At 41.7% G+C, this 441494-nt stretch overlaps 12 protein-coding genes across 25 annotated transcripts in view; 6 read left to right on the plus strand and 6 right to left on the minus strand.

Annotated features, from left to right (window-relative positions):
- Nucleotides 1-58323: 58323 nt before the first annotated feature.
- On the minus strand, nucleotides 58324-126475 carry elavl4 (ELAV like neuron-specific RNA binding protein 4). Of its 2 annotated transcripts, XM_029499556.1 has the most exons (9): nucleotides 126428-126475; nucleotides 125622-125762; nucleotides 99391-99477; nucleotides 95577-95823; nucleotides 83388-83491; nucleotides 79556-79709; nucleotides 66943-67168; nucleotides 61779-61817; nucleotides 58324-58717 (listed from the first exon to the last, which is right to left on the minus strand). In XM_029499556.1, the coding sequence occupies exons 1-9, from the start codon at nucleotides 126473-126475 to the stop codon at nucleotides 58390-58392; spliced, it is 1374 nt and encodes a 457-aa protein (XP_029355416.1). In that variant the 3' UTR covers nucleotides 58324-58389. The 2 variants fall into 2 exon arrangements, with proteins under 2 accessions (XP_029355416.1, XP_029355417.1); XM_029499557.1 differs by lacking the exons at nucleotides 99391-99477; nucleotides 125622-125762; nucleotides 126428-126475 and adding an exon at nucleotides 99980-99988.
- A 4654-nt stretch (nucleotides 126476-131129) lies between these two features.
- Nucleotides 131130-371322, plus strand: agbl4 (AGBL carboxypeptidase 4). Its single transcript, XM_029499931.1, has 13 exons — nucleotides 131130-131175; nucleotides 132523-132645; nucleotides 151897-152021; nucleotides 226731-226825; nucleotides 257916-258132; nucleotides 289417-289456; nucleotides 344242-344331; nucleotides 345375-345489; nucleotides 346767-346878; nucleotides 359566-359718; nucleotides 362547-362709; nucleotides 370750-370843; nucleotides 370975-371322. The coding sequence occupies exons 1-13, from the start codon at nucleotides 131130-131132 to the stop codon at nucleotides 371072-371074; spliced, it is 1473 nt and encodes a 490-aa protein (XP_029355791.1). The 3' UTR covers nucleotides 371075-371322.
- bend5 (BEN domain containing 5) lies at nucleotides 307229-320609 on the plus strand. Of its 5 annotated transcripts, XM_029499933.1 has the most exons (7): nucleotides 307314-307497; nucleotides 308678-308808; nucleotides 309742-309902; nucleotides 309999-310219; nucleotides 311512-311660; nucleotides 314629-314842; nucleotides 315093-315289. In XM_029499933.1, exons 1-7 carry the CDS (start codon nucleotides 307314-307316, stop codon nucleotides 315287-315289), a joined length of 1257 nt encoding a protein of 418 aa, XP_029355793.1. The 5 variants fall into 5 exon arrangements, 4 of the variants coding, with proteins under 4 accessions (XP_029355793.1, XP_029355792.1, XP_029355794.1 ...); XR_003840654.1 differs by having other exon boundaries at nucleotides 307229-307497; nucleotides 309742-310219; nucleotides 314629-314959; nucleotides 315093-315232; XM_029499932.1 differs by having other exon boundaries at nucleotides 309742-310219; nucleotides 315093-320609.
- A 686-nt stretch (nucleotides 371323-372008) lies between the features above and the next one.
- On the plus strand, nucleotides 372009-384191 carry spata6 (spermatogenesis associated 6). 2 transcript variants are annotated; one of them, XM_029500874.1, is made up of 11 exons: nucleotides 372009-372121; nucleotides 372982-373119; nucleotides 373609-373657; nucleotides 373785-373826; nucleotides 373954-374078; nucleotides 375658-375738; nucleotides 378138-378572; nucleotides 379730-379829; nucleotides 380176-380216; nucleotides 380584-380759; nucleotides 382724-384191. In XM_029500874.1, the coding sequence occupies exons 1-11, from the start codon at nucleotides 372038-372040 to the stop codon at nucleotides 382827-382829; spliced, it is 1377 nt and encodes a 458-aa protein (XP_029356734.1). In that variant the 5' UTR covers nucleotides 372009-372037; the 3' UTR covers nucleotides 382830-384191. The 2 variants fall into 2 exon arrangements, with proteins under 2 accessions (XP_029356734.1, XP_029356735.1); XM_029500875.1 differs by having other exon boundaries at nucleotides 380614-380759.
- Nucleotides 384192-384202: 11 nt separating this feature from the next.
- dnttip2 (deoxynucleotidyltransferase, terminal, interacting protein 2) lies at nucleotides 384203-389696 on the minus strand. The gene is made up of 7 exons (XM_029500873.1): nucleotides 389586-389696; nucleotides 386746-388730; nucleotides 385831-385969; nucleotides 385550-385645; nucleotides 385276-385440; nucleotides 385035-385144; nucleotides 384203-384663 (listed from the first exon to the last, which is right to left on the minus strand). Exons 1-7 carry the CDS (start codon nucleotides 389658-389660, stop codon nucleotides 384567-384569), a joined length of 2667 nt encoding a protein of 888 aa, XP_029356733.1. The 5' UTR covers nucleotides 389661-389696; the 3' UTR covers nucleotides 384203-384566.
- A 721-nt stretch (nucleotides 389697-390417) lies between these two features.
- On the minus strand, nucleotides 390418-396330 carry gclm (glutamate-cysteine ligase, modifier subunit). 2 transcript variants are annotated; one of them, XM_029501042.1, is made up of 7 exons: nucleotides 395930-396330; nucleotides 394563-394625; nucleotides 393385-393469; nucleotides 392801-392857; nucleotides 392515-392717; nucleotides 392244-392358; nucleotides 390418-391696 (listed from the first exon to the last, which is right to left on the minus strand). In XM_029501042.1, the coding sequence occupies exons 1-7, from the start codon at nucleotides 396053-396055 to the stop codon at nucleotides 391527-391529; spliced, it is 819 nt and encodes a 272-aa protein (XP_029356902.1). In that variant the 5' UTR covers nucleotides 396056-396330; the 3' UTR covers nucleotides 390418-391526. The 2 variants fall into 2 exon arrangements, with proteins under 2 accessions (XP_029356902.1, XP_029356901.1); XM_029501041.1 differs by lacking the exon at nucleotides 394563-394625 and having other exon boundaries at nucleotides 395930-396259.
- A 3333-nt stretch (nucleotides 396331-399663) lies between these two features.
- On the plus strand, nucleotides 399664-401179 carry ccl25b (chemokine (C-C motif) ligand 25b). 2 transcript variants are annotated; one of them, XM_029500449.1, is made up of 4 exons: nucleotides 399664-399759; nucleotides 400186-400306; nucleotides 400515-400635; nucleotides 400724-401179. In XM_029500449.1, exons 1-3 carry the CDS (start codon nucleotides 399696-399698, stop codon nucleotides 400633-400635), a joined length of 306 nt encoding a protein of 101 aa, XP_029356309.1. In that variant the 5' UTR covers nucleotides 399664-399695; the 3' UTR covers nucleotides 400724-401179. The 2 variants fall into 2 exon arrangements, with proteins under 2 accessions (XP_029356309.1, XP_029356310.1); XM_029500450.1 differs by lacking the exon at nucleotides 400724-401179 and having other exon boundaries at nucleotides 400189-400306.
- A 4697-nt stretch (nucleotides 401180-405876) lies between these two features.
- On the minus strand, nucleotides 405877-407949 carry LOC115042058 (serine/threonine-protein kinase NIM1). The gene is made up of 3 exons (XM_029500074.1): nucleotides 407637-407949; nucleotides 406820-407088; nucleotides 405877-406623 (listed from the first exon to the last, which is right to left on the minus strand). The coding sequence occupies exons 1-3, from the start codon at nucleotides 407947-407949 to the stop codon at nucleotides 405877-405879; spliced, it is 1329 nt and encodes a 442-aa protein (XP_029355934.1).
- A 3046-nt stretch (nucleotides 407950-410995) lies between these two features.
- On the plus strand, nucleotides 410996-413016 carry pole4 (polymerase (DNA-directed), epsilon 4, accessory subunit). Its single transcript, XM_029500327.1, has 4 exons — nucleotides 410996-411331; nucleotides 411888-411972; nucleotides 412276-412317; nucleotides 412803-413016. The coding sequence occupies exons 1-4, from the start codon at nucleotides 411107-411109 to the stop codon at nucleotides 412814-412816; spliced, it is 366 nt and encodes a 121-aa protein (XP_029356187.1). The 5' UTR covers nucleotides 410996-411106; the 3' UTR covers nucleotides 412817-413016.
- Nucleotides 413017-419226: 6210 nt separating this feature from the next.
- Nucleotides 419227-422533, plus strand: ccl44 (chemokine (C-C motif) ligand 44). 2 transcript variants are annotated; one of them, XM_029500325.1, is made up of 5 exons: nucleotides 419227-419343; nucleotides 420375-420504; nucleotides 421199-421346; nucleotides 421435-421501; nucleotides 421588-422533. In XM_029500325.1, exons 1-4 carry the CDS (start codon nucleotides 419277-419279, stop codon nucleotides 421471-421473), a joined length of 384 nt encoding a protein of 127 aa, XP_029356185.1. In that variant the 5' UTR covers nucleotides 419227-419276; the 3' UTR covers nucleotides 421474-421501; nucleotides 421588-422533. The 2 variants fall into 2 exon arrangements, with proteins under 2 accessions (XP_029356185.1, XP_029356186.1); XM_029500326.1 differs by having other exon boundaries at nucleotides 421674-422533.
- Nucleotides 422534-423996: 1463 nt separating this feature from the next.
- On the minus strand, nucleotides 423997-435183 carry slc1a6 (solute carrier family 1 member 6). 5 transcript variants are annotated; one of them, XM_029499376.1, is made up of 12 exons: nucleotides 435013-435183; nucleotides 434828-434908; nucleotides 429509-429775; nucleotides 429253-429390; nucleotides 428867-429074; nucleotides 428107-428149; nucleotides 427816-427944; nucleotides 427539-427723; nucleotides 427065-427298; nucleotides 426403-426597; nucleotides 425774-425908; nucleotides 423997-425509 (listed from the first exon to the last, which is right to left on the minus strand). In XM_029499376.1, the coding sequence occupies exons 3-12, from the start codon at nucleotides 429729-429731 to the stop codon at nucleotides 425311-425313; spliced, it is 1689 nt and encodes a 562-aa protein (XP_029355236.1). In that variant the 5' UTR covers nucleotides 429732-429775; nucleotides 434828-434908; nucleotides 435013-435183; the 3' UTR covers nucleotides 423997-425310. The 5 variants fall into 5 exon arrangements, 4 of the variants coding, with proteins under 4 accessions (XP_029355236.1, XP_029355235.1, XP_029355234.1 ...); XM_029499375.1 differs by lacking the exons at nucleotides 434828-434908; nucleotides 435013-435183 and having other exon boundaries at nucleotides 427539-427720; nucleotides 427834-427944; nucleotides 429509-429832; XM_029499374.1 differs by lacking the exons at nucleotides 434828-434908; nucleotides 435013-435183 and having other exon boundaries at nucleotides 429509-429832.
- Nucleotides 435184-437904: 2721 nt separating this feature from the next.
- The window catches only part of tax1bp3 (Tax1 (human T-cell leukemia virus type I) binding protein 3), a 5385-nt gene continuing 1795 nt past the window's right edge, over nucleotides 437905-441494 (minus strand). The window contains exons 3-4 of the mRNA XM_029500451.1: nucleotides 440139-440216; nucleotides 437905-440008 (exon numbers count right to left, since the gene is read on the minus strand). Coding sequence (XP_029356311.1) covers nucleotides 439832-440008; nucleotides 440139-440216 — 255 coding nt within the window. The 3' untranslated portion in view covers nucleotides 437905-439831. The remainder of the gene's footprint in view (nucleotides 440009-440138; nucleotides 440217-441494) is intronic.

Consider the following 441494-nt stretch of genomic DNA (forward strand, 5'->3'; position numbering starts at 1 on the left):
TATGGCCAGTTCAAATGTCTTTGTCCCAGTAATGCAGCAGCTGTCCTGCAGTTTGTAGTTTGGAGAAACGCAAAGTGTGCGACAGAAAGTAAACTGAATTTGCATCAAATCTGATTGATGTAAAAATGTACTTTTCCCCAACTTTATTTAGGTTCCCTGTTAAAAGCCAACCTCTAACTGTAACTTACAGTTCCAGCATTCCCCTTTATTCCTGTTAATTCCCGCCCTAACACCCACACCTCCCCTCAGGCTGTGTGCTGGATGCCTGCTGCCTGCAGCAGTGCCCCCTGCTGGGCTTCTGTCTGCACAGCAGACAGTCAGAGCGTCACAGCTCGGCTGCCAAACCTGAACAGGATTATCTTGGTTGAAGCCTAATTACACCGATACAGCAGTTTGTCTGTTCTACTGCATTACTGACATCTAATATATGTGTGTGTGTGTGTGTGTTCTCCATCTGGTTTTGTATTTGGAGGCAGGGTACTGTGTTGATATTATTACTATTATAGATGCTAGACCTTCGACCTTTGACCCCCCCAGCCTGTGAGATCAGTCTGAGACGTTTGGAAAAGGTGGAGGCATCAGTTTGGAGCCCGGCCTGTTTCAGGGAACACACAACTGTGTTTTCTGTGCTCCTTTCTCTGTGTTCACTAATGAATAATTAGACACAAGCAGATAAATAGCCACAGGCTCCCAGAGCGATACAGAGAGAGAGAGGGAGAGAAATCCATTTAGGTTATTACTCTATACATAAAACCCATTTTCATTTCAGAGCCGCTGTTTGGTTTACTGTCAGAATAACAAATAGATAACAACAAAACAAACCAACACTGAGACAAAAACAATTGAGCACATTCAGGTCTGAATTTAGAGCCGTGCTGCTCAGTACAGTCACGGTGAAATAGATTCATAAATAAACTAAATAAATAAATGAAGTCTGGTGGGGCAGCAGTACGCACTCATTTTACAGCTGTGCTATTTCAATCAGCAATGCAGTTATAATAAAAACACAAGTGTTTCATATAACGACTGAGCTTGTTTATATCACAAACACGTGAAAACATTAGTTTTATTCCACAAGTTAGTTCAGGACAGTTTCTCAAAATAATTGATGTGTTTTAAATTTGGGGTTGAGACGTTTGTCCTGTTACTTTCAGGACAAAGACGCTAATTTCAGCTGCTGCTGCGTCTGAATGGCAGCTACATCAAACAAACACATGACTCTTGTGTAATATGTGAACAATCAAACTGAGTGGTGGGCCTGAAGCCTCGGGGGCCCCCACGATGGGGGGGGGGGGGGTTCCCTGACCGTCCTGTACAGTCCAATGAAAATGAGAGAGACAGAGAGAGGAGGATCATAAAGACACAGTGAAAGGGCTGGTGTGTGTGTGTGCGTGCGTGTGTGTGTGTGCGTGTGTGTGTGTGTGTGTGTTTGTGTGTGCGTGCGTGTGTGCGTGTGCGTGCGCTCCGAAGGGGCCTTGTGTCTGAGCAGTCAGGTGAAGAGTATTGAACCTGGGCTTCTCGCTATATGCGTTAATAACAAGACACCCTTGGATGGTATTGATTTGGGAATCTCATTCCCGGCTGTCCTTCGAAGGGTCTCTTCATCATTTTGCCTCATGAGCAAACCTTTAACCCCCCCCCCCCAAAAAAAAAAAAAAAACCCAACTCCTCCTGTATCCATCACATTTCCCACTCTCTTTAAACCTTCTTCCATCACAGGAAACATTAACGACTTCAGCAGATGACACATTGACAGAAACGACAGACCAGGTCTGATAATTCATGTTTTCATAAAACATATTGTGACTTTTCGTCTTCAGAGTTTGGAGCCAACAACACAATGAGGACGTTCCTGTGAAGAAACCTGAGCACAGTTTAAAAGGTAGCAAGAATCAGTTCTGTCTGACTCAGCCATGAAGGAATCCGATGCATCAGTGGTCTTCTCCCCCCGCTGAGTTAGTAACCCTTAATCCCCCCCCCCCTCCCACCCCCCCGGACTCACAGGGCTCTCAACACTGACAGATGGATCCCAGGCCATCTGATCAATCTTTATCTCTCATATAAAACTCCCCTGAGGGACCAAACAGGTTTTGTTGGTCTCTTCTGGGGATCCTCTGATGATCCGCTCGGGGCTCCAGGAGGTCGTCCTCGGACTGTGATGTCATTTTCTGAGAGTTTTGATTGTTCCGCAGCTTTTATGGTCGGTCATCTCTTATCCCCACCATAACCTGCTCCAGAGCAGCTCGGCCGTTGAGCATAAGTTGACATGGTGATATATGCCCAGTAGGAACTGATCCATCTTGGAGGACTGAGATTTCACCTGAACTTCCCTTTATAGCTCCAAATCCTACTTCGTGGTCTCTGGCTGGACGTGTTTGTTTTGGGGCCCTGGGGCAACAAAACTAAGCTGTCATGCATCTGCCACAACACCAACGGGTATTCCTCTCCAAAAAACCGACCTGCCCCCCCCCGGTTGTTTCATTTCACACAGCTTCAATGAGTCACCGTCACCTCACAGCATGAAGGTCCTGAGCCTGGTGCCTTTCTGTGGGGCGGCTGTTTGTCCTTCCTGTGCCGCCGGCTCCTTCCTGCAGTCCAGAGACGTCACGTTGGATTAAGTTTTAATTTCCTGTATGTGTGAATGTTTGCATGACTGGATTTTTGTCTTGAAATGTCCCCTCTGTGATAAACTTGGTCCACCCTTGTAGGGGTGCACCCTGCCCCCACCCAATGTCCCTAAGGTAAGAGATGGATGGATGGATGGAGACCTTTATGAATCTGCACATTGTATGAACAATGCAAACTACATTTAATAAGATTTTAGAGACATATTTTGAGGGTGACTGGATTACTTCAATAAACCAGACCAGATTAATTTAGTATTTTAATTCCTAAACAAATCTTATATACCAAAAGAAAGTTGGCTTTGTCTTTGCTCAGGTCATAATCCCTCCCGGGCCACATCTGATCCATCTGATGCTAGAGCTCATAAAACTGTTGAAGAACTCGACTTCCACTAAACACAAACCATTTAGAATGAAACAGGACTTTGTTATATGTGAGCAAACTTGGCCCTGAGTGCACAATGGTTAAAATTAATAATATAATGTTAACAGGCATAAAGAGAAAGCAGCAGCAGTTGCCAGCGAGTTATCTGTACCCTGCAAGTACCCAGATGGCCTGTGTGTATTTATAGTGAGTTGGTTCAATCTGCTGCTGTTGGAACCTCAAACGCCACAGGCTCCTTCTCGCTGCGCCGCAATTAAACGGCGTATAGCTGATGCAGAATGGAAAACACATACATACAAAGTGTTTTTTAAGAGCAAAGGAAAGGTGAAAATCTACACCAGGGTTTGTGTTTTTTGTTGTTTTTTTTTATTTTAACCCAGTTTCAGACTCACCCCCCCCCCTCCCCTCCTCCCCCCCCTCCCTCCCCCGGTGGCCGTGTCAACATCTGATTCAAGTGGAAAGAAAAGCAAAACTGCAGCGACCAGGTCTTTTTTTTTTAACGTGACATCAGTTATAATAAAGTGGTGGGTTTGTACAGGGAAGCTGGGGGGAGCGTGCTCGTGGCGGCTGGTGTGTGCACGTGGTTGGCGCACAGCTCACAGAGACGCTTCATATGAGTTTTAAGGATAAATGGACGTCAAGCTGTGCCGACACAGCATGAGCACACTTAATCTCCTCAAGTGGAGAGTGTCAGTCAACACTGCTGGGCCAGATAAGGTGTGCCATAGTGTGACAACGTGTGTGTGTGTGTGTGTGTGTATATATGTGTGCGCACATATTGGCCTGTGTGTGATTTCTATTTGCATGTTGTGTGTTAATGTGTTTTGCAGTGTGTGTGCATCAAAATCCTACAGGAGATGTAGCATGTCTTTCTTGTCAGGCACGATGAGCTCCCAACCCCTCACTGTCATAAACACACACACACACACACACACACACACACACACACACACTATTGTGCTGCAAGTCATGGTTAAAGCGTAAAACGCAAATTTTTATAGGAATTGTTTGTTCCCCACTCCCACACACGCAATTTTAATGTTTTTTATTTCTTCCTATATTTGTTGTTGCCAAGTATTAATGGAGTGTGTGTTTGTGTGTCTGTGTGTGTGCCTCAGCAGCTCCTGACTAAATTTTAGGTGACATCTAACTGAGTGACAGAAGTAGGTCTGTGTGAAAAGAGCTCTTCCCTCTCTGGGTCTGTTCCTGGTGAGAGCTCCTCCTCGACATCTTCTTCACACTCATGAAGAACATTTTCGCTCCTCTTCCTCTTCCTGCAGTTCTTTCTTCCCCTTTTCTTCATTTCTTTCCGGTTTTCAGCCTCCCTGCTCTTAGCAAGAGTCATCAAATGAAGATTGAGGATTAAAGATGCTTCTGTTTCCACTGACACACACATGCACACACACATAGACCCCTTTGGGAAACCTTACACAATTATGGCTAGAATGGGATTCATTCTGAGGCTTCAACAACTCATTAACTGCATATTGCAAATCGTACGTTTCAGCAGAAAGCATTGATGAGGAACAGCATGAACGGGGGCTTTGGGAGAGGCCGGCATCATTTTGTTCAGAATCTATTAGCATATCACATACAGTACATTGTGTATATTATATATGGAGGGAGAGAAGAGGAGGAGCGGTTTGGTGAAGCGTACAGTGAGATCTACAGGTCAAATATGTTGAGCCTTTTTTTTTTTATTATTTGCATGAAATCGCAAATAGAGTTTATGACAGGGCTGATCATGTGCTGTATGGAGATACACACAGTTTATAATAGACGTAACGCTCGATGAATTGTGTACAGTTTTAGGCACGGATTTGTCGCACGAATCTCACCGATGTAAGGATGAAGAAATAAACGCTGCTCTGCATAGTTAGCTTGTTGGTGATTTAACTACTTTCCACTGTATATATTGCCATTCAGACGTCCTTGGCTTAGCACAACAAATACTGGGGTCTCTTGGGCACGGTTAGCAAGACAGGCGCAGAGCCTCAGGAGGAAACACCAAATACATCTCTGTCTTTGGGTGCGTTTCTTTCCGTGATCTTGGTTGAGAGGTTTCCACTCCTTATCGGTCTGACTGTGGAGGGAAGTTTGTGGTGCGGTGCAGAGGTGCAGCTGCAGCAGGCTTCAGCTGATACGTGACCAGCTCATTAAAGTTTCATCGGCTCTTTGTTTCCCCTTTGGGTTATCCTTCACAGAACAGTTACTCTGACTCACAGCAGCTCAGCCAGTGCCCACGCATCTGTGTGTGTGTGTGTTTGCCTCATACGACACACCCTTTTTGGCTGAGCTGTGACAAAGAGCAAAAATGTTTCTCAAATGCAGACTGGCTCTCTCACTCACACACACACACACACACACACACACACACACACACACACTGTATTTCTGTCCTGCATCAGTAAAATAGAAAAGGACTTTAAATGTCCTCGATAAAATGAGTCACACACACCGATGAGTCACTCCGACTCAAATTCTTTCTTACTTGTCTTAATTGAGGACGGGAGATGGGCGGTATGGGTGGGTGGGGGTGTTCAGCATTGTTCACACAGCTCGGTGGAGCAGAAGGAGAGACTTTGCTCTTCGGCAGGTGAAAGAATCCGTGTTGTACAGCAAGTGATAGTGTTCATTACTTCTTACCTTCAACACCCACTCGGTGTGCGGCCTGTAGGACCTGACTGAACCTTGAAGCTCGCACCGGGGATTTACATTGATTTATAGTGGAGACCCCGGCTTTAGACACATGATCATGCGCTTCAAGGAAAATCGAACTGTGGCACAGTCTAAATGGTTCACCCTGATAATTGGGACCACAGTAGGGGATTTTAAAACAAGGCTACTATTTGTCACCGTCAGTTGCTAATGAACTGATTGTAATTCTGTGGCATGCTGCTTTATGTGTTGAATATGTCCCTCAAATGGGTGAAAACAGCGCTATAAAGGTTTATAATCAAACTGAAATCTGCACAAAGTCATGCCGCTGTTGAGATTATGTGTAATAACTTTGTTGATCCTGTCAAGTCTTGCTTTGTCTAACGCTTTGGTTTGTGTTCCAAACTAAACTGAGTCCAGTCGCATCGGCCTCAGCTTGTGTGCTAAAATGCCACGGATGTTCCCGGGCGTAGACTTTTCGGTGTACGTGAATCGTGGCATTTATCACAGAAAAGCTGCTTCTGGCTCGGTGAAAATATCTGAGAGTTACAAATGAGATAAGTGGCTTTCTGCCAAACTGACAAAAAATGAAACAGAATGTATGGATCTTTGTTTTTGGTAATTACCATTAGGATCCAAAAACAAGAAGAGCGTTATGTTGGGTTTACACAGAGCACACTCTGCTCCTGGAAAGGCTTCTTTCACAGCTGCTATCTCATGGCGTCTACTTGTAGGTAATATTGTGATCAAATTAGGCCGTTAAATCTCCTCAGGGTCTTGGCAAGCTTGATGCAACTTTGTGAAGTGCATCTGACAATTCATTTATCGAGCCAAGAGTTATTTCTCCGTGGCAGGTGTTACTAGGTAGACCATTATCAAAGCGGCTACAACTTCCTCTGACACATAAACGCTCAAACGGATGTCAAGTGCAGCTCAGACGGGGAGGGTAGGCGTTTTCGGTGCTTGTCCTCCAGGATTAGGCTGGAAAACAAACTTCCTGCACACGCACACAGAAGAAGAGTCCTGTTGTTTTGGTTCTGGATCTCAGTAAACTGAAGTGAAGTGAAGAGAAGCTAGCAGGAGAAGTGAGAAGAAGACAAAGACAGGGAGGAAGAAGAGGAGAGGGGAACTGGGTCAGACAGGAGAGTGAGGAATGGGGCAAATATTATTGACACCACCTTTCCTGCCCCCCTCCCACTCCCCCCAGCATCCACCCCCAGTCTCAGACCAGCAATTACACCTCTTCAAATTATGATCTATACCAGCAGAGTGGCGCTGACCACGGATGGAGATAGATTGAACTCTGTCTCCTCCCTCTCCTCGCTCCTCCTCTACCTCTCTCGCACGGTCTGCTCCCTCTCGCTCTCTTTCACTCTCAGGTTTGCCGATGGAGACAGATGGCGCTGGGGCCCCTGGCCTCGGCCCCTGCAGATTGATTATTGATCAGGAGGACAGAGATGGATCGAGGGGTGGAGAGGACACTGAGCACCGGAGAAAGGGCCGTGTAGGCGGGAGGCGGAGAGAGAGGGGAGATTTCAAGGAATTTATGTTTTGAGAGAGGAGCTAAAAGATGGCAGGATGGGGGAGAGGAGGCATGGAAAGGGGGGGAGGAGGGGGAGGAGGAGGAGGAGGGGGAGGAAGTGAGCATGGCAAAGGTTTTCTTTAGCTCAGTCATCACCTCAAGCAGATTTATAGCCAAAACCTTAAGTGTTTGGATTTTCTTCGGAATCTCCAATTTATAGCTCATCCTCGGTCAATGAATGTCCCGTGCTCTCTTAAAATAGATGTTAATCATTTCAATGGGCGCCAACACTGCGTAACTTAAAGGAAAACTTTTTATGAATGAAGGAAAAGCTTCAGGCAGTTTGAATTCAGAGGGGTCACAGGGTTCATTTCGCAGATAAAGATTCACCCAAGCTTTAATTTCTGTTTGAATGAATGAAAACTACAGCAAAGAATCGCCCCCTTTTTTTTTTTTTTTTTACCTTTTCAACATGTCACCTGTGAGTGTGGACCTGTTGTGTATGAGTGCCTGCCCTTGTGCTTGTGGCATGAGTGTCTGTGAGCATGCTGGTGTGTTGGGAAGGTGAAGCTGTCTCTCCTTGCCAGACAGATGGCTATCAGCAAGGCTCCAGAGAGTGAGTGCTGCTTTACAGCGGAGCCAAGAGGTTAAGCTGCAATCTCCACTGTCTCTCTCTTATTTTTTCCCCTCTCTCACTGCACCTTTCATCTTCTCTGTGTGCATTTGTGTGCGTGTGTGTGTTGCTCATTTACTCCTTTTGCATTCCTATGTGTGAATATCAATGTGCGTGATAAAGGAACAGAAGGAGCCTGTTGGCTGGTACGCATGAGTGTGCTGGAGGCAGATAATGGAGGAAATAAACGACATGCAGGCAGCTGCCCGGCTCAGGGTTTGCACTGGGTGCCATCACTGATGGTAGTTCCTGACTGTGTGTCCGTCTAAAGTCATGATTCAACTTAAAATGATTACATTTGTCTTCCGATAATTAGCAGGGGGCTCACACACACACTCGGGTTTTCTAAATAGCAGCTGTGTTTTAAAGTGTGCTCTTTGTTCTTCTCTCTGGATGTACCGGGTACGTGACTTCCATGTGTGCTCCACCCTGCAGCCAGAGGGGGAGTAGTATCCCAGCAGGCGGCATCGTGGAGGCAGAATGGAGCAGCTGATTCTGCCCCTGGAGCCTTTTTTAAGCTACTTACAGCCTGAGGGACATCTGCAAAGTTCGGCATTGTGTCTATTTTTGTGTCTCCAAAATAGGATTTAAATAACTGAGTAAAATTTCCTTACACTATCTCTATTCAGCATGTCCTGACAATAGCTGAAAGGACTGAGTGTAATTTGATCTTAATGAACTCACCGAACACGTCACTTCGCTTCAGGCCAACAGAACGTTTGAACATCTTTCAGGTCATGATTTGATTTTTTGGTCCGACCAATTTACTGTTAGAATCGAAGATCTCTGCAAAACAGCCAGCTGTTCTAATTTGCTTTGTGCCAAACTACAGACAGACAAAGTTACACCTCTTTTCTACCAAAGTTAGTGAGTATAAATGGATTTCATCCAACCGCCTTTTCCCTTTTCTGTCCAGACGACTGCTGCTAGCCGTCCCGCTAACCAATAAAAGATATCTGTCATGTTTCTCATCTTCAGGTCAATGCTCCTGTAAAATTGTCGATGCCTCCGTGTGGGACACTTTCATCAGTGGGTGTCTCTTTGACAGCTCACTCTGTCATCCCTGAGCTCAGTGTAGCTCTGGAGTTTCTGCTTTAACTACACTTTGTGTTTACATCAGCACCCACTGGAGCCAGAGACGATAGATGCTCAGCTCTTGGAGGGTTTTTTCGACAAGCAGCTGTTGAATATTGTGGAGATTCAGAGCCGTAGATGTCCTTCAGGAGTTGGTGGAGACCGAAGCTTTGCTAAAAAGGAGAGCAAATCAATCGACTTTCTATTTGTAAATGACCTATTTCTTTACTTCTAGTATCATAACATAAAATAACATTATGGTTTCAGCGCCAGTGTTACAGCCTCTTTCTGCTGCCTCTAAGTGGCTGAAAATGGATTTGAAGAATGTTTAAAACCAATTTAGAAATCGATTTGAACCAACAAGAAAAAGATGATGAGGAAAGCATATTTCCTTGACGTTAACTCACTGCATACAGCATCAGTTACATAAATTTAACATGCGATATTTCATGAGGCTGCATAATGTGCGTTCATTGTTGCTGAAATGACATATCTGCGTTCATGTAATATTTATTACATCTATTTTGCACTTATTCACAGCCCATGAAACACAAGCTGGTGGACCAATCCTGTACGATTTAGCTGGAGTGTGTAATACATCCTGATGTTTAGCAAGTTGGTGTTTAGAGCGTTAAAAGGCTGCTTTCAGCCACATTACACATGCACACTTTTAAGATTGGGCTGCGTGGCATGGGGGTTAATGAAGTTTCCCTCTGCTACGTGACAGAGGAGGAATATCTAGTGAAGCGGGAGATGGCTGCCTCTCTCGTGGAGGTGTCCTCTGTAAAAGACAAGACATAGCTGGCCACATTTAGCTGTATTATGCTGACGCCTCACCAGTATTTGGGGAAAAATGCAATCAGTCTCACCACACAAGCAAATGAATGCAGAAAATGAAAAAGAAGGTGTGTGCAAACACACATTCATGCATAAGCAGCCATGAAAGAGGCTCATCTGGGTACCCATACCCGCACATGAACATGCACAAGCATACCCATGAATGCAGACAAATAAGTTAGCCGGGCAGCTTTGTGAAAACATCTCCCCACCCTCAGATCGCAGCTGGGGGTGTGTACATTCCTCCCAAGTCACTGCGATCAATGAAATATGGAGGGAAGTTGTGCAAATTAGGTGAGGAGAAAAAGAGGATGAGGAAGTGCGCTGCAAAATGCTAGTATGAAAAAGGTGTGAAATATCCTCAAGGCGGCTGGTGTATGAAAAACCACGGCCAGATCACCTGCATACACAAACACACACACAGACGCGCAAAATCGCTGAGGAAATCTCTCTGCCAACTTCCATTTAGAATGGATAGAGTTTCCGTTGCTTTAAATGTATATGGAAATTGTATAATTTCCATGGAAAGAAATTCAGGAATGGGTAGAAAGATGCTGCTTAACCATGATGCTTGTTTATGTGTGTGTGTGTGTGTGTGTGTGTGTGTGTGTGTGGATATATGCATGCTGTCAAAAGAGTTCTGAAAAAAAAAAAAATGTTTTATTCACATTTCTCCTCCTGATGCCCCTTTCTGAGAAGTAGGGTTTTTTTTGTTTGTTTTGTTTACTTCAAGACAACAAACCTGACCTGGATGAGACAAACTGAGAGAGAGATGAACGGTAAACATCTGAAGTCCAGCACAAGATGATAGACAGCATGGGAAGAACTTTGACTTCCTGCTCAGCAAGGTGTGTGTCGCTGATTCTGAAATACACTGTTTGTTGAGACGTGTGTGTGTGTGTGTGTGTGTCTGGCATGTATTGTGCGTTGTGGGGAGGCACCATATATATGAAACTTACCGTTGTGAATTACCTTCTTTGTGCTTTTACACATTTGAGAGAAAATGGAGACAAACACAAGCGCACTCTGTTAGAAATACAAATAGTGACAAATAAATCCTACTCAAATGCGGTTGTAGTCAACATCCTGAAAATATCAATAATTTCCTCACTAAAAGTAAAAGTTTGTTTTGCAAGCCAAGAGAGCAGGTTAATATTATTGACCCCTCTATCATTTTGTAAGAGCCAACAGCAAACAACAACAAGCATCGCTGAGAGATATATTGCAAGAGTATAAGAACATGTGTGTAGGAGTGGGCGTCCCTTTTTGTGGATCTTGTGTGGATGTTGTGTAAAAAAAAAAAAAATCCCAAACCTTTCTGGTTACTGCCCTTCACAACAATTACAACAAATCGTTGAAGTGTTGTCACTCAGCTGCCACCACAGTTAACGTTCACATCACCACGAAAGCGATTTACCCACGTTGCACAATGCATTAGAGGCTCCTTAGTCTTGGCAAACATGTAGGTGTAGGTGTAAGTTCAGGGAACACTATTCAGATTCTGATGTAAAATATCAAACTCTCTGGCTTTTACATCCATCTCTCCCTCACACTTTGTCTCTAAGAAGCTGGCAGTGATGAATGTCCTTGATAGAGGTTTGCATTACTTCACACTGTGAGTGGTGTCAACACTGAAACTCTGGATAGCAGCCCTATCCTCTTCGTCTCTGTCTTTCTCTTTGACTCCTGCTCTTGCCCCTCTCTCTTTCCCCTCTGTCTACACACCGCCGCCACGGAGCGAGAAAGGGTAGTAATGGGAGGTGCAGTTGCTCTTCTGAATAAGAATTTAAGTGGAGCTCGATATTGTCTGTGAATTTGATGAAAACGGGGAAAAGAAAGACTGTGAGGAATAGAGAAAGGGCAAACAGAAAAGAGGAAAATGGGTAAAAATAGATTGTGAATAATGTATATTGCTGGCCTCCTAACGATTTGCTGTTTAATACCGGCCTAAATCCCTCAACTTCTCGTAAAAACTTCAACAATTTCGCAGTCGAGTAATCTTCCGATTTAATAACCTTAAGCTTCCCTAGTTCCATAAATCTGACGTTCTTACGCTTTCCCTCCCCAACCTCGCCCTCCTCCCTCATCCTCCCTCCTTCCCTCCTTCATTCCAAGCCTCTGTGCATGTTATCTCCATAATAGCACAAAGCGGCGCAAGCTGCCTTGGTGGGAGAGATAAGGGAAATTCCTGCCCGTATTTTAATAGCTTCGCTCAGCTATCTCTTCCTACCAACTCCTGAGGAGCTGCCAGCCAGTGCACTCACCTTGGGCGCAGCACCCAGAGGAGAATCCTACAGAAAGGCATGACTGCTGAACGCCTGGCGTGTGTGTGCGCTGCATGTGCAAGTTCGACAAAGAGAGTGTGGGTGTTTGTGTTTGGGAATGTACGCCTCTTACGACGTGTGCGTGAATAAATATCTGCATGTGTGCCTGTAGAGAATAGTACGGTGTTTGTGTGTGTGTGTGTGTGTGTGTGTCAGGCCTTTATGTATTGTAATATACCTTTGGCAGCTAATTCATGGCATTTTTTTCTGAGTATTTATCTTCATTAATCCTGTTTCCCTCTGATTTAAATGGGAAATTCTGAAACTGATCACCAAAACCATGGATTCCATTCATTATGATTATTAATTATGTAATTATTCCCACAGTATGGCTTAGGTGGAGTCAGTACAGTTAAATTGTTATGATTCAGTCTTGTTTGATTTTGGGTCAAATGTTAGACACCTACAGATGTACATGTCGGGGGGGGGGTGGTGTTTTGGGGGTCATCAACCCAAAGTGGCAGCAGCTGCGGCAGGACGTGGTCTGGAGAGGAGGTTTTCAGAGAGACATCACCTGCAGGGACAAGAAAGAAAAGGAGACTGGAACGGACCCTCCCCACTTCACCACATAAATCTGAACCCCCAGTATCCGAGAGCGGGCTGGCGGCCGGAGACTGTCCTCACAAAGCAGCACACTGGATGAGTCTGCAGACACACAACCGCCTCCAGTTAGGGCAGCAACACACTCAGGCAGGTAAGAGCAGGTGACACGGAGGAACCTGCAGCCAGGTGCTGGGCTAGCTTCGCCTCATGACAGCAACTCAGACAGTTTCTTGCAGTTTCATCATCATGATGGGTAAAAAAAAAAAAAAAATAAATAAAAAAAAATCTGGTCAGAGAGGCAGGATATCTGGGACGCTCCCCTGTAATCTAGTTTGGATGTAGGCTGTAGAGCTGACGTTCCGTTAAATAAAGGTGCCTCTGCTGTCTCATTGGATGATGTGATAACAGCGACAGCAGATTTGGTGTCACGGTGATGTTCCTGCACACAGCAGCTTTTTTTTTTTTTTTTTTAAGACAACAAACAGCCTTGTCTTTATCCGTGAAATTTAAATCTTTGCTTACACATCTCAGATGTTTTGGTGTCTTGATGCATTCACATTTCCGCAGGTCTCATTTCCACATTGCACAGACTAAAAAAAAAAAGTTGAATTTACAGATAGGCCAAGAGGGATGCAACAGATCAGAGCAAGGGTAGGCTTCATTTTATGAACCCCTGCTGAAGTAAAGACATGCTGTTGTTCTTATGCATTGATTCCTCTTTAACTCTATTAAGTCTGTAAAGATTGAATCGTATTTTTCTTATTATGCCTCCGCTCCAGTGACAGACACAGCCAGTGTGAAATCTCAGTCGCAGATTTGAAAATACTAAATATACTAACTGTTTACTGACAGTTTCAAGGATGAGCAGATTAGAATTTATTTTTCAGAGGTCAAAGATCAAGGTCGTTGTGCTGTTATCACATTTGCTTTGTCCACAGGATTCAAGGATGAATTGTTTCCATATTTGTTGTCAAATGTCAAAAAAGCACAAACAAAATTATAGACAGACTTTCTGTCATGGTACTAATCCGGCTTCTGGGGTGTAACCTGAAAGCAGTCTGAGTGATGCAGCCGGTGCAACCAAGACGGCAGTAATTTTAGTTTTCTGATGTTTGAATGGGATGTTAAATTTATTTGGGTGTAAATCTTATAGTGCAGACTTGCCCAGTATTCCTCAGGGCGCTGGCTTCGGTCACTGATCCTCCATATATTCTGCTCCTTGTCTCTGCCATTACCCACTTGAGTGTATGCAGCCTCATGTCTCATCTGATACACATCTTCAGCTGCGTCTTTTCTCTGGTTGCTGAGGGCCTGAAGGCGTACGACAAGTCCAGATGAAGTACCACCTCCGCCTCTCTGCACAGGTTCCTCGACAAACCGGTAGGAGCCGCTAATGCAGCGACAACAACGTGATCCCTCAGTGGACATCACATCTACGCTGCTAATTGTCTTCAACGAAGCTCCCAGACAAGCTGGAACCGCCCGGGAGCAATAAAAATGAAAGAGAATTTGAGAGTGAAGGACAGGGACATCAGTGTTCCCTTTCTGGTCTTGTGGGCCGAGCCAGGATGAAGGTAAACAGTGTTTTTGTCCCAGCAGAATTAGACGGTAATGGCATTGCTGCCTTCAGGGACCACTTACAGTAAAAACCTGCACCTGTTTTTAAACTTAATTCAATTTAATCTCTAGCACTGAGAAATTAATGAAATCATCAGAGACAAATTGTGTTTTATGTTGTCAGAAATGCTGATGTTATTATCTAGAGTGCCTTATAGTAGCAGGGAGGGGAAGGGACTCGTTCGAGGCTTTCCTGTGTCCCGTCGGCGGCGGGCCGAGGGCCTGTTTTGGGAATCAAACCTGCAACAATGACACTTCTTTAACTCAGAAGGGTCATTTGGTTTGAATACACAAAGCGTCCGGTCAAATATTCAGTGGATGGCAGCGTGTGTGTAATTGTTATACGTTCATGTGCTGCAGGTGATGTGGACGTATTTACCTGCACTAATTAACACTTCAAAGGGAAAAGATTTGAAATTCTCAATCCGCTGTCACAAAATCCTATTACACTGTTTTGATGTGCGCCTGCCAGAAATGAGCACAACACACAAAAGCCCACATATTCTAATGACTTTTAATCCATCTGAGTCAATAGGCACCAAGGTGTTTAGGAACATTACCATCCCCTGTGAGGAAAAAAACAGCTATTCCTGACAACAGCTGCTGGAGCTGGAATAAGTTGAGCGAAAAAAAAAAGAAGAAGAAGAAGAAGAAGAAGAAGAAGGAAGACGAAGAACAGGCTCAATTCCATCACACCAGGAAGTGTAGGCTGCTGTGTTTTGATAGGCTGGTTGCCAGCGAGGCAGAGTGACAGAGTGTGGCGCTCACACACTGTGATGACACTGTAGCCCCGTCAGAGATGCTGTGGGATCAGTGGCACTGTGTGTGTGTGTGTGTGCGCTCTTAGAGGCTACTTTCTGTGCATGTCGTGAGTGTGTAGGCAAGATAAGTGTGTTTGTGTGGCAGTGAATTTCATGTTTGCACGGGTTTGTGTGAATATGCATTTGTGTTTGTCAGCGTGTGCTCCCTGTTGGATGTGTCTGGTAGTCTTGGTGTGTGTGTGTGTGTGTGTGTGTGTGTGTCCGTGTCCATTTATGAGTGTGTACATACAGTATGTGCAAGTATGAATTGTGAATTTCTGTTCTTATTCCAGTATAACTCTGTGGGCAACAAACACACACGTACATCTAATGCAGCTCAAACACAACTTCATACTTAAATGTGGCACTTTTAGCTGTTTGCCCAGAACTGGTGAGAATTGGAAAGAGATGCAGAGAAACACAGACGCCAAAGCAACAAATACAGATTGGGTGTATGTTAGGAAGCCAGATTTTAAAGCAGGCAAATCCACACCACACACACACACACACGGAGAGGACACACCTTTTAAATCCTTAGTTTAAAGGGATGACGCAGTTCTGACAAGTTACCTTTTCAGCAGACAACAAAAAGAACAGATGTGTGTATGTGTTGCACGAAGATACATCTTTGTATGTGTATGTTTGTGTGTGTGTTACGGGGGGGGGGGACTGAAGAGTGTAAAAAAAGAAGTTAAAAAAGTGGGAGCTGGGGAGAGATTAAATGCTGACACTCTGCAGCTCTCAGCGCACAAAAATACACCATCTCTCTCTCTCTCTCTCTCTTTGCCCCCCCCCTCCGTGTTTCTCCCCCTCTCTTTCTGTGCCCCCCCCCCTCCTTCCTTTCTCTGTGGTTTGGCAGTATGCTCTGGCAGTTTCAGGGTAGAGAGGATTTGCCTGTAAGTCACTCAGCTTTTATGTAATAGCTGTTTGCAGCGTTCCAGGGAGGCATCTGTGGAGATGTGACTGAATCGAGGAGCGAGCCGGACTGCTCCGTCGGCTGCAGCTGCTGGTGTTTGTGTCAAGGAGAAGGTCCCAAAGAATGAAGAAAGAGGGAAGGATGGTCGGAGAGAAAGACTGGGGGGGGCAGAAAAAGGCAAAAGACTGTGAAAAGACAAAATTTCCAAAATGGAAGACTGGCTGTAAGCTCGTCCTGTGGCTGCAGGCCCAGGCTCCACACTTAATGCACGCCAGACTGAGGCCTTCTAATCTGTCTTGCCCTCCTGTCTGGTCAGCAGTGCTGCTCTAAGCTGATGTGGAGGCATTTGAAACGGTGCAGTCACGTCTGCCTCGTTCTTTGTGGAACCTATTTCGGATTGGGTTCATTTCAACAGTGTTTTTGAAAAAGAACATTTTTACGAAAAAACAAAAAAAATACATCTGAAAGAAAAATAAAAAAAACTCTGCTCATTTTCAATCCTATGACAACAAGAGGATTCCTCAAATTTAATGAATTACGCATTCTAAATTCATTTTAATGAGGGCTCCAATCTGAAGCCAATTAAGATACCGCCTTGGAATGAGTTCTTATGACTTGGAACAGGAGCGACCAAGGACACTCTGAATTTCTCCAAACAGAAACAAGCTCGAGTGCTATGTATTACTTATATATAATACTTATTGTGAACATTCCCAGTTAGTTTGTTGGCCTTGTAGCTACCAAAAAAAAAAAAAAAAAAAAAGAACCACATTTGAAACTACCAGAAAAAATTATCACCAACGTGGGTTTTTTTGTTTTTTTGAGGTAGAAATGTAACTTTTCTATCGGATGTGTTTTTGAAATATTATCAGAATCACTGTTCTGCTGGTTACATTTTTTTCCCCCTTACATTGATCACCAAATATCACATCATAGATTTTTAAGAGCTCAGTTTTTACTCCATCAACTGCTTGACAACAGCTTCACGTGACTTTTTTCTGCTGACCGTGAAGAATATGTCACATCAAACATGAGAGGCAGTAACTAAGATAAATGTTCTGCACAGTTTTCTCTCATGCCAGTTCTTGTTCATTATTATAAAGAAGTTTGATAAATAAAACAATATACAATAGTCGTATATATTCGGTCTACGTAAACTAGATTGCATGGTATGTTAACGATAATCAGTTGCATGCTAGTCAGTTGTTTACAGCATGCCAGATATCAGAAAGAGAAGGAAAGACGGGGGAAAATACTTCTACCTGACAGCTATTAATCACAATATTTGCTGTACTATGAATATGTAAATCAGGGCTGAAGTTTAAAGGTAGCTCAGCAGCTCAGCTGAAGAACAGAGCTCCAGCTCCCAGTTCGGAAAATCTGACAGAAACACAGCAAATAATTTTCTCTGCCCTGCTGGTTACCTAATATTTTTTTCTGCATCCTCAGAGAATATGATGTGGTTCAGCCTCCTATTTCCTGTCATCCTTCACCTCCCCATGAGCGCCCCCGTCCCGTCGCCTGATCAGACACCGCACACCTGTTTTCAATTAGTCATTAACCCAAAGTGCACAAAGTCCCAGTTTTCTGGATCCAAAGCCAAAGCTGCCTGTGTTGTTTCCAAGCAGCTGAAAAATGAAGCAGCAGAAACTGCAGTTCCTTAAACGGCAGCTTGAGGCTGGCTCCAAAAGTGGGTCAGTTCCCACAGACTCCCGTGTTGATGTGCTCAGTGGAAGTAAACACGTTTCTAGCCTGGTGCAAAAACAGCTATTTTGGTGCCTGCACCTAATTTCCTACTGTCTATAAAATTTCAATATAAGTCGCCTGTTTAAATTCAATTCACTGATGAAGTTTTGCGTAACTGATGCCATGATGGCGGTTTGAGTGATAGGCGAGTGTGTCTCCTTGACACAAACTGATGTGTGCCAAACTCTCAGATTGACACACAATTTTTTGGATCATCTGGTAAGTGGGCGGAGCCAAGCAGGGCCAAGGCGACAACAGTAGAGTCACCATCTTTCAGTTTATGGGCGTTTTTCTGCTTCTCTTCAGTGTCCGTCATCTGAAACTTGGTTTAATTTGTTAATAACTTGGCCTGCCTTAAGTCTACTTTTGTTTTGTTTGTTTTTTCTGGAATTTAACTTTATTTCTACTCTGTTGGTGAACCTGCATCTGGGTCTGTATTTTATTTGCTATAACTTTGAGTTTCAACTAACATAAAAGCGTACAAAAGCATATTTGAGAGGAATTTCTGTGTGGACTTGTAATATTTCCATATAAGAGACAAAATAAATTATAAGTCAAATGATTTCATTTAACTGTTATTGAAAAAACTTTGAATATTGATTGATATATATCTGGTGAGCAAATTAATTAAAACATATCATATGTGCACATTTCCAAATGCAGCAGTGTAACAAACTCTTGAAATATTTATTTCCAGCTCATCTTTCAAGCCTTCAGTGGGTGAGTGTGTTGCACTCAAAAGACGTCAGATGGAGTGCACTGTAAACTCAAGATAACCTATAATTGAAAAGATGTTTTATTGCAGATTAACTTTGAGGCTGCAAGATGTTTTAAATCTTTCTAATTTTGACTTTCCGGTAACTATTACTTGACATAGTGTTGGCGTGGTGCAGCAGAGAGTTTCTGATGCTGTGTGATGTTGAGGTCTTGCTTTTTTTGTTGTTAAACGGCACCATAAATTAACAAAGAAATTCCAATTCCCCCTAAAAACTTTGGCTCTTCGACTTGTTTGTGTCTGTGCATTCGATACACAACATTTCCTCCCAAAGTGCTCATAAGCCTCAGCTTCGAGTCAGGCAGTCACACATTGTGCGTTGCTCAGTTTGCTTTGTCAAAGAAGACGTACTTCATGTGTCCAGTGTTGTGGCAGTGCTGATGTTTGATGGTCCAATTACAGAGAATGGCCCAGAAAGCTGTTTATCCAGAGTGTTTCACAGCAAATCCACAGATTAAACAGCCACAGATAAAAGTGCATAAATTGTGTGGTTTAACACCTCCTGCTGATATTTTTGTCACTTCAGTCCAAAGTCCAAATCAGCCCGAGAGGTTGAAGAGATTGTAGAATATGAAATGTACATTTTCCATTCGGGAAGAAGGCTTTGGTGTAATCTACGGGATGCTTCTGAGTGTAATGCACTTAACCAGCAGCGCCGAGGAAATTGGGGAATTTTAAGGATAAGTTATTCTGTCATTTTTCTCGTGACCCTGAATGTGAACGTATTCAAGCTGAACTCCAGATTCCCTCTGACTTCCGTAAACTTTAAGTGAACTCAATTATGAGGGATTCTGATGCTGGGCCTGGCTAATTACTAGTTAATTACATCTTTAGACACAGGTCATAGTCTGAGCCGGAGCCAAATATTAACATTAACTCATCTTTCCCGACAGAAACTGAACCCAACAACAACTCAGCTTTTTTTTTTTTTTTTTTTTTTTTGTTTGCTCCATCAAACGATTTTGAATAGATTTGAGTTGGACTGAGTTATTTTGTGTTTTCACATCCTAAAATACCTTCAAATGGTTTTAAGATTTTAGCTTTTAATCCGTCATATTGCAGGAGAAAATAAAGAAAATACAAAACATCTTCCTTAATTTGACAACACATTCACTGCAAATACTACACAAGTGTCAGTAAAATGTGATGAACTTTGCATTGTGAGTTTAAACCCGACAGAAATTAGAGTAACATTGACGATCATGGCGACTGCTGGCTGTTTTCTCTGGATCTTTTTTATTGTGAGTCTTTTAGTCCTCACTTTAGGGAGACTCCTGTTTTTGAAAAAAACAAACAAACACAGACATACAAACAAAAACAGGTATGAAGAAATCCGGGCTGGCGGATGGATCATCGAAGGATCCATAAAGTTTTTGAACTTTTTTTTTTTTTTTTTTTTAACCGACCCATTAATTGATTTTTCTACTTCCGGTGCCAATCGCTGGCTCTCACTCGGACTTTGGGATGAGCTGGCGTTTCGTCCCTCCATGTGTAAGTCACCTGATGGAGATTTAATATCATTTCTCTCTTTTTCTGTCGAGCTGCTCACAACGACGCCTGCAGACTGACTATCAGTCGAGGCCATGTTGGTGTTTTGCGTGCGTTTGTGTACTCGGTGTGGGTTTTTGTTGTTGTTGTTGTTGTTGTTGTTGTCGTTGTGTCTTGTGACCACGTTTTAATTCATCCATGCCCCAGTTCCTTTTCTAAATGATTAAGATTCTGCTGATTTGACCCGTCTGTGAAATGTTAATCAGCAGATTCAGACTCAAAAGATCTCTTTCAGATTGTTGTGTTGTTGTGTTTTGTGCAGTAAACAGTCTCATTTGGAGTATTTTCAGTCAGGCCGCTGCTGGTTGATACTGCTCAGCTCAATATGGGCCTACACAGCACCGTGAGCTATAACGGCAGCAACTGTCAATATTTCTGTGGCAGTCTTTTAATAAGATTTCAAAAATGAAGTAACACACTGCAATAAAGCTGAGCTGACAACGCTGCCCTCAGTTAGATCTCAGTCGCTGATTCGGTCTCATCCATCACGTTTAAATGGTCTGTGTTCAAAGATTTGTTTGCCAAACATACTACATGCTGGACTTCAGAAGAAAACTTTATGGCCTGGTTTTGTGTCACGGTGTAAAAATGTGTTGTTGATCAGTCAGATTGATTAATTTTAACCTTGACACATGAAAACGACCGGACTCAACCGGAAAAGACGTATGATATATGGCTTTAACTGCACCGTTTTGGACTGTTGACATTCGTGAATATGCCAATTTTTTTACTCAAAAAATATCATGAAGGACATGGTCCAGCCGTCGTGACAGTCACGTTAGCGTGGCCTGTGACCTGTCAGCATAAAGAAGATGGATGGCCTGAGGAGAAGCAGGAAAAGAATACATATGAAAGCTTATTGTGCACATATGGTCCATTAAGCACTTTCCTGCTTGTTTTTATGGCTGGTTTAATCTTTTTTAATCTGTCAGAAAATCAATTTGTTCACAACGCTGCCAGGTTGCTGAGCAGAGCACTCCATCACACATCCATAGACCTTGCCTGCCTGAGCAAGGCATTGTGCTGGATGCTAGTCATCAGAAACTGCTACACAGAGATAAATGAATTCATTGATGGATAGATAGGGCGTTGAACAGATAGAAAGGGACCTAAAAAGGACGAGCAAGTTTATGTGAAAGTGAGTGGAAAGATATATGAACAGACAAACAGCAGAGAGACAGATTGGCCGATTTACAGTATCTAGAATGATGAGAATCTATTAAAAAAAAAAAAAAAAAAGTAAGAATAACAATATGACAATGAAAAAAAGTTTGAAGTTAGACCAGTGAAGTAATTTCAGCTGAAGGAAAAAGTAGAAGAAAGCAATACAAAGTATAAAACTATTTTCTAACACAGAAAATTAAAAAAGGAGAAGTTACTGCATAATTCGGGAATATTTCTCTATTTGACAACGCGATCTCACGATTGTGTTGACAAATATTGTGCCGTTTCAATTGAAAGGACGTTTTTGTAATACATTACATTTTAATTTCATGGTAGAAAAAAATTAAAAGCCATGATCCTTTTTGCGTCTATATGCTCTCTGTTGTGTAATTGATGATAAAATACAGTGCAGATAAAACACTTTTCCTTCTTTAGTCAAAGGAAGCTGAACATTTTATCTGCGTCTCACGTTGGTTTAACTATTATTATATGTGTACTCTAAGCTCGGTGAGATAGATGGAAAAAGAAAAGAAAGGAGATTGATTGAGCTTCATTTCTAAAATCCCAAGTCTAAAACCCCACACTGAACCAGTGATTATCCTGCATTCAGCAAAAACCAAGTAAGTCCGGTAATTCCTCCGAAAGGCCGGGATGCTAAAAGAGCTAATTTGACAGAACAAGTGTAAGAGGGAAAAAGTATTTTCTGTAATAATCTGTGGATTTAGTGGGAGAAAGGGAGGATACCTGGGATAAAGCAGGGGTTTGGCTGAATCCATTACACCAGTGCTATGGGATTATTAACACAGCCAGGAGTCACTGGGGCTGATAAATACCCACATGAAGACATTGCAGGGGCAGTGAAATGTGTCATTTCCCCTCCCAACAGCAAGCAAAGGAAGAAAAACCGTCAAAATTGCATGCAATTTATTTGTCAGCTTAGAAGAAAAAAAAGAAAAAAGTCTTTATCTCGTAAAGTTTTTTTTTTTTTTTTTCAAAGCAGGAAGGCTATTTTCCCCTTGAGCTGCTCGGAAAAGGAATACGCCTTATTAGCCTCTGCGACACACAGAGCGTTATTTGGTTATGCAGTGAAGCCTAAAACAGAGTCTGCGTTTAAAGTGGCTTCATCCCTCCATCTCACTGAGTGATTACCTCTGTCAGGCCTTCAGCAGACCACGCAGGAGTCACACAAACAGGCACACCCGCACACACACTCCTCGGCAAAACGCAGCGTAAAACACCTGTCCCCCTAAAATGCCCGAGAGCTCTCATCCTGCCTCACTGCCACACCTCAATGTGCGTTAATTCTGGAAAAGGGCCTCTTTAAGATTTGTGGCCATAAAAGCCGGGAGCAGACTGAGCCATTAAATGGCTGATGTGGGATGCATCTGCAGCAAGGAAGCGTTCCTAGACCATTAGTCGAACACTCTGATCTGTAGACAACAGGAAGGGAGCCGCCTATGAAAATGTGTTTTATTCTTTGTGATGCAAATGCTGTAAATGAAAGGGCGTGGGTGAGAGACGCTCAACAGAAGCCATATCCGGATTGACTGTGTGGGGGGGGAAAAAAAGAAAAAAGAAAAAAGACACAAATCTGAATTAACTAACTGTTGTTGTCGATGAGTTTTGTTCAGAAAGTAGGAAGCAGTTGGCTCACAGTCCCTCACCAGCCGGCCTCCACCTTGCTCTCTCCTTGAACACGACAAAACTCAGGAGGAGAAGGAGGAAATGCAAGCCAGCAATGGTGGACGCTGATGCTCTGTTAAACCCTGTCTTAATTAAAAAACATGAAAAGACAAGAAGAAAGTAGAGAACCTGCGGATATGCTAGTTTACTGCTGTCCCTGAGCCCTTTCCAAGGACTCTCACTAAATGTTTAATTTTGCTGCAGACAGTGACATTTATCTGTGGGTTTCCAGTAGGGATGCTCATAAACAGCCTGTTCCCTGGACAGAGTGGGGGCGGCGGGGGATGGGAGAGGGAGAGGAAGGAGCCAGAGGATCATGAATTTCTGATTAAGAGGGATAGTCAAGGAAAAGACAACGCAGTTGAGCAGGACTTCAGTTTAATGCCGATCGTTCTTCTCCACATCTAGCAATCATCACAGTGTTTGCTGGGTTTAAACGAGAGAGACAGGAGTGGCATTTCTCCGGAGTACAGTCACATATTTCTGAAAATCAGAATATTGAGCTGGTTTTGAAGCTGTTGCTAAAATATTTTTTTTGCTTTTTGGGATGCAACGTATCAAGAATAGTCGCCTTGTAAATATGTTGACGGTTAATAATAATGGAAATTGTTGCATCATTGCAGTTGATCAGTCGTGCTGTTGAGGACTGTGGAGGATTAATACGTAGCTGAATTTACCTCTACCAGTCATTGTTATTTAGATGTGTAAGCCTACTGGTCTCACTCATCTGTCACACTCAAAGCTTATCGAGGTTGTCGAGACTTAATTCGATGTTCAAGTTCAGATTTCTACAATACGACTTTCCTATTAGCACCACACCAAAGTTCACTTTGCTCCATTATGAGATACGCACACAGATCAGACCTAAATATAATCAAATTCTTCATCCTTTTTCATTTGAATTGGGGATCTTTAAATGGTCTGTAAAGAGTCAGTGTAGCTGGCTCTGTGTGATGGCATTTATGATGCCAGCCAGGAATTTGTACAAAGACTATTTTCATTTCTACCCTGTGAGCTTTTTTTTTTTTTTTTTTAAAACTTACAATAAAGGCATTTTGTCACACCATTCAGTCGCCTTATCAGTATTACTCTGGTCCACTCTGGGTTCATCACTGCCTGTCAGTGGAGACCATAAAGTGGAATCATCAGTATTTTTTAAAATGAACTGTGGTGCAGACAGCAGCGTACAAGGTAAATAACAGAGATGAGATATTACATCTTTCAGTTGTGGCAGTAAATGAGGTTTGGATTGAACTGTAACTGTAGCTGCATTGTATTGTATATATTTATAGGAAATGTCCTGTGTGTCTTGGATTTTGATGTTTTGGATCCTGATATTTTCTGCTGATTTCATAAAAAAAAACAACAAAAAAAAACAAACACATGAACTACTGGTGGAATTTGTGGTCTCCTGCTTTCAGTGTTACTAAATTAGTTTTCTCACCTCAGGGGAAAAATCGTCAGGGATGGGCGTGAAAATCACTGGGGAGGACGTCATTCCAGCAGAGTCTCCTGGCTGGAGGAGGAAATAGATCAGACGTCCCGGTTGTTTGTCTCCATGCCGGCAACAAGGTATGTTAAAGTCCCCCCAGGATCAGTGCAATCCACGGAGAATTCATCACTAAAAGTTTTTAAGGTCAAAGATGCTTAATGCCCGCACATATCTTTACTTAATGGGTGCATAGTTTGTGTATCATTTTGCTGCAAAGTGAGCATTCCCTCCTTATTTCATACAAATTTAAACCCATTCTTCACCCCAGTTTTTCACTACAAGTAGTAAAATGTTTTTTATTTACATCCGGGTGTTGATTTCATACTCACAGATGGTGGCAGTAACACACCACCGTACCTTCACCTGTAAAAGGTCAGCAGAGAGGAAAGTTGAGAACTAGCTGAGAACACTGCAACAGTTTAATTAATTTACAAATGTACAGATGAATTCAACATGTTTGGTAAGTCTCATAACAACATATAGAAAGAAGAAACATGTCAACAGAGGCGGCTGATGCATTTTCTTCCGGTCAAAAGGGCCGTGTAATAGTCAATGGTCAGTTTTGTGTGGGAGAGCCTCTCCTACAAAGCAGACAGGAGAGCACAGCTGTTTTTTTTTTTTTTTTTAAATCTTAAGCATTGTGTTCTTAATAAATCTGGTCCTCTGTATTATGAAGTTGATGCTGGTTCGCTCCCTTATCGAGAATCTACGTTGTTCTGTGATCGCTTACAAAAAGCTTTTCTGGTTTCTATTGTAGTGAAGCTTGCTTAGACATAAGGAAAATCTAGAAAGTGTAGCTGTTTCTTTTGAGAGGGAAAGCAGCGCTATCATTACCTGTCAGATGTGAGAGATTGTTCCTTTGAGACAGGGAAGGCTACTCCAAATGACTTATGCTTATTTGCACCCACATATCCTTCCGTTCCTCTGTCTCTCTCTCTGCTCTCACTCTCTCTCCAGTCTACTTCCTCGAGGCATACATTTTCTCCTCTCCATTCATATGTCAGTTCCTCCCTCCACAATCCTTCCCCCGCAGATTTATTCAGGAATACGAAATTAAATCCTCTCACATTTTTGACTTGCATTAAACGCCTTCATTCAAAATAAGGCTTGTGAAAACGTCTTTCACTGAGGAGGTGTCAGGGCACGGAGTCTGTTAACATGCAGGCTGTACAGTTGACTTAGGCCCGCTCTCTGACACAGGTGATATGACCTTATTAACAACAAAACACCAAGCTGTCATTCTGTCTTTGAGCTACAAGACAGAAATCTTGAGGGAATGCTGTGCAATTACTGGGTACCAAGAAGCCGAGATATTGTTCCACAGCTTTCTCTTCGATAGTAGCGTGAGGTAACTTAAGAATTTTATTATTATTATTTACTTCGGAAAAATATCAGACCATTTTCTTCTAAATTTGACAATGAGTTTGGCCTATTTCCGCACCGAATGGCTTTTCTCATTTGTATTTAACTGTGAATTTTTCCTGTAGTTGTTTAGACTCTTGCAAATCAGTGGCTGTGTCCACACCACTCCATTTTTGTTTTCAAATGGCGAAAATGATCTCCGTTCGGCTGAGCGTTTCGGGTCTGAATCAGAAATGATCTGGATCCATATTAATGCACCTGAAACTGCATGTGGCCACTTTCCATGTGTGAGCCAGTGTGAACAGGAAGGAGATTCACTTAATACGATATATTATTGTTTCCAGCGGTCCCTGTTTGCATCATCCAGGCTTCCACATTTCCAAAATGTAGTCGTGTGGGCATAGCAAGAAGAGAGGGTTAGAGCTGGACACAAAGCAGCCCATAAAATATGAGCTCTGAAGAGAAGCACCAGCGAGGAAATGAGAAACTATATTTAGATAGCTATTGGCTCCTGAAACTACAAATTTATCTTCTTACGGAGAGCAAAACAGTGGCTAGATTTAGAAAACACCTTGAAAAATATTAAATATGGAACCTTTAAGGGTCGGATGGATCTTCTCCACCTCTACTCTCAGCGTCACTGCAATCTTTGAGCAACTTTTAAGTTTGATGAATGTTGCAGCATTAAAATGACATCCCTGCAATTTTCTCCCCTTGTGGGGAATTTGCATCAGGCTGAGTGTCCTTCAGAGTAGTCATAGACCAGTGCCCTGCTTCTGAGCCAAATCATGATTAAAGGTACAGCCATCAGTGGAGCGGCTGGATAGGAGCAGGATTCGTTCCCCCTCTCGTTAACCATCATACCTTTGCCATTATTTTTTCATTATTTATGATTGGATTAACCATTAGTGCCAGTGTTTATCAAATTTGATTGACGTTACATTAAACTTCAGTGCGTTTCTGAAATGGCTGACTGTGACTTTAAGATGAGGTGTGTTTTTTGAGACTGATTAATCAGCGTTGCTTTCAGCAGCCAAACAGATGTTGCTCCCCTCCTGTTAATAGAAAAATGCCTACAATGTCCTGCACGGGACATTTGGCACCATGATGTCTATCATTATTCATTGTGAGAGGTTTTCCAATAACAAGGTCAGATAGGGGGCATTATTTTGAGCACACCATCCGCAGAGAGATGCGTACATAATGCATGGTGCCGCCACGGGGCGCGTGAGGCAGAAAGTGGCCTCTGCTCAGTGTGATCTTTCCTCGGTAGCCGAACTGAGCTGTGGCTTGGAAGAAAGGATACGAGACTAAGTGAGAGTCCTTTTGAGAGAATCTTGTCATCAAGTATTGGGATGCTGCTCTGTAAGTTTAAGCAAGTCACGTAGGCTGTGGATGTCATGTTGATATACAGAGCTTTCAAAGTTGTGAGGTCTTGTATTATATCTCAGTGTGGCCTCAGAGAAAGAGAAAAGGAGAGTGTAAAAAGAAATCCCATTGCCAAAAACTTTCTTTAAATCTCCTTCTTTCTTATTTTTTCTTTTTTGCTGAGATGCTGGCTGCTCAGAATGAGCAGTCACTGGCTGTGTCCTCTCCGCAGCTGCACTCTGGAGCAGAAGCAGCAGGCGCTGGAAAGTGTGTAGGAATAATTTACCTCAGACTTTTTCATACAGTATCGAGAGGAGCCGTATTAATGGGGGGAAAATGGAACATCGGACCAAAAAAGAGAGATGGATAGACAGAATGAAAGCATCAGCTCTTTAACTGAGTTCTCCTGTGGGAATATGTAAATACTTTCACTTAAGTGCTTGAACTAAAAAAGACGAGAGCGAGCCAGAGTGCTATTAGCAGGAAATAAGGTGAATGCAGATAAAAACTCGACACATAAGTAAAGATTTTACCTATCAACTTCTGTCATTTAATGGAATGAAAAGCCATTTACTGTCAAAAGAGGATGGACGGAATAAACTATGACTATTTCAAATCCAACCCTATAGGTGATACACTTTAAGTCACTACAGCCACACTTGAAATAATAAGTAGACTTCTGTGAGTCCTGGAGTACCACTTACCAATAAGTAACTGAAGATATTTAATATCCATATTCATGTCATGGTAGGAAATGTATTTGTGTGATTTGGATGAGTTGTGAAAGCTTTTGCAGAATTAAAAAGTAAATGACTAAACATCTGAAATGGGAAAACATTCTCAGCCGTTTCTTTCGGGAATATGAACCGAAGCTTTACATACTCAAGTAAAACTGTTCCTCGCTACCTTATTAATTAGTCGGCATGTCGGTCTCCATCTGTTTATGTGTGTCGGGTTTCCATTCCTACATCAAACAGTCTGGACCTGCTTTTTGCTTCCCTCAGTGCATGGATAACAATTGATCTGGTTCTGTAGATAACTCACTGACTCCTTTGTCCACTCCCTCGTCTCTGTGGCTGGGTTTGACCTGTTGAAGTTGTTGCCAGACCATAACTGGACCTTTGTGTGCTAACTGTTGTCCCGAGGAGAAACCCTTTCCTCCTTGTTCTAGTGAGGAAGGACTTTCGGCTCATCTGCTGTTTGCTGCCGCTGCTCAGATCAACCTTGATCCAACCTACCTATTCTGCAAGCCGTCTGGGAAAATGAGCCTGGGCCTTTTGTTACTTCAAAGATTTTTCCAGTTTATCCCAACAGGAGTAATAGTTTTCCCGACTTTTCTCCATGTCAAGGCTCTTTTCACAGAACTTCCTCCCACTTTCAGGTCACCGTGGGGCTTAAAGCTGCTGTAATGTTTGTCGTACTGATTATGGATATTTAACTTTATCAGTGCAGTGTTCACAGATCCTTGAATACAAAGAGCTGAAATGGACACGCACTTTCTGCTGGATTTCTCACACCTACGTCACTGTTTATTTTATATAAATAAACTCCAGTGGCAACACACTGAGATGTCATCCAAGACTCCACAATCTTTTTTTTTTTAAACCAAAAGAAATAATCTGGTACAGTCTGTCAATCATATTTTAGCCACACCCTCATGAATATCGTCTTGTTTTGAAGAGTTAAAACTAGTCTGAAACCATAATCTTGTTGGGGAAACTTTTTCTTGGAGGTCATAAATCAAGTAAGACGTCGGGCTGTAGTACTTCAGTATAATCAGATTTCTTTTTGTAACTGTTTGAGTTGTTCCCTGGTGGCCATGAGATAGAGCTGCAGGAGTGTACGCCCACTTTGGTTAGATTTCAGTGAACTCTGACATATTGAGGTAATAACAGTACAAGCACACACTTTATTTGTGTATCTACAGCATATCAGCATTAGAATAAACCCATGTAGAAGGCGCTGCGGTAAAGGCTGATGATTATTTCAGTCTCTGAGTTCATTCTGTCACACCTCACCACATCAACACAAACAGACGCTCTCTCATGTAAACTTCACCTGTAACACATATGATTATTGGGACACGGAGGGTCAGTGATGTAGCTGATTAGCTTTCACTCCAAGACTTTCTGTCCAGCTGCCTTTAATATTATGCATACAAAGCTAAATTGTAGCATTAGTGGAGCCCTAGAGAGCGAGGTTTGACATTGATGACTTTGTTAAGGGGAACATATGTTTGAGCAGATCGCCCTCTCTTTAAATATAGGCTGTATTGAATCCCCATGGCCTGAAGGCTGGCGGCAATGTATGTCTGCATAACATTATACCGAAAGGGAGCAAGGGAGGTTGAAAATGTGTTGATGCGTGTGTGAGAGAGAGGGAACCGTTTTCACTATTTGTTTCGGCTGAAATTGAAAACTAGTTACATTTGACTTTGTGCTTCATTTTTCCATCCTCAGGGGTTTCACACAGCGCACAATATATGTACTTGAACATCCTTTAAAAATACTCAACACAGTGAATTAATCTTCTGTAATTTGATCAATTTCTAATTTAAATGGTCACATTAAAGTTAGATATAAGTTTACTTTGAAGGACTTTTTTTTTTTTTTTTTTTTTCCTCTTATTGATTACAACAGGATTCTTTATAGCTACACAGGTTTTTCAGTAGTCTGTGATCATTTATGTGTACTCTTGCCATAAATAAACAATTTATTGAGGGACACATGAATACCAGAAACCAATATACATACAATGGTTGTTTAGCCAAAGTGATGCACACAGCTGAGGCACGTGCACACACACACACAAAGATATGAATGAAACAAACATTTAGCATTCAAACACACTAACGCACACGGAGATGCCTGCTTCCCTCCCTAACTCGTGCACATGTGCAGCCCCACGCAGTGATACTGATTATGGTCTTATAAAAGACTCTTTCCAGCTTCACTAAGTATCACTAGGCATTTTATTTTTCCTTTTGTGGAGCGTTGATTTGCGTGCAGTGGGTAAATGAAGACCATTTTGCAGTGTGAGCAGATGGTGAGCATTGAAGTGCCTGTTGACAGGTAGCCTATAGCTTGTTGTGTGAGCTGGTGCTATCACACTTGCAGCGATGCACACGCAAAAACACACACCTATGTACACAATCTGAAGCAGCTTTGAGCCCTAATTGGTACCCAGAAGGGTTTGATGGAGGGGGAGAGAAAGATCGAGAGAGACTGGTATAAAAGAGGAAATGAACATCAAAAACGCAGACCAGCTGGTCAACTATTTACCTCCAAAGCACCGAAGGAAAGCAATCTCATTTAGTGTTGAATTTTGTTGAATGAAAATGGCTAAGTGGAAATTAATGAAGGGAGAAAACGTGGATTTCTTTGTGATATTTAGCTAGTGCTGCTGAGATTTAAACAACAGAAGACTTGTTTTTTTTGTTTTTTTTCCGCAGCTCTCGTTGAATCACAGGATCTCTCGCTGTCTGTTGGCCTGTGAGACATCCTTTCAAAAAAAAATGTTTCCATCAAAATGGTAACCCAGAAATGTATTATTAATTCTGTTTTGTGACATTCTTGGTCATAATTGGTGTAGCATTCCCGCGGTGTGTTCATGTGAAAGAGATTGTCATTCAAAGTGGGGGGCAGTGTTACAGCGTGCTTCCTTGTTCATCAGCAGGGGCGCTCTTTTCTCTGCCTCATTATGGTTTCCTCTGCTTAAGCTAATTATGTGCCTCTCTTGCAAACAATATGTTGCTTTTGGAAATTAGAGAATGCACCAGTTTGTTTGTGGCAGATGATTTTTCTAGGGAATGGTCTGAGTATGGCAGTTATCACAGACACATACACATGCTGCACTGTTATGTTGAGGACACTCATATCTGCACTGCCATGAGCGTTTGTTTCGAATAATATGCACCTATCTAGTCACAGAATCCCCAAAGCCGCAGATTAACCTTTTTTGAAGTTGCTATTTCCTCCTATAATGACTCTCTTGACTGACTGTATGAGAGTGCAGTTTCACTCAGAGTTTGACACAAGCTTGTGTAAGGATAGGAAGCATTTGTCTTAATTGTCAGGTTAAAAGGTTTTCGCTATTCCTCCATGCAGGAAGTCAACATGCAGGGTTATACTTCTTTTCCACCAAAATGAAACGGGTATATGCAGATTTGAACCGGCTAATTAGAGCCATTTGATCCTGTTCAGTTCAGTTTCTCTTTGCTATTGCCCACAGAAATCAGATTTGGTTGGTTGTTGTCGTTTTAGAAACAAAAACAAAAGTTATATTTCTCATGAAATGTGGAATTCTTTTCACCCAATTTTGGAATCAGCAATTGATTAAAATTTATGTAGCTATGGATATAAATAGTTTATATACATTGTCATCATTTTGTAAACTGCCCTTATTGTTTTCATTAATGGTGATAGCAGCTAACTTGGAGTGAGAGAGAAATTGTTTGGAGGAAATTGGAAAGAATTTTAGAGGTCAGAAATAAATTACAACAGTACTTACAAGCATAACGTAGTTACAGGTGAATTGTTTTCAGTGATTGCTGCTCTCCTGTTGTTTTCCACTAACACAAGAGCAGAATATAGCCTCTAGAAGACAGTTGAGCTTTTGGGCCACAGTTCAAGAGAATTAGCATTAATATTGACCTGAAATGTACCTATAGTGGCGTTTATCCTGTTAGAATTTATCAAACTCAGTACAACCAAATTACAGTCAGGGTGGCTCATAATAAGGATTCTAGCTGCTTGTCCACAGCTTAACAGTGACTGAATTCACAAAATGGCACGATGTTACCTGCTTTAAAAAACATTATCTGGTAAGTTTAAGTTTAATCCCTTATTGTCTGTTAACATTGTTGCCAACCTTAAATTCAGCAGTGGGGGTGCGGTGCTGACGGCCTGGAGGACGAAGCTGCTCATCAGTCTTGTGCTTTTGGATTTTAGAGAGTGGTAGAAAGCAAAAATTTGTGTTTTTCAGGATAATAGATGAGATGATAAGGAATAGAATCAAAATTTATAAGCATAGATATGTTTTTTTTTTCCAAACTATTGTTTGCAATGAATCAAAGTGAACTTTTGTGCACTTCAGGAACGCTTAGACCTGATACGAGCAGAAACAAAACTACTGAGCTTCATTATTTCTGTATTTTGGATTAATTAGTGTACATCTGACATTAGGTATCTCTGAACAGTTACAGGAAGTGCACTCAACAGAAATAAAACTGTATCTCTAATACAGACTTTGTTAGATGCCATGATTTGTGGGTGTATTGCAGAGAAGGTTGTACAGGTCAAAAACGTTGAGTGAATACACTCATGGATTCATGTGATACGAGTAAAGTGTCAAAGAAGCAAATCTGAGAAGGACAAATTGTTACGGTGTGCTTGAACAGTCAGTAACAACAGCATGACTGGTAGTCAGCCGACCTCTGCTTCGATGTTTGCAGCTCAGAATGATTCGTCTGAAAAACAGAAATGTCTCCACAGATGACGCTTTACTTTCTGCTGACCGAGCTGCTCAGAGTTGGAGCATGCTGGAAAGAATTTTTACCTTGACATCTGCCTGTTCGCCCTCTGTCAGACTTTCACTTTTTGTGCGTGTGGAAGCGTAATATATGCAAGTGCATTGACAAAATGACTGCTGTAGAGCTTTGCTCAGTGTGTGTGTGTGTGTGTGTGTGTGTGTGTGTGTGTGTGTGTGTGTGTGTGTGTGTGTGTGTGTGTGTGTGTGTGTGTGTGTGTGTGTGTGTGTGTGTGTGTGTGTGTGTGTGTGTGTGTGTGTGTGTGTGTGTGTGGAGTGTAACAATCCAAGAACTGCTCTCTGTTCCAACTGGCCTGTGCTGAAGCTTCATCTGCGTAAATGGCCACTGGGGGCAGTGTTAAGTGTCCTGGAGGGTCTCCAAGGTCACCACACACACACACACACACACACACACACACACACACACACACACACAGGCACACTCAGAAATTCAGAAATGAGTGTGGGTCCTTGAGGGATTCTGGGGTTGTTACTCTACTAATGGGGCCATATGGTCACAAAACAAACACAAACTGTTTCTCTTCTGTGCTTGTAATAAGGTCACGAAGATGCTGGTCTCGTTCTGATGGAGGGACCAGCAGGAGAGATCGGACCCGGCCATAGGCTCATCTCACAGGGTCAATAACCTGCAGCCCTCAGTGGTAGTGGTAGTGACGGCGTGTTTCAGGTCATATTCAGTGTCTGTTTTGGTTCATTTATATATACCGTCATATCACTTTTACCTGCTGAACAAAGAGACTACAGCTGTGTGGAAATTCATGCTGCACTTTGCTTTCAGTGCATGCAGAAACTCATTTAAGGCTAAAAGCTGTGCTCTGTTCCTGTAACTGGGACTCCTGTGCAGTGTGCTGACTGTACAGGCAGTGTTTTCTTATTCCACAGCTCGTGATGCTTTATTTATTTCTTATTCATACTCACTCCTGGTCAGCGGTCATCTCCTCTACGTGTTTATTCTTTTCATAAGCTGCTGTTTACACGCCGTCATCTTGTTTTCCATCAGCGGTTGGTGTGATTGCTCTTTGACAAGTGTACGTTGGAGATGCTGAGGCAGTTGTGGGGTGCGGTAGCCACAGATTTCTCCACAGCAGTGTCACATTAGCCCTGCCATTAGCCAGAGTGCGACACTATCGTGTCTTACATCTTTGTGCACAGTGTGAATAGGCAGTGGCAATTACTAGGTCTTATTTCTGTGGTCTGTAAACAAACCAAAAAATCTTCTGCATCTACTTTATGTACTATGATGTTACATAATATCTCTGTTTTTGTCGGTTTAATGTACACTGATTTACATATGTTGTACATTTTGTTTGTGCCATGCTTTCTAAAATCAGATCTGTGAGGATCTCCAAGTACACAATATATTATTTGATCAGGTTTCATGAAAAATTTTGAAAGCTTTAATGTTGCCTCTTGTTTCCATATTAGGGCTGTGATGCATTGATCATGTTGCCTCATGAACAGTCCTGAGCAGACAGATTGGCTCATAAGTTTACAAGGTTGCTGGAAAAAGGAGGATCATAATGAGTCCTTTTAAAATCTTTTAGTCACTAAAATTATTTATTTGTAAATACTATGTAGAACAGAGTTTTATTGGCCATTTGCACACAGGTACATTTGCCAAAAGGCCAAGGGATAGAAAAGCACACATTATAAAACATTAAATAACAAAAATAGATAATGAGGGATGATATTTAGCTTTGAAGGGATTACGCATTTTGCACATTATGAAGTGCAACGCTTTTCCTCTACTGATTAAACTGATGCATATACTTTTTCCACCAGTATGGCGTTACAGACGCTGTACTGTACAGTGCATGCATGCAGCTGCAGTTTGAAACATGAAGATCTGAGACGACTGCTCAGATCGGCCACACAGTCGTATTTTTGTTGTTGGTTTTCCAAAGTCTGCAGAATTAACTGATTTTCAATGAAAACAACAAAATCTGCATTACAAACTGGCAATGTGGAGGTATGCCAGACAGAGAAGTCCAGAGCCATTAGCTGCAATTTGGGAAATGAAAGCGCCGGCGTTTTTGGAACTACATCCACACAAAGGACGATAAGTCATTTATCCTCAACTGCTTTTATTTATTTAATTTCTGTTTTGGCAGTTATTTAGAATGCAAGTATCTTGCGAGTTTGCAACTTTTTGGAGGTGAAATATTATTTTTAAGAGCACCTTTGTGTCAGCTCAGAAGCAGTTATCTGTAAAGGCACATGAGGGAGTCTTGAGATGCCTCTGGTTTGATGTGTAGAGCTTACACAGTTGGTAGCGTTGGAGTCAGCCTCATCTTGGGCCTGAAGCATAAAAAGATTTGTGACTAAAACAATGTGTTGCACAAAGCCAGAAATTTGCATACACATCCTTTTTGTCAGCGTTATAAAGGCTTGCATGAGCACAATTCCCCATTATAAATCTCCCTCACTGGGAAACTGGGCGCATGTTCACAAACCACATTTGGGCTTCAAGAAATATAAGACATAGCTGAGTAAAGAAGAGAAACAAGAATGGTAACTTCACAGATTAACTGAACTCACCAGTAAACATTAGGACACTTAATCTGAATGTGAAGTCCTGTTTTACTCTGAATTTCAACACGGCTTCATAAGGCTACAGATGGGTGGATGAAATAGTGATTAGTAAGTATTAAAACAGTATTGAAACTGTTTTCAGAGCACAAATATTAATATTTAACAATTCTAAATGAAGCCAAAAAACCCCACCGTTACATCGGTGTGTGGATTGTCATTCTGCTGGTGTAAACAGTAAATCTTACGATGATAATCAGTAATCAGTGCAGCTGAAGTTATTTTGCATTTTCACTTCACTGTATCTGACTTGTCGCTCTAAAAAAAAAAAAAAAAAAAAAAAAAAACATACTTGTGCTCAAAAGAAATTGTTTATCAGCACATTCACACTTCTGTGTTTGTAAATCCTGATTTATGGACAGAAGGTTGTGTACGCAATTTTTATTTTACTTTATTTTTTGTGTGTTTGCACCATTTTGGCGCTTGTGTTCTGGTCTCGGGTCAGCTGCTTTTTTTTTTTTTTCCTTTTTAGTTTCCAAGTTTCATTTCAAGGCTACCTTTGGAGACCAAAACTCAATTTCATATATTTTTTTTTCTGTTGTATAGAAGAATAATCCATTCATTTGAAAAAAGAAAGAAAAATCTTTTTTAAAAAAAAAAAAAGAAGTCCTGCTGTTTTCTTGAATTCATTTTTTTCCCCATGTGAATGCATTGGGCCTCGACAGTGCTGTAAAGTCTGAAATTAATTTCTGCTATGCCACTGAGAAATAATCCCAAGACAACCTTGACATTGTAATAGCTGTCTGTGGCCTTATTTAAAGCACTTTTAACATTGTGATTTCTGGCTAATATGATGATCCATATCGCTGATTTACACTGTTTCTACATATGTACATTTTTCCACTAGTTGGCACACTCTGATACAGGAGAAGCAATAATTTGCCTTCATGATGGCACAGACAGATCCCTCGGTTTTGTGCCGGTACAGTAAATCACCTGTATGCTTCCAACAAGAAGAAAAGGCAGCACTGCAGTCTGCTGGGAGTGTAGATCTCCTGTAAGATGAGCATCTAAAGTACATCACAAAATATAAGTGACCAGAATAACCATCTGAATGAATAATTCACAAGAAGGCATCAGACTCCATTAGTCTTTGTAGGAGAAGATGTGAAAGATTAAAATGGGAATGTGATGCTGGTGAAAATGTTCTTCCTTTCCCCAAGGACTAGAAACAGGGTGTCTCTATCATACATACTGCGGTTCTAACACTTTTGGGCTAGTTCACAAACTTTGCAAAAGGTATGCCCAGAGTCAAGTAAATTCAATTCTTGCCGAACTGCACAGCGCACATTTAACACTAAATACATTCGTAACAATCAATACACTTGAGAAAAGATGATGCTGACGAGTCTCGGTGTACCAAACCTTTCTGCTTTTTAGCGAACATGCAGTGCCTATTATAGACTACAGAGCATTTCTTTTGTGTCATCAGCTTCATTAATCACTAATATCTCTGAATTTCTGCTAGTTTTCTGGAGGTTAAGTGAGGCCTGAGCCGACGTCTGGATATACATGTGACACACCTGACCACTTGGTGGGGTTGTTAGTCCAGCTATCCTGTGGCAGGTGAAAGGGCAATGTGGGACTTTTGCATGGTAGCTGTCCAGTTTGTGAATATAAAAATGGTCACAGTTAAGTAAAGGTAAGCTGTTATTTAAATGCAAATGTAACCATACACTCTCAATCCTGAAGCCCTGGGTGGAGTCTCTCAGCCAACTACACGCCTCTCCCTGTTCAGTTGTTTTTCTTCCAGTGAAATCCCCAGACATGAAAGCCAAATGACATCAGTTTATGTATATTAGGCTTTTGCATCAAAGAAACAACTGTGACATCCTCTCAGGAATAATTATTTAACAGGGCTTGATACCATCTGTTTCTCAAAAACAAGGTGAAAACGTCCAAAAAGGACACATGAATACATTTAATATCACAGTCATGGAGATTAGTGGTGATTAATGTTCTATGACAGTAGATAATCGTGTCAATATTTCTCTATTCAAATTCAGATTTTGTACTGTTTCAGTGCAGGAAAAACAAAGTGACTAATCATAATAATGTCATAGGCAGGCTTTAATAGATGCATTAGGATTGATATACCCCTGGGGTGAATGGGTTATTGCTCATAAAGCAGAATCATCTGCACTGGCAATTAAATCTGATACCATTACAGATTCATTAAAGAGACTTTTAGATAATACAGACATAGAGAAAATGGTCAAATACGTGGTAATTGCAACAAATTTAAGAGTTTGAACAAGAATACGTTACAGACATTATCAAAGGGTTGTGTGTGACTGGAGCAGGACACGGCCGTGCAACGTTTAGACATTTGAAGTATATTCACTTTAAGGTGAGCGTGGAGACCGACCCCGTCCTGACCGCTTTACACAGCGCCCAAGCGGGTGAATTCAGGCCTGTGTACAGACTGCTGTGCATTTACAGGACGGGGCTGACCGAGGACAACAAAAGGCGTGCAGTACTGCGGCCTCACCTGTTTGCACGGTGCCCATATTGTCTCACTTCAACGTGTTCATCATGCAGACTTAATTTCACAAAGGTTTTACCGGACTGTTTGGAGCCAGGTGAGAGTGTACAGACCCATATTTGTCTTCTCTAATGCATTACTAACAGAAGAACAGTCGACTCGCAGCACCCAACAGACACTCAGCCCATAAGAGGATGGAGGATGCTGGTTGTTAGCTGTATCAGTGTGTGTGAGGGGACAGACGAAGGAGATGATGTGTAGACAGAAAGGATCAGTGGTGCTAGTAGATATTAATCATATTTACCATTGGGAAGAAAAATACTGAAAGGTAGTACTGCTAGTGTGTGTGTTCGCTTGTGTGTGTGTGTGCGTGCGTGTGTGTGTGTGCGTGCGTGTGTGTGTGTGTGTGCGCTCTCCAGCTGCTGTTTCACGGCAGATTAAAGCCTCCTGTGGTCAATTTGCTCTCCCTAATGTCAGGTCCCCTCCAAAGACTGGAATCACCCGTAACCTAGCAACCGTGGCCGCAGCTAAAACTCCACCTGCTTAGGTGTGTGTGTGTGTGTGTGTGTGTGTGATGATATGTCATCATGTTTCTATCCAGTTGTGCATCTTGTATTTTTCATGTTTTTGACTGATGTGTTTGAGAAAAAATGGTAAAATATTTTTTTTTTGCTTCCTCCTCATACACTTGAACTCCCTTCCTGTGTGCTCCTTCCTTCTTGCCTTCTCGTGACCCCACACGTTTTCTACCCTCATTCCTTCAATGTCCATACCCAGCATGGTTCTCGGGGGAAGCCAACCTGAGCTGCTGAGAAACTCGGCTTGGTGCTTTGCGGTTGTGTAGCAGCAAATGCTCTCTGCCCCCCACGGTTTGGATCTCTGCTTTTTGGGATTGAGTACCAACCTTGGCCTGACTTATAGATTGGAATGCTGTTTAGCTGGAGGCAAAGTGGTGATACATATTCCCCAGCTAGCACAAGGAATCAGGAATTAGAGACGGCAGGAGAGTGAGAGATTGAGCATTAAAACCGCAAACTCGCTGGTAACTCACTTCAACATAAAACAGATGGGATGTCTTATTTCAAGTAGGATTTGCTCAAATTCTGTAGATTCTTCTGGAAATCTTTCATCAGTAGGAAACACAGAAGAGAAAAGAAACATCAATACATATAAAACAACAAAAACGGGCCACAGTCCCCTCATTTGTGTAGCATATTTCTGTTTCACAATCAAAACACACTACGTTTTTTGCAAAATAAATAGGTTTCTGTGGGAGATGCAATTAGAATGTTTATTCATTGATTATTTTGCAGTAAATCAATGATTTCCTAAAACCCAGGTGATGTCTTTAAATGGCTAGATGTGACCAGGTGACTGTCCAATAGCCAAAGATACTCTCTTGTTACAGTTTTGTTTGAGGCCAAATTAAAATGGGCACCAACAGACAGCTCCCCTGTCTCTCTTTTCAGAAGCACACCATGCCAAATTTGTGGCTCGTTATTCTATCAACTAATTGACTATTAATCTCAGTCCTATTTGGAACTAGTACAGTAATGGAAAAACCATAGCCCATCCTTGTGGAGGTGAGAGGGTAAAGGTCAAAGCGACAAACCAAAAAGACAGACACACATAAACAACCTGAGATCAGCAATTGTGTACGTGACAGTATGAGTGAGAGAGCGATGGCCAGCTGCAGGCACGGAGACATGAGCCAGCAGCGGCGGCAGCAGCAATAGATTACATTAGCAAGGCATGAGGCATCGAGAAGGTCAGTGAATCAGATACTGGTTCAATATAGCAGCACAACTCAAGAGGGCAAGAGCTGAGCTGGTCTGCTATCCAGGCGGATTGCTGAGGAAGCCTTGTCTTTGCGAATGTGTTTAAGGAATTTGACCACGCTGGGAGCCGACAGAAGAGCTGACTCCTGAAAATGGCAGCACGTCCATTTCATTACGTGAGGGAGGAGGAACTTTGTTGCTGAGTTAGATACGTGCAGTATTGACAATGCAGAGGAGGAGCTGTATTTTTTAAAAGTCTGCTGTTTCCCCAGTGAGGTTTTAACATAAAACAAATTACACCTGCACGCATGCCTGTTTCTAGACTATAACTACAGTACGTACAGTGATGCTTGCCGTATCTTGCTGATCTTGTAAAATGCACATAGCCTTCATGAAAAACATGAACATGAAAAAAAAAAGTTACCTGCAGTAAATCCTGCTTATTTTTTTTCCACTGCCCTGCAATTTGTAAAAAAAATCATTTAGATGTGCGTCTACCCAAGAGTCATGCTGTGAACAAATCTAAATTTTGAGTGGCTGTTAAGTCCCTCATAGATTATATTGACTTAGGTATGGTCTCTCTAACTTTTAATGGCTGGCACTTACAGTAGATGAGTAGTTCAGCACTCTTAGCCCATTACACTGTTAGTGGACACAGTGCAATCAGGAGGGTCAAAGATTTTAGTGTGCTCCATCAGTGAAGTGCACTTCTCAGTTGGATTCTAATTGACCTGCTGTAAAAGGAGTGGACGAGCTAGACCTCTCCCAGTGAAAAGTAATAACTACTAATTGTCAAATCTGCCACTGGGGGAAACTATATTACATCTGTAGTCATTTTTTGTCTCAGATTTCCACATCATAAACAAATATGGACACAAGGCGAGATGAATAAATATTGAACTTCAAAGACACAAAGAAAAAAAAAAACAAACTACATAAAGTGAAATTTTGAAACATGAATCCAAAATAGGGAGGTATAAACATCTGGAGCCAAAAGTTCTAATGTGAGGTGGACAAAATTTATAAAGCACACAGTGATGTCTCCCACATATGTCACAACTGAGACACAAAATGTAGGGATGTTGTGAAAACACATTTTGAAAGGAACTCAGCGTGTAAATGACAAACTTTTTTTTTTTTTTTTTAAAACCAAATCTTCTGACCAAACAGATAAGAATTCAAATACTGCCTTTTTTGACCAGGTGAGAAATACCTTCCAAGTTCATTGCTTTATATATTTTATTTGTATTTTTTATTTATATTTTATTTGTTTAAAGCTACGAACCACATTCACTGTTTGTGTGAATTGTGTTGATGGTCTGATTACAATTTATCTGTAGTCATTAATTCAGATAGCATAATTCAGTTAAGGAATAAAATATGTTTGTGTAACAATGATAAAATTCTGCCCTGAAACGGGACGTCATTTTTTTCTTCAGCTCCAGCAGGCGGGGAAATCTCTGTAGTAGTGTAGTAATTGTAGTGACTGTGAGAGAATGCACACGGCATTGTGGGTCCTATCTAGTGTAAAGTGTCGCCAAGGTGCATTTTTGGTCTGTCACCATCTTTACGTGCCGGTAAACGACTTTGTGATTGACAAGCAAAAACCTGGTGTTGAGTCGATGATGCTGTATTTCACTGTCATGATTGTCTCTTGGACATAAATGGGACTCAGCAGAGAAGTGTTCTTTCTTACTACCTGCTAAATCTGCCAGTGTTCCTCATTCATCAACTAAATTGTCCAACCACAGTTTCATAATGAACTGAAGATTTATTCACACTTCTCGTAATATAACAATCCATGTCTCACATCGTGATTTGCAACATTGCTTCTTGGTAGAGCTGTTTTTATGGCTTCCTTTCCCCCTTGATGTGCATTGAGTGTGCTTTAACTGGAGTCACTGACCAGTCACAAAGCAGTGGCAAGAAGTAGTAAGTGAGCCCTCTGGAGTAAACTTTATTTATATATATATATGTTCTGCAAGATAGTACTTAAGCTAACGTTCGATAAAACTGTCTGTAAATGGAGCTATTTAAACCTGCAGTGGCACGTTAGTCAGATGACTCCAAAGGCCCAAACAGAACCCCAAAGTAACAGCAAGACTTTGACCTGACTAACATCTTTGTTCATGAGTGAAAACATTGTCCATAACAAGACACCAGGAAAGAAAGAGAGAAAAAAAAAAAAAACTCCTTCAGCACGACAGAGAAAGTGCTTTGTGGACTGATGAAAGTGAAGTTGTTGGGAAGGAACATGTAGCTCTACATGTGGCGTAAATCGAGCACCACATACCTCAATGGAACCATCATGAAGTACGGAGTTGGATGATTTGCTCTCTCCGGGCCTGAACAGCTTGACATCATTGAGAGAAAATGAATTTCCAAGTTTATCAAAGAAGCCTTCGGGATATTGTCAGGATGACTGTCCAGCCAGCTGAAGTTCAGTAGAGGCCGAGCGATGCAGCAGGACAATGAACCTAAACATCAAAGCCAAAAAAGAGAATCTGCCTTTTGGATTGGCTCAGTCAGAGTGGAGACCTCAGACCGATTGAGATGCTAAGAAATCATCTGAAAAAAGCTGCTCCCAGGCGGCAGAAGAATTCGACTGAGCTGAAGAGCAGATCAGTTTATCATCAATTCACGGGGACAGCCAAGGTATTCTGAAGTCAAGCTACCAGAAATACATCTCACTCTGCCAAAACAAAGCATTACGCTGGCAAATCTGAATTTATATTAGCCAGCACTGATTAAGGAACATCTTTGTTCTGTGCTTCAATCACGTTCTACATTTTACACCTTTCCGCAGTTGCATTGCACTGACACTTTGCTTTCTGATTGTTTACTCTTGAATTTCCATTTTCAAAAATGTCCATCAGTTGTAAGATCTGATAAGCTTGCAAATCGATTCAGTTTTATATGATGACATTGTTTACGAGGAGAGGGCTCCACCACAGTTCACTGGCTCAGCGTTAATAAGCCTCTGCAGATAAAATGTCAAATCTGGACCGTCAGCTCTGTTGGGATGTTGATGCTCATCAGACTGTTCAGTGGGCACTCATGCCTGGCTGATTGGAGTACTGTGACCACTTAAATTGGTTTTGTATTTAGTCACATCTTTTTTTTTTTTTTTTATTTTGAACTTTAAGCAGAGCAATGGGCGTAAACTGTGAGAGGGAAATCCAGCCTGCCCAAATTTTCTGCCTGTTGAGAACAGAGTCAAGGATGACCACAGAACTTTTTCCTCAGAAGTCTGCAGTCTGTGCTGCTGGACCGTTTCACTTTCAAAAGAGCACCAAAGTTTACAAAGAGGAATTATTCCCTCTTTACAACTTTTACAACTCTGGATGTTTTCTCATTTCTCCCCTTATGATGACATTTTACTCATCAATTTCATTTTTAGCTTTGAAATGTAAAACAAACAAAATGGTGGTTCTCAAAAACGAAGCAGATCAAGTTGTGCACAGACGAGACTTTAGGAGATCAGGCTGCAACACACACGAGGAAAATGTTGCTTTAAATTCAGGTTCAAATATTTTTATCAGGAGGCACAGAGAAAGCTAGTACAGAAAACGGCAATAGTGCATCACATGGCTTCCAAGAAGTTTTTAAAAAATATAAAACAAAATGACAATAATAACGGTAAGTAAGACTGCAGAACTTGATGGAAAGAGATGAGAAAACGAACGACGAAGAGATGAAACCGGAGCATGCTGCTGCTGCAAGGTTACAAAATAATAATGCATTTCATTCTACATAACATCTGTCCCCCTTTTTTTTTTTTTTTCACTGTTCAAAGCACGTGTTCTAAAGTGCATGATGCATTCATGGCATGACCACATGCACTTTTTTTGCACCAGTTACTCTTCATTGATCATGTGAGTAACTTGCCGTATCCTGTTCCCATGAAGGGCCTGGTGCATCGCTCCTGTGATGATGTAGTGTTTGACACAGAATTAGATTCTATTTGTGGCAAGCTGATTACATTTTATGACAGGTTTGTGCACAGAGTGACTCATGGAAGTCAATCTTTGGTTCATTATAGTTTTTGCGCGCTATGCATGCTAACCCTAACCCACAAAAACCAGTGTGAAAAATGTGCTTTTGGACATTTGCCCGATAAATTGAAGGTTAGTGTGCTTCATTTCATGCCGATGTGACATTAAAGTGTTGTCCTGTTATCCTGAACATGAAGTACACGCTACCATTGTTTTTCAGAGACAGCTGGCAATGCTGCGTTGCCAAGTAAGTTCCATATGACATTTATATCGGTTAAACACTAACAGCTGGAGTGTTTACGCTTGTGTTTCGCTTTGGGCCACTTTTTGGTGTAAAATGTGACCCATCAGCTTTCCCACAGAACTTAACTTTCACTTCAGTCTCTTTCTCAGGCTCTTAGTTCGCTGTAGTATCTACATGGATGTCTTGCATTTACGTTTGTCGGTCTATCCAGAGCAATGGTACCGTGGGACTTGTAAGGTATCTTGTCATGAATGGTGTTATCACCATTTTCAGGCAGACATGAGCAGTTTGTGTCACTGTAACTCACATGGTGTGCGATTTGAGTTTTATCTTTCAGCATTTTTTTTCTTTCTTTTTTTTTTTTGTTGCCTAGCATGACGTTATCGGCTGAATTATCTTTGTGTAAATGGCTGATACTTTGAGGATACTTTTCCATAATTTCCAGTATTTTTCTTGAACAGAACATTGAAGGCAGTTGGCTGAGAAAGAGTTCCTGAGTATTTCATGTTGCTTAAGGACATAATGACAGGACACCTCAGCTCCAGTACAGTAGGGACCAAATTTATGATCTGTGAGAGTTACTTGGATCAAACTGTCATATTTCCCCTATTCTGTGTCCATCCTGGACGGTTCAGTGTCCTTTAAATAGAAACAATGGCAGTAACCTACCTGCTCTCCAAGGGAAATGGAGAGTGGACAGGCAGTTCACCTTTAAAAGAAATATGCACATGGTAGTGCTTGGCTTGTTTCCCCTCAAAGGAAATACTGCAGGGAGCTGAATTTTTGTCCACTTTATTTTCTCTGAGTCACAGTGATTCACTGTGATAAATTTGGTGCTTTGCCTTTTCTTCGTTATGTCCTTCGATGTGATTGGCTCAGGTTTAACATTACCTTTTACTTTATATACTATTTGATCTAACTTCACACATCATTTAAAATGCCCCCCCCCCCTTTTTTTTTCTTTTAGCTGAATTTCCTTGGTTTTGTGGCTGAGTTAGTCTTTGCAAATGTCTGAAAAAGGTACTACAGTTTGACTTGTAGTCACTGGTGGACATATAGGTCCCTGTGTTTCTGTACCACCTGGATGAAAATAGGTAGATAGATCGTTTCTTTATTGATCCCAGAGGGAAATTCAAAATAATCTTTCTGTCAAGCCATGTTCTCTAAACAGCTCAGTGCTCTGTGGAGAAAGGGCTGCATAACTGAAGAGGATTCTGTGGTTCTAATGACAGGAAAATGATGAATATGAGGTGAGGATTGACAAAATGAAAGCTCAAGGCTATAGAAGAGAGTGGATGCTCAGCAAAGCAGTAACTGAGGACCTCATGGAGCGAAGGCCTCAGAAGTGAGAACAGCTTTGATGCTGCTAACCAAAATATCACAAAATATATATAATGAATGGGCTGACTAGCATGATTTAAATCTAACATGATTTGTGAGGAGTTGATAGTGGCCCCTGAAACACTTCTCACTTTTATCACAAAAAACAAATATTTTTAAGTGTTCAGGTCCAGACGGAGTTGCGCTGAGGTTTTCAACCGCAAACAAATTATTAAAGACATATGCTTTGCAAAACTGAAACCTTTTTTTTTCTTTCCCCAAGACACCACACAATAACACCACAGGGGAAAAAAATCGGGACAATAGCAATCATTTCCCAAGTAATGATAACACTCAAGAAAGCTTTCACAAATGATTTCAAACACACCAACACATAATTTTCCCCCGATGAGCTATCAGTAAGGATGTTGACAAAATAATGTACTGCCCACACAGTTCTGCCTTTGAAGTGATTTGTAAGCAGAGCCAACATTGCATGCATGGCAATAAGAATGGCTTGACAGGAAAAAAAAAAAAAAAAAGGTCTTCAGGAAAATATAAAATCTATGTTGAATCTGTGGGCACTTTATGTTCATTTGAATTATCTGCAGTGAGTTTTTGTCCTTTGTATGTAGTGCATGTATACACATTACACACACGCATTGTCAACATTTTATTTTGTTGAAGGTCGTAGGTGGTTTCGCTTCCTTTCCTCCAGCAGTTTTTGTCAGCTGCTGCCATTTCTGGTCAAGTCTATCCATATCACAAGCTGCTGCTGTTCGGTAGCTGTTTGTTTTGACGCGCTGCACATATTGAAGTTCCTGTCAGTTCACACTTGAACTCTGAATACTCACGTCAAGTGAACCATAAGACAAAATAAAAGGAGGTGAACGTTTTTCTAACCTTATGAGACAAAAAATTCAATAGGAACTCAAGCTGCGCTTACTAAGAAGCTGTGCTGATGTGTGTTAGATGCAGAACGGTCAACATCGACTCTGGTTGACTGATAAAAATGACGGGCAGAGCTACAGAAATAACAGCGTTCTATGAGACGACATTATTATTTTTTTTTTAATTAAAACTTTTTCACTAGCACCCACCTCTAAACGTGCTTCAATTCAAGGTGCAGTTCTGCGTGTGGAAGCTCTTAGATTTCCGATCAAATAAAGGTGTAGAACTTGTCACGGCTAAGAGAGAGATTGGACGTAACGTACGCGGTGAAGTTTTCTATCAAAGTGAAATTCTAATTTAGAAATCCGGTTTCTCAAAAACAAAGCACCATGAATTATTTGGGACAGCCTCTCAAAACCAGACAGCGATGCTGGGAAAGCTGTGGCCTCCCCAGCAAAGACTGGAAGCAGGTGGAAGCAGCTCTGTGTCTGTCCAAGAGAGAGCTTACTTTGTACTCAACACAGATTACAACAACAAGATATAATGTGTTAATCAGTGAGCTTTAGAGGTATTGGCAGGCAGATATTGATAAATACAGTATATGGATTACTTAACATGGAATACATGTAATCTCTGTTAGCTCTGATGCAAAACTGTTGAGCTGATGGCAGCGACCAATCAGAGCGACACTGAAAGACCAAACAAGCGACTATTTGGAACTGTGATGAAAGCCAGATTTTCTCCAATGAAGAAAAAGGCCTTAACAGTATTCAAGGCAAGCGTCTGTGTGATTGTTAAGTTTGTGTGCTCGTGTGTGTGTGCGCCTGCTGATAGGAGCATGTGGCAGACGTTGTCATTGTTTGTGTGTGAATGTGTATTTGGCGTGCCGGACCATGGCTGGAAAGCAGAGCGAGGATCCTAGAAGCTGTTGGAAGGACATGATTGGCTTCAGAACACGGCTGCCCCTTTGTGACAGATGGTTGGGTGCTGGGCTTGCAGAGCTGAAATCACCCACTCTCACATATGTGGGCTCACATAAGCCTGAACACACAGACACACACACACACACACACATTCGAGAAGACATGCAAAATGTCAGCACATGCACCGGCTTACATTTCTACATGTGAGAGGGGACAAAATGTACAGAGCGGTTGTGATCTTTACCAATACAAATATCTAATGACAGGACAAGCCATATTCTATATTTCTAAAAGCCTTTAAACACACGGCACAGAACGATGACTCGGATATCTGCGGACAGTTGTATAGACACGTACAGCCCGGCGATAGGACTTAAGCAGGATTTTGTAAAATGGCATGAAAACAATATGTGTTGTAACCATCGGCTGTGTTTTGGTTTTACTCGGGGTTTGCGGCGCTGGGTCGTCTCTCTGAACAAACAGGAGGGGATCTGGTGCCTGCTGTTTCTGCTAGCCAATACTGCTCTCACTGTCACCGCCACCATCATCACAGCCATCGGCGTCGTAGCAACAAATAACACCACTGCGCTTGCCATAGAAGTGCGCAGCGCTGCCGATGCCAAACCAAAACATCCAGGCATGGTGAGTTAGTGAGAGGGGGACGGAGCAGAGAAGCAGTGAATGTGTGTTTCTGTAAAGTCGAGGGCAGGGGACCTCAGCACACATTATTCCCACCGAACCCCTTCACCTTTGATACAACATAAAACTAGAAGCTAATAAGTTAAAAAAAAAAAAAAAAAAAAACGTTGGTTGATAGCTTTAACTAATTGCAACCATTAAAAAGCTAACTGTGGTGAAGTTATTAGAAGAAGGATGGGGAACAGAAATGAATGTGCACTTTAGTACTGCTACAGTACTTTGTGCTCTACTACAAGGCTGATACGCTCATGATTGCTCAGCGAAGACTTGGTTAGTTTTAGGCAAAGGAATCACTCAGTTGGCACAGCTTGGGATTGAAAAATAAGATATGTGGTTAAAATTGGGCGACAAAAAGTCAATGTTGTCCATTAGAAGGCAAATAACAGCAGTCTTCTGTCGTCTGCCGCTCCAGTCCAGATCCCAGGACTCATCACATCCGAGAAATAAGGACAGTTAGTAAACCTTTTACAGTCATGCACATTAATTCACTGGTTGAGAACATTGAGTACAGCACACCATGAGCTTAGTTTTAGGTAAATCAACAACCTGATTATGAAAGCTGAGTGGGCCACCCTATTTAATGATGAGGAGAAATATTTGGAAAAATAAAAGCTGATAGTGAAGCCAATGGGTTTTTTTTCTTGAGTAGATTTTTGCCACCTTTATAGGAACAGAAGGAGCAGTAACACTAATAAAACTAGTATTAATGATATGAATTGTTTATTAAGTAGTTTGAAGCGGCGCTTGAGTCAAAGGCGGGAGAAGAGAAGTGCTTTGAGTCAATGTGGACCCTAATTTTTATTCTCCCTGCTATAGAAAAGGAAACTATACATAAATCAGAATACCAATTTTTCCCTTCTTATTATGCTCTTGCTCTTTATGCGCTCCTGTCTGCTTTACAGTTAGTAAGCCTGTTCTTAAGTGTAATTTCAGCCTGTTTGACAATCACTGACAGTATAGCTCCTCTTGCCTCAGAAAAGTGGTCAGTGTGTCTGATGCCATTGCCACCAATATCACAGCCATCGTTATTATGTTAAGAATAATGCTGCATTTGCCAGAACTATCCAAAAAAAAAAAAAAAACTCCCCGCAAGCACCTCATTGTATTTGCATACTGCCAGCAGCTGAAATCATCACATTACTGTTGTCATTTTTTTTGCCCCAGCATACATCTGAAGTATGAAAGGGGCCTGTCTGAGTCACTTCTGAGGCTTTTGAAAGAAAGGACGCCAACTGCAGGGTCTTCACACACACATGAGCCTTTTCCAAAAAGCACAGTCGAAAATGAGAGCCAAACTACTGCAGCTACGGTGTGCAGAGAGCTAGTGGCGTCTAGTTACTGGGAAAAACAGAAAGAGCGTTAGTGGGAATGAGTTGAGCATGTCATTACTGCTTGCAGTATCTGTCCTGGCAGTTTGCTTTATTGGGAAACCATGCTGTGACTGGAGAATGCCCTTGTGATGACAAGAATCCACCCAGATGAAGTGCCCTTGAGAAAGACATTGAATCCCCACCAGCGTAAGGCAGCAGGAGTGCTGTTCTGCCACCGTGACTATGTTCCCTGACTTGGCTTTGGAGTCAGGCGAATGAAAAGTGAATTTCTCTAGCAGAAGTTATCATGTGAATAAAACACAAGCAGTAGAAAACTGAAATGTAAATAAATGCTGAATGTGAAACACTCTGTGCATGCTAAATTAACAAAGAGTGCAGCACATGTAAGATGCTTTTATGAGTTTGGATGGTAAAGCAAAAAATTCGTATAAAGTTGAATTTTTCAGAAACAATAATAAAGGCCTGTAAATCAGCCCACTATGGCTGAGCCTTCACCATAACAGGGGCCACGTTCTGTGAGAGGCTGGTCCATCAAACCAAAGTGAGTCAGACTTGGATGTTCCCATGAGACCACGTACATTATTTACACACCATCTGCTGGTTCAGTCATCAGCGGATGAAGTCCTGTCCTGTTTGTCTCTGCTGCATAATGCACAAAACAGTTTAGTTAATTTGACGTTAACGTTTTGCGAATACAAATTGGCCGAGTAAATAAAACACTCAGATTTCAGTGTGTTACAGCGCTGTTAAAATCTTAATTATTTGTGTTTCCTTCCTTTAAAGTATCCCGACTGCCAATAGGCTCATATTCTGCAACATCAGTGATATAATACTTATATCCTTTTTGTCCTTGTCCCATTTTATCTATCTTTCTATCTATCTATCTATCTATCTATCCATATATATATGTATATATATATATATATATATACATATATATATGGAGATATGGAGATGAAAAAATTATGGATCACTCCAACTTTTACAGCCTGCTCTATCGTACATATTGCCATTGCCCTCCATTATAGCCCATAATGTGTGGATGAGCTGACGGGTGGATATTTCAATGATAATGACGCTCTAGAAAGTAGCTCTTCCTTTCAGCTCCCCATCAAGCACTCATCTTTAGAGGCCACTGTCACTGTAAACAATATGGAACACTGACTCATTAAACTTGGCTAAATGCAGTGAGTCATTAACTAGAAGTGTTGCAGAGCTTTTGATTTCATGTCCGTAGTGAAGGCATGAAGTCATCCCAATAATAAACACAGAATTCCTCCAAATGTTAACACATGTTATGAGACTTCAAAGGCCACGTAACGATTGGTTCATTTTTAAAAACCATGTAGGAACTATTCATACAGTATAACCTTAGTTCAGGCCGGATAATACAAACGAGTCATGTCAGCCAACTGAAATAGCTGTAACTAACTCCAGAGAGCATTCCCTCGTCTTCTTTAAACATAACAACATATCGGTATAATTTGGCATCAAAGGGCATCATCAAACGCTATTTGATGGCTCTTGAACTTTCCCTCACCCTTTTATGGAACTTAACAGCAGTTACACCACAGCATGGGAGCTTTTTCGCTCTTTCTTGGCTTATAGCAGGGCAAGCCCCGCGCTGCAGCTCCGACACAGTGGAGGTTGAGTTGAGAGTTGAGAGCGTGGCAGAGATCAGTGTAGATGAAAACGTACGGGTACGAGTGTCTTTTCAGGCATTTGAGTGCCATTTGAGTTTTTGCTTCACGCGTGCGAGATGTGCATTGTTGTGATGCTGCTGTGTACGTCATACAATGGCGACAGATTGGGTGCACAAAAAAAACAAAACAAAAAACAAAAAAACAAAACCGCTGCCCCCAAGCAAGAACAGTGCGACTCCCATGGTGCTGGAAGTATTGCATTGAAATTAAGAGACTTCACAAGGGAACAGATTGCAAACAGGGCCCTCAGGGACTGAAACTTCCTGAATGAGATCCAGCGCTTTATTAGGCTCTTGTGAGTGTCACACTCCAAGGAAGTACCAGCACTGTTCACACAACTTGTGTGAAAAAACAAAAAACAAAACAAAAGGGTTTGGCACGGAGAGAGTTGTTAAACTGAGGGATGCAAACTTGCCAGAGCATTTACTCAGCATCTGAATGCAGCGTCAAAGTGGCCAGTGGAAAAAAAGATTTTCCTATTCGGAATTAGGAAATCCTGAGTTGTGAGCTCAAATTGATTGCAGGGAGGATTTGTGTTTGATTCGGTACCATTGTTAGAGGTGATTCACTTTCATTTAGTTGACTCAGTTGCTGATTTTTACCGGAGGAACAACTCCACAAAGTGGAGGTGAAGAGCTGAAAGAACAACGTGTGCTCGAAGAACGGGGTTATTTTTAACAGTAGCTTCAAGCGTTAAACGAAGAAAACCATGATTGCAAAAGAGTTCCTTGTCATCAAAACTATACTCCGCTGTGACAGCAGACAAACAAGAAAAGAAAAGCCAAAGAAACCCGATTGACGACGACGACACAGAGCAGGCTATATTTAGTAATTAAACTCTAAATCCAACAGGAGCATATTCAACAGTGTTAAAAAATGTACTTTTATAATGGAAAAAACAAAGCCGGGGCACCATTACACACAGCACATTTCAGTGCTGTTTTTATATAAAGTTGCTCACAAGGGACTTGTGTGTCAGTATCTGTGGAGCTTATCACCTCTCCTAAGCAATTTCCTGCTGAAACACTTGAAATATTTTCAGCATTAGAGCTCAGCTGACTCAGCTTTGTGTGTTACACTCATTTCTGCAACCCCTTTTATAAAAACTAGCGCCGGCACATTTCCTCTCTTTCACAGTAGATTCGTTTAAAATGAGCAGGAAATAAAGACGACATTCTCAGTAGCTCTTTTGGACGTTTTATGGCTTTAAGTCTGAGGGGTTGACCTAGCCAGAGATCAGACAGCACGCCGAGATTCTTTACTTGAGAAATAATATGGTTTGTTTGAACTGAGCCGGTTTCATAGAGTTAGGATAAAGCTGCAGGAACTAAAATAGATTTACTCGTATGTGACTTATCATCGTTGGCCTGAAGAGTGAGTGAAGTGCAGCTCGGTTAATAAAAAGTGTCTTCAGAGTGACGCTGCTCTCCGTGGTGTTAAGAGGAGGTATCCCATTAATATCAATGTACCAAGAAGGGCTGGAGGGCAACAACAGCCCCCTCCAATCCCCCCCGCACAGATTTAGCTGTGGAAGATTCGTCAGAGACAAGTCGCTCCTTATGAAATAATGTGCCTCCAACTGTGAGGCTCATGCTTGTCATTTGGCAGAGCTGCCTTGTAGATCGCACCACGACAGGATGCTGACATTCACACCATGAAGTGAGTGTGATCAGCTCTCACCCAGGCAGATGAAAAGTGGCTTATATAGAAACTGAGAGGGAGTATCATATGGTTGCACCTGGTGACAGGATATGGTGGTGCGAACTGAGCCGTATTATTCCCAAACAACACTCGCAATTCCACTCCCTTTGGAATTTAAACATTCTGCTTATATCGGATGTATTTTTATTAAGTCACGCACATGTAGGTTTTTTGTTTTTTCCCCCTATATCTGAGCTTAAATAAAAATGTGACTCTTTAATGACACCACACAGACTCTTGCCCTCGCTGATGTACTTTAGCCTTGATTAGATTGAAGGGCCATTAAGTTGCCAACAGTAGGAGAGGAAATACAAGAGTGGCTGGACTTTTCAGAGTCAAAGCACTATCATTTCCTCCACAACCGCTCTAATACTCTCCGGTGGGATTTTAATAATAAAGGCTTAAAGCTCGGCTCACATCACTGGACATTACCGAGGACAGTGGGAACATTGTTATTGATGAGCAGACGTGGTGATGCAGCTCGGGCGTTTCTCCCTCCTCTAAGGAACTCAAGCAAACTACTTTTGTTCCTTTTTTTTTTCTGAGATACGTGGTGAGATTAAAAAAAAAATAATAAAAAAATCACACATTAACTACAGATATTCCCACTCAGTGAGAAACAGAGTTGTGCTAATTATGTCGTGGATAATCTGAAGATGCGGGCGGTCAGTGATGCCCCACTTAATTGCGTTTCCATTACAGTTTTTTGTAAAATAAAAGCAGTCTTTCTAAAATTTTGACAAAGTACACTTGCAGAAGTTTCTGTTGCAGACTGTAATTCTTCTGAAGTCTAGTCCTGCAAGAAGATGAAGCATCTTGCATTTCAATGTTTTTGGAGCACTGATTTGCAGTGAACTGGTCATGTGACCCTCTACATCATATCCGGTGAGGTGCAAATGCAAAAACAGAGTTTCCCTGTACACTTGTGCGATACACGTCTAACTGTGACAGGTCTGGAAAAACCACCACGAGAGCATCTCATGAGAGCTACACCTGATTCCTCCCTCCTGGCCTGTAGCTGCACCTCAGAGGGCTGAACGACAGAGATGGGCACCGTGAACAGATCAAATTTCTGATTGGTTGTGCAGTTGAAGCGAGACCTTTGTCTCGTGAATCAGATCCCGCAATTTGTGCTAAATCATGTCTGATTTACCATTCCCATCACATCATAACTTAATAAAATAAAATGTCCTTCACAACTTCTCTCAGCCTAAGATGACATTTTCAAATTGCTTTTTCGAAACTCAAAGTGATCCTAATTTTCAGTGATTTAAAAAAAAAAAAAAAAATGTTTAAAGCAGCAAATCTTGCTTTAGACGCTGGAAGTGTCAAATGTTTCAGTTTTTCTTTGAGAAATGACTCAGACTTTGATTAAAATTGCTTTCAAGTTTCTCTCACACCAATTGAGTAGCAAAGCTGGAATATACAAAGTTCCAGTTTACTCTGCTGCAGTGGTCGATGAGCTATAAATGCGGAGCTCACTCCACCGATAGCAAAAGGAATTTGGATAAACAGAAGCAAACAACTTGAAGAGGGACCTGTTGGGAAAACAGAGGGATAGAATGAATACTTCATTCAACACGACGAGAAACATCCAAGCTCTTAACACCTCATTTTATTGTCCCAACATTCAAAAGTACAAATAATTCAAACACAACAGTTTTATGAAAAAGAAAAAACAAACATTTACAGCAAGATTTTTATTTTGTTTCCAGTTTCAGAAATGACCTAAACTAGCAAGGATAACATGAAGTCATTCATCGCAGTAATTGGATTAATAATAAGAATAAGAATACTAAGAATAATAGCAATAATAATCATAATAATCATCATTGATAATTGTTAAGTAATAACATAAGCAGGAGAGAGTAGAGAGAGCCGCGGTCATGGGGCCCTGTGAACATTTTTTCGTCTTTTTTGTCTTTAAAGATTTCGTTTATAGATTTTTCAGATAGTAAACAAACACGTCTCAGGAGGAAAATGAAAACTGACAAGAAGAGCCTAGTTCCTCTGTTCACCTTCCCTCCTCCACTACTGGCTGCGTTGTTCCTACTGGCAGGCTGCCACTATAAGGCGCTACAGGGGATGGTGTGAGCCATAGGGGTTGGGCATAGAGCGAGGTGACACAGCCCCATGTTTCAAACACCCTGACATGCACACACATTCAAACACACACGCGCACACGTCACGCCCGCGCGCACATGCACTCAAAGAGATACACACATACGTTTGTATATATGTGCACTGAACAAAGCCAAATGCGCAATCACACACACACGCGCACACACACATAATAACAAACATTTAACATATGTATATACTGTACATACACACACCTGGCTGTACTCCACCCTAACAAACATATGAGAACAAACACACGACACGCACACTGTTACGTAAAGGAACATGCATACAAACATGCACACATGTGCGCGCACACACACACACACACACACACGCACGCACGCACGCACACCCATGTGCATACAGGGTCTAGGCGGAACACAGGCACGCATCGTAAGAGTTCAAAAGTCATACAGTGTAGGAAATTAGTTCACACATCAGAACAACATTCTACTGGGGTCGTTGCATAATTCAAGCTCCCGACGGCGGCGGGGAGCATGACGGGGTCTGGTGGGTTAGTGGGTTGGTTTGCTGCCGTTATGACACGAGAACACTTATGTGATTGGATGGTGCAGATGATGGCTGGATTATGACGATGATATGTGATGACCCGGCCTGTCGGATGATTGAGGTGTGAGAGAGAGAAAGAGGGAGCGAGGGAGAGGGGGGAGAGAGAGAGAGAGAGAGAGAGAGAGCGAGGGAGAGGGGGAGAAAGGTAGAGAGAGAGAGAGAGAGAGAGAAGGATGTACTATGCGAGCATGCGTCTGAGTGTTTAAAATGCTCTCCACACACCTCCTTCATGTTTTCAAGTCTTAACAACAAACAAAAGAAATCCAATTCCATATATTTATACTTCTGGAACCATTCCCTTACCTTTCACCTTTCAAAATATATAATATATATCATATTAGAGTATATAAAATATAGAATCGGTACAATCCCTTTTCATACCTCCAGAGTACTGAAGTCTAGCAACAACTGCTGTAAATAACAGTTGGTGTGCAATGGTAACAATTTCTCATTTTTAAAGATTTGTTGGTATGTCATTTGAAAACATGATGAATCTTTTTAAAAATAAGTTTTGACTCTTAAGTGATTTTTGACCGATTTAGTCCAGTGCAATGAATGACCCTCAAACAACAATGGGCATTTGCTCCTTTTTAAAATGTATCTGCCCAAGCCTCCAAGAGCTGAATGTTATATAAAATGTTTACCGAAAACTGAAAACTATGCTTTCAGACCCACATTTTTGCATAAGGTTTCATCACAAAGCGGTAGTAAGTGGAGGGAGGGTGTGGACGGAGTGGCTTTTTAGAACTACACAAACTTATCACAGGTTATATTGAACCAGAACGACTGTTTATAACATTCTATTAAGACTAAACTTTATTGAAAAAGATCTAAAGATTTCATTTTAACAAGACAAGAAAAAAGCAATAGCAAATTTAACTATTAACTAGGTTATGCATAGCGAGTAACTGTTTCTAGTAATAAGGGAAGAGCGTCCCCCAACCCTCCAGACATTTTTTTCAGTTTTCTTGACTTTTAGATTTTTTTATATTGTAATTTTGATATATTGGTACAAAGCACAAACGTACTAAAAGTTCTCTCAGTGCAGTGGACTACTGGAAGAGCCTCTCCACTAGTCGCTTTGTTCCCTTTTGCTCAGAAACGCCCCCCTCCCTGTACCAGAATCACGCAAATACACAGACAATGAAACAAATAAATACATAAATACACAGATAAATTAATCAATAAATAAATATATAATAAATAAAATAAATATAAAAATAAATAGTTTAAAAAATCGGTAAGTAAATAACCTGCTAAACAAATACAGTTATATTCTAAGCTTTTGTTCGGTTTCTTTTGCCGCGATAGTTAACTGAAAGTTAATCCAAATCTTTTTTTTTTTCTCCACAAGCAACATGACAACAATTGAACAGTTTCCTCACAAGTTTTTCTAAGTAACTGAACCACCACTTCATAATAAGTTGTCATATGAAAAAGACAAGCTCAAACAAAATAACAGTGACAACTCAGATAGTACAGTAGATATTGTAAAACAAATGTAGACTATATATATATATATATATCATCTATTTGTACACAGCAAATAAAGACACAGTTGTCATAGATCCTTTTTAAGGAAACAAATATCTAGACTAACAGAACTAGCTAATCATCATTAAGTTTTGACAAACGTTTCACGCTTAGCGAGTAACCTAAAAGTCAGCAAGCCAAACTGAGAAAACAAAACAAACCAAAACAAAACAAAAAAAACAACAAAATAAAAATTTGTTCAGTGATTCTTACGAGGCCCAAAGTCGTTGATCTGGCTGTTCAGCAAAGAAATAGTCTCACCAGATTTCTGTGGGCCAATAATAACAATAAACAAATATTAAACAAAGAACAGCAGCTCAATTCAATGCCAACATCGAAGTATTTTTTTTCTTTAAACAACACATAGAACAACAAAGTTGGATATTTAAGATATGTGAATAATGTAGTATAGCACCTACGTTTGATCGCTAAAAGGAAGTTCTTTTCAAATGTAAGTTCACCAACGCAGAGCGAAGAAAATGATATAGATAATGTATAGTATGCTCTCTAAATGGATAGATGTGTATATATCTATTTACTGATATCCCATATTGACTGATGACGAAAACAGGAAAACAAGTGGACAAAGGGTCTTCTTGCTTTGGGCTCTGGACTATAAGGATGGTTAGGCCTTGGAAAGACCCCTCTCCCTTCCCTTTTGGGTATCGCTGTTGAATAATTACGCACTAGTACATATGTGAAAAATTACCAAAATCACCTACCTCAGTTTGCATCCCTTTTCACAAAACCTTCCATCTACAAAATCACTGCCAACTTGGATTCCCCAAAAAACAAACAACCTTTGATCCTATAAAGTACCACGGCAGAACGACAAGACAAGGTGGTGCCCCCTCCCTCCCGCCCCGGCCCCCCCTAGTTAGCCAGTCAAAATATTTTTCTCTTTTTTCAAATCCAGATTCTTGTAAAAATTCTTCAATAATTATTATTTTAATCATCATTTATAAAAATAGATCTTCTTTCTCTTTATTTTTATCTTTTTCTAAACGCATTTTTTCAAGCAAAGAGATCTTCTCTTTGGCAACAGTGTTATTTTTTTTTTTTTCTTAAATTACTGAACGTGTCATCAGGAAAGCTAACCCATCCCCTCCCTCGCCCCATCTCCCTGAACCCCTGTGAGGAAAGACATTATGTTTTGTTTGCGATACAAAACAAAAACAATGTTAGAAATTCATTTTTTTTCTACATAAGAGTTAAGTGGGACTGTGCAGTCCCAACTATAATTGATTAAGGGGAAGATTTTAATACACACTAAAAATGAATGAATGGTTCACCAATTTAAAAAAGAGCCCCCTCCCTTTCACCGACAGGGAGGTATATAATACTAACGACAGTGGATCCGGATTTACAAAAGGAAAACAAATCCTGAATCAAGACAGAGAAAAGGTTTCAATCTAAAAAGGACATTCTCTTCTCTGAAATAAGGGGATACAGGGATTTGCTACTGTTTACACAGAAGAGAAAAATCATTTTAACAACCACAACAAACAGAAAGAATATACAACAAAGAGAAGCCTGCATTATCACAGGACCTTCCAAAAACTCATGAACATTTTCATCATTTCATTTTTGTAATACTTAGGCAACATTGGCTTATAGGTCCAAAGTTATAATATAAGCCATTTCTAGTTCAATTTCTTTGATGGTTTGTCGGTTGCTTTGTGTTCCGGTTGGAGTTTGAGTTTGCTGTGTTGGATGGCTGTAGTAGTGTGGTAGTGGTAGTGACTGAAGGGGTTAAGGGACGGGTGGAGGTGAGGAGGGGGGAGGTTGGGGGCAATTTTGGAGCAGACAAAGTCGCGGGGGGCAACTGCTTCTACCTGCTAAAGTTCAGGACTTGTGTGTCTTGTTAGTCTTGAAGGAGACTTGCAAGACACGGTCACCCAACCTGTAGCCGTTCAGACTTGCGATGGCCATTGCCGCCTCGTCATAATTCGTCATGGTGACGAAGCCAAAGCCTTTGCACTTGTTGGTGTTGAAGTCACGGATCACCTTGACATTGTTGACAGCACCAAACGGCCCAAACAGCTGCCAGAGCACGCTCTCGTCAGAATCTGGGGACAGGTTGTACACGAAGATGCACCAACCGGTGCCCGTGTGCCCAGGGATGTTCATGCCGACCAGGCTGGTCATGCTGTCAATGGTGATGGGAGAAAACCTGAGAGGAGAGGCAGAGCGGGGAAACACGGAGGAAGAGCAGAAAGAAAGGGAAAGAGAACAAAGCCGGTTTTAATTGAACAGGTTAAGGCGGACTGTGAAACTCAATGTCTGTGCAGGTCATGAAATGGCCACAAAGTGGTGAAAAACCTGTCTCCATCTGGCTTTTATCTCACAACTATTTATGAAAGCTGACTCCTTCCTCCGAATCTAAAAGCTTGCCAGGGTGCTCACCTGCATAATGTACGACTATCTGCAGCCAAATAAAATAACTAGCTTGGGGCTTTAATCTGCAAAATAAATGCAGCTATGATCGCTGACGCAAATTTTCACAACAAATTAGGATGCACACGCATGGATGCTTATTGTATGTGCATGTAGTGTATGTTTATGTCGAAATGTGTGAGTCTGTGTGTCAGTCTGACTGTACCACCAAAGCCTCCCTGAGCACCTCACTTCTGAAAGGCCTCCCTTTAAGAGTGACGGCAGGGCTGCATGCTGGGCTATATTTCGGCTGAAGGAGATGCGGATGAAGGTTCTGTCTTTGTGTCCTTGAGTGGCTCCTTCAGGAGCTAAATTGCAGGAAGTTGTTGAATTAAACTGTTGCTAGAAATTCATCAAAGATCATGCACCAGCCTGCTAAATCTGTTCTCATTTGCCTCATAATCTTCTCCTTTTTCTTGTGATGCAAGAGATTTGAATCCTCAGTTGACTTCACTTAATTGCCTTTCCGCTCAAAGGAGAGGGAAAGGAGGGGAAAAAAACCCTTCCTTTAAATAAAAGGTAAATGAGATAAAAAGGTTCATTTCTTATGCCACCTCCCTCCAAGAAACGACGATAGGCATTATTGGGTGTGCTTTAATTGAGATTTCCGCTTTGCTGCAGCTGTCTCAGAGAAGGCTGCTTCCTTAAAAGGGTGGGTGGGAAAGGGGAACAAACTAGATGGAAAATGGAAGCACTTTACAGCCCAGTGGCATTGAGGTCCAAAGTATATTCCTCCAGTTCTCCCATAGACTGCAGGCTGTCCTGGTCTCTTCCACAGCTTTTGGCACTGATCGATAGCATTGCTTCCTGCTCAGGGCCCTCGCCCTCTCTCGCTCCTGCAGCTATATATGGGCAGCAATCACTATGACCTTCCTGCGTGACTTTGGTCATGCAGAGTCTGCTTCTAGCTTTTATGTTTGCTTTAGACACGACTACAAACTCTCTGGGTGGCCAGCCCCATTCAGAATTTATCATTATGAGTTTACTATAATAACACAACATGAGAAACAGGTTAAATAGATGATGAAATGTATCATAAATCTGCATCACTGAGATACAAAGCCGTTTTTTTTTTTTAAACCAAAGGAGAGCAGTGGCACCAAATTATAACAGGCTAAAGTCCTTTGTCTCACATTGAACTAAGTGGCTACGATGACTTGCTGAGACGTTTTTAATATTTTCTCCAGTATCAAACATGTCGAGGTCTTGTCTGACTTGCTAGGCTGCGTTCAGGCCTCTCCTGCTGCGTAAAAAAAAAAAAAAAGACTTATGGTGATTAGTGTGTGAGGAGGTGCGTGACAGTGCGAGGGTGGCGGTCTGGAAGCTAACTCACACTGAAATTGTGAGGATGAGTGTGTATATCTGTATATGTGACTGACTGTAATTTAAGCAAGTTGTGTGTGTGTGTGTGTTTGTGTGTGTGTGTGTGTGTGTGTGTGTGTGGTTGTGTGTAAATGTGCATGCGAGCGTACCCATCAGAGCGGGACCAAACGCTAACCAATGTTACAGACGAGACCAGGGGTTGCATAGCAACAGTGTAGCTGACCAGATATCTATTCTGTTCTTTCTAAGCCAACCATTTCCAGCTCTTAACACCCTTCTGCTCTTTCTTTTCATATAATAACCTCAGATCAGTGAAAAGCACCTCTAACGTGATGACATGCTGTGCAATCAGGACAGATGAATCAGACATTGTTTTCACCTTTAGAAACTCGTGTAAAGAGTCTGAGTAGGGGGGCACAGCACTTATTGTGCAAAGGGGGCACGAAGGTTAAACCTGTGAATGCCACATCGCATCACTAACAATGAGTTACTCTGATAATCATTGCTTTTTCTGAGAGCTTGCGAAGAGAACATTTGGAGCCGAAACTTTGCTTGTGTTTGAGCAGTTTCGCTAACTTCAGATGGCGTCCCCTGTGCTTGCAACATGCAGGATGCCACCGCCAGCACATGAAACATCTATCACTATGGTGGCTGCTGCTCCGGGTTATGTAACACCTATGGTAGCAAGAAAGCAAAATGAAACATGGAGGCGAAAGGAAGGAGTTCGAGCAGAGCAGTGCCAAAGCTGGAGCTGTCTGCAGTGAAACAGCGTTTCCTGTTTCCAGCAGGGATCCAGGTTCATCCAGCCTCATCCCATGTCCTCGCTCCAGAACACCTTACCCCAGCTATTACTGCACTACATGCCTTCCTCTGTGCACATGTAGCACACAGAGGTGACAGTGCATGTACAAAGGTCTTAATCTAGTGATGTACTGAGTGTATCTCCATTAAATCAGTATGACAGATTTAAAATTTGAGAATAAAATGAGACTATAGCTGTAGAATGACAAGGCAGGAGAACCTGAATCCGGTAGAAAACAACACACCTAGAAATTAGGAGTTTTACACCAGAGAACAAAATCCATTCAGTACACAATAACAACCCAAAACAATCCAAACAACACCAGCACTTGTCATAATCAAAACAAAGCAAATTCATCACCACTGAAAACAAAGACTGATTGTTTTCTTTCTCTCTTTTCTTTAAACACCTTAAGAGTTTGGTAGGGTTTTAAAACCAACTCAAGCTGACGAGGGAAAAAAACAAAACAAAACATAAAAAAAAAAACAAAAAACAGAAATTAAAGAACCAAAAATGCAGTTGACCTTGAAGGAATTGCCAAACGCAAAGTGACTGCAAAAATACAAGGAAACATGTACGGGAAAAAAAAAAACAAAAAAAAAACAGAAAAAAGGATATTGAAAAATCATTGAGTCAACATGGACATCTGGCATTGGGTGAAGTTTTTAATTACCTCTTTACGCCATAGGCCATATTAAGCAAATTGTCCAGCCTGTAAAGAGAAGGAGGGTTCTGGGGTTAATGGTGGGCAGATGGTCGACTCACTCAATGGAACTAATGTTAAGTCCCTGTAGGAACTGCATGGTCCTCCTCACTCAAGAACAAACAAACCCATCTACAGTTGGCCCATTACACTGAGGAGCCCCACCAGGAAACGCTACCATCAGTTACTCAATCTACTGGACCATCAGTATGGTCGGCACTTGCTCAGTCGGCCACTGCAAGGTTTCATAGTTTTCAGTTTAGAGCAGAGTGCTGTGAGCACAGTGTCAGTATTTTTGGTGCAATGCTTTGATTATTAGAAAAAGCTACAGCAGTGGACTGGTCACAGTTCAGTATTACAGTCACATGCAGAGCACTAACGGTGGCGCCACTCAGCTATCCGAGAATGCTAGGCTAGCCGCAGTGCTACGCAATGGCGAATTGTCGCCTTAGTTTGTGTTACAGGAAATTGAATGTGGGTGTCCATACATTTTATGCCACCACATCAATGGTTTGTTAAAATGATGGCGGTTAATGAAAATTTCTTGTCATAAACTATGATCTTTAATTGGTGTTAACTCAGCTGAGAGAACACCGGAGATGACAGGAAATGATCCAGAGTTCTGTCAGTGTAATGGCTTGGTATTTGAATGATGGTGAGCGAGAGAGGCGGTGATGATTGACATGTTTTCTATGAGGTGGACCAACAAAAATCACAACTGAGCTTTAAACTAGCCATGAAATTGTGATTCTCTGTCTTTGTGGTTGAGGGTCAATCTGTTAAGTGCTGACAGGCCGGGTGGAATGGCTGAGTTACAGGGTGTCCTCAGAGGCTCCGTTTTTGGGGAAATGTTCTCATTTCATAATAATTTCAGCGAGCGAGCTACAGGCATTGCAGTCTGGCAGGGTTAACTGCTTTGTGCGTGTGCGTGTGTGCGTGTGCGTATTTTGGTGAGCCAGGCTGCAGAAACCTGTGGGCTGTATGAAATGTTGGCCCTTTTGGATGGATGCAGTCTGCTTGGTGATTCAATGACCTTCATTCCTCACTTGGGTCTGGCCTGTCTCATGTCTTATTAACTCCTCTGGCCTAATGGACGGGGGCCACGGCTTATTGAGCAACAGCTGGCTGGTGACGCCTCGTTCCCCCTGAAAACACCACAAACTCTCTGACTTTGACCTGACAATCGGGCTTGTTTCTCCTTTTCTCTTTCAATAAAGAAGCCTTCATTTCTTGCAGCTACACTTCTCTAAACTTCCAGGTGAGAATGAACTTCCTACTAGAAGTGAAATGGTTTTCGATACTTGCTAATCTAAAAGTCTCTTCCACTACAGGCAGCATTTAGAAGCAATATCATTTTCTTACTTAATGTATATACACAGCTACATTATTTGATTGCAATTAAAAGAGCAATTAGGTTTTATAAGGTTGTAATAAATAACTTTCAGAGTAATAACTCTTAATACTATTCAAATTAATAATTTTAAATTAAATTTATATTACGCATTAGAGATAACCGATCAGTAGTCTTCTAATCAGGGACAATTTAACACCGGGATGCCAGATAATTGTAGTTAAGCACCTTATAAATTATGAATCCTGCACAACTCCTGGTATTGAGAATCTGGATTGAAGAGCACTGCAGTAATCTTTTGTTTTCAAAGAATATTTTAACAATTTCTCACAAGTTGTTTGAGGTCAATTGATCATTTTTAATTGATTGTGTTTACGATAGATTTTAATGTTCCAAGATTACAAAGCTGAAATCGCCAGACAACATTAATATTTCACCTCTTTTGCATTTGATGTAAACTTTTTGAGCAGAGTGTTGGTCTGCTGTAAAACAAAGAAAAATGTGGAGGATAGGCCGTACAGTTATTAAAGCCGTAATTACGTGGGAAGGGACAAGTAGACTGCTTTGTGGGTAAATGAGTCAATTGGAGAGGATGCGCAGAGAGACACTGCAGACCTGGGAGCAGTAAGACATCTGCTGGCCGCCGACAAACAAAATAACCTGCTGCTAACGCACTCTCTCCCCTCGCGCACACGTACAAATGCACACTGATGCCTGCTCGCCGCACAAACACTCTGCCAGCTTTTCACGCTGCCTCTCCAAGCTCGATATAAACAATAGGGCTTTTGTGCCTTCTCTCAATGCACGTTAATGGAGGAATGGGCGTTTTTGTCTTTTCTTTTTTGAAAGAAAAATCTGTTCAATTAAAATTGGCTCCTGCCCTGGAAATAATAAGGCTAATTTGCTAATTAGTACCATTAGTTAACAGCAAAGGATCGGAAATGAGCAGGGATCTAGGGCTAGGTGCATTGTGCTTCAGTGGATTATGTTTGCTGTCTTGGAGAGGGACCATATGAGCACATTATACATTAACTTGCGTTACAACAGACCCATATAATGTAGTCACACAGGATGGATGTAATTACAGCTGTACTTGGTTTGTACTTTATTCTGATAAGTGTATTTTTTTAACTTGGATTGTGTAGCACCCTTGTTAAGAATGTGAGGGAAGTTTTAATTTAATCAAGTAGCATTTACGTTGATGTATGCATCATTTAACATATATACTAGACATGTATTTGAGTTTTGGCGTTTATTACTTGAATTTTGCCTAATCAAGGAGTTAACAATGGAAGGGCCTGACAGAGTTCTCTGTTATATAAGAAAATGGATAATGCCCTTTTGTACTGTTGTTCTGAGTTTAAAAAAGAAGGAGACTGTGCACATCGAGCACATTTATAACTTCTGAAGTATTGAGGTTTTAGTGGAGGGCTTGGGAGCAGCGAGCAGGAGCGCAGGGACACAGTGAGGAAGTGTCCTGTGGTTGTGAGTTGTGATGAGAAGCGACAGCTCTCCTGCAGAGCCTGTAAATTGGCTTGGCGTATCACAGACACACAGCCACGCTACATCGCTCAGGTGTCACACCAGGGAAGCCGCTACAGAAGAAAAATACCTTCCAAGCTCTGACTTTGATGGAGAGTAAACAGCGCGACCGGCTTACTGTTATTGAAAGGGAGAGGAAATTGTATAAGTATGCATTCTGTCTCCAATTCTGAAACATTTTGTCAGATGGGATGATGGAGCGTAATATCAGAGGATCACCTGTTTTTGTCCTGGTGTTGAAGTTGAGGTGAAAAGTGACAAGACCCCAAAGATTAAGCTCTGATCATCTTTAGTGTTTGGAAAAGGGCTAGAAATGAACGGGCAGGATGCCATATATACAGTATGTCAGCTGCATACCGTATATGTGTGTATAAAGTGATGGTTTGGTGCAGAGAGGTTGGTGACCTGGGCAAAAAAACACTCAATTTAATTAAGTTCAAACTAGTTTAAGATGCAAATCTTTAAATAAATTTTTGCATCATCTGGTTTAATTTGCCCTTTGTTCATTGGATTTAAAACACAGTCTTAAAACTTCAGGTATTAATACATGCAGCTATGCAGTACTTCATGATGTCGCACACGTGGGAAATGACACTTTACACTTCAACAATGTTCCACAGTGTCTCTGTTCACTGTGTCAGTAATAACCAAAGCATGAATGTGTGACAAAGATCAAATTTTTTATTTTTTTTTGGTTTGGTAAACAGTTACGATATTTAAATTAAACACGTGTTTTTGCCCAGGCCTCACTGGGGATATTCTGGGATGTGTTGGCTTGATGGCAGCATGATGAAATGAGGGGAAATGTGTAGTTTTGAACGACAGAACCCCACAGTCTCTTATGAACAGTTCCTCTCTGATCCGGACCCACACAGAGTGCTCACAGGGCCTGATTTACTGACACCTGCGCCAGACGCAGAGCTCACACCTGTTGTTCTAAAAGGGGACGTATTTGTTGGGTATGAATGTTCACAGGGGAAAAAGTTGCATCATTGCTGATACTTTGCTATGACTCATGCTCTCTACATGTAGGCGTCATGTCCCCCGTTCCATCTCTGCAAATTGCTTTTAGTACGAATGTTTTCCGAATCATGCCTGTTGTTTAGAACAGGCGTGTTTCCTTGATTAACTGCATTCATTGTCAACAGAACTGCTGATGACTCGTATCACAACGTTTTCACCTCACATAAGAAATAGCAATTCATTTTCTCATTCAGTCATACAAGACATACATTACATGACATATTTTCTTTTCAACTACTTCTGTTGTTGAAGTTTGCTAGTAAATACATGCTCCATATTGTTGGACACATTAATCTGAAGATTCCCAACCTTTCAAGCAGATTGACCTGGTATTTTTTTTGCCTCTTTATAATTCTTCTGGAATCGAGTTGGGAATTTGGAGGAGCTGCTGGTCATTTCCTCCCTCTGAATTTCCAGTCCTCTTTGAATGATCATGTGACATGAGAAATGAGGCTACTAGATAATGATAAAATACCTAATATGGTCATCAGTTTAAAACTCCAAATACTGCATCCCCCCTTCTAACCCACAGCGATGTCTGTGGCCGCTGCTGGTGTGAAAAGCAGAATCAAACTCCAATTGTTTTGTCACTAAGGGGTCATATAGGCTCCAAAATTAGTATTCATTTAACTTATGGATCAGTTTTCTGGAAAACATTTAGCATTCTTTAGCTTCTGGTTGCTTTTAAAAGTGCACATGACATTTTAAGTGCAAGTCTCTCAACAAAATGCAGCTTTGGAGATGTAGTTGACCTCTCACCTGATCTTTTTATGTACAGACCCAGATATCTAACAGATTTCTAACAGTTTTATTTTGCACGTTTGACACTGATGGCTCATCTGCATGAGATTCATGTTTAGAGAGCACAAGCTGCAGACCAACTTTGTTTTGTTTAGTGTTGTTTTGGGACTAGGACCAGCCCAAACAGCTCCTCCCGTGCTTCCCATACTCCTACAGACCAACATTGAGCTGCTCAACGTATTGCCAAGCAGGACTGCGCTCACTTTTACTCCACAGAGCAGCCAATCACTTCACATTTTGGTGGCACCTTAAGATGGGTCAGCTGCCAAGGCTGGGAAACTCTGTCTTAACAACATCCTTAAAAAATGTAATCCTGATTAAATTAAATTAAAAATTCACGGCTCTACACTCTTCCACCCCTTTCCCTGTCCCACCTCCTCCTCCGGGGTCATCTCCATGACCCGCCCCGGTACTCACCTGAACCTCTGAGCCTGGTGGTGGAGGGGCCCGGGGTATCGGCGATTTGGGGACTGGTAGAGTTGTGACAGAAGGGCTTGGCTGGTCTTCTGGCTGGGGTTGTTGGCGAACTTGACTGTGATGGGCTCGGCTGCACCTGATGGCTTCTGTCCGTTCAGGCCTTTGATGGCCTCCTCAGCCTCTATCCTCTTATCAAAGCGGATGAAGCCCACACCTCGGGAGCCACCTGCGGGGCCAGCAGATCACAAACAAACAGGGGCCCCTTTTACTTTACAGGGTTTTAATGAAACACGTAGCATCTAGACATGTTCTGTATGTTTTCTGGGTACAGCAAAGTTTAAAAACTATTTTCTCAAACAGTCTTTACACTATTTGAAACTTTGAAAACAGATACTGTTGGATGAAAATAACTATTTTAAAAAAGGATTTAACTCAACAATGATTATATTTTGACAAAAGAGGATTTAAAGGTGAAAATGACAAAGATTAAACACGCACACACAAAACTAAAGCAATGAGGCAACTTGATAAAAAACTCATTTGTGGGTGATTGCTAAAACCAGAAAGTTCTAAGATCTAAGATATTTTTCTGTCATATCTTTTTCTAGGAAACAAGGCAAAGCAAAAACCGTGATGACCAATTTAATCACGACACTCTGTGGTAATTACTTTGTGTGTGTGAGTGTGCGTTTTCCTTTTTTCTCGGCTTCTTGGTAAAGTTATTTTTTGCCCTTTTTTCGGCCAGCCACAGTGAGAGACAGAGAGAAGTGGAAACAAAAGGCCACAGAGCTGCTACGGTCAGGACTAAACCTTCATGGTACAAACACCAGCCAGTCGGCCACCGGGGAGGACCGTAGTTTCATTTTATTTTCCCAAAGACTTCTCTGACCGCCTTCATCCCGACCTACACATTCACATGCGCTGAATTAAAGTACGTTTGGAGCGTCAATGGAGGTAATTAATAGTAATGCACACACATAGCGGCATTTCAGTCCGTTTTAAGACACACAATCCATTTTTCCTTCATGGTAGCTGCAGTCTTACTCTTCACACATTGTTCTCAGTGACATTTGAGCTGTTTCCTTGGAGATATTTTTTGACTGCCACCTGAGAGGGACATTTAGAGATGTGCTTCCTGGGAGGTCCTTTATTGGTGTCTGTGAATGTTCTGAATGTGCCTCTAACTGTGTGTGTCTATGTGTGAACTGTTATCTATTAATGGATGCTGTGCCTTGTTTTAATGAGGCTGCCTAGATGGCCCAGAGGATGCTTGCTCAGTGACAGCAGCACTCTGCCGAAGAGACTATTTACATAACACTGTGTGCACACAGGCATGTCTGTGTGACTGAGACTGAATAAAAGAGCGGCAGTGAGAAAGAGGGGAATTTTGTGTTTGAGCATCATTGTGTGCTGTCTCTGTCTCACACATAAAAAGCGCTCCTTATTGTTATTCCACATTTTTGTACAAGCCATCCTTCTCCCCATCTCGTTTTCATACTTCCCGTTGGCTCATATCGTGCCACTCGCTCCCCAGAATTCTTGTTCAGAGGGGCACCTTGACCACCTCACTTTCCCTTTTGTTTTCCTTTTCTCTCCTCAACGCAGGCGTCACAAGGTTATTTACTTTCCAGCCAAGCTGCAAAATAAAGAGATGCTTTCTCTTTAAAAAAAAAAAAAAAAAAAAAAAAGGTTATTGAAAAACATCTTTTCAGGTCTCTGAGCCTGTTAAATTTTATTTTCAGTCTTTTGACAAAAATGTCATGTAGCTTTAGTCATCTGAAAGGCTTTCATTTTTAGTTTTAGTCGTTGAAATTCCATCATGATTTTAGCCTGACAAAATATAATGCAGATTTAGTCGACTAAGATCTAAAAGTGTGTGGCTCTTGGCTCATTGGGAATATCTATTAACCTTAAAACTGAAAGTCATTAAGGGAAAAACATCCAATACAGAAACTTATTTTGTAGCTTTATTAGATAGGACAGCTTGAAGAGTGACAGGAAATGTGAGCGAGCGAGGAACAACACTGGCTGCATCTGAACCAGCACTGCAGATGAGGACCTTTAGGTCTCCTTTTTAAGTTCTCCCTGCTTCGCCACCAGTGTCCCAGACAGAGCCTTTAATTTAAGGCAAATCATGAATGCGAGTATCAAGAATAAAACTCAAAATCAGACGTCTGCTCACTACTTATGACCAAGTTTTGGTATCAATGGCAGCGAAGACATTGTTGCAGAGAATAGCTGCTGTTGACTTCCCCGCACACCAAGTGTGAAAATGGAAAAACGCTCCAATTGATTTTCTTCTAGTTTCGAATTCATTGAGGAAAAACTGAGTTGCATTTTATTCAGTTTTACTCACCATGGTTTAGTATTTTATTGGCTCTCATTTAGTGTTGGTCATTCATTGATGACCATTTGATGAAAACATTTTCGGTAAATTTTTGGTCAAGCTTTAATTTTCTGCTCCTTTTCCCCCAAAATAAAAAATAAAAATATACTTATTTTAGAGTTTAAAACGACACAAATCTGACTGAACAATTTCCAATTTGTTTTTTGGTTTTTATTTACTCAGATATACTAAGCAGGCCATTTTCACTTTCCCTTGCAGTTTTCCCGCCTTTCCAATACTGGAAACATTCACTTAGATGTCAACTTAAAAAAAAGGGAAAAAAATTTCTTGTGAAAGCTAAAAACTTCAGATCGAGAAGGTTTTGACAAAAAACCCCATCCTTAACTCATCGTCCTCGTTGACCACAGTCACACTGCCACAGAGTCCAACCACAGCATCTGACTTACGCCTGTTGAATGATCTCATTAAATTGTATTCTGTGTAGATTATTCTGTTATATATATTTTTGCCACTTTTCTGGTTCCCTCTCCCCTGACAGGCTTTCACAGTTTCCCCTCCCTTACTTCCTTTTATGCCAGCTGTACCTGTACATTTTAATTAGCTTGTCAGAAGCAGAAAAATAACAATTCTAATGGGATCTACACACTGCAAACAACAACCGATGCTGTTCCTACGATTTTCATAATTTATTACTGTAGTTGTCATGAATGCAACAGCAAAATAACAGTGACTGCTCAGGGAGAGCTCGTTTCTGAGCTACAGTCACTAACTCTAATTGCTAATGGACATAAATCTAGTCAGCATTAAAACTCCCCTAATGCCTTGCTTCACCTTGGTAATTGGAACCGGCCCATTTTCACAACAGTCTTCTGCTCTAAGGACCTTAGTAACGCCAGGAGCCTTGCTCAAGGGCACCTCAGTGGTGGTTAAGGCAGAGGAGAGTGCTGCTCATTCACTTCCTGGGCTGAAGCTCAGAGAGGAGAGGGCTGCATTTCTCCTTTAATCCTCACACTTGTTTGGCCTTGAGCTGCTCCTAAGCTGGTTCTGGCTGGAGGGCCTGTAGACGAATGTTTGGCATACAGATGAAGGTGATGGACACACACATGCACATACCCAAGTAATGTTTTTAAGAGGTGCTATTGAGACTGAAGCATGAGGAGAGGAGTAGAGATGCCCATGATCATTTTGAGCCGTCCTTGAAAGATTTCAGGGTGTGTGTACGCCTGTGAGACGGTGAATGTTTTCGTGTGCGGTTTTGTTTCACTGCCACTCCAGCCACTTGTGTCCTCCAGTTTGTGCAAAAGCACCATACGGAGGTGAAACAGGTGAGGCAGCAGTTGAACCCCAACATCTCTAATTCTGGCAAACAAATGCCGTCTTGCACGTACAAGTGTGATCGTCTCTAATGTGTGTACTTGTGTTCATTTGATACTGTCACGATTGAAGACTGGTCAAGTAATTTAATCCACTTGTTCAGGATCTCAAACTGGAAATAGGAGCAAACAGAACGGATGTTCTTTGGTGCAGATGCAGCAGAGTGAAGTCAGCCTACAGTAATAGTTCAAGCCTGTGCTCACTTTAGTATCACTAGAAAGCAGGAAGACATCAGTCAGACTTTACAGCAGGAATATCTGACGCTGTGAAATGTGAACTGGTGCAGATGCAAAATGTTTGTGATTCTTTACAACTACACAGTGCTGACTATTCACTTTTGTATTTTTTTAAAACCCCAGAAGAACTTCATACAAAAAAAAATTCTTTATCTTAAAATTATCAGCCTGCATAGATAGATGAGCCTCACAATTGTCATTATCCTCATAATCCCTCACATCACATCTAATGCTGAATATATCATTATATCATGTTCACCAGGCATCATATCAGCATGTCAGACACTCCATTTAGGTTTAATGTGTTCTGAAGTTGTCACGAAGTTGTCACATCAAATCAAATCACTCACACACGAAAAAGACTTGAGGACAGAACAGGATTGTATATTATCTCTACTTATAAGTGTTTTCAGAGTTAGTTAGTTTTTTTTTTTAATCTACGAAACTACTGTTCATTTGTTTCTTGATACTGTTTTCTTCTGCAGGTTAACTGGTGTGTATATCTTAGACAGGAAAGAGAGCATGCCACCTCAGTTCTCCAACCTTTGCAGTGGCTTCCGCACAAATACAGAATTAAAATCACTTCTTGTTTACAAATCACTAAATAATCTGGGCCCAAAATATAATATATAATATAATGGTGCGATGTTCATTTTACATGAGCCTACAGTGGTGGGAAGATCTGCAGGAGCTGGTCAGTTAACTGGAACTTGCTCTGAATGGACATTAAAATCACCCCAAACTGTTGCTGTCTTTAAGAAGAAGCTAAAAATGTATCTGTTCTCGTCTCGGTTCATTTCCGCTTTTAATCTGGCTCTTTGATTATGTATCATCTGTGTATAACCTGTTTTTTTTTTTTGTCTGTTTGGGATTAACTCAAACTGCTGGACCAATGTTGTTCATAATGAAGGAGCACATCCATCAAAATGATCATAGTTATCATAGTGAAAAAAAAAAAGAATAGCTCAGTGTTAGATGAAAAATCTCTTCCATGAATCCATGTTTTTTTGTTTTTTTGTTCCCACTCCGTCATGCTAGATTAATGTAATAAACCTTGAGAAGGGTTTATTTTCCTCCCGTTAAACATTATAACAAAAACAAAGTTGCAATTTATGAAGCAAGCTGCCAGTCTTTGGATTCCAACCTAATGACCGTCCTTTCAACCAGCCCCAGAAGCCTGGGCTACTTATCAACCGCCAGCCAGCCATACAGGCAACATTAGAGCACAATGTACTTACTAAGGTACAGCAATCTGTCTTTCTGGCCCTCTCTCTTCTTCTTCTTCTCGCTCTCTCCTCCACAGTCATCAACAGAGGCTTATGTAACTCTCTCTACCTGTGCTTATCTCTCTCTGACACACACCGACAGGCACATTGGCTGCCTTACTAATAACACGCTACCTCAATCTGAGGAGGGATGTAAAGTGTGTGTGTGTGTGTGTGTGTTGGGGGTGGAGGGGGCAGGGGGCAGAGGGGGAGAGGTTAGGGACAAGAAGTGAGCGATGTGCAGTGGGTGGGGACCGGCAGGGACTCAGAGAATAGGAGCAAGTGGGAATTAGGAGTGAGGAAGGAAAGGACAAAAGGGGAGGAGGTGATAGGACACAGTATTAGGGAGTGACAGTGAAAGGATGATGATGATCAAAGGAAACTGCTATTTTTGCTTGCTCCTGTCCAAACAAAGCTTCTCTTTCTCTAAGACCAACTATCATTTCCCCAAACAGTGACAGACTGACAGGGGGAAATGACTGCTCCTCTGAGAGACCCGGCAGGGAGGGAGGTAAGAAAACTGGCTGCTGGGTAAGAGAACATACACACACACACTTTTTCCTCTCAAACTAATCCTTGTATGCTCACTGATACACAGAAAGGCGATGTTTATGCTCCAATGCGCACTTGCATCAGCAAAACCCACAAAATGTTCTCCAGGTTCCATCTTCCTTTTATCTTTTATTTCTAGAGTTGTATTTTGCCAACTGTATGAAATTATTAGACCCGCCTTTCCAAAAGATTTCAAATATGGCAGAGGCAGAAAGAAACACTCTTCCCGCTGTCTTCTAATTAGAGGGAGAAAAAAAAAATGCAATGTCCTTGTTTTAAGTAACATTAGTGTGCCTGGGTACAGATGGCGTTTGAAAAAGCAGCAAGGGGAGATATGAGGATACTTTGAAGAGTGGAGGTGCCCTGTGCTTTAGCCTCTGTCAGAAGAGAGTTTCAACCATCTGTCTGGTGTGTGTGCATATGTATCAATGTGCATATCTGTATGTGGCTGTGTGCGCATGTGTGTTGACCACCACAGAGATACCACGCACTCTAAAGATCAGAGGAAGGAGAAAAAAAACAAAGGCAGAAAGATGGGAAACGATAGCTCGAGCCGAGGCTGCAGTCATCCCACCGCGGAGGTGCACCTCTCTGCTCGTGTTACCTTGACCGTTCTGTTCTCTACCACTGGACAGGCGGAGAACAGGGAATCGGTGTAGTGTCAGTCTGAGGGGAATCATCCATTATTTAAGTCAAGAGGGAAGAGAGCACACCAACTGTACAGAGGAAGGGTAATTCATCTGTGAAAAGTCATATTATCCAGATTCACAAGTAAATGCCAACGCAAATAGTCCAAACACAAAGAGAGGCCGAAAATCAAAGTGCAGAACCGTGCAGGTTTGTGAGGAGCCTTTTGGGGCTCCTGTTTCCAGCGTAATGGAAAGGCTAACATAAACAGAGCTGCAAGGTGGAATTTCCCCGACCTTGAAATTCACGTTGCTTTTGGTATTTCTGTGCCCAGCGCAGCAAGGCGTATCACAGAGGTGAAAGGAGAGGCAGAAATAGACATGAGCTCCATGCAGATGAGACGAGGCGGCGCAGCAAGGTTGTCTAAATTTTGGTGAATATTGTCTTTGATTGTGTCCTGAGAGTGGAGGGCTTAATCTGCTGTCATTGCAGACATCATTTGGATTAGACTTCTCCAGTAAGAGTGAATATACAACTGCAGAAAAACACAATCGATGGCAACAAATAAAAGGCTAATGTGACTTTAGAGTCTCTTTGGCAACTTTTACAAGCGCTGATGATCGACAGTTGCTGCATCTATTTATATATACTGTATGTATGACTGTAAGAAAGCTTTACATAAGACACAGGACGAGTCCAGCGCTCCTCATTAGAGAGCAGTGATGTATGAATGTTTAGTGAACTACTGCAGAAAAATGTCACAGATATCAGTGCATCTACATGCAGCTCAAACTTTATGGGGATGCTTTTTGTACTCAGTTTACAAAGTTTGATCACAAAAACTCAGGCAATAAAAAGTAACGCTCCTCTCTCTTGTTATCAGCCTGTCATCTCTCCATTCCTCTGTTTGTATGTCTCTCTCTCTGTCTCTATTTCTCATTTAAAAATATCAGATTGCAGGGGATGACAGATGTGTAGTTTTTGGTATTTCACTTTAGGTTATCTATCGCTCTCTCTCTCTCTCTCTCTCTCTCTCTCTCTCTCTCTCGCTGTTTCTGTTTTAACTGAAATAGCTTTGGTTAAATTCTTCCGAGTTGAGTCACGAAGCAGCTAATCTTCAGACAGTTTTGCGAGCGGTGCCGTTATTGTTGCATGTAAACATAATTAAATTCTTTATAGCTTCAGACAGAGACGGTGGCTGCACAGCTCTTGTGCTGATCACCAAGTTCCAATAAAACTGTATGCACAAGAAACGTTTCATGACTGGACTTTCAATGCCCCCATAAACAATTCAGCCCGTGTGCGAAGCAGCGTATTTGTGCTATGAACTCTTCACCAATGTTATGGGTTGTTTTTTTTTTTTTGTTGTTGTTTTTTTTTTGTCATGGTCGTGCAAGTCTGAGACTTTTTCCTTTTAAAGCAGACAACAGCTTGGCAATAAATTCTGCTAAAATGTCTGAAAAGGTTTCAAAAATTGATGCTTCATGCTCGCCAAATTTCAAGGTAACTAAACCTTAATTTAATGCTGTTTTGATCAGCAACAACTCTGCCTGTCATATAACTGTAGCTCAAACTAAGATCATTTTTCAACACACCATTTATTAGTAACACTGGCAGTCACCATCTTGAGTAGTACGTTGGCACGAACAACTTGTTACCGTGGGAATCTTTCCCGTTGCTGCCCTCTAATCCCACATGAAGGGAACATGACATCAGCCTTTTCGCAGTCAATCCCTACACACACTGAGCAACAACTTAGTTTCACATCTGAGCCATCGTTTATAGAAGCCAAGTCTGAGGATCAATTGTATTTGCAGTCATTGATCAGGTAAGCATTGACCTCTGGTTGGATGGTGGGGGGTGAAGAACTTGGAATTGCCAACAATCGATCCAAAGATGTCTCTGATATTATATCTGTTATCTGTCTCAAATTTAATCTCGCCGAGAGCAGCAGCCAGAGCACAAGATCGGGGCTTGGCTGGCTTCCCCAAAAGGTTAGCAAGAAAGGCCAGACTGGGAATCCAGCCTTCACTATTTGCTCTGATAAAGAGACAGAATATGCTTATCCATTCAGAAGGAATCGATAGAGGGTGAAGGGACAGAGGAAGAGACGGACAGATGGAGTGATTGTCAGGTCGATGTTGTGTTCACTCCGAGTTTCTGGGGCAATTTGGCAGTTGCCTGCAGCCGCGGACGACGCTAACAGTGCTGCGTTTGAAGGTTCCTTCTTGTCATGATGAGCATGAGAGTGACTGCAGGGTGCATCTTGTTGATGAAGAGGTCATTTAGAGAACAGACTTCATGTTCCCAATTTAGCAGAGCAGGAGCTGGGGTTTATCAGCCCATCTGCCGATGGTCACTGGAGAACATCCGTGACTCCAGTGACTTCATGTAGCATCGCTGCGTCTGGGTATTTCTGTCTGTGCATCACTCACAGCAAATGCAGCCACTGCTGTGGACAATGTCAGGGCGTGTCACAAGTCAGTCCATAGTTCAGGAGGAAGGCTGAATCACTGAGTGAATTAGATTTCAGGCACTGATTCAATAAATATGGGAAGAGCCCCTGATGACCTGCGCCAAGACTTCAAGGCACCACATGATATCAGTGTCACATCAACAACTTAGAGTGTATCCTTCAGGCCAGGAGGTCAGAAAGACAGACGAATGAAGCTCCACGGACTCTTCATATGGCTGTGGCCATGAATACGTTTTCTTCTGACCCCGCCTGAGCAGTAACTGACTTCCTGAACCAGGAACGGGTTAGACACACACCACAAGTCCATCTACCCCCTGTGTCTTTCTCTTACCCTGACTCTCTTTTTTCTACTTGTATCTTTGGCGCTCACAGGAGACTTTTCATTTGCAGCCCATTTTTCTCTTAATAGAAGCTTGTGTGTGTGTGTGTGTGTGTGCCCTTATACCAACGGAGCAAAAGAAAAAAAAAAAAAAAAAGTCGAGTCAGTTATGCCAGCATACTCCTCACAGGGACCTTCTGAAGTCCTTCATGTTTTTAATCACCAGCAACTCTAACATCTAATTAATCATTAACATTTCTCCTGCTGATCCCTAATCCTCGAGGGAGACCTTGCAGAACATCTCACATTGTATTTGTTTCTCTCCTTCTGTGTGTGTGCGTACAGTATATGTGTGTAGTTGTGTTTTCAGGAAGGTGGGTAGGGTGGTAGTTAGGATAGCAATTAGTGTAGTCGAGGGTGTCAGTGGGCTCACAATGTGAAAACGCCTCCTGCTCAATATACATAAAAGCGCGCTGACCGGTACACCTTTTTACGCTGCCGCATGGCAGAATAGTTTCCTCGCTAATGACAGTGTGTAACCACCTTCTAAATAATACACGGTCCAAATAAAAAAAGTCTGAGTGGCAGTGGTTGCTGTCAGAAATCAAATATTTCTTTCATTGTAAACTGTTTCATTAGTTTTGATGTGATGTTCACATTCAGGTCTGAAACACAACGTGATTGTCCAAACATCAGATCAAAGGTTGGGAATGAGCTGAATTTGGATTTCCATTCAATTTAAATTAATTCATGTCTGAATCTCGGACCATAAAATCGGCGTCGTGTAGGAGGAAGTATTTCTAAAATTAATTGAACTAATGAATGATGAATTAAAAAAATAATTAGCAACAGAAGCCTTTCATTTTTTAATGCGACCTATCAAATGTTTCCAAAGTTGTTGACAAAGATATATCATCTCATGATAATGTGATCATTATATAATGAGTGTAACTGGTTTTTTCTCTTGTTGGGAATAAACAAGACAAAACTGAGTGAACACATACCTTGGAGGCTAACTGTTGGTTATATAATAGACGCTGCAAAATTAGCATATTATGTGCAAAATTCAGATGATTATTTTATTTATCGATCTAATGCTGTTGCAAGAGAGAAATGTGTGAATATTGAACTTTTAGGTTCCAGCTTTAGATCGCAGGATGTGAGAAGGGACCATTATGTGAAACTCCATTTATTTTCTCAATAGAGCATCTTCCTTTGATCAGGGTGTTCATATTATTCCCAGTGGTGGAAATGAACTGCTGCAGCACTTATCTCGACATGCTCGTGAGGACGCTCCTCTTTAAAAATGGCCTCGCACCAGTCAAGATTGAGCACAATGAATTATTCAACTGTCTTTGAATGCAGCCTACACCTGAATGCATCAGGACCTTGGCTTCCTGTGACCAAGTGCTGCCTGTGTGGGGATCTGTTTTGTGTGACTTGAGCAGAGATGCAAAAAACCAGTCTGCTCGAACAGATGTGTTTCCTGCAGCCTTGCTGTGTTGTTTTCTAAGGAGTCCCCTGGGTCCAAGTAGCATGGCAGTCTGACGGGTCTGTTAGTTAAAGCAGAGAGGCAGGAGATGTACCCACTTCATCTGAATGTGTGCTGATGATGGTAGAAATGGCCGTATGTGTTCCTTTTCTTCACCTTTCCCTTCCACTGCCCCCCTCCTTCGCTCTCCCATCACTCCCTCTTCTCATTTCCTCTCCTTCCCACGTCGCTGCTCATCTATGCCCTCTGTTACTTTCCTTTCTTCCCCTCTCCCCCCTTTTCTCCTCTCCTTTGTTTTCCTTTCCTTTGCGTTCCCCCTCTCTTCTCACACTCGCTCCTCCGTAGCTCAGTGTGCACAGACAGGCGTGCACTTCACTGCCAGCAGTGATTTATTCTGCTTAGGCAAATGAGTGTGGCTTACAGCATGCTGCTCCCTTTCTGCTTCATCAGTACACACTGCACATAACACTGGAGCAGGTTGCAGCCTGCAGGCACACACACAACCCCTGAAATGGATCTAAGAGACACGCTGGAGGGGATCTTCTGCAGTACAATGGGCCGACGTGATTCATTCCTGTGTTTTGGATGTAGTGGAATGTGTAATTGAGCATGCATACTGCGCAGCTTGTGCCTTTCACATTAAGGACTGGTTTTACTGTGGCGGTCTCAGCTGGGGTCGTGGTCTAAAAAGTTGCCTCCTGAGGTCACTCCCTCGCTAGCTGATGCTTGATGGATGGTAGGGCTGAGTGATGGCATTACAATCACTTCATTATGATACTAGTAACATAATTTTCTGATATACGTTATTTAAAAATTATTTCCACACAGTCAATTATCCTTTTTTTTTATTTCTCAATTTAAATGAAGAGATTTGATTGCGAATCTCTGGTAACAGGTATAGCAGCAATTTTCAGTGAATTGTAATACTACGAATACGAATTGTCGTACTACATCACTGCATGAGCAGAGCAAATGTTTTCAATCCACCTTTTCTGGTCAATTTCAATCCTTTTTTTAAACCCTGGTCTGTGTTTTCCTATTTTTCTGACACAGCTTTTTATACGAAAGAGACAGAAGGGAAGTATGGTCCAGTCCTGCGTAGGATCAACACATTTGTGTGAATATGACTCACACACGTTGCTGTGATAAAGCCTTTGCACAAATTTTATGTCAGTATTAGCAATACTAACAATAGCAGTTAGCTGCTAACTTGCAAGTAAAAAAAAAAAAAATAAATAAAAACCATCATTCATGATTAACCAACAGCTACAAGCTCGGCGAAGTTGGCGTTTTGTTAGTAAAGAAAACAAAAAGGAAACCCTTCATTGTCAGACGTGACACAGTAAGGGGTCAGTTTGTTCATATAGCCTATCATGTGTTCAAAAATTAGAAATTATTAAAAAAACTCTGGAAGAAAATGTGAATGATTTTCGTCTTAGTTGGTAAATGGGTACAAAAACTTTTTCACCTGCCATATTTGGGGAGAAAAAAGGGGAAAAACGTTTCCACCTGTTCTCCTGTTCAAGAAGCTTTTGCATTATCTGTTCTTATCAATCAACACAGGAGGGGGGAAAATGGATTTTTGGTCTCACGTGACTCTCAGGGTTTGCATACGTCTGGAAATACTTTCAAAATTGAGACAGTTGGTTTAGTTCATTTCTCTGGAAAGCAGGTGCTCTGATAGAAAAGGCTCGGACTGGGCAGGTATCACCCATGTGTCCGAACGTCCAACTCTCCCATGACCACACAACACACAATCCAGTTAGTTAAACAATCCGCCTGACTGCTCATGAGTGGCTGGAGGGTGTTTATATTAAACCGCATCAGGGACACACAGACACACAGTTGATCACGTGCGTCTTCACTGCCCGCCTGGTTGTGTACGTCAAAGTGCAAAGCGAGAGGAGGTGCTGCCCCATGGATACCTGTGACCTGGTCGACGAGGATGCGGGAGGTGATGATGCGTCCGTACTGGGAGAAGAGCTGCTCCAGCTCCTTCTGGGTCATAGTCTTGGGCAGGCCACTCACATAAAGGTTGGCGTCACGGATGGAGGCTGAGCTGGGTCGCGCGTATGACACCTGTGGAAAATAAAAACAAGCGGTTTAGGGCTTGTATGAATAAATTAGGGCTGGTATACTTTATTACCTCCACAGGGAGGAAAGTGTGACTGAATTTTCTTAGTATGCCTTGCCTTGGGGATTGTTGTTGTCAGGAAAAGATTTAGCTGCTTAGAACACTGGAGAGATAAAAGTCACTTGCTGGGGGAGGCAGAGGAAACTTTGTTCCCTTGAGTAGAAAACCACAGATGTTTTACTTTGAAAGGACAGCTCAGGTAGCCAGGGGAACATGATTAATAGTTTAAGGACTTGGTCCAAAAAGTCTCTTCATTCACTTTATTGATGTCAAGCGCTATTCTGAGATAAAATATGAATGTTGTATCGATGTTGTGTGAATGTTGCAGGCTAATGTGTTGTGTTTTCAGGATATAATACATTAGCAATGACCCTAAAAGTAAGCGACCAAAACCCTCTAACCTTTGAAACAACCATCGTTTAGCCTTGTGAACTCTGAAGAGTGGATTTGCTTTCGCTAAACTGTGCGACAGTGTGTTGAACTTGAAACACATACTCAATTTTAGACTCTGCCATTGGACTAAAAAGTGATTTTAAGCCATCTTAAAGCATGGTGTACTCATGCAACTATATATGTATTCACAAAGAAACATTTTTGCCCTTTCAGCTCGTAGGCAGCGTGTTACCAATAACCCACACAGCTGAAGTCAGCTCCTCATTGTCACACTCTGCTCCTCCTCCTCCTCACAACAGATAAACGTTGTGTTTGAGAAACACAAGCACGTGTCCCTGAACATGCTCCGACACACATTTTAGTGCTCTTATTCCTGCTCCTCTGCCTACAAAATACTGCGCGTGAATTTCCAATGATGCAAATGCCTGGAACTGAATAGCTGGTTATACTGTACTCTGCAGCTTCCGTCAGTGAGCCTTCCACTTGTCGCAATGTTGTAACCCAACATCTTCATGCACAGACTTCATTTTGCTCCAGCGAAGGTTTCATAAATCCCATTACAACCGCCGCTGCTGACTGGAGCAGCTTCCCCTCCCAGTGCTTTCATTAACTCTGACATGTGGAGACGTATGTAATCAAATCAGGTTAAAGTCAGGCAAATACGGTGGCATATCCTTCAGCAACAGCATGGAAATCCTGCCGAACTCTAACAGTGGGAGAGTGGGATTGGGAACAGCTGGCTTTCCCCGTGTCTCACTTCTCTTTTCACACATCTTCCTATTTGGCCTCTCTGTTCAGCTCCCCTGTCTTCCTCTTCCACTCCACATCTCCCTCCTTTTTTTTTTGCTGCCTGGATCGTTTCCTCCTGCTTCTCTCCTTCCTTCCTGCATGTCGCCTCACTAAACCTTTCTCTGTCTTCCAGATTCTGGCTCTTTCCCCCCCCCCTCTTATTTTCTCCTGTGTGTAGAGCTCCCTCATTTTCTCTCCTTGTCAGCCAACTCCAGATGTCTAATCCATCAACACCTCCTCAAGCTGTGAACGGTATTGTGTACAAGTGTGGTGTGGCGCATGTGTGAAATAGAAATGTGTGCGTGCGCAGGAAAGTTAGAAAAACGCAAGTGTGAAGATTAAAGCGTTCACAAGCACAGGCTGTATAAATGTGTCTGAGATTATGTGCATGCGTGTCACTGTGAGCTCCTCTCACCTTTGCCATGCTGCCTCTCCTCACACCTCAGTGGGAAAGAGGCATCTCAGCCACCACTGACAAAATCTGAGGTGTCATGGTGGAGGAAACCACTGCAGCGAAACCAACTCTAAAGACACCACAGAGAGACGCATCGCCTGAGAGAATGTGAATCTCTGGGCCAAGCGTTTCCTCACAAGTGCTCTGGCAGAGAGTGGGAAGGGTGTGACATGAAAGAGCCACAAACTTAATTTTAGAATTACCGCGCTGCCTTTTAATTTACCTTGTTACCTTTAGGGTATTTCGGTCTGTTGTGTAGGGAGAAAGCAGGGGGAGTGAGAAAATGATGTGTGAAAGAGTGATAGTGCCAGACAGAAATGCAGGGTTGTCTTCTGTTATTACAAAGACGGCCTTTATCTGCAGAACAACTTCAGGCCACCTCTGGTGTCAGGAGAGTGTGAAAGTAAAACCTGTGACCAACAGTCTAAGTCAGTTGCTTTATTATTATTTTGTCTACCGTTTTCAGCTCTTCCTTCACATGAATCTAATACCATGAAGACCGAAGAGATGCGTCTTATCTAAGCTTTTCTTGGACGTCCTGGCCACAGATAAACATTTATATGCCTGGGTTTCTAAAAGGCTTACTTAGCTCATTAATATTCCAATTTTCATTACTGCCAAGATGCAGTGTGGCTGGGACAATGGAGGAAATTAATGAATGGAGCTAAATGTGACGTATGAATAAGGAGAGTGTATGTATGAAGCAAGAATGAAGACTTTCAATTATGAAAAGCTGAGGAAGCTGTTAGGATGCTGACTAGAACATTTAAGTTTACTGAATAAGGACGCAAGCAGCAACAACCTCCAACCCTTTTGGCTCATCCAAACTTCATCAATCTATAGTTCATAATGGACCTCATACCGCCTTAAACAAACACACAGCCCACATCCCCAAATGGAGAAAATACAGAAAACATGCATCTTACAACGCGTTACTCTTTTTCCCTCCCTCAGCTTTAATTAGACCAGGACCCTGATCTGACCACACCGAACACAGAACACAGTCCAGGCAATGTAGGGATTCTTTATGAGATTCCCCCATTCAGAACTACAGGCTAATCCCACGCTAATAGATTAGATTACATCAGATTAGATCCGATGACAGAAAGCGAGAATCCCAGGATTACAACAGAGCAACAGATTACTGGCCAGTTTGAAAGAAACGACATATCAGGAAGCGCAGAGCGGAGGGGCAGAGAGAGCAGGGGATGGGAGAACGGAGGGAAAACAAGTGATGATTGATGTGTTGATGGAAGATTTCTGAAAAATCCGCAGCTTGTAAATCAGAATTTTTAGTTTGGGGAGGAGGGACAGTGCAGCTCTGACATTGATTTATGTGTCTTACCACCACCAAGTGAACACATTAGTCACGCCATTAAAATGCAATAACAGATCCCTCAATTATTTGAGAAAACGTGATGATTGACGTGTTTCCTCCCTTTCACTCACAGATATCTATATAATTTCACTTTAGCATTTTGACATTTAGAAAGTAATTAGCATACCAGCCACATTCACAAGATTTAAAATGTGTGTTTTTGATTAAGACAGTCTTTTAAATCTGAGGCTCATGCATGTTAATCCCATCTTGCCCTGAAGCTCATCCACTAACAGCATCACTATCTAAAAAGGGCTTTGTGAAAGAAGAAAGAAACATTATGATGAAAGTTTATAACAACTTCATATAATGCTTTATGTTTTGATTAATTATCAGACAACGTATTTTTATACTTTGCTGCAATTATTTATGCATTTTGAACAAATTTAACTGTGCACCAACTGAAAGTGATTATAGTGTGTTAAAATTAATAGAACTAGACTTGTTTAGTTGCACGTGGGCGGTTAGGTGGGTGGATGGGGGGTGTTCTGGGTTCGAACCCCTAGCCTGATGTTTTGATGTTCTCCGTGAGCTTGCGTGGGTTCCCTCCATGTATTCACATGTGACTTTTAATCCTGTAGATGAAGGCATGTGCGTGGTGTCCATTACCTTGATCGTTTTGGTCTGAAGTCTGAGTCCATTTAACGTGTTGATGGCTTTCTCTGCGTCCTTTGGATCGATGTAGTTGACAAAGCCGTAGCCCAGACTCTGTCCTGAAATGCCAGAAAGAGAGAAAGAAAAGCCTTTCAAATGTTACTGTTACACTGAGAGCACCTTCATTTTTTTTTTACTCATCAGCCACACCTAAAGATTTGAGGAGGAAAGATTATATATGATTGAATAACGGGGAAGATCAATTTGAAGATGATCATATTTATCACACCAGCAAATAATTTAGCCGTCTCTTCTCTATATGCAGTCTGATGTTAGTCAAACAAAATCCAGCCCTTGGTCCCATCTGTGTGCACAGGCTCTTGGATATTATAAATATTTCTTTTCTTTTCTTTTTCTTTCTTTCCTTTACAGCATCTCTTCATCACTACTGACAAGATCACAGTGACTCCTGCCCAGAGCGGCAAGAGAATTGGTGTGACTTTTGTCAAAAGTGTCGTGTGACGCCTGCTGTGTTGCCACAATCCTGCAGGATTATGGACCTTAGCATTCAGCCTTTAAGGGACTCTCTTCACTGCTCCACTCAGCTACTGCATGAAAAGATCAGCAACTGATGAGTCAAGAAATAATCCTGGTCAAATAATAGTTATAAAAAAAAAAAAAACACCAACAAATTAAGACAACACCTCCACATGATATTTCATAATGTGAAGCCTGAAATCTTCTTGAGTAAGAAATGTTTCTCTACTCTGATCTCTGCGTTTCTCTTTTCTCTGGTTGCTGATCTTTTATTAGCTTGAGGGAAAGCTGCTCCTGTGTCAACCTCTGAATTAAACTCAATTTCTATCTGAATTGCGAGAGTGAAACTCAACCTCACAAATAAAGTATCACAGTAAGAGCAAATAACATATTTGTTACTGTCTTTGCATCTGAGCAGAGAGCAAGCTAGAGAGAAAAATACGACCCCCATTTCCCTCTAAGCTCAAAGTGTCTTAGATCGCAGACTCCCTTTGAGTATGAAGCAGGCCTGACATCTCTGTGTTTCCCCGACAGATCAAGCCTTTCAACAGGCGTAGGACTTTAAGCGGATGCCTCCAGCCATCAGGGCCTTCATTCGGCTAGTTCTCGACAAACAGCCCCTATCCACTAACACCTCGCACAAGCACAAAGAATCCCAGTCAGTTTAAGAGGAACGGCATGCACATATCCACACTAATGGGAACAGACAGCGGTTAGTCAGAAACAAAGTGAATCACAAAATATGAAGCATGGATGTTTCACAAAATAAATACGTTTGGGCTACGGGTATCACAGCGCAGAACAGCTCAGCAGCAAGCTGCGGAAGGGCCAGGAGGGACTTGTAGTCCTCACATCAAACAACTGATGATTTTCTCTTCTTCTTTCCTCTCCTCCCCTTTCTTCTCTGGATTAACTGTGGATTATCAGACATTCTCTATTGTTAATTAAAAACCTGCCATCCTGGAGAGACTTCTGCTATTTATAACTAACCCTCCTCTCTTCCCTCTCCCCCTCCTCTCTGACTCCCAGTTGACATCAGGTGTTAAGTTTGGTAGTTAAAATATAATTCAGATTTTTAGCTGCTTCTCCCCTTTATTAAATGGCGTACACAGAAAAAATAAAACAATTGATAATGAGGAGCAAAGGAACGTGTGGCGAAAAAAATTAATAGAAACTGAAATAAAACATGTTTGCAACTTTATCTTGCCAATAAATTTAGGCGGCTCTTAAATTGTACTCTAAATTGCCTTGTAGTGTACAAAATACAGATAAATGGAGTATTTTCACACAAATAAATATGTTAAATAGGATAAAACTTCCGACTGTTACCGTTCAAATTTGCACATATTCAATTTACACTGACAGTTTAATTTCCAGATGGGTGCAACAGCTGAGAGCTGGCTGCGCCGCTCGCCTTCTCTCCTACCCTCGCTTCCCACTTTACCATCACCTTCCTCACCCCTCATCCTCATCTTCAACAAGAAAAGTGAGGTTCGACAAGAGCAGCTGCCCAAAGGTTAGCTGAAAGTGAAGTGTGCTGGTGAAGAGCACTCATGCAGGGCAATCAAAATGGGCTGACTGGTGCTTAATGGTACCGAGATACTTAACACTCATGGAGCCATCCAGGCAGCTAAACTGGCAGCCATGGATGCTATTGCTGTAAAGTGAAGCGGCGGCGGCGGCTGTAACATGCGTCTATATGCTTGTGGGGGTTCAAGTTAGTATGCAAGTGTGGGCATGTGCACATGTGAGTCAGCAATGGATTACCGCGTTAGAACACTGTAATGTATTTACTTTGATTGCAGCTCAGATGAATGTGGCATTCAGCTGCTGTGTGTAAATAATATTTGTGTATGCGCACTAAGCACAGGGAGCTTAAGCCGGTACTGTCATATCAGCCCACCCCCACTCACATCTTCACATCTTCACTCCCTTTTTGTGAGGCTGTGGGCCTTCGGGGCTGGGAGTAAGGAGCTAAGGGGGGAAATGAGGCCCGGTGGCTGGCGTCAGTCCCCAGGTAAGGGGGGAGATGAGGGGAGACGAAGGCAGACATCTGCCTGCAGCATTAGGAAAGCTCCATGAGGGGATTCCACCCACCATTTCAAGCCTGCGAAGGAGCAGCTAACAGCAGGGAGCCACCGGCAGCCCGCCTGGCTGCAGGGAACCTGCACGGATGGGTGGGAGATGCTCCCGCCAACGCACAGCACTGGCAGATGTACACACATGTGCATACGCATGCAAGCAAACATGTAATCACTCAATCGCAGAGGCGCACACACAAACAAACACCAACAGTAAAGTATGTCCTGACAGCAGGACAGTGAGGAGAGTTGCTGGCGGCTGGTGCGTGCGTCACGGGGGTTTGTGGTGGCGGCGGTGGGGGATGGGTGTGATTGGAGCTCTGAAATCATTTAGCAACTGTCAACACAATCCATTTCAGCCCTTTATCATCTGTATGCACGCACAGCCATACAGGTGGAGGTTGTATCAGTATGCATGGTTCGCTTCAGCACCTACACTGTCCACAGCAGGATCGGCCCTGCCTGGTGTCCTGCTCCGTCCTGTCTCCATATACCACGGTGAAGCACAGTTCAGATGCAGTTCAGAGTGCCTTCAAATGATTTCAGAAACTGGGATTCTTTCACATTATTAAACCACCAGACAAAATATATAACCTTCAAGTGAAGACAGAAGAAAATTTGATACTACTAAATGTACCTGTAAATTCTAGCCTCGCATATGATGGTTTTTCAAGCTGAAGTCTGTTGAAAACAAAGTCTCCAGGGTGATATCAGCTATCAGAGTTACTTTAATGAAACTGAGTGATAATACACATCTAAAAAATTAACATCATGTAATTCTTTTCAACATAGTTCAGAAGTAACAATAGAGATCTTCTAAACTTTCTGACAGGAATCGATTCTTTAAAAAGATGTTCTGCCTGAGTCTGCAAAGCACGAGGAGATATTATATACAGAGACTGCCTACTGGTATTTTATGACAGAAAAATAACTTGAGAAAGTGAAGCCATTAAAAATGCATGATTGATAGCCCCTAATGGGGTTGTGGCTAACAGAGAAATCAACGCTGTGCTGATCAATTAGTCTAATGGATACATTAACTTATATATTTTAATTGTCAATTAAAACCAAGAACCCAAATGATGCATTGGTCGCCATAATGGTCTTTTAATGAGGTTAGATATTCATTTGCCTTTGATTTGTCAGCCGCTGAAAGTGTCAGGCCTGCAAATTCTACAACAGTTGAAACAACTCAAGAGAAAGCTCAGCAATGAAAAGGAGCTTCTTAATAGAAAAATTGCAAATTTAATGATGCCAGAGGTCTTGTAATGAAGACCATCCCCAGATGAATGGGATTTATGCAAACTATGGTGCATTCAGACGGCATTAAGACCATTTTACTTTTTCATGTTTTATTATGTTGCAGCCTTATAGTCAAATCAGTTTTTCTTATGACCCCCCCCCCCCCAAAAAAAAAAAAAAAAAAAGAAATCTTACATTGACGTGATTAGTCAGACTCCCTTTTATGAGATTTGAACTGCGGTTAATCTTTTCAACCCATTTCTCTTGATCGCCTTTGAGATGTTTCTCCACCTCCAATTTTCCAATTCAATTGATTGCATGCGATTTGGAAAAACACTTGTAAGGTCTTACAGCTGAGAAAGCATTCGTCACTGAGCAGTGAGGTGGAGGGAACTCCCCGCAGAACTCAGAGAGACGACTGTTTTGAGGCACAGATCTGGAGAAGACTCCAAGACTGAAGATTCCCAAGAGTGCCGCGGCCTCTGAATTCTTAAATGGAAGAAGTTTGGAACCAGGACTTTTACTAGAGCTTCATAGAGGCCTTGGCCGAACTCCAGCAATCCTGTGTAGCGACAGGAGAAAGAGCACAATCATCACTGCAGCACCGCACTGATCAGGATGGCCAGAATGAAGCTTGTCTACAGTGAAAGTTTCCAAAAAAGGCGCTCAGGCTGTGAGAAACAATCTGATTTGAAGCAGCCGACAGTGAACTACTTGGCCTCAATTCTAAGATTCATCTAAAGGAACAAAAGGCCCTGCTCATCACCTGCCCAGTACCGTCATGGTGGTGAGACACAGTGCTACCCCCATCGTGTTGCAGGGTTGACAACGCGGGAGGAAACTTTGTAAATGTCCCGGAGCAGCTAAACCACAACTCTGACCCAAAAAGACTGCAATTCTGGGGGGACTGGAAAATGGCTCTCCTCAAGGACTCCATCCAACCTGACGGAGCTGCAGAAGAGGAAAAAAAGTAGAAAACCCCTGATTCCAGGAGTGCAAGCCTTTGGTGTCACACCCAAGAAGACTCAAGGCTGTAATTGATGCCAAATGCATAACAATCAAACACTGAGTCTGAGTACGTCAGTGAGATATTTCAAATTTTTTCTTTTAACACGGTTAAATTCACACACAAATAGACGGCATCTGATTTCATTCTGGGGCATAAGAAGGTTGTGGGTTTGGCTCCCAGCCTGGGACCTTTCTGTGCAGTTTCCATGTTCTCCCCGTGGCTGTGTGGCTTTCCTGGTTTCCTGTTTGGGTTAACTGGTGACTCTAACTCACACTGTGTAAGTGTGAGGGGCTGTTTGTCTGTCTCTGTGTGTTGGCCCTGCGACCTGTCCAGGGTGACCCCCGCCCTCGCCCAATGTGAGCTGAGAATGCCCCCAGCAACCCGGAATCGGAGAAGCTGTTGAAGATGAATGAATGAATGATTTCATTCTGAATGCTCTGTAAGCAAAAAAACTAAGATCTGAGCTTTTTCTAAAGATAGAATGTGTATTCATATACATCTGCCAGAGCGAGACATAAATACAGTATAGGTCTGGATAGCATTAAATCACTGCAGTAAATCACTTTATCATATTGTGACACATGTCCAGTGTCACTGACGGATTAGACATATAGCTGGTTGGAGTGGGTGGGGGCTAATCTGGACCCGCCTCTGCTCATTTGGCAGACCTTTTGTACAACCTGACAGAAATTGTACAGAGAGGTGGTCACTGCTATTTCCAGTGAGAAGCTCTTTGGCGTGTTAGTACGCTGTTATGACTAAGCCATTATTTGTGTCCTTAGGAACAGCAGGTTGCTCAGTGTGTGAGATGGGAAAATTAGTGTCCTGCCCGTTGGGCTCACTATATAAATTTTCCCCTTTCCCTTATCTGGCGTACACACACACGCACACACACACAAACACACACACACACACAGCGGAAGAGGCAAGTAAAAATTCCCACTCGGTATACCTATGCAAATTACACACAGCTACGTAAATACGTACAAACAAAAGTATGATAGATGTAGTTGTGCGCACGCAGAGGTTACAGCCATATTATCAAGTGAAACACATTCATGTTACACACATGTAGCAGTGCGAGGAGCCCTGCAATCATGTGCTGTAAGACACACAGACTCAGAGACTCCAGCTGCATATTGCCTGTCATTATTTTGTGCCTTTTTGTTGTGTGACTAAGAGCTCTGTACCGCAGACATGAAAGCACATCGTTCTATCATCAGACTAGGCTCACGTAACACACCATAAGCTCTTTGAACTGGAGTGGTAGCTAACAAATGAAATACAAGTGCAAGGACCATCTATTTTAGCTCACTGCAATCTATTGTTCGCAATACCGCTCCCTGAGAGTGTGCAGCTATTAGTGAAAGTTAATTTGAACTGCTGACACCGTGTTGTCAAAATAGTTATTATAATGTTGTAGTTAGGGCTGAAGCTGTCTGTTCAAATTCAATTTGAAATTATTCATTTCTTTGTCTTCTGTTCCTGAGTAGTCGATATATTTCTATAGAAATAAGAACTTTGAAGTAAATGCTGCATGATGAATGGGAATAAGAAGCTCTGGGTGAATTTGAGGAGGTAAAATGTACCAAAAAGCAAGAGCTGGTGATGCTAACACACCTTGAGAGGAGCAGCTTCCTCTCCCCGTTCAGTCAGTCTTAAAGTTAGCTACATTTTAAGATGAGGCAGAGAGGGAGGTAAAAAAAAAAACAAAAAACAAATTTCAATTTGTCAAAATAAATATGTCACACTCGGTGCTTCCATCCTTTCCCATCCTCTGACGTTTTACCTCTTGCTGTTGCAGCAATTTGAGATAGTGCGGTGGTTTTTGCTCCCCAACATTTGAAAAGGTGCCCTGTCACCATGTCAAAGTACACATCACTTACCTCGAAGGGGGTCAAACCCACGGCACCGCGGGAGTGAGTTTGCAAAAAAAATAAAAGAATTAGAAAAGAAAAAGAGAACAAAAGACTAGAAAATACTACTATTACAGTTAGAGCCTATCGTATGGCACATATTAAGCCTGTTTGAATAACTAAATTCATAAACAGAGCCACGTCCCCCGCACACACGCATCTACTGTAGATCCCTCTCCCACTCACTCATTCAACACATCTTTCCCTCCTGGGTTGCCAAGGTAGCAGCCACTGTTGCAGTCAGGAGGCTCCCACTCTCAGTTCCCAAGGCCCTGCTTCCACCGACACACACACACACACACACACACATAGACATATACTTTATCATGTAAAAGCTCAGGGACAAGCACACACACACACACACACACACACATATATATATACGTAAACCACCCCCTCATGGTGGCTCCCTGTGCCTTGGGGCCAGTGGACTGCAGCCTGCAGTGTGTGGGCTGTTTGGCTGGCTGTGCAGCTGACAAACACAAGGCAAGCTGACAGACAGAGAAGCCCCTTTAAGATTCGACTGTCACGTCAGGATTGCAGAGCTTATCCTGCTGCTCCTGCTACAGCAAACAGGGTGAGCAGGTCCATGAGACCACCACCCAACCTCAGATCTGCTGCACACATGCCCGGGACAAAGGGACTGTCTGCACAGTGCACTCTGAGTGGAGGGGTGAGGAACCAGCCCTGAGGCACATTCAGCCTGTGGATCTGAGGATGACACAGGGGACATGAACCACCTCTGTGTCCTGTGTAAAGGGCATACAGATTAACATGAGAGGGGACAGAGGCAGAGGGTCAGGGGAGGAGCTGAACATCTGAGGAAGCTCTCAGGACGTCCAACTTTGGGACGAGGAGAGGAGATTTAAAGGAGGTGATATGAGGAGAGAGACAGGTCTTTATTGGGACCTGGGACTCTAAAAGTTTAATGTCTGTCTGCCTGCTTGTGTCTGCACTTCTGAGCCTGGCAGCTCTCTTAATACCTGGCTTTGGAGATGTCGCCTCCTTTTTTCATCTCTTTCCCTGTCAGCTTTGTTCACGCTATCTTCAGCCTTCAGCCCATTCCAGGTTGAGATAAACACGGCCTGTGTGTGAGATACAAACACTGCACCAGATATCCCTCAGCACAACTTCAGCAAAGATTTTAAAAAGTATGTAACGGTGTTTTTCCACACAGAATGACATTACATTTCTGTTGTTTGAATGCTTTGGAAGTTCTAAATGTCTATAACTTGGACAGTTTTGTTCCCCTCAGAGAGAATCACCTTTGCTCCTGATCATGCCATCAATGTATATTTCAGTAGGGACAATGAATTGTGGGTAAACTGAGGTTTATATGGTGAATATTTGATATACTCAACCTTAGACTGGGAGCCCTTGTGCGGGGCCTAAGCTCCACCCCTCTGTCCTCACAGATGAGGGTTGGATGCATATTTTATGTTTGCGATACTTTGGGTTGCACTTGATGTGCTATGACTAAAATAGAGCGACAATGAAACTAATGGAAGCTGTTCAGCTGGACCACAGGGAAGTGCGTGCAAAGCAACTCCAATCCTGCAACCCTGAGATGTTATTTGGGGTTGTTTTTGTTTTGTTTTTGTTTTTTGTACCTACAGCGTGCGACTAAGGCGTAGCTGTCCTTATGTAAGCTTTGGGTTGGCAGCAAGCTTTCACATGGCACCGAAGCTGCTGTCTGTCAGAGGTTCTCCAGCTTGAGCATCTCCACAGTTGACATCACAGTCCATCTATTTTTCATAGCCAACATCTGCTTGCCTTGCTACATTGTCACTATGATTTGCATCAGCTCCCCCGATTCCAATGTATAAAAACCAACACATGGAAGGTGACTGGAGTAGTGTGCACAAAAAGCTTCAGTCAGCACGCTTTAGGATGATGTCTTTGCAGGCTTTGATACAGAGAGAAGTATTTCATCTGCATGAACAAACAAAAAAAGAGAACTGCTACTGAAGGTTGGTAATCAGCAAATGCTGTGACCAACTGAGTAAAAAGAAAACCCACGCAGCCAGAGCAGGGCAAGGTACTCAGGGCATGGTGAACCATTCACTCAGCAAGCAAGTAAAGCACCCCATCTGTCTCCAGAGAGTAAGGCCTATGAGATTCGGGCTACTGTAATTATTGGTGCAACTTGAGAATGAATAGAATGGGGGGACACAACCAACCTTCCCCTTCTCCCGTCCACCACTTCTAACCCCAACACAATCAGTTCTGTTCCAGCATGAAAAGCTATTTTCTTCTCCTCCGTGCCATTATGAAAACAAATGCGTTCATTTCTCCAACAGAAATGCAGCTGATGCAGAAAAATTATCTCGAAAAAATGACTTACTGACATGGATCAGTCAATTCCATTTGCGTATGTGCACGTGTAGATGCGTTAATGCTGATGCAGAGTGTTGCTGGGTCCGTATCAGTTATTTCTCATGGTCTAGTGTATGTGTATTTTTACTAACATCTTGGTGAAGAGCTGCTCCTCCAAGAGGTGAGCTTTTATGCCATCAATTTTCAGCTTAAATAAATGTTTTTCTTTTTCTGCAAAGAATGCAAACATAAAGCACTGTAAGTGGGATCATCTCTGGCATACAGTGTCTCAAAGTCATCTTGCCCTTGACATTTGTATATTTCGTGTTCACTCTGCCTGGTGTGCAGGATGACAAAGGTAAAAGCCTTTACAGTGTGCACACTTAATTTAAGCGACTCTTTAAATGCTTAAGATATATCTTCTCTTTAGGAGACAGTAGATTCAGGTGCAGGCCCGAGGCTAATGTGAAAGTGTGTGTGTGCTTCAGCTAGGTGCGTGTAAGCTAGTCTTAAATAAAAGATTAACCTGCACGTCCCTGGCGTGTTCTGAGACGCCAGGCAGAGGTAGTTGTGCAAGCAGGCAGGCAGGCAGACAGGCAATGTGGGGAGCAAGAAAGACACCCAGAGGTAGCTTTAATACCAACTGAAGTCAACCAGGGTGACAGACGGAGCTGAAGTGTCTCCGCCTGCCCGCACCCGCCTGAGCCTCACGCCACGCTGGCATCATTGGAGCTGACAAAGAGCAAGCAAACCGGAAGCTGAGCGGATGCTGAGGACCCGCCTGTCTCTGCTACCTCTGAGAGGCTCATGTGCTCACACCTTGTCAGCAAACGATCACAGGCTGGAGAAGATGCACAAACAGATCGGGATACGAAAGCAAACAAATAATTATCTGCATCCGGAGACGTTAACACTGAAATATAGCAAAATATGAAATGTAACCACACCTAGCTGTGGTAGGAGCATAAAAAAATACCGTTATTCATTGAACTCACTGGCAGAATACTTCAGTCATAAATAAATAAAATGTTAAAACATTTGTGTAAAATTCAGTACATTTATTAATTTTCCTTAAACTTTATTCTATACTCTTCGTGCTCTTTGTGCTGCTTAGCAGAATTTGAAGGCACATAAGCCGCAGGGTCTCATTCCCCCCATCAATATAAATAATCTTCAGCTTCATAACACCAATTCTGCTCCAGACATATTCGAACATTTCATTCAGGAAATTCCCTCCCTTTCACAAACACGATGATTTAGACTGTTAGACAGTATGAAGCCTCTTGGCATCCCCTTCTGGAGGAGGAGGAGGAGATCTGGGTTTTCTTAGCCTAAAAGTTTTTGCAGGGAAACTGCCCAAATGGGAGCGTAAAACAGGTATACACCACAGTGAGGAGATGGAACAAGGGCAGGATTTATTTATAACTTTTTTCTTTTGCATTGACGCGAAGTCAGAGCAGCAGCTATCCTAAATGGTTTAGAAATGAGCACGCAAACAATTCTGCCTCTCTCCCAGTCCCCGTGCAAGACCTGGGCAGGTTTACAGCAATTCTGTTCATTTTTTAAAGTCTCTCCAAATGTCTGCCGTTAACTTCGTTCCTCACTGCTGCTTGGCAAATCACACTTAAGGGGAAAATCTGGCGGGGAGGGAGAGACAGAGAGAGGGAGAACATGGTGATGGTGATGATGATAGCATGTGGTATCCCAGTGTTATTTTTGTACACTCCATCCTCCATTATCCTTGTGTATCTGACTCTCAGGCTCCATTTTGTGGCCTATTACGGAGGAAGAGGAAGATGATTCCAAAGAGGAATCAGAGCTGCAGAAATGTGCTTCAAAGAATGAGAGAGCAGAAGGAGTAGCTGGGCCAGTGGCCATCTCTGGGTTAGAGTCATCTCTATTGGCCTTTTGGTTGTACTTAATCTATTACAGGAAATCTAATTCTGCAATCATATATCCGCGTGTGTGTGTTTACTCTCCATGCCTTCCTCGCCTGCCTGCAATCCGAGAATGGCTTGGTGATCTCGCCCGCCTGCCTGCCTGCCTGGTGCTCTTTAATGAGATTATCAGGAGAAGAGTGTCAGTAAGTAGGATCTAAAATGAAAGCCATTATGGAGCATTATCACAGAGCTACACACACACTCCCCCCTCCATCCCTCCCGATCCATCTGCTGTATAACCACCCACACAGCCACTACGCCCAGATTACAGCCACGATTAGCACCGCAAAGTGCTGCTTAATTTAAACACCTCTGGAGAACATGTGGCACTTTGCTGCATTGCTGAGCCGCAGCGCTTGAACACACACAGAGGGCAGAGATGGATTTCGCCTCGTGGAAGACGATACACACAGCGATTCCACTGCAACACCTCATTAGTTTGGACTAATGCTGGACTGTGGAGTTCTGTTTGTTTGGTTTTTTTGCATGTGTGAACTACTCGTGATGTATTCTGCTCTTTTTGTTTGCGCCTGCTTTCAACATGCAGCTTATACGCTGTACTATCCACACCAACCCATGAGCTTTTAGCAGCATGTGAACAGGCGTGTATTATCCTCATCAATAAGTGTTAGTGGATTGTAAGAGCAAATGTGAAATAAAGGATTCTGACGGGGAACCAAAAAGTTTAATGGACTGCTTACAAACACTATTAATGTGGTGTGTGGAGAATAAATAAAGACGTTTATAGATAGAGATTAATGCTTCAAAAGAAAGATGCTGTAGTGAGGAGGACATCCAGTCCTAAAGTCCCGGGATCAAGGCAGTTAAAACTGTGAGAAGTTTTCAATCCCTTCCAGCTCCACAGGAGCTCACGATAGTAGCTCTCCCTGTGCTTTCCTCTTTCGTCTTTCCTTTGGAAGAATCGTCTTTGGGGACCATCAAATCCTTACATATTATACTACTGACTTCACTGTTGATTTTCATGCTTTCACTTCAGTGAAAAGCATGCTCCTGTTTGGGCTGAGACAATCCTATAAACTCCTCCTCAGTGCCCACTGGATACACCTCAAATTATATGGTGGTTGAGCAGATTATTTTCTCGGTTCATGAAAAGTTGATATCTTGAGAAACACAAGCAGCAGAAAGAAAACACCGGTCTTTACCTGTGATCTTGTCACGAACCAGTTTGCAGGACTCGATCTCGCCGATGCTACCGAACAGGCTGCGGAACTCTTCCTGGGTCATATTTTGGGGCAGGTAGTTGACAATGAGGTTGGTCTTGCTGTCGTCGTTTGTTGGGCCAGTCTGCATGGGCGAGGGGCAGCCGCGGCTGTTGGTGGTCGGACCGTTGGCTGTGGTGCCACCTCCACTGGGGCCATTTGTCACTGGAGCCTCCATGTTACTGATGATCTGGGATGAGGTGAAGAAGTGGAGGAGGAGGAGGAGGAGGAGGAGGAGAGGAACCAAAGACAGGAGGAGCAAGTAGAGAGAACGGGAGAGAGAGAATTCATTAGCAAAGACTTCTGTATTTCATTGAGCAATTTTGGCCATGCAAGACTCTTTCAAAATGACTTTTCTAAAGAGCATGACTGTTGTTGCATCAGGTCTGATCAACAGTCTGAATGGAGATGGCCTTTAAAGGATTGTTTCCAGAAATATCTTTGAGAGGTTTTAAACCAGCTTTGTACAGACTGTGGTATATATCACTGAATTAGCATTTCCATGAAATTCATACTTGAACTGAGAAAGAAGAAAATCTTTAAAGTGTCATGACATTTCAGAATATCTGGAAAAGAACTACTTAAAATTTTTTTTTACACTGGAGTTGTGGGTGACAGAATACCTGATGAGGTTATGGAAATTATCAACGGTCATCATTATGATTTCTTTTGCCACATTTGTTCTGGGCCAAACAGGATTTGGTTCCTGTGCAACCTTGATTTACTCTGTATCATACATTGGATATATCTTTAGCATCGTCTCGATTAAATGTCAAAACATATAGTGAGCACTCTGTACACACATGTGTAAACATTGATAAATAAAAGTGATAGTAAACAGCTAAATATCCATGAAGACAGAGGTGATCGCTGCTGTGGTTTGTGTGGAGGCAACAACCGGGCCAGCCCTTCAGCTCGATGTCTGACTGCTGATGCTGCTACTGTGACAGAGGAAAGTTTACGCTTTCATATCAGGATTTTTGCAGAGCATCCCAGGATCAAAGTGCTCAAAGAGAAACTGTGAGCTTGGTGTAAGGGAGGAAAAACAGGATTTAAAAAAAGAAAAAAAAAAATGTGACAAGGAGTGAGAGTCAGAAGTCAGAGGAGGAGGGACGTAAGTTTCACTTTGCTTTTCTACCTCAGCGCACAGATACATATTTAATACAAATGCTTATTCAGAGCAAAGATTATTCTCCAACAAAAGCACTGTGCAAGGTGAAATTATTCACACATTTGCATAAAAAAACATGTGTTTTATCAAATGAATAGCTTTTGTTGCTCACTTGTTTTTGTATGTGTTTGTTCGCGTGTGGGTGTGTGTGAGGGAGGGAGGAAGGTAAAACGGGAAAATTTGAAACTACTAGGTAGTGAGAGACTCATTCTGTCTTTACTCATGCTTGACTGACCAGGAGACGGTAAACAGACTTTTTACATCTTATTATCTTGCACCAATATTGCTGCCCTATTTATATTGTGTTGCCTTAGCAGAAACTCTGCTTTTGACTCTGCATTAAAGCCACACCAAACTACAGCAAGTCCCTAAAAAAATAAAAAAAAATAAATTCTCCCCATGTCCTCGTCAGTTTGAGCAGCTCCAGCCATGCACTGCAACTCCACTGTGATGACCTAACACGCTGAAATCAAAATTAAGATGCAAATTATACTTTGATCTGATTCAATCAAATTTTTAAAGTCACCACTCAGATCTCTCCCTTTCCCCCTGCTCAACCATTCAGCTTGCTCTGTCTATTTTTAACTATTCTAAAGTACACCCAGACAGGCTGCACTTGGAAACAGGACTGGTTTTAGCAAAGGAGAAGGCAGCACCAGAGCCGCGTTTCACTCTATTTCTGGATTATCAAAAGACTGGACCTGTGTTCTAATAATATATCTCAAAGCTGAATTTAAAAATTTCTCAGTTTGTCCAGAAATAGTTTTCAAAACCTATTTCAGACGTTTACAATGTGTGAGCTTCTTGGCTTTAATCACTTCACTTTAATCTGTTACCTACGTGAAGTGATAAATGAAACAGAAGGCAAACAAATACTGTTTTAGTTACCAACCAAGATACTAACAGTGTGAAAAATGGAATGTCTTATTTATGAAGAATAAAAAATTTTAATTTCTGTGAAATATCTCAGAGCAAAATTAATTCCAAACATACACAAATGTGAGATTGCTTGGGAAACATTTCCATGATTATGTTGTTAGCTACGTTAACCTCTTAATAACGATGCCAAAATATCATGGGATGGCAGAGGGAGGTTGAACTTATTTTGTCTGGCCTCAGGACAGCCTTTTCATTTCCTTATCTCTTTCACCTCCATCTATGTGTTTAAGAGCATCTTCTCATCTTATGCAAAATCCACACACACTTCCATCAAATCTGTAGTGAGTGGAAAAAACACACACACACACACATTCAGAGAGAGAACAATGGCCCAATCCAACGGCAGAAAACAAACAGAAAGGGAGACGTCTAAAAGCTCTCAAGATGAGAGCTGCATGCAAATTGTTCTTTTGACAGTATCTTTTCCTAATCATTCACCATCTCGTACAACATAGATACAGAGACAAACCCAGAAAGACAGAGGGGCAGAGAGAGCGAGACGAGTGAAATTGGAGAATAGCATCTAGCCGTAACAGAGTTGATTGGAGAGGGACTTATTAAATCTGTTTACATTCCCTGCTGGGCTCCATTCTGTCAGAGAGACTTTCAACTCCATGGGACGTTTTCTGAGGAGTTTTTACACCAAAATGGCTGCCTCTAATTAACAGGGACCTGCTGAGTCCCGGTGGCCAATTATATTCCTCTCCTTGTCTGTGCCCACCAGCACTTGAGCTGCTCAGCAGCCCACTTCATGTTGGTTGTGAGCACTGTAGCTGTTGCTGCTCTCCCACTGAGGAGCCCGGTGCTGTGGACACCAGGCTCGCCACGTGTCCTGCTGACTGGGTACAACACACAGCCCTCGCTGGCTCGCTGCCCCAAGATGCAGCTTCGTCTACTCACAAGTTTAAAGACACAGAACCAACGATGGGCTTCTGGTTAAAAGTAATACCTGTAGACAGCGTGCAGCTGTTTGTGATGTATGCTGCGGATGTGTGAGAGGGTCCTTGATACAGTTCAGAATGAGCTGATACTGGTCATTCATAAAAACCGATATTTTAAGAATGATGCATCTATTTGGCAGAACTCAAAAAAGTCACAGTCTATAAAAAGCAAAATGTATGGGAGGGATTTATGACTTAATTAATTTTGGTAAAATTAAGTACCACATAAGGTAGAGAAAGCGAAAAAGCAGGATGGCAGTAAAAAACTTGAGGAAGATGTCTAGAGGGACTTCGCGGTCCATTAGAAATGCCCACAGCTGCCTTGTGAAGGCTTAACAGCGTGATAGATTTATAACGGTCGTATTTTAAAGGCAAATACATAAAACTGAAATTGATAAAATACTACAGAAGAGTCCAACATTATTTCATGACTTTCCTTCAGCATATACAAACTGAACATTTCAGCAGCTGAATGTTGTTTTTCGCTCATCTCTGTACAAACTTCCTCTACCCTCGCAATCCCACCTCTAGACCTCCATCTATTGCCCCATCCGAGATTCTCTGCTCCGTTTCCAACTGTCTCAGTCAGCAGCATCACCACCAGTGCTTATTTTATGTAAACACAGTACAATGTCAGATCATATTGCTTCATGGGTGTGTAAAAACAATAGCTGCGCCATCCATTTGGCAGCAGTAGTCTCCTTACCATCTTTGGCTGTGTCAGCAATCCCTTCTCTGCCCAGCCCTGGAGCTGTGGGAGCTCTGCCTGACGCCACTGTGTCTCTGTCGACCCCTATGGAGCGGAGCACAGGGAGGGAGGGACGCACAGCCCACCGTCAACATCATACACTCACTTTGCAAGGTTAGGGTTGTAGTGGGATTTAGGGAGTGGAAAAGGGATTTGGGGAAAATGGCGGCTCACGGGAAAAAAATACAGTTACACCTTTGCAGTCGGTCCACCAGTCACACTAAAACAAAGACAGGTGGCTTAGGAGTTTGCGTGTTTGGAAATAATTAGGACCAGTTCAGATGAGTGGCTTTGTCACTGTGTGGCTCAAATTGTTTCAGTATTTCTTCTTGAAATGTGGGGAAAGGTATTATCTTCACTTTTTTTTTTTTTTTTGTCTATTTTAACATCCGAGTACCTTCATAACAGATTGAATACGACTTGCATGTGTGTGTTGAAGGCAGCAGATTGGTGTGGTGACTGCAGTGACCTTGGCAGAGTTTATAATGAGGGGTTCCCTCTTGCTCTGTGTGGGTAAACAAGCCTGTGGTTGAAGAGACAGAAATGCCACAAATGAGCAGGAAGTCTGTTCACTAGCTCTCCAGAGCAGGGGGCTTATATGCCTACAGCTATCCACAGATATTACAAGCAGCCAATTTAGCAGGAGAGGAGGAAGAGAGGAGGGATGACCTCTGCCTTCATTTACTCCTTCAGAGAGATGAAGAGAGGGAGTGAGGGATCAGATGGGGGGGAGGGAGAAAAGGCAAGGGCTGAGTAATGGGGAAGACACTTCCAATAATTCAAAGGCAGGCAGAGTAGAGGTGGGGGAGAAAAGAGAGTCTGTACATGTTCTGTTGTCAATGTGTCTTGTAAACTTAGGCAGGAATGCATAATGGAGGTCTAAATGAGACTGAACTGTCAGCTTGAAAGGGGAAAAGAAGATACAGAGGGGCAGAGAGGTCAGAATGGAAGCGAGGACGAGGGATGCTGTGTGTACTCGCTGATGGGTAACGGTGGATATTTCAGGATGATCGTAGAGAAATATAAAAATTGAGAGCCACCTTTGTTTTAGTCTGGTGTCGACGAAAGGGTTACTGTTGAATTATGGTGGTGTCGTACATGAAAACACTCTATTGTGTCCATCTGACTGGGACAAATTGGAGAGAAGCATTAGATTTCTTTGTTTGAATTCCACACCTACTGCATGTGAAAAAGGTTTTTCAAGGTTTTAGTTGTTAGGTCAACCTCATTTAAACGTGCCAAAGCTCATGAGGTGTATTTATAACCATTTGAAAAAGTCAAGTGTGGACAGTTCCAGGGATAGCTACACCCCCGGGGCGAAGGTGCCCAGGCTAGTTACAGTTTAAAGCCACCACATACAGTATAGTGAACCAACATTCATAGAGGACAATATGCTGTATAGCCTGCATGTTAAAACAACTTTTCCAATCCGTAAAATATAAAGGTGAAAAGCTAGCCTGAAAAAAGGAAACGTTAGGCAGAGGTGAAACATCAAAAGCATTTTTCACCCATCCTGCAAAAGCCATCATTTCTACATACTATATCAGTGCAGAAGTGGATGGTGCGCCGCAGCAAGCAGTGTTATCGTAGCTGGTGGTGATAGAAATGCAAGAAGCAACAAGCAGATGTGTATGAGTTTACATTTCAGCAGCTAACTTATAGTACAAATGTCAGCAGAAAGTAATGTTGAAATTCTCAGAAGTGCGTTTAAGCTTCTGAATCCCCATTTTAAAAACACTACTCAGTTCCTAATATTCAATGCTCAACCATTCGATAAAGCAAACACAGGCTCCGGTGCAACACACACACAATTTCATCTTTCTTCGTATTCTGGCTGTCCTTGTGTTTATCACATGAACACACACGTGCTTCTTCTGATAAGATCTCAAATAACACTGGAATAGGGGTGCAATGCAATTACATTCACCAACCATTGAGATGAAAAACCGCTCATGGATACATTTTCAATTATTCAGGGAATACATTTCAGTTGGTGCTCAGATGCTGGGAAAACTTATTATATAATCAATACACTCTATAACACCATTAATATTTGATGCCACAAAAGTGCTTCCTGTCTCCTTGAGCTCCCGGCCAGTGGTGTCTGGGTACTGCAGTCAAACAGGACGAACCTTATCTGCCTACAGCGGGGAAGGAGACTGTGCATTTGTTTTTCTCTAACAGTTGAAAATACCAAAGGCGCAAATGGCTTTCGCTTAGATTTACTGTACATGATTCCATTTTATGAGCTTCTTTTCCAGACTGCACAAAGACTAGTCCTCACAGTCCATGTCTCTCACAGTAAGAGCTAAAATTTAGATAACCAACAAAGGCTTTGTCTTCCTTTTCTTATCCATTTTCACCTTAGTCACTCCGTGGCTGCTTTTGCACCATAAAACCTCCACTTTTTATTGCACAGCCCCCCACACTTTCTCTTAAAGAGCTTAGACAATCAATTTAGCCTGACTTGGCCAGGATAGATGGAGGCTGAGGAGACTGCGGAGTAGACAGTATGCTGCAGGATCCCTCCACTGATAGACATACTGCCTGGCAGCTACAAAATGGAGCCAGCATGCTACCATCTGACTTTGCCTCACCAGCTTGATTTAGATTTTATTTCAGATTTCCTTATGCATTACGCATTTTTATTATTATTATTATTTTTATTTTTTTTTTTACATTATTTGGCTTGTTAAAGTCCTTCACTAAAATTATGTTTTACTAGAAAACTTTTTTGTTCATTGTCAGACAAAGACACTTTAAATGTACCCCGTCCTCTTCTTGCTTTCACAAACCAAAAATGATCAAACTTCCTTCTGGAGTTCCTATCAAACTGACTGAGACACAGAGATTAATAGGACTTTACTATCTCAGCTTCTCGGCCAGTCAAGTTCCCTGTAATGCTCTCTGCGCCATTGATTTTTATTTTTCTCTCTCGTCTTCCTTTATTCCTGGCCCTCTCTCTCTGTCTCACTCTCGCTGTCTCTCCACCTCCACCAGCATCCTCCGAGCTCTAAAATGTCCTGCAGGTCAGACGGATGCTAGGCCGGATCAATCAGGGAAAGTAATCTGGGATGCCTCATGCACGCAAGCACACACACAGACACATCACAGACACTCTCTGACACACATTCACACACAAACACACACACACACCCTCCTCTGTTGCTCTCTGGCCTGCCTACCTCCAGTCTTATCGATCTGCATCTACTTTCCCAAATGGATTCTTCTCTTCTATCATCCTCCACCTCTTTTCTCTCTGCGTGACCTGTTATAATAAATGTTCCAGACCGCGCAAGACGTGTATGTAAGCAATTTTTCATTTAACTTTGGCTGGCCTTTTTTTCCTCCCCTTCCATTCTTTCGCTTTTTGTGATGTTTCGGTCTTCAGTCAGATCGATGCGGCTTTCTCACTCACTTCCTCTCCTCGCAGCCCTCGGCAGCCCTCGGCAGCCCTTGGCCCTCAGTTGTGTGTGGTCAGAGGTCATGAGACGACAGGATGCAGCCAATTGGATCAATTTATACTTCTGACAATTATAGGATGAGTTTCTTGTGATTTTGAAATGATGTATTGTTGTGGCTTCACTTGGTTCTGACTGACGGAGGATTTGACACATTTTCTATTCAAATGTTCATGACTGAAGTGATGTAACTTGTTCTACTTTCATCATTGATTGTTTTCACCTGAAAGCTTCTTCTCTAAAACTACTTCATGGTGTGTTGCTGCATCATTCAAGGACAATGACACTAAAGACCTGCAGTGCTCCGCACCAACACAACCCCTTTCTCTCTCTCTCTCTCTCTCTCTCTCTCTCTCTTTCTCTCTCTCTGTCTCTCTTTCACACACACACACACACACACACACACACCACAGTCTCCTTTGCTCAGCCAAACTGTAGGCGGAACTAGAGCCATTTGTCCACTGGCTGAATCCCAACTCTGCACCAACGCATGCAGAAAATTGGTGAGCATCTTGACTCTAGAGATGACACTTCAATTTGTGCAGCTCTAGTGACTGGTGCTCTGCAGTTCCTCCCTTGTGGGGGTGTGAGATCAGCTGGACACCTGCCTAGCTGTTTGGCTGAAGCCTGGGGCACGGGGACTGGGCCTTGGAATTGAAGGCTTGGCCTTGCCTGTCAGCATAAGTCCCTGTCCCTCAGCCCCAGCCCTGGCCTGGCCTCTCAGGTCCTCATCACAGTTCCCCTACTTTCACTCCTGTGCCAGGAACAGTCCCTTGCTTAATGCCCCTGACCCCTATTTCTCCATCCAAACCTCAGCTGCAAATCAATGCAGTGCCATCATCCCAACAGCAGTTGTCTCTTCAACAGCATCAAATCCCCATCAACACACTTGCCAGCCTTTGTTCCAGTTCTAGCTGCTGCATCCAGCGCCCTGGCTCCCAGCTCAGTCAAATCAGCAAGATGTCTCTGCTGTGCGTTGCTGTCTGTCCTGCTGTAATCCCTGGGTGTGATGGATGGGAGCAATCACTGCCGAGGCCCTTAGCTAGGGCATTTTGGTGGATTAAGGAGGCTAAATCATCGTCTCATCCCCTACATGGGTTCTCATCCTTAATTAAATGTCATTAGTGTGCTTAAAGGTTTTAGCGGACTTGATATCTATCAAACATGCAAGGCCTATTCAGGAAGTATTAGCCATGTTTCTGTCATTGGGAAGCACAAAGGAAACATTGAGAATAAGAGAATAAGAGCAGGAGAGGGAGGAAGAGCACTGTCAGCCTACAGTAGGCCTACATCGTGCCTGTCATTTAATGTGACAAAAGAGGTTGATCCTTCCCAACAAAGGCCTTTATCTTCCTTCTGTCTTCTTTTCCATAACACAAACATGGATGCTTGCCTCGTCTATGTTAAAACCTAACCTGGTTACATTTACTCACTGTGACTGTTCCGTGAAGAGACATAAGTGACACTGCAACAGTCTGCAGCTCTACGTCGGATTGCACTTTGGGGAATAGCTCGCGTCCGTGACTGCTGCTCATTTCTATGTTGAGCTGAAGTAGCTTTCAGCTGGGCTGGGACAGAGGGGAGAGGACGCACAAACAGACAGTTAGGAGAGGAAAGCAGGCTGATCCATCTGAGTCAGCACCATGTGTCAGGAGCGAGGACACCACCTCCACAAGTAGCTGGCAGGTGAATGCGACCATGCACCTGTGCAGACGACCAGCCATTTTAGTGATGCTGGCGTCTATCTTTAGAAAAATGCACTCACGCAGATATAAACAAACATATGCACAAAAATTTACTCAACTATAACCAACTGTACACTGTTACTGTTCCCGCCTGCATGTATAAAGCCAGAAATAAGCCATTCATTAGTGCCATTCTATTGCAACCAGCTATAAACAACCATGTATTCCTTGCCTGGTCAAGCCCACAGCCATGTTTGCTGTATGTATTATGAAAGTCCTTGAAGAACAAGATAACTGGCTAAAAGCAGCCTTCCCAAAAAAAGGGAAGCAGCACAATAAGACACTTGTAAACTCTTCTGATTGAACTCAATTTTCAGTATTATTCACAGTAGGAGTTCTGATTAAAAACTGGTTTATGCTGGAAGTGGTAATATTGGCTTTGTTGAGCAGGTATTTAAAAAGCTATAAACAGCCTGGAGGTGCACGATAAGAACAAAACCTACAGCGCAGCACTAACACAGAGAACAAGGGACAGAGAGAAACACTGGCCCAGCTGCTAAGCAGAGGCAGAGCTCCTCCTAATCTAATCACTGTTTCCCCCATCAGCTGCATCTCAGACACAGCCTGTGTTGTGTGTGTGTGTGTGTGTGTGTGTGTGTGTGTGGGTCTGTGTGTGTGTGTGGGTGGGTGGGTGGGTGTGTGGGTGTTTCAGCCTTGCAGCAAAGGCACAGAGCTAAATCATATAGACACGAACCGACCGTTGTACTCATGAATTCATTCCACAGCCTTGAGTACTGTGTGAGGGTGTGTCTGAGTGTTTGTTAGTGTGCGTTTTGTGTCTAATGTGTGTCTATGCGTGTTCCGACCTAATCTGGTTATTGATTCAGCTCTGAACCGGAGCTCATATAATCAAATAGCTGCAAGGGAAAAGGACAGCCGTCCATCATCTGTCTTAATGAGTAAACACTTTGATGGAGGCAATGAATAACGGGAAACTACGCGTAGATGTAGACGAGGCTGCTGCTGCGCTGATAGAGACACAAGCTGAAACTTTCTATCCTCTAGGAAATCTCTTGACAACCCACTCTCCTTGTTCAACTGACATGATGAAATATCAAATTACTTCATTTCTTTTTCCATACGACAGCTATCCTCTCAGGTCTCTGGTACAGTTGTAAACCAGGTGTCTTTTGAATCCTTTGCTACATTAATCATCACGCAAAGCAGATTTCTTAATGCTTGGGAACCGTTTTTCTTTTCTTTTGACTGTCAGTCATTCAATTTCTTCAGTCATTTCCCAAAGCCTATAAAGTTGCTTTCTACTTGCCATTACCCAATCAATTTGGAGTTTGATTTTAAATTTCTAGTTAGCCAGTCTTCTGTAAAAATCCAATCTCACTGTAACTTAGTGTGAGAATGCTGCAATCAGAAGTGGCTCCTACTGCAGCAGGAGGAGCGAGCGAGACACAAAACCCTAAATGTGTACCAGCACAGCTAACAGATGAGCCCCGTGGCACACCAGCTAAACCATTAAGTGTGGCGTGCATTCAAACGAGCAGATTAACCCCCCTCCCCAATCTTCCCACTGCCATACAGTGCAGAGTAATTGAAAATACCCACAGGAGACTATTTCTGTTCACATACTGTAGCATGTGCCATGGAGGCAATGTATAGAAGGTGATGGCTGATTGCCATATAACATTCTGCAATGGCGTTTTAGTGTGACAGCGTGAGCTGGAGAGCCAAGCGTTCATCCATCTCCATACTGTTCCCATTTTTATTTCCAACCCTTCTTAACTTCCATCATGGCAGGTGCTGTTCATCCCGCCGCTGACGTTAATCAATCTCGATAAGCGCTGGATATCATGTTCCTTCCATTTCCATCCACTTATTTTATTATATACTGTGTAGGAAGAACAGCCTCCCCATCCATTGGAAGTGAATTTCCATTTCCCTTCACTCTATGAAGCCATACACCTGTAGTGAAAAACACCTCCATTAACAGAATTAGCATCTCAAACTGTGGCCCTCCTTCTACCATTAAGTCTTGCTGGCTTGCTCTTTCTGCTTTTACTTGTGCTACATAAAAGGCAAATCAAACCACTGACTGTCAGTGGAAAACAGTCAGGTATTATTTACCTCCTTTCCTGAATTCTCACTAATAATTCATGAGCTCTTTTCTTTAGATGAAGTCAGGTGTGGCGTTATGACCTTATGTTTTTGTTTTTAAGGTAGGCTTAGGGATGAGGTGAAGGAGGCTGTTTGTAGGCCCTAAAGTGTCTATTACCAAACACAATGATGCCATTTTGTAGCATGTTCAGTTGCATGTTCAATCTATAATTTATCTGGTTACAAAAATACATAAATGTTTAATACGTCAGAGGCGGTGAGGCCTGTCGAAAGCATGACCTTGAAACGTCCTTTAAACATCACACAGCAACAGCACTGGGGCCACTTACACTGCCAAAGCCAAACAACAAGCAACATGTGCACGTGTGTGCGCACACACTCACACACACACATACACACACATTCACACGCACACACACAGCCTGTCTGCCTGCTGATGCTTTCCGCTGCTTTCTGTTCTCTTTTTTTCCTGGGATGCAAAATGCAGATGAGACGAGTCAGCCGCTTGTGCACAGTCTCAGGAGGAACTGCCACTCAAATCCAAATATCTGTATGAATACCAAAACACACAGGCTACAGTGGATGAGAGAAAGAGAGGGGGAGAAAGGAAGGCAGACGACGGAGAGAGAAAGAATGAGCAGTAAAGTAGCTAAGAAAGCCAGTGTTCCTCTCTCCGTCTGAATCTTTGACTGAACAAAGAGCTATATACACATGAATACCTCTTTCCTCCCACTGTATTTTCCATCGGGATATTTATTCTGAAAAGCAGCGATGCACAACAAGGGCTCGGTCCTGTGTTTGCTAGTGGGCTGAGGCGCTAAAACTCCCCAGCTGATTATGTGTCTGTCTGTAGCAGTTTGAGCTGCTGCCAAAGGAATTAGGTCTAGTATTTGTGAATGCTGCTCCCCTCACAGCAGAATGCCTTGCCATGCCTCTCAGATTTCTAGCTTTTTAAGAAGAGAGAGGGGGGAAAAAAAAAACATTTTAAATAAATTAAGGAAATCGCTGTGGAAGCCTATTAAATTTTCAACGTGACCGTTTTGTGAGTCTTCATGTGTGTTTAGGCTTCACACAAAAGGAATATTTAAAAACCAAAGCATGCTAATTGGGACAGAGATTGTTACAGCATCTTCTTATTCAAACAGGCTTTTGGCTCATTAACTGCTTCCATCCAGCTTTTGTTTAAAGGAAAGTGGAAAAGACATTTAAAGACAATAAAATATTTTGTGATATTTATACAAGCACTGTACCTCCAAAATACTGAGACACACGATACGCTGAAACAAAACATGCCAAAGCTACGGCACGACATCTTCCCTCAAATGAAAAGGAATGACTTTCTTTTCCCCAGCTGTGTATCTTAGTCGTGTCATGTCACGCACAAATCTAATCTTTACTTTGTAGAAACAGCTACACTTTCAGCCACCAGGCAGCCGCTGTGTTGTAAATATAAATTTGAGTGTATTGTATTCACATCATGCACTTCTCCGAGTACATATTTTTGCCTGAGAACAATATTTTTTTTCTTTAAAAGCGTGTTTATTTATTTATTTTTTGCAGCTTTTTTTTTAGATGTCAGGTGAATTGACAAACTTGTATTAATGTCTGTAAGGCTTTCTTTCTATTATAATGGTGCATTGAATAAGGACATAATGACCTTAAAGAGAAATTCACTTTACAACTTTACAAGTACCATCGAAATGTTCACCTTTCTGCCTCACATTTCAACAACGCGTCTGTGTTACACCTCACTCTAAACTGACATTACATGTCTGAGCTCTGACGACTGGAGGCAGTCATTTATCAAAAGTTAGAGATCATACACACTAACTACTACATACATGAGCTATAAAACAAATACACGAGCACAACCACACATACACACACACAATGTAGCCATTCCAGCTTTCCGTAGCTGATTACTGTGGATGTAATGAGCTGCAGTGTAATTTCTTCCTGAGACTTAACTACCTAAATTAATGACATTAATAGCAGCACAGCCATGACTTTGCAGTCTTTACACAAAGCTTCAAGTGACTAAAGGTTCTCCCCTTGTGTTTATCTCTTGCCTTATGCATACAGCATTTTGAAAACTTTTAAAACTCTTCCTTTAAGTAATCAAGCACACTGATCCTGAAAGAACAGCTCAGAGGAAATAAGAACTCTTTGATGGATATTTCATCAAAACACTGGTCTGGTTGCACCCTCTCAAATGGTCAAATAATGAAATAAGTTGCCTGAGCCATGTATTTCACCGCAGTGTAATGTTCTGAATCAAATGTTATAAAAGAAATGAAATTAGAGGCAAACTTTTTTTTGATACACTCTGTTGTTTTATTAAGTTCCCCCAGCTAACATTGATGCAGTCCTGCAACAAATCCTCTGTTCATGAAGGTTGTAATGCTCAGTTTGCATATAAATCATTTTAGAGACTTGGTTTGCTCATTTTCGGAGGATGCAGTTTGTGCTGCTGTTGGATTGTTTTGGATTATGCTTCTATTATTCAGCCTAATCCAGTTGTTGTAAATCCAGGTCGGCCAAATCACACACAAAAAAATACAAAACCGTACAGTTATATCAACACCTTTATAGAACCACTCATTCTAACCTTCATGAAGGAAGAGCGCTGCATCAGACTGCATCATTTTTCGAAAAATCTGCCAACTGAGTGTGTATCAACAATCATATCTGTCATAAATATTGGTTGTACAGTATTAAGATGAAATTCCTCAGTCCTGCTATGAATAGTCTAATAGTTTTGTAAGCGCCATGCAAAACAATTACAGTTCTGTTTGTTCACATATACAATGCGGCACACCCATCTATAGTAAATCCTGGAGAGCTAATGTTCAGCTCAGGACCATCGGAAAGCAGATTAAGAGGCAAATGTTGCTCTGCCTGAACCACTTCTCCCCTCTTTTTGTTGCTCGATCCATTTGCCTGGTGTTTAATCAGGCTCTAGTTAACCATGTCATTCTGCATCTGGACACACGTCAGCTGCTCCTCTGGCATACACACTCAAACAAGCAAAAACACACAAAACCAGTATCACAGTTATATATATAACACACCATAGGCGGCCACATAATCACAGAGGTGATATTCCTTTATTGTTGTTGCTTAAACTTTTGTTTTTGTTTGTTTGCTTGTCCATCATCTGTCTTTTCCCTGAGACTGATAATCAGCTTGGCAGCACAGACCACAGCACTTCTCCTCATCTTATGTTCCTCCGATCTTCAGTTACATTGAAATCACTGAGCACACAGTCGGTCTGTGGTGCTGTAGCTAATAAATTCCTCACACACCACACCCTATTAGCATTGATGTGTAACCTTGGAGCTCATGGTGTTCTCCCTGAGGGTAATAGAGCCACTGCATGTTTGTGTGTGTGTGTGAATAAATGGCCTGTGTGTAGTCCTGGTGCCCCACTGTGTCCCATCAGGAGGCTTCATGGTGCACACTCATATCTTATACTTTCAATTGTGGTGAACATTCAGTTGTTTCACTCCCTCTCAAACTGCTCATTTTCATTCTGCCTCCATACCTTTGTCCGAAATCAATCCGATCCTTATCTATAAATATGGGACAATTTACACTCAGGCCCGTCTTCAATCACGGTCAGACATGTGCTGCAAGGCCCCACAATCTAGCTCCACCGGTTGGTCCAGCTAGCGCCAGTAGCCGCATCACCAAACAAGGGAGTTGCCTTCTTTCCAATTAGCATTTTGATTGCATCCAATGGAACGACGCCAGCGTGCAAACAATTCAACATTTATTTGCCGACAAAAGAATAATTCTTCCGCTGTTCTTCAAACCCATATCAAAGTGAGTCAGTCCACTTTGGGGATGGTAAAACATATGAATCCACCGACAATGCGAGCTAATGGCATAAAATCTATTGGCAGAACGGTGACGCAGTATTCTGCAGTGAAATAAAACTGTTTTACTGTAGCCTATAAAAACAACGGAAAAGAAAAAATATGGCCGCTAGTTTTATTAGTCAACCTCTCGCTGTGTCACTTGGATGGTGATGGATGAATGGATGAATGGATGCACACTTAAAGTGAGTCTGAGGAAGCTGAGCAAAGCAATAATTAGATAGCTCCCAGTGATTTCCATAATGCTGCACAAAGACACAATAAGGAGCGATGGGTATAAAACTTCACTACAGCATTACAATATATTTTAATCCAGGCATGCGCATTGCTCCAACACACCTACTCCATCTTTCTCCAGCTCTGGCACAACACATGGACAACACACACTCCCACTGTGTGCACAAGCAGCATGACGGATAACATGTCTACTCACATAATTAACAAGCACTACTTTGCATACATGAATATCAAATCCAGGAAAGTCCAGTTTCCCTACCATCTCATGGCACGCTCGGCATCGACAATGTGAATTCCACCTCTGCTGCGGTACTATACGCAGGTGAATATTTCAGAGTGGTGCAAAGGCAAGAAAAGGGGGGGACACCTCCGAGCCCGAGCTTAAACATAAAATGGGTGCTGTTCCCCCGCTTTAACCCTTCCCTCCTTCCGTCCTTCTCCCCATCTTTCCATACCTCCGGTCCTCCCTCCACACCCCTCCTATTAGCATGATATCCGGCTCTGTCCCTCCATCTGTCCCCCTTCATTTCTCATCCTGCCCACAAACCTCGCCAGAATAACCCCACCCCCGTTGCACACATCTGCTGGATGAAGAAACTTAACATTCTGCACAACAAATAGTTCCAACAGCATCGCTGCATCGGCTCTGCTCAGGAGAATTCACCACATACTAATTGTAGGTGACAGTACATCTACAACTACAACCTGCCGTAGCCGCATGCTGCCCAAAATGAAACAATGGTTAACAATGCACAGTGTGTTGAGGTGGCAGGCTGCCTGTGAGCTTCTTCCTTACCATCTTAAACCCATTCCACTCCATTTGGGAGACGCCGGCCGTTGTCTCTCACGCTCTCCTCTCTCTCCTCACACAACAGCGACAGCAACGCCTCAGCAAAGAAAATTCCCTACTCTCTGGCTGACTCTCTTCCTGTCACAGTCGCCTCTGACGCTGTCTCTTTATTTTTCCCTCTCCTTCTCACTCTTCCTCTCCTCCTGTTTCTGCCGGAGTCTTAGCGGCGAGCAGAGAGCAGTGTACTGGAGGCGCGAGGAGTGAGCATCGCCTTCTTCCACAGATGCTGAGAGGAGAATGGTGAGCCTGGATGAGAGTGCTAGGCTACAGCAAGCCTCTCTCCCTCCCCTCCCACCTCCCTCCCTCCTTCCCACAGCCACCCGCCCAGTCGCCTGCTCAGCTGGAAGGTCAGAGCCCGCCCACTCCGCACTCCCCTCCCCACACCCCTCTCTCCCCACCACCACCACAACCACCACCACCACCACCACCACTACATCTCCACTAGAATCTGCGATTGGCTTCCCGGCTTGCCCGTCAGCCCCTGGCCTCACCTCCTCACACTCTCCTCAGTGTTAACGCCTTCGCTCTCCGGCTGGCTCTGAGCCCTCGTCGGCACACGCCAGCCTCAGCCTGGTTTGGCAGAGAAAAGGCTTTCAGAGTCCCAGCAAAGCAATCAATCGCTGCTGAGGTCTGTGCTTGAGTGAGCCGGGCAGAGCAGCGCAAAGCAGAGTTCTTTGAGAGTGATTGCAGCCTCAGGCACTATGGTAATAGGATGCCTGAGCAGCACTGTGTATAAATTAGCTATTACTGAGTACATGGCAAAATCCCTGTACATTTATATGACAGTGTATACACTAACTCCTCCTCTCACACTTGCACAACTTTTACACACACACCCACACACACACACACACACACACACACACACACTGAAGGGACCATCTGACCGTTTTGTCTTACAAAACAAAGGTTGGGGTCTATCAGGAATTGTCGATTTGATTATTCTGTAATTCTGCCTTAATATAGCTTTTCAAAATAAAAGAATCTGACTTCAACCAAAATGCCCGCTTCTTTGGTAGTTGAAAAAGGTGCCCGTGTTTAATGTATTGTCGGCACACACCTGGCCATACAGGTGCAGCAATTATCTATGTGCAGTAAATCATAAATTGTAAATGGCAGGAAGCGGCTGTCAGTATGAGTGCTGACGGCAAAATAGACATAAATAAATAAAAATAAATAATAAAAGGTGAGCACGGCTCTACCTGTCTGCCTGCTGCAGTACGGAACACGCCTCTGTTGTAATAAAGCCTGATGGCGTCGGGTCTACTCACCATGACCATGATCCGGTGTCGGTGTCGGTTCGGTCCGCGGAGGGGGGGAGGAGGGAGGGGGGCGTCTCACCGGGTGAATGGACCGTGTGTTGAGTGTCCCGTGCCGGAAGAAACGCGCTCGCGCTCGGTGAAACGTGTGTGCGTGTGGTTGTTGTTGTTGTTGTTGTTGGAGGAGGAGGAGGAGGAGGAGGATCGGGAATCAAGAAAGAAAACTCAAAACAAATCAGCCTTGCTGGGGAAGAAGGAGACTACACTTCGGAAGGAGTGTTGGAGAAGGATTGGGAGCGAACAGCCTCGTTCATCAGTCCCCCGCGCGCCGGCTCCCATTGGCTGGCCGGGGCGCGGAGGGGTGGAGGAGGAGGGCTCGTGCGGTCCGGGGAGGAACGGAGTTAAGGTGAAACATCATTATCCCTCACCTGCTCCTAATTATTCTGCTTGGCCTCGCGCACGGAGGAAGTCGCGGGTTTCGAACCGTCTCCCCTTTATGTTATTAACATCTCCGCTCTTTTTCCGGCAGCTGCTCATTTTGGACCTTTGCACCGACAGCAGCGAGGCCGTCGTTATGAGGAGTAATTACGGTCCATTTAATCAAGTGCTGCTATCAAATTAGAACTTGTTTGATGTTGATGACAATTACTCTGACAAATTGTAATCTTCAGAACAGTGCATGGATTTTTTATTTTTTTTTAATGAATATTTATTTATTTCTTTCTTTTTAAGAGGAAATTCTCCATTCCCGGCAGCAAACCAGCCTCGGGTCGATTTTGTCCAGCTGGCTTCTATCTCAGGCAGACAAGAAGGGGGAGCTCTTGCTTCCTTTACCACATTTACCTGGCAGGCAGCAGTATTTGGCTCTACCTCCACACATACACACATTTATACACTCTGAACACACACTGAAACACATGGTGCCTCACACCCTACTTGATAAGCACAAATAAGCATATTCATGTGGACACACACACACACACACACGCTGGCTGACAAATGCCCCAGCACATTCAAGCACCTTATGCTGTTGATATAAGCACATTGTCTCATTTCGCACACGACTCTGGTATTATCTTTTTATTTCCAGGCAAGAGATGAAAACATCACCCGTTTCCCACCAACACTTTGCATTCAACTCGACATAAAAGGCAGCCAGCAAGTCAGCTCCTCCTCTCATGCTGGTTTGTTTCAATTAGCATTCAGCTGTGTGAAGCCTGGCAGAGCTAATGTAACTGGTGGATGTCCATTAGAGCCGAGAGAGATTTCTTCTCTCCTTCCAGATACATCGTGATACAGGATTACTCTTTATTTAGATAGATCCACCAGCAGGGGGAGTATAATATATCGCTAAAAGGTTTAATGCAATATCCGAAATAGCTTGTAAATAATCTGTAAATTTCTGGTTATGGTTTAAAAAATACTGATGCTTCATTGATGCACAAACCTGAAACGATTAGTCAATCACAATAATCATGAGAAATAAAAGGCAAAAAATGTTAGATAGCACCTTGTGTCTTGGGAAATAGCAAGAAACAGTGTTAATGATAGAACTAGATAGATTCATCAGTAATAAAATTAACCATTTGTTGCTAAATTGCATTTACATTTACAACATTTACTAGTTGTCGCCTCCTCACATAGTTGAGCAAAAGCCCACAAATTATTTACAACCTTCCAGCCAACCATCTTCTGCAAACCAGCTCCAGGATGACTTTCGTGTCTCAACAAAGGGATGTGATGGACCATACAGAACCAACTACCTGTGTACGCCACACTAAGATTTATAGGAGGCGTGTTTGCATGAATGTGAATTGTGAATTTCAAACACACATGCGCGAAGCTGCACAAATTAGATCCCAAATGAACATGCTGGAAAAATTCTGTTAGTAAAGAGAAAAAGACAGGAGAAAGATAAAGATGAAGAAAAGCAGCGAGCTAAACCTCCCCAGTCTCTCCCCCTTCACCCCTGACCTCTACCCCTACCTGGCTAGCTGAAGCCAAGTAGCTAGCCTAGCAGGACCATGTGCCTGACATGCTAATGAGCGTCCTCTCTGCGTCTTCAATTAAGATGGGATGAAAAGGCTGGATGATGGTCTGGAGATTCTTCCCCGATCATATACCGCATATGAAAAAACAGGATGTAGAGCGAAATGCATAGAAAATGGAAGTGCGTCTTTGTCTCCTTTCATCTTGTATGTGATGTGATTCCGCTAAAGAGCAGGAAGAAGCAACATTTGCAGCTAAAGGTTTTGGACCATTCGGACCATTCTCCATTTCACTGCCTGTAATACCCCCCCCCCCCCCCCCCCCCCCACACACACACACACACACACACACACACACACACACAATGACATGATTTTATTGTCGCTTTTTAATTTCTCACTGTAAAGAATGGCAGACAGATCAGTGGCCATGCCTGGATAACAAATGATGCCTGTTCTTTGTTTTTGTATTCTGACAACTTTTAACTGTTGATGCAAAGAGGCATTTTAAATATAAAACAAAGACATAATTAAGGCTATTGACTACTCTTTTGTAAAGACAATTATATTTTACCAGACTTTACACAAAAAAGTGCAGAGCGCTGATTGAATGTGTTATTTGGCTGTTTAAATGATGACTGAAGCTAAATAGTTTTTGAGGAGCTGAATGATATTTCTTTGCTCTGAGAAAGTTTTGAAAGTTAAAAAGCTTTTGTGGCTTTAGCCCAGGAAGGCCAGCCGTACTGTCAGCAATGTGAAGCCCCATCTCACCGATTGCCTCTGGCTCACATCCATAAACACACAAACACAAAACTCAATCCACACACACACAAAACCCTAAAACAAACCAGTCAGTAACTGACAAAAACACACACTTTATTGGTTCATGAAGTGCGTTGCAATAATAAGTATGCTGCAGTCGTCCACTGTGCCATAGAGCTGCAGTTTTAAAGGGCTGGACCTCAGGAGTGTGCTTCAGCCTGAATCTCCAGCCCACTAATTCAGAAAGCAGAGCTGGCTAATTGACATGAACTCCTCCTGCCCTCCATTCTGTCCTGCCTCTCCACCCTAAACCCCTCCTCGTCACAGGCCTTAATGGATTAACTGCAGGCTGTGCGTGTGTTGCCCCTCTTACTGTCCTGCTCCCTCTGGTTCCTTCACACACAACACTGCTGCTCTGTTGCTCTGCCGCTCTGCCACGCCCTAAAAAAATCCCACTTTTAATCCAGGCTCAAACTACCACTGAATATACTGGTCATACAGTCCTGCACACACTCTACAGTATATACTCTGGTAGCAGCTAACGCGTAGTATTCTCACAGTAAGTGTGAAAGTGCGGGTACAGAATAGTGTACGTGGTGCAGCAGGTTTCTGAATATTCAGTGTGCAGACAGTGATAATTGTGGGTGCTCTCAGTTTGAGTCTTGTTAACTGTCAGACACAGTGTTTCCACACCTGTCTTATGTTTCACTTTGCATAATAAGACTTCTATTTAAGGGAGGAGAAGTGATGATGCCAGTTGAGGTGTTACCTCAGAGCACTGGAAGAAAAAACCTTGATTATTAACAAGAATAGGAAAACTTGTGTTTTGCACCAAAACTCATCTTCACAGAATCCTAACATAATTGATGCAACCAAGGACATGAAAAAGAACAACGCAACACAGCACCTGTATCATATAGATATGGAGAACAACGCATCACTTTTCAAGTCCTCTGAATTTCAGTGTAAAATATCTCAGTGGTTTATGCAGTAGGACAGCCTAATACGTTTAATAGACCAGAACACCCTCCTCGGTATGCTGGGCCTTACTTAGGCTCTTTTTACTTTGCCCTTGAAGGATAGATTTAGTTGCTCTCTTGAAGTTCTGGCAGTAGTAGCATCTTGCTGTGCTACTCAGACTGATGATCGCCTCTTTCCTGGCAGGTGTCCACCCTCTGCCGCTAACAATCAACAAATGAGAATCGCAGCCTTCAACTCGCCTGTCTCCCTGCCACTCAGCATCACTGAGTCCCAGACAGCAGACAGCTATTAACACGATGCGGCTGTATCCGGACAACAATGGGTGGCTTGGACTCGGTTGACTTTTGTCGTTTGCGTTCAGTGTTACGACCAGGGGCTTTATTTCCATGAATCAATGGCAGACACAGTATGGATACAGATTTTTGGTCATTTCAAGGTCAGAGGCGCAGAGTACACCTTCATTGCTTTTTTACAGTCACCCCCCCACACACCTTTAAAAGCAAGGTGCTTTGTGCCATGGTGCTCTGACAGTTTAGTAATGGAGGGAAGCAGCTGGGAGTGGTTCAGCCACAGAAGATGATCCTAGGAGAAAAAAAACATCAGAACTACCACAACGGCACCTTATTTAAACCCCTGACAGTAAATGATATTAAATTAACATGAGAGCCCAGTCAAGTTCACAGTCCGTCAGTGAAATACTAAATGGGTGAAGGGAGAGAGGGGAAAAAGCCATCTGCACAACGTTAAATCTTAATTTTGCTAGTGCAAAATCATATCCTGACACAGATCCTGTTATAAAATATCTGTTTGTACAATTTTTGTAGCTTCGGTTAAATGTGCTAATTATCTAAACTCCCAAATGCGGCAGTTAGAAAATAAAAATCTGTTCATTTACTATTAATTTCTACAGCTTTGAAACATCCCGATGACAAACAAACTAAAACCGGTGAAAAAAGCTTAAGATGTAGACTGAAAGTGGAGTTTAATTACCAGCTGAAAACGCTTTGGGGGGTCATTGTTCCTAATGTTGATTGTGAGCAAAAAGCTGACATTTTACTTTGGATAATCTTTAATTTGGGACTAAATCCTACGAGGGCCTGCCATTCTAGAAATGTGTGAATTCAGGCTTCCCAGAGAGGGAGAGTGGATTCCTTCAGCGGCATGTTACTGAAATATACAAACACATTAAAGACAAGTATTTTGGTAGAACTGAACTAATCTCGTCCTTTCCTCCTACACACTCTTCCCTCCGTGTCAGTGGGCATGAAGAACCGTCAGCTTAACCCCTGCCTGTGTCACTCTGCCTGGTAGAAACTCCTCAGATCAGAAATGAACTCTTCATGCTGATCCCGGAACAAGGCTGTGCTGCATTTGTCACAGCCACTTTCTTCCACTTTAACTCAAAGCTGTTTAGTATGGCTGGAGCTTTGCAGTCTGCAGAGGAGTGACAGGGGGCTGTTTGAAAGCTCAGGCTGAACGCTCTGTCTCTATCTGCGGAAAAGAGAGCGAACGCTTGTTCAGGCTCAGTGTAAACGCTGCAGAAACACACTCCTCTTTTGTAGTTTTAATTCAAAATAATACTTAGACAACGGCTCTCTTCGTGCTTTAAGCAGGAGAGGCATCTGATTCATCCTTTGAAAAAAAAAAATCATAAAGTGAAGGTGTAAAGCACAACACATTGGCTATTTCACACTTTACTGTTGAGCAAACACGCCGATTTTCTTCTCTTTTTTTTTTTAAATGGAGGAGATAATGTTGGGTCTTTGAGGCTTGTGGAGGTGCCCAGAGAGGCTTAGCTATGCAATGGCTGTTGAGTCTGGCATGTGTTCTGGCACTAAGAGTGTATTCTCAACAGGACTCTTAGACTCTTGGATTAGTGTCCATTTGGACAACAGAGTGGTCCCCAGCGTGGCGTGACATTCAACTTCAGGGGGCCGGCAGCTCACACACCGATCATGAAATTTGGTCTGGCTGTTAACTGTCATCGACATCGAGTAAATGTTACGGCATCTGTTTGTTATATTTGGGCTTTAATTAGTCCCAAAGATGTTCAGCACAATGACTCTGAAATCAAACAGTTTTATTTCCTTGTTCTGCTGTTCTCTCGTCTAAACCCAAAGTCTGAACTAAGCAGTGGTCATGCTCGAGTGTGGTAGGTCAGGTGATCATGGGGTATAGCGGTGGGCTCCGGGGCTGGGGGGGGACAGCAGCACATTTTGCATTTGATCCCGGTCGGGGTACATCCATGCTCACGGGGCGACTGCTGTGGTCCATCTGGTAAAGGCTTTAATCACAACTCCCCCTACTTATACACACACACACCAACCAACACTGCACTAGCACAAAGCGCACACAGTGTCCCCCACAAGCTTCTTTGGACTGCTGCTCATTTTTATTTCCATTACTCAGTTTAGCTATTTCTGTAGTCACATATCTCCTTGCACAAACAAACCCTGTTTTCTTCTTTGAGTGAATCTCCGACTCAGACCTCAGGTGGAAAAATGTGAGTTGCCCAGAGAAGCTGCCATCTGTATTAACGGCGTTTTAAAACCTCATCAGCAATCTCACACTATCAGATCTGCATAAATGGCTTCCACTGTGGCTTTTGATAAGGAATAACCTTTCAGAAATGAGACGCATCCAGAGCCCTTCACAGGCCTGGCCTACGGCACTGTGGACCAAAACATGCCCACACTGCACAAATCCAGCTCTCCAAATGTCACTTCATGCTTAACCGCCCTTTCTCATGCTCGAAGAAAAGCAAGTGGGCAATGCACAACTACAAAAACTACACCAGATTTTAGTGTAAATGCCTGCATCCTAAGAGACATTGTTCAATTATTTTGTGTTGTTAAAACATTTCACTGATTGAAGAAGGAGAGGGAAAAGAAAGTATTCACTCCAGATTTTATTTCCCACTATATATTGTAGGCTATAAACTGCATCTGACCCGTTATGAGCAAATATATGCTCCCGTTCAATTAAGCCAAGACAAAGAGGTAAATGCATAAACTGAGAGACAATGTTTCTTTTACAGTTCTAGTCAAAACAAATCCATGTGTTCCAGTAAATTAGCTCATATTACAGTCTAGTCACTAATGTTTTAGCTCAAGATGGACTCCATGGCAAAAGTGAATGCTGCTCTAAGAATACATTTATTATTAATGGGAGTGAGGGGTTAGCAGATAATGATGATGCTGTTGCGTCTCCGGCTTGTGCAGAGGAGCCACTTAGTGTTGGCCTCCTCTTGGACAAAAAATACCTGTAGTATCTTGAATAAATTCCCAATATCTTATCCTGATTTAGCTTTCCTTTCATGAACAACTCTGCTGCTCTGCTAATCAATTGGCAAGAAAAAAAAAATCTATCACACATTTAAAACTACTTTATGAACAGACTATCCTCACAGGCCCCAATTACCAGACACCTCCCAGTGGTACCAGTGGCCTGCTACTGTAACGTCAATGGTCGCTCAATCATTTATTCATGGTGACAGCAGATACTTTGCCTCATCCCCGACAATTAGTGAGTCAATAAAAAACACATTGGCTTTGAAACTATTGGTTCTGCCTGGGAGGGAGTGTTGTTCATCAACATGGCAGGATCCCAGACGCAGGTAATCATTCAAGTATCAGCAGTCATTTTGTCAGCTCAGCATCAACAGGCACCTAGCTGCTGACAGTACGGGACATTTCCTTACATCAGTGCTCTCAAAATGACTGCCAGAGTCGCCTGGTCAGGAAACATCACCTACAAAATGTCTGATCTGGATAAAACTCAAATTTGGGTCCACAAAAGGTGGATTTAATTTTTGAAAAGAGGCTATGTTGGGCTCTTTTCAGCTGCAGGTCCTTTTTGCTGTTTTAATTTGAGTCTATTGTGAAGGAGATGACTAAACTAAAGCCATCTAAGTGAGATTACCACAGACGCACACAGGTCAGGAAAGAGCTTTCACCAGCTGATGCCTCTTTTGTCAAGGTTTATAACACTGGCATACCTTTAGGACATGTCGAGATCACAGTTTATTGTTAATTAATAAATAATGGATAAATCAGCATCATAATCTACACATACACCTCAGGGTGCTCAGTGAAGGAAACCTGAAATATCACTACAATCAGAAAATCCTGTGAATTTCACTTCCCTGTCAAAAAGCTGAGGAGGTGTTTTTCCCCATAATTTTCTACGTTAATGTTCATCTGCAAACAACAACATACCAAGAAGTCACCAGATTTGAAAACACAATACTGCTTTCTCTCCTGTGCTGATTTATTATTCTTTCTCTCTGTTTATCCTTTTAAACTGAACAAAATAACAGCAACTGGATGTGAAAACACTGTCCAAGAGAGGCAACAAATATGTCCCTGAAATTAAACGCCTTTTGTACCAAGCAAAAAAGTAGCCCTGTGGATATTTATTTATCCATTTATTTAGATTAAAGAAGAAAAATAATCACCAAGTAGTGAGATTATTTCCTTTATTTAACCTATTGAAAAGCAGACGTCACCACCATAAAGCCACTGCAGAATTCACAGGCCCAACATATAATCCCACCTACATAAACTCTGTGCCTGTACCATTCAGCTTTTTCTCTTATTTCATTTTTATAAACTTATAACATTTAAAACTTTATTTTCAATTTTATTTTTAAGCAGATTAGCCTGTTTTAATGCTGTAATATCTCCTATTTAGCTACGTAAAGCTGTGTGTTAAAGGACATGCCAGTCAATCAGAAGGGGAATAAAAGCAGGTTAAATCTTCTGTCTTGGCCTTTCAGTCGTGATGGGGGGGGGGGCGACCCGACCTTGTTTTCTATAACTGTATTATGGGCTGTGCTCTTCACCCACCGCTGTAATGTAATAATTACAGTGTTTGTTTGTTGAAGTGATATAATCGTGTTTTGTCATGAATGTCAAGGCACATTCAGTGAAGCACTGGAATCTCCAGAACATCTGAGACTTGCCTTGTGTCACTATATCAGGGAAATTACAGAACGTTCACTTCCAGGTAAAAGCACCTGAACGCAAAGAGGTGACCTTTGGCTGGGTGTAGGCGCAAGTGCTGATGCAGCTGTTTGTTCTGAGGTTGTTTCTATTGTTTATGGGTCACATCCATATTGTTTTTTTTTTTAAGTCTTGGCTATGGTAAAATAGTTAACGGTGAAAAGCATGGTAATGTGCAATGAAATATACACTAAAAGCCACCCTGCGGACAGGCTAAATTGCAGAGTTGGGTGTGCAGAAAAAAAAGGACCCACAGAGACAGAGACTGAGAGAGAGTGAGGAAAAAGAGGGAGCGCTCACTTAGCTTTACAGTGTGTGCATGTGTGTGTGTCTCTGTGCATGAGCCTGCAGACACCTGCTCCATTCTGCAGTGATGGCTCCCAGCGGGACACGGGCTCAGCTGCTGATCACTAGGCCCTCCCTGCAGCACTGGTGGCCAGCACACACACACACACACACACATACAGGCAACTCTTCCAACAAATCTGAACCCTTCAGGCCCCCCTTGCAGTGTCTCTCAGCCTCTCTGTGCTCCCCATAACTGACACACCACATGTGCTCATATCAAACATGACATGATGTAGTCACGCACACAAAAACCGCACAGTGTGTGTTCATATGATGTTGCATGTAAATTCTATGACATGCTGCAGTCATAGCAGCTCCGGTTTGATATTTGCTGAAGGGTTGATATGGTTCAGTATGGCCCTATAGCTAAAAAACCCCACCGTGCTTTGCATTAATCCTCTGTATTACAGGATGCTGTCGTTTCTGCTGATCACTAAAAGATGATTAGAACTATTAGTTCTTTTTTTTCCTTTTTTTTAGCTTTTTGGACAGTTATTTAATAGATAATGTTATTAGAACATAAAACAAAAACAATTTGTTCTGTATTAATCAACCACTATTGTACTTGTGGTAGCATTCTTATTGTCACTGCTGTATTTTGAGAATCTTTCCATCTCTGTTTTCTCCTCGACGAGTATCTTTTTCTTTTGTGGCGTTGTTCAGTCTGCTGCACCTGCTTGTGCCTCACTGACAACAGGGTTGTGGAGCATAAATGAACTAATTTCCTGGATATAGAGAACACTGCAATCAAGGAAAGCGGAAATTCAGTGAGCGGCAGATGGAAGAAGCTAATCATTGTTATGAAATAGAGATGACCTCTAACTATCTCCTAGCTGCTAATATACGGTAGCTACACACGTCCGTCAGCCACAGTGTCATGCAAAACCCCTTCTTCTCTCAGCTTCTTCCATCTTTGCCTGTTTGTTGTTGTGTTGATGATGAACCTCCCAGGCGGGTTCTGAAATGCAACCCTCCTTTTTTTTCCCCGTTTCTTTTTTTTTTCCTAAATGTTGAAACAGAAAAGATTGGAGTTGCCAAACAAAGCCTAGTGTCAGATAAAGAATGGCAGCTGCCTGCAGTGGGTAATCAGTGGAGCTTTCCACAAATTAACAACATTCAGCTCTGAAGCACGGCGCACTGCAGGTTTTTGAAAATTTTATCTCACAGACTCAACTACAGAATAAAGGGAATAACAATAATTTACAGTTTTGTTTTTCCTCACGCATTCTTTTAATTTTATCAGCTCCGTCAAAGGTGACTTGGCTGAGACTGCCCTGATGCTGTTAAACCCGGCCTGCAGATGCTGATTTTGAACACTGGGATAGTTTCAGTTTAAATGTCATTAATTGCATGCTGAATCTGCTCTCTGCGTGCCCGGTGGCTTCAGAATTTAATTCTTGAATGCTCTTTTAAGTGCACTGTCCTACAGCTTGAAACACAACTAACAACATGGGCACACGCAAACTGGCATAAAGAGAAAATGTCTAACACACATATACAGGCACACGCAGAAATGCTCTAAACTATCTGTGTTGCCAGGGGAAGTGATGGTAAACTTTGCCGCAGCTGAATAGTGTGTTGGAGGACAAAGGAGTAAGGCTATTTATTCGTTTATCAGAGCACTCATTTAATGAAGAGGTGCATTCAATGTAAATGCACTGTGGTAGCTTATTTTTAAATAGGGAAGCCAAAGTTTCAGTAATTAATTGATAAAATTTCTGAATGTTTTACGAAATAATGAATTTTCCCTGTATTCGATACTCTACAGTGTTTCTTTACTGCTCCAGAATTCTATTTCCTTTTGATAGTACAGACATAAAAAAATCGTGATGCTGCTTTTGTGGCTTTACACACCAAAGCCACCATAATCTTCCAGCACATTTATCTAATGTATGCAAATGATCTTGCTGTGCTTAATGAAGGCACCATTAATCACTATAACGATGGCTTTTTTAACCAGGGAAATCATGCGTGCACACACTCACACACACACGTACACGCATACATAGATGGCATGCTTTCAAATGCACATACAAGCACATGCACGGGAACACGCCTCATCACCAGCAACACAGTGACGACAAATGTGCAAAATCCAAAATCCGAAATCCAAACAATCCGATGCCAAAACGTTTTACCATAAATTTAAGTGTGTATGATGACGACCTCGTAGTGAATTCATTTATCTTCCTTAATACCCTCTGTTGTTGAATTTATCATAATGTGCAACTAGTCATCTCCTCGTCATGTCACACCCACGAATTGACTGGTGATCACCTCAAAGTCCATCCACAAAGATGCCGATAAGATGCAGCAAAATATTTTCAAATGTCAATCATATTTATGTCATAAATTCAGCTAATTAGTTCCACTGGTTTCAACAAATAATTCATGGTCCAGCAGCTTTTTGCAGGCAGCAGATAACACTGTTGTGAGTCAAAAACTGGGCATTGGGAAAAACAGTAATTTTGCGTGCTGTATAATAACAACAAAACAGTGGCAGATGTCTTTGAACCCATGTAAGAATTCAAAGGGAAAAACTGAAAAACATTTTCGAAGCCCAACTCCTCACGGACGTATTTCAATGCTTATCCTCGCCGTGCATTTGCATACAGTTGACAGAAACCCCTGGGTACAGTCAGCAGCATGACAGTGGGTTATGAAGGCTTCCGGGAGGCTCTGGGGTGTGGATCTGAGCCAGTTTAAAGGGGAGCCGAACCAATGAAGAGCCCACAGCGGATTAGACACCCACAGCTTCATGTCGCTGTAATGCGGCGAGTCAGGGATTTTCTTACAACGCTTTTGCCTAAACGCTCAGGGTTTTCTCATGCCCCTTTTTCTCTCTCATTTCCTTCCCCTTGAAGTAAGCTTTTCTATGTAAACGGCAAAGTGATGTCGCTTCCAATGCAAAATACTCCATCTTTCTACAGCATCTCTGGCTCTTTTGCTAATGTGACTTGTCAGATTATGATAGGAATTGAATTGGATTGATAGTTATCATCAAACATCATTTGAAATCTGTCACCTTCCACAACTCTACATTTCTTACCGGCGTTGGAAAAAAAACAATCTTCCCTTCTTATAGCTTTTCATGTAGAGTTTCAACACATTTGAATTGTAAGTGTGCTGCTAATTCCCTGTCACTAGTTTACGATGAAAGTGAATCGATTATCAAGTGGCAAATACAAAGATTACTAAATGCAAATCCGGCAGACGAAAACGGAATTCACAAAATACAACAAACATCAAATATATCAACCTTGCAAACACTCATTCTCTCTCACACATACACACACAAAAACAAACATCTCTAATTCCCTTGATAACAGCCTGACTGGCAGAGGCTAAAGACGGAGTAGGCGTCCGTAATTGAACAAACATAACAATGTAAATATTTACTAATACTATCCGTGGGGGATACAGGCAGAATCCCGCAATTGATTTGTTCTCTTTCTGTTCTTTTCTACACAGACACACACACACACACACACACACAGATTCACACTTGTACTAACTACCACTCTCGTCTTTTTTTTCCCCTCGTGGTATTACATTAGCCTGTATTCAGTGGAGAGATGGAGACATATTTTTTTTTCTATCCTCTTACCAGGGGTGACCTGTAGCCCATCTGGGCTGGCGATGACAGGAGATCCCTGGGAAATAGCGGCGAGTGCGTCTCGGGGACGGAGCCCACGCCACTGGCTGCTAGTCCCGAGAGCTGCCCGTACCTCGCCATCATCTTGAGATGCTGCTCACAGAACACACACACTCATACACAGACACAGGAGGAGAGGGGGAGGAGAGAGAGAGGGGGAAAAGAGAGAGGGAAGGGATGTGAGAGAAAGGACGGAGATAACAGCAGGTAGGAAGGACAGTAAGAATGGTAAAGGACAGAAAAAGGGAGTGGGGTGGGGTGGGGGTTGGGGAGGGCATGAAGAAAGAGGAGGTAGAGGGGGATTACAGAACACTTTGCTCTCACACAAACGCATGTGTGAACATACACTCACGCTTACAGACATACTGTATGTGCACATGAAGGCGCACACTACTATTTTAGCCCCAGGTGGGCAATTTCACAAGCAAGTCTGTGTTTGATGGGTTTGATAGCTACCTTGGTTTAGCTACAGTACATGGATATAAAGTCAAGACACTAGCTCTCTGTTTATTATTACAAGCCAGGATGAGTGTGAGAAGCGTAGCAGTCCCCTTTTATCTTCTTACCGACCATCGTGCCGGGGAAATATAATGAACACCAGCTGCTATCAATCATCCCCTCTGCCTTCTGGCTGTCAGCATACAGAAGTGTACAGACACACACACGCACTTGCATTGGATAACGCACATGACAGAATGGTTGGCAGCAGACATACACAGGTGAGATGTGGAGAAAGAAGCAAATCCAAATTTCTTTACCTCATTGCTCAACAAAGCGGCGTTCAGTGTTCGGCTTATTTCGAACATGTTCAGAGTTGGTGTTTTTTTTTTCGTTCTGTCCTTTAATTTTCAGATTTTCTTCAGTTTCTTTGCTCCCCCTTTTTTTTTTTTTCTTATCTACGGCTGGGGGTCAGTCCCGGAAACACAAAAAAGAAAGAAAGAAAAAAATGAAATCAATTGGAAAAAAAAGAGGGGGGGATTAAAAAAAATCCTCTTTAATTTTCTGAGTTTGGAGTTTTGATTTTTCAGTCCTCTATTCTTTCTCTCTCTCCCCTGTCTGTGGATGCACCTCTGCTGGTTGTGGCTGTAGTGCTGGCGTTTGAGCCCAGGGTCTCCGCGCACGTCTAAGGAGTCAATATGCAATATGCTTTTTTTTTTCTTTTAAATCTCCCAAGAGTCAGCACATTAAAACAGGCAGTCAGGCAGTCGGTGGGTTGGTGGGTCGAGCTGGCAGGCTGGCTGGCTCCCTTATCTGTCCCCCACTCACTGGCTCACACAATACGTTCCGATCCTCACACTGCTCGCTAGCAGATTAGCCTGCCCCAAAACATAGCACTTAGTTTAAACTCCCCTCCCTTTTGCTCTCTCTCTCTCTCTCTCTCTCTCTCTCTGTGTGTGTATCACTCCCTCTGGCTCTCCTCTTTGCTCTCCCTCCCTCCTTCTCTCAATCTATCTCTCTCTGCATCACTCTCTCTCTCCCCCCCATTGCTCACGCATTGATGCAGCTACAGTTCACTGTGCTACCACAAGGTGGGAAGACTATTCTAGCAACAGCGACACCATCGCCACCACATCCCTTCCTCTCTGTGCCACTCCTATCTTTCAGATTTTTCCCTCTCCTCCTCTTTTCATGTGTTTTCTATAACACGTTGAATGGATGTTGGAGACTTGTTTGTGTTTACGCTAGCTGTCACTCCCAGGCCAGATCAAACATTCAGCCTGAGATAAATGAATTGGCGAGGCGTGTGAGGATTAATAACATTTGATTATGTTATCTAATTATGGCTTTTACAAAAACAAGATGTGAATCAAAATGGAAAGATTTGGGAAAGAAAAGCATTTGGCACCTCCTGAGAGATGTTTTTATGACAGGTTCGAGTAGAGTAATGGAATGTAATCAAACCTGTATACTAATGGGAGACCTTAAGAGAGTGGAAATGAAGGGTACCTCTCAGTAATAGCCACCAGAGGAAAGCGTGAGGGCTGGGCTGATGTAAGCATCAAGGTCAGGTGGCTGTCCTTTTCCTCAGCAGGGTGTGGCACAGCAATGACGAAGCAGCCAGTCACAGGCACGGCAGGAGATCCCAACTATGGACCAAACAACCAAGCAACGAAAAAAAATAAGGGTGATATGAGCCAAGAAGATGAATCACTACAATTTTGGATTCCATCCATAACAACACCTGAGATATTTCAGAGGACTGACTCACAGTGTATTGTATCTGCATCCAGTGAAATGTAAAAAAAACAAAACAAAAAGAAAAACAGTCCAAATGTTTGTGAAGTTGATGGCTGCGTTTAGGGAAAATAAAAAGACAAAATATTTAGTGAAAGTATTGCTGTTAAAATGACTGACACTGTCATCATTGCCACAAATGCTAATATTAGTGGTGTCTTCTTTGCAGCTCTATCAGTGAGGCAAAGGATTTATTCCCAGTGCTTTGATTGTGCTTTTTGCTGCTTTGGGCCAGAGTGGGGAGAGCGGCCAGTTAATAGCAGCCTATTGACACTGGACCATCTGTTTAGGTGGACACTGTCCAGCACAGTGAAGGGAGGGAGGGAGGGAGAGGGACAGAGAGAAGAGCAGGTGATGACGAATCTGTGTGTGTGTGTGTGTGTGTGTGTGTGTGTGTGTGTGTGTGTGTGTGTGTGTGTGTGTGTGTGTGTGTGTGTGGGAGGGAGGGGGGGCAGTAAAGGTACAAAGCAGAGGAAGTGTGAGGAACCAATTTGTTTTAACAGATGTTTATGTCAGACAGGGAGGGAAAAAATATGTAGAGGCAGCACTGAGGTGGCACGTAATATTGTTTACATGTTTTAAATTAGCACATTTTTTCTAACTGGATATGTGAAGGTATCATCAACAACATCTCTGTGTTATGGCACTGCTTGCTGTGCCATCTTGGCTTCAGTTCCATTTAAATGTTTTTTTCCCCTCAGAAAAAGGACTGTGAGCCACATCCCTGTTCTATAAAGCCCACAATCTCTGGGGATGGCTGGTCCGGCACAGCCCTGGGGGGAGCTGTCAGTTGAATCATCCAGAGTGAGGGCTGATTCCTCAGTCAGCTGCCTCTCAAGCCTTCCTCTCTGACCCAGCCTCACTCCCCTGAGCCCCCTGATTGCTGTCACCATAGTGATTCTCTGTGTCCTGCCGGCTGGTCCCTGCATCTCGCCCCCTACAAATTCCCTCCTCCCCTCAACCCCCACCCCAGCTCACTGCCACCCACCCCGTGCTTTGATTTTTGCATGACTACCTTCTTTTGCTGATGATAGATGTTGCATGTGCTGGTCCTTAGCTGACCAGAGTAAAAAGGATTTCCCTGTAACTTGCTAGAGTGCAACTGCAACACATACAAAACATAGATTTGCACACACATATCAAGCTCCAGGCAGGAAATATAAACAAGAATTTCTTTGTATCAGTGTTGTTGTTTTTTCAGTGGTTGTTCTGAGCTACAAGCACTGACTTATTTGATCATTTTACAGTTTAGAAGAAAGAATTCTGAAAGAATGAAAAGCAAGGCTCGAAAATATCTTTGCAGTGCCAAAGCTATTGTTGCCCCAAGAGCTTTCTGATATGTTGCGCACAGGATTGTGACGCAGTGGTGCATCCTCCAGTCGTGACTTAAAGTTACTGTAGATTCTGTATTTAAACGTGACAGGCGTGTCTATATGTGAAACGCACCCATATGTGGAGACATCATTAGAGGTCAGAAATGTTTTGATAAGCATGTAAAAATACACTCTCCTGAGAGATAATTAAAATTTGTGAGGCCATAGCATGGATTGTACTTCTCTTTCATGTTACTCTGTTTTCCAGTGATTGATGTGTTCATTAAATCATTTCTGCGCTTTGCAAACATTATGACAGGAAACGTACTTCATGCATGCAGAATGTTACTTGGGCAGAGGAGGAGAGGGGTTATTGTAGAAAGTGTGTGTTTTTTTTTTTTTTTTAAATCTTCAAACACACCTCAAGGAGGAAACACCAATATGGAATATGAAGCTTTGAAAGAAAAAGTAAATCATGGAGAAAAAAAAAAAACAAAACACTCGATGCAACTCAATATCATCGGCTATTCGAGCTCCAACATGGAACACAAACTTATCACATCACAGCCATGCCATGTAAATGTGAGTAATTAGTTGATTTAACTAGTAAATGTGAGTATTGTCAATAAGATCATGTTACATATGATATCCAAAATGCTCCAAATCTGTCAGAGGAAAGCCAGGATCTTATAGTACTTTCAGTTTCTCTTCTGCAGTCTTTGTCTTTGATAAGAGCTCAGAAACAAGAGAAACATGTAGCGTAACTAATTCATTCTTCTCATGCTTCATAATTCAATTTCAATCTCCCCCTTGAAAATGAATGATTGTACCACCATGGACCTCTTTAGTTGGCATAGTGTTAAAGGAATGACATAGTATGGAAGACAGATATTCAATTTTCAATTTGAACAAAATATTACACAGCAGCTCTGTATTCTCTTCCTGTCATCTGAGAAATAATCAGTCTGACCTATCTACTCAGCAGCCTGTTGATGCTTGCCATCAAATACAGGTCACACACAGAGAGAAAAACCATTGCCCTCCGCTTGGTCTCATTCATTTGGTCCTGTTACACACAGTTTATAACCTGAAAATTAGCAGCAGTCTGCATGTTTCTTGCTCCAGGAGTTGTGCGGCTGCTCATTTGATGTACTTAATCAGGTGCAGCCTTTGTAATGGGAAAGGAATAGGGCCAGGCCTGATTGGCTTTGATGACATCTATGCTCCAATTGTCTAGAAAACCTCCAGCTTTAATCGATCTGCAGGATAATTCAGAGTCTCTGTCTGCTGTCAGCAGTGATTGGCTTTTTTTCCTTTGGAAATACAATTAAAAATGCAAGTATGGCTGCCACAAAATTGAGGTGTGCACAATTTACCCATTAGACTTTAAAGGCAGTATATTGGTGAATCGGTCATGCTTGTGCATCCATATTAAAGCCAGCATAACTTTAGATACTAGTCCATGGAGTTTATCTGCCAAAATATAATCGAAATGAACAATTAATGCAACTTATATTTGAGCTATTTTTGAAGTTGTGTGTCTTCGGGTAGACAGAAAAGGTTTAGATCTTTTCCTGAGCCACACTGACTTATTAGGTTCCTTAAAAAAAAAAAAAAAAATGCCCATGAGTCAGTTCAGTCTTTGCATGTGTTACTTGCGTCAAACAGAAAGTGAAATAGTCGGATATAAACATGAGTGCAGAAATGATCAATACTAGCGTCTGGTGTTCTGGTGCATTTAAATCTGGCTCGTGTTACCTGCTGCATGTGCACTTGGTGTGCAGTCTGCAGCGATGCTGGGAGCAGGAGGAAGAGGAGGAGGAGGAGGAGGAGGAGGAGGAGGGGCGTGACGTCGCTCCCTCTTCCTGCCGCTCCGTTGCCGGGGCAACACTCAGACAGCGTCGGTGACAGAATGGAGAGGAAGATGGAGGAAAACACTGTCAGAGACGTCGAGACTGGTGTGTAAAAAAAACAAGACAAAACAAACAAGAGCCTTAACCACCTTCCTGTTTTTTTTGTTTTTCCTTTTACGACCAAAGAGGAAGCAGACGAACCCCCGTTACCTGACAGACGACGCGTGCGTGTTTCGGGCTCGCTGCATGTCCGTGTTAACGTAACGGAAAGCGTGCTAAGCTATCAGCTAGCATGTCCAAGGATGTAAACAACAGTCCTGCCAACAGCCCGTTAAGAGCTAGCTCTGCTGCTACACACGTTAGCCAGCCACATTAGTAACTCTAGGTGGGCATTGAACCTCAGAAGGGGGCGGGGGGGCTGTAACGTGAACCTCTTGTCCACTAGGACCAGCAGCAGTGGTGCAGGTGTAGAGTCGACTAGCTAGCTGTGTTAACCTGGATTAGTCAGGAGCGGCTCCTCCGGTCAGCTGCTGTGGAGTTAATTTGCTTCTCCTTGGTGCGTTTAATTGTTACTAAATTGGTGCTTGTCCGTTGCTCTTTTGAATTAAGGACACCGTCCACGAATAAATGCCAACTAATTGCCATCACCTCAGCGAAAAAGGAAAAGAAAACCAACAGATTTCTACACCCTAATTAGCTGACGGACATCGTTACAGAGGCGAAATTTAAACTATTAAAAGTTTGGGACGTTTTCTGCGGGAGCATAACATTGTTTGCAAACAATCTGCATTTAAAATCTTGTAGTTTCACAGAAAATATGTGATGTCCGATGAGTACAGCGTGTAACTCACCTTGCAAACAACTCTACCAGCGCTGTCTATTGTTTTTATATCTAAATGATGTCTTAAAATGGATGCTGTAATTTGGCCTTCACTGTAGATACAGACAAAACTGTATGTGACAGGCTGCAGGTACAATTCACAGATGTTTAAAAAAATCATAACAATAGGGACCAATCAGAATTATAATATCATGAATTAAGGTAATTAATTGATCAAGGCTAAAACTATTTGTATATTATTTACCACTGACATCCCTTTGAATAGTTTATACAGTACAAAAGTACAAAAGTAATTTGTGCTGTAAAGAAAGACAAAGAATTTTAATTTATGATGGTCAGTTTTGCATTAGAGTGTGAGCGTTTTGTTTATATAAATTTTATGATGTTAATGCACTTAATATTATTTACCCTTAATATATCTGTTGTCACAAAGTTTTGTATGGCAGCATTTGTTTTCACTTTCACTTATTTCAAGCTGTTCTTATTCTGTAGAGACTCATTAAAGCATTATCTGCAAGAGCCACGTCCTCTTAATTGCACAAAAGTTTGAAATCACCCTTTTGAATAAATTGTGACTGAATTTTCTTTTGGATATTGTGGTTTTTCTTCAGGCAGTGAAGCTGGAGGAGAGGATGCTTTGGTAGGGAATGTGAACAAACTCACTGTGAGCCCACCGGGATATTCGGGAGCTCCAAGAAAAGGACATCTGGTTTTTGATGCTTGCTTTGAGAGCGGTGAGTAGTAAAATAGAAAATCATCTAATACCAAAAGAAAAAAAGCTGGAGCTTAACCCAGACATTGTTGTTTTTATATGCTGTGCATAGTATTTTGGAGATATCTTTTTTTTGTTGAGTGGTGTGTGTTGTGGTCAGTGTTGAATGCAAATAATTACAGGCTCCATCACACCAAGCCCAATGGGGAGCTCTTTACCTAAGTGCAATTATACCTATGAATGTTTGAAAACCAGAAAAATAATGAAAAATCATGTTGTTGGTCGAAATGTCCTCCAAAACAGTTATTCAGTTCGTCTGGATGAGTTTTTGATTTACAACATGTTTGGTGACATGAATGATACATGGAATTTATTTTTGCCCAAATGCAAATCAAATTAAATAGGATTGTATTAACTTTTCCTCAAATACAAGGTTTTCTCTCTTTTTTACCACATACTACAAAAATTCTACCCTTATCCAGAGAATCCATTCCATCCTATTAGTAGCTCATACAGAATTTTTGACACATTGCATGCTTTCATCGAAACAGGATTGTTTTAATGCCACTTTTTATGGCCTAAATTTTCCATCAAATACTACATACAAATACTGCAGTGAAAATTCTCATTACAAGTAGATCAAATAAATTCAACTGCAGTATATAATTTGGATGGCTATATTCAAAGTAGAGCTTACATTAAGTCTGAATTTTAAAGTTTTTGCATGGATTAACACCATCTTGTTTATCCAACCTTATCAGGCTATATGTTCCAGCCCCCAATCTCTGGTCATTAAATATGTTGTATTTGCAGTATGTAGTCTGAGGAAAGAAATGAATTTAGTTTGCTCAGTACCTGCTCACCATTGTGGTGGTTTGGTGGTCTATTAGGAAGTGGCTGGCTAAAAGTAAATATAATAAATATATTACTTGAAAGGTGGATCAACTTGCTTCCTTGTCCATCTCTTTTGCTAGAGTTTGGCATATAAAAGGATTAAGTTAATATGCTCCAGAGTACCTTGTTAACAGCTTTGTTTGCCTTTTGTGAGAACAGAATGATGCCACAATGAAATAAAGTATTTTCTCACCATGGACAACATCAGTTGGTTAGACCCTCACAGGCACACAGTCAAGCACACAAGTAGGCAGAGTAAATCAGTGAATCAGCGAGTCTCTCTGGGACTGAATCTCTGTGTGAAGATTAGGTTCAGAAGGCACTTAGATTTCATATTTCTGCAGACAAGCCCATTTTAGTTTCTGCAGACTGAAATGAGCTTTAACTTCACTCTGTTTATTTTCTGATGTCTGGCTTTGGTCTCTTTGTCAATGTTGTTCTCCCAAGTTTATTTTTACTATTATGGTTGTTCTGGTAGACTTGATTTTGCAGAATTAGGGGTTAAAGGTGTTGTCGCGATTGTCTCATATCATGCACTTATTACAACATAGGGGTATATAAGGGATTGATAAAGCAATAAGGAAATCTTATCCAGTAAACATGAGACACGTGAAGTGAGCGCATTAATATAGCATTATACAGAGCACAGCAGAGTGCATAACGATCTAAACATATTACCCTCGGAGGATTGTGCTGTTATCAGTGTGGTGATGGCACTTTTTTTTTTTTTTTTTTTAAATTTACTTTTTTTCCCCTGATGACATGGCCAGAGGAACTCAGACATTGATTAATGGGCATAGAGCTCCCACACCGAGATCAGCTAACATACCAGCATCTCTGGCTCCGGATGCATCTCCTGAATGATTTATGGAATTGATATTAATCTCTTTCCAGTAACTGCATTACTAAAGTTAGAATGGGGGATAAATTGATGTTTGCCAGCTCATGTCAAATTAATGCCCTCTTGCTGTTTCATTTTAGCATCACTGATTTTGTTGGCCTCATTTTAGAGTAAGCCTTGATATTTGGTGATCATGTAGATCAGTGGTCACCAACCTTTTTAAGCCCAAGATCCCAGACCTTGGCCCTATAAAAAAGGCAAGATCTGCCTATTACAGGTGTCAATACTTCCACCTCAAGGCCTTTTAACCAGGTCTTTTGCTTCAAAAACTGTACATCACGCCATCAATATTAAATAACATTAAATGCATTATAACATGCAGAATAAAGGCACGTAGGCTATTTTCTGTTTACATGACTGAATTATGGTCATAGTGTGTAACGATAGATCATAGATCATATTTAGTACCATTGAAAAGTAGTAACTGAAAGGCTTATGAACATGCTTCATCTAAGTTACTACATTTCCATAGTGGGGGAAAACATCAACACATTCTGTATTGAACAGATTCATATCAACATGAAGAATGAAGGCATGGTCTTTTAGTCCAGCCGCATAATGGAATAATGTACATCTGCTTATTATGTTCATAGTAGGTAAAAAAAAAAAAAACCCAACACATTTTGTGATGAACAGTTAATAAGTAGATATTAGAAAATATAAAAGAGTAGAAAAGTACTCCTTATGTTTTTATTTATTCATTCATCCATTCAAGGCAGTGCTTTGATGAGAATCTGAGAATCAATTTGTTGATACAGAGACAAGAGGTACTCTTTTGTAGAAGACAATGAGGTCTTCTCACACACTACTAAGTCTTATTGTAAGATTTTTAAGTAGGATGTCTCTTGGTTCACCCTATAACTCACTGAGGTTTTGTGCCCGGCTATTTTTCAGTCCTTTGGTTGACAGCTGTCTGCATCCCATGAGCATTTTCATAAAGCACAGCTTTAGATTTATTTATTTATTTATTGTTAGTGTTAGTATAGCGGAGAATACAATCTAATTTGTTTATTAAAATAGACACTGGTTATGTAAGCTGTTTGCCAAAGGTATAAAACCTAATTTACATTTAGATGAGGCTTAATTCACTTTGTTGTCAGACCTATGCTGTTCAAGTCAGTGATGGCCTACAGATTTACATACAGTAGGTGTCTCGGCCAACAGGTCCTCTGACGCCGACTAATTTTAAACCATTAAAAGCATTTTTCAACACTGTGCTTAAAGGTAACATTTAGTGTGCTGATGACCTCAACTATGCGGTGTTCAGTAAAGTAAGACAGTTTTCTTAAGGCATACTTGGAAATCTCGCTGATTACTTTAGTTGACTATGTAAAGAGCAATATTCAAATTTTTTTACTTATTGAGATCATCTTTTTAAGCTACTTAGGCCAATGAAAAATCACAGTAGAGAATAGAAGATTTTGGTAATCTGTAACATTCAGTCTGGGCCTATTGTTGTATATTGTGTCAAGAGACAGAGATTCATGAAAGTGATAAGCGGAGTCTAATTGTTTTTCAGAGCAAAATCCAAATGACATTCTTATCTTGTCTTGTCACATTTGTTTCGTCACACATCCCAACTGTTGACATTTTCGGCTATGTCCCAAATTCTTTTGTGGATGCATCCTCACAATGTTGCACACTAAAGTACCATCTGTCTCTACAAAATGAAGATGGTGACAGCGCATACATATTGTTTCGCTGCACCTCTGGACTGTGCACCAGATGTAATTAAGCACTCATTGATTAGTCAGACTGTTGTCTGCTGACAATGACTTGCATGGTCAAAGAAATTCCCCAGGGGTGACAAGTGTTTAATGGGGTCCATTGATAAGTACAACTCATAGACTCATTTGGCTTTACAATCAATTCACTCTGAACAATTCAACCTATACTGCATACTGGAGACCAAATATGCACCCACAGCTATTTCTGTCTTTGAGGGCCCTAATAATCAGGACCTTTTGAAACTTTGTAATTTGGGTATTTTTGTTCACCTAAGCTATTACTCATATTTGTCTTTCTTTTTAAGATGTGAAAATCTGCCATTGAAAAAGCATGAAAAGCATGGGGCTGTTATTTTTGTTTTTCAGGATCAAAACAATGGAGACTACATGTAAGTGCAAAGTTTCAGTTTACACCATTATAGAAATAACAGTTTCTAAGATATAGGTCAGGTTGCAAGGATTCAAAAATAATTTGACACTTGGCTACTAAATGTTTCTTGGTCAGCTGTCTTGTTACATGAACAAAAGAGATCATGCAAGTTTGAGAGATGATTGAGAGTTGGCATTTAGACAGAGTTATTTGTTAGTGTGAGGAAAAAAAAAAGAGTTGAAGGAGATAATAAAGATGCTCAAAAGCAAAAATCTTTTAGAAATATCTGGAGCTATCAAAAGAGATTTATTTACCAAAACTGACAGAAAAGCGCAGGAAAAGTAGAAAATGGCAAATGACTCAGGAGGAAAAAGAAATCCAGATCATCCAGAAGTCTTCTGGAACTTCATAACCTTAATCTTAACAGAGCAGTTCATAAAACACACACACACAAAAAGTTTCATATTGAAGTTCCATGATTAGGCAAACAAAAAATGACCTCTAACAAAATGATGGAAGGAGGAAAGTAAAAAGGAACAGCTGGTGACCTGAAGCCACCTCATCCGTCAGACATAGTGGTCATTATCTGTTGGCTAAGTAACCTGCTAACAGAACTGACACACTGGCATTTATTGACGCAGGGTTGTACAGGAGCACTTTGTGCTCAGATTAAAGCAAAACACAGTTATAATTTTCCTGTCCAATGTCCACATTGTTTAAAAAGCAGACACACTTGTGCTCATCTAAGAGCCCACTGATGTGCTTGTCTTAAAATGAGGTGTGGTCAGGAGCACAACATGGTAAATTGCTGTCTTCACAGAGTGGAAAGTGATTGTGCGATAGACCAACAAAGACTTTGTCTCAAGTTGGTTCAGTCTTTTACTATCATTTAAAGATCAAATTGTCAAGAGTAATATGTGTCTAAATTGGCAGATGTGCAACATGAATACATCCTGACTCAGGCAAGAGCAAGCATGTGCCACGTGTTTCCCATTCGTCACTTTGACTAAGTTTGTCCCAGTACAGGATCATAAACCTAAAATGTATTTACACTTCTCATAATATAATTTAGAGATGTCTAATGTTGTTATTTGTATTGTTTATTCTTTGCAAAGCACATTTGTTGTTTAGCACTTCCTTTCCTTTCAGTGCTCCGCAGTGATTTACACGTGGCAGGACTTGGCTCACTGGTAACTCTCAATACATAATATATGTGGTGTAAAACCTAATTCTGTGTGAAAAAGGGCACCATAATAGTATTCTGCCGAGGTGCAAGTCTGCCTGGCTTTTACAGCGAATGTGAGATGGCACACTTTAGGGTTAATAAAGAGAGCAGGTAGAACGTTTTTGAACCATGCAGCCGAGTTAGTCACCTGATGTAAAACTGCATTATTTCATTTCAAAGTCAATATGCCAGAAGACCAAAAAACATGTAACTGTTCAAATACTTGACTGTGTATAAATTAAATGAAGGATGCGCTGATTGCACATTATGGCAACATCTGGAGGAACAATAGTCACCAATTCACAGTTTTTGAATATTTTATCAAACTTTTTCGTACCAACATAAGTTGTGTGTGAGTTAGAGGAGGTAAAGACCATTACTGGCTGGATGATTGTCACAGAGAAGTCAAAAATAGGGTCATATTTTATCACAATGCCACATACTGTATGGAGAATCTCAGGCTCCTCATTTGCTCTGAAGATTTTTAATCACCCTTGAATAATGATAATTGATGAAGAAGTATTTTCTCTCTTGTTCAGATAAAGGAAAAAGTCAACAAGAAAAAAGGTTGGCAAGAGTAAGTAATGAGGATAAATGTGAAAAGAAATATTTCCACTATTCCACTGCTAATGAGGATTTTATTGTTTTTCCCCCCTTTCCTTTCATTTTTGTCTTCCTCTCCTCTAACACTGAACAGTGTATTTAATATGTCCGACCTTATTTTCGCCCAGAGATTGTCATTTTGCAGTTGCACAGATCCTGTAAATAATGACAGATTAGAAATGGAGCCAAAGCTAAATTTCCAGAGCAAAGATAACTGAGATAAAGAGAGAGATGGTTGAGAGAGTGGGGCAAAAAGTAGAGAGAAAAAGAATATTAGGAACACTGAAGATGGGGTGGGGTGGCTGCTGGTTTGAAGTCTGGTGATGGTAGGGGAGAACACTCTCAGGCTTGTCAGAAGATATTTATATACTCCAGAGTGCCCCATGAATCAGGATAGTTGAGTTTCTATTGATTAAAGAAGAGGGAAACGTTTTTACAATCAAGCCAGATGCTCAGAATGAGTGGCTTGGAGAGGCCTGAGCTTGCTGCAATATACTGCTGTGTGCTTCACCCTCACCTCGCTCTTTGACAAAACAACCCTGGAGAGGCAGCGCAAGGAGGAAAATACATATGTTTTGACAGTCACTTTTTCTTTAGATGAACATATTTCAGATATTTGATGACACTCATCTACCGACACATGAAGATGTTACTGTATTGTGCAGCCGTTTGGCCTTTTGACGCTTCAGTTTTTGACTTTTACTATAGTCTTTGTATAGCTCACTGACCTTAGATTGCTCTCGCTCTTATGGGCTTTCCAAAAGATCGTCTGAGTGGGAGGGAGCACTCCTGACATCTGATGTATTGAGAGGCACTCCCAGTCTCTCTGTTTCTCTTACATGTCCTTGGCAGCAGAGAAGCTTCACTGCTCAAATCACTAAATGGCCTCTCCAGTTTTCCCTTTTAGCAGTTTTCTCTTCTTTCTTTCTTTTAAGTCAGGAGCAGAGTATGGAGATAAATTTGAGTTGTCTGGGGACTGTTGGGGAGACCATTGCGTTTGATTTATGCTATTTATTGGCCATTTGTATCCATAAGAGATTACTCTTTATTATTATGGTGTTTTTATTATCACCATCTTCTATTGCTCGCATTCTTGAGGCTTATTTTTCAGTTTTATTTCCCTTTTCCCATATCATGTCATGTGAGTTGGGGTGTCATTTATTGGCTTGATCCTGAGGGAAGCTTCCCAGGGGTGTTGCCTGGAAAAAAAGTATATCCATGCAGTGTCTTTTAAAAAACCTTTATTTTTATTATGGGATTGATAAATTAATTTTCTCAACAATATGTTTTTTTTATTCCCCCTCAAGCGAGTGGAGCAAACACTCCAAAGGAGGTCAATGTGACAATCACAATAACTACAGGCAACAACTATCTGCCTCTATCACATGGCTTCATGGGGGCTTGACAGAGCGTTTTGCCATGGGGGGGGTGAGAAGTGATATCAGTAGGTTTGTATAAAATGCAGAGCAAATGAAACTGTACGATAATCCTCTCTGACATTCAGGCCTGTTGCATGCGGTCACGTCTAATCACTAAGTGAACACATTGGCTCAGTTGTGCTGGTCAGAGATGCTTCCTCAGCTAGGAAGTAGTACAAACACCCTCACTGTTTTGTAAGTTAATTGTTGATGGCTCCGATATGAGCTATACATAGAAGACCCAGCCAGCACCTCATCTTCTCCAAATGTCACCAAATGCTAGCAGCAGCAGGCTGTTTTGCAAATTTTGAGTAATGAAAGGATATGATTATCAACTGTATGCACAGCGTAGCTGTAAGATTTGGAAAGGTTGATGGGAGGAGAAATATTAAATAATGTTATTTTTGTAACATATACATTTGCATTATTGATATTTCATTGGTATTGCAGAATGTGGTATGATACAAACAGGTTTATCTTTGTTGTGTGTTTTTTTTTTTTTTTTTTTTTTATTCCAGCTTTAGGCTATTTTGTTTTCTAAATGTAGTTTGGAACATCACTGTTCATTGGCTCTGGGCCTGCCTCTAGCATTGTGATACAAGTGTGTCATAAGTGAAAATTACTGCATCTAGGTTTCTGTGTTGCACAAGTGGTTCATCCGATAATTCATTTCCAAGCAATTCCTGACGCCATAAACACAGTTTCAGAGCAGACGTCTCATTTTTCATCCCAGGCAAGACTACAGTTTTGGAAAATGGCAAGGATTTGTAATGCTTTACCAGTTCGCGTTTTTCAAGCTGCCTGCGTTTATTCTGCTGATTTATGTAGAAAACCTCTCTCTGAGATGAGCTACATTGATGTGCCAGGGTTTGTTTGATAACACAAATTCATGTACAGAATATGCTTATACAGTGAAGGGTGAAATACTGACAGGAGCAGAATTTTGAGAGAATGCATTTTGGTCTGAAGCCAGGCAGCTATCTTGTAGGTCTACTGCTCAAAGTAAACAGTATTGAAATTCATTCCTTGGGGGCAAATGCTGTTATCAGGATTTTTTTTCGTGGGCATTTTGAACAGCTCTTAATAGTGAACATGTTGGAATGTGCTCTAGTTTTTGCTAAAACAGCATCTATTTTAGTTTGTAAAGACACAGAGTATTTTTTTTTTGTTTTAAATACATACAAGTTGTCAGATTACTCAGAAGGACTCAATCGCAGAATACAAAAGGCAGGAGGCAGGATGAATGTAACTCAAGTCTTTTACTCAGAATCTGAGAAATATCAACAGAAATCAATACCAGATATATCTCCAAACTAGCAAACAAGACAGGCAGGGGCTAGGCAAAGGGATAATCCGTACACCAGGAGGCAAGGTCTCAGTCCAGGAGTAACAGGTAAGGCTTGGGCTGGAACAGTTGAAGGCAGAGGTTACCAAGACAAACTGACAAATGGAAATGTTGCAACTGACTGTGTATAAATACCCCCCCCAACTAGTTAGAATCACACCTGAGTGTGTGTGAGAGTGAGGAATGCAGGGAGAGTGAAAAGGTGAGGCAGGCCTATAGTGGATTCCTGACACAAGTATCGTTTGCTGTTTTATTGCGACTTATATTTATTTTTCTTTTGTATTAATTTTTGTGATTCTTAATAAAACCTTATATAAGAAAGGATTATTGGCAAATGTCCAAGCACACTGCTGTTTTATCTTGACATGTAACCAGACATGAGAGAGTGAACATGGAAACAAATAACATTTGCATGAAGAGTGGTTTCTGGAAAAAGCTGCGGCAAATACAAACCCTTGCAGGTTAGTTCTTAATTGAATTAAAATTCTGGCAGCTTATTGCATTAAATGTAAAATAACTGAATTGGCAGTGCAATAAGTAATAAACACAGAATTAAATATTCTGACCTTATTAAGTTGATATGGCAAATGTGCCAGCATTGACTAGCTTATTTACACATCCAGTACACATGAAACAACATAAGCATTAATCAAAAACTCTGTTTCTTGCCACCTGAAAGTTGGTCTCTGGTGGTCTGACAGCTGCAATTAAATCTAGTTGTTGAGGTCACTGTCCCATCCCATTTTTATGATGACTATAATGAAAACATTAAATCTGGAGTCCTCTCTTTCTAAAATACTGGTAGTCATTCCAGTTATCTCTGCATCATGAACTTGGGATTCTCTGGATCCTGGAATGCAGTGGTGTAGAAACTTCATCCCAAAAAGCTCCCTCTGCTCTTTTTTCTCTTGAATTATGTCTCAATTGAATTATCAAATTATGTCTCTTAATCTCCCATATCTGATGGTATGAAAAGGGATTAGTCTGTCAGAGAATGGATCTGCTTTTTTTTTCAGCAAAATATAGAGTACATAATATAAAACAAACTTTGTAAGTTTGTCTTGTATATTGGGTTAGATATGTATATGTTCACTGTGCCATGTCTTAATTTCTCTTAAATGTTTGGTGTGATGCAGTACCTGGCAAATGATTGCTGAGAAACTGTTTGATCTTCTGCCAAGCCTTTAGAATGGCTTTCAGTACAGCCGTCTCCTGCTCTTTCATTTTTTTTTTTCTCTTTCTGAAAAGCTGGCATTGCATTGACGGTAGCAGCACTTGGTGTAATTCCCCTAGATTGAAAAGCTGCTTCACAATGTGAGATTCCCTTTGCATTGCTCCTAACTGTTGAAAAACCTGCTGAGGGATTTACAGATATCCTCTCTCCCGACTTGCCCAACTTCTGGATTCACTGTCGCCACTTCACCTTTTAGCCCATTAAATATGTACCAATCCGATTAGCACAGACAGTACTGGACCGGATAGCCAAATAAATACAGGACATTCACTACTGGGAAAGTAAATTATAGAGAGATTCTGGACATTAGAGATGGAAATCAAGTGTTTTAAGTCTAAGCAGTGGTCATTCCTTAGAGCAGATACAGCTGACTCCAGGTTAAGGAGCATTTACTGCCATACTGGAGTAACTGGGTTGTTCCTCATTTGAGAGGCTGCTGTCCAATTTGGGGTGATTTGTTTTTTCGTAACCGGCAGGACATAGGCACTACAAAGAAAAACAATCTTGGTTAAAAGAATACACTTTCTTTTTATCTGTTTCTTCAGCTTTTTCAGATACCAGCATTTTCTCTTCTTCCTTGATTTTTTTTTTTTTTTCTCGCTGACCTATTGGTTATTGGCCAGTGATTTCTGGCCTCCCTTGTTTCTCCTCTTTTCTTGCATCGGCTCCCTGTGTTCCTGAACTCATTACAGAGCAATCAGCCCCAGGTGTTGAAGTGTGCACCCAGAGGGAGCAATAACTGTAAATAAACACTACTGCAGGCTCTCCGATAACATGTTACCAAGATGATAACAGCCCTTCTTAGCAGGCCTGTTGACCTTCTCCTTGCCTTAGGCTTGCCAAGGACTCCTCAGCTCCCTGCGCTTTTATCTCCAAACTCTCCTCCACCACTGGAGCCACTGGAAAGATTACTACTGAGGAAGAGAGAAAACGAAGGGAGGGACTTACACCAAGAAAATATATAAGAGTAGAGGAGAGGAGAAAAGAGATGAGGGAGATTATTTGGCATGGAGAACAGAAAACAAGATAGAACAACAAAGAGCTGACCTGGGCAGTTGCCTCTCTGCCAGTGCAGAGAAGCAACTGCTGCTTTCGTCTGTCCTGAGTCTTTGTAGGGCTCAATATAATTAACTTGTTAAAAGATAGCATGAAATTGGAACAGACTTGTATTTATTCAGTCACCACCAACACACAGGACGGGCTGAAGGCAAAAGATTAAGAGAAAAAGAGGTGGAGTGATAGGCAGATTGGTAGATGGGAAATAGGTGACAAAGACAGGGTGAGAACTGAGGGATCACAGTGGCCAAACTCGGATAAAAACATCATCCAAGCAGCTAACCCACCGTTTTAGGGCTGGAGAAACAGATGAAAGTGAGATTGCAATTCCTCATGGTTCACTCCCCAATGCTAATGCAGAGTGTCTGACAGTACCATGTCCAGAGCTGTGGGGCTGAAGCACTGTCTGGATGAGATTGATAATACAATTAAGCCAGTCCCAGTATGAATGCATCACTATGACCCATTACTACACCAACCGCTTCAGATGGAGCATACCAGTCTAGCTCTAGGGCCTTTTGGAAGGAAAAAAATACAATTATAAAGGGCTAGCTGGAAAATGTGCTCTCTTTAGAATGTGCAGGCAGGCCTGTACATCATCAGATATGTGCAGGCTGCCTGCATATCTCACCGCTGTCCTCGGGCCGAGCTTTTTTCATCTATATTGAAACGAGGAGCTCACTGGAGCATAGATGGACTCATAACAATATGAATTTTCCCTTATTGTCCCTTCATATTGTCTGCTCTTATCCTGATTTTGTTGTATATTAAGATTATTTTCACAACAGTCTCCACATAATGTTTACAAATACACAATCACCTATTGTATGTGTGTGTGTGTGTGTGTGTGTGTGTGTGTACGTGTGGGGCTGTGTAAGACTTCAGACAAGACTCTTAAATATTGGATTTAAATGAAAATGCTTCTTTATAAACCAACAAAGGGCAGGAGAGTGTGCAGTGAGTACTTTGGTTTTTAAATAGAATATGTTTTTACTATAGAGCAAGATAGACATTTAAAAGACTCAAACTAAAAATTATTGTTTATTACTGACGTGTTTCTCTGGAAACCTTGCTGCTTGTTCCAGGGAAGGGGCTAATCAGTGGTGGGAGTGTAAGTGCCTACGCGTTATATTCTTTAATAGATGGTGATATTTCAGTTGATGAGCTTTGTAAGCACAGATGTTAAGCTATTTAACTATAGACATAATGTGTTTTGTGTCAGACCTACATTAGCATAGCCCCCTTTCAGGACTGTCAGCCACTTTGTATTGAAATGGGGCTTTAAGTAGCCAGGTTATATCCTCACCTCTGACATCCTGCGACTTTGTTTATCCATAATAGCTCTTTAGGTTCACTTGACATCCAACTTTTGAGCTATCACTTGTGCCAAAACAATGGCACAAGGTGTTATTATGTACCTCAACCAGCCGTGCTGTGCATATTTAGGAAATGAGCATTCATACATTCCAGATTTTTTTGTCTAGGATATTTTCTATTGCAATCACCGTTTAAATTTAAAGTTAATACACGATTTCTCTAAACTGGTGAAGCCTTACTTTGGCTTTACTTGCACTTTTGAAGGTGAATGCAATATGAGATCAAAATCAAATCAAATCATATTTATTTGTATAGCGCCAAATCATAACATCTGCCTTGACCGGTTGAGTTGAGAGTGGGAGAGAGAGAGTGAGATAGGCATGGGGGGGGGCTATAGGCAGAAACATGTTGCTGCATGAAGTTCATGGAGTTGAGCTGTAGTACAGAATTCACGAAGATATGGGACCAGCAGGTGTTGCAGGAACATGGGATGGCGATGAGTCACCACCTGCAGGATGAGGACAGGGAGACACAGAGACTTTGGCAGAACATGGTTAGTAAATGCAATATAAATGCGTAGAACTGGGTGAAACTGTGTTTTTTAAGAAGGGAGGTTCTTATCAGCGCATGCAAGGGGGGAGGGAGGGAGAGACAGAGAGAGAGGGTGACAGGGAGAAACAGAGAGAGAGAAGCTCAGTCCTTCCCCCAGTAGCCTAGGCCTACAGCAGCATAGCTAAAGTGTAGAGATATTGCTAGTACAGTGGTGCTGGCTAGTGCTAGAGCCTCACAAGAAACCCTCAGCCTGGAGCCTTCTTGTTTGTTTATATGTTCTCTCTGTGTCTGCGTGGGTTCCCTCCAACTTATTAGATAAGTTTCAGTAATGAAGTGAGATCTTATATGCTTCAGGTCAAAAGGCCTCGTCACTGTGGCATCATAGCATTGTGTAAGAAACAGTGTGGCTGTTATTCAATGCAGTTCCTTGGGAATAGGAAACATGACTGTTTTTCCTGCAAATTGGTTGGTAGATATACAACTGTGAAGCAGTAATTCTGGTTTCTGCTGGTTCTAGTCCATTTGTCATGCTTATGCTAAGCTAACTGGCTGTGGTTTTATATTTACCATTAATACATGAGAATAGCATAAATCTTCTCAGCAGCAAAGCAAATGGGGGCATTTTTCCCATTTAAAAAAAGTGTTCCTTTAAAATAGATAAACTAGAATAGCCCATCTTTTAAAGAGTGTTAAAGATAGACTGCAGTTTAGTACACCTGTTAGGTAGTTAGATTGTGGAAACTTGGAGGTGACCTCTTTAATCTTGCCTGCAGATAAAGTGATAAGGCATCAGGGGAGAAGGCAGGCTTTAAGAAGTCATGAGGCAGGAGATTGATGTTGCTTCGGTGACAACTTGCCTTTAGACAAGAGAGGGAGAGAGACAGTGAAAGAGAGACAGAGAAAAACCAGACGTTTAGCTGCAGGTCTAAACTCAGACCCCTTCACTATGGCTGCCGCTGCTGGCTGGAATCAATTCTATCTTTATCAGTCCCCCTCTTCTGTGTCCAGGAATCCTCCTCACGCTGCAGAGCAGCCGGGGGGAAAACTGATGTGTTTTCCAATAATGAAATGGAACACAGAAAAAAAATAACTTTAAAAAGGTGCCTGGCTGGTCTCCCTCAGCAGTACAGCACTCTTTTAATCTTCAGTCTACTGTTTAAACACAGTTGTGGCCTTGCTTATGCCCATCAAAAGAAATTGAATGCATTATCTGTCACGGGCATGTGTGTATGGGTGGACTGGTGTAATCTTTAAAGTTTGGCATTTTCTTGTGTATATTCAGAATTAGTCAGCTATAAACTGCTGACATCCACAATAAGGATTATTAATTTTGTTATAGCACCACAAATTGCTATAAGAAATATTTTTTATGTGTTTTAATTTTTTAATGTTTTGGGGCATCTGTAAGTATTGATAGCACAGAGACAGAGAGCAGGGGAATAATGTGCAGCAAAATGTCCAGCCAACCAGGAGTCCAACCCGGGACTTGCTCACATAGAGTTTTCGCCCATGTGGTAACTATTTGGCCCTTAAGTCACCCCATACTGTAAGAAAAATACATATTAGGGAGAATTCATGTGAGCAAGCCTGCGTATGAAAATTGGCGAGTGATGACAGCCCGCATCTGCTAAGTCAGAACCACGCTGCCTGTTTCATTTGGAAACAAATGCCTATTAGCATTCTAATGGCTGGCTATGTGAGTGAGTTCCACCTCGGGCCTGAGGCAGGCAGGCCTGCTGCTGCTGTACGATGATCCATCTGCATGGCACAAACCATCCATCCAGTGGATAGCTACAGGCTGCAGGCCGGCCCTTTGTGTGGGCTGAGCACTGTGACTGTTCCTTCTTGTACCTCCATAATGGGATTACATTAGCCAGGTTCTTCAGCTCCCTCTCCAGCTAACACACACACATATGTGTATATATATAGTATGTAAACACACACTAAGAGTGGATGTGTGAATGACTGACTGTTCACTTGGCCATCTCATATTTACACCCTTGTAACTTGGCAGGCGTGTAATAATGCTGGTTTTATACCCATTCTAGAGATACTTTTGTTTCCAGCTGTTGAATACTGTATTGTGTGATTTCCTTTTTTTCCTATTTGTTTTCATGATCTTGTGAGAATGGTGCAGCAATGGAGACAGAAGGAGAGGAAGAATCAGAGAAAGACAGACAAAGATAAAGCGAGACAGAGGGTTTTGTGAGGGGTTTTCCTCAAGGAGAGGCTGTCATGTGTAAAATCTTGTTCAGAACCAGCAATTGTGTTTTGTTGGGCTGCACCAGAAGGGCTAAGCTGTTCATTGAAAACCAATTTGTTAATGTCTTAAATGCTGCACGAATTTCCCTCAAGGACAAAGATTGATATTCAACATAACCTGCCAAGACACCACTGAAGAAGAATACGGAGAGAGATGATACTCAAGAGGAATTATGCAAGAGATCTCAAAGGCTAGAAATTGTGTCTTTTTTTCCTCTTTCTCATCCTCCCTTAGTCTGAAGTTTATTAGCTTTACTTACACTAATACAGTGTCTGTTTCTTGAAGAACCTAAGATAATTCCTGACAAATTTGTTTTACTGTGAGTCGCTTTTCAACATCATGCAGACTCAACATAACTTATCTTTGCTTTATCTAGTTGGTCTTTAATGTGTTCAGAGGGCGTTTCAGAAAAATCAGTTAGCCGTTTCTTTTAGTTAAATACTAAATGATATGGGATTGATTAAAAGGGTCAAGCTACCAGTCCACCAAAGTGTTTAAATCTGGAGCTAGCCACCATAAAATTAAAACTGGGATCAGTGGTGTGTCATATCCCTGCCGCTCCAAGGGCTGAACATGTAATTCTAACCTCGAGGCTGCAGCCATCTCTCACGTCAGGCCTTCCAGCATCAGGCTCGATAACCCATCCGCCCATGGCTGCAGTCTTTTGCTGCCCATGCTAGAGTATTCACAAACAGGAGCAGACAGGTATTAGCTTAGTCTTTAAATTGTGCCTTGATATGTCTTGATACCATGACGGTAATCAGCCATCATTTTCTCTTCTTCAGCGGAGGTTAACAGGTTACTGTAGGTTTGGTGCTTGAAAGAAGAATTTTAAATGAAGGAAATCACTATGTCTGCCAAGAGTTAAGAATTTCAGGAAATATCTCATTGGGATTTTATAGTCATCAGTCATCATTCATCTTTAACTTTATTCTTGTTATGTGAATAAGGCTTTAAATAACAGTTGGTCTCATCTTTTAGAGTACCTAAATACCTACCTACTTTAGGTTTACACCTTAATAATCTGTGCTGTGTCATCCTCTTTTCTGTCACTGCAGATAAAGGAAAATCAAAAATAAAGAATTTGGAAAATTTATTTTAAATTAGTCCAATTAGAATTGGACTCAAACATGAGTATTGAGAGGTGAATAGAGTTAGTAACCATAACTGCACAAAGGTATTCTTAAGCCCCCCCCCCAAAAAAAAACCCTAATAACACTAAAAGTGAAAAGGCAACAAGATAAACATGATTTACTACTGGTGTACAACGACACCCAACACACGGTCAGTCAAAAACTTCATTTGAATCTTCTCCTCTTATTGCCTTTAATTGTATGTGTGATGGAACCAGCTCTGTGAGCACAGAGCTGTTGAAGGTGATATGAGAGAGACCACACACATCAAAAACAGTTTTTTTTTTTCCTCTGTGTGAATGTCTAATATAAAAACATAGATTCCCGCAAACCAAAATCTAAAAACGTGCCACCACATGCACTAGTACATAAGCAGGTTTTGTGTTGATGATAGTGTCAGTATTCACAGCTCTGACCATACAACGAAAGCTTTCTCACATTTCCCTAGAGCATCACTAAGGATGAATTCCCATGGAAGTGAGAAAGAAAGACAGTATATTTGCTTTATTTTTAAAGTCGTCTTTCTTTACTGCATAAATAACATTCAGCAGCTATTGCCATCCTTTTGTTTTCTTTTTTGTAATTTTGTGGTGTCTCTTTAAAATCTGTCTGTCATCAGAACTGATAGCAGGAACCTGATTTGTGTTGCAGTGTAATGCATAGAAAGCAATTTGTAGGTTTTAAGCTCAGAAAATGGTGGACTGTCAGTTTATTTGTTGTCCTATGCTGTCTCTGACAGCATTTCATGCAATCTACTTCTTATAGAGAGAAAAATTGATTATTATCATTCTCAGTTTCCACTGAACTTGAAATGAGTGCATTGGCAAGAAATCAATGTATTGATTTTGACTTATGGTTGAAAAGCATTTATTTGACTTCAATCTAAAAAAAGTGCCCCAAATATTAACCAACATAACATTATAAAGTGGTTAATGCTTCCATCACTGAAGCATTATTAAGACTGTGAGAGGAAGAATGACCTTTAGAGACCATTATCAAAATGCTCTAATAGGCTGTATTTGGCAGTGTCAGCTCTGTTAATAGCTGCGATGTCGGTATAAGAGATGATCGATTCGATTACACGTCTGTCTGGAGAAGGTGCTGCTCTGCTGTCTGTGTGCTCTCTTTGTCGGTGCTTGCTCTCTGCAGCTGGGTCTGGTTCAACCCTCCATCTGCTTTTGGCTTTATCTGCTTTCAATGGCCGGCGATTGCATTTCCAAATGGCCAAAAAGCTAGTCTGTGCATTCCTGTCTGCTTCTTAGCTAACCAGCCTCTGTGAATAACAAACAAGGGCTGGGGGATAATTTAGCATTTTCATTTAACTTCATTGTCTTTGCAACATCATATTGTAAGTCCTATATATATATTTACCATACTTAAATACTGTATCAGCTAAATGCACATTCAGCTATAATCCATATTTTTTCACATGTAGAGCAAATTTCTATCTGTAAAAAATTGCTGGCTAAACAGCTATTGAGGACATGGATTGAGTCCATACTTTATTGTAAAATAATTTGTATGGTCTTGTGTCTTGAACTGACAGAAGAGAACTTCTGTTATGTTTTGAACGTAACATGGACACATGCACACACAGACGCAGATGGACATGCTTAACTTTTCAGCACATTTCATTTCTACTTGGTCAACATTATTTATCAGCATGCACATTTCTTGCCTCTCTTTCTTCAACTGCCAACCAGACCTCTGCCTTCCTGTCATTGTCTTTTTGATCTTACTTTCTTTCAGCATGCTTTTTGAATACATAATGAGCGGAGTTTGGACAAATTAATGAATGAAATACGACAGTTATACATTTCAGCAAATCCCATCAACTCCCTAATTGTTTGGAGAAGCCACATATAGTGAGGATTTTTTTTCCCAGGCACCAATTTGCTGGAATGAGATGCCACTCACCATTAATGGTAGCTGTGGAAGCTGTTAGTTGATTGGCTTCAGATGTAAATACAGATCATTAGCCTATTGTTACACCTATTGTTGCCTGCAATTTGTTTCTCACTGCCTTTCTGTTACTATTGCATGCTGTTTTATAAATTAAACACATTTTAAACATACCCCTCAAAATATGAAAATTGAAACTGAAATACTGTTTTTGTTTATATTTCAGAACACATGGTAGTTTTCTGCAGTGCTGTATAAACTAATGATTGGCCTTCTGTGGATAGTTTCAGTGGAGCAGAGGAAAGTGTTTGTGTGTGTGTGCATGTTGCAAGCTGACTGGTGGATTAGCTCTGTCCGATGGCAGAAGGAGAGGGATCTACTTTGACAGTGTGGTAGTTAGCCCATCTGTCTATAATCAGCTGTGTCTGTGTGTGTGTGTTCGTGTTCATGCTGCTGCTCGACCTGCCACCAGGTGGTCAGCGGTACCCTGATGTAGAGTTCTGAGGCTCCTCGAGCCTTGTGCTTTGCCCCGTTTGCCAGTGAATTCACACAAACAGCTGCTTCCCTCATAGCAGATCCTGTTTGAGCTTTTAAAATGACAGAGTTTATGGACTCTTGTACTGGGCAGAGCTGTCAACGTCAGCTCCAACAAGAAGGCAAACTCATTCTCATCATTTGTTTCCCCCGATCTCTTTGTTTTGACCCTGACAATCATTAATCCGTACATGCACCACAAGAGTTTCCACTACATGCGTCTCCACATATAAATCAAAAGATACAGGCAAGCCCCATATTTAGAATGCTTGTCATGCAATCATCTCCCACCAAGTCATCTTACAGACAGCTTTGAGAGTTGGAAGCAGGGAAATAGATCCCATTGGATTAATTATACTTCCACTGATCATCTGGATCTTTTTGCTGTGGATAGTATATTGTTTGTCAGTTATGGATGGATGGAACAGCTCTGTCAGTTGGTCTTTCAGCTCCTCATACTTACCACTCTCTCTGGGCGTTGTTTTAGTTTGAGAGACTTAACCAATGTAGAAAACTGTGCAGCTACATTCATTGATAAAACAGACAGGAGGTCACTATGACAAGGATGCACCATTAGTGGAGACTTGGCTATGACATATTGATTCAGCACATCTTCCTTTGAAAGCAGATCATCAATTTAAAGTACGGCCATCTTGTGTTATCACTGTTTTGTCTTGAACTGGTCTGAGTGATTTACTGGGAACTTCTAGGAGTTCTGATAATGATCCAGTGATGTGATGTGATGTGCTCTGTTCAGTTCTTCTCAATGTTCATATAAGCTGTCTCACTGACTCTGCAGGGAACCTCGGCCGTGTTGACTACATCAGTGAATTTGAGTTTGACCTGTTCATCCGACCTGACACCTGTAACCCCCGCTTCAGAGTCTGGTTCAACTTCACAGTGGAGAACGTCCGCGAGACACAGGTCAGTGTACTGTAGTCTTTTATAGTTTCACAATTATTCATAATGAGGGCTTTACTTCCTATTTCATTCCATAAGACACTAAGACTTTTTGATGAAGCTGGTGAAGATGAAAAATATGTAACACATATTTCATTTAGTTTATCATGTTTATCATGACTGTACCAATCAAACAGTCCTTACACCAATGTATTGTCTGACACACTTAAACACAATATTGTTTTAACATCAAGTTGGCCGGAGGTATACATGTAGATAGTAAGTGCTGATTCAAAGAAAAAGAGAAATGGGGCTTTCTGATTGTGGGGGCAGTGGGGGCAGGAACTCTTGTTTCTTAAATGGGACAGAATGAAGATTAATTAATGATCAATTGTCAGCAGTGACCACTTTACAAGTAAAAGAAGTAATTCTGATTAATATAAAGATGCCCCAGGATAATTTCTATGTGTTAATTTTTGGGATGGATCTCTAATTTCCCCTGATATCAAGGAGACTATGGCTAACTGAGGATGTTCTACTCTTATATCTGTAAACTGTCATGATGTCAGCAGCGAACTCATACACACAGATGATTCATTTTTATTAATGTTTCAACCAATCCTTGTATCAAATTATCCATCAAGGATTATCGTGATTATCATTATCAGTGTGCTGTCACATTACTTCTTTTTGTCAATAGCACCATCAAAGAAAGATGTTTCCCCTCAGAGCAGAGGAAATCCTCTACTTCCTACCTCACTTCTTGTTTCTGAGCTTGATTCTGCCACTAGCAAACTCTGACCTCTGCGATTGGTTGACAGATGTGGTCACATGCCACAGAGATACACTGTAAATGGGTTCAGTGAGTGTGGCTTCAGGGGGATGGATGGATGTTTGTTCTACCATATAAATATAACTTTAAGAGATCAGAAGAAGGTAAAACTGAAAACAAGCTTTAAAGTTTGACTGTTGCTATGTAATTTGTGTGCATACAAGCTTGTCAGGCTTAGATATGAAGCAAACAAAAAATTGAGAGATAAAGTATAGAGAGAGACAATCTCAAGACAGCCAAATTAAAAGACAGAGTTAGTAAGATGGACAAGAGAGGGGGAGAAAGAGATTGGCAAAGTTGGAAGTAGGAAAAAAGTAAATACAGAAAAAAAGAAAAAAGGCTGAAAAAAGGCAAGGATGAATCCACAGCATGCTGTTACTGCTGTCCTCCTGTAGTGTGTCCAGCCCTGCCTATCTGAAGCTATCAGGCCTATCAGCCCATCTCCCCGCAGTGCTGTAGTCAGCACTAATCACATTTTATGGCTCTGAGATGAATGGGAGGCCTCGGCTTGGAGCCGGATCGATCCCATGGCCAGATAGACCAGCACTAGCAGCCTGCAGCCTGGGCCAACAGGATATTTGCTGTTGTGGCAAAATGACAGAGAAAGTGTGAGAGAGTCAGAGAGAAAGTGACAGGGGAGTGGAATATAATGCTGTAAACCAGAAAATAATGATAACTGGCAGGTATATGAACACACTTTGTGCAATGGCACATGCAAGAGCAAACGTACAGGTAACAAAAACAGGTGAGCAACCATTTCCATTGGACAATTTTGGGCTTTATTCCTATAGGATGCTTCACAAGCTTCTTTCATAGAAATCTGTATCTTATCTGTCCAATTTCCTTCTTCAAAGAGGGCTTCTGTGAATTTAATCTACTCTAGTAGAAGGTGTTGTGGTTAAGTGCTGCCTGTGCATTTTGCCAGGGTGTGTGTGTGTGTGTGTGTGTGTGTGTGTGTGTGTCTGTCTGTCTGTTAATACAGCTTCTGATTAGATTGTGTTTTTGTGCTTGGAATCATCAGAAGGTTGAAATATTGTTCTGATATGAAACAAAATACAAAACAAAAAGTAATACAGAGAAATTAAACAAGGAATAATAGCATGAGTAAATAAACCAACTAAGTGAAGCTATGTGGGGAAAGGCTGTGCTATAGAGATATCAATGGGTTCCAGGGGAGAACTGGGCTGTTGGAGTGTTTCATCCAGCTAAGCCTTGCTAACTCTCAGCCTGAGCCAGGGGAATGGGGAACAGTAAAAGCCCGTGATATTGGAAGTGAGATGGGCATTTTGAAGGAATGTAAGCTGGTGAAACAGATTTGGTCTGCCTCAATCAGCTTAGCAGCTTTGTGGAAATTGGCTTCACCGTAGCACTGGTTATGATGGATGGCTGGATGGATGAATGTCTCTTTTTTATATGGCCTTTCTCTTTTTGGGGTTTTTCAAACCACTCACTTACCTCAAACGCTCAGACCAATACTGGTTGTGTTTGTTGCAATTGCTTGGACCATGCGACGCCACTTGAACTTTTGCTTCGCTTTGCGTATTTTCCCTGGAAAAATATTCTGCAGAAATGCTTGTGCTCAGTAATTGCTCTGAATGCTGACTGGCCCACAAGGAGCCAAAGATCTGGTTGCACAGTGAAATTTCAGTGTTCTGCCATGAAAGTCCATGTCCATTCACCATGTCAGTTTTGTATGGTGGGTTTATACCCTGATTTACACAAGACAAAGTCTCTGCTCCACTCAGTTACTTGGTCAGTGCCACAATTCATTGTCAGTTTTGAGTTTGGATTCCTTATCATGGAATATGTTGAAGATAATCATGTTCCCCAGGGTGAATTGTTATCACTTCTCATGTAGCTGCTTTATCATGTCAAAACGCTGTAGCCTACCTGTGAATTCATTTCCATCAACCCTAGCTATACTGTGATATACTGTGTTTTTAGCATTTATTTGCAAATATTAGCCTGCTAACATGCTAAACTAAAAGTGTGAACATGGTGACATTAACATTCATCTAAAAAAAAAAAACCAAAAAACCAAAACATCACTGTAAAAATGTATAGTATTCTAGTCTAGTCTCTTTCTAAGATTCTAGTATGGCTGTTAATTAATCAGCGCTTCTGATTAATTTATTAACCATAACGTCATTGTTTTTGTTTTGTATTTTCCAGTTTTATAAAAATAAGTGTGAATGAGAACAAAAAAACCTTGTTAAATGACTGATGTGGGTTTGCAAAATTGTACGCCTGACGTTATCAAGCTTCTGTAGGCACAAATGTTTGGACTGACTATTGGCTTTATACTGTATCTGAGTCTGTGATAGATACTGAGATTTGTATTGTTTATTTTATTTTCATCAATAATTTTCACCTCATTTAACAGTACAGAAAACTATGGAAGCAAGAAAAAAGAGAAAGACAAAGGCGGAGTGGGATAGTAACAGTGATGAATGGCTTATGAATGCAGTCATATTTAACAATCAGCCTCGGTTGTATTTGTTGTTTTCATTATTGATGCTCCCCTTAAATAAGACAGTGTTTCAGCCGGGGGCTTCCATATTATTGGCCTGGCCCATCTACTGTAGACCAGCTGAAACAAAACTGGATTCTACAATCATGTTAGGCCATTGTTCACTTAGTCAGGGTCATGTACTAACCCACATTTTGTGCTGCACCATGAATTTTAGAGCAGGAAAAAAAAAGAAAAGATCTTATCTCATTTCAAAAGGTCAGCATCTTGGGACCTTTAAAAAAAAGTTCTGTGTCCTATGTTGAAACTGAGCGAGTTTTGACTTGTCATGCAAGTTCCAGCTCCCGCTATTTCATTTCAGCTTCTGCCCATGTTATGACCAGGAACCAGTGGATGAGTTGATATGATACCCCATTGGGTAAGTTGATATGCCATTCCATTTTGCTGTAGGGGTGTGCTTGATGTCAGGCTCCGTGAAGGGCACGGCTGTGAGCTATTATCGTAGGAGCCTTCAGGGAGCCATTCAGAGAAGACAGGCAGTAAAACCTTGCACCAAGCGCCTTCAACTCCTCTAGCTGCTGCAAGGGTGATTTGTAAGCCTCACTTGTCCAGGGAAAGCACAGTGCAGAGCGGTTACTCTCCATAATCAGGAAAGAGGATGAACCGAAGCAGAATAGGCCATGTGTTAACTAGAATCCATAAAGAGCTGTCATCACTTTACTCTTCCAGGCAATGTCCACCTCTTTAAATTCACTCAAATTGGACGGCACATTAAGTTAAATATTAAACAGGATGTTAAAACTACCACAGAACCATTATGGATTATGTCTTGATGGTGAATGGTAATCAACCAGTCCTACTTACAGTCATGCATAAAAAGTTTGTTGCAGAATTTGAAAAAACAATATGTTGTTGGCTACAACAGCTCTATAAATGAGTGCAATATTATATGAGTCAGATATCATGTCATGGTGCTTGATGAAGTTTAAAATGCTTTCAAACATCCTCTGAAATGTGTAATTTTCTAAATGTGTAATTTTCTTATCAGTTTGAATTCAAACACTATTAATATTCTGATGTCTTGTGCTAGAGCAGAGCAAAAGTCCAGGAATATGAGTGACAGAGAGGAGAAGAGGGACGGAGAGCAGAGAAAGCGCAGGGTAATAGATATGATGATATTGAATTTTTTTTTTCACGCAGAAGAGACAGTAGCAGGAAGACAGGATCCAGAAAGAGGTGGAGTGGTGTATTAACGAGAAATGACTCATTCGTGTAAGCAGTGCATTTCCCTCCCTTCCTAAATAGAGCATGCTGGCAGCACTTCTGGGAAGTCAGCTGGTTCTTGTGTGTAACAGCAATGCCAGCCTGTATAGCAAATGTACTTATCTGAGCTCGTTGCTTCATCAACTCTGGACAATGTTCGTACCAGCGCTCCCCAGTCTTCTCAGGTTTGCAGGAGTGTGTTGTGGCACTTAACTCCCCATGGTCTATTCCACCTCTTTCTCCTCCTCCCTTCCCTCTGTGCTCCTTCTATCGCTCTACCATCCTGTCCTTCAGCAGTGATAGAGGGGGGCGGAGGGCAGACAGGCCTCTGGAGACCAACGCTGGATGCACATGAGCTAATCGTAACTTGCGTGCACCACAGATAACTAGTTGAAGGTGGTTATTCGTGGCACCGTGTTTGGCCTGACTATGGGATGGCTTTCTGGATATGTGGTTCCAGGATTAGACTCCTACTCATCCAGAGGCGCTTTTATCAGGTCTACCCATACTGTCAAAATCATACACAGACAAGGGCTTGTGACAAAGATACACACTTCAAAACACACACGCACACATGCACCTGCAAAAACTCACTTACATGCTTCTCAACAGGTCTTCTTGCTCTGTCTGTGAAATAAACTCCACACACAAGCTGCCCATGTCCTTTTCATTGCCCCTTTTTCCCCTTTTGCCTCTGCAGCATATGGCACAAAGTAGATAGGCATGCATCCTTGTGGCCTCTTCTTTGTTAATTTTTTAAACTTCCCCTCTATACATTCTCCAAAGAAGAGACATTGGCTTCTGTGTGACTCTGCCAAAAGGATTATGTCACTTCAAACACACCACAAAGGCCTGGAAAGTTTAGGATCCTAGTTTCAAACCACAGAAAGAAGTTGTGGAATGACGTGTGGTTTTGAAAGACGTACAAGACATCAGACAGTTGTGTCAGGGAGCATAGGGTATCGTAAGTGACCTTGTTCTGTTAAGGGGAACTAAGGCATCCTTCCTTATTGTCAAGGCTGATGCTCCTTGGATCATTTCATAATGACATGGACAAAAGGATGACAACAGCACAAAATGAATTTTAAATTGTCTCTCTGATAGCAAAATGAGTTTTCCCTGGGTTATCTCAGCTGACGTAAGGTTCCTTATCAAAATTCATTGCCTTATTTTTAGCTTGATACACTTTAAAAAGGAGGCACAGAGCTTAAGGGTATGTTTTGAAATAAAGCAGACACACTTTGTAGCTCACATTTGAATCGTGTTTGTGCAAACACCAGATTCATTCATCATTTTTCTCAGTTTCCAGGAACCTGCAGGGTTAAAATTAAAAGCACTTTTCACAGATAACTGATTTTATAGTTTCCTTCTTTCCTTTGATTTGTCATAATATTGACGATTGAGAGAAGATTTGACACTTAGAACCTCCACTTTGTTTATGTGTTGTATGTCACGAAACAGCCATTATTTTGTTACATGGGTGGCTGCCTCGTGAACATCTGTGTATGAGTGTGTGCGTGTGTGTGTAAGCGCACCCATTAGGGCAGTCATCAGTGGTCTATCCATTCATAGCCTGGCAGCATGGCATAGTTAGCTGCTGCCAAAGTGGACTAATTTTGCAAATCAAGGCAAAATGTGCAAAGAGCAGTCAGGTGTTCAAAAGAAGTTAACAGAGCACGACCAGACAAGGACTTTTTTTTAACAATCTGTATTTTTAAAGTTGGATGTTGTGTTACCATTACCAAGTTCATCCATCCATCCATCGGCCCATTATCTAAACTGCTTGTATGTGCTGTGTGGTGAGGGCAGCGCAAACCCTGGACGAGTTACAGTCCATTACAGGATGTATATGGACAACAACCATTCCAATTCAGGTTCGCACCTTTTGACAATTTAGAGTCACCACAAAACCTAATGTATGCGTCTCTGGACTGTGGGAGGAAGAAACCCCTGGCAGACACAGAGACAATATGCAAACATCCTTTAGAAACCTAGTTTGAGCCCAGAACCTTCTCATTATAAGCCACCATGCTACCCCCATTGCCAAATGCAAATGAAAATAAACACAGAGGAACTTGAGGACATTACCTCCTCCTTGAAATCAAAGCTGTCTCCCTTTACATCTGGTCCTCAGCACTCGGTCTGCTCATTGTAGCTGTTAGAATGAGGACTGAAAATGCAAACCTAAACATTAAATGGAACAAAAAGAGGAACATTCAATATTACATTCCAGGGTGGTACACAAAGAGCAGACAGGCAAAAGGCAGACAAAAATCGAGGGATGTGGCTCACTTTGGGTCACAAGTGAGAAGCAGGTCAAAAACACACATTAGGAGGCTTACACAAATAAATAATACTGGATTGCTTTCTACTATGAATAACTAGGAGGGGAAGATGTTTAGAAAAAGGTGAAACACATTAGGAGTGGGGTCAACAATCACAGGAAAGGAGGCATTTCAGCACCCACGAGTGTATACTGTCCTAAAACACCAAAGGTATCAGAATATAGAGCCCAAATGCCTTGAAGTTGTTGATGTCGTGATTTTGTAAAGGGCAGAGGAGGTCAGGACAAGGAGGCCTTTGCAGCCCGTGAATAGAAAGAATAGGTTGGAGTCCACAACACAAATAGCAGGCAGAGAAGAAGGATAGAAGAGGACTGAGGTGATCTTAACTGTTTAGAAAAAGGTTGTTGTTAATATGTGGATCTTTATTCTTTTTGTCTGTAATACCGCCACAGTTTTGAAAACATGTATATATGTTCCGAGTATTTTGGCCATTTCCAGGTTTACTGTTCTTTATTAATGCACAACATTGATATTCAGAAAAGTTTTGTGTCAATACACAACTTGCCAACCAAGCTTAGATTTCCTACTGCGTCACCTCCATCACGAAAAGAAACGATGAAGGAGAGAGAGGAGAGTAGTAGGTGGTGAGTAGAGGAGAATTGCTGAGGTTTCAGGGGGAGGCATGGTATGGTGGCTCACTAAGGGCCTTGTGGAGCTGCTGTGCATCTGCATGAAATGATGAGCCTGGTGTCAGGACATGGATCATCCTTTTACACCGAGTAATGAATACAGATTGCATACCGGATAGAGAGGCTCTGCAATCTGCTGCACCACAAATGAAACAACTGCCGTTCTAATCAAATAGTCTTTTCATGCCAGCGCAGCCCTCAACTTGGGCTGAATTCAATTCCAGATTCACAGATTTGTGTGTTGGGGGTTGGAGAGATGCAGGAGGCAAGGGGGAGTTATAAATGTTGTAATTAGAGTATTGTTTAATGTGTATGTGTGTAGACATGATGTGTGTCTATGTTGGGGGGGTGAGTGTGAGGCGACTGGGGGCGGGGGGCTCCTGGCATCATGTTGTCGTTAACCACTTGGTTATTTTAGATAGCAGTTGGAGGAATGGTTCCAATCACAGCAAACACACACTTTCGCACACACTCGTGCACAAATGCACACATTTAGCTAATTATGCCAACTAGTGGCTTGGGAGAACACGTTCTCTGTATTCTGTATTTAGGGAACAGCAAGGAGCTTTGAAGAAGAGCCGCAGTGCCTCTTTGATGCTGCTTTTGTTTTTTTGTTTGTGTGGTTTAATAATTTAATCAAGCCAAACGTCCTCCTTCTCTCTGTAACTGTCTGTTGGTGGAGGCTAATTACTCTGCAGATTGTTCTCCTGGTGCTAGAGATGAGAGTTTAGATCTAGAGGGGGGAGGGGTGCTGTTGGCTGTAATTTAACAGTGTGCTGATGGGCTAAGCTGTCTGTTGACTGCTGTTTTATTGTTTTGGGAGGCTGCTGACGAGATACTATTCTAATATGCACCATCTGAATAGAATGTCTGCAATGATGTTGTTATTGTCTCCCAATTCCTCTCTTATCTATCTATCGATCTGTCTATCTATCTCTCGATGTATCGAGCTATCTAAAATTAGATTAGTTAGCAGGCTTAACTGTTTAATTACTTCAAAAATTTCACAGGAACCTTTACTGACTATTTTTCGTAGCTTTTGATTGATATAGTTCTTTAATAAATAGTGAATACAATCTACTTTCCCCAGTTGCTGGCAGTATTCATGTGCTTTTGGCAGCGCTGGAATTGCACTGCCTGATATTTAGGCTGGAGGCTTCAACATCCATTTCCATGTACTGTATGACTGACACTGCACATCAATGCAAAGATCAGAGCTTTAGCTTTCATTTAGTGTTCAGTGCACTGGTGTAACACTTGCTTCTGTTGCTAGTAAAATTTTAATAAAAGAATATGCACAGGGGAAAGCAGAGAAAGCAGAGAGTTAAACCTGAAAACCATACATTTAACTGTCTGTGATCTGTGTTCTAGTAACTGAGGTTACTTCTGTAAAGAAGAAATCCTACTGCACGGTTCATTCAAAAGCCTGTTGCCGTCTTTAATCATCAATAACAACAACTGACCGCTCTGTTTTGAGTCTCGAATATATCAGCCCACATCTAGAGCTAGGCCAAATCGTGTAGCTGATTAGATTTCATTGCTGCTGGCTCTAATTAATGTTCACATAATCAAATGAGGAGGCAGACAAGATAATGCACAACCGTACTGTACAATGTTACACAGACTACAGAGGATGAATACGTCCTCGTCAGAAATTAATTGGGCATGTGTTTGGAAGTTAGTGTGGTGAGGTATGAGCTGGAGCTTTTCATGTGTCGGGGCTTAACCTCAGCCCTGTGAGCACAGGCTCTAGGGGTGCGACAGTCTTACCCAAACCTGTGGATCAGAAGTGCAGAAAAGTGCCTGTGTTGGCTTAGGTAATCATAACTGACCTGCGTTTCTTTGAAGCAATAGCTATGTAAGTGGCTATTGCACCCTAACCCAGAGACTCACAGATCTAGATGAGAGCACACATGCTAAATTACAACCGGGTCACAGTTGGAAAGGTTACCGCATCCACTGTGGTGTAGAGCAACAGCCCCCCCCCCCCAACTTCTACATTGAGGTGGAAAAAAGCAGCAGAGTATGACTGATGGACCCGAAGTAAAGGCAGAAGTCTGGGTCCGGACTGAACCGTAGTATATGTCTCCGGACCTGCTGCTGCGTGGAGATGCTGTTGGTCCAGGAGGGGCAGTGGTGCATCATAGCGGGCCAATATATTCTCACCATCCTATCCTGCAGACAGTTGCCCTTTGAACTGTTCTGCTCTTTGGTACTCCTCCCAGGCTTTAGTTACAGTACAAAATTAAATGCGTCTCTTCAGCAAAACTGAAATTTGAAATGTAAATCTCCTCTTGATTCTAGGAGGCAAAAATATATAGTGTTCTTTGATATTGGAAAAATTTTTGGGACACTTTAAAACAATGCTTATCCTTCCTGTTGCAACAATTATATTGTTCATGTAATGTCAAGATGCTAAAGTTTTGTCTCAGTGTTTGACTGCACTCACACATAACGTGGGTAGTTCAAGCCAGCTGCACTACATCCTCAATGTGCTGCCAGCACCACTGGGTGGGTGGGGCTAGCTGCTAGTAGCATGCTGAGACATTTACATTCTAGTGGAAAGCACGTGCATGCTCACTCAATACACTAATTTAGTATGATATAATGTCTTGGCCTTGGAGCAGGAGTACAGTGTCTGGATGTGTTTTTTGTGCGTGTGTGTGTCTGTGTCTTTGTCTGTCTGTCTGTCTCCGTGGGTATCTGTGTGTGTCTGTGTGTGGTGACTTGTGGCTCATGCAGAAGTCTATCTACCTTGCAGACCTGGGATAAGTGGTGTCAGCACTCTGTGCCACCATAAATCAGGACTGTGGTCTCACATGTGTGTGTTCTGTCCATCTTTGATGCCTGCATGTATATATGCATGTATATATTCTGAAGTTGAATGTCAATAAAACAAAACAGTGATTATTCAGACTAGTTGGCTTGTGAGTGTGTGTGCGTCTTAAAACCCCTGGGGGATTTAACTTCCTGCTCTGAGATGCCTTGGTGACATCTGCTATGAATGTTTCATGTCTCAGTGGTGGTAACCTGCTTTTTGGTGCACCCACTGCCTCACACATACTCACACACAGATGGACCCATGCACACAGACAGAGAGTAGAATAACCAGCAAAATGGAGCAATAACATGAGACCAGAGATTATCCTTATTCTTACAAATTTTGATTTTGTCAGTAAAAAAGCATAACCAAAAACAGAACCAGATTTACAACCACAAAATTCACCTTACATGTCCAACGTGCATGGGTTAAGCCTGGGGCTGCTCTAAAACCTGAGTGTCATTTATCTTTGGTATCAAAACTACACTGCCACACCTGATTTGTATTAACAATCCTCTCTGGAGGGCTGCCTGCACTTTTCAGTAAAAGCTATTTCATGGTAAGCCAAAATATTACCAAATGGAAACAAGTGGAACAAAATAAACTTTAGTAGCTATAAGGTTTTGGTTGTTAAACGGTTTATCTGGTTTGAAAACAGCAAATGCACAGCTGGGTTTTACAGTGATGACGCTCTCTGTCAGAGATGCCCTGACACTTAAACTTTGCAGGGTATTCCAGGGATTCTCTCTAAAACACGAGTGGGCTTGGGGATTACAGTGTGATAGAGACACCATACTGCATGCATGTGTGATATCTCCACCATGGCAGCAGCTCTGCTGGAGAGTCTTTAAGAGTAAACAGATGTTGTTTGTCTTTCTGATGTTGAGATTTATCATCTCCGGGGATGCAGCGGACCTGCGCTTTCCTTTAAGCTCACATAGGAATCAAAGATGGAACTAGCTCAAACAGATGAACACTGTTTCACAACAAAAGTGAGACTAGAGTTTCTTACGCTGCCATACTCATTGACAATATGGTCCTGTGGTTATTTAGCTTGTTGAAAAAAGAAAAAATACATATGGTTGAGCATGCTCTTTCCTCTTGAACTGAAGGAAAACATTATCTCCACATATATGCTCTGTTTAGATGATACTGTTCTTATTTTCCCTTGTAGGTGTTACTCTACCTTACCGACTTCAAACTAGATTAAATGTCAAGTCGTTTTAAAATTTATACACAGAATGTTAAACCTGTTGTATAATTAATTTTATGTTAGCCGTTATGGTGTGATTATTAAATTATCTTGGGTATTAAAGGACTAAAATGAATACTTTGAGCTCTGTTTGAGTATAATATTGAGTATAGTTTCATATTATGAATTTGATTATTCCTTCTGATTCACTGGTGGTGCCTGTATAGATGAGAAACAGGGAGCTACATAAACAACACGAAACTGTCTTCCCCTCCACCGTAATTGTGTTATCATTGTTAGCCAGTGTAGAACACTGACAGCCTATGTGTGCTGTCAAACCGTGAATCCCTGAGGAACCGCTTGCCTCTGCGGCTACTGGATCTGGCAAGCATACATCAGTACACTCAAATACACTCAACTGAAAAGCCTGAAATGTTGAGGACCAAAGGAATGAGGGAGAAAAAAAAAATGAAATGGGGGAAGACATAGATAAAAAGACAGAGAGGAGTGGAAGTTTGGTGCATAATGAGCAGTTGGAATGTGAGGATTGCTGAATTAATCAGACTGCTAGAGCTCATACAGAGGAGACAGAATGCTTTTCATGTGACAAATGTGTAATTAAGAATGATTTTATAACACCCCACCACCCTCCACTAACACCCACCCATCCACACCACTCACACACACACACACACTCATACAAACCCCTTGATAGACTAGTGGTGGGTGGAAGGAACAAAGCATTTTTGCGTTTCCCCACAAATTCTTGTGAGTGTTTTTGTGTGTGCGTGTTTTGAGGGGAAGAGAGCGTACATGTTTAAGAGTGAGATGAGACGGAGACTGTAATTACAGTCCTATTAGAATAACACCAGCCTCCATTGCTCAGTGATACTTAGTGATGGAATGGGATGTTTCTGCTTTGACGTTTTGTGCTTTTTTGTCTTTTGGATTTGACACGTTTATTTTTTTCCGCCAGAATATGCCACTTTTAAAGGTTGTAGTGTTGGACAAACAAACAAAAGGAGATAATCTTTTTTAGAATATTTTTTTTTTTTTTTTTTTTTCCAGCCCAAACAAACAAAATATCTGTTTTGACTCCTTTTTTAAGCAACGCCAGAGACATTTGATCACCAGCTTTGTAAAAACCTGCCTGTAAATTCAGTTTACATTTGTTCTGATTTCTATACAATTCCAAGAATTTTTTAAATAGCCAACATAATGAGGCCAAACAACATTTTGTACATCGTTGACCTTTATTTTAAATGACTGATTTCACTGTAAACAAGTTTTCCTCTACAAAAAAAATTGCTTGTGTTTGGTCACAGATATCTACATCAATAGTTGGGCTGCGCCATTGCTAATTTTCCTGTATATGAATTGTGTTCATCTCTTTTGGCCATAATGTAAATTGTTCTGAATTGGCAATGTAAAATTTAATGACTTTTGAAGTTACACTCTATTTCGTCAGTCAACATTATCTTGCTCTCTTTTTCAATGTTAACAGATTGGACTATTAACTTCCCATTCTTGACGTGTTTCCACATGAAGAAGCCAGTAAGTTGAAACTTAGTGGACATGAAATAAAGAATAAAAAATGTCTATAAACGATAATCGCTCAACTGGCACTGTGGAACTGGAGGTGTCTGAAGTGAATGTACATTTTTTCCTAGAAGCAGGGGGAAAAATGAAAGAACCGTTCATTCTATCTAGACCATTGAGGCTTGATAAAAAGCAGCATTGACACTTGGTAGTCTTTCGTTGCAGCTCGGTTGATGCAAAACCCTGGTTTATCCCGTCTTACTTTTGCTGCAGCGGTTGAATGCTTAATGTTTTTCTTGGGAGTTTTCTTGAAAAGTGTAGTATGGAGCTTGGCTGTATGTTGTTATAGGTTTACAGGTATCAGTCACAGAGAGTAACCTTCTAACCAAACTATATTTCATATTATAGTTATTCATACATTCAAATTATTGTCTGGATGTCTCATTTTCTATATCTGATGTAGACAAATAGTCATAGAGCATCGATATATATGTGTGTGCATGTGTGCATGCATGTGTGTGAGTGAGTCCCTGGTGCAGGAGAGCACCGGCTGTCCGTCATCAACCCAACTACATTAACCTCGGCCTCTGTACCTGCTGGACCCACCACTTCCATTTTCTCTGCAACAAATACAGGTCGTGGCCTGGGGCACCCCGGCAGCCAGCATAGTTAATGACTTATTTACTGTTTAATGGGTGTATACAGCACCACAACAACAATTAATGAGAAAAAGCCACATTCACAAGCAATGGGGGAGCCAGGTGGTGGAGGTTATTTTCCCCGTCCAACTTTATCTGAGCTCTGCCTTCTGCTCAACTCTGATAAACTCCTGCACACCTTACCTGGAGACAGACAGGCTGACAGCCGCGAGGACAGCAGCTTTTACACTCTCTGGGAGGGGGAAAAAAGAAAAAAGTCACACCTGGGATTGACCTTATTTTCCAACAAAATCTATTGTATTCTCTTTTATTCTATTCTAGCTTGATATTAGCCTAGCAGTCACCGTGTGTCCTTGTTCAAATAAAGTTATTGATCCTGCTCACTGTGTATGACCAATGAAAAGCATGAAACTGGAGCTTTTGTATCTCTAAAAAGGCATCCTACCTCTGTTTTTTTCACCTGGTTTGACTCTTCATTGGCCTTCTTTCTTTCAATCCTTTGCCTTTCTGTCGTCCTCTGTTGTTCTTCTCAGCTCTCTTTAGCCTTGTGAATACCATCGCTCAAGCAGTGAGCTGTTGCAGGCACTTTGTTGCTGACCATAGTGCTGAAAGCCTCCTGCTTTCCAATTGCCAGAGTGTTCATTTCATGGTTCATATACCCCGTTCTCCATTTGTCAGAGTGCCGTTAGCCCCCCACACTTATTTCTTTAACCCCTTCCCTTACAAATAATAACAAATGAAATGCACGTTTGTTTCACCTCACAGTCATAGCTCTCCTGGAAGTGTCGGGCTTTCAGTTAAGATAGTTGGGATGTGTTATCCTTTGACTTAGCTGCAGAACATGTTGCATGGAGTTCTCAGATCTCTGATTATTTGTTCTGTCTTTTTCGGCTTGTGAGTTGTTTTATGAAGTCAAGTGGCTCTAAGTTGTTTTTTTTTTTTTTTCTTTGTGTATTCTTGAGCTATTAAAAAAATCCAGTGCCATACCAGACAATGTGCTGTATTTAAGCCCCCCTTCTTGTGAACATGCTTGTTCAGTCATTTCCCATTCTAAATCACCACAGTCATCACAACATATGTAAGCTTGTCTGCAGCCTCCATCTGGCCACATTAGGTTTCCAATTTCCACGAGAACATCCTCCGCATATATGGCAGTTTTAAGCGAAAAAGAAAGAAACAATGTTGACGTTAAGGACTCTTGACTATATTTCATTAAGCTTTTTAAGTTCCATCATCATGGTCTTGTGCTCTTTTAAATGAGAAAGTAGCATGAGACTCCTTGACTTGTTCTGTGGGAGCAAGAGACCCAGAAACATGAGCATTTTCAGGTGAATAACATGCTTTTACCAGTTTATCTGGTTTAGATGTGCATACTGAGATATTTTTTATTTTTTATCCCTTCATTTTCAGGTAATACGTGAGGGGACAGAGCATTCTCAATACAGCACAGTAAACAACAAGATCAATTTAATATAAGCACAAACTTTGGATTTATTGTAGTTTTATTCTATCTGTGCCTTTAAAACATGTTGGAGGCTGCATGAGCAGGGTGTTTTATTTATCATAAATATCAAACAAGAAATCTTCATATTCTTTACCTAAAACTGTAGTTACAACTCCACTGTGAGATAATTCTCTTTCATTCTCTATTTCGTTCTATTTGATGTCCTTCATTTAGAGGGCCGCCTGTTTTGGTTCCAAATTGTCCTTCATGCCAAGCTGGATTTGTGAGCGGTGCTATGCCAGACGCTAAGTAAATGTGTTTTTCAATCTATCTGCTCCCCAACCATCCCACTCTCGTCTTTCTCCCTCTGCCTCTGGACTGCCTCCAGTCCCCAATGTTTTTAGGACAATCTCTGCGTCGTCTCATCTCTTGCCTGCCCGCTTGCATGCCTTCCTACCTGGCTGCCCGTTGCCCCTGCCATCATTCCTCCCAGGTCTCGATAAATAACCCTGCACCTCTCTGGCCCTCAGCTCTACTGGCTTTTTGCTGGAGCACATTTGTTAAAATATCACCTGCTGTACAGGGGAAATTGATACTGTTGCAATGTGCTCTGGGCAATAAAGTTTGGTGTTGACTTAAAATGCCACAACACAGACAGCTGTAGGAAAGTTCAGAATTTAAACGAAAAGGGCCAAAAAGAAAGAAGAAAAAAAAGCAATTTAGTTCTATCAAATGTTTTTTAAAAAAGAGCAGCTGCGACTACTCTCTTGTTGAAAACCTGCTATGAAATGCTGGGTCAGACAGTTAATTACACTACAAGTAAGAAAACAAACAGGATGATGATATTTGTTAAATTTCCATTAAATGCAATGACACGCTCAATTCACCAAATTCCCTTGCTCCCTAATTGGAGTTTTCTTTAAACATAGACATACAGATGAAAGGTTGCCTTTAAATAACCACAGAAGAGTCCCACGTCTATGTAGCTAGCTAGTTGGGCTCCATTAAAATATGAATAACTGTGTGGACTCTGGTTCTACTCCATTGCTTCAAAAACAGGCCAATGATCACATGAGACATCTGCAGATGACCAGGTAAGAAGGAGAAGAAGCAAAAGTTCCTCTCTGAAATCTGCTGTTATCCAGATGGTGCCATTAGCGATTAAGCCAGAACATTTCTCCCCTCTTATAATTGACTCCATAGGCTATTAGGCAGGTTGGCACGAGGCGAGGTCCACTGGTACACACTCCAGATGTTCTCTTTTTGTGTGTGTGCATGCGTTTGTGTGTGCCGTTGGCAAGAGGAGGGGAGCTCGCTTGGCTGTTGTTGTGAGTGCTTGTGGTAGGTCCAAGGCCTACAGATGGACATGGGGCTTGGTGGTTCCTGGGAATAAGTCACATTCAATTATAACAATAACTCTATCAGACTGTCTGTTCTTGAGCTCTTTCTTTCTCGGTCTTCCTCTGTCTCCTTGTCTCTGTCTCACACTCGCCTTGGGGGGTAAAAAATTAAAGTGTTCTGTTTTGTGTACAAGATCTTTGTCTCTGCTCTTTGGATTTATCCAGAGATTAAATTATCTCCTCCGTTGTCTGTCCTTCAGTCTGTGTCAGCAAAGTGATGTTTGGCAGACATTATTGAGTGTGGGTACTATTATTAAACTTCAAATAATCTTTAGAGGCCTAAATGTAATCTTCATTTGTTTGCCTTCAGTTTCATAAAAATGGCTCACCATTTACTCAACTGAGCATGCTGTATACGTTATTAGTGCGTTATTATTTTCTACTGAATGTAACACATTTTAAAGAACCACTGAGCTAACAATGACTATGTTTATTTGCTGTAATTTAAGTTGTAGATTAATATATTAGTGTCATTAACAGCATGTACCACCTCCTCACAACCACAACTCTAAAATGTGCACGAGGAGAGGCTGATTTCCAGAACTAGTTCTGTAGCAGGCATGAAATGGCTTTTTAAAGCGTTTGTATTGCATTACTGAATGGACTCTCAGTAATCCTTTTATAGCTAAAAAAAAAAAAAAAAAAAGAGCTAAAAAGCCATTAATTATTCATCTCCCCATGGCTGGTGGTAAAGAGGAGAGGCGCTCTAGGGTTTCCATTAGCTATTAGTAAACAAATCAATGCTGCAGGCTGAGCTCCTTGTCAGTAGAGAGCCATCTGCCCTTTGCCATGACTTTGAAGTGAAAGCCAGAAATGGACCTACATGAGACATGATACTGCCTCTTGAGGATAAAAAAAGAAATAGCATGTGGAAAGGAATCTGGAAGTTGATTGTGGGGGATTTTCATTAAGTTATTGAGTTTAAAAACCTTGTGCAGGAATCTCAACGCCCAAACAGGTTCCCTCTGTGAGAACGACACTTAATTTATTCATGACATCAATCTAATTTGTGAGAACAGTTGTAGATACATTACTACCCCAACTGGGTTGGGTTGACACATTATGCCTGTGTGAGCAGACACTTCTGAATTTGTCATGACCCACCCAGCGATAGGTATTTGATGTAATCAAACAGCGCAGTTTGAAGCCCCTAATCCAATTTCTTTGGCAAGATACATTGTAATTTGGTATCACTATAATTATGAACTGAATTGTGAACTGTCTGTAAGGGAATTGAATTAGCTGGCAGAAAAAGAGTAATATGATTGGGAACTGGGAGAAATCAATACAGCACTGCTCGTCATCTCAACGTTGACCTGAATCCTGCCTGAATGTGGATCTTTGGGGGATTCAGCTTAATTCAATCTGGTGGAGCTAACACGCTCCCTGTCCCCTCCACATGGTTGACAACAGCTCTGTCTTGATTTAGAAAGCCTGGCAGGAGCCATGGCAGGGAAGCAAAGCTCAGAGGAAAGAAGCTGCAGCTTGATTTTTATCCATCTGATTGTATGAAATACACGTAGGCATACAGTATGAGCTCTCATAAAATGACTCAAACTAGCTGCACGGCCCTACAGACTGCAGTTAGCCTCAGATGTGAACATATGGTTGTATGTTCCTCAGTTGTATGTGACAAAGCTGTGAATAATAAAGCCTGCTGAGACATCTCTCTGATGAGCACCATGAACTACATCACTGCATTTGACAAACAGCACTTTCATACACCCTCGGCTGCGGTGACAAATGGTTCTACAGTTGAGTGTATGGAGATAGTCGTCCTCATGGGTGCAGACCACCAATGATGGCTCCACCCTGATGGAGCAAGTGGCCTAAAGAGAGCCGGTTAATGCTGTAGCTGTAGCAGCCACCGCTACAGTTCACTATGATGGATGAGGCTAGAAAAAACTGAAGCACAAGGTGAAGTTGTGTATGAAATTGCTGACTGACAAAGTAATGTTTGATTGATGATGCTGCGCCCTCTATCTTCATACTTTTTTTTTTTTTTTTTTGCTCAAATATTTTATTTGAATCTTTATTTCTTCTTTTTATATTTGTATAGTTATATACAAAGTTTTTTTTCCCTTCTCTTAGAGTTGTTTTTTTTTTTTTTTTAATCTCAGTTCTATGTTCTGTGATTCATGTGTCTACAGCTGACATGAATCTGTTCAGGGTACAGATGTAGGGAGGAAAAAAGTCCACCATTCAGATGGATTTGATTAAAGAAAAAAGGTTGCGTATTGTGTTGTTATATTGACTCCTTGACATTCCCATGCGTTCTGCAGCACTCTCCACGGATCCTGATAAGAACTTGATAGCTAGCTAGAGGTGCTCTCCTATTGTAGGAGCAGATGGCTTCTTACCATTATTTTATCTTTACAGATAAGATTAAAAAAGCCCAGCTCACACTGCACATAGGTAATCAGAGCTGAGAGGAAAGAACACCTCTCATGCCAAGGACAGACCAATGTCAAGAAAATCAATATGTCTGCCCCCTCCCAAAATCAAACTCTCTTTTCCCCTCCCCTCTGCTCTCAGATAAAAGCTTGGCGTAAAATCAAAGTAAAAAGCGCAGATGTCACATAAGTATGAAACCTTAGATTATTTTGTTTTCTGGCACTTTTTTCAGACCTGTGCCACAATCACATCTGGCCGGTGTTTTTTTTTTTTTTTTTTTGCTTTTCAAAAGTTGTTATTAATATTGTTAATAACAACAATTGTTGTAAATTTTAGTGAGTCAGATTTGATTGCACACATTGTGTTGTGTGTGAGAGAAACTTATAAAGGTTATACAGCCCACTGAAAGGCTATCTCATTCACCAGCAACAGAGGGAACTATGTCCCTGGAGCCAGGTGTAGAATGAACTGGGGAAGAAAATAGCTCTTCCTGTCTTGTTACTGAGGATGCACTGATAGGGTGGGCGGGGACATGCTCAAGGGGTGATTACTAGGTTGTCTTTTAACAGACTTCTGTGCCACGATTAGCATTCTAGTTATGCATACTCATTGTACTGCATCGGCATCGTGACCAGCACCTCAGCTTTAAGCTACATCTTGTGCTGTGCCTTGATTCACTGAGCTCTGTCTATGTTGACACCTACTTAATTCCCATGGGTTATTGCAGATCCCTCTCCATTTAGGTGTGCGTGTGTGTGTGCATGTATGTGTGCGGACAGGAAGCAGAGAGAAATCATTGCTAGCCTGGGAGAAGGGAAAAAGCTATTCAACAGGGGCGCCCACGGTGGCAAAGCCATTTCCAATAATGTCCTCTTTCTGCAACAACAATTGTGTTTAACCCCAGTGGCTTCAGCTGCCCACTATTTGTCTTCCCACCTCTTCCTCCCTTGCCTCTCTCCATGCTTTCACATACGTACGCAGGCAACAGCACTGAAAGTATGGCTCATGACTGCATGGTGCATACATCGTCTGACTCATACTGTTGATCTTGAAACAATGTGGAAATGGTCGGAGAGTCTTTCATTTTACGTGGTGGTATCGCTCTGGTTTTGTTGGGTTCAATTCCTCTGATTTTTGCCTCAGTGGGGTTAGGTGAGCAGAGAAAAGTCTGAGCTAAAAGGATGATTTTGTTAGGTTTTCCGAATGAGAACCTAATTTACTTTAAATGTTGTATAAAATTGAAACCTCATGTGTATATCAACTTTTTTTCTGCAAACTGTAGTGGCTATCCCCTCATGGGTGTGTGAATAAAATTGAAAGTTCTGTTATGTGTCTGTCCATCCACAATTTTTTTTTACATTTATTATTGCTTTTACCACATCTCTCTCTCTTTGTACCCTTCTCTGATCTCCCCTCCATCCACTCTCCCCATGTCCCTGTGCTGGCGAGCTGTGTGTGGAGGTGATTTATCTGTGGTGCTCAGAGTCCCATTGCAGTGACACACACAGACATAAGAAACACACGCACTCACAGGTAAGGCTGCAGCTGTGATATATTTTAATTACATTTTTAGTCAGAAGTAATTAAGCTTTTATATCTAGAGGGACAGCTCAATACCCATCCCCCATCTCGCTCTCTCTCTCTCTCTCTCTCTCTCACACACACACACACACACACACACACACACACTTGCAGAAAACACACCCATTTTCACATCTTTGTTTCTCCACGCCTCTGAGATTGGTCCTTTCCCGTTAAGTGCTATTCTCACAATTTTACAGGAAGTTTTGTTTTGTTTTACTGAAAAGTACAAATTTGAAGGTACATAGCACATCATTATATATTAGTTCATAGCCAAAATAACATTTTCTGTACTCCTGCCAGTACCATACCGTAAAGTTTCCGTAAAGATACCAGCACTATGTCTCTGATGCGTTTACTGTGTGTGAACTGTTTTTACTTTTTGCAAAATAAGCAAATGCATCAGTTTTTTGTACAACTGTAACATCCTGACAAGGATTGGATTAATGTCCAAGCATTGAATTAACAAAACTATTTAATTTAGTTATGCAGTATCAGATAAAAGCTTAAGTAAACATGACTAAGAATGTGACTAAACATTTGTTGTCAGTTTATACTTGGCACTCAGTGCTCTGAATTGTGGCCAAAATTTGTTGTTTACACGTTTGATCATATTTTGAGTTATAGTCTAACTGCAGCTGGGTAACACAAATTACAATCCATAACCAAAAGTGATACTCCCCCACACAATGGGGGTTTTTTACTAAGATATACCGAATTGAAGGAACCGTGATGGAAAGAAAGAGACTGAGAAGGTGATTTGTGCAGAAACAGATAGGCTTTGCACTGTAAGCTGAGCTGAGGAGCAGATTTAGAAGCTGTAAGACAGCGTGGTGTTGTGCTGTCGTAGAGTGCTGACAGGGGCGATGAATGAAAAGTGAGCTGAGGAATGAGGAAAAAGAAATGTGTGTGTGTGTGCACATGTTTTATAGCATGTATGGCACAGATGGAAAGACTTCTCAGGGATTACTGTGTAACTGGAAGAGGAGAGAGGTGGTAATTGCATTTTAATTACAGTGTTGATGGTTTTGTGCTCTGCCAGATGGAAGGTTCTTTACAGATATAAGCACAAAATAAATCAGCTCTTAGGTGACTAGTTACCTGCTGAACTGAGTCCCTCACCTTCTCTGGAGTCACAGGTGATGGCGATTAGTTTGGGTTAGTTGATATCCTACCTCAGCAGACACAGACGCACGCAGACACACACAGTTTTTACAGGATTTCACATTTTACTTGCAAGCAGACTTACCAATTGTTCATTTGCCAGACTACATTTCCATTCAAAGTGTATATTTTATATCACTGTGAATTGTTTTTAATATCTAGTCTCTAAAATGTCCCCTTTTAGAGATGCAGTCCCTCATTTTTGTCTCTTCTTTAGTAGCAGCTTGGCTGTGCTCCTCTTGACTGAAGCTTGTTTTTATGATTTCCTTAAAGGTTTCTAGGGGGCTCCATGTTTATACTTAATAATAGTGGCAAGACATTTTGCTCTCACTAGCACACTAGAATGGATGAGCTCCCACAGTGGCTTTATAGAGTGACCTTTGGCAGCTGGCTCATTGAGATCAGTGTGCCAGTCCTGAACTCCAGCTCTCACCTTCCCAGCTTAATGAACCAAATATGGCTGCAGTATTATAAGTAGAGTCAGCAATTTTAGAAGTCATACCATAGTCTTACTATCAGGGTAATTTGTTTTTATAATTTTGACTTCTTGCCATGAAGTTCCACTGCATTTTAATTATAGTGTAATGACCGTACATTGGATAAACTAGGATTATGATCATACAAACACAGCAGTAATATTGTGGAAAAAAACATTTTTAATTTCCCTGAAAAAACATACTACTAATGCAGAAGTGAGTTGTGTAAGAAATTATATGATATGACAGCTAACCTGTATAAATTGTGAAATACACAAAAAAGCTACCCTTCGCTTTAAAGAATATTTGTGGTATAAAACTGGGTGAATAGCTTGAGGTCAGTTGAAAGAGGAAGCAGAAAATTTCAGTCAAATTTGCGTCTCCTGATCAAGGTGAGTCTCCCCCGCTGAATGTTATGTGACAACATGACCCCGGCAGGACTGTGAATCTGACACGTCGAACAGTCCTGTGGCTTTTTGACCTGTGGCTGTTCCTCACGCTTTCTTCCTATTTCTCCTTCACTCTGTTTCCCTCTCTTTACAAACTGTCTGAAGGAGATAAGGCGGGCCCGATAAGCTGACTTCCGTCAAAATGCTCCCCCATCTGTGCAGACCTGTATCTCAGAGGAGAAAATGTTTTCATATATCGTATGCTCACATGCCTGCTCCTGGCATGATAGGAACCTAATGGGCTTATGATGCTAGGAAGACATCGCCTGCTGTCTTTACTTTTCAGAATAATATCAGGAAGTGTAGAAAGGGCTGGAAAGTATAGACAGGGGGTGGTTAGGTGGAGACGCGTAGTGCGGTGGTTTTGGCAGCCTTTTCAGCAGTGGTGGCCATTTTTATTTTTCCCTTTAGTTGGCTCAAAAAGGTCCTTTCCATCTTGACACCAGAGTTAATCTGAATTTCGCAACCATTAACTTGAACATTAAACCTGCAACTACTTTTAACCTTTCAATTAACACTGCAAAAGCATTTCCTTTAGTGGTCTGCTTGACTGTTGGTACATGAAATGCGTATGCATGCAGGTAGCAGTATGTTGGCTGGCTTAATGGTGTTGGTGCACGGGTCATTTTAATAAATTTACCAATTATACCGGCATTCATTTTTATCTAGCCCGTAGCCAAAATCATTTCTGTTGTGATATTTTTTGAGCACATTTCGGTTTCGCATTTCACCCAGTGTACAAAACCATCTGGGGTAATTTGCTGAGAAATTACCTGTGTTGCTTGTAATATAAGCGAAGCAGGACAATTTAAAAAACACAATGACATCTCTGACAAAATGTTCCCAGACCTAAATTTACTGACTGTACAGTTTTGTTTTTTTTTTTCTTTTTAGCCAAGCAGCAATAAAACAGACTGGGGCAGAATTATTGTGATGTGATTGTAATGTTCAGCGTTTTATTCTTCACTGTTATCACACACCATTAGTTAAACCGATGCGATTGTGGCGGAATTATGTGCAGATGCAATAAACAAACAGAGGAAGACATGTAACTTCACATCCGAAACAATTTTTCACATGAGCACTTTATTTACTATCAATATGAACACAATTCTATTAACTCTACCAGTAACTGATGACATTTGCAGTAATATTGTGAGACCATGACGTGTAACAACAATAAAATAGGAATACATTTTTGCTTATTTTGTGAAATATGTTTGTGGATCTGTGTCATAAATCAAACGTGTTGCTTCAGTATTTCTGCTATGTGATAGGGAGTGTCTGTTTAGTGGGATTAGGGTTGCTGGTCTATTTGTGCGGTGTCTGCTAGCACACGTAGCTCAGTCTAATCTTCTTACTATTGACTGGAAGTCCAATAATCCATTTATGGTAGAGAGAAAACATTACATGGAATACAGCAGCAGGATGGGGTGAACTAACTAGTAGCTTAACTTTCCAGTGGGAGACAATAGTAGCTGTCTGTGGAAGCAGCCAGGTCAGATCCAGGTGACGATTACACAGTGAGTCAGTGTCTGATGGAGTAACTGAAAGGAGAGCAATTAGATGAGAGCAGCATTAGTCACTGCTAACTAACTAATGCTTACTGACTGAGGGGTGTGGTGTTGATAGCATGCCCAGTCCAAGAAGATGACTGACTTTTTCCTGTCTCTTATGTCATCTTCTCTATACACCTAGAATGTGGCTGGAAAGCTTCCACGGAGAGGTGGCACTAAATTAACATCTTATTTTATACTTAAAGGTGCTGGTGAAACAACACAGAAATATTTCTGAAACAGGAAAATAACATATTTTAAAAATGAGCTAAAAGCAATTTAGACTGAGTCCATTGTTTTCCTGTATCAAACATCTTCTGATGACATTATTGCCAGTAACCAGTTTATCAGAGATACAAAAGGGAAGCTGTGTTTAATCAAATCAAACCAAACAAAAGATTTATTGGATACTGTTACTGCTCATGTGAAAGCAGACACAAGTGAAAAGCTGGCTTAGCTTGATTAGCTAAATTATTAATTTATTCATCCCTGTTTAAAAAATTATTCAGCTTTTTACCTGTGATTGTGTTTATTCCTTGTAACCCAACTGAAGATTTGGGATCACACAGTAGCAAAAAGAAAGTCTGGTTGAAAGGAGGGAAACAAACATTCATTAGGCCGAGACTATATCATGTATCAAGTTTAAATAAAGAAATGCAGAAATTAATAACTAAACATAAATAAATGCAAAATAAAAACATTTTGGGAATGAAAAAATGCAACTTATGAATTTTGAAGTAGATTTATTTATATATTTAACTTAACAAACTCTTCCACAAAGAAAAGTTGCATAGGTGTCATGATTATATGTGTAGAATGAAAGTCTCAGCTTTCAAAGCACTAAAGTTCATAAAGTAAAGTTCCTTTCTCAGGCAGTCATGACAAACAGTTTTGAGATGTACCAGTACTATTATGAATTTCTACACAGATTTCTTGAATCAGAAAAATGCAATCATCAGTAGGATATTGCCTGTGACCAGAGGGCAAACTATTTAATTACCTGATATTTTTTTAAAAAATGTAATATTATGGACAGCGCAGCATGCGTACTCTGCAGTTGGAACACACACGTGTGTTTAGGTTAACAAAGAGACCAGCCCAGTTCACCGCCTGCTACGGTTTGGCCTGCTTTTGCCCTGCAGAGTGGGTTGGCTGCATATAAAGCTATCTGCTCTGGTAGGAGATTTGAGACAGAGCAGCATCATTATGAGTAAAATGGCTCCTCGCAGACATGTTAGTGCTTAAGATTCTACAAAATGATAGCCTCTTGTGTGCACATACTCTTTCCCTTTTCCTCCCTGGTGTTCTTTTTGTCACTTTCTGTGTCATACACATACTATATACACACACCCTTTTGTGTGCACACACAGAAAACACACTTGTATCCCTTGCTTCTGATGTACCAGCGGTTGTTGATAATGAGATTCCTACAGGATGGGGAACTCCAGGGAGACTGACTGACGGCCCACTTTAAACACTGCAGTCTCCCTCTCCCTCTTCTGTCCTCTGAGACACAGAGGATGAAAGGAAAATGGGAAAGAAAGTAAAAAAAAAAAAAAAAAAAAAAAAACACTCTTACACAAAAAAAAAGACAAAGAAATATGTGGGGCCTTGTGGTTTTGTCAGAAAACATCAGGGTGAGCAGGTGTTGGGTGTTTCAGAAAGCACTGATTTGCTACTCTACTGAGAAAAGCATTGATAAAGAATAGCCCTTGAAGGTTACAGGACTCAAACTATATACAAGTAATATATTTACACACATTTGACTGTTTTTGCATGTAATGTTAAAATAACATACTTATATGCATTGATTTTGACATTCCTGTGTATTCCTCTGTTCACGTGTCCACATCTGTCTCAATATGTCTGCTCCATCATGTCTGTGATGGAGCCCCGGTGAGCAGGAGGATAATTACATGCCTTTCGCTGTCACATCAGGTTGTCTTCTCATTTTCATATACATGCTTCCTGAGGGCTCAGAGACCATGTGACATACAGTATATTTCTCACATACACAGGTTTGATGAGGTACCTGGTGCCACAGAGGACAAACAGAACTCATTTCCTGTCACTGCCTTTGGACCTCATCTCTATTCTCATTTCCTCTCTTTGCTCAGAATACAATAATGCCACTTTATAGTGCATCCAGAGAGGCCTGTTGTTGCTTAATGTAATTTTGCTCACGGGCTCTTTTCAGTGTTGCAGCCTTGACCATTGTGCAAAAGTCTTTGACAAAGGAATACACTGATTTTTTGGAGCTATTACTAAATTGTATGTATGAGTAGAATATTTGTAGACTGAATGAGGACCAATATGAATATAAACCAAAAATTTATGACACGTCAGCTCAGTTTGTTTTTGTGTTTCGTCTTTGAATAGCCGTCTTAAGACTTCTAATCCAGTTTAGGAAGAAATGGACAAAAGCTTTGAAGACCTATAGTGCATGTACATGATTGATTGTGTTTTGCATGATTTTTGTGGAAAGTGTTTTCTTTCTAGTAGTCAAATAGTCTTACAAACAAGGGAAGAGAAAGTCAGGTCTGTATTTCCTCTGAGATATTCTTTTTATTTTTAACTAAATTATAGTGAACATCTGCTATCTCCCATGCCAATTTTTGACTATCATTGTTCTTGCTAGCCAGATATTTTATAATGAAAACTGTGGCATAAATAAAGCAAATACAAAGCTTACATACAATTCAAATTACCGAGAAACGTTATGATTGATAGATGCCAGAGCATTTTGCCAGTTCAGGCCTGAGAATGGTGAGTTAGGGTAAAATATGAAGATTGGCTGATAGGTGTTTTCCTCAGTTTTAAGTCATACTCCCTATGCGAGGTGTGCAGTCTGAAGTAATAATCCTGCCTAAATGGAAAACATGGCTTGGTCATAATCCAGCTGCCTCTCTGTTCCCTAAGTGTCTCCGTTAAACAATCTACCATGGTAATGAAGTGCTAATCTGCTCAGCTTTTTATACAAAGCATCAGCATGTCTCCTAGAAGCAGAACAGGTACACAAGTAGTGCTCATTTCTTTGTTGTTGCATTTCAAGAGAAATTTCACTGAAAGGAACAGAGCAGGTATGAAAGCTGTAGCCTCAAATCAAGAAGAACTTTAACGGTCAGATAGTTTGATTTAGAAAGTAACTATTGCTTGACATTTGTGCACAGGGTATGCTCAGTTAAAGAAATACCTGAACCTAGCCTTTCTGGTGTAGTCATATTTTAGGCCAATGCCAGCCTGTAAACCCTGAAAGCATTGGCTGCTTTTTAATAGAACGGTCTATCTATCAACATTTTTTCCAATCATGTTCCCGGAGCAGCACATACATTTCACATTAGGCTGCTGTTCAGCGTAATCTGTGGCATTAACCGTCAAACTATATTAATCCATTTGCACTTTCCCCTGTTGATTAGAGTGCATGTGAAATGTGACAGTGGTTGGCTGGTATAGGGCAGCAGTAGCCTGGGGTGGCAGCGAGAGCGTGAGGTTTCATACCAAGCCACGTCCACATTCAGATCATGATTTATTACCCCCCTTACCACACACACTCACAAGCACACTCAAACTTGTGCATAACCACACCTTTAGCGACAAAGATATTGACACAAAACTAAACATGCCCACACGAACAAACACACAATGCCTGGCATTTAGGCGAACACAGAAAATACCAGCGGCTGAAATAGAATTTGACACCAATGAATGTGCAACGCATGAATCCACGTGCTTAAATGTGAGCTGCCACATATGGGCATTTGTGTGAGAACTAAATTTAATTACAATCTGAGTATTTGTATTCGTGTGTCAGTGATCCACAGTTTAATATTTAATTTTTTTCCTTGCCAGGGAGTCTAAACTTCCATGTGTGGTCGGGGTGCTTGATTTAGAAAATCTCGTGACTGGATTTTTATTCTAGGACTCATGATTTAATTACAAACTATGGTTAAAGACAAAATAGAGCATGTGGCTGTTTTTACATAAATAAATTGTGACTTCTTTCAAAGGGTACAGTTATTTGTGGTTGGTTTAAATACATCAGTCAACTGCGATCATGTGATCAGTTGTTAGGCTGACTATCAACAGTTTCATCGTGCTGGAAGTGCTTTGTTTTGTTTAGTTTTTTTTTTTGTTTTTTGTTGCTCAGTCCTCATATTTCACTTTTTGAAGTCAATCAATGTACCTCAAAAGTCAATCTGACAATTTTGGCCATTTCATTAGTTTTTATTCGCTCTCTTGTCTGTCATACACTTCTAATGATGGTCAAATCCTCAATCTGCAGGTAGCATGCATGTTATCAAGTGCTTTCTTCCTCTTGGGGTCATATAAAATTCAAAGTATGACCAAAAGCTCACATTCAATTATGCTGAGGCAGATTTAATGACTTTTTCCTGCATGTTTTCCACAGCTCAAACTCATACTCATAATGTTTTTTCTTCTTGTTCATGTCAGGAGGAGTATCTGTACAGACATCAATACAGTGCTATCTACAGGACTGTCTGAACTCATATCAGTGAGGAATGAAAACCAGCAGTCACAGGACTGGAATATATGAATCCATTTTTGGAGTTTACGAATTGATTTTGCACCTATAGAGATAGCGTCATGATTATATTGTGAATTCATATTTTTCACATCACTTATCTGTGGATCTGGAGTCTGAAAGCTCAGTATCATCAATTTAGTGCTCTTTGACAGAACAGCTTTGTAGCAGATTCAAATATTTTGTTGATGAGCTGCATTAAAATCTAGTGTCTTTTTATGTCTGTGGGCATCAGTGTGAGTGTCCATATGCATGCATGCGCCTCTATGTAAGCATTGAGTGTTCATGAGTGTGGTGGTGTCAGTGTGCACAGTTTAATATCCCAGTAGAAAAATAGAACATGACTGATAAGAGAGCAGAGAGAACGGGAGAGGAAGATCAGAAATCCCATACAGTGGAGAGCACTAGTCTATTGCAAGTGTGGCAGAGGTCACAGTCAATTTCAAAAGGAGCAGGTCTTGTATATTAGAGTCTGGAGAGATGGGAGACCCTCCTGCTCTCTATCATAAAGGGCCCGTGCAAGTGCAGGGCCAGATGTGATCAACATGGACCTTGTAGAGATCCCTGCTGAACTGAACAGTCTTATTGAACGGCTGCCAGAACAATAGCAGCCGAACATGCAGACCAGGGCCCGGGGTTTTTAATCTTTATTTACAAACCCACAGGAATCACGTTCATACGCTTATTAAAGAGATTATTGGGGGCTCAGATGCTAATAGAAGAGCTGTGTTCATCCAAACCTCAACATTACATTGAATGCCTTTCATAATATACAGTGATGCAATATAGCAAATATAGAACTGTATTTCTTCTGTCTTGTCAAACCAGCATAGTGGTGTAAACACACCACTTTAGCCCGGAGTATGTACAGTCACGTCTGCAGCACAGAGATTGAAAATGTAGGTGTAGAGTGGTGTCTGTAGACTCTGAAGGAATATTTCTCTCAATGCATCTCTATGATGTTTTCATAGGTTTTTAATAGATTGTAAGAAGGATGTCTTAGTTTGTGGCTAAACAGATGATACACGGTCTGGCCTAATGGAATTTTTTTTAAATAACACTAAAGCTGCAGTTTAATCATAATTGAATAATTGTTTTCATAAGTAACTATTAATTCAAGACTCCTATATCAGCTATCAAGTTATGATAATAATGCCAATCTATTTGTGAGTCAGGTCTGATGGTGATAAAGTTGACAAAAACAGACACCCCCTAATTCAGAAGGTTGGCATCTGTCTCACTCCTTAGAATGAAGTTAATTTTATTGACAAGACAAGTTACTCCACAGTCATAAATCTGAGTGATCCATATTGGGCTGAAGAATAGGAATATGGAATGGCCCTGCGATGGACTGTCCAGGATGTATCCCGCCCTTCCCCAATGTGAGCTGGGATTGGATCCGGCACCTCCCTCGGCCCTGAAATGGATATGCAGTAGAAGATAAATGAAACAATGAATTAATGAATATATGAATATGGGACGGCAAAGGCAAAGTATGGCATTTGTTTCTGTTAAACCATAATTTGAATACTTTGATGTTATAAATCATGAAAGTAGTTCATAGAAGAAAAGCTGAAAGGGAGAAGACAATACAGCAACAAATATCCACTCAAGAAGCACCCATTGTGTTCCTGGCATAAGATGCTGTCATTTTTCTTCTTTCTTTCAATTACACAACACAAAGTTTATTTATTTATTTATTTTCAAAACTACGCTTCAGTGCTTCATGCTTCTTGCTGCTGCCACAGCTACTGGCAGATGTGCAAATCAGCCAAACAACCTGAAACTCTGAAATCAATGTTACATGTGCTGATGATGCCCTCATGCTCCTTTGTTGAGGTGTATTGAATGCATCATTCAAGACCATCTGCGTTCCATTCAATGATACCTGGATGCAGCTCCAGTTCTATGAGTATGCGGACCCTTTGATAAACAGTTGAGTTAAAACTTTACTCAGTGTTGTGCAACTTTTCTAGCATAAGCTTAACAGCAGTTGGAGAGGGTTGGAGTTGGCTACGAGCAGGAATTTCCTTTGGGTGGGTTATTGCAGTCTGACAGATCATCTTGTGGGTGATGCATTAGTCATGGTGCCCCAAATGTACATCTGACAAGATTTGCTTTTGGCTCCAGCTCCAGAGTATCCACCTATGTACAGTTATTTGCTTTGGAATAACTTGTGAATTATTACCTGTCTTTGTGAATTGGTAAATCATTTGCTGTATGCACTGTGAGTCTCTCATGTTACTGGTTGCTATGTGAAGAAAATAAAATTGCTACTAACGACTAAATTATTATTATTTTACGACTAAATTAACTTGGGGACATATGTGGCATATGTGTTTTTAATTGTCTGGCCAAAAAGTCACTTTTAGGTTAAAGGCATTTTTTTGATATTTGCTCATTCCAAGTTTAGCAACCCAGTGGATTTACAGTGTAAATGACAGTGTCCATTAATAGCATCCTCAGATTGGTAGTCCAAATGCCTTGCCTAGCAACACACTGGACTGATTATTGACTTGGCAGTAAGTGCCAGGTTACAAAGCTTGGCATGTGAGTTTAGTAGCACACTTCCTGGCCTATCAGGACATAATTTCAGATTTGAAAGAAAAAAAATAGCTTTAAAGAAATACAGATGCATATCTGTTATTCAATGCGTAATTCTTCTGCTCTCCTCTGACTTGTTTCTTAGTTTAACCACCCCGTGTCCAAGTCCTATCTATATTCTGCCTCCTCTTGTAGTCTCAAAGCCTTTCTTTTTTCCCTGTACACGTCACCCACAGTAAATAGGCTCTGGAGAGTCCCCTCTGAAGCAAAGTGGCTACTTGACACTTGTGGGAGCAGGTGTTTGATATTGTGATGACCGCAAACCTAAATCCAAAGTCGCCATAGCCCACAGTAGTGAGGGTGCTATCTAGGTTTCAGTCAGAGCTGTGGTGCAGGCAGGGTAGCAGTCAGTGGTAATTGATGTGAGTAGAGTTGACATCCTGAGCAGAGCGCTTCAGGTTGGTCTCCGACTGGGACCGAGCAGCCCATCATTGCCAGTTATTAAGCAGCTTGCGCTCTGCTGCACTCAATCAGAGGGGAACAGCCTGTCTCTGGATGTTTACATATGAATGTGTGTACATGGGGGGGTGGGACAGAGTGGGGTGGTTGGCATGTACAGTGTGTGTGTGTGTGTGTGTTAGAATGAGAGGAGGGAGCCAGGACACCAGGCCTGAATAGCTTCTTGGAGCAAAGATAAGTGAGCCAACAAGGTCAGGCCAGAACATAGTGAGCGGTGTTTAGGTTAACCTCTGAGTCAAACCAAAGTTAGTTTTTATGTCTACAACAACCAGTATTTTCTGCATGTTATCCTTTTATCACTGTGACAGTTGGTTCCGGTCAAGTTGCATATTCAGGAGGAATTTTGCTCCAAACTTAAGGCCTGATTGACTCCCTTGACAGTTTGTCTGTGCTTTTCTGGCTGGCTTGCTGGCCAGTTGGCCCACTTGTCAGCTGACTTGATATTGTTGGCTTCTGCATGATACACTGCTCTGTTAATGTCCTGATAAAGCTATCTGTGTTCTACAATGTGCTGGGACATCTGCCCTCTGCTGAGCCTTTGTTGCTGCTGCTATTGCTGCTTCTGCACTTAAACTGCTTTTATTTTACAGTTACAAATGCTGCATTCACTCTGAGGAAAACAGACGTTTGCCTGGTTCTTCACATATGAGCTGGTCTTGGACCTGCTGTGGTTCTGTGTGAAGCCTATTTCACATTTTGTGAAGTTTTGCTCTCTGAGGTGTTTCATGTTCACTCTTTTTTAACTTTAGCATCAGTTTAGGTTTGTGAGTTATTGACCACTTGCGGCATTCCTCATTTTATCCAGATATAGTATTTATGTTTTAGCACATTTTGAAAGAAAAGCAACAATGAACCTCACAGTGTGTTTTCAGCTTTTTGTCACGCTTGACTTAATAAATTAAATTGAAAATATTTCACACAATTTGGCACACATCCCCGATTCAATCAGCAATCAGTGCCACTGCCTCTGTCTCCCTTGCTGATTACTGGCCACTGGACCTTTATTGAAGATCAGAGCTCCAGTTGATTGTCTAGTTTTCCAACAACCAAGTCTGGTACTTTTCCTTTGTGGCGTCTTTCAGTATTTTAAAAATTGATTTATGTTTGTGTTGTTGTTATGTGGAACTTCCAGATGACACTGATCAGCTTAGTTCTGCAATTGAATTCACAACATTCACCTAATAGTTACCTTTAATATATTGCCATTTTGCATGCCTGTTGTTTTCCATTTACGATTTAAATCATTATTTACATTGTATTTTACAGTGATATTCTATATTTTAAATATTTTAAGTTGAAGATATTTCTGACTGCCTCTTACCAATCAGAGGCTACAGTCAAGTCATTCAAATCAAATTAAATTCAAATCAGATGTATTTGTATACCGCGAAATCATAACAAAGTTACATCAAGACACTTTACATATAGAGCAGAACGACCGGTTGGGTTGAGGCATTACGCAAACATGCCTCTGGTCTAATAGTCGTACTACTCCAAGGCTCAAAAATGGGATTAACTACTGTGTGGCATTTCCTACTCATACTAGTGCTAACTCACAAATAGCATTTTGTGGCATTAGCGTTTACTGATGTTCACTTAAAAAATTTAGTCAGATAAATATTGAGATAGTTTAGTTTGAGGGGATATCAAAAGGACAATTCACACCAGAAGAAAATATATAGACTTGGCGTATAACTTGACGAGTTAATTTTGCCTTTGCCTTATTAATTTGCATGGGAATGGACAGAACTTCACCTTCGTAAAGCGCCCCTGTGTTGGAGTCTGAATCCATCCTGTATTAAACTGAACCAGGGAGAGAGCTGTCTGTGGTGCTGATGTTCCAGCACCACGGACAGCCCCCTGTCATTGCTTAATAACAGGGGCTTCCCTGTGATACTCTCCGTAGGCAGATCACCATCCATGAATATTAACACAGGCTTTGCCATACAGTGGGGAAGCCCAGGAATCCTTCATGAATATTGATGAATGGTCCCTCATGAGCCTCTGAAATCTCCACATTGGTTTTGTTCCCTATAATCAGAACCCCCTCCAGTGTCAGTGGGCCACATCAACCTTGCATAACTGGGGCCTCTGCATGGGGAGACAGCAGGTCAGTTAATGTGTACCGCTCCTGGATGTGGTTTTAATATTCAGGTCCTGTTCTGGCCCGAGTCAGCCCTTTGAACTGTCTAAGGTGCCGAAACTGAGGCCCTATCTTGTACCACGTATGGAATGGCGTGCTCCCCCGACGAATATTGCGACCGCCTGCCCCATTGTAAATCACAGCACACTGTGAATATTAATGCTGGCTGGCATCTCCATTAGCTTGAGGATATATTCAAGGCTGTTCCAGTGTTCTGAGCCACACCAAAGAGTCATTGAGTAATATGATCCGCTTCTAACACCTGTCCACAAGGCTCCTCTGTTTATGTGGTGAGATTATATTAAAGCGCTGTGCTGCATAGCCTAAACCTACATCAAATGAACAGGGGCAATATGTCAGCAGTTTCACAAATAAGTTATATAGAAGTTATATAAAACAAAAATATATCTATAATTTCAAAGGTCGAGTTCACACATATACTAAACACCTGCAGATTTACGTTGCATCTAGTGCCGATAGATCTGGAGCCTGGTGGTGAGTGAAGAACCACCTCGCTCTCCCTGTCGCTCTCTCTCAGACGCAGGCTGTTGTGGCCTGGGTCTTGGCTGTGAGTCCCAGACGCTGCTCCAAATCCTGTCAGTCAGTCTCTGCTGTCCTCCATGGTTGAGAGAGGCAGGACAGCAGAGCAGATTTCACTGTGTTTTTCTACACTGGTGAAGGCAGCGCCTGCCAACACACATCAGCACAGCGGCACCTGAAGGCAGTTGACTCCCTTTTCATTACTGCAAGCCGAACAGCTTGTTTTGGGAAAGATATGTTTTATGTGTGCGTGTTTGCAAAATTGGAGAAAAGTCTGCTATCAAAGGAGACAAATTCAGATAGATGATCTATGGTTTAAAAAAATGTTTGATAAAGTAAAAAGGTATTGTTAATTTTGACAGTATACAGAGGTGTAGTTAAGCCAATTAGCCATGAATTTATTAGATAGAAAAAATGTATCTTAAGCCTTATATTACTCACCATTATCATAATGTTGCCTATACAGATAAACTAAAATCCAAAACAGAAATAAATTAAACCTCTCTTGTGATGTTCTTGTTAGATAAAGAGCACACGAACAGTAATAAATATCTATTGTTTCTGCATTAGCTTGGAAGACAGAAACTAGCTTATTGGTGCATTTTTTCATAAACAGTTAGGGTTTCTCCTCGTGCCTAATCATTATCCTTCCCCACAGGATGCCTGGAGAAAGCATTCTATTTCTGACTGTCGATACCTTTCGTTTTGCAAACTTTTTATCTCATGTCTTTCCATCTCTCTCCCACACTTCCTCCTTTGGTGCGGTGAGTAGCCCAGTACTCTAAGGAAATCAACTTCTCTGTCAGAGTTTAGATAAATATAAAAAACTATAAGGCAACCCAACAAAAGGAGAGACAAAAGCAGAGACTCCTTTTAGTGGTACCTCCATAGTCCTCTTTTCCTCACTCTTCTCTCTCTATTGCTTTTCTCCTCACTGTCCTTTCGATCCATAATTGGAAATTTCCTCGGCTTAGCCCTATCGGAGCGAGGGACAATGCTGCATCCATGTTCTGTGGAGCATGGTCAAGAGAAATAGAGCATTGTCTCATGTAGGCTAGGCAGACATGTTCTGCGGACTTATCTAAATTGAATATCTTTCTTGTTTTTAGGCTTATAATGAGAGTGACACAGTGAGCATAGGGGTCTTTCACACCACCGACAGCTCCCCTGTCTTTGAAAAGTTGACAGATAAAATGGAATAGGATACATGAAAGCACATATTCTGTGGGAATATCCCCAGCCCTAAGTGATTTATTGTAGACAACACTGTTCACACCCAATTACAGGAGAAGAATTTCTCTGCGGGCCAGTGTATTCAGAGCGGGCTTTTGTATGATATAGATGGGCATTGTGGATATAGGTGTGTTTGAAATATTCCCTCCATCTTTGGCTGGTGACCCTTTGTGTATAGGTTGAAATTCGATTGGACTGACTGGAATTGGTTTTTATGAAGGACCTGCAGATTTAAACTTTTTTGCAATCATTCACATCCCACTTTTCCAAAATTATGATTAAAAAGCCTTCCCAGTCATGGTCCGTTGTTAGTTGTGGTGTTCTCCTTTGGCAGTGTATCCCTCTTAGTTCCTGTACCTCACCAAAAAAACACAATGACACTGCAGTACTAATAGCACTTTTTCTTGATTTTGTTTTGGCTGGCTGCTTCATCCTCCAGCCAGCAGATAGCACAGCTAAGATCATTATTAAATTGGCTTGTTCCTTTAACCTTGGCTTCTGATAATGTCTTCGTTTAGAGGAAATTAAAGTTGGTTGTGAAAGCAATTGAGATATGAAAAGAATAGTGCCGGCTAGCAGGTAAAGCTGTTACTGTATCAGCTTTTTTGTGTGTGTCTGTGTGTGTCACTGTGATAAAACACACTGGGGTCATTTGTTTTCTCTGTCCATATCATATCACATCATCCAGGATAAAGAAAGTTTCTTATGAAATATTATTCCATCCTGAAGTATGGCTCATGGGCAAGCTTACTGCCCTCCCGTTTCTTGGGGGGAAACGCGATGCTTTGGCTGCATTGAAAATATCGATGTAAAGAAAACATGTCAGTACAGAACAAGAGCCTGTGTATAATGAGCAGGCAGATAGTCTTAAAGAGAATACCAAGCAGTGGTGATGACAGACAGGCTGACAGGCTGGCACAGACCCTGCCACTCAGGAGACCAGGGGAGAGGCCAGGGCAGTTTCTATCACTGTCAATGCCCTCACTCTCTCCCCACATCTGTCTGTCTCTTTCTACATGTTCTTGTCTCTTTCTCTTTCACATCTTTCTCTCACACTAAAAAATTGTCTTGTTGTTTTGTTTCATGAATTTGAAGGAAGGAAAAAAAAAAAAGAAAAAAGAAGGTTGTACATGGAGCCAGTTTTTTTGGATACCCAGTACCTGACTGGGATCCCACCCAAATATCCCATATTCAACATAAATATAAACCTGCAGCATGGACACATGAATCTAAAGAGTTAAGTACTTCCTCTTTTCTGAGTTCCAAACGTTTTTTTCTTGTCCAAGCAGCCCTGTGTTCGTCTTCCCCTTCATCAAAATGAGAAATAGTGGAAGATAAATGCACAAAGTGCGTTCACATGACTTCTTGTTAATGAGGTTGTTAATTAACACTAGCTAGAGTAGAGAAGGTGAGAAACTCTGGCTAGGAATAGATGTGCGAGGTCTTGCATGTTTTTCTATCTCCTTTGCAGTGCTACAGTGCACTCTGATGTGGCAGCTTGCTGTGGATGGTATTTGTTTTAATTTGACCAGATGGTGGAATCTAAAATGGTTGGTTTGTTTGAGGAAGATTTTTACACTCAAGTTAGAGCTAACTTAAAAGCATGACAAGCATGTTACACAGTCAGTCGAATCAAAATAAAGTCAACCCGCCCCCTTGTTCTGCTGCAGTTCTTACTTCTCAAGGTCTTCGATCTGTGTGTCATTCTGGTGGCAGGAGAATAGGAGGCCTTTAGCCGTTACATCTCTGATGTTGGACTAATATGATGGAGCAGAGCCATGCAGAATGAAGCAGAGCAGAGTTATATTTAGGACACTTTGCTTCCGGTGACCATGGCTCTTAGATCCACTACAACCCCTCAGAGCATTCACTTTTGTTCAACCTCTGGAGGTACAAGCGCTCACTGTTACCCCTCGGGGAGGTATTAATCTGATGGATACTGCATTTCAATGAGACAGAAACGCTGCTACATTTATTTCATGAATCATAGTAACGGAGCAGATTCTTTATACTCCTGTGTACCTTTCTGCTGTGGTAGCCTGGCTTGGCCTATTTTATTTTGCTATCATTAATTATATATTTCTGTTTATTCCAAAGCCCTGTTGAATAATTCTTCCTGTTTAACCTTTTTTATTCATTCCCACCCTTTTCACTCAAAGAAGTGAATTTCCTCTTGTGATGCTTTTTTTACATATAGAATTTTCAATGGGAGGACTGACGTCTTTTTGACGTATTAGGTGATATTGTTTGGCGGGTGAATGCATGCAGGTATATCTATGAATGTCCTTAAACATACACTGTTCTGCGGTTTTGTCCTTCTCTCTACTTCCTCCTGAATTCTAGCATGTGCCAACTGGGCCCTCTGTGAAGGTCATCAGTGGAATTGGAAAGTGCACTTTGCAGAGTCAAACAGATGCAGAGTACAGATAGCACATTGTTTATCTAATCTTGTATCGAAGTACAAACAAAGTCCTCACAATCAGATGAGAGCTCAGAAGCTTTTTACACTGTCAAGGACTTGATGTATCTGCCCTGGAAGTTGTATATGAGGCGGGATTTAAGCAATATCAGAGAGTGGTCATGGTGCAGTAGTTGCTTCCTGTCAGAAAAGGAACTTTGGACTTATGGACTATATGAAATACATCCTCTCTCCCCTCCCCTCTCCTCCCCTCCCCTCCTCTCCTCTCCCCTCCCCTCCCCTCCCCTCCTCTCCTCTCCCCTCCCCTCCTCTCCTCTCCTCTCCCCTCCCCTCCCCTCCCCTCCTCTCCTCTCCCCTCCCCTCCTCTCCTCTCCTCTCCCCTCCTCTCCTCTCCCCACCTCTCCTCTCCCCTCCCCTTCTCTCCTCCCCTCCTCTCCTCTCCTCTCCCCACCTCTCCCCTCCCCTCCCCTCCTCTCCTCCCCTCCTCTCCTCTCCTCTCCCCTCCCCTCCCCTCCTCTCCTCTCCCCTCCTCTCCTCTCCCCACCTCTCCTCTCCCCTCCCCTTCTCTCCTCCCCTCCTCTCCTCTCCTCTCCCCACCTCTCCCCTCCCCTCCTCTCCTCCCCTCCTCTCCTCTCTGCTCTGCTTCACCTCAGCTCTCTCTGATTCCCTCCTTGTTAAGCAAATGAGTGCTCCAGAAATTGACTACGATTTCTCCTGCTTGCTGAGGGCCCTGAATGATTGTGTTCTAGGCCTGATCTAGAGCCGAGGCCCAGGCACTCTGTGAGTTGAAAAATGATGGCAGCACATTGACTGAGGTCTTAAATTAAGGGTACTTATCTTAATTGAACATCTGAAATAATGTTTTATTTACAACAAAGGAAAGGTGCTGGAGAAATGAAGTGGTCTGCTCTGCTGACTGCCTCTCTCGATCTCTTTTCTACTGTGGTTGGTTCAGCTCCAGTTGCTGCAGTATACATTTCTGATGAGCTGCCCGTGGCTTTGATCTGGCACTTAGTAATGTGAAGGTCATTGTATCATTATGACTGTGGTTCAAATGTCATGCCTTCTCATTACCCCTCATACGTTTGCCAAACTCATTCTGGGTTTGTTTCCATTTGTTTCTTTTCAGCATTATATTTCTATGGCACAAATATTATTCTTATTATCCTGTTTTATTTTTATGCAGGGCCACAATCTTTAAAAGGAATCCAATTTTAGTTCATGTTCAAAACAAACAAAAAACAGAACACAAATTGATGCTGAATGTATGACGTTGGATCAGAGTTTTGCATATTGGGGAATATACAACTGGCTTGTACTTAAATATTCCATGTTTTCCTCTTGTGATCAGTATACCTGAGGTAGATATATGTATATAAATGTCCCACACCAATAAATTAGACTGTGTTTGGGAGGCCTGCAGTAATATGTTATGGCAACACACAATTAGTTCAGACCCCCAACAGAAGTTCAAAGGGAGAAGTGTGTCTGTGTTTGCTCCAAAGACAGAAAGTACAGTAGCTCTCAAAAACTTGATTATAACGATGAGTTGGTTTTTTTTTCCCCCCGAACACTAATCAGTCGTATTGTTACAGCAATTGCTGTGATTGGCTCCCCATCAGAGTGATTATGCTAATTCTAGCCAACCAAATGTCACGTCCAGCCTCCAGGCACACCTTTCCTGCTCTCCCAAAGGCGATGTGGTTGCTGTGATTGAGATGACTGATATTTGACTCAGCACGGACATACCTTCTTGTGATCACTTCAGTGATTACATGAAATTACTAGTTCTGAGGAAGAATGGCTGAAGATAGCATTTAGCCAGCAGGACTGAAAGAGAGGCAGGCTGGGAGAATTGATTGAGATTTTCAGCAATTATGCTTCATTCTTTGTGCAAAACATAGACCATATGGGATTTTGCCATCATGTCTCTCAATATATATGATGGTGCCTTTGAGCAAGAGTATTGATAACTTATGCAACAGCAATTTTAGAGTCTCATCAATGGTGTGTATGAAATGATTCAGGGGTCTATTTAAAGTTGGACATCTTATAAGATAGTGACAGACACTTAGAACTAGGTAGCTCCAAAGACAGAGAAATGACAGCACAACAGATTGGTAGTGTGCTCCTATAAGTACTGAGGGACCGTGGTGGGGGCGATCATGGCCACTTCTTTTCCAAGTACATGTAAATGATTCCAAACAAACCATTCAAATGTATATTCTGCAACAACATTAACTTGATTCATCTCTGGGCACAATGAATTAAACATTGCTGTTAAACATTGCCGTATACCATGCTTTACCAGGCCGAGTGTGCATGGACAGTATATGCTTCTAGAAATCATATATTTACAAGAAATTACAGTTTTCTGTGGGTAATTTCTACCTAGTAAGTGTGTTTAAATGTGTGTGTGTGTGTGTGTGTGTGAGAGTGAGTGTATGGCTCCTTTCCAGTCATGTGTGCCATCTGCTACCTCTGCAGGTGGCGCCACCCAGGGCTGATGTTGTTGATGCATCATCACACCCTGCTCCATCACCTGTCCCACGCTATTACCACACAACACACTGACTAATGAACCTACTGGATGCACCTTCTCTTGTGAGCCAGCGAGTCTGTGTATGTGGGTGAGGTTGTATGTGTGCAAATGTCTAAGTATATGATTGTGTGCGCAGGTTGTTTGAAAGGCTCATCTATCATTACTTTGTCACTATTTATTGTTCACACCAACCACAGGTCACGACCTTTAAATGCCATAAATGTTGCTTTATCGACAGCACGTTTCGCTACGTTGTCTCTCTTTGACTACATCAAACCGAACAATTAGAAATGCTTCTAGCCAATGTTCCCTTTTATCTTCAGCACTATGTGCAGGCTAATCTTCCACAGGGAGCGATCATATATAATGGATGGCTTCCCTGTCACTATCATTTACCTTTGAGAGCCCGAGTCCCAATATGACTTGAAGATCAATGGGGGAATATGTCTGTGCGCTGTCAGTCAAAACGGTGGTCTTCCTGGCCTGGCTGTGCCTCGACTTTGTGACTTGCTCCTTATCTGACCACTTGGTCATTAGGGAGTTGTTAAGAAGCCACTGAGAGCTCCCCCTTCTCCCAAAAATGGCCTTCCCCCTTCAATCTTTCCTCATACTTAATGTCAGCTGAACCTTAATTTCTCCAGGCTATTCTCCTCACCAGATCCCACTCCTGCAGTTTCATAGCCTCTTTTCTAGACCGTTTTTTCATTTATGTTCTCGCCTCCATTGAAATGATCCCCTCACACAAAGCTCATAGAAAGCCTTGCTCAAGGGCACATTGACAACAGTTGTTAAAGCGGTGGGTTCTTAATTTCCTTTCTCAGCCAGCTTTCCCAGCCAGTCGCAGCATTTGAACCAGTGACCTTCCAGTATCACGTCCTTAGTCGTGTGTGTGCACGTCATTAAAAGCAATTCTGGGGGAAAAAACCCCTCTGAGGAGAAGTTTTGACTTCAGTAAGATTTAAATTCCAACCTCGGGGCCATTCACCAGACTCTTGGTGCTCCAGAGTGCTTAACACCAGAATTTAGTTTCAAGCCACTTCTCCTAATTAACCTCACATAAGTCCAGTGTTAATGTTCTAGTAATGCTCAGTTTTGTTTGGTTGTGTGGGCTAAGTAGTTGCTTGGTGTGTGTGTGTGTGTGTGTGTGTGTGTGTGTGTCTGTGTCCGTACTGCACATGCCAGTGGAGAAAAAAATAGACATTGCTGTTAGATGTAGCTCAGAGTTTAATTGTAGCGCTCCTTGTCCTGTTCTTTCCAATTCCCTCTATTTGTCCTTTTTCCTTTTTCTATCCCCCCTCCTGCCACTCACTGACAAATCTTCGGCTGTTTGTCTCCAAACAGCCTGAGTTGCGGCAGCAGGGGAATATTCCTTCAGGCTTTTGTCAGCTCAGACAACAAAGCCTTCTCAGCTAATGAAGGAATACCAACGCACACAGGTACTCAAACATACATTCAGACACAAACAGGGCACACACAGTGTTTCACTGCCCTCTCTGGTTGAAATCCTCAAGCCTGTTTTATGTGTGACCACACCCAGCTTCATTACTGAAAGCTGTTTTTTACCTGTAACCACACCCATCTGTGATTCCCCATAGTCCTGGAGTCCAGATGAAAATATTAAACCACGATAATCAAAATTTTAAACTGTAATATAATATTGATTTATTGTCAATAATTATTATCAAACAACACAATTGATAGGAATAAAGTGTTGACTTTCAGTTTTATCTACAACCACATGAATAATAAAAAGTAAAAGTGATCATGAGCTAATCAGAGCTCACTTCGAAAGCTCTCATAACAACATTATATTTAAGATTGTTTTTGTTGATGTTATCATTTTTAAAATTAAATAATTAAATAAATTTAGGAAAAAATCAATAACATACAGATGGAAGTGATACAAAAATATCATTTGCAGTCATTTGTGCCTTTTTTTTTTTTCAGCAGCTCATTAGCATTTTCTTCTCATTTTTCTCCTTTTGATACTTAATTAGTGGAAGCGTTTTCCAAGCTGTTCTTGTCATGAGATCGCTTGTTTACTGTAAATTGTGTTGAACGTTGTCTCCTTGCATCAGGAAATGCAACAACTTTTGGATTTGTGGGGACATAACGCCTTTTCATGTGAAACTCTGCTAAATTCAAAAACAATGAACCTTAATTATATGTCATATTTATCAAGATTTTCGCAGAGATGTTTGTGCACTAGCTTCACTTTAGTTACTCTTAAAGAGAAAGCAACGATAAACAAATTCTTAATATGTTTTTTATACTATGGAAATCAGTTCATATCTGCTGTGTTTTCATTCAACCATATTTATACTGAGTTGCGTTACTACGTTCCAAATATTTTGTGGATAATGCAATCACATTTAAGCAAGGCTGTCTCTGTTGTGCAGGCCCTAGTGTACCATCAACAGCCTTTCAGTCCACTTGGCGGACTGCTTACACCTCAGCCCTCAGGCAACCATTACTTGATTTTGGCTGACAATACTCTTTTAATATCCTGAAATCTAATTATTTTTGCAGTCCCAAGCACATTGGGCTGATTGAGTGAACACACAACCTGAAGCTAGTCACAAGCAACTACAGTAACAATAAAAATATCAAAAACAAGGTAAAGGGTACAAAGGTACAGATAAAGGACAAACAACTTTGTTTTGCTACCAGTTTATTTATTTGTTTTCCATTCCAACCGTCTACCTGCTGTGCTCCCAGCCACATCACATAGTTTTGATTTCTATGGTCCAAAACGACTGGTATGATGAACCTGTCAGGGCTTTGGTGTGTCTTTGATAGACAGGTTGTTTTTTTATTTCTTTTTCTCCCATCAGCATTTTACCTCCTTTTTCCCATACTTTGGCCTTTTAATTAAATAGGCTGCTACGGTAACGCACCGTCATTCAACCTGCTTTATGCCTGCGTGTGCTGCCTTCAGCACTTTCCAGCATGGGACATTCCTGGCAGGCTTGAGGCTGGACCACTGCCTCACATCATCAGGACTTCCTACACCCCCCTATAATGTTAATTATCTTATCGAGCTGAGGAATCGCCCAATGATTAATGTAAGATATGTGCTTGACTAAGGGTGGAGGGTGAGGAGCAAAGGCAGGGATGGAGAAGTGGGAGGAAGGATATAATTATTACTGATAAGTATCGATCCACCATCTCTGTCCCTCTGTTTGCCCTCCTCGCCCTCCCCGCCCTTCCCTGCCTATTGAGTTACGGGTCTGCAGTGTTTAAGTAATTTGTAATGGGCATTCACTGTGGCAGTGCAGAAATCCTATTTTGTGATGGCTAGCTAATGTGATCAGGAGCATTTTAAGCTGTTTTTTTTTTTTTTGGTGCTCTGAAATTACATCTGTTCATCAGAGAGCTCTCTCTCTCTTTGTCTCTCACTTTCTCTGTCTCTCTCACCCACCCTCTCTCTCTTAGTGATCTGATTAGATGGACAAACTGCATTGGCTGTTTGGGCTTCCTTCCTGTACGACACACTCACACAGACACACACACAATAACCTCAGTATGGCCGTCTTGTCCTGAATGTTCCATGACCCATCTGCCATCTCCGCCCCTCTTTCCATCTCTCCGTCTCTCCGTCTTTTAGCCCATGTCAGTCCCAGTGAGTCATCTTGGCTGGAGAGATTAGCAGACTCAGTCAAACTGCTCGTTTCCACCGATCGCTGTAACAAGAATGACGCTCAGATCATCCTCTTTTTCAGTGGTACTGACACAGGGATGTAGTGGAGCGTAAAACCACCTTTTGAGGCCAGGATAATGCTAAAAAATTCATTCTAAGCACCATAGTACACAGTAAAACACTCAAACGTGGCAATGATTTGAAAATGTTTATCTGTTAGAAAATCTGGGAATGTAACCTCAACCTTTTTAAACCCACATTAAGCTTTTTACTTATAAAAACACAAATAAATATCATAGGATTTGACCAAAGTGCGTCACATATTCTGAATGAGCACAGCCTCAGCTAATTATACATGCCACTCAATGCAGTCTTCTGTTTGACAATGAATTTTTCTTTAAGAAAAACATTCAAATACTGTAAACAATAATATCCAAAGTGAACGTTGACATTTTTTTGGGTTGTCCTGGAGATGATTTGACGTTTCTGTCTTCATCTGATCTATTCGATTCTATCCTTATTATTTTGAACACAACTTTTGCCTCAGTGCAGGAAAAGGTTTGGAAGGCCTGTACTTTTGGGTTATTGTTCTAAATGTTTGTCAACAAACAGGTAAATTGATTCTTGTTTATAAATATTAGCCAGTTGTTAATCAGCTCAGTAGTTACTATCTACCAGCTTCTTTATCACAGCAGACACAAGATCAAGAAACTAGAGCATTTTTTTGTATCAGCAAAGATCTGTGGAACATAAATTTTGTCTCAGCGTTGGGCAGAATATATGACTGTGCTGCGGCTACATCTCAATGTCGACTTCCAATTCATTACAGACCAAACCATGTGCACTTTGGCTATTGGCCCTGCTGTTGAGTGTTGTTAACTGTCGGGCCAAATCAGGCATCAGCCAGAATGATTTGCGTGAGATGGTGCCATGGCCAAAATATTAGAACCATAAATTAACCTCACAATAGACTAGATACTAAGGGGACAGCCATCTGAGATAGGGGAAGTACACGGCTGTTAATCTTTCTTAGAATTGCTATGTATTTATACTTTTGGATTCTACTTTTTCATCATAGTTAGTAATACGTTGCTGCTGGTTGGGATTATTAATTTGTGAGGAGACTTACTGAAATTTATTTTCTGGGTTAGGTGTTTTTTTTTTTTTTTTATCTTCTGTTATTTTGTGAGGTATGAATCTAAACGTATAATTCAGTGAAATGTTTTCGAATGGCAGCACGGCAGCATAGTTGTTGGAGCTGTTGTCCATCAACAAGAAGGTTACAGGTGTTGTTCCCGGCCTGGGGCTCAGTATGGTTCCCCCCGGTGCCTGTGTGAGTTTCCGCCTGCCGTCCAAAACGTCATGTTCAGGTTAATTGGTGACTCTAAATTGTCTGTAGGTCTGAGTGTGAGTGGTTGTTGGTCTCTGTGTGTCTCTGTCTGTTGGCCTGTGATGGACTGGTGATCCGTCCAGGGTGTACCCCGCCTTCACCCAGTGTGAGCTGGGATTGGCTCCAGCACCCCCCACCACCTGGAATCGGATAAGCAGTAGAAGATGAATGAATGAATGATGGTTTTTGAATATGATTAACTCACTGTAAGCTCTGCAGCGCCTTAAGATCTGAATCTTAATGTATGCATTGGTTCCATATTTGTCCAAACTGCTGGGGGATGTTTATCAGGGTAATGACTCAGTTCATCAGTGGTTCCACAGCCAGAGGACTCTCCTCTGGTGGTAAAACAGGCCTCGCTGATGCACGGACATTAAAGTCCTAGCTGCCCGAGTCGAGGATTGTTAGAACAAACATCCACTTACAGCTCACACTCCCCTCTGCCTCATCCTGAGCACAGCAGCCCAGCCCAATGCCAGAGTACTGTCAGAAAACTGTGCTGTCATCAGGAAACATATTTATTTCCTTTTTGCCTGCCTGCCTGCCGATCCCCACGGAGCTGTTTAGTGTGAAGGCAGAGATTTGACTGAGTGGAGGCAGAGAGAGAGAGAGAGAGAGAGAGACTGAGGGCTTTTGCACATTTATGTGTTGGAATCAAAGTGCTCTGTGTGAAACGGGGAGGTGGTGTGTTTATGTGTGTGTGCGTGTTAGTCAGTGTGGTCCTGTGTGTTGCTGTGGCTGTATACATGTCTGTGTTATAGCGTGGCAGTGATGGTTGGCAGCAGGTCTGTGTCTTGCAGTGTGGTGGCTCTGGGGTGCGGCTCACACGAGGGTTGCTGAGAGGAGTGGGAGGGGGAGGGTGACAGCCGAACGCTCGCCCTTGGGCTCCCCAAACGCCTCACCGCTGAGGAGGAGGAGGGTGCAGCAAGGGTGTGTGTGTGCGCAAGAGAGACCGAGAAAGTGGGTGCACACACACTCACATCTGTGTGTCTCTAAACGCTCAGATTCTGCTGATCCAGCAGCCTCCGCTCAGCTCCCCTTCCCTCCTCCCTCCTCCAACTCCTCCGCTCCCCTGCTCTTTATGGCAGAGCACACAGGTCACCTTCTCAGTTGCTGAATTTAATACTCAGCTGGAGAGAGGCAGGAAAAAAATGAGGAGAGGACTGGCAGGGAAGTGAGCAGTGGAATTTTCCCTTCTTTTGGAGTGGATTTTTGAGATCACTTCAGAGACAGATTGTAAGGCCCCGCATACAGCAGAACATATGAGTATCTGCCTGAGTGGATAACTGTCCCGCAGCACAAATGCACACACAGGGACACGCACACACACATATACACTTGGTGCACCGTGGCTCTGCTGGTTGATTAGCAGTTGGGTCACCTTTCTCCAGCTGTGAGTGTGGTTCATTTAGATGAGAGTGATAAAACAGGGAATACACTGTAGCTGCAGGCGCACAGCAGATAGCAGCGGTGGCGACCACACGGGGAACACATCACTGGCCGCTCCACACAACACAGTTTCTACTCGTCAACCAACTCGTCTCTCATTGTCCTCTGCTGTATGAAATACAGGCAAAAATGGATTTACTGCCAGATCGTTTTGTCATTTTAGATGATAAGCGTGAGGCTTTGGGATGTGAAATCTTTTCTCCAGCTACACATGAGAGATATGGCCAACATGCTCCAGCAGCAGCAGCACGTCAGGCTCCTACTATGGTAACAAACACTAAACTAGTCAAGACAATAGTATCAGTGGAAAATTCTTCGTATTGGAACTCAAAAGCATTTGTCACACATTTTTCAGGTGGACCTTATCTTCACACGGAGCAGCTACAGTACTCAGAGAGATGCTTTGCTTATCTAAGCCTCTCCGGCTGCTGCTGAATATGCGAGAATGTACTTTATGGTGTATAAAATAATGACTGATGTTATAGGACATTATGTTATGGAGGATGGTTTCAGTGGACATGCTTGAAGCCCAGGGAAGAAGGCATTCATATACACACACAAACATACACATTTTCCACTCATCCCTTGAAACCACAAAATTATTGACTCATTTAAAGCGTTTTTACTGAAATGAAAAAGTCCTTTAACATTTCAGATGTCCCTGAGACACCAAAGCTTAATTTAGGACTGTGTTCTGGGATTAAAGCTAACTGTTAGAGGTCATTAAGCTGAAAGTCATTTGCAATGATGGTTTATAAGATGTTTTCAGTGAATTAGGTAATTTTTTTTTTTCATTTCAGTAGTTTTATTATATTTCATTTGAGTGATTTGTTCGTGATATTTAATGTGAGCCAGTTAAATTTCTATCACTGCATGTTCATGTGCTCATGGAAATGATACTTTGTTCGATACTTTGATAAATACATTTAATAAATTCCTCCCTAAAATAAAAATTACACCTTTTTTACTGAATTAATTCCTTCTAATGGACGTGTTGAACTTACCATGTTTTCTTATGAAAAGTTTAATTATTTAAATAATAAAATGATCCAGGTAAAACCAAGGAGGTTGATAAATGGAGAAGGTACACCATTTTGAGTGAACGATTGAAAAAAAAAATATGCAGACACATACTGGACAGATACTCAATCATACATTACTTCACGTCTGCACTGATGAAAATTATGGCAGGTTGTGACAGACTGTGGTCATTTTCCAGCTCAGGGCTTCTGCCACATGGTGGCATGCCTTGTCTTAACTGTACCCTGGCTCCTCACTAGTGTATAAGTGTATAACGATAGGACAGTGTGTTTATACATGCAAGTGTGTGTGTTTGTTGTTTGTGTGTTAGGGAAGGTGTGGGAGGGGTGAAGCCACTGTGTTCACCTGGCTGGCAGAATGCCTCCTGTTCAATCTCAGCTCTGTCAAACTCACTTACCTTTCACCACTAACAACAGACGTTTGGCTAGCACAACCTGCACCTTAGGTTGTTGTTTGTGCCCTTAGGTATCCCCCCCCCCCCACCTCTCTCTCTCTCATCCACCCACCCACTCACTCACACTAACACAGAGCTGGTTGTGTTAACCGTCTGTCAATCAACATCAGTAGCTAGCACCTTTATTACAGCGGGCAATAAGTCAGTGTAAGAGTGGGAACCCAAGAAGATTCTGATTGAGTCAAAGACACAGGAGAAGACAACCCTCAGAAAAAAACAGAGGTGCAAAGGATTTATGCTCAGCCTTATTTATTTCAAAGTGCTGTATGAATGACGGAGTGAATACTTTGTAAACGGAACCATATTTATATAAGACATCTTTATTAGGACTGATCTGGATCTGCCTGAAGTCTGAAGACTATCTGACTGTTTGTGTTTTAATGAAGGGACTCCATACATAACATGCCAAGTACTCCCATATATTTTTTTGTTGTTTTTGTACCACAAAGCCTAGTTTAGAAAGTTTTCCTTCTTCAGTTTTATAAGTTTTGATAATCTTCACGTTATTTTAACAAGTACCGGTCATTGTGGTTCGAAGATTGTATTATGAAGCTCTTATGAGATTGTCTGTCTATATAGAAGATGCGGACCCTCTCAGATCATGGTCCCCTCCAGCTGCTCGTGTTTGTGACCCAGTTTTAGCTGTCTGCTGCTTTGATGGTGCCTGGATCCTGCTGGTAAATGGTGGTGGCCTGCCCTTAGTGCTATTAACCATTGCTCATTTTTGGCTCTTGGGTCTGCTCTTGGTATGGTAATGCCCTCCACCGGGGGTTGATTGGAGCTAGTTCTTTTGAGAGGATGTTTAACCCTTTGGCCTTGTTGTCTGTTGTGTGTCTCATTAGTCTTTCTGCAGACAGTATGAGCCTCAGTTTATTGGTCTCTAGGACCATAGATCTACAACCGAGTGGTCAGTCTGTACTGTAGGTGAGCCAGCCAAAGAGCCGCTTGCATCTTGGTTTTCACTTCCATTCTTAAGGGCAATGCAAAGTAATGATTTACGATGGTTGCCAGATCACCTGTCCCTGTTGTTTTCTGTTTACCCACACTCCAGCAGCATTAAAACAAACTTTGCTGTGCTACAGTATTTGCCAATGTCAGCACGCATTGATGCACCAGAAAAGGAGATGTATTACTCATCCATATTTATCTCATATATTTATCATCTCCTCCTGCCGCATTCCCGAACATTACATCAACACGTATTGCTCTAAATCTAAGTCAGTCTTATATTAGACTTGTACTAAGGCTCATGGAGCAAGCAGTTTTTAAAATATTTCTTCAAACTCCCAAAATTTCAATTCAATACTGAATGCATAAACTCCTACTACCACGTTCATTCACAAATTTTTGCATCTTACTGATTTGTTTACGTGTTTATGATGTGTCATCACATTACAGTTTAGTTGTAATTTTGCAACCACACTGACATCCACATCCTGCATGAGAAATTTAAATTTCACAATCTTTCATTTAATGTGGCCATGTGGCATGCTAATGAAAATTCAAACTACCTTTTTTTTTTTTTTTTATTGAATTTCTAACTTTGCGTTACATTGTACACTGTTTACCCCGTTCTGGGTCGCAGGGGCAATAGTCTCAGAAGGGAAGCCCAGACGCTGCTCTCCCCAGCCACCTTCAGCAGCTTCCCCTGGGAGGATCCTAAAGTGTACACAAGCCAGCCGAGAGATGTAATCCCTCCAGTGGGTGGACAGAATGCCACTTCCCGTCCTAAAATGTTTGACAGTTTGCCAGAATTTCTTCAAGCCTGAATGATAGTCCTGCTCTATGACCTCACTGAATTTCTCCCACGCCCATGTTTCTGCCTCTGCTACTACCAAAGCCACACAAAGCTTGTCCTGCCAGTATCTGTCAGATGCTTAGGAGTCCTGCAAGCTATCCATGCTCTATGCACCAACAGATTTGGCAAATACCACCGCAGCTAGCACCGGCAGTCCTGCAGCCACAGCTCTGGACAGCCGCCTTGGCAGAACTGCCCTCATCCTCTCATCCTGTGCAAATCCAGTAAAGAGTACAGCCCCTCTGAGAAATTTGTACTTCCAGAGCCAGAGCATTGCGTTGAGATGAGCCCGACTATATCTAACTGGTACATCTCAGCCTCTCAAACAAGCGCGGGGTCCTTCTCCGCCAAATAGGTGACGTTCCATGTCGCAAAAGCCATTTTTTGTCTGCTGGGGATCGGGCTGTCAAGGCCCCTGGCTTTGGCTGCTGCCCAACCCACACTGCACCAGACTACCATGGTTTCTACAATGGTGGTAGACAAAAGGAGAACAAACCCATGTCGCTTGTTTGGGTGACACCCAGCCCGTCCCCATCAGTGAGGTACTCGCCTTCGGCCGATACCCGAGGCCTGGCTCCAGGGCGGGGCCCTGGTAACCCTCTGTGAAGATCGGCTAAATGCCTTCCTTGGCTTACAAACCAAGTGACTATCGGACAGACATACATGCATGCGCACACACACACACACACACACTCAAAGTACAGTAGTGAGTGCTGAAACATCAATAGCTTTGCCTGTGGCAACTTGAAAGCTGTGCTGTTTGAATGTGTCCTCTTTGCTTGGAGCCATTGTACAGTGGGAGTCAAAGTACTTCTATCTTAATTGATGAAATTATATACAGCTGATCTGATCTGCAGTAAGAACGTTTTCATCATCTATATTTTTCTTAAAGCTCATCCTTTACTGTCTTGACTCAGATGGAAATGACACTGCTGATATTTATAGCTTTGTTTCTTCTTATGGAGGAACCGTACTGCCGCTTTGTGTTCTCCCGCCAGTCTCTTTGATTCATGAGCCTGGTTGGCTGACTGTTGTGAGTTTCTTTTCCTACAGCTTCACTAATTAATTCTGCATTATTTTCAGACAGACAGCAATGCCCTCAAACGGATGAAACTGCTATATGCTTTATGGCTAACTTCACCAGAGGCAAAATTTATTGGTCTATCTTATTGGTGTCCTCCGCTATCCATCCCCTGTCAACCTCACTCCCTCAGCTGCCATTTCACAAAGTCTTCTAAAAGCGGTTTCTGTGTGTGCGGCTTTGTATAAATAAGCTCACATGCATTTTGCATTTATAGTATTTATTTGCGCCTTAATGAAAGTTCATTGTGAATAATGTTGAATTAAATACATAAATGAACAAAATTACTGCCAATGAAACTGCACACATTTTCAGGGTGAAGTGTGTGTGTGAGAGAGAGAGAGAGCGAGAGAGATCAAAGAGACCAAATATAGATTGTGGTCATTTCCTCTTAAACAAATCATTTCTGTGAGGTAACATATCCATTAACCCCGGCCAGAAAAATCATTAATTTTTCTTCAGTGAACACATTAGTCATCAAGTCGGCTTTGCCACTGTCTGTTAATGCTTCAGCTTTGTGGGCACATGATCTCAGACACACACGGAGACAGGCCTTTCCATCATTGGATAGAATGAGGCAGTGGTGCAGAGCAGCAAACCTGACCTGTTAGCCCACACAAACACATATAAATTCACATAAAACCAACCGGCACATGCACACATGGTTACAGATACTAATGCACATATGCATATAAATCTACACATACACACACACACACAGAGCTTGTTCTCTCACCAGGCTTATCAGGAGTTTTACTGTGCCTCACAATGCTGGGTAATTAGGTGTCCTCTGCTCTGCCTGCCTCTCTCACTAACGGTAGAGAAATAGACCTGTCACTATTTGGGCACTTGAAAATTCAACAAATGCTAAGCAGTAATGGCTTGCTTTGTATCCTTGTAATGCATTGCATTGACAGCGGGGACACTTAAAAAGGAGACACTGTCTTTTTCCACATTCTCCTCCTCTTTCTCTCTTTCATTTGACTTCTACCTCTGGCAGCCGCTGAAACTTCAGAATAGCAATAGTGAATGATACTATTCAATTAGGTTTTTTCTTCTTGGAGATGTTGTTTTGTCAGTAAAAGGCACAATGCAATTCAAAAGATAAAACTTGTAGGACTAACTAAACAACAATTTATTTTAAAGTAAAATACAATAGCCTTACTTTTTACGTGAGCATGCAGTAGCTTTTTTCCTTTGGTGGCTGCTGTGGGTCACTTTGTTAGAGGAGAGGATAAACAAGAGAGGATGGGGAGCAGTGGAGGACGGAGTGAAGAGCATCGCAGAGGAGAGGTGACGCCAGAGGAGAAATGAGGAAAGACAAGGACATAAAAACAGACAGGCTCTCTGAGATGAGAGGAGAGGAGAAGAAGGAACAATGGAGACAGAAGAGAGAGAACGAGTATGTGCCCAGTTCTTAATCCCTGTTTTACTGATCTGGCAGTTACATGGCAGCTGAGACCAGCATTCTGCCAGGACCAAGCCTCCAGTCCCCTCCTATAACCCTCACTCTTCATCTAAAACAATTATTCATTCGTTGTCTTGACCTGCTTATTCCAGTTCAGGGACACTGGAGTAGCTGGACTGGAGTCTATCCCAACATAAATTGGACAGAAGGCAGCCCAGTCCTTCACATGGCCAGCAAACATCATTTGCAGCATTGCTGTGCTCGTTCTGTGATTAAGTTGCTGAAATAACTCTTCATGTAATATCATCTCATTAACATTAACAACAGTCAAGGACGGTACACAGACATCAGGGGTAAAATGCATGTGAATCTATCGGGCGAGAACAGAGGATTTGCAGTTAAGTAGCTGCGCCGTGAATGGGCCGGCTATGACTTGCATCAGGGAGCTCATTCCACAGACAGCATACTGCATGATAGCGTGGGGTCATACTGAGCTGTCATGGACCAATGATCTATTTCTCTACCTGTCAACCCCTCAGAGAGACTGAGACAAAGGAGGGTAGCTTTTTTCTCACCTCTCCCTTCCTCCCTCCCTCTCACTCTGTCTCTCTCGTGCATCTGCAAACTTTTCAGCATTGAACGTCATGACGGGAGGCGAACTGCTGTCTTTAGCAGAGATGTTTTTCTCCAAAAACAGCTAACTTTAAATGGGTGGCACGCAACACATTTTGAAGAAGACATGTAAACGTTAACAGGTGTAACAGGTGTAAAATAAAACTATATGTAACGATCTCATTAAAAGCATGTCCTCCAAAGTAAATGATGAAACAGATCATTTGAATTAGATTGAATTAGATCATTTAAAAGTGTAAAAAATATTTTGGGTAAAATAACTGAAAGTTAACTGCTATGGCTAAGGTTTGATTAGGTTTAGGTTAGAGTAAGTACTTTGTTAATGCCAGACATGGTTGGATTATCATGAGGGCAAAGGGAGCAACTGAGTTGCATTTGGCGATTCATAGTGAAGTCCTATAAAAATCTTAATTTAGAACTTAATTAACTCATGTGGACATGGTGATGCAATAAAAAGCACAGGAGGTAAGTGGACAATGAGTTGAGATTTTTATAAGGTTAGGAATGATCGCTCCAAGGCCCCATTATATGTTATATCAGCCATGAGATTAAGGCAGTGTCATCACACTGATGATAAAACAATAACTGCCTGCTTATATTCGGGAACAGTTGTGTTCAAACAAACCAACATTGTTTGTTGTACAACGAGCATCAGCAGTGTCCAAGTCCAATGTTATGTTTTTTGTGATGTATGACCCAAACAACATAATATGTTTGGCCTCCTCCTTTGGCGTCCTCACTACAACTTAAATGTGTTGTGTTTAGGCATTTTCTAAATTGACCGACTCTAGTTTTCTTTCGAGAATATGCTCTTTTCTGGCCTGTCATTACTTTTTATTTAGTAATACAAACTTTGCTTTAAGGGTTTTTTTTTTTTTGTCCCCCCCTCCGACAGTTTGTCCACATGATGATTTAATTCATGTTGTTAATTTCTCCATTGGTTCAAATCCCTTCAATGGCCCCCAGAAGGCGTCCATCATTTGAGTGTAGTTCCATCAAAGAGAGAGAGGCCAGTTCGAATGCGCCAAGGCCTCTGCCTGCTGGATAAATAGGGCTGTTCTGTAGTAGATAATGGCTGTGAGTCACATATTATATTTATCCAACTCAATAAAGCAGGAGCAGGCAGGCAGATTACTTCGCCCTGAGTCAAGGAGATAATGATATCTGGCTGCTAGCTGGCCCAGAACAGCCTCCAGACGGACCAACAGGCAGCCAGACGGACAGAAAGTGCTGCTAAAGGAGTTGTACATGGATTCTGTTAGCATGAGACTTCCGTGGCCCACCTAAGCCTAGGACTGCTTGTGTCAGCCCTCCGCTCTTCCATGAAAGTCACCTTCCCTGTTTCTTTGCACTCGCTCGTCTTCTTCTCTACTCCCATGCCGTTCTCTCTGCAACAGGGACATCATATTCCTCTTCTCTCACTTCATGCTTTCTGGCTCCTCTACGAGAATCAGGTTGGATAGATTTTGTCTGTGAGACTGTTTGTATCTGTTTTTCCGTATCTGTGCGTTACACTGTGTCTACACAGGCTGCATAGCAAAAGCAGCACATTAGTAGAGCAGCAGTAGCAGCTTCAGTCCATCAGTGTCTCTACTGAATGTGTGTGGAGGGTAGGACATCTGTGTTTCACCATCATCTAGGACCATACACACATTATTTACAGTGTTTTGGAGACAGTTACTAAAACATTTAGCATACTTGTGAATATACCATACACACTTAATAATGTGCAAGTTTCACACTTCTTTGACAGATATTTCGGTATTTTTTTCAGTACTTTTCAGTCCCGGAGTTGCCTGAGGAGACTGAATCCCCTCTCCTGTGCTGAGTGTGATTGTAGGTGATGCACTCCCTGTAAACTCCCTGGAGTTTTTCATTTGATTTTTCTGTTTGTGCACTGAGGTTGAACTTTGAAACAGGCCAACTGTTGTCACCTGCTTCCAATTTTTATGCTAAGCTAAGGAGAAACACTCTCTGCCTCTTATCCCCCTCTGGACACACCAACACCAAGTTTCTTCTCTTCTTCACCTATAGGCTACAGACCTTAGATTGAGGATGTTTGTCAGAAGACATCCCAACAATGCCAAATCAAAGTCCTACCCTTATGTTTCTTAAAATGGCACTTTGGTTTGCCTGACTATTTATTCTATAAGGATATTTTGAATAATGATGGAGATGTCCCAGGAGCTCTGTATAATAATTCAATGTGGATGTCGCAATCCACATTTGACTCTTCTGTAACCTTGACAAAACAGTAGTTTCATCCCCCAGGGTACACCAGGCCTCAAATAGAAAATAGAATTAACTGAAAACAAAGTCTTGTTATTTATCTCATATTTCCTACATGGAATATCACCATTGCTCTAGTGATTACTTTGATATGTTTTTGTGAATAAAAGCGCAAAAGAGGAAGCCTAATTTGCAACAAAGCAGTACAAATATCCCCAAAGGAACAAGCTATGGGAAGACAGCCCACTCAGCCAGAGAGAGAGACACATGAAACTCACTTTGTTTCACTCCTTGGTCACAAAGCTTCCCCTTCACCAAACTCCGTCCCAGAGTCCATTCCAATTTCTACCTCTTTGAATGTGACAAGTGATAAGGATGGATTATTGTGAGAGCTGAGAATTCCTCAGGATAATCCTTCACAGACAAAACACTGACATTTGAGCTTGTGTTTTTTTTTTTTCTTTCACTGCACTCAAAAGTGCTGTGGTTTGTCATGGCACAGTTATTTGACTTTCCAAATTTGTTTCAATCAAGGCTTTATAGAGGAATAACTTGAGTATCTTTGGTTCAGAGGCTTTGTCTGTTTTCTTTCTGAAGTCTCAGCCCCTCCTCTTCTCTGTCTGATTGCTGTAAAAATGTCCATGTGATTATGCTCACTCTGATTGGGATGCTGTGGCTCAGTTGAAGTGTCAGTCTCTGGAGAACAATGCAACAGAACAAATCACTTGGCTTTAAACAAGTGTTACCGCTGGCCATCCCTGTTTCTGGTACTTTACCAAACAGGAGACAATCAAGGTGATATTGTGTGTGTGCATGTGCTCTGCCATTTTGGAGCCTTATTTGTAGTTTGTTGACATTTTTTCTTTTTCTCTTTCTTTCTTCCTTTTATTTCAAATCAGAAGTAACCATATTTTCAGAAGGTGGAGCTGACTTGCTCTGTACTTTCTCTGGCAGGTCTGTCAATCATACATACTCTGTTGCATACACTTAGCAGCTTTTTTTTCCTCTTAATGAGACCATCATTTAAAAAATGGGCGTCATATGGTATTGAGACTATACCATCAACTTGTTGGTAAAGCATTTACTGAGTTAGTAAATAGAGTGAGAAGTGGATCCATTCTTATATAGACTTCTGCATAAATGGACCCACAACATTTCATATTCTTCCCACCATCAAACTATCAATATTGAGATTGGTAGCAGTTAGTATGTCAGATTGGGAGACAACCAGCTAGAAATGGTCAGTGCCAGATGATCAACAAATGGACACAAACTGGAAACAAACAAAATGCCCAGTTTGTGAGAGTGAGGCTCTCTCTGTATTAGTATTGGATTCTTACTTATTCGGAAGAAATGGCACAAAAAAGACTTTGATTGTCACTGAGGTGTCAGCCCTGGACTCTGTCTCGCACATGGACATATACACAACAGTTTACTCTCACATATCTGTTTGGTGGAGGGGTTCTAAGTTAATAAAACAATTTGATTTTAGTCATCTGGCCTACACCAAAACAGTGAAGCAAACGTTAAGCATTCGGGTTACACAATTGGCCCACAAACACCTGCAGAAAAATCCAAAACTGTCAGAAGACACAAGCTTGGTCGCAGACTTCACAAGGAGGCCCATGCCTCTGGGAGAATCTGCCCAGTGTCCACCATCGAACATTACCTGCAACATTAGCTGCTGTGGTTCCAGCCAAAAGTCTCCACAGCCACAGGGCAAGTCACAGTAGGAGAGGGCTTTCTGCTCATGGGGGACTGGTGTCCAAATATAACAATACACAGTAGACATGATAGTGGACATGGTAGCATATTCTATTCCATCAGAGTTCATTTTATAATGTGTTCTTTAAATCTGTTTTTCTGCTCCATTTTTCTTCTTGATAATTAGCAGACATTGCTTTTATTCTGTAGTTGCTATAATGGGATGGGTTGAATGGGGATATCAAGGTTTTTGATTTTAGACTGATCATATTAATTTGTCAATTGATCTATCAAAATTCTTCAAAAAATGAAAAGTGGCGCCCCCAAATGATACAAATTTCTTGATTATAAATTGTGGCCTTGCAGTGATAAAGTGAACAAATATTTTTTGTGTTGCGTGCAAGTGGTTTGTATAAATGTATTCATCTCTGTTGAAATTTAAATATGAACTGTGTTAAGTACCATAACAATATTTGCTGAATGATAATATTACCGCTGTGAGATTAGTAAATGGATGTTACTGTAGTAATGAGAAAGCCTCCCCTACGTGTCTCTCTCAGATGGTGATAAACCACTGTAAGGAGAGGGAGCAGGAAGCTTGGATACAAGATATCATAGTCTTATGAAATATTTTTTTTAAGACTACGGTTGCCATAAGAGTCATTATCTTTATATAATTAAAGCCAAATGTTAGAAATCACTTAATTTTTAAAACTTTAATTTACCCAAATGCACAACTGGACTAAAGACATTTCTTTTTCACACATTCAAAATACCATCTGTCTTTTATCTTGGCCAAATAATGACTGCCTTTGTACAGACACTAAGCACGTACTATTTTCATGTAGGGTACAATTTGAAAGAATTGTGGCATAACTTATTTTAGGGACACTGAGGTTCTAAGAACAGTTGAAGCACAATAAATCTCTGGCTAATCCTTTTGAGATTATAAAAGCCTTGGGGTTGAACTTCAGCTGAAGGACATTTCCTCAGTTTAGCTGTCTCAGAGGTTCCTCCTGAAGTGAGGCTGCTCTCTGTGAAAAATTGATAAAATTGCAAAAACAAGCAAGTTTCTGTTGAACCTGTGGGCTCCACAGGTTCAACAGAAACATCACTCCAGACAAGACTCCTGACCCACTTCAAATAGTTAATGTTGGATTTGCTTCTAGAAAACTGTGAAAGCAGTGATGTGTGCACAAACTGTTAAAGTTAAATAATATGATGGTTAATGGTGTCATGTATTTGCCATCCTTGACATTTTGCTTTGCTTTCAGTTCATGAAAGTTAGAGGTATTTGCAGCACTAACAATGTATGTGGCTTTTGCCAAATGTACGCAATTAGCTAAGATTTTTTCAGCTGCCAGGTATTATGTTTACCTCAAATTTTGGAAGCTCAGTAACTTTGCACTGTCACTCCTCCCCAGCTCAATCCTCTCATCCCAATATGGTTACTTCTGGCTTTGAGAAACCAACATGGTGACTGCCAAAATGCAAACTCAGTTTTTCAAAACAGCATTTCACAAACCAGTGCTTGCCGTCATGGTGGGTTGGCACCTGATCTAAACTCAAGCATTTGGACTGAGGATAACCTGATATCCACCAGGATTTGTCATTCTTATTCAAAACAAACAAAATAACTAAGCTGTTCATCACTTTTCAGTCTTTTTTACAGTCAAAATGTCTTTTCCCTTGCCTCAATTCAAATTAAAACCATCACCGGTAAAGCTGTTTGTTGTCTTTCAATCAAGAGTTTTCCTGGAAGAAAACTTCCCTGAGGATTCCCAGTATCTTTTCATGGCCCTTTCAGGTTCAGATGTGATCCTTCCCCTTAGAAGCCATCTGGACTTGCAGTTTTTTAAAAGGAGTGAAAGAAGAGAAAAAATGGAGGAATGAAGTTGAACTTCCACCCACAAAACGTTCAGTTTCTCGGGTTTGCCGTCCTGCCCTGGGGTACCAGCCTGACTGCCCCGTTGGCACTGGATCATTCGACCGAGGTGTGTTGTCTCTCCTGTTTTCTCTCTTTTAGTTTGGACCAGGTGGCTCTTAGGTCTCAGCCCACTCCCAGCCCTCTGTCACACCCACGTCTCCCTCCTTCAGTGTTTGTGCTAAGTGGGGACCTTGCACCCTCCCACCAGTCCATCTGCTTCACTGCAGTTGCTCCAGGATCCTTTTGAAGGTGCTTTCATTTAATCATTTCTTTAAAAAAAAAAAAAAAAAAAAAGATTTTTTTTCCAGGGCACTACGAGGTCACAGATCACATCAGAGCTGCTTTCCAACTCAGTGACCATTTAATCAAGCCGAGGTCCATTTCGCCGCCTCTCTTTTCAGACCACCTTTTCTTCCTTGGGCTCAGAGGTGAAGTTGGTGGCCTCGGCCCTTCGAATACCATTCCTATCAAAGCTTTAGAAGTGAACTGGGTGACTTACACCAATTCCCAGGGATTTAGAGCTTGACTGAGTGTCCCATATAGCCCCATGGCCTCACCTAAAATACTTCTGCTTGCCCCTGACCCAGGCCAATACACTCCACACCATAACACCAAATGTTATGAATGACTTCAGCATTTTGAAGTAGTATATTGATTGATCTTTGCCTGCAGAGCCCAATCAGGGTCATTCAACTGGCCAATCCAAAATATTGCTGTCCTTGAGTGATACTGCTAGTTTGGACAACTTTCTTGCAAAGACTTTGAAATATTCATTCAGTTAAGCCACCTGCCATGATTCATCGTAGGACTGATGCAACCTTGTCCAGAAGATGACAGAGATGGTGTTTGTTGGAGATGTTGGAGTCGACTGCAACTGAAAAACTGAGCCAAAACAAAATAACGTAAACAGGAGAAGACCTTTCCTAGTACAATCTAAGGATGATTTGATCAACTTCTGCCCTTCAGAATGAGGCGGTTGTTTAAAGTTATATGTACATGGTCCCCGTGACCCGGAAATGGATTAGCGGTTGAAGATGAATGAACATGGTCCTTTTTATGTCCGTTCTTATGTATTAGGGACAAAATGAAGTCTAGCCTAAAGGGCTCTCTCCTAAAGCCGTTACCTTTGGAAGTGCAGTGTATCTGGTTTTCTTCCATGTTTTTCCATGCATCCATTTTTTATCTACACTACTTATCCTCATTGGGGGGCTTGAGCCAATCCCACCTGACACAGGGTGCGGGTGGTGTACACCCCAGATGGGCTTGAATGACTGTGGGAAGAAGCCCTTCGCAGGCACAGGAGAACATACCGACCCCTCACAGAATGGCGCCAGACCCTGAAGTTCAAATTATTCTATGATGACTTGGTTTTCCTGATTTTGGCAATTATAAATCAGAAACAAAAGCCAGTGACAGCTCAACGAGTGGTGCACTTGTTAAATCGACTATAGGGAAGGTTTATGTTGCTGTCTGATTGGGAGGAAACAAAATAAAAGAGGAAACTTTTTTGGATATGAATCAGGAACGCCATAATCATCCAAACAAATTATTAGACGATTAAGATCATTTTTAATTTTTCTCAAAACTTTTGTGTCTTCAATTAGCATAATTTACAACATTATTACAAAATGTGTCTATGCTAATACAATAGGCCTTTTTTTGTAACTGGAGACAACTTGGCATTGCTGCAAAAAGCACATGTGTGTAAATTATAGTGACAACTAAATTCCATTTTGTATTTCCATTTTTCATTTTTGTCACGCTTCCTCAGTCACACTGTCCTAATTAGTGGATTGCTGTAGACAACATTTTTACATTTTCTTGCCATTATTATTCAAATATTTTTTTTAAATTTAAACCAAGTGAATTGGTGTAAATTGACTACCCTAATAGGTATAAGTGAAATTAAGTTTTTTATCCAATAACTTTTTTTGTAAAAGCAGAAGTTAAATATTTAAGTTGTGCTTTTTTTTTCTTTTTTTTTTTTTGCTAATTGAATTATAATTCTTAGTGTGTCATATAATGAAAGTCTTTGTAAATGTATGTTAAATTCAATTAACCTTTTTCCTTGTTTGCTTCCATAATGTCATAATCCTCAGCAGAGCACATCTGTGTGATACATTCACTAAATGTTTAAGAGGCGTGCTGAGTCTTTTCCCACGGCGGTGTATCATAGTCGAGGTTATCCACAAACACTCAGTGGTACAAATGAAAAATATCAACTGAAAGTACGTATGATACATATGTCTCCATTTAGGAAGGTCCCCTGAGCGGCCAAGAATATTTCAACACAAGATTTACTTTGTCTCAGAGTGGAGAATGTGAGCCATCATAATGAGTGGGTGTGCAGGAAAAGTTCATTGTTAGATTATGGTACTGAAGACATTTACCTACGTCCTTAAGGTTGGAGGACTCTCCCAGGTATAATAATAAATACACGGTTTACATTGTGGAACAGTCATTCATAAAATAAACAGTTAAGGGCGCTCACTGTTGCAGGAGCTGCTTGCATTTCTTGGTTAGATGATGGGTATTGTCAGTGTACGGCGCTTTCAGAATGCAGCTTTAACAGACGCCGTGAATAAAACGTGTCTGTCAGTCTTTGTTGTTGAAGTTGGTTTGGTTTGGCAGGGCCCTAAGCCTCAACTTCCTTACTCTGACAGATGAGTGCATTAGTTGTCAAACTTGTCACCTCCTGTTACTTCCTCTAATTTCTGTCACCTGGTGTGAACCGAATGTCAGCTAAACTCGGCTGATATAAACTAAACTGATCCTAATAATCGGCTTTGTGCTAAAGATGTTGTTGATTTGTACGGACACTTCCATCCCACTGAGCTCTTATTTATGAAACTGAGCTGATACAGCAGGAGTCTTTCAATCACACACAGCAACATAATTGGTCAAGCTGTTTTTGGACAGCATGTGCCACACGGCAGATAGGCATTGGGTGGGTCACCCCCCAATTCCACATTTACTGGACAGCATTTATATAAGAAAGTCTCACCATCATTCAAAGTCAGGGAGCCAGTTCCCTAATGCTATCTCTCTCTGGCGACCTTTTTCTTCCTACATCAGATGTTTTATTCTGTTCTGACTTTTCAGCAAATACGCCACCAATGCTGTGGTCCTGAATTCTGTCAGCTGGCTGAATGAAGCTTCACCTGTTAAGCAGGCTCCACCCAATCTTGAAAAATTGCTTGCCATCTGCTTTATTATTTGGAACTGTGTTAGTCTATCTGGCATGTGAGCTGGCATTGCTTTATTGATCTGTTTTGCTGCCAATCGATGATGGTTGTGGTGTTTTCCATGCTTATCAGACTTTAATCATTCAACTGAAGGAAATCTATCACATTTGCTACATGTGATGTTCCAAAGGTGACTTCCTTAATTCCCTCATGCATTCACTATATATTAGACAGTGTTTTCCCTTGTTTATCAGGTGCCTTGGGGCCATCGTCCTGTTACCTCTCCTCCTCGTCTCGTCCATGGTGTTGTAGAGCAGCAGCTGCAGCAGTTTTGTCCATTTTGATCTGTTTCTAACATTTGCAGAAAGGGACTAGGGGCTGTTTCCAGACAGTCAGAAAGCATGGCTGGCTGAAACTGAAGTCTATGCCATGTTTTGACTGCCTCTCTTTGAGGTAGGAATGTGCGCTCCTGTGTGTGTCTGTATGAGTGTGCACCCGTGCATGTTGATGAGCTAGAGGTAGAGAAGATTGCTTTTTTACAGCCTCTCAATCACAAAGAGCCAACAAAAAGGTACACAGGCAAAAGCATGGTAGACTTACAATCATTGGCTTTTAAAGAGTTGTGTAGCTGGTGGTTAAAGAAGGCCAGAAAAACACCCTGTTCGTCTTTTAAAAAGGTGCTTGTTGAATATAGGACAGAAAAGAGATGTATTATGTGTGGCCTGACTAACAGTGTTTCTCAATTTACACTATTTCCCTTCTCTGTGATTTATGGATTTAAACTGCATCTGTTAGGATCATCCAAATCCTCTGCCCTCTGTGTTCCCCTGTCATGATGATGGTCATGTCAGCTTTTTGATTTATGCTTCTCTACTCGCAGCAAGTTGTAAAAATGTCCAGGCATAAATGATCTTGTAATACTAACAGGAGCAAGGACAAGCAATGTCAGGGGTGTGCAGAGGTATCAGCACCTGAAACCACACACAGTCAATATAATCCAGTTTCAGAGTCGCAGCACCAGCACTTTCAGTACCTGTGCCACCGATAGGCCGCAGAAGTCCCACAAGCAGCATTTTAGGCCTGCTGATGTGGACTTAATTTTACTACTCTGCATGTTGAAGGTTTGAGGTTTTATACATTCCACAGCTGAATGTTGGTCTTTGATTCAAGTCAAGAATTTATTTAATGTTACATGTAGTGTTGTCCATGAATATCTTCAGTGAACCTGTTAATATTTTTATGAGCTGAATAGTTCAATTTTCAAATAATGACCAAGAATGTGAGTAGCTGCTTTCTTGTTCACTGTTAACTTTCTGACTGAGCTCAGGTTTTATGACACTTGGCATGCTAATGCTAATTTGTGTTTGGCTAGGTTTTCTTAATTTTCCTCTTAATAGTATCATACACAAGAAGAAGTCACTGTGAACTTATTTTTTGTTTTTCAACCAGAACATAATCTTACTCTAACCTTAACCAAGCCTCCTGAGTGTCTAAACGTGGTCATAATGAAGATCCTTTTTATTTAGATATATTTTTGTTTCCATTTTATGTCTGTGATATTTGGTAGGACGGTGTAGAAGGACAGCAGAGGGAGAAGGTGAAAGACATGACCTCGGATTAAACTGGGTCCAGGTTTTCCCTCAGTATTCAGTCCATTTGATTCACTGAGATCAATTTTCATTTTACCCAATAGATTGTTTTATTGTAAATACTGTAACACATAGTTCATCGTTACACACTCTGAGTACCTGCTGTCACCAGTCAACAAGGAATGGATGGAGGTCTAATCTTGAGATCTACTGTCAGACCAAAGATATTTGGCATCACTGTTAGAGTTGCAGCCACACGGTCATCACTGCTTTACTGATGATGGCAGCAGTCGGTGAACAAGTCTGATGGTGACAGCTCCCCCTTTTGGGCAATCTGCCGCCTGCTTGACGTGAATGTGTGAGTTTGCGAGTGAGCTACGATCCAGTTCTGTGGAGTATTCTACATTTAATTAAAACAGATTGGATGTAACACTGGAGACTTTACTGTTGTGCTCATGGCACGTCTTAGAAAAAACAAGAGGAGGCCTGAGAGCCCGGACTGATTGATATTCTGCTTGGGCGTCTGCCATTCACCACATTCATGGTGAATTTAGAGTTTCAGCACTCTGTGTTTATCTGGCAGGGCTGTGGGGTTAGCGCCCTCGTAGACCCGCCTCACCATTCTCAACACTGACCTGTGACATCACTTCCTGCTGACACAGCATGGCTGTCAGAGATGAACCCGAATGTCCTTCAGTCTACGTCCTCTTCCAGTCGTGCAGCCTTTATGAAAAGAGACACAAACACACACAGCGCTCGCACAGCCTTTGACCTCTGTTTTGTTCTCTGTTTTCAACAAGTCTTTAAATTAGTCTGAATGTGTTATATCAGCGTGTCAGAGTGAAGGCCTGAAGCAGCAGTGCAGAGTGAGGAGACTGAGAATATGGGCTCTAAGTAGTACTGGACTCTCATTAACCTCCCTACCTCCTCTCTCTTCACCAAGTCTCCTTCATCAGCTCATCCAGGCCTGAAGTGACACATGAGCCTCTAGAGTGTCAGTAGCGATAAAGATGCCGCCACTTCAGCGTTTTAATTGGAACTTCTGCTGTTGATGTGTGAACAGCTGTAGGACGGAGAAGGGCAGATCTATCATTCCTGCCCTCCACAGACCGCCCGAGGTCAAATGGCAGCAGTTACTGTGGCAGGAAAACCCCCAAAGCGCCTGTTTATTTATGATTTTATTGCTCCACCCCTCCCTCTGCACCGTCCTGCTCTCTACATCTACATATTCCCGCCTGGTAGTGAAATGACTGAAGAAGTGAGCGTAAGCATCTGGAAGAGTATGGGGCTGGGCTGGAACGAAATGACCAGCAAGGACGCATTTCTAGATTCATAGGGGGGTTCACACATTCAGCATAGCTGACGCAGATGCACACATGTATGGACACTAACACACACACACACACACAGCTACACACTCACATACACTTGTGTGAATCCTCATCTCTCCCTGCAGACACAAATCCATTATTCATTTCAGAATGACTCATTTTTCGCCCCGTGGCTTCTGGCAGTAGTGTGGTGCCTGACCAAGGGGGGTGCTTTTTCTAATTAATGCAGATTGTGCAAGAAAACAAAAATAACATATTTACTCTGACACCAGATATTATGGGAGTGCAGGCATGAAACACTGCTGGTGGCAAAGTCTAGGCTTTGACCTATTATAACCCTGCACATTTAAGACTGTAGCTTGCTTTCAGGGAACGAATCAGCTAAACTACGCTCGCTATTTGTGTAGTTTTTTTTTTTATGTTCTATCAAGTTTTACAACAGACGTAAAGCCAACTACACAAGCAAACATCATGTTCTCTGGTGGGTAAACTTAAGAGTGGAATCTCAATCCAGTGATGATAATAATAAGTACTTTGAGTACCTCGAGCTGTCCGATCTTCCCTCCTGGTGTTTAATGTCAACCCAACCTCATCACTCAGCATGCAGAAAAGCCTGATCGATACAAAGCTAACAAGCTAAAGTTAAACATCACACTATGTGACCAGAGAAGTAGCCACACATCAGATACACATACACACACACACACACACACACACACGTACATGCAGGTATCATTACTATACGCAGCCCAAGATTGAGGTGGGGCCACATCTTCTAATTCAAATATTTGATAAGACGAGACACAGTGGCGCTTCGCATGCTATTAGATGGCAATCTAAATAACATTTACATGTCATTTACGTCTATTACTTTCTTTTTGAAGGGTGGTGTCAGCACTGTGTGCATATTAATGCTCATATTTATTCTTCTAGCCAGCATGGTTCCTTTGCCGTATTTGCAAATTAATGCAAATACAGATTTTCTCCCCAGACGATTTTTGAAAGGTAGTGGTTATAGTCAATGGTTATGATGTTTGTAGAGACAATATTTGATAATGCATGGATGTGATGTCTTGGTTGATTTGGGTCTCTGTTCAAGCAAATATCACGAGAACTGGATTTTTATTTGCTGACCATATAGTCTGGTGCCATGTTGTCTTGTAATAATTCAAATATATCAAATAAACAACACAGATCTTACATATGTACTACTTGACTAGACAGGCTTTCTTGTGATCACCGCTCATTCCAAGAGACTTTTACACTTTACAACTTTATTTAGCAGCCCAGCCCTCAAAAATACCATCAATTATTGCAAGCAAGTATAATAATGAAATTGTTTAATTTCAGTAACAATAATCGTCATAATGAATAATCATGACCAAAAAATGGACAAGCAATTACTATTTTTAGACATTAATTAGCCTAACAACTTTGTCCAATGCCATAATTACCACCACCAAGTGGAACATGGATGGATGCTTATGTATTGCAAGTCTGTGAGGGACCTGGAAGCCCTGGAGAAGATGAAGATGGGTGAGATAGGCTGTCAAAGCCCAGAGGTATCACTCTGAGGACGTTATTCCCCTCTGACACATAAACCATAACCCTCAAGAGGAGCAATTGGTTCCCTCCGTCCAAGCACAGATTTCAATGTTGTTTTGCACACATCTCCACATTATGAAAGCCTTTCTTTTTTCAATGTTGAAAGAGAGGGAGTGAGATGGAAAGAGCGAGGCAGGCATAGTTGGAGGAAGGGAGGGAAGAATGAGAGAGAGATTGGTTTTCATGCCTGGTAGTCAGCGAGCCTGTAAATCTCCCAGGAGCGTAGTGGAAGACAGCAGAAGGTTGATAGTCATCCATCACTCCTGACAACCCCACTGCTCTGGAAGGGCCTGACAGCACAGCCCTGTCTGAGAGAGGAGAGAGAGAGGGTGAGAGAAGGGTGTGGGGGGGGGCAAGAAGATAAATAGAAAAGGATGCTGCCAGCAGAATGAGCAAATGAACTCTTCCATGTTTGAAACAGAAAGCAATAGGGGAAGAAAAAGGTGAGAAGAAATGCGTGGGGAAAGCGAAGGAGGGAAAAGTGCAGCAGTTGCAGCTACTCTGTTCATCCCTCACTGAGTGCCTGTGGCAGCAGCACTGCTGCTGCTGAGGGAGTGGAGGTGGACTGGCTGGAACTAGTCTGTCCCCATCACAGCTGTAGAGCAAGAACATGTAGCTTGGAGTCCAAAGAAGTGTGAACTTGCATCCTCAGATCCTTTTGGGTTACGTTAATTTTAGACGTTTTTCAAATTCTGTTATCTGAATTTCCATGTCGGTGTTAAGATCATGCGCAGATTAAAGGCATGTCTGCCTCACCCTTTCTCTGAGGATTACATTTTATTTTCTTCTCATTTGCAAAACCAAATGGATTCTGAAAGGAACAATATGTTGTCTGGGTTATATTTTTATCTCCATGTTATGTAAAAACACATTCAATAAATGGATTGTCAAAATCCCAGATTATTTATACAACAACAAAGTTAAAAAAAAAAAAAAAAGACAATCTGTCAATGGTTTTTGTCTTTTACTCATTGAATCTGCTCAGGTAAACCTCATAATCTTCCTTTAAACCTTTTTACTGTTATGCTTATGCAACTTATTTGGTTAAGTGAATATTGCGATCTCGTTTTAATTGAGAATATACGTTATTTTTCATATTCAACTGGAGTTGAAAAATCTGACTCTTTCATACTGGATGCGTAATCATATATAAATCCTTTTCTTGATTAAAGCTGATAAAAAAAATAATTGCTGCAACAAATTAATAGTATATAAAGAGAGAGAAAGCTGGTCTATAACAACTAAAATCAAGCCTGTTTTTCTACCTAAAGTACTCTCTCACTTGAATGCAGATTGAGTAAGATGTAATTATATGTTCCTTTCTTCTGGTAAAATAACCACTCATTTTGTTATAGCCTAGTGACACGATAAAATACATTAATAAGAATAGAAAAGCTCATATACTGTGCCACCTGGACATATGGGTTAAGCTTGGTGTGTGTGTGTGTGTGTGTGTGTGTGTGTGTGTGTGTGAGGGGTGGTCATAAAAAGGGAACTGCATATTGAAATAACATAGGGCCTTATTTCCAGGGAGCTGTCCAAACACCCTCTGAGTTAAACGGAATGCACGCACGCACACACACACACATTCAACCATAACATGAAAATGCGATCTTATTATAGTACCACAGTGTTTCTATAGTATGTGCCATATGTGGTTAGGTAATTAAATGAAAGCAGTGAAAAGACTTTCATCGAGGTTAACTCATCTCTGGTCTTTCACAACCAGCTCAGTGTGTGACCTGTAAAACACTCATCCATAATGCAAAAGGTTAATGTTTTACAATTCCACAGTTTGTTTATCCACATCTAAGTGTCTGTGCGTATATGTGTGTGTGTGTGTGTGTGTGTGTGTGCGACCCCCATCAGTGTCTAGAGGATACTGACCATTGCTGTCACTCAGTGCAAGAGAAGCCCTAATTAAAGAAGTTCCAGTTGTACATCGCCTCACAATGGAAGGGAGAGATTGCCTTTCAACTCGGTGCCCAATGCAGAAACTTCCTCCTCTTTGGTTGAATAAAAGAGTCTGGTACAAAAAGCCATGAATGCCTAAACCAAACAAAAGCTCTTTAAAGGACTGTCACCGTGCTATCTGATATCTCCTGCAACAGCTCTGCTTTGAATAAATCTTTTGCAGTGAAGGAGGGAGAAGGAAATTAAAAGCTGACATTTAAAAGGCTGCTGCTGGGACTCGTGGCCCCCAGGATCAATAGCTAGGTATCTCACAGCTTCCCCCGAATATTAGCTCACTTTTCCACAGGGCATCTCAGACTAAGTACAAACAAACTGAAACTACTGTAAGAATATTACTGTGTTGTTTTGTCAGTTTACCTTTAGGTGTGTGTGTGTGTGTGGGCATGTGCGTGTTTATAGGTGTGAGTCAGTCGACTAGCAGATGGGGGGTGGGGGATATGTGTCTATCTCTGTCTTGGTGTCTGTGTGTGTTTGTGTATCTGAACTGTGTTTAAAGGGTCCCACCCCCCTCTTCCGTGTGTCAGCACCTTGAGCTGACATTGCTCATAGGGGACTTAAACTGTCAGCAACGACATCACACTGCAGGAGAAAAAGGGAAGGTGAGAAGGTAAAAGAGCGCATGGATAGTAAAGTGTGTGTGGGTTGTTTTTGTGTGACCGCAGGGTTACTTGTGTTGGTGACATTGCTGACATGTAGTCGTACCATGTGAAAATGTCAGCGAGTGGCTCTGTGAACAGTCTGTCAGGTTCTGTACAGCAGACTTATTCAAGGTCTTGAATGTGCTCCTGAAGGAGTCACATCTCTGTCTCCATGTTTCCTTCACATGCAAAAACACACAGACGTGTGCGACCCTACACGTATGAGACTGACCCCCGTCCGCTCCCACGGGGGCTCAGGCTGTCTCTCAGTGTCCCCCTGTCATACCGTTATTCCCACTCGCTGCTGCCTTGTGACCTTTCTCACCGTCACCGGGCTTTATGGGGGCTTAGCCACAGCTGAGCTGCCCCCTCAACATGATGCTACCCTGGGGAGTCACTTCAAACCCAACGGAAAGGCTTCTTGCCTTTTGGCAAATTAATTTGACACACAACTGATTCCACCAGCTGAGGAGCAATGCAGGCATGCAGAGGCTCGGCTCAAGATGTTTGCAAACATGTTGCCTTACTTTGACAACATTTTTCAGATGAGGAACAATGCTAATTCATTACTGTCTTCCCTATATGACACTGATATGATTTTATGGTTTTTTTTTAGGGAGGGAATCCTTTTCTCTGAGTTTGTGGATATGAAAATGTCCAGTGTGTGCCTCATAGGAATGAAATAATCTGGAACTGTCAAACAAATGCATTACCTTGTGTAATGTACTTGTTGCTATTTTGCAACAAAAAATCTGCTGTGCAAACTGGGTCACAGCAATCATAAACCACTGTAATGTGTGTCAAATTCAGCTTTTGTCCAATCACTCTGTCTCTATTAATAACTGTGGGTGTGTTTAAAGTCACATAACAGAGACAATGTGTACTGTTTATATATATATATATGTGTGTGTGTGTGTGTTCATATTGCACTATGGATGTGTGTGCTGTGCTCCTGGCGGTGTCAGGCAGTCCCCAGTACTGTGGGTAGTTGGCACGCTGTGCGTCAGTGATCAGATTGATCAAAGACAACAAGAGAGGAACAGGCAGAGCTGCCAGCAGCTATCAGCCTGCCTGACTCTGATGGCTATGGACAGGACTCACAGCTCTGCTCTGCTTCACCGAGGAATCGCAGTGCAGACGAGGTGATTCACGGAACAACAGTTTGGTGATGTGTACGGTGAAACCTCACCAAATATCTAATGGGACAATTTGTCTCAGCTGCATAGTTGTTGTTTTGCTCGGACCACCGGGCAACATTTCAAATGTTGGTGGTGTGGAAATGATAGTGTTTCAGTGATGAACTGATTTTAAAATCTCAGCCAATCTAAGTCAAATTTTTCATTTCCAGGTGAAAATAGTTGTAATTTATCATCTTTAGAGGCTTTAGCAACCCCTCCTTTATTCTGGAGATGTTATTTTTCCAATCATTCATAATAAAGTCTGCTCAGGTATCACTACCATACGGACAAAGTGCTCCTCTGTATTGCTTTACACATTTAGAAAGGTTTCTTTAATAATTTATCCAGGATTCTTGCAGCAAGCAATGCTGTCGAACCACAAGCTGGATCAGTGGAGATGAAAAGACAGCATTTGGTCCCAAATCCAAACTGATCCTGAAGTGGAATCAGCAAGGCTATTCTAGTGTCGAGCCCCATGTCTGGGTGGTGAATCTGTTTGGAGGTTAACAAAGAAGGTTGTTCTTGGAAACGAGTAATTATAACTAGTCAGCGAAAACATGTAGAACGGCACGTCTGGTCCTCGTTACACCTGACGCACGACAATCACACTCAAGACTCCCCGCCCCTTCATTGTGTGCTCAGGATTGTATTTTTTAACAGAAAATCTTACAGTTAAACAAAATCTTTCACCCCAGATTTTGAGTCTGTTTGAAATTGCAATGAGATATTAATTGGGTCATTGGTTTTGATTTTGATAAAGTACCTCATTAGATCTCTGAAGATGCATGATAGTTATTTGCTGCTTTGAGAGAGTGAAAGTCTGACTTATTGCACCATAAAAGCTCATTTGAGTTTTACGCATTGCAAGGTTTCGTCAGACCAAGAAGGTTCAGTTGGTCTAATGTGCACTAACTACCTTTATGCAAGTTTGAAAATATTTCTTCCTTTGACAGCATTTCATTTTGACTTTATCAGGAATGTATCAGTTAGTTTTACGCTTGGATGCAATATTTAAATATGTGTATTGTCATTGACTTTGAAATGTTGTGCGTCTGTTGTGACATCAGAGAAACACCTGTTCCGGTCTGCCATTCAGCAGAGACGGGGACGACGCAGGGCTTTGACACGCTCCGACGACATGACAGCTCAGACAGCATGGATGTTAATCTCTTCTAACTGCTCCCAGCCTAATTAAATCTACAGGGCAGCACACATGTGTAGAAACATGTGCACACACACACATAGACACATGCAGAGGCTGCTAAATTGGCCCTGGTTGTGTGTAAGTTTTAACGATCTGGAGAATTGGGCCCACAGCAGTTTGCTTGACTCTAATTCTGTGAAATTTTGTGTGTGTGTGTGAGAGAGAGCAGAACCCAGAACAAATTTACAGCTGCATTGGAAGTTACATTACGTTGTGCATTTACTCTGAACTAGATAAAAATGTTAAAAGTAAAAAGTAGGAGTAGCTTCTGTCAGCCACGGCCACAACAAAGAGATCTTTGTGCCTCCACTTGTGATATGAGGTGTTTTCAGCAGATGGAAATGCAGGCACAATTTCATGCAAAAACAAAAATTGCACTTTTCGTCTCGATTGGCATCGCAGCAAGTACCAAGGTGGAGTTAGTGTTGGGGACTTCTTCCTGAGAAGAATGGCTCAGTGTACAAACAGCTACAGTCTGTTACACCCATAGAATTTAGACTCTAAAATTAATCTAGTTACCTTAATCTCAAAATAAATACTTCTTTCATGGGTGCTTGGACGCGTGTGTTTGTACATTTAATAAATTGCACATCCACAAATGTATATGTGATTGTGTGCTTGAAATGGACTGGATAGCTAGAGGAATGAGGTGGTGTATAATAGAGCCTACGTACCAGTGAGCAGTTTTAACTGGATAGCTGTAGAAAGCAGTAGCTGTCAGTTTTAGGGATGAGAAGCTCCTGCAGAAAACAGACACCTAATGAACCTGTTACTGCACTAGATCAGATAGCAGATGCTGCTCTAAAGGAATAATACAACACTCTGGTTGCTTTAAAGTGGTAATACACACACGCTTGTCTTGTCTCCCTCAGAAGAAATAAGTCTTGCAGGAAATATCCTGTGTTGTTTTTTGAGCTCATTTCCTGGGTTAAAGACTTTCTGATCTGAGATTTAGTCACAAGATGGAGGAATTCTCTTCGCTTCTCTTTAGCTTCAGTGAATGCAGAGGGCCACGGGGGGAGACTGAGTCTTTGACATTCCATGTGCCTCCGTCTCTACCTACCAGTCCACCTGCCTGTGTCCTCCACATCTGTCCACCCAGCCAGTAGAGCCCAGTTTATTTTCTTCAAAGATCTTCAGCAACTATCTCCGCCCATACTGTATTTATCTCTGCTGTCGTATCTCTTGGTCTTTCCCTATGTCTACCTTGCAACAGTAGCCTTTTCTCTGCTTGACTGTCTCCCACCCTTGTATTGTTCGCCTTTCTGCCCTTGATTCATTCTTCTTTTTCTTCTACTATTCCCCTTGCCTGTGTCTCACTCATCCGTCCAGTCTCAGCTCCCCCTGAGTTAAACAGGCTGAACAAATAGATTACAAACAGTGGGTAGAGTGAAGCTAAGGGGGAAGACAATCTGAATTTGCTGTGGATAAAAAATGAGGGAGGAGGCTGTGCAGTCAAAGAAAGCCAGTGGAGTCAGAGTAAGGCTGTATTTGCCTGAGGGGAAAAGGCTGAAAAGTAGCTCTAGCAACAGATGTGCAGGGCAGTAAAGTGTAATTGAAATGCCAGCAGCAATGGTCTTATCTCTCTGCCACAGGAGCCTGCTGCCAGTCTCAACATCAGTTAGATGTCATTTTACCTAAGTCTGAATCAGCCTGCCACAATCCGCAATCCCCATTCCTCTGATGCTAGGCGGGAGAAAAAGGGAGAAATGGATAAGGGTGGGGAGAGAAAAAAAAGGAGGGAGAGAAGGGCGGGTAGTCTGTAATAGGATTTCAGTGGCACCCAGTTAACTTCCACCACCAGGACTTAGTTGGTAATTTGATATGCCCCATCAATAGGATTCATTTACCTCACCGTAGTATTACCGTTGCCATTCATTTGACTTTAAAAAAAAAAAAAAATTGTCATTTTTCTCTCCACATTTTCCCACTCGTTCTGATCCTAATCGTGCATACTGGAGGTGGCGGGGAAGCAGGGAGGGCCCATTCTGCAACATTTCAGCAAAGTCGGAAAGTCAGTGGTCCAGTGCAGGTGGAAAGTTAGACAGCATCGCCCCGGGCAAAGCTTAATGTTTAGGGCCAGGCAGCGTCCCTGTGGGGAGAACCATAATGTCCCCTCAGATTAGAGGCCAGCACTCCTCAGAGCGACTGCCTTTTTATCAGAAACTTTGTTAGTTCAACATTAAAGCTGCCTTATCTCCCACTAGTCGCCAGTGTATTCTGACTTTGTGTGTTGTTTGTGTTATCCACGGCCGCTGTGGTAACGTTTACACCTCTCTGTGCATTGAACAGTCTAACATTACTGATGTAAAGGTATTCTGACAATATATTCAACACATTTTCTTTATTATAAAATACTTGAAAAGTGTAAAAAAACCAAAAAAAACAAACTGACATCCAGCTTTTGGGATTCATTGCTGCATTCCACCGAACTGCTGTGACAGAGTGACAGTGTATCATGTATTGTTTTTGAGCTACATGATGCACACAAACACGGAAAACATTACTCCGTAGAGCTTGAAGTAGTCAAATGTTTGGTGACTGTAATGCATTTTTCTTCTTTTTTGATGTCTTTCAGAGAGTAATTTTCAATGTGGTCAACTTCTCCAAGACCAAGAGCCTGTACAGAGATGGGATGTCTCCTGTGGTGAAGTCTACCAGCAGGCCAAAATGGTAAGTAGACGATAACAGCATTAGCACAGATTTTATGAGGGGTACTTAAAGATAACTTTACTTTGCATGCTGTACTGTAATGCTGTTTCACTGCACACTGTGGTCACCAGAGTGCTAACAGAGTACTTTCTGCAACTTTGAAAAACTTTCCCTCTCTACCCATCAGTAGACGCACACATTTGCTCTCTCTCCTACACACACACACTCATACACTCACTCTAAAGACTGATACTTTAGATTTCAAGAGTGGATGCATCTGGGCGCATTAGCATGTGATCCATTGGTTGCCAGTATGACGGCTGTCTGATGTAATAACGCTTGACTGATGGATGCAGAAATGTGTGTGAGTGCGAGTGTGGGGGAATGAATAGGTGTGGCAGGAGGGAATGGGGTTGGTGCAGCAAAGTTGGGCATGGTGTCTGCCAAGCAGGCTGCTGTATCCAGTGGGGCGAGGAGGGAGAACAGGGTAGCGTGATGAAGTGTTGCCATCCAAGAGGAGCCCTGACATCTGTCATCAGTTGATGGAGGGCATCCGCAGAAACGCCAGGCATCTGCCACCCAGAGCTGCCTGCGTCTGCTAGCCAAGCACCCACACCGACCATATCGTAGCACGCCAGTCGCAGGCTAATGGGAAGAGACAACGGGCACGACACCGTGGACAGGAAGGATGAACTACAGCGTAATGCAGCTCAGTGCGGTGTAGTTGAAACTTTGCACTTGCACTTGGCTTTCTCACTGTTGTCTTGTCCTGCCACCCATTTGTTTACAGTGAAGCTGGAAAGTGCTTACTCTAAAATTGGTGTTATTTCTCAGTTGAGTGTAGTTACGCTGTCAGCTAAGTTGCTGTGCTCTACAGTAACTTAAAGCAGAGTCATATCCCTGTTTCTTCTCATGTGGTAACATTTCGAAGCTGTGGTAGTTTAAATGACATTTCCTTCCAGGTAATTATTGCCCCAGGTTACAAAGGCTGTCACTTTCTGGGTGGCTTTGACTTCTCTTCATTGTTGGGTCATTTGGGTCCCAAAGCTTTTCTTAATGTGTTCATCATGCAACACCGGGTATGTTTATATTAAAATAAGCTCTCATAAATAGGTATTTAAGTGACAGTCACAGTGGGAGGTAATGTTGCCGGATCCCGACTTCATTTACCTCCCCAGGCTAATACTGTTTTAACTGCTCCTCTCAGGACTGTGACATCGAAGAGGCATTATGCACTTGCAGAACCATTTTCAACTGTCTGGGGCTTCCAAGACCACAGTTGACATTGTTTGTGTCCCCACAAAGTGGTCAAGATGCTTTTAACACAACCACCTCCATTTGACTTTTCCATGGGCACAACAAAGCACCGACAGCTCCTAAAGTAGCAATCTTCTTTTTGACACTTACAGATATGGAATAAATAAAAAAGGCAGAGTGGAGAGCTTTGCCTGTCCGACTCAAACTCACACTGGACAGGATAAAGAAGCTACAGAGAGAGAGAGGGAGGCCTATGGGAAACAGACAGAGGGAGGGTGGAATAAGAAAAACGTACATAGCACAAGAAAGAGAGATTACCAAGACAGGTAGACAGGAAGGAGAGAAGGAGAGAGAGTAAGCTGGAAAAGATTGCTCCCCAACTCCCCATCACCCTCCACCCACCATCCCATGTCTGTATTTATCAAAAGAATCGTCAGTATTAGCTCAGGAGTTGAAGCCTTTATCTCCCCATGCAGGTGCCTTATGTCCTGAGGTCCCAGCATCGTTCGGTGCTGGAGGCTGCAGGGCTTGGCTGTCCTCGGTTAAGCTGGACGTCTCTGTGAGAGACAACTGCCAGATTACAGTCCTGCGGGACGTTCACTGCTACAGGTGACAGGATCTATCCTCTCCTCCTTCATCCATCCGTTTTTCTCTTGCATCCATCGCTCCACGACTCCTCCAGCCAGGATGCATCAGAGCTGACAGGGTGCTGCATTTACTCTATCGTTTTGGCTACATTTTAGATGTATGACAAATCATGAAGAATGGATCAACTAATTAGAAGGGACAACATTGTTTTGTGAAATACGAGATTGAGACTGATGACTGTGATTCTGTTAGCAGTAAGACTCCCAAAATGTCTGAACATAAGCAGAGAAGCAAAAACAGCCCATTTTATTAGATGCTAATTGCTGGTGTGTGTGGACCTTGACATTGTTTTTGTTGTGTTGTGGGCATCAGTAAAGGAATGGCAAAATAAAATGATCTTATTTTATGCATTTGACAATTAATTAACAACCAGTTTTAGCTTAATCTGTGCCATCGCTGCTGTATACAAGCAAACCAGCGTCTTTCAAATGTTAGCATCACATTCATGAATTATTAACTGGGACCTCCAAAAACATTAAATCTTTGAAATTAAGTTGTCTCCTGTGAATGTTGATTGGCATAATTTTCAATTTGGAAAAAATGCCAAGAAACAGAAAAGGAGTCGAGTGTTGCATGTGTATGTGTGTGTGTGTGTGAGCGCACGCATCTGAGAGAGAAAGAGAGAGGAAAGAGTGTGAACCATATTTCCTGTACTAGTCTGTCGAAGACAACAGCCCCCTTGGTGACACAAGGTGCCAACCACCCTCCCTGCAGTCTGCTTGTTGTTAGACTGCTAGAGCAAAGAATTGCCCAGCATCCTTATTTTCTGAGATAAGCTAATTAGAAAGTCAGAGAGCGTGGTGTAATGCAGCTGTTGGAGGCCAGAGTGCCATGGGGTGGGGTAATGGCCAGGATGGCTGCAGGGGACCGACTCCATCAACAGATGCTTCATACGGAGCCCTGTGTGGAGTAGACAATGCCACCAACAGTTATTTTCATTAATGATTAATCAGGAAATGATTTTCCAAATCACTTAATTGTTTGGTTTATATGATGTCAAAAGAGAGTGAAAATAAATCCAACACACAAGTTCCCACAGCTCAGGATGTTCATCTGTCCAACCAACACTCCAGAAAACTTTCACTAACCATAATTATTATTTATTTTTAAATGTTTTCTGCTTAATTTATGTTGATCAGCTAACCAATTTATCTCTCCTACCTTCTGTGCAATGTAAAGACGGTAATACAATTTAATTAATTCCTGGCAACATCCACTTTGTACATGCAATGTGTAAACTAAATAATGCTTAATATACTGACATGTAATTAATTATAGTTACTTAACAGCTTTAATCCTATTTTTAGGTTTAACCAGCATTAATATTAGCAGCTGTTTGCACGTTCTACAAGAAATATTCTTTTACACACCAGGAGCTGTCTCCAGTGGTGGAAGGTAACGGCAATGTTAACTCTTCTTTGGTAACTTTCTTCTATCACTTCTTTCTTTGTGTACTGCTGCTGTGTCCAGGCTGGCCCGAGCACAGAGGACACATTTTTCCTTTTCATTGAAATGGCAGCTAAAGCTTCTGCTAAGAGTAAGAAGTGTAAACATATTTAAATGCTAACGTAATACATAACTTACTGATACCTCCTTTAATATAACAGCCTGAAATACTGTCTTAATATCATTTTAAGCTTAACAAGTTGGTCATGCATAATACTTTGGAAATTTCCTGATGTGTGGTGTCTCTTTTAATTAACTTTCCACTTTTTTGTCTGTCAGTAGGTGTGTCGATAAAAATAGCTACACCCCTAACTGAGCTAACAGATGAACAGTCAGAGTTGGAAGAAATGGGTTGCCAAACATTGCTTCTAAAGTTAGAACCACCCAACCTTGATCAAGGGTAAACGCTTTTTCCTTTTCTATTTATGGGAGGCAACAAAACACAGGAGTGCTTTTCAAGCAGTTGTGCTCAGCTTTAAGTCAGTCAGTCAGTCAGTCAGTCAGTCAGTCAATCAGTCAGGCAATTTTGCTTTTCTACCAAAATCTTTTCCTGTAAGCATGTGACGCAACAACATTGTGGAATTCTATTTGGAGATGTCTGCCTCTCCATTGGAGTGCATGTTGGCAGTAATTGTTCTGTCAATCAGCACAGCTCTGACCTGCCTGCTTCCCTTGGCACTTGTTAAGCCCCGGTCGAGGTCTGGGGGCGAGAAGAGGTGAGGCAGGGAGAAGGAAAGAGAAAGGAAATCTCCACCACTCTCTGTCTCTCGTGGCTCACCTTTGTCTGTCTTTGCAGTGTTTTCAAGACTCACTTCCTGCTGGTTTGTGCTTGTGTTCTCATTTTCGTCTCTCTTCTTTGGTGAAAACAGCCATCTGTGACAGCTTAAAAAATACAATGAGAGTAGTGTGTGTGAACCAAAAGAATAGTGTTGTAGACCAAAAAAACAAACAAACAAAAATCCCCAAAACTGTTGACAAATGAAATGGAATACATTATAAAACTCTGGTGGTGATTCTGTTAAATACTGCAAGTCAGCCTCTTTCATACAAATGGTCATGTGTTACTTTTGTGGCCAAATGGTGAACGGCAAAAACAACTCCTGAAATTTAGTCTTGTTTTGTTCCATCATGAGGAGGATGTGCAGAAACAAATGATAAGGTGTCAGTCTCCCATTTCACTGACACAAAACATGTAATACTTTTTACATTGTGAAGTGATTCTGTCTCTGGCCGCAATTTTCGACAAAGTGAAAAGACAGAATTGACAGATTGACAGGAAAATGCTCCAGCATAAAGGATGCAGACCAGCTCCTGAATTGTACCCATACAGTGCACCCCACAGTTTGAAGGAAATGGAACTGATCAGCCTAAAACAGAACAACCTTATCTAGGACTGCCTATTGTCTTGCTGCCACTTTGTCAGCAGTGACAGACGTGGTCTTTCTCTTGAGGACAGCGTGTCAGGCAGCCAGCTGAAGGTTGTGTCATAACCACAGCAGAGCTTGCGGACTCTTCGCTACGTTCTGCAAGTCGACGGTCTCCTCCCCTGCTGCTGAGCCACGTGCACAATTAACCATGTGGCATGGCTTTTAATAATAGACCTCTCAATTGTCGACAAATGAAGAGTGATGTAAAATAGCTAACAGTGTGTGCTAATTAATAGGGGAATTGAACGCTTGTTAATTAAGGGCAAACAGGACAAGGACCGACTCGGGTAATTTGAGCAATAAAACCGAGACTAACGATTCATTTCCAAGCAGACTCACTTCATAAAAACATCAAGCGACCCCTTGTTTGCTGTTTGAGAGCACTCGCGGTCCGTCTCAGCTTTCACCGTTCTACCTCCAGACCGGACTCACACAGACACATGCGCCAAACGAGCATACACTCAGAGGACATGTAAACGGGAATGTTCCGCCTTCCCATCCAACACTCCCTACTGATATGACAGAACAAGACAAATCACAATTATATAGTGTTTTCATGTACATAATAACAAGGATTATTTTCTTCAGCACAAGTCTCAGTGGTATGATACACTATGTTGCAACACAACACCTTGTATTGGAAAGAATAAATTCTCTTTCTAGTTGTTGACTTATACTGCAGCCAATTCATGTTGATATTTAGCACTGGAGTGTTCCACCTCACATACCTCCCTCTTTGCTCATCTCCCTGTGGTCATACTTGTTAGATTTGAGGCTAAGGGAAAGAAATGGATGGTCAGCCACGGCTTTACACATTCACTCTCTTTCTTGAGGGCCCAGAGTAGCTTAACTGTCGTTTCACATCCACATTTCTCAATTTCACAGCTTCATTGGGATCCTTTTACTGTAACGTAATTTTTCCTACACATATACTGCACCTGCAGCTTGCATCTCTGCGTGGGTGCGTTCATATTTGATTTGAAACTAAGACCATGTTCTCTGCTGCCTACTGCTTGCTCCAAGTCCCATTTAAGAGTGTGAACCGTAGCAATCACTCGGCAGCTTATGAGTTTTACATAAGAGTCTTAAATTGAAAAAATGTTATATATGATGCCTCCCCTCAGACAACATTGTCTGGATGATAAGGGAGATGGACACAATGTTTTAATAAAAACCAAGCACAGAAAAAGTGAGAGACATATACCTAATTATATGTTAGTGGTTTGACCACTGAGAGGGAATCGAGTGATTTATGAATCAGAGCGAATATTTGAAAGAAGAAGAAATTTTCTCTACTGTAACTATGAAACTGGAATAAAATCTCAAGCTAAATTTTTGGAGTGCCGTTCATGTTCCTGGGCAATAACCTCTCATTCCATCTCATTCCAGTTGTCTTGAGAGAGGAATGTGATCACAAAGATGAAATGGCCCCTCTATCCATTTCTAGTTTTCTTTCCCATCTGAGAAGTCTTTCTTCTTCTGGATAGGTCAAAGAAAGAGAGAAAGAGGGAGAGGCACCAATCGGAACAATCAACAACGCATGCAGCTTCTCTTGTTCACAGAACTCATTACCATGCAGCCAGAGGAAGTGAAAGAGGATTAGGTGGGAGAAATAATGGGACAGAATGTAACAAATAGATTAATAATCTTCTAGATGAGGATAAGGGCATGTGGCTGCAGAAAAAGGGTGTTTGAAAAAATAATAATAATTAAAAAAGCGTGAGGGGTGTTGCAACTGAGAGGCAACTTGCTTCTGGCTCTCCATTCAACCCACAAATGACTTACCTGGACAGTTTTATGTTTGCCTGGAGGAGAATTCAAAAGGCACTTCATTTCCCCTTTTACAGGCTGGGTACGCATGTCAGCGCAGCCCTCCCTGAAAGTGCTCTAATCTAAATGCTTTTGTCAGGGGAGATTTGGTAGATTGCAGCAGGCAGAGGTACAAATTGGTTGTGTCATCTTATAATGAACTAGGTGAGGCGTTACAGTTTTTCTGCAGCCAACAGTCCCCTGATTACTGTACTGTAAGTCAGTGGCTGCTTTTACTATTGTAGGCTGAAGACCTCACCTTCACCCCTTTGTTCAGGCAGCCTGTTCTCATGAACACTGCAAAATGTTTTGTTGCCATAAGACCAGTGAGACGCATAACGAGATTCTCAATGTTAATGGTATTATAGAATTTTTAAAACCATTCACCTCCTGCTGGACTGACATTGCCTGTATACAGTAGCAGCCGTGCCTGCATGCTGTGCAGAATATTGTGAGGACTTTTCAGGGTTGACGCTCCGCTATGAGTTGTCTGAAACTTACTTGGTGCGCTCAACATGATGGTGAGTTGACCCCCATGACGCCAACTAAAGGATTATAGGTATTTCAGCAATTGCACAAAGCTGTGCTGTCGAATGTTTATGGGATATAATAGGACACTCTGCAGGACTGCTTCATATCTACGTTCAGCACAAGCCACAGGCTTGTGGGTGTACTGTATGTGTGCATGCGTGCACCAGATATTGTAAATACATTCAGATGGCTCACATTAGTCAACAGTGGTGTGGAGTTGGTTCCAGCTTCGCAGATGCTTCAGAGTGGTCAGTATCAGCAGCTCACAGGCTCCCAAATCTGTTCTGCTCTCTCATTTGAAAATAGATCCTTGAAGAAATCGTTTTTGTCCTCTATTGCCACATGCTTTCCATCCTCCTCAACAACTTCCACATTGTGCTGTCATTGACACGCACTCGCTCTGTTCTCAGTCCTTCTGATACAAACTCTCTTTGTGTAGATGCACTCCAGCACAATTGTGTGGAGACACACAAGCAGAGGTGGGCACACAAACAACCTCCATTATGACTCAACCGGTCCTTGACATCGCTGTCATTGGAGCATTTCTCTCTCTTTCTCTGTCCAAACATCTACATCTGCACTTTAACTGTTTTTTTTGCAAGTCCAGACATTTTCATGGTTGTGTTGCTTGTATGATTGTATTGAAATGGGTCTTCTCTATGTGTTGCTCGATTGCATCTGGTTGTCAGAGATGTGAGCGGTGAAATGGAGTGTGAAGTTGGGGGATTGGACTGTCTCAAAACTCACAACTGTGATTTAATTACTGCAGCAGAGTTACAAGTGACAAGAGGAAAAGACGTATGGAAAAAAAAGAGAAAGAAGATGAAAAGTTGATAGAAAATGATTTATTTAGCCTTCTTCTCTTACAATTTGAGTCAAGTGTCTATATCGTATCCATCCCATCATAACATCAGGAACACACTGTTTCCATCAAAAGGCTCTCCTATTATTGTTTATACAAAATGATCCTGTAGCTCCACCTGCCATCTGGTGCTTTTGGACATTTATGTGAGTGGATAGTAAAAATCCCTGCAGGACCTGCAGGAGATAAATAAATAGTCAAAATTAGAAGTACCGATCGATTCCAGAGTTCTCATCACATTTTAAAAATCTTACCCCAAACAAGTTGTTTGTGTTGTTAAAATACAGCTCCCAAAACTAAAGTCATCTGAAAGAGGCCGCTGTTGAATTTTCAATCTCTGTGTCACTGCCTGCTGCACAGTGCAGTATAGGAGCTCAAGCAGACAGCACAAACTACGCTAAGCTATTGTTTTCCCACAGAGAGAGTGATGCCACCCAGCAAAGCTCTGTGTGTGTGTGCTTTGCCTGGGTGGCCCCGGGTATGTGCACATGTGCACATGGCATCCTCTGCGAACGTTTACATGTGTTTGTACTTGCTTGTGTTTGTGTTTGTCAGCATGTTTGTTGACGACGCTGTAGGACATCAGTGTGGGATTGCTCCGAATGTGAGGAAACAGCTCATCTGAATATAGATAGGTCCCATCTGGAGGCGGTTGGCTTTGGCCCTTCATAATTTTGTAAGCAGCTAAGCATCTGGGGCCTGCTAATGAAACTAAAGGCAAAGGAAAAGGGCCAGGGCTACTGCAAGCTGCCTGTAGCTGTCAGGGATGGAGGGAGGAAGGAGGAGTGGGAGAATAGATGGGAGAAGACATAGGCCAGGAGGAGAGAGTGCACTGAGAATATTGGGGGGTCTTAAAGAGACCTAGATGGCTCCTTTGAGAGAGCAGGCAAGAAAGCCAAGTAGGCCATTAGAAAACTGAGCCATAAAATGAAGACAGTGGTGTCTTTATTGTGCCCCATTAACTCAGATGTTCATGTGGAGAAAGCTGCACTATGTGCCACTGTAATGAGCAATATAACGATGTCACAGCATAGAATGATGCACTGTTAAAAAACACTCTGGTTAAGTAGAATTAAGTTAACTACCAGCATCAGCTTCTGAGAGCAGTTTCAGACCCAAAAGGCTTACCTGAATTTTGTGGAAATCCCAGCATGATCTGCTCCTGTCTGTCATTTTTCATCACTCTCTTTTCTTGTCCTCTGTGTGAAACTGAAGAAAAGGGGAAACGTGAGGCTTCGTGTGAATGAGGAAAAAGGTTTCATGCCTCTCTGTTTTCCCCTGACTGCTCCCACCATTTGTTACACTTTTTTGTGGTCCTCCCTCAAATAATGTGAATGATTCTGAGCAACTGTACTGTCCACAGGGGCCGGTCCTTGTAGTTTGCATGGGGAATAGAAACCATACGCCCTTTTTCTTCAACTTTATTATTATAGCTCCTTTATTCCTCCCTCAGCCTGATTTCCCAGTGGAAATGAAATGAAAGAGCAATTGGTTCTCCTTTTTATTATTGTCATCTTTGTTTTCTGGCCCAGAGAGCGAGATCGCCTGATCTCAGAGAGTTGTACTTTTACCCCCCATCTGAAGTCACGGGGAAGAAAAACAATAACAGGAAAAATAACAATCAGCGTCATAAAAAAATTACCCATCAAAACGAGTGTGCCTGAAACTGGAGGGGGGCCAGCCTGCTGACACCCACCAGTTGTTTATGACGGGATGAGTCAGTCAGAGTCTCACAGTGGCCTTCGCTATCTGCCAGCTCCCACAGTCCAGGAAAAGATGTTTTAGAGGAGATTAGGATCACAGGCAGTGAGGGGGAAGAGGAATGTGGAGAGGGCAAGGTGAGAAAGACGAATGGAAGAGAGGAGGTATCCGCGAAAAAAGAAAGTCAGGGAGATAGGAGGAAGAAGAAGGACGACTCCCTTGAGGTTCCCACTAACCCCGCAGAGACATGCTGACGGGGGATCAGACTCCTCATGCACAGCGCCTGAAATCATTTATTCATCGGCTTCATTAAGAGAGAATTACAAGGCTGCTTAAGGACCCCCAGGTCACTCACTGTTCTCAGTCATCACTATTCTTAATGAAAGCCTCCAGTGTGTCCTAACTGTCAGCTGTTTATGGCTGGTTATATTGTGGATTTTGAGGAACAATTACTGTCAAATAAAGGACAACTTTGCTGCATTTACACAATTTTATTTGAAGTGAATACTTTTTAGTACTATTGTGTAACATTTCTAAATATTTATGAGTGCAGTATCAGACGTATAGCGCAAGACCGTTGATCAGATGTAATGACAATTTATGCAAATTTAGCATTATTCTCTAGCAATGAGGGCGTGTGATTTCAAACGGCAGACAGTAACATTCATTAGCAGCCAGTGTTGCTCTTTACAGTATCTTCTGCCTATCTCGTCTAACTTCAGCTAGAAGACAGTACAACACAACAGTGATTGTCCTCTGGACCTTCACACGTGTAATTATAACTGAGGAAGATAATTAAGGAGGCGGAGAGGAAGACAGATCTTGTCATTTAGTGAACAATGCCATCCAATCTACTCATGTGTATTCTACTTCCTGAATTATCGGCTGACATGTCAGTGCAATCAGCCAGAAAGCTCCTTGCTCCATTTGAAAGCCATGGATGTCAACACACAAACCTCTAATCTAGTTAAGATCCCCAAGCTGATGACATCTGAATATTCATGGGGCAAAGAGTGGGGTTCATGTTGCTGTGTTATCTCTCATAAATATCACCTCCGGGTCATCAAGCAGTCTGTCATCAAACGGTGTCTGTTTTATCATGAGGATCATATCTGTTATTGTTATTATATACGTCATCGAGCAAGTGGAATCAATACACCTTTAATATGACACAAATCACCCAGAGGCGAGGCAGATGGCTGAACCCAGAGGCCGGCTGTGCTCAAAGAAACTTTTTTACCCATCGTTGGGTCTAAAAGAGAAGGTCTAGACCTGCTCTATTTAAAAAGTGCTTTGAGATAACTTCTGTTAACCTCTCATGTGGTGTGGTGATTTATGAATTAAAGTGTTAGCTTGAATTTCCTGATAATTGTCAGGTATGACAAAGTAAAGCTGAGGCTGATGAGAATGTCATCAGCTCTTGCAGTATTTGGTTACATACCAAAGTATTGGTTGAATTTAAATCTTGGCCTGAAGGTGGTTCTGGGAAAAGAGGTTACTGTGATAAGAAATGAAGTGAGGAATCTGGGCTTTCCCAAAGACCTCTACACGATCCGTCACCTCCTAATGGTCAGTAGATGGAATGAAGGTTCAGTTTTTGTTGGTGTCCCAGTCGGGGGCGTGGACGAGTAGACTGGATTTATCTCCTGGGAAATATGAATGTTTCAGCAAAATTTCATGGCAATTCATCCAATTTTCTAAATGTTAGACCGCCCACCCTGAACTGTCTGTGCCCCTCAATCTGAGGGAAAGCAATCACCACGATACTGATGCAAATAAAATAAAGCACAGTTAACACCCCCCCCTCGTGTTGTGCTCTAGGAGGAGTAGTAATCTGTGGGCTTTGGCTGTACACAGGGAAGCCAGTAAGAGATGGAGATAGAGATCATCAGTAAAAAGAGCAAAGGGGCCCACTGAGGCATTCTGTTCAGCTGTCCGTAAAAAGGAATGAATATATAAATAAAAATGTTTTCTGTGCTTTTGGTGGACAGCTCAGGGTTAATTTTCAATTTTATTTTATTTATCTGTTTATTTTTAGAACTTTTGATATCGGGCTATTTAATATTGAGACACACGTGATGTTACATGACACAGTCTGATGACTCCAGAGCAAATTAGCACAAAAGTAATTTACAGATCCGCCTTACATCAGCTCATTCATGAGCTATGTTTTGGTAATATTTTCTTTTGTAACTTTGCCTTTACATAATACCCAACGATGTAGTAAGCTGTGAGCATTTGTATTTGTAGGGACTCCTAGTTTCTCAGCGAGCAGGAATGTGTGCAGGTACGGGCCAAGCACGGTCCAGCATACATTCATTTTTCACATTGATTCACATTCACATTTAGCTGTGTGTGTATTTGTTATATGGAGTGGGTCTTCACTCACTCTGGCACCTTCCCAGCTCCCCTGGCTCGACCAGCAGCTGGCAGACAGAGATTGCCCACTCATCAAGCCACTTTATCACCAGGCCTAAAGAGTTCAAGGCGGCTGTCAAAGACCAAGCTGAGGAGCCTCCTCATTCCTTTAATACGACCACACTCTTGCACCGCTGGTGTTGAGTGGCAGAATTTGGAGAGTAAGTGGTAAGTGATAAAAAGTGGTTGTGTGAGTGAAGTACCACAGATAGTTTGACAAAGGCTTAAATAAAGAATGAAAGCTAATGTGTTTGGCAGTGAGGCGCACCGCTCTATATTTTTTTGTGCACTTGGGATTCCTGGGCTGGGCAAGGTGCCCCATTCTAGTCAAAAAATTACAGTGTTTGGAATTTTGCTGCTGACAGACACAAACACAGCAAACTCATACTTTCTTGCCAAGAGCAGCCTTCAGTCGTCACTAAATTATTAAATGGCAGAAAATACCGCTGTCACCTTGTTTTAGTGGTTGGTGTTTTGAGATGCTCCAGCAGTCCTGTTTTGATTTTTAACATTTAGATTTCATTTTTTCTTTTCATACTCCTACACTGAACAAGCCGTGTAATGTCTTGCTGAAGAATGTAGAGATTGATGGACACAGTATAGCAGAAAGACTCTACCTGTGCCCTGGAGGTCTTACTGTGGGCTCTTGATACCTTTGTTTACTCGCTTCTCCATTCCACAAATAACTCCAAAATGCTTTTCACTCCGGTCTTTTGCAGTGTCCAGTCCAGTCCTGATCAGTTTTCTCAATCTCATCCTCCCTAACACACTCCCTCCCTCCTTTGTCCTACTTCTCCAGCAACTGCAAAATCACTTATCTTCACCTTGCTTCCTCTGTCTCCTGCTAATACACATTAGCAGCCAGCAGCCATATGTAATAGGGCTGTGCGTGCCCCTGCTGGTATAATGGTTTCTCTGACACTTCTCCCATTAAATTTGGTCAGGCGGTGCTGCACAGGAGCTCTCTGCACACTCTAAAATATTGTTATATAACTACCATAAACAAGCTGGCCAGTCAGTGACTTTGGGAATAACTGCTAAACTACTTTTGGCTTTCTTTTGGTCAGTTGTACTTTTCCTTTTTCCACGTTTACTTTCTTATAAGTGTCTCTTCCTCCTGATTTCTTTGCCTTTGGGCTCTTTTACCACCGAAGCAACATTATGAATCTGATCTGATTGCAATGTTACTAAGTGGACCTTTCTGCTGCATCTAATGGGTCTTTTTGTAATCTTCTGTATCTCCACCATAGCAGCACATACGGTAAATTGATAGCATCGGCTGCCTCCTTCCTCTGTGTGTGGTGAAACCCAGGCCCATTCGCTGATAACGTGATCATCAACGGCATCCTTAACTGTTACTGTGACAAACGAGAGCCCTGATCCCGCCAGATAAGCGACATATTCATTTGTTTAATTAAAACAGCTTGTCTCATCGTGGCGAGGGGTCATTTTCGAGAATGTTAGAATTAAAGCAGGTAATTAAGTAAAGCTCCAGATAAGAAACCCCACCGAGGTGGCTGCTTCTGCCAGTAGGGAAGGCAAACTTAATCTATCCCCTCTGCAATCCCACAAGGTCATTCACTTTATTAAAGTCTGATGCCACTACCACTGCCCACCAGCTCGACATGATGAAATATTTTATGTACTTGTTGGGAACAAGGGAAAGAGGGAGGAAGAAAGAAGGGAAACGCAGGGGGGGTGAGAGCTACCAAACAGCACAGGGTAAAGTCTATAATGTTACTACACAAAATTAAGGCAATTAAAGGCTGCTTGTTATCTTGTCTAAGAGAACAGGAGAAGAACGTGTACAACAATGAGCACCTTGACAAAGATATTTGTTTGGCCAATGGAGTGTGGCGTTAATTATCACAAGCTGATTAAAGACACAGAGCAGGAATGGAAGTCATTTGTCTTAGCCACTACGGTAGCCAGCCAGGGCCATTATTTCAGGGGCATTTTCTGAGCTGTTATTTGATCTGATGCTGGTTTCCTAAATGCTGGTCAGCACATCGGTTTGCTCTGTTTCTCGGGGATCATAGGACAGTCACTCGAAAACAAAACACACATATATACATACATAAAATGTTTTTTGCAACACAAAAAAGATAAGAGGTGTGCATGTGATTCTAAAAGTATGATTTGAAATTTGAGTAATATGTATTTGCCGCATCGCAAATATTTGTGATTCGCAGTTTTTTAGGGGTTTTTAATGCGATCAGAAATGATCCACCAATCCTCCTTAAAAAAAAAAAAAAGGAAACTGCCTTTTAAGTGAAAATCTCTATTACTTCATGTTTTATGGAGGGATTCACTTTGGGTGGCGGGATATTACTGTGGTGACACCCCATTTTTAACCCTCCTCTGTAATTGATGGTGGAAACCCTTTCAAAAAATTGTTACATGTAGAAAATATACTTTCTGAAAACCATTAAAATAATCTGAAAAGGTGCATCCAGCTTTAACATGTCATCTTTTTTCTGGGTTCTGCTTTTGTCAGCTGTTTCAAAAATAAAGTGAGACCTTTTCTTATTCAAAACAAAATCATATGCTGATAAAGACACAAAGCAGACCACTGCAGGTTAAACGGTCTACCCACATGGAGTCCAAAGTTTATACCTCCCACCCCGTGTATCTCTTAACAGCCTGACAGATGTTCCACTTTCACACCAGCATGTGTTACACATATCAAATAATCTGATTTTGGAAGAAATAATTTAATAATAATAATTTTAGATTTTTGTCATGCGCTAGGAATGCTAATGAGTAAAGCAGCAGTTACTCATCCAGTTACAGAAGCTGCTCCCGAAGCTGGTGTCATAACCAAATTTACACCAGTGTTTTGAGACAGAATAACTTCCACATTTATGTTGGCTACTTTCCTCTGGAGGAAGGGGCAAAGGTCAACTGTGATCATCCCACAAATCTCTTTCAGTGACGGAGTAAATGCATTAAGCTCATCTGCAGGGAAGACGATGTATAAATTCTTGACATGCTTTTGTACATCAGTGAACTGCATCAAGCTTAGTTTGTTAGGTTTTGTTTTTTTTTTTTAATTCGGCTCATGGTTGGTTGTCCTCTGCTGTCGGATGTGGGGATGTTATTAGATATTTAAGCTCAGCCAAAGTGAGGGTAGCCTTCAGTTTTCACAAACTCTAAATACCACTGGAGAACATAAAAGGTAGTAACTGCTGCAGCTGTGAGTAAATACAGTACTCAACCCACAAACCGCATTCAAGACATGGTCTGTGTTCTTGGTTGATTTAGTTCAAGGGGAATAAAACAACTGTCACACCAGTGTTTAATAATAAATTGCAACCACTTGATTCAACAGTGAGTATGCTGATTGCTGGGGGTTGACCAACAACAAAGCTCATTAGAGCAAATAGGTACTCAGAGAGCTGCAGCTACTTATTCATCTTTTGGTTCGTGGGCTGTTTTGATTGTTGGTACTAGTTAGATTATTGAATTTGTGTATTAGTTGACCAATTATTCACATCCATTAGTAAAAATGAAACTGCAACAGTTCCAAAAAAGTTCAACAATTTCTACTCAAATGATCAAAGCTGAGTGTTTGTGTATTTTTATCTCATTGTTTGGTTATTCTAACTAATATTATCATGTTACAAGCATTTTAATTGTCTATGAGGAGTTAATTTTAACTCCGAAATGAAACTATAACTGACAAACTGAAGAATAAGTCAGTTTTTCCCAGAAAAGGAGTGCAGTAGAAGTGTGAATTTGTAAAAAATTCGCATTTTACAAAATTTTAACTACATGTAGTGTTTTAGTAAATGCGTGCAGTTATTTATTGCTTGCATGTGTTTCTGTAGAATGTTGTTTACTGTTAAATTGTGTATCTTTAATGGCCAACAATCACAGCTGTGTATTTGTCAGGTCTTTTTCCCTCTGCGGCTTTCTTCACATCTCTTTCTCTGACTTTATCTGTGAGTGAGTATGGTGGCCACATTAAAGCACAAAACCACACATAGAAATATACAACCTTCCGCACAAGCCCTCTCAAGGCCAGGAAAACAAATACGCCCATTTTCCTATTTGATTGCGTGTCAGCGTGGCGAGGAAGGGGGACAGGTGTGATGCATAAAATGACCCTGCGACTCCATCTCGCGCACGACAGCTTTATGGTGAGGAGGTGTTTCAATCACGCTACTGCTGTGGAAAGCATCAATCTGTATACGCGCACACACACACACACACACCAACGAACACACAGTACATGTTCACACATTCCCTCCATGATGACAAGGAAAGGGCAGCAGAGCAGTTGTAGTGTAAGTGCAGTCTTTGCTGCAGGCATAAAATACTTAATTTTGTTTCAAATGTAAGATGTTGTGTATTTATTTTTTAAGGATCTGTTAATGGAGGAGGAGCTTCTAATACTGAAACAGCAAAACAATTACCTTTCTGTCTTTTTTTTTTTTTTTTTTACTTTTCCTGACTCTTGGTCGTGGTCATATCGACTGAAAAAGGGGAACAGTATAATGCGTCATACAAAGGTACCAATTATTAAATAACTACTGTGTCTTAACCCTGCAATTAGAGGCCTAATGTATTCAGTTATTCCTAAAGCATTTTCAGCGAACATGTTACAGTAAAACCTGTTTTTAAGTTGTTAACACATTACTGATCTACCTCCTAATGAACAGGATTATGAGATAGCTCTTTCTCCACATGAGAAAAGATGTTTGTGTCTCTAAATCCGCTTAATCTTAAAACCTGCCTCCAGACCAAACCCACAAAAACATAATAGTATACTGTGCATGCTGTGGAAGTCAAGGAATTATTGCCAAAATAAAATGAAATGTTTTTTTTTTTTTATTTTGGTCAACATTCTCCGCCACCATGCTACTGTCAAAGACTGTGGATTGAAGACACTCTCACTGATCTTGACCTCGCTGGTTTTCAGTAATCTGCCATTACAAACACATCTGAAAGCCCTGTGCCAGCACTGAGGGAAGTGCAATGCACTAGTTCCAAACTTCAGACTCCTTTTTGTCCAGCCTTGCTTAAGTAGCACCCATTTCGTCACCCATAGGCGTGTTGTTCTTGACCTCCCGAGACCTGAGCTTTTTCCTGGTATTCTTGGTTGGTAGGAATTGTTGGCCATTTTTACTACACTGATCACTGTAATGTCCCCAAAAGAGACAAACATCCATGAATTAGGCTCACAGGCCTAAGTTGAGCAAAATTAAGTAAATTGTCAAGGAGAACCCAAAATGCAGGACCTTGGGAGGTTAAAATAAGGCAAAGTCAGTTAAGTTAAGTTATTGTGCGACTGACTTACAATCACCACATCTTGAGCCCATGATTCATTGTTGCAGATTATGAAGAGTAAATTGCACCTTCATGGTCAGGTGCAGTGACCTCATACACAAAACCAGGTAGTCCCACAGAGTTCCACCTTTATCACCTTTACTAAATTTGCTTAGCACTTTTCGATAATGAAAAATAATCAGAACGTTTGATTGTGTCTTTGCAGAGCTGTGTGGGGGATGGATTGTGGCTACTTCTTGTCTGTCTCATGTTTTGGAAGGATTGGTGTTCGTGTGGTGCTGCCAGAGGAAAAAATAAGGGGCCATCAGTTATATCAGTTCATCCTGAGGGCAACGTGAATGTCTGTACCAAGTTTCATGACAATCCATCAGTTGTCAAAAATGTCACTGAAAACCAAAAATGTTGATCTAAAAACCAAGAGCTCACCAAAGTCAGCACGGTTTATCCTTTGAGCGCAATCAATATCTGCACCCAACTTCATGTCATTACCACTGATGTTACCATGTCTGAATCTATGGCTCTTTGTCAACCTCAGAGCAATTCAGTACTGACAGAAATTGGAAAAAGGCTGTCCAGGAATAGAATGAACTCCACTGCTGAGTTAGAGGTGTTAGGACAGAAAAAGGGGTGGGGCCTAATATATAAATTATTCATTATTTTAATTTGCAGCACAAACGTTCTTGAACAGTCTGCCAAGATATATGTGGGTGGATTCACAGCGTGTCCAGTGTCCGGACCAACAGTGTTGTGAGGACACCTTCAGCGAGGGCCGAGGTGTTTATTTGGCAATGGTGTCCTTGAACAGGAAACCGACTCCCCTCCTCTCTCATGGGGGCTCCTGTGCAGCTGACCCTGCCCTTTCTCTCGTCAAGTGGAAACATTTCTTCCACCTCGGGGTATTTTAGCACAAAAAAATATTGCTTAAATATACCCAACAGTGGATGAAATCATTCTTTCGCTCTTTTATATCTCAGACTTGTGCGTCACAGTAGCCTCTGTGTGCGGCTGCAACGTCGTGGACACGCCTATACAGCTTGATTTTAGCCACGGCAACGAAACACAGCGGTGCAGGGAGAAGCTGAAGGGAGAAACTGTGTGTGAGAAAGAAAGAGATGGAGACAGAAAGGAGGGGTTGGAGTCATACATGCATGCGAGTGTGTGTTTGCGTGTGTGCTGTGAGGGGTTAAATGAAAGTCAGTGTGCTCACATGGGGCATCATAAGCAGACAATGAAAAATGAGAGTGGAGAAGCCGTACAGCTAGTTTCCCAGTGGGAACAGCTACAAGCAGGCGTACGCACCTTTGGTGATAATCGTTTTCTGTGTGTGTGTGCGTGTGTATTTTGGTGTGTAAGTAAGGGAGAAAAATGAAAACTGGGCAATAAATATAACCACAAGTTTGGGCATTGTTGGTGTGTGTGTGTTTGTGTGAATATGTGTGCATGGATGTGTGGAGTGGGGGCACATTCACATTAACCCTTTCCATTTCTCACAGGTCCCCATCTGATTAAAGCAGGAACCAATTTCTTGGGAATGTGATCTTCAAAGCGTATTAAGTCATCCCCCATCCTTGTGCGTCTTTTTCAATAAGCCACCCACTTTCAATAAATCCTGAATTAACATGAGCCTTGAACTAAACTAAAAAAAAAAAAAAAAAATCTGTTTCATTTTGTGGTTGATATACCCCAACAGTGACTTCAGAATGTATTTTTCACATTTTACCTCGCAGCCTTATGCTTAAAATAACTAACATTTATTTCTTTTCTTTCATCAATATACATTCTCTATGCCCTCACAACAACATGAAAACATAATTTTAGAATATTTTACACATTAACTAAGAAGAAAAAAAAATGAAATATTGCATTTACAGAAGCATTCAGACACTTTTATGAGCTCAGATATTTCCAGTTTTCTGTAAAACCTTTGACCTATTGACCTCAGCATGACTGTGATTAGCCTGTGATCAATTCATGACTTGGAAAAGGAACAAATCTATAAAAATTTCCATGTGCTTTGGGAGTTTGTGCACTCTGAAGTGCAGAGCAGCACAAACAGGATTATAAACCTGGATAAAGTTAGTCTTTATATTTCCTCTAAATTCATTTACTCATTACTCATCTAAACAAAGTGTGAGGTTACAAATGATAATCACAAATGTAACATGAGATTTAATATGTGTGTGGTAGTTGCTGATCATAATAATAATAATAGCAGTGATATTGATGAAAACTAATATTCCAATTGTGGCAATGAGCTAAATGCTGTTATAATAGCTAATAGAAGGATATTATCTAATCACAACCTTGTTCCTACTTAAAGCCCAATAAGGGGAGAATAGCAGCAGTCCCTGCAGATATTTCATTGGTACCTGATTGATACACAGAAATGTTGGGGGGGTTTTTATTGTTGTCAAGTGTGACTAGTGTTAGTGCACCTGAAATATCTGTAATTATAAACCCTTTTGGTGGAACAGCAGGGCTGCCACTCCGCACCGTAGGCCTCACTGTTATGGCTGCCATTGGCCCACATTACTTGCACATCGCAGACTTATTCCCTTGTCCAGCAGCCGTGAGGAAGAACATATAACTGTTCTTATCTCATGTCAGTCCAAACAATGCTCTCCTGACAAGTGGTATTTGACTCAGTCATGACTGAGAGAGAGAACGAGAGACTGACAGAGAGGATGTAGGAAGAAAAGAGAGCCCGAGAGGCAGAAAGAGAGACAGGCCATTCCACAGCACCAGGATGTGAAACACTGCCAATCTTTTCATCATACGCCGACCTCCTTTTGTCTGATAGAATAATCAGCATGCACTCGACAGGAGATTGGAAAGTGCCATTCACGCACAAAAACATGGCAAGGATAGTCAATTATCTGCAGGGTTTGTTTTTCTCTCTGTGCCGTCCATTTGCATACTGTTCCTATGAGAAAGTACTTTTGATGTAGTTAGACGATTCTGGTCAGTATGATATTATGTGAATGTGTCTTATTAGTGTCTGGGGTGCGCAGGCAGGGAAAAGGTCATAATGTTTCTTTTTTCCCATAGCTCTTTTTCCTCAATTAAGGCTAATCACCAGCGCCCAGCATTGATCCCGCCTTTCAGCTTTTCTCATGCCTGGATTCTGATGGTCTATGTATGTGCATTTGTGTATGTCAGTGTGTGTATATTAGCGAATTTGTGTATGTTTGTGAGTGTGAGTGTGTGTGAGGCTGAAAAAGAGAGTGAATTCAGAAGTGAAAGACAAACTGGGTGAATCATATCCATACATGTGCCCATGTGAACGTGTGTGAATGTAAATGGCATTCTGTGATCTCCAGCACATTGAATGATTTACCTCTCTGGTGTAATGGAGCAATTTCTCTCTTTTTTTTCTCTATTTCCCATCTCTCCCCTTTCTCCTCTTTCAATCTGCAGTAAAATATTCTCCCTTTTAGCTCTGTGACAAGTCATCTGTCACTCAGATTGGCGAGGGAACAGGCTCATCTGATGGACAGGGCCATATATATGTGTGTGTGTGTGTGTGTGTGTGTGTGTGTGTGTGTGTGTGTGTGTGTACATAGTGACAGCTCAGACTGAGTTTTTTTTTTTTTTTTTCTTTTCATTTTAATTAAGATAATTAGGACCTGATTACTTTAGTGAAGGATGCAAAGTTGCAGTTTGCAGATTGACTACGCTCAAATGTATTTAACTTTAATGTGCATGATCAAAATAGGCTTCACATCCATCCTCTTCCCAAAACCAGCTGGACTTCTTCTTAGTGTCTTTGGTAATCATTTATCCATGTCAATTTTCATTTTTATAGAATTGACTTTAGTGAAAGAAAAATAATTTTCTGAGCATTCAGAAACTGGAGACATGTTCCTCCTATAGTGTTCACCAGATCGCGTTTCCTCAGTTAAATATGATTGATCAAACATCTCAGTTCTGTAGCACACATGACTAAAACTCCTTCTCACTGACATTGCCGCCACAGAGGAAAATATCAATTTTATGAGATATGTATAACCCTAAATATCCCAGTAAAATTTTTTTCAAAGCCCAGAAATTCAGTGCAGGGTGCATTTTTAGTTTGAAAGTTTGCACATACGTGTGTGTGTGTGTGTGTGTGTGTGTAGACAGCTGTCTCAGTTGCAGATTGACCTGTACCACACCTGTTCAGAAGATTATTTCGGCAAAAAGCAGAAAAGTGTGTTTCCATTAATACACACGTGTGTGTCAGTGTGATTGTTCGTCTTCAAAGCTCACTTGTGAAATGTGGCCCTCGTCCTCCAAACAAGCCACGCACAATTGTGCTCCTACCATGAGCCGCAACACGGTGTTTGTTTGTTTTGGGTGTTGGCTGGTGCAGGTGCCAGATTCTCCCCCTACAGCCCTGGCGGTGTTGAAGAAGTTAATTGGCAGCATCTGGCTTTCTGAGAGACCAAGTGCCCCATCCACCCCACCTCTTTCTTCCACCCTACCCACTCGCTTCCTACTTCCCTCCAGCCCTCCCCTCCTGTGGGTGCTGTTACCCCTGGCACACACATGGCGACACCCGTCTGGCTGCAGGCTGTGAGCGTGGAGTGTGCGTATCTGTGTGTATGTGTGATATACTGGGGAGTAAAGAGGCAGACAGGGCATCCAGGCCTCCAGCTGCCACCACCGTGCCGAGGGAAATGTGGGCAGACAGGCTGGCATCTTTGTGCCAAGGCCAGCCGGGCCCTCAGGGAGCCTGGGGAGGGAAAGAGGGACACAGAGGCACGAAGGCAGGAGGAGGGAGGCACAGATAGAGATTTTAGATGAATACAATTCAACTGATCTCGTGGCAGAAGCAACATGGGGTCACATTTACAGCACGTGTCATCATCCAAGTGAGAATAACAATACATTTATGTCCCAAAACTTTTCATTTGCATCCAAATGCTTGTTAAAGTCATTCATTCATTCATTCATCTTCTACTGCTTATCTGTTTGCAAGTCACGGGGGGTGTTGGAGCCAATCCCAGCTCACACTGGGTGAGGGCGGGGTCACCCTGGACCGGTCGACAGTCCATCACTGGACCAACACACAGAGACCACTCACACTCAGACCTACCAACAATTTAGAGTTAATTAACCCAAACATGCATGTCTTTGGACGGTGGGAGGAAACCCACACAGGCACGATGAGAACATGCAAACTGCACAGAAAAGCCTGCAACCTTCTTTTGGTGGGGCAACAGCTCTAAGCACTATGCTGCCATGCTGCCCGCTTGTCATATTTTATACCACGACATCGGTGCTGAACAATTCTCAATCACAGAGGTTAAGAATCATAACTCTTACATGAATCATTTCATACAAGCCTAACTGATCACTAACATCAGGAACATTAAAGGTCATCATGTGCAGTACTGACCATCTCCTGTGAGAGCCTGAAGGTTTCCTGAGGAACAAGAGTGAATGCAGTGAGGAGCTCCCGTATGTATTTCAACAACAAGCCTGCATCGCAGCAAAAACAGTGGAACTCGTATTAAAAGATTTCTTACGATTTAGGAGGATAAAAAAAAAAAAAGAGTCAGATACATGTTTTTAAATGTATTATATTCTGGCAGATATGAACCAGCTGGTGAGAGTGCTGTGTTTACGCCTTAATGCTGAGCACATATGTTGACATTTTAAACAGAGAAAAAGCTAATTCTTCTTCTGAAGTTGAATTATTAAAGATAAAAGGAATAAGTTAATATGAGCAGAAGTCATTTGCACTCAGCATTAATTTCGATTGTTGTCAACGTTACATCCGCCCTGATCAACAGTCTCATGTTCACCTGGAGTTTGGTGTGTCAGCCACCAGGACGCCTCTTCTCTTTACATGAATCCGGCTGCAGATGTTTTCCACATAGATTCTCTTCAAAAAAAGGGACCCAGTGGAAAAACCTCATCCTGAGGTCAGTAGATGTGTCCCAGACCTCTATAAATCTTCATTTAGTATCATGTCGCTCTTCTCCCTCTTTTTCTCGTCATCCTATTCTCCAGATGTAAAGGAACATGTTTGATTGGTTCAACCAGTACAAAAAGCCGCATCATTTTATTTTTTGTGACAATGAAATCCAAAAACAACCGTTAAAACTGAAATGACATCTCAATATCTGCCAAAGTTTTATCCATAGTTTTTTTGCATATCGTTCAGCTGTAGTATCAATATAACCCAGGTGTTAGTTTTATGGCGTTAAATACCGGACAAGCAGCAGCTAACTGCAAATTTTGTATCATCTCTTCTATATTTACATTATCAGTTATGATATGACCAGATGTTTTACCAACATAAATAATATTGACACATTTTAGACTATAAAGACAAAGGATGTTTTAGTATTCATTGTGGTCATCACTGCATTATTCAGGATGTTGGTTGTTCCTCCGCAACCGCAAGTCATTGCGATCAGTGTAATGGACGACAGGAGGTGAGCTCATACCGATGTGGGATTTAATAAAAGTGATTTCAGAATGTGTCATGTGTGTTGCATTGCCTTTCGCTGAGTAAATTTAAAGAGAAAATGATCTCATCACTCTGTATGACCTTATTACACACACACACACACACACACACACACACGCCTATTCTGGGCATACAGGAGCGGTGATGCTGGTGCTTGATCTGAGATCACTTGTCCCTCTGTTACTGGCTTGACTCACTGTTTGAAAGTCAGACAGTGATATCAGAGGATATTCTTACACCCACTTCAATTTTCAGAAGTATATAAAGTGGTGATTTTATTTGCTAAAACAAATCATGTACTTGCGTGATTAAAACAACATGAGCAAAGCACAGTAACCGTAATGGTTGAAATTCAGATGCGCACTGAATTTGACCAGTAGTTCAATTGGAATAAATTGCTGTTTGATGTATGTATGTCATACACCTCAGTAATCTGTGTGTGTGTGCGTGTGTGTGCGTGAAAGAGAGAGTTTGTAGTCTGTTGTCTTTGCCGGTGCATGCGTCTGGTCTCTTGGATCATTATTGTTATTACTTAGTCTGGCGCCGGTCTGTCTGTTTGGTCCTCACTTGTAATCACACACACGCACACCCAGATAATGTGATGGGAGTATAATGTTGCACTCTGGGAAATGCTGCATCACACAATTATGGACAGCCAGTTTCTTCTCTCTCGTCTTTGAGACACACACACACACACACACACACACACACACACACACAAGCCCACTCCTGTCTTCCCACTCCCACCATCACTGCTCACCAGGGGCTTAACACTGACATCATCATTTTATTAGCTGTGTGAGAGTTTTTTCCTTTCTTTTTATGGTTGCTTGTGTGTATTTTCTTTCTGCCCCCCATTATTTCAGACAAATGTGCACCTGCCCTGTTGCCCCATAGGGGACCAGTGGCGCCAGAGTGGCAAGGGCACAATGATCATCTGCTTTCTGCTAATTGCCCTGCTGCCCCACAGGACGCAGGGGAGCTAGCTACTAGCAGACCCAGCGTGCTCAATCTAGTCGAGGCCCCTCTGGGGTATATATGTGGACGCTTTTACTTTTTTAGGGCATTTGAGGATTTATTTGGAAAAACCGACAGCACAGTCCATCGTAGCAGTTTTATAAGGGAAGTAGCTCCAAGCTGCCACTTTGGCTCAGCCTTTGTTTTTAAATCAAATCATGCATGTGACATAATTTCTCCTTTAATTATCAGACATATATATGACTGTTTTTCTGCTCATTCACCTAAGCTGCATTATTCAGCAGGATTTTTTCCCTTCAGTCACATTTGTGTGTCCGTAGCCTGCTCATGGGAAAGGAGACTTATCCCACTGAACAAAGTAGGCATATTGCACCATAATTTTCAGTTAATGTGGATTTCTTTTTGTTTCAACATCTCAGAATGTAACCACTCACTCAAAGGCGTGGCCCTCTATTGGTCCAGCCAGGCAGTGCCATGCTGCTCCGTGATGTAGGGATATTTTTCTTTAAAGGAAGGAAATAAAAAAAAAAAAAGATTTGTAGATTTAATCTAACGTTAATTTTTCTTGTCTGTGAATATATAATATAGAACATATATTTCATATGTCTGTGAAATCATTTAGAGATCACTGAAACATATAGCGCTGTTGAGAAAACAAGGTTGAGTTTTCTGAATCAGATCTCCACAGGAGATGATCAGGTCAAAGTCTTGGGATTACAAACAGCTTCATCAGACACTCAGTGGCAATAAAATTCAATTAAAAACAAGTTAAATGAAATAACATTGTGTTCTTCATTGTCAATAACCTGAAGTACATGAGTTAGAGCACCTACTGCAAATCTTCAGGTATTTTCATCTCCTCGTGCCACCTCAGGGGTGATAAAAACATCCCGTGCGAGTGTATTAGTGCTCTTCATCTATCGGATTTTAAATGAAACAGATTATTAGTTTGAGATTGAAGTGCTGGTGGTGCATTAGCCATCACAGACATTAACATGATAAGAGTTTACATTCTGGGGCACAACAGCAGCATGCTTCCATCTCTGGATTACCAACAGCACAACTGAGTCAGAGTAAAAGAGTCCTTGCTGCGTCCCTGGGACAATAAAATATTTATTTAAAAGAGCCCGAGATGAGGTAGGAGGTTTTTTTCAACTAGACCCGAAAATTAGACTGAGGGAGATATGTGGCGAGACATGACAAAGAGATGAATTACTGGAAGAGATGCACTTTTAGACACAAGGACAGACAAACATGCAACCAAACTAATGCATAATCACACACAACCCCTTCCCTCTGTATTAAACATATCAGTAAGGCAAACTGGGTTACCTCCATAAACAGCAAACATGTTTTATTTAGATCAGACTCCAAGATTTATGACTGCTCTCAGATTTTTATGGAAATACTTTCACATTTTATGTCCGCTGCATAATCTGGACTCAGGTGAAGCGCTGACTGTGATATGATATTGACTGACTTGATTTGACAAACTCACCTTGAATTTCATTGGGGGGTTAAAAGCAGGAAATACTGAAACAAATGAGCTAATTAAATCTGCCAGTAATGGGTGAACATTGGCACAAACACTGAAGTCTGGCGATGAAACCCCTGACAATGCTTCTAACAGGAAGCAGGCCATCCGATGGAAGTAAACGCCAGTACTGAGGGGAGAGGGTCGCACGCTGTCATGTTTCAACCTCATCAGTCGGCTCCTTCTGACGTGAGGAGGCCTCTAACAGCTTGTTGTCTCCACAGGTGTGCATCTCTTAGCCCTCTTGTTACCGGAAAGTCCATAATTCACAGGTGTTATTGTGTCCTGCAGAACGTCGCTGCTGCTGCTGGCCTCCACCAGCACCATTAATCCCAGCTATTTCTCATCATCAGCCCCAGATGCAACATATTCCTTCTCAACTTTATGCTTACTCACACCCTGCTACAGAAACGTAAGATCAACCTCTTAAAACTAATGTTATACTAACGACTATCCATGACTTCCTGCTGCACCGAATCTCTCTCCTCACTGGCCGTGTAAGTTCGTCCCAATCGAAAGCTCATTATGAAGCTTCAGTCTAATAAATATACTGTACCGCACACATTTAATATACAGCAGGCCAACCAAATTACAAAGCAAGCACAGGTTGCCTAGTAACAGTGTCTCCAGAAAGCTTTGTTGCACCTTGATTTGCATCCAAAAAAGATAGACGGTTGCCTTGAGAATATATAGGGCCTCACGTTCACACACACGTGCACACATGCCAATAAACTTACCTCCACACACACATGAACATACATAGCCACACGGCTGACAGTCCTCAGATGATGCAGAGGCTGTTTTCTGCTTGACTTAGTATGCAAAACAAGAACTCAGGACTGTGTTTTAAAAACAATGAGCCTATCTAACATCTGGCATCATTTGAGACTGCCAAGAAATATTGCCTCTTCAATTATCTGCGCAGTAACACGCAGGGAGTAAAGAAATATGCCATCCAATATGAAATGTTTGCCAATGGACTAACTATTTGCCCTAAATGAGCCGGTTGGGATCTGTGGAGCTTGACAGCTATACGGGCACATTGGACATTTAACCTTCCTAACAGTTGACAGGGAGAACATTTGACAAGCTGAAAGAGACAACAGTGAGACAGCAAATAAAGGGAGTGGATAAGTGAGTGCGTGAGGGTTTGTGTGTGTGTGTGCGTGCGCATTTAGGCCATTTGAGTTTCGTCCTGTATGTTTTTGTCTTTGTCTTTGAAGGTGCTCGGAGCAGCAGTGATTGGCGTGTCCTCTACGCTTGATTGATTTGAAAATATAGACAAGATGTCACCTGTATGAAAGCTACCAATTTAAAAGCCTTCATCTCATAACTTCAGAGGGATGCCGGCACCATCAAAATCAGAGCGGGAGTTTGTAGCTACCAATGGTTCAGAAGTAGAAAAGCCCAAGCAAGCAAAGTCACACCTCGCTAAAGGCTGCCTGCTATCTAGATGAAACCCTCTTCCTTGTCGCTTTCTCCTTGTCTCTCACTTTGTCACTTTACGTGATGTCAGCTACCGTCTCTTTGTGTAGCGTTTGAGTCTCTGTGTTTCTCTTTCCTGTTCTTCCTCCTTTTGTGACTTGTCCCACAGCTTGGTGTCAAAGGAATGACCTTCATGTAGCTCACATATTGTTTGAGTTTGCCGTGTTGTTTCACTGTGTGACTCTTTGCATATTCAGACTTGTGTGAGTGTGTGTGTTTGTTGGTGTCTCTGTAATCACTGAATTGTTAAACCATGTGTGAGTGCGTTATCATCTGGGAGAAGCGTCTCCATTTTTTCCTCTCATCCCATGCAGTGATAATTCTGTTTGGGAACGTCAGCACTGTACCACGTCAAGAGATGGGCAGGGGAGAGACACAGGGAGGTACCATTTAGATAAAACAAATTGCCATCTGCTGAGCAGGAGCAGCCGCCGCTTAGATAAAAACCAAAGGGATTGTGTGCATTAGTGTGCATGTCCTGAAATGTTTTTTTGTTGTTGTTGTTCACGTCACTGCGCTACCTAAAGCGGATACAGCCCCTTATGCGGCTTGTAGTCGGGACCATACAGGCAGTGTCTTTCTGGCCAGTGACTATAATGCTGTGATGGGACACGCAGCAGTAATTAAAATCAATAGCCAGGACTTTTCCCGTCTCTGGCAAGGTCACACAGTGCCCAGTGGAGAGAAAGAGAAACGGAGAGAAGTGGGATTGCATTGGATGGGCAGAGCCAAACATTGAAATATGTAAAGAGGTGGAGTGTGATCTTATTTTAATTAACCTTCACCTTGGAGGGTTCGCTACACACTAATACAACAGTGTCTGTGTGGATTTGTATCAGCGTACATGCGTAAATCGTAACAATTTTTCCTTTTTGCCAAATTGTTTTTGTTTTATTTTATGTCTACCTTAACAGGCTGACAGACCGGGCTGGTTAGCTGGCTCCAGCGGACAGGAAGGGTGTGGTGTAGCTAGCCACTGGATGCATTAGTATTCTGCTGAGATAGTCACATGCAGATACGTTCTCCTTTCTCCTCCTCTGAAGGAATAATCTGCCCTGCCCCCCCCCCCCCCCCCCCACCAACCCTTCCTGCCTGAGAAGAGCTGGGTGATTTAGCTTTTTGTCTTACTTGGTAGCTGCAGAGACATCTTCAAGTGTTTGAAAATGCAGGCATGTGTGTTCACTGTTACATTTCTATGCAAGACAGTAGCCAAAGCTGATGTATTAGGTGTCTGAGCCAACACATAAAACTCTCATGTGTCTCCCTCTTGTCCTCCCGCTTTAGAGGTGAATCAGAGAAAGAAGTTCACTCTGTCAGACTTAGCACAGAGCAGTCTGTCCTGTTTGTTGATTATCAGGTCCTGTTCCTATCACAGCCCCGATAGGATCTTCATCTGATGTGTTGCCAGAGACGCTAGCTCACTAGCCAGCCCCACCATCACACAGGCGTTACGCTGCTAGCCGCCCCTGCTCCCCGTATTTTTGTATCAAGCCCAGATCTGCCATCGCCCCGCTCTCTCATCTTCTCCTTATCTCCTTATTCCACCTTTCTCCCAGCTCCCAACACCCCCAACCCACCAATCAGTCAACGTCCTCATCTTCTTTCTCCTTTCATCCAACTCTCTGAGCGTCTTCCGGAGCTGCTGTGGCTACACTGTTCTTCCCCATGCTTGGTCTTCTTCACTAAAATTGTCAAGGTGGAGTCAGTGAGTGACAGGACAAGACAAGAGAGATTTACAGGAAGACAGGAAAAAGCAAAGGTGGAGGGGGAAGAAGAAGGGAAGGAGTCCCTCGCATGCATACAACACTCTTCTCACCACGTCTCAGTGGATAAGAGGAAGACGAGGAAAGAGAAGAAGGGGAAGACAGACAGATGAAAAGTGTGAAAAGAAGTTTTGTGGAGGGCAGCAGTGCTGTCCTGAAGCCAGTAGATTGTTCATGAGGTGCAAGAATCAGGCAGCTTTATATAGCCCTGGGCCCATAAACAACACAAATAATCAAAGGTCTGCAGCCAGCACACACAAAAACACACAACACTAAACATGTATCATGTTACGAGCAACTACTCCCGTCAGCACAAGGCACATGACACTTTGGTCTATACATAGATTAGATGCTTACCCGTTCTTCACTCTATTTAATTTCTCTAAATTGCTCACACGCTCACACGCGCCTTCCCAACTTGAGATATGATGAATAAAACATGAAAATCATCTTCTAGGCCCATAAACTATTTTTGCAAACATGCAATCATATTTTCTGCTTTTCACTCAGACTGCAATTCAAAACACATTATCCAAAAGATCACATATATTACAATGGTGCTGCAGTCCTCATAATTAAAATCTTATATGCTCACATGGTGGCACATTTCAAAGTGGTGCCATCTTTGAAATGTAAAGCTGAAAACAGCAGTTGGTCACATTTAGTGCAGGTACGCACCTGAACGTGTGGAGGGGTGCGGCAGGGTGTTCTTCTTTCATTCATCAAAATGGACATTTAGGTTAATGATCATTTGATGTGAAGAATCTTTCAGGGGTATTAGAATCAATTTGACCATCTACCACATGTCCTTTTTGTTGAATAGCTTAAACTGTTTTTGTTAGTAACAGTCCGTTCATAATGAAAATGGTCCAACCAAATGCTCAAACACCTTCAGGATACAAGTCCAGATGGCAAAGATATTTCAAACAAGTAATTAAGTACATTTTTCTTTCAATTTGTCAAGTTAGTCTGCAATTCCTCACTCGATGTAATTTCATTTCATTGTTTTATTCTTAATCTAACAGTTATGTTTTGATATGTTTATGCTTCTTGGGCTTGCCTTAAAAGATAAATGGCAACTCTGGTGTTTATATAAAAAGCAATGAATCACAGTGAGTTGATCAATGGTTCTGTTTGCAACATATCACATCTACCTTTTTAACTGTGAAAACTTTGGATAGTTAATCCAAAAACGGTGACTACTTATAATGGGTGGGTGGAAATGTGTGCTTGTTTGCATGTTTTAACATGATCCCTCCGTTATGCATTATATAAAATCTACAGCCGAGGATTCCCATCTTTCCCACGGTCCAGCTGTCCTCATCATCTCAATGGCAAACCGAACCTTCCTTATTTTTTTCTTTTGCAAAGTTGCAGCGTGTTCACAGCCTGCCTGTGTGGCAGCCCCTTTGCAGGACCTCAGGCCCTTAAATGAATAGACCTGCCCTGTAAATGACCTCCCTAATGTCTCTGTAATGTGTTTCTCTTTTGCTGTTGCAGGCAGAGGCTTCCAGCCAAAAACGTGTACTACTACCGTTGTCCTGACCACCGCCGCAACTATGTGATGTCTTTTGCCTTCTGCTTCGACCGAGAGGACGATGTATACCAGTTTGCTTACTGCTACCCCTACACCTACTCCAGGCTGCAGCACTACTTGGCCAGCCTGGAGCGCAGGAACCTGCCCTACCTGCAGAGGGAGCAACTGGGACTCAGTGTGGTGAGTTGGAAAGTGAGCAGATGGAGAGGGAGAAGGGTGTGAGGCTGTGGTAATGGGTGGAGCACTGAAGTTGAACAATGGTGAAGATTACAGATGGAAGGGTTACAAGGTGCAGTTGGAGTGTGTGTGTCTGTGTGTGTGCGTCTGTGTGTGTGTCCAGTATAAGGAGACACAGATTAGTAACTTTGGTGTGCCTGCCAGTCATAACTTCAGCCTCTCATGTTATTATTAGGATTGTTGCACTCAGAGATGACGGACTGTATGAGCCTCTGGGTGTGTGCCTGTGTGTGTGCACATGTGCTTTTGTGTGTGTTTGTGTGTGTAAATGGCTGTGTGTGTAGTCATCAGAGTTCTCACCTCGGCAGCAGGAGCTAGTGTATCATACACGCTGCCTGCAGTCTTGTCTGCTCTTATCAAATAATTGTAGGAGAAAAACTCATTAGAAATGCTTGAGAGATTACCACTTTTACTTCTGTCCTCCAACATTTGTCAGGGAAAGCTTGCTGCAAGGGGGGCACCATGAAAGTACAGTTATTTGTAAGGAGCACCTGACCATAAAATAAAGAAGGACTATACAATTTAGAAACCACAGCGTTGAAACAGCTGATGATGCTTTCAAGGAGAATTCAAAGAAAACATCTAAACAAAATATAACTAAACAAATGAAGACATAAGAATGATTCAACCTCCAGTGGAATTTCTATTTCAAAACCAGGCTCTTCACTGCTAATTCAACATTGAAATGTTTACTTTTTTTGAAGTACCTGGTTACTGGTTGCAACAGTAAGTGTGTTTCACTAAGCGTAGCTAAAATTTGTCAAAATTTCCTGCAATGATGTCAAACAGAGCTACTCTGCTATAAATGCAACAGACTGACAGCAACTGGTCTGTCTGTTTCAAGTTGAGCCAACCAAAACGTTCTCTGAACAACACTGTTGAAATCAATAATTGACCTTCCTTCTATCATACTGTGAGCGGCTGTAGAGTAATTGTGTGAAGCATTCATGCTGCAAGTACAGTAGATTTCCGCATGAGAACATGGCTAAATAAATTCTTTTATTATTTGCTTTATGCTACATTTTATTTTTTTTACTTCACTTTCCATGTACCACTTTGATCTTAAGTTGTTTTGTTGTTCGACTTTGCTGTAAACTAATAATTCCCCGCTGTGCAACGTAATCTCTTCAGATAGCCATTTATCTTTCCATCTGTCCGACATTTTAGGGATTATAACTTTAAGTGTGGGGGGAAATCCAAGCAGAAATGCACAGTTTGGTGTAATGGTCCCTGTGGTTGTAGCTTCATTAATATATTCCTTATTATCATCATTCTGTTTCCCACCTCTGTTTGTCACTTCTTCCAACCACATGACCTGATGCCACTAGATGGCCTAATAAATAAAAATTGGCACGAAAAACACGACAGTGCAATAAATTATGATAAAATAAAACATAACGTATGATTGAAAGAATAGCAATTTAAGGTTTTGTCTAACGCATCATCTCTATCTATATTACTTTTGTGTTCTGTATTTTCATAAGTCTAAGATATACAAAACAGTATTTTCACTTTATTCTTTAATTCATGTCATTTGTCTGAGTGAGACAAGGGGGGAACAGAAAGAGGACAGACTCACTTGGTTCGGCTCACAGAGTCAGTATTAGTATTCATAGTCATAGAGAGGTTTTATGGTCGTATTTTTCTCTTTATGTTCTCTGGGCCTGGGTGGCAGACAGCCCAGCCCCACCCTCTCATATCTCTTTCTCTGTTGGCTCCCTCTCTTGCTGTTGCCCCCCCCCCCCCCCCCCCCAAACACCCCCACCCCTTTCTATTTCATGCACAATATGCAACTCCACACACACTCGCACACACAGGTCAGAGGGGAAGGGATGAGAAGGGATGAGGAGAGCTTTCTGTCTGCATCAAAGTTTAAAGACAGATTGCTGCTGTTTCTGAGGCAGAGTCTTTGCAGGAACATCACAATAGTTTAACCTTCTAATGGGTACAGTTATCTCGCAAAGGATGGAAATAAGAGCCAGGGCCATTTGCGTCGGCATTCGTCTATCACGCTGACTAATTTGTTTTCTCCCAGATCTCAGCTCAGCCATTGATACTGTCGACCATAAAATCCTACTGCACAGACTTGAAAACTGGATTGTTCTCCCATTGGGTACTAAAATGGTTTAGATTATATCTGACTGGCTGAGTGTTCTTTGTTTATCTGGCTGACTTGTCCTCATAGGAAGCAAACAAAATCTATAGAGCCCCACAACGTTCTTCTTTAAATGTCAGTGCTTTTTAGAATCTTTTTGTGAACATGAACTTTAAGAACTATAAGATTAGTTTAGATTCATTCATAAATATTCAGATGACACCCAGAATATATATATATAACCCCAGATTTTAGCTGCCCCGCTGAGGTTAGAGCAATATTTATGACATAAACGCTGCTGCATAAACGTTGAGATCACAGAATCTGGGGCAAACATTTACAGGACTACTGTGCACCTTCAATCAGTAGCATGGGACCAGGGCGAGATCTTGGGACTCAGACTAGTTTTGAGGCTCACATCAGAAATTTCAAAGCGTCTTTATTGTTGCGACGCTCTCTTTATGCCTCCTAAAATATCTCTGGACTGAAACATGTTCAGAATGCCGAGTCCTGATCAAGGCCAGAAAGGAAACACCTTTTCAAAGTCTTCCCAGCGGTTACCCATCAGTAGAATTGAAGAACTTAAGATTTCCTTGCTAATTAGTTATATAAGTGAATGGTCCGGCTCCAGCTTTTTAAAGCTTTACCTCAGCAGCTGGACACCTAGTCATCCCAGTTATTTCAGCCAAAACACGTGGGAGGTCAGCCTTTAGCTCTGGAACAGTTGGCCTGAGAATCTACCTATGTGGCCTTTTTTACAAGAAACTTTCTGACCCTTAATTTCAGTTTCCTCGTCAAGTAATTTCTTCACATTTCATTGTTGTAGTCTTTAGGTATAGCAAAATAGTTTGATAATGTGTGAATTACTTTGGGCTGAATGTTTTTGTAAAAGGTGTGATATAAACAGGCTGAATTTGGAAAAAAATGTTGTACTTTTAATATTTACCTGTTTACCTTGCTCGCTTCATCTTAATGAGTAAAGCTGTGTTCAATAAAGCAGAAAGAACTATTTTCTGTGCGCAAATTATGCAGAATTATGAAACAGACTGAATTCATATTAATTGAGTTGCATCAGTTGAAGTCTATTTAATTGAGAGAGGCAGGCAGAGGCACAGAGACGGGGAGAGAGATGAATGAAAAGGGCAAGCCAGAAGGATTTCAATACAATTTTCAGATCAGCCTCTCAATTCGCATATTCTTCACTTTCACTTCACCTTTCCCCTGCCAGCTGAGACTTTACAATCACAATGGAATCCACCTGCTCAGGAAACTAAATTCCTGCCTAAATGACATTTTACAGTGAATGGTAACTACCTGATTCTCCAACAGCTCTCAGTTTTTACTTCTTGTCATCTAAAAGAAAGAGAAACAGTGATTAGTCACAGTTGGACTGTAGCCTATTGCATTTGAATGTATTTTAAACATATACTTCTTATCATTGGCCTTCACAATCACATACACATTTATAGTTCTCTTGGAACTTTTTTTGATCATCAGTAAACATTTTGTCAAAAATAAGAAAACAATTCATTGATTAAAAATTTTACAGAGTGAAGCAGCTAAACAAACAAAAGCAAAAAAAAAACTAACAAAAAAAAACAAAGGGCAAATTAATTATATAACTGCACTTAATGTCTTTATATCGGATACCAGGTTATTGTAGAGTCTCAAGATTTATTAATATCCTCTAATATTCTTTTCACTGTTCCCTTATCAACTTACAATTAGTCTGAGGTACTCAGGAAACAACCTGCTGGCCGTTCCCTGTTTGCTGTAGGATTAGAGCTCAGTCTTTCCTGGGCAGCAGCTCCTCTCAGGACAATCCTGCCTGATAAATTTAGCATCGTCTCACCGTTGGGATCATTGGGCCTTGGTGGCACAGCGTTAGGTCTGTGCTGGGCTCCATGTTCACACATCTGGATAAGTCTACATGGTATATGTGAGCGTTTTCAGATCCCCACAGCTCTGCGACAGCTGTTGGCACAGAACTGGTTCAAAGTTGGCTACAGCGCTGACGTGTTTTATGCACCAAAGGTCAGACAGGCCTGATATGTCCACAACATATATACATGTTAGTATTTAAGACACACCTAGACACATACACAAAGGGACAAATTTTATGCGAAGACTACTATCAGAAGAGTTTCTTTTTATTCCCCAGAGAAGACAGTTTTGGATTCTGCTGGGGTCTTGCCCCTTCATCTGTTCCTCTGGTCCCTGTCTGTCTGAATATTTCCTTTTTTTAGACCATCCTGACAGTATCTGAATAAACCGCTTTCTTTGTCCCCCTGAGGCGTTCGTGTCCACGGAGACACAGAGAAAGACACAACACATGTTTGACCTGGTACAATACTAACAAGCCTCTTTGAAAAGATGCCAACTGCTCCCTCCTTTCAAACTAATTCTTCATTTCTGTACGGTCCTCAAGTGTCCCCCGGCTATCTGGAATTGAAAGCAACTTATTTGCCCACCTTGCCTGTTGACAAAGCGTTTTTCTCTTCCTTTTTTTTCACCGGTAGGCAGTGTCTGCACAGGAGTTGCGGAGACAGCAGTTTGAGTTTTTTCTCGTGCTGGGGCCTGAGGGGGGAGCAGGGCTATGACACTATTTGTCACCTCTGACACAGCACAGCCTCTGCCTGTAGAGCAGATGGGAAGAAAGTGTGAATGAGAGACCTCAGGGTGGGGGAGCGGACAGGCCCCTGACCAACCTTAAGGTTGTGTGAGAACTAGCCTGTATGCAAGTGAAAGAACACCAAGTCTTTGCTCACGATAATAGCCTCATTCTGTTCACATACCCGCATCAAGTCGGACTATTGATCTCAGAATCACAGCGCAGAGATGTCACATCCACTTTGCTTTGCTTTTTTCTCTTTCAAAATCTGACAAATCAAAGCAAGATTATGATAGATCACCTGAGCTGTGCTGAAGATGAGCAGTGGTCACTGCCAGCTGCAGTGATTTAACATTACTTCGACTGTTGTGATTGAATTTTAGACCTAATCCTGTCCACTATCAGTGCTCAGCTGCCATGTCTGTGGTGTCTGCTCAGTGGGAGTGGAGTGTCGAAGAACAGTTTTTTTTTTTTATTATTATTTTTTCTTCTTCTTCTTCTTGTGACTGGAGCAAGAGGAGGGGAGTAGAGTGGGCACTGCAGCTATATCTGCCTGGCTGCCTCTCTCTCCCTCCTTATCTCTGTGTTTGTACACTGTGTGCCAAGATCCAATCAATAGCCACTCCAGCCATGGAGAGAGGAGAAGGTCAGCAGCCACACTGGTGGAGCTGAGCTAGGAAAACTGAGGGAGACGCACCGCCGGCCAGGTGCTTTTCCACACAACATTACCGAATGAAATTAGGCAACATGGAGTTCTGTGCTGTTAAGGAGCCTCCCAAAGACCCAAACTGCTCAACTTAAAATGCATTTGTTTCAGAGCGCAAACTGAGCCGTTGTTATACACCTGAATGCTGTTATTTCAAAAATGGCATTTAGACACCTGTGTACATGAGACATAACTGACCAGTCTTAAAAATGTGGTTATTTTCTTAAAGAATAAAACATACGTTTAAATATAACCTTCTACAGTTTTGTAGAAAATGATGCAACAGAAAACACGAGTGGAGTTCAGGCACAAGAGAGATGTTTGTGTCTGTGTGTGTCTCAGACCCATCTTGAAATCTAACAATAAATAAATAAATAAATAAATAATATAGATAAGTAAGAAATAATAACTGAGCTGTCGAACGCATTAGGGAGCATGTAATTCTGTCTTTTGTGTGACGCTAAATGATTGACACCATTCATATCTTTGTCGCAAAAATTTTGCAGATCATACATTGTCATTGTGTAATAAAACAGCAGCCATTGTGACAAAGTGCCAGTTTTAATTACAGTAACTAATTAATGCCAACTTTGTCTGAAAGACACTCTGGGAGCCGAGTTGTTGACTGTTCTGTGAATGGCTCTGTGATTGGTTTGTAATGAGGAGAGTCCTCCAACTACTGACTGCCTCCTTCAAAGGCCAACACCTGAATAACCAATCAGCTCTTCATCATGTGTATGAGGCGACACTGCGAAGTGAAACCACATGATAAATGTTTCTGTAATGAAAAGAGAGGAAAAGTGGTGTGAAATCTGGTAAAACCCAGGCAGGTTCAATCATACAGTATGTATGTAACGAAGCAAAAAATAACATATTCATATTCAGAAGCAGTATTTCTCACCTCACTACCACATACAAATGAGACAGATGGAGTCAGGCAGACGATTAGAAATATTAGCTATATTCATCCAAACAGTTTTGTAGCTTTGTTAGCACATATTCAAGACAGACCGCACTTCACCAGTCAAGCAAGTTGCCACCACTGAAATAAGTAAACTGCTTTTCCCCGAGCTAAGAGGTAAACAGAAAGTTGTTTGTTTTGTTTTTGTTTTTTGTTTTTTTGTCAAAACTGTGTTGAAATTCCTCAAAGATGGAAAGATCATCATTAAACCATCGCAGGTTTCTTGGCAACAATTGTGTTTTCCATTTCACTTCATTAGCTAATGACCCTTGTTCTTTCACACACTTCGTAGAAAACGTAGGAATGGGAGAAAGCGGTTGAGCTGTGACTGTCCCCTGTCCCAGACAGTTGACTAAGAAGGCCGATCTGGAGGGAGCAGAAGATAAGCAGGTTTATGATCTATGTCCTTACGTTATAGTGCTGTATGGCCTCTTATCTCCAACCAATGGTTCCCTCAGGCTACTACATGCTTTATTACACATCCCCCAGCCCGGCATCTCTCCCATCTCTATGGCTATCAAGGAACACAGTAATGAGGGAAAGCCTGTTGAGGATTCGAAGGAGGGAAACGGAGGGTGGAGGGGGTTGCATTAGGCATGGTTGTTAATGCGTACCCTACTATGAAAATTGGGGGAACAGGGATCAGGTGTCTGTGCCAGTTGTGTGTTTAATTTCATAGTTTTACGCAGTGCAGGTTGACTGTGTGTGAAAAGAAGAGAAGATGGGAGATAAATAGATTAAAGTATCACAAGTGAGGCTCTCTAAATGTGATGGTGTGATGTTCACGCAGCGCTGACCCCTTGTTGATCCTTATTATGATGTTGGCACAAAAGAGTTTGGGTTACTCAGACAGAGATAATATTTATTTTGGAAATTGGATCTTATTCACACCTTTGCGGCTTAGCGCTCTGTCTCTGTGCCTCTCTCTCCTTCTCCTCTCCCTCTGCTTTGCTCATCTCCCCTGCCTGCGAATGAACGGAAATTAAGGTAATGAAAAGTTCTCTGAAATGGTTGATGTCTGTGGGCCTACAGTGCTGTGAAGCCGAGTTCTGTGGTTGGTGGACAGTTGATTACCTGGTTTATGAAATGAAAGGGAAAGAAGAATGTCGAGTCAAACTGGGGCTGTGTGGCACTCAGCAGACACACATCTCTCCCTCTCTCTTTCTCTCTCTGAACCTCTCGTTCTCTTTTCACGTCTCCCACCTCTTGGGCTTCGGAAGCAAATCTATTTCCATCCTCACAACTGCGTCTACAGCCGTCTATCTGTCCTCCTGTGCCAATGGATATTTACTCTGCCGGCTTTGTATATGACTCTTAGGATGGAGAACTGAGCGGGGAGCACTCACTCTGTCTCATTTGGGTGTCAGCTCTCAGATCCCCAGGGGGAACAAAGGAGGGGACAAAACAGATAGCATTCAAGGCTTTTAATAAATCAGAATACACCTTTCTGACAGTGTAATTGCTTTCCATTGCCTGGCCCAAATTTACCAGCAAATATGAAAAAAGAAGACAAAGAGGGGAGAAAACAAGAGAAAGGAGGAAAAAAAAAAGACAGGGAGAGGAGCTGAACGCAGAGCAGGCTGTACAGTAGATCATTTGTTCAGGGGAAAAGAATGAAAATTAATGAAAAGAGAGTTGCTCGCCCTCCAAAGGCAGCGAAGCTTGAAATTCACTTTGAGGGAAACTTAATTTGTTGTAAATGGGCAAAAAACATATTACTGCGCGACGTGTGGAGGAGCTACGCTGTGTGTCCGTCTGCTGCGTCTGTCTGTCGGCATGTGTTTGTGGCAGATGAGGACGCCATGCTCTGAATAGCTCAGCTGAGAGCAGGGAAACACAGGAGCCTGTTAATAACTCCTCTAACAGCGTTCTCTTTCTACATGACTGCGCTTCGGCACTTCTTCTAGCACGTCTGAATACAACTCCAGGATGAGGAGAACTTGTCAAAACTTACTAGCGAGGGATAAAGTTTGGCGTGTTCACTTCAGGTGTGTGCGTGCGAGCACATACATATGTACATGGGCCGTACAGCTGGTTCTGAACGATTTGTTGGTCTGCCTTGAAACATCACTGACACGGTCACGTAAACATTAGCTGTTTTTGGCTGCATTATGTTAAAATAAAAAATGACACTGTGGCCAATTTGAGTTAATTAATACGTAATACATCACAGTAACATTTTAAGTCCACTTCTAAACTGAGAAAGTGGACTTGATGTCAGATAAAGGAACCATTAACTAACATCAGAGGTCAGAATATCCAAAACACACGTTCACCTTAATGCTGACTCACCATAAGAGAGCGAGTGTTTGCACCCAGAAGGGACAGGAGGACAGGTGGCACAGGAGGCAGCAGGTTTGAAGCCCATTCTGTATCAGCTGATAATCCAACAGCAGCAGGTGGTAGATTCACTGTGGAAAACTTTATTCTCATCTTTTCACGTTTGTTGAAGTGCTGACAATCCTCCCTCTATCTGAATTTAGTCAGTCTGTTTGTGATCTTGTTGGTGCATGCGGCGCGGAGGTTATTGGTCCAATACTGCAGCTTGCATAACAAATTACAATCATAATATAACGTTTCAAAGCACATTTTTCCTTGAAATTTAAAGGCATAAATTCAGTAATGAAATTCAACCTTCAATTTGCTCTTTATTGTCTGCACTTACACCGTAGTATACAACGCCGTGAAGTGTAGCTGCAAGCTAATTTATATGTTGCATATGTAGCAGTTGATTTTCTGCAGGGACAGATTAAGTTTGAATCCTAGACATAGAGGATTGATCCAACCCAATATGTTCTGTGATAAGCTGGGGCCCAGAGCCAAGGATGACTGACAGGTCATGGTTAAACAGCATGATTGCAGATTTGCACCAGTTTTATCCTGGCCCACAGTCATAGACCTTACCACTCAACAATTTCATGTGATAGGAATTCACTATGAAGACGATCAGACTTCATATGACACCAAATCCTTGACCCATACCTTTACTGTGAGCTCTCCGCTTTTTCTGCAGTCCCACTGCAGTAATCCTCAAGTGGATGAGAGGGTACGATCCTCAATCTCAATGCACAGCACTCACCGACGCCCTCTTTGATCCAGAGAAGAGTGTTGATTTATCAGTGGTCAAGCCCAGTATATTGGCCAGATGACATATTTGGAGCACTTGGGCACAATATCTTTAATTACAGCAGGAAATGGCAGCGAATGTCAATAAACTAAATATTGGTAGGATAAAGGCGATCTTTCATCCAGGCCTATTCAGGCCTCTGCTGCTCTGTCCAGTCTGCTGGCCTCTCACCCATTCTTGAGCAAAGGGTCTGACTCCTCACCCTCCCCCAGGCACAGCCCGTCTGACTCGGGCCAGCAGCTCGACACGCCTGGGGGGCCTGGAGATCCCCGATAACAAACGGCTCCAGCCAAGCTGCTGGCCTCCCCACACCTACAGAGGCATTTACCCACCACAAACAAACACCATGCGCTCATTCCCAGCAGCCTCCCCCACCGTCTTCACCGTCCCACTCCATAGCCGCACAAAATACATTTTCTTTCTTTACCCCCACCCTTATTTTTTTTCCAAAGTAAAATAAAAAAAAAAAAAATGAAGGAAGTGACGGGTCCCATTTTTCCTCCACTTTTTTATTCTCTCTCACCTTTCATTTTCTTGCTCTGCTTCTGCTGCCCAGTCTATGCCTCTGTGTGTGTGTGTGTGTGTGTGCGTTTCTCCCCCACGGCTTGAGCATCAGCCTAAGTGTGAGAGAGATGGATGCCAGAGTCCCTTTCTCTCTCCTAAGGCGCCATGTCTCTCCTTTCTCCTCTGCCGGGCTCGTCTGCACCTGCATATTGTGATATAGTGCCTGTGTTCAGCCAGTCGATTGCCTTTAACAGGACTGGGGCACACTGGCCAAATTGAAAGGGATTGCGGCATGCTTTTCATCAGAGTCACAGCAGAGCAGGGTGCAGGTCTGTGGGGCACAAAGGGGCATGGAGGAGGTATGTGCAGTCTCACCCCTCCCCCCCCCCCCCCCCCCCGTACTCACCCTCGCTTTTTCTCCATCGTTTTCTGCTTCAGTGTTTTGTACCATCTGATGGCTGTGGAAACATTTTGCGGGAAATGAGTGTTCTGTTTCCCATCAATCCATTTCTACATTTTCATGCAGAAGTTCCTATTGATAGCGAGGCAGAAAGAGAATCAGCAGCAGCCCCCGAGAAAAATATCTTCATTTTCCTTTTGTTTGCCTCATACTTTTGAGACATGCCACGAATGTGTGGCTTCTCTTTTCAAGTTTACATCGTCAAATCTTTTTTTTGGAAGACAGTATTTGAAAGGACCCATCTACCTAATGAAAATTTCTTCTGTGTGCTTTAATGAGTAAACACCACTAACATATACATTCAGCTCGTTATGTCAGTGGAGCGGCAGGAAAGACGTGCAGATATGGAGCCATCACAGAAAAACAATAACAGAAACTGCAGCTCATTCCCAAATATAAATACAGATGTAAAAATGACGTGACAAAGCTGATATACTAATTGTTTATAAAAGGAATTAACTAGATTCAGTTTATCAGACTTTGCCCCCAGTGGTGTTTTCTGGGGCTTAGTTTATTCTACACACATTATTTGAATATCTTTCTCTTCTGTAGCTGTATACATTTACAACCAGCTGCTCTTACGGGTGACTCTCAGGGTCATCACATCAAATCAGTTTTGTCTAGTGTGCACTAATAAAATCAGCAAAGTTTCCTGCTTCAAAAGTTCACAGTGGCAGCAATCATACATTCGTTAAATAGCTTGGCATAATCTATTATTTCTGTCTGATCAATTGAAGTTTACTTCAGCTCAGTTGTCCATCATGAAGGGCAGAAAATGAATGTGTTAACCCCTCTGTTTAGGATAATAGATCGACAATATCCAGACAGATTGCTGCCGCCAGTTACGTCGGATCCTAGCTGCATGCTAATTTCCAAGGGAGAGACTTGACTCCATTGACTGATGGCTTCAAATACCAGTGGATGTGTGCATGAGTGATGGAGACAAGTCCCCTTGCCTCTTCCCTCCTTCTGCCTCCTCCTTTCTTTGTTGCTGTGGAAACAGGTGGGGAGATTTGAGGTTACTGTCAGCCATTGTTCCCCTGAAGTTGTTAAACTTTAGTGCCCACATGACAGTCTCACAGGGACGTGTGAGAGCAGGTGTGCAAGCACAGCCGTGCTCACAGCAATACGTATGTACATCACAACCTACACTTCTACACACAGCGCACACATAGTAATGGTGTCGCGAGAGAAATCTGCCATCTACTTTGTGTCCTGACCTCAATGTTCAGTGCTTTCTCGCTGTTGACTTAAGGAATGGTGACGGGAAAAGAGGGACCAGGGGTGAAAGTGGACAATGGAGAGGGCACTTGAAAAGGCAGTAACCTTTTCTGCTTGGTGTGTGTCCAATAGATACTCCCCATAGTATGCTATTGTGAAGCTGTCAAACTGCCTCCCTCTGAATTCAGAGAGACGCCTGAGAGGTACATAACGCCTTGTCTAGGCCTCCTCCAGTGTCCATCTTCTTCCATTCATGGATCAATAGTTGTCTTTATTTTGGATTCCTCCTTCTTCTTCTCCTCTCTCTCCTTCCCTCTGTTTGTCTTTGACAGGGCAACCCTAAATGTCTGCTTTAACAAGCTGCTCACAGCCCTCCTCAAAACACATTTACATACACATCAATCACGCTGTCAAAGGTAAAGGCATGACGCCGTGTAAAAACCAGAATTGGATTATGGCCTTGTCTCATCCCTGACACTGACTGTTTGGCTGGCAGGCTGACTAGACTCTTGATGAGCAAGTTAAACAGCTTCAATTATGATTGGCTGATGTTTTTTCCATAATGTTCAGTTTCAATGCTGCATCCATGTTTCTGTGTGCTGAACAAGGTCAATGAGGGACATGGCCTGCTCTGTTGGCCCCCTGTGTGGCCGCCAGGGGGCGCTGGGGGGGCCTCAGGAAATTAGAGGTTCTTGTTTATCAGCAGTTTGTTGAAAAGTTTATTATTCAGTGGAAATGTAATACAGTGTTGTAAATATGTTATTATATTATTATGCGAAGAAAATGAAATAATAATTGAATATTGAATAAAATTAAGGAAATCATTCGAAAAGTTGATGCTTTGTTTTGGTTTTTTTTTTTTTCATATTTTGTCGGTGGGTTTGCAAAGGGGGTCCCCGGCCAGAGGCTAATGCTGTTTGGGGGGAAATGGCATGGAAATGTTTGCAGTAAAACAACTACATCTGTGAAGCTTTACTTTACTCCCACTGTCATTATCATTGGAATTGTACAGTGAATGGTTCTTAAGGTAACAAAATAATTCAGTCAGAGACAATTTCAACAAGAGAATGACTTTTTAAGCGATTGCATGAAGCAAGATTGTACCGAGAATCGTAACCATAGCCCTCCTTTACAAACACGTATGAAATCATTCAATGCCAATACTAAAAACATTTGCAAATGGCACTGAGGTGACTGTATCAGTTGGGTAGAGGTGATATTATAACGGCCCAGCTGAAAACCTAAATGAATATGATTGGACGTTACTAGTCAGCTGGTAGCCAAGTGGCCAATGAGGCGTGAACAAACCAGCTGATTAGTTAATGGACGCTCCGCTTCAGTTCTACGCTTGAACTACAGCGCCGCTCCAGAGCCAGCTGTGGTTCTCACTCTGGCTATACCGACATGTCTGATGACCCATATGAGCAAACAGATTGTTAATCAGTCCCTTCCAAACAGTTTACATTACAAATAGTACAGAGATGGTTGTTTTGGACTTGGTTACTAATGCACTCGGTTAATATTGAAAACAATATTTGCCGTCCGTAAGAAATGGGAACTGAACACTGGTCGCATACTGAATTGACCCAACCATCCACCTCACCCTCATCCATGAAAAGGTTTCTGCAAGATTGCTATAATTTTGCCTCACTTTTTCATGGATGACAGTCTTCTTTTGAACTAAAGAGACTGAAAGTGGCCCCTCTCTTGTATTTGAGTTCCAAAACTCACCGCCCAGCACTGATGTGACTGATTAAATCATATGTAAGATGTAGATGAAGAAGGAGGCCTTTAATACAGAACAGCATACAGTCCTGACAGGGTGATACCTTTTATCTGTGTGCCAGCTTGTATGGGTGGTTTATGAAAGGAGAAAAAAGAAAAACAGCTGCTAAATTTACTGTTGTTATTTTGTATCGACAACAGAGATCTATACTACACAGAGATCTGTTGTTTTCATCCAGACCTGTACAACAGACTTAATCATCAGCATGTGGTTCACTGAAAATTTTCATCAAAATATATACGACGGTCTTCTGAAGTTAAGTTCAAACAGTCGAGCCTGAGGTTAAGGGCAAGCAAAGTAAAGCAACAGAGGACCGGCTTGATGCAGGAAGCCCTCTGTGGCCGAGGCTTGAAGACAGCAGCGTGCATCACCAGGCCTATCATCACGCCTCATTTAAGTGTTTGATCCCCGGCGCTCATTCCTCGACACAGAGTTCATACCACCCTTGGGTGGCGTAGCTTATATTGGCAAACACGGCATGGTGAGACAGAGGAAGCTTTATCCCCTGAGGTATTGCCATCTGCTTGTATAGAGCCCCCATATTCCCTCTCTCATACACTGGTAATTAACAAATATTACGCTGTACTGTAAATGCTATTTTTGCATTAATGTGTGGGCAGGGTGAAAAACATCACAGGAACTCCAGCCTGTTAATTAGAGTGTATTTATGGCAATTAAAGCGTCTGCTTTTGCGGCCTGGGAGAGACTAAGTGAAACACATGCTACCATGAATACTAACACTACCTTCGGCTCAAACCGTATTTTAAACAAATGTAACTGTTTCAGAGGAGCTGCTGCTCTGCTGTTTCCACTCTGCTACAGTAAAGAGGGCAATGTAGCGTGAAAGTCGATCTAATGGTGGATATGGACTTGATGTAGTGTCCTAGAAAGTTGGTGGTTTTACGCCGTTGTGACAATTAAAATTCGATGTTCTGACCTGTGTTTTCACTCTGTTCGCTGCATTATGCTACTGTCTCACGGCAGGGAGTTTGACCATGAATATTTCACTATCCAATTACCAGGTGAAATTGGCTGTTTAATTTTACAGCTTCAATGAAGGTGCTCCATCAGAATCATGGCCGTTCAGTTGACCCCCTAATGCTGCCCCAGGTTGCGTGCTCATCTGAGAAAACCTTCTGTGTGTGTGTGTGTGTGTGCGTTCGTGTGCGTGTGTGGTTACGTGTATGTGGAAAAACAAAATAACTGTAGAAATAAAAATCAAGCAAGTTGATGATAGCTTTGGCGTTGAAACTGTGATCCATCGCCTTGCCTCTGCACTGAATGTTTTCATTTTAGCCAGAAGCAGGCTGCAACTGAGAGGCTTTCCACCAAAATATAATTGTTTATGAGTAATGAGCTGGAAAAAAGTACGAGAGTAAAGGGGGGAAGTAAGAGAGAGGCAGAGAGAAAGAACTTGAGAGTGAGTAAAAAATGTAACGGACTACAGTAAACAATACAAAACAAGCTGCAATTGGGAAGCATGTATGTAATTATGGCCTCCCTCCTTCCTCTACCTAACGGTCTGTCAATAATGGTCCCCTTTCATATCTGCAATTAACACACATCTCACATTAATATCAGCTCCTTACATTTGTTATTAAAACACACCCTCAGTTTCAATGTCACATCCTCACGCAGCATAAATAATGTTAAGTCTTTGCTGCACTCGAAGGTAGAAGGCCACTTTGTTTTGGGTGCAACAATGAAATACATCCATTCAATTCTAGTTTGAGGAATGAGCTTGTGTTGAAAAGCTTATTAATGTCAAAATGCACCACGATCACAGCGAGACGTGGTCAGGCGGGGTTGTGTTTTAACCACACACAGCTGCGGTGTAGATGTACACAACAATGCAACAGGTCACACTCCAGTGAGATTATTTTGCCCCAGCAGAGTTTCACTTTCAGTACTTTGTCCCAGTGTTTTGACAGCACAGAATATCCTGACAATCTATTCATGAAGAGCATTCTTCTGTTACTTCCTGTTGTATAGGTACTTCCCGTTTGGAGAGATAGCAAATTTAATTTATGCCGACCCGCGATTCTGATCAGAGCTAAGCTGAAATATTAAAATAATTTTGGAACTATCCTGCACTGCAATTTATGATAAAAAAGCAAACTGCACTAATAATGTCACAAGATTTGTAAAAAAAAAAGAAAACAAAACTATATTTATGTGTTTATTTGTGATTGTGTCTGCACATCATAATTTCAGATGTCATATCTTTTGTTGCTGGGTTTTTTTTTTGTTTGTTTGGTTTGTTTGTTTTTCTCTTTTTTTTCTATTTGGTGACTCCAACCTGAACATTGAGGGCAAGCAAGGGCATGGAAGAGTTACGAGGTCGAGCAAATAACATAGATTTTGATAAGATGATGATGACAGAGAGAGAGAGTTGGAGCGAGGGGGGGATGCAGGATCATGGTGTTTGCAAAGACATCAAACTTTCTACTCTTCCTCAGATCAAAATTACCACCTTAGATGGGAGTGAGAATTTTAATTAGAACTGGAGGCTATCTCATCTTTGAGTGTATGTGGAGCTAAAAGACTAATTCCCAGCGCACACTCTCACATCCCCCACCACTACCTTCACAGTCCAGTTTGTCCGTTATTTAATAGGCTCTTTGTTATCTATCTACTTGGGTTTGCAAGGTACTTAGAGCCCCTCCATTGGAATATTAGGTATTCTGATGAGGCAGCTGCGTGCTCCACACAGATGGTGCCTTCTGTACTCAGCACTCGCAAAAGAACGGCTCTCATATCTCTCCCAAACTTATCCTTTTTGTGATTACAAAACACAGAGCTGCAAATTGTTATGAACAAGATAGATATTTCCTGGCAGCTTAAAATACAGCGGCCCCCAACAATTCAATCCATGTCAGCTTGTTTCGGATTGCTGAGTGCACTCTCTTAGATGAGGACATTTGGTGATAGGGACCATGAATGGTATTCAAATTGGCCTTCTTCAAATGGGGTATTATGTGATACGATTGATAGAAATACAGGCTTTGTAGAAACAGCATACAGTACATTTGCTCTGTTTGTCTTGGACCACCCTGGTCAGGGACACAGGTGTGACCCGAGAAACGGCTCGGCTGTGTTAAATGAAATCAACCGCTGAAAAGACAAATGATAAATATCAGTCCAAAAAAGGCCTCAGAGACACTTAACTGTGTTAATGACCAGACCAACATAAACAGGCAGAGCCAGGCAGAGCCAGGCAGAGCTGGTGCTGTCAGTAATACAAGATGTAAAAACTATGCGGCTTGCATTTTCTATCTAGATGTTATCCGGATTTAATTTACACCTCATAATCACAATGCATATGTTGTCCCTTTGTGGAAGGAAATACTGTCTTATGTGAACCGCACAGTTAATCTAACAGCAAATGACTGAATCAATATGTGTTAAGCAGCAAATCTTTTGGATAGAAGACGTTATAGCGTTGTATTTTAGTTTTATATGTAAAATATGTGCCTTGTGCTTCATAGCTGCAGTCTGAAGCTGTGTGTGGATTAAACAACATTTCTCTGCCTGTTTGTATGCCAACTGGATGTGGATGATGCGGATGCCATTATGTATTCTCCCCACTCCTATCCTTTTTGTATATGTGCATGCATTGCATTAGCAGCATTAGAGGGAACAGGGCAGTGAGCGTTGTCAGGTGTGGGCTGGGACCTTATCAATGAAGCGGCTCAGCCTGTAATTAGAGCTATAATCACCTCCCTAATTCAGCCACTGCTAACCATCTCACCCGGATCGTTGCTCCTTTCCGAGCCGTCTGTCCCTTCTTTTTCCATCCCCCGAGTCTTTGCTTCCATACAATGCATTCATTCTCTCATTTCTCTTATTTATGTCACTTTTGCCCATTGCTTGTTCAGTTTCTATTCCTTCTTCCCTCCATTGCTTTCTTCTTCCCAGCCCGTCACCTCTGTCCTTCATCCGTGTGGATCTCAGGCCAAATGAGTGAACTCCTCTCATTAGTAGTGCATTGGGCCAATGTGCCCGGAGGGAGACTGAGTGATCTTAGCACTGAACAGCTCAGCAGAGCTCTGCGGGGTCAATGAGCTGGTTCAGGAGTGATGTTAGTCAGGTGGGTGCGAGGAGCTTCATAGTTTCCTCCACTTGTGCAAATTCTCTTCACTGCACATGAAAGTGCAAGTGGGAATACATTTATACACACAAACCTCATAAGGGATGCATGTGTCTTTGTTTTAATAGTGCTGTTGCAAATAAAGTTGAGAAATTCTTAACAAGGTACAATAAATATTTAACAGACTCATTAAAGCCAAAACAGGCACCTCCTAAATCTGTCTAAATGACATAATTTCTTCAGGCTTCAGTCAGTATATTTATGCAAAATGTTATTCATTAATGTTTTGGTGTCTTTAAAAAGATTTTATGATGCATTTTGTGTATTTGCATCAGTATTACAATATGTGAAGCATGCCTAAGCACAAAGACTGGGTGGGATATGGGATATCGTTTCAGTATTTATAATGAGCTCCAGAAAGTAAAATGGCACATCTGGTTTTAAAGATGAGCCAAAGAGGATGCCGTTGTCTGTCATGACGGCTCTAAATAGGCAGCTATAAACTTCACAGACTATTACTTTGCTTCGTGTATACAAATATGACTTATTAAATGCAACACATTTATTGGGGTTCTTAGTTCGTTGTAACATGTCTCCTAAACAGTTTTGTGGTAAAAGTATAGTGGAGGGGATATTGGCCTCGCCTCACTTGTAAATTCTGCTCAAAGATGAACATCATTTGGCCAAGACAGCCTATTTGGATTGTTGTTTATCTACATTGCACTTGTCAGGTTGTACTAGGCCTTTATTTGTGCTTCTGAAATCAGCGTCTCCCAGACAAATCTCTATCCTCTCAGGATAAGTCAGACCGAACTCTCCCTCCAGCCCATTATGTACACCCTGTCTGCGAGTGCACTGCTTTTACGGGGAAGAGCAGCTGATTTGATTTGCCATTATTGAGGCCTGCCCTAACTACACCTGATGATAAGATATTTTTTCACTTAACTATATGCTATTGCTGCTGCAGTCCCCTTTTTGAAACTGCACCGCACAGGGCAGGGTTGTTTACATCCTTGGTCAGAAAACACATTTGCCACACTTAATGCGTGAAAAGACAGAATCCTTAAAAGCCCATAAGTGCAACCATATAGTCCTGGACTTGTTTGTTTTATTAATTACATTGCTCAATTGCAACTATTGATATTGTTGCTATGCCACATTTGGGCAACTGTGTTAAAAGTGTTAATAGATAGTCTGTGTGTCTGTTGGTTTACGTATGTTTAAATATATTAGTATTGCAAAGAAATAAGGATGATGTTCAGCAGCCAATTTGTGTTTGTGCATTAATGTCGAAAAAAGGCCTGGGGAAATGTATTGCACGCACACATGCACACGGATCATAAGGGAGTCGCCATGGGGCCACTTGGCACGTAGCCTTTCTTGTGCTGTTCTATAATATGATTTGTCCGGACTATTGATACCCTAAAACACCCTGCTCTCCCCCCTCAGCCCTCTTGTTAGCCCCCACCCACACCACTTCATCCCCTCTTCCAATTTTCACACTAACCCAATTAGCATCTCGTCAATAATGCTCAGCATTTCATTTTGCTGCTTTAATTAACAAATTCAATTTGCTCCAAACTGCTGTGAAAACAAATTAAAAGCACAGCGAATTAAAAGCCCTCAGTTCCAGTGGATATAGCTAAGGTGATTACAGATGCGTCAAACGACTGTTTTCTTGTTTGTTTTATCTCTGGAGAGGAAAAGAGACTCCAGAGAGGAAGGGAGACCTTGATGGAGGTGCTGGGTCAGTGTACGATCTGGAGCTGCAGCGGAGAGGAAACCACAGTTGGTGAGAGGCAGGTGGAGGGTGTGGTGGTGGAATGGGTGATGGGGGGGGCAAGGTTGGTGTTGGCGCAGCTTTTGCCACAGGGAGGCCCCTCTACCTGTCAACAACAAGGATTCTGTCAGAGCAGATAAACAGCTTTTCGCAGAAAAATATGCAGCATATTAATGCAATAAAATTATGGGTAAAGCTCAATAAATTGTTGAGCAAAAAAGCCACATATACGCTGCGGAAGGTTTGTTCAGGTGGAACGCCCTCATAGAGGACTGGGTGAGAATTTATTTCCCTCGTACCAAAACACCCCTTTCTTCCATGAGGTAAAAAAACTCATCCAGTGCACTAACAGGATGAAATGTGGCTGAAGAGCTCAGGGGTCATGGTTCCCTTCTCTTCTTTCTCGCCTTCAGTTTGGCATGAAGTCCACGGATACTGCGGCAGACTGACAGATGACACTATTGGTTCCATTCTTCATTTTGCTTCACTTATCCAGTTATCACTGTTCAGCCTTCACAGAAACACAGAAGATTATAACCAGATTTAAAGAACAGCGTGGATTTTGTCCTAGTCACAGGAAAATGGACCGCATGCTCTCCATGTGCAGCCAAGAAGTTGAAAGTTGAGTTTATCTGTTCTAAATGAACAATGCCTCAGCATTTCTCCTGCTGGCTCGATTAAGGCAGGACTTTTGGTAATCTGACAGAAAACAGTGAGAACAGTAGCGAGCATCTTCAAACCTAGTTAACCAGTCACTTTCGTTTCCATCCCTCCAGTCACAAGTTTAAAGTTGTGAATGAATGATTGAGGTTGTGGAGACAAAGAGCAGAAACTAGGCTTCCTTTTCTCATAAACCCTTGCGATGTTGGAAGATTTTCAAATGGAGCTATGAAAGGAGCCGTTTCAGATAGTTCAGTCACCTGATCGGGAAATCATTTCGAGGCCTCAGTTATCTTGTAACATCCAGCTGGGAAGAGACCCCGGGGCTGATGCAGTAAGTGGGAGCGTTAATCTATCCCAGGCAGCCTGGGAATGCCTTAGGATGCCCAAGAGGAACCAGACGATGAGTTTGTATGTCTATACTTAGTTTACACCCACCATGCAAGACCCCCTTACCAGGCAATCGGTAGGAAATTGGTGTCTAGACAGTTTTTTTTTTACACAGTAAGTATAATAATGTTGTGTGGTGATGTAGAAATGGCATTATTCGTTGTATTTATTATATTAAATGACTCTCTTTATGAAGTAATAATCAAAGTTAATTCAACTGAAATGTAACTGCTTTAACTTTTTATCCTGCTGACTTCACCGTCTTCCCCTCTCTGTGCTTTCTATCTGTCTTCATTCTGTCCCCCTGCCTGCTTTTCCTGTTTGAAGGAAACTGATAGCTCTGTTGTTAGACGCCATAAGGGAACACACACATTCCTCCAGATTCCCAGAAAATCCGCAGAAAGGCATATCTGTGTACGGTATAAGATCTCACTCTGGCAGCTATCCCTGTCTTGTTAAGTGTCTTCACAGACAGGTTATATATGAGTAGAGCAGACATGCTCCACAACGGCACTACTCAACCCCTTGACCAGCCCCTGTTCACAAACGCACACATGCTCAGAAGGCTAATGGAACTGGCTGTAAGCCAAGTACCTGTGATGGTCAATTCAGCTTTGTTTAGCTCCAATGTTAAATTGATTTTTAGGTTCCAAGTCTCACAGTATTGGCAGCAAACCGACCCTTTCCTGACAAAGCGAGAAAGAGAGAGAGAGAGGAGGATACGCTGTGCAGCATAACTTTCTCTTCAGACACTTGGTGCTGCTTGTGAGCACAGTTTCCTCTCGCGAGCTCGTCCTCTTCAAACGGGTCATCGTCATGATCCGACTTCTTTTTCTTTTCGTCAGTTCTTCTCCCACTTTCTCTCCCTTCTTATCATCCTCGGTTTATTTCTCAGTCCCACTCTCATTCTTGTAGCTGTGATTAGAAGTTACCAGACATCAGAACAGTGCATCCATCTGGTCCATACAACAGCATCTGGAGAGGGCGTTGGCTGCTTTGACATGACAAGGGGACACACAAACCTCTTGCATCTTGCCGTTTAATTGTATGTGCAAGTGCGCTGTTTTGTTTTTTTTTTTTTTTGGGGTGGGGGGTGGTTGCCTGCGTTTGTGTTTCAGTGCATCCCTCAAAACCCCTTTTCTTTCCTCCAGTAGCAGCTAATTATTGTCCCGCTTAATTACCAGTAGCAGAGCAGTCCAGTCTGCTTCAGCTTTAAAGAACTATTCAGCACTCCATTCCAATACCTGATTCAACTCAGCTAAATGGAAAAGTTGTGCTGGAAAAAACACTTTAGTCACACAACATTTTGTTTCATTTCTTTTCTAATATGTCTCCCACTGTCTGGTTACTTGAAGATAACAGACATTTGAATTTGTTTTGGGGGATATTGTAAAAAAATAAATAAATAAATGGAATAAATGGTTTTGAAATGGAAAAAGGCAGCAAGACGCAAGAGGGGAGAATTGTTTTACGGCTCGCACACATACACATTCACCAGTTGTGTTGGATCCATAAAGGCAATAAACCAATAGGAACATACACGTCTCCTGACCTTCAGCTCCAATTAGGCCCCGAGGAGAGATGGTTGAACTTTTCAGCTTTACGTCTTGTCAATTGATACTCCAGCAGATTTGGTCTGAAGATGAGGAGATCGACAAGTCAGTATTTAAGTTCACTGCTGCTGCAGGAGCACGAGCTTCAGGTTCAGTCGCAAAAAACCTTGGAAATATTTGTTGACATCTCAGGAAGGAGCTCCAAGTCCCATATGGTAGAATCTCAGTTTCATTTTCCATCTCTCACAGTTCCTTTCAGACTCCTAACAGGAGATGATAGAAATATAAGATTATAAAACCAAGCTGGATTTTCTATTTTACTTTTGATATTGAAGTGTTACCTAAAGATAAAAAATTTAAAACTGTGCAACAAAAACGCAACTGTGTGATACAGTGGAGAAGATTCTCTGTTAAACTTGTTGATGACATATGTTATGGCTTCTATTTTTACCATTTCTTTTTTACTGTGCTCTTGTATTTAACCAATATTCATCCTCAGTGACAAAGAAATAATACAATCAAAGAGACATCATTACTTTGTTCCACTTTAACTTTGCAGTAGACTCTTCAGGAAACAAAAGAGCAAGCCTAAAGTAACTACTAATACGACTAAGAAGCTACTCATAAAAGGCAATCAGATAGTAAAACAGATATTTTTGTTTTAAATGAGTTATATTGTTGTCCAGTAATCCGTTTGAATAGCGAAACCTTGATCTCTGCTCAGTAATACTGCATGGTTGTCCTGACTGCGTCCCTGCCGTTGGGCATTGATTCACCGTTCTCTGGTAAATACCAGGTCACTACACCTGCTCTCCATCAGCCAGGGGTCAATCACAGCCCAATGGGGAAATGATGTTAGGACGGAGTCTGCCTGTGTGTGCGAGAGCGAAATTGTGTGTTGAGGTATCAAGTATGCTATCAGTGTCCTCAAGGCATTGATTGGTCCCCAGTGTCAAGATGCTGTCATCGATTCTTTGCCAGGTCACAGAGGAAAGTCGTGGCTCAGCAGGGATTCTTAGGTTACCCATTTCTGCAACCACACACACACACACACACACATTGATATGCGCATGCATTTTCACTTTTTTTTTTTTTTTCTTTTCAAAATATCTGCTCGGTGTGACGATCAAGCGACATGACAATGGAAAAAAGTGGAAAGTAAACCAAAGAGTACAGGTGCATATTTAACTGGCAGCATGTCAGACGCAGATTCTTCAGGTGCAGTCATCTTGACAGCACAAGCTTCTCAGGTTGGACGGAGACCACGGAGATGCCTAAGACATCAGATAATAGGCGCTCCAGCTGAACAACGGCTGCTTTGTCCAGAGAATGAGAGTCTCCATTCAATCTGACAGCATGCTGCATTTACATTAGGTGTCAAACTGCAGTTCAGGTTCTCTAGTCTTCTTCTGAACTCTTTGTGGAGATCTTTGAACGTCTGGAAACAGCTGATATGATCAGAGTTTAAGGTTGTTCATCTGTAATCGACACCCCAAGAGGTTTGGTTTTATGTTTTAAACAGTAAGACCTTATCCTGCTGTGGATGCCATGTATCCAGGGATGCATTTTCTTGCCCTCTAAATGTGACTCATATTTTCCCGTCTCCCATCATTAAAGGCTCTGATTGCAGCAGATCGTTCAGATCTGAGCTGACTGAGGACTTTTAAAAATGCCACACTGTCAAGGTGACCGCATTTTTTTCAACATGCATTTTATGTAACGTGTGCCACAGATCATTACCAATATTTTAAAATGTTTCGCAGCCAGCAGCTCCATGTTCTCATTTCGTTTAGCCAGAGCACATTTCTTGTTTGCAGCTTGTCTACATTAAGTGGAAGAGAATAGCTCTCCTCCTGGCTGTTGCAGGTGGTAATGCACTGTGTGTGTGTGACTGATGCCGAACGGTGGTCAAACACATTAGAAAAACCACACCCAAGGTCTGGTGTATGGCACTGAAGTGACAATTAGTCATCATCTGGTAGAAAACATTGTGGCAGGCTATTATTAGCCAGCTGCACTGGGTTATTGGTTTCAAAGTAAAAGTCTAAGTATTTGAAAAAGGACAAGTGGAGCACCATGCTCACACAGCCAAGACCCACAGGGTCCTTGTTCAAAGAGGAGGGGACCTGACAGAAAGATGGTGGAAAGGGAAACCTCACCACCAGCTTAGCTGCTCCTTTAATTGCTCTGTATGAATATTTAATGAAATCAAGCTGGAATTGAATCATGTGTTTTAATGGCTTTGAGAAAAGGCGGTGGCTTGGCGTGCGGGTGTCAATATGACCACATGCATACTGTTTGTGTGTGTGTTTGACTGCATGCTTGCATATTCATGTGTCAGCATCAGCTACATGTGCTCTCTGTTCATGCCTGCTGCTGTACACATTATCAGATTACTGCAGTCCAAAGTGTCAGAGGGTTTGTAATAACGGCAGCAGCAGGGAGGACTGTGTGCCCTGTGCAGGTGGCTGCGGCAGACTGCTCCCATCGCTCAGGAGGAAGCTGCTCTCCGCTCTCAGAATGAATAAATCTTTTATTTGGTTTGTTGTATTTTTAACTAAGGGCTTTTGGTCACGCAACAAAACCCTGCTCTCCATCCTGTCTGCTCCATCTTCTCCTTCCTCATCTCAGCGCCACAACACACATTACATAACAATGACATGCGACTCATATTTCCACCAGCAATGTGCGATTTTCCTACAAAGCTTGTCATTTTTCTCCTGTTAATAAGATGTAGTACATTTTTGTCGTCATTAGTACCTCTGGTTAAAATCTTTGTTGTGCTAAATATTAACATCGTAATTAAAAACATGCACACAGAGGTTTTATTTATATATTTGTTAATTGTTTCACAGGAAGGTTTACATCATGCATACATTTAATCCTGTAGTCAAGAATGATGTAGTCAAATGTAGTGATCCAGGCAGCCACACCCAACATTTCCTAAAAGATTCATACCATTAGCTCATTCTTACCTCACTTCCCCTTTTTGCTACTGAGGGATGATGACTAAGAGGCTACAAGACGCAAAGACGTGCAAATAAAGCTTGTCCCCCTTTTACCTCTGGAGTACTGCACATTTATCCAGGCATTGTGTGTGTGTGTGTTTGCGGTGGGGCTGTAGCTGCATGATCTCACACAGAATTAGGAGCAGTGATTCAGATGAGATGATGGGGCTCTTTCTTCAGGTGATGTAGACAGCAAGATGTGGAAGATGGAAGATTAGTCAGGTTGCTGACAACCACCTTCTCACTCACAACCGCATCAATCGCCAACCCTTGAGTACACGATAAGGGGATGTTTATATGTGTGTACGCACGCCTGTGTCTGAATGTGTGAGTTTATTGGTCACCGGGGGGTTCGGTGGAACCAGCTGCAGATGCCTGTTTCCTGCATGTGACCTCATCAACAGAGCAGCGGCATAAGACTGGGATCACAGCGCACGGCAATAATTAATGCACTTAGCAAGCTGTAATGTCAATGTTGCATTTAGACAAAAGGCCAGTTACTCAACATGAACATATTAAGCAGCGCTCATTCCTTAATGGGGCTCTAATCATTATCTTTAAATTAACAATAGAACATATGGCTGTGTGGATGTTAAAGGGGTCATTTATAGTAATGAACCCATAAGGAATTACCACAGTTCCCCTGAGCTCAACAACATAATCGAACATGTAGGTTGCCTGTCTCTAACCTTGGATATGAGCCATAAGAGCAAGTGTAACAGTTTTGTTAGATTTAGGCACAAAACGGACTGGATAGGTTTTAAGAACAGGGCTAAAGTTAAGTGTTGCTGTGTGGTTAATGGACCCTTGTTGTCATGGTTGCAATAATGAACAATCAGGTAAGATTGTCATCGTTAAAAGAAACCATCAATTCACCCACAGACTTTTTCCCTGTTAAACATCACCCAAGTCCTTTGCTGCTGTGAGTGAAAGAGGCTTTCTCAGTAAAAAGTGTCTTTAAGCTCACTGTTTTAGTTTTCTGTTGTGTTACAGCTTGGCAGACTAACTGCGCTCATAGATTGCAGCATGCAAGTGTATAGCAGCGAGAAAGAAAGAAAAGAAATATATTTCCCTCAGGAATTGTCAGAGATGAGCTGAAAGAGCTGAAACATAATGTGCAAGTAGCCAGATACACACATAACTGCTAATTTTGCACATGTACAGTTTATGAAAATTGGTGTCTGCCTGCCAACAAGTTCTCCATGTCATCATGAGTGATATGTCACAAGTTCAGGTTTTAACTTTCACCGCTGGATTCCATGTAAGTACATTGTAATAGATTATGGCGATAGTTGTCAGTCTGACTACTATAATAACCCAATAATGACAATAAAAATTAAATTAATGCTGCATTTTCTGGAAATAAAACTTCCCACACCATGTAATATTTCCCTGCTAATGGAGGTTCATTCTAAGATCTCATCCACAGCTACGTGAAATTCTTTCTTAAAAAAAAAAAGGGAAGTCCATTGGATGGTGTCTGTGGCGGTATAATTTAGCCATATTGACTTTAAATTAATTTGAAATGAGCTACCAAATGATGGTTGGGTTTTTAGTTACCCCCCCTCCCTTGCTCCACGGCTCCTCTGCCCCTTCTCTCCTTCTACTTCCTCACACTCTTTGTGTGATAGCAATCTGCAAATATGAAAAGTAAATTCTGGAGGAAATGTTGGCAAATGGGTTTTGGGTAGATTGTGCATGAATATTTAATTTTGTCATAAAGTAGGGTTTAGTACATTAATGGTTTTTCCACTGCTGTCACTCCATTTGATGGTGGCACAGGCTGCTATCTGGTCTGCTGATTGCTTCTGTTAATGACGGCATTTATACTGATTAAAGCATTATAGATTTCTTTGGGGGGGGGGGGGGGGTTGAGAATATTAGGACACTGTTTATTAAATAAAAAAACACTAATCTAGGAATAATAAGAAGTGAGGGCGGCGCTGAGGCATAGTGGTTAGAGCTGTTGCCTCACAATAAGAGGGTTGCGGGTTCGGTTCCCGGCCTCGGGCCTTTCTATGTGGAGTTTGCATGTTCTCCCCGTGCCTGTGTGGGTTTCCTCCCACTGACCAAAGACATCCTGTTCGGGTTAGCTGGTGTAAGTCTGAGTGTGAGTCTGAGTGGTTGTTGGTCTCTGTCTGTCCTTGTGTGTTGGCCCTGTGATGGACTGGCGACCTGTGCAGGGTGACCCCGCCCCTCACCCAGTGTGAGCTGGGATTGGCTCCAGCAGCCCCCGTAACCTGGAAACAGATGAATGAATGAATGAATGAATAAGACGGTAAAGAAACTGAAGTGTTTCCCTTTTAGTCCGAATATAAAATATGAAGCTCTTCCAAAATTGTGTTTTTCCACTAAATATCTGTATCACGGCCTGCTCTCATAAAGGATCCAGGAATATGAGCACTGATGTGGGCTTTCTCCTCAGATTACATGCTCAGGAAAATAAAACTTTGTTATTTTCTCATATAACACTGCAGCTATTTTAAGATAATTCGGGGCTCCAATCTCCTGAACTATATCAGTATTGTTTACTGTGCTTCTAGCTACAGAGCCCCAGAGTCCATGCTGGCTGGTTCTACTACCGTGACAGCTGGAGCAGCCGTCACCTCTGGCTCCCAACTGTTTTTCCTGTTTTCTGACCAAATAACACTTTAACTGGAAGGTTTGGCTTGGATTCACCTGTGGTGAACATCTCTGGACTTGAGCCAGATAGTTTTTGCGTATTTTCTTATTTATAGCAAATAATGATTTAACCATATTGGAGATCAGTGCAGGTTTAAACTACTGCGTCAGGGCAGTCCAGTTAGTATCCGTTAAGCTGTCAGCGTTACATATTTTAGCACTGAGAATCAGTCTGCTGTCCTGTGTCGAGAGTACCAGGAGGTGATCGGTTAGTACGCACAGGAGAGGAAGAAAAAGGTGCATATATATTACCAATTAGTAACAGTTGGTTTAAGCTGTTGCGTGTTCGTCACTATGGCAGCGGCAGCGCAGCGGCCGCCACTCTGAGGCTGGGCCAGTTTCAACCAGTGTGAGATCCCTCAGCTCTTGGCTATGTTTGATGAAGATTAATTCAATCCTATTTTCTGCCCTGAAATGCTTTTGCTAATGTAATTCTCTCTGTGTCAGATCCCCCCTCTCTGCCTCTTTGTGTGTCTGTCTGTCTCGCTCTCCCTCTTAAAGAACACTAAGCACCTTATCCATGTTAAGGACTAACAAAAGCAACAGGAAGAGAGAGCACTTGTAGTGTGGTGTAATTCTCGACTACAGATTCATTATCTGTGTATAAGTATGGGCAGACTGAACAGGACTCACACTTTTTATCTGCTGGTTACAGATTTACTGAGTGTTTGAATATGTGTAACTGTGTGTTCATATAAAAAGGACTTTTTATATGAACTCGCAGTTTATATGAGGATTTTTAAAGATTTTAAAGTGTTGTTAGCTGGTCTTTGATAGTTTATATGCATATATATGTGTGCTTCCTCATTCCATGCGTCTGCAGTTATTCATAGTCATACAGTCATCTTAAATAAGGAATCGTTACTCATCCAGCATCCAGTCCACAGCAGATTCACTTGCAGAAATCTGAAGAGCCAATAGAGGGTGCTACACAGTCCAGCATGATCCAATTCAATCTGACTGACCTTTCTACCTTACTGACTGTCAAAGGAAGGACGTTTGCCTTTTTTTCTGCTATTTTGCTGGTTATTTCTTCATGTAGAGGAAAATATCTTTGCAGCAAGTAGAAGATGAGATTATATGCACCTTTATTGATCCCCCGTAGAGGAAATTTAAAAAACATACTCAATCTGTATGAAAAACACATTAATAGGAGACATTTAGATGATGTCATATGTTGATATATGGGAAAATTTAATTGAAGAATATGCAGATTTTTGCTGTTTGTCAGTTTAGTTACTGCTGCAGAGACAGACAGGGATTTCCTGAAGAAATCTAACTGACGAACATATCAGTTGTTTAAGAAGGCTGCACGGCAGCACAGTGCTGTTGTCCCACAACAAGAAGGTCACGGGTTCGGTTCCCGGCCTGGGGCCTTTCTGTGTGGAGATTGCATGTTCTCCTCATGCCTGTGTGCGTTTCCCCCCTCCGTCCAAAACGTCATGTTCAGGTTAATTGGTGACTCTAAGCTGTCTGTAGGTCTGAGTGTGAGTGGTTGTTGGTCTCTGTCTGTCTCTGTGTGTTGGCCCTGTGATGGACTGGTGACCCCGCCCCTCACCCAGTGTGAGCTGGGATTGGCTCCAGCGCGACCCGGAAATGGATAAGCGGTACAGGATGAATGAATGAATGAGTGAATGTTGTTTAGGACTACAACTGTGTTGTAGTTAACTTGTGTCAATCGAGTAAGATGGAAGTGTTTCCTGTTGTGGTTCTATATCTGACTGACTGTAGACGGTCAGCCGTGTCCACAGGTGGTGTGTATGTGTGAGAGGTAGGGAGAGTTAGATGCTGGGAGTGCAGTGTTTGTGCGTGTAAATCTGTGTGTGAGCGGATGTGTAACGGTGGAGTGTATAATCACAGCTGTTTTGTGTCTCATGTTGTCACAGTGACCTCTACTGCTTATGTGGTCACCCACTGCAGCATCCATACCATCACACACACAAAGCCCCAGAGGCAGATATTCAAGGGAGAGTCTGTACAGTGTTAAATAATAAATGGGGACATCACATCAGTCAAGGCTGAATGAGTAAATAAACATACTTCTAACACACCTTTGGCTTCAACTTCACAAATTCTTGCATGTTAGAGGAGCATCTTTCTTCCGAGGCACATTTATTTTTCTTGGTTTCCCTGTGATGGGGTGACCTTCTCACTTCAAACACAAGCATTGAAAACTCAGCTCTCCATAAAGCCCTTCATGACTCCATCTCCACATTAAAAATTTGCTCCACACCCACATGTTTCTCATTAACTTGCAATTTGTAGTTTGCTCCACAAGAGCCCTTTTTCTCGCTCCTCAAGCTTTACCCTCACTTCAAGTCTGTGTACTGGCAGAAATTTTAGCAGCAGTGTTTTACTCAGGAAAAAAGCATTTTTCTTGTATGTAAATACGTCTTGTACGCTCATAAAAAAACATGTTGATGAAATATTACTATGCCGTCCGACAATAACAATAATAATATCCAACATGATTGTATGTGTCCTGATGATCCGTCTACATTGATATTTATGATCTTCACCAACAACAGTGTCACTGAACTCGTGGCTTAAGTCCTTCCATCGCTGAAACTCATAGACCCCTTTCCTCTCATGTTCAATATTATAAGTCACTCAGACTAAGAACATCTGCTAAATACTTAATACTGTGTAGCAGCCAATCAGAGATCTCCACTCCAGGCAGCACTGTAGGTGGCTAGAGAAGGACTCCAAGTACGCTGAGAGTCACTTTACTCATCCCTCTCAGCGACTGGTTAGTGTGGAGCTTGAATATTAATGAAGTCTGGTCCTAAAAGCTGGCTTTGACTGTGACCTAGCCTGAGCGTGTGTGTGTGTGTGTGTGTGTGTGTGTGTGTGTGTGCGTGCGTGTGAGTGTGTGTGTATGTATGAGACATATCCACGCACACTCGTAGACCTGTCATCCTTTCCAGGATGTGAAGATCTTCTTTCCTGAGGGACTAATAGATGAGGAAGGCTGCAGTGTTGATTACTGCAGTGCTCAACGCTCAAGTGTGTGTGTGTGTGCGCGTGTGCGCGTGTGCGTGTGTGTGTGTGTGTGTGTGTGTGTGTGTGTGTGTGTGTGTGTGTGTAGCCAGGTAGCAGGGTAAAGAGAGGGGTAGCCACCTAGCACCTCTTCTAGACTCTCTCTCAGATGCTGGACACATCAAGTGTAAAATTGCATACTCTTTCAAACACACTCCATCAAAACTCATGAGGACATGTACACGCGCCCCCCCCCCACCCCACACACACACACACACAGCAAGAGAGTTCAAGATTTAACCTTAACAGCAGTGTAGTGTTGCCAAGTTATTTGGAAGAAGCATGAAAGTTTATAAACAATATAAGCGAAAAATGGCCATTTGAAAATAGATGGATGGATAAATAAACTGTAAGATGTGTAATTGCATTTCATTGCATGTGTTTACAGCTGCCATCACGCTCTTCAAAATGTGATTATCATCACTGAGCAATCCAATATGTGATATATGAGACTGATTAATTGACTGTCAGAGAGTGTGTGTGCTGCGATGTGATGCTGTGAAATCATCATTAGCGATCAATTTATTGACATTTCTTCTCCTTATTTCTTCTAGCAACAACGCCGTCTCGACCTGCTGACCATTACCAACTCTGGTAAGTTCCTCAGATCTTATGACTTGACTCTCACCAGTCCGCTGCTCCACTTCTACACCGCTCATATTAACCTGGGCTGTTTGGTTCCCATTGGAGGAGCAGTATCAGCATGTTTTCCATGTCTTCTAATTTGCTTTGATAATGAAATATGCCAGAATTGCGAGTCTTTTTCTCTAATCCGATCTGAAATCCTCGAACTGCTGCGTGCTGTTTGCAGGATCCTGATTTCATGTAACTACACAGTTGGGTTGTGGGATGAGATGTAGCAGAACTGTTGGTGGAGTTGATAGTTGTTAGTCAACTGCAGTAATGCGTTTTATAGTTGTGTTGTGTTATGATGTGCTAAATGTCAAAAATAAAAAACATTGCCTTAAATCTTTTACGATAGACTAACAGGGGACTCGTAAATTCATAACGAGTCATAAGGTGCATGTCGCCCCAAGCATATGTTCAGGAAGTCTGCATAGATGTGTGTGTGTTGTGAGGCAAGGTCTGTTGCAGCACTTTTGCACATTTTAAGACAGCAGTCAACATGTGAGTTTATTGTCTCAGTATATGTCCCACAAAACAAGTTGTTGACATCTGAGTTCTTTATGTTTATAGTTTTACTATATCGTGTGCACCTGTGTTCTCTCCGGGGGTGTGTGTTTGTCCACATGACGGACAAACTTTGTCTGCATATTCAGTCTATACGTGGTCTACGTTCTGTGTGTTCAATGCTGATTTTAAAGGATGAATATTATTTTGCGAACACAAACTTACTTCCTCACTAATGAGACTTTGCTGAATCATCTTTGTCACACAGTGTAAAGACAGTCAGTGACATGTTTGTGTTTTGAACTGCTGTTCTGAAGCCGTTGAAGGATGTCACTTGAGAAAGTCATGACTGTGTTGGTTGAACTGATACCATTATATAATCTTTATATATCTACTGCAGGAAATGCTCTTGCACACACGACTGAGCCATTCAGATACAGTCAGCAAAACAGCAACCCTAATAACATACTGCAAATAATGCCAAACTCCATCGGAACAACCGAAATGACTTATTTTGCTCTACTGTGATGCTGTTATATATTTAGATAATGTTGAATCACTGACAGGAAACATTTGCCCACTACTGCATCATTATGCGTTCGCAAGCAGCCATTTCCATTTTCAATTATGGTCCATGAGCATATTGTTGCAGCGAACCCTTTAAGGTTTGGTTTGGCTTTCTTTGTGCATATGGGAGGTAAAATATGTATGAAGTTTGGGCAGAGTGCTTTGAATTGTATCCAGTGTGCGCCTCAAAGTCATAACATGTTGCGCTCAGGCAGGCATATGGTGCTCAAAGTTTGACTGGACACAAAAACGTGTCAGAAAGTAGTTCCACTGTTAGAAATTTATTCCAGTGTCTTAGAGAAGCAGCTGTGGAAACCAGGGATCCGGCGAGATGAAGAGCAAGGAGAAATTTGAAAAACTAGGGAGGGGAAACAGATGGGGACGGCAAGGAGGATACAGAGACCCATATGTCTAAAGTATCTGGATGATCTAATACGCTTTGATTAGAATAATGCATATGTGAGGCTCATGGAGACCAGGTTAATTTAGCAGGTTTACATTGCAGCTGTTCTTCAGGCCCTAGACATTTTCACAGTTTGACAGAGGGGAAACCTATGAGAGAGGGAGGGGGACACAAACACTGCCTACAGTAAAGTGAGGAAGTCGGTAAGGATCATATAATTCTGTGTGCTTTCATTCACACATTTTCACTTAATACCTGTTGGGTGAATAAACAAGTCGCTGTGTTATAACAGCTTGTTGTCCCTGATGTTCAGAAAATGCAGATCAATTTCTTGCGAGCTATCTATCAAGCTTTGAATAGACTCCAGGTGACAAATAGTCCCATAGAGGTTTAGAATCATGCAGAAACAGAACAGTCATTTCTTTAGTTAAAGCAGCAGCGTCTTTAGTGGTCTGTGTAGTGCTTTATTATAATTATGATCTGTTGGAAAAAAACAACAACATTAACAAAAAAATTAAGTCTAACACAGCAGAATAAGAGAAAATTGGGGCGTGCTGTGTAAAGCCATTGTACCATCAAAGCTTACTTTAATATAATCTGTTTAGTTTATTTGGTGATATAGCACCAAAATGTGAGAACTCCATGTCGTAAGTGAGGTAAAACTTTACTACTACAGAGGAAATTCTTATTGGTGACAAGAGTTTAAGTAGTTTTATTCCATCTCACTGAATTAATCTTATAATAGCTCAAGTTTTTTATGATTATGCATCTCTCTCTTTGGAAAAGCTGACAGTCATGTGGAACTACCCTTCCTTAGGGCTTAGTGTGGACCCATGGATCGGCCCTGTTTAAAGCCAAAGAGCTTTCACACTGAGGGGTTTCTCCCTCTGACCAGTAAAGAGCTCAGTGTGCGTGCAAATTATTGCAGGTCATTATTCAGGCTGTTGTTACGTGTGGCCTTGAAGGGAAGTCTATTATATTCTTAACTTGGCAGACATATTTTATTCTGCCCTGCTTCTTATTACTATTCACAGTAGGTGAGCGGACATGCACACACACAGTGAACGTGCTGAAGGTTATTGTGATGGCTGTATGAAGAGCAGCTGAGGCTCTCCGATGAATGGCTGCGATAGGGAAACACAGGCAGGACACCCTCTCCTCCCTGCAGATTTCTCCTTGTCACCCTCCCTATCGTTTACACCTCTCCCCCAACTCGTCTGAGTATCGCCCATTATCTGCTCTTATTCATTAGTGATCTTATTTTATCACATTGCCTTTGTCCTCTTGCCTCTGCCGTTTTCTGTCGTATGATTCTCCGCTTTGACTCGTCTTCCGAGCATGGACGACAGGAAGAATTGATGGGTGTGAACAAACTTATAGGCTCAAGTGGCTTCACAACACCCTGTGTGTCGGAGAAGGAGAGATTAGATGAGGCGTCTTCCCCTCCTGCTCTGCTGCTCTTTGTTTCTAATGACATTCATTAACGGCTCTGACGAACGATTCACATGTATGCACCATATAGATGTCTGTATTTATACACACTGAAGGAAAATAGACAGAAAGAAACAGAGTACGTCTTTATTCCCGCTCCTTATGTCACACACACACGCACACTCGCTCCCACACACAGACCCACTCAAACCTCACTCGGCCCTCTTTAATTGGACACTTGAGCAGCGCACGGCTGCATCTGGCTCCTGTTGAACACAGCCTGACATTTCAGACTGCTGACCTTTCCAGCCCCGCCACAACTAAATAATGATTAGTCCTGGCAACTGTTCCACCACAACAGCAGCCAGGTACACACACTCACACACAGGTGCAAACAGCACAAAACAGAACAACACCAACAACAGCAAAAAAAAAAAAAAACAGCAAAAAAACACACCTGCATTGAAGGCTTTGTCTTTTCACAGTGAGAAAATGGGGTCCAGACATTGATTTGAGAGGCCATTGTCATTCTTTTGGCTTATCGATTAGGTTGTCCTTTTCCATATCTGCAGTCAGCACCCAATAATGTGTTGTTCTAAATTAACTCTGCTTGCCTCTGTTTAGTTTCTCCTTTCCCCTTTATGCGCTCTCAGCATTACAGTGGAAAAAAGGTCAATCATATTCATGAGATCTGGGCAGATTTGAGCGGATGGTTGTGTGTCAGTATGTGCACGCAATTTTAGGGTGTGTGTGTGTGTCTGAAGCAATGAAGCAGCATGGAGATAATAGGCAGTTCTCAGATCTCTCTTCTCACTTGCCTCTTTTTCACTCTATCACTTCTCTCTTTATATCTCCATTTCCCTGCTGTTTCTGTCAGAGCAGAATAGAAATGTTGTTCATTAGAGAATCTCTTTCTACAGTGATTCTATGTGTCTCCTGCTTTGCTCTCTCCAGACATAATCACTGTACATATCTCCAAGGTCAGAAGTCAGATTTTACGCAGCCAGCTGCTCATATTCAAAAGTCGTGTCTGAATGGTTCGTTTTACATGTTGGATAAAAATGAAGGAAGTCAATTTAAGATGATAAAGGCACTAGATTATGAACTGCGTGGACAAAAATCATGAGGTATGGAGCTGATGGTGCCTACATGATGAAAACTTTAATTATTTTATCCTTATTGTTTCCATGGAAACAACCTGGTCAAGGCATGTTTTCTAAACAAAATCAGACATCAGCGCAGGAGCTGGATCACCTCACATCAATACATTTCTATTTCTACTTTTTTTTTTTTTTTGTAAAGCGGGTTGTGCCTTTTTAGTTTTCTAAAGAACTACATATATTTCACAAATGATTGAGACACAGCTTGAAATCAGACTTGATCACCTCCGTCTGTACCCATCCATGCAGGGTTGTTGGGGGGACAGATCACGGCACCGTGATGACAGGCTGATTAATAATACTAGGAAATTTCAGTCTGTGCAGTTTCACCCGGACACAATGCCAAAGTATTAACCGATGCACCAGGAGGAGCACCGGTTCATAAAAACATACAGGTGGTTATAAGTTTGGCTGCTGGCTAGCAGTCACTGGGTACTATACCCAGTTTGCAAAAATAAAATAAGATAAATAAATAAACTATTCATGGACAGCAACCTTGTCTGCCTACCAAACTTCTGATGATCATCTAAAACAAGCCAAGCATGCAGCAGCCCTCATAAACCGAAATATAAAAAAAGTCTCATTTACAGTTAAGTGCACTGTGACTGAAGTAAAACATTTATTGCTTGTGAACCTAAAAGGAAGTTCAGTTTTTAGTTCTCATTTTTTTTATACAGTTCAAATTAAGTTTGCACCTCTCATCAGACGTGCTTTTCTGTAAAGTACTAGCGTGCATTGTCTCAGCATTTTCATAACATGACAGACATCAGCAGAATAAGTCGAGAAATGCTTCAAACTAAATTGTCTGTGGTGTGAAAGTGGGGTGAACAGAGATTTCTCTAATACACACAGTGCACCAGCCTGGCTTTCTCACAGCCATTTAATAGCTTCCATTTCTTCAGATGAAAGTGTCTGGGCAGTCATCCAAACTATATAGTGATATATCATCTATTTATGTCTTTGTTGTGGTGATGCTATTGTTTTGAATATGATGTATTTACTCTTGTCCCTTTTGCAAATTGCATTCATGGCGTGCTGTTGTGGTTTGGGTGAAGGGAGAGTTTCCCTGCCACCTCTAAATCCTATGAAACGCTTGCTTCATGAAACACAAGGCAATTGTTTAAACTTTTTGTACTAGTACTATTTCAATTTCACTTCGAAGAAAACCTCTTTTCTGTCAGAACATTAATCTTTCTTTCTCTTTTTCTTATTCTCGTAGAGAAATGAAAGTTAACCCCCTTGTTTGTACCAATTTCTTTTTGTTCAGCTGTGCAGTCTTTAATCAGTTGATCTTTATCTTGCGGACTAGTCCCCCTTTGAGTTAAGTTGGAATAAAAGAAACCTGCTTCACTCATTAAGCTCTCATTTCGTCACTCATTTCTCACGTCTTTTTATAATCACGCTTCTTAAAGTTAAGGACCAAAGATCTAATCAACAAAGTTTTGTGTCTTATGCACCTTTTGGACATGCTTACCAAATTTCTCTGAAATGCTAATGATGACCTTATCTCTCCTTTAAAACACCCAAAAGTGTTTAAATTCAATTTTCTTTCCCAAACGGTAACAGCAGCAACAGCAGGACTCGTGTAATTGCTGAAAAGAAAATAGCCGATGGCAGGAGTACATCTATAGTATGTACGTCAAACGGAGGAGAAAGCACTGCTCTTGGAGATCTTGTGTTACCCTTAATACTCGCACATTCTTTCAGACGTGCAGCTTTCATGCTGAGAAAAGTCCCTTTTCAGATTGCAGGCTGCAGATTGTTTATACAAAGCCTAGGTGGACTCGTGGAATGTGGAAAGACAGCTTTAAAACAACCCAAATGCAGCCTTCTGCGCACTATCTGGGCCTGTGTTACAAACCTGAGCTGATAGAAATTTCTGGGTGGCTCAGAGAATGCAAGGTTGACTGGCTTTCACGCTGTAGGTCTGCAGAGATTTGTTTTTAGTGGAGCACCTTAAGAGAGAGAGGGAGGGAATGCAGAAGACTGTGAAGAAGCAGAGAGAGAACATTATTTATTTAAAAAAAAATACTATCAGGCTTTTGTGTAAATGAGCAGCTGTGAAAACAACACTTCCTATTATTGCCCTAATTATATCCTTTCTCTATGAATTTGCATATTTTATCTCCTTCCTCTTCATTATTGGCGACTCTGCTTCCATTTTGATTTGGTTAAAAAAACACATAAACAAAGGAGAGGAAGGATGGAAGGGAGGAATGGAGAGGGGTGTGCTGGCCACCTCATATGGAGTATTTTCCAGTTGATTTTGTTGAAGGCTTCTCAGCAGCGTAGCTAAATAAGCAGCAGCATGCTAATGAATGGAGAACGAGTGTGATAATTTAGCAGACAAAGAATGGAGGACTGCGAGAGATATGAGCTTGAAGGGTAGATGGAGGTGGGGTGGGGGTGGGGGTGGGGGGGCAGGCTGGAAGGGGCAACACAGTACTGAAAATGTTTTGAGAATGTTTGTCATCAAACATTTATTTAAAACCTGTCCGCCTCGCGTATGCCCAAAGGTCCTGTTTTTTGTCAAACCCATATTACTAATGCTTCGAGTAAATATTCCCTGTATTGCAAATACGGCAATTTCACGCACTGTACACACAGTCGACCATGTGTTTCATGTTTCTGCATGCAGAAAAGGAGAGCGAGCGTGCTTAACTCAGAGGACAGTAAATGACAACAGAAGAAGCGTAGACTTCATCCTCATTCTGAAAGGGCGATGTGACGAAGGCAGTAAACAGGCTGTGAACAGGCTGTGGGCTCTGAGATTATTTCTTTGTCACCAGCAGAGCCACCAGTGTTGCTGAGCGCTGCTGTGGAGCAAATCCTCCTAGAGAGGACTGATTGGATTTTTGTTCCACAGAGCCTTTTGTGTTAGCAGCATAGGGACTAGATAATAGAGGTTGATGCCACTCTGTCTCTGTGTTATGGCTGGTGGATTGAGTTTTTCTGTGTGTGTGTGTGTGTGTGTGTGTGTGTGTTTGTGTCTCTTAACAACCACTATATCACTGTTATTCACAACCTATTGCCTCCTGTTTGCTTTGGACCCTGAAAGATGCTAAATGTCAGAGCACACGGGCGCTGTGCTGCAAACACACATATCTCTTTCTAATATTAAGGTCTAAATAAGTTGTTTACATTTAAACCTGCCCCTCTAATTAAATGCCCAGAACAAAATATTCAATGTCACAAACCACACAAACTGAAGTGTACGTGGTTTTGCAGTATATTTGTATTCGGACAGGCTGAAATATGCAGAAGTATGATTGAACTTTTTATTAGAATTTTTAATGAATTGCTTTTTTTATTCATTTAGGGGCAAATTTAGAGATTGCAATTAGCCTGCATAGTAAGGTGAAAGGGGAGAGGGAGACAGAGGGAAAGCTAGAGTATGGGGATTAGGGATAAGAGGATAGGGGGTGAGAGGTGAGGGGGATAAAGGAGAGGTAGAGGGGTAAATCAGGGTGAGGCCGAAGGTGGTTGTGGGGTAGTTTTGGGACAATCAAGAGAAGAAGAAGGTGGACGGAAGGCGAGCCCCACACTCAATATCCAGGAAATGAGCCTTTAAACAACCTTATGATGTCACAGCAAAGCAATGGCCATACCTCAGCTAATTCTAAAATCAAGCTGACCTGTCTTGGAGGATTTCTTCAGGAAATCTGTATTCTTATTCCATCCCTCAAACAGCCAGTCCCAGTCTTCTGATTGCTGGAGCTCCAGACAGAAGCCTGAGTGAGGGAATCTAAAACTACACTGGGATGACACTCGAAACCACAAATGGATCTGATAATCCTAAATGGGACTTTTAAAAGCCAGAATAAGCGTGAGAGTCGTGTCACCATTTAAATATTGGGTCATAAAGCAGGACAACCAAAATAATAGATTTATAGATGTAATTTCGCCCTCTTTACGTTTATTTATTATGCAGATAATGAACATTTCATTTGGTACGAATGAACCATCGTACTGTATGCACCAACAGAGGGAGCTCACTGGTACAGTCTCTGATGGGCGCCATCGTAAAACGCACATCTTCTTCTTCTAGTGTCTTTTAATGGTTGGCTTTTTGGCGGTTTACTGCCACCCACTGGTTCAAGTTCTTTCTTTTTGACTTGCCCCAAATATATTCCTTCTTCTCCATTTTCTCCACCTTTCTGATGCTTTTCTCCTCTGCCTTCCCTTATTTTTGTTTCATCCTTCGTCTCACGTACTTTTTCCACTTCTGACCTGCTCCACTTTCTTTCTATCTCCTCTGTTTTCTCGTTTTGTTTATTTTTAATTTCCTTCTCCTCTCTCTTGCCGTACCTTTTCCGTATCTCATTATCATCTTCATTTTATTTAATTTCCATTTCCCTCTTTTCCACCTTAAGCCTCTTTGTCTCAACCTGTGTTTTTGTTTCCTCTTCCAGTTCTTTCCTCCCCTCTTCTATTTCTTTCTTTTCCTTGTCCAGCTCTTCCTTCTACCAATTCTTCTCTTGCAAATTCTGTGATCTGTGTCAGCCCTTCACCAAGTCTCCTTCTTGACTTGCAGGATTTAATGTTCCCTCTGGTGAAGCTGCACTTTCACCCTTTTATGATCTTTGCCCTTTGTTATGCTTTCAGGTGTCCCTTGTCCCAGTGATACGAGCGCCATTCATTCCCATAGGCGATGTTGTGTGACTCCATAGTATGGATCTACATGAACCTCTGCTGGTTGGATCAATACAAAAGATAAACAACTGTTAAAGAAATTCAGTCATTCAACAGAAAGAGCACCTTTTCTGACAACATAGGTGAATTCAAGGGTGATTAGCTTGACCGATTAGCTTGTCGTCACAGCAGATAAACAACAGATATAAACAATCAATTCAATCACTGTTAATGTTGAATTTCAATTAAATGCTCATTTGTGACCATCTCAGTAGTTTTGTAGTCGAAGATGTTACTGCTGTCACAAATTCACTTAATCATTGACATGGAATCAGAAGTTGGACAGTAAAGTGAACTGCTTTTTTCCCCACTTTGCTGTTTGTGATTCCGGTTTAAAGGTGATTTACTGAAAATATTTGTATATATCTGGTTTGATTGGCTTGTTCATTTGTCAACATGATCACACAAAATATGTGTGAACTGATTTGTATCAAAGTTAGTGACGTGATGGGGCCAAGGAAGGATTCTATAAATTCAGAATGGATCTTCTTAAAGTGTTAGATCGAGGAATTCGTTTTTTTATTCCCTTCCTTTGGATTGCAGACCTGTTTATGGTGTTGAGATCTATGTGGCTGGATTGTTTGGCCTTGGGGGGGTTGTGCTCCACACAGCGCCATTCTAGTTCACTTCTGGATTCTGTTCAGTGTCGGAGTATTTTGAATTCAGGACATTCATACATAACGTTGATTTTGGGTGAAACTTGTGGATATTTTGACCCTCCTCTTCAAAGCAGACATCAAACATGATTTCTCATAAGTGGAAAAAAATCAAAATCGTAAGAGAACAGGGAAAAACACATCCACAACAAATGCCTTTCTTTTATACCGACTTTTACATGAACGTGCGGACTCGACTCGACTCAGAAAGGATTGAACTCGGTAACTTTTGTTTTCAGATAAATGTGCCCATGGCATGTATATCGCTCTTTGTCTTAATGTAATGTTCACTCTAAATGTTTTAAACTTAGGTGTGGGGAAAAATTATGAGCATCAAGCCCTGAGCTGAGTTCGTGCCATTGCCAAGGTCATTTTCAGCTCTTCCTTGGTCTGTTCCTTAAACACTCTGTCAGATCTATGGCTGAAGCACCTGTGCCTGATTTTTATGAACGCAGAGCGCTGTATGTATAAATAAACATTGTATACTTTGCAGATTTCCATAGGGAAATTAGATTTTTCACTGGGCTGCTTTCACAGGCAGACATTGCCTTCAGCCACAGAGCAGCAGCCTCGGTCTTTATCTGTGAAACTTCAGCACAGCAGATGCTTGAAGCAGAGCACTTAAAACGCAAGAAATTCTCCTGCTCGTTATGTCTCCCCGCTGTCCTGTGCAAGAGTGTGTGACTTTGTACTGACCTCTATTGGAGACCAAGGAATGATACAGACAGGTTTCCAAAAATCCTGGTCAACAAGCCATTTCTGTCGAAAGAGCTGACTTTCAATACAAACATTTAGTAAAGTGATCCTGCAGTGTATATACATGCAGCTCGTTTGGACTGAGGAAGGAACATTTCACCAAAAACAGGGACTGAGCCTTGAAATAAAAGTCAGCACTTGAAAACAGTTGTTGATTTAATTGTATTCATCAGCAGCCTTGTCATTTGGTTGGTAAAAACTGTACTTTTGCACCTTTAAAATTAGCTGTAACTGTCACTCAGCAGCAAGAGATGGACAGGCCGGGCTTCAACTGATTGTCATATTCGCAGTGACTGCTTTCTCCCTCACATAACTAAATTTATGTCAGCTGGCATGTGGATGATGGCAGAGGGGGTGCAAGACATGTGACATACTGTACTTTCTCACAGTGAAGCCAGGGATTCCTGAAAGGGTTCGAGCTGGCATCACTTTTTTCTTGACAATGAGTGAACCATTGTTCAAATGGCAGGTAGAGGTGAAATTAAGCCACGATAAGTGAACATGACTGCAAACAACCTTGATTGTGTTTTATCCCAGATTGAAATAGCTTTGGGTCAGCGTTAGTTCAGCTTTAAAAGATGAGACAGTGTTGTGTTTTGATTTCCTCACGAAGATGAAAAGAAGCGTTGGATGTGAATAAAAAGATGAAACAGAAAGAGGATACATGGAGAAAAGCTGCGTGGCATAAACACATTTTATTGTCCCTTGGAGACTTGCAGATCTTTCAACAGAAATTAGAAGTAAGAGTAATAAAAGAGCAGCAGGTAATGGCAAAAAAATAAAAACTAATAAGATGTCTCCTGGGTTTTTGATATGCGTTTTTAGATGCAGCAGCCGTACCAACACTCTGTATTAAGCTCCAAATCAATCCTAACCTCCACCAAGTGTACAGTAAGCTGCAGGAATGATTTTGCGGAAGGATTTGATATCTGTGACCTTGTCTATCCTTGAGTGCTCCGTGTGTGTGTGTGTGTGTGTGTGTGTGTGGACGGGGGGGCGCTGTATCTGGCTGCTTGGTGGTGAAGAAAAGGCCGCTAGTTATCGGAACATTTTGCCTCTCAACACGCCCATGTCGCCCCACATCTGACCCCCATGCCCCACCACCTTGGGCCCTGCACCAACACCCATCCTCTAGCCAGACACAAGCTACTGTTCTGCCTGGGTTTTATCAGCTATTATCTGTCAGATGCTGTGCACCTGTGAGCTTGGCTGCCCCTTCGCATGACGGGCGGCTGTGGTCTTTCAGCCAATCCCAGCGGCTCCCTGCTGTCAACTACAGCAGCAATGAGAAGTTCTCTGGCTGCCTCCGTTTCTGTCTGACAGCCACCCTGGAGGAAAGTGAAAGAGAAGCAAAGGGAAGAGAAGGAAAAGGGGGAGAAATACCATTAAGATGAGCTATATTCCCACAGACCAAAGCCTGCCCACCAGCCATGTGCTGTGGCTCACCTGGCTGCCAGATAAGTGGAGATTAGAGGAGGGGAGACGGTGGAAAAAGGTATTAGAGGCATTAGAAAAATTCTCTCTGAAACCCGGGGACAGCCTTGATACTTTAAGGATTTCTTGTGTCGTGTCTGACATTTGATGCCGACACAGAAAGGGCACAGAGACAGACAGTCCACGTTGGTCTACACACATGGGCCAATATGCAATCTTTCATGTACTTTTTGCCTGTTTGTTCTCTGTAGTCTATTGTTGCTGTTGCCACTGTATAAATTCCAGTTTTGTGAGTTTCCTCTCTAGTTAGCAGAGAATAACAGTCTGGTGACACTGGCAAGATCAATACAGGACCGCAGCAGGAGGCAGGGCGGCCCTAATGAACTGAATTGACTGCTGCTGAAATATGATCAGTATTTCACTGGTGGTCATTATGTTTCTTGTGAAGAACATCAATGTCTCCTGGGTGGATCGCTGAGTATTCACAGCACGATGGCAGAGCCAGCACCGATACCATTCTAAATACTTAATGAAGGATTTGTTCACAATGAGGTTTGTCTTTAGGTGTGTTTGTGTAAATGTGTGTGTGTTTCCTTCTTTAACCTGTCTCTCTCTCTCTTTCTGTCAAAGGTCTATTTTCAGGCCCCTCAGCATTTGTAACTGATGTGCTTGTATGAGGCTGTGCTGTTCATTTCATGGGCTATCACTTTTTAAATTTGTGAATGCCTTCTTCATGGTTGATTAGTAATTCATGCGGAGCTAATTAAGAGGCATAATAAGAGAAAGATTGGTGAGATGCCTCCAAAAAAATAGTAGGTTAACAGCATTAACCTGGACTGTAAACAGTTGTGATTGATTGTTCTTACGTGCTGCCTGTAAAAAGTGTTTACACCTCTCTAAACCCGTCATCTTGGAACCAGACACCCATATCTTCATTTTTGCTCTATGCTTTCCTGATCTTGGTGCATCTTTCCAGAAAGTTGCCTTAATGATACTTCTGTCTCGACTTTCTAATGCCTGGCATCATTTCTTTGCTTGGTCTGGTGTCTGTATGCTGCTGCTCAGGCTGGCAAATGTCCCTGCCAAACATCATCACACACACACCTGTAGCAGCATCTGTCCATCCTGCAGATTGGCACAGGTGCTGCCTTCAGATTGGCTGTCAACGTGCCCTAAAGTTAATGTACGCACCTCCGAACACTATCGTAATTTTTCAGATGAATTGCAAGATGTCATCTCGTTCTCCATTTGTCAGTGTGTTTGTTTGCCACACAGACACACACACATACACTGATCAGAAAGAGAAAGGAATTTTTTTTTTTATCTCTCCGTCCATCTGTCCATCTGTCAGTGGGAACTCTTTATGATTTCAGGCACAACCCTGCAACGATGACGTGTGTACCCGCAGTCTAATTCCATCATCAGCATCATTACTGCTATTATCTCGTGTCTCCCTTTAATGCAGGCTAATGGATGACCAATAAAGATAGATGAGCCTGGCAGTGTGGAGCTAATAGGCAGGACATGATGTCTGGCTTCTGTCCTGACTCCAGTCTTTACCCGATCAACTGCCCCCCGCACACAAAACATTGCTAAAATATTATCTAGTGCTATTCTCTCATCTTTGATGAGTCATTGTCCTGTCAGATAATTAGCATGCCAACAGTTGGGGACGAATTAGAGTAGATTTTGTGTATTTGAATAACAATCTAAAAAACAAACAAAGGGCTTCATTCATTCATCTTCTACTGCTTATCCGTTTTCTGGGTCACGTGGGTTGCTGGAGCCAATCCCAGCTCACATTGGACAGGTCACCAGTCCATCACGGGGCCAACTCACACTCAGACTCAGACCTACAGACAATTAACTTAAACATGACGTCTTTGGACGGTGGGAGAAAACCCACGCAGGCATGAGGAGAACATACAAACTCCACACAGAAAGGTCACAGGCCGGCAACCAAACCTGCAACCTTCTTATTGTAGGGCAACAGAGCTAACCACTATGCCGCCGTGCTGCCCAAAAACAAAGGGCTAATTGGTATTATTAAATAAATTGCAGATTTGCTTTTAGTCGTCATAATAACACACAGCAGTTAACTGGTATTTAAAGTGTCCTAATTTAAGATAATTTTGGATGTGGAAAGGTCATTTCAGACTTAATTACACATGTAAGCGCTATAGACAGTCCCTAAAGACTGTGAGAGAAAAACTCACATCATTTTAAATGTTAGATATTATTTCCTGTGCATTGAGAATTTGTTCACTCTTTTGTTACACATCCTGTTCTCAAGCACCTTCGTAGAATTTGAACAGATTATTTTGACCTTCCCCAGTTCTCATGCGGTCATGAACAGAAATCAGGACGTATTAAATTGTACAAGTTTGTCTTTGGTATACTTTGTCTTTCTGTTTTTGCTTTTATTTCTTATTGCAGTAAAAATCCTGTGAATATTTCAATTAAACTTAGCATATACTGAAAACATGAAAGTTCACATCCCACTGAAAGTTTTGAGGAAAATACAGTACGTTTAGTGTCATATTCTTTTAATAGAAAAATACACTGATTATATCCTGACTTTACGCACTTGTTTTGTTTAGGTATCACTCCACAAAAGAAACAACCTATCATCTATTTCCCAAAGAAAATACACATTTGGGTTTCTGCAGGGAAACCCGAATTCGTGTACAGATTACATCAAAGTTATTTGTATGCTCAACTTCTACTGGATCACCGCTGTAGAGCAATGAAACTGAATTTCAAGTCTTGATAAAATATATAAAAGCTTCAAAGTCATGAAGACAAAACTCAAAGTTGCACTGATGCATTCAGATGCACTCCGCCTAGACAAGAGGTCTTTACAAATCAACCTTTTGTTCCTAAACATTTGCAACACAGCTAAAGCACCTTGGTTCCTAACTGAGAACATGACCTGGAAGCATTTAAGTGGTAACCATGACAACAGCTTGTCCAACTCTCTCAATGCTGAGGAAAAGGAGCCCGAATGCTTCCTATCTCATTCTCTTCAGTTTAGGTTACACTGGAGTTTCTTTTGTGAATGGAAAGGAGATAATGCTGCCCCAAAATCCCTTGCAGCAGCAGCAGCACTGAAAGCAATGCATAGCTGTTGTTAAACCCCAGAGCATTTATATTATGTTTGTGGCTTAACACAAAACATATAGAAAGAACTGGAATTAGACGCAGCCCAAAAACTTCACCCACTTTGAAACCATTATAAACTATGCTCTATGAAAAATGTTTGCGTTGCATCACCTGCTTTGTCCTCCCTTACTGTTGCGTTGCAAACTGTGACTCTTGATGCCTCCAAATCTCTACAACACATAACTTTTCTTTTTTTTTTTTCAGACACTCAAGGCTCTTAAAGCCTCAGGTTTTAACAGTTCAGCTGGTAGCTGTTCAACTGAGCTGAAACTCAATACTTACATCTAAAAGTGTGACTGCTTTCATTAAGCAGGACTCAATGAATCTTGAGATAGGATGGACCATAAAGCTTCCACATGGTGAAACCTTTGATATGGCTGCCTTTGAAGGAGCCTTCAAAAAGGTCCCTGAATTGGAACACAGCTAAAGATTTCTTCAGCTCAAAGTCCAGCTAGGAGTCAACTTGAATGAATAATATATGAAACATATAGCCAACATATCGCAATCATAACAAACCACTGTACTGTAGAATTCATTCTGTCCTTTTCCTTATTTTTATTCAAATAATATTTTAATGGCTCAACTTTCTCTCCTTGTAGGTACTTCTCATGTTATCTCATTTGAATGTCTCAATCCTTCAGCCCTTTGTTTTCTTTATGTGGTTAGCAAAGGCGTATTTATTCACTGACAGATTCACTCGCCACGGTGGTTGTTTTTACTCTCGCCTTATGAATTCTCCCTCACATCAGTCCTTGACCTCATGATGTTTTGTATTGAGGTCAGGGAAAAGTGGTTAGGAAAGGAGATTATTTTGATGCTTTTCAACCACAGCCCAGTCAAAATGTCTCCTGTGAAAAAGGTCTGTAGTGACTGAGGTGCAGGGAGAGATTTCAAGTCTTCCCACAAGTGTGTAGGGCCTTTAATTCATTTATTAACGGAGAATATAGAGTGTACAGTATGGTCTTGTTGCCTATGTATGCATGTAGTATATTAGTGAGACAATAAAGGGAAGACTGAGCTGAAAAGAACTACTGGCATTAATAAAATATGGACCAACCTTACAGTTTTGTATTCCACGAAACACATACATACACAACACGGTGTGTTCATTCAAGCAAAGTGCAGTGAAGCAACGTAGCATGAAATAATTACAATGAGGAAGCCGGGGTACGTGGGTTAAGCTGTCAGACTTTAGGAGCATGGAAGCAGTTCTAACAGAAGCTAACATGGTGTCTAGCACATATGAAGACTGTGACTGTTAGGATATCCATTTGTAAAAGCAATGAGTCTACACAGTACCATAGATGTGCCTGCAGGAATAATACGATGACTGCAGCAGTGACAACAGAGGTAATAAATGGAAATGAAATAAGCCGTGATGTTGCAAGAAATAGAGCACCTAACTGAAAGTTAGCATGAAGGAAATATTACTTAAGGTGGAAATAGAAAGACTGACATATTTAGAAATAAGAAAAGTACTGTAAAGAGTTTATTACTAAAATGAATTTGGATTGCTCGACTAGCCCAAGGCAGACTCCACTGCACTCATACGAACTCTAACTTTATGAGAAAGTTGTTGTTTAAACTCAAACTTCTCCAGGTTGCAAGAGTGGAAAAGCATCATGTGTGGAAGTGGTGTCCAGCGTTAAATACTGGCCACTTCAGCGACAGAATGCTCCAGATCCTGAGCAGCCGTATGTTGACAAGCCCAGTCTTGAGGACAGGAGAGCCATTGAACAGACGCTTAGATTAACGGTAATCCTCTGTTCGACTTGTTCAGAGGCTGCGGAAATCTCTTGTCTATCACTCTTATTCCTCTTATAGTTTGTGGGCTTTGTCAAAGCAGCTGAGCATACGGAGCATATACAGAATGGCCGTGACTTTGTCTCATAAAACAGAAATGCCTCTATAATTTAATTTATTCAGAAATGTTGCAAATTTTGTATGAATGTAAATGTTTACCAAAGTGTTTAGCGTTGACAGTTCTTGACAGAAATGTGAAGTTCAGCTAGTCTGCCAAATCAACAGCATCACTGGAAGATTTAACTTTTCACTTACTGTATTTTGGAAACAGCCTAAACACGCATTCAGTAACTGAAATAAGATGACTGGAATTATGTTCTGAGAGTTATTGCCATCTCTCTGTTTGTTTTTAAATTGTCTTGTATACAAACTTTGGGATCGGTCATACAGTACAATGAACAAACATCATGGGGGAGATGGCATTTGAAACAGGCCTAATCATAACGAACTAAATGCCTGAAACTATGAAACAAAATATCAGAGAAGAAAAGGGGGCTCTATGTAGTTCTGCATCAGTTACTTTTCAATTATAGCAGCCCAAGCAGAACGAAATTGTTAGTGTCATTTATCGACTGTGGTGCTCTCCATTAGAGTAACAACTGAGAGAATTCCATCCTGTTGTATTACCACCTGGCTGTCTTACAATAACAAAGAGTTCATGTCTGTCAGCTGGTCTTAAGTCTTGTTGGTGTGATACAAGGAGCAGATGAGAAGCGCACACAAAAGCACGCAGAGACCAATAAAATCTGACCAAGCAGGTAATCATCTTTGTGGCTTTTCTCACTAAAGCTGTCTGAGACATTTCCTTAGAAGACAGCCTGAGAAGTAAAAGCTGTCTGAACAGATAAGTTCAATGACCAAAATGTCCTGTCTAATCACAGAGTGATGCTTAAAAAAAAATAAATAAAAAACATCTGCCACATAAAATGTCGCTTGTTTTTTAAATATATTCCTGGTCTTGTTCATTCTTAAAGTCTAAAATCTGACAGAAATGCTAAAAACCAATTTGAGAAAATAGAAATCAATCACTCAAAACAACTCATGCATCTGATCATCTTTTAATGGCATGTTGTTGTCTGTTACTCATGCCTTGATCATCAGCCCTGGTGATGTGGACCAGGCAAGAGCAGTCGAGCGCAGATCCCAATTCCCCCCCCCCCCCCAAAACACCCCCCATGTGTATATATTTTTTTAATACTTTGTGAGGAAAAACTGTCAACCATATCCAAAGTGCAGGACCAAAGAGAAGTAAAATAATGTATGCTTTTGTTCGATTCTTTGAAGACGACATGTGCTACGCGTTGCCCGTCTCAGCTGTGGAAGATTTCAGACCTCTGCACGGAACAGATTTTGATAATCAGAAGGTGTATCTGGTTCACAGAGCCGAAGAGAATGGCAGCGCAGGCCAGCCGTACGAAGCACAGATCCTTGCCCTTGCAGGTGAGTCGCCCTCCTTCTCCCGTCACGTTTGCCGATTTTGAGGCAGCTTTTCTCGGTCCGGCCGGGTAAGGTGGATGTGCGCGGAGCCCGGAGACGGCGTCAAAGCGGATTGCCTTCGTCCGATCAGCCGGGACGTGATCAGCTGGAGTCTGACACCGATAGCCAACAACAACGTCCTCGGCTCCGGCTAGCTAGGTATGCTAGTTAGAGATGCTAAGATAAGTTTGGTAGGTAGTCGCGCCTCCTCGTCGACGCTTTAAAGATTTCTTCCTTTTTTTTTTAACATTTTATTTTTTTCTAACATTCACGTCGTCGCGTCCCGGGAGCTACCTCTCTTGTTTGGACACAGTAGCAGCCGGTTGTTTAGCTAAATTACGTGGCAGGTAACGTTCGCCGGCCCCAACGGTTGTTTACAACCCGGAGCTAACGCTCGCTAGCTCGGTTAGCATGCTAGCGTTGACGCGCTAGTTAACTGCGTGCGGACGCAGATCTGTCGCCGCATTAAAAACACAGCCGGCAGCCGTCCGTTACTCTGCGGTCATATCTGAGGGGGGGGGGCGGCCTTTTTCCTGGACATGTCGTCGGGACGTCGGCCCGAGGGATTGGTCGGGTTGCGGCTAGCTCGTTAGCAGGCTTGCTGGGTGGTTTGTGTGACGGAGGGATGCGGCGCCGCAGTCGCCGTGTGTCAGACATCCGTGAAAGCAACAAATAGCAACTTGTCCGCCGGTAACATGTTCAGCTACATGTCTGCGCCCGATGTTAACCTGCTGGAGTGTGTGTGAGCCGGAGTCACATTGATATTTGCTCCCTGACATTTTCTCTGCTCGATCTTTAACGAGCTGAACATCCCTAATCCCGGTATGTGAGCCGCCCGGGCTCTGCAGGATCGGTCCGACCGGGCTAACACAGCTCACCGTCGGCGGCGTCAGCTGCGCTTCACTGCGCTATAAAACTAGTTTTTTTTTCTTTAGTTTATGCGTTAGTTTAAGGCTAAAGAGGTTAAAGTTAGCTGAGCCAAGCTGAATGCAGAGACGATGCCTCCTCGGCCCGAGTAGGACAGATAGGTCAAAGAGTTCAGTAGGTACCATCACATTTTAAAGAGATGTGTCCAAACTTTTTCTCTTGTCTTCTTTGGGAAACTTTCTGAGTTTCTTACTGTTTGTATGTATGCGATTCACAGATACAGTAGAGGAATTTGAAGACAGTATAATGCAAAAGAAGATGAAAATTCCCAAGATGTCCATCGAGAATTCAGGAAACTCTCTTGAGAACAATTTTGGAGAGGAGAGAATGCCCCTCAGGCATAAAAAGGTAGGCTCACCCAAACTAGACAAGTAGTTTTGTTATTTCAGAAGAAAGGAGTTTGCACATTTAAAAGGGAAGCTCAGGGTGAAAGACTCTTGAGAGTAAAGGACTCTCCAGATTGTGCTCGTGCTGTCAGTGCCACCAGAGTCATACTGTACATTCACACTGACCCTCGATCATGCTTATCTTTGTCATCACACCATGAAGATACTGTACAGATGCAATAGAACTCACATACAAAATCTTTTAAGCGTCTATCATCACATATTACAATCAGATAGCTGTTTTTTAACACTCATTTCAGAATTAATTTCAATATATCCCAAATAGATTCCTTATTCATATATATTATACAGTTTTGCTGTTATATGGACACTGTAAGTATGGGTGAACTTCTAACCACATCTTTCTTGTTGATATATATATATATCAACAGTCTTACATTTAAATATTTCTATCAATGAGCCAATGTCACATTTCCATAAACTTGGATGACACCCAAAATCCCCCGTGCTATTTTTACCATATGCTGGATTAACACAAATTCAGCACTCTGGACAGCTGCCCTTTCACAGACAAATCCTCTGAGCGGCTCATCAAGAAACTCGGTGACTCCTCTCCTCCCAGTTCCTACTGAGATCCACACAGTCAAAGCAAACTGTTTGCTGTCTGTCTGTCATGTCATTTTTAGACTGACGTGCAGTTTTTACATCTGTTCTATGGTCAAAGTGTCGGATGGACACATACTGAGTCAGATATTCAGTGCACTTTGTTTCAGACGCAGAAAAAAGATTTGGGAAATTTTGTGAAACAATTAATCAGGCCCATCCCACAAATGGTACAGTTTTTATCAAGTGTATGTTCCCACTGTTCTAGTTATTGCAGTTCTAATGACGCTTAACCATCCCATCCCTTCCCGTAATTTGACTGTTTCCTCAGGCCCTGTCTCAGGATCATGGACGCCCCCTTTCCAACTCCTCAAAGAGCTTGGCAGCAGTAGTGGCTCGCCTAGAGAGAAATGCAGCCAGCTCCTGTATGGAGGGCGAAGAGGACCTGGATGAGGATCGGCTGGCTGAGGAGGGAGAGGATGCAGAGGACGAAGATGAAGATATGGAGGCAGACCATCAGCAGCATCATCACCAGCAGCAACAACAGCATTTGGAGGTGGATACGGATTGTGTGTCTGAGGTAGCCGCAGCCGTGGTTCCTAGAGTCTTGTACGAGGAGCTGGTCCACAGCTACAGGCAACAGGAGGAGGAGATGAGGAGGCTGCAGCAGGAGCTGGAGAGAACCCGCAGACAGCTGGTACAGCAGGCCAAGAAGCTGAAGGAATATGGCAGCTTGCTGACAGAAGTCAAAGAACTGAGGGACTTCAACAGGAGGCTGCAAGACGTACTTCTTATGAGATTAGGCAGCGGTGAGCGACCAAGAGTTTGCATACCACCAAAACCACTTTAATAGTAACCTATAGCCCTATCAGTCACTTACAGGAAATTCTATCAAAATCAAATCAGTGGATTTGTACTTTTAAGTATGAATACCTTTGCTGCAGTAACGCTGCAAATGAAAGGCACAGAATATTTAGTTTGAAAAAGTCAGTTGTGGACAGTAACATCTGTGCCTCCAGGGACTGACAGCTACAGGAAGTGGAGCGGGGCCCTGGGTTTGCTGTCAGAGTATACTGATTTTTACAGTTCAAAAACACAAAACACGTCACTAAGTTCAGAGTACAACTCTTCTGGCACTTTTGATTACACAACATCATCCTCATTGGAGATGCAAAATTTTGAATTTATAGATTTCTTGCCACATTTTCACTGAAGTTGAAAGTAAATTTTTGTCTTTGAAAAAATTACACCCTGTTACATTTGGAAGTGACCAGAAGTTTAGATGTCCCATTTAATGTGGGCAATATTTGTCTGTTGGGTGGAAGAGTGGGCACGTGATGTGGCCATATGAGAGTGAGATTGAAATGCTCACTGAGCCACTTAACTAAAGGGGTGAAAAGGTTAAGGTCCATAGCTTCTGTAAATGTGGAAATGGCAATTACGAGAATGTTTCAAAATTTCTGAGACACACAAAAGTGATTTCACAACAATGCAAAAAATGCATCAATAGGATTTTAATGTGTGCAATAATTGTTTGCGAAATTCTGCACAGGAAGTTGAATAAAAGGCCAGAGTTGTAAGTGTAATTGAAAGTGGTATCATTGCAGTGCACAGCAGGGTACAAACACAAGCTTTGCCAGATGCTGGTGTTAACCTCAGTCCCACTGTAGATCTGGACAGAGGCTACTGGCTAGACCATCTAATGGACAGGCTAAAGATTAGAGCACCCTGGGGTGCTGTCGGGTAGGGGATGGAGTGCTCTGACCGATATTAAAACTCATCAACGACATTGGAGCTTAGTGTGGCCAGTCACCAAGCCAGCTTAGTTACTGGGCAAAAATAACTGCCTGCTTTGAGTCCTTTGCCTGTGTCCAAGGCTGGAACCAAGAAAACAAGCAACAGGGCACTTCTTTAGTGATAAAGATCCCAAAACTGGTAGACATGGATTAAAGTGTAACAGGCTGTTAACAGCTAGCAAAATGTCCAATGTCATTGGATCCTCCTGCGTTTTAGTTTTGGCTGGCCTTTGACCTTGGCTCAACTTTATGTGTGGGTTTGTTGCTTGTATTTCTTAATACCAAATGTCTTGTTTACATTTCAGAGCCTATGCATGACAATGGTACTCAGACAATCAAAGCAGAAGTGGTTGAACCCATTGTTGAGGCCCAGGAAACATGCAGAGAGGAAGCCAATACCAGTTCCAGCTACTCACCCTCACCTCGGACAGTGTACACCTGCAATGATGGAAAGGTCAGTCTAACGAGACGAAGGGACAGTTAGACTCTCGTGATCGCCTCCAACTGGCATGTGATTTTCACCTTTTCAACCGCTTTGTTTTGTTTTTCATCGTCAGATCACGTCTATTTATCTGCTACCAAAACCCTCCATATGGTCTTTGTGATGTTCCCTGTCTGTTCTCATCTCCATCTTCCTTCTTCTTTGACGTGAATTCTTGACGGCAAAATTATTCATACAAATGTAAACAAAAGTGGAATAAAAGATGCCATCAGTCAAACCCTGATTGACAAGCCTAACATAGTCCAACAGGCAAATTAATCAGATGTTTTTCGATGCTGTTCAAGGCCTGTTAGTGATGTTCAGTCAATCATCAGTCAGCATGGGAACGGTCCTGCATTTTCAATTACGATCACTGGAGAAACGTCTTCTATGCTTAGTTTTTATCAGAGGATTTAATAGGAATTGATAAGATTTGACTGATACAGATAGCATTATCAATTCTGCTTCTCGCTCAGATTTTTACAATCTTTTGATTACATTTTTTGTGTGGAAGAAAGTCGGTCTACCCAGGTTTTCATCACCCCTAACTTGGCTTTGGCTTTGCTGTGAGTTAGGTCTAAATTTATATTAATAATTATATCTGCTGCCTTTGGCCCTTTCAAACAGGCTTACCCAGATTTTTTTCTTAGAGAGGTGCATCCATACTGCTCGGTGTTCTCTGCTAATCAACATTTTAAATTCAACATTTCAACAATTTTCAGTGTTTATCTATCTTGTGTTAGTTGAGGGTTGTAAATAAAACATCACTGAGGTACGAGATAATTATTGTCTTGTGTAAAAAAAAAAAAAATGTCCACATTAGTGCAAGTTTACACTCAAGTCAACCTGCTGTTATTTTCTAACATCAAACTTTGGTTTCACCTTCTCAGCAAAGTTATAAGCATTGACAACTAATTCAACACAAGGCAGAAGCAGGGTCCATACATTATTTATCAGGACTCATACACAACTTTTGTAGCTGTGTTTAGGCCTGTCCTTCTCTGAGAATCATGCTGTTATAGACACGAGGTGTTGGATGAGGTCTGGGCGACGCCATTACTATGTTTCGGACTATTTGGAATTGATTCTAAACTGGATCCAGTTGTCCATTCCCATCCCTATTTTTCATTCATATATCCACATCTGGAGCTGTATATTTTTTTGTACCTGTAATTTATTTGTCAAATGTTACATTACAGGTTTTAAACCTTATCTGGTGGATAATTCCACCAACCCTTGCCACCTTGTCCTAAACCCTTCTGTATAAATCTGGCTCTGTGCCTGTGGACGACCGTGGGAAGTCTAATTCTGTAGGAAATGCTGTGTTTCCTTTTTAACGCTGGTGAACTTGGGAACATGCCATCAGAGCTGATCAGTCCTTTCCCCGTGGCTGCCCTACCCTAGCAGGTAAACAAGGTTGAGAAGATTATTATTGTTCCTGCAAGCCCAGCCAGCATCATCAGTGTTTATTAGCCTGTTAGGGTTCTTTACTCCCCCCACTGCTGTAACTCAGCCGCCGTCCTGTCTCTGATGACAGGGGGGGAATTGGTACTACAAGCTCTGGGGCCTGCAGCCACTTCAAGCGTGAAGAACACTTGCAAATTAGAACTCTCCTACATCAGGGACCCCATATTAATTATTTGCACGAGAGGAATTTAAAGTGACTGACAGGTTAGCCCTAGTGAGAGCGCGAAAGGGGGGACAAGGTAGGAAAGGAGGACAAGAGATGGAGCGAGATATAAACAAGAGCAACAGGGAGGGAGGATGAAAACAATCTTGTCTAACTTGAAGGCAGTAAAAAGCTTGTCTGCTGGCCGGGGGCCTAAAGCACATTAGCTGCACGGGGAAAAGCCTTTTGGATGCTAGCCTAAAGACTTTACAGTGATAAGAGAGGAGAGAAGAGGAGGGAAAGGGAATCACATATGCCCCCCTGCTGCATTAGCTCACCTAGAAGATCGGGGCAGTCTGCCTCGGCTGGAAATCCGCTTGGAGTGTTTGGTGCAGGCTTATGCAACATGCAGCGACAGTGTGTAAAGACCTACAGGCTAAGTTCATAGTGGACGTAATCCAGGCTACAAGCAGCCAGCCGCCTGAGCTTATTTATGTATCCTACTTGGTGAAAGTGGTGCTTCTTGGGATTTGCAATTTGGTCTAAGCAGGAGCTTGTTAAGTTGTGTTCTTCCCCGACTGTCTATGATCTGCTGTGTCCATTTAGATTTAGAGGGTTTTACACCCGCATGAATTGCAGATTGGTGAAACCAGGTTGTCAGCATCAACCCAGGAATAAAAATTACAATTGACGTCAACATTTAAATACATTGTTATCTTCCAGAAACCAACACATCCAAATATGGTACCAAATAATTGAATAATAAATCCATTAAGTTTGGTTTTCTCTGTTGCCTACTTTCTTCTCTCTGCTTTGATGGACAGTTGCATAATTTAGTTTTAGCATCAGTGGCATTTAATTGAATTGCTGCCCCCACTCAGAATCTGAGCAACCACTCTGAAATCTGATAATCTAGCATCTCTTCAACTAAATTAATTCAACAAGATCCATGTTTTTCCCCCTTTGATTTCCACATCTGTCATTGATTTTTTTTTTCCATTTTTTTAAATTTCACCTTCATTAGTTGTTGTTTTGCTGTTTTTATTTCAAAGACATTTATCAAAGATTTTTTTGTTCTCATCTCATTTAAACATCTTAATAATTCAACAGGTGGGACTGAAACATTATATTTCAGAATGTCTCATTTTGATGCTTTGAAATTCAACATGAGCCATCCTTTTAGTGCTTAAATGTCTCAATGTGTGTGTGTGTGTGTGTAGGAGGGGGTTAAGCTGAAGTGATCATAGTTCCTTTTCATTTTGTCTGGAAAAATATTTCCATCTTCCACAGACTACAGATTTTAAAATACGGTGGTGTGTCTCCTCTGTGCAGGTACACCTCGGTGGGGGAATTTGGGTAGAGGAGGAGAAGTGGCATCAGCTGCAGCGAACCCAGGGAGACTCCAAGTTCACAAAGAACCTGGCTGTAATGATCTGGGGCACAGAGACCCTCAAAAACCGTAGTGTCACAGGAGTGGCCACCAAAAAGAAGAAAGATGCCCTGCCCAAACCTCCACTGTCACCCAGCAAGCTGAAAATCGTCAGAGGTAAGATTCTTATTTGGATTTCAGGTTTAAACCCATCCCAAAACCCCAAATTATGAGACAGATGGCTCCATGCTCCGAAGGACGTCTTGTAAGATGAGACAAGTTGGAAAACATCAGGTACAGATCAGATGATTGCCTTTGCTCATATTATCTTTCAATCATTGAAATACATTCATTAGACACCAAAGATAGGATCAGCATTTTTTTTAATTGGGTGTACTCTGACTGCTAACACTGACTCCTTCCCCAGAGTGTCTTTACGACAGAGTGTCTCAAGAAACAGCCGACAGTGCAGAGATCACACAGAGATTATCCAAAGTGAACAAATACATTTGTGAAAAAATAATGGACATCAACAAGTCCATCAAGAACGAGGAGCGGCGGGAGTCCAAACTGCTCATCAGACAGACAGTCAAGATGGAGAACTTCACCTACGATGGCATGTAGTGATCAACTGTTGTCACACCAGCGCCTTCTGAACCCCCCACCCCCCACCCCCCCCCAACTTCCGTGGTCTGCAGGATGTTGAGGGGACTTGATATGAGAGATGGGGGATGTTTGTCACAGTTTCAGGAGCAGTTGCATTCCTTTGACACATTGGATTGGTTATTATATGAAATGTTCGATCAAATAGCACCCTTCCCACCTCCCCACAGAACAACTGTCACCTTCCTCAGTGCCCAGTTAGCTTCCCTATTGGCTGGCAGACAGCTTTACCCACTAGTTAGAAGCTCAGTATGTGAACTACTTTGATTTGAGCTGGTATGAGTGTATTTATAAGCTTTACAGTGGAATTGGTACAGAAGCATGGTTTATTGAGGTGTGCATTTGTGTCAAAGGAGAGATTAGATGTGATTGTTCAATTAATTTATTGTTCTGTGTCAGAACATAATTTTCAGTCATTACACTTTTAAAAAGTAAGACGTTATTTCCCTAGACAAAGTCTTCTGAGGCTGTAAAGATAATGATGCATTAGATCTTAGATGTGTGGACAGTCAGATGTTTTGGTAACGAGCCAATAAACTCAGTTTCTTGGTGGTTGCTGTTTGTACTTATTGTGGGACATCAGTGTCTCAGACGCACAAGTCTTAATTGGTACCGGCTACGTTGCATTTTGCATCCAAGAGATTAACTATGATACGTGTGTTCCCCCTTAACTGTAGGTCAACACTTTGCTTTATCTAGAAGAGGGCTTACTGGGTTTGATGGGACGTGTGATTCTGATACAGAATCTGTAGATGCCATGTTCGTGTTTTTATGTTGACCTCGTCATGAATCGTTGCCATCAGTTAGAGATTATGAGGAAATGTTGCAATGTCGAAATTCCTGTGTTACTCTTAATCAAACGTGTCACTTCCAGACAATTTAACTGTTTAATGAGTTGCAGTGGTGCAGGCATATTGATGCCTAGAAAGGCCTTAAATGGATTTGGCAATCAGCAGGGACTCGTATGTCCCTCGGTATTTTTAGTAAGCTGTGATTGTAAATTTATAGTAAGCTGAAGTGATGAAGCTTCACCCGCACTTTGCTATAAGAATGTAAAGACGTGGCCAAGGTACTATTTTCTGCGTGATTCACACCAGTACGTTGAGCTGAGCCGGGCTACTTTCTACCCCCCATCCCTTCCTGTTAAAATCTGCTGGGCTACACGGGACAGCGTGGTGAAGAAAATCTGAGCCTATCTGTGCAGTTCAGGTCATTTTCATGTGACAGCGGTTTTAGCTGTGGGTAAAGCTGTCTGGAAAAACTGTTGTGTTGGAGAAGTTGTCTGGGCCCGGTGAACCCTATAATATCACCCACCCCCTTCTTTTTTAAGCTATGCCACTGGGGAACAAAGTAAGGTCGCTCCATTGACGGCTTCCTCTGAGCTATGCCATCAGAACTTTGACAACTGTCCTCTTTTTCTTATATGGTTTTATTTTCTCTCTCTCTCTCTCTCCAGTCGTTTTATTGTTTTTGATCCAAAATGGTTTGTGTGGCTGTCTGCGGGCTGGAACCTAAATGCTGCAGATTGAAATCTCAACTGTGACATAGCTGTGGCTAACTGTGAATCTGCTGCAGAGCTGCCTATCAAGCCTTTCTCCCCTTCACACTCTCAGATCTTGTTTATTTCTCTCTATCATTTCGTCCGTCTTGGTTTTTGTTACTTCGAAAGTTCAAGTCAGCCTTTTCAGCTACCTTATGTTTTGAAGATATTTTAGTGTACATAAAATACAGCTTTCTATTTTTTTTTCCACCAAACATGGATATTTCAGTTTTAGCCATGTTACATGTTCAAGTTTTAAAGGTCAAGTTTTTGGTTTAATATCTTATTAATGTTGTAATTCCGTAATACCTGACAATTTGTTGTTTCTTTTTACACTTTCTGTGTTTTTGTGTGTTTCATATGAATTTTTGGCTTTAAGCTTGATATTGTATCCAAATGTTGATGAGTGAAATCTAGAAAAGAAAAAGATTTCTCCCTTTCTTAGCCAAAGTGATCTCTGTGGGAAAAGAGACAAGACTTTCCTTAACATAATAATATGACAGAGCCCGTACATCAAGCAACATTCACAACACATTTGATAAGCCTCACTTAGAGCCAACCTTCTAAGTGTCTGACACAGTAAGATGATGTTGAACCATTTTGCTCCAGCAATTGAGAAATAGTAGTTAGAACAACACAAATCATTTACATCGAATGCACTTTAAGCTTCTGGGCAATTTCTTCAATCTTAAAGAAATGTATTTGTGGTATTTGTCCTTTTTTAAATGTCTATATAGATTAACAATCATTGTATTATCATGAAGCACCTTAGAACATATTGGTTTTTTTTTTGTTTTTTTTTTTTTTTTTTTTTGTTTGTTTTTTTCCCCCCATGGCAAGAATTTGTTTTTTGGTGTCAGTCAGATCTGCCCCTGACGTGCCAGTGCTCCACAATGAGTTTGATAGATTTAATCCTTGGAAAATTAGTGTTTCAGTCTTTTGGAGAGTTATTTGGAGTGCTTGGAAAACCAGATTTCCACAAGTTAAGTTTCTGTTGAAACTGGATTCTGTGTCTCCATCATGGCCTCATGAACAATTAATGGCTTACTTTGCAAACTGACAAGCAAAGCAACTGATGTCTCAACTAGCTTGGTTTGCAAACCCAAAACACGATTCACCAATCTGAACATATTTACCTATGAAATGTGCAAGATGACTGGAATATGTGCTTTAACTCGATGTGTCAAGATGCTGGTTATGTATAGATGACTTATACAGAAATAATTGTGTATTTTTCCAAATGAGTAGTAACTGTAAGCCAAAGTATTGAATGCTGAGATTTATGTAAAAAAGGGGGAAGATGCTGACTCAAGAGTCAACAGGTTTGCACAAAAAAATGGCCCAAGCCAAGGCAACAGAGCTGAGTGAATCTTAAGCCACCAAACTGGTGACATATTATTGATATATATTTTTTGAGTTCCTAAACAAGTGTCCATTTTTATTGTGTCCATTAGTTTTTAGTTTTGCTTTTCCCTGTACAAAGCAACATGTGGGGTTTACGTGCGCAGGCATGTGACAAAAATACATGCAATTTAAAAGAGAGAAAAGATTTCTGCTGTGCAAAGCAACCTATCTGAAATTCTGACACGCTGTGTGGTGTTTGTGTTTGTTTCTTTGTTGTTTGATGCCAAAAGGGGGTGTGGTTTCAAAGGCTGGTTTCCTAGAGCGTTAAGCCTAATCCTTTAACTAAAACCATCTTCAGTGGATGAAAGCTGTATGGAAGTGCTGTTTTTAACCCGAATTTAGCTTAATCTGCAACGGCAGAGCCAATCTCTATCAAATGTACAGTCACCTGCAGAAGAGCGGTTTGGGATTTAGCGCAAACTAGTAACATACACAACTGTGTAACCTGAAGTCACACATGGATACCGTAGGCTAGTTTGGCTTCATTCCACCAGAACTGCTAGTACTCACTATCACACACAAGTAGCTATAGCGAGGAAACGTAACTCTGCCAGCTATGCGATCCTCTTCTGTCACCTCTTGGTCATTACTTCCTCGACTTTCCTGACATTTACCTGGATTGGATTTAAAAAGGAACACGAATCAAGGCAATAGCAAATTCTGCCCTCCTTGCTTGGTGTTTTGACATATGTTGTGAATACCTGTCAAAGCTTCAGAAGTGAGGGAGCTTTATGTTGCTTTTTGACAGTGGGATTGAGGAAAAAGAGATCCGTTTCTAGCTTCACTTTGTGGAATAACATAAATGGCTTCATCTTGCAGTTTTTCAAACGAAGTGTTCACATGATACAGCACTGTTTGAGCCTCAGATAATATGTCAGACTTAGGTCAAAATGAGACAAATGGGAGGAACACATTGTTAGGCCTATATTTTTCTTAAAGTATCAGTAACTTTGTATACAATCCACAAACCGGTTCTACTTCATCTAACTTCACCGTCCTACCTCATTGTTACTCTGGTGTTTGGTTGTCAGTGACTGTAAACTATGTGTGTATATTAAAAAAAAACAAAACAAAAAAAAACAATCTATAGGAAAAGGTATACCTGGTTACTCTCAATATGTATAGCATATTAAAACTTGTAAAACACCTCAGTACACAAATATCATTCTTAGGAGAAATCAGTTTTATTACCTGCTTAAAGATGCTGCTGTAAAAGGGGTGTCTGCGTGAGGGGTCATTTCCGAATATATATATCTTCGCTCTTTGCTATGTTGTGCAGTTGATCAGTGGTTGTGTTCTGTCTCTGTATTGCATTCTGAGATTTTTACTGGTTGACGGTGCTACCAGCAAACAGTTCAAAAACTGATCTATTGGACCTCAAATGGTGCTGTTTTTCTATGTTTTTATCCTCATACAGCTATGTTTTATTCAGGTGTGTCAACCGCCACTATCCCCTCAGCTAATCAAATTTAAAGCCAAAATATCTCGCAAAGCTGATAACCCTGCTATTACTGTATCCACTATATGCTATCCATCCAAATATTGTAGATAGTGATAATATCCTCAGCTATGAGTTTCAGAAGTACCTCAGAACTTACTGATTTTCAATGGATGCATCTGCTTCTAGGACCTGTTGTCTACCAATATTACGTTGTTGCAGTGTATTTTCAGAAAATATGCATTTTTAATGGTAAGATCGGGTTACACTATAAATAGTACATGGATAGTAGCCCACACTCAGACTTTGAATTTAAAGGATACCACTGTTCACTGGTTGCAGGCCAGGTTGTTGCCAGGAAATCTCAGTCGGACTGGGTAGTGTGTGTTACAGTAAAAGAAAAAAAAAAAATCCTTTGAGTCCAAGTTAAGTCTGGTTTGTTTTACAGAAGATGGATTCTATTGGTAATTGTATTTTACAGTGGAAAGATATTTAGGGGAATATACAAGGTATTGCCCCGTCTGGTTGGAAATTTGTCAAAAATATTATGGAAATCACTGAGAGTCCTCAGGGTACATTCACAAAGACTGTTGGGGAGTTTCAGCGTGTCCCTGTATCAGAATGATTCATTTTATCTAGTTAACATTTTAATCTGTGATTCCCCAGGTGTATCTCTTTGTGTCTCACTGTTGTTACAATAATTTAAATGTACTTTTCTGTGTTTAAAAAAAATCAATAATTTATAATAATCTAGCAAATTGTGCATGATTGATTTACTGTGAGCTAGAGTCATAGATACGGCACCGTGCAGTGTCATACAGGACTTTGCTTAATTATACAAAAAAAAAAAGTGCATTATATTTTCTTTGCCCTTTGCAGTGATACCAATGGAATCTTTTCTGCGCCAAAGTGTGTACATTGATTTGTTGTTGTTTTTTGTTTGTTTGTTTGTTTGTCTTTTTCTTTTCCTGGGGGTGGGTTGTGTTTCTCTACCTGTCAGTATGTATGTGTTTGTTTTCTTGTGTGTTTTTTTTTTTGTTTTTTTTTTAACTCTGATCATGTCTGTGAACATGAAATGTTGCTGGGGAAATCCTCTCTACTGTGAGCAGTGTGTGTGTGTTCAAATACACAGGAGTTGGTTAAATGGAAGCACTTAAGCCATTCATTGGACTGTTTCGTAATGGTTCAGTTGTAAGCTTTGCTCTCGTCCAGGGAATTGACCCACAGAGTTTTGTGTGTAATTGAATTCCTATGCAGGTGTTGAGGAGTAATCACCTGGTACCACATCACCGTTGGGTTGAGAGCCAGCCGGAGAGCGTTCAAACCTTTGAATGGGTCTGCATAGCCTTGAAATTGAATGAAAGGGGACAATGGCGACATGACAAATCTGTACACAACTATTACATTTCCACACTCATGGAGTTGAACTAAACTGAGCTACACAGGGCTGCTTGGGTATCTACCTGTCTGTAATAGTTGTAACTGCATTGCAATGATCATTTGGGAAAGACAGGGTTATTACTGTATGGAGCATTTCCAGCTGGTATGATAATGTGAAAAGAATCTAAAGACTATTGCAGTAAAAACTCCCTCAACCTACTTCAGCCTCCCAGAGGCACAACCCTACATTTCCAGAAAATGTTAGAAATATATGCGATAGAGAGCGTACATGTCTTTGCTAAACCGGCCACACCTCTGCTATGCGAGCAACTCTTTGACGCTTAGCATCCTGTTCTGTGTTTTCTCTTGCTGCATTCAGGAACACCTGTCTAATGTATAGATAAACGGAAATAAATTCAGACTTTTATTCTATCAGCACAAACTTCTTGTTGTCTTTTTTTTTTTTTCTTTTTTTTTTTCTTTTGGAAGCTGAAAGCCAACGTTAAAACGGCTCCGGACCTATTTTCCTATTTTGACACGCTTTTTAAACGGAAATTACTCTGAATGATTTCACTTTGCTTCTGTCTGAGAGAAGTTGACATTTGTAGGCCCAGCAGATGCATCAATAATCACAAAGGCTCTTTTGCAAATTTGTTTTGCTGCATTCTTGAAGGCACATCATTGTTGTCTATGTGGTAAAAATAAACTACAGCCAATCCAAACAAGCACGTCTGAACTCTGCTCGTTACCGTGTTCTGTATTCTTTGTTTATTCCATATAGCTGAATCGTAAAATGACAAGCGCATATGAGAGTTTTTTTCCTTTTCAACCAGGAACAACAATCTCTGAATTCATCAACTATATACGTCTTGCACTGTTTGTAGTTTTAGTGCTAAGCATGAGGCTTTCATGCTAACAGCCAAATTCAGTTTAATTTGGTTCATTTACTTGCACAGAAGTAATAGTAGGACACTAAACAGGAAGAATATGTGTGTATATAAATTGTGCAAAAGAGGAAAGCAGTCCAGAGAGATTTTACAAGGTCATTAAAAATATATTAAGTATACAATACCGAATAAAAATTGGAAAAAATTGCTTCAGTTATACCGACGGCATCAAAGGAGCGCCGGATTCAACTGAGGCAAAGCAAGTTTTCCTATCAAATTTCTGACAAATCAGCGTTGCTGCACCCTATTGTTCGCCATAATGAGACATTTTTTGAAATTACACAGGGCTCTGAGTGAGTGCTAGCTTTATTTCCAAAGGTGCTACTCTCACCCCAATCTGTATATTTCCAAACCGCAGAATCGGGGTTAAATCTGTCCAATAACCGGGAGCACAAACCTGCCTCCAGCTTTAAAGATGTTGTTTTTAACGACAGAATAGCACTTAACTGATGTCAAAAGAGTTTTTATTTTCAGATGGATGTTCATGTGCACTGAATGGGTTTCATTAAACCTGAATGACCCCTGGGCTAATGCCAAATGCTCAGCACACACTGACCCGGGACACTTCCAATTTCAACGCAAAAATTGAAATTTGAGTTTCCCGTTCAACGGCAGAGATTTTATAGAACGGGTCACTCGGGTGCCAGGCAGACGAGCTGTAGTCAAATTCCTCTCGCTGAACCAGCGTGCGCAGATCAGTGTGTCAGATCTGTAGTTACCGTATGTCCCCACGAAGATAAGGCCTCGTCCCTTTGGCTACAGCTTGGCTTGGGTGTGCATCCATCTGCGGTGGGGGTGTGGGATTAAAGGTGGAGCAGTTTGCTCCCGTGCTGCCGGCCGCAGCATGCCGATGATTGGCACCACTGTATCTAATGTGTCCCGTGTCCAAACTGCACCGCAAGATCAACTCAGCTGTATGAAAGCGAGATAAGACAGAAATTGGGTCTTGACATATCAGATTGCTTGTAAGATGACTTGTTTGGAGAGGCTTGTATCTAAAATGAGCTCAGATCGTTGAGTGCAGGATTTGGTCCAGTCCACATCGGTAACCGATAGGAAGCGCTTCCCTCTGAAAAGATCTGACCGGTCCTCCCTCCTGTCCGGCACGCTGATGCATTTCCATATATTATTGCATCTGTAAGCAAGTTCGCGTGTGGCCAGACTTTTCCTTCAGCCCGAGGGGACTTCTCAATATCATTATCACTAAGGCCTGCCACACGCCTGTAATGTATTGCTGCCCGGCTTTATTGGCAGCGTGATGATTCAGTGGCAGCGATGATGGATTAGTGCTGGCTGGGTCGGAGCTGAGCTGGTCCACTCTGGGCTGGGCTCTCTGCAGCCTCGCTGTCTGTCGCATAAACATTGTCTCCTCCTCACACACTGCAGCATAGAGGGAGACATATTGTATTTATGTCACACAGCCAACCTAATGAATATGGTCATTTCAGCACTTTTATGGAGAATTGTACGAATCATTGTGCCCACCTTTTGCTTTTCATGCAGCACAGCTCAGGTTGAGGGAATGCATCCACTTTATGACTTTGTTGCCGTTTCGAATGTGAAAAAATAGAAAATGGCAGCTTTTGTTGACTGCTGGACAGAGAAGTTAAGAGAGGGTGCACTGGGTGCATATGTTACCTCAGTGTAACAAGATGTGATGCCTCCAGGAGCACACACACTGAGCATCAAGGAAGGACGCACAGTGACGTGTTTTATTACTGAATGTGAAACATGCAGAGCACCCGCGCAGGCTGACAGTAAACTCAATGACATGCTGGCCATGAGCTGAAAGTTCAAACTCAACGCTCAGCTCTTGATCACAGTCTTCTCAGTCTCCTGCAGTTGGCATGCTGTTGCACACAGCGATGTGGCGCCACTGCAAGGCATAAATCATCAGTCTCCAAGTCTAACCACTCGGATCAGCGACCGGCCGCCATCGCTGATGCTGCTCACTACAACACACGTTATTCAGCGTCTAATTGCTTCAGTCTGTCTTTGCTTGTGGTCAGCGTTTTGTCTCGTTCTGTCCATGACTGAGACAATTCCCTGACTTTATTTGGCTCTTTCAGTTTGCTCCTCCTGCGACATGTCTGCCCTGAAGGCATAGAAAGCTTTCTCATTACTGTAAATAATTAGAAAGTAACAAAAGAGTCGAGCTTATACGCTTCTAATTAAAATCGCATTTGTGGTGTTGTATGTGGAGCACTTTATTGTCTAATTTCCAAGAGATTTGTTTTAGTTTCCCATTTTAAGCAGTTCAACAGAATCTACACAGCATTCATTTACAGCATGGTGCGCACAACTTTATACCAAATATGCACAAAGTGTGTTCATTGCATTATCTCTGTTGGCAGTAATAATGTTGAATACAATGTCTCCTCCTCCGTTCCCATCTCTGCCACAATCTGAAACGTGACTGCAGGGTTAACAGACAATACGTCCTCTCATTGATGAGGCACCAAGCTTTCAGTGGCTCTGCTGCTTATACAAACTACATTTTTCCCCTCCTATAGCGTTATCCAGCTGCATGTCCATACGTTGTCAGTTATCGGTATGTATGATAAGATATGCAGACTGGAGCCGTTAAACGTCTCTCCGCTGTCAGCATTATTCAGAGGTCCTTATCGTTGTTAAGAAGCTTATTTGGCTGCTTCGATGATAAAAACGGGTAAAGTTTGGAATTCATCACCTCCTCTGGGACCAAACTCTCCTCTACACGGATGCACACTTGCATACCTGTGTCTGTGCGTGCACGCGTACACACGCATGCTTAAACACAGAGCTTCCAAATGGCCTCTATTAATGCAGGCGGCTCCCCCAATTAACAAGATTCAAAGCGATGATGAATTTTTCATTCTCTGAACATTTAAGCTAATTATGGCCCAAATGAAGCAGGTTCCAGTGAATCACCATGGCAGGGGCCGCCGTTGGCAGCCAATGTCACTGTCACAGTGCCACTCTGCACTACCGCCCTAATCACTATAGCTGCTTAATATTCATCTCCCATTGCTCTCTCGTCACCTCTCTCCTTCCTCACTCACCTCTCCTTCTCTCCTCTTTCCTCTCCTCCTCCTCACTCCGCTCTCCACTTGCTTCTTGCTCGTTTCTGCTTCTAACTTTTTCTTTTCTCTCCTCTGTCTTTCACCCCTTCCCTTCCCAAATGGTGCCTCTCTCACCATAGATCTGTTGTTTAAAATGGAAATCAACTAATTGCGCTAATAGCATTTTAATGATAATTTAATGTAGTAAATAAAGCTTGTTACAAGCCAAGCAATTCTGCTGGATTTCAAGGGCAATCAATCTGTGTCCGATGCAATCGGCTCACCTCCACGATGATGGCTGTGGGATGTCAGACGTGTGTTTTCAATCACGCAACCTTCACGTCTAACTAGATTTATGTCGACATATATCCACAAAATAGAATGAAATATTGCTGCAAAATTCGTCCTGCACCATTCAAGCACCCTATTTGTAAACTGTTAGCCTCGACTTTTGAAACAAAAACCATGAACATGTAATTTAGCTGAAAACACAACAAATCTGAGTGAAAAATCATAGATGTCATAAATAAAAGTGGCCGTACCCTCCATCACGTCACCATCAGGTTTCTGAAGAGCAGCTTTTGGGCGGCACCCGACTCTGCCCAACTTCTGGCCAATGCAAACATTAGCAATCGGAGGGACGTCTGAAGAGCTGAGACTTCAGTGTATATGAAACTTAATTTATATTGAAGGGGATGTTAGTTGTAAGTTGAACCAAAACAGTTTGGTGGACATTTGAAGACGAGCAGCTTTTGGCACTTTTCTGTTCTATTGGACATTTTTTTTGTTATATCTTGCTCACCCTCTTCACCCTGTGAAGAAAAACCGATGTTGAAGAACCGTTGTTCAGTGCACATTCTGTGAGCCAGCGTCAGATTTCTGTGTACTGTAAACACAAATGTAAATCATTTGCATTACAAGGCCACTTTAACATAGAATCTAGGCCTCAGAGGTCTAGTGTAGTTTTCTGTCGTTGGGCATTATCCCTTTTAATAATATGGTCTGTCGTTAAACAAACTCGATGCAAAGCGGTTGTTCGTGTCATTTTCTTCTTTCTTCTTGTCTTTGTTTAGTTTTCAAAATCATTTCTCCTACATAAATCATCATACCTGCATTGCTTTGAGTCTGCTTAGTTTTGTGAGTCAGTGTTCTCCGTTAAAAGATTAGATTTCCCTTGTAATCAAAGATGAATGGTTCATTTTGCATTCGGAAATCTTCGGCACATTTTTATCAACCGTTCCCCTCCAGACTAAACAAATTAAAAATGATGAGAAGCATGAGCCAGAAAGAAAAGAATAAAGTGCTGTGAGAAAGAAAAATAATTAAATTTTTCTTATGTTCTACCAGTGGTCATTTAGCTAGCCTCTTTATTTAAATGGTAATGTGAAGCCAGCTAAACGGGCATGGCGAATCAGCCCGAGAAAAGAGTGACTTCAAAAAAAGGCTGTGGCGTTTCAGGCCCAGGGAGTTTATCTGGGCCTCTCCTCCAGTCGTCTGACAGAAGGAGGCAGAGTCGGGAGCCGATTGAACGGCAAGGAGAACTCGTCTCTGTGTTGGAGTATAATTAATTAGGTGTGATAAATTATACCATTTCTAGCAGAAACCCTGACAGCACTGGCACGCACAGCGCATATCTCTCTCTCACTTTCTCTCCCCACCCAGACGCGCTCACACACGCACATATGCCTGAACCGGCGTGTCAGTTTTCCCATTAGACAAACGTTAGCACTCAGTTTGTTGTGTACTAGAAACTTAAAGTAAACAACATAAAACACGGATTAACTGTCACTTTGCAATTCCTCTCAAATCCAGCAGAAAAATATCCTTTTGAAAGAAAACGATGTGAGTAGCTGTTAGCTGCTGTTAGCTGCTGACCGAGCAGTCCTCATAATGACGCGTATATCGCTTTCTACTTCTTCCAGCACTCAGACCTTTGTATTGTTACAAGAAGCAATGCCAACACAGTAGATTTACATTCTTATTTGAAAAAATAAAAAGTGCAAATGCCATAGTATTTTGTTATTAGCTTAGTCGTGTTTTAAGATAAGTTTTTTATTTTCCAGAACCAAATATCCCTAAACACAGTAATATGACAGTGATGTGTGAGCAAAAGGCCAAACTTTAAATGCATCAGTGACCATTGAGGTGTATCTGAATACATAATCTGAAGAAGTTTTCTCATTTAAACGTGAAGGTTGCTGAGCAAATTTCTGCAACAGACGCTGTAGTTACATCGGTGTGCTGCACTGTTGGTCTGCCGGCCAATTATTGGACTTTTGCTCTTTCAAAATTTGGCACAAACAGTTTCTGTTATGTCATTTGGTTTATTCACAGTGGAGTCACAACAGTTTTCCTTTAACTTTATTCATCCTAATTGCAGGAGGTAACACGCCGGTGTTTGAGAAAGGCCTTTAGTTCTGCTTCCCTCTGTTTGACAGGTATAATTAGTTATACAGGGATTTTATTGTGATGCCTAATTTTGATCTGCTCCCGACTGCCCTGTTAAAGTTACTTCATTATGCGTCAATGCAGACTCAACACTTCTTGTAATCGTTACAAATTAAAAGCTCTGTAGCCTTTCAGAGGAGAGGAATCCTTTATTTCTTAGCAGGCCTTTTGTTGGTGCGCTGATCTGCTGCAGTGAGATCAGTGCTTCATTTCTGGTTTGATTCACCAACTGGAGTCACATTTAACCTTTTGTTTAGTTTTGTACGAGCTCCCGTCTGCATTCGGCTCCGTCTTCTCTGTTAGTCAGCAGAAAATGGGTAAGATGAGCCAGATAGGTTTCATTTTGAAATATGATGTTCAGCATGGCAAACACATTTATTTTTGTGTTGACCTCTCGTTTCTTCACAAACATAACTAGAACACAACCATGAATTGGAAAGTATTAGGGCTGTTGTTGAAGCGCTGTAAACACAACCTGCACTTATACTTATTTTTTCATGCAAAAGTGGTCCTTTAAATCTACTCAAGGACTTACCTTGTTTTTTCTGCTTCACCTTCTTAAAACTGCCCACTTTAAAATGAACGACCTTGGTCACACAATAAAGCACTGTCAGTGAGACAAAAACACAAGTTTTACTACCGCTAATAAAACTGCTAAACAAAACATTTGGCTATCCTGTATGAGATTCGGCTGCTGATAAGTATCACTGTCCTCTAGTTGTTCTTCTGATATCTGCAGTGTTTCCTCACATCTCACATCTCTGTATCTCTGAGTGCTTCTGATAACTGATGGCATTTATGGCTGAAGACCAAACTGACACTTGTCTGCCTTTGTCAGTGTCAACCTGAACCCAAAGTCCGCGGCTAGACCCCCCCCCCCCCCAAACACACACACACACACACACACACACACACACACTCCCAGCAGGTGCTCTTAATGGCCTGGTGTTAATGAGAGTCTTGTTTAGAGCTGTCAGATGACCCATGGCCATGCAGACACCAGCTCCATGTTCACAGCTCTAGAGGTCACCACGAGGTCCTTGTGTGTGTGTGTGTGTGTTGGTGCTACACAGAGAATTCATTTATTATACCTAATTACCTTTCCAGCCAGTTCATCAACATTACATCAGCACATCTTTAATGCGGGCTGGTTTAATTTTCAAACACTAATGATGATGATATTAATCTCAATAAATCTTATCTCTTCAATCTATTCTCACAATCACAGAAAAGGGTCACTCATAACGTGTGAGGTCTCTTCCTCTGTATAACACTGAGCGATGTGTAGGCGTGTGGAGCTCGAAGGATGATATAAATATCAAAATGGAAAACTAAATCATAAATGATAAAATGTATTATATTGAACGCAGCAAAATGTAACCGATCCTCACTTTGTTTGGATCACCGGGAGATGAAGAAGGAGAACTCTTTGTTTTACAACCAGTGTGTAGAAGGGACGTCCCCCAGTGACAGTGTGACAATAGGATATATGAGGACATAATTTCTTGGGCTGCAGTCTGAAGACAAAGCTGAAGATCTTTAGAGCTCCCGTAGACTTCCAACTGGTAATTGTGAGTAAGAGAGTTTTCAGTCCACACACACTGAAACAGAGGTAGCTGGGTTTCAGTCCAAACGTACCTCATGAGAGAACATAAAGATTTTAATGTCAATGCTGAAAGGTTCACTGGAGAAAACAAACAAAACACCAGCACATGTGTTTGTGAGGCCGGGTGTGTCACAAACATACAAGTCCTGGCTGCTTTAATGCACAGTTTTAATAGGAGCACTATGCACTTCTCCCTCGACTGATCTCTTTAATATGCTCATATTTTGTAAGATCTAGACCTGCCGTGTAATTAAAAAGACATAAAAATCCCTGCTTCTACAAAATTGGGCCTTTAAAATGCTCTTTAAAAACTACAGTATGGATGCAATCAAAGCTGTTGTTTTTTTTTTTTTTTTTAAGTTTTGCCAAACTTGAGAATCAATTTTCTGTTGTTTTTTTTTTTCTTGTGTTATTTTCTCCCGTGTCCCCAGCCAGTGTTTTCCGACCTTTAGTACACTCACTGTTAGTCTTCCTTTATGTGTTGACAGTGAGAGTGTGATAAAGCTTGCTGTGTGGAGACCAATTCACAGAGCGGGAAGCGCCTCAGTTGGAGCCAAGCTGTGTGTGTGTGTGTGTGTGTTTAAGTAAAGGAGACTCAAGCTGACAGTTTGCCAGCAGCCTTGCACCTGCACACAGCTAGGTGTTGATCTCAGATTGGGGTGGGGGGTTTTGGGTGAGGAGGGGAGGACTGGCGAAGGGAGAAAGAGAGGAACGGATCTGACACGAGGTGTCGGGGGTGGAAAAGACTGGTGAGAAACTGAGGATGGGAACTCTGAGAGGTGGCATGTCTGTGACATATAATTCCTGTTTATTCCTGCTTTATAGCTTTTGTGTGTGTGTGTGTGTGTGTGTCCATGTGTGCGCATGTACGTGAGCATCTGTGTGACAGGTGCAACAGGAGAGCCAATTGGATTGATGCATTCTTTCATAGTTAACTGCCAACGCCAGAGCGCGGCCGGGGCCTCATTTATCAGACTCGGGGAAATAGCGTTACAGCGTGACGTTTCACTCTGTCTCTGGCACACGTGTCAGCAGTCGTGTTCCTCTGCATGGGAGGATGTGTGGCACTGACGCTACTGTAATCTGCTGCTGAATTTAATTAGGGTTAAAAGGACACAAAGGGGGCTGTGGGAGAGGGAAGAGCAATGTGTTTATTTTTCTGTTTCATCTGCGTGTCTGCTTTCTGTCTTTTTGTGTATTTATATTTAACCATCGTCTCTGTTGGCACGCTGCTGCTAAAGACTGTATTTATAAGACGCTGTCAAAAGATGATATGTTGCAGTGAACACGCTCGTGCTTCCTTATCCTACATTCATTGGCTGTTGTTAACCTTTTTGGCAGCAGTGGTGCGTCTTCCACTAACAAAACTCAGAACTCCATGACACTTTCAGCACAACACCGCTGGGTGCCCTGAATTATTGAAGTCTGTAGCATTGATAATTTAATACAGTCCATCTATTTTGACAAAGGATGGTATAGGTGAACAAAAAAAACAAAACAGGGCTGGACGTTGTAGTTGATGTGAGGGGAAAGGAAATGTTTCTTTTGCTCGGGCAGGTGTGGTGTTTTTTTATGTTGCACTCTATATTTAAGGGCTTACTGCTCTGCCTGCCCTAGCTGAGATCTTGGTGGTGGGAGAGAGAGTACGAAAAAAAGAGCCAGACAGATGGGAGAGGGTTAATTGAAGCTGACATGTGTCCAGTGTTTGTGTGTCCCCAGATGACACGTGGCTCTCGCCCATATGCTCGTGTTGCCTCGTTCGCTCCCTCTCTCCAACCTTCGCCACAATCTGAAATAACAGTTTTCACACCATGAGAGGAAGATATCCAAATTTGTATCCCAGCAGGCTTTCCGTAGACTGGCAGAGTGTTGATCTGAGTGTCAGTGGGACCGGGGTTCTCCTTTCCCAGCCCTCATCCACCGGCTGACAGACAAGGTCAGGGGCTCATCTCGTCTGCCTCTCTGAACTCGTGACAGCTTCTCCTTGGGGAGACAAACCCCGGACAACCCCGCGCTGCCCAGCACGCACCATCACCAATTAATATTGCATCACCATTTCTAATCTGCTCCTTTAGGGCCTACTTCTCAGGGTGTGATCGGGCCACCTCCATTCCCTGCCTCTCGACCTTGACCCCCCTTTGTACTCAGAGAACGACCTTTAAATTGGCTTAAAATCAAAGGTTACTCTTCACGTGGCACTTGGCTTTTGTGCATCATTATATATTATTATTATATTTCAAATTTGTGCTTTTGATTTATTCTCTTTTAAGAAAATTCTGCATTAAAAATATATATTTTAAAAAAGGTTTTAACTCGTTTAAGGTTAGGAATGCACAGACAGATTTAAAATGGCTCTGCTCTTATTCCTGAATGAAGTGAAATCACTTTGCCTTTTAGTGTTTCAGAGAGATTATAGAGATCCAGCAAATCTACCAGCGCCATCTCAGGTTTTTTGTCCTGTCATTTCTGGATGGATCATTTTCAACATTTAACAACAACTTTTCTCAAGATTAAATGTAGTGTGTCACTGAGTTTGTTCTGTAAGTGAGCACTATCCATCTCTGTCTGGATTGTGAATCTCAGGACAGACGGATTAGAAGAACATCATTTTATGGATTATTTTTTTATTTCCCGATGTTGACACGTTTTATCATTCTGATGCCCGCTGTTAGCTCTGGAGTTGGGGACATGACTTACCGCTCTGTTCGATTGCTAACTGAGATGAGGAGCACATGGCCATTTGTTTCAGTCTTTTACATCCATTCTTCAAACACTGAACTACTTGCAGTGGAGGAGACGTAACACCTCCTGTGACCTTAGTGGATGACTTATCATGGTACCTTGGGGACTGAGTAATGTGCTTGTTGCTCTGAGAATAGCTCCGATGCTGTCCATCTGGGTTTGGGTCAGGAGGGGCCCGGGCGCTGTGGTGTACTTATATGAGTTCTGCGCTCACAAATTTGACTTGTCCTCGAAAAAAGAAACGCACGCACACACACACACACACGCGTGCGCGCTACCACTCAGTATGGCATGATGGAGGAGCGTAGGGGCCGTGTGTCACACCTTGGCTCCTGAAGAACTCAACTGGTCTCTGCTGGGCTCTGATAAATTTACACTGATCCTGCAGGGGAAGCACAAGAACACACATGCACACACAGACTTGACCCTAGATCACTTGTTCTTGGTTTGCTTTTTCAAAAACATCATCCTGGATGGTGGAAAGGAGGAAGAAAGGACAGAGGGGTGTCAGACAGCACATCCTCTGATCCCACTGCGATCCTCCTCATCTGAGCTTCATCATGTCAGAATGATAAGAAGTGTAATTTTAAGCTGAGGATCTGTTTGCTTTATGTTTGACTGATTTTATTCAGGAGACTGACTTCTGCACGGCCTATGAGTGGGTTAGTGTGTGTGTGTGTGTGTGTGTGTGTGTGTTGTCTGTTCCACAGATTGCTAATCTCTCTGAAGTCCTGTTTGTTCTCCAGGTTTGCCCCCACTACAAACATTTCCCTGATCAAAGCTGTTGAAAAGGCCTGCCACTTCAAACAAAGTATACACACACACACACACACACACACACACATCCATTCCAACACAGCTCTATGGCCGGGATGTTGTTATGGCAACCACGTTAATCCTAAACCAACCAGCATGCAGCATGTATGAAGCGAGCCAATCAGGAGGGGGAGGAGACAGACGCAGGAAAACGGAGCCATGCGCTCAGTACTTCATCTGTAGGAGTCTTCATTGTCTGTCACCAGACAGACGTACTGAATCTACACGTTGGCTCAACAATTAGGACCATTCATTCAATTTAAATTCACAGGTGTCTCACGTTTCTCCTTCCCTATGTTTATTTTTTTTCTTTTTTTTTGGGCGGGGGCGTTGGTGGGGGTCGTCTAGGAGTCATTTAATTTCCAGCGACAGGACGTAATGTTATCTGAGACATTTGATGTCAGGTTTATCGGGAAGTTCTAATAGCAGCAGGTGTTATGCTGCATTTGAATCCTTTCACGTTAACGTACAGAGAGATGAGAAGATGAATCACTGAATCACACCCCCCCACACTTTTTTTTGACGTTTTTAATCACAGAAACTAAACCAAAAAAAATTTAAATCTGTTTCTTGATCTTACAGTGTGGACACTTGAGTTTGGGCTGGAATGCAACTAACTCCATCATCAATGTAATCAGCTGAGGTGATGCTCAGTGAGTTTCTATGGCACAATGACCGTTCTCATTATCTGTTGACAAGTCATACATTACTGACAGTTAAATGTGCTCCCTCTTCATTTTGCAGTAAGTGACAATGATTTCTTCATTTTTTGTTTTGTCTTATGTGTAATGGGGGTCTGTCAGCGGCGGTCAGCCGGTGTTCTCTGCCAACAGATCGGTCAGATCCGTCACGATGTGTTCATACAATGTAGGCGGGTCAACAAATAGAATCTGCATCTGCTAAACCTGAAAAAGGGCTTTGGTGTCACATATTTAGAATTTATGGGTCAAATGATCAACAGTCCCTTCTTGTTGTTTTTTTAAATGTAGGGTTATCAGTCTCATCAGAGTTGAAATATTTCTTAAAATGACTCTTTGTAAAAGTGGCAGTGTCTTTGTACAAATCTGGAAAGTTAAAATTTAGTTTTCAACGTGAGAAAAATAAGTTCATTTGACAACTGGAAGAATGGCAGGGGGAGGCAGTGAAGATTTTGTGGGGGTTAAGTGGTAATGTTTCAAAATTGTCCTAAAAGAAGTTTAAGGTTCCCCAGACTTGAAGGATTTATCATTCCAATTTAAGATGATGGTGATCAATGAGTAAGGATCATCCAACAGCTGTCAAGGCAGCGAGTCCTAAGTGACAGGCTGAAAAATGCTAAGAGTCAGACAAAATCATTCCAATGTCCCAAAATGGGCTGCTTTCAAAAGCCAGACAGGAGAGTGTGACTATCTGTGTGAAGGATGAGATGCCTATTACTGGAGCTGATATTTGGCCGAGAGCTTTAGAAATCACTAAAGAGCTGAACATACCCACAACCGAGTTCAAAGCCTGTGTAAACGATTGATGCACCGAAATGGACTCTGCCTCCGATCCAGGACTTCTCGCCCAACGCTTCCTCTCAGACTTCAGAGAGAAGCTGATTCTCAAAGAAAGCTGATTCTCTTTGAGATGGCAAAATTGAATTAGAAAAACCCGCAGGCTGGATTAAGCCGTGTTTCTGTATGTATTTAAAGTACCCGACTGAAAATATGATTGTCGTATAAGAAGCTTCTTGATATACAGTAAACCTGAATTTGTATTTTTATTTAATTGTTTGATGTGACATGTCTCTGTTTTTTAATCCAAACTAGGTTTTAAACGTCAAAATATATTTTTGTCCACTTTGGACAATAGCTCGTATGAATGACAGAGAGCTTGTACACAGTTTAATCTCCCTTCGCTCCGCCTCCACTTCTGTTCTGTCAGTAATCTGACAGCATCAACTCACAAGTCTTCAGTACCTGTAGCTGCAACAAGAGACCGCTGCTCTGTTTAAAACAGCACAGCTGACTGCAAGACACACAATATTTTCTGATGTAAGAGCTGAGCCAAACAGAGAATAGCTCTTAAAATGGGACTCGGAGTTCAAGGGCAGAAATCGTAGTCGTGGTGACAAAAAAGACTGCTGTTGTTTGATAAAAAACAAACAACAACAGAAGACTATTCTCGGTCAGGTGTTCTTAAACAACAGTGCATCATTACTTTGTTCAGCGTGCGATAACAAGTTCAATAACACTGCGTTAAGTATGAAGCTGCAGGTGGGAGGTGATTGACTTACCTTATCTTAGCTGAGAGACTGGAGGCAGCCCGAGTCTGTCTGGATGCCTACTGACAACTTTAAAGCTTGCAAATTATTGCATTGTAGCTCGTTTGTTTGATGTAACAGAGGTGTAAAGCAGCGGAGGGGCTGTACGTACAGTAAATACTGAGCAGGGAAGCATGAGCTGTTCCATCAAACAAATGAGTCTACTTCCCAAAATGCTGACCTGTCCCTCTGAGTCTGGCACGCTCCACAGTTAAAGCATCGAGAAAACAGTGTAGCGGACATCAATGCTGATACACGACACTATCTGTTCATGCATTTGGAAGGTAATGCTTGATTCAGCACATCGGTTTCTGTGTGTAATCTAAATATTGGCCCAATAACGGTGATGGAAGAGCAGTTTAAATCAGTCACTTAAATACGAGAAAGGTGAAGGTTCGTGTCTTTACACCGCATGGTGTTTGTTTCAACGTAGTATGTGTGAGCGCTCAGTCAGCAGCAATTAACACGTATATTTGTTGGGTTGTGTTGTGGATAAATATGAACTAAATAAGTTTTACTAAATTATAGAAGGGCCTAAACGGCGACGTCTGCTGCAGAACATCTAGCAGCTTGCACCTAAACTCAGTCCCTATTTATTTAGTTGGCCCCTTCTCTGTATCTTTCTACTGTTTCAGACATCTTATCCTCCTTTACGCTAAAATATCTTTATCCTAACTTAAAAACATACCTTATCAACGGTAAGTCTGCGAATCGTGCAGTGGCCCCTTTCACATTAATATATATAATTGGATTAAACCAATTAGTGATTCAAATACTTGATGTGGTGTTATGATGTCTTTAATAATGCTTTTTTTATTTATGTAATCACAGTTTTTTAAAAGCTGTCAAAACATACAGTGGAGTACAAAATGTAGAATGTATTTCTTAAGTGAATTAATGGAATTAGACTTTATGCACGTTATACGTAAGGCTCTCTCGTTGTTTATCTCAAAGCTTTGCAACAATCTCTAAAAGCAACAACCGCAGTAAATACTGGGGTGAAACAGCTCTTGAGGACCGGATGTGGAGACGAATGTATTTGTTGGTTTGTTTTGTTATGTATATGCACTTTTTGCACCCTACAATTAAAACTTGCCATAAGCTGAGAACAAAAATAATGACTGTTGCTATGCATGCGTCTCGAAAATTCTGTAAATTGGGAAACGATGTAAAGCGAGATGCGGTTGGCACTTATGTTTCAGGCGTTAATTAAGAGACGGGGCATGATATGACATTGGCGTTGTTATTTTTGTTCGTGTTTTTGGTGTGTCCCGGTGGCCTGTTGATTTGACTGGAGCACTAAGTGGTTGTTAATGGCACAAACATGACTGTGGTTTTAAAATAGCAGACTGCCCATTAGGCTGGTATTAACAAGGTAATGGCCTGTTACTAAACTGCTGAATGGCATTGTTGCTGCTGTTGAGCCGTGCCGATGCGTTGCGATGCGCACGTGACCACGCACACACATCCTTCCCAGCACAAGCAATTCACGCAAATGGTTTGTTTGCCATATATGTGTATTAAGTGGTGGCTGCAGAAATGAGACAAGAAAACCCGTAGAATCCAGCAGAACAGAAGCGAAGAAGGAACTGACAGAAAGCCGTAGCTCCAAGGCGTGACAGTAGTTATTAAACTTGGCAAACTCTGTGTTTTTGGTTTGTTTTGTTGTTGTTTTTTTGTTTTTTTTTTTGCTCCAGCCTGGCTGTATTGTTGTGGCTCAGGAATTATTGATAGGTAGGAAGAGAGAGTAATAAAGAACTACGGATCAGTTCTCTCTGTGCTGCGCTGCTTGTCTGAAGGTTTTTGGTTGCAGTGTCTCTCTGAAAAGCAACACTGGCTTGAATGACATTTAAGAACAAACTGTCCCCTCTGTCTACATCACGCTCCAGTTCAGCCAGAGGTGTTCATGTCCCACTTGTGCACACACAGCCATTTATTTTTCCCCCTGTACTATGTTCTCCAAGCACACAGTTATGTACAGTAAACACACATGCACAGACACACTCCTACACTGTGGCGTGGCGATAGGGCAGCGCAGTCGGGGGTATATCCCTGGGAAATCATTTCTCCCTCTCCCTTTCTTCCTATTTGTAACTTGTTCTTTTGAAGCAAGACAGCCCTTAAAGTTCAGTGGCACATTCTTCAAAAAAGGCTATTACTGGCCACCTCTGATTCTGTATCATGCCGTGCACAGACCAGCCATCCCTCCTTTTTATGTTCCTCTCCTCCTGTCATCATTTTCTGAAGGCAGGAGAGGAGAAGTCAGGCTTTCAGAGGGCCTGTGACCAATGCCTTGAAACCCTGAGCAGTCCCCGTCTCTGACTTTGCACCAGACATCCGTATCATATCGCTAAAAGGGCCTATTGCTTTTGATACTTGACAGAGCTCCCCCTTTGTCTCTCTCTCTGTGAATCTCTGCCAACTGTCTATCACACTTGTTCTCAACAGTTACAGGGCTCCATAAAACAGTGTGTGACTGTAAGAGATACCAGCTGCTTCTGAAAGACATGAAGGAAAGCTTGAAGATGTTGTTGGCCCCAAAGACTAGACAAAGAATAAAGGTTCACGTCAACGCAGGAGACGCTGCTTATGAGGCAGGATTTCTAAACCTACCGTGAACGTACTGTGAGTGCGTTTGTAGTGAGCGTGTGATTCATTATAACTGGAATACTGATGCTATTTTTCAGTGTGATGATGATTATCTTTTTAAATAATTATAAAAAACAAATATACTTACCTTAATAACTGCCAATGACTGTGTCTGACAAGGTTACGATAATGAACTGACACGCTCAAGAGCCTCATCCATCATCCGTCCATTCATTCATTCGTTCACTCAACCTTGGCTGCTTTGGCTAAATCCCTTGCCACAATTAAACATTTATGTCTCAATATCATTCACCTTCAGCAGCATATTGATGAAAAAATACACCCTTTGATTGCTTTTCCACTCCTTAGGCTATTAAACTTGCTGTTTAGCGAAGTTATGAAAAAGCGACTTAGCAACCCTGAGAAATCGGTTTAACTGATTTAGGTGATCTTTGTTCGCACCGCAATTCAGTTCTAAGATGATCATTTATTTGAACAGACTGCCTGACTTTGACTTTCTGACTGTCATCTTGATGACTCTTCCACTTCAGTCCAGTCATTGCGTCATACTGTCATAATATCTTTGGTTCTGTATTTGTGTGGCCCGGCTGCACAGCAGATTCCCTCTGTGGGACGATAAAGATGCTTTGACCTTTGAACTTAACCTGCCAGTGTGAAGCATGACATCACAGTGGGGTGTGGTTACAGGTGCGACCCTTTGACCCCGGCCATTAGAGATGGCAGGCCTGCTGCTTTTCTCCTCCTTTATGCTCGGACTAACTCCGCTGCTCAAATTTAATTTCATGACAGAAATTTTAATAGTGTATGACTAAAAGCGTAGTCCTCATTTAGTTTATCATTGTCCCAGTGTATCCACACGAGTACTCATTTGTGACACTAACAGGACCAGAGCTGACAACGGTAGCAGTCGGCTTCATGGTCAATCTGCACCACTTCTCTCCATTAACATAATTAGAAAGCCCGTCAGCTTGGGCCTGAATGCTGATGCCTGGCTAGCACTTTGTTTAGGACAAAATGTTTCCCCTCCTTCCTTTGCCTCCGATGATCGCCTCCCTCCAACGGTGTGTCTGCCTTTGTCACTCTGTCACTCCTGCCATCTGTGACCTCCACTGTCATCACAGCTGCCCTTGACGAGCAGAAATTTCTCCATTTCACAGGGACCAGCCATAAGGGGGCTTGATTGCGGCAAATTGATCCATAATCACACAGCGCTCAGAGCTTTTTATCCTGCCGCCTCTTCATCTCCACTTAAGAGGCCCGCCGTTGGCGTATTTACATGCTGTCTTCTCGAGGGTTTCCTCTGCTCATGCCCTTCTCTCTGTCTCTTTTTTACTGCCTTTCATTTTTTTTTATTCTTTCTTCTGTTGTTCCTTTCCACTATGACTCTCCCAATTTTCTCTCCTTCCTTCTGTTCCTCCCTGTTCTGTATACATGTGCTGCCAATCGACACAGCTATTGTAGTCTCCTACATTAGCTCGCTCTCTCTGTGTCTTTCTCACACACACACACACACAATCAGAAACACCCCCGACCATCACTTCTTTACTACTGATTTCTCTCCTCAGGCCAGGCAGAGGACCAGAGACTGTGGTGTTGAATCGATGACAGGATGAGGCGACTTAACTCAACAGATATTACAGAACAACATCATCCTCTCACCTTTGTCCCACCTGTCTCTGTCTCAACTGCCTTTCTGTCCGATTCAGTGATTCTTTATTGGCATCTCTACAATGGTAGCAGTATGTAGATACTGCTACAATAGGTTGGTTAACTCTTCATAGACAGAAAAAGAGGGGCAACCAGGGCCGTGTGGTTTGCAACGCATGAGCTCAAACGTCCTGAGCGATGAGTCTCAGGTTTGAATCCCCTCGAAAAAATAACAAAAGAGGATAATAAAGGTAAAATACTTGACTATAAACTATATGAGGCTGCATCTTTTCTGTGACCGGATTCTATTCATTTTAGAATCAAATGGCTCAAATATTAAACCAATAAAACTTGTAGGATTCAGTATTTGCTTACCAGATTTTTACAACAATACTGAGGCTTTAAACAGTCAGACCTGTTTCACTAAAATTTACAGAAGCTGTTGTTGAACTCTGAGCTAAATTATGAAAACGAAAAAAGACTACCGTCCCTTCACTGTCCTCCTTTTTAATCAGTCGTCGTCTATATCTCTGTTCATATCTGTGTCACCATCCTTTCCTCAGTAGACTTCTTTCTCAGTCATTTCAGGTGTTCAGAGAAAACGTTACGGCCCCATTTCATGAGAATTAGCCATCTTTGCGCAGGGACTCAGTTCCCCCACCCGCTCTGAGAGTTTAGCCGTGTAATGTGTTAAGTGACAGGGGATGTGTTATGAATGTGTGAGGAGGCCTTGGCAGTGCCCCTGCTTCCCTACAATAAGATGAGCTGAATAAATCTTCGACATGCCTCAGGCTCTGCAGCACCTACAGACACAAACACATGCGCACACACACGCACAAAAATTTAAGCCATTGACCTGGTCAATTCCTGGGGAAGAAAACAGCATCATAAAACTCTTATCACTTTAGAGCCCTCCGCACTTCAGTGCATATCCCCATCCCTCTCTGTCTTTCCTTTTCTTCTTTCTTCCTTCCTCGCTCTCCGTTTGTCCTTGAGGTGGGCAGAGTGGGTGGTGTCGGTGGGTGGAGCGAGGAGGGGGGTGTGAAGAGGTGCAGGGCTTTGATATTGGTTGGGGCTCACTCAGCTGGGCAGTGCACGGTACTGCATCTTGTCCCAAGGCTCTGTGTAAATTCAACGCCAGTGACAATTTACAGCTCGTGCCCATCCTCGATATGACGCACTGAGCAGGGCGCCAAGCGTGTCTTGTTGCCATCTCGCCAAAGTGAGGCTAATTTATTACAGTGTAAAACCCACAGAGCAAGGAGAGGCCTTGGTACGAGAGGCCTGTATGATGCGGTATAAAGCTGTGGCCAGTGTGGCATTGTTTCTTTCCTTCTTCTATCACTGTGCAGTCTATACTCTGCAATTTGTACTGAAGATTTTAGGCACTCATATTTCATCTGGGTGTAATATAAAACCCGAGTGTCCACTAAGATTACTGGAGTGATGCAATTTAAAGCCAGTGTTAAAACTGCCCTTCAGCCTTCCATGTCAGAAAGTTTGGACACCAATGAGATTAAAAAAGTAAGCAGAATTTTCCGCTTCTTAAATCAATTTATTGTTAAAGTGGGAAAATATATTTAAATATATTCCTCGAGCCTTCAAGAAGGTCTTGACAAGCCTTCCTTTGTACCTGCTGAAGAAGAATGATGAAGAAGATCTCGGTTAATTACATCACGTCAACTTATGAGTCCGAGCACCAAGTTCCTGGTAACTCTGTCACAGAAAGGGCTGACCAGCACACTCAGGACTGACCTTCAGAAATTTATGTTGTTTTTCACAGGCACTTTTTCTCTTCTCTGCTGTAATTTACATATTTATCAGAGCTGATCGTAGTTTGACATCCTTTAATTTTTTATTTCCTCCTGGCAAACTGCAGGAGAATGAGCAGTAATGTGCCGTAGAGTGCAGCGCGTGACGTTGGCAGCTGAGAAATATGCTGACGGAGCACTTTGATTTGGAATGGTGGGCATAAATTTTGCTTCTGCTGCTTTCACTCACTCATTGTCACCCCTCCTCACCCCTCCTCACCCCTCCCCACCGCGCCTCCGCCCATTTACTGTAACATGCACCTCCATTCTGTCATCGTTCACACACACACACACACACACACTCACTTCATTACTTTCTCTTTATCCTTCTCCTCCTAATTCCTCCATGTTTTCAGTCACACAGTGACAAGTTCAGAGAGGCCTGTGATGAAGTCGAGTTTATTTATGACCTCTCAGAAGCAGGTTATACCGGCCAGCCTGGCTGCAACAAAATGTATATAGATGCCTGACATATGAGTGCTTAACCTGAGAACCTGAGACTTATGTAGTTTATATTCCATATCCTCCTCCTACATCTTCTAACAGGAATAAAAGTAAAGTATACGTCAATGCAGCACTTGAGAAAAGAGCTGAAGATGTTATTCTGTTGTTATTTTTTAGTTATTTAGGGGATCATTAAGGAATCATTGTTCAGCAAGTGAAAATGTTCAAGAGTTGCTGGTTCCAGTCTTTGTTTGTTTTTTGTTTTGTTTTCTTGTGTGTGTCAGCAGTAATGGAATATCAGCTTGTCCTTCGGGAAAGTTCACTGAGCCTGCTTCAATATTTTCTCTAATTTCATTCCCTAAATAATTAAACAACTAATCAACAATATAATCAAAAAATAATCAATAATTTAAACTTTTTGGAGTTGCAAGCCTAATGCACACAGATGCAGTGCAAACCCAATATATTAAAAATGAGGTGTCGGTGATGTTGGTTTGACATTCAGCTCAGCGCTGGACGTGGAAGGCATGAAGGTCTGAAACACCGCTGTTCACCGCCTGCTCCAATTTCTGAAGAAGCTTTTCCTGTAAGGAGAGTTAGAACATTTGTGTTGCAGTAGAGAACCACCTTTAAATCCAATCCCTTGTCTTCTCTTTCACTTCTGCCTTTTGTCTCCCCCCCTCCCCTCCATCCCCCCCTCCCCTCACGCTGATCTCTACTGACACCTTGAGGTCAGGAGATGCTGCTGCAGCGCTGCTGTCCTGAAGCGCGCCTACAGCCTGGCCCTCACCTCCGTGTCCTCTGTCACCCTCACCTGAGCCAGGATGTGATTTTCTTTTACATATAGGCTGGCTGTGATGTTTTTCTCCCTCAGGTTCCCCCTGGGTTTTGGGAGTGCCTATGGAATAGCAGAACTTAATTTTGTGCTACAATGCTTGGCTGGGCACAGCCAGATATAGAGGACTGCAGAGATACAGACACATAAACACAACAACTACTTGGGGAGCATTTGTGAGAGCCCTGAGGAGATATAGTCTCACACACACACACACACACACACACACAAACGGTGCGATGTGGGATAAACACTGGATCCATTGTAAGCTCCAGGAGCCTGCTGGAAGAGATTGTTTTGATGAAGCAGCAAGGGCACAGTAGCACTGAGACTAAATGTAGCATGGCCATGATGGTTGAATTCCCCAACAGTCGGGACCTTGGCAGCTGTCTCTGGTTTGGCTTACAACTTTCTGGGTTCTTGGTTTTACTGTAGGGAGACCAGTTGTGTGTGTGTCTTTCCCTGCCAATGCTTTTCTTTTCCTCCTTTGTCGTAGCATTGCACTCCACAATGTGTACATATCTGAGTGTGTGTTATGTCTGTGTGGTGGCCTGGGGTCGGGGCCAAAGTAGAATTTCTAAGTGATGGAATTTCACAGCCACCGAGCACCCGGCGGCCGGTCAGACCGCAAGCACTCACATTTACAACAAACGGCCTGCCCCGCTCCACGGAGACCTGAATGGCAAAGCCATTTGTCTCTGTGAAGGGCAGAGGGAGAGTAAAAGCGAAATAAAATCAGAGGGAGAGTACTTAAATGGAACAACGCTTTTTTTTTGTTGTTGTTTACGACTCCCAACCACTCGAACAAACAAACACAAACAGACACACTCATACATAAGCACACACACACTGCTCTAAAGCTTAATTGGAAATAAGGAGAAGGAAAGGTGCATAGCCTGTTGCTAATTAGCATTTTCTCTGCTCAGCAGAAGCGGGCAGGAGAATCGATAAGATATTAAGTTTGTGTATAGCAATGAGGCACACAATCACTTTCATCTATTAGCAACAGCAGATTAGAGGAAAAACACTGGCCAAGACGACAGAACATTTTTGACCTCAGTGGTTTTAAACTGAGCTGGAAATGCTCAACGCTGACGGTTGCTTTTCAGTTTTTCAGTATTTCTAGTCTGGTATACTTAAGGATTGTGTGCATTAATCATTCTAAACACGTGGCTCTTAGAGGTGACGATAATTTGACTTTACCAATAAAGCTCTCTGTCTGTTTGAGCTCAGCTTCTAATGAACCATAGACTATGTGTGGAATTTACCTGTAAACACTTCACAACAGGGGACCATCCTTAAATTTAAACAAAATCAATTTTGTATTTGATCGTTTTTGCATTTGTTTCGTTTTCATATCATGATCATGTAACATCTGACTCTGAAGTATCCGAGGCCTAGCTCCATTTTAACCCTCTTATTGTGAAAGGTTTACTAACCTTTATATACACACAAACTCCTAATGGTAAAGTGGAAATGCTCAACAAGAGCATCCTAGGTCCCACTAATCTGTCCATCATGTCCCTCCGAGTGTCTGGACCTAAGACTTAACTCAAAGAGGACCTCCCTCAGGTCAAACCTGTTGCTGGCTGACCCCAGCCTCCGTAGATCTATAATTCACCTTGCTTGTTAAATATTCTGGGCTGTGTGTTGGTTTGATGTTTGATTCAGGTGTGTGTGGTTGAAAACGGATGGCCAGGTCATTGTGTATTTTGATGGGCTGCTTCTATATCTAACTCTGACACTAACTTAAAATTGTAATATTTTAGTCTGAGAGTTCTTTTGGTGGGCATGTCTCCTAGATCTTTTAGGCATTAACAACAGCAGTCTCCCTTTGTTGCCCTGTCTTTACCTTCCTTTACACCTTTCCTCCCGTCCTCCCACCCTCTGAACCCCCCCCCCCCCCCCACCAACCCACAGACCACCTGAGTCCAGAGAGGGAAAAGAAGCTGGTGTTTCTCACAGCTCGTGTTCACCCTGGAGAGTCTCCTGCCTCTTTTGTCTGTCAAGGTAAAGTTTTAATGTCAGGTCGATGCACTGTATCACCGAGCTGATTTAGATGCTGCACCTCTTGGCTGTGTGTTGTTGGGAAACCAAATGTCATATTTTATGGTGTTGTTTTTTAAAGACTATGAAGAAGACCGAAATTAAATGTATGTCTTATACTTTTTTGCATGAAACAACATGGAACAGGCAGTTGGTATTTGTTTTCACAAGACAGGACACCTTTCTGCATACAACACTGAAAGTGGGGGGAAAAAAATAGAAAAGTTATTTGTTCTGTTTTCACAAATCCAAGGGCTCCCCATCATACCCGAACTTCAGGCATAAATTTGGTGGCGTGTCCTTTTCTCATGCCATCCTAAAGACAGACTGGAGCTGGCTGACAGTGACAGAAATAGAAACAGTGTCATATAGTGTCTCTATATGATGTCTCAAGGAAAACAGTCTGAGGACATCATAGGTGTATTGTTTCTGCTAACTCAAAACTAATAACACAGCTTGAAAAACTGGAAACCTTTGGGAAATTGCCTCCTTGTGCGGTACCGCAACCTAAAAGACAATTTTAGCAGGATTTAATGACTCTTTTGCTCCTCCTCAGACTGAGGTGAGTGGGCAGGTTTATTCCTACTGGTCTTACTTCCTTGTTTATGGGTAGCAGGTTTAAGGTGACGGAGGGTACGGCCTACACCTTCAGCACCGGTCAGTAAGACAGAGTGAGAAAGGTCCATTATCGTTAACAAGCAGCAAAGATGGTGTTTCTATCTGTGTATCTATCTGTCTGTCTGTCTGTCTTTGTGTCTCACAGTTTGTGGAAGCATCATCATGGGTCAGATGAGTTGGCTTCCAGCCTGTTGTGCGCTGTCTGTTTTTCCAGCGCCGTCAGCTCCATTCCATTTGTATCGATTTGGGCTTGACGTCCCTTATTCCTCCCCTGATTATGATGATGCCCCCTCTCTGTCCTTTCTTCTCCTTCCATTTCTCAAAACTCAATTAACTACCCGTCAGTCTTTGGTTTTCTATCCAAGTTTGTGTGTGCGTGTGTTTGATAGGTGTGATTGACTTCCTGGTGAGCCAGCATCCTGTGGCTCAGATCCTGAGAGATCATGTGATCTTCAAGATAGTCCCCATGTTAAACCCTGATGGAGTCTACCTGGGAAACTACAGGTACGCACACACGTATATTTTCATTCTTAATTTAAATGCATCACCACCTTAAATAGAATTCACACATTACATGGTTTTATATCCTGCTATGTTGGGATTATACCCTGTTAACTCCACCTTTAGGGAGCTTAATGAATTTATATATAGCTCTCAGCAGTGCATTTGTTAGAAGATCATATTTGGCCGTAGGGCTGTTCTCTTTGCCAGTCTATCTGTCCATCCTCTCCTCCTCTCTGTCTTTAACACTATAGCTGTAGCTCTGTGGGCATCCTCCTCTTTTCTATTTTCCTCTCTTGCCTTTCCCTTCTTCATAATTGCCTTTTACTTAATAGGCTCAGCCCCAGGAATACTAATGCACGCTGAGATAAGAATCAGCAGCTTGTCCTGGTGTGTTTGTGAGTGCCATCTAGTGGTGGGGCCTCAGCACTGCCTCCAGTACTCCCTAACAGGGAATCCCAGTCACTTGCCAACAGCTGACAGTCTCTAAAATATAGTTCGCCGTCATTGGTGAGCGCTGAAAAGATATTCTCATTAGCTTAAAGAGGGGACAAGTAGCATATTGACAGAAGGTGAACGGTGATGGTCCTCACCTCACCAATCACATGTGCTCGTTCCTGCATATGCTCTCCATCTCACCCCGCTTTTCACAGACACACACACACTGACACACACACAGACAGGCACATGGATGCCACACAGCCATCCCAGCAGGATACAGTGCAGAGCAGACTGGGAGGGCTGCATGCAGAGCGAAGAATCAATAACGGTTAACCTGGGGCGAGTATGTTGTTCGAGGCTGCTTTTTTCAGGTGCTCTGCGGTATCCATCTTTCTATCCATCTATCCATCAGTCTTCCTCTGCCTGCCCTGTGCCCTTCTGTTCGAGTGTCCAAATTCTAAATATGCGACAATACGTCTTTACATATTGCTTTCATATATTCCCACAAGGAAACAAAAAGCAATAAACACACAATGCCATCCATCAAAAAAAACCTTACTGTGTGTGACTCAAAATTACAATAACTCCTGACTCCTTGTTGTTGACTTGTTGCTATATTTATTGACTTATTATCTGTAGTAGCTGTCTATCAGAGGAATTGTGGGACAGTCTTGGCAGAACCTGTTTACATGCTCAGGATACAACGAAAGTCAGAAGCTGGTCTTAAAAAAAACATTGTTCCATAGTGCAAGCAGTGGTCAACAACTCCACAGGGCGCCTTCATTTTCAGCGTGTTTTATGAAGTGTGTGTTTGTGTGCGTGTGTGTGTGTTTGTGCAGGTGCTCTCTGATGGGCTTCGACTTGAATCGCCACTGGCAGGATCCCTCTCCCTGGGCCCACCCCACACTGCACGCTGTCAAACAACTCATAGTGCAGATGAACCAAGACCCAGTGAGTGAACTCACACATTTTCCCTTCTGTGCTCAATATTCCCCCACCACAATGGTGTCCACTGGTGCTAAGAACAGTTTTCCTTCGCCCTGCTTGGTTCAGCGTGTTTCTCCAGTCTGTGCTGAGGGTGTATGCGCTGGGGGGGGCCAGTCAGCAGCACTAGAATGTCAGCGAGGTTCTCCTGACCATTCAAGACATATTACTGAAGCAATTCTCTGGGCTCGTAGTCCCTAACTACACTGTAACTTTTTCCTTCTCCAGTTTTAGTCTTTCAGTCAGAGGAGGGCTACACAGGCGAGCCAGGGATTTTTTCTCTTTGTTCCTGATGTTAATTATAAGCAGAGCGGCAGGTTGGTGGGATTACTGAAGGTCAGTGTGTGTCCTGGGAATACTCTGCCCTTTTGTACACTCCTCTAATCCTGATAAGAGAGGGAGCGGGGCTGAGGTGGGATGCGGGGCAGGCCAGAGATGGGGTGAAGCGTGGGGCTGGCATCGGGCAGATTAACCTTTTCCCCTGGTGCTGACACACTGATCGATAGAATCTGTCATGGCAGGGTGATCCACTCATGCTTGTCGTTCACACATGCCCGAAAGCACACACACACACACACACACACACAGCCTGAGCAAACATACATACACATGCTAGCACTTGATCATGCAACCACATGACAGTACAATAGCAAGCAGGCATGAATCTGTTTTTTCTGCTACTTTGGTAGTTTGGACATTTTTCTGTCTTTCAGATGATTACTTTCAGAAAACGTATGTTGCTATTACACCTTTGTATCGAACGAAGGTTCCTAACATGCTGGCTGAGAGCCCTTAGAAGGATTTTGGGATAAATCAATCTAAAACACAGATTTTTTTTTTTTTTTTTCTACTCATGTCTTTGACTTTTCACCAAAATCTATCTCTTTACCGCTTCAGTTATTTAAATGAAGCATGCCTCTGTTTGTTGCATGAACATTACTTTCTATATTTCTGGAAACGATTCAGCCCCCGGTCAACACAGGACTGTGCTTCATGCCTCCTGACTCCACTCATGTTGGTCTCCGTATCTGTTGATAACCACTTGTTCTCCTGTAGCCTCCTTCCTCTCTGATGGTTGCCTCCAGTTTTGCAGAGTTAATTTTGAGGCCTGGGAAACCTCCGCTTTTCTGTCTCCCTCTCGCCACAGCCAGTTAATCCCATCAGACACACTACTCATGTCTGGGGATCCCAGGTGCCAGTTTCAATGCCAACTCTGCAGCCAGGAGGCCCTGTGCTGCTGCCCTCCATTCATGCTCATCTCACACAGTGGGCATAGAGTCTAATGAGGCTACCAGGGTTGGAGGGCTCTGCTGGAGGACTCCATTAACAAGAGATCCACAGCAACCACACCAGCCAGGCTATACTAGCATATCTGCCCCTTTCCGCAGCTGCCAACTCTCTGTGGTCATTTGTTGAAAAAGAACAGACAGGAGCTTGTCATTTTCAATTTTCAGGTCAAAGTTTGAGCTATATATTCAAATATTGCTCAAAAAGTTAAGTTTACTAACAAATTGATGGGCAGCTCGTAGGGCCTGGGCGGTGGGAAAAAAAAACAAAAAACACGTAGTACTAATATCATCATTCAGCAGGTTTGGACAGATCCAGCAAAATATTGCACCCTTCATATGACACGTCCCCTACATCGTAAGTGTTTTGTTGTGATGTCCAAATCAAACATGGAAACATTATTCTTATTGTCAGTGAGACATTTGTGGACACTACCTGATTAGAAAAGGTGTTTTTGTATCTGTACTATACAGCTCAGTGAGTTTCAGGAAGTCGCTCACAAAGGTGTCTATCAGAGTCAAGAGTCACAGCAAATAAGCTGCCTATTTTATCAGAAAGTCACCCTGTTTTGTCATTTTTATGCTGTTGTTGCTTTCACAGGACGCATTCACTGGTGTTGATGGTGGCTGTAGGCTATAATAAATTGTAATGGGCTGTTCCTGATAAGCACAGACTAATTGGTAAAGACCAGCAGTCTTTGTCTTTCCCACCTCATGACTACACATCCCAACATCAACATTTCCTGGAGCTACGGCTTGAAACTATCCATATTCTGGTAGCAGGCAAAAGAATCATGAGAAGATAATGAAGTTGTGTGATGCTTTGACCGTATATGATACTTGTTGAATTTACATTTAAGAATTTAAGATTAAGAACATAACAAAGTCTTAACTTGACCAAAAAAAAAACAGAGAACAATTTCAGAACATCTGCCTATGAATGTGATTGTAGTTTATTAAAAAGCTCTACGGGAAATCCAGGTATTATTTCAGCATCATTATTCTCACAGCCTTTCTTTGTCCACTGAAGTCTGGACCAGCTGTTGGCTGTTGGGAGATCAAGTCATGCAAGGTTAACAAATGATGTGGTCAGATATTGTGGGATATTTAAGAATGCTAATAATTCGGCTTCTTATTCCAGTCTTCACCAACCATTCACGTTAAGGTCTTCAAAAGGAGATGATAAATACATTAAAACAATTAGAAATGTTCTCTAATAAAGCTTTGTACGGATGGACACATCTATGTAGGTATACTCCTAAAAATTCCCCCAAAATCCCCAAAATTCATGTCCTGACAAGAGGAATAATTGTAATCATTCAGTGTGCTGTGCTGTATTTTTATTTTGGTGTTTAATTTCTGTTTCAGCTGTTGGTTTAGATTAAAAGAGTTAGTTGAGGAAGAAGTCTGGAAGTGACGTACAGTGCAACGATTCTTTCCACCTTCATGTATACAAATCTGACCCCGGGTTTCTGTCGGACGCCCCGACTTCTTTAGATACCCTCAGTTCTATCCATAAGGTGCCATATTTCAAAGTCATTTTGCCCTCCGTTTCGCAAAGGAGCCCATTCAGTTTGAAATCCCATCAACCATTCTTGTGACAGACACCCTCCAAAGTGATTCTCCATCATTGTGAATTCAGCAGCACTCTCTTTCTGCTGGGAAAATAGCTTCCTTCTTCTGTTCAGGCAATAACTTCAATAACTGGCTGTGCGTTCACAGACAAGTGCCATTTAAATCCAAACGTGTAGCAGAAGCAATCTACGCTGCATTGGTGTTGATGGCTAGAAACTTTTATATGACAAATATTTGTATACAAATTCAACACTGCTCAGAACGTTTGCACTCAACAGTGTTTACGCAAAAACTTTGGCCTAGACCACAAATGATGTTTTAAAATCAGTGACTTAAAATCCCATCAGCCAGCCCACTTGGAACAGTTATATCAATATATGAATATATATTTACATCTACGCCTGGCACCAAGGCGCACACACAGCCCGTGTGAAGAGAGGTGGGAAAATGAAAGGGAATGAAATCAGAGCCTAAAGGTGGATCCTGTTGTGGAGGAGGAGCAGATGAAATGTACAATATGTCAATCTGTGGATAATAATTATTCACTGGATCCAACATTCTTCTGCTTCAGTAATGTTCGGTGAAAAAAACCTATATTTGTGATGAGTTTCAGAAAGAATGAGTGAACTTGGTAGTGAGCCTCACTGAGAAGGATCTGGGAAAAAAGTGACAAGCTGGCTTTTTGTATTTTCATTGGATTTATTGACAGTTATTGAGTTGTAGAATTGTGGCATCGTAATATTGCGACTAGACTGTGGTCATTTTAAAGGCTGTACCCAATGTGGAGTAGAATGAGAAACATTTGTCACCTTAAAGTGTCATGCTGCTCTCACCACAGGTGGTCGTTCCTGAGCTCTCTGTTCATGGCCATCCAGACTGCAGTGCGATGCCAGAGTTTTCACATTAAAAGATGTGATGTCGCATTTTCAAAAGTCTCCATGCACAAAGTTGACATGTTATATGTTAAAAGTGTAGAAGCACACCCTACAAAGGCTTCAGCCATCTTCAGTTCATCTTTTTGTCGGCCCAATGTCTCTCACCATCCTCCTGATTAAAAACCATTACTTTGTGTTCTCACCTATACCAAGTGAAAAGAACCAAGGCTGAAAAATGAAGGAAAGATAGAAGTTCAAACTTCTTTGAACTGAGCCAGAACTTTACAGCATAATCAACATGCTAACAGTCGACTACAAGAAACTGTTTTGGTCTCTATAGTTAATTTCCTCCATTACACAACTGTATGGGGGGCGAGTTTTGACATTACTCACCAGTTCAAATTTTATTAAAGCCAAACTTTGGCAAAATTGAGGTCTTTCCACAGATGGCTGAGTGTCTGCCTGCCGCTAATTTTTGGATTCACTGTTGAGTTCGGTGGAGTCCAGCCCAATGTGAGCCTCAAAACTGATCTTCAGAAAGCCCAGGGGATATATCTGTATTTAATGACCTCAGTGTCCTAACTTCAACTTCAAATATAAAGGACAAGTCAGGTGTTTCCTCCTTGTTATGATCTGTAATTTTCAGAAAAACACGAACTGCTCTGTGTTATCACTACAACAACAAGCCACAGCAATATTTTCACTCAACAGGATAAATTCGGTTCAGGTGGATTGAATATTGGTGTTCCATTCATCGGGTTACAAGAAACAGGAATCCACTGAGATGCCAGTGCTGGATCACTGAGGCTACTGGCTATGCAATAGGACAATAATCTGCCACCACGCAAACTGCAGCAAGATGTTAAGATGACCGTGAATTAAAGTTTTGTCGGTGACCTTGGTCCAACATTGCTTATTGCAGATTTAAAGCATTCGCGAGCAAATTATCCAAAATAATAAAATGTGAAATGTAATACAGAGGTGTGATAAAGTACAGTCATGGTGAACTAAGTATTTGCTTATAAGTTGGCTGTAACCTTCCTCTCCATCCATCTGAAAGAGTCAGTGATGCAAGGAGCTATAATCTGTTCCCAAGCTACCCTGTTGTTTGTTTTGAAAAGAGAGAAATGGAGAGGGAATCAAAAAAAAAAAAGGAAAAAGAGACCAACGAAACAAATGGACCCATCTCCTTCCTAAAGTGTTGCTTTTCCAGCTCATTTATCAAACGCAGAAGAAGAATTCTTTTTGATTGTCTGATCACCAGAAGCATTCATCACAGCGTATCCCCAACAATATGACACTGCCATTTTGGAAAATTTGTTAAGAATGACAAAGAGGTCATTGTTGCTTTGGCTTATTTTTGACCTTTTTAATATTAGAAAATTAATTTTCTATCTGAAACTAATGTATTAGTTCCTGTCACAAGATCTAGATTAATTCTGCACCTTGAAATCCTCCTTCATGCCCTCCTTCTGTGACTTCTACAGTACAGCCCTGCACTAAAGTGTCCCTCTTTCTGTCTCTCTCCTCTCTTTCTTTGTTCAACAGTCAGATCTGCCTCATGTGTGAAGCTGAAGATCTGTGTGTGTGTGTTTTGTGTGTATTTGTGTCTTTTTCTGTGCCTCCTCTGTCTTCTCTCTCCTCTCTCTGTGTGCGTTAAAATGTCCTTTGGTGTCAGCCAACCATTTCTGATCCATTTCTGAGATTTACGGCCAATTTTTCCCCATCATCCCTGCGTCGTTTCAATCCCTCCATCATCTCTCTCTTTATTCTCCCTCAGTTGGAAGCTGAATTGTCTGCTTTTCACAGGAAGATACAGATGAAGCTCTCACACCGGCAATTTTTAGGCTCTTTTATTCTTCCAACTTTGTCCAATTTTTTTTTTTTTTTTTTTACGTATTTCACATTTTTCTTTCAGTACTTTCTCTCTTTTGATGCCTTTATATATCACCTCCTTTCTCTACTCATTAGCCTCCTTTTCTTCTTTCTCTCCTTTTTGCTCCTGGCAGGCCCTTCCAACAGATGTGGCAGCTTATGTGGCACTAACAGGCACGAAGCAGAGGGCTGCCTGTGCCCGTTCAGCCTGATTACAAGTCACCTCTGTGTTCATAAACAGACAAATACCACCATCAATTTGAGAGCACAGTGCAGACTGAGATGGGGAAGAGGGCAAGGGAGTGGTGGCGGGGGGGGGTGTCAGAGAGATGGAGACAGACGGAGGCAGAGTTTTGTGTCATTTACTCTCGTCCATGAAGCAGGTCATGCCATCTGCCATGTTCTGTCATTGCTACATCATTAGAGGGTCACTAACCATGTGGCCCCCGTGACCTGAACTGGCTCCTCTAAGTAATGAAATGTTTGATGGAGTTTTACAGTGTATAAGTGATCAAAAAAATGTATTCCCATCCTTTTCATAAGGAAAAGTTTGACTCAGTATGAATATTTGATGCTGACTCGGTTCCACAAATTCACATCCAGGTGGCTCCATAGGAGACACAGAGACAGGAATAGATTATTATTACACCTTGGTGAAAGGCACTTCATCGGTCACCGCGTAGGGAAGTGACAGTTTTTCACACTTTCTCTACCCAGCAGATTTTACCAGCTGACTCCTGGACATTATTGTCCAGTAACTGGCCACAGCAGGTCAAACAAGGTCCATATTTTCTTTCCTACGTAAAGAATTATTTTATAGTAATTAGAATCCAAACTTTTTCTTTTTTTTTTTTTAAAGGCCAGTGTGTTTTCATACACACACCAACATACTTTGGATTTTTTGATAAGGGTTAGGGTTAGGGTTAGGATTTTTTGATAAAAATTGTCTTCAAAACAAGCAGCCGATGTGTAGTGCCTGCTCGCTGTGTGAGCGTCAGTCCTGAATGCTAACAGTATCTCTTCTCTTCAGCCAAATTTGTTATGCGAAGCAGAAACGTTCCCCAGGCGCACTGATGAGTCGTTATCCTTAAAAACCCTTTGTCTTGTCATGTTAAAAATAAGGAGAGGTGAAAAATATGTCCTCTTGACCAGCCATGTAAACCAAGAAGCTACCCAGCGTTACAGAATTTCTGCAAGTGTCTCCAGATGATATATGTTGACATTGAAGTGAATGTCAGTGTTTCAGCTTAAAAATTCAGCTGTAGACAAAGTTTTTAATAAATTTGTGATGCTAACATTAGCTTCATTACTTAGCTAGCTTCAGCTGATAAAAAAAGTTGTCATTTTCAGCTGACAAAACTGCAGCTCGCTAGAATTGAGAAGCCTGTCTTCCTTCTACCTGTCTGTCATGAGATGTGGCAGGCTGGAAGTTGGCAGTCCCCCAGTCTGGTGCCTTCTTTTCCAACCCTTGCTGCCAATTTTAAAGCTCTGAGGTATCTTGCTCCAGCCCAAACCCATGTCCCTGCTGCCGTGGGAATTATTGGCAATAATTTAACGTTGAATAATGCGCTTTATGCAGGTTGTAAGTTCAACTTTTTTCCCCTGAACAAGCAGTAGTTTCCCTTCTCCTCAAAAGGTATACTCCTGCTGATGCCAAGAGCTTTATTCAAGAGCTTGTAATCCTGCTTCAATCAGCTCCTTTTCCTTTCCCTGTAAAGATAAGCTCTGCATTTATGCCCCCCACCGTACCCCCCCGCCTCACCCTGCTCTAATTAATATGCAGGAGATAAGTACTTGTCTGACAAAATTCATTCATTTGACCTTCTCGTTTTTACACTAAACTGTTTGCGGCAGCTTCAAGTTCACCACAAGTTGAGAGTTCCCTGGAGTTTCTGCAGCGAGATGGTGCTTTTGCTTCTGTGTGAGGGTTTTAATTTGGACAGCGCTCTCTCCCACTCTGTTTCTCTCACTCACTCTCTCAAATTGTCTTCTGACTTTCATTCAGCAGTCTCTGTTTCTTAATTGCCCCTAATTGCTTAATTACAATTTCAAATGAACAATGCTGGAGGTCAGAGCGGGTTGTTAATTGAAGCATCAATCACAGTGGTGGGGCCTTCAGAACCATCTCAGTCTGATTGACAGGGTATTAACTATTGTAGTAAGCGTGGACATGACATTGTGGGGGCTCTGTGGCTGTTTCACTGCTGCTGCTGCTGTCCTTCACACAGCGCTGTGAAGGGGAAACTCTGGGCTACAGTCAGGACAGACTGAGCTGGATCTGGTGGATTTGTCTGTTGTCCACATGATACACTGTACGGGCTATTTGATGTTCAGGCACTGCATCCAAGTTTCATTTAAAGGTACAGTAATATATTATCCCTTCAGTTCTCCCTCAGAAGCTCTGCTTTGACACAGCGGTGGACTCCCGACGGACTGCAGGTAGAAGTGGATAGTTCAGAGCTGAAGCAAATCAAACCCCGTAATTCTCCTACAACATCGTCAAACAAAGGACGTACACACAAACGCAGCATCATAAACAAGGTAGAGTAAAGCTAGACACTTCACACAAAACAGCAGTGACGGTTTGCTGCCGGTTTGTAGCTCAGATAAATTTACCTGTCATAGCGTTTAAAATTAAACAAACAACAAGACATCTACTTTTGCTGCAGAGCTAACACGGATAGATAGATAGAGACAGTTTCCCATCAGCAGCTACGGACATCTAATTTTTGTTTTGTTTCTGTTGTTTGTTTTTTTTCCCCTCTTTCAGTTTTTCCCTGTGCGGGGTCACCACAGCCAGTTAGCATCATGGCTTCCGTAGTAGATACAGCTTCACGCCGGATGCCCTCCCTGTCGCAACCCTCCCCATTTATCCGGTCTTCGTACCGTCAAAAGTACTGGTTGTGATCAGCAGCTACAGACAGCGAAACAAACCTCCAACATCACGAGAGAGTCAATTCTCTATGGGCGAGCCGTTTAATTATATTTAACGCACAAATGTGACACTAAAACTGATTGGCAAAGCTGTTTGCCACCACGCTATCTTCAGGCCTTTCAGCGTTCTTGGATGTCTCAGTGGGCTGATGTCGAGTCGTTAGCGTGTCCGTCAGCCACTGTAAGTTTTTTAAGTTTCGTTTTGGCAGTCTCAACAGTCGTTTTCAGTTTTTGTCCCATTGGCCTTCTCTTCTTTGGCTGCGCCTTGATCATGTATTTACATTGTGGAGTATATTTCAACCAGCAACAGTAAAACTTTTTTTAATGTGCTCACCTTCTAATTTATTCTCTGCACCATCCTCTGATCTGCAATCTCCTAATCAATCCCGTTTAAAACCCGAAACAGCCCCTCTCCTACTCACAATCCTTAAATTGCTGCCACCCACTGCCCCCGATCACCCCCTGCTACTGATCAGCAGCGATTGTCTGACCAGCTACTTTGTTTATTTCACGAGCTGGATGAAATTGCGGTCACGTACTTTACCTTGAAGTGAAGAAATTAAAATTATTCAGGCAAATTTTTCATACAGTCATCATTTAGTCTTTATAAAATGTCAGAAAAATATCACATCACATTTTGCCACAGCCTGAGGTATTGTTTTCTAATGTATTGTTTCTCGTTAGATATTCACATTTGTGGACGTAGAACTTGGCGTAGAACTGGCATTTTGAAAAAGAAAAAAAAAAACCATAATTAATTAATCATTAAAATGGTTGAAAATTGTTGTCTTGAGCCACAAGTTGTTTTGATTTTTGTTCTGTGTTTGTTTTTGGTGTCAAAATCTTCACGGCAACTGTAATCAATAAAGTGTAGCTTCGTTCAACAACCAGCAACATTTAAGTGGTTTTCGTGGATGCTTCAGGCAGAGCGGTGCACCGTTCACTACTTTAATTTGTGAAACTTCAAATTATTACTCAGCTCTTTTTCTGTGTTTCTGTGGACTGAATTGACCTGCTCAGAGTTCTGACCCAATCAAGCATTGCCCACAACCAGCGGTTCACATATTTTCGTCTGATTTTAAATTCCCGCAGCTTTGAAATCTTCACATACTTTGGGCCGTATCGAGTATCCGGCTCTTTACGGACGTGAATGAACGTATTCCACTAAATTCACAGATACGTCCTTCACACCGTTCGCTTGAGTAATTCGTATGTGAGCTTGTAACAGCCAGTTAACCTCCCTGTTAGACTCAGGCTGCCACTTTTGATCACCTACTTGTCCACCCTCCTCCAATTCAACCACCTTTATCTCCTCCCCCTTTTATCCTTCTCCTCCCCCTCCAGAGGGGGGAGACCCAGGTAATTATTAGGCTGGTTTCCTTCGTCTGGACTCAGGCTGGTTGGCTGCGAATCCTTCCTCTGCCTGGTGGAGCTGGATCTATCTCTCTCTTTCTATAGTCCCCCATCTACCATCCTCTCTCTCTCTTCCTACCTCCCCCGCCTCCCCCCCCCCACACACACACACATACACACACCAGCCACCTCACATCATCACCACAGCTCAGTTGGCTGCATTTAGCTTTTTCCTTCTTGCTCGTTTTTTTTTTTTTTTCCTGTTTTGTTTTTCTGTTGTTTCTCCCGCCCTCCTCCCTCCCCATGTCCCCCTTCTCCCCCTCCTTCCCACCCTCTCCTGCTGCTGTTCCTCTCCTCTGGGGCTCCATCCATCAGGTTGTCGGGGGCTGCTAGCGGCCGACTCCCAGCCACCATATTTCACCGCCAGCCAGCCAAGCAGCTGACAGCACAGCCACCGCCAGGAAATTGCTTTGGCTGTGAGCGGAATTTCAAACACAGGCACACTGCGTCGCCTTGGCCGCCCAAGCACCGCTTCCCTCTCTCTCTCTTTCTTCTCTCTCTCCTGTCAATCTCTCTACACCTCTCTACACACATCTCTACGTCACTTTCTATCTATCTCTTTCTCTTTTTCTCTCTTTGTGCTTGTCTTTATGTACTTATTTCCTCCCTTTCCCTCTCTTTGCAGCCCCATCTTTGTTTTTTGTCTGTCTGCTCTTCCCTGTTCCCTTCTCTCTCTCTCTCTCACTCTCATTCTTCATACACACATACACACACAAAAAACCATACACATCGTTGTTTGTCTTTTGTCTTTGTCTGATTTTTGTTGTTCTCTCCCTTTTCTTTTCTTCTTCCACTGTCTTCTCCTTCTCATTTTCTATCCTTCGTTCCTCCCTTCTTCCCCTCCTCTTTACAACCCACGGGGAACAAGGTGTGGTGCTGAATGTGAAATGAGCAAAAAGGGAGGAAGGGAGGGAGAAAAGGATATAAAGAGGAGGGAAAAGAAGATAGCAAGGGTGAAACCTGGAGAATAAGAATGGATTGATAAAATAGAGAAAAGAGGCAGAATGGAGGGGTGCTTGTTGGCACTGTTGAGTTAAGGGTCGGAGGGTGTGTGTGTTTTTGCCAACAGAGGTCAAAGGTCTTCACATCCTGGCGGATTCAGGGTTCAGTTTTTAAGGCTGAGGTTTGGGGGAAGCGTCAGATTATGCTCACATTGCATGCAGTCCAATCAAAGACGTGATAAAAGCAGGTCTGTGCTAAAGTGGTACATTTCAGGGAACTACACCAGATGGCATCATATAGTATATAAAAAAGTTATGCAACAACCTGCAACCATGCAACAACAATGAGTCACGGCTGAAACAATAACACCATTGTTAGTAATACTACTGAACTGGAAAGGATGTAACATATAATTCCCTGAACTACTGGAATTTTTGGTCTTTGATAAATAATCTTGCATGGTGGGTACACAAGGTAGTCAGCTCTATCAGACCATCCATCCATCCATTGTCTGTACTGCTTATCCATCAGGGTCACAGGGGTATTGGACAAGTGTACTAATCCATATTATGTCAAGAAAACGCTCACCTAACTAAAGAGAAATGACAGCCCATCATTACTCTCAGACAGGAAAGTTGCAAGAACTTTTGTTCGTTCAGGTGCAGTTGAAAAATCCTTTTAATCAGACTCTGATTAAAGTAGGTCTCGTGAAGGCCATGCCAGGAAAGACTGCTGCGGAGAATAACTTCATCTGAGTTACCAACCTCAGAAATCACCAGCTGACAGCATCTCATATTAGAGCCTATATTTATACTTCATGATGCAGACACAGCTGAACATCAACAGTCTGTGCATCAGGTTTTCATGGTTGGACTACTGCAGAGAAACAACCTCTGAGGGAGTGGAGGGAACTGCCTAGACATTAGACCAGTGGAAATCATTCATTTGGTTTGATGAGTCCAAATTTGAGATTTTGGGGTCCAAGTGGTGTTTTTGTGAGACTCGTAAAAGGGTTAGTGTCACTTTTTATTAAAGTCAATGAACTTGGAAATCCTATGTGAACACACTTCGTGCTTAAACCTCAATTTGAAGTAATTTGAGGGAAAGATAGAAAGGTGGGGCTGCGAATGTTATGTGGCATCTGGACTTTTCTGATGAAAACACGTTTCACCTTCACCCTGTCAGTGTGCAATCTAATCAGTTAAATCTCTCATGCAAACTTTATCTTCCCTCCAGTGGTTCTGTAATATCACCATTTGTCCGAAACTGACCTTTATGGGCATTAAATGTCTGAAATTGGAGCTTCCTCTGCTGCTGTAAATCCCAGTATGACGGTGCTACTTTTCGTCAGGGTTACAATTAGAGGTGAGAGAATAAGTCAAGTCAATATGAAGTCAACATAAATACTGTGCGAAGAATCTGGGACATGTCTGATATGTATGTGTGCATGTTTAACACCTGTGTGGGTGTTGTATGTGTGTCCGTCAGGAGGGCCGTGTGTGGGTGGCTGGCTCCTTTAAGTGTGAGTGTGTGCTCAGTTTGAACTGTCTGGAGGGGCTGAAGTTATCCCCCCACAGGTAGGAGCATCTCACATGGACAGTCTCTCTAGAGCAAAGAAATGCCTTCCCCCGACTCCAAGTGGACGATCTGTTGTGTGCATTGTGTTCACAGTGTCAGAAAAATAACCCATGTTTGTCACTAACTCGCTGTTTTTCGGTTCTCTCTCTCACCCTCTTCATTTTTTCCTCCATCAGAGGGTGAGTTTGGAGTTCTACATTGATGTCCATGCCCACTCCACCATGCTGAACGGCTTCATGTACGGCAATGTGTTCGAGGATGAGGAACGCGTCCAGAGACAGGCTGTCTTCCCCAGACTGCTGTGCCAAAATGCCCCCGACTTCTCCTTCGTAAGTCACATGAACAGACGCACACAGGCGCTGCGGACAGACGGGCTAAAACCGCAGAATGACAACAGCTTCGATCCTAAGGGATGAAATAGCCCCATCTCAGCAACTGCTGCTGGGGTGGTGTTCAACCGGGCACCTAATTGCCAACTGCTGCACCTTCAGTGCCACAGCGGTGAGCAATCCGGTCGCACTGGGCATCTCCCAGCTGTACGTATGTGTATGGGCTCGAGTTGACCAAACCCACGCATTTGAAGGAAGCTGTTGCTCAAGAAAAACACCTGCTAATTTTAGGTTTAGAAAAAACACCTAACGACATTGTACATTGTACATTAATTAGGAACACCTTACTCACCCAGCAGTGACAGAATACAGAGTAGATGCAGAGTAATAAAAACACACATATCTCGTGATTTCAACTTTATATTTATTAGATAATCCTTCTAAAGACATGAAAAATGTTGTAAATACAGCAAAAAGTCAGTATTAGAAATGAAAAATGTCCAAAATAGATAAAACTATTCTCAATCTAATAATAATTTTACCAGTTGCAAGCAATATATTGGTCATGATGAAGCACAGGGCTCTGAGAGAAGTCCAGGATATTGTGTATTAGTAATGCAGGTGTTCTACCGAACCACCTCTTAGTTCATAACCGGGTATATCTGGGCAGGAAGGATGTTTTAGATGGTGAGGAGGGAGAAACCAAGGAGGAAATTAAAGTATTGAAAATTAATGGAGGAAGGAAACGCTGAACAGAAAAGCATGGAGGAAGAAACATTCATCCAATGACACAGACGCCACAAAGCAATGAATGCCTAACTCGTTTTCATACAGGTGCATTATCCACCTATCTGTTTCGTCTGTATCACTTCCACCGACCTTCTTTTTCTCACCGATGGTGACATTTTATCGTAGAGCCATTTACACACATCATAAAAAGTAACCTTTATTTCCCATTGAGGCTCAGTGGCTAGTGTGCCAACCTGAAGACAGGCAGAATCAGCAGACAGGTGGATGTTCGTCCACACATGTATGGAAATGTCACTGATTGTCAGCGTCTATACAGTATCGAGTGTTACCAAGGACAAGAAAAACGCTTTTTCAGGAGAATTCTCTCTCTCTCTCTCCCTCTCTGTATTGCTTGTGTGACAGCTGGCCCAGGGGTCATCTCCCTTACTGCGCTTTGTCCCTCTGCCCATTCAGCACTACCTAAAGCCCACTGCAGCTGCAGCAGCAGCACAACACAATCATGGCAAACTCCCACTGGTGGCTGCCAAGTCTGCAGTTCAGCACGGCAACTCTCACTGCAGCGGAGTAGAGTGACAGTGAATGGAAACTTTTTTTTTTCTCCACACTCTTCCCAAGACAGCATTGTGTTTGCGTAGTATAGCTGACACGCTCAAACCTAAAATAGACCTGAAATTTTCCTTTTCTTTTTCCTGCTGCATTCATTCACAGCCAAAGTTTGTAATGACATTGTACGGAGGGAACCTTTTCACATTCAGCTACCTTTTTGTAATTTCTCCTGGCTTTTCCAGAGGCCGACCAAGTTACCGAGAAACAAATCGCTGGACATTAAAGCATTTTCACTGACGAGAGCTGTCAGACAACCAACTCTGGCTGCTTTGTCTCTTCATTAATCAACAAGCAAATATGCTCTAATGCCAGTCACTGAAACCCCACCAGACAGCCACACATAAGTCAAATTAAACTGTGTGTCAAATATTTGTCATATAAATGGTTTTCTGTGCAGATGCTGTTGGCTATATTATTGATAATTTAATAGGAGGTTTGCTTTAATTTAGCTTGTCAGAAATTTCCCTTATCGCACAGTTGGATTTCATGATTGATTCAAGACGCTTCAGTATCTTCAGTACATGGTATTAATGATGATAGTAATTGCAGTAATTTCAGTAAAAAGTAATATGATTATATAATATACAATGAAAATAACTTAATTGGACAGTTAACATTAACACATGACCACACACTCCGCCTTGCTGCTTCTGATTGTGATGTATTTAATGGAGATGCCTGACATTAAACACGATGTGTCACCTTTGACTAAACGCATCACAGCAAAGTTAACAGAAATTATTATAATAGAGTAGCTTTTCCAACTGGCATTTTCTTTCATATGATGCATTCAGAAATTGATAATCCTTCAATATTTTTATGTCCGCAGTAAACACAACATGGACATACAGTGTTATGACCTTTTAATTTAAGTTAATGGTGATGAATGTAGGTCCAGTTTTGTCTTCTAACTGTTTTAGTTCTCCTGAAATGACTTATATTGGCTTTTAGCTCCTAAATGTCTCACTGTATTCAGCAGCTGGAGTTGGGCACAGCAGGTTTATTGGAGGAATTGAAGTGACCTGGGTGAACCAAAGCGGTGGGAGTACAGGATAAATGATGATTCATCAGCATTACAAAAATATTGACTATAGATGCCTTAAATCTTCTGGTGACACAAGCGCAATAAATTATTTAACAAACAGGATAATTTTTTCATCTGGGAAACTTTGGCCAGCTACTGTTTCAATTATACAGAGATCTTCAGGATGTATAGAGGTATTTAAAGTTATGACATAGTTGGAGGTAATGACCTCTGAAGAGAAACAGTATAAACTTCAGTGTCATGCTCAAAAGAAGCTTTAACTGAGTGGATGTTTTGCTGACTTAAACATTTTAGGCCAAGTCTTTAAAGTGAACTGTCATCTTTCCACCAGTCTGCTTCGGTGTTGTTGATTTTTTTTTTTTGTGTGTGTGTGTGTCTGTTTTTTTTGTTTTGTTTTGTTTTTTTTTTTTTTTTGGCATCCCTCCAGTCCAACACATCCTTTAACCGTGATGTGGTGAAGGCTGGTACAGGCAGACGTTTCCTTGGTGGTCTCCTTGATGACACATCCTACTGCTACACTCTGGAGGTGTCTTTCTACAGCTACATGACAGCCGGCAGCAATGCGCCTGTGCCTTACACTGAGGAGACATGTATCCTTCAATATCTAATATATATGTGATCTGTGTGTGTGAGAGAGAGAGAAATTAAGAAAATGACAGTTTGCTGAACTTCCCCACATGCACGCACACACACACTCACACTGTTCCCCTCCTCCTCTCCCACAGAAATCAAGCCAATTGATCTTGTGATCATTGGAATCATTATTTTGATACGTGTTTGTCAGTGTGTGCACATGTGTTGTGCGTCAGGTCATGTTGCTCTTTTGTTGCCTCTTGTTGCGACAGATGTGTAGTGACAGAACGGGGATGTGGGAGCCGTGTCTATTGATTTTATTTACAAAGGAGAGCGGGGAAAGGGGCCTGTGTTGCTGTATACATGTGCTTGCATACAGTTGAGGCTCTGACTGACAAACAATAGACCAATGGAAAAAACATGCTTCCTATCAGTCATGCACACACACACAGACACAAAAACACATGGACACAGACATTTGTCACAGGAACCAAAGGTCACAGGAACCTTAATGGAGCTAGATGGGAGGAAGTTTTCCTTCAGCTGACCTTCTCAGCGCAGAAGAGCTCCTGAGAGCCGGCTGGTGGCGGTTTTATCTCACCAATAGAGTGAGTGAGAAGAGGGAAAAAGAGCGATTTAAGGAGCTTGATAAGGATCCTACATATGAAAAGTATGTGCTTCCCTACACATCCACCGCCGGTGGAGGTTGGGTCGATAAAGATGCAGCCCTAGTGCCCTCTAGTGCCGAGAGCTGGCAACATCACTGTGGTTTTTATTTCCCATTCGTACCTGCGTGTGAAATTAGTGACATTCTTCACTTCTCTATGTTGATTGTGTTTGTGTGTTCTATATACACATTTTCATCACTTTTCTCAAACAATCAAGTCTTTAAATTAGAGTTGTGAAGCCCAGCTGGAAATGCAGACATGTGCGTGCACATGGGGCGCCGTCAAAGCCACAAACAAACAGTTAGCCTCACATTGGGGAGGGAGGTGTCTGGCTGTTGTGCTAAACAAACAGGACACAGCAAATTCCACCTGGTGTTTTCATTTGAGTAAGGGCCGCTGGGCTCGAAGCAAGATAAGCAACACAGGGCCTCCGAGTGTGGAGAGGGGGCATTTCCTCTGAAGGTCAAATGGGAGGGAACTCAGCTGTGCTGAGGCGGTGGGGCCACTTTCTTTTTGTTTCCCAGGTACAATGCCTGTGTTTGAGAGCCTGTGTTTCTTTGTGAGAAGGGGAGGGCTACAAGGAGGAAGGGCTCCACAGGGTGGGCACGGAGCACGGGGACTTGGTGTAGAGTGGAGATTGGGGTCAGGCAGGTTGAAGGAACCAACCATGTCGCTTTTTACGCCCCAGCAGTCAGCTCGATGGAGCGTGCAAATCATCAACAGAGACCTCTAGCATCTCAACGCCCCCTCCCTCCACCTTTCTCACCTGACTCGCACAAACACGCACGCACAGGCAAGCGTGCACATGTCCTCTAAACTAATACATGACAAATAAATAATAACCTGGGCTTCTAACTCCCAGCACCTACCAAATGCGCTGCCCTTGCCCTTTCATCTTTCCTGACTTTCCTTCTCCACTGCTGTGACTTGTAGTCGCCAAAATTGAAACCTTAACCTTTCTCACCGCTGAGACTTTTTGTCACAGTTTGAAAGTGCGAAGGACACGGTACAATGCAGTGTGTGTGTTTGTGTGTTTGTTTTCCGATCCCTCTTCTCTTTTCCTTTTCATCTCATCCACCCCTGTTCGCTGTCCCTTCCTCTCATCTCATCACCCAGAACATAACAGCTCATTATATCATCTAGTCAAGCTGAGAATCCTCTTCTCTGGAACAGCGGGGACAAACTCTAGCACGTGTCTGTCTTCACTTTGCCCTTTGTCTTTCTTTTGTCCTCCAATCATTCAACACCTCTGTGCTGGCGCGTGTGTGTGTGTGTCATGTGAGAAAAGTGGAGGGAAGGAGTGTTGAGATGATGAAGGTCTGTGTTGTTGATTTGTGAATTGTTGATCATTTCTATATCTGCATATCTGCAGACACCTTCATATATATTCCTTTTTTTGTGCTTACTCACTGCACATAAAGCTTCAGCTTCAGGAAGGTTAAGTCCAGTCTCACTGCCGTCTCACTGCCCAGCACTGTAATTAAACATTTAGGTCTGTGAATATTTTCCAGGTTTTTCTATTTTTGTGGTCCAGTTGTGTTTTGTGTTTTGTGATTGACCTTCAGGTGCCTACTGTGAAGTATAAACTGGACCAAGGTAGAGAGAATCTGGGACGTTGTTCAAAACTCAGCTTGACACTTTCCATTGTGTGTATGTGTGTATACAGAATGTGTATTTATGTGAGCTTGGGGCACCTACCTACCTGTGTTTGTGCGCCTTTTTGTTGTGTTATGGAAAGACTATTCTTTGTGACTTTGAAGAATTATTCAAAAACTTAAAAGGCCTTTCAGTCTGTAATGCTTCCCTGAAAGATTTAGCTATTTTTCCTACAGAAAATTGAGCGGGTGTTATTTTTGTTTTTTTATTTTTTCGTCCTTGTGGTTCGGACGTGCAACATTTTCAGAGAAGAGAAAGACAAGTGCAAACCCATTTCTTGTTTGATTCCCGCAAATTTACTGTTTCTGTCAGTGGAGAGAGGCACACAGAGACATCCCTATCACTCACAATCTAGTCAAAGGCAACACCGTTGGGTCCTCCTTTGGGAGTATGTGATGTCAACAACTGGCCCTTCAGGTGCATACGCACACACACTGACAATCATACAACTACACACATTTGCCCTTTCTTGTGTGTGTGATGTCTGTCTGCTAAAGCTGCAACACCCAGGTGTCCACATTGCCATAGCAGTGGGATCCCACGACCACCAGGCCTGCCAGTGGAACACACTATGCGTCAGCGAACCTGACATCCAATGGACAGGCTGTGACAAGTATGCAAATGATATAGCTTGGAGGTAAACCTGCTTCCCTAACACACATCATACACAGCATATCACACAGACATGCACAAATGGATAGGTGCTCACAACAAGCAACACAACAGACAGACACACACACACTCACACACGTTTATACACACAGTTGATTGCACAAATATTGTTGCCATGCTCGCATGAACAGGTGTCCTCACATGACGACTCAGGAAGATTTACAAACGCACACACACACACACACACACACACCTCTAGCTGTGTTGTGGTGGTTTTTGCATATACTGATAATGTTAGTGTTAATAGATAGCATCTGGAAAAGTCAGTTTTCTTGAACAAATTTGAATGTGCTCATGGCTGAAACTTTTCCTGATAAAGCATTTGAAATTGTAATATCTGAAACAGTGAACAAAGTTGGAGTGGCTTTTAAAGTGGCTGAAATATCAGCTGATATATCAGAGATGAAGGCATCTGAAATGCAATTGTACTAAACTCTGTGGTTTTGCATCTGCGTCATTTTTACTTATTACCTGTGCTGCCAATAAATTATAACATGAAAATGAATACCTGAAGGATTAATGACAGTAATAAGACAGGACATAAAGTGAAGCTCTACCCCATAAACCATACCCTGATTAGACGTGTGTGTGTGTGTCTGTTGTAATGCACTTTTCCTTTACTGTACTTTTCTTCTCTCAACTTTTACACATAAAGTTTGGCCTTTCTAAAACAAATTAGTCGAACTCCGGCAAAAAAGTATCACGATTGCAAAATGCTCCTTCTTTTTTTAGCGCAGCTTCCTGTTAATATCGACTGTAACAAAAATTCCTTGTTGTACTTAAATTTCTAATTCACTTTTGTTGCTTTCAGACTGCGTCTCCTGGTCATTGAGCTGCTCTTGTCAGGGATTTAAATCAGCCTCTGTTTGTCCCTTTGGGCAGCAGAACGTGAGGTCTTGAGTCCTTTGAATTGTTATTGGGGACAAAAATGTCCCTTTCTGTATTGCTGTTGTTGACTCGCCTCTTAATTAGCATTTATAATTAGTCCTCTTTGTGACAGGAGCTGTCAGTGGCCTTTATTGATGACTTGAATGTCCCCTTGCTTGTCTCCTTGTTAACTCCCGTCTGATCTTGACAGCATTCTCCGTGTGTCTTGTCCATTTTACCACTGGGGGCCTTGTTGTCTGATCGGCACCTTGTCTGTCTGTCTGCCAGGACTAGGCACGGGGGACGTGATGGTGAAAGCTGCTAAATGCCGTGCTGACAGTAAACAGCTGCGGTAAACAAGTCATGTCCCCATCCCTTTTGTCTCACGTGTCCTTTGTCTCATCAGCCCCTAAGCTGGGGTGCCCTTGAGCCACGGCAGTGACCTGCAATTGATTAGGCATGTCTGATATGTGTACCGGGATGTTGACAAATACACCTCACATACCTCGGAGATGCGTCATACACTCACCTTCATGACCTCCAGAGAGGTTCGTAATGATTTTGCAATGATCGTGATAATGCTCAGAGAGTCAAGTGGATAATACAGTATAAATAAAATGATCGGAGTGTTTCGATATGATCATTCAGACGAGGCTGTGAGGACACAAACTGAACGCGCCTGAAGTTTTTTGGAATATTTGCACCACCACCACCTCTGCAAGCTACAGTGCATTCACCGTTTCCTGGCTCACACACACATACATCACTTCCTGCTGCAGCAGCATCCTCGTTCCAGGCCCTACGGTTTCCCCCGGCAACAGGCCAGACAGCAGTCAGGGCATCCTCCGTGTCTCCGACCATTCGCCCCACAGATGAAGTTCTCCTTCAGAAGCTGACCGTCCATCACAAAACCTCCTGTAATAGACGCTGAGTCGTGACAACCCAAGCTGAGAGGCCATCTGCGCACGGTGGGGTCTGGGAGATATTTTTGTCGCGGAGCGTGTCTGGCCAAAGCGCTCAGGACTGGCACCGAGCTCTGCTGAATAACGAGAAGCGAGGAAAACACCAAAAACTTTCCTGAGGTCAGAAAGAAGATTTCAAGGATACGAGAAGAGTTTATTTATACAGTAAACAGGTAAATGAACATGACTGTGAGTGTACTTCTAACAATCGGCAGCAGATAAGTAACAACAAAAGCTCATTTGAACAGTGTGACTTACTTCATGATTAACAGAGGATGAATGCTTCCAGTGCCACAGATGCCACAGTCTGATATCAATATGAACTGGATCAGTCGCCATACTCGGTACACACAGTTTCCCTCTTTGCCTTTATCACTGAACTATTCAAACCCATCATACTTATTTCTAATTTGTCCAACAGTTTGGCTACATTCTTTAAAAACTAAACATCAGGTTCAGTTGTACTGCTTGACCCTCTATTAGCATAGCAGTACACTAAATGAAGGTCTGAATATGGTAAATATTTTACCTGCTGAACATCAAAATTATAGCCGTAACATTAAAATGGCATCGGACCCCTATCTCGTTCATAATAATGGTGCACTAAGATTAGCATAAAAGCATAAAAGTCAGGACATAACCTTCCTCTGTCCATCTGTAGTTTTATCTCAGTCTAATCAGGATCATCATCAAGATGTCTAATGAGCCAGACTGTGAGGCCCAGTCCACCACACACACACACACACACACACACACTCTCACTCACAGCAAGTCTGGCCTGATGCAGGACTCGCAGACAAACAGCCAGATGGGGTGTAAACACAGACTCGGGAGTCATGCGGAGAGTGTTGCCATCAGCCTGCCGGGTGAAGAATGAAGTCCTGTGTAGACTCCCAAACATTTGCAAACACATACCCTCAAAGGCCAAGGTGACAGACCCAGGCTTTGCTGCATGTTCTCAGGCCTGACCCGAAGTTTGTGTGTCTGCGTTTTATAACCTCATCAGCAATTAAACTTGAATATGCACTCTATCGCTGTGGTGCAGAGACTGTTGTTTGAGCTTCAACGCATTTTATTTTAGGGCAAGGATTACGTTTTTGTTGGAGGTGGGTACAGGTATTCAGTTGTCATGGTTGAAATAAGTTAAGGATCTGGAGACTGTATTATGTCGATGACTGATCCCCACGGGGATAGTGTGTGGGTTTGTGTGCTGTTTGTGGTGAGACAAACCACAGAGCCTGAAGTGTGAGCCCAGGCAGCCTGTTCAAGCCAGGATGGATCGGTTACAATTTAACAGCTTTTCACCTTTACAGCTATCACAAGTTTTGTAGCGCGGATCATTTTTTATCATTATGAGAAATTGGAAAAGAAAAATAAAATTGACTGAATCTCCATCTTTGTCTGTATGCCAGTTGTTTCAATTACACAGTTGTGACAGATAGATAGTACGACAGATGACAGGCCGTACCTGAGTATCAACAAGGTAATGACAGGGGAAAGTGACAGATTATGCCTCCATGTTGCTCCGTCTTGCTCCAGTCTGATGAAGAATGGAGGCAGCTAAATATCATTGCCTCAAGATAGGGAAAAACCTCTGCTTTTTGTCTGCTTTTTGGGGGATCTATATGAATGGTATGTAAGGATGTTGTGTATTGATGAATGGTGATGGAGCAGGGATAAGGTGGATGGATAGTATCTCAGCAGATATTGACTCCTTTTTATTTATTTTCTTTGTCGATGCACTTCACTGACTAGATATAACCTCCTTCTCTTGTTTTTGTTTAATTGTACTATATATCCCCACTGTTGCTGATTGGGAACATTGTTGGTATTCTTGTTTTCTACTTATTCATTATCTGAGCACGATTGTCATCATTACTCGCCCTCCTTGTTTAATGATCACAAGCTTAGCAACAGCATTCATGGTACTCAGTTGTTTAGCAAAAGCATTGAAGTTATTGATATTGCTGCTAATGTGGTGAGGGACAATGGAGCAGAGGGATGATGTGTGTGCTCACCTCTGAATTTAAATTGGGTCTCAGCATATAAGCAATTCTTTTGTGTGATTCATACCGGCATCATGCATTTGGTTGCCGTGAGTGAAATGCAGCTGATTTAGCCTTACTTAATTCAGAATGCAGTGTGTTGCACCTTGACGATTTATGCTGCTCATTTCTTCAGGAGCTGGTCTCAAGTTATTTGCTATACCTCAGTCACTGTGTTGGAAATGATGGAGGGGACATTGTAAAGGTTCGTTTTATATTTCTTTATGTTACACATGCCCATAATTTGAGTAGAGATTTGACTTAGCATCTTGTCACTAGATTTCTAGACTCAAACAAAAAACATGGTACATGTCTGGATGAACAATGGGTGTAACCTTGGCTTTAGGACGCTGCGTCTTGTTATGGGTATTTCACTGAGCCATAGGTAACCGCTATAGTGTGTAAACAACTGAAAACTAGACAGAATGTGCACCACAGCAAAGCAATAAAAGCCCAGTTTCTGTTTCTTCAAATTTAAATGGATTGAGGAAATGCGGAGTTTGTTGTGCAAAGCGTGACATAAACGTGGCAAATGGGAGCGACTCAAAAGAAGGCTTTGTACTAAAATACAGCAATGACAAATTATACATAACGAACAGATTCTAGATTGAAGCTGTGAGACAGACAAATAAGAAATATATTCTGTCACTTCTAACTTTCTCTCAGATTAATAATTTTACAAGCACATATCGCTGAAATCACAGCGTAGTATTTGTCTTTATAGGTGGTTCAGCTGTAAACTAGCTTTTTACTTAGTCTGGTGTCTTTAGTCTTCCCAACATGTGCCCGATTGGTTTACAGTAAACATTGCAACTTGTCATAGTAGTTAATGTAGACTGGAAACTAATAAGAATCATGGGTCAATTTCAACAAAATATCCCAATGCAATGTATCACCTAAAATTGTTATTAGTTACATCTATGCAGCTTTGAATGTTGGCTTTAAAAAGGGCGTTTACAGTATGAACTGAACAGATTTTTTTTTTTTGGGGGGCCATTTTGGAGTAGCTCAGCATTGCTGATATATTACCCTGCAGCTTTAAGTTACACTCTGCAGCATAATGCAGTGACGCAGAGCTTCTTGAATAGTCCACACCTAGTTTGGGTACCACTGAAACTTTTTTTTTTTTTTTGCAAAATTGCTTGTAGGTCACTCAAAGACGATTAGCCCTAACTCTGTTCCCTTAGACATGAAACTGGGAAGGAATGTGGCTCGTACCTTCCTGGATTACTACAAACTCAACAACCTTATCAAGGACAACAGAACCACTCACATTGAAAGGTAATGAGGCATGAATTAAAACCTGTAGGAACACTTATCAGTGCTGGTCACTTAATGAATATTGGTTTTTTTTAGCTGTTTCATGGATACTAAGTGATGATCTGAATCATTGTCTGTGTTTTTGTTTCCAGTCCTGAGTTGATGCCTCAGACAGGCAATGGAAAGGGCAATGGCACTGGCAGAGACGCAGTGGACAGAGAGAGGGAGAAGAGCCAGAGCATCAGGCGCTAGACAGAGAGACGCCCAGACTGACACACACTGAGCATGTAAAAAATGCAGAGTGCTGTGGCAGGAGGATCCTTCACACTTCATTGCTTTTAGAAACTCCAGATCTCCTTGGTTATAAAGACTCATATTCACAGATTTGTAATCGTGGGGAGACTAGCATTTGAAGGACTGAAATCAGAACAGGTTTCCCCCCTGGGTTATTAGGTGACTATAAAATGTGGTTATTGGTAACAGTTGTAAATAAATGCATGCTTCCTTGCATGACTTGAATGATGTTATCATCTATGTTGGTACTGCTTTTATTTAGCTATTAAAGACTTAATCAATTAACCATGATGTTTTACCTGCTACTCTCTTATGGCAATAATAGGGAATGTTAATGATGCTATAAATTAAACTTAAAAGGGCCCTTTGGACACAATAACAAGAAGAAATGACTGCAAAGTAACACAAAATGTCCCTAGAGTTACACAAAATGAACATTAAGCGACGTTAAATGTGCACAAACAGACATCACACAATAAAGATATGAAATATTGCCTCACACGGATGCAAAGCAATCAAGAGAGACACAAAACTGCCACAGAAAGAGGCCCGATGACTAAAAAGAGACACAGAACAACCACAAAGAGACGCAGCATGATCATAGCGAGATTCAAAGCAACCACACAAAGTCAGAAATGAAAACACAAAGGGACACTAAACTTCCAGCACAGTTTTTCCCGCCCATGCCCGGACGTTCACATCTCTGGATCTCTTTGTAGTGCCGATTTCCGCTCAGCTTTGTGAGTAAAGTGGACATTTGGACGAAACGTCACCCAGATTTGTGTTGATTTAAATCTTCCGTGTGAACATGTGTGCATGGATTTGATTGGCTCCGTGTTGGTCACGTGACCACGCGCCCGCCCCACGTGACTGTTGCTGTCTGCAGCCATGACGACGAAGTTTGAACTGTCGGATGGATGAATGGCAGCTGTGGGGAAAAAGTTTTCCTCCTCTAAAAAGCATCACAGGTGTTTGAAATGTACCGTCTACGTGGACATTAAGGCAGTAAGTCCGCTTTTATGGTTTTCTCCACAAGTTCAAAACACGAACGGAGCAGCTGTCCGCTGAATTAGCGTCCAACACATCCGTGAACTGAACTCAGGAAACTACAGCGACTCCAAATGAAGTCACTTTTTATCAATGATACAAGTGACTCACTAACCAAACAACTGTCTAACCAACTAACAAACTAGCTAGCTAACTAGCTAGCTAGCTGGCTGGCTAGCTAACTTGTTAACTGACCACTTTAGCTGAAATCATCCTCATAAATCGTGTTAGAAAGAAAAACGACAGTGTTGATGATTTTAGACAAGAAAATAAAAAAAGGAAATGTATATAAAGTGAGGTTATTAAACACCTGCTGATTAAAAAACAAAAGCTCTTCCGTCCTCACATTGATGCTATTCTGCTTATGTACATGAGCTAACTAACCTGTTGAGTGTATTTTGTATTGTTCTTCTTTTACTAAGACAGCCAACTGATTTATTTTTACAGCCTCTTTCCTTCTTGGACATATGTTATAAACTTTGAGTCAAGAGGCTGAAACTTTAACTTTAACATGCAGTCATTGTGAGTTTACTGGTTTTCAGTGTGGAGTGTTGATCATTAGTTTGTTTTGTTTAAGCCAAAAGTGTTATTATGTATAATAATCCTTCTGGTGTTACACATCCTCAGATGAGTGGTGAATTTGTGATGTCACTTTTCCCGCTCATGTTGATTTAATTAATGAGATGTATTATTATTATTATTAATTATTATATGTATTGTTTAAGATAAGATAAGATCATTTGCTGAACCAATAAAGGACACAGACTACAACAACAAGATGCCTGACGTGTCTCAACAATTTTACTCTGCCTGTGCAGGTCACATGTCCAGGAGTACTTCTGTTTAAGAAAAATGATGTCTACCTCAGTGTGTGTATCATGGGCCAGTACAAGAAGACCCCATGTTTGCCCCCTGTCTTCCCTTTACTCATCAACCAAAATATGGTTTTTGTCAAGGTGAGAATAACAATTTATTACAGAAATAAGGTTGTTACAGGACACAAGCTGTAGGACTCTCATCTTCTCTCTACTGCCGGGACAACTGGTGCACAATTTGCATCATGTCAAAAGGAATGTAAAAAGTGCTACCATCATGTCAAAACCTTTCCGGGACCTGGGTTTTCCTTTTTGTTTTTTTCTGTTTGAATTCATATGCATGTGTTTATGCCTTTTGTTCTTGCTTATCTGCATTTACATTCACTTGGGGTAGCTTTCCTACATTATTACTCAGCCCTTTTTGAGTAGTGAGGAACTACTTAAGCAGCTGAACAGATTTTTGCATTAAGTCTAAAGATATAAATCCCCCACTAGTTTGAATTCTACTTCCCCAACTCCTAATGAAAGATGCCTACTTCTCCTCAGGGAGGATGCCAGCATGAGAAACTGGCCTGTCTGTCTCATGTTGATATGACTATTGATTTGTCTGTACTTGGCCTGTTTTACCAGACTTTTCCCGGCATTGTTGACCCTGCTGATGTAGCTGACCTCCTCGAAGGTAAATGGCCATCTGGGATTTGCTTCCTCATCCTGAATCCTGAATCCTCTGCTATGCAAGATTATAGGCTATTAAATACGATACTGATCATTAGCTCACAGGCAATTTATGCTTTCCTTCCTCTTAGCTGACACAACATCTTTTGAGCTGATTCAGTTGGTGCCTCCAGGTATGGTTTCTGATGATGCCATATGGGCTTTTTTAATCCCCACTGTATCCCATTATTTCACTGCAAAAACTTGGTTTCTAACTTGGTTTGTGCTCCTGTGTACTGTCTCTCTGTGTATGGTTTATAGAGGGTGAGATCCTAGCAACGATGCAGGAAAACAGCAGAGATTTCCTGTACCCTGGTCCCAGACTCAGCTCCAGAGAAGGAACTGCAGAGAGAGAAATACTGTTGAAGAGGTCCCCTTCCTTTCCTGTATGCTGCTCGCCATTTATTCCCTTTATTGCTTTCTTAATCCTCCTTCCAACACTTGGGTCAATATTCATCAAACCTCTGAGAATTACACTTTAAAATATCTGAATGAGTCAACTGAGGAACAGAATAATTTTTCGATGTGAGCAATAAGAAATATTTGTCACTGTTTTATTTGTAGTGAAGTACAAAACCAACTTTAAAGAACAACTCTGAAGTGATCACATAAATGATCAAATGTATGCTCAGAGAAGGACTAGTTCATCAGAGATATGGATTTATCCAACATTTGCTATTTTGTGCTTTATTTAAAGTGGTATGTTCAATTTAAGAGCTCAATCATACAGAATCCTTAATATATTTAATACGAAAGAAAATGGACAAACAATTATTTTCCAAACCATTCCGCTGGTGGTAGATAAGGTGTATATGAGAAATTGGATAATAAAGGAGAAATCAGACCCACACTGACAGTGCATAAATGAAGATGCATGGAGAATGACTGCAAACAAAATCAATTTCAGATTTATTTCTGTAGTTTGCGCTCCTGACAAATGCAAAAATAAAAAGGCAAGAACGGTGTTATGGCATTCAAATGCAAATAGTTGGCTGAAACTGCTTTAAGCCTAATTACACGGCCCCGGCTAACATGTTATTTATCACAATTAAATATGTTTCGCACAATTAAAGTTTCTCTACTGCAGTCAGTATCTGCAAAATATGATCTTCTCTTAACAAATTCAAGAGAGTGTTTTTCATTGTAAAATTTCAAACAAGTAAAAAGAGTGAATGCAAAAGTTTTAAACTTATGTTTTTCACTTAAATTCAAAATTTTCTTTGTAACTGTACCTTCTAACTATGTTAGAAGACCATTGTAAGTCTAGTGTTGTACTTTCCTCATCCGTAATGAACTGAGGGACCAAGTAGCCCTGTGTCTGTGTGTACATGTATGTTCACAGACTGGAGCCCATTTTTACTTTCTTTTTCTCCTCACTCTCCTTTAGTGGCTCTTCTGTCTGTGCACATGACAGACATGTACAGCCAAGATAACCAATTCAAAAGTACTTGTCTTTGGCAAAGTGATATAATTTCTTGAAGAAAGATGGCATTTTCTTTGTGCATCTGTCATCTTGTCTTAGCTACACAGCCAGAAAGACTAAACTGAGATCCTCCTCTCTTTTCAATAACTCCAAGTCTTCTTATACTATCTCTTTCCCTCTCTACCTCTTCCTTTCATTCCTTCATCTCTCCATGGCTGCGGGTTGCCTTTCTATCCTCCCCTTGTCCTCAGAGGAACTAACTGCCAGATTTAAATGTCTTTAAACGCCATGTCCCTCAGTGTTGCTTTTATATTTTGTGTTTGAGGCCTACATAGCAATTTAGATGTCTCACTCCAAGTGCCATATTATTTAAACATCACTGGAGCCTTTCTGTTTTTCTTCAATTAGTTTTTTCAAGGCAAGCATAGATTGAAGAGTTATGGTTATGAACGGGTGTCTCAAGCAGCTCTGTTACCTATCCTTATGTCCTCGTCTCCCTGTTCAAGGTATTTTGTTTGCTCTTATTGTCTCTCTCCCTCAAGGGAATCGCTCCCAAAGTGGAGTTCACAACAACATCAGTCATAGAAGAGAGTGATGGAAGAGACAGCTGGCCCGTATTGCCTGTAAGAACGTCCTTTTGTTACACACAAACTGTACAGTCTTTAATGTTGCCAGTGCCAGTGGCATTATATTTCTAGATTAGATCTTGGTGGTCAAAGGTCAACACCCTACTGACCTCACAAAATATGGTTTTACTTGTAATTCATAAATTCACACAGTAGTTTTACACACTAGTCACACAATTTAACACAAATCTCTGATGTGATAATGTGATACAGACATGACATTCAAAAACCACTTAGCTCGCTTTTGCGGCGCTTCTGTTAGCTGTTGGTTTACTTGAATTAGACTTGTTGATCCGTAAAGTGCTTCGGGAGAAGTCTGTCTTTTATAAATAATTTTTTCTGTGCGTTCATGTGCTTTCATAACACCTTTCAGCTTTGTCAAAATCTAAATGGTTGTCACTCGAGCATCCAGCCGACAGTGTGTTTATCATCCTCCCTGACAATTCAAAATGTCTGGAGTGTGAATACATCGCTGCCTTGTGCTCGGTATCTCTCTGTGTTGACCACAGCTACAGCAGTGAAGACTGTTCTCCAGAGGACTCTAATGAGTGGTATCACTCACCATCAAATTTGTCTGCTTCCACCATACATACCCACCTTCTATTGTTGCCATGGATACTGCATCTATCCATCCATACTGGCAGTGCTTCAAGGATATCTGTTCTCTCCTTGTGAATGTAATTACATAGAGGCAGATCTGTGTTGCTGATAGCGAGACTTCTCTCATATCTCTGACTGGCTGGGAGTTGACACAGTTGTTGTCAAGGAACCAGTCAGCAAGTCAGTCAGTGAGTCAGTTTCTTGACATTCACTAAACAGAGGGTCACCTTTATCTCTTCTACTATGTCCTTGTGGATTTTAGAGGGTAACTGTTCAGCTGCATGAAATCGGAGATGTATTCCATTCTGACTGTCTGTCTCTGCTGGCTCTTGTCCTGTGTGGATATTAAGGTCACTTTAGTCTAATCCCATCTGTTGTTGCCGTTTTCAACAATCAGATGAAACTATTCATCTATTAGTCAATTGGAATTTTTTTAATAGCAAAAATGCCACACTTTCTCCACTCTCAGCTTTTCTCTAATCAACCTATGTTGACTTTCTATGTGTTACTTAATAGCAAATTAAATATTTTAAGACCTTTAGTGTTTGTACAGACAAAATAAGAAAGTTGGAGGGCAGACATGAGCTCTAGTCACCAAGAAGTGGTATATTAAAAAAGCAGGATAAGGGGAAAATCCTGTTCATAGTATATGATCCATCACACACTGGTTGGCATGTTGTGCCAAAAACACTACCATGCATTTCCAATGTGCTGTAACCTAAGCTAAACTATTTGTTTAAATGGGGTGTCATTGACAGTGAAGAAGACTGTCAGTGTTCTCAGAGCCCCTCGGGGGATGTCAGGATCAGAGCACCGCTGTGGCTGTCAGTAGAATTTCTCAATTTTCTCATCCCTAATGGCTCCTCAGCATAGGCATTTCTCTGACTGCCCGCCCACCCAGCTGAAAAACCACGGCCTGTTTTAATAGATTAGGAGGGATAGCAGCTTCTAAATAAAACCCTGTGAAACTGTAGTTAAGGATATACAGTTTCTTGCAATGTCTTATTCTTTTTTGCCCTCAATTCCTGGCGCTTGTGTCTCCTGCTACTGGCTGTAATTCCCATTTAAATTGCTAGATTTTAAGCCTTCGCCACCCAGGGAAAGTGACTGTCACTTTTTATCCATCACTGAAGAAGAACTAAAGGAAGTCTGAGATGGTGGAGGATGTGTTGAACGGAGGGCATGCTTGTTTTAATTCCATTAAATCGAACCATTCTCAAATGGCAGCCTCAATGAGGATTTATCCATAATTTAGTTTCTCTTAAAAACAGTTCTAATGTTGTGTGATTTCCCTAATTAGCATTTAGATTATCTTTGCTTTACAGCCAGGTAATGCCTCTCTATAATATTAGACTGGAGATGGCCATCAAATGCAATTAACATTTTAACTTAACTTATTTATCCCCAGTTGGCATTACCCGCAGGAAGAGGGTTATTGCATTGGAGAATGATGTTAGTGGCCATTTGAGTTATTGAAGTAATTCAGGAGAGGTTGTCTCCATGGCAGTGTCAACCGCTGGAGCTGTTGTAACACTTAAACTGGATGATTTAGCTAATGGTTTAATGGTTTTGTCCAGAGAGAACAGGTCTGTTGAGCCTGAGAGCAGCTGCGTTAATGGCTAAAATGGCTGATGCTTCCGTAAAGGAAAAGCTCTTCAGTTCAGAAAAATCTACACTGCTGAGACAAATGTAATACGTCATCTCAATATGGAGAGCTGTGAGAAAAACATGTTGGCATGTTGGACCAACGAAGCAACTTTCTCTTCCTTGCTCATATTCTGTCCTTGTCTCCTCAGAGCTGCCATCTTTCTCCAGTGCAGCAATCTTCTGCCCAGTCCAGACAGTGGTCAGCAAAAAAGTATCCACCATCCAGCAGGCATTTTTCCATACCAGATGATGGGAACTGTGTTACTTTGAGAGGTGGGAAAGAAAAACTTAATACTGAGGCAAGCATCTCAAACCCGGCACCCTCATCACCATCATCACCCAGACGACCTCCTTCATCCTCATCTGGCTGCTCTCCACGGAAACACAAAAAGGAAAGAAAACGCCCTTCCAATGTTGAAGCTGGCTACCAGCAGCCCACAGTTTCCTCAAGGACACGAGCCCTGTCCCCTTACACTCACCGCAAGATGTGCCAGCTGACAGAGGACGCCAGGCAGCGGCTCAGCCACCTCCAGATGGGTCCTCACCACTTCAGGAAGGAGACGGAGAGTCAGCCACCCTTCTTGGTTAGTAACATCAGATATAGTTTTCCAGACTGAAGGCAACAGTTTAATGCCAGCAATACACGTTTATTGGGCAAGTGTTATCACATTAGTTGGATCCTGAATTGTTGCAGTTCAAACCTCAGTGGGAGCTTCCCAAAATGTAACTTAATCTATTGAGCAGATTAAGTGGAGGGCATGATGAGAGCAGCGTTAATCTTTTTACCTGAGCCGTTAATGCACTTCGACGTCATGAAAATGTTTTACTAAGCCCACATGTAATATGGCCTATTATCCTCACAGAGGGGCTTGAGTGCTCTTTAATAGCAGATGACCTGTATTTAGGCTGGCTATTTGTTCAGACTTTAAATATGACCGTATCCTGTAATGCGGTATTTGCATATAAAAGGGGTGATTTTCTGATCACACAGCCCTGGGGAATAATATACAGTCGATGGACAAGAACAACTGTATTCCTGTTTCTTCATTTACATCAAATCTAATCCTGAGGTATGAATATCAAAATCCACTCACATGCTGTTATTAAAAGAAACAATTAGGTACTGAGTTGTTTGTTTCTTTCCCACACATGAATGGAATTTACTAGACTACAACGGGCGTTTTATTACAGTGAGCTGCATGCTTTTCCTGCTCTGGTTTTCCTGGGGGAATCTTCTGTAGACAATTAACCCTGGTAATTGAGAGTCGAGCTGCAATTAACAAATAGATACCTAATGAAGTAGCTTAACCCCATGGTGAATGCATTATCAGTGCACGTTAAGAGCCTCAACTCCTGGTCTGTGGGTTTTGTGTGGAGGGAAGCACATTTCTAAAGATGAACTAAACAGTTGACGATACTGGAGCTGCTTACTCTTTAAAACCTTTTTGTTTTGCTCGCATAATTTAATCATTCATTCATTAGTTAGCCATACCACCGAAGCTGGAGCCAATCACTCCTGACATTGAGAGAGGGTGGGGTGCTTACTGCTTCCTTCTCTGATATCTTTGGTGAAATGTTTTTGTGTTTGAGATGACTGCTGAAATATGCTGTTGTTGATTTGTTTAGAATGATTCTGCAGTTTTTGCCATGGCAATTTAAACTAGAACAATCTTAATCATTGTGTTTGACTTATATTTATTATATGTGTTACATAAATACTTATGTTGTGTTTTCATACCAGGTCCCTCGTCACAGCACTGTCTTTGGGAGAGAAACTCCTTCCTCTTCCCACAATGACAGCATGCATCGATGCTCTTTTAGCTCATCACATGATCAAGCAGGTAGTCTGCAAAAAACCTGATACAAACACCTGAGGCAATGCGGCTTTCGCACAACTATCGTCATAGATAATCTTTTCATATTTGCCTTGATCAAATATAGATAATCAATGAGCTGCTTACACCACACTTTTCTCATCTTAATCAAACAAGTGCATGTTGCTTTCCAATGTCAACCACATTCACCCTTTAACATAAAGATTCACACAGTGCTTACAATTACACATACAGCTTGTCTACCATTCTATTCAACATGCAGACTGGAAGAGATAGAACCACCCACGTCTGACGGTCCGTTCTGCCTTCTTAGCCACATCCCATAAAACCCTTAAACTCTTTTTCGTTACAGATTCTTCTTTTCTGGGTAGTTACAGACCAAGAATAGCCCAAGTAAGTCTAATTGTGATATCTTAACCATAAATACACTGAGCTACTGTTTCATTCCAACAGCACATTTGTAATATTAGTAACATCAATTTAAGTGTTCAAATATTTTGTACTGAAGGTTTCTGTGCTGCCTATTTAGTTTTGACCAAGTCATTTCCATAATTATTTTTTATGTTATTTTATTTTTATTTTTTATTTTTTGTTTTATGAGTTTTGAATTGTTTAGACAGTTGGAAAACTATTCTAATGTCATTCTAGAAGTTGTTTTTGTTTGTTAAGCAGAATGTTTGTAATATTGAGAATAACATTCACTGAGCATAATTTCCAGAGTTTTTAAGGTACCATGACCTTGATTTTCTTCTAAACTTAGGTAAACCTGTTCCCTTGTGAGCGCTCCCAGATAAAATTCGGTTCTGGGAGGGTCCAGTCTTCTCCAGAAGCACGGCCTGGACATAATAGACAGAACAGAAGCCCTCCACAATCGAACCAGCTTCTGTCAAACTCCAGAGCTCCACTGAATCTCAGCAACTCCTCCCTAAGAGAAAGGTGAAAAATTTGACGAAGACGATAGCTGAACATCGTTTGAATTGTTAAAGTGTTTCTAGAGTGAAAGGATTTTTCATCATCATCAATGCAAATATCATTGGATTTTTTTTTGTTTGCGGTGTTTCTTAATTAGTCTGACAAGGCTGGCCGCAGTGCTTTCTGTGTTGTGACAACATGATGGAAAACAAGGAGCAGCAGCTATTAGCATGCTTGTTTATAACTGGAGTCTTTCTGCTTGTGGTAACGTGCTGTCCCCTCAGATGCAGAACTTTCAGAATCGCCTCTCTGCTCTGAGTTTGGCTCTTTCAGCCACACTCAGCTGATTTTTTTTTTCTCAGTTTAACCAAAGAAGGAGAAAACGTAATCCTTTTTTTTTTTTTTTTTTTTTTTTTTTTTTTTGGTGTTTGCCCTGAATTTATCCTGATCCGTCTGAGTAAATCATTGTTATTTGCTCAAAAGATCTTAGAAGCAAAAGAGACACCTGTATGAGTTTCCAATTACTGTGTACGGCAAATATATGGCAACCCCAAGAGACGTTAGTCATACACTGTCGCCGCTCTGCGTGTGTGCGCGCTTTCACACATCCAATCTTTAATTTTGATCACACTCGACAGGCAGGATGAATTCCCCTCCACCTCTTAAATTACAAAAGCTGATGTCTTGTCATGTTTGTTCATTACAAAAGGAGGAGGCAGTGAGAAGGGAAAACAAAGAGGAAAATGGTATTGATTTGTGTTTCAGCTAGAGTCTGATGCATTTGACCCGATGCACGCTTTAATGCATTCAGAGAAACCTTGTCATCGATCATGGCAGCTGTGAGTTGAACACACCGATGGGACTGATATTCTATTTTGTTTGTTTATTGTTTGTTTCTGCTCTCCTTCCCCCCTTCCCTTCTGTTCAGTCCATAAGTAAATATTAAAATCAATAGGTAATCTTAAATTGCAAAGTAAATTGTAGGAAATGAATGTTACTTTTCTCTCAATTGAAAACGCGACAGGAGTCGCAGGGTGGGAGATTAGAGTGAGCCTTTGTAGATTCCCTCCGACAGGGAGAGGGGCACGTCTTACCACAAATCTTTGATCTATAAAGAAAATGACAGATGCCAGTGGCAACATTTGCCCCCTAAGCCCCGAAGTCTCAGTCTATTCATGTTTCTGGATGATTTGTCCTTGATGACTTCTTGAAGCAGGTAGTGAGTTTATTTGATTACAGATGAAAAGCTTCTGTTCTCACGCAGCAGGCCTGGCCAAGGCACCAGTCAGTCCGTCAGTCAGTCATCACCTGTCCACTCCCAACAAATAGACAGAAGTCAGCAGTAATAAACTGCAGTCTGTCAGTGTGATCAGTTTTATCAGAATTGCCCGTGGCCAAATTACATTTATAACCCAGTTCTAAAGGACGGTTGGTTCTGTCAATTATGGAATTACTTTTTGCACAATTTGAATGAAGAGTAACATTGACATGGGAGGCCATGGATGTGTGTTTCAAATGACTATGTTGTTGCACTGTGCAGTGTCTACAGTGTCCTGGTAGGTTCTGCTTCGTACTCGGTGATTATGTGTCTTGTTAGGTTACAGCACAGACTAGTGGATGAAGGAAATACTTCAATATCTGAAGAGCTGAATCAGTTTATCGAACTGAGTTTTCTTTTTTAACGTGCCAAATATTTAATGGCTTCAACTTCTCTTATGTGCAGATTTGTTGCTTTTCTGTTTGTATGTTTTTTATTTTATATATTATGGTACATTAAGCTGTTATGAGGACTGCTAGTACAAGAACAGTATTCCCATTCCTTTCTTACTTTCCTTAAAGAGGTTTTCCAGACTTTTTTGGCTTTATATTTTTCCTCTCTTGGTTGTGCAGCATATATTGGTAAATCTGCCATATATGAGAATGAGTTAATGCATTTTATGGAGTATTTGGTTTGCATTGAGCCACTTCTTCATATTTGTTTTCCTCAGACTCCAGTCCGGCCCATCCTACTGGGAGGAGATCCACAGCCGAGTCCAGAGAATCCTGCAGACACACAGAACCTCCTGGGATCACCGAGTGGCCTTTGACCCTTAACCTTAAACGTCCTCGTCCACATATACACTACCAGCCAAAGGTTTGGACACACTTTCCTATTTGTTTGACTGTGAAAGTGTCCAAACTTTTGACTGGTAGTGAACAAATATTTATCAAAATGTTCATTTGCATTTCAAAACTTCCCAGGCACCTGCGGGGCCTTGACTCTTTGAAAGGCCAAAAAGGTGCAGCAGCACTGCTTCCCTTCCCCCCAGCAGCTGGGCTGTGTTTAACAAAAGCAAAAAAAAACAAAAACGGCCTAATTTCTCTAAAGTTACATGTAAAATTGGCTCCACTATAAAGAGACAACATTGTGTGTGTGTGTGTGGATGAGGAGGGGGGACATGGTAGATGTAAGCTGCAGCTGTTCAGGGTTCGTCTTTCAACACAAAAGCGAAACAAGAAGTTTAAAAGAACCAAAGAAATTCAGTGTTAAAAATATACTTAGAAATTCAAGTCCTTCAGCATTACAGTGAAAAGTCTTCAGCATTTCAAATCAGGAGTTTGTTAGCAAGCACAGGTTGTCTGCTCATAATCTACACTTCATCTCTAAGACAGTGTTTCATTTCAGTAAAGTAGCTTACATCTTTTATTACTGCTAATGAAATGAAGCGCAGCCACGTTATTAGCTCCTGAAAGATTAATTTTGCATTAAGCTAAATGAAGGAAATGTGTTACACTTTAATGCAGTGAACGATCATGTGATTTCCTTCAATGCAGTCAGTACAATTTAACTAAATGTGCAGCAGATCTAATTAATCCGCTGTCCTCCTCTCGCTAACTCACACTGAGCAGTGTACATCTCTACATGCTGCTCATTTTAACAGAGTGAGTTTTCAAGCAGGAACTTCAGCCACTGTCCAAAATACAACCGCAAAATAATGTTTAAAAAGTCCGTTCATGTGTTTTTAATGAATCTTGACCACAGGCAGCACAGCATGAGGCGAGATAAACCTTTTTTATAACTTTTCCGTACTTGTCTCTTCGCAGCAGGTAGTTTTAATAATCTAACACGCTGCATCTGCTGTGGCATCTTCATCTTTATTACAGTTGTCAATTGGAAAACTCCTATAAACCTAAAATCTGTTTCAGTTTTAATTATCGTTGCAAATTATGTTTAAATTGGGTTTAATTCTAAGTATTATGTGTAGTGATGCATCTTCAAATACTCTAATTGAACTTTTAATGTTGCTGAATTGGCTGAACTAATTGTTCCAAAGGTCACCTTCAGTTTGTCCTCTTCTCATTCTGCTTCCTCATGCTGGACATCCAGATTGTGATTTTGTATGTAAATTTTATGCTTTTGTCATAAATGACCTTCATATGTCATTTTAGCCTTGAGGGGGAAAAAAAAAAAAAAAACAACACAAACGCTCGTGCCAGTCAAAAGAAAATATTTTAATATTTGATCTGTGTTTCTGAATGACAGTGATTACTGCACAGCAAACTACATTATTGATTCAGTTTGATTAAAAAAAAAAATCTGTTTCATGGTAAATAGAAACACTATATTTACTCTACAAGGTGATGACTGGAACACAATTCACGATAGACTTGTGCCATCTTTTTGCAACAGTAAAGTGTCTCAGTCCATCTTTAGAGAAGAAGAGTGAATATGAGGGCTTCACTAAAGCTTCTTAAGTCCCAAAATATTACTGATGCTCTGTGCTCAACAGCCAGCCATCCTCTTGTTGGAATAGAAACCAGCATCAGAAAATCCACTCAAAGTCTTCAGATTTACTTCTTATGGAATTTATTCTTCTTCTTGTTCCTCTTGCCAGCTCCCTTTGCTGATTTCTCAGTTAGGATCTGCTGATATTTCTTTTTGTTTTTGCTGGTGAGAGAAGAGGATATCTTTGCAGTTGACAGAAATCTTGGCTCTTCTGACACACAGTTGCACACCATGCAGCCAAAGTGCCATTTGACACAGTTGAATGCCTACAAACTGTATTCTGATGGTAACACTGTTCTGTTTTGATCACACACCTCACCTGCTATTTCAGTACTTTGCTCATAATATTTATGAACCAGACGGAGGTCCTTAGTGTGACCATATTTAACCATTAAAGCCAATTACTAGTGTTAATGCAGAGCAAATGCATGATGCTCTTCTGTTCATTTGTTTTTATGTTTTCACACATTTTATAGCTTGTGCACAAAATATAATATATGGAATATAAATGTTTAAATGTCTAATTTACTTACTGTCTGAACTCAGCGTCAGCCACTAGCTCCTCCACCATAGTTCGCTTCCTCTCCTTCTTGGGAATACGGGAATGATAGAAGTCGACGGGATTGTCCACCACTGTGCCAATCTGTATCACAAACGTGCAACGGAGGAAAGATACACAGTGTGATGTTATGTTGTATTTCTAGCTGAGCTGAAAATAAAAGACTTCAACCAAAATTTGAAGATTTGTGTTTTCTTCTAAGGAAATTAAGTGACCTGAAAATACTTTGGAAAACCGTCTCGGTCGTTCTTCTTGTAGAACCTCTTGGAGTCCATGGAGCCTCTCATCTTCAGGACTTGGAGGTCTCCTTTCAGCTCTTGGGAGATCTCAGGTGCTTTCATATTAAACCAGCCATCTCCTGTTGATTTCTGCCTCTCTTCCTGGGAACCACAAGCACTTCAGTTATTTCAGACTCTGCTGTACTTGTGATGACAGCAGTGAACCTGCTGCGCTGTATGTCACACTTCACATTCTCTAAGCCAAACTCACTCTGCGTTTCAGTTTTAAGGCTTGTTTGGATTCACTGTACGGCGGTACGGCTTCCTTCTTTTCAAAGTCTGGTCCAATCACGCTCTTCTTCATCACCTGTGAACCACAACAAAAACTTCAACACCCCACAGTTCAGAGAGGAAAGGACACGTCAGGAAGAATTGGCGTGAAACCATGAAAAACACCATCTCAGCTGTTATTGGATTCGTTCGACCTTGCATTAATTCTGCGTCACCAAACACCTTCAAAAAGGGGCAAAAGAAAATCAATTGCATATTTACCTCATCTTGGATCTTTTTGTCCTTTAGTTTTTGCAATGAACTGCAGACAGGTTTTGATTTGCTGCCATCAAAATTGATGTATAAACCCCCGAGCTCCTTCACTCCGATGCCGGGGTCAATGCGGCTGGACATCTCTTTCCTGAAACAAATTGGCACAGAGAAAATTCCTCAGGAGGAGCAGTCACATCTCATTTCTCACCTCTGCACAGCGTAATGCTCATAAAATATAATAATGACAGTGTGTCTGAAGAATGTGGCAGGCCTGTCTTTATGTGCTCAGCATCTTAAAGAGAGGTTTGTGACAGTAGCTGCATTTTTTTGTTGTATCATTTCATGTGTTTTGATGACATAAAAAAGGAAAAAGATGGACTAAAAAATGTTGCTTGTGTCTCATATTTTATTCCTCTTTTCTACAGAGCTCCACTGCCCTTCGTGAACTGTCCTGACTTCTGCTGCAGGAAATACTCACTAGAGCGCCTAATGTGTATTCACCTGCAGCTCCATGATGAACGGGCTGCACTTAGAGCGCTTTTATCTGCCATTTTCTGTTGCTACGTAAACTTATCCTAACTAGTACTGATACTGCCATTTACCACACATACCTGCACACAGAAGGAACTGCTACCAAAGCAAATCAGATTTTAGTGACTTTACAAGTATTTTAATGCGTGAACTGGAAGAGTCGACCAACAAAATAATAAGTGGACGACTTGCTTTACTTTTGGAGCCAAAGCCGGCCAAAAATAATTCCAAACAAATATTGTGTTTTGTTTTATTATCCTAAAATACGATTCTTTGATGTTAAAGATTTTACGTAATGACAGTTTTATTCTTCAGTCACATGTTGCAGATGTTTTAACTCTGAAGGAACAATTGACACTTTGTGTTTTGCTTCAGAGGACGTCATGTACTTACAGCTGAGGGTTTCGACTCCAGAAGAGCATCTTTGCATCAACATCATCGTCGTCATCATCGCCCTCCTCGTCCACAAACTCATCATCATCCAGGCCTGCTTCTTTACTTTTGGCCTGCTCTGCTGGCCTCTCTGTGTAGTATTGATCGTCGGCCTCCTGCCCGGGCCGTGTGTCAATCATAAACAGTCCGTCAACTGATGCAGATGCTTCTTCTGACTTCTGTGAAGGGCCTCCTCTCTCCTCCTCCTCCTCCTCTCCAGAAACTTCTCTCTCTTCCTCTTCATCATATTCATCTTCCTCATCGCTGCTGTCAAGCAGGCTGATTACTTTCTTACTTTGGACAATCACGTCTTTGGGCTGCTCTTCAGAGTCAGAATCCACTGTGATCCGGTTCTGCTTATGAGACGTTAGCTGAATGGACTTGCCAGCGTCGACCACCTGCTTAGCATCTGTGTTCAGTGAGCTCACTTCCATCCCCTCCTCCACATGAGGCAGGGTTTCCATGACTGCATCCTCATCCACAGCCTGCTCTTTCTCTGGTGGGTGGGCGTCCTCATCAGCTACTTCCATGTCTTTGCCTTTCTCCTCAGTGATTTCTGAAGCCTTTTCCCATATTGTTACTGTAACTGATTGGGAAGCTTTCAATGGCTCTGATGACTGGATCATTTCCTGCATCTTTTCCATCTCTGAGGTGTCCTCGTCTTTATTTTGAGCAGACTGCTCCTCCTGCTGGTCTTTGGCCATCACTGCAGACTCACTGACAACGTCCTTTTTCACGCTCTCTGTAGCTGCGTCATTCGTTGCGATATCAGCAGTATTCGTGTCCTCTTTTTCCTCTGTTGCTGAGCTCTGTTGCTCCTCCAACAGTGTGCAGTCTGCATCGTCAGTGATCACTGTGCTTTCTAATCTAGATGCATTTAATGAACTGTCCTCTTCGCTCGGCTCTCCAACCTTTTCCAGAACTATGGAAAGGTCATTGGTTGAGCTTCTGGGTCCCGGAGCACCTCGGCTGCTGTTCCACGAGCCGGTGCGGCTGCTGCAGGGGGTTCCTCTGCTACGTGTGGGGCTGCTCATGGGGGAATGCACGTCCGTCAGTTCAGAGTCTGAGTCGATGGTTTTGGGAGCTGTGGATTTGCGCTGGCTCCTTAAACGAGTGGTCATACTATAAGTGGGCCCCGATTCAAACCCTTCAGAGTCACAAGATGGAGGCTCACTGCCCTCCACGCTGGCTGTTGCCTTCGCTCTTGTTGCCCTGGTCTGTCGACCGGCGGGGGAGCCAGAGCAATCTGAGGTCTCATCCAGGTTTATGAGGATGGGATGTGTTTTCTTTCTGGATCTTGTGGCTCTGCGAGTGGTGGAGCTGGAAACTTCGGCTCCTGAAACACAGGACATGCAGCTGTCAGCATCTGAGACTTCTGAATCCTCCTTTTCTTGCTTGGCAGGAAATGTGGTGCGAGTTTTTCTCTGACTTCTGGTGACTCTCCTGGATTCGGACACCACTGAGCAGAAGGACTCCGGTTCTGTCACTTTGACATCCGTCCCATCATCAGCTGGGTCAGGAACTTCGGGAGCTGCTCTCCTCCTCGTGCTTCTGCGGTTGATTTGGCCGACTTTCGATGCTGAAACTGCAGAAGAGACTGATTCCACCTCAGATATCTCCTCATCTTCGCGACTTGCTGCACGGGGCTGTCTCCTCCTGCCTCTGCTCCGCGTCACCGGCAACTCCATGTCAGACAGCACAGAGCAGCAGGACTCCAGGTCTGACACGTCTGCTTCATGGGTCGAGCCCACCGGCGTGCAGGGTTGCTCTGGACTGTGAAGTCTGGAAGCTCTGGTACATCTTTTGATCGAAGGTGCTGGAGATCCTGGAGCTTCTTGCTCACTATTAGCATCAGTCTGGCGGCTGGTCTCCTCTGGGGCAGTCTGGGCGGCATTATCTGCTTCTTGAGCCGTCCGCCTGGTTCGCCGACCAGCAGAAGGCGTGGCCTTAGTGACAGAAGGAAGAGACAGTCAATTAAAAAAGAAAAGGAAAAAACTGGCAAAATTAATCTTAAAGTAAAGAGCTGCTGTTTCCTGCAGCTTCCTCTGACTTTATTTCTTCAGCTCTAAACTGCAAGCAAATGTTATTTAAACAGGAGAAAGCAGCGTATTTACTGGGGACTTTATTCAGCTCTCTGTCATTATAAATTTGAAAAAGTAGATTAGTTACGGGATAACACGTTCTGGGCTGGGTTTTTTTAATAACACACAGGAAGATATCCTACAATCAAATTTTAAGACACTGGGAGCAAATTACACCAAATTCTTACTGATCTTAAGCTGACATTAGATCTTCCAAATGACACACAAACAAACAGAAATCAAACTCTGTCTCTCTACAGACAGCGAAATTATAGTTTGGTAGAAGTTCATTTGGACTCCTCCAACATGAGCAGCATCTCTGATGAATACAGGGACACACAGCTTTAACATTCAAAATAAACATCCCACAGAACAGATCCAGCAGCTCTCAGAGGAGATCTGCTGCCTTTAATTCCTGTCAGACGGATCTGAAGCTTTAAGAGAGCAGCCTCCGCTGATCGGATCTGGATCTGTTAGAGAGACCACGTCAGTCCGAAGACTCCGTTTCTGGGTCGCATTCTGTCTCATGGGGGCTTTTAGATCATCAAAAATGTTTAATGTAAAGTTTGCCCAACATTTCCAAACTGTGCCGGGTCCGGTCCACGTGTGTCCACCTGGTCCCGGTGAACCACCACGTGCCAGGCTCGGTTCTGTCGGACTGAGACTCGAACTGATCCATCGGCTCTCAGACGACCTGAAAACATTTTCATCCAAACGTACCGGCACGTCGGACGGCGGGTCGGGGCTCGTTTTAGCCGGGTTTGTGACGCGGACCCCTCTCCTGGTGGCCACCATCTTGAATCCTGCTCTCCGCCGCAGCTACCGGCTGTCACTTCCGGTGTGAAGGCCAGACTCGATTAGTTGAGTCCTGGAAGCGATAAAGGACGGAGCAGTCGATCTCAGAGCTGTTTTGATTAATTTACTAACGCGGTTCAGAAAAAGCATTTTAATGTTGGTTAAACTAATTAATGAGCCGTTACAAAATGTAACCTTTGCAAATTGTAATTTAATCTTATAAATTATTATAATTATTTTTTATTTATTTTAAATTCGTTATATTTTTTGTGACTGATAGTCATAAAATAAATGTGGCGAAGGTGTTCTTGATCATTTTTATCTCATTAGAAAATGATTGTGAAATAAAACAGCTGTAAAACTTAGATCTCTTAATTTTTCTTCTTTTGAGTCTTCAAAATGACAGAACAAAAAAAATGAAATCCATGAATGTACACGCACACAAAACAAATGAAAGTTTATCATACAGATCTTGGATGGCATGATGATAAACTTCATACCAATATTCAAAATTAACTGAATTTTCAAAATCAATTAATTAGCATTATTTTCTCTTTTCAGCTCAATTAAATGAGAACAAACCAAAGTAAATGAAAGCAGGTCTAGATGAACTGGTGTAGCTGTCTCGCTCAGGAATATTTGTCTCAAAACCTCTACTTTTCTTTCACCCCCTTTCTGTGTCATAGCAAAATCTTGATTGTAAACACACTTTGCCCCATATTTCAGACAATATACACTAGATCTGGTGGTATGAATATGTATTTCATCATTTTAATATCACCAATTCATGATATACAGAAATATGACATTAAATATGTATACAGTATGACAAAAAAGTACCTTCATGAGATCTTCTGGAGCCCCTGATCTGAAAAAACAAGCATGGCTCATATATTCAATATTCATTTCTTCCTTGGATTTTAACATTTTCTCATTTTCTTGCCACAGCATTGTCAGTATAATAAAAACACACACATATACATATATATATGTATATATATGTATATATATATACATATATATACACATGACTTCTGCCTTGAATTTATGTTAAGTTCAAAATATTGCTCCTTTCAAATTAATCTCATGTGCATGATCCAAAAAGCTCACACATTTCAGTACATTGTCAAAGTAGCTCATAGTTAGAACATGAAAAACATGATCAAGTTATACCTACTTTTTTTTTTTTTTTTAACCAGTTTAATTCAGTGTGTATCATAAAATAAACATCTTATGTAGTTGGTTTTGATTTAATGCATCATTTTTCAAGTGTGGAATGCAAAAGTGTTATACCCAGCAGAGTAATTGAAACCAAGTAATAAATTTGCCGTTCAATCTCTTAACTGTAATTCTGTACCAAAAACAAATTTCTACAATAAACCTTTCATCCAGATCTACAATTTCCAAGCTTGATTCACACAAACACAGTAGAGACAGAACAGGTATGAGGACAGGAGTAAAAGATGAGGCACTTCACATGAGATCACAGTTTAGAGCAGCCTCTACTGTATTCATCAACAGCTGTTATGTCAGTGTACTGGCCATGGTGAGAGCCATCACCTAGAAACACGATTTCAGGCTTTCCTCTCCTAACTGACACAGGGGTCAATCTGTCTTATTCATTTCCTATTTTTGATCTCACCAGGATGACCGCAATGACTACCTGCATTTGCGAAACTTGACAAATCACCAGTGAAGATGATGAAACCTCATCTTGAAAGATAAAATAGTTATTTCAGGACAAATTTTTGTTTGGTAGCAACACATATGCAAAGCTGTTACTTTGCATGTTGCATGTGTGGCGACATGTGACATAAAAGGAGGAAAATGGCTTCATCCCTGTGTCCTCTTCTCTGATGAGGAGTGCTAGTGTGTTGCTCTCCTCGCACTGACAAGGTACCCCTTAGACTTGATGATGCCCCTGCTTTTGACAATAATGGAGTAGCGCAGGACCCACTCAAGCCTCCAGTCAGCCATGTTCAGGTCCTGCATTCCCTCCTGCATTGCTTCCTGGAAGGTGGCAGCTGACATCAGCTCTGAAGGTGGAAAGATGAGGTCAAGAGAAGGGGAACAGTGAAATGTGCAGCCAACACTATGCAAAACAGATAATAATGAGAACCACTGATTCTGTAGGTCCCTCCAAATGCAATGCATTAATGACAATATATTACCAAAACCAAAAAAACATATATTACATTGATCCAGTTGGCATTGTGGTAACAAAACCAATTAAAATACTAAAAACATTCCTCAGTAATATTTTACTTATCTCAACCTGCAGCTCATCTGTACTAATTTAATCTTTAAACGGGTCCAGATATATACTTTTACACTTTTTTTTTTTTTTTTACACAGTCTTCGTAACTTCCCAAAGCAGCTAGGTAACAAAGTTTAATGTAAGTGGATCATAGAAAAACATATTTGTTATGTTACTAACAATTGCTGGTACAGTATTTGAGACTGACTAAAAGTAAACTACAGTTTTGTCTTTGGTAACAAGAACATATTAAGATGCTTATTTTGTTTGATGATAAAAATCCATCACACCCATCTGAGCAGCAGAAAATGAAAAGTTTTGCTCACCTTTTGGATCGTTGTGTGTGAGCAGCTGAATGTCAAACTCCTTAGCGAAGGCTGTTAAATCAGGAGGCATCACACAGCAGGAGGCCAAGTTCACCTGGTTACTGCTGGGCTTCACCTGCTCCAAGAGAGGGAACATGGTTGTTAACTGGCCTTAATCGACTGAACAGAGAAAATGAGCCATAGCTGGGCTCAGCTGTGGAACAGGAGTCTACATCACTGCTGCTCCAGAAGGCGAAACAAAGTAAGCCTCAGGTACACAAGACTCACTGACCTGAGCCCAGTTGTAGAGCTGCTCCAGGAGATCTTTGTCCAAGTCAGAGGTGCCAATAGCGGCAATCCGCTGGCTCCTGACCAGGGTCTCCAGCTCCTCCCAGGCTGGCTGCAGGTGAGCCAAAGTCTGGCTGTCGCCCTCCGGAAGCACAGGTGGTGCTATGATAACAGAGTCGAGCTGGGACACTGCCAGTGTCTGACAGGCTGTGGGGAAGACATTAACGAGGCTGTAGCATGTTCACATCAAGTGTGTTCAATTTCTGAGGACCATCAATTTCCAAACTCACCCATTTCCACCGCATCCCTGATTGAAGACTGAACTGAGTCACACAGGAAGAGCTTGACTGAAAGAAAAAGATAATCATAGATGTGTCATCTTCCACATACTGTAGTTGTTTTAGAACAACTGGAACAACATTTCACTTTTTTAACATGTTCTCTATTCTTTGCTCAGCCACTTGCTGGATAAGGACACTCAGACCAATCAGTCAGCCACAGAATTTAGAGATATTCTTTGATTTGACCAGAGGCCGTTTTTAAAGGTGAGGCAAATAACTAAGGCTAATAGCTACACTCTTGAGTTGACCATACACAGGAAATCAGTTTGACCCAGGGATGTGAAGACTGTTAAAAAAACAAAAAAACAGGCACTGTCATGTATCATCTCAGTGCACCTCAGTATAGATTTGCATATGACACTTCAGTTAAGAGATATTTTCATTCATCCTAGAAATTAACAAGCAAACAGGCTTATCCAGTGTTTACCAAATTTATATTTGATTTAAAAAAAAAGGGGGAAGTACTGAAAGTGTGGCTTCATACTGCAGATTTAATCTTCTTTTTGCAGACAACTAACAAAAATAGTACTGACCTGAAACCTTCACCTCCTCCCTCTCTTCAGGCGTAATAGCGTCTGTTTCCTGGGGAATGGAGCAGTCTAGTGTATCTGGAAAGTCCTGCAGGACAACAAATGTACTTCCACATGAAATATGAAAGTCTCCCACCATGATCTATTGTTAAAAGTGGTGACTTTTTGTTATTTATGCCTGATTTTATTACATAATACTTGCCTAAAGCTTTATTTAGAAAGGGGGGAGCCACGATGTTTGCATGATATGTGGCATTCGCTGCGCCAGAAGGCGCATGAGCATCACAGAAAAGCAGCCTTGAGTATAAAAGTTGTGGGTTTTTTTCTGATGGCATTCAATTCTGACCTGAACAACTTGGAAGGTAAAGTAGATGTGTTTCTACCACTGGGCTGCAAAAATGTCATTGTGAGTTTTCTGTAAAAATGAATGAACTTATTAAGAAATAAGAGCATTTGAGCTTAATGATATCAACATGCCACACAGCCTTGGGAAATTTTTCTAACAAAAGATGTACTGCAAACACAACCTGAAGCAGATTCAGAACCCATGATTCCCATTGCTCACAATTCCCCTGCAGGGGATGTGTCTCATTTTTTGAAAATATATTTTCAAGTACCTCCCCCATCTCGCTTTGAATTTCGTGGGCGTGGTGATAAAAACTGAAACAGATTAGCTGAGCCTTGCAAAAGCAGTCAGGGCTGGGTTGTGCTCAGCAGAAATGATAGCCTCTAATCTTTAGTTTAACATTTTCTGAACATTTAATTTTGATGAAAGCAAATAATCACATGGCCTCGAATTCTAAAAATGGCACTAAAATGTATTGACAAAAATTCCAGAGCAAGCTTTTGGTGACACACCCCCCCCAACCTGCCTCACCCCAACAGACAGACGCTCTGTTGGAATGGCGCCTTTGGCAGCCAGCACTGCATGAACATTCATCATGACAGCTTCTTTTCAGTAAGCCCTGAGGCATCCTTTCATGTCCATCACTACAGTTATTTTACTTTCCCAAGCTGTGGAATCCTATTGCCCAACGGCACAGTAACACATTGTTGTGTAGATGCAGATTTGGCCATATATGTCAATGCAAATACCTTTGTATTCATTGCTCACTGCGGTCACTAGAGAACCCAGCAGTCCCATAATGAAAACATTCAGAAAGCCAAAAATGATTCCCCACCTTGGATGGTGCCTTTGTTGTTGAACACCAGTCACTCAGTGTGGCTTGGATGCAGTCTTGAAGCTGAAATATCAGAATAACAGGAAACAAAATTAAATAAGCAAAGTCTTTATAAAAGATCCCTGAAATTTTGTAATAGTTTTACGACACATCAGCATCTGGAGAAGAATTACTTTACTGATTTACTTTAAGAAGTAGATCAGTAATGCTGGTGTGAGTCATGGCATCCGCAAATATGGAAACAAACAGGAAATGTTGCTACATTGTTCCTCCCCTCTATCTGATCAGACTGCTTTGCTTAACTTTGAGCATATATATCTAAATGTTTAAAAAACTCAAAGCCTCTCTGTCATACTTACAACTTGGATGTTGACACAAACAACATTTACAGAATCCCTCCCTGAAAAGTTAGCATTGTGGCACAAGTTCTTGGAAAAACAGGAAGGTTAATGCTGCAAGAGATGAATGAGTGACTTAACCATGTTTCCCAAATTGCCATTTGTTTTTTTTGTTTTTTTTTTTTTAAATTGTATGCAAAAGTCACACAGAACATGTCTATTGACATATCTATGAGAAAAAGACCTCAGTTTCTGCCGTTGATGGGAGTTTACAGCTCTGTGCCCAAACTATAATTTGGCTGGTGGAAAAATGCCTGACAGGATTGGTATTTTCTCTAAAGACTTTTGCTAGATACTGACAAGTGCAACCAGATCTTCTCAGGACAAATACTGCTAACGTGTACACTTGTTAAACATTTATTAAGTTGTCTGTTAGGTTGACTGTTTAACAACTGTGCAAGTAACAATTTGAGCAACATCCACTTATTGTCAAGCTCTGTTATATAATCACAGTCAAAGTAATGTGTTAAATGGAGAGAAGAGAGAGAAGCATGAATGAAAACAGTTTCATGTCAGGTTTTGATTGTATTTTGGGTGTCTTTCTGCGTCAGTGGAGCATCAGCCTGCAGGTGATCACATGTTCCAGGTTTAGTATCAACAACAATCATCCAGCTACAGTGATTGTGTGATTGTGTGATTGTGTAAAGCTGCATTATAAAGTGCTCTCATGTCCTCTTTTTTTTTTTCATAAACGCGACACACACAAACTCAGCTAGTCAACTTTAGCTTAAACACACACACACACACACACACACGCAGCTCTAACTGCGAATACAAGCGAGTTAAATCTCAAATTATTGTTTTTCAAAACGTTTATTAATATTATAGCCGCCTTTCAGATGCCTTATGACGGGTTAGCTCCCACCGGTACCGCCCCGGTGGCCCGACATTAACCGGCAGGCTAAGCTAATGAGACACCGGCCAGTTAACCGTTGGTTAGCCGCGTTAGCGTCCCCTGACGTCACCCACCTCCTCGCTGGGAGAGCCGGGACATTTCTTCTTCAGGCGGCTCCGGTTCACCAGGTTCCCGGTGTGGAGCCGGACGGTCTTGGCGTGGTCCAGCAGCAGCTTCGCCTCGGTGTTTTGGGGATCCATGTGTTCTGCGGTTGGTTGGTTGTTTTGTTTGTTTGTTTGTTTGTTTGTTTGTGTGTTTGTTTTTACCGTACAGGAGAGGTGAGCGGCCCGGAGCAGGTGCCTTCCTCTCCGTCCCTGACTGCGGCTGCCTGTACCGGCTGATCTGAACCGGACCAGCCGCAGAAGTCCCCCAGAAGTCCTCCAGAAAGTGATGCTGTCAGGATGACTTGCAGTCGGTGTTGGCGGAACTCCCGGTTCGGTGCTTCTGATGCGGACGCACCGGGCGGGGACGACCACATGGAGCTGGGTCTACCCGAAAACCTGGTCCGGATCCGCACGCGATAAAAGACCCGGACTGGATTCAGGGAAGGGATTCCTGCACTGAATCCCTTCGTGATCTCACCGCTAGATGACACAGTGGTGCTTTCTAATTATTCAATCATCTGTTCATTACCAGGCCCGTTGACAGGTTATGGTGAATAAAGTCTGACTGGCAGGATCGTGTTTGGGCCGTATCTTTGAATCCCAGTTTTTCTTGTTGAAGCCGTGTGGATAAAACACATTCCACCAAGACACAGTTTGACATATCCTCTAACAAACCTTAAAAGTTGACTAGAAGTTTGAGAGGGAGCTCTTTGAGTTTAAGCTGTGTTTTGTGTTTTGTCTAACTGGAAGCCAAGCCATATTAGTTGATAAAATAAGATTAGATTTATAATTCACTGAGGACGTTCATTTATATTCATATATTTATATTCATACTCCACTACATTTCAACACCGTACTATAAATATCTGACATCCTTAAGTTATCTGGCCAATGAAAGTGATATTAGTAGAAACACAAATTGCTATCAGGAAATGTGATTCATTTGGCTCTATTATTTAACATTGCAGCAGTATTTAAAACACATGCAGTTAAAATATAAATGCTGTTTGAATCAAAATCCTAATTATATTAAAGCAGAAGAAAAAGTAGGAAATGTCAACCTAATGATGTAAGATATTTTTATTAATTAACTTTTTTATGGAGGATTTTTAAGCTTAGTAAGCTCAGTACTTTAAACAACACAACAGCAAATAAGTGGATGTAATTACCTACATCTCCACAAGCTCAATACAATATTAAAATGCTGAAAACATGTCCAGTACAACAGTGAGAAGGAGTGATATTTAAAGTTTACCTTGCAGCTCATTCTTCTTTACTTCAGTAACACTTTGAAACATGACTTTTGCATGTCAGGTAATAGTTGTGTCTCTATTAAGGGGCCATGAAGGCAGATTCGGTAAAATTAGTGTGACTAAGCTGTCCTGTTTTGGACAACCAGGTTCTACCTTTTGTTGTCATAGAAAGTACTGCCAAAGTTAAAAGTGAAATCCACTGGAGACCAGATAGTTGTTTTTTTTTTCAGCTTGAACCTTCCTGTCCACATCCATGAAGGGCTCCACACTCTTAGACTGTGTCCTACAAAGTACATATCACCTGAAGTAAAACGACTCTACATTGTAAATACCTTTGCATTCTTTGCTCTGCGGCTGTTTATTTGAACAGGTCAGAGTCAGAAAACGTGCCAGTGCAGCTAATAAATGAGCTATTTCAGCTTCTGGGACCTGACGTTGTACATGCTGTCTCATTGGTGCACTGTCTCTCGGTTAACAAGGACACATGGACAGGACGAGGCATCATTAATGTTTTTCAAAATACCTTTGTTGAATTAAGCTTTTTTGTTATGATTATTATTTTATAGCACATGTCCAACTGTCTGGCAATGATGCAAGTGAGGCAATGAAGCAACACACATATCCAAACAATCTAATCATGTGAAGAAAGTAGTTCCCACGCACATCACCTTTGTTCATTCTTCTGTTTCAGACAGAACTGCTGATGTTTCTTTCATAAATTAAACAGGTGTGACGATTGCTGTGAAATAACATGGCTACATGCTGAAGGGCTGCAGGGTTTTTTTATGCAGAAGATTGTTGTGTGCAGCTTTTGATGGAGGACACTTGTCTTGTATAATACTTCACTAGACATAACAGTAGTTGTTTCTTAAATTATGTTTGAGGGGGAGCAGGTGGAAGAGTGGAGGGGCCTGTTATCTTTCTGTTTCAAAATGACTTTGCCCCTTCGTACAAAGACAGGTCAATGAAGATTTTTTCTTTTTTTTTCACAGACTGGAATAGGAGGGTGTTGACTCCTGCCCTTTAGCCTTTTAGTCCTTTGTGGAGAACTGGAATTCTGACTCCAGCCTTGACTTTGTGACCCAACATTAGTGTCCAACTTCACTAATCTTTCTTGGACATAATGGCAGGAAATTCCTGCTGCCAGGTTTTAATCTTTTGGGAAGTGTTAGTGGAATAGTAAAAGTTTGTTACAGGAAAATTAACAGTCTTCATTTGCTGTTAACTGTTTTCTCTTGTGTTCATCCCTGTAATAATTGAACTGTTGTGAAACACATGTTGGCATCTTATTCATGAATCACTTTTTTCTCGAGAAACACTGAGATTGTGTACTCTGTTTTTTTTTTTTGGGGGGGGGGGGGGGGGTTGAGAACTTTAACAATTTGGGAGTTGTTTTGCAAGGTTTTTCTATCAATTATGAACTTACACAATTTATATCAACTAAGCTCATGATGAATGCAAATCATTGCAAACATTTTCTAAACCCAATTTTTTGTGGCTTTCTAATCAAAGACATGGAGTCACACACACATACAGCAAACCAAATCGAAAGCATCCAAAGGATTACTCAAGTATAAACATCTTGAGAGTCTGTGATAATATTCCTTTGACGATTCCCAGACTTTCTCTCCTCACAGATTGTTTTAAGTGTTATTTTCCCAAGTTACCATCTTTAGTGAAAGGTCATTTGATGTTCAAGTGTCCAGTTTACCCCCATTACTGTTACTGATGATATATCAATCAACAAAACAAAATAGCAATATAGTAACATTTCTGTCATGTTATCTTATCTTATTTTATCTTATCTTTTCTTATCTTATCTTATTTTATCTTATCTTATATTTTCTTATCTTATCTTATTTTATCTTATCTTATCTTGCATTGGGAACCAAGAGTGCAATAATACAGTTCATTAGATATTTATTATTGTTGTTAACATTAAGATATCCTGAGGAACTTTCTTGCAGTTAGAGTACTGAGGAGGTGTGGTATGAAGACAGGGGGAGATGGGGGAGGGCAGATTTCAGACATCCACTATAAGAACAGAAAGCTCCACAGGATAAAGGATTTTTCTTCCTGGGACAACTTTTGAAAAACTGAATGTGAACAGGTATGTTTCACTGCATGCTTTGGGAATTGTGATTTCGCAGAAATGTTATAGTATTTTCCACATATTGGGTTCATTAAGATATCAGAGATAAGTGCAGGATGAAGAATCCAGTTGTTTGTCACAAACTTGTCTGGTTTTGGCAAAGCATCACAGAACACTTGTGATGAAACAGCTGCACACTGCGGGAAACCAGGATTTAAATATTTTCAATCAAGGGCTGTTTGGGATGAAGAAAATAATATCAGCAGCTGAAGTTTAAGATGCAATAGGAGGCGATAGTGTCTGCTTCCAATTTTCTGTTTTGGTGTGCTATTTGATTTAATCTGCTTGTTTCTTCACAGAGAGACACAGATCAGACACATCAGCAGCAGCCATGAAGTTTCAAATGCTTTTCTTCCTTCTCCTTCTCACCAGCATGTACCTGAGTCTGGCACAAGGTAAGAGGATAGGCTCACACCTGTCATTCTGCAACACACAACTAAACACAGAAAAGGATTTCATTTAGTGTTTAGACTTTTGGGCAGTGAATGTCATCTAAAATCTAAAAATACAGTTTGGTAACTTTGAAAACTATAACCTGTGTGTATAGCATTGCACTTACACGTGACATTGATATACACAGTTCTTCAAAGTTTCATTTCCAGGTCTAAATTTCTTTCAAAGTACCGTGTCATGGCAGATGTAAACACGCAGCTGCAGGTTGCTAATGCCTCACAGAAATAAAATGTATGATGTGTGTCATTCTTAGATCATAATGACCGTAGAAATCTGTAGATGGAAGATATAAGTGTAGATTTATTTATGCAAACATATACACAAAGTTAAAAAATTACAATGATCTGAATTGACTTCCTTTTGACCAGCAGGCTCGTATGGTAACTGCTGCCTTGGCTATGTTCGTTCAATGAGAACAAATGCACTAAGAAACATCGAAAGTTACAGGATGCAGGAAACAGATGGTGATTGCAACATCAGAGCTGTTGTGTAAGTATCAAATATTGTTCCCTGAATTTTTGACTGCAACTGAGAATTTAGTTTGTACATGGTTGAAGTCTCCCACTGTGGTAATTCAGCAACGATGAATGCAAAAAGAAACAGCCTGCTCAGTGTGACTAAAGTGATCATCCAAGCGTACAGAGACGCTTTAAAGTGCTTGGCTTGCCTGCTTCTTAACCATATTAAATGTGTGCAGGTTTCTGATGAAGAAGAGGCCCTCACGAAAATCTAATAAACAGAAGACTGTCTGCGCCAACCCAGAGAACGCTTGGGTCCAGGACTTGATCAGCAAATTGGATGCACGAGTGAAGAAATAGGTAAAAAGTTACACAACGTGCATCCTGTACATAATGGAATACTGTAATGCTGAGACTATAAAACTTATGTCTTTTCCAACATCTACAGAAAGAAGAGAAGACTGGGAGAGAGGAGGCCAGCTGTTTCACCTCTCTCTCAGAGGTTGTATATAACCTTCAACCAGCCGGATTATGTTTCAGTAGATTAGATATTTCCTGTTGCTGCCAGAGAATGTGAAATAATGTCCATGGTTCACTATAGCATGTAGACCACTATATATCCACTATTACAAATTGCATTTTACATGAGCCATCTCTACTGTTCCTTACTCTATGACAAGCAGAGCCAGCTACGAATGAGCCACTATTTACAGTTGGAGAAGTTTTTGTAGACAGTTGATGTTTATAGGTGTGAGTGTGTATGTAAAAACTGCATGTGGGATAAGCTAAAAGTTTTCTTCCTCTCTCTCTCTATATATATATAAATATAGAGTAGATTTCCATATTTTTGTATCATTTCACATTATGTCTACCTATATCAAATAAAAAAATAACATAACAAAGACTCTATGTTCATCTGAAAAGCATTCAACATCCAGCTGGTGTAAATCATATTATTTGGGGTGAAAAGCACGGGGAGGCTTTTATCAGATTCAAATGAAAAGCTTCTCATTATTCCACTGATCTCAAATTGTGTTGTGTCAACAATGACAAAAGAATATGATACAGATGTCACCAAAGGCTGGCTGTCACAGTCGTTAGTCAGCAACTTAATAAGGCAAAGCTGGTTTTCTCTGATTGGATGACAAGGCTGATGGTAAAGGACTAACCTCACTGACGTGACAGTTGAGAATGTGATGGATTCACAACCAGCCACTTCAACGTGGCTGGATTAAAGCTTCAGAGGTTGGATTGATGTTTAGTTCACTTCTTCACATGGGCTGTAAACTGTAAACTGATCCGTTTATTATTCCAAAATAAGTGGTCTAAAGATCTACCACAGCCCTGAGTCTGTGAAGAAATATAAAAATTTACATGGAGTGACTCCAAAGTTTCTTCGGCATCATCTTCTCAAATTATCCAAACATCTTCCAGGTTGTTTAGTGTAAATATCAAGTCCCTTTTTTATAGCTTACCAGACAGTGTTTACTTGTTATACCCTTTTAAAGACAAAAAACTTGGAATTGGAAGACATGCAATTCAACATGCAATTCACACTGTTGAGGTCTCAACTTGAAAACACATTGTTTTCATCCACCATCACATAGTGTGATGAATGATTGTGTACAAAAAAGCCCTGTTGGATTAGTGGCTGCGGATTTTCAGTTCATTACTCAAAGCTCACATCGCCACACTTACAAGCTTGCTTATATTTTATATCCATGTATCACGTGAGACCTGAAAACCAGCAGTGTTTCATGTCTGGTAGTGTGTGACAATCAGTCAAAATATGAATTTGAAAAAGGAGCCACTGAGTCATTTAGTCTGAATACAGGTCAAATGTGAGAGACAACATCTTCCCAGTCAAGTGAATCCAGTGTGGTCCGCAGTGTCTCATTTGATAGAATTCAATGGTAGATTGTGAAATCTCATCAAACACCACCAACAAGTTTGGGGTTTCATGGTGGCCTGGAGGCAAAGACATGTACGATCTAAACCACACTGTCCTTGGTTTAAGTCCAACTTTCATTTTTTCTCACATGCTGTCAAATTGTTTCTCTTCACATTCCCCGCGTCAGATAAATTCTATCTGTAAAAGAAAAAAAAAAGTGTAACCCCCCCAAACTAAATAAAGATAGAAAAGAAACTAAATCCTTCCTGTGAAAATTTAATGGTAATTTTTTATTTTTAACCAAGCTGAGACTGAATCATCCATATCCAGTTGGAAGTTCTTTCAGGGGCAATGTGTGGGGATCAATCAGCAGTACAATTAAAAACAATGAAGCATTTTTCTTTTCATCTTTAAATCTTCTTTTGCCACTGAAAACGTCCTTGGTGTTATCTGTACGTACTGTATGGATGGATTTGATACGGAGCAAGATCAGCCTGCCACATTAAAGTCACCAAACCTACATCAGTGAAGTTAGGAGGGGAATTTGAGATTTCACAGTTGTTTTTAGCCGACTGGCCAGAACTGATTCAGCTTTACAAATGTTTTATTCAACAAAAAGTAACAATAAAGGGAAGTACAGAAAGTCTCCAGAGAGTGCTTAGGGCTCAATCTGAAAATTTAGGCACATTTGATGAGACGGGCCTCTGGTGTGACTTGCTGTGAGAAGAGGAAATGCAGCCAAGATAGGAAACCAAAAAAATAATAATCAATTGTTGCCAAAGGCACAGCACCACACATCCTGTTTCTCTCCTTCTCACCTCAGACTCACTTCAAGATTTTATCCTATTCCTCCAAAATACAACTGTGCCTGCAGCTTCTGCAACATTCCCCGAAAACAGTGCAACTGGTCGCACACCGCTGAATGAACATAAAGAGCCAGTGACAACGGTTCAGTTCCTAATGCTGTCACACTTTCTGTAAATCAGCTTCTAACACTGTAGAGGTTTAGAATAAACTTAAAAAAAAATGTCTTTCATGGATTTTTTATCTGGTACTTGCATTCAGCTTTATTTCAAATATCCTTTGTTTAAGTAGGGAGGGCCCGTTTCACAAGGAACACTGACTGAAGTGGCATCTACTTTTAGAAATATCAATAACTGGAAGTGAACTTTGTGTTCCATTGATGACCCTGCAGCTCATGAATTGCTGTGGTATGTATGGACCAAAAAATGTTAATGTGGGACGTTATCAGACAGTCATTCTGGGTTTCAGTGTTGATTGATGCAAAAATTACTGATACTGAACTAAAAGGGTTTTTGTAAAAGTGGACAGCTGAGCAACCTTCACCGTGTCCTTGTGCAGGACAGTCCAAGACTGAATGCTTGGGGACGGCGGGGGGGGGGGCGATCAGGTGGCTCTGTGACGGTGTGGGGGGGCATTTTGCTGGTTTAAAAGGCAAAAGTCACTGCAAATGACATGAAAAGGATCTGAGTGATCATAAAACATTTCTTTCCTGTTGTGGGTGGTCTCTTCCAGGATAACAATTCAGCATAATAGGGTACAGGGAGCTTTTGGTTTAGGACTCCGGTTTTTTCCCACAGGCCAAAGATGTTGATGACTGTGTTTTGCATGCAGCAGCCCAATACTTCATAAGACACTCACCCCATCTGTATCTCATATAAAAGGAATAGCGCCCTTTTATGGTGGTTGTTCTTTCGCAACCAACTAGTTCCCTTTTTTTTTCTGATATCAGCTGCATCCAGAGCTTAAGGCTGCTCTGTCGCTGCCAAGAGCAACTACTCATAAACGCTAAGTCTCTGTTTCAGTTGATCTTTTAGCTGGTTGTGGTAATCGCACAGGGTAAAGAAAGGTACAGGTACAAAAGGAATATAGTTCAAATGACCAGGTTATGGCTTAATTCTTATTTAATCGGTAATTTTTTTTTATTCTAGGCAGAGAGAAAAGAGAGAAAATTTAATATCTTGTGATTTTGTAATTTTTTGCTTTGAAAAGTAAATTCCACAAATATTAAAAGTTTAAGCTCCCTCCACTAATTGTTTGTTTTAGTTTCAGGCTTGAGGTGTTTAAGTTAAGACTCTGTGTATGTTCGATGAACCTGATTGGCATGTCATGGTCATTCCAAACCACCAGATCATAAAGATGAATGTTTAACTAAAGCACAAATTTTCTTTCTTTGATGCATTTGTTTTACCAAGTAGAGATGGTGGACTTAAATTACTTAATCTGTTTTTTGGTTAACCTTCTTTGATTGGAACATTATCCTGCACTAAAACCAATGAAAACAATTTTTATGTCAGCGATGTAAAACTAAATAAACAGCAAGTCAGGACACCTCAATGGTACTTGCGGGGGACCTTCCTAACCCCACTCATTGCCTGCTCCTGCCCAAACAATGCGTTCACATTCCTGTTTGAACAGGTTGTTTGATGGTGGTTCAACAATTTGTTGCGAGATATAAAGATTGTCTGAATCTCAGCGGGGGCATGCAGACTCTGGCAGAAATGGGAAATGGCACCACGATACACGGTGACGGTAAGAGGGAGAGAGCGATGCCAGGTTTATGGGGACTGTTGTACCCTCAAGGGGAACCAAGTGGAACTGATGGACCGTTTTGTGAAGGGAGATAAAATGTGAGTTTCAGAGGAAGTGACTGTTTAACATTTCATAATTTTGTGACTTTTTACATGCACAAATGCATCATCTTTTTTTTTTTTTATTAGTTCATTTACCGAAAATGCTTGAGTTGGCTCCAAAATCCAAGTCTCTGAGCCAAACTTCATGGGCCCTCAAGGAATAAAGTAAACACACGAACATCCTACAATAGAGCTCTCTAAATCTTTGAAAGTTCGTCTTGTATTCAGCAGAAAAAAACGTTATTATCCTGTAACAACATGCCTCCTGCTGAAAGGACATATGCTTCCTGGACAAGATCTGGAAGAAAGTGCTTCAAAATCATCGTTTGAAGATACTTTTATTATTGGTGATGAACTTGGCCTTACTGAAGCAAGAATTAATACAGAGTGGAATTGAATTCAGGCCATGAAGCATTTAGAAAAGTTTTAAAACATAAAAGTACAATAGTCGATACAAACGAGATGAAATTGTTCCAAAAATGTAACAATCTACGAACTGTGATTCATTTTTAAATAAGTATCTACATTCAATCTTAAAAGAAGGCATTTTAGGCATCAGTTGTTGAGTTTAAAAGACACAAAACACATTTAAGAAGGTCGAGGACTCGTTTTACAAGCTGTTCATAGTTCTGGCCTCATGTGGTCATAAATTTGATTCATGTATAGGATTGTGGGGTTTTTTTTTTTTCCACCTTTCAAGGTCTCATGTTTCATTTCTGCTGGACAAAGCATGTTCTCAGAGTCTTCCTTAGGAGGATTAATGGTGGCCTTGGATTAGGTCAGCAGATTTATGCTCTAAGAGGGATTAGAAGATGCTGATAGCCATACATTGACTGATGAATGTTTTGCGTCAGTAAGCTTGTTGATGGCGATATAATCAGAACAGAAAGCCTTAGCTAATTACTTAAGAGAGGTTCCCTGACCTGCGAGTTACAAGTGGGACAGAAGAACCCTCCAACTTTGACGTCAACCTCCAATTGTGTAGTTTCAGTCCAGTATTGCAAAAGTTGAACATTTTAACAGCAAATGGATAGAAAGCGCTCCAGTTATTTTTCATTACAGCATAACACAGACAGCGGAGGGATTGTGCTTTTCCACAGGTGCTGCAGACCACTTCTTCCTGTAGTCATCAGGGTGAAGTGCTGAATAACCAACAGCCTCCACAGACCTTTTCTTCTGGACTCGATGGAGGAGGATCCGGTAGGTCCCCGTCAGCGGGCTCTTACAGTCTAAACGAGGGTTGTTTTGAAAATGAATCGCCACGATGCCGAGATCTGACAGCAAAGCCTTCACCTCCTGTTCCTCCACACACAGAGCCTGGCTGGTCTGGGCGAAGTGGGCCGGGGAGGTGGGCAGCAAGACATACGGACGAGGGTATTCAATCCCTCTCAGCCAAGCACTGTCTGTGACCTGCGTCAGAGAGGAGCGGTCGGCAGGCACGGGCCGCAGCAACCCTTTAATGACCAGCTGGCACGGCTCGGGCACAAAAGCTGGGATAGTGTAAGCCCCCTGGAGGATGCAACGCTTCAGCCTCCCCAGGTTGTCCCCATGAAAAGGCATGGTGGCCGTCACGATGAAGTACAGGAGAATACCTAAGGCCCAAATATCAGAATAACGTCCAACGTAGCCTTTTTCCTTAAACAGCTCAGGAGCAGCGTAAGGTGGAGAACCGCAGAAGTTGGTGAGCAGCTCACTCGGGCTGCTCTGTGTGCTGAAGCCAAAATCTCCAACTTTAATACAGTAGCTGGTGGTGTAGAAGATGTTTTCTGCCTTTAGGTCTCTGTGGATGATGTTGCTGTCGTGCTGCAATCAATCACACACACATTCACAAAAAAAAAAAAAAATAAATAAATAAATAAATATGTTACAAATCCATCTCGAGTTGTGATTTTTATGAATTATAACTTTCATATAAAAAGCTGCCAAGCACTAAACAGAGATATCAGAAACTGCTTGTGTTTTAAATAATTAAAACGAGCACAGTGAGCAGGAGGCTCACCATGTGTTTGACAGCAGAGATGACTTGTGCAAAGACCATCTTGGTTTCGGAGTCGTTCAGCTTCCCCCTGGTGGTGATCCGGGAGAACAGGTCTCCCCCGCTGCCATACTCCATCACCAGGTACATTTTCCTGCTGGTCTCAATCACCTCATAAAGTCGGACTATGTTGGGGTGGCACAATTTCTCCATGCAGCTGATTTCTGAGGAATTCACAGGCCGGCTCTTTTTCTCCAGACGCAGTTTGTCCATGACTTTAACAGCTACTCTCTCTGTGACAGAAGAGGAGGGGAAGATTTAGACGCCACCAGTGGATTTAGAGAAGGGTTTGATAAAGTGAGGGGTCATATTAAGGGCAGAGACATGCTTAAGAGATTTAAAACACACAAGAAAACAGGGAAATGTGTGCCGCAGCTACTTATGAGAAGAAGGCAGCAAGTAATTTAATTTTAAGATGGATGAAGCATTATTCTAAGGTATGACAAAAACAAGGCGAAGAATCAAGGCCCCTCCTGGAATGAGTGCAATTTTCACAAGCGCTTTTCAACAGATGATAAATTCACTGCAGGGGTCAGAGGAAATCTAGGTTGATCCGAAAATCTCATTCAAGGGATAACTTGTTGTGTGTGGACATGAGCATTACTCACAAACATCTATTATTGATGTACAACTACTATCCCCTCAAGTTTAGACTGTGTGCGTAACAGAAAAGGTTGAAGGTTGGGTGGCCCAAACTGGTCAGAAGGGAACGATTTGTCAAGCCAGGCATACTGCAAAAAACATGAATGTGAACAGAAAAGTAATTCTCTTGAATCCCGACCTTTTGTCAAAGCATGGATGCCCAGCCTGACTGTGGAGAAGTTGCCCTGTCCGATCTCTCCACGCAGCTCGTAGAAGCTGACCCTTCGGCCGAGCGTCAGGTCATTGATGATCTTCTCGTTGTGGGCCATGTCATAGACGAGCCTCTCAAACGGGGACTGCCTCATTCTCTCTACTTCAGTCAGCTGCGGTAAAGAACGTACAGCAGCAGAGGCCAAAAGCTCCACTTTTGCAGCCTCGTCTTTGGATTTTCTGCTCGATATCTGCTTTGGCCATAGCTGCGTTTTGATGGCTTTGGGACAGATTAAGGACATTTGGCTTTTTACAGCAAAGATGAATGAAACAGCATATCAGACATATGTTACTTCATACTTATCAGGCTGCATCAACTATTGCTACTTTTGAAGAATTCTTGAACATAAATGTCTCGGCTTCCTATGGCACCAATATTAGACTGTTCAGCAAAGCCACTGTACAGACACGAAGTGGGACTGCTCCATGTAAAGGACATTGATAATGAGATTGACCGCCATGTTAGCTCACTTTGTCCTGAATGAGATAAAACGTCTGGCCTCTTTTACAACAGCTTTGGCCAGCATCCTAATTTGTAAGCAGATCCCTGTTGGTGAAAATGCACATCATGTATGAGGTGGAAGGAAACAATAACTGATTATGTGCATGTATATCAATATTTACCATCTTTTGCACACCTTTTTTTTTTTTTTGGAACAGACCAAACCCTTTCTGTGGTGTCAAAATTGTAACTAGAGTATTTGATTTGCAGGTCTGGAAAAGTGCTGGTGTATTTTTGGATTGTGTTAAATTGATTTCAACAGGTAGCCAATGTTGTTTTCTTTGAGATTGACAAAAGCAGGATGTGTCGACCTTTCCTGTTTTTTTTTTCTGTCTGTTTGGATACGGTTCTGTAGAATCAGCACATTTCTTTTAAAGACTGGCCAAACGGTTCCCTTTCTGCCAAGTAGGACAGGATTTTCCTCTTTTCATGTAAACATTCCAGTCTGTTGCTGAGGATTTAATGGGAAACCTTTATTTCAAAGTTCCAGCTCAACACAAAGAAGCTGAGAGGATCGGGTCAGATGTCAAACTATTTATCTTGCTTGCTGTGTGGGCATCTCACGGAGCACATAACTGTTAAGCAGATGTGAAAAGAGATGAAGAAATTAAAAAAAAGACAATGGTAAAAAATAGGAAAACAAAAAATATTTTAAACTAAACTGAATTATTTAACTGTAAATTCAAAGTGCAAAGATATTTTGGCTTTTTCTGATCATTGTGGGTTAAATTTAGAAGACGTAGGCTCGAAGACCTCAAAGTGACCAGGATTACTCGCTTCTTTTAGACACAGCATTAGTGGGTCACTTCTGAATGTAGAAGGTTATTTATACTGCACAGACTGAGAAGATGATTAATCTCAAACTCGTGTCATGGATGAAAAGCAGATTCATTTTACTTATGTACCAATCTGAAGTTTGTCCAAGTTAAACACACTTATCCTGCAAACAGTTCTTCCTCCATAAGATTTAATCATCAGCCATTCAAAACTTGCTTTTCAATGTATGGCCTAAAATCTTAATTAGAGAACAAATATGCTTGATAGCCAATTAGAGATTTTGAAGTTTAGACAAACAAAAAAGAATTTTGGAAAAAAAATCTAATATTCCAGCCATTGTGAGATTTAATCAGCAGGTAGCGTCTTTTCGCATTTATATATTTTTTTATGAATACTGAAATTAGCAAACCAACTTATTTCATTAAAGCTTCATTAAAGTGGTAGTTTTTGCATCAAATGATTACAAAGCTATTAGTTAAAATTCATAAACCCTCTATAAAAGACGCACCACGAGAAAATTTACAGAAATTTTTTATATAGAACTTTCAGCCTTCCTTAGTTTTCTATGTGTGTGTAAGTATATATTTCTTACCTGGGAGCTTTGTGTCCTTCATGTCCGTCCCTCAGGTTGTAAAACCTGACTGTGAGTGAACATGTGAATGGAGCTTCAGAGAACTAAATCACTCTTCACAATCCTATTAACGCAGCGTATTAGTGGAATGCTCATTAGGGCCTCTGAGACAGACTAATGATGGAAATGCTGCATACACCCTTAAAAAAATAAGCTAATCAAAGTACATAGGCCTGCGATAACTCACACAGATGATTAAACTTATTATAAACAACATATGGGAATATGCTGTTCTATTCATATGTTTTACTGAATATAATACTTTTCATGTAGTTATGTCAAACTGTATTAACATTTGCTGGCACGAAAACTTTATTTGACTTTTAAATGTTGGGCTTTTTCTTTTTACTTTTTACCACTTTATGAAAACAGTCAGAACACAACCACATATGTTTCAGTCATTTTATCTAATACTGTACATTAAAGTGTTCATTGTGTTTTAAGTTTCATTTTTTATTATTTGATGCTATAAAAAGTTGAAATGCCATTATGATTGACTCTTGGTTGGGTCGAGTATGCGTGTGTGTGGGGACCTCAGCAGTGCTGTTACTGACCGTGGCGCCAAACGACATCATTGAAGCCAGACAGCAGCTATATCCGGGAGATTTTCTTCATTCCTATACAATGGGGAAAAAGTGGAGACATATTGTTTATCTTTGTATCCAGAAACTGGGTTTTGCAAATATTTCAGGGGTTTTGGCTTATAATATATATAAAACTGAATATTGTTCTTCCATAATCAACTCCTAAATGACTGTGACAGGAGCACTCAGCTTCAGTCTTATGAAGCATTTTGCCATCAGTCTTGTTTTTTTTTTTTTTGTTTTTTTTTTTACCTCCAACTGGTTCACTGTAATCTCCCTCTTTGTTTCCAGTCACAGCAAACTGGGAGACAGACAAAATGAATGAAGAGCTGATGGACATGGCGCATCAGTGTCGGCATTAGTTTTAGTATTTATAATCAGAAAAACGGATTTACAGCTGCTGGTTGACCAGAACGACCTGACATGGTTGAAAATCAGTCAGTGCCAAATGTAAACAAACCTGCTAAGAGCAACAGATAAGATACCGAGAGTTAGAATCTCACCTGCTCCAAAAAAAAGGATAAATTCAGGGTTTATCTTTTTCACTGGCTGGATATGAAATCTCAGCTTGTTGTTAAAATAAATAACACTTGGGCCGCGCCAGTCGCTAATATCCTCTGATTGGCACGTCACTCTAGCCAATAGCAGACTCCGGATTCTCAATTTGTCCAATCACCGACGAGGATTGAGTTGGCGGGAGCGGAAGCGGCCGGACTGACCAATCAGAGCAGGCCTCCCTCTGCCGAAACACCGGAAGCACATGTCTGGCGCGCCACCGCCGTTGTTGTCGTGTGCGACATGTAGCTCTACGGCGTGTTTCCTAAAAAAAAAACAAAACAAACAAACAAAAAAAAAACAACCCAACACACAGAAACACCGAAAACATCAGCACATCGAACCGGAAGATGGCCGCACCGGCCGAGCTCGAGCCGGACCTGTGCGGGAGCGAGGAGGAGAGCCGCGGGGCCGAGGCGGAGGAGGAGAGCGGCCCGCAGCAGACGGGCCCGGCCGCCGGCAGCCACAGCCGGCTGTCCAAACTCCCGCTGGCCCGCATCAAGGCGCTCATGAAGACCGACCCGGACGTCTCTCTGGCCAGCCAGGAGTCCGTCTTCATCATCGCTAAAGCCACGGTAAGATATCCTGTAAACTGATCACCCATCACCGATTTAAATATATATATATAAAATAAATGAGAAACACAGCCGATGTTTAGCGTTGGAGGTGCCCTCTAATGATTTTACTTCATGTTGTCTCTCTGTTCAGTGAAAATATAATCAAACACAACAGCAGCTTATTTTTCACAAAGAAAATTCAGTATCATGAGAATGACTTCAACATGTGGGCTTTGACCGTGTGCTGCCTTTCACACCTCATAGGCAAGAAGATCTGATGGATGATTTGGGTCATCAAAAATAATGATTAGATTCTGAAGAACTCAGGGAGGAGATAGCTGAAATGTATAAGTGGTTTGTTGTAGGTGATTCACAGGAAGTGAAAGTTATTCATGAAATGCCATCTGCGAAACCACATCTCATAACCCTTGGCTCAGGTGCAGATCAACGCTGGTGGGAAAATGCCAGTTATTCCAGTTTGCCTCCATCTTTTTACATTTGTTATGTTTTTAAAAAGACAGAATAATGAAGGTTGTATTTTTTTTTTATTATTATTATTTTTCCCTTCTTCCAGGAGTTGTTTGTCGAGATGATTGCCAAAGATGCCCTGGTGTACGCCCAGCAAGGGAAGAGAAAGACCTTGCAAAGAAAAGACTTGGGTAAATACCTTAAAACATTTTTTCCCCGTTTGCACAAACATACAGGATGACTTCACTTTAAAATGGCTTTATGAGGACAATGTTCAGCTGATCGACTTGGACATTAAAGATTTTAATCTGGTAGATCAAAAAAAAAAAATCTGATTATTGTGGAGGTTTGGATTGTTTTGCTGCACTGATCATTTTTATCTTGCATGTTTACAAACTTATATTTATAAGGTCTGCTGTGTGGTCAGCTGAAACTTAAGACATAAATTACATTGAATGGCATCCTCTGTTGTCCCTTTTCTTTTGTCTCGACAGACAATGCAATAGAGGCCATAGATGAATTTGCATTTCTTGAAGGTAAGCCCTGTCTTAAAATTTTTTGATAACATTATTAAATTAATAAATAAATGCTCATGAGTTAACACATGGATATCTGATTCAGTGAGCAGTGATGGTTCTTATCTTTACCTTTTGCCTGATGTTTTCCACACGACCAATGTCCAGCACCAGCCAGGAATAAATCCCTAATGTGTGCAAAAAAAGAAATGGATAATATTTATCATTCAGGGTTGGGGCAAACTATCAATACAGTATCATTTTATCCAGGATTCTCTTGTGAACTGTTAATATTCTGGTGTCACATCTTCCATCTATTTAGAGCTATTATTCACCTTTCTTTGCAGAGAGTGATATACCGTAGATGATTGTCTTGTAATTCATCTAATATAAAAGGATTGGTGCATCTTATTTTGAGTTACTCTGCAATTCCTGCCCTCTGTTTAACATGCTCCTGCAGATGTGTATGCATGGAATGGTCTAATTCTTCTTTATTCTCTCTTTAGGCACTCTAGATTAAAGGCTGCTTCAGGAGAGCAATCAGAATATTGAACATCTGCAACCCTCCAAGAAACTTCATATGAGATGTTTATAAATACTTTTCTACAATGTGCCAATGATATTTTTCATACCTATCTTTGAAGACACCACAAAATGTGTACATTATTTGTAAATATTTGTGAAATAATATTGTAAAATGGAATAAACTAAAGTTTTACTTGTCCAATTCCTGTCTAAATTAAAATTTATTTCCTCTGAATGTCCAATGATTTGAGCTTTGCAAGAAAAATCACATGTGATCAGGGGCTTGAGGTTTCCCAAAATGGCTATTATTCCACACCATTACATGAGAAACAAAAACAACAATGTACTGCACACCTTTAACCTCAATGTAGAAATGACTTACTAAAGAATAACATTTATCCAGGAATTGGTGGTCAAATTGTAGGAGAACAAGTTCCCATCATTATAAAATGTTGGTCTAGCAGCTGTGGTTTAGGATCTACAATAATTAGGGGGGGTTGGCAGTTCGATCTCCATTTCCTGCAGTCCAAAGGGTGAAGCGTCCTTGGACTACATACTGGACATTAAATGGGGAATGTGTGGTGGGTATATATGTATTGTATTAAAAAGTGCTTTATGACTGAATGGGAGCAGTACTGTGAACGCTCAGTAAGACTATAAGCCCTTTACTAGTTGAATTCTTTAGTCTAGAAACTGGAAAAAATGGCTCATTCAAATATCTTGCAACCCCCCCCACCCCCCAAAAAAAAGATTGTAGATGAGCTTCAGAGACAGCAGCACCCAAACACTTAACACACTGTTGTGTATCGTAGCTCGACTTCCTGTTTCAGGTGAGTCAGTCTTCACCTTGTAGTCTATTAACATCACTGTCCATGGTGCTGATACTGGGACCTCCAGGATTCAGGAACTGTCCAGGGTGCTGACGTATTGGCACATTTTAAGTACTTCCACCTAACACTAAGTTTGATGGTATGCCAGCTTAAATAATTGGAGTGTTTTGGTTAAACAGTTTTAAACGTGATGAAAATGGACAAATGTTTGCTTCTAATCAATGTCTATCCCATTCTTGGATGTGGCTCTGGATATGTTGCGTTTTGTCAATTTCCTGCCTGATATCAATTGTTCCAAAAGACACTGACATAAATATAAATTTGCTGGAAAAGAGAAATATTCTTCAGGACCATCATATCTCTAGGAAAAGCTATTGAAATTGTTTTGTTTTTGGGGGGAATTCTGGTAATCATCCAGTTGTTTCTGTGTGCATCACCTAACAAAAGGCCAAGATGTAGCTCAGAGAACACATGAGCTGGCACTCCAGTTCAGCTATCAGAGAGTGAGGTCAATGATTACACAACATAGCCCCAAATCACAACAGTTACATCAAGGCACTTTACATATAGAGCACATCTAGACCAAACACAGTATGTAGTTATTAATGAGACCCAACTACTCCCAAACAAACGTAAATGAAGTAGTATGAAATGCCTTTAAAAGGATGCAGAATTCCAATCAATACAACGCAACATTTTTTCCTTCATCTCATTGTCTGTCAATCATCAGAACGTTTTTTGTTACCAGCTTGCATCTGCCAGCACCACACCATCTATATTGTGTGTGTGTGTGTGTGTGTGTGTGTGTCAGGTTAATATTGAACCAGCTAACTGAAGTCAAGCTCAAGTCGGTAGCATGGAACCTTGAGGTGAAATATGGGTCATGGTTTCCTTTAACATCATGGGACTTTGTGTCACCATCCATTCATTTGTCAGTTTCCTAAAGCTTTTCCAGGACCAGGTGCCAGTGGCAGCAGGCTGAGCAGGGAATTCCACACATCCCTCTCCCCATCAACGCTTTCCAGTGCCTGCTGTCAGATACCACAGTGTTCCCATTCAGGAGAGCCAACGGAGGGCTTGTTTCATGACTTTGTCAAAGTGATATATGCCGTGTAATTAAAGTTTATTTTAAATTAACACCTGATTCTCTTCTACATCAATAACTTTGGACATGCAGACTATACAACACAAGCCAGTGGTGAAATCATGAAGGTTAAACATCTTGCTCAACACAGTGACATTGGAGGGAGAAGAAAAAAAAAAACAGATCACATAAAGCTTCTAGCTTGCATTAGGAATGTATCCAAATCTCCCCAGACCTGAGATGTGTGTTGTTCTTTCTGGCAGCATTTGTTAAACACCTCCAAAGTGTTCAGTTTCACACTGTAGGCACAGTCAAGACCCCTTGAGTTTTTGAGTTTTTTCAAAATAAATGCCTGAGTGTGTTTAAGATGATTTTCTGGGTTTAGTGTTTCGAGGAGTAATGAAATTGAGCTGTGAGAAGCACAGATGTTTGGTTTCAGAAGAGCACCAGTCAACTCCCTGCAGAGGAATGCCTGACTGGCAGGAGGGAACATGGATTGCTCTTTTCTAATAAAATATAATCACATATTGAAGGATTGGAAATAATTTTATTTCCACAGTCAATAAAGACATTCCATTAAGGAAATCTCATGTGAAAAGGAAATGTGGACCTTCCCCCTGTCCAGACCAGAACATGAACAGTGACACTGGAACTGGTCGGCCTCATGGTCCTCCTCCATATCCCCAGAAAAAGGTTATGGAAATTTTACGGCCACTGACCTGGTGCAAGTGCTGGTTGCGAGGCTCTGAACGGGCTGGGCCTTCCAGGGAGGGGAACCAAGCTGGCGAGGAGCAGGCAGGGAGCAGACGTTGGCCGCGACCAGGTTCAGAAGGCTGGTCAGTTGTCTGGGTCAGCGACGGGGGAATCAGTCCGGTAAGGAGTGCTGGAAATCTTGCACGAGGGCTAAAGATAACCTGTGAAGGAGCAAATAAGCAGGTGAGGCTTATAAACCAACTGATTGGTGATCAGGACCAGCTGTGTGCAGCAGGTGAGGTGGGAGTGGCTGTGAGTTCAGGAGAATTCAACAGAGACTATGACAATAAGACACACGTTAGATTAAGATAAAATTATTATTTGTCTTGCTCTTAATAAAGTGGACAGGTTAATTACTGAAGTTGTGTTTTGTTTTTTGTTTTTTTTTACCTTTACCAGACTGAATTGTAGTGTGGGAAAGGGTTAGGGTTACATAACATCACCAAAGGGTCAAAGGTTGGACTCCAACTCAGACCACGAGAGTCAGGACCGGCCTCACTGTCCACCAAGTGGACTGCACCTTACTGCACCTGCAGTAAAATGATTTGCTGAAGAAAATTCAGTCACCAAAGTGATTTGAACTCATTGTCCGCTGAGCATTAAACAGAAATCACAGGGAGTTATGAGAATTATACAAAGTAAGATTATGTATTATAATCTTATTATATCTTATTATATTATAAGTATTTACCCCCTGCAACCTATCTCTTGGAAATCCCTCTCAAGTACAGTAAAATCTCTCATCCAGAACAGTTTACTGAGCCCTCCAACATCTCCAGGAGGCCATAAGAGCCTGAGCCTGCTGTACCCCCCCCCCCCCCCCCCCCCCATCCAACAGAGGAGGAGGGTTGGCCTGTCAGCACTGCTGTTCACTGCTGCCACATTTATTTATTCAGTTATTTCTGAACGTCCAAATTGTTTGTGAGTATGCACACCTTGACAGGAGGTATTTTAATTCCTGCAAAGATATGCAAAAAATGCATCTGGCTCACCAGCAGACCTGCAGTCATGTGAAAGGTATGTTTTTGCAGCTGAGATTCCAACCTGATTTCTTGGGTCAAATTCTTCAACGGCAATCCCCCCACCACCACCACCACCACCACCGCCGCCCAACACATGCACACACATTTTTACCCTAACCTCACCCCTCAGTGCACAGACTGCATATTTTCACATCCAGGGTTCTGATATGTATGCCCATAAGGAACATTGCGGTTCTGTGTTTCCTCCAAGTGTTTCACGAGCCAAAGAGTCATTTGTCCAATGTTACTCTCTGAACCACAGGAACTCAAGTGGGCCCACACGGATTTATGTACACAAAATGTGCCCATTACATGTGTCCTGTAGGATAGACTCATGGGTCAGTACTCAGAGGTGGACAAAGTGTAGATACTTCTGGTCAAACTTTTCTCCAAGACAAGTGAAAGTTGTTCAGTAAAATTTTTACTTCAGTTTAATTTTTTACTTCAGTTAGAGCACTTACATATTTGGTATTTAAAATGGTTTGCTTTTAAAAGAATATTAAAAAGTGCACGCCTTCTGTTAAGGCATTGTTGTGGCATAATTTTCTTTAACGCCAAAGGACTCTATTTACTTCTAGAACTTAAGAAAGTAGGATGGTGCTCAGCATCCTATATCTCATTGATGATATCTCGGTTTCGCTCGCAAACAACTAGTCAAGCATAAAAAAATAAAACATGGCCCTTATCAGACGTTTCCCAACAACAGAGCATGATTGAAGAAACATGTGTCAGTTATCCCAACAACTATAAATGTCAGAGTTTGGTGTCAGGCCAGCTGGATAACACTGAAGGGAAGATACACGGCAGAAGTCTGAGTGGATCAGAATGAAATGTGCTTTAACACACCTGCAACCCCAACTCCATTACATGTGTGTTTTTATGTTCGTTTGAATGTGTTGTTGAATGAGTTGTGTTGTCTGTTTTATTTTATGTGGTGCTAAACATGTTTGAGTGTCTGATGAATTTGTGTGAATGTTTCCTGGAGCCCTGTCAAGGATTTCTGTAGCCATGCGGGACAGACAATAAACCATCTATCTATCTATAACTGGAGGTCAGCAAGAAAAGGGATTCATCTCAAGTCCAACTAAGATCAAGAAATAAAGAAACAAACATTTTTCTCCCAGCTGATGATTAATTATTCGTAGTGTAACAGGTAAGGAGGAAATAGTCTCTGGACTTTGAATTATTCCAGTTTATATTCAGCATGTATTTTGCTTTAAACGCATTATGTTTGTGTGATACTGGACATTACCTCCATGACAAGCTTGTAATGTTGACACGGATTTGGATGGCATTTTCTGTCAAAATCACTTTTAGCCAACACACACAGAGCATCCGAACACTAAAATTGGCTGTGTTATCAGAACCACTTTACTGATCTATGACATTTACTTGGTAACATTTCACTGGCAGGAGTAAAGTCATAAAAAAAGAAATAAAAGCCAGGCGCCCCAATGGCTCCACTGGTGGCCCGCTGAGGATTAATCCGAACTGTAGTGGCCCTGGTTCGAGTCTGAGTCCTTTACTGTGTGTTATTCTCTTCTCTCACTGTGGCTATATAAGCAGAAGATGTCCAATAAAATCACTTTAAAAAGTAATAAAAACGAGAAAACTATCCAAGATTGTTCCAATTTGGAGGGCAGAATTGGTCAGAGATTTTTCTTTGAATAAAAAATTGTGATATTTATCACTGGAGCCTCCAAACAGGCTTCATTGGGAGTCTAAATTCAAACAGGCAGTGGTGTACCATCAGCCATGGACGGAAATACTTTTGATGTTAACTTGTAATGTTGAGAGCTTAAAAACCCAAAAGCAACAAGATGCCGAGGACATGATCATGTGGATCGCCACTTTGAAAATTAGCAGACAAAGGCAACATTTACTGCAGTGAAAGAGAAAATGAGGCCCTCATTATCCATAAAGCCCAAAAAATACAACATTTAAAATCAAGAGAGAACTAATTGGTCTTTGGATTTTTAGCCCGAAGCTATTGTGAATAACAAAAGCACAATTACAGGTAGTGTTCAGGTTTAATGGTTGAACCTAATGGTCTGTTTAACATCACATATCTGCACCATTCTTCAGGTCCGTGAGTCATTTTTGCTGTTCTTCAGGATTAAGTTAAAATAATGAATGCGCTTTATCATCGTTTGTAGGTGTGTTTGATTTTTTGTCCGGATTCCAACACAGAACAAAAGTCTGCTGTGCAAGACCAATCCAGATGTACAAGTCAGCCACACCTCAGTGTAAGAGTTTCCACAACTATATTATAGAGCTGCATGCCGGGGTTAATTGAATATTGTTTGGAAATGGATTGCTCGTGAAATGCCAAATCAGGACTGCAAGGTGATTCCTTGTTAGTTTCACCCACTAAATCTGTTTCAGTCCTGCCAGAAAAAAAAATGCACAAGGGAGGACAAGGGAAGGAGAGGGATGAAAGAAGTATTCAAAGCCACAAATGAGACAAATGAGGCTTGGCATTTTGAGAGAGGCAACAAGAAGGGAGGGAGAAATGACTGAGAGGTGAGATGAGTGCGAAAAAAAGAGAGAGCGAGCGAGGGAGTTTAGTTGAGCGTGAGAATGTCTGAAAATGGAAAAACAGAGGGTGGGAGGGAAAGACGGTAAGACAGAAAACGAGAGGTGGTGGAAGTGAGTGAGTGAGAGATGGGCAGGGATGTATAAAGAGAGGGAGGGAGTCATATAAGAGAGGCAGCCATAGAGGGAGAGGTGACAGAGTAGATTATCCTCCTCTCTGCCAGCCTCATCATGCTCGTGCTGCAGATGTTGACTGTTATCTCTCTTCTGACTGTTATCCTATTGGCATCTGTGGAAGGTAGGACACAGCCATACTTACTTTGTATGTGTGTGTGTGTGTGTGTGTGTGTGTGTGTGCTGGATGGCTTGCATGCTCCCAGCAGGTGGACAGTGTAGCAAAGAGAGCGATGGCGAAGATAGAAAAAAGGAGAGAAGAGGGAAAGAGGGATAGCAGCAGCAGAAGCAGCAGGGAGGGAGGCATGGATGTAAACAGAGGGGCCGAACGCAGGAGGACGACCATCTGAAATCCCACAACACACACACACACACAGAAAGATGGCAACTGTGTCAGGGCTCTGTGTGATGGTGTCACCTCGTCCGTTGTTGTGAAAGCGTTGGAAGTGCGGTGATGTGCCCAAGGACGGATTCTAGATCAGCTGTGGCATAACAAAGCAGCGCTGTCCTATTTTACAGCTCTTATGGCTGGTGCAGCCTCACATCACACTTTAATTTGTTTATCCAAATTGGATGGAAGGCATCATGGCACACCCTCCATGCAAACACACACAAACACACACCTCCTCTCCTCTCTCTTTCCTTTTCACTGGCATGGTAGTATGTTTTGCTGCACAATGGGATGCCATTGTAAGTCCTCTGGCATTCTTGTGTGTGAGTGTGTGTGTGTGTGTGTGTGTGTTCATAGGTGAGTGTGTACATGTAACCAGATGGCATGTACACACTCTGCAGAAGAGATAATTTTTTTTCTGTCTGTAAAAGCTGCCAAAATAATGTTTTATCCATTATCCACCAGAGTATCGACTTCAAAGAGCTTAAAAATTAAGTAAATATGCCTTTAAAATGTGCCTGCATCTCATTTGAATGTGATTTCTGATCATGAAGAATCATGTACAGAGTTTAAAACTTTAACAGCTGTTTCAGTGTCCTGTTCTCAGCTGATACAACCTCATTAGCTGAGATAAAAGAAATGAAATCAGCCAGCATAATTCACTTCACTTGACCTAACTTCAGTGTCATTTTGTCAGGCAGATTTTTCTTAATGCTGTCACTGCCTTGTTTTTTTTTTTGTTTGTTTGTTTCTTTGTTTCCCAGGTAAAGGTGTGCAGATGCAGAGAGATGTCCAGTGCTGCATGTTGTACTCCCAGGGCAAGGTGCGTACCAAAGATGTGTTGCGGTTTGAGGTGCAGACGGAGGGGCCCGACTGCAGTATACAAGCCATCATGCAAGTATTTCAACTATCCACTCCTGGAGCTAAAGAGCGCACGGCAATCTGCAGGCATGGAAAATATGCCTCTCGTTAGAGGAGGGCAGAGCCGGGCTGAGAGGCATTGTCATCTTTCCAGGTCATGTTGTTATGGCAGGGCTCAGAGCTGTAATTGCCAGGGAAGTAAGAAAGGAAATATATGGGAATAACAAGCCAGCTGAGCTCTGCCGCAGAACAGCAGGGTTTAGTTAACTAAACCCTTCTGCATTGTGATACCTATTGTTTCCAGCGGTGTCGGTGAAATCCGACGTAGCTGGGGAATGAAGAGCTTGCTTTTTCATGTGGTCCAGTTAACAAAAACATGGAATTCTTACAGATACTTGAGTTTCTATATTAGTGGTTACAAATCTCTTTTCTCTAACTTGTGATCACTGTTAGATGCTTTTCTAGCACAGAAAGAAAAAATGTATTTGAATATTTCCAGTCACGTTGAGGCTGATTTCCTCGAGGCTTTGTTACACCTGACTGACGTCTTGTGGATTTGCCCTTCACATTATTGCTGAATCACTGTTATTATTATTATTATTATGGCGCCTCAGCTCACAACAAATACAGATTCTGGCATATTTTTTTTTTCCCTTTCCCCTCAAAGTTCAGCTCTGTCTTGTCCTGCCATTCTGTGTTGTATTATCAGTTGTGTTTTTTTTTGTAGTCTTTACACAAAGAAGGCGGTGAAATGTGCAGACCCGAGGGACCGGAAGGTGAAGCGGTTGCTGAGAAAGCTCCTGCAGAGACAGAGGACCAAGGCCCACCGGACCATGTGGCTCCTTCCTCATGACAACCTGCCTGTCATGTCAGACGTGAGACACAGCTTCATGTAAATAAACCAAAATTCAACTAAGCCTTATTTTTACTTTCAACCTGAGCTCCTTCTCTTGTGATCACCAGGACAAGAAAGACAACTGGGCGGTTCTCAATGTGGAGTGATGGAACGGAGGAAAACTCATAGTCATAAGTAAGATGAAAGTCATGCATTGCAATGTCATGTATACAAATGTTAAAAAGTATCTCTTCCAATCAAATTTTTGCACCTGTTGACAGGCCAAGTAAACTTTGAGCAGCTCGTCTTCTTACCGCGGTGAAGCTTGCTGATTCTCCAGTCGTCTCGTGTCTCTCTCTGTCTACAGTATCTGTTTCCCTGGGACCAGACCTGGGCAGCAATACATATTTAAATAGCTATAGATATTTAAATATGAACCGTGCTTGAAATATTCCCCAAAACACGTGGCCGGACCAGTCTCAACAGAGGAGTATTTACTTGTAAGATAAGTTGAACTCATTACTATTTTTCTTCCTTCTAATGGCTCATACTGTTATTTACCGGACTTTGCCTGGAAGTTTCTCCGCACAATGAAAACAAAACCACTGGTGGCTGATGGGTAATCAGTAAAAAGGTTGTAATTAATAACAAACAATAAATGAGCAGTGATATTAATATTGTACATCAGCAAGGTACTCTATGCTTACTCGTGATTTGTATAACGTCCGTCGTGTGTAATGACACTTCACACATTAAAGTAGATCGAGTGTCGTCTCAGTGCACTAGATGTGTACAATACTGGGGAACTTTTATAAAATCCAAGTCTTAGTTGTCTCAAAGCTTAAAAATCCTCAAAATGGGATCAGAGATAAGATTTCGCTTGAATTTAACTCTTTGAGAAATTTTCTTGATAATTGTCCACTTTGTATGACGACTGTTTGTAAATTCAATATGAAACCTGAGTCAGACAAAATTAGGCCGTCAGACATCGACCAGTGATTTCAATATCTATTTGTAGTTTATGTTTGTCTTTTTTTTTTTCTTTTTTTTTTTTCACCAATGGTCTGTCACTAAACTATGCCAAAGTATTCATGATTCAGTTTACCACATGGCAAGGCTGTTAAAAACTTTGAGGGCTCAACTGTGTGTGAAACACACAGGTATCGTCGAAGAATGCACTGTATGAAACACAGTATCTCAGTTTTATAAATGAACCTGAAATAACAACTCAAACTGACTTTGTCTTTTATCGGGTATCTTGTTTGTCTGAAAGGTTTGCGTGATTTTAGTCTGTAACTCTGTTGTGTTCAATGCTAATCGGCAAATGTTAGCATGCAAACAAGCTAAACAGAAAAATTATCGCAGCACCTATTGTACATGCTATTACATGAAAAACATACTTAGCATGGCAGCATAGCGATTAGCTCTGTTGCCTCACAATAAAAAGGTCGTGGGTTCGGATCCCAGGGCCTGGGGTCTTTTTGTGCAGTTTGCATGTTCTCACCGTGTCTGTGTGGGTTTCCTCCGGGTACTCCGGTTTCCTCACTCCGTCCAAAACATCATGTTTGGGTTCACTGGAGACTCTAAGTTGTCTGTAGGTCTGAGTGTGAGTGGTTGTCGGTCTCTGTCTGTCTCTGTGTGTTGGCCCTGTCATGGACTGCCGACCTGTCCAGGGTGACCCCACCCTCACTCAGTGTGAGCTGGGTTTGGCTCCAGCAACTCCCAGCAACCTGGAAATGGATAAGTGGTAGAAGATGAACGAATGATTGAATGAATGAATGAATTAGCATTGCTGCTGTGAGCATATTAGTAGAGTGACTTTAGCTTCATGTTTGAAGTCTGAGCCCCATGAGGGTGATTCCTCAACACCAGGAGGGAACTTCTTACAATGGGATGCAAAAATCTTCAAGGATGAACTGATTTGATTTTGTGGTCAAATGTCACAAGACCCTACAAAACACAGTTTTAGTCACAACAAAGGTAATATTTCAGGAACACCTAAAAGGAATCCACTCAGATCCGGCACAAATGTCAATTTGGACGCAAAGACCAACTGATTACATCATGTTGGTAAAAGGTCAAAGGTAAAGTTCACTATGATCTCACAAAACATGTTTCTGGTCTCTTTAATGTGATAGCCCAAGACCAGAGTGAATTTCATTACATCTCACAGATTCACACGTGTCACAAAGATGAATTGATGAGCTGATCATTTCATGGTCAAGGCCACTGTGACTTCACAAAACACACTTTTGACCATCGCTCAGAAAATGCAGTTCATACATTTCAAATTTTTTACATTGTACATGCTAATAGTCAAAAGTCGACTTCATTGCAACATAACAATGTTCTGGAAAAAAACAACAACTTCTAGCCATTAGAAAACATTCTGTCACACACAGATTGTGAACGTATTTCTTTAAACTTGACTAGTTGGTGATAATGATGGTGGCATTTCTAGTTTAATAACTTCAGTATTGTCAGAAGTCATGACAGCATTATGACTTCAAATTATATAATGTATATATTTTGAGTATTATATGGATAAATTAAGAAAATACAAAAAAATATTTTGTGTGCATTCGTGAGCTTAAAAGTAATTTGTAGTCTAAGGCAGTTAAAATTTAAGCAGAAGCACAGGAGGTCATGTTGCCCTTTTCAGTGATCAACTACTCGCATTTGATTGGAATAGCTTAAACTCAGTAACCACACAGTTAATATACAAACCATCCTGATGAAACATTCGACCAGACAGGAGAATATCCTCCACCAGGGGTAGCCACAAACACAATAATGAGAATCGTAGCGCTTAATTCCTGAGACATTTATTTGTCAGATTTCTTAGAAGCTATCCATCAAAATGGTGAGCTGTTACTTTTTAAAAATAATATTTTTACTGAAATAACATCAACCATCAAAACTTACATCAGACCTAAACTTGGCACAAAGTCACAAGGCTCTCAATTAAACTGTTTATACCGTTTCACTTCGATGATTATTCACAAGACTTTCCTCTAAAACACTAAAAAGCATAATGAAACTGTACATTCAGTTCCCCAAAACATTCACAAACTTTCTTCACAGTACTTTTTCACAAAACAATAAAAATGAATTGTCACTATTATGGCAGTCAAAATATAACAAAAAGCTGAAACAGAGTGGCAGCTGTTCTCGTATACTGCTATTAAAGCACACTGTTGTTCCCAGTAAAACTGCACTTTGTCAGGTTGATTGTTAAATTTCTACAACTGAGTGATTTAGCTGAGAAACAAAAGAGAAAAATGAACAATTTAATAATTTAACAAGTAATACTGCAGGTATTACTCTAAAGTTAGTGTGTAGCCGTACAGTCGTGTGCCCAGAGATATAGCACCAAAGAAATACAAGAAACACGTGCAAGTATAATATTCATAAGAAAGCACTGAGTGAAAAACATCCTACTAAATCACTTGGAATCAATAACTGCACAGTCTGCACCCTCTCACCATGTGAAGAAAATATTTCAAACTTAAATTAATCATCATTGAGTATTTGTGTGTGGAGCTGTAGAAGTTGACATCTTAAAGTTAGAGGTAGTCATGCTGATCTGACAGAGTTTGCAATGAGCTGTTGGGTCATGTTACAGAAAATAGCTGCGTGGTGAAGATTTACATCTTCGCAAGATCGAAAATAGGCTGGTGTTTCTCTGTAGCAATACTGTGTATTTTAACACGGATGCTGGTAGAAAGTAGGACGTATGTATTGATTTGTTTTTTAAAAAAAATGACTTTCACCTTTATTTGACATAATGGGCCAAAAACAACATCAAAAAAACTGGGACTGAATCAGACTGCTGCGGCGGATGTCTTGTTTAGCGGACACCATGTTGTGGCTGAGATATGGAAGTTTATGACACTCTGGCTCAATAAATCAAAAACAGTGTTTTCCCTTAAAGCTGCACCTGCACCAGCCAAACCCTTCTAGCTAAAATGCACAAAGCTCCTTTCTGACTGTGGTTGATGTTTTCACATTGTGGTCTCACTGTTGTGGTGGTTGACAGAGTCGTTCTCCTGGCAGATCAGCTGGTAGGGCTTCTCATTTTCCTCGATTACAGAGTTGTGCCCTTCGACATCCTGATTCTGCAGCTCTGCGCGAGAAAGGTGCTCCACGATGCCAGCCCCGAGAGAGTCGCCCAGCACGTTGGTGGTGGTACGCAAGCGATCCCTGGAGCAACAAGAGAGGCGGGAAGGATCAGATAAAGACAAAACAAAACAAAAAGAAGAGACAAAACGTTGAGACACACTCTGCTACAAAGCAGAACTTTAAAAAATTTTGAAGACTCAGGCTTTCTAATCTGTCGCTCTGTATTATGCATCAGTAACCTTTGTGGTGGGGGGACCTCTCCTCTGAGGCTTCACTATGACATTTAGGCCACAGAACAGCACGTAGACCAATCCCCATCACGCTGACATTTAGTGGGAAACTCACAAGAACCAATCCACAGCGATGATCAGTGTTATGTCCTCTGTGGGCAGTCCCACCGATGTCAATACAATCACCATGGTAACCAGGCCAGCCTGAGGGATGCCTGCTGCTCCGATGCTGGCAGCAGTTGCTGTGATACTGCGTGGGTGGTGGGAGGGATGGAGAGGACAGTGAAGACATTTTTTAAAGGGAAACAAACAAACAGCACATGTGCACTCCTGGTGGGGGTAGTAGAGCGATAAAGGCACGTGAGGAATTATAAACTCATGTCATGCTGAGCAGAAACTACAGAATATGGTCCGTAGGAAGTTTTACATGCTGTGAAGAGAAATGTAGCAACACACTTCAGTAACATATGCTTACAAGAAGTGCACTGTGTATGGCCCTTTCATTCAACTTAATAGACATGATAATAAAGATGTAGCAGGGAGATGTGGGTCAAAGGACAACAGGAAATGAACTGATCGATATGATAAGTTTTCTTCTGTTGAATTGGAGTTAAAACTGTGAATGAAATTGTTTAAAAGGAAGCAAAGCAGTAATAAAAAGAAAGTTTCAAAGTAGGACAACAAAACTACACTACACTCATTTACTACACAGTAAATGAATGAATGAGAGGAAACTAGTGTTACCTGATGGTGAGAATCTGGCCAAAGTTTAGGTCCATGTCATTGACTTGAGCAATAAAGATGGCTGCCACGGCCTCATAGAGGGCAGTGCCATCCATGTTAATCGTGGCGCCGACAGGGAGGATGAAGCGCGTCACTCTTTTGTCCACATGGTTGTTCTCCTCCAGACAGCGGAAGGTGATGGGCAGGGTGGCAGAGCTGGAGCAGGCAGGGAGGGGGAGAAAAAGTTTTACAAGTTTATCTAATATATGTAAGATTTCACAGAGCTCTTTAAATGATTAGGCTAATTATATAATATCTTATTGTGTTGTATTCCATCATTTTGTATTATATCTTATCGGGTTATACTATTTTATTGTGCTATATTATGTACTATAGTACACAACTAGTCGTACAGTGTCAGTGTCATACAATTTTGTATTGTATCTTGATAAATAAGTTGTGTTGTGCCATACTTTGTTACGTTGTTACATTGTTATGCATTGTTGGTGCAATAGGTTTTGTGAGAGAGGGCCTGGACTAAAAGACTTTTCTATTTTTACCTAAAAATTAAATGGAAAAAATATTAGTCCAGCTGAAATCCTGACTCATTGTAATCTCATCATCTGCCCTGCACAACCGACACATCAAACACATTTTAAGAACAGCCAGATTATGAGACTCACCTGGATGAGGTTCCCAGGGCTGTGATGAGCGCCTGCAGCAGACCGCCGATGAAGGTGAACGGATTCCTCCTGGTCACCAGGAAGTAAAGCAGCGGGAGGACAAAGAGGCCATGAATGAGGAGGCCCACAATGACCGACACAGTGTACATCCCCAGCTGACTGCCCATCTCCGCCAGGTCCTTCATCTCCACAATCTTCCCTGCAATTAGGAACAGGATGCCGACCGGAGCGTACCTGGTGGAACGTAGGAAGAAGGACATAAACATACAAACCTGCTCAGCATCTGATGTTTTAACCAGCTTCATGGCTCAGGATGTAGATACCTGTTTTTTGTTTTCAATTTCTTTAAACCTAAAATAATTTAGGATTTATAAAAACCAAAGAAATCAAATCAATGTTTCTGCTTTGAAACCACATTAACTTGCCACGCCAAATATCATGTCAAAGTGAAACTGGAGATGAGTATTTACTGACCAGATGATGATGGCCACAAGCCTCATGATGGCTTCATTCAGGCAGTCGAAGAAGTCCCTGAGGGCCTGGCCCTGCTGCTTCATGTTCCCGATGACAAGACCGAAGCACATGGAGAAGACCACCAGACCCAGAGCGTTGACTCCACCAGAGGAGCCGGGCATGGGGACGACCTCCACCACCGTCTCCTGTCACACAAAACGGTCATGAGGTACTGATCACAGACCATCACAGATCCTCATTTTGTCTGTAACCTTCAGAGGAAACGACTGTCACCCACCTCTATGGCGTGCAGCACCCTGCTGAGGTTCGCGTTCAGGTTCGACTCTGTCACATTGAGAGTGTCTGTCAGGTTCAGGGTCACTGTCACGTTCCTTGTGTGAACAATCTTCTTATAAACTGTTTTATACTGTAAACAAGAGCATGAAATGTAACATCCATTCTCTTTCTGGAAGTCACCAATAAAAGGGATTTCAATGTGACTGTGTGTTTTCACATGCTTTTTGTCGTTGACGTTTTCTCTTTGTGGTCGGGTCAGTGACTTCAGATTATTGAAAAAAAAGATGCTCACCTGCTTGAAACAAGCCTCCACCAGATTTGGGGGAAACATGTTCCTGAAATAAAAATTAAACATGCAAACGGATCACAGGTTGTAACAGTTTTGTACTATAACATTACAATATGTTAATTAAACATTAACAGTTCAGTTAGTTATGTGTTTTATACGACAGAGTGGGTGGAACAGTGTGCATTTCCGCACACACAATCCATTGTTCCTACTATTTTGAGATGTTCAAATGTCCTCATAAATTTACATAACTGCTAAAAGTAGCTGTCTATAATTTCAGAGTTGTGTTATATTGCTTTTATATTGCTGCATGTTGAAATGATTGTTTTGTGCATGGAACCTACGATCAGTATCAATCTTCTCATGTAATTCGCAGCATTTCCAAAATTTGTACTACCTTTAAATGATGTTCCAGTTTACTTAAGATTTTGAGATTTACATGAGCTCCCAGAGAAGCTGCTGAGAGTTCAGGCACAGAAGCTCAGTGATATGCTGCTTTGGATAATGCCCTCTGCAAAACACATTTTGGCAACTACTCACAGAAAAAAACCTATTTTTTGTATTAAGTTTTGTTTTTTTGTGTGTGTGTGTGTGTGTTTTTTTCAGATAGCCCTTTTCAGACCCATCACTCTACTTCTGTGCCAGTGTTACCAGATGCTTTTCTAAACTGGGAGCTGCTGTGAATCTACTGCAGTTACCACAGTGACATAAAACTGTTACTGTACGTGGACAAACTGGTGCGATTTCACACCACAGTTTTCACCTGATGAGATCCAGAAAAGCATCTGAGGCCTGAACGGGTTCAATGTTTCCGCTGTTGGCCACAGGACTATCTCTGCTGCCTTTTCCTGGACGGATTATTATTACGATCACAATGCCGATGAACACAGCGATGAGGGTCGTCACCATGTAGTAGATCACCGCACGAACACCCATTTTGCCAGACGCCTTGCTGTCCAAAGAGGAAATACCTGAAAAAGAGGACATACAATTTACAGCAAAGGTAGATTTTAGTAATATAAATTGAATGTAAGACACATCCAAATATTGAATGAGGCCATGAAACCTGACAGTCCAGTCATTTTGGTGTCTGATCAGTAATGTACACTGTGGGAGCAGTAATTGTGTTTATTCTTGTTCAAAGACAACCTGTGACCAGACTTGAGACGATGAGAGGCAGCACCAGCATCTGGAGCATCCTCATGAGGAGCTCCCCTGGAAACGCAAAGTACTTGATGTCCCTCGCTGACAGGTTGTGGGGGCGTAGAGCAAAGCCCAGGACTACACCTGCAGGCACACACAGCGTTCGGGCTACACGCTTAATTATACAAAAATGTCAACAAAATCACAAAAAGTCACCAGTCTGCAGAGAAGACCACAGACTCAGACTTCCCTCTGCTCTCACCGAGGGCCACAGCGGCGACGGTGAACAGGACAAATAGATTCCTCTTCAGGAATCCTTTGATGGTGTCCCTGCTGATGGAGCTCATCCTCTCTTTCATGCTGCTGGCTCTCCTCTCCATCGCTCTGCGTAAACGCCTCCTTAAGTGTCCTCTCTCCGGCGCGGCGGGTTTGTCTGCGTCCTCGTTCAGGAAAAGACTCGCACTGGTGGGGGGTTTTTCATTCATAATCAGCTCCAGAACCTGGTCCAGGAGGCAGGTCTCGTGGGAAACTAAGATTGCAAAAATTTGACAAAACAGGAAACTATTTGTCATTTAATGAGTATTTAACACATGCTGGATACATGGTGGCTAGTTAGTGTCTCTCTTAGTGCCCAGGAATTAAATGCCATAATTTGTCTTTAATCTAGACTTAACTTAATTGACAACAAGTTGGTGCCATTATTAAGAAAAAATTGTAAAATTGTTGTGAATCATAAAACTTTATTGATTAATTAGGCAATGTTACAGTTGCTCCTTGGAGAATAGAAACATAACAGCAAGAATGAGAGTAAGAAATAAGATTGTGTAATATGAATATACCAAAGTAAAACAATAGATTCATGTCAACATAAAATGTAAAAATATGTCATTATACTCTACAACAGATTACTATATAATTAAATGTATGAACATTTTCTGTTAAGTGTCATTTACTCTGAACTAATATTTGTTGCCTGTAACGCATGCTGATGATCATTCTGAGACAGAAATGAGGAAAGCGGTTAAGATTATGAGTCAATACTTACAGTCTAGATGTCAGCAGAGTACACAGAGTGTATAATCATAAAGTGGTGAGGCTGGTATACCAGACGATAAATTAAACCACATGACCTTGGATCAGTGTGGTTCTAGTTCCCTCGTTATACAACTTAGGCTGTGCTATCTGACCTCTATAGGAAGCAAGTGAATATAAGTTCTGTTTATCTAAATTTTTACCACCATCTCTATGTTGAAGTTTTACAGCAACACTGTGAACTTCAACATATTGAGCTCCTGTTGTCTTACCGTGTTTCCCTCCGCTGAAAACAAAAGCAGTCAGTGTGCAGCATGTGGCCTTTGCCTCACATCTCCTTATCTATCTAGGCTGCAGCGTTTCATTTGAATTACCTTCTGCAAACAGAAGCCCCAACGCCTAAGGAACAAAAGCGCCGACTTCTTTCCTCCACTTCGCCTTCTTATCCTATGTAATAACTCCGAGCCCTCACACCTTAATATTTCTACTTCTCCCCATGGGATAAACACTTAAGTGTATGATCTCCAAAGGCTTCCTTTCTTCTGTTTGCATCTTTCTTATGTATTGATTTTCTTTTGTCTATTGTTCTGGGGTTCACATCTATCTATTACATACGCTATAAAAAGCTCATTGTTGAGCAGGTTGTGGGATGACCCTGGACAAGGCCATTATTTAGTTTGGTGTCAGATGCAGAATAATCAGCTCTCACACAGCACTATTCACACTTATTGCCTACAAGTGTGTGTTTGTCACTGAAGCACAAGAGAAAATATCTGCTCAAATATGCCATGTAGTCAAAATGTTTTACACCAAAGCCTGGAGGCGTCAGAATGCAGCTGATAATGTTTCACATTTGGTTTCTGAGAGCTAAATGCATCCGAGTGGGTGAAGAGTTCTACATGGACCGGCACTCACCACAGCACACTGTTTGTCATGTTGAGTGTGTGTTCAGAGAAACTCTGGTAGATTTCACACACAGCCCAGTCAACAAAACAACAAATCTTCTTTGAAGAGATGTTATGCTTTTAGAGTATAAAACAAACTGGAGCAAATCACTGATAAATTTGACTAAAAAAGGTTAAGTGATTGCAAAGCTGATGCATTTTATGCAGGAAAATTAACAATTAATGCAACAAATTGTTGTTGGTGTTTTCAGACAAACACAAGACCGTTCAATCCCCCTGGACTCGGATGGCACTGGTCGGCCACAAAGCTGTGAAGAGATTTACAGACTCATGAATAATTCTTTTCAGCTGCTCTTTCTTCTTTAAAATACGAAGAAGTCAGGACATAGTTTTCACTTTCTTCTTATTTAAAAACTGGGATTAATTCCATGCCGGAAAATTGTCTGGACATTGGTAGTTGTCTTTTCATTTAGCATTTGGGTAGGAAAACTTAAATTGATGACACCATCTTTAAAGGTGACCACTCAGCACTGTGTGGTCACTGTGGTGGTCCCGGCCAGATCCACACCAAACAAAATGGACCCTGTCTGATCCAAACTATTTTATTTTGGTTCCATCTGACCAAAGAATGTGCTGCCAATATTCATCTGGCTTCTTTTCATGTTCTCTGGCAGTTTTGTGTGGGTTTTATGTGCAACGGTTCTCATGTTGGACACTGTTTGAGGTTGATTTCATGCAATGTCCTGAGCTCTGTGTGATCGATTGAAGGGAAGACCACAGATCAACGCTGAGCCAAGTTCAAAGCACCAACCCGTCTGTTTTTCACTGTAAGGCTCAGTTAATAATAAATTGTGCATTGACTGCATTTTCTGTTATTGGTGGCCTCCCTACGTGTCATTACACTTTTTTTTTTTCTAAGTTTGTTTCCAATCATATGAATGCTTTAAGACACCATTCCTAAAGCACCTAAATACCAAAGGAATAGAGTCCATGTGTCTGAGTCATTGTACCCATTAGAATAATTTACGGTTTTATTATGTTTGTCGCTGAGTTTCCGCCAAGAGCAGCCAGCTCTGCCTAAAACTGCTCAGACCTGGCCAGCACTCGTCTGTCCGACAACCCAAACATCCACTGTGAGATGGGCAGCGAGCCAGTGATGAACGTGAGGCGAACATCAAGGAGATCAGAATCTAAAACATCATTATCACTGACAGGGTCAGCAGGCTTTTTTTAACAGATAACAGACAAGTAACTGTTAACATGATATCAAAATTACTTTCAGCACTAGTAAATGTGCTGTAATGGAACTCGGTCATGAGCATTACCTCCACTGGAAGCATCTTGTAAGGAGAGTTGTGAGCAGAGTTCACATCTCAGTGGAAAGCCACTTCTGACCAACATGTCACAACTAACTGGGACACAGAGATCCCATTTCAAGCTGTTGTATTATTCCTTCTCTTATATTGCTGGACAGTTTGTCTTTTATTTTTCCACAGTGAAAATACTCACTCAGGCATTCTTGTAGTCAGTTTATGTACAAATATTTTTTAACTAAACAAAAAAAAAAAAAAACCAAGATAAATTCCCCTGAATGAAACAGTGGTTGTTGTATATTGTCATAAATATAACACAATCACAAACCTTTCTTTGTCAAATTAAAAACCTATAATAACATCCACTGCTCCCTCCCTGAAACACAAAAGTCAGCACTGTAAACTTCAACGGTTTACTCACCGCTCATGGTTTACAGTGTCTCAAACAGTCCGGCCAAGTCAGGTGACTCTTTGCTTCACAAACGGAGAAGTGCGAGTGTGTGTCCAGAGCTGAGCAGTGAAGTGAGAGGACGTCTCTCTGCTCCGCTCTCATATGCAGACAGACATGAAAAGGCCTCTCATTTGGTCTGACCTTTTCTTTCTCACATACCCGTGCATACACACACACACACACAACCGGTCATGCCAACCTTTTGCAGTCCATAAAAGTCAGCTCCAGTCAGGTGTAGTTTCTACATCTAATCATCTCCGCACCTTCAACTCAACGTCACTCGACAGACAGTTCATGTTGTCGTGCTTCAACCACCAGTCAGTGGAGAGCACTGCTCATTCTGTCTGTCTAATTGATGTGATGAGGGATCTTTCCTCCGAGGGTTTAGGTATTTCTGATATTTAACAGTGGCATGAAGCTGGTAAGACATGAGTGGAACCAGCAGGTGGGTTCTAAAGAAAGGCTCTGTTGCGTTGAACTACAGACGTTGAGGAATCCAGTGGTTTTACAACCTGGTCCTCGGCTCAGACCTTCAATTAGTCCATTTAGTTCCTATAGAGACTAAGGGTTCATTTGTTAGTGTGCATTGAGGTCACGACTAAATCGAAGCCGTCTCACATCCATCAAGCTGTGTCAGTGTTGAAGAATGGTTCGGCTGTGCGGAAAAGAAAAGCTCAGGCCTGTTTGAATTTATTTAAACCAATCACAACTTTCTTGGGTGGCGCTGCAGAAAAGTGGTCAATAGTTGAAATCTTCATCAGAAAATACCATTTTCAGCATATAGGTTCATAAAAAGAAGGATGTTGGTGTTTGGAAAATTGTCCAGACTAGGTCTTAGCTAACATGGACCAAATGTAGCTCCAGGCCAGAGTTATCTGATCTCAATGACTTTTTCAGAGCACTCCAAGAGCACTGCAAATGCTGTGCTCCTCCCAGCACTCTCCTCCACGGTCAATGAAACGAGCTGAGACCACTGCACAGGCGAGGACTTCTGTTTCAAAAGTGAGGAAATAAGAAATACTATGGCAACTATAGACACTTGTTGTATTAAACAACTTTGACCAAGTGAGTGGACTGAAATGAAACTTGTGACGGGAAGGTGGAAAGTAAAACTTAATTTTTGTTGGCTTTGCGGTATTTCCTTGTTAAAAGGATCTTTATATATTTCTTTATGTTTTGGAAGACTGAAATTAAATAAACATGCCATGGAATATTGTGTATTGTATATTGAACAAAATATAAGTCATTAGGGCACTTGAACAATATTGACAGATGAAATCCTACACCAAACAAAAACTCCTTGGAATAGGTTTCTGTGGTTGTCCTGCTGTTAACATGAAATAATGACATTAAGTGTGAATTGGAGCTGTAAAAATATGCTGGCACCACTCATAGGAACCAGATTGTAGGAACTAAATTATATGCATGTGCCCCCTGAGTCAATGGGAGCACCAATCTCGTGAAAACCAACTGCATTGCATGACAATATTTTTGCATGAAGACTATTTAAAAGTCTATAAAACTATGTCTACAAAACACAATGCCATATAAAATGTCACGCACTAGTATAGTAGCAGGAGAAAATACTGTCAAATCAAAATTGGATCGTAAATTACATGAAATATAAACACACCCTGTGTTTAAGGAGCTTGGTGAAATCAGAGGATTGGAAATAAGACGCGTGAACATGCGGGAAACGTGGAGATGATCTGGATAGTTCTTTTTAAAAATATAAATCTCACATCCAATTATTTAAATTCCAGAAAAGTAATGAAGAAATCTGTGAAGGGCACCTTTGATCTAATACTATCACAAGCATAGAGAGACAGACAGACAGACAGATAGATAGATAGAATCAAAATGAAAATAAAGTCCAATACCCTGTTGGTGCTTTTGAATGTGTCAAGCTGTCATGTAGGGACGGATGCTCTCCTCCACTGCTGTTCTTCTTTCTGAAGACGCTGCAACACAAGGATTAAAACTTCAACAATCTTCAGCACAACTTCCCCTCAAACCGAGTCAACACTGCAAATTAGTCAGTAGTTAATGAGAAAGCCTGGTCTACCTCAGTCCATGCAGGACGCCGTCATGTGGATGCCTCTTCCTCCTCTCCACCAAGCATAATGAACTACTGTTGCCCACACATCGTTTCTCCCCTCATCATCTTCACTCCTATCAGGCATCCAGGGAGCCTCCGGCAGAGGGAGATCTGCGTGGGAGGAGGAGGAGAGGTTAAGGGCCCTTCAAGAGAGAGAGGGAGGGAGGGGAAAATAATAAAATAATAAACATAATAAAGATAAACCTGCTGCACAACAATGAAGCCTGAGTGCCAAACTTTCTGCTTTCTGACACAATTAGATGAACGCCACATGTAAAAAAAATAAAAAAATAAAAAAATACACCCACTTCATGACATCATGACAAATCTCCTGATTAACCAGGAGGCTGCAATATCCATTTCATTTATCAAACACTGGATTTGGGTGCTGAACAAGCCAACAGCATCAACATATCAGCAGCCATTGCTATGACAACAGGCATCTGCTGGTTGCCCAGGGTCTGCTGTGAACCACTCTGGGGACCTCATGTGTTTGTAACCCTTTGGCACCCAGATACCCAACTCTCCGGCTCTGACACCCACTCCTCACGTGATCACGTTCCAAATCAGAACATCAAAATGCATGTAGCCAATCGAAAAAAAAAAAACAAAAACTAAACAAAACAAACAGCATAATTGTGCAGGCTCCAGAAAACAGCAGACAGTAAAAGAAATAAAGCTGTGAAATAGGCAACATTTTTTGGGGAGCAGTTTGGGGAGGAGATCCTTCTCAAAGGAAGTTTCATAGATTTCTTTGAAATCAAAGTAATCTGATCAGCCATGAAATTTTATACTTTTATATAATTGTGCATTTAACACGAGTCAGAAGTCTTTTGATACTGATTTTTCTTTAGGTCTGCACGGACTTGATAGCGCACACTGGGTCTGACTCAGCACAAAGGGATTTCCAACATGAAACAGTTCCTCCAAGAATTTAAGGAACTTCTCATCCATGTTGGCTTAACAGGTTGAGCTTTCAATTTGAAGACATTTGAAAATGAAATAATGAGAATACATGCAAACAACATATAACTGCATAAATACATAAATATTGAAGCTCTGACAAGTTCATTAACATTTCCTTCTCAATGTCAAGTTTTTAAAATCTTTATAATTTTTTTTTAAGTTTTTAGTACTGTAAGTTAATAGTACTGTGATTTTTGTTTTTTATACTGTTGAACTGCTTCCTAATGTGAAAATACTTTAAAAAGTCTTGGATTATGTCATTCAATTTCACGTCTGGTAACTGATGATGATGATGGAAGGTTACAGTCACACGTGGACACTGTATGAGCTCCAGGTCAATGACCTTAGAGATCAATCATCTCTAGATGGCCATTTTTTTTTGTTGCTGTTATCAACAGAGCAAATACACAGACAACTTCTGGATGCCTAAACATCTTCTACAGCCCAGTGCTTCTGTTAACGCGGAGGATGGATCTGATGTTGTGGACTTCCCTCTGGTTCCAATCTGGTGTAGGACCAAAGTGATGAGAACAGATTGCATTGCCATGGCAACACATTATCCTGCCACAACGTGGGAGGCATGGATCATGTATGATCCATGTTTAGATAGTATAATTATTCACCCGCCCGCAGGAGGAGAGCAGTTGTCATTTGCATCGGTTCGCATTCTTTTGGTACAACTTCACAACTACTTCATTTAGCCGGTGTGAATTTAGAAGTCAACGGTGCTTTTAAGGTTTAATAAAATTGGTAAAATGAAGCACATTAAGTATATTTTAATACGTCTCGTTCACACAAATAAATTAAGTCAGTTCACAACAAAATAAAGATGAGTATCATTAATTAATACTGATAAAATTTTTGCAGCATCTGAAATGACGTTGCCTGCTCATTGCTTCCACTTACAGCTGTCCATTAGTTACCTAGCAACATGCAATGTGTTAATGCAGTGGTATTGGTGAGAGTAAAGTCGCATTGTCGGTTTGAGCACTGGCCGAGATTGTGCTTGTGCAACCACTTTATTGCCTCGTAACATGTTATAATAGCATGATGATGTCCAGGCAAGTGGAATGGAGCCTGCTTCCCTTTGTCCCAGGAATAAAAATAACACACACACACACACACACTCCTCATCAATTATTTCTCAAAGGGGGATTTAAGCTCAGTGTTTGCCCTAAATCGACCCTCTCACATGATGTGACACGGACCACATGTGATTTTAAGACCTACAAAACCATTACACAGCAAATTCATGTCAGAAAATAGAAAAACAAACTAGTTCTACATCACTCAAACTATTTCCCATCATGTTACACATAACATACATCATCTCTACACCTACAACAAAGATGCCAAAGGACAAAGAGATATAATAGCACAAAAAGTATATAATCAGGTCCAGTGCTTTGGCAGCCATGATGCGGGGGAATGGGAAATGCACATTATGTGCATGTTTTAACTGTAATCACACACACACAAAAATAAGTGGCAAAATGCATTCAAAAAACGTAAAAAAAACAAAAAACAAAAACGTAATCAAACGTAATCAACCTCACAACCCCCTTTCTTTAACAGTTGGCTCCTTCAATACTTTGCATCACAGACTGTTTCATTTCCTGGATCCTCGGTTCAAAGGACAGTGATTGGTTCAAGTGCTCATATTTTTAAAGAGATGAAAGTAGAGAAGGCTCTCTGTATCAAAATGCCTTGGTTAACACAGAAAGGTCAGGAAATAGATTATTTGCTTTGAAATGTCAGCTGATTACTTTATAACTGGCAACATGAAGCTATTTGAAGGGCCTACAAGATAAAAAATAAAAAAGGTTCTGCAGTGTGAAGGAGGGGTAAAAATAGATTGGTACTTAAAACCATATCAAATTGTTGTTTTATCAATAAAAGGTAGAGAGCCAGATTGTATTTTCCGTCTTTATTTAAGAAATATTTAACTGTTTGTAGTTACAGGAAGCACCTCGACTGACAGTTTACATGTACAAAATCTGCACGCAGCAAATTATGCAAATAGAAAACACTGCAAGTGATTTGTCTTGCATCAAACCCACTTCTAAATGTACCACTGGAGTGAAGTTACTGAACTACTGGGGACGAGTCCAACCTAAATCACATATTGTCAAAATGTAAACTTAACTAACGTTTTGATCTTTTAGGCGGACAGTACCTTTGAGATTTGTTCATTGTTACAGCAGCATGACATTGTCTCCCTATTGCTTTAGTACATCAACAGAGGTAATTTTTAAACTGAAATTGCCATTTTGGTATGAAAGCCTGAAGACTTAAAAATTGCTCCCTTAAACACATTCATTCTTTTATACCACTAGCATAGCAAAAGAAGAGCCAATGAGATCGCCAGGTATCCAATTAGAATCGTAATGCCAATGTACTGACATATACCAAAGCCATAATATTGTTATCAGTCTTCTACAATATCATGTAGTGCGGACAACATCAGAGGTTATTATATATTGGTGTATTGCAGAATGGTAGACAAGTGAAACAAAAATCTCTCATCAAACTTAAAACGTTTTAAATGTTGTTGCGAACTACCCCCAGTTATGAAACATATGAACATTCACTGCTGCTGGCTTCAGGTTGGACCTTTGTTCTCTGACAATTAATATTTCACAGCTTCACACAATGTGAATGCAGCTGAATCCAGTGTGAAACTAGTGGGTTTGCTACTTAAACAGCTAACTTTCTCTTGCTAAACCTGCTAAATGTGTTTAACAGTTAACAGGGTGATGATGAGAGAATGAGAAGGCCTCAATTTATGGGAGATTTGAACTTGGAGTAAAATATACGTTTTGAAACGTGTTATTACTCAAAACAGATACAAAAACAGAGATTGTTACTTTACCACACAAACATTGAGAAAAAAAAAGGATGGCTGGAGTTCAAATTCACATCAGCAAGAGGATAATTAGTGTGACAGTATTATTAATAATATTATACTTTAAGTAAAAAATACCCTCAAGTAAAAAAAACTGCATTTGATAAAAAAAAAGCAGTGTCCCTCTTTTTACTTTGGCATTTTGTGCTGTAATCTTGACTGGAATGAAAAAAGAACACACTATTTCATTTAAATGGGATGACATGCTGGTCATTACGGGTTCAACAAACAACAATAAACCTTACTTGATTTTCCAGTCCATCACATCTGTTTAGTGAATTGAAGGGAAAACACTACTCTAAACTCGACCTTATGAAAGACTATAACGGCATCAAGATGAAGCTCTGATTGGCAGTAGGTTGTGAGCATTTGGAAAGTGTTTAGTAAATAGGTATAAAACAACAATTTAATAGAGATATACAATCACTGTGAGGAAAAGGTATCCACTAGTAAAACGTATCCATCATTATAGCCCCTGACGTTTCATAAAGAGTCATTTTGACTGAGGAGAGACTTTTAATTCACAAAAAATCAGTCTAAATGAATCATGTCAGTTTTGAAACACTTATCTTTACACGTCTTGTTTGGAATTATTGGAGACCAAAAGTATGTTTTAAAGACACTGGACTGAATTTGAGAACAGACAGAAATGAGTGAGCTGAAAATGTGTGCTGCACATTTAAATGGTGGCACTACCGGTTTTCTTGTCAGTTGTATTTGGATGTGTTTGAAAGATGTATAAAAACTATAACAGATAACTTTCATATGGGTTTAGGTTTGTGGAAAATTAAACTGATGACTGTTCAGAGTATTATAAGATTGACTATCTGTTGTAGTTCATCATAAACATAGTTATAAAGGCCATGGCGCAATAGTCATCTGAACTTCTGGGAGCTCAGAACATGAGTGTGTTCACTACTTGAGGACTTCATTTGGGTTGTCGTGGTTTTTGTAGTAAGGGCATTTTGAATGATTTACAGTGTCCTGCAACGACTTTCTGGTTACCAGCAGTCGGACAACATCTTCTTTCTTCTTAGTCAGTCTTTTACGTGCCTGGTCATGTGTCATCATGGTCATATCCCAGCCGTTCACCTGGGAGGAATAAAAGAAGCGGGAGCCATTTTCCCAAACTTAAGATGAGAAAATGTTGACTAACAGTCAACCTGACACTCCAGTGTACATACACTGCCATCTTGTGGATTTGTTTCATTTTACTACAAACCTGCATTATTTTGTCTCCCATCTTCAAGCCTGCCACATCTGCTGGTCCTCCTGGTGTAATCCTGGTCACATAGACACCCTGTGGATGGACCAAACAGATTGACGGTTTCACATACAGGCAAAGATACACCTTACAAACACGAAAACATGTTACAAAACCTAACAAAAAATAGCTGAGAAATATAAATGGTACATGAGAGACACTGGAGTCTTAAGTCTTTCTGCTTCTTATGCTGTAAATTTATGTAACTGCATTGCATTGGTAGCCCAAAGCAAGCAAAAAACATAATAGCCAACAGAGAATAAAACTAAAATCTTTGACAACAAAGCATTTATGATAATTACATGATTGACAGCCTTAGAACGTGCTATCATTCATGACGTTCCTGGATGTTGTTCATTCAGGAAAGCTATATCAACAGTGTCAATTGCTTCTTTTATCTGATAGATTGGAAAATAATTAGTCTGGAAGCAGCACTGACACTGAAAATAATAATTATTTTTGTTATTATATAAATAATATTATTATATATAAAGATGCTTAATTTTCTAAAATCTACAACAGAGAAAAGCAGCACCAGAACCAACAAAAACCAAAAAAAAAAACAACTTTTTGTTGATTAAAGAAATGAGTACGTTTCAGAGTCTTGATTCCTCTGTAACAAGGTATGCAGTAATGTCTGCTGTGTGTTGGCACATTTCTTCCTCTCCAGCTCACAGTATTGGTACAATTAGCAGGCTCGGGTGTGACTATGTGTAAACCTGCAGTATTCCTTTCAATGATTTCAGTCTGGGGGGTCTGCTCTGTTCCCACCTCAGGCTACAGGTAATGTGTGTTTCCAGGCCTGTTCCTCAGGTAGATCTCAACACATTCTGGATCCAGTAGCAACTTGCCTGCTGCCTCTGCCCAGTGTGAGCCAAAAAAAATTTTTAGTGAGAATGATTAACATGTCTCCTATGTATTATGATTCATGTAAAACTGGGCAGCAATTCGGGATCCAAATCCAACTCTCTTGCCTTAGAGATTGTCTGTTGTGTCATCTTTTATTGGTCACAGTGTCATAATCTCAAAATTCTCACATTGCGATATCATGTTTCTCCCTAAGAAAAAAAAATAAAAAATTATATCGTATAAAAGCTGCAATACACAACATTGAAATAGATGAAATAGGCTTTCAGACACATATTAGTGTAAAGAGGGGATTTTGAGCAACTTGGCAGGAGTGTGGAGTGAACTTTGCTCTGCTAACCAATCAGAAATCAGCAAAGTCCGGGGTGTGCGCTCACAGCTGGAAGTCATCAGCAAACTTCTGGTGTACTACTCTCACACAAAGGTTTCGAGCTGATATCAGCTGCT

Source organism: Echeneis naucrates, chromosome 4 (assembly GCF_900963305.1).
Source record: "Echeneis naucrates chromosome 4, fEcheNa1.1, whole genome shotgun sequence".
NCBI lineage: Eukaryota > Metazoa > Chordata > Actinopteri > Carangiformes > Echeneidae > Echeneis > Echeneis naucrates.

Bases quoted from the DNA above. Each gene is read 5' to 3' on its own strand.
- elavl4 (XM_029499556.1), bottom strand. From the start codon at position 126,475: ATGTTCGAAATAAGCCGAACACTGAACGCCGCTTTGTTGAGCAATGAG. The intron at 95,824-99,390 runs GTAAGGAGACTA...ACCTCATCCCAG, and splicing joins TGCTGACACAGCCAAAGATG to ATCATCAGTAACATGGAGGC. The intron at 83,492-95,576 runs GTAAAGACCGGT...CTGGCATTTCAG, and splicing joins GGTTCGTGACAAGATCACAG to GACAGAGTCTGGGCTACGGC.
- agbl4 (XM_029499931.1), top strand. From the start codon at position 131,130: ATGGAGAGGAAGATGGAGGAAAACACTGTCAGAGACGTCGAGACTG. The intron at 226,826-257,915 runs GTAAGTAGACGA...TTGCTGTTGCAG, and splicing joins TCTACCAGCAGGCCAAAATG to GCAGAGGCTTCCAGCCAAAA. The intron at 362,710-370,749 runs GTATCCTTCAAT...CTGTTCCCTTAG, and splicing joins GCCTTACACTGAGGAGACAT to ACATGAAACTGGGAAGGAAT.
- bend5 (XM_029499932.1), top strand. From the start codon at position 307,314: ATGTATGCTTTTGTTCGATTCTTTGAAGACGACATGTGCTACGCGTTG. The intron at 307,498-308,677 runs GTGAGTCGCCCT...TGCGATTCACAG, and splicing joins ACAGATCCTTGCCCTTGCAG to ATACAGTAGAGGAATTTGAA. The intron at 314,843-315,092 runs GTAAGATTCTTA...CTCCTTCCCCAG, and splicing joins CAAGCTGAAAATCGTCAGAG to AGTGTCTTTACGACAGAGTG.
- spata6 (XM_029500874.1), top strand. From the start codon at position 372,038: ATGGCAGCTGTGGGGAAAAAGTTTTCCTCCTCTAAAAAGCATCACAGG. The intron at 373,827-373,953 runs GTATGGTTTCTG...TATGGTTTATAG, and splicing joins GATTCAGTTGGTGCCTCCAG to AGGGTGAGATCCTAGCAACG. The intron at 375,739-378,137 runs GTAAGAACGTCC...TTGTCTCCTCAG, and splicing joins ACAGCTGGCCCGTATTGCCT to AGCTGCCATCTTTCTCCAGT.
- dnttip2 (XM_029500873.1), bottom strand. From the start codon at position 389,660: ATGGTGGCCACCAGGAGAGGGGTCCGCGTCACAAACCCGGCTAAAACG. The intron at 385,970-386,745 runs GTAAGTACATGA...AATTTGTTTCAG, and splicing joins TGGAGTCGAAACCCTCAGCT to GAAAGAGATGTCCAGCCGCA. The intron at 385,646-385,830 runs GTAAATATGCAA...TGTGGTTCACAG, and splicing joins ACAAAAAGATCCAAGATGAG to GTGATGAAGAAGAGCGTGAT.
- gclm (XM_029501042.1), bottom strand. From the start codon at position 396,055: ATGGATCCCCAAAACACCGAGGCGAAGCTGCTGCTGGACCACGCCAAG. The intron at 392,858-393,384 runs GTCAGTACTATT...TTTTTCTTTCAG, and splicing joins GGAGGAGGTGAAGGTTTCAG to TCAAGCTCTTCCTGTGTGAC. The intron at 391,697-392,243 runs GTGAGCAAAACT...TTCCACCTTCAG, and splicing joins CACACACAACGATCCAAAAG to AGCTGATGTCAGCTGCCACC.
- ccl25b (XM_029500449.1), top strand. From the start codon at position 399,696: ATGAAGTTTCAAATGCTTTTCTTCCTTCTCCTTCTCACCAGCATGTAC. The intron at 399,760-400,185 runs GTAAGAGGATAG...CCTTTTGACCAG, and splicing joins GTACCTGAGTCTGGCACAAG to CAGGCTCGTATGGTAACTGC. The intron at 400,307-400,514 runs GTAAGTATCAAA...AAATGTGTGCAG, and splicing joins TGCAACATCAGAGCTGTTGT to GTTTCTGATGAAGAAGAGGC.
- LOC115042058 (XM_029500074.1), bottom strand. From the start codon at position 407,949: ATGTCCTTAATCTGTCCCAAAGCCATCAAAACGCAGCTATGGCCAAAG. The intron at 407,089-407,636 runs GTCGGGATTCAA...CTTCTGTCACAG, and splicing joins CATCCATGCTTTGACAAAAG to AGAGAGTAGCTGTTAAAGTC. The intron at 406,624-406,819 runs GTGAGCCTCCTG...GATTGATTGCAG, and splicing joins TCTCTGCTGTCAAACACATG to CACGACAGCAACATCATCCA.
- pole4 (XM_029500327.1), top strand. From the start codon at position 411,107: ATGGCCGCACCGGCCGAGCTCGAGCCGGACCTGTGCGGGAGCGAGGAG. The intron at 411,332-411,887 runs GTAAGATATCCT...CCCTTCTTCCAG, and splicing joins TCATCATCGCTAAAGCCACG to GAGTTGTTTGTCGAGATGAT. The intron at 411,973-412,275 runs GTAAATACCTTA...TTGTCTCGACAG, and splicing joins CTTGCAAAGAAAAGACTTGG to ACAATGCAATAGAGGCCATA.
- ccl44 (XM_029500325.1), top strand. From the start codon at position 419,277: ATGCTCGTGCTGCAGATGTTGACTGTTATCTCTCTTCTGACTGTTATC. The intron at 419,344-420,374 runs GTAGGACACAGC...TTTGTTTCCCAG, and splicing joins CCTATTGGCATCTGTGGAAG to GTAAAGGTGTGCAGATGCAG. The intron at 421,347-421,434 runs GTGAGACACAGC...TGTGATCACCAG, and splicing joins ACCTGCCTGTCATGTCAGAC to GACAAGAAAGACAACTGGGC.
- slc1a6 (XM_029499374.1), bottom strand. From the start codon at position 429,818: ATGACAAATAGTTTCCTGTTTTGTCAAATTTTTGCAATCTTAGTTTCC. The intron at 429,391-429,508 runs GTGAGAGCAGAG...GTGTGCCTGCAG, and splicing joins CGTCGCCGCTGTGGCCCTCG to GTGTAGTCCTGGGCTTTGCT. The intron at 428,150-428,866 runs GTGAAAACTGTG...TTTTTATTTCAG, and splicing joins GCTTTTCTGGATCTCATCAG to GAACATGTTTCCCCCAAATC.